We start from the raw sequence: 445,357 nt of genomic DNA, 5'->3' as shown, positions 1-445,357 counted from the left end.
TTTGATCTGCTTACTGCGGACAGGCCTCTCAAGAGTCTTCTCCAGCAACACAATTCAGAAGCATCAATTCTTCAGTGCTCAGCCTTCATTATGGTCTAATTCTCACATCTGTACATGACTAATGGAAAAACAATAGCTTTGACTATACAGTAGTTGGGCTCAAATAACACTCTTTTCTGTTCTTATTATTGATGTGTTAGGTACCTAGAATAGGAAAAAGAAGTCCAGAATGGCAGTGGCTAAAAGACAAAGAAGGGAAAAGCCCATGAAAATAGAACAAAGGACCAAAGTGAGAGCCTCATGTGAAACAAACAGCCCTCCTGGCTCGCCCAGTTTATATAGGGCAGGCTCAGGGGGAGGAGGAAAAAAACATATAAAAAGAGGGGCCAAATTTGAGCCGCTGGCTTCTCTTCGTATCTCTTGGGTTGGCCTGCCCTCACGCCTCGAGGATGTATTTTCCTTTGCTTGCCAAATAAAACTGAGCTGTAACACCAAGCTGTAACACTGGTCCATTCATCGCTTCAAATTTTTGCTGCAGTGAAAACCGAGGAAATTACAAACTCCCTGGACAATTGTGTGTTGAATGTTTTCATCGACAGAAACTATGAACATGTTTTGAGCAGAGGTGTGACATGATTTGACTTACATCACGTTGCGGAGTTTGAAATATTTTATGGGGATCAAAGACGGGAAAAGCCAAACTAGTGAAGAGGTTATGAAACAGGAGAACAAGGAATTCATTGGTGACATCACTGAGAATGCGTTTAGTGCAGTGGCGTGGGCAAAAGCCTGGAAAGACTGGTTGAACTGTTTCAGAGCCAAAGTGCTGCATGCGATGAGTGTTTGCATTAATAAATATTAGGAGAGTTTTGCTCAAGTAGACCCAAAAAGTGAAGCTCCAGAGGGAAGGAGCAATGGGATCCAGGGAGACTTGTAGGGTGGGAAGGATGTCCGTAGTTTTACGCAGCTGGGAGCAATCTAAGAAGAAACAGACGCTCTGATGACGTAGGAGGAGAGACTCACGAGCTGCTGAGCGCGTTTGTGAGCGTGAGAGCAAGGACCGGCTCGTGTGCATGAAGGAGTTGTGGCCTTGGGACAAAAGTGTAGTCCGCTTGCCTACCCTGATGACAAGAAGACGATGAAGGTGAGTCAGTGTCGCGGTGGAAATTTGTGGAAGTTCTCTTGTTAACTCTTTAATCTTCTCATAGACGGAAACGCCATGGTCGTCAGCTAAGAATGATGAATGAGCAGGAGATGTTAGAATCTGAAAAGGGAAGAGATGTCAGAAAGCAAATGGGAGACAGAGCCGATGTGGTACTAGTGCCAGAAAGTGTGGTTCACACCGGAAGAAGGGTCAAGGAATAGGAAAGTGAGGGAGTCACTTTCTGCCGGGTTGTGTTGACTGGAGGCTGGGGACGGGTAACTTCTTTGGCATTGGGCATTGGTTTTAGGAATGTTTTCAAGACACACCAAGGAATTCATTGAGTCTTAACAAAGTATGGAGGAGAGGGCAAACCCTGGCAGGCAGAACTGGAGTTGGGAGACACATGAAAAAAATACTTGCTGGACTGTTACGTCTAAGGTTGATATTGGCATTGAGTAGTTCTTAATCCTCGGGTATGTAAGTGTTTTCTTTCTTGCCCTCTCATCACCAGGATTTTTTTTGGGTGCGGGCAGGAAGAAACTGTGAGAAGGTATCTGAAAGCCATTGAACCTCTTTGGAGAACAGCTGCTATAAATCACCAGGTGCTGTTCCAGCATTAAACTAGCAGTGTTGGGAAAACATGTCATTTACAGTGAGGATGCTTGTAATCTTCTGGTCACTGTGTGTTGAATAATAGATAGGTGACTATTCCCTTCAGCAAAGAAAATAAGATGGGAATGCATTTTTCCACGGAGAAGGCAATGGCACCCCACTCCAGTACTCTTGCCTAGAAAATCCCATGGATGGAGGAGCCTGGTAGGCTACAGTCCATGGGGTCGCTACGAGTCGGATACGACTAAGCAACTTCACTTTCACTTTTCCCTTTCATGCACTGGAGAAGGAAATGGCAACCCACTCCAGTATTCTTGCCTGGAGAATCCTAGGGACGGCGGAGCCTGGTGAGCTGCCGTCCATGGGGTCGCACAGAGTCGGACACGACTGAAGCGACTTAGCAGCAGCAGCAGCAGCATTTTTCTAGAGTTATGCATTTTTCAGAAAAGGACTGAGCCATCGGCCCCTCAGCATCAGCCTTGCATAAAGAAGGGCCAACAGGATCAATTAAGTTCACTTGTAGACTCATCCTATTAAAATGCCTCCAGGCCTCTAGGAAAAGATGAGCCCAAAATGCCCCCTCATCAAAGAAAAATTGATGGATGAAAATAGATCAGCCAGCCAAATTGGGTCTGAGAGGCAAGACTAAAGATTGGAAGGACTTAATTTGAAAATCACATAATACTGATGCTAAAAAGGAGCTGACTGTATCTTTCCATATGTTCCCTTTATGTCTTTAAAAAAAATACTTTTCTTCCTTCATGCCTTACAATGTATGTATCCAAATAGCTTTGTTTCTTTCAAAGTAGTTGCCTTTGCAGCTTAGCACTTATCCTAGTGCTGTTCACACGAGCTGCTTTTGATAACCATGTGGAATCATTTTGCACCTCCCAGCATCCTAATACATCTCCTTCCAGAGGGATTTACTTTCTAGAAACTACCAGGTGTTCTGAGTCAAGGGCTAACAAATAACATGGCGGATCAGATAGGAAATTTGGAATTTTAAAGAGGCCCGATTTTCTAGTACAGTGTAAATTAAATCTACAGTTTGCAAAGTTGATATGAGATGTAAAAAGACACTAGTATGTAATTGTAGCCACTTACATCTGAATTTCCCCTTAATTAGAAATAGCTTTATATCATTTTTTCTGCTAATGGCTTAAAATGTATACGGAAAACATACAGATCAAGTATAATCTCACTGCCAAGAGGTACCTGTGATTTATGTTTTTGCATCTATCTTTTTAAATTTTTCTTTGTTCATATAGAGTTCAAAATGAATACTTTTCTTTTGTAAAAGGGATTATAATAATTTAGCTTGTCATTTATGTAAAATGAGTGCCATTCTCTGTCAGATATAGAACTAGACATTTTTAATGGCTGCATGATATTGTAGAGAGGATTCAAAATGTAACCAGCACCCTCCTGATGGACACTTAAGTGGTATCCAAAATGTTGCTATTATAAACATTACCAGGAACGTCACTGTCATTCCCAATTCTGTTATTTACAAACAGGCCTTAACCTGTTCTGCCTCAGGCTTGCTTCTTGAGGGAATATGTTTTTGAAGAGTGTCTGATTTATGGAGTGTCCATAGTCATCATTTTTTAATCTCAAAGTTCAAATAAAAATGGTCCCTCTGTGGCCAGCCTTGGTGTGGATAGCGGCAGTTCCTATCCCAATGTTTCCTCTTGGCCAGGAGAAGACAAATTGTGTTAAAAAAAAAAAAGTTTGCTTGAGTCACAGTTCTAGCCATCTGCCCCCTTGGGAACCCAGGGGACACATTTGAACATGTGTCACTGTGTAATGCCATGCTCTCCAGACTCACATGATAGGGTGAGAGAATTAGTCTGAGAAAAAAAATAGAGGAAACATCTTACACATCGTCTAATCTATCCTCTGCCTTCTGGAATGAGATGACCAGGTTCCAGGCACTGTGTGTAGCAGCACCTCATAGAACTGGAGATCCAGGTTCACGCCTTGATTAGACTCCCTGGATCCCTGGTTGCAGCATTGTCTGAGCACAAGTAGTCAAAGGCTAAGACTCCATTTTGGAAAACAGAGTTCCATTATTTAACTCATTGGATTAAATTATTTAAAGACCATGGTATTTAGTGACTTCTGGATAGTTTTTTTTGTTTGTTGTTTTTTCCGGCAATAGTGGGAGGTAGTAGCAACTGCAGAGAAGCAGTAATTGTTATCCTTGTAACTGTTGCTGTGGTGACCGTGCAGTAGTGATAGCGCTTGTTGTGGTTGTATAGTTACAGCAGTTGTAGAGAAGAAGTGCATAGTGCTAGCAATAGTTCTTGTAGGAGAAATAGGCATTGTTTGTGGCTTTTGTTGACACACGGTTGCTGTTGATGTTGTTGTTATAGGAGTAGCTGCCATTGTGGTATAATGTGGGCAGAACTCAGGCTAGCTTCCCTACTGTTTCTTTCATTTCCCCGTCTTACTAAGGTTTCCAATTCATTATTTTGAACCCAACATTAAAGGCAGAATTCTGAGATCTGTGTCCCCTATGCTTCTATGGGGATACCAATCCTCATTTAGTTCTCTGATGGAGGCGAGCCGAGTCACACCTGCTTGTAGTTCACGTCACATCCTCAGTTGTCAGGTGTCCCTGATCCCAGGGAAACTCATGTGTGTTTGAAACTGTTGGAGTGGCCGTATGTTTAAAGAATGAAGTGAAATTGATGTTTATGACACTAATTTTTTCTTCTTCACCTTTTCTGTTTGCTTTCTTGACAAAGTGGATTCCTTAGACAAAGTGTGTGTGGCTTTAAGTTTTTAAAGGGAAAGGAGGAGAAAAAAAGTGTCCATAGGCAGGCAATCAATTATAATTCTCACAAATATAACAAATGGATCACATTTGAGGTTACATTTTCAAGTCTTCTGTATGGATTTATTTATTGACTCCCCACTGATTAAAAGGAAAAACACTGATAAATTACAACGCAAGTTTTTTGTTTTAATTAAGGGCTAGACATCCACTTGAGATGCTCAAAATCAAATTATATTTTTTCTTAACCGTACTCAGATAACCATTCCAAAGGAGAAAATCATTACCTAACCTTCTAAGAAAGCTTGCAGAACTACCATACAATGATTTTCGCTTGAAATATTCGCATCCAAGCTTCCTCCACTTCATCTGCAGTGATTCAGCATCCAAAATGGTTGTAAGCAGTGACGTCAGTGTTTGTTTAATGTTGATTATGTGCCACACATTGTGCTAGCGATCTTTCCTTATGCTGTGCCTCAGTCCAGAACAGTGGTTTTAATCTGGGCGTGATTTGGCCCCCAGGAGATACATGGTGGGATTTTTGGTTGTCACAACTGGAATGAGTGCTCTGGGATCTAGTAGAAAGGGGTCAGGGATGCTCCTGAACATTCTGTCAACAAGAAATTGCACTAGCTTTATACTATTTAAAAAAAAAAAAAAAAAGCTATTGAAAATTTAAAAAAAAATGCAGTGCATCTATCGTGTGCCATATTAACATTCTTAACGATACAATGAAATATGAAAATGATATGGAATATTTGAAAATTAAAAAGAAACAAAATAAACAAAATAAATCTAATTTGCTTTCATTCCTCCAAGCTTCCTAGATGTTGTGTTTTAATTTTTGATTGAAGGACATTGCTGTACAATGTTTTGTTGGTTTCTGCTGTACAACAACATGAGTCAGCCACAAGCATACATACATCCCCTCTTGAACTTCCCCCCCGCGGCACCTTTCACAGCAACCTACCCCTCTAGGTTGTCAAAGAGCACCAGGTTGAACACCCTGTGTTATACAGCGCAAAAACTTCTGACTTGCTATTTTACAGGTGGTAATGTAGGTTTCAGTGCTACTTTCTCAGTTCATCCTACCCTCTCATTCCTCTACTGTGTCCATAAATCTGTTCTCTACCTCTGCATCTCTATTCTGCCCTGTGAATAGGTTCATCAGAACCATCTTTCTAGATTCCATATCTATGCATTATTATACAATATTTGTTTTCCTCTCTTTGACTGAATTCACTCTGTATAACAGGCTCTAAGTTCATCCACCTCACTAGAACTGACTCAAATGTGTTCCTTTTATGGCTGAGTAGTATTTCATTTGGAGAAGGAAATGGCAACCCACTCCAATATTCTTGCCTGGAGAATCCCAGAGACGAAGGAGCCTGTTGGGCTGCCGTCTATGGGGTCGCACAGAGTCGGACACAATTCAAGCGACTTAGCAGTATTCCATTGTATATATATATGCCACAACTTCTTTATCCGTCTATTGATAGACATCTAGGTTGCTTCCATGTCTAAGCTATTGTAAATAGTGCTGCAACTAACATTGGGATACATGTGTATTTTTCAATTATGCTTTTCTCAGGGTATATGCTCAGTAGTGGGATTCTTGGCTCATATGAGAGTTTTGTTCCTAGTTTTTAAAGAAATCTCCATACTGTTCTCCATAGTGGTTGTATCAGTTTACATTCCCACCAACTGTGCAAGAGGGTTCCTTTTCCTCCACAGCCTCTCCAGCATTTATTGTTTGTAGGTTTTCTGATGGTGGCCCTTCTGACCCATGTGAGGTGATACCTCATTGTAGTTTTGCTTTGCATTTTCTCTGATAATGAGCAATGTTGCACATGTTTTCATATGTTTGTTGGCCATCTGTATGTCTTCTTTGGTGAAATGTCTGTCTGCTTAGGTCTTCTCTGCTTCTTTTGATTGGGTTGTTTGTTCATCTGATATTGAGATTCATAAACTGCTTGTATATTTTGGAGATTACTCCTTTGTCAGTTGCTTCATTTGCAATTATTTTCTCCCATTCTGAGGGTTGTCTTTTCACTAGATGTTGTTCTTAATCAATTTTGTTATTAGAGTGTAGGTGATTTACAATGTTCTGTTTCTTATAGCAAAGTGAGTCAGTTATACATCTACATGTATCCATTCTTTTTAGATTCTGTTTCCATATAGGTCCTTACAGAATACTGAGTAGAGTTTCATGTGCTATACAAATGGTTCTTATTAGTTATCTGTTTTACAATATGTATAGTAATGTATACATATCAATCCCAATTTGTCCTTCACCCTCTCCCCCTAGGTAATCATATATTTGTTTTCTACATCTGTGATTAAGTTTATTTTTTGTAAATAGGTTCATTTGTACCACTATTTAGATTCCAAATAAAAAAATGATATCATATGATATTTGTCATTCCCTGTCTGACTTCACTCAGTATGACAATAATAGATTCATCCATGTTGTTGCAAATGGCATTATTTCATTCTTTTTATGGCTTTCTGAGTAACTCTAAGGCTAATAGAGTTCTGCCAAGAGAACGCACTGGTCATAGTAAACACCCTCTTCCAACAACACAAGACTCTATACATGGAGATCACCACATGGTCAATACAAAAATCACATTGATTATATTCTTTGCAGCCAAAGATGGAGAAGCTCTATACAGTCAGCGAAACCAAGACTGGGAGCTGACTGAGGCTCAGATCATGAACTGCTTATTGCCAAAGTCAGACTTAAATTGAAGAAAGTAGAGAAAACCACTAGACCATCCAGATATGACCTAAATCAAATCCCTTATGATTATACAGTGGAAGTGACGAACAGATTCAAGGGATTAGATCTGATAGAGTGCCTGAAGAACTATGGATGGAGGTTCATGACATTGTACAGGAGGCAATAATCAAGACCATCCTCAAGAAAAAGAAATGCAAAAAGGCAAAATGGTTGTCTGAGGAGGCCTTACAAATAGCTGTGAAAAGAACAGAAGCAAAAAGCAAAGAAGAGAAGGAAAGATATGCCCATTTAAATGCAGAGTTCCAAAGAATAGCAAGGAAAGATAAGAAAGCCTTCCTCAGTGATCAATGCAGAGAAACAGAGGAAAACAATAGAATGGGAAAGACTAGAAATCTCTTCAAGAAAATTAGAGTTGCCAAGGAGATATTTCATGCAAAGATGGGCTCGATAAAGGACAGAAATGACATAGACCTAACAGAAGCAGAAGATATTAAGAAGAGGTTGCAAGAATACACAGAAGAACTATACAAAAAAGATCTTCATGACCCAGATAACCACGATGGTGTGATCACTCACCTAGAGCCAGACATCCTGGAATGTGAAGTCAAGTGGGCCTTTGGAAGGATCACTATGAACAAAGCGAGTGGAGGTGATGAAATTCTAGTTGAGCTATTTCAAATCCTGAAAGATGATGCTGTGAAAGTGCTGCACTCAATATGCCAGCAAATTTGGAAAACTCCGCAGCAGCCACAGCACTGGAAAAAGTCAGTTTTCATTCCAATCCCAAAGAAAGGCAATGCCAAAGAATGCTCAAACTACCACACAATTGCACTCATCTCACACGCTAGCAAAGTAATACTCAAAATCCTCCAAGCCAGGCTTTAACAGTACGTGAACCATGAACTTCCAGATGTTCAAGCTGGATTTAGAAAAGGCAGAGGAAACAAAGATCAAATTTCCAACATCTGTTGGATCATCAAAAAAGCAAGAGAGTTCCAGAAAAACATCAGCTTCTGCCTTATTGACTATACCAAAGCCTTTGACTGTGTGGATCACAATAAACTCTGGAAAATTCTTCAAGAGATAGGAATACTAGACCTCCTTACCTGCCTCCTGAGAAATCTCTATGCAGGTCAAGAAGCAACAGTTAAAACTGGACATGGAACAACAGACTGGTTCCAAATCGGGAAAGAAGTACGTCAAGACTGTATTTTGTCACCCTGCTTATTTAACTTATATGCCGAATACATCTTGCAAAATGCCAGGCTGGATGAAGCACAAGCTGGAATCATGATTGCCAGGAGAAATAGCAATAACCTCAGATATGCAGATGACACCACCTTTATGGCAGAAGTGAAGAAGGACTAAAGAGCTTCTTGATGAAAGTGAAAGAGGAGAGTGAAAAAGTTGGCTTAAAGCTCAACATTCAGAAAACTAAGATCATGATACTCTGATCCCATTACTTCATGGCAAATAGATGGGGAAACAAAGGAAACAGTGACAGACTTGATTTTGGGGAGCTCCAAAATGACTGCAGATAGTGACTGCAGCCATGAAATTAAAAGACACTTGCTCCTTCAAAGAAAAATTATGATCAACCTAGACAGCCTATTGAAAAGCAGAGACATTACTTTGCCAACAAAGGTCCATCTAGTCAAAGCTATGGTTTGTCCAGTAGTCATGTATGGATGTGAGAGTTGGACCATAAAGAAAGCTGAGCACTGAAGAACTGATATTTTTTAACTGTGGTGTTGGAGAAGACTCTTAAGAGTCCCTTGGACTGCAAAGAGATCCAACCAGTCCATCCTTAAGGAAATCAGTCCTGAATATTCATTGGAAGGACTGATGCTGAAGCTGAAATTCCAATACTTTGGCCACCTGGTACGAGGAACTGACTCATTGGAAAAGACCCTGATGCTGGGAATGATTTAAGGCGGGGGGAGAAGGGGATGACAGAGGACGAGATGGTTGGATGGCATCACCAACTAAATGGACATGAGTTTGAGTAAGCTCTGGGAGTTCATGATGGACAGGGAAGCCTGTTATACTGCAGTCCATGGGGTCATAAAGAGTCAGACATGACTGAGGAACTGAACTGAATTAAATATTCCATTGTATATATGTACCACATCTTCTTTATTCATTCCTCTGTCAATAGACATATAGCTTGCTGTCATGTCCTAGCTGTTGTAAATAGTGCTGCAGTGAACATTTGGTTGCATGTATCCTTTTAAATTATCATTTTCAAGATATATGCCCAGGAATGGGATTGCTAGATGATACGGTAGATCTACTTTTAGTTTTTTAAGGAGTTGCTGTACGTTTTTCCATAGTGACTACAACAATTTACATTCCCACCAACAGTGCAGGAGGATTCCCTTTTTTCCATACCCTCTCCAGCATTTATTGTTTATAGATCTTCTGATAGTGGCCATTCTAACCAATATAAGGAATGATACCTTATTGTAGCTTTGTTTGCATTTCTCTAAATAATTAGTGATGTTAAGCATCTGTTCATGTGCCTCTTGGCCATCTGTATCTCTTCTTTGGAAAAACATCTATTTAGATCTTCTATCCCTGGATGTTAAATTATTTAACACACCCAACAACCCTTTTGAGGAAATGCTCTCATATTAATACTAATTTCAGGTGAGTAGCACTGAAATCCAGGAACTGTCATTCAGCAAAGTTGAGGAGTTTGCCCAGGGTTGCCTGGCTAGGATGTGGCAGAGTGAGGACTCAGTATTCACACAGAGACTTGAGTAGTGACAGTTGCCAATATAAGTGTGCCCCACCTAATCCCCTTGACCCCTTCCTTCTCTCCCTTATCCAGCTGTTCACATCTCCTCTCTATCTCAGCAACAACCCACCCAGAGGTCCCTCCCAGCCTTGAACCAGCTACCCATGATGAACAACCCAGAGTCAGGATTTTTATCTAAATAATAGACTTTCAATCTATTTGTTGTAGGTAGAGATATATTAATATTTCTAAATTTTAAGGGGAAAAATTGCTGCTCAGAGCTAGTTCTAAATGTAAGAAAGCACATAAATATCAGAGAGAGTGCCCCAAATTGTACTTCTAATACGTTCCCCCAAATGATTCTAATACTCATAAAGTTTGAGACTCCCTTTTCTAGGAGAAGTGAGGAGCATATATTCTGGTAAATTACAGTGTAATGTTAAAATAGACAAACATACCTATCTAAATTCTATTTGGCTTTCAAAGTTGAAGTCTTTGCACTCTATGAAATTCATAATTTTTTGGCTGCCCAGAATGCGATGATCTCCAAAAATACTCATAAAATGTAATTGTTCTCTGATTGTTTCTGAGTATCAGGTTGTTCTTTTTCCATCTATCTGGAGTCCCTTTGATGGTCATGGTCTTTTATTCCCTGGAGTGAATTGGCTAATATACTGAAAGTTCAATTGACCAGTGATTGTGGGCTGATTGGCTATTAAATGGAGTAAGTTTTATTCCTTGTTAAAGTACAGGGTAGGAAAAATCAAGATATAAACTAATTAAAGGGAAAAGAAAAATTGAGTTGGCCAAAACTTCATTCCATAACATCTTATGGAAAAAAACTCAAATATCTTTTTGGTCAACCCAATACTTCCTAAACACTGAGATCAATTGATGTCCATCCAAAATATGAGTCTACCTGGCCCAATTGCCTCAAGATTAGCCCAATCCTAATATTTTTGAAGCTCATTTACTAGAGTAGGTTTATCTCCCTTTGAGAGTTTGCCAAAGAAAAATTAGCAGAACCAATCACCAATTTATTGCAGACTTTGCTGACATGACACTCAAAATAGAAACTGAACTGATGAAGTGTCATGAGTTTGAGGTTAGGAACAGAGACCAAGGGGAGACACTTCCATGTCCTGAGATCCTCCACAATTACTTGGAATTTCTCAGTGATACAGTAGTAGCTACAGGCCCACTTATTGGGACATAAATAAGGGCAGACACACCATCTTGGGCTTTTAGGGCAGCTAATGTCACAGCTTATGTTTGGGTGTACGTGTTTATTGTGTTAGCAGTCTGCAAGGCCTGTGTCACATAGCGGATAGTGTAGATAACAAGATGATTGTCTGCCATCCTACAGAAAAATTCTTGCCAAGGAAAGAACATACCTTGTGTAAAGAGAATTGTACAGATCTTCATGGCTCCTCCCTATCTGGTTAGAGCTCTGACACAGGAAAAAAAAATTGGCTTGTTTACAGTTATCGCCATTTGCAAAGAGCAATATGACAATGATCAAGTTGTTTGTTTTTTTTCCCCCACAGTAATACTTTCAATGAGCAATTAGGCAATAATTCGCTTATCTGATCCATTCAGAGAGATAATGCACTCAGTACAGCACAGAAATGAATTTTGGAATGTAGACTATAAATACCAATGGTTAAAAAAAAAAAATAAAGGATGTTCTACTTGAGAATAATACAGTATTTTACAATGTTTTAATTTTTTGCCTATTGCATAAGCAACCCCAAAGCAATCTTCAGTTATATTAAACCATCAAAATCAACCAATTCCACCCCCCAGCCCATTACATAAGATTTGAGCACAAAGTATGCAAACTGTATGCAAATTTTAAAATTGTGGGTATGTTCACCTGCAAGTAAAGACTCCAACCAGTTACCAGTTTGTATTTTGCGAACTGCCTACAGCTACAGTTCCCAGAACTGATGAGATATTCAGACACTGATACAGTTTTTCTCATAATAATGAGGTAAAAAATGGGGAAAAATACAAAGTTTTTACTACAAATTTTCTTTCCAGCCATTTTGTCAGGTTTAGAAATGTTTTTTTAAAAGATAGGCAGCCACAATCTGTGATTGGGAAAAGGGTGGATAAGTTTTCTATGGCAAATTCATGCTACATTTTTCCACTTTTTGTTCACTGCAGCACCCAAATATCATCAGTTTTGTCAGTATGTGGCTAGTAAATCCTAAAGTGTTAGTCGTTTAGTCAAGTCTGATCCTTTGCGACCCCAGTGACTGTAGCCCACCAGGCTCCTCTGTCCGTGTGATTTCCCAGGCAGGAAGACTGAAGTGGGTAGCCATTCCCTTCTCCAGGAGGCCCAGTAAATCCAGGAGGAATGACAAACTGAGGAAATGAATCCATTCAGTATTTTATTATTGGCAGTGATCCTTAGGACCAAATACATGAGCTCTGCTAGGATTAATTCTTCAGAAGGCTGCAATGAATGGTAACTCACGGTGAACAGTTAGGAGAGAGCATGATGCATGACTCACTAGGCAAAGTCACAGAAGAGAAATTGACTTGGATGTCATCTAGGGCCCCTAAACATGACCTCAAAGTAGAGATTTTGCTAATGAGATAATACACACATACAAAAAAGGTAGTCCTTTTGGGCATACTTTGGGTTTTGCTGACAAATGTATATTTCAGTTTTCCAGGCACTTCCGAGATGTTTGTGCTGGTATATTGCATAAAATCTGTTTCGAAACCCTCAGATGCATGAGTGTGTCTCCTTGAGGCTCCTTCTAGGCCAGTGAGAGCTCAGACTGACATAACCAAGCCACAGGAGAAGGACTTAGTCTTTCCATGCAGAAAGGAGAATTGCACTGTTTCTCTCAAGCTTATCAAGAAAAATTCCCTCACTTCATCTTTGACCTCGTGATATTTCTCAGTTTTACTGCATTTCCTTATTTGCTGTTTATACTCATGAGATTCCAAGCAATCACTGAGTAGCTGTCAAATGAGAGGATATGAAACCTTCAAAATTACCATCTAGGGGCTAAAATATAAGAATGGTATTTCTGAGCAAAATGTGCAAAACTTGCATACAGATGGAACATTACTTTTTATGTGTGGAGACATCAGGCTAACCAGGATCAAGTGAAAGGAAATGTCTTTGAAATAACAGTATTTGTGATTTATTCTCATCTTCTGTATTTCAAGCTAATTATCTTTGTTTGAGGTGAAAAACTAAAAAGGACTTAATCTGTTTTTGAAGTTCAGCTCCATCAAATTAGGCAGAATATATATGAAGCTTCTTACTGATGGAACTAGGATCCAGTAATTATTTAAAAATTAATAGCAGCTGCATTTATAATATTTTACTTCTTGGCAAATTTCATTTATTGATTCCTTAGAGGCAGTCCACTCCTGCATTCTTGCCTGGAGAATTCGACGGACAGAGAAGCCTGCCAGGCTATAGTCCATGGGGTTGCAAAGAGTCAGACACGACTGAGTGACTAACACACACACACAGACAGAGGCTTATAATTGTTCTAACTCTCTAACGAACTAGCTGTGCACACCATTGAATTAGCAGTCTCAATTTAAGATCAGGAAAGGGAAATGAATACTTTGTTTTAATGGTGTAATTTTTAGGTGAAATGTTTAATGTATGCAAAATCTTATATAGTGTTTTTTATTAAGGCAAGAAATGGTGGTGACTAAAGGCAGAATTCTGTGGTTGTATTTAGTGTTTGAGCAAGTTTATTATCCCCTCCAGGCTGTTTTGTGATCAGTAAAATTGGAATGATAAAAACTTTCTAAAGGAATTATTGTAGGTAATAATTAAGTGCCTGACATACAAGTAAGCAAGCTTTATGAGTACTGTTCTCTTATTTCAAGAATATTTTCCTTCTGATAAAGGAGAGGGAGACTGAATTTTTGAACACCCAATTTTCAGTCTATGTAGTGTGTAATATATGGGCTTCCCTGGTGGCTCAGGGGTAAAGAATCCACCTGCCAATGCAAGAGATGTAAGAGACATGGGTTTGATCCCTGGGTCAGGAAGATCCCTTGGAGAAGTAAATGGTAACCCACTCCAGTATTCTTGCCTAAGAAATCCCATGGACAAAAGAGCCTGGTGGGCTACAGTCGATGGGGTCGCAAAAAGTCAGACATGAATTAGCAACTGAACTACCAGTGGAATGTGTAATAATATATGTTTACTGATTCCACGTATAATGATAAAATAAGGGTTATGGCCCTCTTCGCAAATGAGAACAATGAAAAGCAAAGATCAATTATATGAGTGCCCTTGGTCTCACAGCTACCTTTTTGGTCAAATCAGAATTTGAACTTAAGTTGTTGGACACCTGACCCCTGGGCTCTTATCTAGTACCATGCACTGGTGGTTGCTCAGTGGTCCTTTTGGGGGTTTGGGAAAGCAGACAGTGAGAGGGGTTCAATAAACCAAGTAGCCTCAAAGGCTACTTCACTTTCTCAGGGCCACCCAGTGACAATACCAAAACTATACCAGCTTTCTGAGTCCTACCTGTGGAGCTTTCATATCTCCCAGGCAGCATCTTGAAGCTTGCTAGTCTCATAATAATTAAAAAAAAAAAAAAAAACCTAGGTCCCTTAAACCAATGTTCTTTCACCCTTTCTCATTTAAATATGCCTATTCATGCACTTTAAGCCTTAAGCCTTAAGCCTTAAGGCTTAAAGCTCAAAATTCAGAAAACTAAGATCGCGGCATCCGGTCCCATCACTTCATGGCAAATAGATGGGGAAACAGTGGCAGACTTGATTTTGGGGGGCTCCAAAATCACTGCAGATGGTGACTGCAACCATGAAATTAAAAGATGCTTACTCCTTGGAAGGAAAGTTATGACCAACCTACACAGCATATTGAAAAGCAGAGACATTACTTTGCCAACAAAGGTCCGTCTAGTCAAGGCTATGGTTTTTCCAGTAGTCATGTCTGGATGTGAGAGTTGGACTATAAAGAAAGCTGAGTGCCAAAGAATTGATGCTTTGGAACTGGTGTTGGAGAAGACTTTTGAGAGTCCCTTGGACCGCAAGGAGATCCAACCAGTCAATCGTAAAGAAAATCAGTCCTGAATATTCATTGGAAGGACTGATGTTGAAGCTGAAACTCCAATACTTTGGCCACCTTATGCAAAGAGCTGACTCATTGGAAAAGACCCTGATTCTGGGAAAGATTGATGGCAGGAGGAAAAGGGGACAACAGAGGTTGAGATGGTTGGATGACATCACTGACTCAATGGAAGTGAGTTTGAGTAAACTTCAGGAGTTGGTGATGGACAGGGAGGCCTGGCATGCTGCAGTCCATGGGGTCACAAAGAGTTGGACACAACTGAGCGACTGAAGTGAACTGAACTGACTCATGCTCTTAATTGTCTTTCCTGTAATTAGGAATGATCTTTCTTCTTTAAAGTATAAGCCATGCTTTTCTAAGCGATGCCGCTGTCTATGTGAACTCATCATAACAGTTCTCTGTAATTTTTTTTGGTATCTGTTGAAAGTTCACATCTATAGAGATAGAAACTATTTCCCCTGAAACAGCTGTTGCTTTGAAAAGCACTAGAATTTGTGGAGGGTTGTTTGAAAATTCATCCCTGGATTTTTCTTTTTTTAACCTACCCATTTCAGAAACACCTGCTCTTTGGTCTCAAGAGTCTGATATAGTAAGCCTCAACTAAACACTCTCTTTTATTGCTATTTCAATTGTGTGATTCTCTATGTCATTCTACTGTAGTTTTATACTAGGTAACCTGTTATGTGGGTTTACCTTGAAAGAAAAAGCAGTATTACATGACCAAATAACCCAATTTTGTCTTCTACTTCTTTTTTCCTATTGGACCTTTCACTGTTATGGAACCATGATTAAGTATTTAAGATCATTCCCATCATTTGTGATTGGTGAAAATCCCTGTATTCTCAACTCACTTAATAAATCTGCTGGAAAAACTGTAGTCCACTATACTCTTATTACTAGTGGGAGGAGAAATATAAATACTCATCTATTTGGTTGGATTAAATCTATTATATAGTCACAGGTGTTTAGAAAGCTTCTGGAAAATGATTGACTTTTTGACTGAAATATAATTGACATACAGTATTATGTTAGTTTCACATATATAACATTTAAATACATTATGAAATGGTCTAACAATCATCTGTCCCCATACAAAGTTATTAGTTTTATTGACCATATTCTTTATGCTGTATATTACATCCCCATGACTTATTTATTTTATAAGTGGAAGCTTTACCTCTTAATTCCCTTCATCTATTTCACCCATTCTCACTCGACCCTCCTCTGGCAACCACCCATTTGTTCTCTGTATCTATGAATCTGTTTTACTTTTGTTTTGTTGGTTTGTTTTGGTTTTTAGATTCCGTGTATAAGTGCGATCGTATATTATTTGTCTTTGTCTGACTTATTTCACTTAGCATAATACCCTTTATAATGTTGCAAATGACAAGATTTCATTCTTTTTTATGGCTGAGTAATATTCCATTATATATGTATATATACACTTTATCCATTCATCCATCATTGGACACTTAGGTTACTTCCAAATCTTGGTTATTGTAAATAATGATGCCGTGAACATTTTATCTTAAGGCCTAAAAATGTGAATTCCTCATGCTTCTGCCCTACCTCCTGACTAACGGTTAATTTTAACATAAAAAAATTAACCCATTGTTATGAGTTTTTTAATATTGAAAATGAAAAGAAAATCTGGCTCTATGTAGATAAGTCCTTAAGCATACTTTTATATTTTCTCTTGACCTAATGACTACTATGTTGATTTTTTAAATATTATAAATACTCTCTTTCAAGATTTATGTTTAATTTAACTTTATTTTGTGACTGCATTAACATCAGTTATATAGAATTCTTGTTTATTTATTTTAGTGTTAATTATTTCTATTATACTATGAGTAATTTATTTCAAGTTTTCACATATGTATCTAAATTTTAAATATATATATAAAAATAAATTTTACATAAATACAAAATTATTATATAAATATAATTTAATATATAAAATTACATATTAAAATATATAAATTACATATATAATTACATATATTAAATTTATATAATTTTACATATATATAAAATTAAATGTATGTATATGTAATTTATGTTTGAAAGTGAAAGTTCCTCAGTCATGTCTGACTCTTTGTGACCCCGTGGCTGTAGCCTGCCAGGCTCCTCTGTCCATGGAATTCTCCAGGCAAGAATAGTGGAATCTCCCTTCTCCAGGAGATATTCCTGACCCAGGGATCAAACCTGGGTTTCTTGCATTGAAGGCAGATTATTTACTGTCTTAGCCACCAGGGAAGCCCAATTTATGTGTGTGTATATATGTGTGTGTGTGTGTGTGTGTGTGTGTGTGTGTATACACACACATATATAATTGTTTTAAGGAAAGCTATATGTATGATATGCTTTATTAAATATCTAAGACCAGCTTGCTGTTATCCTGGGAAATGAAAAATTAGTTAGGCAGAAGTAGATTTCTTGAATTAAGTGTTTTTCTCAAGTGTTGGTGATTCACTTATTTTCTAGTTTTTGCATTATAGAGTCTTGCTCCTTTGCAAGTGACATTTTTCCTTGTTATGTATAAGATGCTTTTTTAAATCCATAAAATTCAAAAGTTGTCATAGGATAAGCTTAGACATTTTGCTCTTCTCATTAATTTTTCTTCAAGCCTTTCTTAAAGACAGAAAAATTGCCTGCTATTGTTTTCTTTTTTTACTTATTCTGCTCCATTGTATTTCAGGTTTTCCTCATATGTATTTTTCCATGTTTCTGACCTTTTCTCCCATTAGTTTTATGTATTTTTGCCTGCATTCTGAGTATATTTAACAAGGTTGCTATATTCTGCAGTAACTGATTTCCTAGGATGTTTTATCATCTTTCACTGCCTTTCTTACTGTTTAACACATTTTTATATATTTTATAATTTTTATGAGTGGTGCATGTTTTATTAAAGAATAATCAGAAAATACAAGAAAAGAAAAAGTAAACACTCAATATAGCATCATAGAGATACTTACTGGTGTTGATATTTATTTTTCCCAAATCCAAATATTTCTTATATTTGAAAACTATCCACTTTTTAACTTTGTATGTATGTAATGTATGTTTCATGAAGGTGTTCATACTACTTGTTAACCTGATTTTTAAAACTTGGAACAGTTTCCCTGATGACGCATATAGATTTAGTTCAACATTGTTAATAGCCTCATATAAATCTAATTAGATGAATTTTCTGTAATTAACATTCCATTAGCTAAAAGGCATCTAGGAATTTTACAGATTTTTTATTGTTTATTGAAGAGTTGCTGTACAATATTGTGTAAGTTACAGATGTACAGTATAGTGATTCACAGTTGTTAAAGGTTATTTAGAGTTATTATAAAATATTGACTATACTCCCTGTATCATACAATATATCCTTATAGCTGATTTTGTACTTAATATTCTACACCTCTTAATCCCCTGCCTCTAAGTTGCCCCTCTCCACATCCTTCTCCCCACTGGTAACCACTAGTTTGTTCTCTATATCTGTGAGTCTGCTTCTATTTTGTTATATTCACCAGTTAGTTGTATTTTTTAGGTTGCACATATAAATGATATCATAGAGTATTTGTTTTTATCTGTCTGACTCACTTTGCATAATGGCCTCCAGGTCCATTCATGTTGCAGAAAATGGCAAAATTTTCTTCTTTTTATGAATCAGTAATACTCCACTGTGTATATATACACCACACCTTCTTTATTCATTCATTTTTTGATCCCTGGTGATTAGTGATGTTGATAACATTAGTTTTCTTTATTGTTTGCTGGCTTTGTGTATCATTGGTGTCTTTTTTTAACTTTAATTTCCCTCTTTCTTCTACATAATTTGGGTATTATTTAATTATTCACTTTATCTTTCCCCTGACTGTGCAGCCCTTCAGAGGTGTAGATTATTGTGAAAAGAGTCTCCTATTAGAATCACCAGTTCCTTGGGCTATGATATCTCCCTGAGAGCTTTTCAAAATTAAAGGGCATTGTTTTTGTTATCAGACCTTCCAACGAACACCCAGGATTGATCTCCTTTAGGATGGATTGATTGGATCTCCTTGCAGTCCAAGGGACTCTCAAGAGTCTTCTCCAACACCACAGTTCAAAAGCATCAATTCTCCTTGGACTGCAAGGAGATCCAATCAATCCATCCTAAAGGAGATCAATCCTGGGTGTTCATTGGAAGGTCTGATGTTGAGGCTGAAGCTCCAATACTTTGGCCACCTCATGCGAAGGGTTGACTCATTGGAAAAGACCCTAATGCTGGGTAGGATTGGGGGCGGGAGGAGAAGGGGACGACAGAGGATGAGATGGTTGGATGGCATCACCGACTCGATGAACATGGGTTTGGGTAGACTCCGGGAGTTGGTGATGGACAGAGAGGCCTGGCGTGCTGCAATTCATGGGGTCGCAGAGAGTCGGACACGACTGAGCGACTGAACTGAACTGTTTTTGTTATCTGCTTAATTCTCTGCCTTCTTAGTTTTCCTTTCAGTTTTGGTCAGCTAATTTCTTACTCTTCTGTTTCTCTTTGCTGTTTTTAGAAGTTTGTTTTATAATTTATTCTGCATTTTTGTTTGTTTTTCATAGTAGGATTTGTCTGGGAAAGCTAGCCTTCTATTACCAGCAGCTGGATCCCTAGTTGTTTTGTCATGTTGGAGAGCCATTGACTCAAAGGCATCTGTGGCCCTTTCCTTCCCATCTCGTCATATTCCATCAGAACCCTGATGGTTGTGCTAGTTTCAGGATACTTAGGTTGAATTTAGTGTTCTGTGCCTCAAATGTTCATTTTACTTTTGGGGGAAAAAAATTGTATTTCCTCAGAGACTATATGTGAAAACTGTATTTTGTTGAACCTAAACATAATAACTCTTGAACAGTTTTTAAAAGAATGAAGAGAAAGTGTCTATGTCCCTTTATCCTAAAGGAAATGACAATGAATGTAATACTGCATTTCCTGCTAACAGTTTTTTTCTTTTTAATGTAGATAGACAGGTACACTGGCCAACTAACTGTGTTCAATAGGATTCACTCTATTTTCTCTACACTACCCAGTAGTGTAGCCACCAGCCACATGTTGCTGTTCAGCATCTGAAATGTGGATAGTCTTTTTTGAGATGTGCTATAAATGGGAAATATACTCCAGATTTGGAAAATCTATTATAAAAAAAAGTGTAAAATATCTCATCTATAATTTTTATATTGATGATGTGTTGAAATAGTATTTTGGCTGTATGAGTTAAATAAAATTATGAAAATTAGGTTCTCCCATTTTGTTTCTTTACTGTTTTATTAAGCATGGTTTCCAGCTTTTGACAATTATTTATGTGAATTTATATCTGTGTCTCTTCTTGTAATTCTATTGGAAACAGCTGGTATATACTGTTGTATATTTATTTCACTCAGCTTTATAGCAAAGGAAGTTTTGCATGCCATACAGAATTCCTCAAAATTATCATTTTAACAATAATTCAGTTTTTATCATTTAGAGATACTATAGCATATTTAAGCTTTAAAAATTATGTTTTAATTTATTAAAGTATAGTTGATTTACAGTATTGTATTAATTTCTACTGTACAGCAAAGTGATTTTTTTCAGATTCTTTTTCATTATGGTTTGCCACAAAATATTGGATATAGTTCCCCTGTTATACAGTAGGATCTTGTTTATCCATTCTATATGTAATAATTTGCATCTGCTAATCCCAAACTCCCAGTCCCTCTTCCAAAGCCCCTAACTCTTAGCAACCACAAGTCTGTTTTCTATGTTGGTGAGCCTGTTTCTATTTTGTAGATAAATTCATCTGTGTCATATTTTAGATTCTACATGTAATACGACATTTGTGTTTTTCTTCCTGACTTACTTCACTTAGTATGATAATCTCTAGGTTCATCCATGTTGCTGCAGATGGTATTATTTCATTGTTCGTTATGGCTGAGTAGTATTCCATTGTACAGAGGAACGATGTCTTCTTTATCCATTCATTTGCTAATAGACTTTTAGGTTGTTTCCATGTCTTGGCTATTATAAAGAGTGAACATAGGAGTGAACATATCTTTTTCCATTAGTTTTGTCAAGATGCAGGCCAAGGAGTGAGATTACTGGACCATATGACAACTTTATTTTTAGTTTCTTGAGGAACCTCCAAACTGTTTTCCATAGTTCAGTTCAGTCGCTCAGTCATGTCCAACTCTTTGCAACCGCATGGACTGAAGCACACCAGGCTTCCCTGTCCATCACCAACTCCCGGAGCTTCTCAAACTCATGTCCGTCGAGTTGGTGATGCCATCCAACCATCTTATCATCTGTCATCGTCCCCTTCTCCTCCTGCCTTTAATCTTTCCCAGCATCAGGGTCTTTCTAGTGAGTCAGTTCTTCGTACCAGGTGGCCAAAGTATTGGAGTTTCAACTTCAGCATCAGTCCTTCCAATGAATATTGACAACTGATTTCCTTTAGGATGGACTGGTTGGATCTCCTTGCAGTCCAAGGGACTCTCAAGCATCTTTTCCAACACCGCAGTTCAAAAGCATCAATTCTTCGGCACCCAGCATTCTTTATAGTCCAGCTCTCACATCCATACATGGTTACTGGAAAAACCATAGGTTTGCCTAGATGGACTCTTGTTAGCAAAGTAATGTCTCTGCTTTTTAATATGCTGTCTAGGTTGGTTATAGCTTTTCTTCCAAAGAGCAAGTGTCTTTTAATTTCATGTCTGCAGTCACTATCTGCAGTGATTTTGGAGCCCAAAAAAATAAAGTATCTCACTGTTTCCATTGTTTCCCCACCTATTTTCCATGAAGTGATGGGACCAGATGCCATGATCTTAGTTTTCTGAATGTTGAGTTTTAAGCCAACTTTCTCACTCTCCTCTTTCACTTTCATCAAGAGGCTCTTTAGTTCCTCTTCCCTTTCTGCAATAAGGGTTATTGCAGATATCACTGCAGATATCATCTGCATATCTGAGGTTATTGATATTTCTCCCGGCAATCTTGATTCCAGCTTGAGCTTCATCCAGTCCAGCATTTCACATGATGTACTCTACATATAAGTTAAATAAGCAGCGTGGCAATATACAGCCTTGACGTGCACCTTTCCCAATTTGGAACCATTCTGTTGTTCCATGTCCAGTTCTAACTGTTGCTTCTTGACCTGCGTACAGATTTCTCAGGAGGCATGTAAGGTTGTCTGGTATTCCCATCTCTTTAAGAATTTTCCAGAGTTTGTTGTGATCCACACAGCCAAAGGCTTTGGTGTAGTTAATAAAGCAAAAGTAGATGCTTTTCTGGAACTCTCTTGCTTTTAAAGTGATCCAACAGATGTTGGCAATTTGATCTCTGCTTCCTCTGCCTTTTCTAAATCCAGCTTGAACATATGGAAGTTCATGGTTCATGTACTGTAGAATCCTGGTTTGGAGAATTATGAGCATTACTTTGCTAGTGTGTGAGATGAGTGCAATTGTGAGGTACTTTGAACATTTTTTGACATTGCCTTTCTTTGGGAGTGAAATGAAAACTGACCTTTTCCAGTCCCGAGGCCACTGCTGCGTTTTCCAGATTTGCTGGCATATTGAGTGCAGCACTTTCACAGCATTATCTTTTAGAATTTGAAATAGCTCAACTGGAATTCCATCACCTCCACTAGCTTTGTTCTTACAAATGCTGCCTAAGGCCCACTTGACCTCACATTCCAGGATGTCTGGCTCTAGGTGAGTGATCACACCATTGTGGTTATCTGGGTCATGAAGATCTTTTTGTATAGTTCCTCTGTGCATTCTTGCCACCTCTTCTTAATATCTTCTGCTTCTGTTAGGTCCATACCATTTCTGTCCTTGATTGTGCTCATCTTTGCAGGAAATTTTCCCTTGGTATCTCTATCCATAGTTCAGTTCAGTTCAGTTCAGTCGCTCAGTCATGTCTGACTCTTTGCGACCCCGTGAATTGCAGCACGCCAGGCCTCCCTGTCCATCACCAACTCCCGGAGTCCACCCAAACCCATGTCCATCGAGTCAGTGATGCCATCCAACCATCTCATCCTCTGTCATCCCCTTCTCTTGTCCCCAATCCTTCCCAGCATCAGGGTCTTTTCCAATGAGTCAACTCTTCGCATCAGGTGGCCAAAGTATTGGAGTTTCAGCTTCAACATCAGATCTTCCAATGAACACCCAGGATTGATCTCTCTTAGGATGGATTGATTGGATCTCCTTGAAGTCCAAGAAACTCTCAAGAGTCTTCTCCAACACCACAGTTCAAAAGCATCAATTCTTCGGTGCTCAGCTTTCTTAACCGTCCAACTCTCACATCCATACATGACCACTGGAAAAACCATAGCCTTGACTAGACGGACTTTTGTTGGCAAAGTAATGTCTCTGCTTTTAAATATGCTATCTAGGTTGGCCATAACCTTCCTTCCAAGGAATAAGCGTCTTTTAATTTCATGGCTGCAGTCACCATCAGCAGTGATTCTGGAGCCCAAAAAAATAAAGTCTGACACTGTTTCCACTGTTTCCCCATCTATTTCCCATGAAGTGATGGGACCAGATGCCATGATCTTAGTTTTCTGAATGTTGAGCTTTAAGCCAACTTTTTCACTCTCCTCTTTCACCTTCATCAAGAGGCTCTTTAGTTCTTCTTCACTTTCTGCCATAAGGGTGGAGTCATCCGCATATCTGAGGTTATTGATATTTCTCCCGGCAATCTTGATTCCAGCTTGTGTTTCTTCCAGCCCAGCGTTTCTCATGATGTACTCTGCATAGAAGTTAAATAAGCAGGGTGACAATATACAGCCTTGACGGACTCCTTTTCCTATTTGGAACCAGTCTGTTGTTCCATGTCCAGTTCTAACTGTTGCTTCCTGACCTGCATACAGGTTTCTCAAGAGACAGGTCAGATGGTCTGGTATTCCCATCTCTTTCAGAATTTTCCACAGTTTATTGTGATCCACACAGTCAAAGGCCTTGGCATAGTCAATAAAGCAGAAATAGATGTTTTTCTGGAACTCTCTTGCTTTTTCAATGATCCAGTGGATATTGGCAATTTGATCTCTGGTTCCTCTGCCTTTTCTAAAACCAGCTTGAACATCTGGAAGTTCACGGTTCATGTATTGCTGAAGCCTGGCTTGGAGAATTTTGAGCATTACTTTACTAGCATGTGAGATGAGTGCAATTGTGCGGTAGTTTGAGCATTCTTTGGCATTGCCTTTCTTTGGCATTGGAACGAAAACTGACCTTTTCCAGTCCCGTGGCCACTGCTGAGTTTTCCAAATTTGCTGGCATATCGAGTGCAGCACTTGCACAGCATCACCTTTGAGGATTTGAAATAGCTCAACTGGAATTCCATCACCTCCACTAGTAGCTGCACTAATTTACATTTCCACCAGCAGTGTAGGAGAGTTGTCTTTTCTCCACACTCTGTCCAGCATTTGATATTTGTAAATTTTTTAATGATGATCATTCTGACCAGTGTGAGGTAGTACCTCTTTGTGGGTTTTGATTTGCATTTCTCTAATAGTTAGCCATGTTGAGCATCTTTTCCTGTACCTCTTGGCTATCTGTATATCTTCTTAGGAGAAAGGTCTGTTTAGGTCTTCTGCCCATTTTTTGCTTAGGTTGTCTGGGGCTTTTTGTTGTTTGAGCTCTTTGTATATTTTGGAAATTAAACCCTCATCAGTTGCATCATTTGTGAATATTTTCTCCCAATCCATAACTTGTTATTTTGTTTTCTTTATAGTTTCCTTTGCTGTACAAAAGCGTGTAAGTTTGATTAGATCCCATGTGCTGCTTTTTGCTTTCATTTCTCTTGCCTTGGGATACTGACCTAATAAAACACTCGTACAGTTTATGTCAGAGAGTGTTTTGCCTATGCTCTCTTTTTGAAGTTTTATAGTGTCTTATGATTAAGTCTTAAAACCATTTTGAGCTTATTTCTGAATAGGTATATGTTTTGAGTGTGTATTCCAAATTCATTGATTTACATTCAACTGTCCAGCTTCCCCACCACCAGTTGCTGAGAAGACTACTTTTTTTCCTTTGTATATTCTTTCCTCCTTTGTCAAAGATTGGTTGATTGTAGTTGTGTGTGTTTATTTCTGGGCTCTCTATTTTGTTCCATGGATGCTTATGTCTGTCTGTTCCCCCAATACCACACTGTTTTGATTAATGTAGTTTGTAGTGTTGTCTTAAGTCTGGGAAGGTTATGCCTCCTACTTTGTTCTTTTTCTTCAGGATTGCTTTTGCAATTCAGGGTTTTTTATGGCTCCATTAAATATTATTTATGACACATTTTTTTCTTGCAGTGGAAATCTTCAGTTACTTGACAAACATTTTATTGCTATATAATTCCAGTTCATATGCTCCTTTCTTCATTCCCTCATAGTATTTCTTTTGCTTTTCCTTCTTTCCCAAATATTGTTGAGGCCCTGATAGGCAGGATGATGTAATGACTAAATGTAATTGCCTCTGGAACCAGACTGCATGGGTTCAAATCCTAGCCCTGTCACACAGTGGTTGGATTACTTTAGGCAAGTGACTTAATTTCTCTGGTCCAGGTTTCTCAACAATAACATGAAGGTTATAATTGCATTCACTTCATATGTTGTTGTAGTAAATGAAATATAATTAATGTAACAACACATTTTGGGCAATGCCTAGCAGATTTTTAAATACCATGCAGGTATAAGTTATCATTATCAATGTCTGCTACCTTGTAGCAGTCTTCAGGGAGGATGGGCACTGACAAGTTACTATGATTATGCTAACTTTTAGGAAATCTCTGAGAGAGACACAATGAATAAGATATATTCCTTGTTCTCAAGTAGTTGACAGCCTGTTAGGGGAGAAAGGCATGAAAATAAATAGTCCTAGTACCGTGGGCTAAATGCTAACACAAGTTGTATTCAAAATGCTACAGGAGACTGAAAAGATGAGCTCCCTGACACTAATGGTTTGAAGAGACAGCAGTCTCTGGTCTGAAGATAACTCGAGTCATTTGATCATGTAGAGAGACTCATGAAAGACATTAACACCAGTCAGCAAAATAAAATGCATTTTCACAAATACGTGAGCAGTTAAATTGGACTAGCCAGCTGCATTTTTGGAAAGAGCACAAAGTGCATCAGTAATTTCACACACTGATACCTGAGATGGAGGCATGGAAGATACTTTAGCAAACTTCATAATAAAAGCATAAACAAATTACCAATGTGGTACAGGTATTATTCTACTGCAGATGCCTGGTTATCAAGCAAAATACCAAATACTATTATCAGGTAAAGTGGGAAGACTTGCCCTTAAGACTTCAACTATGGGTAAGAAAGTTGTTGGGAGTTTAAGAAAAAATTTAATGTAGACTAAAAAAATGTCCTGGATTTTAGAATGAGAAAGAACAATGTAATGATTAGCATTGATAAAATTGCTTCTTACTTAAATCGTCCAATCTCAGTATAATGTCCAAGTGACTTTGTGTATTTGTTTTCCTTTTCCTTTTTTTAGTGATAAGAACTAGACTTGAAACAACCCTCATTCAAGCCTTGAATCTGCTAAATTAATAGTCAATTTACTGGTCCAAAACAATTTGGTTAAGTGCTTGTCTTTGTACTAAAGAATATATATCAGAACTAGAAAGCTTCCTTAAAGTCATTTGTCTCTCTTTGTACTCTTCACATCATGTTTATCTACTAAGTTAATTAATAGCGGCCAACTCATAAACAAATAGAAGGAATGTCTTTTAATGAAAGGTGTAAAGATTTTGACTGAAAGCTAGTGATACAATATGACTTAAATATCGCTTTGTCATTCAATTAAGACTTATGAGGATTTCGTTTATTTTTGCTCACTTTTTCATTGGAAAGTCAAGATGTTTGTAAATCCAGACTAATGACAACAGCAGTTAGCTACACCTGCTCATAGATCTATTTGTGTTAGTGTATTTTAACAGGTAGAATGTATTGTAATTTAACTCTCACTGTATGCAGTTCTCTTTTCTTTCCAATTTATAACAATCCCAAAAAGAATGCAATAAGGGGCATACTTATTCTGTAATACGTTTTTGTGTTTTCATTTATTTTGTAAACTCATTTCCAATTTAGTTACACTGCCAGCTCTGCCATGATCTATGGTTATAACTTCTTTGTTTTGGTTATATATTTCTACCTGCATGAAAATGCTCTGATAAATGTAAGCTGATATGTTTCCAAACTAAAATGCTGTGTTCTGTGCAAGTATTTAATACACTAAAGACATTTTTAACACAATAGCTGCTTGAGACAGAAATTTCTCTTAAAGCACTGCTGAGTATTAAAATACACAAGATATGTGTATATGATTTACGAATCTATCACCAAGGGATCCTGTGTTGATTTGATGTCTTTCTCACTAACGAGTAACTATTAATAATTAATCAAAGAGGACAGTTGGTTCAGTTGTTCTCAACAGGGACAGTTTTTCCCCCAGAAAATGTTTGGTAACATCTGGAAACACTTGTGCTTATCACTACTGAGGGATGGGTACTGTTGGCATCCAGTGGGTAGAGGCCAGAGATACTGCTCAGCATTCTGCAGTGCACCAGACAGCCCCTCACACTAACTAAGAGTTGTTTGTCCCAAACTGCCAATGGTGCCAAGGATGAGAAACTCTTGTCTGAGCTGAAGAATTTAAATCCCCTTCATATCCTTTAAGTGTGGTCATCCATATTCCTCTAGCTATTAGCCCTTGTCAGAACAACCCAAGTGACATCTCAGATACATAAATGATGGTGCCTACCTCTCTCGCTTGATCTAAATTGGCTAGAGTCTGAGAAATTGAGGTGGTTGAGCTAATCCCATCTGAACACACACACACACTCACTCACTCTTTCAATCTCAAAATAAAGCCTGTCTCTCTCACCTATATCCAAGCAGCCCAAAAGTTGTCACAATTATTCTGACTTGCTGACAGCCCACCCCTGCCATGTTGGTTTCTTGCAGCTTTTTAATGAACCAATGAGAGAAGCAGTAGGGAATACGGACAGTTAGGCAGCACCACTGTGAATAGTCACTTGCTCTCCAAGCTAGCTGTGATGCTTGCCAAGCCTCAGCTCTTGTGTGCCTGGCTTTTGAACACCCTTTCAATGTGGTTCCTGTGGAGACGAGTGGCTATGACTTCCCTTTCAATAGGTCTACTGTTTGCAGTCTGCCATTCCCAATGACTTGCAGGACAAAAAAGATAACAGTGAGCTATTCAGAGTCAGTAATTCTGTGTTCCAGAGACTAATTCTACAGCATGTGGCAGACACACCTTTCTTTCTACGTATAGGGTGTGTGTGAATGTCACTCTTTGAAAAGCACCAAGGGAATTCATAATGTTTTACGCTCTGGATGGGGAAAGAGAAAAAATTCTAAAGGAAAGGAAGATCTGTCATGTGGCTACCTCTCCTCTCTCAAATACATTTATTTCTGCTCCTGGGTGTCAATCATTCAACACATAATTACCAAGTATTTACAACATACAAAGCATTCATGTGGAACTGTTAATACAAAGAAGGGAAAAAAAAAAAAACCTCCTCTGAATTCCTCCAAAGGTTTGGGGGACAGGTGAAATGATCTTACACAAGAGCAACCTCAAGGCAGAATGGGATTTATAGCCAATATAAAGCTTCCTGGGTGGCTCAGTGGAAAAGAATTCACCTGCAATGCGGGAGATGCAGGTTCAAGCCCTGATCCGAGAAGATCCCCTGGAGAAGGAAATGGCAACCCACTCCAGTATTCTTGCCTGGAAAATCCCATGGACAGCAGAGCTGGTGGGCTGGAGTCCTTGGGGTCACAGAAGAGTTGGACACGACTTAGCGACCCAACAATAAGAAGATGATGATGAGCGATGGCAAAATTCACAAGAGGGACAATAATACATGACAATCTCAGCTCCACTCCCTACTCCCATGCTTGTGGCAGACATAAGGTGAGTCGTATCACTCTTTCCTGCTGTACCCAGACATGGACTCTGAAATCTTTTCAATACAGCAATGCAAGTGGGCATAACAACTCAATGGGAGAAGGTGTCTGAGATGCACACTAGTTGCCAACCTTAGACTACAGACTCAGAAGTCACATAGATTTGGAGAGAATAGACTGATCGGTGGATGGTGTTTTGATAGCAAGAAGGATATTTCAGGTCTGAGTCTGACACCTTAAAGTCATAGTGAATGGAAAGTATTTGGAGAGTTCAGAAGCATGTGAGCAGGCATCTGGTGCTTTATTAAATTAAGTGGAACAGTCATAGAAGTTGCAACTTTGGGGAAAATGTCAGAATGGAGTCTTAAAATTATGTACCTCTGCTGCTTCTTTCTTACTTCTCCATTCTGATGTTTCCTCTCCATGTCACCATCTCACTTTTTCACCTTTACATCTTTTCCATATGCCCTCTCTTTCTGACATCACTCACCCCTAAGAATAAGACTGTTGAAAAGAGGAATATAAGAATAAAATCAGAGGCCTTTCTTTGTCTTGCTGAGCTAGTTTTGTAATTGATTACCAGTTTCAACATTCTACCTATATAATTTTTAATTTTCTTCAGTGAATTCAGGTCTCAGTTTATTGATAATATATTAATGGTAAATACTTATAGCTAACATTTACTGGGTACATCCCCCAATGCTTGATATACATGCATAACTTCATTTCATCTGCAGAACAACTCTTTGAGGATAATTAGAATTAACATCCCCCTTTTGCAAAAGAGACTTAGTTCAGTAACTAGCCCAAGATCGTCCAGTCAGGAAACAATGGAGATGCCTGGCTCTGAAATCCATGCTATTAATAACACTGCTGTTCATCCTAGTAGAGAAAGATAATTCAAATAAATGATTTATCATGATGAGAAATACAGATATATTTAAGGAACAATGAGACATTAACTTCTTCCGTGTGTGTGTGTTTGGGGATGGGTGGAAATATTAAGGAAATGTTTTCCTCTTCATGTTCCTCCCAGAGTTCTGAGGGAAGGAAAACTAAAAATCTGCTGAATGAAGGAAGCACTCAGTTGTCCCCAAATGAATCCATTTGGGGACAACCTTAGTGACAGGAGATGAACTAAAAAGTCAGGGAAGGGGAATGAGCTCATTTAGCCGCAGAATCTAGTATTCATTTGGGTAAACTTATTGTTTCTGAGTAATTCTTTGTCCCTAGACATGATCCCGGAGAAGGCAATGGCAACCCACTCCAGTACTCTTGCCTAGAAAATCCTGTGGACAGAGGAGCCTGGTAGGCTGCAGTCCATGGGGTCACTAAGAGTCGGACACGACTGAGCGACTTCATTTTCACTTTTCACTTTCATGCATTGGAGAAGAAAATGGCAACCCACTCCAGTGTTCTTGCCTGGGGAATCCCAGGGACAGGGGTGCCTGGTGGGCTGCTGTCTATGGGGTCGCACAGAGTCAGACACGACTGAAGCGACTTAGCAGCAGCAACAGCAGACATGATCCATTTGGCACAGGTACCTGGCCACTCATTCTTTTTCTTCCAAAAACCTGTGAAAAATATATTCATCTGCTCTTGCATCATAGTTGTGGCTCATTCAGAACCTTCTCCTGACATACACACACCTTCATTTCCCTCTGTGCAAGAATGTGCAGATGAAGTCAGGTCTTTCAACACCATCCCAGGCAATCACGGAGCTGTTGGGAGATATTGCTTGTGGAGCTTTTCTTCATCACTGCCAACACACACACCAGCACAATTTGCAGTACTCTGTGCGTCCTTCTGATGTTTGGAAGTCAGCCACCCTTATTGTTACGTGGGCTTATTCTGTCAACAGGACAGCTACCTTACCAGGTCTAATTATACACATGAAAAAAGGAAAATGTGCAGATACCAAGCTGGGAATAGAAGTCAAAGTATAACAGAAAAGAGAGACTTTTAATTCAATAATGTCAGTTTTCTTTTGCAGTCAGTTCGTGGTTTAATTCAAGCACTCTCATGTGGAAGCACTGGGTCAAGAATCCTTCTGGAATCCTGGGGAATATAGTCATTCTTGTCCAGCTACAGCCAGACTATGTTTGGAGGCCATTCCCACCACTTTAATTAGGGGGAAAAATTTAATGTTGTAAATTCATAGCATGTCACTCCTAATTCCTATACAATCCATCACACTCAGAGCCCGCGTGTGGCAGCTCTTTTTAATAAAGGATTGTGCTGAGCACCTGCTGGGGCTAAAACACTTTATCATCTTTGCTAGCTCCAGGAGTCCTAGCATTATGTCATGTTTGACTCCAAAAAATATTATTATAAGCCCTGGAATCAGAAACCCAACAATGGAACTAGCTGATTTCAATTGCCCATGAACCTATCATATTTTGAGGAATAAAACTTGCTAAGTTTTCATTTTAATCAAAACCTATAACAGTTCTGGCGGTATTTGTCTGAAACGAATGGTCTCCATTTTTCTGGATGCTATCGGATAATGACTCTCTCATCCATGAATTAATTGTAAAACTAGAAATACACTAAGAATATCAAATTGTATCCCTCACAGAGCTTTTTGCTTCAACTCAGAGCTTAAAGGATGGAAGTGAAAAGCCATCAAGAGACAATTTTTAAAGCAACCTTTGAACTGCAGCACCTGGGAAGGTCGTCGGTGCTTGCCGTATCTCAAGCATCGTCTTGGAGTAAAGGGGCTTATTGAAGAGTCACAGGTTGGTGGGGAAAAACTACTTTTCTAATAGTAGTGTCCAAGGAACATGTGTAAAACCTCCTGTAGTATTTCTCAGCTGAGTGACACCCCCTCAGTATTGAAGCCCAATTCCACAAGTTTGAGCCCTTTACTGCTTACCCCAGTGGTCTCTTTGCAGTTTGTGTCAAGACATAGTCCTGGTTGTTTGTAAACCTCATTCTCAGCTTTCCTTTTCTTTGCCCCAGTCCTGAATCTTCTGTCTCTAACCTGTCCCCAACCTACAAAGAAAGTAATTCTGTCACTCACAAGCTTTAAAAGTGACTTTCCTGGAGGACTGACTCTTGACTCTCAGGAGGGAGGGTACTTTGCACCACAGACCCCTGGTGAGAAGTAGCGGCAATAGCTCTTTTTTGTTTTGTTGTTGTTTTGTTTGAGGTTTGCTTTTGGGGTTTTTTTTTTTTTTAGCTTTTTTTTTTTATTGAAGTATAGTTTTTTTTTTAATGTTGCATTAGTTTCAAGTTTACAGAAAAGTGATTCAGTTGTATGTACATATAAATCTATTTTTTCCAGATTCTTTTCTCTTATTGATTATTAAAAGATGCTGAGTATAGTTCACTGCTATACAGTAAGTCCTTGTTGGTTATGTTTTATACACAGTACTGTGTATATACAAATCCTCAATTATCCCTCCCTCCTCTCCACACCAACAGCTCTTCTTGCTGTACTTGTCTTATTAACGGGCTGGAGGTGAGGTGGAGGAAAGTGGCCAGTTCTTGTGTAGTGATGTCCTTTAACAAGTGCTGCAGGGGAATGGCTGCCCTCTTCACTCTGACTTCAGTACATAGGATAACCTCCAGATTCTTCTTCAGCTGTGGACTTTAGCCATGATTCTGGGGTGACAAGGATAGCCTCTTGGGTACCAAGCATCATCCAGGTTCCTTATGTAGACTGTCCTCAGCAAATTAATACTGACATTCTGAACTAGTCATGTTGCCTTCATTAGAAAGATGTCCCAAGCCGTGGCTTGGGAGGGTAACATACTATGGTGTCTATACTCTAATGGTTAAATGAACAAAGCAGTGTCAGACAGGACTTCAAGTTGTAGGCTCAGTAGATTGTAACTGCTTAGTACATCTTAGTACATCTCAGAGTTAGATGCAGGTTTGGGGTCTACCCTCTGCTCCTTTTCTCTGCACCAGTTTTTACCCTTAGCTTCTCTACTTCTCTCCAGTCCTACCTCTTAACTGAAGCTTCCTCACATAAATCCTGCTGCTCCTAGAGATCCTGTTAATATCCCAGATCTAAGCCTTTGCTTATGTTGACTTCCCTTAAAAGTTCTTTCTTCCCTCCTCATCCAACACTCCCAGAAGAAAAGCAACCATCAAATTATTAAGCATGGATTCATCTAATGACTACATTTATCAGTTAGGATAAGCTGGATTTTGCTTCAGTGACAAACAAGCCCAAAATATAAGTGGCTGATAACAACACAGGTTATTTCATACTCATATAACATGCATATCATGAGTCAGCTGGTGGCTCTACTCCATGGCTTCCTTGCTCAGGAGCAGTCCCCAGCATCTATAGCAGCTCTGTCCCAATAGATCTCTCTGTGGTGAAGGAAATGGCCTGTATATGTACTGTCCAAAATGCTACCCACTAGATACAGGTGGCACTTAACTATTTGAAATGTGGCTAATGTGACTGACAAACTGAGTTTTTACTTTTACTTAATTTTAACTATTTTAATTTCAGCGGGCACAATTGATTAATAGCCATTGTCTTATAGAGTGTAGGTCCAAATCATCATATGTTGCTAGGGGAGAGCAAAAATATGGATGCTCACACACTGGTCCTTAAAAGCGTCTACTCAGAAGTAATGATCACCATACACTCTGCCATTTAATGCACTAAAGTCCCATGTCCACCTAGAGCTTCTGGGGGTGAGATAGAGCTATCTCATCTTGTCCTTGGAGGAGAAAAAAAAAGTATCAGTGAGGCACAATGATGAATGTTCTGATTGTTCTGACACCACCACTGATCAGTGTTCTGAAAATTCAATGTGAAATGAAATAGTCGTGTGCCTGGCCCTCATGGAACTTAGAGTTTAATAGAGGAAGGAGGATGAAGGGATCGTTTGAAATACTCACCCTCCTTAACCAAGCTTCAAATATGAGTGAGATACTGGGCTCTTGAGGCAGACACACTTAAGTTCAAAGCCTGGTTCGGTCTTAATTAAAATGGGAGTGATTACATTCAATGAAATTATATTTATAAGCTTTCCAACAATTAATGTTAATTCAGACTATCTAATTCTGTGTCCGTGTTTATATATAAACATAATTTTATGGATAAGATTTATCTTTATGTAACAAACTGGAGTTTTTTTCCCCTGAGTACAAAACAATTAATCAATAAAAATAAAAACACACCCACAAATACATGATTACACATCTTTGGGACAGAATAAGTAGCTTCTAAATAAAGGCTTGTAATTTAGCTAGTGTGGTAGGAAAGTATAAAGTGGTTCACAGTGAGGTAACGAGTGTTTCAGATGAAGGGAAGAGCCAAGGTGAAGTCTGGATTTGGAAAGTATGTGGTGGTGCCTTTTAGGAAGTTAAGGAAGGCCTGGGATGTTGGAGCAGAGGCCCAGGGGGAACGGCCTTGTAAGGTCCATGTCATACACAATATTGTAAGCTGTGGTGGGAGTTGAGACTTGACTCTCATCAAGGGGAGGCCATTAAAGAGTTTTAAGTAAGGAGAGACGTGATTTCCTGTACAGTTTTGAAAGATTATTCTGGCTGCTGCTTGGACAATGGATTTGAAGAGGGACGAGAGAAGGGAGAAAGGTATTTGTGGTAGTTGATTTTATGTGTCAACATGACTAGGCTAAGAGATGCCCAGCTGGTAAAATATTCTTTCCAGGTGCTCTCTGTGAGGATGTTTCCAGAACAGATTAACACTTGAGCCAGTAGACTGGATAAAGATAACTGTTAGACATATGGGCAGGCATCATCCAACACATTTGAGGACATGAACATAACCAAAAGGTAGAGGAAGGGCAAACTTCCTCTCTGTTCCAGTTGAAACATTTATCTCTTCCTGCCCTAGGACTTCAGCCTTCCTGGTTCTTGAGACCTCAGATCCAGACTGCATTATACCATCTACTTGCCTGGTTCTCCAGCTTGTATGACACAGATTGTCAGACTTTCTCAGGGGCTTCTTGGTTAATACATCCCTCTATTTGTTATCTGTTGCTGCATAACAAAAAGGATGTAAATATAGTGATTGTAAACAACCATCATTTATGATTTTACAGTTTGTATGGCTCAGGGCTTCCTGGGTGGCTCAAGTGGTAAAGAATCCACTTGCCAATGCAGGAGATGCGAGTTCAATCCCAGGGTTGGGAAGATCTCCAGTATTCCTGCCTGGGAAATTCCATGGACAGAGGAGCCTGGCAGGTTACGATCCATGGGGTCACAAAGTTGGACACAACTTGGCCACTGAGCACACACACGTGGCTCAGGAGTCCCCGTATGTCTTATCTGAGTCCTCTGCTTAGCATCTCACTAAGATATAATTCAGGTGTTGGCAGAGCTACATTCTTTTCTGGAGTTCATGATATTCTTCTGAGTTGATATGATTGTTACCAAAATTCAATACCTTGTGATTTTAAGGCTGAGGTCCATACCCTATTCTTTTAATAGATGTCAGCTGGGCTTCATTCTCTATACCTGCAGTTCTTGCTGTGTTGGCCTTCTCACAACATGCCAGCATGCTTCTTCAAGGCCAGCAGGAGAATCGATCTTTTTAGAAGAGGCCAGCATCTCTTTTAAGGTCTTTCACCTGATTAAGTGAGGCCTACCTAGGATAATCTCCCTTTTGTTTAACTTAAAACCACGTAATTAGGGCCTTAATTACATCTGTAAAATCTCTTCACTTTGACACATAATCTAATAACAAGAATGATATCTCTTTATTTTCCCAGGTCCTGTTTCATAGGCAAAGGGAGGAGATTACATAGGGTCTGTGTACCAGAGGCAAGAATCTCAGCTGGGACCTGAGGTGCCATCTCATAATCCTGCTCACCATGACTTTTGTGGTCTTTTGAGCTCACACAGCATTTAGCCTCTGAGAACCTCCCACAGAAGTTATTATCTGTATTTGAGGGAAAAGAGAACCAAAAGTAGACAGCTCTTGACCCCTAAAAACTAATTTACTCTAAGACGCCACAATCTGCCATTTTTTTGGCAGTTTAATTTACTCATCTATTTAGCTCTCAGAGCCTAATGTAGGCTACCCAGGCTCAAGAGAGACTAATCAATAAGCAAGAAAGACATTACTATCTTTTTTTAAGTTAATTTTTTCAATTTATTTATTTGTGATTGAGGATAATTGCTTTACAATATTGTGTTGGTTTCAGCCATACATCAACATGAATCGGCTACAGGGTATACACAGGACCCCTTCCTTCCACCTCCTCCACATTCCACCCCTCTAGGTTGTCACAGAGCACCAGGCTGAGATCCTTGCACCATACAGCAACTTCCCATTTGCTATCCGTTTTACATATGGTAATATATATGTTTCAATGCTACTCTCACAGTTCATCCCACCCTCTCCTTCCCCACTGTGTCCTTAAGTCTTTTCTCTATGTCTGAGTTTCTATTACTGCCCTGCAAATACGTTCATTAGTATCATTTCTTCTAAATTCCATATATATGCATTAATATACGATATTTGTTTTTCTCTTTCTGACTTACTTAAGTCTGTATAACAGACTCTAGGTTCATCCACCTCACTAGAACTGACTCCAGTTTGTTCCTTTCATGGCTGAGTAATATTCCATTGTATATATGTACCACAGACTTCGTATCCATTCATCTGTCAGTGGTATCTAGGTTGCTTCCACGTCCTGGCTGTTGTAAATAGTGCTGCAATGAACACTGAGGTACATGTGTCTTTTTCAGTTATTGTTTTCTTGGGGTGTATGCCCAGCAGTGGAACTGATGGGTCATATGGTAGTTTTATTTCTAGATTTTTAAGAAATCTCCACACTGTTCTCCATAGTGGTATCAATTTACATTCCTACCAACAGTGCAAGAGTGTTCCCTTTTCTTCACATCTTCTCTAGCATTTACTGTTTGCAGATTTTTCTGATGATGTCCATTCTGACGCGTGTGAGGTGGTAGTTTTGATTTGCATTTCTCTAATAATAAGCCATGTTGAGCATTTTTTTCACATGTTTAATATCCATCCGGATGTCTTCTTTGGAGAAATGTCTGTTTAGGTCTTTTGCCCATTTTTTGTTGTTTGTTTTTCTGATGATGAGCTGCTTGTATATTTTGGAGATTAATCTTTAATCAGTTGCTTCATTTACAATTAACCTCTCCAATTCTGAGGGTTGTCTTTTCATCTTGTATATGGTTTCCTTTGCTGTTCAAAGGCTTTTAATTTTAATTAGGTCCTGCTTGTTTATTTTTTCTTTTATTTCCTTTACTCTAGGAGGTGGATCATAAAGGATTTTGCTGTGATTTATGTCAAAAAGTGTTTTTCCTAAGTTTTCCTCTAAAAGTTGCATACTTTCTGGTCTTAAATTTAGGTACTTAATCCATTTTGAGTTTACCTTTCTGTGTGATGTTAGAAAATGTTCTAATTTCATTCTTTTACTTGTAGCTGTCCTATTTTCCCAGCACCACTTGTTGAAGAGACTGTCTTTTCTCCATTATATAGTTTTGCCTCCTTTGTCAAAGATAAGGTGCCCATAGGTGTGTGGGTTTATTTCTGGGCTTTCTCTCTTGTTCCATTGATCTACATTTCTATTTTTGTGCCAGTACCATACTGTCTTGATGACTATTGCTTTGTAGTATAGTCTGAAATCAGGAAGGTTGGTTCCTCCAGCTCCATTCATCTTTCTCAAGATTTCTTTGGCTGTTTGGGGGTCTTTTGTGTTTCCATATGAATCATGAAATTTTTTGTTCTAGTTCTGTGCAAAATGCCATTGGAATCCAGATTGGAAAAGAATGAAAACTGTCACTGCTTACAGATGATATGATACTATACATAGAAAACCCTAAAGGTGAAAGTTGTTCAGTCATGTCCGACTCTGTGACCCCATGGACTATACGGTCCATGAAATTATCTAGGCCAGAATACTGGAGTGTGTAGCCTTTTAAGTACTATAAGAAAATTACTAGAGCTAATCAGTGAATTTAGTAAAGTTGCAGAATACAAAATCAATACATAGAAACCTCTTGCATTCCTATATACCAACAGTGAAAAATCAGAAAGAGAAATTAAAGCATCAATCCCATTCACCATTGCAACAAAAAGAATAAAATACCTAGGAATAAACCTATCTAAGGAGACAAAAGAGCTGTGTACAGAAAATAAGGCACTGATGAAAGAAATCAAAGACAACACAAACAGATGGAGAGATATACCAAGTTCTTGGATTGGAAGAATCAATATTGTGAAAATGACTCTACTAGCCACAGTAATCTACAGATTCAATGCAATCTCTATGAAATTAATTAATTTTCTTGGAGTATGGGCTTCCCTGATAGCTCAGTTGGTAAAGAATCACCTGCAATGCAGGAGACCTGGGTTCAATCCCTGGGTGGGGAAGATCCCCTGTAGAAGGGAAAGTCTACCCACTGCTGGATTCTGGCCTAGAGAATTCCATGGACTGTGTAGTCCATGGGGTCACAAAGTGTCAGATACAACTGAACAACTTTCACTTTCACTTCACTTTCATCTGGGCTTCCCTCATAGGTCAGTCATTAAAGAATCTGCCTGCAGTGCAGGAGACCCGGGTTCAATCCCTGGTCAGGAAGATCCCCTGGAGAAGGAAATGGCAACCCACCCCAGTGTTCTTGGCTGGGAATCCCATGGACAGAGGAGCCTGGCAGGCTACAGTCCATGGGGTTGCAAGAGTATTGCTTTCCTTGTGGCTCAGTTGGTAAAGAATCCACCTGCAATGCAGGAGACCTGGGTTCAATCCCTGGGTTGGAAAGATCCTCTGGAGAAGGGAAAGGCTACCCACTCCAGCATTCTGACCTGGAGAATTCCATGGTCTGTATAGTCCATGGGGTCACAAAGAGTCAGACACAACTGAGCGACTTTCACTTTCACGTTTCACTTGTAGTATAGTTGATTTATAATGTTGTGTTAATTTCTGCTGTACAGCAAAGTAAATCAGTTTTACATATACATATATCCACCTTTTTAAGATTTTTTTCCCGTGCAGGTTATTACAGGGTATTGAATAGAGTTCCTTGTGCTATTCAGTAGGTTCTCATTAGTTGTCTATTCTATGTATCAGTTCAGTTCAGTACCTCAGTCATGTCTAACTCTTTGCGACCCCATGGACTGCAGCACGCCAGGCCTCCCTGTCCATCACCAACTCCCGGAGTTTACTCAGACTAACGTCCATTGAGTTGGTGATGCCAGTACCATCTCATCCTCTGTTGTCCCCTTCTCCTCCCACCTCTTACCTAGCAGCAGAGTCTTCCATAAGGAGTCAGTTCTTTGCATCAGGTGGCCAAAGTGTTGGAGTTTCTGCTTCAGCCTCAGTCCTTCCAATGAATATTCAGGACTGATTTCCTTTATGATTGACTGGTTGGATCTCCTTGCAGTCCAAGGGACTCTCAAGAGTCTTCAACACCACAGTTCAAAAGCATCAATTCTTCATCACTCAGCTTTCTTTATAGCCCAAATCTCACATCCAAATATGACTACTGGAAAAACCATAGCTTTGACTAGATGGACCTTTGTTGGCAAAGTAATGTCTCTGCTTTTTAATATGCTGTCTATGTTGGTCATAACTTTTCTTTCAAGGAACAAGCGTCTTTTAATTTTATGGCTGCAGTCACCATCTGCAGTGATTTTGGAGCCCAAAAAATAAAGCCTGCCACTGTTTCCCCATCTATTTCCCATGAAGTGATGGGACAAGATGCCATAATCTTAGTTTTCTGAATGTTGAGTTTTAAGCCAACTTTTTCACTCTTCTCTTTCACTTTCATCAAAAGCCTCTTCAGTTCTTCTTTGCTTTCTGCCATAAGTGTGGTGTCATCTGCATATCTGAGGTTATTGATATTTTTCCTGGCAATCTTGATTCCACCTTGTGCTTCATCCAGCCCAGCATTTCTCATAATATACTCTGCATGTAAGTTAAATAAGCAGGGTGGCAATATGCAGCCTTGACATACTCCTTTCCCAATTTGGAACCAGTCTGTTGTTCCATGTCCGGTTCTAACTGTTGCTTCTTGATTTGCATACAGATTTCTCAAGAGGCAGGTGAGGTGGTCTAGTATTCCCATCTCTTGAAGAATTTTCCACAGTTTGTTGTGCTCCACACAGCCAAAGGCTTTGGCATAGTCAATAAAGCAGAAGCAGATGTTTCTCTTTCTGGAACTCGCTTGCTTTTTTGATTATCCAACAGATGTTGGCAACTTGATCTCTGGTTCCTCTGCCTTTTCTAAATCCAGCTTGGACATCTGGAAGTTCATGGTTCACATACTCTTGAAGCCTGGCTTGGAGAATTTTGAGCATTACTTTGCTAGCATGTGAGATGAGTACAATTGTGTGGTAGTTTGTTGGAACCCTGCATTCAAATGGGTATATCTTTCCTTTTCTCCTTTGCCTTTTGCTTCTCTTCTTTTCACAGCTATTTGTAAGGCCTCCTCAGACAACCATTTTGCCTTTTTGCATTTCTTTTTCTTGGGGATGGTCTTGATCACTGCCTCCTGTACAGTGTCACAAACCTCCATCCATAGTTCTTCAGGCACTCTGTCAGATCTAATCCCTTGAATCTATTTGTCACTTCCACTGTATAATTGTAAGGGACTTGATTTAGGTCATACCTGAATGGTCTAGTGGTTTTCCCTACTTTCTTCAATTTAAGTCTGAATTTGGCAATAAGGAGTTCATGATCTGAGCCACAGTCAGCACCTGGTCTTGTTTTGGCTGACTGTATAGAGCTTCTCCATCTTTGGCTGCAAAGAATATAATCAATCTGATTTTGGTGTTGACCATCTGGTGATGTCCATGTGTAGAGTCTTCTCTTGTGTTGTTGGAAGAGGGTGTTTGCTATGACCAGTGCCTTCTCTTGGCAAAATTCTGTATATACAGAATTGATATAGTGTGTATATATCAACCCCAATCTCCCAATTTATCCCTCCCCCATCATTTCACCTCTGGAAACCACAAATTTGTTGTTTACACCTGTGACTCAACTTCTGTTTTGTAAATAGGTTTATTTGTGCCATTTTTTTTTCTATTCTACATATAAGCAGTGTCGTATGATATTTGTCTTTGTCTTCCTGACTTCACTCAGTATGACAATCTCTAGGTCCATCCATGTCACTGCAGATGGCATTATTTCATTCTTTTTTTATGGCTGAGCGATATTCCATCATATATATGTACCACATCTTCTTTATCCACTCCTCTGTCAGTGGACATTTAGCTTGCTTCCATGTCCTACCTATTGTAAATAGTGCTGCAGTGAACATAGGGATGCATATATTATTTTGAATTATGGTTTCCTCTGGATATATGCCAAGGAGTGGCTTTGCTGGATCATATGGTAGCTCTGTTTTTAGTTTAAGAAATCGCCATACCACTACACTTCTGTATATAAAATGCATAACCAACAAGGACCTACTGAATAGCACTTGGAACCCTGCTCAGTGTTATGTGGCAGCCTGGGTGGGAGGGGACTTAGGGAGAGTGTACACCTGTATATGTATGGCTGAGTCCCTTCACTGTTCACCTGAAACTATCACAATGTTGTTAATTGGCTATACCACCAATACAAGATAAAAGTTAAAAAAAAATAAAAGAAATCTCCATATTATTCTCCATAGTTGCTGTACCAGTTTACATTGCCACCAATATTGTAGGAGGGTTCCCTTTTGTCCATACCCTCTCCAGCATTTATTGTTTGGAGATTTTTTGATGATGACCATTACAACTGGTGTGAGGTGATGCCTCATTGTAGCTTTGATTTGCATTTCTCTAATAATTAGAGATGTTGAGCATCTTTTCATGTGCCTCTTGGCCATCTGTATGTCTTCTTTGGGGAAATATCTATTTAGATCTTAAGCCCATTTTTTGATTGGGTTGTTGGTTGTTTGATACTGAGCTGCATAAGCTGTTTGCATACTTTAGAGATTAATCTCTTGTCAGTCACTTCATATGCAAATATTTTCTCCAATTCTGTGGTTTTTCTTTTCATTTTGCTGATGGCTTCCTTTGCTGTGCAAAAGCTTTTAAGTTTAATTAGGTCACATTTGTTTGTTTTTATTTTCATTACTCTCAGAGGTGGATCAAAAAGAAATCTTGCTGCAGTTTATGTCAGAGAGTGTTCTGCTTATATTTTTCTCTAAGGGTTTTATAGTATCCGGTCTTACATTTAGGTCTTTAATCCATTTTCAGTTTATTTTTGTGTACAGTGTTAGAGAATGTTCTAATTTCCAGGAATGACATCACTGTCTTTTGGCACAAAATAACACCGCCAGGAAGACCAAAACAACTGTGCTGGCCAGGAAAACCGCAGAAAGTGGTTTCAAAAGTTTCAGAATCAGAGAGAAGATGTAACGTCTTCAAGTCCTTTTACAGTCCATAGCCTCAGATTCTTCATCTTTAAAATGGGGATCATTTTAATCACAATACACTATTATCTGTGAGAAAACAATGAGATAACATACATCAAACCCTTAACCCAGGGCCTAGCACCAGAGGAGCAATAGCTGGCAGCTGCTGTTGTCCTCCTTATCCTCATCACCAGGCACTGCCAGAGAAAGACAAATATCTGTTGCTATAACACAGGGGAAGGCAGGCAGTCTGGGAAGCTGCCAGGTTTTGTCCCAGGAGGAGCTACAGAGCTGAAACGAACAAGCTTAGCGTGTGTCACTGAGCCACTCTGGGCCATCATTTCCAACTTTGTCAAGCCGAGATAACCTCTCCCTCCTCCTCCTTTGGTTGAGGAGGTATGTGGCAGCTGATCGACATTTATAGAAGTAACATGTCATGGGATAATTATATGGTGATAAATACCTTGCTTCCAGGTCTCTTGTTTCCTCCCCAGAGTATAAAGGTATTCTTGCAGCTCTGACTAACATGGCTGGGTAACAGAACCTTCCTGGGCAATCTATCATCCCATTACGCTATAGCTGGAATTTGATTATTTAGTCATTTGGACTCTGCTACAGACTGTTGCATACTGCTGAACAGCACGTAATCAATTAGCGCTCAGTTTTCCTGTTGTCACACCTGTATGTTGGAATGGGCACCTTTGAGACCTCAGGAGTATTCTTGGAGTCTTGAAGACTCAATACTGGCCGGCTCTTTTCTGACAGGTAGTTTCATGCATTCTCAGCTAAATATGATGCTTCTTAGGATGCTCTTTTGTAATTGATTTGCAGGCATCTTTTGTGAAAGCAGATGCGACTCATTCAAACCCACATATAAGGATGTCTTGGTTTGAAATGAGAATATTATGTTTTCTCAGACTCTTTATGTGTCAAATGTCAATATGCAAGTTTCCAGTAATGCAGACGTGGCTGGTAACGAAAATGGAAGTGTATTTTCACATCCCTGTTTCAGAGCTGGAGACCTTGTAGAAAGAAGCATTGTTCTTGTAAATAAACTCATCACGAATAGGTAGATTAGAATCTCTGTAATTCAGTAAAGTTTACAAAATCAAATTACTTGTTGGAATTATGCAGAGGAAATATCCCCAAAGAACACAGAAAATGATACTGATAAAAGAACATGGTTAATAAACCACACTGCCAAAAACCATTTATCAGACCAGGAAGTGGTAAATATGGTCCAGCCCACTGCCTGTGTTTATAAATAAAGTTTTGCTGTAACATAATCACACTTAGTTGCTTTCATGTTCTCTACAGCTGTTTTGTCACTACAGCTGTCAAGCTGAGTAGTTGTGACCGAGGCCATATGGCTTGCAGAACCTAAAATATTACTTTGTCCTTTACTGAGAAAATTTTGGAGGCCCCTGGTCTAGAACACTGGTTATTAACTTATCTTTGAAAAGACCATTACATACAACATTCATTTAGACTATTCCTGTATCCATTTAACCCACAACAGAGTCAATTGTGATAACTAGTGTGTCAAGAGAAGACAGCGCACCTAACAATGTATTCCCAAAATATGTGAAGCAAAAACTGACAAAGTAAGAAATATGCCATATTTGCAATAATGATAGTTAGAGACTTCAGTATTCTATACTCTCAATGATGGATAGAACAACTACACAAAAGAGGAATAAGGAAAAAGCCTGGAACAACACTTTGAACCAAATAAGACATCTATAGAACACTTTCTCCAACAACAATAGCTTACTCCTCTTTCTCAAGTGCAGATGAAAACTTCCACAGTATAAACCATATGTTTGGCAATAAAGTAAGCCTTAAAAAATTTTTTTAAAGAATTGAAATCATACAAAGTATATTCTTCAACCACAATGGAATGAAATTGGGAATCATTAACAGAAGAGAAATCAGAGATTTCATAAATACATGACAGTGTACTGCATACTCCTAAATAACTAAAAGGTCAAAGAAGATATCACAAAAGAAGTTAGAAAATACTTTGAGATGAGTGGAAAAAAAAGCACACTGTGCCAAAGCTTAGGGGATGCGACTCACATGGTGTTTGAAGGGAAATGTATCGCTGTCAACACCTATGTTAGAAAAGAAAAATCTCCAGTCAATAGCATAACCTTACATGAGGATATGGAGAAAAGGGGAACTTTTGGCAGGAATATAAATTCATGCAGTCACTGCGGGAAACAATACGGAGCTCTCTCAAAAAACTAAAACTGGACCTGCCATATGACCCAACAATCTAATCCAGGGTATATATCTAAAAAAAAATCCACTAATTTGAAAACATACTTGCACCCCAATGTTCATGGCAGCATTATTTACAGTTGTCAAGTTATGTAAGCAACCTCAGTGTCCATTAACAGATGAATGGATAAGAGGTGATGTCTGTATGACTGTATCTGTTTATATGCATGCACGTGCGTGCGTGCACACACACACACACACACAGTGGAATACTACTCAGCCATGAAAATGAAATTTTGCCATTTGTAGCAACATGAATGGACTTGGAGGGTATTACAATAAGTGAAATAAGTTAAAGATAAAAATGTATGACGTCACTTATATATAGACTCTAAAAATAGAACAACCTAGTGAATATAACAGCAGAGAAACACACTCACAGATACAGAACAAACTCTTGGTTACCAATGGGGAGAGGGAAATGGGGGAAGGGGCAAGGAATTAAGAGGCACAAACTATTACGTATAATATAAAATGAAGTACAGGGATATATTGGAGAACACAGGGAATATAGCCAGTATCTTATAATAACTGTAAATGGAGTATAAACTTTAAAAATTGTGAGTTCCTATACTGTACACCTGTAACTTATAAAATATTATACAGCAACTGTAGTTCAATTAAAAATTAAAATCTTTTTAAATATGCAAAGTATTTGAATTGATATTTCTCCAAAGAAAATGTCCTGAATTAGATAGTGGTGGTGGCTATAGAACTCTGGATATACTAAAAATTCACTGAATTACATACTTTAAAATAGTGAATTTTATGGTATATGAATTATATGTCAGTAGAAAAAGCAAAACACACACACACACACACACAAGGCAGATGGAGTAGGTGGTTTATCACTAGATGCAAAGCCTCACATTTGTTTATGTCTAAGATTGAATGGTTCTGTAGAATTTGCCAATTTTTTTTCCCCTCTCTCCTAAACACATTGCTCCTTAGATATCCATCAGGTTAAAATCCTGTGGGAAACTTCCACTTCTGGAAAGAGGTCCTTATTTCTCCCAATAAGTACAAATAAAAACTCTGGGAAAATATAACAGGCGTCTAAAAAGTGGAAAGAAGAAGACGGACGAGCTAAGGAGTTTGGGATCCAGGGGACACGGCAGTGAGTTGCCTGCTTCCTCTCTCTGCTTCAGGGATATCTCAGGCTGGGTGTTGGGTGAAACCAGCAACCTCAAAACACCCGGGATATCTCAAGACCCACATGGTTTCACTAGACGAGTCTACCAAATTTTAGAAGGATTAATACCAACTTTAAAAAGTCTCTGACAGAAAACAGAAGGGAACACTTCTCAATTTATTTTATGAAACTAGTATTATTCTAAATCCAGACCAGCCAAAGGCAATACAAAGAAAAAGGGGAACTACACACCAGCATCTCTCATGGACATAGACACCATGATCCTTAAATAAATATTTACAAATAGAATTGAATAATTTATGAAGGCAACTATATACTGTGGCCGATTGGGTTTTATTCTGGGGCTGCAAGGTTGTAAAAGTATTCAGATTTCAATTGATATAGCTCACCCCGTTAATATATGAAAGAATAAATGGGATAAGATCATGTCAGTCAATGTGGTGTGGGGGTGAGGGGGGGGAAGTGTTTGACAACATTCAGTACCTATTTGTGATTGTAAAAATCTCTCAGAGAAATAAGAATAGAGTTGAAAGCCCTCACATTGATAAAGAGAATCCACACACACACACACACAAATGTAATATGGTTACTACTATTCAGTTCAGTTCAGTCGCTCAGTCGTGTCCGACTCTTTGCGACCCCATAAATTGCAGCACGCCAGGCCTCCCTGTCCATTACCAACTCCTGGAGTTTACCCAAACTCATGTTCATTGAGTCGGTGATACCAACCAACCATCTCATCCTCTGTCGTCCCCTTCTCCTCCTGCCCCCAATCCTTCCCAGCATCAGCGTCTTTTCCAATGAGTCAACTCTTCGCATGAGGTGGCCAAAGTATTGGAGTTTCAGCTTCAACATCAGACCTTCCAATGAACACCCAGGACTGATCTCCTTTAGGATGGACTGGTTGGAATTCCTTGCAGTCCAAAGGACTCTCAAGAGTCTTCTCCAACACCACAATTCAAAAGCATCAATTCTTTGGCGCTCAGCTTTCTTCACCATCCAACTCTCACATCCATACATGACCACTGGAAAAACCATAGCCCTGACTAGACAGATCTTTGTTGGCAAAGTAATGTCTCTGCTTTTTAATATGCTCTCTAGGTAGGTCATAACTTTCCTACCAAGGAGAAAGCGTCTTTTAATTTCATGGCTGCAATCACCATCTGCAGTGATTTTGGAGCCCCCCAAAATAAAGTCAGCCACTGTTTCCACTGTTTCCCCATCTATCTGCCATGAAGTGATGGGACCGGATGCCATGATCTTAGTTTTCTGAATGTTGAGCTTTACGCCACCTTTTTCACTGTCCTCTTTCACTTTCATCAAGAGGCTTTTTAGTTCCTCATCACTTTTTGCCATAAGGGTGGTGTCATCTGCATATCTGAGGTTATTGATATTTCTCCCGGCAATCTTGATTCCAGCTTGTGCTTCTTATACTTTATGGTAAAAGACTGAATGCTTGCCTCCTAAAACTATTAACCAAGCAAGGATGATTGATTTCACCACTCTTATTCTCCATGGTAGCACAAGTTTTATCCTGGGTGATAAGGAAAGAAAAGAAAAGGCACCCATACCAAAAAGGAAGAAGTAAAACTCCTTTTTTTTTTTTTTCGCCGATGGTGTGCTATTTAACAGAAATAATCCCAAAGAAACTACCAAGAAGAAAAAAGTCTCCTAGAATAATGAGTTCGGTGAGGTGTCAAGACACATGATTGATATACAAAAACCAATTGTATTTCTATATACTACTGAAGAATACATGGAAAATGAAATTCAAAATACAATATGACTTATAATTGCTCCAAAAATATGAAATGGCTTCTGTATAAATCTATAAAAATCTGTATAGGAATTGTATGCTGAAAACTTGACCATGCCACAAAAGAAATCAAAGAGAATCTAAATAAATGAAGAGAGATTCTATGTTCATGAACTGGAAGACTCCCATTAGTAAAAACTAGTTCTCTAAAATTAATACACAGATTTTAACACAGTCATATTTTTGTAGATATAGAAAATACTACTATAAAATTTATATGGAAAGGCAACAGAGTTAGAATAACTAAAAATAATTCTGAAAAATTAGAATAAAATGGAAGGAAGCACTCCATCACTTTGCAGATTATACAGTAATCTTGATTTATGTTTTGAGGGACAGACACACAGATAAATGGAACGGAATAGAAAATCCAGAGGTAGAGTCACTGAGTATGGCCAACTGATTTTTTTCTCTGTGTTTAATTTTAGTTTTATATTGGAGGATAGTTGATTCACAGTGTTGTGTTAGTGTCAGGTGTACAGCTAAGTGATTCAGTTTTACACATCCAGGTGATTGAAACAGTAAAGAATCTGCCTGCAATGTAGGAAACCCAGGTTTGATCCCTGGGTTGGAAAGATCCCCTGGAGACAGGAATGGCTACCCACTCCAGTATTCTTGCCTGGAAAATGCCATGGACAGAGGAGTCTCAGGGGCTACAGTCCATGGGTTGCAAAGAGTTGAATATGACTGAAGCACTTTCACTGAATCTAGATATCCATTCCTTTTTCAGATTCTTTTCCCATATAGGTTACTACAGAATATTGAGTAGATTTCCCTGTGCTATATAGTAGGTCCTTGTCGATTATCTGTTTTATATATACTAGTGTCTATATATTAATCCCAACTCCCTAATTTATCCTCCTCATCTTTCCCCTTTGGTACACATAAGTTTGTTTTTTAGCCTGTGAGTCTGTATCAATTTTGTGTATTAGTTCATTTGTATCCATTTTTAGATTCCAGATATAAGTGATATCATATGATATTTGTCCTCTGTCTGACTTACTTCACTTTGTATGATCATCACTAGGTCCATCCATGTTGCTGCAAATGGCTGTATTCCAGTCTTTTTATGGCTGAGTAATATTCCATTGTGTGTATGCACCACATCCTCTTTATCCATTCCTTTGTTGATGCACATTTTGGATACTTCCGTGTCTTGGCTATTTAAATAGTGGTGCGGTGAGTCACCCAGGTAGTGCTAGCAGTAAAGATCCTGCCTGCCGGTGCAAGAGATGTAAGAGATGTAAGTTTGATCCCTGGGTCAGGGAGATCCCCTGGAGAAGGGCATGGCAACCCACTCCAGTACTGTTGCTTGGAGAATCGCATGGACAGAGGAGCCTGGTGGTGTACAGTCCATAGAGTCACACAGAGTCGGACGTGACTGAAGCAACCTAGCGCCCATGCAGTGAATCACAAGATGCATGTATCTTTTCTAATTATGGTTTTCTGAGAATATACACCCAGGAGTGGGATTGCTGGATCATATGGGGTCAGCAGAGGTTGAAATGGTTAGGCAGCATCACCGACTTAATGGACATGAATTTGAGCAAACTCTGGAAGATAGCGGAAAACAGAAGCCTGGCATGCTGCACTCCATAGGGTTGCAAAGACATGATTGAGCGACTGAACAATGGTAGCTCTATTTTTCATTTTTAAAGGAATCTCCATACTATTCTGTATAGTGGCTATGCAAGTTTACATTCCCCTCAAGCGTGTAGGAGGGTTCCCTTTTCTCCACGTTCTTTTCAGCATTTGTTACTGGTAGACTTTTTGGTTATGGCCGTTGTGAGTGGTGTGAGGTGACACCTTGCTGTAGTTTTGATTTGCCTTTCTCTAATAAATAGCTACATTGAGCAGGTTTTTCAATTGTGTGCAAAAAATGTACCTGTCTAAATTGACTTCTTGAAGATCTGCCCTGTTTGGATTTCTTTTTCAATTACGTACCCCAGGACATTTCTTGAGGGCAGTTATGTTTTACAGCCCCTCAGACCTTGTGAATATAAAGTGTCTATTCAGTTCAGTTCAGTTGCTTAGTCGTGTCTGACTCTTTGTAACCGCATGGACTGCAGCACGCCAGGCCCCCCGGTCCATCACCAACTCCCGGAGTTTACTCAAACTCATGTCCATTGAGGAGGTGATACCATCCAACCATCTCATATAAGCACTGGTTTTCAAGTTGTAGTTGTGGAAAATGACCACAAGGTGGCAGCCTTTCTTCATGCCCCACCAGGGTTATTGCGGCAACCAGAGCCATAGGAAAATAGTGGTGCTGAGTTGTAAATTACAGTAGAATGTGCCAGAACAGACAGCCAAGGGTTTGTGTCTCATACTCCTTCCCTCTTATCCTGCATCCCCATAGACTAATCTCAGGCCCTGCAATAGAGCAATGCTGACTGTTCTGTTGCACTTGTATGGGTGGGACAATTCTGAGGCATGAGGCTGGAGGTAGGAACTCCAGCACTAGGAGACTTGGAGACCAGGGGGATTTTCAGAGCTCTTCCAGCCTGGAGGGTTCTCCCTCCTTTTCGTGCAGTAGGCTTGGTTCATCTGGAGGAGGACCCACCTGGATCTGGAAGTCGGGGTCCCATCCACAGGGGACCAGGCACTCTGCATTCAAAAGGGCTCCTTTGCTGGCCCATCCTCTCCAGCTCCCTCAGCTTGACCCAAGGCTGCTCAGGCTCCAGGATTGTGACACCAGCCCATATATATATATATATACACATATACATACATACATACATCAGTTCAGTTCAGTCGCTCAGTTGTGTCCAACTCTTTGCGACTCCATGAACCGCAGCCCGCCAGGCCTCCCTGTCCATCACCAACTCCCTGAGTCCACCCAAACCCATGTCCATCGAGTTGATGATGCCATCCAGCCATCTCATCCTCTATCGTCCCCTTCTCCTCCTGCCCTCAATCTTTCCCAGCATCAAGGTCTTTTCCAATGAGTCAGGTCTTCCCATGAGGTGGCCAAAGTATTGGAGTTTCAGCTTCAACATCAGTCCTTCCAATGAACACCCAGGACTGATCTCCTTTAGGATGGACTGGTTGAATCTCCTTGCAGTCCAAGGGACTCTCAAGAGTCTTCTCCAACACCACAGTTCAAAAGCATCATTTCTTCGACGCTCAGCTTTCTTCACCGTCCAACTCTCACATCCATACATGGCTACTGGGAAAACCATAGCCTTGACTAGACGGACCTTTGCTGCCAAAGTAATGTCTCTGTTTTTTAATATGCTGTCTAGGTTGGTCATAACTTTCCTTCCAAGGAGTAAGAATCTTTTAATTTCATGGCTGCAATCACCATCAGCAGTGATTTTGGAGCCCAAAAAAATAAAGTTTGACACTGTTTCCACTGTTTCCCCATCTATTTCCCATGAAGTGATGGGACCAGATGCCATGATCTTAGTTTTCTGAACGTTGAGCTTTAAGCCAACTTTTTCACTCTCCTCTTTCACCTTCATCAAGAGGCTCTTTAGTTCTTCTTCTGTTTCTGCCATAAGGGTGGTATCATCTGCATATCTGAGGTTATTGATATTTCTCCCAGCAGTCTTGATTCCAGCATGTGCTTCCTCCAGCCCAGAGTTTCTCATGATGTACTCTGCGTATAAGTTAAATAAGCAGGGTGACAATATACAGCCTTGACGTACTCCTTTTCCTATTTGGAACCAGTCTGTTGTTCCATGTCCAGTTCTAACTGTTCTTCCTGATCTGCATACAGGTTTCTCAAGAGGTAGGTCAGGTAATCTAGTATTCCCATTTCTTTCAGGATTTTCTACAGTTTATTGTGATCCACACAGTCAAAGGCTTTGGCATAGTCAATAAAGCAGAAATAGATGTTTTTCTGGTACTCTCTTGCTTTTTTGATGATCCTTTGGATGTTGGAAATTTGATCCCTGGTTCCTCTGCCTTTTCTAAAACCAGCTTGAACATCTGGCAATTCACAGTTCACGTATTGCTGAAGCCTGGCTTGGAGAATTTTAAGCATTACTTTACTAGCATGTGAGATGAGTGCAATTGTGTGGTAGTTTGAGCATTCTTTGGCATTGCCTTTCTATATATATAGATATATACATATATCTATATATATATTCTTTTTTGAGGCTCCTTTCCCATATAGCACCTGCCAGTGTTGAGTAGCATTCCTGTGCTCTAGAGTAGGTCCTTGTGCATTGTCTGTGGTGTCTTTGTTAATGTGTACATGTGAATGCCATCCTCCTAATGTATCCCTCTCCCCACTTTCCCTTCTGGGAACCATAAGTTTGCTTTCTAAGTCTGTGAGCCTGTTGCTGTTTTGTAAATTAGTTCATGTGTATCCATTTTTATATTCCACATTTAAGTGATAAATCATATGACATTTGTTCTCTGACTTCATATTATCATCATTAGGTCCATCCATGTTGCTGCAAATGGCATGATTTCATTCTTTTTTATGGCTGAGTAATGTTCCCATCGTGTGTATACACCACATAGTCTCTATCTGTTCCTCTGTCGGTGGACACTCTGCTTGTTTTGGTGTCTTGGCTCTTGTCCAGAGTGGTGCATTGAGCCACCAGGCGCTTGTATCTTTTTGAATTATTTTTCCGAGGACATGCCCGGGAGTGGGATTTCTGGATCATATGGTAGCTCTGTTTTTTTCATTTTTTAAGGAACCTCCATACTGTTCATCTGGTCTGATGTGTCATTTAAGGCCTGTGTTTCCTTATTGATCTTCTATCTGGATGATCTGTTCATTGATGAAAGTGAGGTGTTAAAGTCTCCCACTATTATTGTGTTAGTGTCACATTTTATGACTGTTAGCATTCACCTTATATAATGAGGTACCCCTGTGTCAGGTTTGTATATATTTACACTTGTTATAGTTCTTGGATTGCTCCCTTGATCATTATGTAGTATCCTCCTTTGTCTCTTGCAACAGTCTCTAAAGTCTATTTTGTTTGATACAAGTATTGCTCCTCCAGCTGTGTTTTGATTTCCATTTGCATGGAGTACCTTTTTCGATCCCCTCCCTTTCAGTCTGTATGGGTCCCTACATCTAAAGCGGGGTTCTTACAGACAGCATATATATGGGTCTTGTTTTTGTATACATTCAGTCTGTCTGTCTTTTGGTTGGAGCATTTAATCTATTTCCGTTTAAGGTAATTATTGATATGTATGTTCTTATTGCCATTTTGTTCATTGTTTTGGATTCAGTTTTGTAGGTTCTTTTTCTTCCTTGCCTCCTTTGTTCTCTTGTGACTTGATGACTGTTGTTTGTGTCGGATTGCTTTTTATTTTTTGTGCGTGTATCTGTTGTAGATTTTTGGTTTGTGGTTACCTTGAGGTTTTTATGTAGCAGTCTGTATATAAACAAGATTGTTTCAAGTTGCTGGTCACTTAATTTCATATACACCTCCCGTATCCTGCATTTTACTCTTCTCTCCTCATGAATGCTGGTTTTGATGCCATGTTTGTGTGTGGATGATTTCCTTCCTTTATTGTATGTTTGCCTTCACTGGTGAGCTTTCCTATTTGTAATTTTCTTGTTTCTGTTTGTAACTTTTCCTTTTCCACCTAGAGAATTTCCTTTCGCATTTTTTGTAAAGCTGGTTTGGTGGTGCTGAATTTTTTTAGCTTCTGCTTGTCTGTAAAGCTTTTGATTCTCCATCAAATCTGAAAGAGAGCCTCACTGGGTAGAATATTTTTCCTTGTAGGTTTTACCTTTCATCACTTCAGATAAGTTGTACTACTTCCTTCTTAGCCAATTGATTTTTCACAGTGGTGCAAAAGCAACTCAATGGAGGAGTTTAGCCTTTTTAGCACATGCTGGAGCAATTGAACATCCACAGGAAAATTAGTCTTGACTTAAATTTCATGTATTATAGAAAAATTAGCTCAAAGTGGATTATAGATTTAAATATAAAATGTAAAACTATAAAACTTTAGAAGACAGCATGGAAGAAAATCTTAAGGACCTACCAGGGTTTGTTGAAATGTTGTTAAACATGACACAAAAAGCATGATCACAGAGAAAAATTGATAAATTCTACTTCGACAAAATTTAAAAGTTTTACTCTGTGTAAGACTCAGTTAAAAGACAAGCTATAGAGTAGGAGAAAATATTTGCAAACTACATTCCTGTCAAAGGATTCATATCTATAATGTGTAAAGAACACTTAAAACTCAACATGTAAAATGGTGAAAAAAAATCTGTCATTTTCTTGTTAAAAAAAAAAAAAATTACACGTACAATTACCATTTGACCCAGCAATTGCACTCCTGGGCATTTTTCCCAGAGAAATGAAAGTCTAATGTTCACCCAAAAACGTACACATAGTTGTGCATAGAAAACATATTTATAATAGCTAGAAACTGGAAACAATCAATATATTCCTCAATAGGAGAGTAGACTAAACAAACTGTGGCTTATCCCTACCATGGAATACTACTCAGCACTTTAAAAAAATCTATTGACATAAGGTAAATTTCAAGGGCATCAGGCTGAATGTTTATAGAGATAGAATTCGACATTAGTAGTTATCAAGGATCAGGAATGGTGGGTCACAGGGGACCCACCTGTGTAACTAAAAAGGTGCTCTGAGTGAGATCTGGGGTAACTGAATAGGCTTATATCTAACATTGTGTGGCACACACACAAACATTGTATCGATGTGAAATTCCTACTTTTGGCATTGTGCTAGGATTATGTAAGATGGAACCGGTGGATGATGCGGGAGAAAGGTACAAGGGACCCATATCTATGCTATCTCTGTAACTTCTGTAATTATTTCAAAATAAAAACTTGACAAACCCAAAGGAAAACCATTCACACCGGAGGGGCAAGATTGTCAACCTGCTATTTTCCTAACAACTGTCTCCATTGTTTAAAGTGTCAAGTTCCCTGAGATTAATCTGCCTACCCTTCAAAACCTCTCAGATTCTGATGGGCAAATTGAGTACATGTGTCCTTACAGTGTCTTGGTGCTGTCTGGACAACTACATTTCACATACAAGTGGAAGATAATAACTGCAGGGACACTGAAGCTGAAGTACTCTAGGATCTTAACCTCTCCTAGGGAGCAAAGAATTATTCTGAATGATTAAATCAATGTACCTGTTGAATGCATGTCACAGAGAAAGGACTCGCTAGCAATTGATGTATACCCCACCACAGATGTTCCAGAGATCAGAAAAAAACAAAAGGAAACTTTTCTTTGTTTATCGACTCTTCTTGTTTTTTAACTGTGAAACCAGGGAATTACTATTGCTTACCCTTGTCCATTGAAATACTAAAACAGAGTTCAAACATGACATGTGATCACATGTCTAAATATATCATTAGGCACTTTTACCTACAAAGGCTTTACTCTGATTTCATTAAATCAACCTTCTCTAAGGGTCCTCCCCGGGGATACTGTAAAACAGCTTGGTTTTGTAATTTGTCCTTTTGAATACCTATATTTCTTTTCAAATGCAGTCATTAGAACTGACTTGATATCAGCCATGATAAAAAAGTATCTTTTTGAGGGGAACTTTTCAGATAAAAAGATGAAAGAAATTCTCCTTTTGTTAGGCAAGATGATGAAAAAGTAGAATGAGGGTGTTTATTAAAAAATAATTATGACTTCATGGGAGAAGAAAAGAAAACATGCCTCTTTTTCTCTCATGGTTTTATTTTGTCATTGTTTCTCTGGCTTCCCTGGTGGCTCAGATGGTAAAGAATCTGCCTGGCAGTGCAGGAGACCCTGGTTCAATCCCTGAGAAGATCCCCTGGAGAAGGGAGTGGCAACCCACTTCAGTATTCTTGCCTGGGAAGTTCCATGGACAGAGGAGCCTAGTGGGCTACAGTCCATGAGGTCACAAAGAGTCGGACACAACTGAGCGAACAACACTTTCACTTTTACCCTGGGCCAGTGCTTGGAGTAGTGGCCCAGCTAGAAGGGATATCTTTCTCTAACTGAAAGAAATGTTCAACTGACCAAGGAAATCTTGAGTTTGATGTTCAGAGCACAGAGTAGGCAGTCAGCACTTGCATAGCTGCAAAACCAGAGAGAGTTTTTTTTTTCCAGTCTCTGCTTGCTCCTCCTCTGAGCCATGAAAAACAACCTCCTTCTAGCTAATTACACCCTGTTGGCTCCTATTTTCTGCTGAGACAGGGTCTCAGCAATTGGGATGATGTTCCATTAAACTCTTAGACACGTACTTTCTCATTTCAGCAGTCTTGCTGACGATACTTCATATTATGTCTTTTTACTAAAGTCAATTAGTGTCTTATCAAATTTTTAGTTAAGCAGTTCTCATTTAAATTTACTTACTTTCTAAGAGCTCACATTCCCAATTCTGGATAGTCTTTTATGTAATTACAAAATTAATTATAGCATTAGGCTCCAAATCTCTCTCCTTTTGACTTTTATTATCACCACCCTGATGTGGCTTTGTTTTTACAACGCCTTCTCTGAGGGGAGTTGGATTTGCTGAAGCCTTAAGGCATTGAAAATGATGTGAGGTCCTGATGTTACTATTTACTAACATTTACTGTCAAATTGCAAACTTCTATGAAAGACGAGGGGCTTCAGACGGTAAAGAATCTGCCTACAATGTGGGAGACCTGGGTTGCATTCCTGGGTTGGGAAGATCCCCTGGAGGAGGGCATGGCAACCCACCCCAGTATTCTTGCCTGGAGAATCCCATGAACAGAAGAGCCTGGAGGGCTACAGCCCATGGGGTCTCAAAGAGTTGGACACGACTGAGAGACTAACATTTTGAAGAAAGACTAAGTAGGAACATGACAAAAGGTGTGAATCGTAGCTCCAACACTTCCTGTGTCCCCAGGGTAGCTTCTCATTCTTTCTTTCAGTCTTTTGATCTGGAAAATACTGGAGAGCTTCGATGCTGCACCTTACATATCCTTTGTGTCTGGTAAATAGCAATTATTTTTTTCTCTCTAGCGATTTTTGTACACTGGAGCCAAAATGTTTTAGGCTTGCATCAAAATCTAAAATGTGAGGGCTCAGATGGAGAGGTAATAGATGAATTCTGATGGCTATACAAATCTCTCTCCAAACATCCTGACACATGACATCTCTGGATTGGTGAGACTCACATTTGAGAGATCAAGTTGAAAGAGTGATCGTCTTGGGGAGTTTCAATAATCAGTAGAATGTTACTTCTAGCTATCTGGAAATTGTCCTCCCTGACATGGAATAATAACCCAGTTTAAGTTAGAATGACTTGTTAAACCCAGAGAATATCCAAAGGGAAATCAGGTAGAGATTAAATATATTAGTGAATCTGTCTCAAAAAAAGATTGTGTAAAGAAGGAGTCTGAAACCATCCATCCTCCTTCCCCTTAATACTTTATATATGAGATCTCTGCCTGTATTTTAATAAGATGGGATTATACTGGATAGTTCAGTATAAATCAATACCATTTTAATGGTTCTATAAAATTTATTGCTTGGAAATACTATAACATACTTAGCCACCTCTTCTTTATAATAACTTCATTTTGAAACCTTCGTTTGACTCACAGAAAGTTATCAAAAAAATATAGTAGAAGTTATGTGTACCTTTTAACCAGATTCTCCTGATAATAATATCTTACATAACTATAATACCATGTCAAAACCAGAAAAATGATAGTGGTATAATCAGTCCTCGTTATTCATGGATTCTGAATAATGAGGTGCTCAAATTTGTGAACTTGTCTACTGACCAGAATTTATTTGTAAAACCAAAATCAACAATCTCAGTCCTTCCATAGTCATTTGGACATGTGTCTGCACAGAGCGATGAAAATTTTTAGTTGCTCAGTGTAAATGTTCACAGCAGAGGTTAAGCATGGAGACACTCTGCTTTCTTGTTTCAGCTCTCATTTTATAAATAAGTGCCTTTTATACAGTCTATTTAGCACCATGTTTTCTTGCATTTTTGTGCTTTTTGTCAGCAAATTCACTTTTAAGATTGCCTCCTGGCTAGTGCTTCTACATACAGGAAGGCTGCTGTGTGCCTTACGGAGAAAATATGTGTATTAAAAAAACTTCATTGCAACACAAGTTATAGTGCTGTTGGTCATGAGTCCAATGTTAATCACTCAACATTAATGCATTACATATGGTGCCCTTAAACAGAAACATACACGGAAAAAGGTAATGTACTGATATGAACAAGTTGATGAAATGTTGTCCCTGGAAGCCCATAGAAACACAGCCCTGTGTTTCCCATAGGAGCAATGATTCAGCATTCATTCATTCCGTGTTCCTAGTGATGCTGTAGACCATAACCACCATGAATAATCAGAATCACCTGTACAACGCTGGTGAGGAGGAGAGGGAGTGGATCTGTCTCTTGCACACTGCAGGTGGAAATGTAGGGTGGTATCACAACTCTGTAAAAGTTTGGAAGCTTATAAAGTTAAACATACATTTACCATGCACTTAAACCTAGTAATTGTACCTCCTGGGTATTAATCCCCGAAAAACAAAAACTTACATTCACACATGTACCTTGGAATTTGGAAGTTTATGTCTTTTGCCAAATTTGCAACATGTTCAGCCATTTTTTAAAACATTTTTTGAACTCCATATTCTTTCTCCTCTCCTTGTGGGTCTCCAAGGACATGAATGTTAGATCTCTTGTTATTGTATCATGTGCCTCTAAGGCTCATTTTATTTTATTTCAATCAATTTCCTCTCTGTTTTTCAGATTAGATGATTTCTATTAGCCTATCTTAAAAATTCACTGAGTCTTTCATTATTTCAGTTCTGCAATGAAACCCATCCAGTGAAATTTTCAAAAAATTTTGTCTGTTGTATTTTTCAATTCTAAAGGTTTAATTTGTTTCTTCTTTGTGTCTTCTGTTTTATTGTTGAGATAGGCTGTTTTTAAATTTGCTCAGGAGTGTTCATAGTTGCCTGTTGCAGCATTTTTGTGACAGCTGCTTGAAAAACATTGTTAGAAAATTGCAAAATCTGTGTCTTTTCAGTGTGGGAATCTGTTGCTCATGTTTTCTCACTTGAGTCTAGTTTTTCCTTTGATTTGATATAATAAGTAATTTTGGACTGCATCCTAGGTTTTTGAATATTACACTATTAGGATTTGATTCCTATTTAAATCTTCGAATCAACCTATTCTAAATACGTATCCTGGTTCACTCTTGTGGTTCATGGTTCAAATATCAGTTAAGTTTATCAAGCCTCCACAATGCTGTTTTCTTCCCCCAACTTGCATGTTACTTAGATGATAGGAGCCGACACTACAGTCCTCAGTGACGGCTGGAGGTGGGAAGGGGAGAGACACCTCATCTCTGCAGGATGGGGAAAGAGAGTGGGGTCTTCTGCAGTGACAGACCTAGGGGAGGAGGGGCCACCTTGTTTCTGCAGAGAAGGTTGAATCAAAATTTTGCCCACAGGCTCCACAGAGCCAGGGTGTCCCCTCATCATCCTTGTGGTGGAGTTGGGGTACATGTCAGCGTTCTGCCCACAGGAGAGGAAAGTTGCCTTATTATTCAGAGTGGAAATCATGGAATTCAGGTTTTTGCAGCAGGCTTAGTAGGAAAGGAGAGCTATCTGATTACAGGGATGTGGCAGGCAGGGGTCTGACCAAAGCCTGCACAAGAAGGGGACATACCTCCTTGCCCCTGCAAGAAAGTGGAGGAAGTCTTAGTTCATCCCCTATCCCTGCAGGGGAGGGACATGCAGTTTTGGAGACAGAGATGAAGGACAGAGTTCCTCCTGCAAACCCCCAGCTGCAGTGTGCACTGGGGGAGGGGTGGCTACAGACAGTTTTCAAGGTGTTCAGTGTCCAACTCTTTGCGACCCCATGGACTGCAGCCTGCCAGGCTCCTCTGTCCTTGGGGATTCTCCAGGCAAGAACACTGGAATGGGTTGCCATGCCCTCCTCCAGGGGATCTTCCCAACCTAGAGATCAAACCCAGGTCTCCTGCATTGCAGGCTGATTCTTTACCAGCTGAGCTATCAGGGACGCGCTGTGTAATATCAAGAACAGGCAGATATGGTCAAAAGTTACTATTCTGTTGGATTGCCCTTTTCTCTTTCCTTTGTGTGAAAGAAAGCAGGTTTTTGGGGGGGCTATGTTTTGTCTGCACTCTTTGGCATTTCCGGGTTTCAGACTTCTCCAAACCCAGCTGGGTTACACAGAACACAAGGGGAAAAGAAAATACAAATCAGACATCATTTCTGGGTTGTTCTTGCATTGCTGGAAAAAAAAAAATGTGTGCAATGTGAATTGTCAGTTACATTTTGGGGGTGCAAAATGAGGACTACAGTCTAAGAACCAGCCTCTCGGATAGCTCTGAAGAACTGCTCTGAAGTGGTGAGGGGAAAGGTATACTATGTGTGATTTTAGTGAAGGGGAATACAGGCAGTCAAGCTCAGCTTTTGGCAGAAAGTTACTGCTAATCATAAGAAGTTTCTTGCTAGGCATGAGGACCATTTTGTTGTTCAGTCACTAAGTCATGTCTGACTCTTTGCGACTCCATAGACTGCAGCACCCAGGCTTTCCTGTCCATCACCAACTTCCAGAGTTGGCTCAAACTCATGTCCACTGAGTCACTGATGCCATCCAGCCATCTCATCATCTGTCCCTCCCTTCTCTTGGCTTCAATCTTTCCCAGCATCAGGGTCTTTTCCAACGGGTTGGCTCTTCGCATCAGGTGACCAAAGTATTGTAGCTTCAGCATCAGTCCTTGCCATGAGTATTCAGGGTTGATTTTCTTTAGGATTGACTGGCTTGATCTCCTTGCTGTCCAAGAGACTCTCATGAGTCTTTTCCAACACCACAATACAAAAGCATCATTTCTTTGGTGCTCAGCCTTCCTTATGATCCAACTCTCAAATCCATTCGTAACTACTGAGAAAACCATCGCTTTGACTCTACAGACCTTTGTCAGCAAAGTGATTCATCTGCTTTTTTTAATATGCTCTCTAGGTTTGTCATAGCTTTTCTTCCAAGAAGCAAGTGTCTTCTAATTTCATGGCTGCGGTCACCCGTCTACAGTGATTTTGGAGCCCAAGAAAATAAAATCTGCCACTGTTCCCATTTTTTTCCCCATCTGTTTGCCATGAAATGATGGGACTGGATGCCATAGTCTTATTTTTTTGAGTGTTGAGTTTTAAGCCAGCTTTTCCACTCTCCTCTTTCACCCTCACCAAGAGGCTCTTTCGTCCCTCTTCAATTTCTGTCATTAGATTGGTATCATCTACATGTCTGCTGCTGCTGCTAAGTCACTTCAGTCGTGTCCAACTCTGTGTGACTGCACAGACGGCAGCCCACCAGGCTCCCCTGTCCCTGGGATTCTCCAGGCAAGAATACAGGAGCAGCCCATCAGGCTCCCCCGTCCCTGGGATTCTCCAGGCAAGAATACAGGAATGGGTTGCCATTTCCTGCTCCAATGCATGAAAGTGAAAAGTGAAAGTGAAGTCACTCTGTCGTGTCCGATTCTTCATGACTCCATGGACTATAGCCCTACCAGGCCCCTCTGTCTATGGTATTTTCCAGGCAAGAGTAGTGGAGTGGGTTGCCATGTCCTTCTCCCTACATATCTGAGGTTGATGATATTTCTCCCAACAGTCTTCATTCCAGCATGTGATTCATCCAGCCCAGCATTTGGCATGATATACTCTGCATATGAGTTAAATTAGCAGGGTAACAATATACAGCCTTGTCATACTCCTTTCCCAATTTTGAACCAGTCCATTTTTCCATATCTGGTTCTAACTGTTGCTTTGTGTCCTGCATACAGATTTCTCAGGAGGCAGATAGGTAGTCTGGTATTCCCATGTCTTTAAGAATTTTCCACAGTTTGTTGTGATCTGCACAGTTAAAGGTTTTAGCATAGTCAATGAAGCAGAAGTAGATGTTTTTTCTGAAATTCCTTTGCTTTCTCTGTGATCCAACAGATGTTGACATTTTGATCTCTGGTTCCTCTGCCTTTTCTGAATCTAGCTTGTACATCTGAAAGTTCTTGGTTCATGTACTGTTGAAGCCTAGTTGAAGAATTTTGAGCATTACCTTGCTAGCATGTGAAATGAGTGCAACTGTGTGGTAATTAGAACATTCTTCAGCATTGCTGTTCTTTGGGATTGTGATGAAAACTGACCTTTTTCCAGTCCTGTGGTCACTGCTGAGTTTTCCAGATTTGCTGGCATATTGAGTGCAGCACTTTCACAGCATCATCTTTTAGGATTTGAAATAGCTCAGCTGGAATTCCATCATCTCAACTAGCTTTGTTTGTAGTGATGCTTTCTAAGGCCCACCGGAGTTCACACTCCATGATGTCTGACTCTAGGTGAGTGACCACTCCATCATGGTTATTGGGTCATTAAGAACTTTTTGGTACAGTTCTTCTGCAAGAATATGCAGTTCAGTTGCTCAGTCGTGTCCGACTCTTTGTGACCCCATGGACTGCAGCATGCCAGGCTTCCCTGTTCATCACCAACTCCCGGAGCTTGCTCAAACCCGTGTCCATCGAGTCGGTGATACCATCCAACCATCTCATCCTCTGTCATCCCCTTCTCCTCCCGCCTTCAATCTTTCTCAGCATCAGGGTCTTTTCCAATGCATCAGTTCTTCATATCAGGTGGCCAAAGTATTGGAGTTTCAGCTTCAACATCAGTCCTTCCAGGATTGATCTCCTTTAGGATGGACTGGTTGGATCTCCTTGCAGTCCAAGGGACTCTCAAGAGTCCTCTCCAACACCACAGTTCAAAAGTATCAATTCTTCGGCGCTCAGCTTTCTTCACCGTCCAACTCTCACATCCATACATGACTACTGGAAAAACCATAGCCCTAACTAGACGGACCTTTGTTGGCAAAGTAATGTCTCTGTTTTTTAATATGCTATCTAGGTTGGCCATAACCTTCCTTCCAAGGAGTAAGCGTATTTTAATTTCATGGCTGCAATCACCATCAGCAGTGATTTTGAAACCCCAAAAAATAAAGTCTGACACTGTTTCCACTGTTTCCCCATCAGGGTGTGTTGAAGGCTACAGTGGCCAGTGACTTCATGCTTGCATAACCAGATGGCAAGTGACAGTTTCCAGTTGACCCCTGAGTCCCAAAATGCCAACTTGTCTCTGTCATCCATCTTTCACTGTGCCTGGTTTTTAGTGGGTTTTTTCCAGGGATTTCTGTTGAGATCAGCAGGAGTAAAACGGAATGCACTGTCCTCAGAACTAGATGGTAATACAGGATTGATGGTAATATGGGATTTCTGATTGCTAGCCCTTCTGAACAGTTCTGGGATTCATAGTCTTGCTTATGCCGCTCGGCCTCTTACTGCCTCACATTTCTGTAAGCAGAAACCTTGAGACAATTAGGTTGACTGCTCAGACTCTTGGTGCAGTATGTACTGGGTAGTGTCACAGCCCTTGCAGCTCCTGTTAAATATTCTTTATTTTTAATATCAGCCAAACTGATATGAGAGACTGTTTTTCAACATCAGTTTCTCATCAAAGACCACAAACCATTTGGCCTTCTTGTATTTCTTCTTTTGTGAATTATTACACCTTTTGTTTGCTTTTGTACTGAGGTGTTTGTCTTCTGCTTACTGGTTGGTATAAGTTTTGCATATATGGATATAAATACTTTGTTTGCCTATATAAGCTGCAAATACTTGTCCCAGTGTGACTTTTAGTCGAGTTTCTGTGGTTTGGCCATGCCCAAGATTTTGCTTTTTATGAAGTCAAATCTATCACTTTTTACAAATCTTTTCTTGCTGAGGAGATTGGCCTTCCAGGTCCTACTCTGAGCCTGAAGGGATCCCCTTCCCCTTTTTGACCCCTTTTTACACTTGAAATGTCAGAGTGGGGAAGAGAAAGTGATACAGCTCTCTTTAAAGTGCAGGAAGATGAGTGGAGTGACAAATGGGAAGACCTTCTCCGGTAGGTTTCTGTCTAATCAGAAGTGAAATAAGAGCTGTCCGAAACCACACTCAAACCCATTTTCTGCTTGACTCCATCTGACCACAGCCCAGGTGCCTACATCACCACATCAGAGCCATTGGAACTGATTTTCTACAGGAAAGACCCTTTCTCGTGAGAACATCAGGCCTGGTGTCTTGTAAAGATCCCCTCCCCTATCGGCGCTCATCATCTGGGCTCTCGTAGTGAATCAGGAGAGACAGTGGTTGAAACAGCATATGGCATCATCAGATAGCGGTTTTTCTGACTCTGACAGTTTTAAGAGTTGTCACTGACTTTTCTCTCCAGCTGAGGCTTAGTGGCTTTCCTTCCCTCTTCACTGGGGCATTTCAGTCCTCTGTCAGATATGTACAGCTCATACATATTTAAATGTTTCGAAGTGTTGTCCTGATTCCTATTTCAACCCATGCCTCCACCCAGCTGACCTCAGCAGTCCACCCTATCGATTTGTGTGTGAAGAGAGACAGCATGGATTTTTTTTTTTAATGTTTTCCTTTCAGTTATTGCAGTGCTAAAATAATAAGGGCATGATTAAATTTTCTATGATGTCTGTGAACAGGCGATAAAGCACTGAATGTTGAACTTAATATATGTAACAAAAAGCAAGGGTAAAGATGCAGTTTAAAAAAGGGGCAGGCCAGTTCAGAGATGCAAACTGAACTCCTGATAGTAGAATTTTAGATTTGGAATAGAGGACCCAAGTTCATCTGCTTGCTTCCATTCCTTGGTTGTTAATTACAGTTTTCAATTAATAATTCAGTGACCTAAACTATTTTGATAACTCCGCATTAAGAGAATCAAAGCTGATAATTAAAGGATGGGTCACAGACCCTATCCACAGGGAGCAAAGGCCCAGGTGAACAATATGAAAGAAGTACCATTGCACATTCCTCTCATGGGAACCGACAATGAATATGGAAGGCACCAAAAAGAAGAGGAAAAAACTCAAGCATGAGCTTGCAGTACCCTGCTTTGTTCACAGCCCCAAATCAATAGTACAAAGACTGCCCAACATGCTTCAGTAACCAGTCATCAATTATTTACTGGGCTCTTTTGTTCAGAGTTTCTGTTTACACGATTACTTTGTAACTAGAAATGGTTGTTTCCTTTCATGCAGCTGCTGGCTGGGGGCTTGAGTTTTTTACAAGATGAACCTGAAAGAATGGTGTTTGTGTGTATCCCTCAACTCAGACTGCAGATTCAAATCAGCATCACTGTGTAGTACATCTTTCCACTGGTGCTCGGAATTCCCCCAGATAGGTATTACAGACTCAAGACTGACCTCTCCACGTAGAGAGTGTAAGCATTTTCAGTACCTGCCAAAGGACAGCAAAAGTCAGGGGGAAGCCATGCCTCTTGAGTTGTTTTCCGAGTTTGTCCTTGCCCAGCTTTCTCAAGAGATTTAACTGACTAAAAACCCCAGGAGAAAACACATTAAGGTCTGGTCTTATTGTTGTTGTTCAGCTGCTAAGTCCTGTCTGACTCTTTGAGACCCCATGGACTGCAGCACGCCAGGCTTCCCTGTCCCTCACTATCTCCCGGAATTTGCTCAAGCTCACGTCCGTTGAGTTAGTGATGCCATCCAACCATCTCATCCTCTCTCGTCCCCTTCTCCTCCTGCCCTCAGTCTTCCCCAGCATCAGGGTCTTTTCCAGTGAGTCAACTCTTCATATCACGTGGCCAAAGTATTGGCGCTTCAGCTTCAGCATCAGTCCTTCCAGTGAGTATTCAGGGTTGATTTCCTTTAGGATTGACTGATTTGATCTCCTTGAAATCCAGTAGACTCTCAAGAGTCTTCTCCAGCACCATAATTCAAAAGCATTAATTCTTTGGCACACAGTCTTCCTTATGGTCCAACTCTCACATCCATACATGACTGCTGGAAAAACCATAGTTTTGACTACACGAACCTTCATCGGCAAAGTGATATCTCTGCTTTTTAATACCCTGTCTAAGTTTGTCATTGCTTTCCTTCCAAGGAGCAAGCCTCTTCTAATTTATGGCTGCAGTCACTGTCCACCGTGATTTTGGAGCCCAAGAAGAGAAAATCTGCCACTGTTTCCACTTTTCCCCCATCTATTTGCCATGAAGTGATGGGACCAGATGCCATGATCTTAGTTTTTTTTTTTTTAATATTGAGTTTTAAGCCAGCTTTTTCACTCTCCTCTTTGACCCTCATCAAGAGGCTCTCTAGTTCCTCTTCACTTTCTGCCATTAGAGTGGTATCATCTGCATATCTGAGGTTGTTGATATTTCTCCCAGTAATCTTGATTCCAGCTTGTCAGTCATCCAAGCTGGCATTTCACATGATGTACTCTGCATATAAGTTAAATAAACAGGGTGACAATATACAGCCTTGTTGTATTCTTTTCCCAATTTTGAACCATCCATTGTTCCGTGTCTTGTTCTAACTGTTGCTTCTTGACCAGCATACAGGTTTCTGAAGAGAGAAGTAAGATGGCCTGGTATCCTCATTTCTTTCAGAATTTTCCACAGTTTGTTGTGATCCACACAGTCAAATGGTTTAGCATAGTCAGTGAAGCAGAAGTAGATGGGGTTTTTTTGGAATTCCCATGCTATCTCTATGATTGAACGAATGTTGGAAATTTGACCTCTGGTTCCTCTGCCTTTTCTAAATCCAGGTTGTACATCTGGAAGTTCTCGATTCAAGTACTGTTGAAACCTAGCTTGAAGGAATTGGGGTATAACCTTACTAGCATGGGAAGTTAGCAAAATTGTCTTATAGTTTGAACATTCTTTAGCACTGCCCTTCTTTGGAATTTGGGTGAAGACTGACCTTTTCCAGTCCTGTGGCCACTGCTGAGTTTTCCAAATTCACTGATATACTGAGTGCAGCACTTTCACGGCATCATCTTTTAGGATTTGAAATAGCTCAGCTGGAATTCCACCACCTCCATTAGCTTTATTTGTCGCAACACTTCCTAAGGTCCACTTGACTTCACACTCCAGAATGTCTGGCTCTAGGTGAGTGGCCACACCATCGTGGTTATCCTGGACATTAAGACTTTTTGTACGGTTCTTCTGTGTATTCTTGCCACCTCTTCTTAATCTCTTCTGCCTCTGTTAGGTCTTTACCGTTTCTGTTGTTTATCACGCCCATCCTTGCATGAAATGTTCCTTTGATGTCTCCAGTTTTCTTGAAGAGATCTCTAATCTTTCCCATTCTATTGTTTTCCTGTATTTTTTTTCCCCCATTGTTCATTAAAGAAGGCTTTCTTATCTCTCCTTGCTATTCTTTGGAGCTCTGCATTCAGGTGGGTACATCTTTCCCTTTCTCCAATATCTTTCACTTCCCATCTTTCTTCAGCTACTTATAAAGCCTCCTGAGACAACCACTTGGCCTTCCTGCATTTCTTTTTCGTGGGGATGGTTTTGGTCACTGCTTCCTATACAGTATTATGAACCTGAATCCATAGTTCTTCAGGCACTCTGTTTGCTAGATCTAATCCCTTGAATCTGTTCATCACCTCCACTGTATAATCATAAGTGATTTGATTTAGGTCATACCTAAATGACCAGTGGTTTTCCCCACTTTCTTTAGTTTAAGCCTATAATGTTAGGTTTTTGCTATGTGAATTTTGCTATAAGGAGGTGATGATCTGAGCCACAGTCAGCTCCTGGTCTTGTTTTTGCTAACTGTATAGAGCTTCTACATCTTTGGCTGCAAAGAATGTAATCAGTCTGATTTCGGTATTGACCATCTAGTGATGTACATGTGTAGAGTCGTCTCTTATGTTGTTGGAAAACTGTGTTTGCTATGACCAGTGTGCTCTCTTGGCAGAATTCTGTTAGCCTTTGCCTGCTTCATTTGGTACTCCAAGGCCAAACTTACCTGTTAAGCCAGGTATCTCTTGACTTCCTACTTTTGCATTCCAGTCCCCTATAATGAATAGCGCATCTCTTTTTTGGTTTTATAGTTTGGTTTTTTAGTTATATAAGGTCTTATAGGTCTTCACAGAACTGATCAACTTCAGCTTCTTCAGCCTCAGTGGTTAGGGCATAGACGTGGATTACTGTGAGTTGAATGGTTTGCCTTAGAAACCATTTTTCTGTCATTTTTGAGTTTGCACCCAAGTACTGCATTATGGACTCTTGTTGACTATGAGGGCTTCTCCATTTCTTCTGAGAGATTTTGGCCACAGTAGTAGATATAAAATGGTCATCTGAATTAAATTCACTCATTCCCATCCAGTTTAGTTCACTGATCCCTAAGATGTTGATGTTCTCGCTTGCCATCTCCTGCTTGACCATGTCTAATTTACCTTAATTTATGGACCTAACATCCCAGGCTCCTATGCAATACTGTTCTTTACAGCATTGGATTTTACTTTCACCACCAGCAACATCCAGAACTGGGCCTTGTTTCTGCCTTGGCCGGTGCTTCATTCTTTCTGGAGCTGTTACTAGTTGCCCTCCACCCTTCCCCAGTAGCAGACTGGACACCTTCCAACCTGGGGAGCTCATCTTTCAGTGTCATGTCTTTTTGCCTTTGCATACTGTTCATGGGGTTCTCGTGGCAAGAATGCTGGAGTGGTTCGCCATTCCCTCCTCCAGTGGACCACATTTTGTCAGAAATCTTCACTATGACCCATCATCTTGGATGGGCCTACATGGCATGGCTCGTACCTTCATTGAGTTACACAAGCCCCTTCGCCACAACAATGCAGCGATCCATGAAGGGGAAAGTCTAATCTTAGGGGACCCCAATTTCCATCAGTTGCATCCACTTAAAAGACTTACACCCCACTTTTGAGCCCAGGGCCTGCTGTTTGCTTTTTTTTTTTCTTCCCCATTGCACCGGGTCTTCATTACTGTGCAAGTTTTTCTCTAGCTGTGGTGAGCAGAGGCTACCCTCTAGTCACGGTGCATGGACTTCTCATTGTGGCAGCTTCTCTTGTTGCAGAGCACAGCCTCTAGGGCACGTGGGCTCAGTAGTTGGGGCACATGGGCTTCATTGTCCCATGGCATGTGGGATCTTCCTAGACCAGGGATCGAACCCATGTCCCCTGCATCGGCAGGCAGATTCCTATCCCCTGGAGCACCAGGGAAGTCCTTTGCTTTTTTGATATGAGGGGACTACTTGGATTATGCGTCGCTCATAAGAGAGGTACAGCTTTTACAAGAGTTTATTATTTGCTCACCACCATGCTAAGAGTTTATTGATATAAAATTCTTATCAAAAAGCTCCTTCGGGCTATAGATATCATCATCCCCTTATCCCCATTCTATTCAGAAGCTGCATTTGATGGAGTAGAAATCTTTGAAAGATGAGTAGCGGAGCCTACAGTCAAACTTTGATTTTTCTGACTCCAACACCTCAGCTCTCTACCACTGTGTTGCAGTGTTTCAGTGAACTCAAAAAAGAATATTATATTCTTCCAATGTATAGAACACAAATTGGCCAACTTCTCTGCAGAGTAAATATTGTAGAATTTGTGGGACATGTGGGCTCTGTCACAACTAGCCTGCTCTGCGGTTGTAGTGCAAAGCTTGAGGTGCTCCACAAACACACAGCACGGCTGTGCTCTAATATACCTTTACTAACAAACCCAGGTTGGCTGGGTTCGACCACAGTTTGCCAGTCTCTAGTACAGAAGAGGGCTTCCCTTGCAGCTTAGCTAGCAAAAGAATCCACCTGCAGTGCGGGAGACCTGGGTTTGATCCCTGGATTGGGAAAATCCCCTGGAGGAGGGCATGGCTACCGACTCCAGTATTCTTGGAGAATTCTTCCAGAATTCTGGAGAATCCCCATGGACAGAGGAGCCTGGCCAGCTATAGTCCATGGGGTCACAAAGAGTTGGACATGACTGAGTGACTAAGCACACGAAGTATAGGAGAACCCAGGTAGAGCTTTAATTTTAGGTACAACTCTTAGTAACAGTTTGCCTCATTCAGAGAGACCAGCTCAGCAGTGGGTTAATCCTTCGTCAGTGAGTACCTAATTGCCCATCACTAAGAATTTTGCGCAGAAGCATGCTCCAGTCTTGGAGAAATTACCTATTAATATGACACAGGCATGATGGACAGGGAAGCCTGGTGTGCTGCAGTCAGTCCATGGGGTCACAAACAGTGAGACACGACTGAGCAACTGAACTGAATGATGCAGGCATCTCGATTGACAGAAATCAACTCCCAATTTTGTGTACCAACCGGGTCTTTCCAAGATACCATACTATGAACAAATATTCAAGTAAGGGTTGCTGGCCGAGTGGGCATGGTATTGGGCTGGGATGGGTAGGGGGTGGTATTGTGAATTGAAGGGGCTGCTGTCTCCACTCCAGCTGGTGACACTGACATGGAAGAATATGGGCTCGGTGTCACTGCATCTTCAGAAAGCCTTAGAAATCCATGGAACATGTACCTGAGATCCATCAGCACTTACACAGCCTCTGGCTGAAACTTACATAGAGAAGGGCTGGTGTACTGCCAGGGTATACAGGGGTGTAGAGAACTTTTAAGTTGCTCATAGTATATAAGTCACACTAACAGCAGCTCAATTAATTTTTCATATTATACCAGACCAATAGTATTTTTTTTTAATTATTCTTTGGGGTTGATTTTTTGTTTTCTATTTAAAATTTCATTGGAATATAGTGGATTTAAAATACTGTCTTAGTTTTGGGTGTGATTTAGTTCTAATGGAAATAAATTCATTCTTTTTAGATTTTTCTCTCAAATAGGTTATCACAGAGTATTGAGTAGAATTTACTGTGCTGTATAATAGGTTCTTGCTGGACCTTATCTGTCTTATGCATAGTAGTGTGTATATGTTCATCCCAAGCTCTTGGTTTATTCCTTCCCCACATCCTTCCCCTTTGGTAACTATAAGATTGTTTTCGGTAACTGTCAATCTGTTTCTGTTTTGTAAACAAGTTCATTTGTCTCATTTTTTAAAAAATTTCACATTTTAAGTATTAGCATATGGAATTTCTGAAGTACGTCATTTAGTGTGATAATATCTAGGTCCATCTGTGTTGCTGCAAATGACATCACCTTATTTCCTTTATGCCTGAGTAGTATTCCATTGTGTGTGTGTGTGTGTGTGTATACATATACATATATGACTTCTTTATCCAATCATCTCTCAATAGACATTTAGGTAGCAACCATGTCCTGGCTATTGTAAACAGCACTGGAGTTAACTCTGGGATACATGTGTCTTTTCAAAGTATGGTTTCCTCTGGATTTATGCCCAGGAGTGGGATTGCTGGATCATATGGGAGCACTATTGTTAGTTTTTTGTTTCTTGGGCTTTTTTAAATAATTGTTTGTCTGTGCTTGGTCCCAGTGGCTGTATGCACCATCTTCAGTCGTCATGGTGGCATGCAGCAATCTTTCAGAATGTGGGATCCTCTTTATTTATTTCTTTATTGCAATTAGCGGCGGCACGCAGGAACTTCAGCAATGCATGTGGGATATTTCGTCGTGGCCTGAAAACTCTTACTTGTGACATCTGGGATCTCATTCCCTGACCGGGGACTGAAACTGGCCCCTGAATTGGGAGCGGCAAGTCTTAAAACTGAACCACCAGTAAAGTACCTATTTTACTTTTTTTTTTTTTAATGAAAATCCATACGGTTCTGCATACTGACTGTACAAACTTACGTGCCTACAAACAGTTCACTTCTCTCCACAACCGCTTCAACATTTATTGTTTATAGACTTTATGTTGATGGCCATTGTGACCTGTGTGACGTGATACCTCATTGTGGGTGGTTTTTTTTCTTTAAGGTTCATTTATTATTTACATTTGGCTACACTGGGTCTTTGTTGCTGTGGAGGCTTTCTCTAGTTGTGGCGAGCGGGGGCTACTCTTGGTTGCGGTGCACGGGCTTCTCCTTGTGGTGGCTCGCCTTACTACAGAGCGTGGGCTCTAGGGCGCACAGGCTTCAGCAGTTGCCGCTGGCGGGCACCAGGGTGTGGGCTCAGTAGATACAACGCACGGGTTTAACAATTCCACAGCATGTGGAATCTGCCCAAAGCAGTGATCAAACCCATGTCCCATGCCCTGGCAGGCAGACTCAACCAGTGGACCACCAGACAGACCTGATACTTCATTCTAGTTTTGATTTCAGTTCCCTAATAGTAAGGCATGTGGAGCATATATTCATGTGCTTCAAAAAAATATCAACCTACGATATGCTTTAAATATATCCTTGAGATTGGCTTCTTAAAGGTCCACTGTCGTTCCTTTGTTATTCATTTAGCTACGCAGGACATCCTTAAGGGCAAGTGAGGTTTTTACTCCTCCGGCCTTTTGAGTATGTGGTACCCAGAAGCACCAGGTTTACAGTTGTTGTTCCAGGAAATGGCCACAGGGAGGCAGCATTTTCTGATTTCCACCACCCCACCCCCGCCCCCCACTCAGGCGGCTCCGGCAAGGAAAGCGAAAGAGAACTTCCTGTTACTGAGTCGTAGATTAGAATGGTATATCCCAGAAGAAGGCATCCAGAGCTCCTGTCTCATTACTTCTTCCACCTTACAATTCAAGCTGCAGACAAGCCCCAAGCCCACTATGCAGAGGGAGCGGCCACACGTAGGAGAGGCGACTCCAGGAAGGAGGCTGCCTCTGGGGACCCCACCAACAGGAGACTCGGAGAGCGGAAGTCTTTTCAAAGGTTTTCCAGACCAAAGGGCCCATGTCACTGCAATGCCCTGGGCTTGGATGAGCTGTAGGAGGGCCCGTGTGGGTCTGGAGATGTGGGATCCTCCCAGGGAACCAGGTGCTGGGTTTGCAGTAGGGCTTACGTGCTGACACCACCATTCCCCCTCCCCCGCCCACTGACTCCGCTCCACCCTGTCCAGCCCTGGGACGCAAGGCTGTTCAAGCTCCAGAAATGTGTCACCAGGGCAGGTGCCTGAGTCCTGAGGGAAATATCGTTGGCAATTTTTCATTTTAAATTTAATTTTTTTATTTTCCATGGGAACATAGATGATTTTCCATATATTTCTTTTTCAGTGTACACCAACCTGATTTGGTTATACATATGCATATATTAAGTTTTTTCATGTTCTTTTCCATACATATTATCATATTGAGCGGGGTTCCCTGTGCTGTGCAGTAGGTCCATTTTGATTAGCCAGTTTAAATATATTACTGTATATAGGTTAATCTCAACTTCCTAGTTTATCCATGTCTTCTTTACCTTTCTTTTTTAATAACCATAAGTTTCTTTTTCAACTCTGCGGGTCTCTGTGTTTTGTAAAGAGTTCATTTGTGTCCATGTTGAGATTGCAGGCATCAGTGATATCATTGCCTATCCGTCATTCTTTGTCTCATTACAGTTGTACGATAAGCTGCAGGGCCATTCATTTTTCTGCCAATGCCAGTACTGCATTCATTTTCTTAATTCCTGTGTATGTATGCACTGTGTCTTCTTTGTCCATTCCTCTGTGAGTTTAGCTTGTTTTTATCCTTTAGCCGTTGTCAGTAGTGGTGCAAGGACCATTGGGGTGTATGTATCCTTTCAAATTCTTGTGTGTTCCGACTACTGCTCAGCAATGGGATTGTTGGATAATATGGTACTTGTAGTTTTAGTTTTTTAAGAAACTTCCAAACTGTTTTCCGTAATGGCTGTACCAACTTATATTCCTACCAACAGGAAGTATTCCTTTCTCTGTACATTCTGCCAGGAGTTGTTTAGTTTTTGGTGATGGCCATTCTGAACTGAGAGCTGATGTTGTGATTTGCATTGCCTCCATTATTAGTGATACTTAGCATCTCTTCATGCGGTTTTGTCCATGTGTATGTGTCTTATGAGAAATGTGTACTTAGATCTTCTGCGCATTGTCTGATTGGATTTTTTTATTTGTTTGACATATGGCTGCATGAGCTCTTTGAATAATTTGGAGATTAATCCCCCATTGGTGCCACATTTCTAAATTTTTCCTTGGATTTTGTGGGTTGCTTTGTGTTTTATTTATGGTTTCCTTTGGTGTGCAAAAGGTTTTAAGTTTAATTAGGTCCCATTTGTTTATTTTTGTGGTTTCTTTTCATTACTTTATGAGGTGGTTCAAAAAAGATATCGCTGCAATTTATTTCAAAGAGTGTTCCGCCTACATTTTCCTCTAAGAGTTTTATAGTGTCCCACCTTATATTTTAGTCTTTGGTCCATTTTGAATTTATTTTTGTGTATGGTGTTAGAGAATGTTCTGATGCCATTCATTTACATGTCGCTGTCCAGTTTTCCCAACACCGCTAATCAGTGTCTTATAGTTTTCAGAGTACTTTTGTCTTCTTAGGTAGGTTTCTTCCTAGGTATTTTCTTTGTCTTGTTGCAGTGGTAAATGGGATCGTTTCCTTTATTTTTCTTTCTGATCTTTTCCTGTCAGCATATAGGAATGCTGGTGTCCTCTGTGTGTTAATTTTGTATCTTCCATCTTTACTGAATTCATTGATGAGCTCTCATAATTTCCTGGTAGCATCTTTATGATTTTCTGTGTGTAGTAGCATGTTATCTGCAAACAGGGACAGTTTTACTTCTTTTCCAATTTGGATTCCTTCATTTCTGACCACCTTGGCTAAGTCTTCTAAAACTATGTTGAATAGAAGTGACAGTGGACACCCAGGTCTTTTTCCTGGTACTGGAGGGAGTGCTTTCAGTTTCTCACTGTCAAGAGTGATGTTAACTGTGAGTTTCCAACCTTTTTTTTTTTTTTAATACATAAAGAATACAGTTTTTCTTGTAAACTCATGTTGAAATTCAATACTGAATATTATTTCCAATTGTTTTTAATGCTGTGTGACATTTTTCATGTGTGTATACAGTGGCAAAGAGTACAGTGGACAAAGGGTTAGACAGATTTATTTGTGTGTAAAAGGATGAAAAATCTCCCCCAGAACACTGAGGGGTCTTGGGAAGGTTCACTAAGTGTTGAATTTACTGTGTCAGCAGAATTGCACTTTTCCAAGGGCACATGCTACAGGGGTCTGTGTAGTTCGGAGCAGCACATTGGAACCTGAGGGAGTGCTCTAAAATTGAGGAGCCTGCTGCCTCCTTAGGAGAGGTCCTGTCTGAGTCCATAGGCCTAGCAGGGCAGCCGAAAGTCCCGAGATGTAAGAGTTGAATGTCTCTCAGGTGTTGAGACCACTTGCGCCACCATCAGAGAGCCAGAGGCTGACATGACCGATACCTTGTTTGGTATCTTTTCTGGGTTTTTACAGAATTTAAAGCAAAGACTCCTATCTACTTCCCTACCGGAAAAAAATAGGAATGATAACACTAAAATGCTTCTCAAATACCCATTTCAGAGCTAACTTGCAAACTAGGTATAAAGAACACTTTGAAGCAATAATGGATGAAATGGCAGCTTCGATACCTGCCATTTTCCCAAATGGACTGTTTACTCCCTGGAAGTATTTATATCCTGGAATGAGCCTCAAGGTGAAGCGATGTCATTTTTACTTGATCTTGTTTGGGGTAAAAGATCAGATGTGTGGCTGAAAAACTAAGACACTGTCTCATGTTCCATAAAATTTCATTTTAACTCGCTTTTTTACAATGGAACATCTTATACTAAAGGCAGCAGAACGCATGTAAAACATTATGAATGTGCCTCAACTTAATGAAATCTTCCGACATTTTAAATTCTCCTTACTGCTACATAGGTTTGGGAGAAGAAACAAAGGAGTGATCTATGTATAAATTGCCATGTAGTAACATTAAACTTTATGTAAAGTTTTCACATTTATAATAAAAATTTGCAAGCCTAAGAATGTTAACACCAAGTCTTATGGAATAAAACAGTCACAAAAATGTGCACACCAAACACTATCAGTGAAACGAATTTTTTACTTTCTAATATGAGAATAACAATTCTGTTAAGCATCTAGTCAATCAGATTCAAACAAAATTTAGCAAACAAGTAGCTATCACCTTTCTCCATTCCTTCTGCAAGAATAAAATTGAAGAGACGTAACTGTTACTGTTACAAACAAGACGATAACATTATTTTCTCCCAAAGTTGTGACAGGACAGGGATAATCAACAGTGCAGAAAGTATGTTCTTGGCATTTCTTAACATATAAAATTTATTCCATATTATTATAGTGGTATCTATTTAATAACATTATGCATTTAAAATCTGGGTCACTTGTTGTCTGTAATATGTTTCTGCGTGACAGCATCTGAGAATGTGTGGAGACACAGCTGCTGCAAAGTCATTTAACCAAGAAAAAAATGACTCAGATTTTACTCACATTTAAAAAATAAGATAACTAACAAATAAGGAGAGAAGGCGTAGGGCTAACTCAGTCACAGTCTAAAAATTCTGCCATTAATGACTTTTGTCTCGGAGTTAGCAAAACCAGTTTGATTGACATAAACTGGATCTAAGAATCATCACCCTTGATCTAAACAGAAACTGTTCTATATTTTCAATGATTTACCTCTCTGCCTACACTTAAGCCATAGAAATCCCAGCAGGTTTCCTTTCTGTTGTGTATCTGTCATGAGAGGGCTTTGGTTATAAACTACTGGGGTTGATACACTTCCTTAGCACTCAGTGAAATGGCACACAGAAGCTACAATGGGAGCATTATATTTCTGCTGACCTGCCAAAGGACCTTACAATGCAGAGAATTTAAAAGCAATGAAACAAATGCACACACAGTAACCCCAACATAAGTCCTTCTATTACTCAAGGTTTACAAAATAAATTTTCATCACCAGTTAATCAGAGTTCATCAATCTACATCTGCAAAAAAAAAAAAATATTCTGCCAAAATGTTTTATTATTTGGACCCTTTCAAATGACCAACACAGGGCTGAAGGAAAAGGTCACAGAAGGAAGAGAATGAGGGTCCTCAGAAACAGGTCCGTGCTCCTGTGTAAATGCAGAAAGAAGCTGCAGACCTAGTCTTAATTCAGTGAGGATCCATTTTTCCAACTTCCAGTTTGTTGGTCCAGAGTCTCTTGGAGGTATGTTCCTTAGGAATCCAGGTAGGATGTCCATGGTGTGTGTGGCAGCCCATAGTTGTAACTCACTGTAGTCAAGTCACGAGGCAGTGAGAGCTGGAACAGTTAAGTAAACACCACCATTCATAGCACAGATATGCCAATGTGACGTGGGTAAAATCTAAGACAATTTCCCACAGAGTCCAGGACCGCAGTCCTAACAGGAGAGTGCTGCAGCCCGTCCCTCCTCCAGCATGGAGGCACCTCTCTCTTTGCTACCGTGTTACCTGAAATGAATTTTAAAAGTTAGCATTCAGCACCCTAGACCCACCAAAGGTAATCCTTCCTCTTAACAGACCCAGAAGTCCCTGTCTGTGTTAGATGTGTACAATTTAATAGTCGGGCTCCTTTATCTGTAAGCAACCTCTCCCAACCAGCTGTTGACATCAGATTCTTCTTTATATTTGTCTTTCTTTTAGGTTGCAGAGGAAAACACACCCAAAACTTTCCACAACATGGTATTACACCCTAGTTCTGTATCTTGTGGGGCTTATAAAAAATCCCAGCAGATTGGGTACATTCATTGCTCATCAAGGTAACTCACATACGCTGAGACATGCTTTTATTAATGGGACTAAACTTTTGTCAGATGAGTGCTGATTTAAATCAGTGTACGTCAGGATCAGAATACTGCCTTCGTTATATTTTTAAGGAGCCACTAAGCACAAGGTAGTTAACTTTTGTTTTCAAAATTAGATCATTTTATAAAACTTCAATATTTTCTGAAAATGTGGTGGTGGTTTACAGGCTAAGTCATGTCTGACTTTTTGCAACCCCATGGACTAGACCCTGCCAGGCTCCTCTGTCCATGGGATTCTCCAGGCAAGAATACTGGAGTGGGTTGCCATGCCCTCCTCCAGGGGATCTTCCCAATCCAGGAATCAAACCTGGGTCTCCTGCATTTCAGGCAGATTCTTTACCAACTGAGTTATGAAGGAAGCCCTTTCTGAAAACCTACATCCATTTTAAAAATGTGTGGTTTCTTCCATTTTTAAGCACCCAGGCTCACCATTACTTGCGATCTAAGAAAACAGGTCTGCGGTTTCCATAGTTTGATTTCATCATGTAATAAATTGTACAGGTTAGATAATCAATACACCAACTAGGAATAAATAGAAGCATAATATGTTAACCCACCTACACCATCAGCATGCTTGTAAAGTAATTGATATTCTCTGATCACATAGTCATCATGACTACTCGATGATAGTCATCATCCAACCAGGCATGTATCCAAACTTCAGATATGCTTTTAACTGACATAGTCCTTTATTTATGTATTCTACAACTGCTCTTTTGTTTGCTATATAGTATTCTCAGCACAAATAGTATTAAAACCCTTTCCTCATGGAACTTAGCTAAAATAGGGGTAGATATAGTTTCTCTGTAAAACACCAAACAGTAGAGTATTTTCAGTTTTGCAGGCCACGCAGTCACTGTTGTATCTACTGCACTCTGCCTTTATACCATGAAGGCAGCCATAGGCAAATGCACAAACCAACGGGCATGGCTAGGCCCCAATAATCTTGATTTATGGATGTTCAGGTTGAAATTCACAAAATTTTTGTGTTAAGAAATACGTAGTCCTTTTGTTTTTTTCCCCATTAAAAAAAAAAAAAGTACAACTCATTCTTTCTCTCCTGTTCTAATGACCTGTGAGCTAAGGGCTGGATTTGGCTTGCAAGACACAGCTTGCTGATCGCTAGTCTAGAGGAAAAGGGCTGGACAAATAGGTAAATTAAAAGCATATCAAAAGGTGATATAGTCTATGGAGCCCAGGACTGGGGCAGGGAGGGGAGAAGGCTGCTGTTTCACAGAGGCTTGTCAGGGAAGGAGGTACCTACAGAGAAACTTGACAGACAGAATGGAGCCCTGACTACTTGAGGGAAGAACTGTCCAGGGAGAGGGAAACGCAAGGACTTCGGCCTTTTTCTGAGGGAGGCACAGAGATGAGACAAGGAGTGTGGGTCCAGGCTGTCAACTCAGATAGACCACTTGGGCTGAAGCGGTAAGTGGGGGATCCAGCAGGACTCAGACAAATACAGGATGTGCGAGAAAGGCGTCAGGGACAGCTCTCGGGTCTTAGGCTTGTGCAGCCGGAGGAGGAAGCTGGTCATTTTCTGAACAGGGAGGACTCTCTCTCTCAGCCTCAGGGTCCTCGTCTAGTAAGTGAAAAACAGCAGCATCTACCCTCCTTAAGTTGTTGCGAGAAGGGAATGAACTACACGAAGGGTGTGTGCTGCCTGTCGTGGGGTTAGTGTGCAGCGAACAGTTGTCGCGGTAGCTCTTCCTGGATCTTTCTTTCCTGCATCTGTTTCAAACCCAACCATCTTTGTAGTCAGCCAAGTAGCAGTCTAACATCTAGGATGTAATTCTCAAAAGCATCTTATTTGAGGAAGCTCATTCTCCACATCCAACCCGTTTGGGAAGCTTTCTGCACTGACGGTTGTATAAAGTACTTTCAGATTTGGTTGCTTTGAAAATTTTTGTCTTGCTGATGGCAGGTGGAAGGTGCATTGTTATCTTGGTGGATAAAAGGTTGCTATCGTGTCGATATTAGCTCCTCTCATGTGACAGTGTACCCCGAAGAGTTCAGGCTCTGGCTCTAGGGATCAGAGAAGGTAAGACTTCAGGATAAAAGAGTCACCCCGGCTCAACCCTGAAAGACAAGTAGACTTGAGAAGTGGGAGGGGAAGGAGAGGAAGGAGTGGACACACAGGCCTGTCTGGTGAGTGGCCATGAAGGTCTATCCCAAGATGCTTATATTCCATACTTTCTAGCAGTTACCAAGGGGGATCCATCGATGGTTCCAGGAAGGAACCTGGGAAGGGACTGCACCCTGGTGGCACAGAAAGCCAAGATAAAGGTAGGAACAGAGAGCAGGTAAGGAGCTCGAAAACCGAGGGTATACTGTTTGCTCATCAGAATCTCCCTAAGAACAATTGTTTTTAAAGTATGGTTTTCTAAACCCCATCCCGGAACATCCTAGAATGAGGCTCAAAATAGTTGTGTTTTTAACAAGTTCCCAGGATGATTTTTCTACAGCCACTGGTATCATTAAACAATTATAACATGTGGTAGAGAGGATAAGGATGACCCACTGCAGTAGGCCAAGAGCCAGAGGGAACGGTATCAATTAGGGACCAGTGAGGAAGGTAGCGGAGAACGCAATGGCACCCCACTCCAGGACTCTTGCCTGGAAAATCCCATGGATGGAGGAGCCTGGTGGGCTGCAGTCCATGGGGCCGTGAAGAGTCGGACACGACTGAGCGACTTCCCTTTCACTTTTCACTTTCATGCATTGGAGAAGGAAATGGCAACCCACTCCAGTGTTCTTGCCTGGAGAATCCCAGGGACGGGGGAGCCTGGTGGGCTGGCGTCTATGGGGTCGCACAGAGTCGGACATGATTGAAGCGACTTAGTAGCAGCAGCAGAGGAAGGTACCAGAGGAGTTGGTCACCTTAGATCCTGAGGGGGAGCGAGGTCTGGAAGAGAGTGTCTTACCTCCTACCTCTAGCTTTTCCAGTGTGAAATATTGCAAACACTTGGACACTTAATAGAACCTCTGAAGAACAAAAGGAAGCAACGGAATCAGGTAGGATGCTTACACAGACAGCTACCAAAAGAACTACCCTATTGTATGAAGTAGTCTTTTTTCCAACTTTAGCACTACTGCTATGTGGGGCTATATAACTCTGTCGTGTGGACAGCCCTGTGCATTTCAGGATGTTGAGCCGCATCTCTGGCCTCTAACCACAGAAGCCCACAGCACCCCCTCCCCAGGGTGTGACGACCAAAAACATCCTCAGACACTGCCAAACATCTCCTGGAGGGCAAAACTCTCCCTCAGTGGGAATCACCACTCTCAACATGTACTTCTTTACTCTTAAAGGTCTTAAAATTAGGGACATGTAAAAATCTCAAACTTCTCAAACTTCAATGTGATGTGCTTGTATTTGCAAGCAACAAAAAAGCCTTTCAAACCATTGCCTATGGTGCTAAGGAAACACTGCAGGAGCCTTAATACTAACAACTCAAATAGGGAGAAATGATTTAACACATTTAGCAATGCAAGAGACCTTGGTTTGATTCCTGGGTCAGGAAGTTCCACTGTAGAAGGGAACAGCTACCCACGCCAGTATTCTGGCCTGGAGAATTCCATGGACTGTATAGTCCATAGTGTTGCAAAGAGTTGGACACAACTGAGCAACCTACACTTTTCACTTTCAGGTAATAAAACTCCTCAGAATTTAATTAAGGAAAATTGAGGCAGGATGTCAGAGAAGTTAGATTTTCCCCCACAAAGCAGTACCTGCCTCCTCTCTGGGGATATTGAAAATAATACAAGCAGAATCAACTCAGTGTCTGCCTTCCTGGTTAGGGAGTTGCCCACTCTCATGTTCCTATCTTCATCTAAGACTATTCATATCTCAGGTTGACTGCTAACTTTGTTACATTCGCATTTCAGTGGAAAAGAAAATTTGGACCTAGATGCCTGACAGTAGCTGATCTTTTTCTTTTAGCCTTTCTGTGTTTTGATGCTGCCATGCATGGACTGTTAACAAAAATGGAAACTATTTTGCTATATAGTTAATAATACCCCCTGAGAGAGGTAAGTGTTCTACCTTTATGGGACTGTGGTCTCACCTAGGGTGTGAGGTCCAGTGTCAATTTTAAGACACAGCTTTTGTGAGCTTGAAGCCAGTCACCACTCCACAAATGAATTTACTCTACGTGCATAAGCTCCATAAAAGACATAAAATGTTTTATATAGTTCAAGTCACACTGACTTGGATTACTAAAGGAAAGAAAGTTTTATGACTCCAAGATTATTCTCCAGTGCTGTACCACAAAAAAGAAAAAAAAAAGTAGCTATGTATCATGAGGGCTGGGGGAACTGTATTATGCTTCTGCAGCTTTTCACAGTGCTAAATGAAATGTCACTGCCATTGAAGATTCGCTAGAGCAAACTCCTAGTCCCAGCACAGAGAGCTACAACACCCCTCCAGGCCCACTTCCTGCAAATACCCTTGCTAACTGGATGGGAACAGTAGGGAGCTGCTCAAGCAAGGGGCTCCTTAGACACATTCTGTCTCAGAACACAGCTGCCTGGTGCTCACTTTCTTATATTTCTGCGTAAGAGTCAACACAAGTATAATCTTGCAACACGTTATTTCTTAGGCTACAAGAAACATGAAGAAAGAAAAGGTTTAAGATTGACGGATTTAAGACTCGAGCTCTTTGGTCACTGAAAGATTTGGATTTCGGAAGAGGTAAGGGAAGAGAGGCTGACGGGGGCCCGCGGGAAAGGACAGTGGAATTATCTTAAGGCAGGATTTGCTTAACAGGCACACTTGGGTTTACCCAGATCAGAAGTTTATGGGAGTGGATTAGAAGAGCAGCTGATAAAAGTGATGGCAGTGTTGGAGATAGTGCTGCAGTGACCACTGGGATGCATGTGTGTTTTCGAATTATGGTTTTCTTAGGGTGTAACATATATTCACTACCATGTGTAAAATAGACAGCTAGTAGAAAGCTGCTGTATAACACAGGGAGCTCAGCTTGGTGCTCTGTGATGACCTAGATGGGTCAGGGGTGGGAAAGAGATGATAGATGTATACATATGACTGATTCACTTCGTTGTACAGCAGAAAATAACACAACATTGTAAAGCAGTTATACTCCAATTTTTTTAAATGATGGCAGTATTAACTTCCTTCCTTTACCAACAACCTCCATGAACTTCCTCTGCCCTGGATAAAAAGCATAGATCGGGTCATTTAACCTAGTGATCATGATATCACTAACAAGCTTAGCTGATAATTGTAATTAATATTAAAATGCTCTTGATTTTGAAATTACATAATGAAGAATAAATCAAACAACTTACTAGACTATTAATAATCTGATATAGTAAATGTAAAGTTTATTTTTAAATCTTGTTTTACAATAGTACGTTTTAGATTCAATCTTTTGTTAATGAATTGTTTAAATGTTTATAAGATCTTGTTCATTCTAATACCTCATGTGCACACATAGGGGAACTCACCTGTTCTTGCCCTCAGTGGCTGAAGATGACTGAGAACTTGAGTAATTCAACACACTCATAAAGGGGAAAACTGTAAGCAAGGTGAGAAACTATTCAGGAGATATTCTACCTCCTTGGGCCAAAGCTGACACAGCAACCAGGACTAAACAGTCATTCCATTCCAGTGTGTGTAGCTCATTAGAATCCTAGACTGACCTGTTTTATTAATTCTTGTACAAGAAACAGTGTGGAGATATTCAGCCAGCTCTGGGACTATTGGGTGAGTGACCCAGCAAGGGGGCCCTGACTTCTCCGCTCTCCTCCCAGACAGGAAGCTGACAGTATGAAGCACGTAAGTAGAGCAATGCGTGTGAACTGGAACCATTGTACATGATGCGCTCAGAGATACAGGGGAGGTGAATCCTATCAATGAAGGGTTATGGTTTTTTAGAGAAGAATGGCACAAAGCGCATTGCTTTGCAGCTGGAAAAGCACCGCAGGAAAAAGGACTAACCGAGGCCGAGATGGTTGGAGCAGAAAGAACGAAGGTAGGTGCTCTGCAGAGTTATTTAGTGAGGGCCACACAAGCAGAGGTGAGCTAAGGAACACAGAGAAGCCACTCAGAGATTTGGGGTGGACTAGCTCAGCAGATCTGCAATTCACAAAAACGACTCCGGTCATTCTATGGGGAACAGGCAGGAAAGGAAGCAAGAGTGGATATGAGGAAGCAACCTCACCCTCCAGACACAGCAAGACCACCCGGGATGGTAACTATGGTGATGCGGAAAGGGGGCGGGGTGTGGGAGGACCAGTCCCTAAGACAAAAGGAGAGAGTGGACAGGAGGAGAGGAGAAAGAAGTTCAGTTTCTGGCTCGAGAACTGGGTAGAAAACGGAGTGTTTCAGAGACACAACTAGAACGAGGATGAATGGGGAGGAAACATGACTTACGAGGCTTGAATTGGAGTCTTCGGCCAATTCAGCCAGACTAAATCCCTCCTAGGGGCAGGTGTTCTATTTCAGTGAGTCACCAGCATGTGGGTCTGGCCACGCTGGTTTGATGCACGGGACTGTCAACTCTGAAACCTTTACTTTAAATTGGCCCATGAAGGAGCTGAAATGAATTCAGCAGCCCTGCTTAAGATAAGGCATCCCTCCACCAGTCACGACTCCATAAATCTGAAACAGAGGGTGATGCTGAGAAATGGGCTTTTCACAGGGCCCGAGTTGTAGAAGGGCATTGCCCACGGAGCGTTACCAATGTCACATAACCCTCCCTCTTGGCGGCAGGATGAAATGAAGGGGGCAGGTTACAGCATGCGGAAGCTGTCAAGTACAGTTGTGTTCTATCTATACTTGCCTTGGTAGTTTTGACTTTGTTGCCACTGCTACAGGACCAACCTGAGTAATCGGGCAGCACTCGGCAGTCCTCTCCTTCCAAACAAGGATCCATGTGACACCACCATTTCTGAATCACAATGGAAGCTGGAAGACAAAGGCCATGCAACATTTGTGATGCTGTTTCTTCCCTCCAAATACAGGCAACGAAAAGCTCCATGCAGGTTAGTACACTGGCTTCCAAGACTGCGTATAGGTGTCACCCTAAGAATCCAACCACCCATATACTTAACAGAAAAACACTATTTCTTTTTTATGCGGTTGGCTAACTCATTAGGATGCAGGTAGTGAGATTTCAGACTGAGCGGCCTTCTTTGAAGGAGCTCGGACAAGCTCCAGACCCCACATCCTGGTGACTCACTTTACTCTCAGCTTCAGTTACTTCACCTGTACAATGGGGAGAAAAATAGAGCCTCCTCAAAGGATGGCAAGAGGATACAGCCGATCCATGTAAAAGTCCTGGCTGACTTTGCACCAGTCACTGTGTTGTCAGGAAATATTAGCTGTTATTTTGTCTCCGTCTCTGGTTGCAGGTGACAGTGGTGGACGCTGATACCGCAGTTGTTAGTGCTGTTGACAACAAAGCGTCAAGACTGGGAACAGACAGTATTTTCCTCCCCGAAGGTGCTCATCTCTCCATGCCACTCTAGCTAGGTGAGTAACCCCCTGAGTCAAGTGGGCCCCAAGTTAAGAGGGGGAGCATTGGCACCCCCCCACAAGCCCACATTCTCGACCAGTTGGCTGGCTTACCTGGACTTCCCTTCACCTCACCGTCCCCACGGCAGTCTGCCAATACAGCGATTCATGTTGGAAGCCCATGAATCACAAACTAGCACCCCAGTTCCCTGAGTTTGCAGGTAAAGATGAGAAATTAAGGAAAAAGCCATCAGCTTGACTACTTATTCCCATAGATTTCAAAGGACAAAAAAGACTGTGATAGGTTTTTAAAGGGGACCCCACCCAGTAGGCTGGCAGAGGACAAAGCTGGGGGTAGTGTGTGTGGGTTGGGGGTGGAAGTAGATTAACCTTTTGTTGTTTAAACAGTAACAGGTTGCTTTAAAAAAAAAAAAAAATACCCCAATGGATTCTCCCACTGCCTCAGAACTCTGAAAGTCAAGTTCAAGAAAAAGCAGGCGTTACACAAGCCTACCTTGGAGGAATCCAGAACACCACCATAAAGTGAGTGACACAACTTTATGACTTCCCAGTGCATATAAAAGTTAGGTTTACACTACCCTGTAGTCTATTAAGGGTGCAATGGAACTGTATCTATTTTAAAAAAAGCAAACCCTCAATGTATCTATACCTTAATTAAAAAAATATTTTACTGCTCAAAATTGCTAACCATCATCTGAGCCTTTAGTGAGTCATATTCTCTTCACTGATAGAGGATTTGAAGTATTGCAAAAATTGCCAAACTGTGACACAAATACACAAAGTGAGCAAAGGCAGCGGGGCTGCCTCAAACCTTCAATTTGTCAAAACGCAGTATCTGTGAAGTACAATAAAATGAGGCATGACTAAATCTAACAGTCACTTTGTCGTGAACGCAGGACACCTTAAAAATGGAGGGAAGGCACTTAGTAATTTCAAATTCATTACAGCTCTAAGGTTAACAGTGGTTATTTTTTTCCCGCATTTTGTACAGGAGAGAAAACTGAGGTCCGGTGGCATTAAGCAACCTGCCCAAAGTCACAGGTGTTGCAAGCAGCCAAATGGCATTTGAACAGAGGTGCTGAGCACAACACGGAGCACACAGCTCCTCCCCAGCAGAGGGCCCTCCAGAGGCAGCAACAGGTAACAGAGCCCACGCGGCGTGGCATGACGAGGGAACAGAACGGTGCCATTGCTGGCTGAAGGGACGGCTTACTGTACCTTCTCTGCACGCAGCCACCATTCCAGGTTCTGACCCCACACTGAGGTGTTACCCAGTAAGTCTCCAAACCAAGAGTAGTGCCTGAGGAAGGCAGATTTGTGATCCAGAATAACCAACTGCTATTGAAATCAGAAGGTGCCAACCCTGAGAAAGGCATAGCGCTAACTGGGTTATTCATTGTCAGAGACTAAATGGACACGCTGGGGTCAGAAAGCTGTATTTTTACAGCCCCAATATCATAACAGTTTCACCTTAAACTTGTACAGAGCTGTGTCATTTTGAAAGCACTTGTATGCACTGTTCTTCTTGTGATTGTCCCCAGAACCTTCAGAAGCAAGAAAAGGAGACAGATGGTTCCAGACGAAACACCAGAGCTTTCCACACCCTGAGTAGCATCTGAATCTGGACTCTGCACCCCTCAATCTTTCTGCTCACACCAGAGTTTAAGGTAATAGTTTAGATGAGTAAGAGCTACACAGAGTTGACCATATTCATAGTGCTGACGAGTCATTCCTTACTTTCTGAACGCCTTAGTCTGGCCCCAAGTAGGTATAAAGAAAGAAGGGGTTCCCAACCTTCAATTTAAAGTACCATCTTCAGGACAGAAAAGTTATATAAATGTTGACAGGCTTCGTTATATTTACACAGAGTAAAAATTGAATGTGAAATACTGTCCAGAAAAATGTTTAAAACTGTTCCATAGACAAACTTTCTTCCACTGGGCAGCGGAGACCTGTGTACCCACGGCAGGAATCCGAGCTACAGGGATGATTCGAAAGAAGCTTTGACAGGTGGCTAGAGATCTAAGTGAAGGTAAGAGGGACAGTGAAGGGCAAGCTGGAGACCACGTGGCTGAAAGGAAGCAATGGCCATTCAGCTGAGAAGGGTGGTCAGGGGAACAAGCTTCAGGGGCTGTGAAGGACAAGTGAACACTCGGTTCTCTCAGCAGTAGGAAGCTCTGGAAAGTTTGTGAGTGAGGTAGTGCCCTCAGCCAGGAAACCTGTGTCCCTAGAAGATAAGAGAATGTAGAACAAAAAGGAGTCTGAGAGAAAAGACCAGCTGAAGTGAGGTGAGAAGTCTGGGAATAAACTCCCTGCAGAGGAAATGGATGGAATCCAATTATCTCACCTTCAGAGCAGAGAAGTGCTAGCATCTCCTCACTGGACCGTGGGGATCCAAGACAGTGCTGATGACAAATCTAAAAAAGGATCTTGAGGGGGAAAGATGATGGATTCAGGCATTCATCACAGACAAATAGGCCAATTCCTAACTACTGAATTGCCTAGTATTTTGTTTAAAGATTGAAGTGTAACTTATTTTAATAGATAAAAGAAGCATATATTGATACCATCCAGACCTTATGAAATCATTTACCATGATCCTTTCATTTAATTGGAAAACACAGAGCGGTATTTCTAAAGACAGATTCACAACTGACTTCTAAAAATAGCAAAGCTGCCCTGGAATGTAAAACACTGCTACTTGTCAAAAAGAAACCCTGTTCGTATTTGATAGAACACGAAGAGCGAGGGGGTTCCATAGGTACATACTGTATCCAGGACAAAGGTTTTTGTGAAAGACTTAATCCCCAGTGCTCTTTCAGAGAAGAGAGACATAGTCAGAGCCACCCCGGCAGCCCAGATACAAGTTTCAAATTCCTTTAGGAGTTAAGGATTGAGGAAGGAACTCACAGTGAAGGTGAAAACCAAGCGGGACTTTGACCTAACAGAGGAGAGAGAGATGAAACAGCCTGTGAGTGTCAGCTCGGAGCGCGCACTCAGTAGGGCTGGAAGCTGAGACAAAGGACTCAGAAACAGGATTCTATTGCAATAACTCGAGAACATCTGCCCACTTAACTGAGTCTTGTCTGCACAGGAAAATCAGTTTGTAGGAGGAACACACATTTTTTTTTTTCCCTGTTACCAAGTACCATAATATACTTTAAATGAGAAAGTTATCTTGTCACTTCTATTTTTAAAATGAAATTCTTTAAAAAGCCCCATGCCTTCCTGACTTAGAAAAACACAAAATATCCCTATCTCCAAGCTGCCGAGCTGTAATAAATTTCTGGTTTTATGCAGGAAAGGAAATTCTAAAAAGACAGTGATGCTCCCGTTTTATGGTAGTGGCTAGTACTTCCTGTATGTTCTCTTTGGGGGAACAATGTGACAAGGTGGCTAAGTGAAGCTGATGCTCTGTCCTTTTCTCTCTGTTGTATAAAACAGATGGATGTTTTTGGTTTCTTGCCCTTGTTCCAGATAAATATTACTCTAAATACATACCCTGTTTTCTTTAATATATAATTATTTAGATAAGCCCACCTTCAAATAAGACTAAGAGGCTCACTTCTCTATAGGTGGTCTCTCCTTTGTTGATTTTTGATTGTTTCTACGAACAGTTAAGGCTTTTCTAAAGAACAGTGTGTTTCTACACTGACACTATGGACAGAAAGATTTAAGAATACATCTTCCCTAGGATATGTGTCCTCCGGAAAATGGAAACAGTCACAAGAACATCAAAACAAGAAGAGGTTTTGATGTATTTCATCTTTAGCTATTTTGCTCTTACCTGTGTTATTTCAAGACACCTGACATGTTCCTTAAACCACTGATTAACTTTTAAGAGAGGCAAGTGGAAAACCTTGCCAATAGATATTGCTTGATATTCAAGAAAGGAAGCCGTCAGAAGCTGACCCAGGTAACATGCATAAAAGCAGTAGTGGGAGGACTGTTTTTTTTTACGTGTTCACACATTTCACCTATGACCCAGTATTGTTATTTCCACAGAATATGGAGCGAGGCTGTGGGTGAAGATGTACACACTCCTCCCCTGTGATCTAAGTTGCACCTAAATGCCACCTCGCACAAGCACATCCACACACAGCAGAAACCTTGAAGGCCGGGCTTCTCGACCTCGGCACTCCTGACATTTGGAGCCATCTAATTCTTCACTTCAGGGGTACAGCCTGTGCGAGTTAAGATATTCAGCAGCACGGCCCTCTCCCCCAGCAGGAAGACCAAAAGCATCTGCAGACATTGTCACATGTTCCCAAGCTGGAGAAAACCACCCGTGGTTGAGCAACAATGGTCTCCGGTCACCTACAGTTATGATCCAGATGTCCTCAGCCCAGAATGCGAGGCTTTGCTAGTTCATCAAACCTCATCAAAGCTTTGCCAGGTGAAAATACAACTCACTCTAAGTAAATATCATGTCACCTCTAGGCAATTCCACAAGTCTAACATCTGCACGTTTCTCTGTCCCCCACAGACACACAAATTCTGGGCTCGCCATGACATCCATGCTGACAATCCATCCGACCTGTCAAATTCAGAGAGCACATTTTTCCTTCTGAGAAATCGCAAGGTATTTGATATGAACTTCGCTCACAGCATTTCCTACCTTTCTTATTGGCAGGGTCTGCTTCATCCACTCTTCTTGAATACAAATTCCCAGACGGCAGGCAGTAAGTCCAAACATTTGATTTGCTCTCAGACCTTTACTATCACAGGCCGTGTGTACACCTCCAGGTTTGTCTTCTACCATTTCTGAGCCAGACGAGCTGCGTCCACTTCCCAAGGTTGCCTCCCCCCTCCCCCCATTCTCAGGTGCCCCACACCCCTGCCCTTCCTCCTGCATAGTCAAGTCAGACCCATAGTTTCTCATGGGTACCACCCTTGACCCTTTCTCTAATTTCTCCAAGAGTCCTTCATTTACTAGACTTTAATTACCTATCTTGCTTATTATTAGCAAATTCTGGGTTGAAAACAGGACCTCCAGCATCTAGGACTTGCCAGGCACAAAAGAGCTAAATTAAAACTAGATAAATGCACACACATATCCTTCCAGCTTTCAAAGTGCTCTAAGTAAAGGACACTTCATTGTCACGCAGCTGACCAACACCGAGAAAAACTCAGAAAACTGCTTCATCGTTCGGGTGGCACAGAGAACACAGCTAGTAACAAAACCTTGTGAGCTCACATCTTAAAGACAGACCCCCACACCTCACCACACAATCCACAAAGCCACAAAAGCTGTCTTCAGGACACGCAGTAACTCTTATCCTTAACTAAGCGAAGTCTGACATCTCAGAAAAAGCATAGGGACATCAGTGAAAGAAAAAAGAAAAAAAAAAACCTTTGAAAAGTAACTTCTAGTCCTAGGCTTTTGTCTTATTAAGCTTTTATAAACCTGATGTTTAGAGAGCATTTGGTTTGACAAAATAAATTGAGCTTCATTGTACTACACATTTATCTCATTTCATTATAAAACCATCCAGCATTATCTCTATAGGGCTGTATTTTGATAAATGTGTAGAATACAGTTCCTACCACAAAACAGCCTTGTCTATGCCAGCAGAAGATGCACAAGGAAGAATGCTTAACAGCTAAATAGTTTCTGTTTCAGGATCCAAGTAATCATAGTTTCAATCAAATAATTCCTCATCCCTTCTCCCAAATCCCAAATGTGTATTACAGACACATTTTAATAATTCAGGGGGATTTTGTAAGTTAATTATAACAAAAAAAAGCTTGATGGGAGGAAAAAAGAGCTATTTTTAACTACTAAAAGTTGTGATTTCCCAGAAAAGCAACAAAAAACACTAGATAAGTATCTGCAGTATGGATTAACAAAAATGCATATAGTCCAATGTCTGTACCAAAATTCATGTCTCTCTTCTCGCCTTTAATTTAAATGTAAATTCAAGTAAATTTTATATTTTAGATCCTCTCTATCCTTATTGACAAATAAGATAAAAGCAAGGTATCAGCAGACACTAGGTCTCCCCACATGCCAGTTAGCAGCATGATACTGCATAATTATTATGGGATAAAGATTAAGCAAGTCAAGCTAAAAAGCCCGACTCAAAACATATTCAAATAAGGAACAGAAGATCAGAGACATATGAGAACAGACATACATCCTAACTAGAGCCTCGAGTACAACTTTCGACACCGCCTCCGTGACTTTGAGCCAATGAACACTGACCGAACACCGACTACTAGCCAGGCAGTGCTCATGCAGGGGATGCAGATATGAAGACACACAGTCCTCTCTCTCTCAGAGTTTGGGGATGCCCTGGCCACCAAATGTTACACTAAACTTACACAATGGCATAAAGCTTATCCTGCACTGCCCAACACAGAAGCTTCAGGTCCCACGTTCCCACTTAAATATACAGTCGCCGCATCTGGAATGCTCAGGACGCGCACATGCTCAGCGGCTCCCAATCGCACTGGACACATACATGATGCCGCTCAGAGATGGAGATAACAGGAAGAACACTCGCATCATCACAGAAAGTTCTACTGTGCAGATTCCGCTCTGAGACCAGACAACTGGTCTCCACCACTCACTGATCCTCCCCACCAAGGCCCTCACGTAGCCTGTGAGCATCTTTCTTTTGCCACAGACGGAACCAAAATGCCTTTCAGTAGAAGAACAGCTAAATAAATTACAACCTGTCCACATGAAGGAATGCTGTGGAGCAATTAAAAAGGAAACAGGTCAGTAGGTACTAGCACACAAAGGTTTCCACAACCTAGTATTAACAGGAATAAGGCGCACTGAGTTAAGAAACAGCCACTGGGATAGCCGTTTGCATAATACACATTCATACCAAGATCTACCGCATTTCCTACAGACCTGTTTTAAACACACAAGTATATATATTGACCAAACAGAGAAATGTAGTTACCCAGAGAGTAGAGGCCAAAAAGAATTTTCCCACATATCAAATGTAAAACAAGCTAGTTTATGGTAAGGTATTAGCATTTCCTTGACTAAGAGACAGATACTAATGGGAACTACTACCTTATCTGTACTTTCCAGGCCCCCAAAAAGTGCTTTCAGAATTGTGACACATGATTTAGACATACAAGATTTTTATATTCAAATATTCCAAACCAGACGGAGTATGAACACAGTTTATGTAATCACTCATGACTTTCTGTAGAAGTGTAACATCTACAGAGGTCAAGTTTGGTCTGGATAAAATGGTAGAGTAGGAGGAACTTGAGTTCATCTCTGCCCCTGGAGACACCAAAACCATAAGCAGATAGGGAACAACTACTGAGAATGACCTAAAGGTCTGGGAGAACAGGTTTTCTGCAAGTTAAGTCTATAAAGAAAACGTCACGTCCAAACAGGTCGGAGGGGCACAGGCGCGATCCAGTCAGAACCCACACCCCCGGTGCGGGACCCAGGGCGGGAGGGACGTCACGACCGGGAAGCCCCCAGCCCCGGAGCGGAGGGCCTGCGCCCCCCGTCGGGTGGCCCAGCCCAGGGGTCCTGCCCCAGGAAGGTGAGCCCTTAGAATGGCCTCGAAAACCATTGGGACTCACGGCGAGGAGAGCTGGGGGGAACGCAGGGAACTGACACTCCGCTCTTGAAGGATTCACACACAAACTCACCTGTTCCAAGTCCCAGGACAGAGGCAGCAGCTTGGAAAGTGCCCCTGCTACACAGAAAGAAAATTCAGAGACTACGTTTAGGACCTGAACCAGAGAGGCAAGCATCTGGTATAACCTCCAGGGAGACAAGTGCTGACAGGGACTATTTTCTTTAACCCTCTTTTTACCTAGCTGGCCCAGCACTGCTGCGCGGCATTTCTGCAGCTCCATCTACCGCGCTAACACTGTGCCCTGCCCCGCTGGGGTCAGTCCCTCCCAAGGAGATCCACCCTTACCTGGGGGGCCACCTCAGCTCCCAGGTGCCCCTGCAAACCAGCTCCCATTCGGGGAACTCCGCACAACCGCCCTCTCACAAGTCATGATCAGGCCTCACAGCCAGTTGTCCCAGAGACCAGTTTTATACATCAGGACGTGCCATAAACAGTCCTGGCCAACCCACGCAACCAGCCAGCCTGGGCATCAGCCCTGCCCACCACTGTGTCAGCAGCAGTAGAGACTCAGCCCTAAAAGGAAGGTGCACGCAGCCCACACCGGTGATTGAGGTGTCTGGCGGGGTGCAGGGTAAGGGAAAGACATAATGGGACCTCAGCCCTGGCACAGTCTACAAACCAGGAACACTTTTCTCCGGGGCTCTGGTTGCCAGAAGAAGCGGGGTGGGGCATGGAGAAGTGCTGCCGCCTTGTGGACATTTCCTGTATTAACAACTTTAAACCCAGTGTTTCTGACACTTGGTATTTACAAGGTTTGTGGGGCTGTAAATAAAGCACACCTGCTCTCAAGAAGAAGTGTCCTGGGGTAGGTAATCGAAAAAGAATTCAAAACATGGAGGACTTTCACGAAGGCAATTTCCAGAGGTAAATTTAACATAGTGTTGTTTTTTTTTTTAAAGCACATGAAAAGATGCTCCACATGGCTCATTATTACAGAACTGAAATCAAAACTACAACAAGGTATCACCTCCCACTAGTCAGAATGACCAACATCAAAAATCTACAAATAATAAACGCCAGAGAAAGCATGGAGGAAAGGGAACCCTCCTATGCACTCATTTTGGGAATGAAAATTGATAACAGCCACGATGGAGAACCGTATGGAGGTTCCTTCATAAACTAACAAAAGAAGAACCACATGACCACTCCTGGGCCCATATGGACACAAAAGGCAAAACCCAAGGGGTGGAAGCAATGAGAATCTCCATCCAGAGATGAACAGATAAAGAAGATGTGGTAATATACAGTGGAATATTCCTCAGGAATAAAACAATGAAAAAAATGCCTATTCCAGCAACATGGGTAGACCTGGATATAATCATCCTAAGTGAAGGAAGTCAGACCGGGGATGACAAAATAGCAATGGTATCACTGATGCCTGCAACCTCAAAATCAATACACATGCATTCATTTGCAAAACAGAAACAGACTCACAGACTTAAAAAACAAAGGGGCAAGGTGGGGTGTGAGGAAAGCATAAATTAGGAGGTTGAAATTAACATATATACAGTAATATATTTAAACTAGAAAATCAACCAGGACCTACTGTATAGCAGATGGAACTCCACTCAACACACTGCAGTAAGATGTATGGGAAAAGAATCTGAAGAAGAATCGATACATGCATAACTGAATCAGGTTGATAAAGAAACACAACATTGTATATCAATGTTATTCCAACATAAAACAAAAATTAAAAAGATAAATGCCAAGGATATAGGCCTTGGACCCCTGGCCTGGTGTCACATCCTTGGAGCCTGAGCCACCCTGGGTCCCAAGGCTGGACTGGGTTGGAGCTGGGGAGAATGTGCCAGTAAACAAGCCCCCTTAAAGCTGAAGTGCCTGGTCCTTGTGGATGGGGCCCCCATCTCCATATCCAGATGCGCCCTCCTACAGCTCAAGCAAACCCAGTGCTCTCAAATGATGGTGACCCTTTGGGCTGGGATCTTCAAGAAGTCCCCTGTCCTCCAACAACCCCAGGGGTGGGGTTCCCACCAGCAGCTTCCTTCCTGGCAGTCCTCCCACCTAAGTACCACAGCACACTCAGCATCACAGTTAGGGGAGGGCTTGGGATTTGTGTGGGGAATGCAGGGTAAGGGGGAAAAAGTCATGAGACAACTCTGGAACAGAGTTTCCCTGGGGCTCTGGTTGCCTGAGGAACCCAAGTGGGGCCAGAGACAGTGCTGCCGCCTTGTGGACTTTTCCTGTAACAACAACTTGAAAACCAGGACTTAGGACACTTCAAATTCCCTATTCGCGGATGTAAAGGACACCTGCCCTCAAGTAATGTCCTGGAGTAGGTAATTGAAAAAGAATTCACAAGGCAGATCTTCAAGAAGCCAATTTCAAGAGGTCAACTTAACATACCTTTTTTTTTTTTTTTAAGGACACGGAAAGATGCTCCATGTGGCTCACCATTAGAGAACTGCAAATCAAAACCACAATGAGGTATCACCCCTTACCGGTCACAGTGGCCATCATCATAAAGTCTTCAAACAGTAAATGCCAGAGAGGGCATGGAGAAAGGGAACCTCCCCATTCTGTTTTTTTGGAGTGTAAACTGGTAATAGTCACAATGGAAAACAGTATGGAGGTTCCTTAAAAAACTAAAAACAGAGCTACCACATGATCTAGTAATTCCACTCTTGAGCCTATAGGCAGAGAAAAACTGGAAAAGATGCTTGCATGCCAACATTTGCTGCAGCACTATTTACAATAGCCATGACAGGGAAGAAGCCAGTATGTCCATAGACAGATGGATGACAAGAAGATGAGGTGAAAAGTTACAATGAAATATGACTCAGCCATAAAAAAAGAATGAAATAAGGCCACTGTCAGCAACATAGATGGATCTAGCTAGAGATGACCGTACTAAGTGAAGGAAGTCAGAGAACGACAAACAGCCTACAAGATCACTTATGGGTAGCATCTAAAAATCAATGCAAACGAACTCATTTGCAAAGCAAAAACAGTGATCAGTACCTTAGAAAACAGTGTTAACAAACTGAAAAGGTAGGGCAGAGGGAGGGATAAACTAGGAGGCTGGGATGAACATTTACCGATTAATACATATAAAAAAGTTAATCAACAAGGACCTACTGTATAGTACAGGGAACTCGACTGAACACTGTCATAACCTAAATAGGAAAACAATCCAAAGAAGAATAGATATACAGGTATGTATTACTGAATCAAGTTGCTGTACACTCAAACACAAGATTATAAATCAACTATATTCCAATAGAAAATAGAAATTAAAAAGATTCTTAAAATGCCATCAATATTCCCCTCAGGCCTCGAGTACTGAAGGCTGAGCTGCCTTGGGTCCCAAGGCTAGACTGGGGTGGAGCTGAGGGACCTGGGGAGGGATGTGCCAGCAAATGACCCCCCTTAAACCTGGCATGCCTGGTCCCCTGTGGAAACTGAAAGTGTTAGGTGCTCAGTCGTGTCTGACTCTTTGCCACCCCATGGACTGTAGTCCGCCAGGCTCCTCTGTCCATGGGGATTCTCCAGGCAAGAATACTGGAGTGGGTTGCCATGCCCTCCTCCAGGGGATCTTCCAAACCCAGGGATCAAACCCAGGTCTCCAGCACTGCAGGCAGATTCTTTACCGTCTTAGCCACCAGGGAAGCCCTGTGGATGGGACCCCCTTCTCCAGATCCAGGCGGGCCCTCCTACAGCTCAACCAGACCTAGTACACCCAAAGAACAGTGGACCCTCTGGGCCAGAAGAGCTCTAAAACGTCACCTGGTCTCCATGCCTCCTGGTGCTGGGGTTCCCACCAGCTATCTCCTTCCTCAGAGTCCCCCCACCTAACGAGGACAGCACCCTCAGCATCACAGTTCTGACAGGGCTTAGGATCTGTCTGGGTGGTGGAGGGTAGCGGGGGAAGAAGTCATGAGACAGGAGCCCTGGCACAGCATACTCTATAATCTACAAGCCAGGAACACGACTCTCGAGTTCTGTTTGCCCAAGAAACCCAACTAGAGCATCAGGAAGTGCGGCCAAGAACTTCCCTGGGGGTACAGCAGATAGGAATCTGCCTGCCAATGCAGTGGACATGAGTCTGATCCCTGCTCTGGGCAGATTCCACATGTCGTGGAGCAACTGGGCCTGAGCGCCACAGCTACCGAGCCTGCACCCTGGAGCCTGTGCTCTGCAACAAGAGAAGCCACCGCAGTGAGAAATCCAAGAGTAGTCCCCGCTCTCTGCAGCTAGAGAAAAGCCGATGCAGCGACCAAGACCGGGCACAGCCAAAACTAAATAAATTAATAATAAAAAGTGCTGCCGCCTTGTGGACATTTCCCATAACAACAACTTTAAAATCGCTGCTTATGGGCACCTCATATTCGCAAGGCCTGCGGGGCTGTGAAGGACATCTCTCCTCAAGAAATGTCCTAGAGTAGGTAGGTAATTGAAATCAAGAATTCAAAACAGGTCAGACCATAAGGAACCCAATCTGAAGAGGTCAATTTAACGCACGCTTATTTTAAAGCACATGAAAAGATGTTCCCCATGGCTCACTGTTAACCATCTGAAAATCAAAACAAGGTATCACCTTGCACTAGTCAGAGTGGCCATCATCAAAAAGCCCACAAAGAACAAATGCTGGGGAGGTTGTGGAAGAAAGAGAACCCTCTTCCTACACTCTTAGTGAGGATGTCAATTGGTATAGCCACTATGGAGAACAGTATAGTTTCCTTAAAAAACTAAGAATTGAACTAGCATATGATCCAGCACTCCCACTCCTCGGCATATATCCACAGAAAACAATAATTCACAAATATAAATGTACCCCAAGTTTCACTCCAGCACTGTTTACATTAGCCAAAACAGGGAAGCAATCTAAATGGCTATCAATAGATGAATGGATAATGCTGCTGCTGCTGCTGCTAAGTCGCTTCAGTCGTGTCCGACTCTGCGCGACCCTATAGATGGCAGCCCACCAGGCTCCGCCGTCCCTGGGATTCTCCAGGCAAGAATACTGGAGTGGGTTGCCATTTCCTTCTCCAGTGCATGAAAGTGAAAAGTGAGAGTAAAGTCGCTCAGTCGTGTCCGACTCTTAGCGACCCCATGGACTGCAGCCTACCAGGCTCCTCCATCCATGGGATTTTCCAGGCAAGAGTACTAGAGTGGGGTGCCATTGCCTTCTCCGAATGGATAATGAAGATACTGTATATATACACAACGGAATATGCCTCAGCCATTAAAAAGAAAAATAATGTTATTTACAGCAACATGGATGGTACTGGAGATTATAAAAGTCAAAAAGAGAAAGACAAGTATCATATAATATCACCTCTATGTGGAATCTTTTTTTAAAATGATAATTAATGTATTTATTAACTTATTAGAGAAAGAACTTAATGTTTCCCAGGGGTGAAGGTATAGATTGGGAGTCTGGAATTTGCATGTACACACTGCTATATTTTTCTTTTATCTGTAAATGTATTTGTTACAAGCATATGTCCCAAACCATGAGGTCTTTTTAAAATGATTAAATATATATACGTGTGTGTAATAGTTAATACATAATGACATGTTATATATATATATATATATATGTATATAAGTTCAGTATGTTTTTATTGAGGTAAAACTGAAAATTACACACTGCTGTATTAAAATAGATAACCAACAAGGACCTATTATATAGCAGCATGGAACTCTGCTCAGTATTCTGTAATAATCTGAATAGGAAAAGACTTTGAAAAAGAATAGATACATGTATCTGTATAACTGAATCTGTATCTGTATAACTGAATCACTTTGCTGTACACCTGAAACATAACACTATTAACTATACTCCAATAAAACTAATTTAAAAAACAACAGAAAAAGCACATACATTTCAAGTGTCATGGAACATTTTCCAGGATAGATCACATTATTGCCATAAAACAAGTCTCAATAAATTTAAGATGACTGAAATCAAGCACCCTTACCAACCACAAAAGTATGAAACAAGAAATCAAATCACAAGAAGAAACCTGGAGAAAACACAAAGATGAGGCAACTGAGTAACATGTTACTTAAAAAAACCAGTGAGTCAATGAAGAAATCAAAGAGGAAATCAGAAAATATCTCAAATATAAAAATAAAATTACAATTTCCCAAAATCTATAGGATGCAGGAAATGTAGTTCTAAGAGGGAAGTCATCGTGATACAGGCCTGCCTCAAGAAACAGGAAAAATCTGAAACAACCTAACTTACCATCTAGAGAAATTCGAAAAACAACCACAACCCAAAGTCAGCATAAGAAAGAAATATTACAACAGAGACAAATGAAATAGAGACTAAAAAGAAAAAATAGACAAGATCGATGAAACTAAGAGCTGGTTCTTTGAAAAGATAAACAAAATTAACCTTTAGCCAGACTGATCAAGCTAAAAGAGAGAAAGGGCCCAAATAAATAAGGTCTGAAATGAAAGAGGAGTTACAACCAACACCATGGAAATACAAAAAATAGTAAGAGATTAGTACAGATAATTATATACCAACAAACTAAACAATCTCAAAGAAATCTAGAAACCCGTCCTTCCAAGACAATCAAGAAGAAATAGAAAATGTGAATAAATTGATTACTAGTACTGAAATTGAATCAGTAATCAAAAAAGTCACAACAAAGTCCAGGACCAAATGGCTTCACAGATGAATCCCAAAAAACACTTAAAGAAGAGCTAATACCTGTTCTTTTCATATTATTTCAAAAGTTTAAAGAGGAAAGAATGCTTCCAAACTCATTATCCTCATACTAAAACTACAGACCAAAACTTTAGACCAAGACGCTACCAAAGAAACAATTACTGACCACTGTACGTAGTGAACAAAGATGCAAAAAATCTCAACAAAATATTAGCAAACCTAATTCAACAATATACATTAAAAGGACCATGGTAGTGGTTCAGTCACTCAGTCATGTCCAACTCTCTGTGACCCTACGGACCCTACGGAGCCTGCCAGGCTCCCCTGTCCATGGGATTCTCCAGGGAAGAATACTGGAGTGTGCTGCCATTTCCTTCTCCAGGGGATCTTCCTGACCTGGGGATCGAACTGGGGTCTCCTGCATTGGCAGGCAGATTCTTTACCAAATGAGCCACCAGGGAAACCCTATGCCATGATTAAGTGGGATTTATTCCAGGGATTCTAGGGTGATTCAATATCTGCAAATCAATAGATGTGATACGCCACATTTACAAAATAAAGGAGAAAACTGCATGATCATCTCAACAGGTAAAGAAAAAGCACTTGACAAAATTCAACATCCAGTTGCTTAAAAGCTCACAACAAAGTCAGTATAGAGGAAGGCACCTCACATAATAAAAACCACATACAGGAGACCACAGGTAGCATCACACTCAAAGGTGAAAAGCTGAGACCTTTTCCTCTAAGATCAGGAACAAAACAAAGATCCCTACTATCACCACTTTTATTCAACACAGTATTGAAGTCCTACTACTACGAAAAAGAAATAAAAGTTATCCAGATTAGAAAGAAAGAAGTAAAACTGTCACTGTTTGCAGATGTTACAATAGTATATATTTTAAAAAACCTTAAAGATGCCACCAGAAAACTGTTAAAACTGATCAATGGACTTAGTAAATTTGCAGGATACAAAAATCAATATACATAAGTATATTTCTATAAACTAGTAACAAACTATCAGAAAGAAAAATTCAGAAAATGATCCCACATGGGATAAGTCAACCTCATACATCACTGGTGGGAATTTAAATTGGTGCAGCCACTATGGAAAACAGTATGGAGAGTCCTCAAAATACTAATATTAGAACTACCATATGATCCAGCTATCCCATTTCTGGCCATTCATCCAAAGAATTAAAAAAAAACTAATTGGAAAAGAAATATGCACCCCTATGTTCACTGCAGCATTGTTTACAATAGCCAATGTATGGATAAAGAAGATGTGAGATATATATGTGTGTGTGTGTGTGTGTGTGTGTGCACGCGCGTGTGCGCACTCAGTTATGTCCAGCTCTTTGCAACCCCATGGACTGCAGCCCGCCAGGCTCCTCTGTCCGTGGGATTATCCCGGCAGGAATACTGGAGTGGGTTGCCATGCCCTCCTCCAGGGGATCTTCCTGACCCAGGATTGAACCCACGTCTCCTGCATTGGCAGGTGGATTCTTTACCACTAGGCCATGTGGGAAGTCCCTATACACACAATGGACTATTACTCAGTCATAAAAAGAATGAAATTCTGTCATTTGCAACAACATGGATGTATCTAAAGGGTATTATGCTAACTGAGATAAGTCAGATAAAGAAAAAATACGATTTCACTTGTATGTGAAATCTATAAAACAAAATAAATGAACAAACAAAACAGAAAAAAATTCAAAGATACAGGGAAAAAAAAAAACAAAACGGTGGTCTCCAGAGGGGAGAAGTGTGGGAGGCTGGACAAAACGGGCGAAGAGAATTAACAGGTACAAACTTCCAGTTATAAATTAAGCCATGGGGATATAATATACAGCATGGGGAATACAATCAGTAATACTTTAATAATTTTGTATGACAACAGATAGTTACTAGACTTACTATGGTGATCACTGTGTAATGTATATTAATGTTCAATCACTATGTTGATTACATAAAACTATCATAATACTGTCAACTATTATTACTATCATAATAATTCAACAAAAACAATACAAATCTACATGATTTTTATTAAAAAATTAAAAGTCTACAGAGGCAAGCAAACACTATTGTTACTTTTCAGAATGAATGTGCAATTAGTGAAGATGAAATAATTCTCTGCTATGCTAAAACTCACCAAGCATCAGCCAATGCAGAGAGAGATAAATAAAAGATCCCATTCCCATCCTCAAACACCTTGTAGACTAATGGGAAGACAAACATTCAGCAAGTTTTTACAACAAAATGAGATCTGTGTCAGGAACTGGAAGTATGGCAAGATACAAAACATATAGATTTGAAAGAACAGGCATCAACTGGACAAATGTGTTTCGAGGGGATGAAGGCAAAGGTTCAGGTAGTGGATACAGACGGGTGAAGTGCAGAGATGAAAGGGAACAGAGAAGACTCCAGTGTGGCTGGGACACAGTAGTTGAAAGAAAAAAAAAAAGACAAAACCAGATTACACAGGGTTCCATCAGCCACACCACCAGGGTAAGGACTTTAAATTTCATTTTAAAGATGGTAGAAAGTCACTGAAGTAAGGATTTATTAATAAATATGAGAGTGACGTGATGAGTTCTATTTCTGTGGAAAGATCATTCTGGCTACAGAGTGACTGTTGGAACACTAAGACAGTAAGCTCCGCAAAAGACAACAATGCCCTTAGACTGTGGAGGTGACAGCAAAATACAGAAAAGCGAGCTGATATCAGAGAGAACAAGGAGACAGAGTATGATTTGGGCTCAATAATGGAGAAAATACATATATTAAACTGTTTGTAACATTGTACAGGAGGTGGTGAGCAAAACTGCTGGACTCAATATGCCAGCAAATTTGGAAAACTCAGCAGTGGCCACAGGACTGGAAAAGGTCAGTTTTCATTCCAATCCCAAAGAAAGTCCATGCCAGAGAATGTTCAAACTACCACACAGTTGGACTCATCTCACACACTAGCAAAGTAATGCTCAAAATTCTCCAAGCAAGGCTCCAACAGCACATGAAACAAGAACTTTCAGATGTTCAAGCTGGATTTAGAAAAGGCAGAGGAACCAGAGATCAAATTGCCAACATCCATTGGATCATAGAAAAACCAAGAGAATTCCAGAAAAACATCTATTTCTGCTTCATGGGCTACGCTAAAGCCTTTGACTGTGTGGATCACAACAAACTGTGGAAAATTGTTAAAGTGATGGGAACACCAGACCACCTGACCTGCCTCCTGAGAAGCCTGTATGCAGGTCAAGAAGCAACAGTCAGAACTGGACATGGAACAACGAACTGGTTCTAAATCAGGAAAGGAGTATGTCAAGGCTGTATATTGTCACCCTGCTTATTTAACTTACATGGAGAATATGTCATGTGAAATGCCAGACTGGATGAAGCACAGCTGGAATCAAGATTGCCGGGAGAAATATCAATAACCACAGATATGCAGATGACACCACCCCAGTGGCAGAAAATGAAGAACAAAGGAGCCTCTTGAAGGTAAAAGAGAAGATTGAAAAAGCTGGCTTAAAACTCAACATTCAAAAAATGAAGATCGTGGCATCCAGTCCCATCACTTCATGGCAAATAGGTGAGGAAACAATGGAAACAGTGACAGACTTTATTTTCTTGGGCTCCAAAATCACTGCAGATGGCAACTACAGCCATGAAATTAAAATATGCTTGCTCCTTGGAAGAAAAGCTCTAACCAACCTAAACAGTGTATTAAAAAGCAGAGACATTACTTTGCTGACAAAGGTCCATATAGTCAAAGCTATGGTTTTTCCAGTAGTCACATATGGAGGTGAAAGTTGAACCATAAAGAAGGCTGGGCACCGAAGAATTGATGCTTTTCAACTATGGTGTTGGAGAAGACTCTTGAGAGTTTCTTGGACTGGAGATCAAACCAGTCAATCCTCAAGGAAATCAGTCCTGAATATTCATTGGAAGGACTGATGCTAAAGCTAAAGCTCCAATACTTTGGCCACCTGATGCGAAGGGCTGACTCATTAGAAGAGACCCTGATGCTGGGAACGACTGAAGTCAGGAGAAAGGGATGAAAGAGAATGAGATGGTTGGATGGCATCACCGACTCGATGGCCATGAGTTTGAGCAAGCTCCGGGAGATGGTGAAGGACAGGGAAGCCTGGCATGCTGCAGTCCATGGGGTCACAAAGAGTCGGACACGACTGAGCGACCGAAGGATGACAACAACAAACTGTTTCAGGCGGAGAGCCAAAATTAGCAATTTTTTTTAAACGTTAAAGGTCTTCATTCTTTTTTTTTTTACATAGGTCTACAATCCTTTATCTTTAATCCCCAAATCCAAAAAGCTCTGAAAATGGCAAGAATTTCTTTAGGATGGTAGCAATACCTGACTTGAATTAACATGAGGCTCCTCATCTTGCCTTATCCCATCCTGCATGAATATTCATATATTTCACTGCATAAATATTAGTATCTGTGATTATGGGGTGCAACTGAAGAAGACTTCAGGACTGTTAGCTAATAGATGGTATATGTACTTTTTTACCTTGAGAAAATCTGATGAAATCTGCATTTGGTGACTCACCTGACCTCCAGGGTTTATGGTGAGGAATTGGAGTCGGGAAACGTTCCATGTTCACCTTCCAGCTTGAAAGGTGGCTAAGATCGTGCTGATACAGACCATGGGCATGTATACCATACAAGTACGCTGTACAACCTATAAATCTGTGTCTGCCTTTGGTAGGGGAGTTGGCACGTGTAAGTCAGCTATTATTGTCAACTGTATAATTCCAGAGATAAGAATACGTGTGTGTGTTTTAACCACTTACCTTTAGAGATGCATCCGGTAAGACAGGAAGTGTTCATTTTCACAGAGGTTCCACACCGCTGTAGAGAAACAGCTACAAGACTTACCTCATGTGTGTGTTCCCCGGGGACTGACACTTGTGTCTAACAAGGTGTCTGCTGGAAGGAGCCAGGGGCATCAAAAGGAATCAGTCCCAGGCCTCCATCTACAACCATCAACCCTCTTTCATTTTTCTAAACTACTGGCACAGTACTCAGCTAGGGCATGTGGAAACAACAAATAAATGATACATGATGCCAGACTATTCTCAGGGAACCTGCTCCAAAGATGTCTCACAAATAGTAAACTAGAAAAAAAAAGAGAGTATTTGTAACATTAAAGAGGAGGTGAGAAAACCAGATTGCTAAATTGTTTGAGCAGCGTTTGAGAGCAGGGAGAGCAGGGGAGGTGACTGCTCCATTGGATGATATTTCAAGAGACATCCGGGCAAGAAGAAATCAAACCGTATCTTCCTAATTGTCCAGTAAGAGAACCTCTCGTTGGTACCTTTTGAGAGCCATCATTAATGCCTTACTCATCAAGAAATGTGTGGGGTTGTATTTATGCTCATTTTTATTTAATTTTATTTTTTGCTGCACTGGGTCTTCATTGCTACCTGCAGGCTTTCTCTAGTTGCAGTGCACACGGGCTGCCTGCCGTGGAGCACGCGCTCTAGACGCACGCTCAGTAGTTGGTGGCATATGGGCCTAGTTGGGGGGTCCTAGGGAATCCTCCCAGGCCAGGAATCAAATCTGTGACCCCCGCACTGGCAGGCAGATTCTTAACCACTGTACCACCAGGGAAGTCCCTTTATGTTCATTTTTAAAATGACACTGACGTAGCTGACCTAGGTGCAGCCTACTTTTCTTTGGAGTTGCAAAGACAATAAAGCCAGAAGGTTCTTATAGTGTTAGGTCCTTCTGCAACATTAGGGAAACTGACTGTAAAGGTCTTACCTTCAACACAAGAGGGCTGAGCCCGAGTCGTGCCAGCAACTTGTCCTGGGAAGCAAGAACATTTGACCGTCTGGGATCGCTCCTCTATGCGGTTCTTGTTACAGCACCTGTGCACTGCAACCACCTCACAGGTCCCCTGCTTGATTAGGTGGTGGCCTGGTGGATAACAGGGGAACAAAACAGACCCAGTACTGTTAGGAAGAAATGGAACTGCCAAGAGGACCAACGATGCCACCACTACAGTTTTCCAATTCCATGTACTGTATTTATGAATCTGTGTAACTTTTCTGTTTTGATGTAATCATAAACTTAGATAAAGGTAACCAGAATAGTGGCGTGAACTTCTATGAACTTGAAGTAGACAGAAATTTGGCTTCTGGGACCTTAAGTCCCCTGGTATCATACCCATGGCTGTGTTATGTTATTTACATGGCAGAGAGATTTTGCAGCTGTAATTAAGATTATTAATTGGTTGAGTTTCAGAGAGGGAGATCATCCTCGATTACCTATGTGGAGCTAATGTCATCATGCGAGCCCTTCAAACCAGAGAGAGAGAATCAGAAGGGGAAGTCAGGTTGAAAACATGAGGAGGGCTCAAAAGCACCAGTGCTGGCTTGAAGACAGAGGAGCCAAGAGTCAAGGAAATGGAGACTTCAGTCCTACAACTACAAGGAACTGAATTCTGCCATAAACATGGATGTGCTTGGAAACAGATTCTTCCTTAAGGACCCCATAAAGGAATGCTGTCCTGTTGATACCTTGAATTTAACCCAGAGAAACCAGCCAAACTGTGCCAGTCTTCCCACAGAAACAAGCCACTAAATTGATGGTAATTTGTCACAGGAGCCACAGCAAACTGATATAAGACCTTTCACCAAGATACCCTAGTCATTAACATATGACCCCATTTGCTTCATCATTCACTTTCTTTCATATGTTTTTTCTGAGCCATTTAAGAGTAAGTTGAAGACATGACATTCCTTCACCCCTAAATACTGTGTATTTCCCAAGAATAATTAATTCTCTGATACAATTAACAAATTCAGGACACTGAACATTAACATAAAGCTATTATATAATTGACAATCCTCAGTTCAGTTCAGTCGCTCAGTCATGTCCGACTCTTTGCGACCCCATGGACTGCAGCACACCAGGCCTCCCTGCCCATCGCCAACTCCCCGGAGTTTACTTAAACTCATGTCCATTGAGTCGGTGATGCCATCCAACCATCTCATCCTCTGTCATCCCCTTCTCCTCCCGCCTTCAATCATTCCCAGCATCAGGGTCTTTTCAAATGAGTCAGCTCTTCGCATCAGGTGGCCAAAGTAATTTCCCAAAGATGTCCTTCAGAGCAATCTTCCTTCCCCCTCAAGATCTAATGCAGGATCCTGCATTATATTCAGTTCACTTTTCTTTAGTCTTCTTTTGTCAGAACTAGTCCTCAGACTTTATCTTTCACAACTTTGACATTTTTAAAGAATACACATTAGTTATTTTGTAGAATGTTCCTCTCTTTGGATTTGCCTGATGTTTCCTCCTGATGAGAGTCGGGCAATGCACTGTGGCAGATTACCCTAGAAGTGACACTATGTTCTTCTCAGTGCATCCTATCAGGAGGCACTTAATGTCCATTTACTCCACTGCTGCTGCTGTAACTGTTAATTACATGCTTAAGGTGATGTCTACCATGTTTCTCCATCTCTAAAGGTATTATTTTGCCCTTTGTAATTAATAAGCATTTTAAGGGGAGATATTTTGAAACAATGGCAACACCCCATTCTTCACCAAATGTTCACCCACTATTTTTAGTATCCATCAATGATTTCCATCTGAACCAGTTATTAACATGACGGCTGCATAACTGATTCTATATTAATGTTCAAATTATCTCAGATCTAAACAGGAGGAGACCCTTCACACTGGCAGCTCTGTCATTTTGATATATCCCCATTACTCTTTGAGTTCTTACTAACTTTCTGGCTCAAATGGAGACTCAAAGATGTGCCAGGCTCACCCTTTATTTTCCCTGCCGTCATCATTTTTCTCAAAGGAGACCTGATTGTTTTTAGTGGGGCATCAGATTTAGAAACCAAGATCTTGGCGCAAAGGTTTATTCATTGCTACCAGGGAGTGATTTGGGGCTGAAAGGACAGATAGATCTAACAGTGTGTGTGTGCATGTGTGTGTACAGCATAAGTTCACACCAATATCTCCAATTCCAATCTAGCACCACAGGTTCTCACTCCTCTGTCCACAATTCTCTATTTGTATCTCCTGACACCAACAATGAGATCCCTGACTTCAACAGCCCTGTAACAAACAAAAAGTAGTTTGAGTTTAATTTACTTTGGAGTCCATTTTATCAGTTAGAACTCTTCTGTTATAACAATGGAAACTGATCTGAGCTCACTTAATTCAAAGAGGATTTACTGGAAGAGTATCAGGAGATGGCAGAGCAAAGAGAGAACTTAGGTTAATAATGTGTGCGTGCTTAGTCACCCAGTCCTGTCTGACTCTTTGCGACCCCATGGACTGTACCCCGCCAGGCTCCTCTGTCCATGGGATTTCCCCCAGGCCAAGAATACTGGAGTGGGTTGCCAGGCCCTCCTCCAGGGGATCTTCCCAATCCAGGGATCGAACCTAGGTCTCCTGCATTGCAGGCAGATGCTTTACCATCTGAGCCACGCGGGAAGCCCAGGTTAATAGTAGTTGAACCTATTCTCATGAGTGACCCTGAGGGAAGGATTCTACTCGGTGACTCTGTCATTCTGTTCAAGGTCACGTCAGCTGTGGCAACCACCATCTGCGGTGATCCCCAGTCAGCCCTGCCCCTACAGTCCACACGTTTGTGCAGTCCCTCCCCACATGGTACCAGGGTGGGTGTGAATGACCAATAGCCTGCTGTAGTAATACGGCACTTCCAAAACTAAGTGCCCACTCTTTCTGTGCCCTTTGGGTCACTCACTCTAGGGAAACCATGGCATAAGCAGCCCTTATAAAAAGGGCCCTTATAAAGAAACTGAAGTCTCTTGTCACTAAACCCTGTAAGTGAGCTTCTAGGTATATTTCCTCTGATGCTCCAGCAGCACTGGTCTATGTGCCAACACCAACAGCAAACACCAGAAGCAGTGGTTTGAGGAAACCGTGCTGCAAGCAGCTCTGTGGAGAGGGTCTTGTGGCCAGGAGTTAAAGGCTGTTGCCACCAGTCACAGGAGTGAGTAAAATAATACACAGCTGACCTGTGAACAATGTAGGAGTTAGAAGCACCAATTCCCACACACAATCAAAAATCTGAGTATAACTTATGGTTGGCGCTCCTTACCAATAGTTACACATCCATGAATTCAACCAACCACAGGTCATGTGGCACTATAGTGCATATTTATTAAAGAAAATCAGAGTATAGTGGACCTGCACAGTTCAAGCCTGTGTTGTTCAAAGGTCAACTGTACATTGTTTCAAGCATCTGAGATCAGGACTAATTTGTTACACAGCAATAGATAACTAATACACTAACTCTGGTTATAACTAGGATGGAAAGACTTAGCTTTGCTCTGATTAAAAAAAAACAATATAAACAAGATTGCAGAGGCAGTGTTCAGAAATTATTAATGAAAGGCAAGTTTTTTGAGCACCCTCAGAGCACCCACCTCATGGTTTTCACAGATTCCATTTACATATAAATTGTTCTGTGAATTACAAGAAATCTCATCTACTCATTAAAACAGGTTTCCCCAAGGAGTCCCACGGGTTAATGTTTTGCACAGTCTCTGTTGTTTGGTGTATGTGCTTCGAATAACAAAGCTCATTTTAAAAATTCTGTATTTCAGATTTTCAGTCCATAAAGACAGTCCATAGGCCTTCTACAAAATAATCTCTGTATCATGCTGAATGATTTTCTGGCCCTTCCCTGTCATACCATCTTAAACGGTGAAAAACTAAGTCCAAATAATGGTGAGAACAAACACTAAGGCAAAGTTTCATTTGTAAAATACATAAAAGTGGGACCAGTACCCAGAGAGTCAAACCACCACCACGAGAGCGAGTTTCAGTCCACAACACGAGAACACATAAATATGGAAGACATAATTAAAACCATAAACCTAATTAAATGTTCACAAGAAGAATGTTTATTTCCCATAGGTAGTTGTGTATGATTGTAAAAAAGTACATAAATAAAAAATAAAGAGTAATCACAGTGTCGGTAAAGTAGCATGGGACTTCAGCACCACGTGAGCAGAGAAGTGAGGACGGGGAAGAGTCCATGGGGAGAGTCTTCTCTAGTTTCCAATTGCTCATAAGCACCTTCGGGTCAAACAATCCCAGACAGGTAACACCTGGGGGCCAGGGGGCAGAGGGGTGGCCAGTCCTCTCTCAGTGACCACCCTCCCCGTCAGCTGCCACGACACACTAACACAGACTGGGTGGCCTCAGAAACAGACATTTGTGTCTCAGAGTTCTGAAAGCTAGAAACCCGAGAACAAGGTGCTGGCCAATTCAGTTCCTGGTGAGAGTTCTTTCCCTGGCTTTAGACAGCCTGTTTAAAATTTTTTTTCTTTATTTACTTTAGTTTTATGGCTGCACAGCATGTGGGTAGGCTCTTAGTTCACCTGACCAGGGACCGAACCTGCGCCCCCTGAATTGGAAGGTTAGTGTCATGACCAATGGACCGCAGGTAAGTCCCCCTCCTTTATACTGTGTCCGCACATGGCAGAGATAATGCTCTAGCATCGCTTCCTCTTTTCTCTAAGGACACCAGCCCTATTCAATTAGGGTCCACCCTATGACTTCATTTAACTTTTATCGCCTCCTCACAAACCCTGTCTCCAAATACAGTCACATCTGGGAGTCAGGGCTTCAACATAGGAATTCGGTGGGGGATGTCTATAACAGCCATCATGCCTTAATTAGATTTTAAATGGCCATAGTCTATAATGAAAGCAGCTCTAAACCTCATTAACAAAATAAAAGAAATATGCTTTAATAACTTCCTAGACTAGCCAAGAAGTGATGTGAACATTCATTAATATTATAGCTTGCCGAAAGTTTTGTTGCTATTTAGATAACCATCCACAAATGCAAATGGATTTTTTTCTATTCAGTCTTGTCTCTGAATAATCAGCTTGCCTACGCTGATATAGGTTTTATTCATTTATATAGCACCAACTCTGGTACTTTATTCATTTTAAGAAACATTTTTTTTCATCTTTTAACATGTCAGGAGATGTCACAACTGATAGCATCTTACCATTATAATTGGCATTGCTTTCCCTTCTTTGAAATACACAAAATAGCAGTGTATTTCACAACTGACAGCGTTTCTGACTTGATAAACTATGGCAGGTTGCAAGCACTGTTCTAAACTTCCTATAAATATTGTCCCATGTAATCTTTAAAAATGCTATGATATAGGTGGTGTTTTCATTTCTATTTGACATTTGACAAAATATCCAGAAATTAATTTGCCCACATTAACACAACTAGAGCATGGAAAGAGGAGAGATTCAAACCTACGTAGTGTCTATGATGTCACAGGATGGTGGAAAATGTAGTAGTTGTGGTAGCTAATATTTTACCATGTGTATGCTCAGTGACTTTTTGCGACCGCATGGACTGTAGCCGGCCAGGCTCCTCTGTCCATGAGATTTTCCAGGCAAGAACACTGCAGTGGGTTGCCATTTCCTCCTCCAGGGGAGCTTCCTGACGCAGGAAATGAATCCACATTGCCTGCATCTTCTGCACGGGCAGGCAGATTCTTCACCACTGAACCACCTGGGAAGCCCAATATTTCACACCAAATACAAGCAAAATAGTGTGTTCACCTCAGCAAGTCACAAGACATGGCTCAGTTCCCCTCCAGAAACATCTTTTCTACCTGCAGTCAGTGTTTGTATGGCTCCAATTAGTTTCTAGAAACGTATGTACTGTTGACATTCAATAATAATCTTTGAATAAGCATGTGCCTGGCTTCTTTGTCATCTTTGTTCCTGGCACTGGAGACGGGTACTCAGAAACAGGTACTTAATGCAGCTGAAGGAATGACGACAGAGGATAAGGATCCAGTGGGGGTGAATTCACTGATTATACATGCTTGAGCAGCTCATGTTTGAACCCTGTATTAGTCAGGGTTCTCCAGAGAAAGGGAACCAACAGGGTGTGTGTGTGTGTATATACACAGAAAGAGATTTATCCTAAGGAACTGGCTCAAGTGATGATGGAAGCTGGCAATTCCCAAGATCTACAGGGTGAGTCAGCAAGCCGGAGAAGCAAGAGAGCCACGGCGTCATTCGAGTCCAAAGGTGGACAGACTCAAGCCCCAGGAAGTGCATATGTTTCTGTCAGAGTCTAAAAACAGGGAAGGTTGGAAGAAATCTCTCTTATTCAAGAGGAACATACAGCTTTTTGCTCTATTTAGGCCTTCAACTGATTGGATGAGGCCCACTCATTTTGGAGAGGGCAACTTAGTCTCTAGATTTACCTATAAATTCAAATGATCATCTTATCCAAAACACCCTCACAGAAACACCCAGAATAATGTTTGACCAGGCACCACACCAGTCAAGCTGACATATAAATGTAACCATCACAAACATCATACTTCTATCTATGAAGTATAGTGCTGCTAGACAGGAGAACAATGAGAGTAGAAAACAGACAAGAAACTAGTGGCTTAGTTCTCTATAAAGACGTACAAGAGGGATGCTTTGTTCAATAAGCTTAGTACCAGGAATTAGCCACTTCAGATAAATTCACTTAAAATAAAGATGCATTTTCTCTCTTAAACAGCAAGGAACATTTTGGTCGGGTAGCTGTCTTGAAAACTACAGCTACATACATATAATAATATAAGGGCTATGCAGTAAGTGTGCAGTTGTGCTGAAATTTCTCATGTGAGGTTTACTTTAGAGCTTCAAGGTGTGGAGTGGAGGATGGACGAATGAGTTATCCATAAGTGGAGCCAGGTTCACTGGACAGAAACTGGCCAAAGAAGGGGGAAGAAGAGAAAATCACTCTCCTTTTTAAGCCATTAATCCTTGTCAGTTTCTGAGCCATTTCCCTTCCAGGTTTCTCTGGATAGGTGGATGGAAGTATATTTATTTCTATTTATTTAACCAACACTTTCATACAGTGTACTATGTGCCAGATACTATCCTCAGTGCTCTTAGAGGCATATTTTTAAACTGGGGAAACTTGAAACATTACTGATTTTTCATTTTACTTTTTTTTTTAATTGGAGGATAATTACTTTGCAATATTGTGATAGTTTCTGCCACCTATCAACATGAATCAGCCATAGGTATACATATGTCCCCTCCTTCTAAAACCTCCCACCCCATCCCACCCCTCTAGGTTGTAACAGAGCACAGGCTTTGGGCTCTGTGTGTTACACAGCAAATTCCCACGGGCTGTATATTTTACGTATGGTAATATATACATTCCAGTGCTACTCTCTCAAATCATCTCACCTTCTTATTCCTTTCCACACTTCTGAATTTGCAATCAGCTTGTATATGTTCTAGTCCAAAAAGGTGACATAACATACTGGCAGAATTGTAAAATCTAATATGCCTGGCTTCTCACTCACCTGAATAATTTATCTATATATCATTAAAAGAGTTATGACAATCCTTACGACAAAAATTCATTGCTTTGGGATTGCTACAGAGGATAGATTAATGTTATCTGTTTAAATACGTATCTGTTTTTCTTACTAAATATGTTTTTAAGAAAAGTTGACAGCAGGGTAAATAAATACATATTCGTCCCAGTGCAGTCAGGGTCTTCCCAGGGTAAAAGGGATAAAATACAAAACCTCATTTGCAATCAAAGTTCTACTTTGATTGGCTGAAGTTACTTGAAAGCTGATGGAGAGACAGAAGGCATCCGATTACGGTGAGTTTCTTGATGCTATTATTTCCCTCGCATCCTTTTGCTGTTGTTTAAATCCTTTCCCCGCTTCCTCCTCCAGCCCAGCACAGGAAAATACATCCTTAGAGGGAAGCCTCACACTCCAGTGATCTTAGCAAGCGTTGATTTGATTTGAGCAGGGTTTTCGCTACAGTATTCTCAGCCTCCCCCTCCATGGGAGCAGAACATAGCTAACAGAAGGCTGAAAACAAGACTTCATGAAACGATAGCAGAGAAGGAGGCCGAGCTCGCCACTTGCCTTTGGGAATCAAGCCCACTATGCCTAATTATGCTTCCCATCTAAATTCTCAACTTTCTTCCCCTGTCCTGGCCCCAACTTCGCTGTCAAAACGAGAGACATGACACTATAGACATTAAGACTACGGTAGCCATGGGACCATCAGCTGCACAAAAGTCATAATTTAGTTGTGCAGACAAATATCCTTTGGGCCCCGGCTATGCTCCAGGCCCTCTGCTGGGGTTGAGGAGACAGCAGTAAAGAAGAGAGATGCTTCTGGCCTCAACAAGGAGAGAGAACGAATGGCAATATCTGACAATTCTCCCAAGGTGGAAACGGACTTCTTCCCTGAAGATAACCAAGGAGAGAACGCTCCACTTGCTGTCACAATTACTGAGCTGGAATGCCAGCGTCCAGACTTGGGGACTTCAACTCGGTCATTAAACCTCATTTTTCTGAATACACAGCTGTCTATTATCTATCACACACAATGGTTCTGAAGCTTCAATTAAAGTGCTTAATGATATCATGAGCTACTTCAAACACCATAGATGTTGAATAAATGACTTTGGGTTTTTATTTACATATTTATTCAATGGCTATTTGTTGAGCATTTGCTCTGTTCCAGATGCATGGAAACATAACACTGACCGTGACAGGACAAGGAACTGTCTTCCTCAAGGACCTCTCATATTCTGGTGATGAAAGAAACACAAAGCAGCAAAGATGGAATTTAAAATAGGGAGGGCCAAGAACCTAACATGCCAGTGTGACATCAAAGTAGGTGAGAGACGAACATTTGCAGATATCTGAGGGCAAGAGGCCCTGACACCCGGTGCTGTGTGAGAGAAGGGAGGATTCATAGGCAGTTATGCCAGAAAGATAATGCAGGGTGAGTGGGCTGCTTCCCCAGCGCCTCGTGGGTCATGGTGGGGGCTTGGGCTTTACTGACATTGTAACTCAGAGCCCCTGGGAAGTGTGAGGTTAGGGTGACCTGCTATGACAAACACCTGTAAAGGATCTATGGTGATGAGCACAGACTAAAGAGGAACAAGGATGGAAGCAGGGACCCAGCTCCTGTCACCATAATCCAGGGAGAGGTGATGATGGCTTGGAGCAGGTGGTAGCAGTGGTGATATAAGGAAAGGTGGGGTTCTGGACATAGTTAGAAGGTAGAGGTGACGGGATGTGCTGAGGGGTTACATGTACAGCGTGGGCAGAAGAGAGGAGTCAAAGCAGACTCTGAGGCTGCTGCCTTGAACTACAAGAAGGGTGGGGATGACTCTCCAAGAAATGAGAGCAAACCAGGTGTTTACTGGGTTTCGGGTGCTGGTCAGATACCTAACTGAGCAACATCAACTAGGTGGTTAGGTGTGAGACTTGAGTCTGAAGATTAAGAGAGAATGTTGGTTTAAGTCTGTCCATCATTAGAATATGTGTATGGTATTTAAAGCCATCAGGCTGGGTCAATTCCCCAAGGAAGTAATTGGGCCTCAGGAATTCTTTTTAAAGGCTAAAATTAATGGTATAAATTTGGAAGAAAAGGAGTGACCAGTGGCCTAAAAGGAGAACCAAGGATGAATGAGGGGTATTCTGGCAGCGCAGGGGACAAAGGTTTCAAGGATAAGGGAGTGATCATGTTAAATGCTGCTGTGAACTGAAGTAAGATGAGGACCACTGGACGTTACAGTATTAAAGCCACTGGTGGCCTTCACAAGAAAAGCATCAGAAGAAGAGAGGAGGCAAGTCACGATTGGAACAGGTTTCAAGAAAACATGTTAAGTGAGAAACTGGAAACAATAATTACAGCTAGAAATTGTGCTGTGAAAGGCAGAAGAAAAGTAACAATGTATACAGTATACAGATGTTAGCAATTTTAAGGTAGGAGAGTTTACAACAATCATGTATCAGTTCAGTTCAGTTGCTCAATCCTGTCTGACTCTTTGCGACCCCACGGACTGCAGCACACTAGGCCTCCCTGTCCATCACCAACTCCCGGAGTTTACCCAAACTCATGTCCATTGAGTCGGTGATGCCATCCAACCATCTCATCCTCTGTCGTCCCCTTCTCCTCCAGCCCTCAATCTTTCCCAGCATCGGGGTCTTTTCCAATGAGTCAGTTCTTCCCATCAGATGGCCAAATTATTGGAGTTTCAACTTCAATATCAGTCCTTCCAGTGAATATTCAGGACTGATCTCCTTTAGGATGGACTGGTTGGATCTCCTTGCAGTCCAAGGGACTCTCAAGAGTCTTCTCCAACACCACAGTTAAAAAGCATCAATTCTTCAGCGCTCAGCTTTCTTTCTAGTCCAACTCTCACATCCATACATGACCACTGGAAAAACCATAGCCTTGACTAGATGGACCTTTGTTGGCAAAGTAATGTCTCTGCTTTTTAATATGCTATCTAGGTTCTACTGGAGAAAATCGGATACAGAAAACTGCTATAGAGACGTCTGAGCAGGTAGGACCTAGCAACCTATGTGAAGAGGTGAGCATTTGATAAGAGCACACACAGCTCATTCATAACCTTCCTTGTCCCAGTTTTCCGGGTGTCACCACTGTGCCGGATGTTCTACATGGAAACTGTGTTTACTGCTATTATGACTATTCACTAATATCATCAGTTAAAAAACTATGCCTGGTCACACAATTCTAGTCCCCACTCAAGACCAGGAACTGTCCCATCAGATCTCAGAGCAGCCTCTCAGTGATGGTCCAAAACAGCCCATGATGCACGTATTACGAAGGCTGAAGAATTTCATAAAACCATGGCCAGTGGCACAGTATAGCTGCCTGAATACTACTCAAAGCCACTTTACTGAGAATACGGCAGATTTAGGTCAAGAGGAGAAAGTCACCTAGAAAGACTTCTGGGAAGTGACTGGCTGGGACTTCCCTGGTGGCCCAGTGGTGAAGACTCTGTGCTCCCAATGCCGGGGCCAGGGTCTGATCCTTAATCCCTCATCAGGGAACTAGATCCCACATGTAAGTTCCCACAGAGACCTAGAGTTCTCTGCCGCAACTAAGAGTTCACATGCTGCAACTAAAGATCTGTGTGCCACAGCCAAGACCTGGCACAGACAAACAAATGAATACATTTCTAAAAAAGAGAGAGATTGACCAAAGTCAAAGGGCTAAAGAGAAGCTCATAGAGAAATAAGGGAAGCTCCTGAATGGTTTTGTGGACATTTATAATCATACAGCAGAAGGCAATAATAAAATAAAAAATGACACATTAAACTATGTAACAATTTTTCCCTGTAAAAAGTTGTATCTAATCCAATCTAAGAATTATATCCCACCTACTTGCTCTTTCCTCCCTCAAGACCTTCTTCCTGTACTCAAAAAATGCAATACCAATTTTGGGGAGAAAACTATTACTATCCTATTCTAATAGATATTATAAATATAATTTTCCATAACAGATTAAAAGTCATAAGAATAATATGTTCTAACTCAACACAACTCAGTTGCTTTCCTTAGTTTTGAGAGTATCTACAAACTTCCCATACTCAGCATTCTTAATTCATCTTCAGTTCAGTTCAGTCACTCAGTAGTGTCTGACTCTTTGCGACCCATGAATCGCAGCACGCCAGGCCTCCCTGTCCATCACCAACTCCAGGAGTCTACCCAAACCCATGTCCATCGAGTCGGTGATGCCATCCAACCATCTCATCCTCTGTTGTCCCCTTCTCTTCCTGCCCCCAATCCTTCCCAGCATCAGGGTCTTTTCCAATGAGTCAACTCTTCGCATCAGGTGGCCAAAATATTGGAGTTTCAGCTTCAACATCAGTCCTTCCAATGAACACCCAGGACTGATCTCCTTTAGGATGGACTGGTTGGATCTCCTTGCAGTCCAAGGAACTCTCAAGAGTCTTCTCCAACACCACAGTTCAACAGCATCAATTCTTCGACGCTCAGCTTTCTTCACAGTCCAACTCTCACATCCATACATGACCACTGGAAAAACCATAGCCTTGACTAGACAGACCTTTGTTGGCAGAGTAATGTCTCTGCTTTTAAATATGCTATCTAGGTTGGTCATAACCTTCCTTCCAAGGAGTAAGCGTCTTTTAATTTCATGGCTGCAATCACCATCAGCAGTGATTTTGGAGCCCCCAAAAATAAAGTCTGACACTGTTTCCACTCTTTCCCCATCTATTCCCCATGAAGTGATGGGACCAGATGCCATGATCTTAGTTTTCTGAACGTTGGGCTTTAAGCCAACTTTTTCACTCTTCATCTTACCAAAAATTTTCTTCTTTCACTACTCAACAACACACGTATTCTAAAGACTTTCCCTCCACACTTAATAAAGGCTACCATCTCTTTGCCATTCTTTGTTAAGAATACCATCAACTAGAAGACACATACAGAGAAGACGGTAAGCAGCACAGAATAAGCTCTCAGAGAGGATCTCAATATTAGATGAATATATATTTCACATCTAGTATTTCTGATTATTTATATATACAAACTAAAAGCTCCCAGATTAATTATTACATAATATAAAAGCTGTCTTTAATTAGTAACATATACTTTCACATGTTACACTGAGATGCACCTTTTCCAGTGGTCATGTATGGATGTGCGAGTTGGACGGTGAAGAAAGCTGAGCGCCGAAGAATTGATGCTTTTGAACTGTGGTGTTGGAGAAGACTCTTGAGAGTCCCTTGGACTGCAAGGAGATCCAACCAGTCCATCCTAAAGGAGATCAGTCCTGGGTGTTCATTGGAAGGACTGATGTTGAAGCTGAAACTCCAATACTTTGGCCACCTCATGCGAAGAGTTGACTCATTGGAAAAGACTCTGATGCTGGGAAGGATTGGGGGCAGGAGGAGAAGGGGACAACAGAGGATGAGATGGTTGGATGGCATCACTGACTCGATGGACATGAGTTTGGCTGGACTCCAGGAGTTGGTGATGAACAGGGAGGCCTGGCGTCCTGCAGTCCATGGAGTCGCAAAGAGTCAGGCACGACTGAGTGACTGAACTGAACGGAACTGAATCTTCCTATATTTCAGAAGTATTCCTTCAAGGCATCTGTCACAGACTGAATTATGCCCTCTTCCCACAAAAATGTGTGTGCTGAATCCCTAATCCCCAATATGACAGTATATACCTTTCGGCAGGTATTCAGGTTAAATGAGGTCTTAAGGGCAGAGCCCCAACCCAAGAGGACTAGCGTTCTTATAAGAAAAGAAAGAGACCCCAGAGCCCTGGCCCCCTCTGCGCACACACGCAGAGCAGGCCATGTGAGGACGCGGTGTGAAGAGGGGAGTCTGCAAGCCAGGAAGAGATCACACCAGAAGATGAATGGACTGACACCTTGATCTTGGACTTCTAACTTCAAGAACTATGAGAAAATGAATTTCTGTTGTTTAAACCACCCAGTCTGTGCTAATTTGTTATGGCAGCCTGAGATGACTCATACATTGTCACTTACTCATTCTCACTTCATGGACTGCAAGAAGGTGATGAGCTTCACATCAAGGGGTATCACAGCGGTAACACGACTGGGCAAAATACATCATTTGGGATCATTTGTGTTTCTGAAAAAGTGTCTGTGTGTGTGTGCGTGTCTGTGTGTCTGTGTGGTAAATTGGATTTTGAAGCCCAATTCATTATCTGCTTTAGTTTATAGTGACATAGTTTGTTATAGTAGTAAATTGTTTTGGAGAATGGTCTTACTCTTGGAAAATATATGCAGTTTGCCACTTACTTTCAAACAATTAAAAAAAAAAAGGAACAGCTACACAGGCACAGGAGTGTGTAAGTGGCAGTTCTGATATGATAGGGGGGCTTCTGTAGTGGCTCAGATGGTAAACAATCTGCCTGCAATGTCTCGTAAGGCATTTACTTTTTCCTTATTCTGAGAAGTATAATTAAAAAAAAAAATGATTTGAATTCAGTTTTTTGCATTTCTTCCTAGATCTTCCCGGTTTAACGATTATTTAAGTAGTCTGACATAATTACAGCAGTAATGTTACTGCTATACTTTTCATTCAGCCTTTCTCTAGATTTGCTGCTGCTGCTGCTAAGTCACTTCAGTCGTGTCCGACTCTTAGCGACCCCATGGACTGTAGCCTACCAGGCTCCTCCGTCCATGGGATTCTCCAGGCAAGAGTACTGGAGTGGGGTGCCATTGCCTTCTCCATCTCTAGATTTGAGGAGTTTCTAAATAATAAGTTGGGGGCGGGAGAAGCTAACATTGCAAGAAAGAACTCAAAGTCATTCTAGTCTTTAAAGACTCTAGGTACCTCTGTTTCAATAGCTAGCTTGCCATCTCTCTACTTCTGGGAGGTTTTCAATGAGTGACTTCATTCCTCTTTGCCTCTGTTTTCATGTCTGCAATTAATAAACCACCGGAGGGTGGGTTGAGGATAAACAGTAATACCGGTGAGGTGGTAAGAATGATGCCTGATACAGTAAGTGCTCAATACATATGGGAAGCACGAGATGCAAACATATGAGGATGGATGTGACGATAAGGTCCTACTGTATAGCACAGGGAACTATAGTCAATATCCTGTGATAAATTACATGGAAAGGAATATGAAAAACAATATGTACATGGATAGCTGAGTCGCTTTTCTATACAGCAGAAACTAACACAACATTGTTCAATGTTCAACTTCAATAAAATTTTTACTGCGAATAACAGTAAGTATGATAGTAACCTTGCCTGGAGAATCCCACAGACAGAGGAGCCTGGCGGGCTACAGTGCATGGGGACGCAAAGAGTCGGACACGACTGAGCGACTCACAACCCACACATACACGACAGTAACATTACTGCTGTAATTATGACGGACTACTTAAATAACTGTTAAACTGGGAAGATCTAGAAAGAAATGCAAAAAACTGAATTCAAATCATTTTTTAAAAATTATACTTCTCAGAGTAAGGAAAAAGTAAATGCCTTCTATCAGCAAAATATCCCCCTAATAACACTCCCTTCACTCAACTGATATTTATTAAAGATTTGAAATAGAAACCTCTGTTTTAATTTTTTCCCACCTGGTGTGTGGTGGTGGTTTAGTTGCTCAGTCATGTCCGACTCTTGCGAGTCCATAGACTGCAGCCCACCAGGCTCCTGTGTCCATGGGATTTCCCAGGCAAGAATACTGGAATGGGTTGCCATTTCCTTCTCCAGGGGATATTCCCAACCCAGGGATAAAACTCAGGTCTCCAGCATTGCAGGCAGATACTTTATCAGCTGAGCCACCAGGGAAGCCCTCACCTGGTGCATTAATTCCTTTGTTTCCTAAGAAATATTCCTTCAGTGCTTCCTTAAACCCTTAACTCTCCCATTAGAAGCCAGCCGCTGCCAAATTTAGGGCATCTCCAACCATGAGAGTCATGATTCCCATCCCCACTGCACTGGACTATATACTGGGCGCTCCAGTTTCTGTCTCTCTGGTTCCTGGTTTCATCACTGCCTAGTACCTTCAGAGGTTTTAAATTCAGCAGGCTCACTGGAGGACGGGAAATCAAATAAAGTGGCTCCCCATGCTCAGATGATCAGATTGAGCTGTTTTCTTCTGAAAGGGGAACATGATTGCAGAGACATGGAAAAGACTGCAAAACGCCTCTCCCATAGCGGTAGCTGATGAAGTAGAGAACTGACATTAGGATCTACTGGCACCTTCCCTCCCAGCCCCAGACACACTCCTCCCCATTCCTAGCACTCCCACAAATCAGGAGTAAGTGCAAGAAAGAAAAAAAAAAAGAAGTGTAACTGCTGAGTTCAGTTTCAAAGAACCTGTTACACAACGTGTGTGTGTGTGTGTGTGTGTGTGTGTGTGTGTGTGTGCGCGCATGCACTAATGTCAGAATAAAGCCAAACAGAGAGCTAAAAGATAAAAATAAACAAAAGGACTTGTTTTAGTCCCTGCAAGTCCCTTCAATATCTGTATCTGTGATTTCAACAACATTTCTTGCACAGATGGATAGATTTCTTAATCATTCTTCTACAAAATTTATATGCAGAACCATCTCAGTAGACAAAAATAAATAAATCTATATGCATGTACAAACTGGTGATAAGCTTCCACTTGTACATTTCAAACATAAAAAATATATGATTTTTTTCACATTTTCTCTTAGAAAATTTTGTTCCATTTTACTTCTAGCTAAAATAGAACAAGCAGAACTAGAACAAATCATCTCACAATTTGTATGGAAATATAAGAAACCTCGAATAGCCAAAGCAATCTTGAGAAAGAAGAATGGAACTGGAGGAATCAACCTGCCTGACTTCAGGCTCTACTACAAAGCCACAGTCATCAAGACAGTATGGTACTGGCACAAAGATAGAAACATAGATCAATGGAACAAAATAGAAAGCCCAGAAATAAATCCACGCACCTATGGACACCTTATCTTCGACAAAGGAGGCAAGAATATACAATGGAGAAAAGACAATCTCTTTAACTAGTGGTGCTGGGAAAACTGGTCAGCCACTTGTAAAAGAATGAAACTAGAACACTTTCTAACACCATACACAAAAATAAACTCAAAATGGATTAAAGATCTAAACGTAAGAGCAGAAACTATAAAACTCCTAGAGGAAAACATAGGCAAAACACTCTCCGACATAAATCACAGCAGGATCCTCCATGACCCACCTCCCAGAATATTGGAAGTAAAAGCAAAAATAAACAAATGGGACCTAATTAAAATTAAAAGCTTTTGCACAACAAAGGAAACTATAAGCAAGGTGAAAAGACAGCCTTCAGAATGGGAGAAAATAATAGCAAACGAAGCAACAGACAAACAATCTCAAAAATATACAAGCAACTCCTGCAGCTGAATTCCAGAAAAATAAATGACCCAATTCAAAGATGGGCCAAAGAACTAAACAGACATTTCTCTAAAGAAGACATACAGATGGCTAACAAACACGTGAAAAGATGCTCAACATCACTCATTATTAGAGAAATGCAAATCAAAACCACAATGAGGTACCATTTCACACCCGTCAGAATGGCTGCTATCCAAAAGTCTACAAGCAATAAATGCTGGAGAGGGTGTGGAGAAAAGGCAACCCTCTTACACTGTTGGTGGGAATGCAAACTAGTACAGCCACTATGGAGAACAGTGTGGAGATTCCTTAAAAAACTGGGAATAGAACTGCCATATGACCCAGCAATCCCACTGCTAGGCATACACACCCAGGAAACCAGAATTGAAAGAGACGCGTGTACCCCAATGTTCATCGCAGCACTGTTTACAATAGCCAGGGCATGGAAGCAACCTAGATGTCCATCAGCAGATGAATGGATAAGGAAGCTGTGGTACATATACACAATGGAATATTACTCAGCCATTAAGAAGAATACATTTGAATCAGTTCTATTGAGATGGATGAAACTGGAGCCCATTATACAGAGTGAAGTCAGCCAGAAAGAAAAACACCAATACAGTATACTAATGCATATGTATGGAATTTGAAAGATGGTAACGATAACGCTATATGCGAGACAGAATAAGAGACACAGATGCATAGAACAGTCTTATGGACTCTGAGGGAGAAGGTGAGGGTGGGACGTTCTGAGAGAATAGCACTGAAACATGTATATTATCATATGTGAAACAGAACACCATTCCAGGTTCGATGCATGAGACAAATGCTCAGGGCTGGGGCAATGGGATGACCCAGAGGGATGGGATGGGGAGGGAGGTGGGAGGGGGTTTCAGGATGGGGAACACATGTAAACCCACGGCTGATTCATGTCAATGTATGGCAAAAACCACTACAATATTGTAAAGTAATTAGCCCCCAACTAAAATAAATTTATTAAAAAAAATTAATAAAAAAAGTAAAATAAAATAAAATAGACTAGAACAGAAATACTGCATAATGATTTTTTTTAACAAAACCTAAACAATTTTTAGTTGTTAAACTCTCATAAGCATTAATTTTGTTGTCACATTATACATGTCACGAAGTATCTAAGCCCAGAATTAAAATAGCATTCTGAACCTGACATTTCACCATGAACCTTTTCTTAACAGCAACTTGGCAGAACCATTTTCAATAAATGTTTTAATTTTTTAAATTCCAGTTGAAGATGGTAAATTAACCACTTAGGTCAGTGTTTTCTCCTTCCTGAGATGCAACCAATACTAGAGTTGAGGAAGACAAAAGAGTCAAACTCACAAGAACAAAAAATAAAAGTTAACACATCGAACAAGTGAGAAACATCTCATTATGTTTTGGGAGATGGAAAGCAGGTAGATTAGAAGTGACTGATTGGGACAGAAGTAAGAGGATGCAACCACTTCACTTGCAAGGACCTCAATAGGTCCTTCAAGGCAGGGCGCTCAGAGGAGGAGGCTTGACCGACCACCCATACACTCAAAACCAAAGTTCACTGATCACCAAGTCAAACAAAGACCTAAGAGCACTAACAGTAGTAGTATGACCTCAAAAGAAGAGAGAGAGGAGGAAGGGGGGATTTTCATCCCCTTCTCTCAACAACTATTAGAATAACAAGATGAAGTCAGCAACGACATAGAAAATCCAAACAGCACTATCAAACAACCTGACAAGATTTAAACAACACTCTACTCAACGACAGGAAATACGTTAATTTGGACACATATGGTAAGTTAATCAGAAAAGACCATACTATGTGCCATATAATATGTCTCAATAAATTTAGAACTACTCAGTTCAGTTCAGTTCAGTCACTCTGTTGTGTCCAACTCTTTGCGACCCCATGGATGGCAGCATGCCAGGCTTCCCTGTCCACCACCAACTCCCAGAGTTTACTCAAACTCATGTCCATTGAGTCGGTGATGCCATCCAACCATCTCATGCTCTGTCATCCCCTTCTCCTCCCGCCCTCAATCTTTCCCAGCATCAGGGTCTTTTCAGATGAGTCAGCTCTTCGCATCAGGTGGCCAAAGTATTGGAGTTTCAGCTTCAACATCAGTCCTTCCAGTGAGTATTCAGGACTGATCTCCTTTAGGATGGATTGATTGGATCTCCTTGCAGTCCAAGGGACTCTCAAGAGTCTTCTCCAACACCACAGTTCAAAAGCATCAATTCTTCAGCACTCACCTTTCTTTATAGTCCAACTCTCACATCCAAACATGACCACTAGAAAAACCATAGCCTTGACTAGACAGACCTTTGTTGACAAAGTAATGGCTCTCCTTTTTAATATGCTGTCTAGGTTGGTCATAACTTTCCTTCCAAGGAGTAAGTGTCTTTTAATTTCATGGCTGCAGTCACCATCAGCAGTGATTTTGGAGCCCAAACAAATAAAGTCTGACACTGTTTCCACTGTTTCCCCATCTATTTGCCATGAAGTGATGGGACCAGATGCCATGATCTTAGTTTTCTGAACATTGAGCTTTAATCCAACTTTTTCACTCTCCTCTTTCACTTTCATCAAGAGGCTCTTTAGTTCTTCTTCGCTTTCTGCCATAAGGGTGGTGTCATCTGCATATCTGAGGTTATTGATATTTCTCCCAGCAATCTTGATTCCAGCTTGTGCTTCCTCCAGCCCAGTGTTTCTCATGATGTACTCTGCATATAAGTTAAATAAGCACAGTGACAATATACAGCCTTGACGTACTCCTTTTCCTATTTGGAGCCAGTCTGTTGTTCCATGTCCGGTTCTAACTGTTGCTTCCTGACCTGCATACAGGTTTTTCAAGAGGCAGGTCAGGTGGTCTGGTATTCCCATCTTTTTCAGAATTTTCCACAGTTTACTGTGATCCACACAAAGGCTTTGGCATAGTCAATAAAGCAGAAATAGATGTTTTTCTGGAACTCTCTTATTTTTTCGATGTTGGCAATTTGATCTCTGGTTCCTCTGCCTTTTCTAAAACCAGCTTGAACATCTGGAAGTTCACGGTTCACATACTGTTGAAGCCTGGCTTGGAGAATTTTGAGCATTACTTTACTAGCATGTGAGATGAGTGTAATTGTGCAGTAGTTTGAGCATTCTTTGGCATTGTCTTTCTTTGGGATTGGAATGAAAAGTGATCTTTTTCAGTCCTGTGGCCACTGCTGAATTTTCCAAATTAGCTGACATATTGAGTGCAGCACTTTCACAGCATTTAAAATCAAATCAATAAGAGCTTAAACCAAAACTTTTGAAAGAAAACATAGGAGTAAACCTTCATAAGCTTGGATTTAGCAGTAGATTCTTAGATACGTATTTGACACCAAAACAACAAGCCAGAAACCACAAAAAGATAAGATGAACTTCATGATAATTAAAAACATATTAATTCATCAAAAGACATTTAAGAATTAAATTATAAGACACACCCTGGGAAATATAATTTGGAAAACATATCTATGAAATGTCTTTAATCTAGAATATAAAAAGAACTCTTCCAACTCAATAAGAAAATAAACACCTTTTCTCACCAAAAAACAGGCACAGCATTAAAGAGATATTTCATCAAAGATAATTTATGAATAGACAATTTAGCATATGAAAGTACTCACAACACCAACAGAGAAGCTTTCACAAATTAAAACTACAGTAAGATACTGCTAAGTATCTACTAAAATGGTTAAAATCATAAAAGTGACAAAACCAACTGCTAGTGAGAATGAGGACCAACTAGAAATCTCACACATTATTGGTGGGAATGCAAAATGGTATAGTCACTATGGGAAGCAAGTTCACAGTTGATCACAAAGGTAAGCATGTAATTACCATACAACTCAGCAATCTAATTCCTCAGTAGAGGAATGAAAACATATGTTTATACAAAACTTATATATAAATGGCGATAGTAGCTTTCTTTCATAATAGTCAAGAAGTCTGCTGCTGCTGCTGCTGCTAAGTCACTTCAGTCGTGCCTGACTCTGTGCAACCCCATAGACAGCAGCCCACCAGGCTCCGCTGTCCCTGGGATTCTCCAGGCAAGAACACTGGAGTGGGTTGCCATTTCCTTCTCCAATGCATGAAAGTGAAAAGTGAAAGTAAAGTTGCTCAGTCGTGTCCAACTCTTTGTGACCCCATGGACTGCAGCCTACCAGGTTCCTCCGTCCATGGGATTTTCCAGGAAAGAGTACTGGAGTGGGTTGCCATTGCCTTCTCAAAAAGTCTAAACATCCCAAATGTCCATCACCTGGTGAATAGAAAAGTAAACTGTGGTATATCCATATAATGCAATACTATTACTGAACAATAAAAATGAATGAATCACTGACACCCAACAACATGGATGAACCCTAGATGCATTATGTGAGTGAAAGAAGCCAACTCAGAAGTCTATATACTGTATGATTCTATCTATATATCAACCTAAAAATAGGAAAATTATAGAGACAGAAATCAGAGCTGGGTGTCAAGGAGAGGGTAGACTGCATAAGTGTCTGAGGATACTTTTGGGGGTGATGGAAATTTTCTGTATCTGTGATGATGATGATTAAACTTACTATATACATAATATATATATATATACACACACACATATATATGTCTATCAAAGCTCATCAAACTGTACACTGGAAAGGGTAACTGTGTATAAGTAAATTATGTCTTAATAAATCTCACTTCTAAAAAAAAAATGTGAGCTGAGAAGCAGAGAGTGATCCTAAAGTTTAATAATTATGTCCACTAATAACAAACCAAAACAAAGACAGTCTCAGAATCAGACAGACAAATACAGACAGAAGAGCTCCATCCAGTTTGGGAACTTCAGCAATGTGAGCAAAAGGTAAACGGAGCAACCCTTTTACACCTTCCCTAGAGAAACAAGAGGATCCTTATAAGCACTGAGGATTTTCCTCCCTAAAGAAAATGGGAAAGGGAGGTGATACACACAAGTTAAGGCATCTGCTTCAGAGCTTACCACCTAGCTTTCTGACCCCCGCGGGGCTACAGAAACTGCAAGCTAAAACAAATTTTGAAAAACAATTACCACACACACACATATTAGAAAAAGACTAGAAGATGTTAGAACAAAATGACAAAAGTGGTTGTCACTAAATGACGGAATTATGCTGCCTTTCATTTTCTTCTTTTTGCTTTCCAGATTTTACCAACTATAATCTGACAATGGCCGTGTTTACTATTGTAATAAAAAGTGGGTCTTTAAACTTAAAAAAGGTCAAAACATAAATGATAAATTGGGAAAAATATTTGCAGCAGGACAGATATGCTCTTCAACACACAGAGTTCTTAGAATCATTAATATTTAAAAAAAAATACGAATAACAGAACAGAGAACAGGAAATGAAATACAAACTGCCTATAATTCTATGAAAAGATGACCAATCTCACTAATTAAAGAAATGCAGATTAAAACAGACTGTCAATGTAAAAAAGGTTTATGATTTAGGGTATTAGACTAGTTGGTTTCCCTGGTGGCTCAGCAATAAGAGACCCAGCTTCAATCCCTGAGCCGGGAAGATTCTCTGGAGGAGGAAATGGCACCCCACTCCAATATTCTTGCTTGGAAAATCCCACGGACAGAGCAGCCTGGCGGGCTACAGTCCATAGCGTTGCAAGAGTTGGACACAACTTAGCAACTAAACAACAACAACAAAGTGTAGGTATAATCTTTCATGAAAATTGATTTACTGTGTAAATATTGTAAGGATGTATTAAGACACTTTCAGAAACATGCATCAAAATTTTAAACACATCTACCTGACAACTCAGCAATTCTACTCCGAGGAATTTGCCTATTTGTCTAGGAACAGGCATCTGCAATATAGCTTGCATGGTCCTAAAAACGTGGAAACAACCTAGATGTCTCCCCCATACAGGACTGGTTAAATAAACTCTGCTAAGTCCCTACAATGTAACAGGGATAGCTGCAGGACCTGTGATCATATATATTCACTTTTCATCCACACAAGTAAATAAAGCAAGCTGCAAAACTATGGAGAACATTATCCTCTTTGTGTTTAAAAAAGAAAGCAGACACAAGTTTGAACATGCATGGAAAACTACAGGAAGAAACATTAAGAAAATGGTTAAGTATGGTTATCTCTTGGTAGGGAAATTTCTGTGCATCCTCTGTACTGTTTCAAATTTTACCATTTACCTGTATCAGCTTTTATAAGCATTTAACCTTGACCAATGATCTTGGTTTTCTCCTTTGTAAAATGGTAATAATACCTGTCAAATTAACTTCAGATGGTATTTGGAATACTGAATGAGAAAATGCAGGTGCATTAAAAGAGATTTATCAGCTTTACATAGTAATGCATAGAAAGTGAAAGTGCAAGTCGCTCAGTCGTGTCCAACTCTTTGCGACCCCATGGACTGTAAAGTCCATGGAATTCTCCGGGCCAGAATACTGGAGTGGGTAGCCTTTCCCTACTCTGGGAGATCTTCCCAACCCAGGGATCAAACCCAGGTCTCCCGCATTGCAGGCGGATTCTTTATCAGCTGAGCCACCAGGGAAGCCCAAGAATACTGGGGTGGGTAGCCTATCCCTCCTCCAGCGGATCTTCCTGACCCAGAAATTGAACCAGGGTCTCCAGCATTGCAGGCGGATTCTTTACCAACTGAGCCACTAGGAAAGCCTGTAATGCACAGAAGTTAGGTATTATTGCTAATGATGATTTTTTAGCTACAGGAAATCATTTTATAACCCAGGATTTACAATGGCTGGGTATGAGGAAAATTTTTAGGGAAAAGGATGAATGAGAAAGACCAAGAACCCTGCTACAAAATATGAATGGAAAAAGGCTTTGGTCTTGTTTGCCTTTCAGGTCAGAATAGAAAAATAAAAAGGGGCAAAAAATATATACAAATGCTCATGTAAACTTAAAAAAAAATTGCTAAATAAAAACTTAGGCCTATAGAACATTTATTTTCAAGGTCCTTAAAAATGAAGATAAAAAACTTGTGTGAGGTTGCACAGGAGCCTTATAATTAAAGGAGAGTCAGTGGAGGCCAAGGTGATCAAAAGAGAAATATGTTCCCTCCACGCTGAGTGCATTTTAAACAGGTGTTTGCAGGTATCAATAAAGCTAACGTTAAAGAGAAACAGAAAAACAAGGAGACCTCAGAGTATTCTGCGGAGACTGAAACTGCAACAAACTCACCCCCTACACTTACTATTAAAAGCTCATTAACTCCCAGCTGTTCATCCATTAGGCGGAGAGGAAGGAAAACTGCATGCCCTCACTGCCACATATTTATACCAGAGGTTTTCACCTCATAAAAGGGAGAGAGGGGAAAGATAAGGAGAAGATAACAATCATAATTATATCCGCAGGCTGTGGAGAAAGCTGTGCTAAGTATAATGAACCTCTCGGGCAATAAAGTCAGAGGAATGTCCACAACCTGCCGAGTCAGGAGGACGGAAGGGCAGAGTGGACGCCCAGTAACATCAGGGGACTCGTCCTTGTGTCATTTACACACCAGAGCCCCACCACCCACCCCGCTGGGTCACGTCTAATCTATGCCACAAGCAGCCACACCCGCAAGGAAATACGTATTTCACCAAGTTATTCACTGTGGTACACAGTCCCTGGGCGACCCAGGTGGCTCAGTGGGTAAAGAACCAACCTACCAGTGAAGGAGACGTGTTCGATCCCTGGGTCAGGAAGGTCCCCTGGAGGAAATGGCAACCACTCCAGCATTCTTGCCTGGAGAATGCCATGGACAGAGGAGCCTGGCGGGCTGCAGTCCATGGGGTCGCAAAGAGCTGGACACGACTGAAGGGACTGAGCACGCGCACACGACATTACACAAAAGTGGACACAGGGTGCAAATCAGGACTCAAAACCACCTGAGCACAAACCATTGTTTTCCGTAAAACAAAACCATTGTTTTCCGTAAAGAAAGAAGCTGCTTGTTGGCTGATAAAGCTTCCAGACCAGCACTCATATAAAAGCAATTTGCAACACCATTCTAACCCACGAGGGTTATGTTGGCTCAAATCTCCAAAAATTCTCTCATTGTTCAGTTGTCAATATTTAAAAGTTAAGAGAAGTCCCTGAACAGTCTATCTCAAGCTTGTTTGGCAAAACTGGAAGGTTGCAATGCTAGGCCCATACTTGCCTATTTCAAGAGGAGATAAGACTAGTCTTAGGTATTTGAGCTTTTTTACCCTTCTTATGGCCCCAGAAGAGTGAATTATTATAAATAACAGACATCACTCCAGCTGTCTCTCCAGAGGAGAAATGGTTCTTAACATCCTCCAACACAGTGCTTGGCACATAATGAGCCATTACTAGCATAAATGTTATTTTTACTGAGGTATTAACACCAACAGTCTATTTTATGTACAATGCATAACAAGCTGGGGCAGACCTGAGGTGTAGTTGCATGTGACTGCCTAATAGTTTAGTGATAAATGTATTTAAATAAGTATACGAGCTTTGTTCTAACTTTATGCTGTTGCAAGAATAAACTGAGATTAATAAAGCTTGCACTAAACAATAAAGCAAAAATAACAGTTTTCCGTACATCAGTCTCATGTGGTATAGCATGTGGTCTGCTTACCTCTTTTGCACAGCACCATCTCTGTGCCCACATCTTCCCCCATCTGGCCCATTGCTGCCTCACCCCCTGTGCCCTCACTACCCAGGCCACGCTGGGCTCCACGCTGCTCCTCACCCTTGCTGGCCACCCTCTGTCTCAGGACACCTCCACTTGCTGTTCCCTCACCTGGAACATTCTTCCCCCAGGTATCACCAGGGCTGGTTCCCTCATCTGAGTCTTTGTGCTCATATTTCCTTCGCAGAGAGGCCGTCCTTTTGACCCACGTTTTTAAAAGTCCACCTCTGGGGACTTCCCTGGTGGTCCCGTGGCTAAGACTCCACACTCCCGATGCAGGGGGCTCAGGTTCAATCCCTGGTCGGGAAACTAGGTCCTGCATTCTGCGCAACTAAAAGTTTGCATGCCACAACTAAAGATCCTGTGAGCTGCAACTAAGACCCAGTGCAGGAAAAAAAAAGAAAATTAAAAGCTTAAATAAAATTCCATCTCTGACCCCTGTTTCATTTTTCCCCTAGAACTCATGACATATGATACACTATGCCTTGTTCTTCCTTATTTGTTGTCAATCTCCCTCTACACATGATGTAATAAGGCTCAAGAGAGCAAAGGTATTTATCTGTTTTGTTCACTGCTCTGTCATCATTTTTCTGATGAATATCAGTACTGGGTACAGAAGAGGAATGGGAGAAAAAAAAAACTCACTGGACAAATTAACTTCGCTTCTCATCAGAAAACAAAAGAAAATCACACATTCAACCAATACCCACATACATCAATGAAACTATGTTGGTTGCATACATCTAAAAGAAGAGTACCATTTATTAGGGACGATTTTTCCCTAAAACAAACACTAAATAATATTCTTCAGGCTTAAGGGAAATCATTTTAGAGGGAAACTTGGACTTTCATCAATGATGGCAAAGTAACAGGTAAATGGTAACAGAGTCTATTTTTCTCCTCTTCAATTCTTAAAAATATGGAGAACTGTTGAAAGCAAAAATTATAACATTATCTATAGGGTTTTTAATGTATCATGTATACATAAAGAAAAGAAGATAAATGGATCTATATGCACATAAGGCTTTTACATTTTTCTCAGGGTGTCAAAATGTTAACTCTAAAGTGACGGGGCAAGATTAGCATGTATCTTCTAAGCCCGAGAGCAAGCTCTAAATAAAAAAAAAAAAAAGGAAGAGCTATAGCCAAAAGGCCAATAGACAAATTAATATAAAACATTAAAAATTATTCAAATGACCCAAAAGGCGGCAAGAAGGGGAACATGAAACAAAAAACAGAAGTTACAAACAGAAAACAAAGTACAAAATGGTAGGCCCATTTCCATTTATTTCAAGGTGTTTTTTTAAATTTCTCTTCTGATTTCTTCTTTGATTCATTGGTTGTTCGGTAGCATGTGGTTTAATCTCCACAGGCTTCTGAATTTCCTAGTTTTCTTTTGAAACTGATTTCTGGTATTATATCACTGAGGTTGGCAAAGATGCTTGATATGACTTCAATCTTAAATGTATTATGACTTGTTTGGTGGCCTAACGTATGAGCTATCCTGGAGACTGTTCCATCTGCACTGTTGTTTTTGGATGGGATATTTTGCATATATCTGTTAAGTCTACCTAATGTAACAAACATACGCTAATATTTTGTTCAAAACTAGAGATCAGGATTTTGATATTCCCATACTGAAACACTGCAGATTGAATACAGCTCATATTTGGGCTGAACATGTCCCACAAGCCACCAGCTGATAATATCTCCTTATAACCACATCCCTGCACCTCAAGGCAGAGATTCACAAGATCAGCAGAAAAGTCACATCACCTACAAAATTTCACAATCTACCGATGGATCTTATGAGATGTCTAGAGCTTCCCAGGTATTAAATACTCATAGTTGTTCTTAGAAAAATACCTTCATCATCCATCCTTGCGTGCTTTTTTTTTTTTAATCTTTATTGGATTTGTTACAATACTGCTTCTATTTTGTGTGTGCATATGTGTTCTGGCTTCTTGGCTGCAAGGCACATGGCTCCCAGCTCCATGACCAGGGATGGAACCCACACCCCCCCACATTGGAAGGTGAAGCCCTGAACACTAGATCACCAGAGAGGTTCCAGCAAGGTCCTTCTACCTTTTCAGAAAATGAAATGTTGGGCTGATTACATTATTAAACAGTACTTAAACAGTACTTATCAAAGACAAAGCTTAATGGATGAAAAATAACCCTTAACTCATCATCATTAGTAGGGGGAAAATATCAAATATAATCTTATTCCTGTTTGGTTGGGAACATTAGCTACAACTACACATGTGGACTGATCCATTCACAATAATTTTCTTCCTCTACTAGTCAAGGAAATTTTTTAGAAGAGACAGAATTAAAATTTCAAATTCCGGGGCACACATCCTCAATTCATATGGGATATGGCCTAGGTATCAGGATTTTTAAGTTTCCCTGATGATTTTATGGCACCCCACTCCAGTACTCTTGCCTGGAAAATCCCATGGATGGAGGAGCCTGATAGGCTGCAGTCCATGGGGTCGCTAAGAGTCGGACACGACTGAGCGACTTCACTTTCACTTTTCCCTTTCATGCATTGAAGAAGGAAATGGCAATCCACTCCAGTGTTCTTGCCCGGAGAATCCCAGGGACGGGGGAGCCTGTTGGGCTGTCGTGTATGGGGTCGCACAGAGTCGGACACGACTGAAGCGACTTAGCAGCAGCAGCAGATGATTTTAGCGTGCAGCAAAGTTTGCAAACCTCTACAACAGACAGTAGAATGAAGGGCATTTCTAACACTGAGATTACATTCTCTATTTAAAACTCAAAATATAATGTGCACTCATACCCCAAAGATAATCCCTTCAAAGCTTTCAAAGTTTCAGGAGGAAAGAAAAGATTGATTTATGCCATCTCTTGCTCTGATTTTTGGTTAATGAAAATCTTCTAGTTTTCTCAAATTCTCTAAAGTTGCCCACATCATTTTACCATCATTGTTCTTCATGCAGCAGTAATTTTCATCTAAAATGTTTTCAAATTAACTAGATTAAAAGAAATGCCACTTATTATGAACAAAATGTGTTCTGAAGACAGATACAACTGTGCTTCCATTTCTAATGAAACTCAGACCTTTCATCTTAAATTCAAGCAGAATCTCAAACACTAAAATGAAATGAGTTTGATACTTTTACATTTCTATCAAATTGATGGCCATCTACACACCGGTAAAACGCCTCCTCATTCTCTTCATTATCCTTGTACAGCTGTGCTACTGCTTCTGTGAGATCAACGGGTTATATTTTCTCTTAATAGTGGGATTATGTTTTTCCTGTGTGTCTGCTTTCATTATTTTTAACTTCGCAAAGCATCTCAACTTTGGCAAGCAAATACAGGCAGTTAATCGCTCTGTGGGGTCAGGGAAGTAGAAGCTGACTTATCCAAATCTCCCTCTGGGACATAGATTTTCAAATGAGATCCTTTGAAAAATTCAGAAAAAAGAAGATGGTCCATGAACACAACCCCAGAATTTACTAAACAGAAAAAGAGACTGGACCTTTGGTGGCACTAGTGGTAAAGAACCCACCTGCCAATGTAGGAAACTTAAGAGATGTAGGTTCGATCCCCGAGTCGGGAAGATGCCCTGGAGGAGGAAATGGCAACCCACTTCAGTATTCTTGCCTGGAGAATCCCCATGGACAGTGGAGCCTGGCAGGCTATGGTTCATAGGGTTGCAAAGAGTTGAACGCGACTGAAGTGACTTGGCAAGCACAAGCAGATTTCATCATTAAGAGAATATAGGCCCAATAAGTACATTAAGATGATCACTGCTCTACTGAAGAACACCCGGTTTTAATTGCTCGCTTGTAATTCATTGGAGAGTTTGGTTTTGCAGCAAACTGTTTCAGATAAGCAATCCTATTTGGTGGTTTAGAGCTAGACAGCCCAGCTCGGAAACCCAACTGCCACTTAGATAGTGATTAGTCATAAAGCTAAATGGCAAAAATGGCATTTTAATTTTGAGCTTACATTTGAGCAAGAGAACATTAAAAACACTGAGCATGACCCAGTCTCCTCCTATAACAGTTAGCTGAACTTCAGAGAATAACAATTACAATCTCCCGCGCAAAAGCAATGAACAAAACGCGGAGCCAGTTTTTTTCTTTTTTTTTTTTAAGGGGAGCTGCCATTTTTACTGCTGTGCTCGAGTTATGGATTTTAGAACATTGCATCTCAGATGCACATTTAATTCACTCTGTAATAATGAATCAAATGTAGACACATAACGAGGGATTCCAAATCAGATAAAGTGAAACTCGGAAAATGCCATCTTTACCTGCCAATCTATTTAATCACCCAAGATACGATACGATCTCTCTGTGTTTAACGGAATAACAATAATAAAAAGTCAAGACACTGGAATGGCAAAGCTGCTCCATTTACAACCTGTCTCCAGTGACTCATTCAAAAGTGGGCAGGTTGTCACAACCAGTGAAACATAAACACCTCTTATTCCCTGAGGATCTGCTAGGATCCTGACCGGTGCAACCCCTTATTTATTTTTTTCACAATCCTCTCTTTGGAATAAAAGGTGTTCTTCAAAATCTTAATGAATCCTGGTAAGAATATGCCAATTTATTTTGCCATTGGTGAAAATATAGACTTCACGCTACAAGGAGTGGCTATCCATGAATACGAGCTAAGGAAATGGCACCAGTTAATTTGCGCCATTTTTTTCTCCTCCACTTACCCCTTTCTGGAGAACTCATCACTAACACAGGGAGGTCTGTTTTCTACCCTGGCTGTTTCCTTTCTTTCCTTGTACTTTGAAAAGCTATCATGTCTATAAAGATCTTCCTATTTGACTTGTGTTAAATACACACTGGACCACTATCAAGTAACACACGGTAACTTTAAAGACCCTCACTCGCAATGAACTAAAAACAACAGGGACAGCTCTGGCCTTCAGATGACTTTTTCTTCTTCCCCTAGTTGGTCACTGGAATGCTTTTCCATCTCCTTACATTTTCTTATCACTTCTTCCTGTTTTCCATGGTGCACTCCTTTCTTCACATTTCTTTCAAAATTCCACACTATATACTGATTTTGGTGAGCAGCTTAGGCCTGCCTGCAGTTATAAGAGTAACTGAAGCCAGAAAGATGCCTTTGCTAACCATGTGGAATCAATATGGGGTGTATATATATCACCCCTTTATTGATTGTGGTCCAACGATTCTGATTCTTTTTATTACTATTTTTAAGGGTCACCCACTTAACTCCACTAAGGCAAAGACTAACAGGAATTGACCCCATCAAAGACAAAGAGAAAAAAATATGTAGCTACTTGAGCAATGATCTCTACCTCAGCAGAACCAAGTGTTGATACAGATGAAAAAACATACGCTACCAAGTGTTATTATAAAATCTAAACTAAGCCTGTGCTTTTGACTCACATTTATGCTTCAATAGGGATATCACAATTAATTTTGAAAAATTAAATTCAGAGTGCCATAAGTGCTTACTAGCACTTAAAAACATATCTGGGTTTTTATTGCAACCTGGATGAGAACAGCATGTTACAGAAAGAATGAGCATAAAACACACTTTGCTTGCAGAAGCAATTCTCTGGATGTGGAATTTCCTGAGCAATCAGAGCAAAGAGCAAAGGAGGTAGACTTTGAGTGGAAGCTGGGTTTCTGATGTACTTTCACATGCCTTGTTTAGAGAAGAAAGTAAGAAAAGATTCCAAGGGCTTCCTCTATCAATTTGTTGTTGTTCAGTTGCTAAGTCGTGTCTGACTCTTTGTGACCCCGTGGACTGTATGCAGACCACCAGGCTCCTCTGTCCATGGGATTCTCCAGGCAAGAATCCTGGAGTGGGTACCCATTTCCTTCTCTAAATCTTAGGTGTTTCAAGGCTACCAGGTGTCCACACTGTGTGAGGATTAGGGCTGCAGCTCTGAACAGGAAGGATCCCACCCCCATGAAGCATACAAGCTTCTCTACTTCGCTCACTGGATGAGTCTCAGAGTAACAATAGACATCACAACACTGTACATTGTTAGGAGAATTACAAACCATTGGACCTATACATACACACACACAGGACTGAGGCTGAAGAGCCAGGTCTCACTATACATGATTATCAAACGCATCACAGCAGGAAGAACCGGAATGCGTAGATGCTGTTCTTCAGGGAGGACTTTTTGGAACAGGAAGGTCTGGAGTAAGGTTTATCTGTAAGGAAATTAAGATCATGGAATAATAGTCCGTGTGTAGCAAAACTGGTGCTGCGACTTGGTCAAATTCAGGCAGGTGACAAAATTGAGAGGAGGAGGATTCTGCTTCACTAGACAACAGATATGTGCCTAAGAGGTAGAGATCATTGCTCAAGGTGCTGGGCAATAGTTTCTTACACTTTGTAAAGCTCTCTGTCCTGTATTTAAATTCTGGTTGCCAGCAGATCACACACACACACAACAGGTTAACTAATGATGCTTCAGTTACTTCTTCCTTACCTCCACGTTCAGTCACCAGTGTCCTGATAACACTGAGTCCTAGCTCACAAATCAATCATGGTGGAATGCCAGACTGGTCACAGACTCCTTTCCCCCTTTCATCTATGCAGTGTAATCTGGTAACTTCTCCCGTCAAGAGGTGGAGTCTTCCATTGCAGGGGCAGGGGTTTGGTTCCTGGGTGGGGAACTAAGATCCCACAAGTCACAAGGCACAGCCAAAAATCAAACAGATAAACAGAAACAAAATTGTCAAGGTCATTCAAAACAAGGAAAGTCTGAGAAACTGTCACAGCCCAGAGGAGCCTATGGAGACACAAAGGCTAAATGGAACGTGGCATATTGGGTGGGATTTCTGGAACAGAAAAAGAACATTGGGTAGAAACTAAGGAAATCTGAATAAAGTATGGCCTTCAGTTTAAAAAAAAAAAAAGACTTTTTTTCTACACCTGAGCCAGGGTTGGACTTGAGACCTGCTTTGGCCAGTACAACCTCAGCAAACATTTGGAAAGCCCTCCATGTGGAGACTTGCCTTCTTGCTGCTCTTTATAACCGGCTGCCCCGTGAACAAGCCCTGGGTAATACAGCATGACGAGAGACACAGGGTGCCATCACCCCCTCACGCAGCCAGCAGGCAGCCCTGCTCAAACATTAAGTGGAACCATTCTGACCAGCCAGTCCCCTGCTGACCTTCTAAGTGACCACAGACAAACAAGCAAACCTAGTCAAAGCAACAGCCTGTCACAAACCAAGAGAACTGTCCAGAAGACCTGTGAGCCGAACAAATGCTATTGTTTTAAGCCTTAAGTTTTGAGGCAAAAGCTCATACATCAACTTACTCGTCTCCATCCTCTGCTATCATAACTTCTCACCCAGACTATTACATCTTCCCATCCACTCTCCACAATGCATCCAGCTGGATCTTTGAAATTATACCTGTATGTGTGTACATGTATATGTACATATATATTATGTATATACTATATAAATATATGTTGTACATTAAATACATAATGTACAGATTTATATACATATGAACTTACATACATTTGATAAACATACTCAATGATGTATGATAAATATTTAGTGATCCTCACAAGGGCAGGAACAGTCATTTGCAGCATCTGCCAATTTCCATGGTGTAAACAGCCCCTCATGGCTACCAGTTATTTTCAAGCTACCAATTGTTTAACCACTTGCTTGCCCAAATTTTGAAAAAAGAACAACCAGCTCTCATGGACCATCATGAAACTCACCCCAGCACAACACCCTTCCCCCCTTAAAACTTCCAGCGGTTCCCCATTAAACTCAGAATAAAACCCAAACTTTACTTGCCAACTCCTAGAAGGTTTGTAGGACCAGATTCTGCTTCTCGTTCCTTCTCATACTCTATCATCTGATCCTTTTAAAACAATCTCATGGGAAGAACACTAGTTAAAAATTGGAATAACAAATGGGACTTCCCTGGCGGTCCGGAGGTTAAGATTCCAGGGTACCAATGCAGGGGGTGGGTTTGACCCTTGGTTGGGGAACTAAGATCGCACATGCTGTGCAACATGGCTAGTAACAATACATGAAAGATCGGTTTTAAAAAGTGGGATAACAAAGCATCGTCCTAGTGATCTCAAGTTAGAACTTCTTAGGCAAAGAATCCAGAGGTTACAAGCTGTATCTACCTAAACTGATTCAGGATTAGCAGACACTGCAAACTAGACAAAGGATCACTTTAGCCGGCAGAATTCTATTTTTCCCATACAGAGTTTAGAAAATTTTAATCCACTGCCAAAATTTTTGAATTGGCAAATGTGAAATAAAAACTCTTCAAACATCAGAAGATCTGGCAACCTGGACTAGAGCTGAGAGGACAAAGCTATTTAAAATAGCCTTTTGACTCACAACCCTGCCAACCTGTATTGTCTTAATGACAGTGGACTTCTTTCAGTTATTCATCCTCCCCCAAGACAGAGGAGTCTGAGATCCTTGATGTATGACAGTTTCTGGGCCTTTCTACTTCCTTCCATCACCACATTCCATTCACCCTAAACTACCCTCTTCTGCGTCTCGGTAATTCCAGAATTCACATTAAACAACACCTCCTCATGGAAGCCCTCTCTGATCCCACAGACTAACTGTTCCTGTTAAATTCTCTCACCCCTTTTCCTCTTGTAACTTTCATTGCACCTACAATTACCTGTGAAATGCCACTCACCTCCACTACATACTAAACCCCTCAGAGGAAACAATCGACCTTTCAAATGCTTAGAAAACAGATGCCGAAAGATGAACATACTTCAGGTATTTCTTAAGTAAACGGACAGATTCCATAAATAATCAGGCAAGTTCGAGATCGCTTTGCTCCGGGAACCTTACAGGAAGGACTCCAAGAAGAGGTAAAGTTTTAGCTAGATGTTAAAGAAGAGATGCAGACACTAATAATAATAGGGAGAGCAGAAAGCATTCAGGAGAGGAGAGTTCCAACAGCTGTTAATTTGGGATCACTCAGCACCATCCACTGCCTTCAGTGCTAGTAAGGGCCTAATCTTATTTCAGTAAAAGACTTCCCCATTTTCAATCTCATGATTCTTCCAGCTCCTCTTACAGATCTTGTGACCCACATCCAAATTTCAGAGCCTTGTATTTCCCACAAGTCATAATAATTGGTTTACTAAACAGTAAGGTCCTATTGTATAGCACAGGGAAGTAAAATATATTCAGTATCCTGTGATAAACCATAGTGGAAAAGAATATGAAAAAGAACACATATATATGCATAACTGAATGACTTTGCTATATAGTAGAAATTAACACAGCCCTGTAAATCAGCTATTCTTCAACAAATTTTTTAAAAAAAATTATTGCTTTAGTGATGAGTTCAAGTCTACCTAGATAAAGCTAGCCTGGTCTTCTATAAACTAACAAATATATCACTCTATCCCATGACGCTGAAACTCAAAAGGATGGAAGGATGGAACTACTGCTACTATCTTGCTACCACAGGGACCCCAAAAATAAAAATAAAATCTGGAGGAAAGCAGAGGCAAAAAAAAAGAGGAAAACTGAATCTCAGTGCTATTCAAGCTATAATTAGAACAAATTCTGCCCTCACAAGAGCCACCATATTTGCCCTCTGCTTGAGACAAAGTGGATGTGAAGAAGGAATTCATGGGGCCTGGACTCCATCTTAGGCCTGTTTGTGCTGATCATGTTCGGCCTCCTCTCTAACGGACTCTGAACTCTGTGCTTAGTGCCTGTGGAAACGACAATAGAAGGATAAGACCCCCTCCGGACAGGGGAACCTTGAAGATCGTATCCAGGTTACTCATCACCTAAGAGAAAACATACACTGATGCCCCTACCTCCGGACAGGTCATAAATTTTTTCTGTCACCTCGGGCTTATTGATAATTGATTGTTTGAACACATAACACATGAATGATGGGGTTATTGTGATTTTATTTACCGTTCCTTTGTTTATGTAAGTCACAAAGAAATTGGGGTGGTGGGTTCAGACACGTACACATGTGAAAATAAAAGATTTTCACAAATGCTGGTCGGGGTCCTTGGCTAAGAGGAGACTCTGCCTTGGGCCCGCCGGTGTAATAAACTGCCCTCCATTACCTGCATTGTCCTTCTGAGTGAGCTTGTTTCCTGGAACGCGTGGCTATAACAGATGAGTTTCTGACACTTGGAAAGAGACCTAAGTAGAATAAGGAATTATTCTTATGAAAGATCCAGACCCTCAATAAACTACATGTTGGTTGCAAGAGGTCTATAGGTTGGTGACTAGGGGATGGAGCTTATGAAAAATTTTTGGCCACTTATAGAGGAGCAAAGGTCTGATTGCAAGGTTCAGATACCACACTACTTCAACAAAGAATACAGGGGTACTCCTCAATATTTTTGAAATCTATATACAGAATGGTGATACAGTGATTTATAATAAATATATATTTGATCTTCATTCCTGATTTCTGGCACAGAGTTCCCAAACCTTTGGAATTTCCTAAGTGAAGAGAGTGATAAAGATGTCTTTTGTTACGTTACTGACGTCACTTTTGGACAGTACCTAAGGTGAGGGCTGGCTGCCAGTGGGGCCAACCCTGTGATTAGAGGGTTGGAGTTGCCAGTCACATCCCCTAACCTCGGGGGAGGGGAGAGGGCTGGAGACTGAGTTAAAGTATCAGTGGCCGATGATTCAATCTCTCTTGCCTGTGGAATGAACCCACCATAAAGACCCAAAATGATGCGGTTCACAGAGCTTCCCAGTTGCTGAACACTTGCAGGGTCTGAGAGAGTGGCAGCTGAGAGAGGGCAGGGAAGTTCTGGCCCTTAAAACATGCTCTGGTCCACACATCTCTCACAACTGGACATTCATGCATGTCCTCTTTCATACCTTTTAACAGACTAGTAGACGTAGGTTAGTGTTTCTGAGTTCTGTGATCTGCTACAGCAAGTGAACTGAACTCAGTGAGACTGTTTTTGGAACATACAACCTACCGGCAGTTAGTCAAAAGCACAGGTGGAAAGCCAGGCTTGCAGCTGATATCTGAGGTTGTGCTGGGGCAGTCAGGGGGTTGTCTTGTGAAACTGAGCCCTCAACCTGTGAGGTGTGACCATATCTCTCTTATTACAGGAATGCCCATCAAAACTACAGCAAGAAATCAAATTCCACCAGTCAGAACGGCCATCCTCACAACTCTACAAACAATAAATGCAGGAGAGCGCCTGCAGGAAAGGGAACCCACCTACATTGCTGGTGGGACTGTACATCGGCAACAGCCACTATAAAGGACAGTCTCCGAATGCCAGAAAAAAACTATCAAGAGAGCTAAGCCTAGGAGCTGACAGGCCCACACCTGGGTCTATATCCCAAGAAAATCATAATTTAAAAAGACAAATGCACTCCAACACTCACTGCAGCACTACTTACAATAGCCAGGACTGAACCAGCAAAATGTCCACCAACAGATTAAAGCTTAAAAAGATGTGGTACATACATACAATGGACTATTACTCAGTCATAAAAAAATGAATGAAATTATGCCTCCAAGCCACAGGAATGGGCTGTGGAGGATCACACACTAAGTGAAGTCAGGCAGAGAGAGGAAGACAATAGCATAAGATGTCCCTTCTAGGCAAAATGAGAAAAGAAATACAAAGGAGCTGATTTAGAAAACAAAGAGAGACTCAGAATTCAAACACAGGGTTACAAAAAAAGAAGAAAAAAAATGTTGAAGGGCTAGGGATCAATTAGGAGGTCGGAATTAACACAGAAATCTGCAACTGTACTAGATAAGCCATAAGCAAGGGACTGATGTTCAGCACAGGAACTTTGCTCAACCTTCTGCAATAACCTCTATGGCAAACGAGTCCTAAAAAGAACAGACATGTAGGTATGTACATATCATAACTGAAATAGACAACAAGCTAAACACTGCAAATTGACTTATACTCCAACATGGCATCATAATGAAGTTAAAAAAAAAAAAAGAAATGAAAAGCAATGCATGGTTTCTACTCTCCAACTTCCTTGACTTGGGCTGCTATCACACCCCTAGAGCCTCAGCAGGTTTGGGTCCCACGGCTGGACTGTACTATGGTCGAGACAGCCAAGGGGGTGCCCTTTATTGAGCCCCCTCTTAGACCTCGAGTGTCTGACTTGCTCTGGCTGGAACCAGAGTCTCCAGTGCACCCAAATGATGTTGGCCTGAACCTGTGGCCTTGAAGACTTTGGAAAAGTCACCTTGCCCTGGGTTTCCCAGCGCAAGCCTCCTTCCTGAGAGTGCAGCCTTCTAGGCCTCTATGAACCCTCGGCAGGGTGCTGTGGCTTAGGTTGGGATGAGCCTGGAGATGGCGGGGTGGTGAATCTTTAGGGGGAAGAAGTAGTGAGACACAAGCCCCTGGATGTTTTCTCAGGCACATTTCACTCTAATACACAGCCCAGGAAGCCAGCTTTCCTTAAGGCTCTGGTGGCCTGAGGAACCGGTTGGGCATGAAGAAGTGCTGCCGCCTTGTGGGTATTTTCTGTAACTACAGCTTGACCACTGTCACTGGCACCTCCAATTCACAAGGCCTGGGGGACTGTTAATAACAGCTGCCCTCAGCAAGTTTTCTGGGACGGTTATTTCACAAATCAGTTCCAAACACAACCAATTTTCAAGAAGACAGTCGCAACAGGTAAATTTTCCTCACATTCTTGAAGGGAAAAACAAAAACAAAAAACACAAAACCACCACAGGACAGGATGCTCAGTTCATTTCAGTCGCTCAGTCATGTGTGACTCTTTGCGACCTCGTGAACTGCAGCACGCCAGGTCTCCTTGTCCATCACCAACTCCCAGAGCTTGCTCAAACTCATGTCCATTGAGTCGGTGATGCCATCCAGCCATCTAATCCTCTATCAGCATCCCTAATTATTACAGGAATGCCAATCAAAAGTACAATGAGGTGTCACCTCCCACTGGTCACAAAGGCCATCATCATAAAGTCTACAAACAAAAAATGCAGGGGAGAGCGTGAGAAAAAGGAAACGTCCGGTGCTATTTGGGGGCATGTAAGGTGGTAACAGCCATAATGGAGGACAGTATGAAGGTTCCTTAGAAAACTAAAATTAGAGCACCCACATGATCTGGAAATCCCACTTCTGGGCCCATATACTGAGAAAAACCATAATTCGAAAAGACAATGCACTCCTACCTTAATGGAAGCAAGCAACATCGCCAGAAGGATGGATAAAGAAAATGTGGTATATACATACAATGAACTGTTCCTCGGCCATTAAGAAGAATGAAATAATGCCTTTTCTAGCAACATGAATGGACCTGGAGATGACCATACCAAGTGAAGAAAGTTGGACATAGAAAGACAAATAACCTATGATATCACTGACAGGGAGAATCTAAAAATCGAGGTACATGACCTTATTTACCAAACAAATACAGACTCAACAATTTTGCAGACAAGCTTATGGTTACGAAACACAAGAGGCAGTGCAAAGAATAAATTAGGAGGCTTTGATTAACATAAATTCAGTAACATATGTAAAGAGGTCAATCAACAAGGAACTATTGTAGAGCACAGGGAACTCTACTGAATGCTCTTTAATAACCCATATGTAAAACAATCCAAAGAAGAACAGAATATATGTATAACTGAATCAGATTGCTGTACACCCAAAACAAACACAACCTTTTTTTAAGTCAACTAGACTCCAATATAAAATAAAAATTAAATGCAAAAGCAAAGCAAAGCAATGCCTCAGGGACCTAGGCTGCTGCCACATCCCTCAAGTCTGACAGCCCTGGATCCCAAGGCTGGACCCCGGGGGAGCTGAGGGAACTGGGAGGATGTGGCAGCAAATGAGCCCCTCTTGGAACTGGAGTGCCTGGTTCCCTCTGGAGGGACCCTGACCTCCAGAACCAGGCAGGCCCTCGCACAGCTCAACCAAGCCTAGTGCAACCCAAAACAATGGACCCTCTGCGCTGAAGGAGCTTTGAAATGTTCCCTGGTCTCCAAGTCTCCCAGTGGTGGGGTTCCCGGTGGCAGTCTCCTTCCTCAGAGTCCCTCCACCTAACTAGGTCAGCACCTTCAGCCTCAGTTCTGGCAGGATTTGGGATTTGTCTGGGGGGCTCAGGAGAAGGGGGGAAGAAGTCATGAGACACGAGCGTGGGCACAGTCCACTTTGATCTACAACCCAGGAACACGACTTTCTCTAGGGTTCCAGTTGCCCAGGAACCCGAGAAGGGCATGGGGGAGTGCTGCCACCTTGTGGACATTTCCCATAACAACAACTTTACAGCCAGTGCCTGGGGCACTCCGGGACTCCCCAGGTGCCACTACTGGTAAGGAATCCATCTGCCAATGCAGGAGACACAAGAGATGTGGGTTTGATCCGTGGGTCAGGAGAGCCCCCGGAGAAGGAAATGGCAACCCACACCAGTATTCTTGCCTGGGAAATCCCATGGACAGAGGAGCCTGGAGGGCTCTAGTCCATGGAGTGGCAAACAGTCAGACAGACTGAGCACAGCACAGCCAGGGGCGCTTCCAATTCACAAGGCCTGAGGGGCTGCAGGACACCTGCTCTCAGCAAAGGTCCTGGGGGAGGTAATGGAAAAACAATTCAAAACAGGGCAGACCTTCAAGAAGCCAATCTCAAGAGATCAATTTAATGGTGTGTGTGTGTGTGTGTGTGTGTGTGTGTGTGTGTGTGTGTGTGTGTCTGTGTGTGTGTGTGTCTGTGTGTGTCTGTGTGTGTCTGTGTGTGTCTGTGTGTGTCTGTGTGTGTGTGTGTGTGTCTGTGTGTGTGTGTCTGTGTGTGTGTCTGTGTGTCTGTGTGTGTGTGTGTGTGTGTGTGTGTGTCTGTGTGTGTGTGTGTGTGTGTGTCTGTGTGTGGTAAGCGCATGAAAACGATGCTCCACATGGGCCACATCACAGAACTGAAAACCAAATCTATAAGGAGGTATCACATAGCAACAGTCAGAATTCCCATCAGCAAAAAGACTACTAACAGTAGATGTCGGAGAGGGCATGGAGAAAATGGAAGCCTCATACCATATTTGGGGGGATGTAAATTGGTTAACAGCCACAATGGAGAAGAGTATGGAGGTTTCTTAATAAACTAAAAAATGAACTACCATATGATCTGTAAATGGCAGTCCTAGGTGTACACTCACAGAAAACTATTCAGGTGTACTTTGGTGTACAGCTGCAACTAACACAGCATTGTAAATCACCTAAACTCCAGTACAAAATAAAATTTAACAAGAATTCCATTAAATTGTAGGACAGCCAGCTGGTGTCAGAGAATTGCTTGATGTGGTGTAAATACCTCCACACATGAGATGTGTGGCATTCTCTTGAATGAAAGGAAACACACGGGGAAGAAAGACATAACAGGAAAGTGGGTTTCCTCTAGACAGAGAGATAGAAAATTAAGTTTTCCATTTACCAAAAAATTGAAAAATCATCAACTACTTTTCTAGGAAAGCAGAACTAGTAAAACTAACTTATACAAAATAAAATAGAACCGAGGAAAATAGTAAAGTATATAAATTCATGGAGAAGGAAATGGCAACCCCACTCCACTACTCTTGCCTGGAGAATTCCATTGGCAGAAGAGCCTGGCGGGCTACAGTCCATCGGGTCACAAAGAGTCGGACATGACTGAGCGACTAACACTTTCACTGCTTTTTTCATGCAAATTCAAATTTCCACGTGGATAGTACAATTAAGTTTAAACAGGTCACTCGGTTTCCGGATAACCAGTTTTACTGCAGTCTTAGTTTTTTTTTTCCAAGAACAGCACATCTTGAATATACTTTACTCTCTGGGCAACAGTAAACCATCAAAGGGTTTTTGAACAGAGACATGTTAGGTGTGTGTGGTGGGCCGTCTGTGCAGACACCTCTCCCCCTTGTCCCACCCAACCTCCAAGACGTCCACATCCTAATCCTCAAAACCTGTGAATGCATTATCACACCTGCCAAAGGGACTTTGATAGTATGACTGAGTTAGGGATCTCGAAGTGGGAAGGTTATGCTGGATTCTTCCGGTGCGCTCAGTGTAATCACAGGGGTCCTTATAAGGGGGGCAGGAGGCTCAGAGTCAGAGAGAAGGCAATATGTCAAGGGACGCAGTGGGGGAAAGGCAAAATGATGACAGACCACACAGCACTGAGGACAGCCTCTAGCAGCTGCAAAGGGCAAAGATACGAATTCTCCCCCAGGGCGGCAGAAGGAACCAGCCCTGTGGAAGTCTGGTTTTAGGAGTTCTCACTTCTGGAACTATAAAATAATAAATTTGTGTTGTTTTAGGAAATCAAGTGTGTGGCAGAAAGCCCATTTTCATACAGATACTCTGTCCTAAAGTCAAACTTTTCAAAACAGATGGAAACATGCAGTGGATCTTGTTCAACTCCACAATTTGACTTACATGAAAAAAAGTAAGCCATGGTGCCTCCAGGCAACCTGCCAAACTCATAATGTGTGAGTTCTCGGCCTCCCAGCTCACCCTTATCTCTGTAACAGGTTTGCTCCACACTTTCTTCAAGCTCTCCGAGCCTGGCACGGGAACACAAAGGCTGTTTTTGAAGAGTGTCATTAAGGCATGTTTGAAAGACTTGCCACCACTTAAAAGAAAAAAGAAAAGCAAGTTCTTCTGCCAGGTGGGTATTCCACAAACTTAATGAGAACCGAAGCAAGTGAAGAAATAAGTTGGTATCATTACTGTAACCAAGATGTGGAATTGAAAACAAGGCTCAGGATGGGACAAAGTCAGATCAAACGGACACCAGCTTTGTTAGCAAAGCCACGGGTGTGTGCCAAGCATCAAGGCGAAGAGAGCAGATGGTACTCCTTGCACAGCCGCAAAGCTAACTGGGCTTGCAAGTGTCAAATGGCCACAGGTGCCTGGTACGAAAGAGCCCCCCATTAACTTGCAGGAGCGACCCCTCAAGGCCCCAGAGTCTAACAGCCACATCTGTTTTGGATTTAAGTTCCAGGAAAGGTAACTACCCCAAACCCCAACCCCTAAGGTCATGAGTTTTATGGAAATAGTAAATTTAATATATACGATATTCAGTTACTGCTATCAGCATGTAGATTTCTAAGTGAAAACTCATACCATATCCTCACCAGCTGAAATACTAGGAAGCACTGCCATTTGCTGAGTATCCCTGGGTTGAATTCTGTCTTTGCCTGATCGACCATCCCCTTATAGCTCTGAATAAGCTCCAGAATCCCATGGATTTTGTGGCAGGCTTCGGGGGGATTATTGGATCCAGGTTAGGAATCACTCTCATCTCTTTTCCAATGATGGCTGTTCAGTGGCTTATGTGAAAAGTTAGGATTAAGAAACTTCTTAGTTTACAAAGGTTCTCCACTCACAGCACCAACTGCACTGGTGCTTTGCTTACGCCAAGGCTCTGCTGACCACAACATGAATGTAACTCAGAAAGGCATTTTTTTTTTTAATTTACTACAGAGGAGAAGGAAATGGCTATCCACCCAGTATTCCTGCCTGGAGAATTCCATGGACAGAGGAGCCTGGCGGGCTACAGTCCATCAGGTCGCAAAGAGTCAGACATGACTGAGCGACTAATACTTTCTTTTGCTTTCACCTATTTTACCTACTATCTACCTATCACAGCAATGCAATTAGGCAAAGTCTTATCATCATAATCTAGACCAGAGGTTGGCAAACTTTTTCTTAAGAGACCAAACAAATACATTAGGCTTTGAGGGCCAAAAGGCAGAATTAAGGCTATTGTATCCATGCCTAAACAATCATTTGAAACATGATCATTTAAAAATGTAAGAATATCCTCGCTCATAGATCCTACAGAAATATGTAGTGGGCCAGCATTAGCACAAGGGCCATACTTTGCCAACCTCTCACCTAGCTAAAGGAAGTCAACCCAGAATATTCATTGGAAGGACTGATGCTGAAGCTCCAATACTTTGGCCACCTGATGCAAAGAGCTGACTCACTGGAAAAGACCTGATGCTGGGAAAGATTGAGGGCAGGAGGAGAAGGGGACAACAGAGGAGGAGATGGTCGGATGGCATCACCAACTCAATGGACATGAGTTTGAGCGAACTCCAGGAGACAGTAAAGCACAGGGAAGCCTGGCGGGCTGCAGTCCCATGGAGTCACAAAGAGTTGGACAGGACGTAGCAACTGAACAACAGCAACAACAATCTGGATAATTACTTGTCTATTCACAGGCAAAGGGGTGGGGAATCCTGGAATTTGAATTTTGAACTGTTCCTTTAATCATTCAAATTCTTTACATTAAATCCCTGTAGTTTGTGTGTGCGCGTGTTTTCCTGGAGCCCAGAAATCAATAGTGTGTATTAGATGCAAAGCAGCTGTTGGGAGCTTCAGGATTTTCTGCAGGTAAATACAATTAAGGAATATTGATGCACACTTCCATCCATGATGTTTTTCTCAAAATAACAGGGTGGGGATTACATTATATTTTTACTCTAGTGCAAAATGATGATAGCAGTATTAAGCAACATGGAAAGCTCTTCTAATTGATGTCACCAGTTAGCTAACTTTTATATGCGGTTTAGCCTTCTCTAATTGACATTTTATAAATGGTAGCTGCTTCTAAGTGTTCCATTTTGATTCATACCAATCTGTTGGCATTACACATGAACTGGAAGAAAATGCGGGGCCTTCTGCTTCAAGTATCCTAATTTACATGCTGAATCAGAAGGTCAGAATGAATCTTTATCATATTTAGAGCCCCATACATAGGCCCAGAAATAGAAGGCAGCGTGTTGGTTTTGTTTTTGTTTTTTATTTTTGTGATGGCGTGAAAGATAATTCCAAAGGAAAAAAAAAAAAAAAGGCTGCAAGTCATAATTCAATGTGAACTCAATGGGAGTTTACAACAACAAAATCTACTGCACTGGAAGATAAATACTATGGAAAGTGCTTTGGCATGAGGACCATGGCTCTGTTTAAGTTGAAGATTCTTCTTCATTCTGATAGCAATCTAGCAGCAGATGGCGTGAAGTTTTCATAAATATGGAAGCCCCCAAAGTGCTCTGAAGAGCAGCCAAAACACAACATTGTTGAACAACACACAGCACAGAGAGGAGCGTCTGACACCCAGAGAAGAAGGCGAACCCGCCCCCGTACGGTGCGATTTTTAAGCAGAGCTTCCGAGACGTCACCTAGCTTTCCCACACAGCGGTGAAGCATAGAGCAGCCCCATTTTTGAAAGCTTCCATGGCAAGGAAGTTAGCCTTTCTTTCAATTAAATTACCACACTTTTGCGACAAAGAACTTGAAATAGAATTTCAAGTGCTTTCTTCTTTGGAAACTTGCTGTCAAAATCGCAGCTTACTAGTAAGATGAAGAGCTGTACGTTGCAAAGGAGAACTCTAATAGGATGGTATGTTTCTGCTTAAGAGTAGCTTTCCACCCTTCTTTAGGCAATGTGATTTTTCCCCCTTGTTCCCATCTGCCTAAATGAGTACCTGAGATGCCACCCAAAGAGATCTTTACTGAAAATTCCCTTCACTGATGAACTACGAAAGTAGCTCACTTTATATCTGCGGCAGCTACAGCCATAATATTTTGTAGTTACCAGGCTTTAATAAATAAACACATGTGCGATCCATCCATCTATTTGTTAATGCCTATTATGTGCTGTGCGAGATAACAAGAAATACAGGGATGAATAATTTACAGAGAACAATACTCCTCTCCCTGTGTTCCTACAGAATTGGTTTTGACACTGCAGCCTTCTCACATTCAGTCCCCCAAATGGGAAAAGGAGGAACTGATTTGATTGGTGAAATAACGAGAATCCCAAATCCCTGGTCCACCGTTCAGTCCTGGGCGAGGCTGACTGATTCACAGTCGCTGTGCTGACAAAGGCCATGATCCACCAAGATGCTGCACTTGGGTTACTGGATGACTGTTCTCCCATATGCGAGTCCCACGGAGGAAACTCAGGGTCAGGAGGGAGGAATCAAGAAGTCCATCTGGGAATTCTCTGGCAATCCAGTGTTTAGGACTCACGCTTCCATTGCAGAGGACACAGGTTCAATCCCTGGCGGGGAACTAAGGCCCCACATGCTGTGCAGTGCGGCCAAGTTAAATAGAGAGCTGAAGAAGTCCGCCTGGGCTAGAGGTCTCAGCCTCATTCTTCAACTCTGTTTTACTCTGTTAACATCAGAGGTAAAATTGATATTTTGATTTTTCTCTGCCTGTGTCTGCTTTTCAGAAGGTTCATTAAGTCGAAAAAAAAGATGGATATGACTCCCTATAGCTCTCAAACCCCAACAAATAAGATTCCTGTCCTCAAGAAGCTCAGAGCCTTCCAGGATCTTTACTTCTGATCTTTTTTTCCATATATACTATATATAATTAAACCATGAGCAGAAAAGAAAATCTAACCCACTTTTCCAAGAAACATGAATTCAATTCAACCCTTTAAAGGAACTACCAGTCTATACACCTACAGACATCTAAGAACACAGCCTCTGATTAAGTCAATACATAAAGGGCATTAGTTACATATAAAATATTATATAAGAAAATAAAAAACAGAAAATTGAGTACCTGGTGTCTTGGATTTAGGTGGCTTTAAGCACTCAGTAACAATCTGAACATTGTTAAAAAAAAAAAAAAAAAAACTCATATGCCAGTGACCTGAACAGTAGTTTATTACAGAGTTTATGACCTGGTAATCAGAGGGCAGAGAAAAAAAGACCTTCACCAGGAATGTTATGCTTTCTAAGTAAGGAGAAAAAGTGTTTTGCTCAAATTCGACTAGTTGGTAGAAGACACTTTTCTACTGGTTTCCACACATAATTGTCTACTTTAAAAATTATCAAAGGCAGAGAAAAGCAAATATTATCACTTACATATGGAATCTAAAATAATTATACAAATGAACATATACAAAACAGAAATAAAGAAAATTAATAAGCCCTTAGCCAGACTCATCAAGAAAAGAAGGGAGAGGATTCAAATCAATAAAATTAGAAATGAAAAATAAGTTACAACAGATACCACAGAAATACAAAGAATCATAAGAGATTGCTACAAGCAACTATACACCAAGAAAAACAGACAACTTAGAAAAATGGACAAATTCTTAGAAAGAGATAACCTTCCAAGACTGAACCAGGAAGAAATAGGAAGTATGAACAGACCAATCACAAATACTGAAATTGAAACTCTGACTAAAAATCTTCCAACAAACAAAAATCCAGGGCAGATGACTTCACAGACAAAATCTATCAAATATTTAGAGAAGAGTTAACACCTACACTTCTGCAACTGTTTCAAAAATTGCAGAGGAAGGAATACGATCAAGCTCATTCTATGAGACCATCATCACCATGATACTGAAACCAGACAAAGATATCACAGACACACACAAAATTACAGGTCCATATCACTGATGAACACAGATGCAAAAGTCCTCAACAAAATACTAGCAAATCTAATACAACGACACATTAAAAGGATTACACACCTAGGCCAAGCGGAATTTATCCCAGGGATCCAAGGATTCTTCAATATATGCAAATCAATCTATGTGATATACCACATTAACAAATTGACGAATAAAAACCATATGATTGGGGTTTCCCTGGTGGTCCAGTGGTTAAGAATCTGCTTTGCAATGCAGGGGACACCAGTTCAACCCTTGGTCCAGGAAGATCCCGCATGCCACAACTACTGAAGCTCATGCACCATACAGCCCATGCTCCACGACTGAAGCCCCTGCAGTGAGAAGCCCAAACACCACAGCCAGAGAGGAGCCCCCGCTCTCCACAACTAGAGAAAGTTCATGCACAGCAGTGAAAATATAACATTTTTTATAAAATCAATAAAAATATAAGCTATAAGGATATATTGTACAACACGGGGAATACAGGCAATATTTTACAGTAACTATGACTGGAGTATAACCTTTAAAAATCATGAATCTATATATTTTACAGCTGTAACTTACATAGTAAGTTACATAGGTTGGTACATAGGTACATAGGTACCAACTATACTTCAATATAGAAAAGACAAAGACCAAAAAAAAAAACCAGACCCACAGACACAGGAAACAAACTTAGAGTTATCAAAGGGGAAAGGGGAGGAGGGATATATTAGGAGCTTTGGATTAACAGATATACACTACTATATATAAAATAAACAGCAAAGGACCTATTTTATAGCACAAGGAACTATATGTAACATTTTGTGATAACCTATAAGGGAAACAAATCTGAAAAAGAATTTATGTATATATTCTACATAAGATATGCTTGATATAATAATCTATAATGGAAAATAACATTAAAAAAGTATATGCACGATCATATATATGGGCTTTCCACGTGGCACAGTGGTAACAGTGGTAAAGAATCCACCTGCCAATGCAGGAGATGCAAGAGATGTGGGCCCAATCCCTGAATCAGGAAGATCTTCTAGAAGGGGAAATGGTAACCTACTCCAATATTCTTGCCTGGGAAATCCCGACAGGAGACCCTGGGGGGATACGGTCCATGGGGTCGCAAAGAGTCAGGCACCACTGAGCACACCCACACACAATCATATACATATGTATGTATATTGAATCACTTTGTTCTACTCTTGAAATTAATATCGCACTGTAAATCAACAATACTTCAATTTAAAAAAAAAAATTAAAAACCTAAAAGAATGTCAAAAGCAACAAATGAGAAAAAACTGTTTTAATTCAAGTGACTTTTCTAAAAAAGAAACAATGCCTCCTGATTTTGTTTGCCATTCCAGGTTACCTATCTAAACCTCACATTATATATTCTGTGGTTAAGTTTTTGTTACAAAAAGCTTACCATCCAGGACTTGGCCAAGAGTATACGACACTCTGAAGATATACAAATGTCACCAATATTCATTCAGTAGTTGTTCACTGAGTGCTAATGTGTATCTGAAATTGTTCTGGAAGCTGGGGATGAGAGAGAGAGTCAGCTTTGATCTGGAAGGTTGCTGCTCATCAAGAAAAGAGAACATGGGAAGCCCCAGTAACTTTAAAGCTTTTGCCCAGAAAGTTCACAAGTCATTTCCACTCAGATTTCACTGGCCAAAGAAAACCACATGACCAAACATGATGTCAATGAGACAGGAAAAAGAGGGGTAACAAATATTTTCAAATAACATTAAAGTCAATAGTGATTGAATCAACTTGCATAGCTAGTGATCACTTCCTAGGCACACTCTCGAATCTCCAGAGGACTGCACAAGTTCCATGGTCAGCAACAACCTGTTTCTGTGAGGCAGACCTCACTTTATTGCATTTTGCAGACACTGCGTTTGCTACAGACTGAAGCTTTGTGGCAATTGTGTATCAAGCAGATCTACAGGCACCATTTTTTCAACAGCATCTGCTGACTTTGTATCTTTGTCGCATTTTGGTAATTTTTGCAATATTTGAAACTTTTTCGTTATTACTGTTTTTGTTATGGTGATCTGTGGACAGTGATCTTTGATGTGACCATTGCAAAATGATGGTGACTCAATGAGGGCTCAGAGAACGGTTAGCGTATTTTTTAGCAAGTATATATTTTTAACTTAAGGTATGTACATTATTCTTTTTAGACAATGCTTCTACTGCACACTTAACAGACCACAGTACAGTGTAAACAAAACTTTTATATGTGTTGGAAAACCAAAAGATTTGTGTGACTCGCGTAATTGCAATCTTTATTGCAGTGGTCTGGAACTAAACCTATATGATCTTTGAGCTTTGCCTGTATTCTGTTCTAATATGATGATAGCAGTGGATTTGTATATTTTAAAGTATAAACTGAAACCCCCAAAACATAGTTGATCCGTATGAATAACAACCAATAACATCTCTTTTGGAATGCCAGTTTGTGAACTCAGTTAACCAATGCAATGAAATTCTAGTACAACAAAATAATTTGGACATGGATTTAAAGTTCACTGTTAACAGTATGGCATCTAGAGTTATTTATCTAGAAATATAATTCGTTGCCCGGAGAAGGCAATGGCACCTCACTCCAGTACTCTTGCCTGGAAAATCCCATCGACGGAGGAGCCTGGTAGGCTACAGTCCATGGGGTCGCTAAGAGTCGGACACGACTGAGCGACTTCACTTTCACTTTTCCCTTTCATGCACTGGAGAAAGAAATGGCAACCCACTCCAGTATTCTTGCCTGGAGAATCCCAGGGACGGCAGAGCCTGGTGAGCTGCCGTCTATGGGGTCGCACAGAGTCAGACACGACTGAAGCGACTTAGCATAGCATAGCATAGCATAATTCGTTGCCAACATAATTTGGTTGCTTCTTTTAGGCAGTTCTGAAATATACAATTTTGATATGGTAAGATATAAAATATTATTAAATCTCACTATATGTACAAAGTTAGAAATAACATAAATCCTTCACAATTAAAGGTAAAGGATTTCATTTCAAAGTTGGTGAGCCATGGAAACTATCAAGTTTGCACTGCACCGTATAAAGTTGCCAATACACAGACTTTGTTAACATTGTGGAAACCAATTCTACAAATTATTTTCCTATCGTAGCTGTTGTTTTTAACAGTCAATACTTAGAGATTAAATTTTTAAAAAATCTATAATAATGTCACCCATACATTCACTGATGCTGAAAAACACAGCAAAAAATCAATAGCTTTTGAACCACTGCCAACATATACCATGCTGATAATTTAAGAACAAACTCTGAACCATTAGAAATAATACTGAGGAAATACACATAGCATCAAAACAATAAAACATGATGGCTGTAGATTTATGGTCCACGAAGGCAACCCCATTTGATTTTTTTTTCCAGAAGAAAATAAGGCTCGGATGCATTATGCATCGTGAATTATGTGATTCCTTTAGGTACCACTCCTCACAACAAACCCCACTGCCACTGTGAATTTCAAACCTTTCCATAAAGAGTGAATCCATGAAGGCATATTCCCAATAACTGCTTCATTAGGGTGTTTTGCCCCTATGTAACTTTTTATCTGAAAGACAAATGAGAAAATATTGACTGTTTAAACCTTGCTAAGCACCTAACAGCTCTGTGTCTTCTATTTCAAGACACGGCTGTCAAATCCATCACTTACAAAGATACTTGCAAGTCCTCCTCCAGTCAATCTGCAATGGAAACTGCCTGCAGAAAAGCTCTACTGTTATTAATTTTGCAATCCTGTTGAGCCTCGTGTTAACAAAATAAAAATGTATTATGCTCGCTCTTGTTATATGGCAGGTGTGGACAGCTTTGAAAAGCTACATGTTTACTTGTGGCTGCCACAGCTGTCTTTCTAAATTATCCAGTGAGAATACTGACTTTTCCAAAAGTGTGATCCAATTGGTGAGAAGAGGGTAACAGTTTCTTGAGACAAGCCAATTTGACAACCATGAGCACGCCTACTATGTGCAAAGCCATGTGCCAGATTTAAGCCTAAAACTCTCACCAAACAAGCTATTTGATGTGCTATCCCATGAGCTCCTCTCTCTGGTTGGAGTTCTCTCCTTCAACTCTAGTTGAAGCTCACCTGTGGATACTGCTCCGTGACAATGGTCAGTACCATTTCCAGACTATCTTGCTTGTTCTTGGTCAAGAATATTTCCCTGACCAGTGTTATTTACCCAAAATTTCCTCTAAGAGGTAACTTCACTGAAATTCTTGTAACAGTACTCATTCCTTTCATTGTGTTTTATGTTTTGCTAATATGGAATTAATTTCACTCTCATCACCCTATCCCACTGTTTATTGATAGGTCTTCTCTCCTGGTAAGTTAGCTTTATAAAAAAAAACGTTTCAAACCGTGAAGCTCAAATAAACTCGGCTGAGTTTACAATGATGGTTTTGGCCTTTTCCAAATGAAACAGAGCAGTCATTTCCTCGTTCTAACAGACCTATCACCCCTTCTATCCTCAAGCATTTACAGAATACACACACTGAGTCTTGCTAGACATACTAAGACCTTGAAATTTCACTATCCTGCTTTGCAATCTTTCAACACTGTCCTTCCCAGGGATTCTCACCTGAGGTCCTCAGGCCCCAAGGAGGTCCAGAGAGACAAATGGAGCTTGGGAGACTTGGCAAGTGAACCAGGATGCAGGGAGGGGGAAAGTTACATTTTCATTCCACTAATCTTGAACTGCAATCTAGCAGTTCCTCCAATGAGGAGGCAATGAAATGCAATAGTATCAGAAGTACCTGAGGTTTTATCACCAAAAGAAATCATGAATATTTTCATCTCACATTTCAGTTTCTGCAGATGTGTTGAAATACCATTTATGCTCATTACTATTTCAAAAGTACAGTAGATTTAAAGCCTCACACAAGATCTTTTTTGATGTGTTACTAAGGTTCAAACATCACTTTAATGCAACACTTGAGGTTTATATGTATATATATTTGATAAGCATGATTCAATATAATGGGTTTTCTGGGTTGCAGTACTGACTTTACGAATTAAAAAAAGAATTATGAGAACTGTCCACAGGCTTTACATAACGTGCCACCAAAGGGGTGCATGGTTCAGATAAAGAACCAAATGAACCACAGTACAGTGACAGTATCTGAGTACGGGTGAGCACCCAAAGCTTGGAGAGGGTAACTTACTTTAGCCACTTTAAGCTTTAAGTTACTGTAAATTACTCCAGAAATAACAGTAACAACAACAGCAACCACAATACACATGAATTCTTCCAGAACTGGTTTCCTATTACTGCTGCACCACAAATCCTCTCAAATTCAGTGGCTTACAACAACACAAACATTATCTTTCTGGGCTGAATCTCTCAGAAATCCAAAACGGGTCTAATGGGTCAAAATCGAAATGTCAGCATCGCTGGGTTTCCTCTGAAGGCTCAAGGGGAGAGGCTGTCTCCCTAAGTTCTCCAGCTTCTATGAGCTGCCCATGTGCTTATATGTGTGTGTGCATGCTGATGTGTGTGTGTATGCATGCTGATGTGTGTGTGTGTGCTTAGTTGCTCAGTCGTATCTGACCCTGCAACCCCAAGGACTGTATCCTGTCAGGCTCCTCCGTCCACAGGATTTCCCAAGCAAGAATACTGGAGTGGGTAGCCATTCTGTTCTTCAGGGGATCTTCCCAACCCAGGGATCAAACCCAGGTCTCCTGCATTGCAGGCAGTTTCTTTACCTGGGAAGCAGAGAAGCCCTGCCCTCTATATATCAGATGCTTTATATCTGGATTCCCTTGTACTTTACCCTCCAGATTTGCTGTCCCATGCTCTCTAGACCAACTCCCATTTACACTGGGATGCAAAGTTTAATGCTTCCTTCATGGCTCTCAGATGCCTGGTACTTTCAGTAGTGTGTCCCTGAATTTTATGTTTATTCATCCATTATTAACTTGTATTACTGCACAAACTTCAGGGTTGGGGGCAAGCAAGAAGAAAGACTTAGCAGCTTTTTTATCCTTTAATGAACATGGCCCCCATAATTCATAAGAATGAAAATGCAACCTTTGAAGGGAATGACTTTCAATATCTAAGGCCTTTTACAGGGAATCTCAGGCTGATTGAACAACCATCTCCACTCACTGGTGCAAGACTTTGTCTTGGAATCTATTGGGGACACAGAAAGGCACCCATCCCTGCTCTCACACTGTTTATAACATAAGGGACGGGAGAGGGAGTAAGTAGAAATCAACCAGGGCAAACACGACTCTTCAACAGAGGGAGGACTCAGTGACTGAGGCTTTAGGTCAGCATCACGACGGGGCTTTTAATAAGCAAACAAAGCAAACCAGTAGGACCTTTAGAACAGCAGGGAGCTCTGCAGAATGAAGAGGGTTTTGCAGGTGAGTGAAGGCTGTGGGACAGAAATGATGGTGTAGTTCAGCGAGAAGTTTTGTTGGGGCTGAAGCGAGGTGGTGAGTTAGGAACAGAACACTGGACCTGGGGAAGGCTGGCATTTGAGGACCAGTTCTGCCACTACCTGTGGAACCACAAACACTCCATCATCATCTCAAGTTCTATCATCCATAACAAGGGATAAAAGAAAGGCTATTCAGGGGGTGGTTTGCAAAAATAAAATAACTAAGCCTGTGTAGATGTTGACCTGAATTTGAGGGCAGAACCCCAATAGAAGAGTCTCACTGGGAGGAGAGGAGACACAGTCTGGTCTGAAGAAGCTCAAGAGTCGGGAAAACCCATGTTTCTTCTGAAGACTCAATACTTTCTACTGCAAACTCTTTCTTACTCAGTGATATGAGAGCAACAAGGTATGAGAAGAAATAACAGGTCCTCATGATTTCAGAAGATTTCCATTTTAAAGACTTTATTTCTCAAAAGACCAGAGAATAATCACAGATCCAGCCAATGAACATAGAGATCAGAGTCTAGAACTTTCCACGACTGAGACCTGACTTTGTATGAAATACAGCACCCAGACTTATGGCTGCATGCCTCTCTAAGAAGTCCCAATAAAAATGCCAATGGCAAGATGATTTTGAATCTTTGAAGCATTCAGACACCTGGGAATAAAAGTGACAGTAAAAAGTTTTCCTAAAAATAAGTCCAATGATAATGAACGGTCACAGTCTTTAATGTTTAAATTCCATGTAAATATTCAATGTGTTTTTTTTCTTAATTCTTTTGTGATGTGAATACAAGTTTGTCTTAAATGACATACACTCTGAACACCCCATCAATGATAACAAAAAAACAAATGTTTTCACGTCTACCGTTTAAAAAATAAAATAAAATGATCACCCCTTTGATAGTTTATTTCTTTGGAAAACATAGCAGAGGAATTAAAGACTAGTGTCAAATGTACATAGAGCTCTTCCCATTCCAAGCTATATGATATTAGGTAAAGTAACATCTTTAAGTGAGTGCTGCCTCATCTGTAAAATGGTAATAAAGATGTGAAGATCACTTAAAACAGTAAGTGTAAAGAATCTAACACTCAGTTAGATATGTGTTCCCAATTCCTGATACTCCATTACCTAAGTTAATGCACACCCTGGCTTCTCTCCCCAAACCTCTGGAGCCCCTCTCTGGAGGAAGAAGAATGACTTATGCAGTTGACTGACTGGCAAGTTCAAGAAGGAAGTGGACATTCAAAAGTGGACATTCATCTTCCATATAGGTGTTCATTTAGAATCTGCTTACCTGAGCACAGGCTAACATTCTGATCTGGTCGGTACCTCCACACAAGAAGGGATTCATTCCTGAAAATGTCCATCTTGACCATGCCTGGTGGAAAAGCCCACCTGATTCAAAGGTAAAGTATGGGCAAGTCCACTTTGCCATAGACTCAAAGCCTCATTCTCTAATCCTGCCATTACGAGCAATAAAGTTGAAATTTCAACTCTGTAACTATATAGCTTTTGTTTTCATGTATCACTTGGTTCTGAATGCAGACCCTTGTGAAAAAGAAGGTTCTTTATTGTTTTCATACACTCAAATAGAAGGCACTCAATCCTAATGACTCTTACCAGCATCACTAGAGTCTTCCAAACCCTCCCTACAATCTTCACCACCACACACCCGGGTGCCTTCCTGACCTCTTCATCTGAGGTCATCAGCATTTCCACTCAACATTCCCCAAGTCAAACTCCTGATTTCCACATCCACCCCCAACCTCTGTTCCCCCCATACACTCCCTCATCTTAGAAGCAGCATTACCTCCCTTCTGGTTGCTCAAGCCCAAAATATTTGCCTCACCCTTGATCCCTCTCTTTTCCTCACCATCTACATTCCACCTGTCAGCAAAATTGTGTTGGCTGCACCGTACAACATTTTCAGAGTTTATTAAATCTCTACTGCTACCACCCTCATCCAAGCTACCCACATTTCTTGCTGGGAATTTATTTCAATAGCCCCCTAAGTGGTCACCCTGTTCTGGTTCTTGCCCTTCTACTTACCAGTATAGCACAAGAGTGATGCTTTTCAAGTGCTAGTCAGACCCTGTCACCCTGCTCAAAACCCTCCAACATTAGAACAGCCTGGAGGTTCCTTAAAAAAACTGAAAATAGAGCTACCACATAATCCAGCAATCCCACTCCTGGGCATATACCCAGAGAACACCATAATTCAAAACAGACACGCACTTCAGTGTTCACTGCAGGACTATTTCTAATAGCCAGGACATGGAAACAACCTGAATGTCCGTCAACAGAAGAAAGGATAAAGAAGATGCGGTACCTACATACAATGGAATGTTACTCAGCCATAAAAAGGAATGAAACTGTGCCATTTGCAGAGACGTGGATGGATCTAGAGACTGACAAAGAGAGCAAAGTCAAGTCAGAAAGAGAAAAACAAATATCATACATTAACACATACTTGTGGAATCTAGAAAAATGGTATAGATCTTATCTGCAAAGCAGAAACAGAGACAAAGACATAGGGAACAAACTATGGATACCAAGGTGGGGGGTGGGGCGGGAATAGGTTGAGAGATTGGGATTGACATATATACACTATTGATACTATGTATAAAACAGATAATAAGACCCTACTGTATAGTACAGGGAACTCTAGCCAATGCTCTGTAGGGACCTAAATGGGAAGGAAATCCGAAAAGGAGAGGGCACACTTAAACACATTGGTTTCCCTGGTGGCTCAGACAGTAAAGAAATCTGCCTGCAATGCAAAAGACCTGGGTTTGATCCCTGGGTTGGGAAGATCCCCTGGAGAAGGGAATGGCAACCTACTCCAGTGTTCTGGCCTGAAGAATTACATGGACAGAGGAGCCTGGCGGGCTACAGCCCATGGGGTCTCAAAGAGTCAGATACAACTGAGCGACTAACACTTTCCCTTTCACGTAAACATCGAGCTGATTCACTCTGCTGTACAGCAGAAACTAACACAACATTGTGAAGCGACTATACTCCAATTAAAAAAAAAAAAAAAACCTCCAAAATCTTCCACCTCATTCAGGGGAGAAGGCAAGGCCCATGAGGCCCAATACAGACTGCATCTCCATTCAGGGGTGGGAAGTGCCGTATTCACTCCACTGAGCTCTCTATTCCTCCACCTCCTCGCTCACAGCCTTCACATTTGCCGTGCGCCCCACCCAGAACACTGGCTCTCACGTTTTCTCAGGTCTTTATCTAAGGGGTACCCCCCATCGAAGCCTCCCTAATGGCCCCATATGAGATAACTACCTCCCCCGCACCCACCCTGCTCCCCAGATCCCTTGAATCTGGTATTTTTCTCCTTAGAACTGGTAACCATCTGATGTTTACTTTTTTCTGTCCGTTGACTCTCTCTCTTAACGCACTAGGATTAAAAACAACTTGAAGGCAGACTTTGCCTAGAATGAGAACGCTATCTGACACACAGTCAGTATGCAAATATTTGCGGAATGAAAAAATGAATGAAGTCAAGGTATATGATAGAAACAAATATATTTCTTCCTTGCTGGCTGGCTTCTGCAAGGCCTGATGATAATACCATGAATAAATAAATCCCCAGATTATACAGTTTCAATTTCTCCATCAAAGGTAAACTAGTTAAGTTAGTTGTTCGAGTGCAGTACAAAGGGAACACTTTTGTGAGAATTCTCATTATGAAGCTTAGACGTCAGGGGGCAGTCTTGCATGGGCACAAAGTTAGCTCAAAGGTGACATCATTAGGTCACCTGAAGCAAGAAGGCTTAGAAATGATAAAGAGCTCGATACAACTTCTCAGGTCAGTCTCTGTAGCTTTAGCAGGTGTACCTTCCCCTCTTGCTGCCTTAGGATCAAAACCCTGACTCCCAGCCTTGCAGCAGCATCTCTAATACATCCCACCTCAAGCAGTCATTCAGTCTTCTTCTCATACCTTTCTCCAAAAATTATTTCTGATACTTTCAACGCCCCTGCCAACTGTCCTTCCCTTTGAGTCAGAAGCACCCTGTGCCAATTACAGTGTGTTTTCTAACAATATGCAATACTGTTACTGAGAAACCTATTCTAGTAACATCTATGGATTTCACTGCAAAAATCTTAAGTGTCCTAAAATGAGAAACTCCAAAGAAGAAAAGAGAAGAGGGTCCCTCTTGTCGGGCCCCTTTTTCTTCTGATTGGTGACATGACTATTGACTATTCATGTTTTGGAGGAACTCCCCATAACAAGAAGACAGGAGTTTTGTCTGGGATCTCCTGTCCCAAGAATAGTCCTTGACTCCTCCATGATTCACCAGGAGGTTTGTCAAAACACAATTTTATTCCTAATGCTGACAAGGGACTGAAGGCTTAAAATTAAAAGGGGGTAGTACCTGCTGGAAGCTACAAGGTCACAATTTAGGTCCTTGCAAATCGTCTTTCATCGAACTTTAGTGCCCTGCTCAGAATGAAAGAGCCTGAGTGTAGAACAAGCTGGTTCCTAGGACTTGCACTCAGGGTCACTGACTGTACAATGGGTTGCATCACTTTACATAGAAAACCTCTTCCCATAAAACACTATTATTAGAAGTGGGAAATCCTGAAATAGCCATTCATTCAATAAATGTTCACTGAACTGTGAGCTACTTCCTGTGTTCCAAGCCCTCTTCCAGGCAGTGAGGATACAGAGAGAACCAAAGGTATAAATTCCTGCCCTCATGAAGTCTCCATTCTAATTTGTCCTTCAAAAGAAAAGTTATTTTCAAAGCAAGATTCATTGCTAATGTGGATCCCACCTTGTACAGTATAAGAAACACTCACAGGGGAGCCTGGAAGTCGGAGCTCAAGTCTCAACTCTCCCATTTGGTAGCTGTGAATGTTCCTTAGTTAACCTTTCAGAACTATTTTTGTGTATGCTACCAGGAAACAAATGAATGAAACCACCCACCAAATGACTTGTCATATGGAAGATGCTCAATAATTCTGAAGAACAGTGATATTAATTGGTATGATTTTCTAACACAGCATTGGCAAATCATAGCCCTCTGACCAAGTCTGACTGGCCACCCGTTTTTGCAAATAAAATTTTATTGGGACACAGCCACATCACCATTCATTTATGTATAAGGCTTTGGCACTACAGGCAGAGTTAAGTAGTTGAGACAGAGGCTTTACAACCCGCAAAGCCTAATATTTGAACTTCCTCATCCATCAGGGAAAAAAATTTGACAGCCCCCACTCTCATCCCCTGTTATACTGAATGAGGTTCAGAACAGATACCACCACCTGGTAGCTTATTTGAAATGCAGAATCTGAGGTTCCACTCCAGAACTGAATCAGAATCTACATTGTAACAAATCCCCAAGTGGGATTCCATGACATGGAAGCCTGGAAACACTGCCACGGAGTGTTTCGTGATGGTAGACATACCCACGCCCTACACTCATGTGGTCAATTTCACCCTAGCCTTTCCCACCAATACCGGAATTCAAAACAATGACTTTCCACCTCAGTAAAATCAGAATCACGTATGGAGCTTGTAAGAAATATAAAGTCCTGGGACCTCCCTCCAGTGACTATGATTCAGCGTACCTGAGATGGAGTCAAAGACTCCAGAATTTTTAAACGAGTACCGCTGAGGAGCTTCAGACACAAGTGAGCCTGGGACATCACTCTGGAAACACTGCTTTAAAAGGGTAGACTTTTGAATCTGTAGCCCGCCAGGCTCCTCTGCCCATGAGATTTCCCAGGCAAGAATATTGGAGTGGGATGCCATTTTCTTCTCCAGGGGATCTTCCTGACCCAGGGATTGACCCCAGGTCTCCTGAATTGGCAGTAATTGATTCTTTACCAACGGAGTCACCAGAAAAGCCTGAGAGACTAAACCACTTCCGTCACAGTTGGGGCCAAAATCAAGAAGTGTCATTTGTGTCTACCACTATCAGAGTTTGACTTGTGGACACTTAAAATACCACCAGGAGATCTGAGAGCTACAGGTTATTGTAAAGTCAAGACTCACAGTGCCTCTGTGGCCACCTAGGAGTCAGGTGCTGCAACTCTAAGAGCTGTAAAAAATATTTTATACAATAACTGTTTTCAGTGACAGGAGTCCAGGTTTAAGTCTTCAGGGCTGTATTCAAGGCACTTTATTCAACACCAGATGTCACTGAGACATCATTCTAGGATGATAGAGAGAACAAAACTGGGGGACTCAAATGACATTCCTTCACTGCATAAATATTTGATGAGGGCTGGCTCAACAGCCAGGCGCTGTTCTATGTCAGGGGTCAGCAGATGTTTCCTCTAAAGGGTAGATGGTCAATATTTTAGGCTTTGTGGGCCACATATAGTCTCTGTCTTGTATTATTCCTCTGTTTTCTTTGTTATCCCTTCTGCAACCCTTAAAAAAAAATCACTTAAAAACCCTTTTAAAAAATGCAAAAATCATTCTTGATTCTCAAGCAATCCACAAAAACAAGCAATGAGCCAGATGTAGTCTGTGGGCTGTCGTTTTTCAATCCCTAGTCTAGGTGATAGGAATGAATACAGGAGCGATCAAAAGTCCCTGCCCTTGTGGAGAGTATGCTCTAGCAGAAGGACACGTATAATAAACAAAGACAGTAAAATGATGATAGCGATTAAGCTCTATGAAGAAAAAAATACTAAAGGGATTAAAGAATGACAGCAGAAGAGGACGTTCTTAGGAGGTGCCCAAGGAAGGTGACATTTAAGCAGAGATTTGAATCAAGTCAGGAAATGAGTACCCCTCTTCCAGATATGGCAAGACTCACTCGCATTAAATGATTATCATGAGGGGCTTTCCCGGTGACTCAGAGGCAAAGAATCCAAATGCTAATTCAGGAGACACAGGTTCGATCCCTGATCTTCGAAGATTCCACATGCTGCAGGGCAACTGAGCCTGTGCGCCACAACTGCTGAGCCTGTGCTCTAGAGCCCAGGGAGCAACAACTACTGAAGACTGTGCTCCGCAACAAGAGAAGCTGCTGCAACGAGAAGCCTGTGATCACAACTCGAGGGTAGCCCCCACTTGCTGCAACTAGAGTAAAGTCCTCATAGCAGTGAAGACCCAGCACAGACAAAAATAAAATAAGTCATTTTTAAAAAGCTTTAAAAAAATTATCATCTATGGGAGAATGGCATGGAAGCATGTAAATTATCATATGTGAAACGAATCGCCAGTCCAGGTTCAATGCATGATACAGGGTGCTCGGGGCTGGTGCACCGGGATGACCCGGAGGGATGGGATGGGGAGGGAGGTGGGAGGGGGGTTCTGGAAGGGGAAAACATGTACACCCATGGTGGATTCATGTCAATGTATGGCAAAACAAATACAATAATGTAAAGTTAAAAAATAGAAAATAAACTAATTTTAAAAAAAAGAAAATATATTTTGCTGATCCAATTTTTACAAAATAATTATGTATTCATATACTTGGAAGAATCTGAAAAGATCCATAAAAATGTTAACTACCAATTAAAAATAATAAGAAAAGGAAAAAAAATTATCATCATAGAGAATGACATTAACACCATTTGGGGAATGGTAGAAACAATGTCCAAAATACACACACAGAAGTCATGCACTATGAAATGGGCCTCAGGACACAAACACAACCATCAAGGTGGAATGTGAAAGTTTTACCACATGATGTAAAAGCAAATGCTTCAAAGGGGCCTGGAAAAGTTGGTACCAACCAAGCTTCATTAACACCCAGATGCAATTTGCAACCTTTTTATATTGAGAAATGTTCCCCTGCCTCTTAGAAAGCCATTCTAATTCCTCCTTTCCCTGACACATGGCCTGCCGCTCTGCTTTCCAGCCTCATGGTAATCCATTAGAAGTATTAACTTTGAGGTCTGTGGGTCCTCACCAAAGCAGTTTGTCGTAAAGGAGGTGCCTTGCGAAGTTACAGTTAAGGGGGGAAATCTAGAGAGAACACTCCTTAAGCTGGTTGTGAGTTTCAGAGGTCAGACAGACCATCAACTACAGTCACAGAGGCACTGGGCTGAGATGGAAGGAGAAAATGTAAAAGACCACTGATGGGCCCCCAGGAACACGTAGCACTGGCCACAGATTTAATACACAGTCAGAAAGCTTTCTTAAGAGGCTCATCATGTCCTTCCGCTTCTGTCTTTCCTCCAAAAAAGAAGCTTTTGTTCCCTGAGGCTAAAATCTCAAGAAAAGATGAAGGCTGTGAGACAAAAGACCCCGTGGCAAGCACGGGCTACATCAGTAAACCTTCCCTGACTGGAGTCCAGGTCTCGCCACTTAGTGGTTTTAGGAATACCATTTGTTTGGTACAAATGAACTTATACACACAACAGAAATACTTACAGACTTAGAGAACAAACTTCTGGTTACTGGGAGCAAAGGGTAGGGGGGAGGAATAGATTGGGAGTTTGGAATTGACTTGTATATACTATTATATTTAAAACAGATGAACAAAGACCTACTGTACAGCACAGGACTTGGCTCAATATTCTATAATAACCTAAATGGGAGAAGAATCTGAAAAAGAATGGATGCTTGTAGGGGTATAAATGAATCACCCTGTGGTACACCTATAACTAAGATATCATTGTGAATCAACTATACTCCAATATAATATTTTAAAAAATTTTTTTAATAAAATTTTTTTAAAAATTGAACTGCCACGAATAAGAAAGAGCAATTGTCAGGCTAGGTTATGCATTTCTTTCTAAGAAATGCTGGAGAGATAAAATATGCATGACTTTTCAAAATTAAAACTAACATTCTGTTTTCTTCAACACACAAAGACAGAAGCTGAGAAGTGGGCAGGTGACATTTACACGTACCTAATATGGTGATAAAGAAGGGAAAATAGAGCCCCAGCCCTTCCCCATGGGGAAAAAATCATAGTTTCACAGTTGGTTTAGCAGCAAACACTCTGCACGCATGCCAAGCCTTTCATAGTCTGTCCCTAGGTGCCACCATGCCTGCCAAACACCACTTGCCCCCACTGTGGTGAGAATGACCCTTGCTCCAGTCACTGTTACTTCCTGAAATACTGAACAAAGTGGAGCGTCTTCCTAATGCTAGACTTTCCCTGTCACCTACTCTCCACGTCTGTTGTCAAGATAACAACACTGCAGTGTGAAAACCTTACAACACTCCAAGGCTTTCATCCTTTCTTCACAAGTCTAAATTGAAGGTGATCTTAAAAATACATACACACATGCAAAAAAAAAAAAAAAACCTTTTAATTTGCATTAAATCTCTGTGGTTCCACAACTGACTGCCAGAGTTCTTGCCTTTCTTCCCTGACAGCACAAGGCCCCCAGGCCCTGAGCTAAATAGCGAGGCATGACTATCACCCTCCACAATTCATGTGATGTCACCTCCAACTGATTTACTGGAGGGGTTTCAGAGGAACTGAACTTCTCAAAGGTCACAAGTTCCAGATTGGTAGATCTGAGCACAGTAAGGTATGAAATCACTTGGTCATGAAATGCACATTAATTTGCCAGGTGTACAGCATGTTTTGGAAATATTTACTATCTTTTCCTGCACTTCCTGCTTTGAACGTGTCTTCCAAAGGCCAAGTGAAACACATCAGAATTCACTCACCCTGCTTTTTGCCAAGAATTGATGTCAGGAATTGCTCTAGAAAAGATAACCACCACTACTGCTAAGAGCTATCATTTTTATAGCTCTCTGTCCACTTTATATACAGTCATGTATTTTAATCTTCACACTTCTACCAAAAAGGAAATGCTACTGTTAGCCTCACTTCATAGGTAGGGAAACTGAGGAAAGAAAGATTAAATAACAATCTTAGTGTCTACAGCTATTCCATGGCAGCACCATGATCAGATCATAAGAAATATGACCCCAGGGCTTATGCTACTAAGCGTTCCCCCCACCATACCAGCACTAAGTACTGCCCCCCCAATACCATCTCGTCACATCTGTGGAAATCTGTCATCTCCATATTTCAGTGGAAAAGACACAAAATTAACCAGTCCAGGATTTTCTGAGGTTTTATACAACTCTATCTCTAGACATGAGACTAGAGACAATGAATAGGACGCTATCCTCTCCCTACCCTCAGCCATGTATCAGAAAATATAAATAATGGTCTCCACTTGTATTGTTTAGTTTTTTAGGCACAAGATGTAACTGGCCTTTCCCATGAACCACGTACCTTTTCTCTAGGAAGTAGGCAGCCTAAATCAATAAGGTGGAAACTTTCAATAGCCCATTCATCCTACTGTTCAGCCTTTCCACAGATCATGGGAGGCCAATGACCTGGTGGCAATGGTACATACCATGAACTTGGATGAAAGGTAAAAATGGACACACATATTTAATTGCATTGCTTCTTCCATGCCCTTTGAACATCAACCACAGTCAGTGCCGGGGGCTCAGACAATCATTTCTATGGACACCTCCAGAGGAAACAAAGTCTACTCTACACCACTCCCAATCCCAATTTCAAGTTCCCATGCCCCTCTGCCACTTTCTCAGGCATGACTGTTTTAGGATGGGAACACACACAGTTCATAGCACATGGAATGTGACAGACTGTCTCCTTTCCACCTCATTAGCGCTCCACATAAACATCATCTTGACTCACTGGAAGGGTTTGCCAAGGAGAATGCCAACTTACAAAAAGAAAAATACCTAGGAAGAAAAATAAAAACACTCCTAGCTCTCTCTGAAATAGACTTCCCACCTTTAGCATAAGTTGTTGCTGTTGTTCAGTCACTTAGTCGTGTCTGACTCTTTGTGACCCCATGGACTGCAGCACGCCAGGCCTCCCTGTCCCTCACCATCTCCCGGAGTTTGCCCAAGTTCATGTTTATTGCATCAGTGATGCTGTCCAGCCATCTCATCCTCTGACACCCTTTTCTCCTACTGCCCTCAATCTTTCTCAGCATGAGAGTCTTTTCCAGTGATTCAGTTCTTCACATCAAATGGCCAAAGTATTGGAGCTTCAGCTTCAGCACCAGTCCTTCCAGTGAATATTCAGGGTTGATTTCCCTTAGGATTGACTGGTTTGATCTCCTTGCTGTCCAAGGGACTTTCAGAAGTCTTCTCCAGCACCATAGTTCGAAAGCATCAATTCTTTGGCATTCTGCCTTCTTTACGGTCCAGCTCTCACAACTGTACATGACCACTGGGACAAGTTATCCTTCCAGAAAAACGGGTGCAAGAGAAACTACAGCTGATGAACATAATGCATATATAGTTTTTCTACATGTATCTTTCCTTGGCTATTCTAGTAGGATTCTTGCATTCCAATCCCTACTCCCTTCTTCTCATATCTCTTAACTTTCTTCTGGCCAAGAGATGCATCAGAGACAGTAAATCACTGTGACACATGAAAGATGGCTGCAAAGGCTTTGATGTTCCTCTGAGGGAGGGGTGGGGTCTCTGCCCCCTCTTTGAAGATGATGTGCTCTGTGACCACTTTGAATAACAGAATGTGGCAGAAATGACAGTGCACCAGTTTCTGGGTCTGGACCTTAAGAGACTAGCAGCTCCCATTCCTTGGCTTTTGGAAAGTTTGTTCTTGAGCCCTGAGCCACTGCTGACAAGTACAATAACCACCATCTCCCAGAAGACAACATGGAAAGGCCCTGAGACTCATGCAAAGAGACCCAGAGCCTCCAACCTCCCAGCTCTCCACTAAAGTGGCATAAATGTGACTGAAGGCACCTGAATCCTTCAAACTAGCACAGATGTCATCTGCATATCACCAAGCAACCCAGTCCCTGTGGAGAGCCACCCTTAAACAAGTGTCCGCAAGTCCTAATCCGAAATCACAATCTAAAATAAAACATTGCTTTAAGTCACAATTTGGGAAGTCATTTCTTAGGTTGCATTAAACAAGTGGAACACCAGTCCTTTCACAAAACACCAACTTTCATTCATGTTGCCTCACTTGCCTCTTCCTCCACTACTGAACAGCTCACTCACCAGCCCTCCCCAGGTTCCTTCCCTCTCCCACTCCTCTGCCTCTCCAGAGGGTGTTTTTTGTGCTGGTTGTCATTTACCACCATGGACCAAAGTTGTCTTTTTCACTGGGCAACGACCAGATCTAGGTCCTCCTTTTCAAATCTCATCTGATCTGCTAAGGGCTCTTATACCTTTACATAAATGAAACTCATTACTACTAAATACTGAGGGGGTAGGCTTTAGCAACTGGGTTGTGTGTGTGTGCTAAGTTGCTTCAGTCATGTCCAATTTTTTTGTGACTCCATGGACTGTAGCCTGCCAGGCTCCTCTGACCGTGGAATTCTCCAGGCAAGAACACTGGAGTGGGTGGCCAGGCCCTCCTCCAGGGGATCTTCCTGACCCAGGGATCAAACCTGCATCTCTTACACCTCCTGTATTGACAGGTGGGTTTGTTACCACTAGTACCACCAGAGAAGTCCAGAAATTGGGTTATCTGATTTTAAAACTCACTATATAGTCATAGTAGGTGCAGAAAAATCAAAGGAAAGGAGAAAGTCTGGCAAGACGTGAGGGGGAAACAACCTAGGTAGAGATAAATGAGCCTGGATCCTGGGGCGATATTAGCAGAAATGGAACAAAAGCATTTCAGGAGGCAGTGTTAAGGTCGAACCAGGGTGAGCAAACTTCAGCATGCCTCAGAAGGAGCAGATGACCACCTTAAAAATTAAGACTCCCAGGCTCAAACCAAGAGACTTTGATTCAGTTCATCTGAGTGGGATCCCAGGAATGTGTGTTTTGGCAGCTTCCTGGTGATTCTGATACAGTGGCCACGGACCACTCTGAGAATCCCTACTTGAGATCTAATCCCCTGATGGGTGACAAAGATGAAAAGAAAAGATGAATCAGTGACTCTTAAGTCTCAAGACTTAGAACAGCTAAGACAGAAGTAGGGAGATGAGGAGGGCCTGGTTTTGAGGGTGGTGACTGTTTCATGCCAGATATAATTAGGAGGGACCAGGCATCTGAAGAGGAGCAACTAACTGAAATACTAAGTTTTGAAGGATAAACTGAACCCAGTTCCTTCCCTGTCCTACTTTGGGACTTGCATTCCTGCAGGACACTTGCATTTGGTCAGTTCTGAGTCATCTGAGGGCTATTCCTGTGTCAGGGGCTTGCGCTTGTCCAACCCTACCAGCAACAGGGTAGAGAAGTCCATCTAATTTCAGGCAGAAGCATTAGCAAGCTCCCTTAGCTACAGACATGAAGGCACATTCTCCAACCAGCTTGAACAGTGGCCAAGGCAATGTGCTCATTTCCACTTGCCTGACTTCGTAGCTTTCTCTCAACCAGTTTAGACCCAAAGTAGGGGGTGCAAGTTCCCAGGCCTCCCAAAACTCCAATCACAAGTTTCAAAAGGATTTGGTCAAGCTCCAGCTTCGGCAGAAAAGTCAATACACAACATCATCAATTTCCTTTCAGATTTATTAAGCTTGGATCCTTCGTCACTGAAAATCATTAACAAAGGTCCCAAACACCATTAGGGCACCCTCAACTCAGCATTGACATCGACCAAAAAGAAAGCTAACGAGCAAGACTGAGCTCCTTGGTTCTTGAGGGCCCAGGGTTGTTGGGGGAAGGTATAAAACAAGACAAAAAAAAAAAAATCCCCTCATCTCATATTCATGATCAGACTACATAATCCTTTTGAATCTAAAAACCCTACATGTTTCCCAAAAGGGTTCTGAAATAACTCCTCCTTAATAAACTCTTCTCCCTTCAAAGAAAAACTGAGGGTTTTTTTTCCTTTTTCTGTGATTTTCGTCTGCTTCTTTAATCTAATTTTTAATTTGATAAACAATTTTAAAGGTTACAATCCACTTATGGTTATTACAAAATATTGGCTATATTCCCCATGTTGTACAATATACCTTTGAGCCTATCCAACACCCAATAGTTTGTACCTCCTGTCCCCTCACTCCTTTACTGCCCCTCCACTGAATATCTGTGATTCTTTTTTGTTATAGTCACTATAGAATTCTGTTGTACTTCTTAGATTCCACAGAAATGCAAAGCTTCAGCTGTGATTCCCCCGAGTCTTTTGCAAGAACATGGTAAGAGCGTATGAAGCAATGTGATTGCTGCATAAGTAAATTATACTCTAATTTACAATGTCAAATAGATATAAAGTTGGAGTGTCACAATGTTTATACATCTAATAGTCTTAATTATTATCATTATCTACTACAGAGTTAAAGGGGGAAAAAAAATTTTCCCTTGCCAGTGTTCTAAAAATAAACCTTGAGATGTTAATAGATATGACTCAGTTGTTTTTAATATGGGAGAGTGTGACTCGGAAACACCCATATTCCTTCTATTACCTTCAAGTCTATTTTAAGTAATGTTTTAAATGCACGGTTTACTGTTTCTATTCATTTCCCCTGGAAAACCACCTCTCCCCCTCTCCGCCTACTAAAAGAGACTTATTCTTAAAATCCAGATAAGCCCCATCTCTCCTTTGAGGGAGGGGTTGGGCCACAACCCTTCCTTCCCTGATCCTGCCCTGGCTAAATCCTACTCTACTAATTTATACAGACAATTAGTGTCTCTCTACATACTCCTTTAGTCTCTTATCATCCATTTTCCATAATATGGCCCTTTATTATTCATTTCAATGCAATAACTATTTACTGAAGGTCTTCTGGAGGCAAAGACACTACAGTGAAGTGGTTAAGGGATCACAGAACACCCACATACAAGGATCCCCCACTTACTCCCTGCTTAACTTTAAGCTAACTGGTCAACCTCTGTGCCTCGGCTTCCTCCTGTCTACAAAGAGAGCTAACAGTCTGACCTACCTCCGAGTCCTCAAATAAATCAACACTTGAGAAGTACGTGGAACAGGGCTTGGAGCGTAGTAAGCTTCAGTAAACGTTAGCTGTTACTGTTATCACTTCTCCTGATCATATCCCTGGGCTCAGGAAGTACACAAATAAATAGGGCAAGGTGTCTGTTTCATATTTTAGAACTCATTCACTGATTTAGCAAAGATTTACTGAGCACCTACTATGTGCCCAACACTATTCAGGGGATGTGAGTGTGAAAATTCTCTTTTTCAATGAGAGAGAAAAACAAGAACCAGGAGAAAAATGAATGAAGACATACCAGGATATCAGATAACAATGAGTTCCATACAGAATGACAAAGCAGGGTGAGCGGGCAGAGAGAGGGAGCAGGAGCGGTAATCCCAGAAGAGATGACATTTCAGCAAAGTTCTCAATGAAATGGGACAGTGAACAGGAAAGAGGGTTCAAGGCAGAGGGAACTCAAGCCCACGATAAGAATGTTCTCTGAGGAAGGGCAAGGGGCCCAGCGTAGTCAGAAAAAGTGAGTAAGAAAGAAAAAGACAGGTGATGATGCCAAGGGTGTAGCCAAGGCCCAGACTGAAGACAGCCTTAGAGGTGACAGGAAGGATGACAGCTTTATTCTAAGAATTGCAGGAAGTTGCTGGAGGGTTACAAGCCGGCGGGGGGGGGGGGAGGGGGGAGGGGGAGGGGCAGTGTGACATCATCTGCTATGTGGAGAACATGCTAGAATCACATACATTTTCACTAATTGTCAAAACAATTATATATGTTCACTAGTTGCTCTTGTGAGCTCTGAGCTGCTTGTTGGCAGCCACCAAGTCTTAAAATTCTTGGACCCTCATACAGTTCATATGGAGCAGGGAACAGATTGATGATAAAAGCCTTATTCACTGAAAGAATGATCTTCACCTCTCAGCTGACACAGTTCAAAAAAAGAAAGTCACCAAGTATCTTCAAGTATGTTTTTTCTCTGTTCTGTGTTTGTGTGTATGTGTGGAGTTGGAGGGGGTGGGGTGCGGTCTGACTCTTTTCCTAACCAACTTTCAAAGACAGTTGAACAACAATTTCACCTTCACTGAAGTCCATTTTCCAACAACCTCAAGCATCTTGAACAGTCTTGAAAAACAAGAAACAGTCTACTGAGCTCTCCAAGAATCAATCATAATTTCCCAACACACTATGTCTGTATTTTACTTGTAACCATCTGGACACACTCCAACTCACTCTTGGTTGACATACAATTCCAATACCTCTGCTCCCAAACGCCCAACTGAATAAAAATTGTAACAGGGAACAGTGGACTCCATAAGGGCCAGGAAACTGACAATGAGAAGCAAAAGGTGATTCTATGAAACCTAAGTAAAGACCTTCCCTGGTGGCTCAGTGGTAAAGAATCTGTCTGCCAATGCAGGAGACACAGGTTTGATCCCTGGTCTGGGAAGATCCCACATGCCTCAGAGCAACTAAGCCCATGCACCATAGCTACTGAGAGAATACTCTAGAGCCCGGGAGCCACAGCTACTGAAGCCCATGTTCCCCAATAAGAGCAACCACCACAATGAGAAGCCCATACACCCCAACTAGAGAGTAGCTTCCACTCACCACAACTACAGAAAAGCCCGTGCAGCAACATAGATCCAGTGCAGTCAAAAATAAATAAAATTAAAAGAAAAAAAGCTCAGTAAGAAAGAAAATCTAAATTACAACAGAACTATGCTGGGTGCTCTCTCCAAACTCCAAACTAGTTATTTCTAAAGTGGCTGACATCAAAGATTTCAATTATGTTTTGTATCTTTTCATTTACAAGAAAGTAAACAGTAAATTATCATCTAGATGGCGTTCTATGCAAAATGGTTAAAATCGGCAAAGTTTTGCTGTATGATAGAAACAGCTTGATTTACTCTTGTATTTTACTCATAATGGGAAGAAAATTTTATTTCTGTAATGAAGCCCAATAAATTACTAACGTAACAAACTGACAAGTAGGAAAAATAAGTTGCAGAACAATATCAAGAGTATACATCAGTTACATTAAAAAAGAGAGAGGGACTCTATACATACTTAAACGAATACATAAATTCTTTGAAAAAAGAATGAATGAATAAGCAGAAACTGATAAATACGCTCTCAACATCCCTGTATCCCATCTTTCTTACTATGAGAAACATCATTTTTTTTTTCCCAAGTGGTTTGTGACAACATTCTGACCATGAAATATAAGATGTCCCTGGTCTCCAGAAAAGTTATTGTTTTCCTAGAAAAAGGACCAGAATCAGCTGCCATGCACCTGTTTCTGTTCGCCCTTTCCTGTTTCTCCAGCCCCAAATGCACACAGGCTCTCCACAACTAGAGCAGCCATCCTGCCACCATGAAAACAAAAGTTACAAACTAAGGATGGTGAGGCAGAAAGGGAGGAGTCTGGATCTTTAAACAGGTGTGCCTCTCTGGACTATGCACCCCTAGATTCCTTGTTAAGAGGGAACAATAGACTGATTTGTTACATTTAGTTGATTACATGTAGATGACACAATCCTAACGGATTCATACACCACACTTACAAAAGTGGTTACCCTGAGGAGCAGACCAGGTAAGGGTGCCATGGGAGAAGAGGACTGAGAGGTGTAAGGCAGCTGTATCTTTTTAAAGGTTTTAAAATAATCTGTATCATTTAGGTCAGGGCTTCCCAGGTGGCTCAGTGGTAAAGAATCTGCTTGAGAAGCAGGAGACTAGGGTCTGATCCCTGGGTTGGGAAGATCCCCTGGAGAAGGGCATGGCAATCCACTCCAGTATTCTTGCCTGGGAAATGCCCTAGACGGAGGAGCCTGGTGGGCTATAGTCCACAGAGTCGCGAAGAGTTGGACACAACTTAGTGACTAAGCAGCAGCAGCACCGTTATTTATGTCATACTTAATTTAAAAATAGATGCCAGACGGTGACTAGACCTAGCATGGTGATCATTTCTTAATGTATAAAAATACGGAATCACTGTTGTATATCTGAAGCTAATATAGCATTATAAGCCATCATTTTTCAATAAAAGTAAATAATAATAAAATAGGGGATTATTCTGAGAGCCTATGTGGAAAGAGGCACAGAGAAATAAGGCAGCCATTTATGGTTGCCTCATACAGCACCCGTCTCCAAAGGCTGAGATGGTCCCAAGCACGCCTAACTTGTCTCACTCCTCTCCGAACATTCTCCCAGAGTCTATGAAAACTTCTCTTGATCTGTGGCTTCAACCCACTAGGCAACCTCTTGGGGTAACAGACTTTACTGGCTATGGAGCAGTAAACCGCATGTGATTTTCAAATTAACTCCTAAGAATGGTAGGAAGCTTAAGCTGGAAAACAAGACACAGTTCCGCTCTCACCCCTAACACACATCAGTACTGAGAAAGTCACTCAGCCCACGATGGAGTTGTCAGCACTCCTATGGATGGAATAAATGATAATTCCACCTCACCCATTCTCAGGGAGATGCAGGTGAGAACCACAACCCAGAAACCAAACCTATCATTGGTGAAGCATTGGGATATAGAGGGAAGGAGGAAAACCAGTACCATTCTAGCCCCAGCTCCACCACCTGCTGGCTGTGTGACGTTGGGCCACTCACTGAATGGGTCTGAACCTCAGGGCACATGTGAGGAGGTAACAACATAGACCTCCACGATTGACAGGAAGTCAAATGGGATGCACACGGGGTAGAGGATTTGGCCCAGTATAATAATTAGTTAATAATATCATTCTAAGTATTGATATTAATTAAACTCATTAGTATGTAATAACATTCTTTCTGAATTAAGCTTAAATTCCTGAGCATTATTATCAGCTTCCATGTACCTGTTATATGTACAAAGTGTGACAATCAGATTCCCTTTCACCATGGCATTCAATGATGCTCTGCTTTATGCAAATTGTCAAAATATAGTAACATAACCAGTTCTGAAAACGCAAAGATAAATTGGTGGCACGAGTGTTAAATAACACGGCACAGCTAAAGGACAAAGTCCCTCTTAATAAAGAAATATCATAACCTGTTGATTCGCTAAGCACTGTATGCATACACAGTGTTGGAAGGATGGAAACACAATGCCAGTACCCTACGGTATGGAACTTCTTGGGAAAAAGGATAAACAAGAAATAATGGTAGGTGTTAGCTAATTAGAACTCATAGATGGAAATCTTTTATTACCCAGATAATGCTCTTAATTACCATCACATCACTGAAATTAAAAATGACTTTTACAGACAACTAGGGCTTCCCTGGTAGCTCAACTGGTAAAGAACCACCGGCAAATGCAGGAGACCTGGGCTCAATCCCTGGGTTGGGAAGATCCCCTGGAGAAGGGAAAGGCTACCCACTCCAGTACTCTGGCCTGGAGAGTTCCACGGACTGTATAGTCCATGGAGTTGCAAAGAGTCAGACACAACTGAGCAACTTTCACTTCACTTCACTTTACGTGCTATGACTGCTTTAATAATTTATCATTACCTAAAATACATTATGTAGACATGAAATGTAAATTCATATACATATATGTAGCATATACAAACACACATACATACATACAGTTATGTGTTCCTAATTCTCTTGAGTATTAAGAGTTCCAGAGGGGGGAAAAACACTCAGAAATAGCACTTTGTTTTAGCACTAAATAGCTTTGGAAGCCAACATCATCTTTTAAAATAAGAAGCGGGTAGAAAAAAGCCATATTAGCTGAAGAAAAACAATATATTAAGCTCTGATTCTAGTCAAGAGAGGACACAATGATTAAAGCAGGCCAATTTATCTCCATCTCCTTCCATCATCCAGTAATTTAAAGCTGATTTCTGATGCTCCATCTGCGTATCAAACACCAATCACCAGCATGAGACACTGTCTCTGAGACTGATCCTGCTTTTCTGCCCCCTGTGGACTGTCAGATCTTGCTCACTTTATCCATCAGCCTGGAATCATCTCCACCTCCTCAGGTGGATCGTGAAAGCCGTCACTTAGAGCCATCTGATTCATGTATAAGGAACAAGGCTCACATACATAACAAAAACGCTTTGTGGAATTGCTTGGCATTCTTTATATAATGCACCATCTACTCAAGTCTCACTGCTTGGCAGAATATCAAGAGCAGGATAATGTCCATCAGCTCTGACAATTTCTTTTCTGTAGTCAAGTTAGGATGGAGTTAATAATACCATCAACCTAGCATACCTGCATTTGAAGAAAAACCACATGAAGCCTGAAAAATATCACTTTTTGCCTTTTTCAACTGATGAGTAATAGAAGAGAAGTTATCCTTTTGTTTATCAATTAAATTTTCATTTTCAACCAAACTTTACTTAAAAATATAAGATGAGCTAGCGTGAACAAGATACTACTCTAAGTGGTGTGTGTGTTTATCTGTGTGATCGTGTTGAATGGATGCACATCCACAGACGCAAATGGAACCCTTGTAGCAATCTTAGGAGACAGATAAAACTGCGGTCCAATTTAAACAAGAAAACTAGTATTCAGAGAGGTTAAATAACCCTCTTAAGGTCACATAGCTAAACGGGAAGAAACCAGCACGTTTCCATGCAATTTTGATCCCAGAACCCAAACTCTTAACCACTACACTATAACAAAACAAAGAGGCTTGAAACCTGAAACACAATCTTCTAGTTACCTTTGTCTTCATTTTGAAACGTGGGAGTCAAGGCTCTCAAACTCAATTGCTTACACTTCAGAGTCAAGGGGGTCAATATAAATGAGGGAAGCAGGTGACAAAGAGGATGAAAAATGGCCCATCTGCTGCGAGCAGCCAGCAGTCAGCTACAGCAAACTGCTACAAAGCAGAGGAGAGAACCTGGTGTTGCCCAAAATCTGGATTTATGTGTGCAACCCTGTGATTTTCAAACAATACAACTGATTTTGAAGATGCTTTTTAAACATCATCTGGGCCAAACAAAACACATCCATGGGCCTAATTTACCTGTGGGCTGGCATTTGGAGACCCTTGCTTCAAGCCCTAACAATTTTGGTGAGAGAAAAAAAAATCCATCAAATCACTGGCAATAAGTAATTGGCAATATTGACATTTCATTGCAGGTGTTTATTTGGCATCCATTTGATCGATTTTTTTCTTGTTCTTTAGTATTCTTCCCAGTTATAGAAACTTCTTTTATGTTTAAATATTTATTTGACTATGCCAGGTATGAGTTGCAGCATTTGGGATCTAGTTCCCTGATTGGGGATCAAACCTTGGCCCTGTGCCTTTGGAGTCCAGAGTCTTCGCAACTGGACCACTGGGAAGTCCCCAGCATCTGTTGGATTCTCTTTGATTCTGAAAATCTTGAATCCCTGCCTACCCCACCCTACCCCCCTGAGATGTTTAGTTCGACTTGTTTCTTCATTCATGTCTTCCTGCTGCAAAGTTTACCTTTGGTCAGGTAGAAAATGACCTTGCTGGTTCTATTTATTATTTAACAGAATTCAGTCTCAAAATCCTTGTCATACTCTATAATAAAACAGACAGCAAAACTTAATCGGCTGTAAATGTACAGTAGTTAGCATTTGCTGCAAATGCTAATAATATTTCGAGAATGCCATTTCTCTTCCTGGCCTTTTGACCAAGTGAGTTAATGGACTGAGACTTGGGAAATAATGGAAATAATTTAGGCATAGAACTTCCCAACCATGCATCATGCTGCATCCGTACAGTGAAAGCTGCACCAAGTGAGCCCAGCACACGGCTTTGCCAAGAGCTTAACCACCAGCAAGGACTCTTACGACTCTAACTAAAGGTAGAATGGGAAAGACTAGAGATCTCTTCAAAAAAATTAGAGATACCAAGGGAACACTTCATTCAAAGATGGGCTCAATAAAGGACAGAAATGGCATGGACCTAACAGAAGCAGAAGATATTAAGAAGAGGTGGCAAGATTACACAGAAGAACTGTACAAAAAAGATCTTCATGACCCAGATAATCACCATGGTGTGATCATTCATCTAGAGCCAGACAGCCTGAAATACGAAGTCAAGTGGGCCTTAGGAAGCATCACTATGAACAAAGCTAGTGGAGGTGATGGAATTCCAGTTGAGATATTTCAAATCCTAAAAGATGATGCTGTGAAAGTGCTGCACTCAATATGCCAGCAAAGCTGGAATACATAGCAGTGGCCACAGGAGTGGAAAAGGTCAGTTTTCATTCAAATCCCAAAGAAAGGCAATGCCAAAGAATGTTCAAACTACTGCACAATTGCACTCATCTCACACACTAGCAAAGTAGTGCTCAAATTTCTCCAAGCCAGCCTTCAACAGTATGTAAACAGTGAACTTCCAGATGTTCAACCTGGGTTTACAAAAGGCAAAGGAACCAGAGATCAAACTGCCAACAACCGCTGGATCATCGAGAAAGCAAGAGAGTTCCAGAAAAACATCTACTTTTGCTTTATTGACTATGCCAAAGCCGTTGACTGTGTGGATCACAACAGACTGTGGAAAATTCTTAAAGACATGGGAATACCAGACCACCTGACCTGCCTTCGGAGAAATCTGTATGCAGGTCAAGAAGCAACAGTTAGAACTGAAGTTGGGACAACAGACTGGTTCCAAATAGGGAAATGAGTACGTCAAGGCTATATGTTGTCACTATGCTTATTTAACTTACATGCAGAGTACATCATGAGAAATGCCAGGCTGGATGAAGCACAAGCTGGAATCAAGATTGCCAGGAGAAATATCAATAACCTCAGATATGCAGATGACACCACCCTTATGGCAGAAAGCAAAGAAGAACTCAACAGCCTCTTAATGAAAGTGAAAGAGGAGAATGAAAAAGTTGGCTTAAAGCTCAACATTCAGAAAACAAAGATCATGGCATCCGGTCCCATCATTTCATGGCAAATAGATGGAGAAACAGTGGAAACAGTGGCAGACTTTATTTTGGGGGGCTCCAAAATCACTGCAGATGGTGACTACAGCCATGAAATTAAAAGATGCTTGCTCCTTGGAAGAAAAGTTATGACCAACCTAGACAGAATATTAAAAAGCAGAGACATTACTTGGCCAACAAAGGTCTGTCTAGTCAAAGCTATGGTTTTTCCAGGAGTCATGTATGAATGTGAGAGTTGGATTATAAAGAAAGCTGAACGCCGAAGAATTGATGCTTTTGCATTGTGTTGTTGGAGAAGACTCTTGAGAGTCCCTTGGACTGCAAAGAGATCCAGCCAGTTCATCCTAGATGAACTGATCAGTCATCTGATCAGTCAACTGATCAGCCAGATCAGTCCCAGATATTCATTGGAAGGACTGATGTTGTAGCTGAAACTCCAATGCTTTGGCCACCTGATGTGAAGAGCTGACTCATTTGAAAAGACCCTGATGCTGGGAAAGGTTGAAGGTGAGAGGAGAAGGGGGCGACAGAAGATGAGATGGTTCGATGGTATCACCGACTCAATGGACATGAGTTTGAGTAAGCTCCAGGAGTTGGTGATGGACAGGGAAGCCTGGCGTGCTGCAGTCCATGGGGTCGCAAAGAGTCAGCCACGACTGAGCAACTGAACTGAACCGAACTATTTCAATCACAGTGGCCAAAAACCACCTTTCAAGTATTCCCAGCACTAGATTTTCTTATAATACTATATAACTAAAATTGAATGCCTAATATGTATCTGGGCATCCCTGGTGGATCAATGCTAAAGAATCCACCAGCAAATGCAGGACACATAGGTTTTCGATCTCTGGCCCAAAATGCTAATCATATACACTAATCAATGGGCTAAGACCCTGAAACTCATCAAACGAGGCACCGATATTATTGTCTACAATCTTTGCCTTCAAATTCCTTACTTTCAAAGAATATATCTCACACACAGCTTCAGGGACTGCAAAGGAGAGTGGCTGCTTGGCCAGCCCATCTGTTAGTATTTTGTAATATTACGTATGCATCCTCTTCCCTGGCTACCCAGTAATTCCTCCCACCCATCCATATATCCCCAAAATTCCAGAACAGCTCCAGACAGGGACATTCACATGGATTATCACCAGTGCGTTTTCATTGCTGTTTGTTTTGTTTCTGTTTGGGGATGGCGGAGAGCAAGAACAATCTAACTGCCTGACTAAGCGAATGAAGAACTCCCCTGTGATGGGCATTCATGATGGAATATGCCACAGCATGGGGAATCTTGGTTTGTTCTTCATTCATTCTCAAGAACTAACTCATGAAAAATCTCTCCCACTTGTATCCCAAAAAGCTAGGGTGACACGCCTTGGGAAATTTTACTTTGGGATAGAAAATATCCTGTTGCATTCAATATTCACTCACTCTGTTCATTTTTTAATCAGTGTGTCAGATAACTTGTGAAACAAAAGTAAGACCCCTGTGCCTACCCTGCTGGAACTCTTCCCTGGAAAGGGAAACATACACAAATTATGCTCATACACAACGATAAAGACCACAAAGTCATGTATACCTGTGCAGGACACGTGCTGGAACTCACCAGGGAGGAGAGAGTGCCCGCCTCCCCTCAGCCCAGCTCCACAGACTCAGAGAGGACCCCACAGCCCTGGAGGTGTTCCAGCACTCACTTCCTCCTCTCTCCACTAAGAGAAAGGGACAGGAACACAGTAAAAGGACAAAGGATTAAATACTTAATCCCACTAGGGCACTATAAGTTATAAAAAAGTATGGGAGATAACATTAACATGTTAATGGTTAACAGTGGTTAATAAGTTAATGATTACTCAAGGAAGCACGTTTGCTTAACCACAAAACCAGGCAGGCTTGCTTAGCAACAAAAATTCCTAAGCAGAAGCGTGAGACGTGCCCCTAAACAGTAAACCAATGGTAGCACAAGACCCACGTTCTGCCCAGTGAGCTCAGTAAGTTAATGATTCCTAGGACATGCCTTCTGCACACGAGAAGGAATGCTTTATGGAAAGGCGATATTTCAAAGTGAAATACCCTCACTGAACAGAGAGATCCGAATTAATTTTTCCATCGTGTCATGACAGTCCTGGCTTGACCATATAAGGACAAGAAAACTCTCTTGCCCAAACTGGTCAAAGAACTGATGATGCAAGCGTGACGTCTATTCAAGAATGAGGAAGAAGGCAGTCTTTCCCTCCTCCCCACTTTTCCTTTGATTATAAAACAGTAGCCCACTAAGTTCGTGAGGCATGGCACCCTCTCACCTGCCTGGCTTATAAGCTTCCCAAGCATCCTATTCTAATAAATCACTTCTTATCTATCACTTTGTCTCTCACTAAATTCTTTCTGTGCTGAGATATAAAGGATGGGAGATTTTCGGAGCCTGTTGAAATGCCACCAAATGGTCTGCAAAGGGTCACGAGGACTCAGCAGAAAACTAAGCCATCTATGACCTGTCATCTGATCTCCCCCACCTGCTAGAAATGCAGACCAACATGACAGATATCAGGAGTGGAGATTCAATACTGGACACCTGATGCGGGGATGTGGGGAGGGGACTGGTACGATCACAACTTTACTGATGCTCCCCCAGAACTAGTCACACCTAAGCTCCATGTCCCAACTCTGCCAGATGGTGCAACTGATTTCACTTCTGCCTGCTGTTGTTCCCTTTCCCCGCTGGCCCGAGGGGAAGCTCACCTCTCTGGACATCTGACATCATGATAGAGCAGCTTCCCACATGACCAGCGAGTCACTTCCCTTGGGGGGTAAGAGTTCTCCGAGGAGGCTGTGAGATGCCTGTGCTACCTGCTGCCGTTACCCACTTAGTGGACTTGTGAAGGGCGGGGAGACTAAGATGCGGTTCCGAATGCTCACAGAAATTCCTCATCTTTCTTGTGTCACGGTGACTCTACAAACTTCTTCTCAGAATACTGTTAATGCATGAAATATATCTCACAAGAGGGCAAAGGAAGTCAGTTATATTAAAATACTCTAAGTTAAGAGCCCAATTCAGTTCAGTTGCTCAGTCGTGTCCGACTCTTTGCGACCCCATGGACTGCAGCACACCAGGCCTCCCTGTCCATCACCAACCCCCAGAGCTTACTCAAACTCATGTCCACTGAGTCGGTGATGCCATCCAACCATCTCATCCTCTGTCATCCCCTTCTCCTTCTGCCTTGAATCTTTCCCAGTATCAGGATCTTTTCAAATGAGTCAGCTCTTCCCATCAGGTGGCCAAAGTATTTGAGTTTCAGCTTCAGCATCAGTCCTTCCAATGAATATTCAGGACTGATCTCCTTTAGGATGGACTGGTTGCATCTCCTTGTAGTCCAAGGGACTCTCAAGAGTCTTCTGCAACTCCACAGTTCAAAAGCATTAATTCTTCGGCACTCAGCTTTCTTTATAGTCCAACTCTCACATCCATACATGACCACTGGAAAAACAATAGCTTTGACTAGACGGACCTTTGTTGGCAAAGTAACGTCTCTGCTTTTTAATATTCTGTCTAGGTTGGTCGTAACTTTTCTTCCAAGGAGTACGCGTCTTTTAATTTCATGGCTGTAGTCACCATCTGCAGTGATTTTGGAGCCCCAAAAAATAAAGTCTGACACTGTTTCCACTGTTTCTCCATCTATTTGCCATGAAGTGATGGGACCAGATGCCATGATCTTAGTTTTCTGAATGTTGAGCTTTAAGCCAACTTTTCCACTCTCCTCTTTCACCTTCATCAAGAGGCTCTTTAGTTCTTCTTCACTTTCTGCCATATGGGTGGTGTCATCTGCATATCTGAGGTTATTGATATTTCTCCCGGCAATCTTGATTCCACCTTGTGCTTCCTCCAGCCCAGCGTTTCTCATGATGTACTCTGCATATAAGTTAAATAAGCATGGTGACAATATACAGCCTTGATGTACTCCTTTTCCTATTTGGAACCAGTCTGTTGTTCCATGTCCAGTTTGTAAATACCACGTATGACATGTACGTGTATACAGACATGTGCTGCTGCTGCTCAGTTCCTCAGTCACGTCTGACTCTCTATGACCCCTTGGACTGTAGCCCGCCAGGCTCCCCTGTCCATGGAATTCTCCAGCCAAGAATACTGCAGTAGGTTGCCATTTCCTTCTCCAGGGGATCTTCCCGACCCAGGGATCAAACCTGTGTCTCCTACATTGGCAGGTGGGTTCTTTATCACTGAGCCACCAGAGAAGGCTATAGACATGAAACTATTACTAACAATAAGCAGAAAGTAATATATAGTTCACACGACAGTCCCTACAAGGATGCTTCATTTCACCCTAAACTGACACCTGTTTATTAACATGTTCCTGGGGGCTTCCAAGCTGGCACATGTTATAGGATGCCCACAGAGAATTCTAACTCCACCCTTGTGTCAGGCTATGAATATACATATATCACTCTACCTACCACACGGGCCACTTTCTGAGCCACCAGTGGTGTGGATGGAGCAGGGTGAGGAACACTGTCATGGGCCAGGCAGGAGAGTCGAGACATTGACCTACCTGGGCCTTGGAGCCACCAGAACAAACTGGCATCTCAGCTGAAACCCACCAGCCACAAATGACGATCAATTAGCACCTCACAGCCTCACTACACCTCCAAGTTTGAAAAATCCTGGGCAGAAGATAATTTAGACAGAGGTTTCCCAGCTAAAATGAGTAAGACTATTTTGAAAAGTGAAAGTGAAAGTCGCTCACTTGTATCCAAGTCTTTGCAACTCCGTGGACCATACAGTCCATGGGATTCTCCAGGCCAGAGTACTGGAGTGGGTAGCCTTTCCCTTCTCCAGGAGATCTTCCCAACCCAGGGATCGAACCCAGGTCTCCCGCATTGCAGGCGGATTCTTTACCAGCTGAGCCACTACATTCTACTAGTAAGAATCAAGTTTACAATGTATTTCCAATCAGACAGTGGTTGCACTGCTGGTAAATCTTTGATTGTGAAAATGTAGACCTGACATAGCATTAATAGGAAATCAAAGCCCTTTTAAGTCAGTTTCTATTTTTTCCATCAGAGGCCATCAATGCATGCTTGAAAAATGAGCTGCACACAGTTGAGGGACATCTATTCAACCTCGTCAGTTACTGGCACCAGGATGAACATAAAGACCCATAAGAATCCGACCCACTTCTAGTGAACAGAGCTAGACACTGTGAACAGCAAAGATCATCTAACTTCTGTGTTTAACAGCTGCAAAACTGAGGCCAAGAGATTAAGCTTGTCATGGTCTATACAGCTGGTTACTGCCCAAGTCTGGAAGAAGAGCTGGTCTCCTGGCTTCCAGGATGGCAGTCCTCTCACTGTTAACAGCTTCACAAATGTGCTCTATTTAAAATATCCTTATCTGTAGAGCTGTATTATTTACATTATTGGACATCGTTATTTTAACTCACTAATTCAGACTAATTAGTGTGGGACTATCAGTCTGGCTTATTAAAATGCCTAAGTCTTTCGAGAATAAATCTATGATTTTATTATTTTCAAGTACTCTCGGCAACTTCACCTAGGTAACAGGAGAATTTATAATGAGCAGTATTTTCTTACTTACTCAAAATGCATTTCAGTACATCATCTACAGAAATTAACTCAAAATGAATCATAGACCAAAACGTCAAGACTAAAAACATTTCATAGAAAGCAAGCTTTGTGACCTTGAGTTAGAAGCAAAAGATATCAAAAGCACAGTAGCTAAAAGAACAAATTGGTAAATGGAATCTCATCAAAACAAAAAACTGCTTTTCAAAAGGCACTGTTAAGAAAATGAACAGACTGGGAGAAAGTATTTGCAATTCACTTATCTGATAAAGGAATTGTATTGAGAATATATAAAGAGCTCTCAAAATTCAATATTAAGAAAATAACCCAACTTTCTAAACAATGGGCAAATGATTTGAATAGACACTTCACAGATATAGAGAAAAGCAAACAAAAAGATGCACAACGTCACTGGTCATAAGGGAAATGCAAATTAAAACCACTATGTGTTATCACTACTCACCTGGTAAATGGGCTAAAATTAAAAATACAGACCATGCCAAGTGCTGACAAGAATGTGAAGGAACTAAGACTCTCTTACTCTGCTGGGGGGAGTGTGAGCTGGTACAACCACACTGGAGAACAGTTTGACAGTTTCTTGAAAAGTCAACCATACATCTGCCATATGAACCAGCCATTCTGTTCCCTAGGAACTTCCTTAGGAGAAATGAAAGCATATGTTCATATAAGCACCTGTAAGAAATGTTCATACTTATAATAGTCAAAACTGGGAACACTCTCACATGTCCACCAACAGGTGAATGGATAAAGAGTGTGTGACATAGGATGGGCTACTATTCAGCAATTAAATGAGCTACTTAGAGAATAAACATATGGACACCAAGGGGGGAAAGAGGGGTGCAATGAATTGAGAGATTAGGATTGACATATATACACTACAATGTATACACTGGATAACTAACGAGAACCTACTGTATAGCTGAGGGAACTCTACTCAGCTCTATCGTGGGCTTCCCTGGTGGCTCAGTGGTAAAGAATCCACCTGCCAATGCAGGAGACACAGGTTCAATCCCCGATCCAAGAGGATCCCACATGCCATGGAGCAACTAAGCCCATGTGCCATAACTATTGAGCCTCTGCTCTAGAGCCCAGGAGCCACAACTATTGAAGCCCGTGTGCCCTACAGCCCTTGCTCCCTCACAAGAGAAGCCACCACAGTGAGAAGCCCCGGCATTGCAACTAGAGAAAAGACCCCACTTGTTCCAACTAGACAAAAGCCCATGCAGCAGGACCCCGCACAGCCAAAAATAAATAAATAATACTATTTTTTCAATGCTCTGTAGTGACCTAAATGGAAAGGAAATCCAAAATAGAAGGGATATATATATATATATATATACGTATAGGTGATTCACTTTGCTGAACAGCAGGAAAAAACACAGTATTGTAAAGCAACTATACTCCAATAAGAACGGAGAAAAGAAATGAGCTACTGATGCATATGACACCCCAGATAAACCATACAGCAATTATGAAAAAGAAATCAAGCAAAAAAAGAATAGATCCTGTACGGTTTTACTTAAACACGATTTCAGAAAATGGAAACTCATCTATAATGGCAAAAAAGATCAGTGGTTGCCTGGTAATGGTACAGGTATGGGCAAGAGGCATTGATTACAAAGGGGCACAAGAAAACTTTCAGGGGTAATGGGTATATTCATTATCTTGATTATTGAGATTGTTTTCATGGGTATGTGTATGTTGGCGTGTGTGTGTATATATATACATATATATTATGTATGCTAAAAGGTACCAAATTGCACACTTATACAAAGTTTACTGCATGTCAATTACATCTCAATAAAGCTGTTTAAAAAAACTTAAAAAATACATTAAGTTCCCAATGTAATACCCAACTCTGCACTATTTAATTTAAACCTCATGAAAAACCTTTGAGATAGAGGGTGCAGTCCCATTTCCAGAGAGATGAATAACTGTTTTTCAATAACTCACACAGCTAGGGCTTCACAGAGCCAAAGCACAAGCATTTTGATTTCCTGTTAAATAAATGCTTTCCAAACACTTGATATTTTTTATAGGTAACTTCAACAGCTCCCACTGTTTACACTATTTATTTGCTTAGCAAATCTCCTTTCATAGACAGAGCATGGGCAAATGTCAACCCCATCATTTCAGGATCATCACAAATGCTACAATTAATAGGGTTCAATTTAAGGTTTCAGTGAGTCAGAGAAACAATCCAGGTTCTGACGTGTCACACAGCCAAGAGTCACTAAGTCAGGCTCATGAGAAACAAACTCAAGATCACCACAACATACAGCAGAAGAAACAGGCTCCCACCTGGAGAAATCAAACACGGTAATTTTTCTTCTGGAGAATAAACACACACACACAGACCTGGCAACTAAAACACTGAGCTAGCCATTGTGTGGATGTTTCAAATTTCTAGATGTCCACTAACTAGAAAAATATTCAGTGTTACTTGCCACTGTCTTGCTTTATATACAGTCAATATTTCCTATTGAATAAGATTGAGTAGTAATAGCTCAAACACATAGAATCTCTCCAAATAGAAGTCACTGGTCTTCACTGGTTGGCACTTTGGAAGTTGGCTAGATGATTACAGGACATTTGGGGAAGGTCGGGTAGAGAAAACAGCAACAAATTCATGTCTATGTCTCAAATCCAGCCAGGCCTTTCAGTGGTTCTTTTGAAAGAAATGACTTCCTGGACCACCATGCCTTGCAAATGCTTTCCCAACAGCAAAGCTTAGAACTATGTTTGGCTTAAGGGAAGAAGATACACACCTTTAACTTTGTGCCAAGTTCAAATTGTCCACGTTCCCCTGCCATACACATGCCTGGATTGCTGGTATTTACTTCTAGCCTTTTAGCAAGTAGTTATGCAAGAGTCAGTAACAAACTATAGAAAGATGGCCCACTGGTAGAGTCAATCTTTCATTTTATTTCATGCCCATATTACTTTTCCCCGTAACAAAGTTCTCTACTCTTTCCCTTTCTGAATCCCTCACTACCTCTTCCACAACACATTGCGAGTGTGCTCAGTCGTGTCCAACTATTTGTGACCTCATGGAGTATAGCTCTCCAGGCTCCTCTGTGGGATTTTCCAGGCAAGAATACTGGAGTTGTGTGCCATTTCCTCCTCCAGGGGATCTTCCTGACTCAGGGGTTCAACCCACATCTCCTGCATTGCAGGCAGATTCTTAAGCACTGAGCCACCCAATCAGGCCCTCCCAGCCCAGTTTAAATTGACTGTAGTTTTTATCTGATTTCAGACATTCTCCAAGGTATATGCACTGATGGACATGGCATAAGGAGTGGAAAAGTTTTTAACTATTGTACAAACGCTCTTCTCAGAGTGAATTAAAGTTTTAACAGGTCTCTGAACATCCCTTCAATAATATTACTATCACCATACGGGCCAAGTTATTTCCAGCGTTCAAGTTACATCTAAGAAAAACAGAAAACCTCACTTTTCTTTCCACGCCATCTCTACCCTCCTGATTCTTCTTACCAAATGATTTTGTTCTCCTTATACAAAAGATTCTGGTTTCCTTGGATAAAGCCAATATACAGATGAGATCTTGGGCTTTTTAAACCCCAAAGTGTAGGCTTTGTTTAGATAAGTTCAAATGTATGGCTTGAAGACAGAAAGAGGAGCTTTCCTCTCAAGGGTAAAGAGACTCTTTTGCCTAACTACCCAGAGAACTCTTCAAAGGCCTTGGGTTGCCTCTTCTGCCTCAAAGGCACAAAAACGCATCAGGAAAAAAAGCCTGCTCTGCCACCTGCAGGGGCTCATAAGCTCATTTAAGGACCTGAAATTCTTAACTCCCCTCTCTGTGAAACACCCCTTCCTCCCCACAAGAAACAATGTGAAGCAGGCTCATTTGTCAGATATTTTGCCAAGCTTACCTTGTCTGTGGCCCTGGGACTTGAACTTGCAGCTGAGATGAGAAGAAGTCAAACATTAACACTTCATATAATTGGTTCCTTTTTCTTCTTATGAACACCGAGATTAAGATGAGCCCATCAAATGGCACTGGACAAAAATAACGAAGGGTCCAAGGGAGGTCAATGGAATCCCTCACACTACGAGCTTTTAGCATCCAGGAACAGTCACACCAGTGCAAAATGACCAACTATTTTCACAGTCCTTCCAAAGAAGTGGAGATGGAGGTCATCGCTACAGGGAGCAAACAGACCTCTCTTCAAGCCTGATCGTGTGTAGTGAGCCTGAGATGGAGACTTATCACCACTGGGATCAAACTGTAACATGACAAGAGCTTGAGTTAAACTTTTGATTTTTTTTCTTTTGATACTCACCAGGAAACTATTAAATAATATAGTTGCCTGGGCTCCAACTTGCAAGATTCAGATATAACATAGCTATGGTGGAGCCTGTTTCTTCATGTAAAAGCTCCCCAGAGAAATCAAGTAAGCATCATCACATGGTCACATGGACACCCTCTTTACTACCAAAGCGTGGGCTTTGGGGCCATTCCAGAGTCCTTTTCTGGTTTATCAAATAGAGGATATTCCTGTGGAGTTGCCTACATAGAAATATACCCATACAGTTAAAGAAGTAACCATTCACTGGGGGCAGGGCAGGAAGATGAAAACAGTTACAGAAGAAACCATATTAAATCTATATCGTTGGACTTCAGTCCAGTGGATAAATACCAGCTATTGGTCAATATTAACTTCCAGGGACTAACTTTAAGACTTAATGGCTGAAGCCATCACACACACACACACAGATACACACATACTATCCTGCTATTTTTCTTCCCCTAAAAAATACACTCTTGCAAGGAATGATCGCATAGGCAGTTCATCAGGAAATGCAGCCATCTTTTCCACACTTTATGAAGGTTACACACCCCACTTACCTGGTATTTAACCTAAATTTAGAAGCAGTCATTCAAGAAAAAAATAAGTAAGACTAAAAACTTAGAAAGAAATTAAGTGAACAAAAGGTAAATAAAACACTGTGCCCTAGGATTGACCCATGAAAATACAAATAACTCATAATTCTAATCTTTCAGAAAGTAATGCTTAGACTCAATTCATTCCCCTGCACTAAGCAGATTACACTGGCCTCTGGCTGCGTGTAGCTACTGAGTGCTTAGAATGTGGCTTGGGCCACAGGTTGAAATAATCATATTTGGATGTATTAAATTAAATAAAATATATTACTGCTTCACGTGTTTTTTTTTTTTTACTTTTTAAATGCGGTTATATAGAACATTTAAAATTACATACGTGGCTCTCCTTTTTCTACTAGACAACATCTGCATCAGGCTAGAATACTGCTTCTTGCTATTTAGCTCTTCTAAGCCTTGCCTGCCCCCTCATGTCAGAACTCTGACAATGCAGACTAATTATTTTTCAAAACTATCTGTATTATCTTTGAAAGAAATGTCTTACAGTAAATGAGGGCTAAAGTAGTCATTCCAATCAAAATCATCAGCAGGGTTCCTATAAAATTTCAGCTGTTATAGGGGACAGAAACATGAGCTCAAACTTAGGTGCGGTTACTTTTCAAACAATTTAACCAAAGTTGAAAACAACACAAGGCACCCAAGTCCAACATTCATATTCTGCGATTACCCTGTATCACAGAGAAAACAGAAAACCTAAACTTCCATAAATGTAAACATCACAGAACCTCTATAAAATGGAACGCCCTCATAAGGAGAAGGCAGTTTTCAATAAAGATAACCAACATTTATTGAACATTCACAGCACAAACACAATTCTTAGCACTTCCCAGACATTAACTGACTCCTCTTTATGACTCCTTAAGGATGACTTTTACTGTTTATTATCTTCACTTTACAGAAGAGACTGAGTCCCAAAGAGATTTTGTAACCAGCTCAAATATGACAGGCGAGCAGTAGCTAACCTGAACACCTGCTACTTGCTGTGCAGTAAGAAAAAACCCCTTGTCTCTGGCCCAGGGATCTCTTGTCTTCCACCAGCATCCAGGAAACCAAGAGGCTGCTCTATGACCTCGCAAGGAAGGTTAAGCCTCAGACCCGTCACAATTCTTGACACAGCTCCCCATCAGTGAGGTGCCTCCCTCTACAGAAGACCTGGCTGAAGGCTAGAAAGTAAAAGGACTCTCAGCACGCCCTGGGGATGCTCTGTCCCCAATGTGGTGAAATCCTGCTTGTTAGAAATTCCTTTTCTCTTTTCTTAAGGTTGAGTGAAATATCGGTCTTCATAAAGACATTCTCTTCATTAGAGTCAGCTCTTTAGAACAATGAAAAACAAGTGTTTTCTCTTGTACATGATAAAGCTTCAAACTTTATGCCACTGGTTATATCCCCCTACCCATACAGAGCCCTCAATTATTCCTTGAAAGTTTCCAGACTCCTGCTCATTCTAAATGCCTCTAAACATGAAGACAGCTACCATTTACTGTTTACTATGTACCAATCCTTTCACCTACTTTCTTATTGAGTCAGTCCAATAATCCCATAAGGTAGGCAAGTACATCATTCTATTTTTACAGATAATGAAGCAAGTTCAGAAAGGTTAAGTGACTTGGACAAGGTCACACAGCTGGGAAGTGGCAAAACCAGGATTATGCTTTACTGAAGATCCCCTTGTGCTTTGCTGCCTCATTCTCAGTTGGGCTCCAGTTTCTCGAGGCCTTAACACCTGGGCAGAATGTATTAAACAGGAGACTTTACACCAAAGCAGAGTATATTAAACAGCAGCTAGGCAACATGGCATCTGCAGGAATTAAATATGACCAAAGTCGGTCATATTTAAAGCTGTCTGGAGAAATGGGACTATTAAAATGAACCTGTAAACCAGCAGCACCCAAGTTTCCAACTATCTCAGCCATATGGGAAAAGCAGCTATGATTCTGTCTTCAAAGGGGAAATTTAAAGAGTCTAAATATTCATTCCTAGGCTCTCTGGTGAAGAACAGGGGAAGCCTGGCGTGCTGCAGTCCATGGGGTCGCCAAGAGACAGACACGACTGAGCGACTGAACAACAAAATATACCCAGGCATAAATCTCCAGGATGTAGGATGTTTTGTGTCCCAAGCTCATCACGTGAACCTCGAATGAAACTGTCACAGAGATCCCTAAATGGTTAATTTCAAATGACTGAAGTCTGTGAAACTGTCAGCATCTTTCCACAGCATTTCATGTGCTGCCCTCTTGTGGGGAAATGATGTTACGTCCAGTGGTGGGGAAAGGGCGGCAGCGGGTCGGGGGACAGGGAAAAAAAGAACAAACTGCTACTTGAACTAAGACAGTTAACTCTGGCTTCCTTTTAAAAACATGAAACCTACCAGTTGGCCCCAGGCACCTTTTCTGTGGTTCAGGGCTACAGTTGCCCACACGGTCTCCTTTGTTGTTGTTCAGTTATTAAGTCGTGTCTGACTCTTCGCGACCCCAAGGTCTCCTACGCGATCACTGTGTCAGGTAGAATTTTAAAAAACAACAAAGGTGGCCATTTGTGTTTTCTAATTCCTTAAAAATACTACCTCTGTACCCTAATGGAAGATGATCAATGCCTTAAAGAAGATTCCCACTCCCTATTCTGCGAAAATTGAGTGCATTTTTATTTTGTTTTCTAACACTTGAACTAAAGCGAAACTTCAGCCCACACCTAACACCTGATCTGATCAGCCCAAATCAGGGATGGGGTCCCACCTTCTTCCCCTCTGGCTCTGTCTTAGAGGGATGAGTGGAGATGGGATTGGAAAATATCGCCTTGTTTATATACAACCTTCAGCAAGTTGTTCTAATCTGAGCCATTAAAAGCATCCAATAAACTTCCAACTAGGGTTTCCTAGGGCCACAGTTTCTTTAATTGGCCAGCACGAACCACAAAGCTCTTGGGACGGTGTCAGGAGTCCTTTTGGACACAGTACACTGTCTTCTGCAGTTAACTCTCTACAGCTTTGCTCCCACTCTCAGGCTGTTTCAGATACACCCAAAGACCTGACCAGAGTTTGACCAGTCTGACCCTTGAGTTTGTCATCAGGTGAGCACAATTCTGGGAAGAAAATCCTCGTGGCCACCGCAAGGTCATTAGAGACATGTACAACACCTGCCTCCCATCGCCATTTCCCTTCCCCTCTCTCTCTCTCATACACACATACACACACACTGCCAACTAGAATACACAGCCTCGCTAGAACCATGGGCAAAGAAAAAGCAGCAAGAAACAAGGAAATGATAGTCCAGGTACTTGGTGTCCTCAATTTATAAAGAACTCTCACAAATCGACAAGTAAACAATACAGCCAAGACAAAAATGGATAACGGATAGGATAGCACAAGGAAAACAAATAGTCCCCCAGCACAGAGTCTGCAGTCAAAGAGCTGCAAATCAATCCTACAGTAGTTTTCATTAACCATATTCACACATCAGTAAGGCCTGATAGCCCCCAGAGTTGATGAGGGTGTGGGGAAAAGGGAGTTATCTTACTATTACTGTTGCTGTAAGTTTTAGTCCAGAAGTTTTGGAGTGTGCGTGGCACTACTAAAATCTTTCTTTCTTTCTCTTTGACTGCGCTGCACAGCATGTGGGATCTTAGTTCCCAGACTAGGGATAGACCCCGTGCCTCCTACAGAGGAAGCTCAGACTCAACCGCTGGACCATCAGGAAACTCTCCGCACTATTAAAATCTTAATGCGGTTGTCAGAGGATGCAGGACACTCACCAAAAACCATCATCTTGTCTCGGACCCGGGCCCCCAGCTAGGGTATGTTTCCCAGCAGCCCCTGCAGCAAGGTGTGGCCGGGAGCACTCAGCTGCAGCCAATGGCAAGAGAGGACAGGTCAAGGGATACTCCAGCTTTTAACACGGATCATCGTCACCTCCCAGGTGTACCCTCCCCACCCATTCCCCTTCTAGCTGGCTGCAATGAAGACGGCTCCAGAACAACCTTCGAGGACACAGGCTGAGAACAGTATAGCTTCCATGCCCCGTGGTTCCAAAAAGGCCGCAGTAGAGGACAGCCAGTTGACATGTTGCCCACCCAGCACGCGTGAGCAAGAAATACAACTTCTTTTGTTTAAGCCATTATGTATATTGCTTTGGTCTATGTGTAACAGTAATTAGCCCACTCTCACCAACACATTTGCTGTGTGAGTGCTCAGAAGTTTAGTCGTGTCCGACTCTTTGCAACCCCACGGAATGTATCCTGACAGGCTCCTCTGTCTGTGGGATTCTCCAGGTAAGAATACTGGAGTGGGTTGCCATGCGTTCCTCCAAGGGATCTTCCTGACCCAGCGATCAAACCTGCGTCTTCTACATCTCCCGCACTGGCAGTTGTTCTTTTACCAACAACGCCACCTGGGAAGCCCCACTAATACATTCACATGCACTTTAATTCAACAATTCCACTACTAGAGATTCATCTGAAGTCAGGACATATATTTGGAAAATACGACAGATAACAAGGTAAATGTCCACCAAAACTGGGAGTGATCAAATAAAGGAGAGCACATCTGCTTAACAGAGAGTGCTACAGGTCTGCAGGCACTCAAAAGAAGACCCCTTAAACTCTGTTGTTAAATGGGAAAAAAAATCAAGGTACAAAACAAAGTACAGAGTGAGATATCTGTGCATACACACGTGCTAGTATGCACATTCCTTTTTCTGGAAGGATAGGTGTGTGCATACATTAAATATGTAAAATAATATAGAAAATATAGATGACTATATAAAACAATATCTAGAAGGATACATGAAATTGTCAACTTGAGTGGGCCAGGGGACACCTAGGTATCTGCCTAAACATGACGCCTGAATATGTCTGTGAAGGTGTTCCCAGAAGAGGTAAGCATTTGAACTGGGGGGCTGAGTGAAGCTGATGGCCCATTGTGGGTGGGCCTCATCCAAGCGCCTGAGGACTTGAAAAGAAGAAAAAAGCAGAAGAAGGTGGAATTGTTCTTTCCCTGACTGCTGAGCTGGGACATTGACTGTCTCCTGCCCTCTGTGCTCCTGGACCACAGGCCTCTGGAAGGCTGGAATGTACACTATGTCTATGTAGGGTTTCCCTGGTGATTCAGTGGTAGAAGAATCTGGCTGCCAAACAGGAGATGTGGGTTCGATCACTGAGTAGGGATGATCCCCTGGAGAATGAAATGGCAACCCACTCCAGAATTCCTGCCTAGGAAATCCCATGGACAGAGGAGCCTGGCAGGCTACAGTCCATCGGGTCACAAAAGAGTCAGACACAACTGAACAACTAAACAACAACAACATGTGTATGTATATATATATCTTATTGGTTCTGTTTCTCTGGAGAACCCTAATAATCAACAAAAAGTTAACAGGATATCTTTTCACATCTGCCTGCTACTGTCTGGAATTTTTAGCACCGGCAGAAAATTACATAACTGATTCCATGGTGACAAATGGGCAAAATCAGCCTATTAATAAATATTCATTTAGCACCCATTATATTCCAGGCATCAAGGACACAGCTTAAGAAACCCGTGAGGGAATAAGACTTCACAGTAGGATTCAGGAGCCTTCAACCGTGGTTAAACAAAGGGTATGGGCAGATCACAGGGACTTTGCCAGTGTGATTCCAGACCACCGCAATAAAGTGAATATCGTGATAACTCAAGACACATGAGTTTTTTGGTTCCCCAGTGCATATAAAAGTTATGTTACTGTAGTCTAGTAAGTGTACAAAAGCATTATGTCTAAAATAGAATTCACATCCCTTAATTTTAAAATACTTCATCGCTACAAACGCTAACCATCATCTGAGCCTTCATCAAGTCATAATCTTTTTGCAATGGTCACATCAAAGATCACGGGTCAGACCATAACAAATAAACAATGGAAAAGTTTGAAATAGTGTAAGGATTACCAAACTATGACACAGATCCACAAAGAGACCAAACGCAGTTGGGAAAAAATGGAGTTGATAGACCTACTGGATGAAGGGTTGCCACAAACATTTGATTTGTTAAAAAAAAAAAAAAAAGCAGTAAAGTGCAAGAAAGAAGCCAAGAGCAATAAAACAAGGCACACCTACACTTCCACAAAGATGGTTCTTCATGCAGCCTGCAGCCCCAGGGAGAGAACAGTGCTCCCCGTGGGCAGGAGCCATCCTGACTGCTTTGATGGTTACTGAGATGAGGGGTGAGACGTATATATGGAATCTAGAAAGATGGCACTGATGAACCTATTTGCAGGGCAGCCAAGGCAATACAGACATGGAGACTTGTGGACACAGTGGGGAAGGAGAAGGTGGGATGAATTGAGAGTGTAGCATGGCAACATATACACTACCACACGTAAAACAGAGAGCCAGTGCTCATTTGTTGTACGACACAGAAGCTCAACTCGATGTGACAACCTAGAGGGGTGGGATGGAATGGAAGGTGGGAGGGAGGTTCAAGAAGGAAGGGACGTATGTATACCTATGGCTGATTCATGCTGATGTATGGCAGAAACCAATACAACATTGTGAAGCAATTATCCTCCAATTAAAAATAAATAAATTATTTTTAAAAGATGAGGGATGAGAGGTACTTAAATTCCAAAAGCAAAATCAGGAAGAATCTCCCAAAAGTCAAAGAGAAACCAAAGACCGAGAATCCAAATAAAATCACTGAAAGATCCAGGATGAAAATTTCATTTCTTGAGCGAAACTTGCGAAGGCTTTGCTCAGACTTCTTACCCTCCCTGTTACAGTTGAGTCTTGGCTTATATGGAAAATACTGCATCTCTTGTGTTCACGATTCTAATCTTAATTTAGATTTAAATCAGATTTTTTTTTTTTTTTTTTGCTCACGTATAACACGCTTTATTACCAAACTGCACCTTCACTTTCACACAGACCCCTATGGTCCCACCTTTTCCAACTTTAAAGGGTTACCGTGTGGAGTGAGGATTGCCAACAAAGATGAAGAATTGAAGGGTCAGTCATGGCTCCTCAGGTTTAATCACTGTTGATCACAATCTCAAACCCAGTTTTGAGAAGTCTGGAATGTGCTGATGCTAACCTGCCCCACTGAAATGTTCTGCTTCTGTACGGCACTGACTCTCTTACCTGCAGCCCAAGAAAAGAGATACGTATTAAACAGGTAAGACCTATGACTTCAAATACTCTATTCCTGAGACTAAGCTCACCCAAAGATACACAGCACAATAACCAACTAGCCCCGGGCACTTTCACAGCAGTCAAATGGTATCCATTTTACACAGACTTTACAATTCTGACACATACACGGTTTAGGGTTCAAACTTCACTCTTTCACTAAAATCTCAGAGCATGCTTGGCACTGCCACTCCTCCAATTACTGAAGCACAGACAGTAAATTAATTGTTTAGCAGTGAGTTTGCTGACAAATATGAATTTTTCAGGAAAACACAATTCTCTGGGGAGTTTTCAAATCTGTATCACTTTAAATGTAGATGTAAAAGGGAAAAGTGAAGACAAACACAATACACACAGAGATACTTAACTGATTATTTTGATCTGTCTTTAGAAATAAGCAAAGGACAGACATGGGTGTCACTAGAAAGTATCAGAATGCTTCTCTAAGACTCACACACGTTCTATCTTAGGTCCTGTGCAAAAGTTACCACCACATCTTTTTTTCCTTTCTTTCTTCTTTTTAAATCATTCACCATCTTTTCCTAAAAGAACCCTATTATGTGCAAACCCCCTTCAGTGTTCATTCAAGTTTATCAAAAGAGATGTTCTGCCTTCAAAGGAAGCTGGAACATATAAGCACAAAATGCTGCTGGGTTTCCAGGATTCTCTGAGAAAAATCACTTCCAGCGAATGGAAGTGTACTCAGGAAAGGAAACGGAAAACCTGGAGAAACCTTAAAAAGAGATCCAGATCAAGTCTCTTTAAGCATCAAACCGTCAAACTGCTTTACCCTGCTGTATTTCATGCTTCCTCTGGTTATTTACACACCAGCCAAGGCTCCTGTCAATTACCTGTGCCTAAAATGTGGGCTTTGACGTTTGAAAGGGTTTTATTAATTGATCTCAGTGGCGCATGACGCGTTTAAAGGGCTTACCTGTGTGTCCCCGGAGGTGCTGGCTGGAGGCAGACATGAGCTTACAGCACACCATCAACACGTAGGCCAGAAAGAGCCAGTGAGACAGCAAGACGGACCTGGCACAGGCTCTCATCCTGGAGGGAAAGCAGGATGCAGGTCAGCGATGGATGGGGGGTGAGAGACTCTGAGCAAACACCGTCCTTAGAAGGTGCAGAGAGCAGAGGAAGATGCTGGGCAATGCACCTCTACCCCTACCTCACCAAAGAGACTGGAGGCCAAGCGAACCTTACATGCACTGTGCATTCACCCAGTTTTCAACACACACCTTTTATAATTAAAAGTTTTTCAAGTTAACTACACGCCTCAGTGAGAGGTCTATTTATGAACCCCTAGAGCGTAGCCTAAGTGGCCCTGATAGAACATGGAGGTTATATACTATTTTATAGCACAAAATTTAAAAAGCAACATACTTTAAGCAGGATTCAAATAAAAGATATGTGGTTCCTGCATGTGAAAGAAACCACAGAAATTCACACACCAGGCCTGAGAATTTTCCCCTGGTTTCTCTGACTGCATATTAATGCCCTTTGGCCTAGAATACTGGCTGAATAGTTTATTAATCCAGTCTCAGAGTTTGATGAGAACATGGGCAAGTACAGATAAATATATAAACAACTTCATATAGATATCAATAGATAAATGGATAAAGATGAAATATTATTCAGCAATGAGAATGAAGGAAATCTTGCCATAAACAAAATTTTAGATGGACCTTGAGGGCATTATTGCTAAGTGAAATAAGTCCAATCAAGACAAATACTGCATAATCTCACTTTTATGTAGAATCTAAAAAAGACTAATTCTGAGAAACAGATTAAGTAGCATAGTGGTCACCAAGAGTTGAGGGTGAGGGAAATGGGGAGGTATTAGTTAAAGGCCAAATCTCCCAGTGACATGATTAACAAGTTTGGGGATCTAATGTTCAGAATGGTGATTACAGCTAATCTAATAACACTGTCCCATATACTTAAATGTTGCTAAGAGGGTAGATCTTAAATGTTCTCATCACAAGAAAGAAACAGTGACTATGCAACAGTAAGAAGGTGGTAGCTGATACTATGGTGGGAATCGTTTTGCAATTGATAAACATATTGGATCAATACAGTGCACACCTTAAACATACACAGTGTTATGAATCAATTACATCTCAATAAAAACTGGGAAAATATACTTCACTTCATATGAATGGACAGTATCCAAACAGTTGCTCAAAGGCAATTCAGTTTACAAATATGGCTGTGTGGTCTATTCTAAAACACTACCCTTTCCAAAATAAGTAAATGAAAAGAAAATAGCTAATATGCATTCTACTTCCCTCCCTTTCTGCCTTTTCTGATCTCAGATAGCACTAGATTAACTTTAGCTTGCTCTTTTTTTTTTTTTTAATTAACTTTTTCAAGCAGAAGTCCAAGCTCTGGGCATTTGAAACTCCAGTAACACTGGGTTCTGCCTGGCTTCAAGGATAACAGATCCACCACAGAGGATCAAAGGAACTACCTTTTCATATACAAGATGTATAAACACTCACGGGCAGATGATAAAGACATGGCCCATGGATTCCTGTTTGAGTAACACTACAGGCAAAGCTTCTGAGGAAATCCTGAAGGAAGGGCCTAACATGCCCATGACTGCCAACTCCGCAGGGTCTCAACCAGAACCCTGACTCCATGCTCACGAGGAAGCCTTGGGGACCCGGTGGCCACACCACACTCCCAGGAGCAGGCACTGGCCTCTCACAAAGTAGTCACATAGATCTTGCTGAAAGATCTTGTATTGCCACTGACTTGAGACTCAGTATGACTCCAAAACAGCCACAGTAATACAAGATTCTAAGATTATCTTTGAAGACCATGGTGGCAAAAGGGACTTGAGTCAAGTCTCTTTTGATGTCAAGCTTTGAAGCTTGACATCATTTTGCCCTTGGCCTTGGAATTTCCGAGCGCTTGAAACGGACAGAAACACTAGGTGCCTCTGCTCTCAAAGACCTGCATGCACCTTAATTTTGCAAAGCATGTCCTCCATCTCCCCCACCTCAGCCTCCATGCATGGTGGATAGAAATCCTGCAATCAGCTCAAAAGGTGGCAAAGAATATGTGCAAGTCTATGTGAGTTTGAGGTGCTAGTATGTAATTACATTTTTACTTCAGGAAATTGATTATTAATTTATCACTCAACAGGGAAAGCATGGAGGTTCAGAATTCCGTATATGCTGAGTTTCTGAATGAGGTGCTCTGTCCCCCATCCCATGTTTTAAAATTCCAGTTGTTAACTCCAATATCCATTATTCATCTGTTACAAAGGCTTATCCCTCTTACCCAAGGGTCAAAATTTCAAATATCTCCCAATAAAAGCGCAGGCTGGCTGGGCCCAAGGCACTGGAGACCAGTATGGATGGTAGAGTCCTGTCTACAGGCAGCTGCTGCAAGGAAACGCCAGGAATGACTTTTCAAGAGAAGCTGCTTTCTGATACACCATCTGCACACTTTGAGTCAGCAAGGGATTCCACTTGTTTTGTTTTAAAAACAGAGTGCAGATCAAACAACACACATTTGCAAACTGGATTTGGTACCCTAACTTCTGGTTTGTAGCAATTAGTGGCCCCAAAAAAGGAAAATTGTTAAGGAATCAGATGAATGGAGTACTAGCTTTCTACTGCTGTATAATAAAAACTGTCAAACTGAACAGTTTAAAACAATAGGTCTCCAAAGGCCTCTTCACTCTTCTATCCTCCACTTTTTCCTGCTTCGTGGATTGGCTCTTCTGCCTCTAACCACCTGATTTAGAGTCTCCAAATTCAGATGAAGTCTATCAGATGAGCTATCATCTGTCCCACCTAACTTACCAGTGAAGTTCTCTTTCCATGTGTTTATCAGTCACTGCAAGTCCTAAACCTGTCTGGATGGAGTTAACCAAACTGGGAGAGTATGTCTGAGATGATCTGAGTCCCAAAGGCTGAGTACCCTAGGAAGTCATCTCTAAGATAGAAATTGGTAATCAGCGGATGACCTCAGGAGTGCTCTAGGGAGTACCACCTGTGAAAGGGGAGGGACAAAAAGAAGGAAAGACAGAGGGAAAGGCCTCAGATAACCCTCTGGAGAGTTCCAAAACTCAGATCAAACCAGTCAATCCTAAAGGAAATCAACCCTGAATATTCAATGGAAAGACTGATGCTGAAGCTCCAGAATACTCTGGCCACCTGATGCAAGAACTGACTCACTGGAAAAGATCTTGATGCTGTGTGAGACTGAAGGCAGGAGGAGAAGGGGATGGCAGAGGATGAGATGGTTTGATGGCATCATGGACTTAATGAACATTGAGTTTGAGCAAACTCCAGAAAATGGTGAAGGACAGGGAAACCTGGCGTGCTGCAGTCCATGAGGTTGCAGAGAGTCAGACACGAGTGAGTGACTGAACAAACTACACAGCTGAGATGCCCCTTCTCCATGGTCCCAAACTGTGGTGAGGGGTCAGGCCTTTACACCTGAACATCAGGAAAAATCTTTCATCTCAGGCAAGGAGGCTCTTTGGACTGCGGACAATTCAAAGATGCTGTAGGCCATTTTCTGCAATGCTTCCAACAGTTGAGGGCATGAATACTTCGTTCCTGAAGGGGATGCTGGGCAGGGGAGCATGCTGATTAAAATGTGATGGGAAGAGACTTCAAACATAAACCCTAGCCCAGCCTGGGCCTGCTTTGCCCTCAGCACCATTCTTTGCACTTCTACTGGGTGACACCTCTATACCGCATTCTCCAGGCTCCTGAATGATCTGGCTCCTACCTGGCTTTCACCAATAGGAGACATTGGTTAGAGCCTGTAGAGTGAAAGGGAAAGGGCATAGTATTTTTCCCCACCTTCTCTGTCTTGGCAGGGTCAACGAAGTGGCCACTTCTCCTCCATGGTGTCAATTTCCCCCAGAAGGGCCCACTATGACTCCACCTCCCACGGAAGGCTCCTTCCCCTCCAAGGCCACTGGCCAGCAGGACTGCCCTCCTCTGTCCCACCAGCCTCAGGATGGCAGGAGCTGTTGCCTGCTGTTGCTCATCTACGGGCTGCCTCTGTGTCTTCCGCTTGACCTCTCTGACCCTCCCATCACACATGTAATCAGTTTCCTGAATTCAATTCCCTGTCCTTCTGCTCCAGGATGGCTTCTGTTCTCCTGGTTGGATTCCAACAACAAACCCCAAATCAAAAGTCTCATGGGCCCCTGTTCCAAATTTCGGGTGATTTCTTCTTCATGGAAAATTCTATGTATCAGGGTCTGGGGGAAGTTTGAGAATAAGTATTGCCTAGAACAAGTATTTATTTAACAACAGCTATGATTCCCTGGAGAAATGCCTATAGCTAGGTGGGCAACTATTTAGCAATGATTCTTCATTTCACTCAATAACCCAGAGCCCCAGTAAAAAGATGTCTCACCTACTACACCTACTGTGGTGACTCAGACAGTAAAGAATCTGCCTGCAATGCAGGAGACCCGGGTTTGATCCCTGGGTTGGGAAGATCCCCTGGAGAAGGGTATGGCAACCCATTCCAGCATTCCTGCCTGGAGAATTCCACAGACAGAGGAGCCTGGTGGGCTAAACTCCATGGGGTCACAAAGAGTAGGGCACAAATGAGTGACTAACACTTTAACTTTTCACTTTTCACTTTCATACCTACTGTGATACTTCAATTTCTCCTAAATTGAACATTTTTGTCCAAATGTAAAACAAAATAGTTTATCTTAAAAATATCACCTTTGGCCCTGTTGAATAGCCAAAGTACTGCTTTATCAACTGAAATAATTTCAAAGATCAGAGCTAATTTTTTTTTTAAATTCCCCATATTTCCAAAAATTCAACATAAAATAAAGCTTTTATAAAGGATCATCAATTCTAAGATATTCCATTTGCCTAAATTCTTTACGCTTCATAAAGATACCATTTCTAGGTATGTGCTAAAATCATTTTACCTTGGAGACTTCATAAAATTTGGTTCCAGTCAAACACAGTTATTCCAGGATGGATTTCAGAGTGACTCCAAGTTCCCATTGGTAGCAAGGACCAACCATTTCGACAGTTCCAAAAAATTATCTTAACTTCATAGACCTATTTAAAATACAAAAAAAGACAGGAAGCCATTAGCATTTTAATGTTGAGATGATACAGGTTTTCAGAAGCAAAATTTTTTTTTTACAACTGTGTTTTCAGGCAAGTGGTAGACAGTCAACCACATCCACATTTGTAAAGTGCCTGAACAGATGGGGATGGAGGGAGAGCAGGAAATACAGAATTCTGCACTTATTAATTAGCCACACAGTAGTTAACAGAATACAATCTTAAAGCAGAAGTTCCCTCTGCAGCAAAGGCATGACCAAGTTGACAGAGGGTACCAAACTATTCATGATGCAAAATTTCACTCTCTCATCAACCATGGGATGAAAATGAAATTGGAGATACTCCAGTCCTAAGAGTTCTACAACCTGCCCAAGTTCACAGAGCAGTGGAAATGCCAGCATGCAGACCTACAATTCAATGTCCTGTGATATAAACCTGATGATGATAAACAATGTGCAAGACACACCACTAGCTCAGGGAATTAGACTCAATATTATGTAATAATCTATAAGGGGGGACACATGTGCACCCATGGCTGATTCATGTTGATGTGGAACAAAAACCACCACAATATTGTAAAGTAATTATCCTCCAATTAAAATAAAGAAATTACTTTTTAATGAATGGGCTTTATATATACAGGCTTCCCTAGTAGCTCAGATGGTAAAGAATCCACCTATAATGCAGGAGACCTGGGTTTGATGCCCAGGTTGAGAAGATCTCCTGCAGAAAAGAATGACTCCCTACTCCAGTATTCTTGCCTGGATAATTCTACAGATAGAGAAGCCGGGTGGGGTACAGTCCATGGGGTCACAGGGAGTCAGACACGACTGAGTGACTTTCACTCATTCACTAATACAGACATAAAACAATTCGCAAGGATGCTTTTTGAAAAATGCTGATGGGACACAGAAGGCAAAAATTTTTCCAACGTAAAACACACAAAAATACAAAAAACACTTTTTAACACCATAACTGAGATTCAACATGCTCCTTTAACGCACAAACCTCAAAAGACTTTTCTACTTAATGAAAACATTTTTCAAGAAGGATTCAGACAACTCCAAACCAAAAGACATCTCAAAAAAAAAAAAAGGAACATGAAACTACCCATTTTTAACGTTACTGAGTTAAGTACATCCCTCCAAGGGATGAAGATCAAAAAGAAATAATGATAGGCAACAATAAATATTTAAGCTGCAAATGTGACATACAAATGATCCTTGCAGGCTTCCCAGGTGGTTCAGTGATAAAGAAAACATCTGCCAATGCAGGAGACACACGTCCGATCCCAGGTCCAGGAAGATTCCCACGGGCCATGGACCAACTAAACCTGTGTGCCACAACTATTGAGCCTGTGCTCTCGAGTCCAAGCACTAGTGAAGTCTGCGCTTCCCAGAGCCTGTGCTCCCCAACAAGAGGAGCGACTGCAATGAGAAGTCTGCGCATCACCATTAACGTGCAGTAGCCCCAACCAGCTGCAACTAGAGAAAAGCCCGCAAAGCAATGAAGACCTAGCATAGCCAAAAATAAATAAAATTATTTTTACAAAAGATCCTTGCTCCAGAGTCTAATCATTATTGAATCCTGTTGAACCCACTGCAAATGCACCACAAAATACAACTGATAGTTTTCTCTTCTTTGGATGCCCTGGATGTAATTACAGATGTTTGTCTAGAGGCCTCTTTAGGTGACAGGCTTGAGATCCATCCTTTTGGGGCCACAGGAGACACAGAGGAGGCCGTGAGTGATTAGCTCTATGAGAGAGAAGCAGCTTTGAGTAACTGTTTAAATGTAAGATACTTGGAAAAGAAATCACTGGATAATGTTCATCTCCCAGATCCTCCAACTTTATTAAGTATGTTTGTCCTGAAATCCACCCAAGGGCACAACATGACCTTCTGTTATCGGAAAGAAATACACAGTATAATTTACCAGAACCCATCCTAATGAACTCCCCACATACTGGAAACCAAAATGACCTTTCCTAGCTAATATTTATCTTGTTTTCTTCACATAAAGGGAACCACTGGGGATTCTCTTTTCAATTCGTTAAAAAAAAAAAAAAAGGACCCATCAGCGAAAACAAATGTGATCCAATAGTTCGCATGCTAGACAAAAAGCCAGGAGTTTAATTTTAGGCTGATCAGTAACTCATTCAGTCAGATATTCCCGGAGTGTACCCTAGGCACTTGCTTAAAAGGATTAACTCTTTCCTGTGACTTCCGAACTTTAGTACATTCAACACCATCAGTGCTTTTGTGCACACCACCAAAAGCATGTGCTTCCAGTCACTCTACTTCCCTCTAGATTGTTTTCCAACAATGGCACAGTCTTTTCTATCATTCCACCTTAAAAGTCCTTCCTTTTTCTAGTATATAGCAAATGGATAAACAACAAGATCCTACTTCTCTGTCCATGGGATTCTCCAGGCAAGAATACTGGAGTGGGTAGTCTATCCCTTCTCCAGGGGATCTTCCCAACCCAGGGATCGAACCCAGGTCTCCTGAATTGCATGCAGATTCTTGACCATCTAAGCCACCAGGGAAGCCCTACTGTACAGCACAGAGAACTACACCCAATATCCTGTGATAAACCATAATGGAAAAGAATCTAAAAAAGAATATATATTCTGTGTGTGTGTGTAAATATATATACACACATAACTGAATCACTTTGTTATACAGCAGAAATTAACACAACATTGTAAATCAACAATACTTTAATAAGTATTATATTATTATTTATTAATACAATATTATTATATAATACTAAAGTAAAATAAAAATATTCAAACTAAAAAAAAATGTCATTCATTTTTAAAGAGTCTGGGTGTTTACAATGATGAATGACACTGCCATATCTAGACTAAGAACAATTTTAAATGTGTCTGGTCACTGTTGGAATGAGAACAAAAACAGCATTTGCGTGCTGGGTTACATTTTTCATCTTTCACCTTACACACTGGTCTTATGTGGAGACAGTCACTCCTCTACAAAAGAGCAGGATGCCTGTTCTTGTTCCCTGGTACCAAGAAACTTGGAGCTTCCTGGCAGAGGAGACCATTCTTCAGATGTTTAATTTATTTCTGTTGTACCCAAGAAAGAAGTCGGCCTACACCTGATTTCTTATCAAGGAAATAGTGAGGTTCTGCCTTTCTTTTCTCTTGATCTACTTGCCTTCACTATCAGCAGAGTGAATTCCTTAAAAGGATTATTTTGGGGAATACAGTTTTTGACTTGTAGATAAGCACCCTCAGAATATCTCTTACGTCAGTTTTGCTATACCCACCTCACTCCACAGATGGAAATTTATGCAGCATGACGTTCTCATCTTTTCATTCTAAAACTCTACAGTGATGAAATACCACATTCCTTTTAAAACCACAATACACAATGACCTTAAACCTGGACCTAATCACGAAGAAAAATGCCAAACATTTGACTAACTCAAACATGAGAGACTTTCTGCAATGTAATTGCTCCTTAAAAACTGTCCAGGTTATGAAAGACCAAAATAATCTGAGGAATTGTTCCAAATAAAGGAATGATACATGGCAACCAAATGAAATGGTGATCTTATGTTGCATCTTAGATGAGAAAAAATACACATGCATAGTCATTCTCAAATGAACTGCGTGCACAATCACACACATACATACACATATATATACACACATTTATCTATAAAGGACATTACTGGGACAAATAACAATTTCCAAATATAGCCTATAGATTACACTATGGTGTCATATCAATATTAAATTAGTTAAGAGAATGTCCCTGTTATTAAAATACACCCTGAAATATTTAAGAATAAAGGGGCAACTGTCTCGAACTTACTGTCAAATGCTTCTCGGAGGAAAAAGGGAAGAGGAAAGGAAGGAAGGAAAAGCAAATGAATGAATGAACACAAAAACAAATGAAAAAAAAGGTAAGCAACTGATGAATCTAGGAATTCTTTGTACTATTCTTCCAACTTTTCATTACGTCAGAAATTATATCAAAATAAGACAATAGATGCTCACTAAAAAGACCAGTTTATCACATATACTAAAATGATTCAAAACTTATTACCAATCTTAAACTATAAGAGGAGTTGATAGTTGAAATGTTCTGGCTCATCTGACTCTCTTAATACTCACTGAAGACCCCAGAGGAAGTTCATTTGCTTTTATTTAAAAAGCACTTTCCTAGGAATACCTTCTGTAAACACATTTGGGTGTATTCTTTTGCTCTTCCTTTAAAAATGTCATACTGGTTTACCATTTCTCAACCTTTTAGTTCATACAATATTCTCATGTAATTAAAATATCTTCAAGGACATTTAATAGAAAATAACATTCAGTAACACTGAAAAACTGTTGCTATTCAATGTGTCCTTTTGGTCAAAAGTCTATCAGTTGTATAGCAAGTATAGGAGATTGATACTATGTGCTCCTAACTTCTTGTATTAATTAAAAATGTATTCGATGAGAAAAAATAGCACTTTCATCGTGTCTACTATGGTTCAGTCATTGCGCAAGTACCTTAAAATAATAACGCACTTAAAAGTAGGATTTATTTCTATCCTCCTATGCAGATGAAGACAGTGAGACACAGATAGGCCAAGGGGTTTGCCCGTCGCTCAGCTAGCAAGTGGCTAAGCCATGATTCAAATGCAAGCCATCTAGCACCAAGGAATCTACTGTTTCAATTCTCATCAAAATATTTTCAAAGAGTATTAGTCCTTTTCATGCTTTTTTAAATAAGACTAAAAATAACTCTTTCTTCAGGAATTCAAGACAATGGTCATCAAGCTAAAAGTAAAAATTTTGTTTGTGGACCCACATGAGTAGACAACTGGACTGAATGAGGATCAGATCCTGGCTTGGAGTCTCTGTTATTTTTTATTAACCCCTAAATAATTTTTGCCTCATCTCTGAAAAGCTGGTGAATAACAGTGATTCTGACTTGCTGCAGTGTTCTGCCTTACTACAGGTTTATTCAAGGCTTATTAGGTCCCAAATTAAGACCAAACATACAAGAATTCTGAAGACCTTGAGTACTTAAGCTGCCATTTTTCAAACAGATGGAAAAACAACCACACTTTAGATCAGAACTCCTCAAAGACACTTAGGTGAAAATACAGCAGAGTCAGAACATAAGCCTAAATGACTTCTGTCGATTTCTATGAAGGAATTCAGCACTGACTCAAAACAAAGTGGAATTCTGTCGGTGCATCCATGCAGACTCATTTCCTGCCAAGAAATCCAGAGGCAATTTTGTGACAGTACAGCAAGATAGATTCTTGTCTATAAACCAAATAGACACTCCTGCACCATTGCCCTTTCCTGCCTGCCCACTCAACTAGGAGGTTTCCAAGCCCCGTCTTGCTTCACCAGCAGAGTGAGGATGCTTGAATAATGAGCTATTTTCAGATTCACCATTAGTGCAGCTGACCTCTTGGAGTGGGATCTACTGGGATGACCTGGTAACTGTGGTTCTCAGCCTCTTGGGTATCAGGGCGCAAGTAGGACTAATTTTTCCAGCTAATGATGTAACAGGTGACACCCTTAAACAAGTTTAGACATCGCGTTAAATCATTTTTTCACACTAATTTCAAATTAGTCAAGGTAGAAGATGATAGAGGTGAGAAATTTCACCTCTATCCTCCAGAGGTGAAACTAGCAACCTGGGTTTTGGATATATAAAACAGAGTTTTATGAGTGGAAAAGGGGTGAAAAGATGGTCTCATTAAGCAAGAATTGTGTCTCATAACCAACGGAAATTTTGAAAGAGAAGGTGTCTCCATGAAATAATTCATCATTTCTTTAGACAGAGAGGAGGAAAGATGTTTCCATTTCTAGTAGTTTATATAATACAACCACACTGATTTGTCTTCTAGAAATTCTCAAACCACTTTTCCACAAAAGTATGCAAACCAAGTGCAACCTCTCTCTTGACAAATTTATGCAAGAACAAGACAAGTATTAATGAACATTTTATATTTAAAAGGCTTCTGATGAAAGTAAGTGTACTTAATAGGTTATCGACACTTTTATGAATGTATTTCAAGCCCTGATGCTTGGCTAAAGCCTTAGCTGAGCTCTCACTTATAACTATCACATGATGCGTGGAATTACTTTGTAATTTAGAGCATGCTTACTGTCACACGTTCAAGAGGACAGGTTTCTCTGCCAAAATGCAGTATATTCATGCCATTAAGTTGCTTTTCTATTGCTGCCTAACAATATCAATGAGGAACTTACTCGTTCATCTTATAACATGCTGTAAACATGTTTAGAACTTAAACGGTTCTAAGTGAGTCATTAAAGTCAATAGCTGTGTCTGGTACAGAATTGTCTAAAATTTTACACACGGCATTTTGATTTCAAGTGTTGCCAATACCATCTTGTTTAAATTAGGTTGTAGAGTTCTTCAAAAGGGCCCTTCTGGTCAGAGATGATTTAAACAAATTAAATAGACACACTGTGATCTCTTAAGGTTCACACTCTATCACTGTAAGAACTGAGAAATTCCGTAACCCTACAACCATGCAGCATCTTTATTTCCATGCAGTGACATGGTCCTTTCTAATCGAAGTATGGCCAGCGCCTTTTGTTAATGAAGAAAAACTCTAGCCTACAAGTGACTATGAACTGTCCAAAAGCAATCATCACTAAGAATGACAATGGTTCATTGAGAGTCAGTCTATACAAAATACAGAAAACAAACCTGTGAGTGACATAAAATACAAAACGCACTTACCAAATTCAGGGACACTCAGCACAATTCCACATCTTGTTATCCAAGTGAAATTGCCCAGATCTGGGGCTGAACTAATGTGAGCGGTAATGGCAATTTAGCCATAAATCTCTCAAGGCCCAATTATCCTTATGTCTAAGGGTTTCTTTTAATTGGACCAGTTTTTAATTGGAAATTTTCCTCCCGTTTCTCATTTTTCAAAGCATCAAAACAGTGTCTAAGGATTTTATTTAGCATAATAAATAACCAACATAATATTTTGGAGGCTACTCACAAGTTGCCAAGCATCTGAACTTTTATATAAAAAGTTTTTGTGTGATATGATCTAACTTCTACATTATATTATAAAAAATAAAGCAAGCTATATATAATGAAAGTGAAAGTCGCTCAGTCGCGTCCAACTCTTTGCAATCCCATGGACTATACAGTCCATGGAATTCTCCAGGCCAGAATATTGGAGTGGGTAATCGTTCCCTTCTCCAGGGGATCTTCCCAACCCAGGGATCGAACCCATTACAGGCAGATTCTTTACCAGCTGAGCCACCAGGAAAGCCCTAAGCTGTATATAATAGAATGCAAAAATAGAATTCATGACTATTTAATAGTTACATTGCTTGGGTCCGGGCTGGCCATTTACAAACAGAATGTAACCCTCCTGAGAGGAGGGGATAGTACCTTACTTCGCTTCTACGCTAACCTCTAACATAATGCTCTGCACACCATCGGTGTTAAAATACATTTTGTTAAATAAATGAATAACGTCTCTAGTTTTACTCCCAAATGAATGGTCATTTCACTTCTATGCTTCCCTAATTCCTCACCTGTAAACTAATATAGTTCAACGACACAATTACCAATGTATGTTCAACCACCAGCTATGACAATGACTCACAAAACGTTTTAGGGAAAACATGGTAAGATTCAGCTATTGATAACTATTGATAACATACAGCTCATGGATATACATACACAGTAAATTCACCTGCGACAGGATTGAACAGCAAGACAATGCCCATCGCAGGCAATATTGACCATTTTAATCCATTAGTGAGATAAATGCTTCTTAAAAGCTTTATTTTAAGAACCATTATTAAATTTCCAACCTTAAAAATTCATCTTTTGTTTGACAACAGTGCCCTCTTGTGGCAAAAAGGGAAGGCTTTTGAAAGTGCTAACATGTTACCTGATTCATAATGGATATTTTTATTACAAGTGCATGTTTTCATTTTTTTAATAAAGTCATTTAAAAACAGTATGCAAACCATCCTTAAAGAGGCATAAGACACTAAATAAGTTAAAGAGCAATTTAAATGGCATCACAAAAAAGTCAAATCAAAATATGGTAAAAAACTTCTAAATGAAATGGTAATTATTTATACAGAAAACTACACATAATAAACACAAGCCTAGTGAGATTCAATATTTATTGGTTCTCCCTGTTGCTTTTGTAACACAAATCCATGATATCATCTATCAAAGCTCTCCAACTACTTGAAGATACTCTAAACATTCAGCTTATATATACAGATGCCTACTGAATTCTGGCTTAATACTAGGACATGCTTAGGGAAATCAAGAATAAGACTAATTCCTATCTATTCAAAAATGACAAACCAATTGCAAAAGACATACATGGGGCAACCAAGAGAGCAGGTCAATAATATCTGCCACTGTCTTTTGATGGACCTAGAGATTGTCCATACTGAGTGAAGTAAGAGAGAGAAAGAGAAAATATTGTATGACGACCCTTACGTGTGGAATCTAAAAAGATATTGTACAAATGAACTTATTTAAAAAACAAAAACAGATACAAAGATTTCTAGAATGAACTTATGGTTGCCAAGGGAGAAGGATGGGGAAAAAGGACAGGGAGTTTGGGACAGACATGTACACACTGCTGTATTTAAAATGGATAACCAACAAGGACCTACTGTATAGCATAGTGAATTGTGCTCAATGTTATGAGGTAGCCTGGATGGGAGGGGAGTTTGGGGGAGAATGGATACATGTATATGTATGTCTGAGTCCCTTTGCTGTTCACCTGAAACTATCACAACATTGTTAATCAGCTATACTCAAACAAAACACAAAGTTAAAAAAAAATTTACTATTGTCCTTTGGAATAATGAAAATAGAAGAATAAGATCACTGAGGACTGCTGCAATCCAGGAAAACTTCCTGGAAGAGACAACAACAAGGAGTGAAAAAGGAGTGTTTGGGGAAAAGAGTAAAGAGGTGTTCAGGAATTTTAAAAAATTTGTTTGTTTGGTTGGTCATTGCTGAGGGGAAAAGACCTGCACATGTGTGTGAGTTTGTTTTGTCTTGTCCTGACTTGATCTGGTGGCGGAGAAGAAAGGGCCACTACAGGAAACCACACAGAGAAAGGGGGAAGGGAGAGGAGGTAGGTATGGTGGGCTGACCCCATGCGAAGTCATACAGAACAGGTGAGCAGTCTCCCAGGTCCTATCCCACACTCAATGGGTCACCTCTTCATGACTCCTTACACAAGTAGTTTTTGATCAATTCTTGGACCAGGTCTTGTGTTGGGTGCCGGACATGGAAGATGGATAAGGTCCCGGGTACCCTGGGGTTTGCACTATAGTGTGGGAAGACAGACAGACAGGTAAACAAGTGTGAACAATGGAACTGTTGTTGTTGTTCAGTCACTCAGTTGTGTCTGATTCTTTGCGACCCCATGGACTGCAGCACACCAGGCTTCCCTGTCCTTCACCATCTCCCAGAGCTTGCTCAGACTCATGTCCATTGGGTCAGTGATGTCATCCAACCATCTCATCCTCTGTCATCCCCTTCTCCTTCCTGCCTTCAATCTTTTCCAGCATCAGGGTCTTTTCTAATGAGTCTTCTCTTTGCATCAGGTGGCCAAAGTATTGGAGCTTCAGCATCAGTCCTTCCAATGAATCTTCACTGGAAGGTAACTGTGGGTTCAGATTAAGTATGACAGAGAAAACAATAGTCAATAGTGTAACAGAAACCAGCTGAGTTTGGAGGAAGAGAGGCTCCATGGACTCGGTGCTTACGGAAGTCCTTTCTGAGAAGGTCATCTTGACATGACGACAAATGATAGAATGTGACTTCTGGAGGAAGAATGTCCCAGGAAGAGAAACAGCTCTGCCTTGTAGGAGTCTGAAGTCAAAACAAGCTGGGTGTGGTCAGAAGCAGAGGGGCTAGAGGACAGTGAGCGGGCCAAAGAGGGATCGGGGGTGACATCAGGGAGATTCCAGGAGCAGATCACAAGGGAGCTTGCAGATAACAGCATGGAGTTGGGACTTGGTTCCAAATGGAATGTGAGAGCTGTAAGCACGAGAGAAATGGGAGATGGTTTAGGTTTGCACAAGAGCTCTCAAGCTGCTGGGTGGAGAAGGCCCTCTGGGGAGCAAAAGTAGAAAAATGAGAGACTACTGCAGACTAAGGTCTCAACCTAGAAGTACAAGAGAATGAATCTGGCCAGATGTCTGGAGAGCAGAGCAATAATGAAGTCAGGCCTCTTTAGGAACAGTTTTGCTCACATACACTGCTGGGTATCTTAGACACTCCGTGTACAGTCAAACTACTGAATTAACGTGCAAGGTTCAAGTCTCAGGTCTTGGTACCAAGAATACTAGTTTTTATCTATGCAATTGTACATCCTATAATCCATTGTTTTTACTCTTCACTTTGGCTACTAGAAAGCTCAGAGTCAAATTTAGATTCCACCTTTAGCAAGTGAAGAGGGCCATTCACCAAGCGTATCACAGGCTAACCCTCTGCTTAGCTGTCCTTATCTTCCTTTTATATCTGATTTCATAAAATATTTTTAAAAGTTTTCTCAAATCTGCTTTGATGGGGACAGATACAAATACATGAATATGTAAACAAGACACCATATTCTTTAACAGGTCCAACATGTTCTGTTTCTTCCTGTAATTCCCTTTTTTCAACCCATTCTACTTGCCAGACCAAAACTCAAAATTTCCACCATTGCATGGTTACCTCAGGGAAAAGCATTATTTCCAAACAAATAAAATGAAAAATGTTACCTAGACTTACATAGCATAGAAACTAACAGGCGGTAAATCACTTTGGGATTCACTGATGAATTTCCTGGTAGATTGCAGGGTCTGAGCAAACAGGACGAAGGACATAAGGTTTCGTTTAAGGTGAGTAAGAATGTGAGAAACAAGGTTTAGTGTCTGCAGGTCAGAGAAGTGAGTTCAGTCAAGGGACCCAGGAGAAGACAAGGTGAAAAAGGATGGGACGGGAAGGGACCCAAGAACACATGTTTAACAAAGATCAGTCCTAGCCAGCAGTGACTCATAACCAATCATTCCTTCTGATATTAAAATCATGGGCTTCCCAGGTAGGTCAAATGGTAAAGAATCTGCCTGCAATGCAGGAGACCTGGATTCGATCCCTGGGTTCGGAAGATCCCCTAGAGAAGGGAATGGTTACCCACTCCAGTACTCTTGCATGGAAAATTCCATGGACAGAGGAGCCTTGGTGGGCTATTTAGTTCATAGGGTCGCAAAGAGTCAGACACGGCTGAGAGACTAACACATATATAATATATCATCTAAGAATCCAGAAAAGTGTTCACAGGACCTATAAAACACTAGAAAGTCTTATCTATTTTGTATCTTAAGTCTAAAAAGGAGAATCAAGGAATCTGACATAGAGATAATAATTCAGCAGCTGGATACACCGAGCCTAACATTAGAAAAGACACCATCACTTCTCATCTCATAGAACCCTCAGAACAACCCACAGGGCAGTTTTACTTCATTTTGTTTTAAATCTCCAACATGGGAGAATATAAGTAATTCTAGTTACCCAAGGGCACACAGCAAGTATGTAGCGGACCCATAAAATTTAAAAATATTTTATGAAAGCGGTTCCAAACGAAACTGGCAGAGTCCCCGTATGGGAGGAAAAGGGAAGGTAAAATAGAAAAAGGTCTGGGAAAGCCAGAGACAGGGCTGGGAGTGGAAAGTAGTTAGCCAAGGCTGTTTCAAGACTGGAATTTTCACAATACAGAAAGTCCAACCCAGAATGTCTCCCATTTCAATACTGGAGCTGTTAAGAAAGACAGCGTCCTCCTAACAACTGGCCATACTGGAGGAAGGTCACGTAATTTCAGTCACGTATCCACTTTTTCTTATGTAAACACTGCAGAATAAATGGAATACCTAGCAAACATTTCCAGTGAAAATTTACCATCTGACTTAATGTGCACTTTAAATACAAAAAAACACACAGAATCATAAACATTTGAAACAAAAAAAGAACCTCTTCATTAGTAAGTTTCAGTATCAATTACTTGTTGAATTGATAGTATTTTAGATATGGTGGGTTAAATAAAATATATTATGAAATTTAAAAGCAACATTCAGGCTTCTAGGTGTCACCACAAGTTGTTATCTACAGACAATAGATTCTGGATTACTTATTTTCCTCATTTGGAAAAATCTTTTGGTTTTCACAGCAGCTGTCTTCAACTCCTCCTATGGTTTGACATCACTGACTTAGAAAAGGTCTGTGAGGCCATTCCTCTTATTCTGGCTCTAAAAAAAGACCCACATGGAGCCAGGTGTGATGCGCCGTAGTCAGAACCTGAGTTCTAAGACATTTCTATGTTGCATTCACATTTCCACGTAAGAATTCACTAATCATGCTTCATTTGGGCATCAGGGAAACATTCTGGCAGCAAGGACACCCATATAATGAAATATTAGGTCACGATCCCATAATTCCAATGCACAAGAGACACAACACACACTTTAGGAGACTTTTAAAGCAGAAAAACACGGGGGGTGAGCAAGAATGATTTCTCTTTCCAGGGACGAGTTTAGGCCCTTAAGGTATCAAATGCACTCTTCACCCTCAGAAGGGAGACATGTGGGTGAAAATAAAGATTACCATCATCTGCTGCTTAACATAAAAATGCACCAAGCTGCAGATCTATCTTTGTGACCTATGGGACCTTCATCCTTTAATTAAAATGACAGAGTTCCCTGAAAACCCATCAATTATAGTCAATGTCAAAGTATTTTTGGTAACTGAGGCCAAGGGAGCAGAAACGATAGAATTCTAACATGAGCCGAGAGAACTTTCCTGTCCTGGAACTTAGAATGGAGACCAAGAGACAGCTGATCATTCTAGAGCAGGCTGCTAAAGGAGGGAGATACACATATGGGGGTTGGGGGTGGTCAGGCTTCTCTCATCACGTGCAGCGAGGACAAAGAAAGCCCGTGAGATCGGCACAGATGTGCCAAGAGCAGACATGACCCAGGAGAGTGTAATCATGACCCTGAAAGTCACTCTGTTTTTAGCCTTTCCTTGGCTTGCCTTCATCCCTTCTACTGAGTTTCTCAAGAATGGCTATAACTTTTCAAAAAACAGTAACAGTTTTTCATCTTTGTTTGACCTTGCTGGAACGAATTTTTAACTGAATCCAAAGAGAACGGTCCCACTTAATAGATAGGGAAACTGAGCCTCTAGGAATTATCTTCTCCAGGTGGCAAACCTAATCGGTGATAGAGCTGGGCTCCCCACCCAAGCCTTCTAACTCGAGAGCCACTCTGCCCGCCCTGTCCATTTGGAAACTGCTAGCCATGTGCGGTCACTAAAGTTTAAATGAACTTAAGGGAAGTCAAATTTACAGAACATCCCACCACTGCACAAAGTGTCTGGGATGGGGCTGGGTTCCTGAAGGAACAATGTTTTTCTTTTTTTAAGATTTTGATTTCTTTAAGTCTTTAATGAATTTGTTACAATATTGCTTCTGTTTCATGTTTTGTGTTTTTGGCCACAAGACATATGGGATCTTAGCTCCCCAACCAGGGATCAAACTCCCATCCCCTGGGTTGGAAGATGAACAATTAACCACTGGACTGCCAGGGAAGCTCCAGGAACAATGTTCTTCATATGTAAAATCTGAAACAAACTGCAAAAGCTCACTTCAGCCACTCTACTAAAAGCAGTGGGACCCACTGGAAGGTGGACAGATGTCTTGCCATCCCGAACCTTCGGTTCCCATCTGCACCCCTTCATAGCCTTTCAATGGGCAAATCATTCACTCTTTCCTAACCTCAGGTTCTTCATCTCGAATATGGATTTTAAAATAACTTCTCAGGTTACTGGGGGATTCAAGTGAGGCATGCCCTTCCAATGTCTAAAACCGGGCATTCACCCCTTCCCCCCTTTTACCCCCACCATCATTTCATTCGGTCAATACCTATACAATTCACTTTGTATATGCACATTCCAGTTATAATCCTGTCTTTGGGGCTTTCTCTTGTAATATTCTTCCCTTGTTCTTATATATTTTTATATATGGGTATGAGAATCTTGGGCTTCCCTCGTGGTTCAGCAGTAAAGAATCCACCTGCAATGCAGGAGATGCAGATTCGATCCCTGGGTCAGGAAGATCCCCTGGAGGAGGAAATGGCAACCCACTCCAGTATTCTTGTTTGGGAAATCCCATGGACAGAGGCGCCTGGCAGTCTACAGTCCATGGGGTTGCAAAGAGTCTGACACAATTTAGCAACTAAACAACAATAAGGAGAAGTTTATTGGATAAAAAAACACAATGTCAAAACAAAAAGCAGAGGATTCCCCAGAGGTCCAGTGGTTGGGACTTGGCACTTCCACTGCAGGGATTATGGGTTCAATCCCTGGTTGGGGAACTAGGATCCCACAAATTGTGCAGTGCAGCCATAAAAAGGAGGGGGGGGAGAAAAGCAAAACAAGATGCAGACTCACCTCTTCACTCTACGACATTCTGCACAGTAGCAATCAGCAGAGAAAACCTGACAAACCAAGTTAGTAAAATCCCTTTCTAAAGTATTTTCCATCTAATAAGTAATTTCAGACACCATTGGTTCCCCCAATCAATGGCCATTTCTATAATAGATGAAAGGAACAACAACAACAAAAAAAGGCAGAGACCAAAATCCTGAGAGATAAGAAGCCAGTATTATCACTCTTGTCCTTAACATTCACCTCACCTGTAACAGCAGCAGGCACGGTGCTGGGCGATGTTTTCCTTCAGCCGACACATAAGGCAGATGCTGAAGCAAAGGCCACCACTCACCTGGCAAACAAGAGCTTTGGCACAGGCCTTAAAGCACCTGCCATCCAGAGAGCAGGGCTTCTGAATCAGGGGTCCTTGGAGAGAATTGGGGTCTATGACCTGGGATAAGGGGGAAAAATGACATCTTCATTTTTACTTACTCCCACCTGAGCCTCATTATTGCCTTCAATTATAAATGTCTGCAACAAACCAGAGGGGTATTTAGCAGTTCCTAGGACTTGATCACAAGCAGAAAGCACAGGTATTTTCAAGTCACGTGACGGTGTGTTGCAAATACCTCAAAACGTGTCCATCACACCTCATAATTCTAGGGTTAATGGACCTGCCTGGAGAGCGTGCTATTGCATGCACTCTTACAGAAGCATGCCTGCTCTGTGTCATGAACAATTTTAATGTGTTGATCACTACATTTCTGTAGAACTGACTTCTGTGATCCTATGAACTTTGTTTTCTGTGTTTTAAGACACTGTTTTGAGACAGGATCCCCTGGCTTAACCTCTTCTTTGCCTCCCAGGGAACCCACGGCAAAGAAGAGGTTACAGGCTCTCCATCGTAGGAGCCGGCAAAACTCTAAGTTTGATGTGCAGTATCACATTTGCCTTGTCGCTTTTCCCCACCACCACCCTACATATGCCAAACCTTTCACCCATCAGTTCTTCCAGTACTGCCTCAGAAGTCTGGAAGAAAACTGACAGATGATGCAATGACTTCCACATAGGATATAAACCAGTCACAAAAGCACCAGGTAACAGTTGCAGAATGATCTGGGGAAGGTTAAAAAAATATATATGATTTGTCCTGTATAGACAGCATCATCGTTTCAAGTACTTCTTGCAACCACTATCTGTAATGTATTCCAACTTGCCAGTGTAGAAATGGCCTCATTATTTCCAGAGGTCTTTCAGAAAGTCTACCTCAAAGCAAGCAACTCAAAAGTTGGCCCACCATCTAAAAGCCAGTGCTATAAATATGCATGGGAAAGCAACAGTGAGCTGGATCTCACAACTGCGTCTTCAGGAAAGGAACCGGGAGAGGTGAGGGGCTAGCAGAGTCAACAACTATAAGAAAAAGGAGACCAAGTTTCTAGGTTTCTAGGCTAACAGGTCTCAGAAGTCCAAGAGAGCCTTGTCAGCCTGAGAGAGATAAAACACATTCCCAGGCAAACATTCATCGAGACTTTCATAAAAGGTTGTAAATATCTGTGCAGGCTATGACAGAGGGCAGGCAACATGGAAGCGAAGCTATCAGTGTGAATGGGGTCTTCGGGTGGGTTCTTCCCGAAGCAGAGCCTGAGACGAGGACATAAGGTGAGAGCGTGTGACTGAGGTTACTGAAGGAGGAAGGGCAGCTAGATGCTCCACGGCCTCCCAAGAAGCCAAGGGAATCGCTCCCAGAATCATCCACCCAAACACAGAGGGTGGGGGCATTGACACTTCAGGTTCCCGTCAGAGGCATCCACGCCCCAGTTCTCCTGGGCTACTTCTGCCTACACATCATCACGTCAGAGAAGGCCCCATGACAAAGGTGGAAAACATGCTGAGCCAATGCCAGGGACAGAGCATGAGCTACTCATTCTCACTGGTACCTCGTGTCCTCATCTCCACACTGAGCCACCTCTGCACCTGCACAGGAGGGTCCTTTGCAACTTGGGGGAGCTGAGCATTAGGACACAAGGTCCCAGAGCTACCTGCTACCTGGAGTGAAGGTGGAATGTCAGCTTTTTTCTCCTGGAGTAGCTTGCCCTGCATTAACTTTTTTTTTCTCCACTTTTACTGAGATAGAATTGACATACGACACCACATACTTGTAGAGTTTACATCACAATGATCTGACTTACAGACATCATGAAATGGGGAGCACAGTTAAGTTTAGTGAACATACACCATCTCATATAGATACAACATTACAGAAAGAAAAAAAAATTGATATATTTTCTTGAGATAAGAACTATTAAAACTTTACTCTCTTAACAACTTTCAGATATAACGTACAGCAGTGAAAAGTCTATGTATCATGTTGTATATTACGTCCCTGAAACTGAAAGTGAAAGTAAAGTCGCTCAGTCATGTCTGACTCTTTGCGACCCCATGGACTGTAGCCTACCCGGCTCCTCTGTCCATGGGATTATACGTCCCTAGTACTTTTTATCTTACAACTGGAAACCTGTACCTTTTAGCTACCTTCCTCCAGTCCCCCCTCCTCCCTAATCCCTGCCTCTGGTAACCACAAATCTGTCCTCTTTTTCTCTGAGTTTGTATATTTCTGAATTACAACTGACTTACACCACTATGTTAGTTTCTGGTATATAGCACAGTACTTTGACAGACCTTGATGTTGGGAAAGACTGAAGGCAGAAGGAGAAGGGAGCGGCAGAGGATGAGATGGTTAGATAGCATCACCAACTCAACGGACATGAATTTGAGCAAACTCCGCGAGATGGTGAAGGACAGGGAAACCTGGCGTGCTGCAGCCCACGAGGTCACAAAGAGTCGGACACAACTGAGTGCCTGAATGACAACAACACACAATTTTCAATGATCACCACAAGTCTAGGTACAGTACATCACTGTACAAAAGTATTAGGTAGTTATTGACTATATTCCCCACACTGTATATTTCATACCTGTGACATTTATTTTGTAACTGAAAGTTTGCACCTTTTAATCTCACTCACCTATGTCTGCATGAAAATTTAAAATCCATTCACTCACCAACTATTTCTGAGCCCCAACCACGTGCTAGGCACTGTCTCCAGATGTGGACACCCAGCAATAAACAGGACAGGTGAGGTCTGTGCCCTCCTCTACCTTGTATTCAGATAGCAGCCACCTGAAACATGAGTATCTCAGATACTGACAGAACAGAAATGACAGGAGAAAGGACGAGGAGAGAGAGGGGAGAGGGCAGAGAGGTTAAGTCAACAAGGAAAGCCAGGAAATGTCATTCTGACTTGGAGCCTGAAAGATGAGCAATCTACCTTGGGACAGGCAAAGAAGAGCTTCTAAACAGAGGGCAGAGCAGGAGCAAAGGCCCTGAGGTGCAAAGAAGCCAGTCAGAGCTCAAGTCAGTACATCCTTCCACCGGGTGGGTGGAGGAGGAAGCCAATTGTTTGCAAAGCAAACCTGTTTTCAGATGGTAATGAACTCGAGACAACACACAGGACCTCTCGTTAGGCAGACTTCTGATCACACCAAAGTGTTTCTTTTCTCTTTTCCTTTTTTAATTTTTCCTCTCCACCTTTCCACCCACAGATCACTGAACTTGGAGCTTCATAGCAGCAACCAGGCTTGAACCCAAGAGAAAGAACCCAAGGGCCTAAGGTCCCAGGGCATTTGGGAAAGAAAAGAACAAAAGTAAACCATAAAGAAGTACTTTCCCATCTTAGTAAGAGGGGATAAGGAGCAGAGGGGCTCGGTACCTTGAACTGAAGTAACCTTCTGTGTACACAGTCAGCCAGATAAGGGCTCGATGCATCTCAAAGGATAGACTGTCCTTCCTCAAAGTGGCCAAGCCACCTCTGCATCTCCTTTCCTTTCTCATGTCCTGGCTGATGATACATTGATGGACGTAACAAAACACCAGGTACTGATTTCATGTGTCCCTCTCTGGGCATTAGAATTCAAGATCATGCCACCTGACTGCCCTCTAATTTCAATTATTTGGAGACTTTTAGTCTTGAAAGATTCAGTATGCAAATCCTAACTGCTGCCATTAGAGAGCTTTTATTTGGCATTAACTATGGGCTTCCCTGGCGGCTCAGTAAAGAATCTGCCTGGAATACAGGGGAGACCTGGGTTCGAGCCCCAGATCCCCTGGAGAAGGGAATGACAACCCATTCCAGTATCCTTGCCTGGGAAATCCCATAAACAGAGGAGCCTGGGGGGCTACATTCCATGGGGTCAGAGTCGACTTTCACTTTTTTTTCATGTGCCAAACATAGTGCTGAAAACTTGTTCTACACATGAACTCATTTGAGTCTCACAACAGTCTTCTGAGGTAGGGACCTCCTTAGAGGAAATTCAAATGCAACAAGGTTAATCATTTGACCAGGATCATAAAGACTATTAGGGAAGCTGGGATTTGAACCTGCCAGGGTCTGACTTCAGAGTCCGTCTCCTAACCACAAGCTCTAGGACTTTGTTAACTCCGTGGGCACCTCACAGCTGACTTGCCACAGTGGCGGAATTTCAAAGGCATTGGAAGCTGCGGATAAAGAAAACCCCGCGTCTCATGAGAACTGACAGCCATCTGAAAACCACTCCCCACCAGAAAAGGGTCTCAATAAAGTGATTTGAAAGCGAAACTGTTAATTGCTCAGTCATGGTTGACTCTGTGACGTCATGGACTGTAGCCCACCAGGTTCTTCTGTCCATAGAATTATCCAGGCAAGAATACTGGTGTGGGTTACCATTTTCTTCTCCAGGGGATCTTCCCCACCCAAGGATCGAACCTGGGTTTCCTGCACTGCAGGCAGATTCTTTTTACTGTCTGAGCCACCAGGGAGGCCCAGAGATGGGAAAAAAGGGAGGGAAGGGAGAGAAGGTTTAGAGAAACTGATCCTCCACTAATACCCAAAGTTGTCCAAGAAATTAATGCTCATTATTCAAACCAAAGGTGGAGGCAAAGATAAACACCAACTGCCATTCTCAGTATAATAGCTTTCTATCCAGCTGGCTCCTTTCAAGTCATCTGCTTTGGAGAATGCCTCGATCTTCAAATGAAAAATCTTCCAGCCTCTGATATGAGTGTCAGGAAGGCAAAAGGCTGGAATGAGCTGAGCCCAGCAGAAAATGTGCAGCACAACAAAAGGGCTATTTCTGTTACACTCAGGGCAAGAAGAACATCAGTAAGACATAGGTCTCCTGCATGGAGGGGGTGCTGCAATGCCCATGGGAACTACCCAACCTCCGCTCTGCGTCGGTGTTCTGTCAAGAGGGATGAGATGCTTTCCATAAAGAGTACAGGGGACACTGGTCAGAGGGAACTGAGGTCCGAAACAAGTGTAGCGATTGTCAGACTGCCTGCCCCTTCTCCGAATGAGTCCGAGCTTCCTGGCCCTGATGAATTAAACTCCACGCCACTGACGGCATGAGATGGGAGGTGGCAATAACATTGCTGGCAAACTCTGAACAACACTGGAGAAGAGGGAACATACCAGCGAATGAAAGGGAAGGAAAACAGAGGTTCTGCCAATGATAACTGAGCAAGCATCTGCTAATCTCACAACTGAAATTCTTCAAATGCCATTAGTAACATGGGGTGGGGGGTGGGGGTGAGGGGACAGGGAACAGTGAGGATTACTTGGAATGTGCGTGGATTCACTAAGAGTAATTCATACCAGGCAATGCTCATTCCCCTTCGCCATCCTCACAGAAACTGACAATCAAGAGACTGTTATGAAACTTATCAAATAGGAAAGGAGGGCAAAGAGCGATAAATCAGGAGTTGGGGATTAACAGACACACACTATAAAAAATAAGTAAGCAATAAAGACCTACTATATAGCACAGGGAACTATATTCATTATCTTGTAATAACCTAAAAGGGTAAAGAATTTGAAAAAGAATATATATGTGTAACTGAATCACTTTGCTGTATACCTGAAACTAACACAACACTGTAAATCAACTATACTTGAATTTTTTTTTTTTTAATTTATAACAAAAAGAGCCTGGTAGGGTCATGAAATTCAGAAATCTGCAAGATACTCTGACCAGGTTTTTCATAAAATTCCAGTGTAAAAATAAAGAATTATAGGCTAGACATAATGAAAGTAAGTGAGTTGAACAGCTCAAAGTTTTCCTCTGCTTAATTATATCTATGTCAATTTAGACTGCAGCCTCTAATGTTATGCCACTGGGCTCCATCCAAAGTCCCATCCTGTTCATCTTTCTTATCAATAACTTGGATGCCAACATTGCTGGCATTTCAGTGAAACCTGGGGATGAAGTGAAGCTTGGAAGGATAACAACGATTCTGAAATGTTTGAAGCAAAACTGAAAAAATTCCAACATATTTGAAATTACAATTCATTGAAATCTAACAAAGTTAAATTCTCCAGAGGTAAATGCTAAATATGAAGCTTGGGTCTAAAAATAGAAGTAGACAAACTACACTTTAGGAAAAAAAAAAAAAAACACTGCTCTCTCATATCACTCGGGCAGAGATTGCTCATAAATGTCTTACGGGTTCTGAATTAAAAATGAGGAATACAAAATGGCTGCTAAAATTATTACTTTGATCTTATGTTTCATTAGTAAAAGTATATTACTTACAATCAGAAAAACATATAGTTCAGTTATACTCTTGGTTGCACCAGAACGAAAGACATTATAGTACTCAGTTCAGTGTAAGAATGCTAGGGTTCATTCAGCATTACACTCAGGATGGAGAAGGAATTCTAGCCTAGTCCTGACCCAGACCACTTTCTGCCATGAAGAAATGTTCTATGAACATTTCTATGAACTTCCCTGGTGGCTCATATGGTAAAGAATCTGCCTGCAATACAGAAGACCCGGGTTCAATCCATGGGCCAGAAAGATCCCCTAGAGAAGGGAATGGCTACCCACTCCAGTATTCTTACCTGGAGAATTCCATGGACAGAGGAGCCTGGTGGGCTACAGTCCATAGGGTCACAAAGAGTCAGACATGAGTGAGCAACTAACACTTTGACTTTTCCAGTGCGGTAGTGACTACCCACACGTGGCTTACTGAGCTCTTGATATGTGGCTCATATAGCTTGAGGAACTGAATTTTTTTTGAGTTTTACTTAATTCTAATTAATTCAAATTTATGTAGGCACTTAGGGCCCCTGGCTACCGTATTAGTCTGCAGAACTTTAAACAGAGCCATATGCCAAATGGTAGAACTGACTGGGAGGTTAGCAACCCTGAAAAAAATACTCAGGGGACCAAAATGACAACTGTGTTTAATCTCAGAAGTGCAGTCTCATGGAAAAAGGATTAGAAATATTCTTTGGAGTCCACTGGACAAAACTAGGACACAGAGAAATCAGAATAAGATAAAATTCATGGCTGTGTAGAAATAAGTGTTTAATAATGATGACAACGTCAGAACCTGTGGCCACTGAACTCACCTCCCATGCCTAGCACCCTGCCTGGCACCAAGGAATCTCTCAGGAAATACTTCTCTTAAGTAAATCAATCAATCAATCAAAATAGAAAGCAATCCAAATGGAATACAAATGCCTCAAAAGACAATTAATTCCTGCATTCAGGAGGAGTCCCACAGGAGCTGACTGACCACCTCCAGGGACACCGTGCAAGAGCCAGACATCCACCAAAAGGCAGCTGGACCATACGCGGTCCTTCCAGATCTGCTACGCGCCTCACGTCTACCATCAGATGGCACTGCGTTAAGTCCTGACACTCGCTATATGTGGGACTAATCAGATACCTATGGCTGTATAACGGATTTCTACATGTGAGTTTTCTTAGTGACTTCTAACAGCACACACTTTTTATCTCATAGTTTCTTCAAGCTATGAGTCGGCACGGGTTAGCTGGGTGCTTTGCTTAGAGTCTCATGAAGCTTAATCAAGATGTCGACCAGGGCTGGGTTCTCTGGAGGTTCGACTGGGGAAGAACCTTCTTCCCACTCACATGGCTGTTGACAGCATTCATTCCTCTGTCCTTGTGGTTGCAGGACTGACAGCCTTGGGACTGTCTGCCAGCTGTCAGGCTGAGCGCCTTCAGCTCCTTAAGGTCATGTGTATTTCTCTGCCACACTGCTTCCCCAACATTCCATTTATATATCCAAGCCATCAAAGAGAGTGTGTAGAGTAAGCCTGCAAGCAAACAGTTTACATAATGTAACATAATCACAATGGGTGACACCTCATCATCTCTGCTGGATTCCACTGGTTAGAATCAAGTCAAGTCCTGCCCACACTCAAGAGGATGCCACTATAGAAAGGTGTGAACACTAGGAGGTGGCAATCCTGTGGGACAACCCTAATGTCTGTGACAATGACCTTGGCAGGTCACTCAGCACACACCAGCTTGTCCTCTATAAAAATGAGGCCCTACGAGCACAATGGAGTCAACAGATACATGTAATATACAAACTCACTTTAGAATGTAACCAAGGTCGGATTTGTCTCCATGATACTGTTTAAACCTCACAAGAACAAATCTAGTAGGATAGATTTAGGTTAAAGAGGCTTAAGATTAAAAGAGAAGCAAGGCAACCCTTTAAGCCAGAGAAATACTTAAGACCTCTCAACCCATCACCCACCTATAGAACTTTGATAGTTCTAAGCAGAATTCACTTAACATTCATTTATTCAATAAATTTGAATGCCCACACTTACCCATGGAGATACTCCTCTTGACACAAAAATATCTTATGGGATTTTTCAGAGAGCAATTCTTACTCTCTATGAGTTTTGTTTTACACACTTAATTAAGCACCAAATCCCATGTGCAATCAGATTTCATTGTCCAAACCTCATAGGTGTGTCCTAATAAAACATCATTAAAAGGGTAACTTAATGCTTGGTACTTAATTGTTTGGTGAACATCCTCTCACCTCCCATTAAATTACCAAGCATGCAAAAGAGATTCAATGATAGATTTGGCCTGGAATATTGGCTCAGTTTAATTTCACATTCCCAAAAAGAGGGCCAAACTCCATATCTCTCTCTCTTACACAATTTACATTTCAATAACGTAACCTCAAAACCCAGTAAGGGCACTGTTCACATTCCTAGCAGCTTGCTGCCGAGAGCAAAGAGGCAGATGATGTTCGAGAGATGAGCAATTATGCCAAGCCAATCGATACAATGAACTGCAAAGATTAATCCTCTACAATCCTTTTTCTTTCCTATAGAAGCCTGCATTTGGACATTTCTTGCTGCTTTCACCCACACCTCTATCATCTTCTCATAAAATAAAGACAAAACATCAACAACTAAGAGCTTGCTGTCCATTAGAACTAAATGTTCCTCTTCTTTTTTTTTTAAGAAGAACATTCCCTGTGGATTTTGGACTGAGAGAGTAAACAGGAAAGGGGAGGCATCATGTGTGGGACACAGTGCCGGACGAGGTCCCTATGTGAGGTCATGCGTCCCTCACATTCACCCTAGGTGATGGAAATGATCAACTCTGTTTTACAGTGGGAGAAACAAGCTGTGAGAGAGGTCACACAGGTTGTGCAGACACACACACATACACCAAACAGCAAGTGGAAGCCAGACCCTCAGAAGAGGATCCCCTAATATGGAGGATGTCTCTAACAGAGGAGACTCCCCCAAACAAATCATCTGCTCCACGAATATTTGCAAGTCTTCTATATGCTGGACACCACCACCCACTGCACGACTTGTAAATAAACCAAAGGACCAATACAGAGGCGAGACCCAGAAATACCTGTAATCTTGGGGGGTAGAAAGTGGGGGACAGGGAAAGAAGATGGCTTGATGTATACAGTATGTCTAACAAGGTGAAACAGAAAAATAAAATGCGCAAACCTCCCTGGAGAGGATGTCTGTATGCTGGGATGTATGTGTCAGCAGATAGGGCTACCCTGGCTCAAAACCCTTATTAGTAGTAATACGTTTCTTACTCACACGGAGGGCTCTAGCACCCAACTCATCAGCCCAAGCGCCGTGAAATCATTTCAATTCTCTGCACCTCACCTTGGAGGCATCAATCCCCTCCCGTAAGCTCCCCTGGATCAATGTTTCATCCGCTCCGTTCGGGTGAATCACTGATCCTTCTCCTTCATTCTTTTGGTCCAGGCTCACAGAATATTTCCTGCACCTTTATTCCATTATTGCCATTCTATTATTTTCCCCATCGTCTGTTTTCCACTTCCCGAGACATTAAAGAGAAACCCTCTCCTAAAGGGTTACACAAGCCAATTTCTTTCTCTTCACCTGCCAGGGCCCCTTTAATCATGAAACATCAGGAAAGATCTACAAACCCAACCCCCCCCTTCTACTTTTACCAGTCCCGTGGAATCAAATCTGGGTCTTTTTATTTGCCTGCAGAATAGTACATCAAAAGAACTGGGGCAGGGGGCCTGTGATTAAAAGACTGTAGCAGCTCAAGGACACAACCAAAATGTTACATGCCTGACTTAACGATTGGCCACCAATTAAATGCAACACAGGAGCATCAGTGCAAAATGAGACATCCAACACTATACTGGGTTTTTCTTTTTTTCTGCACAGTGAACACCCCTGGTTTCCCCCACCCTCTTCCTACTGCATTTTCAAAGTTTTTGGGACCAGATGAGCGAGCAAGCAGGATGCCGTTAATCAACCTTCCTCATCTGTGTGTGTGTGTGTGCCACTGCATTCAAAGAGAATTAATAACGGGCTGAGCTGAAAACAGGAGGACCAAAGTGCTGCTGGCTCCCATTCAAGTGCTCTGGGATTCCTTGCTGTCCCTTTAAGCCCCAAGAGCTCAAACTCACCTGTTTTTCTGTTAAAACCCTGAAAATTGGAAAGCCCTATGGAAACCCTCTCTGGGCTTCAGAAAACCGCTAGAGATTAACAAAATCGAAAGAAAACAGTTCTCAGGTATTTTCCTCTGTGTGGACATTAAAATGGATGTTAAACTATTTACGGAGCTCACTTTGGAGGTTCAAGGTATTTACCCAGGTTCTTAACGCAGGCTGGCTGGCTGCTGGCAAAGGTGTGATTGAAGGCAGTGGGGGAGGGAACCCTGCCCCCAAATATCTCCCCAGCCAGGTTATCCTACTAAAGATCAACTCTTGGGGTTATTAAGGAATTGTCTGTCCTAGAAGAATTAATATGGAAAGGCTTTCAGCTGCCCAGTCATTCATTGAAACAGCCCTAATGCACACATGTTGCATAACAACAACCAAAATAAATAGCAATAAACACAATAGCTGATTCTACCTAATGAAAACTTCCCGTGTGTCAAACACTGTGCTGTGAACTGTATACACATTTCCCACATACTGCTCAGGTGTTCTCCATTTTATGGACAAGGACACCTGAAAAGGTTACACAGATAGTTATGACTGAAGCCAAGGTTTAAATCCAGGCAAGTGACACCAGAGGCCAGTTTTCTAAAGACTGTCCAGTTCTGCCCCTGTCACATGTGGTGGCTAGGTTTGCAAAACAAAGCTTTTAGGTTTGCAAAACAAAGCTGGCCAACCAGGCAGAGAACAAGGGGCCTGCAGGACACAGCATGGCCAATGGGGGCAGCAAAGAGCCCAGGAAGAGAGGGAGAGAGCTGCTGGAAGGGACAGGGAAAAACCTACCAAAATGAAGCTTGTTTTACTTAGCAGAATAATTAAAGGCAGAGCCCTTGGAGCCACACCTCCTGGGTTCAAATTTCAGCTCAAATCGTGAGCTGCTGGAGATCAATTTGCAATGCTGTTCCTCACTCACCCTGTCTCTGGCACAGGGTCCCACACACGGTAGTTCCTACATTTGGGGGGAAAAGTCAATGGAATCAATCTGATCGATGCTTGAAAGACTTTCTCAATGAGAGACAGACAGATGGGAAGACCAAGAGAGACAGAAATAAATTCAAGCTCTCTAAGTTACTAGCTGGTGACCCTGGCCAAATGCTTCATCACTCTGTTCCTTAGCTTCCTGTAAAACGCAGACAACAACCCTACTCACTCCAGCAAGAAGGGCTGATAAATCCAATGGATTCAGAATAGCATTTCACATAGCATAAGTGCTATTTAAGCGTTGTGTGTGCTCAGTCACTAAGTCATGTCCAACTCTTTGTGACCCCATGGACTACCAGGCCCCTCTGTCCATGGAATTCTCCAGACAAGAATACTGAAATGGGTTGCCATTTCCTTCTCCAGGGGATCTTTTCAACTGAGGGATCGAACCCAAGTCTCTTGCATTGGCAGGTAGATTCTTTACCAATAGAGCCACCTGTGAAGCCTGAAAAAGAGCTCTCAGCTCGTCCAAAATAAGTAAGTCACGGGAATGTGATGTCCAACATGGTGACTAGAGTTAATTATACTGTGTTGCATTTTTGGAAATGCTGAGAGATTCAATCTTATCTCATCACAAGAAAGTATCTGTACCTGTGTAGTGAGGGATGCATGGACGGTAAGGAAAACTGTGGGGATCAGTTTACAACACATACAAATACCCGTTCATTATGTTGTACAACTACATCTAATGCAATATTATATATTAACTCTACTTAAAAACTTGGTACAGATTAGTTAAAGAAAAATTTTTGTTATTTAAGTGTTAACTATGTTTTACTTTTATAACAATTCTGCCAAAAAAATAGCCCTGGTTCAAACAACCAGTCTGAAAAACATGAATATATGCAACAGAAAGAAGTGTGTATGTCAACCAAAAACATGATGAGAGTTCACAGCAGCCTAAAGCATAGGCTGGAAGAAGCCTGTACGCTCAGCACTAGAATGGATGAGTAGAGTGACTTGTTCATACAATGAAACACTGCACAGCAATAAAGAACTACCACTACATGCAACAGCAGACATGAGGCGCACCAAACAAGTCAGACAGGAAGGAACACGTGTGTACATTTCCATTCACACAAAGCTATAAAAGAGAGAAAACTAAGCTCTGCTGGCAGAGGTGAACTAGAGGTCACCGAAGAGTGGCTGGGTATGAGTAGAAGGCGATACAAGGGAACAGACTGGGAGCTGGAATTCTGCAGTCTTTCTGAATGGTGGTTTCGTGAGGGTGTATGTATATGGTCAGGCCATTCAAGATGGCTGCCCTCTTGCTCTCTGTACATTCCCTGCTCAACCAGGCCTTGTTTCATTCACATGACTATCCAACCCTCTGAATTATAGGGCTTAATCAGTAACTGCCTGCATGCTTGTCCCTGCCCCAGCTGCTGGCTTTCCTGGTAACTAGTGAGCTAAGCTGACATCAACTCCCTCTATAAATGGTAGCCTCCTCCTCTCTTCAGTAGACTGCTGCCATGCCCTGGCTGCCGTCTGCTGTCAATGATGGGGTGTCACTCCAGGACCTTTTGCTCAAGATCCCCTGTCCAATAAGCTACTGATGTCTCTGTCACTGTCTCCGGGCTCTTTGCTCAGGGGCTGGGCAACTACAAGGCTTGCAGGCCTGTGAGGTGCCACCCAGAAGTACAGCTGTGCAAATTCACTAAGTTCTAACGGTTGAGCTTTGGGTACTTTATTAGAAGCGACACCTCAATTTTTAAAAATTAAAAGGTACTGAGTCAGTATGGTATGTGATGTGATATTATGTTTCATTTTAGTAATTAATATTCAAACATGGATGCATTTAGACTGTATTTCATTAATATAATTGTTTAAATGAGAATGGACATGTCGGTTTCAATAAAAATACAGGAAAATATGGTAAAACAAAACAAACCGTTCAAAGGGAGTGTGCAAAACACTGTAATTTGGAAATCACTAAACTATGAGCAGCACACACCTTAGCTAAAGAGGAAAGTCAGAAGAACCTTTATTCTACCTCAGAATGAAAAAAAACAAAGCAACTACACCCAGGGACCAAATCCAACCCACTGCCTGTTTCTTAAAACCCCAAAACTAAGAATTTTTTTTTACATTTTTAAATGGTTGAGGGAAATCTGAAGGATAATATTTCTTGACATGTGAAAATCATACGAAATTCAAATTTCAACGTTCACAAATAGGATGTTACTGGAACATAGCCTCCTTGCTCACTCATTTCCATACTGTCTCTGGCTCTGTTCTGCTGCAACAGCAGAGCTGAAAAGTTGTAACACAGACCACGTGACCCACAAAGCCTAAAATATTTACTATATGGCCATGTACAGAAAAAGTCGGCGGATCCTGGCTCTAGCAGCTAATTTCCATCTTTGCCACTGATGTTGCCCATAAAGTTACCTACTTTCCTAATCTTTCCTCACTCAAACGCTGTCCTCGAACACCCAATATGGTAAGATTCTTGGCACCAAATCCTGACTTTATAAAGCCCACAGTGTGTGTCTAAACTCTAAGGTCTGATCCAATGAGAACTAGAGTATTATCAGAAGATCCTAGCCACAAAAGACAATGCAATCTCAACGTATCAGGAGCTAATATTAGAAGTTAGTTTCTTGGGTAAGTGGCCATTTTTTTTCCAGAATGTTTACTCTGCCCTCAGGTTAGTTCTTGCTTAAAAACCAACTAACTCTAGAGTCCTTTTTTGTTTTCAAGCCATAGTGTATCTTCAAAGTATAAACATTTAAGGGTGTTGTTGGAAAAGCACCAACAGAAAATAATTGAGGTGCTAATTGGCTGATAAGAAAGAGTAACTGTGAAAGGGTGATGGAACATGAATTTTCCCACTTCTGAACTTTCAAAAGGCCTACTTCTTTCACATGGAATATCCTTCCTTCTAGCTCCACTGCAGCTCAATCTCCCTTACTACACTGAAAGCTCACTGAATGTGAAATCTATATTAGAATCAAGAATCACACCCACCACCTTATGCAAAATAAGCATGTGAGAAATACATGGAGAAAGGAAGAAACTTATAAAGTCCTATCCTCATTCAATAAATATTGAATTGATCAAGATACACTGAATGTATCTGCTCATCTCCTTAGATTTTAAGTGACTATCTCTCCATGTGTGAAAGCAGGAACTATTTTATGACAGACAAGTTCAAAATCTACCAGGGTGAATTTGTCCTTTTGGAAACAGGGTAAATACCTCGCGATTATGAAAAATTCTTTCTTGTGGAATGCTATTTATGAAAAGGCATGAGGTTTCTACTGCCTCTGTCTAATGTTAATCATTTATGAAATACTGTGGCTCAGCAACTAGACTCATTTCAGGCAGTAAATACACATTTCCTGTCAAAATGCATCAAATGGGTAAGGCTTCAATTTATTTGAGAATGAGTTGTAACTAACGTCAATATGGGCAATTTGGAGAAGTCTCTGATGGCCTTTAATAGCCTTGGCTGTTTTCTTTACTTCTTGCCCCCAAACCGTAGAGTATCTCTGAGTGACTCTCCTAGAAATGGTTTTCAGGATCAACCTGTGCAGTATTCATTCCTTTGATTCCAAATCTGTTGTACAGTGTAGCCTTCCCTTCAATGGGTTTTCAAGAACCAAAGCTAGGTCTACACATAACTTGAAAGGGTGTTCTGGATTTGCTGTTGTTGTTCAGTCACTAAGTCATGTCGGATTCTTTGTTACCCCATGGACTGTAGCCCGCCGGGCTCCTCTGTCCGTGAGGTTCTCCAGGCAGGAACAGTGGAATGGGTTGCCATTTCCTCCTTCAGGGGAGCTTCCTGGATCTGGGTGCGAGCCTGCATCTCCTGCACTGACAGGTGGATTCTTACCACAGAGCCACCAGGGAAGCCCATATTCTGGACTGACAGACTATAAACTCTTCTACCACATTATGTACTCATTCAGGGAAGTTTGAACCTTACTTGTCACGGCGTTGCACTTGTATCATTTCATCTCACTGCATGTAACAATGACATAAAAAATACAGGCTTGCTCCTTTACAAAAATTTAGTCAAATGGTAGGCAGGCCAGGACAGGTAGCCCAGCTCCACATAGCAGGGTCTCAGGCTACTTCCATTTTTCTCTTCAGCCATCTGCCTTTCATTCTCAAGGTCACCTCACAGTCCAAGATGGCTACTGCAGTATCAACCATTACTTCACCTTCCAGGATTTAAGATGTCCAGGAAGGGTTCCCTTCTCAATTTTAGGAAAACACCACAGAAACACCACCCAGTGCTTCTACATTTATTTCACATCATGGGAGAGGCTGTTAAAATCTGGTCTTGATTCCACACAGCAGATGCCTGGCTAGAAATCAGGGTTCCATTATGAAGGGAGGTAGAAAGATATAGGCAAGTAGTATCTCTTCCATAAGCCTGTATTGTATATGTGCACTTTGTATGGATGACCATTAAGAATCAAATAAATGAAAGAAATGAAGATTCTCCAACATGCTGCCTTTCATTACTTCAGGGAACCTCCCAGAAGACCGCATTTCAGCACCCTAGAAGGCAACATTCACCATTATATGTATTTCTTCTCAGTTTGACATTTCTTCTCAGACTGGTCAGTATCACATGCTTCCTTATCCTGTTAACATAATAAAAGATTTCAGGCATAAATAGTACCTCAACTGCACTTATCATGAGATCAAAGTATCTTATGGTTTAAACTTTTAGGTTTTTGCCTCCTGTGATATTTCTAGATAAAACCATATGTATATGTATCTCATTGAACCCAAGACTAGAATTAAAGCCCTCTACTGCTGACACACTCCTGTGTATCAATGTGGAAAAGACTAAGAGTTCAGAGAAACAATGGCATTTATGTAACATGGAATGAGATGGCAGAAACCTAAACTCTGAATTCAACACCTCTGAGTTTTCACGCCAATGCCCAGCCTTATGGAAGATCACTACAACTTGGCAGAAGGAACGTGGCCTCTGGCAGAACTTCAGGAATAACGACAATGCGTCTTGACCCACTGAGCTGCAGCTTTTCAAGGATTTCCCCATAATAACAACTGGAAACTCCCACCACTGCTTTACACAGGGCAGATCACTGTTGGTTCGAGTAGGTAAAAGACATAAGTACTCGAGGGAACATTTGAGACTTAAAGGATGAGAAGGAGCCAATCATCAGGAAAGAAAAGGAAAACTAACAGAGGATACACATTCCAAGGCAAGTACAGAGCCACTGAAGAAGTAATAAGTTTAGTGCATTCTAGGAAAAAGATGGATGGCCAGTGTCATCACTGGAAAGCAAGCAAGGGGTCGAGGGCTCAGATGAGATCAGACGGAAAATCAAGACGTTAGCAATCATCGTGTTTCGCCACTACCTCTAATACAACTTTGGCTTTTCCTGCAAACAAATGCATTTTCAACATGGGAATCCTATTAATCACTCAATCTACTTCAAAAACTATCTTCCAAGAGAAGGAAAAGAAGGTATTGTTTTGATGGCAAAGTATGCCTGATTTTAAAATATATAAAAATTCCAGAAGTATAAAACATCATTTGCTTTAAAACAAGGTTTTCCATAAATTTCCTCTAACATTGGTTTGTGTATTTTTAAAAATAAGACGTACATATAAATACACAGTCTTACCTCTCATATTGAGAATAAGCCTTTAAAATAACCCTCTGCAAGAAAAGAGTTCCCAGCTCCTGTTACAGTCTTTACATCTAGTAGGCCCTCAGTTTCACTGGTTCCTTTAGCTATGACATGCAAGGACCACTGCTTCAACCAATTAGAGGAAAAGGAAAAAAAAAATTTGTTATATCTTGACATCCATCAACTGACACTTTCAAGGGCAAGAGAGCGGCAGCGCCCAAGGAGCTGTCCGAGGTGCTTAAGGTTAATGGCTGTATTTACATAGCCATCAATCCACTTTACAAAGAACTGCCCCAATAGAACTGTGCAGCTCCCACCAGGCAGCCCAACCACGTAGAGCAGACAACAGTCTCTAAACGAGGGGGGAAAGTGCCCAATAAATCTTAACAGCAGCATTTTGCTTTCATTAGATTATTTATCTCTTTATTTTCAGTTAACATGTCTTAAGCCTCTTATTGAACAAAACAGACTACATTTCCACCTCTGATTGAGTCACTTTCTAAAACATTCTGGCACTGAAAAGTAAAACAGTAACTGTACTCCCTGGATGGTGAGTACCTCCCACTTACAACTGTTTAAAATGTGAGTCTCTAAACAGATGTGGTTATTTCAATTTAAAGCTAAATTAATTAAAATGACATAAAATTTAAAATTCAGATTCTTGGTCACAATAGCTACATTTCAAGTGCTCAGTGGTCACTTACTGGCTACAAGAGCTGACAGCATGGATTTTAGAACACTCTTCCTCATCACAGAAAGTTCTATTGGAAATTAAAAGACTGTTCATCTAGAAAGTCCAAGGCCTGACTTCTGGAGTTTGTACGTCTTGACTCCAAGAGAACACAATAATGAATGGGGCGTTCTGCATCCCCACATTTTCCAGATGCATTCTTAAGCAACTTGATGATCTAAAACATATACTCCAATCCAGCAATTCCACTTCCACTGCAGAAAAACACGTACACATGGCTACAAAGAGATGTGTAATTATGAGAGGGCTTTCAACAGTAAGCACCGGGTCTCAGTGTCAGGTATGAATTTGCTCAACAATATTCTCATAATACTCACTGAAGTAGAAAAAAATGGGGAAAATATGAATGCCTGTCTGTACGAGAATGGCTAATTAAAATGCAGTAGATTCATAAGTGAACATTAATGGCAGTTAAATAAATGGACAAGTGGCTTCCCTGGTAGTCCAGTGATTAAGAATCTACCTTGCAATGCCAAGGAATGCCAAGTGGATCCCTGTTTCCAGAAGATCCCACATGCCATGGGACAGCTAAGCCCATGAGCCACAACTACTGATCCCCGAGAGCCTGTGCTCCACAACAAGAGAAGCCACTGCAATGAGAAGCCTGTGCACCGCAGCTCTCAAGCAGCTCTCTGCAGCTAGAGCACAGCAGTGAAGACCTAGAACAGCCAAAAATAAAATTGTAAGAAGCAAATTAATAAATGGACAAGCACTATGAATGTGTCAACACAGGTAGACCTGGTAGACAACAACAGTAAGTGAATAACACAAATTATTCTACGTTACTATTTAAGCAAAATAAAAAATAAAAAATCACACACATATTTTTTAAAACACAATGTAAGTAACATAAATACAGCAAATTACTATATTTTGATGATTCTGCATTTTAAACTTTAAATCAAATTAAATGCCAGATAGGCCTCCTACTTCCGTTGATCAGTGAGCATTGACAAATCAACTTAAAATGGTTACAGAGAGTCTTCTGAGAAGTGATCAGTACATTCTTTCTCTTCACATTTGGATAAAGCATACTAAATATTATAAATATGTGCAGAAAAATATAAGCCAAATTCTTTATAAAATTTGGGGAGTGAAGAATGGAAGTGGGTTAGAGAGATAATTAAACGTGATCTGTACCTTTCATCCAAATTGGGAAAGAAGTACATGAAGGCTGTATATTGTCACCCTGCTTATTTAACTTATATGCAGAGTACATCATACGAAATGCCAGGCTGGATAAAGCACAAGCTGGAATCAAGATTGCCAGGAGAAATATCAATAACCTCAGAAATGCAGATGACACCACCCTTACGGCAGAAAGCGAAGAAGAACTAAAGAGCCTCTTGATGAAAGTGAAAAGAAGAGAGTGAAAAAGCTGGCTCAACATTCAAAAAACTAAGATCATGGCATCTGGTCCCATCACTCCATGGCAAATAGACGGAGAAACAATGAAAACAGTGACAGACTTTATTTTCTTGGGCTTCAAAATCACTGCAGATGGTGACTGCAGCCATGAAACTGAAAGACGCTTGCTCCTTGGAAGAAATGCTATGACCAACCTAGACAGCATATTAAAAAGCAGAGACATTACTTTGCCAACAAAGGTTCGGCTAGTCAAAACTATGATTTTTCCAGTAGTCATGTATGGATATGAGAGCTGGACTATAAAGAAAGCTGAGCACCAAAGAATTGATGCTTCTGAACTGTGGTGTTGGAGAAGACTCTTGAGAGTCCCTTGGACTGCAAAGAGATCCAACCAATCCATCCTAAAGGAAATCAGACCTGAATATTCACTGGAAGGACTGATGCTAAAGCTGAAACTCCAATATTTTGGCCACCTGATGTGAAGAACTGACTCAATGGAAAAGACCCTGATGCTAGGAAAGATTGAAGGCAGGCAGAGAAGGGGACGACAGAAGATGAGATGGTTGTATGGCATTACCGACTCAATGGACATGAGTTTGAGCAAGCTCCAGGAGTTGGTGATAGACAGGGAAGCCTGGCGTGCTGCAGTCCATGCAGTCACAGTTGGACACGACTGAGCAACTGAACTGAACTGTACCTTTCATCTTATTCTAATTTTGCTTTTACTGTTTTAGAACTCGTGAGTTAACCAGCGGGACTCCCTCAAAGTCGCTGTGATCCTGTATTACAACTGATGTCACCCTTGTCCATGAGATTCAATGTTAGCAGTTGTAATAACACTGACCAGCCATTCTCAACCAGCAGAGAATACAGTCTACATGCACCAGGCTCTACAGTAAATCAAACGCCATGTTTCTTTTCTAAGTGGTTATTTGTTCTTTAAAAAATAATCGGGTAATTTTGTTGTTTGGATGCTTCTGCCATTAGTCTTCCATGTAAGCTATCTTTTGTCGTGCCCTCAGCTGCCTTTCAACTCGGAAGCCTCATCTTCTAACTGTCTGGAGTTGAGTGCTGGAGGGGACAAAGAGCACAGTGGCAGGCAGCCAGGGAGGAAAGCCATGGCATCTTGACAGTTGGGCAGAGATGACCAAAGTAAAAACCAGTCGAAGGGACAACAGTGACTGATGGGTCCCAAGAAAATGTTAGTACAAACCTAGTCACATGCAGTGTGCCACAGCCTCCAGGAACGTATCACCACAAACTAGCTATGCAATTAAAACACAGCTCTGGAGACAAAGGAGATCAAATGCCCTTGATCCAGCCCATCCTCTCTTCTTGGTGGTTGCCAGTTTCTCCCTTCCTGACAACAGCCACATGTTTCTGTAAGGTGAGCTATCTCTGAAAAAAACTCATAAAACCCCAATTAAAAAAAAAAAAAAAGACTGAAGATTTATTAAAAACAACCTCCTTCATTTGTCTTTTATTCAGAAGAGACTTCAGTTTGCAAACTTCACATTTTTTTTTTTAACAGTGCAAGACAAAATCAAATCCACCAAAAGCTTTTCACTTCAGCAAACACAGGAGATAATTTATTCCTCTAAGTGGTAGGAGAACACAAGAAGCCAGGCATCTGTGCAAAAACTTCCCATATCCCCTCAAGTCCCATAACTCCATCTACATCTCCATCTTCTGGTCCTGACTGAACCTTCAGTTATCCCCAGAATGGATGAAATCTTAAATCCACATCAGCTTTTAACATCTGCTGAGTCTTAATTATACAGAGACGAAATTCATGTATGTCACCTGCCAAAAGGATTACAATTTAAATCAGACTCAAAAGTATATGGACTTAGAAGCCACATTTTCCCTAGTCAATACAGATATCAGTCCAATGACAGAAAGAGGCAATGTGCATGTTACGTGCTCCACACAACAAAATTTCCTCAACATTCATTTAAATGATGGATTCTTGCGGGAGGGTGGTTTAGGGGTTTAGGATGGGGGTAAGCGTGCACCCATGGCTGATTCATGTCGTTGCATGGCAAAAACCACAATATGGTAAAGTAACTATCGTCCAATTCAAATAAATTAATTTTTTAAGAAAAGTTCTCAGCCACAGAAAATGCATCTTATGTTCTAAAGGAAACTTACGGACATAATCAACATTAGTTTCTCACCCATAACACCTATCTAACCAACATCCCATTTGTATTTTGGGCCCAGGAATTTAAATTCATCTCCAGAATCATTCTATTTAGACAAACATCAATGTATTACAAAACATAAAACCTACCACCTAATAACATAGTCCTTTTTCTAAAAATTTTCATGTTAAAAATTTTCAGTCAAAAGACAAGTAAAAAGAAGTGTTAAGTCAAGTATGATCTGAGGGGCTCTATGGGGACTTGTCAGAAGTGAACATTATCAGGCTCCAACCTAGACTCCCTAAACCAGCAGCCCTGGAGGTGAGGCCTGGAAATCTGTATTTTAACAAAGTCCTCCAGGTGATTCTTTGGCCACCTGATGTGAAGAGCTGACTCACTGGAAAAGATCCTGATGCTGGGAAAGATTGAGGGCGGGAGGAGAAGGGGACAACAGAGGATGAGATGGTTGGATGGCATCACCGACTCAATGGACATGAGTTTGGGTAAACTCCGGGAGTTGGTGATGGATAGGGAGGCCTGGCGTGCTGTGGTTCATGGGGTCACAAAGAGTTGGACACGACTGAGCAACTGAACTGAACTGAACCAGGTGATTCTTATGTACTCATCTAAGTGATAATATTAAGAACTGCAATAATACCAGAATGGGAGGTATCATCACGCAAGAGAGATACATGAAATAGACTTTTTAAAAATTCAACATTTGCAGAGGACAAAAAATTTAAAAACTATAATCAGCATGAACCCAATATTCATCTTCCCTTGTCACTTACTTCTCAGTAAATGAAGGCAGTACAACTCATATATGGATATAGTCAACCGCTTGTAAGTTCATGTCTATTTATGCTATGGTTCAGAAATATCTGAACTACACACATCTGATTTAGGATTCCAGAAGGATCCACCCCCCACCCCCATCCCCAGATGGAGGCTTATTTCTAGGCCTTTAGAATCGAATTAGAATATCCCTTCAGATACCTATTTGTGCAGACTTTAATTTCAAGTATATTTAAATGTCTTTGCATCTTGCTTTGGCTCATCACATCAAGCCAGGCCGCTTACGCTGTGTGATCACAATAATGAATAAACATGGGGTGCTTATAAAGGATGCGGGCACCACAAAACTGATCAATTGTTAATTCTCTAAAGTGACTATACGTGCTTTCTTTTGCAGTCACTTCATTAAGCTGTGTTTTTGGTGGGGGAAAAAATGCTGAAATCCTCTGCCCACTGTCTCTGTAAAGTGAAAACATGGTAATCACTCAGAGCCAGCTTAAGGCTTACCTTGGTCTTGATCATTTCCTTGTACTGTCTCAACCCACTACCACCACCCACCTCTAGCAAGGAACGAAATTGGCATGGCACTTTTAAAAACATGGGCTGCATGGTTACTAACTGCCAGAGGACTGGAGGCAGCACCACTGTTCACAGCCAAAATAACCACAGTGTGTATCTACCGCCTTCTGGTTATTCTGATCATAGATCAACTTCTCAATGAGCATCTGGCCCACATCTCAATCAAACTCCTCCAAGTGGGAGGGTGAAGACTTTCACAGCTTCTCTCTGGAATCAGCGTGTTTGTTACTCAGTTCTTAGCCATCCCCATCCCTCCAATCCCTGGGCCCTATGCAGGAGTAGCCCACTCAATCTTTCCTCAGTTGGAAGAATGGATACTCTAGTGGGAGCATTGGCTCTACTGTCCTGCCTGGGTTCAAATCATGGCTCTTTCACAAGCTACCTGTGTGCCTTCCTGCCAACATGCCTTTCTTTTCTCAGGCACAGGATGGGGATGATGACTATGGCTACCTTGGAGGGCTTGGTGTGTGTGTAGCGGGGAGCAGGGTGGGGACGGGGGGAGGAGGGGTGTACAGGAATTAAGTGAGAAAGTGCGTCGAAATTCTCAGTGCAGTAAAAGGATACATTCTCTACGGAAAACAGGATGGCAGGTCTTCAAAAAATTTTACATAGAATTACTATATGACCTAGGCCTTCCACTTCTGAGTATTTACCCGAAAGAAATGAAAGCAAAGATTCCAACAGATATGTGTACACCCAGGTGCATAACACCTTGATTCACAATAACCAAAAGGTGGACACTACCTAAGCGTCCATGGATGGATGAATGGGTAAACAAAATGTGGTGCATACACACAGGAGAATAGTATCCCAACTTAAACAGCCAGGAAATTCTGATATACACTACAACACGATGAACCTTGAAGACATCATGCTAAAGTGAACTGAGGCAGTCACAAAAGGATAAATATTGTAGGATTCTAGAGCAGCTCTATTTGTAAAGATACAAAACAGAATGGTAACTGCCAGGGGCTGGAGGGAGGGGAAATGCAGAGGTGTTGTTTACTGAGTACAGAGTTTCGGTTTTCCAAGATGAACAGAGTTCTGAGGATGGATGGTGGTGACGGCTGCTCAACAATGTGAATGGACTTACACATTTTAAAGCATACAGTTCAATGGTATTAAATAGGTAAGCTTCTATTATTTGTATTTTAACACAATTTTTTATAAATGTTTGGTGCAGTAGCCAGCAATATCCTTATTCAACAAATGATAGTCATTGTTGCTACTATCATTTTTTAAAAGGTCAACAAAGAAAATATTTCAAACATCCCTTAATGTAAATGTGGCAAATACCAGCAGAAACTAGTGAAAGAGGCATTTACTATCAAATGTTCAACTCCGCGTAAATGTCTCCTTGTGCACCACTTGCACATCACTCTTATCCCTATGTACTCTTACCGGGGATGTTTAAATATTAACCTGTTAGTTTCCCAAACTTCCTTAGCTGAGCATCAGCCCCTAGGCTTTGAGGTGATGGGAATTCAGCACACAAGGAGAATGAGACTGGTACCAGGGGACAGACTCACAGCCATCCTTCAGCTTGGTTAATGGAGCTCTCTGCTCCTGAGCTGATTCAACAGAACACAAAGGAGATAGGAGTTTTATCCTGGGAGGACTGAGCTCATGGTAACCAATTTTATGGCTCTTTTGATTTGGGTCTGTGGATGTGTCCGTGTGAGACAGAGAGAGAAGGAATTAATCCAGGAATACAGATGAAGAAAGCTGTGGGTCTCTGATGTGAAGCCCGGTTGCATAATCAGTTCTGAAAGCAGAGAAAAGGTAACAGATGTTTACATTACAATCTGGCTGCTTCTGGAAGAGCTGCCAAATGATTTAAATAGTAACAAAGACGGCAAGATCACCGGGCCCCAGTGACTTGTTGCCCCCACTGATACATTCAGAGAATTCACCCCAATAATATTTTCTTCGGATGGCCTCAATTAAACACCTCTTTGGATAATTTTTTTTTCCTTTGGCTTTCACGATACTTTAAATCTCAAACTAGACATCAGAGGGAAAAAAAAAGGTAGAACTCAAGGACTTATTATAACATTAATATCATGAAACTTGCTGCCTTTGGCAAAGAGGAATGCATTTTAAAACGAATTTTTACATAGAATAAGATACAGCCATGAAAAAGAATGGCATACATACAGAATCAGGTCTTTTCACTGATTCATCATCCTTCCGAGAATGGCTGTGAAGCACATACGGGTCCCATACGATTGTGTGTAAAATGGTCACAGTGCACAGGAGGTCTCCACTGTTGGGGGATTTTCGCCTGACCACCTGGCAGTGGATTCACCCAGGGCCCTCCAGGAGCCAGCAGTGGATTCACCAAGGGCCCTCCAGGAGCCCTTTGCCAAGTAAACAAACCAGGACACAGTTTATATGAGGGATGACCCCATTTATCTAAAGTGATTTGGTCTAAATATCTGTATGTGGAGACAAGCAGAAGGAGGGAATTGGAAATACATTTATGCAATATGAAAAGGAACTATTTCAATGGAAGAATTGGGTTCCTTTTTCTTTCCATTTTATACCCTTCTATAGTATGGAAATTTTCTACCCCAAACATGTATTATCTTTATAAATATATTAAAGAAAAACAGACAGAGAACTGTACAAAACAGAAGCCTAGAGTGATTAAAAGAATCCTGGGTTTGCATTTAGAGATCTAGGTTCCCTGCCAGAAACAGGGAGCTGGGGACACTGGATAAGCCATTTTAAGACTCTGGGCCCAGAAAATCGCACTTTAGCCGAGTTTCTCAACCTCAGCACTCTTGACATTTCGGGCTAGAGTGTTCTCTGCTATAGAGGCCATGTTGTGCATTATAGGATGTTGAGCAGTATCCGTGGCCTCTACTTACTAGAGACCCACATAACCCCACCCCAATGTGGAACCCCAAAGATGGCTCCAGACATAGCCAAATGTCCCTGAGGGGGCAAAACTGCCCCCCAGTTGAGAACCACTGCCCGAGATGATTTCAGTTTCTTCCTTGCTGGAAACCTTCCTTGATTATCTCAGAAGCTGTGTCTACAGTCTGAGGTTTTAGGTGATGGACAAGGAAGTACCTTTGTTATAACAAGGACATGCCAATATTTTAATGATTCATTAAAACACAGGATAATATGAAATTGAATGAAGGAATAAAACCATAAATTTTCAGAGAAAACTTTAGGATACACAACATAGATGTAAAACTAAGAGAATTCAAGCAGATATAATTAATGGTCATCAAAAAACTAATAATAAAAGCAACGTTTAGTTTTTGACAGTTCCAATTTTAGTTAAGACAACTGAAATGCCGCAGAAATGTTTGACCTGTATCTAGTTTGGAATAAACTTACAGTACTAACAAAGTGAACATAGACTATTTTTTCTGCAATGCGTATTTTTATTTTAAAAGAATCCCACTGTTCTCTCTTTATAAGAAATATAAACATATCTTCCTATCTTTCTAAAAGGGATTATGCTACTCTTCTGCATTAACAATACTATGAACAATCTCTTAAAATGAAACAAATTATCCTCATATTTACTATCTTTCTAAATACACCATATTCCTTTTATTTGGCATTGTATTAACAAGAATTCCCTAACATATGACACTACTGTATTTCTGAATGAAAATTATTTATGTTCATGCTAATAACTTGCTACTGTACGATCCTGACATCTTTTGAATTAAAAAGAATGCCAAAGAAAGAGTCAATGTGGTTTTACATGAATGACTTTTTGAAAATCAGTAGTTCACCCATACAGAGAAAGGCATTTATTAACCCTATACCTGGTACACACTAAGTGTTCAACAAAGGTAAGATGCCATTATCAATATTCACAGTCATACTTAAAAAAGAGTATTTTTCCAAATTATTGGTTTGGCTGCACAGCAACTAGAAAGCACAAAGTATGAAGGAAGAGATTATCACACAATAAATAAATGTTCTGAGTTCTTAGACCTGAAGTGATGCCTCAGCATTGTTTTATCATCCTTGTCTTTCCCTTTGCTCAGATAGGCCCAAATTGAGTCACCCTACCCACTCCTCCTCCACCATCCCTCTCAGTTAAATGTCTCTTTTATAATTGCAGATACTAATTTACCAGGAAGTGACCCAAGCTAACTGCTGCATACAGTTACCAAATCTCTGAGTCGGGTTCAATGAACATAATGTTCTAACTAAGACTCAGTAATGGAAGAAGTGGATGTGGTCCTCCCTCCACAGAGACAGCTAAAATGTGGGTCCTAGCACATTACCAAAGCCATTCCCTGCAGGTTTTCACCAGAAAGCACAGTGGGCTAGGAGTAAGGATTCGGCGGTTCTAAGCCCTCAATGGATCCAAGTCACAACATCTCCTACTTTTGATCTTCTGGAAAACGGAACTCTGAGATACTTTCCAGATTCAAAATTCTGCAAGCCTTTGAATCGCCCCTTAAACCACACTGCACAGTTAAATTTATGTTAAAAACAAAACCCAAGAACCCTCTTAGCTGACTTTATGGAGGAAAGTAGATTTAACTCGAATGGCTACTGCAAAACAGAAAGTGTTACTTTTATTTTTTTCAATAGATATTAAAAACATGGGAAGCCAAAGTTAATTTTACGCTGTGAGCAACGTGTTGCCAGAGTTCACAAAGTGAGTTGGCTATTATTGTAAAACCAAACTCCACACACCCATTCAAGCCTATAAGTAAGGGCTGCCTAGGAAGGATCTGAGTTTTTTCTAATAGTGTTTTCAAAACAAATAATTATGGTCATTAAGGTAGCCAAAATTGTTTTAACCAACCCCTTCGTAGATATCTTTTTCTACTGCCTGTCCCCCTACCCTCAATCCTGAATCTTTTTGACAAATTAGAATGAAGAATGCTATTTGACCTCCCAGTCATTTATGATTTACTTCAAGATTTGTAGGTACACTGGTAATCCTAGCAGATCATACCCAACACTTGATGAAAAGTACACCTGTAGGCAAACAAGTGAGTCCATCACCTAGATGTTCCACATATTTCAAAGAAAAAAAAAAATCAAAAGGTTAGTCCATTTACTATGATGTCGCTCCATCAGTAAAGAAACAGCCAAAATGCAGGGTGAAAAATTTCCAAAGAAGAAAGCAAAAGGGGGAAAATGTACTCATGCAAATTCTAAAGAGATCTATAAAACTGCAATCTGAGAATTTTATTATTAAGCTAAGCTTCTTAGTATAGAAATCCCCAAAACTCTCCAACTGGGCAGCTAATTGAGAGCTAGGAAGAACCAAAGGACTTCCCTCTTTTTCTGATTCATCACAGGCAATATAGAAACCCTTGCTGAATATGATAACATGACTTTTGTCAATGCGCGTTCAAATCAGATAGAGGATTGGCTGGTAATGATGTCATAGCCAAGGGTTAATCTCCATTGAATGCAGTTTTAATACCATATACACCAACACATCATTTACATAACAAAGTATTACAATAAGCGTACCAACAAATGAACTGTGCAGATAATAAAAGCAGCTACTAGAGAAAGGCTATGTGCCACTGAAAAGTAGGTAAGGGGACAAAGAATCTCTGTGTCTGTGTGTGACTAAATGGAACTAGGTCATCAAACAAAACACATCTCTAAAAGGAGTCAAAAAATGAATATTGAAATTTAAGTGACTCAGAAAATTCTAGTACCAGATATATGGAAAAGTTGCCTCAAATGAAAAAATATTCAGTAATCAAGATGAGATATTTGTAGGGTTTTTGTGTGCATGTTTGTGGGAGAAGAAAAAAAAATTAGCCATTCAAAAATAAGTGACCTGGCAGCCACTGCTTATCTGGTAACAGCAATTTTCTTATCTTTTAACAGGGAAAACTGGCCACATCAAATCATGACTTACAACCTTATAATACATTTCAAAGTGTCAAAGGGGAGTTAAGATGGTACAGAGCGAAGAGAACAAAGTCATCTAAAGCTGAAAAATGAGACAGAAGAACTGAGGAAGAAAATCTTGAAATCCATTTTTCAGACATGAAAATATTGATCAAGAAATGCCTACACAGACAAAGAAAGCTTTTTGCACAAATGAGCAATGTCCACTCACACAGTCAGTTTGGGAGGACATAAGTCATCATTAGTCGTAATGATTCTGAAAACTGCTCTCACACCGCTTTATTAAGATCTGTGTTTCCAATCCAAAGGCAGTGCTGGGCTTACACACTGATTCACAACCACAAACAGCAGAAATGCTCCTCATTGTAAAACCCACAGTGAGCTGTTGAAGAATTCTGCAAGTCACACATCTGTCCTCAAATGACTGAGTGCAAAACACAGATTATATCAGGAAATGGATGTTCTTAAATTATTTTAGCCTTTTTCTGTTTGCTTTGAAACCCAGGTCCTGCCTGAACAGGACACACAAACTCACTGTCCCTCAGCAAGTGCCCTAGAAGGAGGGCAATTCTGACCAGGAAACTGAACCATCATCATAGACCAATTTGGGCATCTGGGTCTGCAGGCATGGGCTTCAGGTTAGTGAATCCCCGGACCACGGATATTACAGAAAGAATCAGACCACGTCTTTGAACGTCTCCGTTCTCACGCTCCAGGGTCACTTGTCACATCACATCAACCTTGCCCGTCTCGGAGGGACGGCGGTTGAAAAGTTAAAGAGGAACCGAGCACACGGATACAGACGCTTCCTCCAGGGGGTCCTAAAATTCTGTGTGGGGGATGGGCACAGGGGTAGGTTTCAGCGAGAATACACATCTGGCTGAGGGGTTGCTTCACAGCTTAGCTAAGGTTCTCACGGGGATCCGTGGAGCTCCCAAACGTTTAGTGATGCTGACTCAGGAGGAAAACGCACCAGTAGCGCCGTGTCTGGCCTGGGTTGTCCCCTAGGTGCGGGTTATCAAGCTTTCCACTTCATCGTCCCCGAGGAAGAGAACATGGCTTAAGGTTACAGATGCCCTCCCTTCCAGGGGCCGACTGACAGAGCAAAGGAAGCAACAGCGGACGAAACTGAAAAAGACGCGAAGAAATCTAAGCACGCCGGCCTGGTGGACAAATGCTAGATACCTAACGTGGGAAGGGACGGAACTTCTAGACCCGCTCCACTTCTCCCCTTGCGCGGGAAGCTTCGCGCTCGCAGCTGCAAGTTGCCCCCCGGATCACGCAGCGTCCTCCCAGCAAGAGCCGGGCAAGCAGGAGATCAGCTGTAGGCTAACCCGCTCTCTCCTTCAGGCTCCTATAAAGATACCGGCTCAGACTAGGGACTTCTTCAAAACAAGGACTCGCGGCCAGTTCGCGAGTGATACCAATCCATCAAGTGATCTCTCAGCCATTCACGGAGCACCCCCGGGATCTCTGAGTGACAGACACAAACCCTGAAGTTGGAGGCGTGCCACACACACCCCGATTCTTAGCGCCGCTTCCAACTTCGGGGTGCACGGCAGCCTCCGCACAGGAGGTCACTCCCGCAGTCCAGAGCGCCAGGATGAGCGGGAGGAGGCAAGTCGGTATCAGCCCGAGAGGCAGCTGCTGCCCAGGAGACAGACCGTGAGCCAAGGGTCCCAAGTCACCCCAACCCCATCTTCCCGCCTCCTCCTTGCCCTTTCAATCTTCCTCACTCAGCTAAAGCTGGCAGCCAAGTCTGAAACTGCGCATGCAGGGCGACACACCGATTTCCCTCCGCACCCGAGCCAGAGGACGCTCACCGTGCCGCCTCCCCGCAGACATCCCCACAGAGGCCCATCACCTCCGCAGGCTCGCTCTGAAAGGAAACTCCCAAGTCTCTCCGCAGACAAGTCCAAAACTGCATCTGGAGAACCAATGTCTGCGGAAGCAGCAGCTGCGACTCCACTCCTGGGGTCTGGCAACAGCCTCGGGTGCGCCCCGTCCAGGGCGGCGCGCAACCAGCAGTGCAGCAGAGCCAGGCTAGCAAGCCCGCGGGGAGGGGCAGGGCCGCCGCGGGTCACGGTGATTGGCCAGGCTGGTTGGCTGCCCCCGCCCCCGCCCCGCCTGGTGGTCCACGTGGGTCGGCCCTCTACCCGGCCTGCACTCCCGCTCCGTCAGGGTGCTCCCAGCATCGGACTCCGCGCGCCTCTCCCTAGCGCCTCGCTGTGGCCATCACTCAGCAGGTGCTAGGGAAAGCTCTTCCTTCTGAAGAGCTGTGCGCCTCGTGGAGCCCTGCATCAGAGAGGAATTTAGGGCTCAACTCTCAGTTGTAACAATCCCCTCACAGGGCTTCTCCATCGGAGGACCCAAGGCAGCTTGCGAACAGTTTTCCTTAACCGCTCTGAGCATAGCACATGCATAATTAATCCATCTTCTTTTGTAACTTGCTTGCAAGGAAAAGGAGGGAAATCTGCACAGTGATCACCTGAACACTTTATTTTAAAAAATCATGAAAGTACCGCTAAGGCTTCTTTGCCTAGAATCCCACACCAAATCCTCTTCCTTCTCCCATCCCCAAGTAACAGTCACAATCCGTGACTTAATACTTACATAGTATTCATTTTACAGAGAATAGCTCATCTGATCATTTTATACACCAGAAATCAGAGACATTACATAATTTACTCAAGATCACACAGTTAATCAGTGGTCACTGTGTAATTTGAACCTTGGAAATCTGGTGGCAGAATCCACGTTCTTTGATATTCAAAGTGCAATCTGGGAGACGCATCCCCTGAGAACTTGTTAAGAACGAAGACTTTCAGACCTCACCCCAAAACAGCATCTTCATTTTAATAAGATCCCCAGGTGACTGGTATCTGCATAAAGTTTGAGAAGCATTGTTGTATATCACTGTGCTGTTCATTGTCACTGGTTTGCCTTATCATCTTCTGGTCCTTTCACCCTGCAGTGATCATTATGCATCATTTTGCCCCAGATGTATACTAGATTATATTTGCCCTTCTCTCAGCCTACTGCTTGTGCCACTACAAGCCTCCTGCCTCTGCTCCCCATGCCTTTGTTCTACGAGACACCCATCATGCCATATTATTTTACGTATCATTTAACCTTTTCAATCCTCTATTCTTTTAGTCTTGGAGTTGGGGCTCTGAAAGCCAAGATTATTACCAAGTTGTCACCAGTCTAAGAGGGAATTCAAGTATCAGAGACAGAAACTTGATCTCTGAGGAGTCCCTCAGCGCTGAGATTCTATGAAGGTCAAGGGCAGATCCAAGGACCACCTGCAACTACATGCCAGGAGATGCCAGAGTTCTCCTGAAGGCATTCATTCATTCAGTCAGTGAAACAGATGGCATACTCTGGGTCTGGTGCTGGTTTACACAGACATAACAGAAGTAAATGAAACAGTAAAAATTCCTGCTCTTATAGAGCTTACCTTCTAGTGAGGGGAGACAGCAATAAACACCAAACATAAGTGAAGTACAGAGTATGGTAGAAGGTGTGCAACAGAGAGAAATAAAGTGCAGAAAGGGAAATGAGCTCCAAGAGGTCATGATTTAAAATACAGGAGTCAGGCTAGTTTTCACTAACAAGGTAATATAGAGACAAAGACTTAGAAGAGCTGAGGGTGAAAGTCATTTTGAAGAACTCTACAGCCATTCAATCATCAAATACTGATCAACTGAGCACTAACCTAACCATGTGTGCTATGCATGGTTCTGGTATGGGTCTGTGTGTCTACTTAAGCCCTCCTGTATTTCATATGTCCAAGTTGCCCTGAACTGAAATTTTCTCGTTCTGGTAGAGAAAAACATGTAAGCAATTTTATATGGCTCAACTCAACTATCATATTTTTCCATCCTGGATGCTCAGGGTTGTTAGGGGTTTCATACATTAATGTCCTAACCCCTAGTACCTTGGAATGCGCCCTTACTTGGAAAAAGTTCTTTACAGAAGTAATCAAGTTAAAATGAGGTGATTAGGCAATACAGTGTGACTAGTGTCCTTATAAAAGGGGGAAATTTGGAGACAGATACAAAGAGAAAGCATCAGGTGAAGGTGAATACAGAGATGGGATGATGGTTTTACAAGGCAAGCAATGCCAAAGACTGCAGACAAACCTCCAGCAGAAGAGAGAAGCGTGGAACAGGTTATTTTGCTTTGAGCCCTCAGAGGGAACCAACTTGACCAACTTCTTGATCTCAAACGACTACCTTCACAACTGTGAGATAATAAATTTGTGTTGTTTAGGCTACCCAATGTAGCACTTTGTTACAGCAGGACTAACAAACTAACAGAAGTATGTTTCTAAGGTAGGGTGCCACAGTTTAAGTGACTCGTTATAAATTTCCAATGACCGATGATGCCTTTTGTGTAATACAGCAAGAAGCCAAAATGATCTGAGGTGAGATTTAACAACCAAATCACCACAAGAAAAGACAAATTATGTTTAAAAAAAAAAGCCAAAGGTGTCCCAATTATTCAATCATTTCTCATCTATTTATCAAATGCCTGGTATATGTCAGGCTGTGAGGTACAGTAACAAATCAGATGGATGTTGTAAATGACTTATCATTATGGAAAGAGTCAGAGAGTAAACAAATCAACAAACATACAAACAAGCTAATTTCAGAGCAGAATAAATGCTTAAAAGAAAAGACAGTAAGGCTAGAGGAATAAAGGGATGGAGGGATAGGTTTAATTTCCAATGGCTGCCCAGGGAAGGGTCCTATGAGGGGGTGACACTTGAGACAAAGACTTCCATAACAGAAGACCATCCAAGCAAAGATCTGGCAAAACCAGTTCCAGGAGGAGATAACGATTGCTCATTTCTTTTTGAATTTTATTTATCTTTATTTTTGGCTGCATTGGATCTTCATTACTGGGCGTGGGCTTTCTCTAGTTGCAGCAAGCACGAGCTTCTCATTGCAGTCATTTCTCTTGTTGCGGAGCACCTACTCAGTAGTTGTGATATGGGCTTAGTTGCTCTGGGGCACATGGGATCTTTCTGGAAAAGAATCAAACCCATGTCCCCTGCATTGGCAGGCAGACTCTTAGCGTGTGACCACCAGGGAAGTCCACAACTCCTCTTGTAAGGAAATGTCCTTGCCATCCATTTCTTAACACCCTTCCTTTCTCTCTTTGCTACCCATACTGCATCCTCTCAGGGTGCACAACATAAATGTCTTTCTCATAAAAATGGGGCCAAGGTGTTTATTTTCTTCTCTAAGAACCTGGGGAGGTCATGCCAACAGGGTTTTAGATGCTCACACACTCTCACAAAACATCCCAGGATGTGCCTCTGTGTTTGCGGGTAGTGACATCACATGACTAGGACGCTGTGTTTATTTTCCTCATTTGTATAACATCCAGAATACAACTGGGGAATGTCCTAGTGCTTAATCAATGCGCTGATGAGTGACTGTGCCTTCAAAATAACATTCCAACTCTCCAAGGCCTATTTATAAAATCCTCTGACTATCAAGGGAAGCTTCAGTTTTCAGCTTTTGTAATGCTCATGTACTTTGAAGGCAATTTTTACTTAGGAGACTAATAAGAGTAACAGCTAATATTAATCAGAGGCTTGTGTGTGGCTCACTCTGCTAAGCGCATCTCATGGATTATTATCCCCACCACCTTACAAGGGAAATTCTATGACATCCTCTTCACAAATGAGAAAACTGGGGCTCAAAAAAATGAAGTAATAGGCCCAGGGCTGAAACCACTATTAAACGGCAGACTTAGGGCTCAAGCTAGTCTCTTTTCCTGGAAGGCTTGCACTAGGGTGGGTGAGCAGAAAGCAAAAAGCATTTGTCTATTCTTTTGCTTTTGTCTTTGAGATTTTCATAGCACTGTTTTCTAACTTTTTTTTTTTTTTTTTTACACACCAGCCCTCGAGCTTTCAAGTTCACTTTTCTAACCAGATATTTGCTTTGCTTTCCCTTGCTTCAAACTGGGAACTGCAAGAACTTTGATAAATGAAACGACAGATACACTTTTTGTTTTCAGCCTGTCTGTTTTTCAGCATCCTCGGAGGAAATGGGAGTCAAGCTTCTTAGACATCAGTCTACTTTGACAGGCATCCGTATCACACATGCTGACAGCTCCCGAGCACAAAGGGAGTCCCTCCCCTCACTCAACTCATAGGGAACATCGTGTCCCCTGCCAGACCCAATCCTGTGTACAGTGTGTGATGCTAGCTCTGAGCCTCTTTGCACAGATACTAACAGATCTTCTTGCCTGAGAGTGAAGACCTAAAAATGGCTTCAGCTGGTCTTTGTGAATCGCCTTCCGTTCCCAGTCCTGGTCAGTGAGAAAGCCTGGGGAACTTGCAGAGGTGAAGAGATGAGAGGTACGCCTCCTTGGATCCTCGATTCCCCTGCCACACTAAGGAAGCAGGCGGCCCTTCTGGCAGTTGCATGACTTCCTGCCTGGGACAGCATGGTCAGGCTTGCTCTGAACTGCTGGAACTCAGACAAGGTGTCTGGTCGTTCACGTTGGAAGGCTCAGGTAGGTCTCTCTATCTTTCCCTTCGCTGACCACAACTGCTTCAATAATTTATGCCCTGGAAAAGCACAGCACTTTGGAGCAAATCAGAATAAGAAGGATTTATGAAACCACAGTGGGAAGGCATTTTGAGAGATCGCACAAGAGCTGGTGCATGGAGCACTATGAGCTCATTCCAAGTAGGACCAGCCTCAGGGAGAATCACCAGAGAAATAAGGCTCCTTCTGGGACCCTTTCTTCTTCTCATCCATTCCATCCAGCATCTCCCAGTAGGGTCACACTCCTCCTTAATCACGCAGAAGACTGCTGCTGTCATTCCTTAATTCATTCTTTCATTGATTCTTTTATGAATTCATATAAAGCTTTGTCAAAGATGTATTTGTAGCTCTGTGTTCACATCAGCATTATACACAACAGGGAGAAGCAACCCAAGTAAGTGTCCCATGAACAGATAAACAAAATGTAGCACAGATATACCATGTAGTGCCACCCAACCTTTAAAGGGAAGGAAATTGCTACACATGCTTCAGGGATGAACCTTGAGGACAATGACCACTAACAAAATAACATAAACCACTAAAAAAAAGACAAGAGCTGTATAATGTCTTATATGTGAGGTACCTAGAGCAGCCAAATTTATAGAAACAGGAAGTAGGATGGGGTGGTGAGGTGGTGGGGAGAACAGAGAGTTAGTGTTTAATGGGTACAGAGTTTCAGCTCTGCAAGAAGAGAAGGGTGTGGGGACGGACGGCGGTGATGGCTGCGCACCAGTGCGAAGGGAGTTAATGTCACCCAACTATGCCCTTAAAAATGGTGGTTAGTAAATTTCACTTTATGTGTACTTAACCACAATTAAAAACATTTTTCAAATCTAATTTGAAAATTTTCCTAAATCCACCAAAAATAGAAAAAATGAAAAGCTTAAAATCTGATATGTGATTCTATGTGTATCACAACTTAACAGACTTAGACTAAACACACTTTCACACAACAACAAAAAATTGTTTTCATCCTTGCATGTGTCCTAGGCATTGTACCAGGCACTCAACATGCTGCTTAAAAGACACCCATGGGACTCATCTGCTGGTCCAGCTGTGAAGACTCCATGCTCCCAATGCAAGGGGCCCAGGACAGATCCCTGGTTGGGGAACTCAATCCCACATGCTGCCAGCTAAGAGTTGCCATGTCACAACTAGAGATCCCGCGTGCCACAACTAAATAAATCCCATGCACCCAAATGAATATTAAAAAAAAAAAAGGACATTCATAATCCCTGACCTCAAAAACCTTAACAAAAGAATACCACGATGACCTGATGGAGTCTGTTATTTGGTTTACATTTTCTTTCCCCAACAAATACTTACTGAGTTTCTACTATGTGATAAGTTCTCTGCTACCTGCTCAGATACATCAGTGAACAAAATAGACACAGACTCAGTCCTCAGAGGGCTGCCAGTCTAGCAGGAAAGAAAGATAACAAACAAGAAATTATTGTTTCTCTAACTTCCCTGCTCCATCAGAATTTACTGATTCTCAACTAGACTCTCTAACAAGTGTCTTTATGAAGTCTACTAATGATATCGAGGTATAAAACTTCTGTCATCCCTTCCATATTTGTAACATATACAGGCAATAACATTAGAAACAATATAGTAATCCAGTTTTCTTCTAAAATGTGGCTTCCATTCCAAAGATGGTGTACACAATAATTTTAGCTAAAATATGGAAGGTTTCTTTTAGTATCTGTAACTTATTTTAACGTATATTATGAAAATAGATAAATGATAGTATCGAATCCATGATTTTCATGAAAATTGTTATTTATAATGAGGTTAAATTAAAAGGTGATTCCAGTTGAAGAAAAGATTATGATAACAGTAATTTAGGCATTTGGTAAAAATCAAGAAGGTGAGACCCAACAAAACCAGTAAGAGAGCTGACGTTTGTAAAAATAGGAGTGATTCTCTTGGCAGAAATGCTTGATCAATGATAGGCTGATGAGAATGATATTATCAGGAAATACAGGTTTTACAGTCATTGGAAAAGACCCTGACACTGGGGAAGATTGACGGCAGGAGAAGGGGTCAACAGAGGACAAGATGGTTGGATGACATCATCGACTCAATGGACATGAGTTTGACCAAGCTCCAGGAGATGGTGGAGGGCAGGGAAGCCTGGCGTGCTGCAGTCCATAGGTTTGCAAAGGGCTGGACACAACTGAGAGACAGAGCAACAATAAAGTCACCTTTATGTTCCACCACGAGTTCATGTTCTCCCTTTCTAACTCTAATTCTTAGAGGCAGCCATCCCACAATACACTGAGCAATGACATGTTCTAAGAATCTCTTCCTTTCCCATTTACCAACTCAGCTTCTTCTGAAAAGACTAAATCTAGAGGAGGATGGTGGTGAAGAATGAAAGATGGTCAAGTATCTCAGGTGCTTAGGTTGGAAGCATGCTGAGTTTGTATCATGCAAATTGTTACTGTAGCAAACTCACAGTGGAAACAATGATTACATTTCCAGTCTTTATCTTTCCCTTTCACTCTCCTTGAGCTCTAGTGCAAAGTCTGGGGCAAGGCAGGAAAATAAGTATTGGGTTTTGTTCCAACTTTCTTTGTATCTGCCCTATTTTAATACATGCAACAAAAACCACATGCCAGTTGACTTTAATTTTTGGATTTGAGACTTTGCCTTTACCTTAAAAGAACATTACATAGTAAAATGTCATGAATATTAAAGCAGGATTTAAAGGGCTTCACTTGGACATCTGACATTTGACTCTTGATCAGGGACTTACCCACCAGGGAAGCCTAATCTATCAAATCCCATGGATTTCAAGAAAGTAAAGGACTGGACATTTGCCTGCCTGCCAAACAACCCATTCGGAGAAACCATACTAGCCAGAACCCTTAATTGCAAGTGACAGAAACTCAACACAAACTGACAATAGGCTGAAAGGGGGAACTGCCTCTTTATATAACTAAGACATTGCAGAAGAGTTACTGGATACTAGCACTCAAGGGAGGGCACAGTGATAAAGAATCCACCTGCCAGGGCAGGAGACACAGGAGACAGGGGTTCAATCTCTGGGCCAGGAAGATTCCCTGGAGGAGGACATGGCTACCTACTCCAGTATTCTTGCCTATAAAATTTCACAGACAGAGGACATGGCGGGCTATAGTCCATGTGGTCACAACAGATCAAACATGACTGAGCACACACATGCTCACAGAGTGCGTGAATTTGTTCCTATGTCTTCCCCATTTCTTCACTTTGTTTTTTGTTTGTTTGTTTTTGCATGAATTGACATCATTCTTTCCAACCAAAAAGAGGCTTCTTCCCAAAGGCAGGGAATAAGTCCTTCAACAGTTCTCACCATATTTTTCCAGCCAAATGACTCTAAACACAACAAGAATTCTTTTTCGGCTTCTAATTAAAGAAATCTTGTCCCACTCGTTTCATAAGCTCATCTACATGCCCAGTTTGGGCAGAGAAGATAGCACTCCCACCTTAATCATATTATAAATTCCTCCAATGCTGCTGCTGCTGCTAAGTCGCTTCAGTCGTGTCCGACTCTGTGCGACCCCAAAGACGGCAGCCCATCAGGCTCCGCCATCCCTAGGATTCTCCAGGCAAGAATACTGGAGTGGGTTGCCATTTCCTTCTCCAGAGCATGAATGGGAAAAGTGAAAGTGAAGTCTCTCAGTCGTGTTTGACTCTTAGCGAACCTCTGGACTGTAGCCTTCCAGGCTCCTCCGTCCATGGGATTTTCCAGGCAAGAGTACTGGAGTGGGGTGCCATTGCCTTCTCCCAAATTCCTCCAATAGAGGATAATAAAAACTAATGTCCAAGCAGGAATCTGCCCTATCCAATGCCTTGGTGGACTGACCCATATAACAACAGCTAATTATTATAGATTAGTCTGGACTCCTAAACCAAGAACTAGCCATCCATCTGACTTGTGTGGTTTGGCTAGAAAAGGAGCATGGGCCTACAGGCTTTTTCCCTGAAATTTGAAAATGGGAGCCCAACAGACTGAGTCTTTAGCTGGGGCAGCTGAACTAAATGACGTGACAGACAATTATAGGCAATGTGCAGTTGAAGTTACAAAGAAGCCAGCCTACAGAAACCAGAGATTAGGGAGAAACACCGATTCTGTGTGCCATATCACCTCAGAAAGGACATTCGGGGAGTTGCATTTCCTAGTTTACTGTGAATGCCAGTGCCTGAAAATGTTGTGGTATGAGTAGGGTACCCAGGTAAGAACTGGCTAGCACACTTAGTGCTTTTACTCACTCGATCTCATTTCCTCATTATAGCAACTCCATTAGAAAGTCTCTATTCTCTCCATTTTAAAGATGAAAACCTGAAGTTCATAGCAACTACTGGATTTTTTTAATGTGATTTGTCAATCTAGAAAGCGTCTGAGTTGAGAATGTTTACCCCTGCTCCAAGCTGCTTCAGAACCTTGAGCAGCAGGGAAAGATATGGCCTGGAGACCTGGATTTGGCAGTCATCTATTTGGACTCCAAGTGATACTCATGAAAGCCACAGAAGGGGACTTCCCTAGTGGTCCAGTGCTAAAGACTCCGCCTGCCATTGCAGAGGACATGCTTTGATCCCTGGTCTGGGAAGATCCCACATGCCATGAGGCAACTAAGCCTGAGTGCCACAATTATTGAGTCTGTACCCTAGAGCCTGGGAGCTGCAATTACTGAGCCCATGCGCCCTAGGATCCGTGCTCCACAACAAGAGAAGCCACTGCAGTGACAAGCCTATGCACCACAACTAAGACCCAGCACAGCCAAAATAATAATAATAATTTCTTAAAAGCCATGGAAGGGAGTGAGGCCACCAAGTCAAGGGTCACAGATAGAGAGTAAGTGTACCAGCTCACCTTGTGGCTACTCCCTCTGCTCAACGTTCTGCATGTTCAGTACCTGATCAGGAAAAGAGAAACTGAGGCAGATTTAGCGGAGATAGCAGTGATCTTGCTTCTAGGTACCATAAGATGAAAGGGACTGCAAATAGTTTGTTTTTAAGGACTTGGTCATTTTTATGCCATGCTTAAGTGGCTTCATCCTCACATTTTGTCCAGTCTGAAAAATTCAAGACAATCTCACTTTTACACATGAGTTTCTACACAAACCTTGCAAATTAGCACCGGCCTAAAGAGCCAGAATGGCAGAGAATGAAGCAGAATATCAAGGACTGGGTGTCAGGTTGAATATGGAGACATTCAAGGCCATTCTATCTTGATAAACAAGGTTGCACACCAAGTTGATTTTGCCCCTGGTAAATTTGGGCTATTCTAGCATTTTAATAAGATTTTTTTAAAGAGACACAAAATAAATTATGATTCGTCATGTCAGTGCTTTATTTTGTAAGGTTATTAGCACACTGTGACAAAAATTTTGAGGATAAATGTGCTGAGATGATTTTTAAAATATTCCCTTTGCTTCATTTTACTCTATGACTCTCCATCCTCACCCATAACAAATTCAAGCAGCTAGACAATATGCTTACAACCCTAGGGAAAAATATACCAAAGCAAAACTTGGAGAACAAAGAGACAAAACCATAGCTTGTGAGTTTCAAAACACGCCGCTGAAACCCATGCCAGACGTAATAGCTTTGAAAGGGTTTCTGAGCCTCCAAAGCCAGGGTTTTGACTATCAAAAAGCCACAGCATACTCTGAACAATAGACTGGGGAAAAAATAGCCTCCCCTCTGGTTTTCAGATGAGGCACAGATTCCATAGGCTGAATGGAAGAGAAGATAGTTTAAAAAGAAAGTCAGATGAGGGTGAGTGTTACCGAGAGAAACCACTGTGGACAGCTCCCCCTGAGTTGTGTGAGGCTGACCAGACGTCTGACCTAGAACAGCAATTCACAGGGCTTGTCAATCTTGTTGCTGTTGGCATTCTGGCTGGAAAAGTCTTTGCTGTGGGGGCTACTCCACTGCAGGATGTTGAGCAGGAATCTTGGCCTCCAGCTACTAGATGCAGGCAGTACCTCCAAGTTTTGACTGCCAAAAATAAGTCCAGACATTGCCAAAACTCTACTAGGGAAGAGCAGAGAAATTGTTCCTGGTTGAGAACCAATGAAGGAGGGAAAGAGAGAGAGAGATTCCACATATGTATACATATCTTTCTAATTAAAAAAGTCATTTGTTCTTTATACAGAAAATTGTAAGAATACAAAAAATCACTGATCCCTAACATTATCTATACTCTATGCACTCAGAAATCATTATTGTTCAAGTTCTGTCTACACACAATGTTTCATACACATATATATATTTCCACAGAACCCAAAGGTGAGGCCACATTGCCATATGTTTTGTAATTGGCACTTTTTTCTTTTTAACATGGATTTTCTTAGAGGTATAGCATCCTTAACATGTTTATAATATAATCTAATTAGCCATCCCCTATTTCTGGACATTTAGATTACTCCTACTATTTCACCATCATTGGTAATGCTCTGATGAACATCTTCATATATTCCTTTGTTTTCTTAGGATAAATCCCTAAGGAATGTTCTGGACAGGGAAAATGATATTTGAGGGCTACATCTATAGTACTTACTTCTGCACTGGCTTAAGTCATAATTTGCTGGTTTAAAATATACCTTATTCCACTAGTGCTGTTACCTTTCTACAGTGCTTTCCACTTTGCCAAGTATGCAAGGCAGCTTCCAACTGTTCCTTTTTACTGATATGAAAACTAATATTCATGGAAGTTAAATGACCTGCCCAAGGCAATACTGAGCAACACTATCACTGGTCACAGTGGCAACACGTATACAGCCAAAACTGAAATAATCCAGAGAAGATCAGTATGTCCCACATTCATGGATGAAGTGCAATTTTGTGAGCATGAGGACATTAGGATAATTCTTGATTATGAGTTCTGTCTCTGAGTACAGTGGATTCCGGAGGTCCCAAAACATAGTCAAGGCCATGAGACTGTGGATGACTAAATCTACCACTTTTCATGCAAAATTTCACAACCAATCTCATCTCACAGTGTTGACTTAGAGGGATAATATTTAAAGATGCTAATTCCAACATCTGCTTCCTTTTTATCCCTGAAGCCAAATTATGCTGCTACAGTCTGTTTTTACTTTCAGTTATACTCTAACACAGATTTATGACCGATTAATTTCTTATTGAGGAAAAACAACCCTATCATAAGTATCTGAGATAATGACATCTAAGTATTTTATATTGCTATAACTCGAAACAGAATACAGAGTGCATCCAATGTTCATTACTTCTTAATGCTTGCATTCTTTTTCATGTTTTGATTCACAAAAAAAAATGAAAATGCTACCCACTGCTTAGCCATTTTTTAGGTCTAATGAGATTAAATAAATTCTTAGGGGGAAAAAGAGTACAGCTTAATAATGTTTTAAGTGGTTTGTGGAAACATTCCTTCTACCATGGGCACAATTTTAAACCAAAGCCAACTTCTGCAGTGCCACTGAAGGCTAATGAATGCCTTAATAATATGCAGAGGAAAAAAGGTGATGAGCTGATTAGATAACAGAAATATCTGAGACCTCTGAAATACAAAACGAAAACAACTCAATTGTACTCAGAGACAGAACTCCTAAGGAAGAATTATCCCACCATCACAGAGATCCACTTCACTACCATTAATATTGGGCTTTCCTGGTAGCTCAGTTGGTAAAGAATCTGCCTGCAATGCAGGAGACCCCCGATTCAATTCCTGGGTCAGGAAGATCCACTGGAGAAGGGATAGGCTACCTACTCCAGTATTCTTAGGCTTCCCTGGTGGCTCAACTGGTAAAGAATCTGCCTGCAATGTGGGAAACATGGGTTCGGCCCCTGGGTTGAGAAGACCCCCTGGAGAAGGGAAATGCTACCCACTCCAGTATTCTGGCCTGGAGAATTCCATGGACTGTATAGTCTATGGGGTTGCAAAGAGCTGGACACGATTAAGCGACTTTCACTTCACTTTCACCATTAATATTAAGTGATACCAATTGGTGGCATCTGTTGAGTTAATTGACACTCACTGATTTGACAGCTAGACTTTAAAGCTTCAGGTAAACCTTGAACCAATTTCTCTGGTTCTAGTAATACCTAGAAAATGAGCACAATTTAGAACATCATATAACTTTTCTATTTTCTAAAATTTGGTTGACATCAATCTTTCCTCCAGCTAATTAAAATCTTGCAAGTTCATAATTTATTTTAAAACAAAATTCAATGGATTCATCTATAAATTTTATTTTACATTTCTTGATTGTCTATCTAGTCCTAGGGAACTGTTCTGTATGTGCCAGTCTCTCTCTCTTTCTCTCTCTAAGATTGCAACCTTCAAACATACTTGGTTTCTAACAGACCGACTAGCATTGACTAGACTGATAGCATCACCGACTCAATGGCCATGATCTTGAGCAAACTGTGGGAGATAGTGGAGGATAGGGAAGCCTGGCGTGCTGCAATGCATGAGGTCACAAAGAGTCGGACAAGACTTAGCAACTCAACAGCAGCAGCAATAGTTAGACATGTAAGTGTGTAAATGTATGTCACATAAATTTGGAATAAACAGAGTTTCTTACAGTCTAGCCAACTCTAAGATGGTTGTTACTTGATCCTTGGAGTCTGGAGCAAAGGGATACATTACATGTGACACTGCCTGGGTAAAGAAGGCAAGTATCAAGTAGCAGAACCATCTATACACATATGGTATATACACACGTACCATTAGGGAGAGAGTTCTCAAAGAAAGTGAGCAGTCAATAGACAGGAAAATGCAAGCAGAGCAAAATTAAAAGGCATGAAGTACTGATACATGCTATGACACCAATGAATCTTTAGAACATTGCTTGAGTTTATTAAATGAAATCAGCCAGTTACAAAAGTCTACATACTGTATGATTCTGTTTGTCTGAAGTGTTCAGAACAGGTAAATCATAGAAAGAGAAAGTAGATCAGTAGCCAGGGGCTGAGGGAATGGGAAACAGCAAGTGACTACTAAATGGATAGTTTCCTTTTAGGGAATGAAAATGTTCTACAAATAAGTAGTGGTGATGGTTGCATAACTCTTGTCAATAAGCTGAAAGCACTTTAAATAGTTGAATTTTATGGTATATGAATTCTATCTCAATAAAGTTCTAAAAACAACAACAACAAAAAAAAAGCAGGCAGACAGAAAGGAGTCAGAAGAAAAGACCCAGGGGGCTGAGATGTGCAGGAACCTCAGCTGCTAAAGAAACTTCTTTCCTCATCAGTCTACGTTGACTGATGAGCTTTCCAGGCAACTTTGATGTGACTAATTGGAAAAAAAATTTTAACAAGATAAAATCAATACTGGACCTGTGTTCATCTCAACCAGCTAGATCCAGCAAACATTTCACAGCATCTACTATACACTAGCCACCCCAAATATAAAGAGTCCTCTTAAAGGACACTGTCCTCTTAAGTCACAAGTTTTAACTAGAAAATAAAATGTTTTTTAATAAAGGAAGAGAGTACAAATGTTAAAATTTATTCTCTTCAGATGATTGAATTAGGAGTATTTTATTTTTTTAGTGCTCTAGAATATAATGGCTTTATATTAGAAAGAGAGGGAAATAATTATTAGGAGAAAATAATAGAGAAAAATATAATGAGTGCCCTCTTACAGTGATGAAGTACAGAAGGAGGAGAAAATATTTGATGCTGAGGAAAATCAGAGCAAGTCTGACAGGCAATCCTTTGTAATCCAAGATTCTCATCTCTTGGGCTTGGAAGAATCTGAGGATGTTTCTTCATTCTTCATTCCTGATTAGCAGGACATGAGAAGGACTGAATCCTTCAAAGGCTGAAGCCTGCCAGAGTGGGCTTCAAGATTCATCAACCCCCCAACCCCTACCCCAGGGCCACTCTGGAGGAACCAAGGGGCCGCTGGCTCTGGGGCTGGGAACTACCATCCACCACCACCCCCCAGCCACCCACTCATCTCCATCTACCATTAGGATGGGCTTTTTGTTTCATTAAGAGCAGGAAGATTGCTAACGAATAGAAATCATTAGGAAGGAATGAGCTCCTGGATCTGGGCCGGTGAGTACCACTTCAGACTCTTCTATTGTTGCCAAAACACGTAACACAGTAAGATGGTTTGCCACAGAAATAAACAATGGAGAGCTTTGCTGTTAACGCACACATAGGGTGGGCAACAGGTAGAGGAAAGCCTCTACTGGTTCAGTTATTCTGTAGGAGAGAGAGTTGCCTTTTCAGAGCGGATGCATGGTGTTATTTATCATTATGAACTCTGTTCTTCACCACAATTCTCACCCCATCATCCTTTACCCTGTGCTGTGGTTATCCCCGCTTTCTCTGATGCAACAAGAGAAGATGGCAAAAAGCACCCTGGCTCAAACCCATCCCTCCCTGCATGCTGAATGCAAATCGGGGAGGCAGCCTTTTATGAGAAAAGAGCAAGGGCTTTAGGTTTGAATCCTCGCTCAATCAACCCATCAGCTAATTGACTGTGAGAAAGTTATTTCAGCTCTCCGGTGCTTTGTCTTTTCCTCTGTAAAATGGGTATGGTTTAAATAATGCCCTCATAGAGTACCTATAAGAACTATTTCAAATAAGGTACACACAGTGGCCTGGCACCATAGGTACTGAATAAATGGGAGGTCATTTTCATCAGTTCTCCTATGGAAGATTATCCGTAGCAACACCTGCCAAAGTTTAGAGACAACGCACATGAACTCCATCATTTCTCTTCCTTGATTTATTCAGCTAACAAATATATATTTATGTATACATAAACACACTATATACATAGATCTGTGTGTGTGTGCTTAGTTACTCAGTCGTGTTTGACTGTTTGTGACACTTTGGACTGTAGCCCGCCAGGCTCCCCTGTCCATGAGATTTTTCAGGCAAGAATATTGGAGTGGGTTGCCATTTCCTCCTCCAGGAGATCTTCCCGACTGAGGGATCAAACCCGTGTCTCCGATGTCTCTTGCAATGCAGGCATATCCTTTACCTGCTGAGCCATCGGAGAAGCCCCCATAGATACGCATACACGTACATATGTATACAGTATCTACTTTGTTGGAACTGCCTTGGTTGCAAATGACAAAAATTTCATTTCAGCGAGTTAGAACTCCTCCCCAAATTTAGAGGATATCTGTTGATTCACATATATGAAAAGTCCAGTGGCAACTGAGTTTCAAGCACAGCTATATCTTGAAACCCAAAGAACAGCATCACAAAAGCCTCTCTTTCTGCTTTAATGTCTGCTTTTCGCTGTGTGGTTGAATGAATTAACATACATAAAGCGCTCAGAATAGTGTTTGGCTCATAGTATTTGCTACTATTACTTCATTTAATTTTCCCTACCACCCTATGGAGCACGTATCACTAGCGTCCTATTTTTACAGATAAAAAAACCGAGGCACAGGGAGGTCAGATAGTTATTCAGTCACCAAGCTGGGCCTGGCACAGTCTGATCCAAAAGTCATTCCTTGACCAGTTCTCCAAACTGCCCCACGCTGGACTGGAAAAGGAGATTGAGTCCTGACTGCAAAGGGTGAAGAACCCTAAAGACAGCTGCTTCCAGTTACAGCAAGTGAGCAAGAAAGGTTGGGGCCACTTGATGGGATAGTAGCCTTTCAAATCTGTTTCTTTCTTCTTGAAGCAGAAAATAAGTTCCTTTTTTCTATAATTCACACATGGATTCTATGAATGTTACACAAAGGCAGAGGTTACACCCACTTAAAAATTCTTGAGACAGAAAGTAGTTGGAATACGAGTCCTCGTATTGGTTCTTCTTTGTTGACAACCCCAGCTCCCCAGCTCTGGTCTATTTTCTGCTCCTGCCTGTCCTGCTCTGTGTCCTATGATGCTGACCTATGTGGAATGACCTCTGGGTTACTTTTTCCTTTGGCTTCTAGCTGGGTTTGGCCAATAGTCACCACCTGCCAATGTGTCAATTCAGGCCCAAAGGTGATGATGGTTACTTGTCCTTGATGGTTATCATGGTTACTAATAACTCAAAGTTACTAGTCCTTGAATGCGCCACTCCCCCTGGCCAGTTTTCTTGATCCAAACCCACCTTTGCAAACAGCCCCTTCATCTAGTTCTCTTCAGCGAAAAATCTGCGAGTGTCCTCAGTTTCCTGGTCCACACAATGACATTTATGGGCCCTTGGCATGGCATTTCCACCTTTGTGAACCCTTCCTCCATAAAAAAACTATTACAATTACTATTACAGTTATTTTTTTTAGTTTATGACAGCACTGATATAAAGATGAATATAATCTGGCTGGATTGTAGCCACTTTTTCCCTCTTGGTTTTAAAAGAAATTAAAGCATTTTCATGGGCTCCACTTTCACAGGCCCCAGGCACGGAGCTTGCCATGTTTCATGGAGAAGTTGGTCACTGTCGTTTTCTGCCAGGACTCTGAAGGCAGAGTCTCTTCTACCTACAGACCAAGCAGGCAGAAGATGGACAGAAGCTCCCAGGTAGATAGTCTACTATCAACTTAAAATCATGATCCTAGGGTCAAATTTCCCAAACAGCCTGCTTTTATTACAGCAAACCAGTGTCTTTGTCCCTAAGCAGATCCTATTTCCAAGTCACAGCTATGATGACAAGATAATAACAGAAAGAAATGGAGTATCTAGTGTCGAATTAGTTCCAAATTCATTTACTACTCACCACATTCCAGTAGCCAATGACACAACCACCAGAGACTTTATTAATAAACCTCATGTTTCTGTATGTAAATATATCACTCAGCAGCTGTGAAGGAGGGATTTTTTTCTGTATGTTCTCAGAAAGATCCCATACTGCTCCTAATAGTACAGAGCAAAGTTAGAGCTGGCTTTGTGTTGTCTGTAAATGAGAACTCCAAGTTTGGGGGATGATGTGTATTGCCTTTTGTTGGTCATCGGTCATTAGTTAGGTATTGGCAATGTTGAAAGTTATAGTTAGGATTCTATTTCCTTAGACGGCTCACAGCCTATGGCCACCTCACAGCCCAGCAGGGAGAGAAGTGGACAATGTAAAATGATGCTGGGTAGGAGACAAAGCTAGACAGCAGAAGGATTTTTAAATCTAAGAACAAGTGATTGATTTTTCTGCTGGAGGTAAATACTTCATACCTTATGGGAATGTGGGACCAATGCCACCTCAGATTCGCTTTGCCTCTTTTTAATTTATAGTTCTACTTTCAAGTGGATGCCAGACTTAAAGCTTAAGCCTCTGGATCTCTCTGTATCCCCTTTGACAGACTGGAGGAGTGAGGAGATCCCAAAAAGGACAGGGGAAGCTAAGATTCTACCCCTCAGATCCTAAATATCAACCATAAAACTAATGAACTGTGGCAACTGAACTATCCAAGTTCATTCCAAATTATGTCTTGGTAAAGTTCATCTTTGTTTTCAATTATCATCCTGGAATCATAAATGGCGAATCTGAGGCACAACTTGTCTGCTCTCTGAATCCTATTTGCATTCTTCTTACTGTTAAGCCCATAATATGCAATGGGCCACTTTGCTGGATACTTAGAGCCATGAATCCTCTCTTGGGAAAAACAAACAACAACAATATAACTATTTTTTAAGGAATTAAATCTGAAAAGGTCTCTGAAAAAACTGCCCCTGATTCAATGAATCTCCATTTTGATGTGTTGCTAAATATGGTGTTTTTAAGCATATCCCCCTTAACTATTCATAACCCAGTTATAAGTTCATTTATATTTTATATCTCTTTTTTCCTCCATCCTCTTAGACTATATAACATTTACCCTGATAAGTTTATAAAGAATATTGAGGCTGATACTTGCTGGTTTTAGTAGAAATTAATCAGAATCCATCTGTTCCCTTCTTAGCCTGGACAATTTCATTACAGCTAAACTAGGGATTATAGGATTCTTATAGCTTCTTTTTTTTTTTTTTCCAACACAGTTCAGTTGATTTAGAAACAATCATTAAAGCTGCTTACTTTAAGGAAGATTGTTTCCAATCTTCCCTTCTTGCAAGGCAGAGAGAGATGAAAGCATCTTATCCTGAAATATTTATATCTAAGGCTGGATATCTGTATCGGAGGCATAATAAATGATTCCACCCAAAGACTTTTTATTTTAAAGTCATATTTCTTATCTTTACACTTCACTTTTCTCACAAGCTGGAGGAAATCAGCACTAAATACACTCACTGCCCTTCATCTCAGGTAGATTTTGTATCTGTATTTAATTGTAAACCCAATGTGGCATAATAAAGAGATTCAAAGATAAAGATTACCTTTCTGACACTGACTATTTATAGGGATAAATATCAGTTATCCTTATGTAGCCTTAGAATGACTACCTTCAAAGGAATGCAGAACACAAATTAGAGGGAATGAATTTAAGCCTCCCGCAAGGACATACCTTGATCTGGGATTCAAGAAATCTGAAGAATTACAAGTGATTACCAGAGAGTAATTCTGGGTTTACCCAGCCTCACACAGGTGCTCTAATTAACTATTCTCACTTTTTAAAAAAAATCTGGTTTCTATATTATATTTTCCCTCTAAAGCCCTTTTCAAAGTGTTAGTCGCTCAGTTGTGTCCTACTCTTCGCAACCCCAAGGACTGTGTAGCCCACCAGGCTCCTCTGCCCACGGAATTCTCCAGGCAAGAATACTGGAGTGGGTTGCCATTTCCTACTCCCGAGAATCTTTCCCACCCAGGGATCAAACCGGGGTCTCCTACATTGCAAGCATATTCTTTTACCATCTGAGCCACCAGGGAAGCTCCTAATGCCCTTTTAGTTGAAGTTAAGATGCCCAGATCTTTAGTATACATTTGGATGCACTTTGATAAGTATATGCAGTCACAGAACCATCACTTCAGTCAAGATCTAGAACATCCCCCACTCTTAATTTGAGTGTGCGGCAGTATTTTTAAAATGAGAATGATTATAGCCTCTGCTACTACGAATGAACTCTGCTCTAAAATCCAAAAGGAATAAAATAAAACCAAAGATCTGTGAGCTGGTTCCCTATGGAGCCAAAAGCTGTTTGAAACTGATCCATGTCTAGGGCCTTTTAACAATCTAACAAAAAAAAAAAAAAAAAGGAATGGATCTTGACCGGCAGGCAGAGAGGATGGCGTCAAGGCCCAAACATCAGATTAGAAACACAATGATGCCCTGGGACTGGACGCTAAATCCTGGCAGACGATGCAGCCTTTCATCTTTTGAAATGGAGAAATTGAATGAAGCAAGGCCAATTCTGGGCCAGACGAGATGAGATTCTTTTTTTTTTTTAAGTTCCTAACTATTCTACATAGACATTTAAACTTCAATTACCGCAGACCTAGAAACCGTCCTTCTGCCCTTGACATTTCCTCCCTCCGCAAGAGTTTCTGTGTAGCAGAAAATCAGTTACCCACCTCGATTTCCAGACCTCAGGACTCTGCCCCTCAGGGGTGCTTCCTTGTATGGCAGGAATCCTGCTGCATGAAAGGAAATGTACACCCATTCTTAGAAAGGCTGAAGAGAATATTGTACAAGTACAGCCTAAGGAGTACAAAACGCTCTTCACTTCATTCAGGAATTGCTGCATGGGGACCTACATACAAAAATCAACTATGAATGGACCGCAAAGTATAATAAGAAAGAGCTGAATTATGGAAGTTGTTTCTGCTAGTTTGTTTAAAATGATGAGTTCTGGGTTACCAAAGGGGAAAGGTTGGTGGGGGGAGGGATTGGGAGGTGGGGATTGACATATGCACTTTGTGTGTGCCAAGTCGCTTCAGTCAGGTCCAACTCTTTGCGACCCCATGGACTATAGCCCACCAGGCTCTTCTGTCCATGGGAATTCTCCAGGCAAGAATACTGGAGTGGGTTGCCATGCCCTCCTCCAGGGGATCTTCCAAACCCAGGGATCGAACCCAGGTCTCCTGTACTTCAGGCAGATTCTTTACCGTCTGAGCCACCAGGGAAACTCATATACACTCTGCTGCCAGTGCTGCTAAGTTGATTCAGTCGTGTCCGACTCTGTACGACCCCACAGACAGCAGCCCACCAGGCTCCAACGTCCCTGGGATTCTCCAGGCAAGAACACTGGAGTGGGTTGCCATTTCCTTCTCCAATGCATGAAAGTGAAAAGTGAAAGTGAAGTCGCTCAGTCGTGTCTGACTCTTCATGACCCCCTGGACTGCAGCCTACCAGGCTCCTCCATCCATGGGAGTTTCCAGGCAAGAGTACTAGAGAGGGTCGCCACTGCCTTCTCCGCATATACACTCTACTATATTTAAAATAGATAATCAATAAGGACCTACTGTATAGCACAGGAACTCTGTTCAGCATTCCGTAATATCCTAAATGGGAAAAGAATTTGAAAAAGAATAGATATATGTATAACTGAATCACTTTGCTGTATACCTGAAACTATACAACATTGTAAATCAACTACAGTCCAATATAAAATAAATATTAGAAAAAGAGTTCTGTCCTAGCAAGTTTTGGTACCCGAGTATTTAACTTCAAATATCTGGCTCTGTCACATTATTGACACATGACTTTAAACAAATGACTTATTCTCTGTACTTCTGCCTCCATCTCTATAAAACGAGGGCAGTAATGGCAAATCACATCAAGGGTCAGCCAGCTTTATCCATCCAGGGCTGGATACTAAGTCTTTAAGGCTTTGTGGGCGGTGTGGTCTCTGTCACAATTGCTCAGCTCTGTCAAAGCAGCCCCAGACAATATGCAAATGAGTGGGCATGACTACATCTCAATAAAACTTTATTCGTGGACACTGAAATGTGAATCTCATAATTTTAGGGAGTCAAGAAATATTCTTCATCTTTTGATTTTTTTTTTGTTTCAATTTCTTAAAAAAATAGAAATAATGTTCTTAGTTCTCATTACAAAAATAGCAGCACCCAAATGTGGCCAAGGGGACCACAGTTGATTAACTCCACAATCAACTCACAGGGTTATTAGAATATTAACACATATACAACTCTTTGATCATTATCACTACCTCTGTGTTATCATTTGTGACTATTACCTATTGGAATTCGATTAGTGCAATTAACAGTACATTCTGCAGGGATCTGATATCAGTACTGTTTCCCAAAAAGTTGACCTTATGGGCTTCTCCTTTTGAGAAAAAGATATAGAGGTCCCAAGAGAGAAAGTAATCTTAGTGTCTTCCTCCAATATCTAAGAAAGATACAATGAACACTGTCTCCAGATATGGATTCCACATACAGAGAGCACCATTGTATAGATCCCATCATTTGGGGAATGATTTTTTAAAGCCATTGCTGTCTATTTTTGCACATTAAATCCCACAAAGAGATTTATTTACAACATTAAATCATCTCCTTGCTGCCTGGCTACATTTTTAACTATTGAAATATTCATCACACACTCTAAGAAACTAATGCCAAGTGTTTTATGACCTTTTAAAGGATGACTTCTTTAAAAAAATCAACTTCAAATGTGGATGTCAGTTTCCAAGCGGGTCTGATGAAGAGCAGTCCATTGTCAAACATCAAGGAGATAAACATGAGATCACTGCCCAGGGAGAGCACCCCTGGAGATGAGCTGATTCAACAAGAAATGCATGTGATGCACAAAGCTGTGGGCTGGGGTTAGGGAGATGGGGTGAGAGGTAGAGAAGAGTTTGGGACAAAATATTTTTGCTTCCTACTAAGAGAAACACACTCTATCATCTACAGCAATGGTTCTCAAAAGAAAAGGGGGTAAATGGGCCCCTAGGAGACTTTGGCAATATCTGTATACATTCTTGGTTTTCACAACTGAGTTGAGGGCTGGAATGACTAAAGCATCTAAATGGGCAGCGGCAAGGGGTGCTGTTGAACATCCCACAAGGGACAGCATAGCTTCCCCACCCCCCAACCCTGGAAATAATTATCCAGCCCCAGATGGTCAGTAGTGCCAATATTAAGACACTCTAGTCTACAGGAATGACCCAGATGATCCCACCTCACATCTGACTTTTTTTTGCTTTTACTTTGAATTGGCTATTACAGGCATGTGTCAAAGAACTAAAGATAAACCTAGGAGAGCATCCTTCCCCCTGTTTCTATTAAGGATCACAGTTCAATTAGAACCCTCCGTCCACCCACTTTCCCAAAGTCATTGTGATGGAAAAATTTCAAGATCGGTGTTAATTTAAATTACACAAGTAGTTCAATTACCCTGAAGAAAACTGGTACCAGATCACCAGATTGCTGAGCAACTGATAATTCGGTAACTCAATTTACTGAAGAGGTAATGTGACAAAGTTTAAAAGCAAGTCAGCAGTAGCTAGTAATAAGCCATCCAAGGAAGCCTCTTACTCCTGGGTATCAATTTGGATCCAATCCTATTCCCTGTTCTCCACCAAGATGGATCTGCTCAATTTCCTTAAGTAAATAAGGCCTTTTTAGACCAACACAAGATGAAAGAAGAGCTGAAAATCAACTCCCATCCTTTGACAAAGAACCAAAATACTAAACAGACAAAGAGAACTAGATAAAAAGCTTCTAGGTCAATTTATGGAAAGTCAAAGTCTTTCTGATGATCCTTATGTACCGTCAAATTATAAGTAGTCAGTAGCATTGAATATGTAATACTGTTTTTAACGTTTGTGATATCAGTTCAAAACTTTCTTTCCATAATAAAAATCTATTAAGCTATATTGATAGAGTGCTTTCCAATTCTATTTAAATTCATCTATATTTGTAGAGGGCTTTATAATGTATGAAGTACATTCACATATATTATCTTACTTGGGCCGTAAAATAATTCTGAAAAGAAGGGATGGCAGGTATTATCATCCTTCATACACAGATGAAAACACAGGTTTTCATGTGTAGGTGTCGCTGGCTTAAGAGAACACTCAGTTGAGCATATCATGTTTCAAAGTTGGATTACAAGGGAGTGTGGCACAGACAACTCTTCCAGTTTTCTAATGCCGAATGCTGCTGCTGCTGCTGCTAAGTCGCTTCAGTCGTGTCCGACTCTGTGCGACCCCATAGACGGCAGCTCACCAGGCTCCGCCGTCCCTGGGATTCTCCAGGCAAGAATACTGGAGTGGGCTGCCATTTCCTTCTCCAGTGCATGAAAGTGAAAAGTGAAAGTGAAGTCGCTCAGTCGTGTCCGACTCTTAGCGACCCCGTGGACTGTAGCCTACCAGGCTCCTCCGTCCATGGGATTGTCCAGGCAAGAGTACCGGAGCGGGGTGCCATTGCCTTCTCCGCTAATGCCAAATAAACAACCTCAACACACAGTGGCTTAAAGCAGTAAACATCGCACAGCACCTCACAATTTAGTGAGACAGGACTGGGGTGGGAAGCGATTCTGCTCCATGTGGCACTCAGTGGACTCCCAGGGCTCGCTCTGTGATAATTCAGCTGTTGGCTGGGGATGGAGGATCCAAAGCTCCTTTACTCACCAACCCGAGGGGGCTGATGCAAGCCAGGCTCAGCATCTGCATATCTGTACTCTCTGTGACTGACTCCTGTCCATTTGATCCTATCCATTCCCAAGGCTTCAACCACCATGTCTACCCCAGAGGCATTTGTCCTGCCAGGCAAAATTCTGTTACCCACAGGGTACCTCCAGCTCACAGGCACCTCAAACTCCACATATCCAAAATGGAACTCACACCTTTACTCCAAAACCTGCCTCTCTCCCTGCCTGAGCTGATGCAGCAAGGGACACACTCATCTACCCTGTTTTCCAAATCTGCATCCTTAGTATCATCCTTGACCTCTTCACCCACATTTTCTTCATTCAATTGACAGTCAAGGTCTATGGATTCTCACACTTAATAAGAGCCCACTTCCCTCCACCCTCACTGTCACTCTCCCAGTTCATCCTCACTTTCCTCCACCCTCGCTGCCAGTATAGGTAGTATCCTATCGATACTTCTCTCCTATTTCCCCTGCCCTCTCCCCGCTTCCCCCCACCCTCTCCCCGCTCCCCCCCCCACCACCTGCCGCTTGCTTCCAAACAATCCAGACTGACCTTTCTAAAATCCAACTACAATTATGTCATTTTCCATTTTCATTAGGAGGCACCCGGTTAAGGATAAAATCCAAACTCTTTAATGTGATTTACAAATTTTATTCTTGTGTGATTCGATGTGAAGACACCGAATGCCATCCTGCCCCTAAATATTTCTCTCACTGGCACTGCAACCATAGCAGGTTCCAACATCCCTTCCTTCCAGTCAAGGCATCTGGAGACTCTGTCAATTGCAAATGGTCTCTAAGAGGAGTAGCCCCAATTAACACCATATCGGCCATTAACTCCTTTATTGGGATTCATTCATCAACATATCCTGTGGCTATTCAGTTCTTTGGGAATGAGAGACAAGATAGGTAAGTTCTGAAAAAAGCAAGGGTTGTCAAAGTTTGCCTGGAGTCATTTCTAAGGCGTAACAATTAAAATAACTTACAAATATACATTAAAAATTCTATCATCTGGAGAAACTGTATTGTGAAATTATCCTGTATGCTATTTTTAGGATGAAGAAATTAGATCGTGATCAATATTAGTCAAAAAAAAAATGTTCGAGGAATAGAAGAGTGGAGGTAGTTACCTTTGATCCAAAGTTTCAAAATTATATGGAGAATCCACCATCTTCATTTGATAAGACTGTCATTGCTAGCAAAAGGGTGTGTTAGTTGCTCAGTCGTGTCCTACTCTTTGCAACACTATGGACTGTAGCCCACCAGGCTCCTCTGTGCCTGGAATTCTCCAGGCAAGAATACTGGAATGGGTTGCCATGCCCTCCTCCAGGGGATCTTCCATTGCTAGAGAGTCAATCAAATCCCAACATAAATTCCATGAGATGACTTGCATGCATTGTTCACTTAGAAATTTGCAATATCAATCATTTCTGGAAAGTAGGGACCCATTATGCAAGACTTAAAAAAATTATTTCCATATATATTTATATATATTATTTCCATATATATTTAATATGTATATGAATATACATATATTCCGTATTTCTCAACTTCTACACTGTAATAGTATTTATTATTAATAATATGGTATGACCTTTAATAGAATTTAACATTTTAAAAACCCAAGTCTCTGTCTCCTCCTCAACTTCCACTGATGTTTCACTTTTCCAAGTTTGCATCCTGGTTCCAAGAAATGGAACCTGTGGCCACAGCGGTCAGAAGACCCATACCCTCACTGTCCCACATGCCTGGGCTACTGGCTCCTCCTGCTTATCTCCTTCATATACCTCCTGGTTTCCTTGCTTTTTTCTGATAGACTTGCCACATTTTCCACCATCTCCTTTCCTAGCAGCCTCTTACATCTCATCACTCAGCTTTTCAAAGCTCCCATATGTCACCTGCCTATAAAATCTGAATTCCAGTGATGACAATGGCAATGATGATGAGTTAACAGTTTTTCATCACTTTGATGTTATGTTATCTTGAGTATCTTCCTTGATCCTCATAATACCACCACCATATCTGAGTATTATTGATATCCCTTTTACAGAACAGGAATCTGAGGCTCAGAGAAGTCATTTTGTGGAGGTTGTACAATTAATCAGTATTTTACAAAGATACTCTCATAATGCTAACTCGGAAAACTTAATTGATTAGGACTCATCACCCAGATCACCTTTTTATAAACTGAAATATTTATGACTAAAATGATAAGATGTCACAATTTACTTCAAAATAATTCAGTGCCAGAGGAGGTAGGGTGTACATGAAACAAGAGTGGCCACGAATTGATGATTATTGTAAATGGGTCACAAGTATGTGGGCGTTCATTGCTCAACTCTACTTCTGTGTGTATTTGAAACTTATCAAATAGAAGGGGTTTTGTAATTGTCATCTATTTCATACAATTAAACACAACCAAAACCTACTAACCAGGATAGCCATTCAGTGTTTGTAGGTAATTTAAAACTGTTCCATTATGCATCCAGGCTCATAAATACTTAATATGGGGATACAGGAAGAGCACTTGAGCTTTAGGTACAAGAGTCTCATCTTTGTCACACAAGTTTATTTTTTTTTCCCCTAGACCTCTGTAATATTCATTACATACTTGTCTCAGTGGAAGAAGCAATTACCCAGGTGCTATGTCCAACTGCACAGTGTTATCTTTTAATTAACCTGTGTAGCCTTTTTTTAACTTAACCTAGTTTGAGAAGTGACAGCCTCTTGGGCTGTCTAAATAATGTTCATCACTGCTCCTTGTTGGGTCTATTCAACCAAAAAAAAATAGTTCCTGCTGTGTGGTCCAGCTCTGCAGAACTGGAGATACTGTCTATTCAGCCATGATCCTTCTCACAGCATCAGGACTGCAACTCATCTTCCTAACCACAGTGCCCAGAATTGTCTCAACATGTTAAACACAGATTGATACAATATGTTTTCTTCTCTCAATGTTTTTCTGTAAAGCTCTTCTGCAACTCCACCTACAGACCCTTCTGCCAAGTTATAATATCCAATGTTGGGAATATGTAGGCTAGTGGCATACTCAGATATCTGCTGAAGGGTTCTATGAAAAGTGCCACATTTCTGGATGGAAATTTATCAGAATGTAATCAAATCTCTGGGGGCTTCCCAGGTGGCTCAGTGGTACAAGAATCTGCCTGCCAATGCAGGAGGCACAGGAAACTCTGGTTCGATTCCTGGGTCAGCAAGATCCCAGGGAGGAGGAAATGGCAACCTAAAGCTCTAAAGCTCTAGAGCTCGAAAGCTCTAAAAATGTCCATGTCCTGACATTAAGTAATGCTTTATCTTGGAAATTATCCTAAGGAAACAGTTGGATATATGTATAAAGATGTATGTGTAAGGATATTCAAGGCACAGCAATTTTTTTCTTTGGTAATATTCAATAGCTAGAAAGAGTCTCACTGCTCAATGACATGAGATTGGCTTAATGAAATTACCTGCAGACATTAAAAATGGTGATGTAAATATTTTTATGGTACCAAGGAGGTGTCCTTTAACTCCTATTGTTAGCAAATAATAGGTTATCCAAAAATATACATACCATGAATATGTATATATTTGTAGCTTAGCACAAATAAAGTTTTATCTGCAAACCTGTGTGTGTACTATTTGTGTTTGTGTTTGAATTGTGTGTGCACCTTGGTGGTATGTGGAAGCCTAGATCTGGATTGATAAATACTATGGTTTCCTTTAAGTGACTTTTCCCTATTTGTATATCATATATTTCTGCAAGCAACCTTAGTAGCCACATAAGAAACAAAAAAGAAACAAAAATAGCAGTTAATACATTAAAAAAAAAAAAACCATTCTGTCTAAACATCTTCCAAGAGTTCAGATAAAAGAAAACCTTTTGGGAGCACTGTTTCAATAAAGAAAAGCCTTGCAGTTATTAATTATTGAATAGAAATGATGGAAAAGGTAATGTGGAAAGGAGCAGAGAGAACAGGGAAGAGGTACCTTGTGACTGGTAACAACACCCCAACTCAAGGCTGCGGGCTGTGAGTGGGAAGTGCCGCCCCATCCAAAAAAAGGAGTGAAACACTGCAGTGCATCTTCCCTCCCTTTTGGGGGTGTCAGAGCTCTTCTGAGCTCCTATAATAAGTCAGGCATTATCTATTCATCCTTACAGCCACCTCTCAAGGCAAGCATGCCTCCAGGCAAGCATGCCTCCAGGGTGGCCCCTGGGGTCAACGTCTTACCCAAGTTCAAAGCTGGAGCCTTGAGTTAAGGTCATGAACCCAGATGTGCCCTCTGCCACTCCCCTTCAGGGGCTCACCAGGCCAGAGCAATGAGAGAGCCATGGAAGCTCAGAGAGGCACGGCCGCTGTCGTGTCAGTGACCAACGTAGGAGCCTGGGAATGTCTGGGCAGAACTCTCTGCAGAAGAATGGGGTCAAGCTGGGCTGTGCAGGCAATAATGAGAGGACCGTTTTAGGAGCCAGAAGGGAGCCTCTGTGACTGTCAATTATGCAGGCTAGATGTTTACAATGAGCAGTCTAGCTTCAGGCCAATATTAACTTCTGTTCCTATTACTATCAGATTAATTGCATTTTGTTGCTTTTTCTCAATACACTTCAAATCAGGAAACCTATAATTCAGCAGTTAGTCATTAAAGAAGCGGCAGATCTACAACTGCGTTATCTGAAGCTCATCTACAAAATGGAACAAAAATTCAAGGTTGGGTTTCCTTTTTTGGTATGATAAACAGAGCATTAATAACAAGTAACAAGGACATGATTTCTAAGGTTAGGAACGCCTGAACTGAAAAATTCTTTAGATAACAAGGGAATTCAAGGTAAATAGACTAAAGAGGATTGAGGAATCTGGGTTAATTTGCATTTTAAACAACTGCTTTCTAGAATACATAGAAAATACAGTTGCAAAAACTTTCATTTCAAGATTATAGAAACCAAGAAATACACAAATCATGTTTATGTTAGAATGCTCTTGTACAAAGATAAGAAAGGCTTAAGGGAAGTTAGTATAATTTCAAATACTAAAATAGTAAGTCATATTTCCTACATACTTCAGAGACTATAATAAATATGCATATACACATACACATAAATAAAATAGTCTTCATTTTTCATTGTCCCCCATGATCACATGCTTTTTACATGCAGTTGATACTGTTCCACAGCTGATCAATAAAACACAGTTTACATCAAATGACCAGAAAGTTGTCAATTTTTAAAAATCCTAGCCTCTCTTGTGGGTTGCTAACTTCAAAGACATGCATTAAGATTATTAAGCAAGTAATGATAGATTTATTATATAATGTTAAGAAATGTTTTCTTTGAAGCACAAATTAAAAGGTCACAGATGCCCCAATTTTTCTCTGGGTTGAGAGTTAAAAATGCAGAATAGATCATTTTGCTGGCCGTGAAGGACACGTGAAGGGGATTTGAAGTCACTCTCCTTTCCAGGCAATATTTTAATGAAATGCTTAATATTCAGCCGTGGATTAATGAGGCTGTTCTCTATTTTCAAACAATGGTGAACAATTAAGACCCAATCTTGAAAACAAATTGACACTGCTTGTTATTTTGTGACGGTATTAAAACGACCATCACTGGAGCAACTGGCATTATTTAACAGGATGGAAAATAACCACTGACACATCAAGCAATTCAGTGGAGATATCTGAGGCGGGGAAAAAAGGTCTGTGGCAGCTGCTGCTCCTAGAAATAAAGCTGACATTTTAGGATGAAAGCAATTTGACCAGCTGAAACCTTGACATGCTGTGTGCCACGTTCAGAAGTCACCCAAAATACATGCCAAGGTCCTAAACATTCTCCAAAAAGCCAGCAAGCTGTGCAAGTTCTCAGTCCTGGTTTCAAAATACTCAGAGGAGAAGAGATGGGTGCAGATCTTTGAAGAGCTCAGACTTGCGAATGGGAATGGAATTAATTAGCCACAGGAGTATGAGAAAAACCATACATCAAGTGTGGGAAAAGAAATCTATATATGGAGATTAACTGGGAAAAACTGACCTTCCAACGGAACTCAAAATTCAATCCAAGACAGCCACATCTCCTAAATAAGCAGGAACTAAATACACTGCTCAGCAAACATATATCAAGCTGCACACAGAATAATAAATAATCTCAGTTTCTCAGTGCCTTATTATGGAAAATTTCAGTGGTCAATGAGAATGAACTATTTTTTCATGCCCAAGACTCATAGAACCTCAGGGAACTTTTCTTACACGTTTATTAGTTGTAAGTGTGTTTACCTATCTTCCCCAAGGAACATTCTAATTCCACTTCTCAAAACTCCAATCTTTGCTTCCCAGGTTACAAAGTTATTTAGCTTGTTATTTTAGATAACTTCTATAACTCAGTCCTGGCCTCCCCTCCAAAAAAAAGGTAAACTCTACATGGCCAAATTGATGGCATGAAATGATAGGTTTAAAGAATAATTCATTATACTATCAAGATCTTGGCATGCCAATTGCTGAAAAGACTATTTTGAGCTGTCAGTTCTAAAGCACATATTTTTTCATTGACTGACATGCCAAGTGGTTGATGGAATAATGAATTGTTCCCACTGACTTGACCATCATACACAACCGTTGGGCTCCATGTAGCATTTTTCAGAGTGATGAATAACACTGTCACTCTTTCCATGGTGGATCAAACTAGGAAGGTGAGGTCAGGTGTGGGGACTGGCTGAAGAGTGGGATGATGGTTTAGGGGTGGAGGGGAGGGTGGGGTGAGGACCAAGGACATGGGAAATGTCAGCCTGTCAGAGTAGTGGGTCATGTTCTACATTTCTCAATTAAAAATATACACGAGCCCACATTTTAACATGATTGCAGCAAAACAGCCACTTCCGAATAGTATTTTGCTTTCTTGCTTGGAAAGGGTTTTGTTTTTTCTCTTTTTCTCTTATCTCTGACTTGATCACTATTTTCTGCTACTGCATTCAACTGAGAAACTCAATTTCTCTAACTCAGAGACAAGGCCGCCAGAAGGCAACCAGATCAAAACCATGTGGGCGCTGTCCTCAGCACAAGTTCAGTGCCTGTTCCCAGGTTACTCTCTGCTCCTACGGTATCATCATACACCCCTGAATCACTGGGGTGGGCCAAATCTAAACCTTGCTGTGGAGTCCTGCCCTAAGGACACAGAAGCGGAGCCCAGAACCAAGGTCAGCTCCAGAACTGACAGGGCCCCGTTGTAACCGTTGCCAAAAGCCCCCCTGATTCATACCAGCCAGTTTTCTAATCCCAAATTAGGCAAAAATGCCCACCCCGTTACTCACCCTACAGCGCCCCAATCAATCACCTAATGCCACCCTTCCAGCAAGAACTTTCTTTGTCTCGAGGCTATAAAAATTGGTTACTAACCCAGGAAAACTGTTGGCTCTCCCAAGGCTGTCAGGAGGTCGGCCCGCTGTGCTTGCAGCCCCCACATTATCTCTGCTCTTTGTTCTTAATAAACTCATTCCTTTCTGCAATACTGTGTTTGGAAATTCTTTTCCAACCCACGTTCAGACTGCCACTTCCTGGCCAAAGGAGCACCTTCTGAAGGCCTGCAGACCCACTGAGCAGACGTGACGGGAGCACCTGGTGATGTTAAGGGGCAGGTGGACAAAATGCTGAATATTGACAAAAGTCACCAGCCACATAGGCAGTAATGCATTGGGTACTTCTCATTCATGTAAAGAACTTTTTTCTATGTATAAAAGACAGGCTGGGATATTCACTGAGACAAATCTCTAGTTTCTCTATCATTTGCAAAGGATATGACTTAGTGGTAAAGAACCTGCCTGCCCATGCAGGAGACGTGGGTTCAATCCATGGGTCAGGAAGATTCCCTGGAGGAGGGTATGGTAACCCACTCCAGTATTCTTTCTGGGAGAATCCCATGGACAGAGGAGCCTGGCGGGCTACAGCCTATGGGGTCGCAAAGAGTTGGACACGACTGAAGCGACTTAGCACACACACACACATCCAAAATTTATCAAGAGCTCATACAACTCGACATCAAAAAAACAAACAACTCAATTAAAAGATGGGCAGGAGATCTGAACAGTCATTTTTCCAAAGATGACATATAGATGGCCAACAAGCACATGAAAAAACGTCCCACTTCACTAATCATCAGGGAAATGCAAATCAAAACCACAGTGAGCTGTCATCTCATGAGTGTCAGAATGACTGTCATCAAAAATACCCAAAATAACAAAGGTTGGCAAGAACATGGTGAGAAGGGAACCCTCATCGATTACTGGTGCAAATGTAAATTGATACAGCCACAGTGCAAAACAATATGGAGATTTTTCCATAAAACTAAAACTCGAACTACCATATGACCCAGCAATTCCACTCCTGAGTATATCTCCAAAGAAAATAAAAACATTAATTCAAAAAGATCTACACCCTCCAATGTTCACAGCAGCATTAGTTAGAAGAGCCAAGACATGGAAGCCCCTACCTGTCCAATGACAGATGATTGTTTAAAGCAGAGGCAGGACACCACTCAGCCATAAGAAAGAAATTTTTCCATTGCAACAACATGGATGGATTTGGACGGTATTACATTTACTGAAATAAGTCAGACACAGAAAGACAAACACTATATCATATTCCTTATATGTGAAATCTAGAGAACAGAACAAACTAATGAATGTAACAAAAACAAAACAGACTCACAGATAGGAGGGAACAAACCAGCCATTACCAGTGGGGAGGGGTAAGCTAGGGGTAAGGAATTTAGAGGTACAAACTACTATGTATAAAATAAACAAGCTGCCAGGATATTCTGTACAACATGGGGAATATAGTCAATATTTTGTAACAACTGTAAATGGAATGTAACTCCTTTTTTGGAATATAACTTTTAAGCTGTGAATTCCTATGCTGTACACCTGAAACATATTATTATACAGCAATTGTACTTCAATTTAAAAAGCAGGGGGTGGGGTGGAGCAGGCTTGGAGCCTCACTGAGACAAACCCTAGTCCAGGCAGAGCCCTTCTCAACCATGTGCCCCTGAGTGATAACATCATAAATAACACCTGCCTCAAGTTCCCCTCTCCCTCCAACAGACAGCAATTAACTTTATTTCTTAAAAAATAAAATAAAATAAATACAGCTTTGGTGTGGAACCCTGTACCAAGGTCACAGGACAAAAATCTCCAGAACTGACCGAGCCCCATAGCAACTGTTGCCATGAGCCTCTGGATCTAAACCAGTCACTTCACAGAACCCATAATAGGTAAAATATCCATCCTACACCACCCTATAGCATCCTAACCAATCACCTAATGACACCCTTCCAGTAGGAATTTTTTCTGTCTTGAGGCTATAAAAATTGGCTACTGGCCCATGAAAGGGGTCAGCTGTCCCAGGAAACGGCCCACTGCTCTAACAGCATCTCCCACTCTAACAAACTCGACTCTCCTCTCATTCCGCCTCATGTCTGGAAATTCTTTTCCAACCCACGCACAGACCACAACATTTGAGTTCCCCTCCCCACTTTCCTAGTAGTCATTTTCCTACATAATTGAAAACTCTGGGCTATACTAGGATTTCTTGAAGTTTCAACCCATTCTTGAACACTTTTAGCAAACAAATGAATCCCCACATCCCCAGTATTCAGAATGCACACATTTTGTAAAAAGATGTTAGAGTGAAGCCCAGACGAACCTCCCTCCTGGCAGAGCGACCCCTTGGCCACCTTACATAATTGATCCTTGGGCTTATATATTAATATGTGCATATCTTTGCATAGATCATGTACCTTTTGCCGTTTAATCACAGACTGAAGGCGCAGAAGTGAACTTTGGATGCAGGTAGCTGAGAATCCTGAGGCCAGGAGAAGGCAGGCTGGCAGTCAGGCCTGTGCCATTGGTGAGGTTCTCAGGTGATACTGATGAAACCACTCAGTGGGAAGCAAAGTTTAAGTCTGATAGCCCCGGAGCCTCTGTAATTTCTGTCTGGGGGCCGCCTGGTCTCTAGGAGCTTTTCCACCTCATGGGACTGTCAGTCCGTCACTGAATCAAGCAGACCTCAGCGGCCACTGTCCTCAGGGTCTTTCAGGCCCAAGTTGTCATCACCTGGAGATTTCTCCGGTGCTCACTGGCCGAGGACCCAGGCTTCCTGTGGGCCTGCGTCTTCTTCCTCCTCGTCATCTGCCTCCTATTTTCCTTCTTCCACCTCCCAGCTCCTCTCCCAGCTTAGGAGGCCTCCCTGTGTGCCAGACCCAAGGTGTGCTACCTTATTTTTGCCTGCGAGGAAGCTTCCCTCTCGCCCCAGGGCACAGCTTCTCTTGGTTACAAGTTCCTCCCCTTCCAGGCAGCCCCACTGTTTAACCTTACACACCTGCGTGATTACCTGATTAAAATCAGGCTCCTCTATCCTCACAGTTGTTTGCTCCACGAAGTGTGGTGCAGACACAAGGACCAAATACAGTCTTACAACAACCTTCAGGTTGGTCCCCTGAGTAGTGTCCATTCACAGATGAGAAAACTGAGGCTCCCTGAGTGTCAATGGCAGGCCAGAGTCTGTCCCTTCCACTTCTCCGCCACCCTGCTCCTCATCATGGCTCTGCAAAGCTGCTTTTTGTCCTAAGACTTCATGTGTTTGCACTTGCCCGACATCATGGAGGGGGTGTGGGTGGGCAATCTCAGGAAGGCTGAACTGAATGGGGGAAGTAGATGTTATTCCCGGGTCCTGTGCGGCCACTTCCAATGGACAGCCCAGAAGAGTCAGCGCTAAGTCTGCTACAGTGTCTTACCACCAAGGGTGACTGTGCACATCACCATGCCATTCACTAGAAACCAACAAGTCCAAACCTTTCTGTAGGGTTCCTGACCGGCGGTCTTTGCTTTCACCAAGAGCGCAGACGTTTTGGCTGGGAGTAGGGATTGCGCCAGGTCCTTGGAGCCTACAGGCTCTTCATTGCTGAGTGTGGGCTTTTTCTCTAGTTACGGCGACCGGGGCTAGTTCTTAGTTGTGGTGCTCGGCCTTCTCCTGGCAGTGGCTTCTCTTGTTGGTGGAGCACGGGCTCTAGGGCATGCGTTCTTCAGCAGCTGCACACGCAGTCTCTTGTAGTTGTGGTTTGCGGCTCCAGAGCGCAGGCTCAGTAGTTGTGGTTCCTCGCTCCAGAGCGCAGGCTCAGTAGTTGTTCCTCGCTCCAGGGCGCAGGCTCAGTAGCTGCAGCTCTAGAGCTGTACTGCGCAGGCTCAATAGTTGTGGGGCCTGCAGACGTAGTTGCTCTATGGCATGTGGGATCTTAGCTTCCAGACCAGGGATCGAACCTGCGTCCCCTGCATTGCAAGGCAGATTCTTCACCACTGGACCACCAGGGAAGACCCCCCAAAAGCAGACTTATAAATGCTAATATTTGGGGGGGGGGCGGGGAACAGGGGGGGAAACATGAGAAAGAAGAAAAAAGAACTGAAGAAGCAGCAGCAAAAAGACAAAAGGAGACTGTAAGATGCTTCCCAGCTATTGGCCCTTCTCGCCAGTCTCAAGCATAGCTATAAAAGAATGGGCGCCTTTTTCTGCCTATTACTTTTATTCCTGGTCCCCCAGATTTATTGCCTGCACGAAGTAGCAGCCACCATAAAACTCTTTTCAACAGACTGCTATTTGAATTGCAAAAGTATGACTATCCAAGAGCATATAATCTAGTACAAAGTCAATATGATAGTGTTACCCAGCAATTTCTGAAAGACAGCTTATTTGCATAGACACCTGCCAGGCAGAACGGAAATCCCATCTGGGCTCCATGTCTCAGTGTGGTGATGGCAGTAAGGACGCTCCACCATCACATCTTTTAATTTCACAGGCAAGAGGATGCATTGACATCCTTGTGAACTGCAGGAGGAAAAACTCCTGGGCCCGTTTCCACCAAGTGAACCATAAACACTTCTAAAAGCATCTTGTGTAAATTCTCTCCCTGAGAATATTGCTGAATATTCCCTGCGTTTTTGAGAAACGATGTGTAGATAAAGATATTTCTCTGGAGGATTTACATTTTTCTATCAGTGCAGAATGGCTTTCACTGTGAATTGGTGCTTTCATGCTTTTCTCCCCATTTTCTGCCGCCCTCAGGGGCTGGAGGGGTTGCTGCAGTAAGAGACATACCGGCTTCCTCAGTGTTTACATCGTCCTCCTCAGCCTCCCTTTTCCGCAAGCTTTTCAATGTTATCTTGGCCTCTTCCTGCCTTTTCTTTGACCTGTACAACGTGTGTCTAGTAACTCCCTCCTTTCACTCTTGTCCTCGGCTTTGTTTACTGCCTATCCACTTAAAGGTTTTCTTCTGAGACTTAGAAACTTCACCTTTAACTTCATCTCCTCTTTGATGAGTCCTCATCCAGCTGCCTCATGGCAAACTGGCCTGATTTCTCAGGCACCATTATTTAACCCTCTGCCCAGCTTTGATTTCTACCTAAGACCATTAGGGACTTCTACATGTGTGTCCTTCACATTTACTTCCCAGATTTTTCTGGAAATTACCATTATTTTTTACCTCTGCTTGTCCTGCTGATCAATCTCAGCTTGAGAGGCAACAGTGTGATGGGGCCGCAGTGTGGCATTAAACTTGGAATAAGAATGTCTGGGTCCATGTCCTCCCATCACTGTGGTGTTGGGTGGGACAGTCACTCCTGGAGTCAGGCATGGCTGTGTGGGTTAGGTTCTTTCAGGTTGGAAGAAAGAGGTCACCCAATGCATGACCTGAATGTACAAGTGACCTCATGAAGAACTGAAGAGCAGCTCACGATTGTACTTGATACAAAAAAAGCACCAATAGCTCAGATCTGGTGTCTTGGTTCCAGAAACCTTGGCATCCTCCTCACGTCTTCCATCCAAATGCCCCTGCTTAAGGGACCTGGGTTGTTTCTTTACCTTTTATCTTATAACCTTTTTTCTTACCTTTTATCTGATGCCTGGTCCAGTCAGTTGTGATCGGGTAGCACAACTGACAGACTCACAACCCGGAAGCGGCTTCATGCCAAGAGCACTGCCTGTTACCCACTCCCCAGGAGGGTAGACAGCCATGGCCAGTGCTCAGAGAAGCCTGCCTGGATTCTTGTAACAGCAATCGTTAAGCTCCCTGAGAAACAGACCAGCAGTCAAATGAATCTGGAAGCAGCGCATATGACCTCTTCCTATTTAGAAACTCACAGTGCGCACTAGTGTGTCAAAGGTGGGGATAAACCCTACAAGAAACAACTCGACTTGACTTGAGGCAGTATTTCCCTGGTAAACTGTTTATTATGCAACATCTTAAGGATACCCAGTGGAAGACACTTTGACAAGTACTGGCTTAGAACTCCTGACCTGTCTACTGCCAAGAGCTGTCACTGTGTCCTAGACCAGCAGCTCCAAATCCCTGTGCAATGGGACACCTGGGGACATTTGACCAAATAGAGTCAGCTGATGGCACCCCTGAGAATCTAAATAATTTGGTGTGGGGAGAAGTCTGGAGATTCAGAATTTAACCGCTTTCCAGGTACTAGAGCTTTAAATAATAACAGTTCTATGTGTTCCATAGTATAATAGCATTTACTGAACAAACAGTATGCACCAAGCCCTAAACGAGTGTGACTTTATTTTTTTTATCCTTGAATCTACCCTGCCTAATAGATATTGCCACCAGTTTACGAGAAAATTGAAGCTTCATAAGGCTAAGCAACAAACCCCTGGTCATACAGCTGCAAGGGGTGTGCAAGGCTGAGGAGTCAGAGCCCTCTGATTCCTAGAGCTGAATTCCTGGGTCTACAAAACATGCTTCTCCCAGGAACTTTCTCTCTTGGTCTGAAAGTTCCTGTTACTGGTGGGCAGTCAACAAACCATAGCGAAATGAACAAAAGCCACAAAGGATCTCCAGGTCCTTTTCAGCAAAAACATCCCCCAATACTGCAATTCACAGTTGTCAAAAACAAATGATAGCAAATACCTGGAGAACTGCATGGGTCAGATTCACGTAAAGACTCGATATTAATACCCCTTTGTTTGTGCTAAAAATTCCTCTTTAATTAACATGGTACCACTCTTGGCATTTAGACCTCAATGAACTCCTTCATTTACATTGGGCTTCCCTGTTGGCTCAGTGGGTAAAGCAGCTGCCTGCCAATGCAGGAGACGTAAGAGACGCTGGGGTGGGAAGATCCCCTGGAGAAGGCAATGGCAACCCATTCCAGTATTCTTGCCTGGAGAATCCCAGGGATGGGGGAGCCTGGTGGGTTACAGCCCAAAGGGTCGCAAACAGTCAGACATGACTGGGCGGCTAAACACAAGCAGGAGAACTCTTCCATGTACAGTCTGGCTCTGCTCAATGACAACAGCACTTACATATACAGTAACCTATCAAGCCCAATATACAAAGAATTTAGGCCCTAAAAAGGACTGAGGAACTAATGGGCTATCTAGAGATCCTACAATAGAGCTCTCTTCCCAAGAAAATTCCTTCACGTCAATGAGACTGCATTCCACTCAACAGCTTCTGTTACTAGAAATCATCTTCCCAAGACCAAATGCTCTTTCCACAGGATGATTAGGAGATGGTACAAAGGATTCAGGAATTGGCTGCAGCTAAGAAATTTCACACTTAAATCTGAAAACTGTCCAGGATAATTTTCCCACTTTAACTTAAATCAGGGATGAAAAAAATACATCACACACAGAAGCAAGGCCTTATTCCTGGCACTCAGGTGTCTGGAATCTACAATGAGATTATTATACCCAGGCCTTCAGAGTGCAGAAAGGCCATTTGGAAGGGCTTGACTGCCACCTCATGGTTAAAATGTGCATTACTGTCCAAAGAGGGCCCACATAACCGCAGCCAAGCTCTAAGCCACTTTCTCCATGACAAGCATGCTTATGACATCTGATGCCACGCCCCAATAAGCTAACAGAGGAAGACGATATTAAAGTGTCTGGCAATAGCTCTTGGTTGTGAATATAGTATTCTGAAAGACTGGTTTCTCCAAGGCAACCATACCTGATCTGATTATTGCTCTTAATTTCAAAAAGCAAGTGTTTTTCAAATTCTCTCTCCACTGAGTGTGTATCAGAGTTACAACTATATTGTAACTGTAAGGAATAGCCTAACACCAGGACTACTTTCTCTACTTTCTTTTCCACCCAACTTCTCTCTTCTCTTTCCTTCTCTCCCTCCCTCCCTCCTTCCTTCCCTCTTTCCCTTCCTTCCTTTCATCCTTTACTTCCTACATTACCTCTGTTTAAATTCCTTCACAAAGAAAGCCCTATATCCAATCCACCTATTACTTATTAGCTGCGTCGCTTTGGGCAAGTTCCTTAACCTGTTTAAATATCCCAAAGAATGGTTTTTACCTTTGTTAAAAGCTTAGAGGTGGGGACCAACAAATAATAATATGGGACAGAGAACTCATATGGCCCACAAAGCCAATCTCACCTTCTACTATATGAAGTACACAGAACTGTCTTTAAGGAGTCTTTAAAACAAATAAAATCTGAATCAAATGAAGCCATAGCTATAACTTTTTGTTGGCAGGCAGTAGAAGGGAGAGTGGAACACACTGAATGGTAACATGGCACTATGAATGCTGTAGAGGGTCTGGGAGATCCACCCACCACTGCAGCGGGAATATTGACCACTGATGGATCACACCAAGCTCCTCTCCAGGAACTGCCTTCAGCTGAAGAGAGCTGCCCTGCTCCAGACTACACCTCTCTGGAGAAATGCTGGTATTCAGGGATTCATTGCTATGAGGATCTCCAGCCTTTGCAATCAGCTCTACAGTGCCCCCCTGTGGCCTCACTTGCAATTGTGTTGCAGCTCCACTGCTCCCTCCACCCGTCTGGTCCCTTTACTTCCTTCCAGGTGTCCATCAAGGAGCATCTTCCCCAACAAACCACCTGCATACAAATTTACTCCCACAGTCTGTCCCCCAGGGTACACGACCTGAAACATTTCTCCAGAGTCTCTAGCATAATAGCTACAGTTATCCTCTTCAAAGTCAGGCCATTCCTCCTGTTGAGATCCCTTCAATGATTCCCATCTCATCACCATCAAAGGATAAGAGCCTTGCCATTTTCACCCCAGGCCCATTACCTCTTTGACCTCATCTCCTACTCCTCTGCCCCTACACTGGCTTCCTGGCTATTATATCGGGTACCCTCCTGCCTCAGGACTTTTTCCTGTACTATCCCGTCATCCTGGAATACTCTTCACCAGCTATCTACATTGCTTCCTCCCTTAGAACTTTAAGTCCTGACTCAAAGGTGACCTCAACAAGGACTTCCCTGACCCTCTACCTCAGTGTGCCGGACTCTACCTCCCCCCAGAGCTCCACAGCCCTCATTCCCGTTTTAGTTTGTCCATACCATGCTTGTATCAACATCCAACACACAGTATATTTTCCTTATTTATGTTAATATCTGTCTCCTCCATCAGAACGCAAGGTCCATGAAGGTAAGGACTTTTTTCTGTTCTTCTCACTGCTGTATCCCCAGAACCTAGAGTAGAAATGTACACAGTAGTTGCTCCATCAATATTTACTGCATAATCTGGTGAATAAATGTAGGACTATAGATGTGGAATCAGAAGACATGTGATCTTTAGGGAGGTCCCTTAAACAGCATCTGACTTTTGTCACATTAAAAAATGGGAACAACTAAGTCGAGTTTATACAGATTATGCAATATACCATGAAAGCATCATATAATAAACTGCTAAATAATTGTAAGGTATAACTTTTCCTTAAATTGAATTGTCAGTGAGCTACTCAATTTGTATAATCTAAAGCGACCAGATTGAAAAAAAAAAAAAAGGTAAACATCTGACATTCAGACACAGAAAACCCTGAAAATAGTCTTGTGTTCAAATAAAATATAAAAAGATTTATTCCAAAGCCATATCCCAAATGTACAAACAATGACATGCATCTCTTTCAAAGACTTAATAAAAAGAGCAGTCTTTACATTTTAAATTTTATAACAATTTGAAGACCTTCTTTTGCTCCCATCAAAAAGAAAGTCTGATAAAAGTGAATTACATAAAGTACCTAGTATATTTTTTCATTTCTATAAAATGTATTGTTTCTTTAAATGTGAAATATGCAAATGTAACATTTCATTATGAAATTGTTTTCAATGTCTAAAATTCTTGCTCATCTACAGAATCACCAAACACTTCTTAAAATGAGGTAAGATAAATGCTGAAACCTTTTTTTTCAGGCCACTTTTTTTAGGTGTTTCTGCCTCTCTGACTAAACATGCAACATAGCCTTGACAATTCCTTTCACGTGAACGATCTTCTTGGCGGTTACTCAGTATTTTGGACAAAGAACAGCAGCAACACCAATCATTTCAAAAGACATGCTGTAAGTCTTTTTAAATATTGTAAAGGTCTCAAATCAAACCTATTGCTACAGTGACTCATTAATTCATTTACAGATATTTTAATAAATATTCCTAAACTCTAGAAGACCGTTGATAATCCTTTAAAGCAGGAGTCAGCAAATGTGTTCTGTAAAGGTGCAGATAATAAATATTTTAGGATTCTCAGGTCACTTGTCTGCTGTATATTCTTTTTTCTTTGAACTACTCTAAAACATAAAAAAAAATTTAGCTCTGCTGTACTTTGTTAATCCCTTACTTAGAAAAATATAAGTTGCTAGTCTCTAAATGAGATTACTCAAGTGTTAATAAAATGTAAACTTCACATTTTGCAATAAAATAAATCCATGGTTTCGGTCCACTAAATTGAAGGTTCATAAACAGTAAGAAGTGAATCTCATTGAGGGAGTAGGGGTGGCTGTCAGATATGCTTTTTAATCTATGGCACTCTCTTATGGCTTCTTATTCATTTTGAACTGGGTACTTCATGTGTATCTTTACCCTTTTTTGCCTTTACTTTTTTTATAGGGGAAAAAAAAATCTCTTCTTGTGGCTAATTTGAAGTTTGCAAAATCAAACACCGGAATAGTTCCATGCTAAAAGAGGTAGACACATACACACAGGTATATGCACTTACAAATATGTGCACAATGAAACCACTATTTCATACATAAATGCTCTCCACGGCTAAGAAGGAGCTGGTGGAAACCAGCAAGAAGATGCACAAAACCATCCTAAAGAACATTCTCATTTGTTTTTATCATATGTGGTTGTTACATGTGGGGAAAACATGATTTGCATATTAAATATATGAATATGACTTAATGAAACAGCATGATTTATTCAGGTTCTGGATAAATATAACCTGGCGTTGACTATAAGGATATAACAGAGAATTTATTGGGACTTAGTTTGGACTCTGATAAGAATAAAACAGATCTATTTATAATACTGTTTGATCTATAACACCGTCCTATAGCTTGGTACTGAAAACCACAGCCGTGTGTGTGTGTGTGCATGTATGCATGGGTGTGTTGTATGTTTTCCTGTCCAACTACAAACAGTGCTATGAACAAACTATGGCAAATAAATGAGTCGTGATTTTACTCAAATATATCATTATCAAGTTGGAAGCCTCTAAAATGATGATCCCATGATATTCTACAAAAACACTTACAAATTCTAAAACTAAGAAAGTTGCAAACTTTGGCATCCCTAAGAAAAAGGCTCAATGATACCAGTGAGCCCAGGCCCAATTTTCGAACAATAAAAAGTAAAGCTTTCAGTGCAAAAATAGTATCTTGATAAATAGCAATGACACAAAAATCAAACGAACACTTAAAAGCTATAAGAGACATAAGTAATATCCTGAAGGCATTGTATTGGTATTCAAAAAAAAAGGTGATTTGGGGCTAGGAGATAACAGGCTGTTTTACCTATTTAACTGTGAGGTGAGTCTGGTGGGGGATTGCTCAAAAACTCCCCTTTGGCAAAAAGACTCAACACATTTATAGCTCATCATGTTTTTTCTTAAATGGCCACTTTGGGTGTTGCAATACATGATCTGCAGCCTGAAGGACAAGGTACATAAATTCTTCTACATCAAAAGAATAGTTGGTAAACTTTGGATGTTCCCCCAGAGTTGGGTGATGGCCCTGAAAAATAGCAAAAGACAAATTTGTAAGCTGTTAAGGATGTGGTTTTCTGAACAAGAAGAAAATTATTTGACTTTGGCCAAAAGCAACTGTTTTAATTTATGCTCTACATCAGAGGTTGGCAATTTTTTTTCAGCAATAGGCCACATAGCATGTACTTTCAGCTCTGTGGACCACAGAGTCTCCACCACAATTATTCAACCCTGCTACTGAAGTGCTCAAGGAGCCATAGAAAACATGTGAACAGAAGAGAAGGACTGTGTCCCAATAAAGCTTTATTTATAAAAACAAGTGGAGGGCCAGATATAGCCCACTGGTCTATAGTTTGCAGATCCCGTCTCTAAATAATTTAACAGATCTCTCTAGACCCAAATTTCATGAAGGTCACTTTTCCACATAAAGATAGAGAATAATTAATTTCCCGTCGCCCACAAGTTTGCAAATATGAAAAACAACAACTCACGATTCCAGAGAACAGTTTTATCTTTGGATTGAAGTTCAAAGACAGTTTGCAATTTAATTAGACACTTTAACCCAATTAAAAAATAAAACAAGATGAGTTTTGTCATTGAACTTTACCTTATCTTGAGGGAAGACTTTGTTCTGCCTTCGCCAAGTGATGTAGTGGACACCTCTCAGCCTAGCCAGGTCCAAGTAACAACGTTCATCTCCACAGTTGTACCTAAGGACACAAGGGCATCCCTACACGATGGGGCTTTTGCCTGGGATTTTTGACCAATCCACAGTTCTTTGGGGAAAAAATTCACCTCCCAAATATGTTCTTGCAAAAGATTGTACAAAGAGTAAACAAGAGTGAGAGAGATTCATGTTCACAGCAGCAGCATTAGCTAGCCAAAAGGTGAAAAGACTCTGAATGTCTATCAGCTGACGAATGGATAAATAAAACGTGGTATATAACCATACAAGGAATTACTGCCAATAAAAAGGAATGAGCACTGATCCATGCTGCAATATGGATGAACCTTGAAAACATGACACTAAGTGAAAGCAGCCAGTAAGAAAAAGCCCACATATTGCATGACTCCACTTATGTAAAATGTCCATAATGGGTAAACCTACAGAGATAGAAAGTAGATTAGTGGTTTCCAGGGGCTGGGAGGAAGATGGAATGAGTGTAACTGCTGAAGGGGACTGACTTTCTCTGAGGGGCAATGAAAATATTGTAAAATTGTGGTGGTGGTTGCACAACTCTGTCAATATATTAAAAGCACTGAATTATATGATTTACATGAGTGAACTGTAGTATGGTATATAAATAAAACTTGTTTATAGAAACACACACACAAAAGTGAAAGATTGTTTTTAAAATATTTCCATAACTAAATCTTCTTAACGTTCAAAAAGCAGAATACGATTAAAGAATGGAGGGGATTTTTATCAACAGGCCTGTGAACTTGATATTAACTCCTAATAACCCCAGCTTTGTGCATAAGAACATGTGCATGGGGTGGGTGGGTAACACATTCTCCAAAAGAAAACTGATTCCAGGACTGTTGACCTCCAAGGACTGAAATGTTTCAGTGACATTTCTTTTCTTCCTTCTTTTTTCTCTTTCCCCCCTCTCTCTCAGGGAGAAATGAAGAACTGAAATAGAATCCACAATGATCTAGCTATTTCTCTAACATATATATTTATTTTTAAAGGTTTTTCAGGGTATTGGAAGTTCATGACAACTTTTTTTCTAAATAGTCTCTCATTTAAATGCCAAGTTATTTTTGAAATACAACCACAAAATCAAGATATTTAGAGCCAAAGGGAAGAAATCAGGTAATAGTAATCACTCTTGGTATCCAGAGTAGAATTATCAAAGGAGAGAGGTCCATGTCTCCACAACCAAACACCAAGTTAAAGGAACGCTGTGGGAAAATTACTTTCCCCTGAGGCCTCAGTCTCCCGTCTGTGTGTATGGAATCATACAGGCCCATGGACTTGTATGGTGCCTGTGAGCACCAGGCAAAGAGGTTGGCTTATGTTTTGGAGCTGTGCTCTTCACCAGAAGTACAGATACTCAAACTCTCTCTCTTTTTAAATTGTGGTAGAAAACACATGACATAAAATTTGCCATCTTAACCCTTTTTAAGTGTACAGTGCAGCAGCAGCGGCAGTAGTACCTATAGCTCATTGTTATAACCAATCTCCAGAACACTTTCATCATGCAAAAGTGAAACTCTCTCCTCATTAAACATTAAGTCGCCCTTCACCTCTCCCACCAGTTCTTGACACTTGCCCTTCTACTTTCTGTCTCTATGAATCTGACTTCTCTACGTACCTCGTGAAAGTGAAATCATACAGTATTTGTGCTTTTCAGAGTAACATTTCACTTAACATAATGTCCTCAAGGTTCATCCCTGTCACTGCACGAGACAGGATTTCTTTCTTTTCTAAGGTTGAATAGTATTCCACTGGGTATGTTTGTGTCTGTATCACATTTCATTTACCCGTTCCATAGTCAATGGACAACTGAGTTTCTTCAGATAACACTGCTAATGAGATAACACTGCTATGAACATGGGTATGCAACACACAGGTTCTCTTTTCACACAATAACTACACCGATGGCAGGGAGAGGCTTTCAGTTTGACAAGCACACAGGAATGCACTCAGAGAAAGGAAACCACAGATTCACATCTCCCGAATCCTGCTGAGATGGGGGAGGAAAGGGATATTTGGTTGCTAAGGATAATCGCAGTCTTCAAACTTTTAGGTCTTTTTTTTCTTTTCTTTCTAGATATATATATGATGTGAGTTCTTTGTAATGATTAAATATTAAGCCTTTTGAGGCTCTGAACGAAAGTCTCAGCAAGCAGAAAAAGCATTATCAGCTGCCTCAATGTTAAATTGTCCCCAAACACTTACAGTTCAAACACCACAGCCCAGTCTGGAAGGAAAAGTAAATGGCTAAGACCAGCTCCATGCATTCCAATAAATATGTCTGTGTTATGCGTGATTCTCAGCTGATCTAAAAACCCAAGTTCCCTGTGAACATAAAGAACAACAAAAGAAAGGGGAGGAGAGGGAAAGTACTGAGTTGAGTAAGCTCACGATTCATGGTAACAACATTTATACAAGTGTCTTTTCCCAATTTAAAGTACATTTCCTCATGATATTTGCCAATTTCAAGCCTACTCCCATAACTAACAGCCTACTTAATAACTAAACATTTTTTCTAAGTTAAGCTTGCCTTTTTAAAAACTCGCATGTTCTTATTTTAGAAGGAAACTTTTATACCTGTCTTAAATGGAAAACTAGTAACACATGACATTAAACTGTAAAAATGGGTATAACCAAGCTAAAAAGCATTATTCCAAGGTAGGTGGGTAACACTGCAAGGCAAAGCTCTGATCCTGAGGCTCACTCTCTCTCTATGAAAAAGTGGAATTAGCAAGCATTACAGTGATGTTATGATATATTTAGCAACCAACTGAAAACTATTTCCTTAAGATCATACAAGAAATTTTCAAAAATAAAATAAATTCTTCTTTGCATGATTTGAGTTATTCAATTGACACCTGTGTACCCCTAAAATTATCTCAGATACTATGAGGGCATTTTCCTGCCTGTACAACAGACGAATCCACAATTTTATGCATGCTGGTCTTTGAATTCAAGACACTGAAAGATGTGCAAACTTTGAAACAAAAGAGGCAAAGGGTCCACGAATCAAGGTAAATTGCAAGTGGTTAAACAGGAGATGGTAAGAGTGAACTTTGACAGTTCAGGAATCAGTGAACTAAAATGGACGGGAGTGGGAGAATTTAATTCAGATGACTATTACATCTACGACTATGGGCAAGAATCCCTTAGAAGAAATGGAGAAGCCCTCAGAGTCAGTAAAAGAGTCCGGAATGCAGTACTTGGGTGTAACCTCAAAAACAATAAAATGATCTCTGTTCATTTCCAAGGCAAACCATTCAGTATCACAGTAATCCAAGTTTATGCCCCACCACTAATGCCGAAGAAGTTGAAATTGAATGGTTCTATGAAGACCTACAAGACCTTCTAGAACTAACACCCAAAAAAGATGTCCTTTTTATCACAGGGGACTGGAATGCAAAAGTAGGAAGTAAAGAGATACCTGGAACAACAGGCAAGTTTCGCCTTGGAGTACAAAATGAAGCAGGGCAAAGGCTAACAGACTTTTGCCAAGAGAATGCAGTGGTCATAGCGAACACTCCCTTCCAATAATACAAGAGATGACTCTACACATGGACATCACCAGATGGTCAATATCGAAATCAGATTGATTATATTCCTTGCAACCGAAGATGGAGAAGCTCTAAACAGTCAGCAAAAACAAGACCAGGAGCGGACTGTGGCTCAGATCATGAACTTATTGCAAAATTCAGACTTAAATTGAAGAAAGTAGGGAAAACCACTAGGCCATTCAGGTATGACCTAAATCAAATCCCTTACAATTATACAGTGGAAGTGACAAATAGATCCAAGAGATTAGATCTGATAGACAGAGTGCCTGAAGAACTATGGACAGAGGTTCGTGACATTGTACAGGAGGCAGTGATGAAAACCATCCCCAAGAAAAAGAGATGCAAAAAGGCAAAATGGTTTTCTGAGGAAGCCTTACAAATAGCTGAGAAAAGAAGAGAAGCAAAAGGCTAAGGAGAAAAGGAAAGATATCCCCATCTGAATGCAGAGTTCTAAAGAACAGCAAGGAGAGATAAGAAAGCCTTCCTAAGGGAACAGTCCAAAGAAAGAGAGGAAAACAACAGAATAGGAAAGACTAGAGACCTCTTCAAAACTATGAGAGATACCAAGGGAACATTTCATGTAAAGATGGGCACAATTAAGGACAGAAATGGTATGGATCTAACAGAAGCAGAAGATATTGAGAAGAGGTGGCAAGAATACACAGAAGAACTATACAAAAAAGATCTTGACCCAGATAACCACGATAGTGTGATCACTCACCTAGAGACAGATATACTGGAGTGTGAAGTCAAGTGGGTCTTAGGAAGCTTCACTACAAAGTTAGTGGAGGTGATGGAATTCCAGCTGAGTTATTTCAAATCCTCAAAGATGATGTTGTGAAAGTGCTGCACTCAATATGCCAGCAAATTTAGAAAATTCAGCAGTGGAAAAGGACAGTTTTCATTCCAATCGCAAAGAAGGGCAATGCCAAAGAACGTTCAAACTACCACACAATTGCACACATCTCACACTCTAGCAAAGTAATGCTCGAAATTCTCCAAGCTAGGCTTCAACAGTACATGAACCGGGAACTCCCAGATGATCAAGCTGGATTTAGAAAAGGCAGAAGACCAGAGACCAAATCGCCAACATCCGCTGAATTATGGAAAAAGCAAGTGAATTCCAGAAAAACATCTACTTCTGCTTTATTGATTACACTGAAGTCTTTGACTGTGTGGATCACAACAAACTGTGGAAAATTCTTCAAGAGATGGGAATACCAAACCACCTTGTGCCTCCCGCAAAATCTGTATGCAGGTCAAGAGGCAACACTTAGAACTATACATGGAACAACCGACTGGCTCAAAACTGGGAAAGGAGTATGTCAAGGCCATATATTGTCACCCTGTTTATTTAACTTATATGGAGAGTATATCATGCGAAATGCCAGGCTGGATGAAGCACAAGCTGAAATCAAGATCGTTGGGAGAAATATCAATAATCTCAGATATGCAGATGACACCACCCTTACGGCAGAAAGCAAAGAGGAACTAAACAGCCTCTTGATTTGGCCACCTGATGCGAAGAGCTGCCTCGCTGGAAAAAACCCTGATGCTGGGAAAGATAGAAGGCAGGAGGAGAAGGGACATAGGGGACAAGATGGTTGGAATGCATCATTGACTCAATGGACATGAGTCTGAGCAGGCTCCGGAGGTGGTAAAGGACAGGGAAGGCTGGCGTGCTGCAGTCCATGGGGTCGCAAAGAGTCTGACACTACTGAGAGACTGAACAAGAACATGAGCCAAGAAAGTTCACCAAAGTGAGGCTGGGAAGAAATGGACAGAGTCTAATACTCTGATAAATAAAATGTAATCCAATCTCCCAGTCCCACCCACCCACAGTGAAGAAAATAAATGAACAAGATCTGTTTGCGTGGAAGAAGGGGAAGCAGCTTTCCTCTTAATCAGCTTCTCCTCTTTGAAGAGCTTCCTCTCAGGACAGAACAGAAACCCCGTGCCAGCACGAGGGAAGGAAGACAAAGGCACCAAGTGAGTCTCACACGAGGTAACGTGCCTCAGTTTCCCCGGGGTGCCAACTGATCCTGAGGGGGACGAGGGGCATTCGTCCAGGCAACACACCTGTGGAGTGGTCATTTCTGGGAAATGCCTGTAGGTCAGAACTCACAAAGCCCAACGCTATTATGTTTCTCTCGTGTCCCTCAGGTTGGCAAGGTCTGAATTTACTGTCACTAACCCTGGGCTCTCTTCTGGCCTCTGCTCTTCCTCAAGTGGCAGTGAGGATTGCCACCATCGGGTTAGTGTCACCTGTCAGACAGAAATAGCTTCAGAAACTTCACAAGACTCTTGAAAGAGGAAGATGAGACAGAGCAAGGAAAGCATTAAGAATACGGGTCAGTGCTCACAGACTCAGATTAACGAATTTATGGCTGTCGGGGAGAAGGGATAGTTGGGAAGATCACGTACGGACAGTTATATTAAAATGAATAACCAGCATGGGACTCTGCTCAGTGTTATGTGGCAGCATGGATAGCAGGGGAGTTTGGGGGAGAATGGACACATGTATATGTATGGCTGAGTCCCTTCACTGTTCACCTGAAACTACCACAATATTGTTAACAGGTTCTACCCCAATACATAATAAAAAGTTTAAAGGTTGGGAGGGAAAAAAGAGTAAGTCTCAATAAACAGTAGCTGTTTTTTCAGCTGCTATTTATTTGTATTTAGTGTCTGACGTTGGGACAGGGCCAGCTTCCTCCGTAACTGTCTTCCTACTTCGAAGCCTGGGACCAGCTCATGGCAGGTACCTGACAAAGACTTGTTGTGTAAATGAACAAATGTGTAACGAAAGAGGTGCTAAATGCCCAGGCTTACTAATAAGTTTAAACCAAACCATGTGAGGCACCATATGTTGGTAAATGTGTACTTTTTAACATAGAAAAAGGTGTTAAGTTTGGAAAACAACAGTATGACTATGGGTGGGTGAAAACGAGAGAGAAAAGTTTTCACTTTCCTTTGGAACTTTTCTATACTGTTTGACTTTTTCAATAAAAAACATGTATTACTTTTATAGCCCGATAGTTTCTATATCAACAGGAGTTATGTAGACAGGGGTTATGTAACATATAACACATGACATAGTTTCTATATCAACAGGGGTTACATAAATGTTAGGCAAATTCTATCTTTCTAACTTTTTACTTGTGTCAGAATTTTAAAGGAAATGTAAAAGTAAATTTTTCTTTTTAATTTTTAGCCTCACCCCACAGCATGCGGGCGGGACCTTAGGTCCCCAGACAGGGGTCTAACCCACACCTCCAGCATTAGAAGGCAGAACCTCTGGGGAAGTCCCAGAAACGTAAATATTTTATAAGACTTTTTTGAAACCTCATACTGTTCTATGAACCTCAAATTATTCCCATATGACTAACCTTAGGCCAGATGATGAAACCCAGCAGCTAACAGGGCAATTCAGGCTTATGCCATTTTTTAAAATTTGGAATTAGTTGCTGGTTTTTAAGAATTTTTTTTTGAATGTGGACCATTTTTAAAGACTTTATTGAATTTGTTACAATATTGCTTCTGCTTTATGTTTTGATTTTTTTGGCCACAAGGCATGTGGGATTTAGCTCCCCAACCAGGGATTGAACCAGCAGCCCCTGCATTGACAAGTGAAGTCTTAACCACTGGACTGCCAGGGAAGTTCCCCCAGACTTTAGAAATTTCAAATGAAAATAGGATTCATCACTTCTCTTTAAAAAGGGACAGTGTGGCAACATCAGGCCTGTCACAGCGGAAGAACTTCTGCCCACTAGGCTTGGCGTCCTCACCTGCCCACTTCATTCACTGATGGTATCCACTTGTCCCTTCCAGATCCACGAGTGCCAACACCTCCCATTCACAAAGTCCTCCCTCCTCTCCCCGCCGAAGGATGAGGAGGCTCCTCCCTCATCCAAGCCAAAGAGGACAGGATCTGCCCAAGACTGGATTACTACTTACTTATACTTATAATCAACAATCTGGACCTCAAATGTAGATATTGTTTTCAGTGCATTTACAAGCTGGGGGAAAAAAGAAATATATTTAGAATTTCTTTTCCTTCCTTCTCTTCAATTTTATTTACCTTGAAGTCCCCAAACTTCTTATTTTTCATATAAAGTTATGTTTCAAGTATTAAATCCCCTTTGTATCTTCATACAAATATGTTTCAGTTTTAAACTTTAACTGAGTTCAAGTACAGGCTCCACCTCTGCATTTTAGGGAGGAACATGCCACCTTCCTAAAATTGCTCTGCACTGGGCTGCTATGAGAATGAAAGGAGAAAATTCATAAAAGCAAAGGGCTTGTCACAGACACACATGAAATGTTATCTTTTAGCTACTGTTATTCCAATAGTTAGTCCCTCAACTTTCAATGTATATCCACTGGGCATCGACTTTGTTCCAGAATTTTCTTCCTACCCATTATATCATTTCAGACAAACTCCTAGTGCTTTGCAACCTCATCCACCAAAAATACTAAACTCCTGGCAGAAAAAAATTTCAACAGCTCTACACAGAAAAACAACTATACTTTCAGCAAAGAGAAAACAACTAAGCTTGATTAATTCATCATCACATCGAAAGCATCGCCATGGTTCTCTAGATCCCTCACAAATAAGCCATCTTAACCCAACACCACGGATCAGTGCTTTTCAGAAGCATTTTGTATCTGTATCCTGCTTTCTCATGTGCACACTGTGATTGCAACAGCAACAGGTACAGAAGCATCACTGACTCTGCACTGAAATCATGCTGGCATTTCCAAGTGCTTTAGGTATATGTCACTTCCTGCTCACAAATGCCATACCAAGGAAGTATTATATTATACACATTTCATAAATGATGTACTGAAGTCTTAGAGAAGGTAAACAACTTTCCCAGGATCTCCCATATAGCAAAGGGTACGGCCAAAACTAAATCTAGCTCATCTGACCCCAGAACCTGTGTTCTTGGCTAGCGCACTCCACTCTCCCGCTTCTAAAAAGCAACAGGCAGTGGCCCAAATCCAATCCCATCCCCCATCACACACTCACAGAGTTATAAAATGGAAGTTTCTCTCACTAGACAGTCCCTGGACGCCCACAGATACACTGTTTATAGCAAGTAGTTGAAGGAGTGAGGAGAGATTAGAATTCCACTTTCCAGGGGAGAATTAATCAGAGGGCATGAGCCCCTGTCTTGTAATGAGATGGGCCTACCTAAAAGGAGTCACATGTCTCCGAGGATCCCAAAGGAAGCATGCTCTTTTCCATGATTTGTAGTCAGACTAGAGACATGGCCATACCCCTTCCGGAATGACTGCTCTAACCTTGAGTTTGGGCAAGACTGCATGAACCATCATTTAATGAGGGTATCTAGGTTTTGTTATCTATTCACGAGTCAAGGAAAAGGGAAAAGTGCTTCCTTCTCTGCCTGGGAGTTGCCTTTCCCAGTGACACCAATTGGGAAAGCAACCAGTTGGGCACACAATGGCTTGGGGTTGGAGCTGAATGACCAAATCCCGCCTTAGGGCAAGAGCATCCAGGCAACTTGCGGGGCTGGATGTGAGAATACGGACGGCTGCAGTGTAGCACCAATTGGTGGTACCTTTCCAATGGACTTCGCTCTAGCAGTTGACTGATGGACAGGGAAGGAAAGTGGTTAGCCTCCTCCCAGGTGAAGCTGGGTTACAGCTATGGAGTGTTCTCTGCCTATGAAGTAGGCCCCCTTTCCCCCCTCACCCCATCCCATTACTCTGCTCACCAGCTGGGTGAACTTGGGCATTTTTTTTTAAACTCCAAGGTTTAGTGTTCTTGTTTAGAATGGAGAATAATAATAAAATACTGATATTATTGGTCTGCTGGGAGAGTTGAAGGACAGGCAGAGGGAACACATGCTTGGCACATACTTGCATCCAAAATGTGTTACCTTACCAATAAGTACTACTCATCTGCCTACTAATGATGCATCTCATCTGTCCACCCCACAGTGCATTACTTGATACATTTTTATTTCCAGGTCTTTAAAACACACATACACATGCTGTTCATTTCTTCCATCCACAGAGCTTACAATCGATGCCTCATTGCACCATATGTTCATGTCCTCCATAATCCATATGTGTCTCAAGAAGAGATGCTAATTATACAGTTTGGATCAGCCTCAGGCATCCAAATTAACTTGTGCCAAACATTTTACCCATCAAAAGCTGCCCCTAAATTCCCTCCCATCTCAAGTTCACTGAAGTGCTTAGGCTAACAGCCCAGGAGTTCATGCCTGATTCTCACTACCTCTCCTGGCCTCACTGAGGCTATAACTTTACACTCCCACAAGCAGTGTCATAGGCTCTATCTCCAAGATATATCCCAAAACCATTTATCTTGTCATCCCTCCTGTCCTCCCCTTCATCTAAGCTCTTATCGGGGCAACAGTTCTTAATCAATCTCCCTGCTCCTATTCTTGCCGCCAGAGTGATTTACAAATAAATAAAGAAGTCAGTTTCATGCCTCTCTATTTGCTACTAAGACAAATTACTACACACTTATCATCTTAAAACAACACAATTTATCCTCTTCCAGTTCTGTAGCACAGAAATTTGACACACTGAGACAGAAGCCTCAGTGGGATGAAATCAAGGTATACGCAGTGCTGTACTCCTTATGGAGTCTCTAGGGGACAATACTTGTCTTTTCCAGACGTCTGCTGCTAGAAACCTTACTATTGCAAGCACATCGCCCTGTCCTGCTGTTGCAGGGAGCCTTCCATTGCAATCTTATTGAAATTAAGTATAAGTTATGAATTGATGTTGTTGAAATGAGTCAGGAAGCATAAGAGGGGAACAATTTCTAAGATACCCATGAAAAGGATAAGGACTTTTCCAACTTCATCTGCTGCTAGAGGCCACTGTCTTGCCACACTCCATCTACCATCTGCCCAAAGATATTCTCCCATTGCTCAGCTACTAGTTTGTCCAGAGACAAAACGTTTGGCAATCCATGGCAGCAAAGGCAGGACTTGGGCGGTTTTGTCTCTGTTTCCACTCTGAGTTGGTGCAGAGGAACGTCTATAGTAAGGCAGAGATCATTTAGTAATGTCTGGTTTGATGACTTCCGGTAGAAATCTGATAAATGAACTGGGTGCAGCCATCAAAATATTCTAAAAGCTAATAATTTCAAACCAAAGCATTTAGTAGGATATGAAAAAAAAAACAAAGCACATTACTCATAGGAAGTTAAATTCAATATGTTGCTATTAAAAATGTATACCAAAAACTGACCTCATTTTGGTTCAGTATTTTCCGATACTCTGTACTCCGTGCAAGAATGGTCACTTGAATTTTTCCACCCTGTGAAAAAGGCAAAATATTGCTGTATATGCCTGGACAGATAAATAAACAAAACTTAAAATGGGATTTGCACCAAGAGATAAAACTCAATAAGGACACCTTTATGGGACTGTTTTTTATCCCTTTTAGCCTGATTTCTTCACAGTTCTCCCAGGGGATAAAAATGTACTCATGTTAGCCACAGAAGGCAAAACACATTCATTACACAACTTCTGTTTGTTTGGGTATATTTGGGGGCAGAGGATGTGTGGGCTGGGTGGGAGCTCGGGAGAGGAAGGGGAGAGATAGGGAAAGGAAAAGAAAAAAAAAGTACATTCTTCCACTATCTCTTAGTTTATCAAAATTTCCTAGGTTGTTGACATCTGATTTCAAATTACTCCAGGTGAGAATTTCTGGTTAACCCAGAAAACACTGTCTGCTGATGATCTCCTTTTCCTGTAAAGATGATACTGACTTTTATCAGGGGGTGAAAAGTTGAACCCACCTCCGAAACCATAATGTAGCCATTACCTTGGGACCCTCTTGTGTGATGTTCAGTCTGTGCAGTACATGCTGGGAAAATGCCCTGAATAACCCAGTATTTTGACACCCAGAGATCTACAATAAAAAACAGTATTTCCCATTACAATGAGTAATTTCTGCATTACTATTTAAGATGTTCTCAAGTTATACATAAGTACTATCTTAATGGCCATCATCAAAAAATCTACAAATAATAAATTCTGGAGAGGATATGGAGGAAACAAGGCCCTCCTACACTGTTGATGAGAATGTAAACTGATACAGTCATTATGGAAAATGGTATGAAGATTCCTTGAAAAACTAGTAATAAATCTACCATCAGTTCAGTTCAGTCACTCAGTCCAACTCTTTGCCACCCCATGGCCTGCAGCATGCCAGGCTTCCCTGTCCATCACCAACTCCCAGAGCTTGCTCAAACTTGCGTCCGTCAAGTTGGTGATGCCATCCAACCATTTCATCCTTCATCATCCCCTTCTCCTACTGCCTTCAATCTTTCCCAGCATCGGGTCTTTTCAAATAAATCAGTTCTTTGCATCAGGTAGCCAAAGTATTGGAGCTTCAGCATCAGTTCTTCCAATGAATATTCGTCCATTCCAATCCATTTTAGTTCACTGATTTCTAAAATGTTGATGTTCACTCTTGCCATCTCCTTTTTGACCACTTCTAATTTACCACTGATTCATGGACCTAACATGCCAGGTTCCTATGCAATATTGCTCTTTACGCATCGGAATTTACTTCCATCACCAGTCTGGGTCTAGGTCACCTACCATATGACCTAGCAATCCCACTACTGGGCATATACCCTGAGAAAACCACAATTCTAAAAGACACATATACCCCAATGTTCACTGTGGCAATATTTACAATAGCCAAGGCATGGAAGCAATCTAGATGTCCATCAACAAATGAATGGATAAAGATGTGGTACATACATACAATGGAATGAAAAGAAACGCATTTGAGTCAGCTGTAGTAAGGTGGATGAATCTATAGCCTCTTACACAGAATGAAGTAAGTCAGAAAAACAAGTATCATATATTAACGGATATATGGAATCTAGAAAAATGGTACTGATGAAAACCTAGTAGAGAATGGACTTGTAGACATACCAGGGGAAGATGAGAGTGATATGAATTGGGAAAGTAGCAATGACATACATTCACTATCACGTGTAAAATAGATAGTTAGTAGGAAGTTGCTATATAACACAGGGAGCCCAGTCTGGCACTCTGTGATGGCCTAGAAGGGTGGGATAGGGGGAGGGGAGGGAGGCTCAAAAGGGAGGGGGTGTGTGTGTATGTGCATATATATATATATATATATATAATTGTGACTGATTCACATTGTTGTGTGGCAAAAACCAATACAACATTGTAAAGCAATTTTCCACCAATTAAAAATTTTTTTTTAAATTTTTCTTTTAAATGTTATCTTAAAATCCACCAAGAATCAATTCTCTGAATATGACTGTCAGCCACAGATGACATGCTTACCAGAGGGGTGTTATAGAACAGCCCATATCTCATCCGAGGAAGCAAGGAAAAAATAGCTTCTTTAAAACATACCTAAGAATGGAGATATTTTAAAAGGTAAGAGAATTATCATCTGCATCCTTCACACTAAAACAGAAATTTTTTAATAGAAAAAATTAATCTCTATTTTGCATTAAAATACTTTGGTTAGCTAATTATTTCAATCAAATGGCATTCATATTTTCAGAAAAGTTATGGGGAAAAGTTTTTAAAAGCTACATGGTTAAAATAATCATGATGATTCTAGCTATTACAAAGAAACTAAGGAGTTAGAAATCAATGATAATAGCTCATAGAAACCCAGATTAAATATTTATTTGATGAGTGAGTCATTGGTAATGACAGTTATTTACAGGCATTTCAGTAAAGCTTCCAGTACCCTTTTGGAGTCATAAGTTTTCAAATGTATAACATCATAATCAGTAAATGCTTTCCACGTGTCGGAGAACAGGTCACCATATCCATAGGAGCTCTGAAAGTGGAAACAAAGTAAGTTAGGGAATGTGGCTAAACCTGGCTTTTCAAAAACATCAGAAAACACCTGAATTAGCTTGTTAGTGAACCAACAACCTGAAACACAGTTCATAAAATCCATAGAAGAAAAATGGTTTTTCATCTTGGGCCTGAGCAAGTCCCTAATTTGATGCAATAGCATCAGAAATAATCATCACAATTATAATCTCAGTCTACTAAACATGTTTTCTTTTTCCACCCCAGCCCTTTTTATTCTTATGTCCTTGAAACTGGAATCATTGTGGGGTTTTTTTCTGTGAATTTTCTATCCAAACCACACAACACACAGATACATCACCTCTTACACACCAGAACATGCACAGGGAGCAAAACTCATCAGAGCACACAGAATGCACTTTTGGAAAGAAATCTGAGCACTTATGCAATCTAGAAACATAGTACTGAGACCCTATTTACAGAGAAGAAAAGGAGATGCAGATGTAGAGGAAGGACTGGTGGACATAGCAGGGGAAGGAGAGGGTAGGACAAACTGAAAAAGGAGCACTGACATACATGCACTGTCATATGTAAAACAGTATCTAGTGGGAAGCTGCTATACAACAGAGAGCCTAGCCTGGCACTCTGTGATGACCTAGAGGGGTGGAATGTCAGGCAGATGGAGGCTCAAGAGGGAGAGGACACACAGACACACACACACACACATACAGTTATGACTGATTCATGTTAACATATGGCAGAGACCACCACAACATGGTAAAGCTATTATCCTCCAAGGAAAAAAATGTCTGAGAGTAAGAAAATGCTTTGAAAGTTTTAACATTAAAAATATTATGTTAGTAACTCTAGGAAATGATCTCCCTACTGATTAATGAGTAATATTTGATAATTCCCTTTGACATTAATAAGAGTAATGGCAATAATAATAGTATCTTGCATACTTCCTACATCCCAGGCACTGTTTTAAGAACTTGACATTATTAACACATTAAACCACTGTACTAACTTCATGAGTGAGGGAATACCATTATCCCTATTTTACAGATGAGGAAACTGAGACAAAGTTAAAGTAATCTGCCTCAACTGTAGAACTGCTGGGTTTACAGAGCTGGGATTAAATCCAGTCTCTTTGGTTCCAGACTCCGTACGAGTAACCTGTATGTGGCAGAACTAGTTCTTTCTGGACATTTACCAAATGCATTTCATTTTTGAAAAGTAGAAATTAATTACTACTCCATCAGCTGAAGGAAGGAGGTCAATTTATTTCAAAATGGTAGAATTTAGATGGAAAAACTCAGCCAAAAGAAATAAGAAATACATACTGAAGGGTTACATTCAAGGCCTCCAGCTAGTTACACATGATGTTCATTATGTCCATGTCTTTTTATCTTTACAGCATTCTTTTTTTTCCAGATTTTGAAAATTTTATGTTGCACATATTTGAGTCATTTCAAAGGTATTGAGAACTGTTAGATGTGATGATAAAAAATAAAAATTCTTTCCCTCAATGGGTCTCCAGTGCTGTTCTAATAAAGGCCCTTCTCAACACCATCAAAAATTACATGTTCATGTTTTGGTTAAATAATAAATAAAGGGTAATTAAAGAAGTGATTCTAGGCAGTTTCCTGAGATAAAATACTTGTGATGAAATAAGATGAAATAAGGAAAATTTAATAATAAAATACAGTGATCCTGACTGGGCCCTTTTCAGAGACAGCATGTGTTATTCAGTAGTAACCACCTCAAGATGCTTCTTTTTCCACATCCCTCAAATTCAAATGATTTGCCACAGAGGAAGGAGGGACTTTTCCAGTCTTATGTTGAAGAATATTTGGACAGTCTTAAGATGACATAAAATTTCCTCCTGTGTATATCTCACACGTAAGACAATCTATGACTTAGAAATTCCCCTTATAGGAATCTGCCCTTCAGAAATTCTAGGATGACTGTGTAAAGGTACATGTATATGAAAAAGACGTTCAGGACAGAATTTCTGTAAAGAGCAAGGAACTGGAAACAATTAAATGTGACCAGAGTAGGGGCAGAGGGAAATACATGTACTAAGGCATCCCTGGTGGCTCAGGCCGTGAAGAATCCACCTGCAATGTGGGAGATCTAGGTTCGATCCCTGGGTTGGGAAGATCCCCTGGAGGAGGGCATGGCAACCCACTTCAGTATTTTTACCTGGAGAATCCCATGGACAGAGGAGCCTGGCAGGCTATACAGTCTATAGGTTCGCAAAGAGTTGGGCATGACTGAAGTGACTTAGCATGCACACACTGGCAAAGACAGGGTTTAGATACTAAAACTGATGTATCTGATGGAAATTTACTGAACTAATGAGTCGGACGTGACTGAGTGACTAACACTTAGACTTTGACTTTAAGGCATCCACCAAACCATCCATTATATCCAGCAAATGGAATAGCATGCAACTATTAATAATAAAGAAATAATCCTCCTAAATGTGCTGACCTGGAAATATGCCCACTACATAATGTTAAGTCAGCAACATGAGAGAATATATTTTATCTTCTATAAGGATACAGACATATTCTTATACAAATTTATACTATATATATATATATACACATCCTTATGTAAGTCCTTGTATAAGTGTTGTATAAAGATATGTTTACATTTATTAAAATAAAGTCTTGCAATAGATTCTCACATATGCTAACCACAATTAACCTTCAAAGGAAATGGAATTGGAGGAGATAAAGGAGACTTTAAAAAAAAAAAAAAACTTTATATACTTCTGGGTTGACTGAACTCATTATAACTTGGTCTTAGTTGTATAATTAAAAATAGTAGTAATAAAACTATACTACACTTCTCAGCACAAGGAAAGGCGGAAGGCCTGCAGTAAGCCCCCTGGTGCTCCTTGTGTAAGAGCAATCCCGCCATGCCCAGAAATGCATCTGCAGGAGTGTCTCTGGGCACGTGGCTCCAGATCAGCAGTCACACTGCCAAGCTTTCAGATGAGAGGGGTGGCCTCAGAGGCTTCCTTGTGGGGAGAGTCTGTAAACTGATCTGAAGTGCAGCACCGCCAGCTCCAAACTCCTCCTTGGGGCACACAGCTCGTCCAGGGCCACGAGGACTGGTTCCAGGGCAACACCATCCACCACAGGGAGGTTCAACTCATGTCAGCCTAGGGTGGCAGAGGTGCTTCCCTGAAGGCCTTCCCAGCAAAAGAGAACCAGGTGGCAGCCACAGGACACCTCACCACCACCCTCAACCTCCCTACAGGCTTCTGGGGGGGGTCTTGATTCTGAAACAACCTAGTACTTGTCTGTCCTGAGGCCCTGACTGGGCCACGAGCAAAGGCCTCTCTGACCAAGAAAACAGGTTCTAAATGGATACACAGAGAGGAGCAGAGGAGGGAGGTCACATCAGGGCGGCCAACTTGCTCAGCTAAATGCACCCTGCGAGTACAGGGCAGTCAAGGTCAGGCTGCACTAATATCATGTGTCCCATTAACTGAGGAACTGGGCAGTCCCATGGTGGCCATGGAGCGTATTCATTCCACCTCAGCAGGCTTAGAGAAGGGGAGGGGTTGTAGACACTGGCTCAGTTTAATTTACTCCACTAGAGGAAGACAAGGTAAAGCATGCAACGAGATACAAGGAAGCTTCTAGAAAACTTTCCATCAACTTAACAAGATCTTCAGGGAAGTACAGGGAGACAAGGAAGCACTGTGGTTGCAAAGGCACAGGTCTGGGGACAGACTGCTTAGATGCGAACCCTGACTCCACCCCTCACCGACTGTGTTGTCTTAGAAATACTACCACCTCAGCTTCCTCATCTATAAAATAAACAAACAAAAACCCTGGCCCACCGAGAGTTGTGAGCGTTAAATATGAGAACATCAGATATAAATGAAAATTAAAAAACCACAACAACCCTGAGTTAATCATTCAGAGCTACCAGGAGCCTGTGCATGGGACCTAGAAACCACAATCATATACAAAAAGAGGAAAGAAAGGGACAGCTGATCCCTTTGCTCAGAAAAACATTTCTAAGAACTAGAACTGTGGTGGCAGCAAAACTGAAACACAAGAGGGAAATGAAAATACGTGCAAAGAAGGAAAGCAAAAAGTGAGCATTAAGTTGCTGAGAATGTTAGAAACAGTTCTCATCAGGCTTGAAATCAAACTATAGGTAGGGCTAGGGAGCCATGATGATGAAAACCTCTTGTCACAGCCCTGCTACCAGCCCCCCATCAGCAAAGAAAGTGTTAACACAACAGTTCCCCTTCTGCAAGACAATCTGACCTCAGTGCACGGTGCAGCTCTGCCCTCTGGAACTGGTCAGCATGCCTCCACTGTGTGCTAGGGCCCATGGCTTGTGATTCTAAAAGACACCTGACGGGTACACTGAGTGTGGAGGGAACAGAGCTCAAGGACTCCTGTAACTGGCTTGCCTCTCGGGTGGCGTGGCCAATGCAGTTGTTTCAGAAGATCCTGGCCCTGGGGGACCTGTACCTGTCCCAGGGGAAATCACATCTCCCTGCACCTGACCTGTGCTGTACAGGCTGCAAGGAGTCCTGAGAAGCAGTGCCTAATGCTGCCCTGCCAGCAAGCTGTAGTTCCCCTGCACCATCCTTCTCAACAGACTTGGAGTAAGAGGGGGGCCTGTGAGCGTCCTGAGCACTGGACTGTCTGGGTGAACCTAAGGTGACTTCTCGGTGGGTGTTCCCACTTCCCAGGTGAGGCAGCCCCTCTCGTGCACACTATATACCATGTGTTCTCCAGCCCACTGTCACGGCTAACATTCAGAGCACACGTGCTATGGATCAGCCGCTGTGACTGTTAGCACACAATATGCTTTATCCTCAAAACGACACTGAGGTAGACACTGTAATTCTCCCATTTTACAGGTGAGAGTACCAGGGCAACTTTGGGATGACCTTGGCCAGTGGAAGGGCCAGCTATAGGAAAAAAACAAGTGAAAGGCAGGTAAAGAAAGAGAAGAGGGAAGAAAAGATGTACTAAAAATAAATAAGCCCATAGCAGATGTGAGTCAAATCGTGTAGCTACATGCAGGCCTCACACTCAGATACACGTAGCACAGCCTGGCACGAAGCAGGAAACAACAGGGAAGGTGCAGTGAAACAAAATGGATGGCAATCACCAGAGGCCAAGCTGTGAACAGAGGCAGGCTCTCCCCACCCAGGGATCACAGTTTAAATGAATGATGATCTTTTATGCTCGTCTCAGAGGCACCCTGAGCTCAACCTCCTCAAAGCATGGAAAGCAAGCTTCTACAACCTCATTCTAAATTTCAAACACGTGTGCATCTTCCCATATGTATTGTGGTTGTGGTTCAGTCACTCAGTTGTGTCTTGACTCTTTTGCGACCCCATGGACTGTAGCCCGCCAGGCTCCTCTGTCCATGGGATTCTCCAGGCAAGAACACTGGAGTAGGTTGTCATTCCCTCCTCCAGGGGATCTTCCTGACCCAGAGATCAAACCCACATCTCCAGCACTGGCAGGCGGATTCTTTAGTACTGAGCCACCAGGGAAGCCCAGCCACATGTATTCCTACACGTAAATTCATCCACACAGACACATTCACACCATCTGCACATGCATGAATACGTGTGTGTACATGTGTAGATGTAAGTGTGTGCATCTTAGAAAATTCTATTACATAAGATCAGAGTCAAACCAGTACTGAGCAAGATAAAGACAGCACTGAAGCAGAAAGCCAGTTCTTACTTACCGTGTCCCACATCACGACGTACACGTCTGTGCTAAAGGAATTGTTAATGTGCTGAGTAATGTAAAGATTGATGAAATCACAGAAGTGGTGATACATGTTAACACCTAGGAATGGAAAAAAAAAAAAAAGAAATTCATGTCCATTGACCCCAAAAGAAACGATTACACAATTTTTATTCTACCCCATCTACTTACAGTATGGTAGAATTTTAGCTGAAATGAACTGGTGGAAAATTAACAGTTTTCCAAACATAAAATGATCAATACACAAGTAGGCCTCAGTTGACAGACTGATTATGCTCAAACATTCATTTTCAAATCGATTATGTGAAAATTAGGAATGCATTTTCCTTACACACTAAGAAACAAATGATCATTAAGTTCCCAGAAAAAGTAACAGAGGTTTGTTTAACTCAACATGAGAACTATAGAGCCATAAAGACTAATCACTATTTTTATGGTCTTTTATTTTTTAAAATCAATCGACACCTGCTTATGATGGTACTGGCAATGATGGCAACTATTAACATTTTGGTATTTTTCATTCCTGTCTCTTTTGCTCCTTTTAACCACTACTTATAAAAATATTGCTTCTAGGGAAAACAGTAACCAGTTATCATTTAAAGAGCTAAAATCTCACGTCCTAATTAAAAGTGTTGAGAACTCTGGACTCAGAAGAAGAGGCTGAATTATGAGCAACATTCTCAGGTAAGTCTGTAAACTTCAAAGCTTCAGCTTCTCTACTGGAAATAGGAAGTCAATATACTTAGATGCCAGCTTTTAGGTAACATACCTAAAGGAGCCAGCCAAGTGCTGGCACAAGTGAAAACTTAGACTAGCTGGAGCGTGCTGGGTCAAAGAGGAAAAGGGAGGGCGGTGCTGTTCTTTGTAAATTCCTAAGTCCGGCATTCATAAGAAACAAATGTATAAATCTAAATGGGATGTAATTCTAAGAACTGACACCTTAAAGGAAACGTCAATTAAAAGATAAACAGTGACTTTCAAAAGCAGAAATCATAAAGTATTCTGACTTGACTCCTATAGCAAATAATAACACTGTGTGCCAGAAACTAAGAGGAAAAAGGATTCCATTTATAAAAGTCAGGTCATTACACTGTACACCTTCAACATAAACAGTGCTGGATGTCAATTATATCTCAACAAAGGAAAAGGAAAAGAAAAAATTACTCCCTTCTTTTTAGACCAGTATCTTAGATGAATGTTTGGAAGGACTTTTTTATTTTCACCCAGAAAAATCCTGCCAAAGAGCACATTTTCGAATAAACAAGGAAAATGATGTCTTATGATAAGCTGTCTCCTTTTCCCAGATTAGCACACAGCCCGCATTAGCTTCTCATGAATCGTTCAGCAACTTCATAGCATTTACTGAGGGAGACACAATGCACAAAACAGCAATTGGTGCCAGGAGGATTTATACAAGAGGGAGGAAACACAGGCTCTGTCCTCAAGAAACAGGCCCCACTGGAGTATTATTCTGTGGAATGCTCATTTTTCTCAAGGTAAGGGTTAATATGGGGGCGTCCCCGGTGGCTCAGTGGTAAAAGAATCTACCTGCCAATGCAGGAGTCATGGGTTCGATCCCTGATCTGGGAAGATCCCACACACCGCGGAGCAACTAAGCCTGGGCTCTAGAGACCATAAGCCACAACTCCTAAAGCATTTCACCCCTCCTCCTCGTCCTTCTTCTCCCCCCGGCACTACCCTAGAGTCTGTGCTCCGCAACAAGAGAAATCACTGCCAACGAGAAGCCCGGGCACTGCCACCAAACAGTAGTCCCCACTTGCCACAACTAGAGCAAGGCCCGTGCAGCAACAAAGAGCCAGCACAGTCAAAAATAAACAAATGAAATAACATAAATTATTTTTTTTAAAAAGAGTGAAAACGGTTTGATGTTATGTTTATGAGATTTGCTCACCTGTTTAAGAAAAAAAGAGTTAATATGAGAAGGAATGTGGGCTGATAGTGTTAAGTTGGAAGAAAAAGGCAGAGTTATAAACACAGGAAAGAAAGGATGCCAATCTACCCTAGCCTATTATTCCAACTTTATATCCTTTATTGCATAAGTAGCTACATAAATTCAACCATTTGCACATGTTCAACCCTTCCTCAGACAGATCAGTGTTTTCTTTGCTCCATTTTAATCTGCATATTTTAAAAATGTGTTGGGACCTTGAACACAGCATTTTTACCGGCTCGCATTTCTAAAACCTAAACCTGTCTGATTTCTGAACCTCAGGCTTTGTCATGTAAGAATTACGACTTCAGGAAGTGGAGCACACTAAAAATATGATCAATAAATTAGAGGAATTCTGAAATATTCGTGACAGGGGGCTCTCTATATTTCATCGTAAGCCCAGCCTCTCATGAATTTGGATGTGATGTGGCACAGAAATCTCCATTTCTTGTAATGAGAAGGATAATCAGGTACGATTTGTGTTTCTTCTCTCCAGGGCAGCAAGTTCACAAAGCAAAAGCTGTGCTTGCATGTGGAGAATTAGACGTTTTAACTGTAAATAGGACAATAATTTCAACTTTTTTTTTTTTCAAGAACATATGCCAGGGCTAACTTCCAAAAGAATTTCAAGTTAGCTTTAGTCATGGAGACAGTATCAGAAAGTCCGCCTGAAGAGGCCACGAGCCTCTTTCCCACCTACACTGCATACAGGGCTCTTAATTTTTAAAAAGTTCTATTGAAGCATCAGCTGTATCAAGGGATTAGAGAAAACACATGGGGTAAATTTAGTTGCAAAAGGGGTACCCAGGCTTTCTATGTTCATCTTTTGATTTTCAGTGAGTTATTTGACAACGATGTGAAAGCTTCTTCTAGCATGCCAGGACATAAAACAGTGGGAAGTTCAAATTAGTTCACTTTTTCAAGAGAAGAAAGCAAAAAGTAAATCTACTGTTCAACGTCACATTGCTACCATTGTTCAGTCCCTAAGTCATGTGTGACACTTTGCGACCCCACGGACTGCAGCATGCCAGGCTTCCTTGTCCTTCACTGTCTCCTGGAGTTTGCTCAAACTCATGTCCATTGAGTTGGTGATACCATCCAACCACCTCATTCTCTGTCGTCCCCTTCTTCTCTCACCCTCAATTTTTCCCAGCCTCAGAGTCTTTTCCAATGAGTCAGTTCTTCACCATCAGGTGGCCAAAGTATTGGAGCTTCAACTTCAGCATCAGTCCTTCCAATGAATATTCAGGGTTGATTTCCCCTCGGATTGACTGGTTTGATTTCCTTGCTGTCCAAGGGACTCTCAAGAGTCTTCTCCAGCTACCGCAATTCGAAAGCATCAATTCTTCGGCACTCAGCCTTCTTTATGGCCCAACTCCCACATCCGTACATGACTACTGGAAAAACCATAGCTTTCACTATATGAACCTTTGGCAGCAAAGTGATGTCTCTGCTTTTTAAAACACTGTCTAGGTTTGTCATAGCTCGTCTTCCAAGGAGCAAGTGTTTTTTTAATTTTGTGGCTGCAGGCACCATTTGCAGTGATTTTGGAGCCCAAGAAAATAAAATCTGTGACTGTTTCCACTTTTTCCCATGTATTTGCCATGAAGTGCTTCCCAAAGTTATAGGAACACATATATCAACAAAAAGGAACAAAGCCACGTTAACCAATAAATAAAATAGACAAATTAACTTCTCACCTGCATCTAGTTTCATGAAGTAGGTTGGTTTTTCGATAACAATCTCACACTGGGCATCTTCTACAGGTCTGAAGTTGAGCTCAGTGTAGCTCTGTAGCTCCGCAAACCTGGAATTAAGAATCAGGAGATGCTTTCAAAGGGCTCCTCCTGGATCTCTTGTTGCAATACTGTAATTCAGGATCGGTTCATTAGGTGAGTTTTATTTCCAGAAAATACTCATAAACACATGTGAAACTTCTCAAACTTACTAATACTTATGCAGTTTGATATCAATTTTAATGTTAAGACAAGAAACAAAAATGATTTTAAATTTCAGCCTAATGTGCAAGAGCAACTGGGAACATTTCTGACAAAGAAGAAATTTCCACAGAGAGTTGGCGAAAAAAATCTACCAGTAAAGTGGAAAGATTCAGAAAGGTTTCTTGCAGTCTGGCAAGGCTCAGAAGGAACACTGACCCAGAAAACCTTTTTGGATTCTGAGAAAGATGGTGTTCCAAAAATTATCAAGTACCTTGGGAAAAGCTGCAGACAACTACATTTCCCAGAAGAAAGAAAACTCTGTTTCTCGGAAAACCACTTCTGAAGCCACTTGGTACAATTTTCTTCCATATAGAAGACGACAATCACAAGTTAACCTACAGATCATTTGTAAACTTTTTATCTTTGAGACTATATGTGACATAAGACAAGTACCAAAGAGATCTTTTTAAAACACGCATAACGCTAAAATATTTATTCCAGTGGTTTCAAAAATATGTCCACAAATTTTTCGATACTTCTCCCTTCCAGAGGTGGAGATGAATTCCCTGCCCTGGAGGGTGAGCTGGACTTAGTGATTCACTTGTAAGGAACAGAATATGGCAGAAGTGATGGTGGTCACTGTCGGTGTGACCATTAGGGTATAAATACAAAGACTGAGGCCTCCATTTGGGGCCATGCTTACACGTGCTCTCTCTCAGACAACACGATCTTGGGGAAGTTGGGGGCCAGGCTGTCGGCAGCCTCAGGGAGAGGCCCATATGGTAAAGACATGACACCTCTAGCCAACAAGCAGAGAAGAAAACCTAAAGGTAACAGTTACATGAGTGAGTTTAGGAAATAGATTCTACAGGCTCAGCTGTGCCTGAGCCACACAGCTAAGCTGCCCCCAAATTCTGGCTGTCAGAAACTTCGTGTGATAAAAAATGTTCACTGTTTTAAGCTGCTAAATGTTTGAGTAATTTATGATACAGCAATAAATAATTAAAATTAATATACCTTAGGGAACTATCATGATATCAAAAGATACTAGGAAACAAATATCAAATATTTGATTTTGGATCTCAGATATCAAAGTGTACTAGGAATAGAAACGCCCACTAGAAAATAAGAACGCCTACTACAAAAGTCTCTTACGTGAAGGAAGATCTTGCACTGCAAACTCTTAACATGCCACATAAATCTGTGAAAGACAGTTTTCCTGAACAGTTTTCTTAGCATGAACGTTTGACATCAAAAATGAACACTCAAAAAAAAAAAGAACACTCTTTGAGATAAACCTTAACAATTTTTTTTTGGATCTGTCTCTTTTTAAAGCAAAGGAAATAAAGGCGAAAATAAATAAATAGGACCTAAGTAAACTTAAATGCTATTGCACAGCAAAGGAAACCCTCAATGACATGGAAAGACAACCTGAAGAAAGGGAGAAAATATTTACAAATGATACGACCGATAAGAGGTTAATATCTAAAATATATCAACAGTTCATACAACTCAACATCAAAAAACCAAATAACTCAATTAAAAAATGGGCAGAAGACTATAGAAATTTCTTCTAAAGACAACATACCGATAGCCAACATGAAAAGATGATCAACATCACTAATGAAAACATGATCAACATCACTAATCATTCAGGAAATGCAAATCAAAATCGCATCTGTCAGAATGGTTATCACCAAAAAGAACACAAATAGCAAATACTAGCGAGGATGTGGAGAAAAGGGAAACTTCATTCACTGTTGGTGGGAATGTAAATTGGTGCAGCCACTGTGTAAAACAATATGGAGCTTTCTCAAAAAAATAAAAATAGAGCTACCATATGACCCATGAATTCCACTCCTGGGTATATATCTGAAAAAAATGAAAACACTAATTTGAAAAGATACCTGCACCCCAATGTTCGCAGCAACGTTATTCACAATTGCCAGGATATGGAAGCAACCTATGTGTCCATCAAAAGATGAATGGATGAAGAAGATTATATACATATATAATGGAATACTAGATGTGACAGTTGATCCATAAAGAAGGCTGAGCACTGAAGAATGAAAGTGAAAGAGAAAGTCGTTCAGTCACAGTCGTGTCCGACTCTTTGTAACACCTAGGCTATACAGTCCATGGTATTCTCCAGGCCAGAATACTGGAGTGGGTAGCCTTTCCCTTCTCCAGGGGATCTTCCCAACCCAGGGACTGAATCCAGGTCTCCCGCATTGCAGGCGGATTCTTTACCAGCTGAGCCACAAGGGAAGCCCAAGAGTACTGGAGTGGATAACCTATCTCTTCTCCAGAGGATCTTCCCAACCCAGGAATTGAATCGGGGTCTCCTGCATTGGAGGAAAATTGTTTACCAACTGAGCTATCAGGGAAGCACTGAAGAATAGATGCTTTCAAATTGTGGTGCTGGAGAAGACTCTTGAGACTCCCTTGGACAGCAAGGAGATCAAACCAGTCAATCCTAAAGGAAATCAACACTGACTACTCATTAGAAGGACTGCTGCTGAAGCTGAAACTCCAATATTCTGGCCACCTGATGCAAAGAGCCAACTCACTGGAAAAGACCTTGATGCTGGGAAAGACAAGAGGCAAAAGGAGAAGGGAGTGGCAGAGGATGAGATGGTTAGATAGCATCACTGACTCAATGGACATGAACCTGAGCAAACCCTGGTAGATAATGGAGAACAGAGGAGCTGGGTGTGCCACAGTCCATGGGGTTGCAAAGAGTTGGACATGACTTAGCAACTGAACAACAGCAACAACAAGTAGTGGAATACTACTCAGCCATAAAAAAATTTAACAACATGGATGGACCTGGAGGGTACTATGATTAGTGAAATAACTCAGAGAAAGACAAATACTGTATGATATCACCTATACGTGGGCTGTAAAAAATAAAACAAAGTAGTGAATATAACAAAAAAGAGACTCACAGATACAGAAAACATTAATGGTTACAACTGGGAGAGGGAAGTGGGGAGGGGCAAGACAGAAGTAGGGGATTAAGAGGTACAAACAGATATAAAAAAGTTATAAGGAAATATTATTGTACAACCCAGGAAATATAGCCAATATTTTATAATAACTAAGTATTGAGTATAACCTTTAAAAATTGTGAATCCCTATATTATATACTTATATAATATTGTATATCAACTATATCTCACCAAAAAGAAAGAAAATGAACATTATGAGTGTCCTGTATGACTATAAAGGGAAGCATGACAGTTTCCAGGATGGAACAGTTTCTTTAGTGACTGTGACAGTGGTTACATTTACCTAAACAGATGATATAAATTTTACTGAGCTCTACATCCAAAAAAATAAAGAATGCATGGAAGTACTGATAATATTCAAATGTGTTTATTTAATAACATTGTACCACATATACACAATGGAATATTACTCAGCTATTAAAAAGAATGCCTTTGAATCAGTTCTAATGAGGTGGATGAAACTGGAGCCTATTATACAGAGTGAAGTAAGTCAGAAAGAAAAACACCAATACAGTATATTAACGCATATATATGGGATTTAGGAAGATGGTAACGATGACCCTGTATGTGAGACAGCAAGAGACACAGATGTAAAGAACAGACTTTTGGACTCTGTGGGAGAAGGCAATGGTGGGATGATTTGAGAGAATAGCATTGAAACAAGTATATTATCATATGTGAAACAGATCGCCAGTCCAGGTTCAATGCATGAGACAGGGTGCTCAGGGCTGGTGCACTGGGATGACCCTGAGGGATGGGATGGGGAGGGAGGTGGGAGGGGGCTTCAGGATGGGGGACACATGTACACCCATGGTTGATTCATGTCGATGTATGGCAAAACCACTACAATATTGTAAAGTAATTAGCCTCCAATTAAAATAAATTTTAAAATTTAGAAAAATAAAAAAATAACATTGTACCAATGTCAATTTCCTGCTTTGGATTACTGTGCTATGCTTATTTAAGATGGTATCATTAGAGGAAGCTGGGGTAAGAGTACAATGGAAATTCCTTGTACTATTTTTAAACTTCTTATGCTACTTTTTAATTATTCTTCAATGTCTATGACTCAAGTTATCTTAAAATAAAAAGCTTTTAAAGTGCCCAAACTCTCTAATTTCCAGAGATAGTAAATGTCTTGACAGATCTAATTTAATATTCAAAAAATTTTAAATCAAAATGTGTACTTCAATCTATCTAAAGTTTAAAAAGCTTATGAAAGGTGCTTAAAATCAGGGTAGTGTTTATCTTTGGAAAGGAGGATGGGGTTTGCATTTGGGAGAGAGCCTGGGTAGATGATGGTCTAATTCTGACCCAGGTTAAGAGTTACTCAAGTGGGTTTACATTTTCAAAATCCAAACTGTACATTTCTCTATATGCTTGGTATCTGCTTTAATAAGTGTGTATTTTTTAAAAACATATTCCCTAAAACACATGCAGCAATTATGAGGAGCTAAAAAAATTCATTTTTGAACTTTTTTGTTAGCAAACAGTAAATATTGTGTCACTTCCTAATATTTTATGAACACATACTTAAGTCAAATACAACTGATGATTCACTCTGGAGCCACCACTCCCCAGGAGCTCAGGCCAAATTATTCACAAATGGAGTAACATTTTCCATTTAGAGTCCCTACCAAAATTAGTAAGCATCAAAAATAAACACAAATACTTCAGAAATATATTCCCGCCCCCCCAACAAAAAAATTCTTACCAAGACTGCAGAGGGCTTTTGCGCTGACCTTGAGACATCAACGAATGAATGTCAAGTTTACAGTGTCCTCCAATTTCCCCACTCTGGACAAAATCTTCCTTGAATCTAGTGGATAACAAAAAATTGAGTTTAGAATTTTTTTTCACATGACTCAGGCACACAGGTTATAACTAAAGTGGTCTGCCAATTTCCATAATCAGTTTTTCATTAGAAGTTAACTCTTGTAATAGAACATTTCAAATTTCTACAAAAAGTAGCAAAATTGTATCTAATGTAGCCATCACATAGATTCATAATGATCAACTCATTATAACAGGTGTGGGTCATTCAGCTCCCTCTCCCATTCTCGAACCTCATCACCATATTATTAGGAAGCAAATCCAAGGCATTTTTCTGGACCTGTAAATATTTCAAGATTTTCCTTAGATTTTAACATCCACCACTGAAGTACCTGTCATGGTTTCTCTTGATGTTTCTTAAATCAAGGTAGATATTGGTGGCTCTGCAGTACTGAAGGTAACGGGAACACACCAGACTTGAGTCATTCTGAAATAAGGTGGAGAAACAAGAAAAAGATAACTGTGAGCATTAACGCTTCAAGGACACACCCAGACTTGCTAGACATCAAGCTAACAGCATGTAGCCTTCAGGTTCAAACCACACGCTGTGGGGAATACTTCCCAATGATGCTTCTGTTTAAGAATTTTCCTCCCTGGGAGGCATTGCCCAAGCATACTTTTGCCAACTTGCACACTTTTAGGTTACTACAAAGAACTCCCAAATGTTCTATTTCTATAACCTTCAAACTTTAAAGAGCCCAGAGTTGTATTTATGGTTCAGTTTAACTTCATGAGAAAAAAAGAAAAGGGCACTCAGAACCCTCACTACCCTCCCAGCTGTGTGAAAAAGCATTTTCAAAGAAGAGCCAAAGGAAACAGGGAAGAAGGCACATGCCACAGACCTTAAAATGCAAGGCAGGAAGGGCTGCTTGTCAAATACGAGTTCCTTTCAGCAAGCCTTTCCCCAGTAGTTTAGCAGTAAAGAATCTGCCTGCAATGTAGGAGATGCAGGAGATGTGAGTTCGATCCCTGGGTCGGGAAGATCCTTTGGAGGAAGGCATGGCAACCCACCCCAGTATTCTTCCCAGGAAAACCCCATGGACAGAGGAGCCTGGTGGGCTACAGTCCACGGGGTCGCAAAGAGTCAGACACAAATGAAGTGACTGAGTATGCATGTAGGCAAAGGAGTTTAAAAGTCAACCGTGGAGCCTGTTTCTACTTCTGCCACATGTGTTGAAAGAGGGATAGCTTCAAAAACTTTTATCTGCTCTGGGTTGTACTTGAGATTTAAATGCCATTTTGTTGCTTTTCCCATAACTCCCAATTGACCCTTAATGGCCATTAACCTTGACCCACATGGTGTTTTAGAATCTGGAGTTGGTAAGGGGTCACACCCTGATAGCAAAAAACCTATCAAAGCAGATCTTGGTGAGGAAAGCATTTTGCAAATCACCTTGGAAGAGTGTGCAACATGGGGTTGAGGCTCTTTCCTGCCCTTTTCCACATGAACAGCTAGACTCCAGCAAAAGTATAAACTACTGTCTGTTAAAGACACCTCACAGCAGTGCAGGTTAATGCCTTGCCTGAATCTTCTGGTACAGGCACCTTGCTAGAATCACTTAAAGTTCTATCGTGTGACACCCTTCCAAAGCACTACAGAGCATATATTCACTTTTGGAATGCAAGTGATTTGAATATTTTTTGGTTTCTTAGACTGCCTGGAGATAACAGAGACTCCTGAGATGTCAGAGGCTTGGGCAGAGTTCAGGAACATCAGGTGGACCTTAATCCTAGGTGCTTATGATTCTCTGGGGCTTTAAAAAACTATCACTGAGCGCTTTGCTGTGAGCCTGGCCCTGCATGGAGCATTTTTCAATGAGGAATCTCATTTCAGCTTTACCACAAGCTGTAAAACAGGCATGGCTTTAAAGCAGAAGAAACTGAACACAGAAAAGGTTGGGTGCCCTTTCCACAGATCAAGAATTGAACCCCGTAGCCCATTCTCCTTATTACCGCAAACTGCCTCCTGACAATGTGTTTGTTTTATCACTGAGTGCAATGGGGTATGAGTGAAAGCACAAGAAAAAGATCTGCATTTTAATTCTAGAAAGATTGAAGGCAAAAGGAGAAAGGAGCGGCAGAAAATGGTTAAATAGCATCACTGACTCAATGGACATGAACTGATGACATGAACTCTCGGAGACAGCAAAAGATAGGGAAGCCTGGTATGCTGCGGTCCTTGGGGTCACAAAGAGTTGGATGCAACTTAACAACTTAACAACAGCAACAACAGAATTGTAGAAGATCACAGTTAGTAGCTGTGTGGTCTTCGACAGGTTGCTTAACATTTCTGAGGACTCAGTTTTCCTCTCTAGTCCAACAGCACCAATAATACCTGCCCTGCCTATCTGTTATACTGTTCGTGAGAATCAAGCCAGATAACACATACTGAAAAGCTTTTTGCAAAATGTAAAGTGCCAAAAAATACAGAACAGCATGGTGGGAGTGTATCACCTGTCCCAAACTACCAGCAAGGAAATTTATAAAGATGTAATTCATCAACTTACTTTCTTTAGTGTATGTTGGGGGGAATAATTAATTCTAAAACTAGAAATATTTGACCTACCTCAAAATATGACCATCTGATATGTGTGTGAAAACAAGGACATGGCTTCCAACTTGGTTTTGGAAGTTAAATAAAACTGTAAGCCAATAAAAATATGTGAGGGTGAGGGTTTCCTCTCATAGTGCCCTCTAGCTTGTATTTATATTACAATCTAACCATTACAAGTGCAGGGAATTAAGAAGAACAAAGTATTATGTATAAAACAAGCTAAAAGGATATATTGTACAACACAAAGAATATAACCAATATTTTGCAATAACCATAAATGGAGTATAACCTTTAAAAGTGTGAATCTGAATCAATATATTGTATATCTGTAACTTATATAATATGATACATCAACGATACCTCAATAAATAAATGAATAAATAGATACCACAGGTATTTTTAAATAAACATCTTCACTTATGAAGGGGTTGAACATCCACCTTTTCCTTCGGCTGGCAGAGCACATGGAGCTCCTCCAGACGCTCTCCGGCATATCCGAAGTCGGCTTGCTTCCAGAATATTTCCTGGGCTGATTCAAGAGTGTCCGTCCTATTTGCAAACAAAACAATTCTGTGATATTCAACTTTTTACTTTTTCTGGACCTTAAATTTTCTAAATGTTACATTGCTAGAAGTCAGTCATTATTTTCTTAAGTAAACTACCATAATTTTAAAAATCTACCCCTCACTACATGAGGTTACCAAAGTAAGTTATTTATAGACTTACTCCCTGATAATAAACATACACAATGGAAATGGATGTAGTCAGGATCATCTGGAACTGAAGACAATGAACTGTTAATTACTGCATTTTCTTTGCCCCATTAACCCTCCCTGTTTTGGAAATACTGATTATACTTTACTCTCTTCTCCAAAACCAAAGTCAGCCATCCATCTCTTTTCTTAGCATATGGTGAAGAAAAGTATTTTCTGTAAACCATACTGTTTTATCCCTCTGGCAGAGGAGATGAGAGATATTTCTGACCCAGTGGGAGACAGTCAAGACAAATGAAATTACTCATGAATGTGTAAGCAAATTAATATCTCAAGGAATTATTATCTAATACCAAAAGAGTCTAGCTGGGAATTGATGTTTCAGCATACACTGCAGAGAAAGGAGACAAGTACAGGGCAGGAGGGATTCCATCCAGAAACTTACCATCCCATATCCACATAGGTGCAAACAGGGTAACCAAATCTGAACTCTGGTCTGCAGGATTTCTCATAACCCCAACAGTACTTCAAATTTTCTAAGTGTTTCTGGAACATAAGAGGTGTGTGTTGAGACTGGTCTACCTTCTGACTTTCAGAGAGGACTCACAGATTTTTTTTTTCCATGAAAAAAACAAATCTTTCTAGAACTTTCACTTTTACATTTTATAATACGTACTCATGAAAGAGAAATAAGTAAATTCTAAGAAAAGCAGTCTTGAAATTCTTAACAGCAATTATCTTTAGTCACCAATCCCTCCCCTACCAGGTCTGTTTTCCAAACAAAAGTCTGGGTTTTAGCTAGACTACCACAGATCATTTGAATTGGGATTTTTTTTTACTTAACATTTTTTATTGAAGTATAGTTGAAATTTACAATGTGTTAATTACTGTTCTGTAGCAAACTGATTGAGTTATATATATATACACATACATATTCTTTTCTTAAATCTTCTTTTGCATTATGGTTTATCATAGGATACAGAATACAGTTCTCTGTGCTATACAGTAGGACCTCGTTGTGTATCCATTCTCTATAGAAAAGTTTACATCTGCTAACCCAAAGCTCCCACTCCATCCCTCCCTCAACCCCCTTGGCTGAATTGAAACTTCTTGAAGCAGCTTAATGAAGTCAAGTGAGTAAACTGATTCTAAAATCAGTCCCAAGAGAGTAATAAAAAATGGAATTTCTATCACCAAAAGGATCACTGAATGGATCAGCAGCTTTATTGATTGATCAAGACCAGCAGAGACCCCGGAATACTTATAGCTCTACAGCCCTTGGGGGACACACAACTGCTGCGGGCCAGGAAGCTCAGCAGGTTGTTCTGTGAGGCCCCTGGGGGCAGTGCCAGCTGGCTTCCCAGCCCAGCCTGTCCACATGCTTCCTGTGCCAGCACCATGGGAAAGGAAATGGCTCACAATGCCCCGCTTTGATCTCTGAGGCCTCGTGAGATGCCTGAATGGGCTCCAATTTGAAACCTTTCCAACAACTCTGAAACAGAAGGAAGGCCACAGTAACAGTCTTAATTATGGAGAGACAGAGGTGTAGGTGTTATTACCAAAATGAAGTGCTGAGAGATCCTCTTAAGTGCAATTTAAGAAAAGAGAGGTGTGAAATTCTTCAGTTACTTTTAACTACATATTCTTTCCTGCATCAAATCTAATTCATTTCATTTACAGACTAGACAAACTGTACAGACTGCCTATTTCTTTTACTAGTGATGTAGATTTGTAATCTCACCCTTGTGAGCGGGACATACTTCTAAGCAAAGTTGAGTCACTAAGAAGCATGAGATGAAATACAAACATCGACTGACCCACAGTTACAACCAGGAGTCTACCTGCAGATTCAAGTTATGATGGGGGAACTAGTAAACTAGCCTCAATTGCAACCTTTTAAAAATATGCAAGAAGAGGAGAAATAAGATTTACCTTATAAGGACAATGTGAGTCTTTCCTGCAGACTGTGGCAATATGCCTGTTATTGTGCAAAAAGAAGGGAATATGCTCTTCTGGCAGGCGGAGGCTGGCATAGTTGAACAGAGGGATGGTTGGAATGCCATCGGCCTGGGGAGGAGCCTTGTCTTGGCCACTTAGGGGGACCTCAGAAAGCAATGCTCCAAAGACAAGCAGCATGAACATAGCAACCTCCAAACCTAAAGGTCAAATTGATAACATCCTCATTAAGACAGAGCCTTCAAAGTCAAAGGGGTTAAGGGTTAAGTACAATTATAACTAACTTCACTACTTTACTGAATAATGTTCCTTTACTCAACAAATACTGATTGGACACTTGTTGTAGGTCAGGCACTGTGTCAGGAGCTAGGTATATGGTGGTGAATAAAACAGGAAAGACCCCTGCTTTCATGGAACTTGGAAGCTAGTGCAGTAGATATAAAATAAACAACCAAATAAACAACTTCAGATGATGACAAGGGCTGTGAATCAAATAAACCAAGGGCCAGCGCATTTTTTTCTGGAGTCAGGTAGTAAATATTTTTGGCTTTGTAGGTGCAGATAGTGTCTGTGCCCACCAGGAAAGCAGCCATAGTTATGCTAGGAATGGGGGGCTGTGTTCTAATAAAACTTTATTTACAAAGATGGGAGGAGAACCTTGACAGGACCCTGTTTGCTGATGCCTGAGTAAGTCAGGTAATATGATAGATAACATAGTTCGCTAGTTAAGCATGCAAACTTTGAATGTGGCTGCAGCTTTCTAAGATGTATGACCTTCAGCAAGTTATTTAACCTTGCTGTGCCTAGGCTTTTCCATCTGTTAAATGGAAATCAGAATAACCCTTTCTCATAGGACTCTCGAGAGGTAAATATGTAGGCAACATGTCTAGATATACCTGGCATGTTAAATGCTATGTTAAGTGTTTCTTAAATAAAAGTTTAAAGCTACACGGAATGGGGCAGGGTTGCTAAGTAACATTTAAGCTGAGATCTACATGATGCGGATCCAGGAAAACATGCCAGGAAGAGAGAAGAAAGGAAGTACAATGGGTCCGAGCAAGTGTGTACCTGCTAGATTAAAACTAACAATCACTGAAGTATGTGAAAATATGCTGCGTGCCAGGTACTCTGCTAAGTACAAGGAGGCAGCAGGGAATGGGCAGCTGAACACTAAACTAAGCCCTTGTGAAGCTTATCTTTCACTGGGTGTAAGAACAATGATATTAAGAACTAAGACTAAGAAAACTCTAGGAGTGAAATCCAGACAGTCTGCCTCAGAGCTGTACCCTGAAATTCTCTCCATCTGGCTTTAACGTTAAGAAAAGAGATAATGGTCATGAACCTTCCTGAATTTCTAACTCATCCCAGAAGGATTAAATCTCTTAAATCAGATTTTTTTTTTTTTTTTTGGTATTTCACAGATAATAAACATGCCATTTGGGGTTCATTTTAGTGATTTATTGGCTCTAGTTTTTCAAAGTGGTCTTCCCACCAGATGATAAACCCCTAGTAAATATTAGCTGCTTCCCAGCAGGGTGTGCTGTCACTGAAGCGTACTGGAAAAATCCAAAGTTCAAAATCAGCTTTCAATGAATATGGCTGATGGAGACGGGGCCTTTAGAAACAGACTGCTGTGTTCAATCACGTCTCAAGTTCCAAGAGCAAGCAATCATAACTGAACTGTTGGAATGCCAAGAAGAAATCCTTTTCCCCTCTGCAGTAAATACAATGGTTCTTTTAGGTATCCCTAAAGAATATCTTGTTATTTGTAATAAAGGTGACCTGAATTAATATTTTTAGTTGAGACTTTTACCCAATTGTGAGTTCATAACAATTTCACAAAATTTAAAATACATATGAATAGTAACAGTGACTCTAACTATAATGAAAACATTTACCTCTTTAATCCTCAGAACCACCCAGAAGTTGCTGTGATGTTTCAGGTGTGTAAAATCTGTCAGAAAGTAAACACATTACCTTAAAAAGATGTCAAAGAAGACTTTTGCATCCCAGTGATACTCTGAATTAAAAGAAATATTAAGAGAGAAGATAATAAGACAACCTGTAAGCAGAGGGTCTGGCATTTAGTGAGATAAGCCATAACCAGAAAGCCTGGCTTACAAAACCTTTCTCTGCCTTAACAAATACAAGCTACTAAAAGTGAGGTAGCAGGTACAATCCTCAACACAGTAACTTAACAGAAGAGATTCTAACAGTGAGCAGGAAGGAGGTGGCCCACTTCATACAGGCACCAACTGGTACAGGCCAACAGGACATTCAGCAGATAAAACATTCCTAAGAGCAAACAATCCGACTGGTTCTCACCACAGTAATCCGACTCACCAAATGAAATCGCTCCCTGCTTTCAGATTCAACAGGCAGAATGGCCAGTTTCTCCCAGAAATAGGTCATTGTTATGACCAAGTAGACCTTTGGTTAGCCAAGTCCATTGTCTCTACTGAGCTCTAGCCATAACTAAGCGCACGGATCCGTAAACGATTTTTCCGCCAAGGGAAAAACCTAAAGGTTCAGATCAGAAACCTGGCTTTTGCAGAAGGCACGTACCCACTTGCATAAACTAGCAGGAGTGGCTGCTGTGCATGAAAGCACAACCCCAGGGCCTGACAGAGAGCCTTTCCGGGGTTGAGTCCTCTTGCAGGGAGAGCCCCTGAGGGACAGGCGGGCGCACTTCAGGAGATGGGACGCTTTAGCAGCTGAGCTACTTTTTCTTCCTGCGCAAAGCTGCTGGTTCCCCCCACCTCTCTATGGGGATACCATGACTGGATTTCCAGGGGCCTAAGAAAGGCGAAGGGAAAGGGAGAAAGCTTGAAAGAGAATGAGAGGTGAAACTCCGACGGTGACAAGGAACACAGTGGGTGGGATGGGACAACACTCTGTGACAGAGCTTGGAACGTTTACAGAAGCCAGTGGACAGGTGAAAAGTTAAACACATGTGAGACCCACAAGGGCTCCTAAAACGGCTCGCCCCAACTAGCACTAGTTTTACGAGGCAGGAGGTTAGAAAGGGCCTGAGATGGCCAGGTGAGGTCCATCAGCGGTCCGCTACAACGTCTGAGGAGCCAAGGCGGCGGGGTCGGTGGCGAGCGCCCTTCCGCAGCCATGACGCCGCGCTGGGGTTCGAAGCGCAGAGATTCCCGGGGACCACCCGCCCCCCAGCACCGCACACTGCACCCTCCTACCCCAGATCTCAACACGCCTGGGAGGGGCCTGGAAGGAGGCTCCGTCCCGGCCTGGGAAATCCGGTATGCTTCCCTGCGCCCGGCGGGCCCGGGGCTCCGCGCGCCGCGGCAGGCGCCGTGAAGGGGGCCGAGCTCGCGATAACAGGAGGATCAGGTCGGCTTCCCCACGTCCGCCTTCTCGGCCCTCGGACGGTGGAAGACGCGAGCGGACCCGTGGAGAAGCGCCAGCGCGCCGGGAAGCCGCGCCGGGAGCAGGCAGAAGCGCCCACCGCGCGCCCGGGCGAGGCAGAGGGCGGGGGAGGTGAAGATTCCGCGGACCGCGGGGCGAGTCCCACCTGGAGCCTGGGAAGCCGGGGCTGCGGAGGAGGCGGCGGCGGCAGCTCGGGCTGAGGGAGTCGTCATAACCGGCGACTGCAGCTCACCGGAAACCTCTGGCGCCGGAGCCGGGCCAGGGGGCGCCCGGGAGCTGCCGGGACACCTAGGCCGGCCTGCGCGAGGAGCCGGTCCCCGCCCCGCATGGGGTCCTCGGGGCTGGAGCCGGGACCACGCGCGCAGGACCTCACGCGGAGTCAAGGGGCATGGTCCGCGGCTCCCTGCGTTTCCCGCCAGGACGAGAACCTCTGCTGCGACCCCGGCCGTAGCGCCAGGGGAGGAGCAGGACTTTAAGAAACTGGACTGTCCTCCTTGGGAGGTAGCGGAAAGGGGCTTAAGGGACACTACGACCGGTTGCATAGAAAACTGGACTCCTTTCTTCCCGTTGCACTGAGGCGGAGGATTACTGTATCCTTATTTAGCGTAAAAGTTGCCGCCCTCACATTCATTCACCTTGCCTGCTCGTGGTTGGCCGTACTTTCTGGTGGCGAGAATTCTTCGAAGCCTTGTACATTATATAGCAGTACTCTTGTCTTTCTTAGTGACTATCAGAAAACTCACCAGCTCAAATGTCACTTTGTGGAGTTTGACTTTTATCCTTTTATTATAGTTATTTAAATTGCAATGGTTTATTTTACCATACTTATTTGAATGCCCATCTCCCAACTTTTACTCTTGGCACTTTCGGTTCATACAGTATACTGTGTAGTGTAGAGCACAGTAAAGTTGAGCATTAATTACTGCTTCAACTTGAACTGATCAAAGCTGATGTCATCAGAATACATTTATGCTCAGACACAAAGTCACCGTTTTTAAGTACTATGATCATCAGAAAACACAACGGTTTGTTTCTAAATCTTTACATACTTTTCAAAAAATCTTTTTAGATACTGTTTGGAGAACTGTTACAAGTTCCATTAGTAACCTGCTAAATGAGCCACATTATCTGGATTTCTTTTTTTCAAATAATCGCAATGCAGAAACATGGTATTATTCTAAAGCAGTTTACAGTACTAATTCATTTACTCATGTAAGACTTTGCTCTAAAGGAACTACTGCTCTATTATTTCATACTTTGCCCACCCATTACTAATAAGGACAGTAGCCATAAAAAGTGCTTTCTGAGATTACTTGCCACCAACCTATTTTGTCATGTACAGGAAATACAACTTTTCTGTTAGTTGATTCAAAAAGAACACACAAGCTAGTTTGCCTCTAAGTGATATGCAATAAAGATATAGAGATAGAGATATATATAGATATATAAGAACACATGAGAACAATATATGAGAAAGGCTTCTAAAAATAGTCTTATTACAAGAGCAGACAGGCAAATCCAACTGTTGCCAGGTGCACATAGTGCTATTTTATTTTTTTTTGTTTGTTTTTTTTTTGTTTCAATTGTTTATTAACTGACCAGATTACAAAAATAATCCTGGTAGATACCTTAGTTCATCCTTCTAATAAGCCTGTTGATCTGGTCTTCCCTGTTGCCAGCATCTCCACCTTCTACAAAATGGGTGGTCTTTTTCTTCATTCCACCTCGTGGAGAAGACAATTTAAAGGGCCACAGGAAGTTGTTTGCTTCTTTGAAACGTTTTCCAACGGTATAGATCTCATGAATCAGATCCTCCATGCAGATGATTCCGTATTTCCCAAGAGATCGAGCAATCAATGCGTTGTCTGTCAGGGCAATTGGCTTCTTGTTGATTTTGCCATAACCACGCTTATAGATCAATTCATTTACAGACTTCAGATTTGGGTACCCCCATGCAATGTATGGCTCCACAATTCTCAGCATGTTAATTGATGCCTTGTTGAGTTTCACAAAGGTGCCATTGAAGATCTGCCGGAGGCGAAGGAGCTGCAGCACCTTTCGAACCTTCGGGCTCACACTACCTCTGATTCTGATGACAAACGCCAATTTGGGTTCCGCAGGTACATAGAAGTTGCCGGCTTTTCGTGCCATCCTAGCCATTCGAATTTCAGTTCTGTACATCTGTCTGTATTCCTTGTGGTAATGCTTAGCTTTTTCATAGATAAGCTTCCTCTTTGCCTTTCGAAGCATCTTTTGGGCAAACTTCTTTCTCAGGCGCTTGATCTTAAGCTCTGCGAAATTCTTTCGCTTTTTCTTAAGGGTTTCTGGCACAGCAGGAACCTTCTTTTTCTTCTCTTCGGCAACCTCCATGGTTCCAGCCGGGAAAGAGACATAGTGCTATTTTAAATGGCTAAAAATTAACTTGTGGTCATTCAGACTCAGAGAAGACAAAATGTAAGGAGGCTTTAAGAACAAGAGGTTGACAATATTGTAAAGTAAAAAAAATAAAAAGGCAAAAAAAAAAAAAGAACAAGAGGTTGAGTTCTATCATACAGTAACACCCATTCCTAACATAGAAATTTCCCTCCCAAAATATCAATGTTAAATTTTAGCTTTAAATGATAAACTCAAATGTCTATTAATAGTAGACTGATGAATAAACTATAATACACCCATACAATGCAGAGCTAGGCAGGTGTAAAAAAGGACTGAAAAATATCACTATACACTGCAGGATATATTGAGTGGAAAAAGCACAGTAGAAAAACAATGTGCAATATGCTATCACTGAGGAAAGGCAACATATATGTATTTATGTATATAAGTTGTTGTTTACAAATAGAATAACAACATTAACATGATTACCTATAGGAAGAAGGAAGGAATATAGGTATAGGGAACAAAGAAGGTAAGTTCTCCGAATATACATTGTATAGGTGTGACTTTAGAATCAGTAAATATTTTACATTATAAAACAAAAGTAAATTTTAAGAAGTAATCCTTGAAAACTGACAGTAAAATGAAACAAATCCAAATGCCATCCAGTTGTGGCATTTACCACAACAGGGGAACTAAACCAAGTGACTTTGAAATAAATCTGTACATTTTGGTCGAATGTACCTTCAGGACTAAGAGAATTACAATAAATCACAAACTGCTTTCAGAAGCCAAATTATTGGTGGCAGTGTTGGTTGGTTGGGATAAACCATATAGGAGTAATTAAGATGGTATCTTTGAAGCTAAAATTTTTGACATGCAGTATAGCTGTAAGCCTGATAGAAGTTGTAGTTCCAAATCTGAAATGGAGTTAAGTGTGAACTAACAATATATTTTATCCTTAAAAACAAATCTCTCCATCATCTGTTGAAAAGGCCTAGAAACAACCAACCTGGTATTCTACCAAGAAACACTCCTTGTGCCCAGACTGTGATCTTGGCAAACACTTTCCCACTTAAGGAACATGGGATCCAAAGAAAAATGGATAAATTGGGATACCCAAAGAAAAATAATCTTAGAAATGGGGCAGGAAATGTACTAGAAGAATCTGGAAGATCTTACAGGAGGATGCAAGTAAGCAATCAAAGGCTATGAGGGTCATATCATAAGGACTCAGGAACCAATTTGAGAAGACTCCCTCCAGCCAAAACTGGAATAATTTAAAAGCATCCATAGGGTAACTATAATGTATTGAAGCACAAATGTACTTAAATATTAAATTCAGAAAGATCCAACTAGAGATTTCCCTGGTGGTCCAAAGGTTAAGAATCCGCCCGCCAATGCAGGGTACATGGGTTCAATCCCTGGCTCAGGAAGATCCCACATGCCTAGGAGCAACTAAAGCCCATGTGCCACAACTACTGAAGCCCAGACCCCGCAAGCAGCAACAAAGAATAGCCCTGGCTCAATGCAACTAGAGAAAGCCCGCACATCAATGAAGATCCAATGCAGCCATAAATAAATAAATAAATAAATAAATAAAATCCAACTAATCGATTAAACACACAAGCCAAAAACCTCATTTCTCATCTTTGATGACAGAAAGGAACCAATTTTAACTGTGAAAACTGGTAAAGGAAAAGAATGAAGCATATTTATCCTGTCTTTCCTATATGAATTATGATGCAAGTATCCAAATAGTTGATGAGGTAAAGTTACTTTTTACACAAACATTTCAGATTTAAGTAAGTCATACTTCTGAAACTTGCTTCAAAATAGCCAGTATGAATTCAGAGGAAGCACAAGTGAAATATAAAAGAAACAGAATGGACCATAAATTGAATGCTATTAAAGAGCAAATGTTAATAAGTTTATGGGACTCATTTATCTGCTATTTCTTTTATGTAACTTTGAAATTTTGTATAATCGTAATTTTTACATCACATTACAAGTTTGCTAAATGTGTTCTAAGTTTGCCATTCATTTATTGGTATTTTGGATAGCTCACAGAGAGTGTTAGCATGAACCATCCGCAGAATACAGCTTATTGGTTCTCTGATATATCCAATTACTTAAACCATAAATGAAAGGTATTGAAATTTTAAGCAAGCAAATTTTGACTACATTTGATCTTATGCTACAGTTCATCTATATACTTACAGTTTTACAGAAGAGCAGGAAGAGAAGCAGCATTGTATAGTTAATGGTTCAGAGCTTGGACTCTGAAGCCCAACGGCATAAATTATTTGCCATATGACCTTGAGCAACTGCTTAACCTTTTTTCATTTTAAAAATGAAGATGATAATGGTATCAACTTTAAAAGGATCTGAAGATATAGTGCAGGTATACAATCTCTTTTCCAAAATCTTTGGTACCATATATGTTCCTGAATTTTTTTTTTATAAAATAGGGTATGCACACCATCCAAACACTGTAACACCATAAAATGCAAAATGCATAAATGCTCACACTAAGTGCGATAAAGCCTGTAAAAGCGTCATGTCAGTGAAGGTCAAGCTTTACTACCAAAACATTTGATAACAAGCTTATTTTTAAAAAGCACTTGGTTTTCAGAGCTTTCTAGATTTCGTGACAGTGGATAAGTGATTATGATCCCATATAAGTGAATTCCTTAAACAAAAGCAAAGCAAGCACTGTGTTCCCTACTATCACAAATGACCACAGATTTTTGTTTCATAATGTGTATTGGTAAAAATTAAGACTGTCATTTTAAAAAAGACATATAGGCATGGAACACCTCTACCTACCATACTCTGACAATCACTAACTGTAAAAGAAGAGAGTTTAACAGAAAAACCTCCCATTAGCCCTTGCTGAGTATTATTTGAGGACTGAAATGAAATTTAGCTTACCTGGGAGTAGGTCAGTGTGGGGAATAAATTCAGGACAGCACTAAGAGTAAATTATATATATCACAATTGTGGGTTACTGAAGCATTGTAAGGTTTTGAGAAAATGTATTTTTTAAAGTAGTAATATACATTTAATTTCCATTCTATCTTGTTAAAGGATCTTGATTTGCTAAAAGTTAACTGAGTCTATGTAAAGGTAATAGGGTTTCCCTGGTGGCTCAGACGGTAGAGAATCTGCCTGCAATGTGGGAGACCCAGGTTTGATCCCTGGGTCAGGAAGATCCCTTGGAGAAGGGAATCGGCAATAGCTTAAAAGTACTTTAAAGGATCAAAGTTGCAGAGTTCAATAGTACCAGCAATATGAAGTCACAATAACTTGTGAATGGAGGATACTTACACAGAAGAACTGTACAAAAAAGATCTTCATGACCCAGATAATCACGATGGTGTGATCACTCACCAAAAGCCAGACATCCTGGAATGTGAAGTCAAGTGGGCCTTAAGAAGCATCACTACGAACAAAGCTAGTGGAGGTGATGGAATTCCAGTTGAGATATTTCAAATTCTACAAGATGATACTGTGAAAGTGCTGCACTCGATATGCCAGCAAATTTGGAAAACTCAGCAGTGGCCACAGGACTGGAAAAGGTCAGTTTTAATTCAAATCCCAAAGGCAATGCCAAAGAATGCTCAAACTACCACACAATTGCACTCATCTCACACGCTAGTAAAGTAATGCTCAAAATTCTCCAAGCAAGGCTTCAACAATACATGAACCATGAACTTCCAGATGTTCAAGCTGGTTTTAGAAAAGGCAGAGGAACCAGAGATCAAATTGCCAACATCGGCTGGATCATTGATAAAGCAAGAGAGTACCAGAAAAACATCTATTTGTGCTTTATTGACTATGCCAAAGCCTTTGACTGTGTGGATCACAATACACTGTGGAAAATTCTGAAAGAGATGGGAATGCCAGATCACCTGACCTGCCTCTTGAGAAACCTGTATGCAGGTCAGGAAGCAACAGTTAGAACTGGACATGGAACAACAGACTGGTTCCAAATAGGAAAAGGAGTATGTCAAGGCTGTATATTGTCACCCTGCTTATTTAACTTGTATGCAGAGTACATCATGAGAAACGCTGGGCTGGAAGAAACACAAGCTGGAATCAAGATTGCCGGGAGAAATATCAATAACCTCAGATATGCAGATGACACCACCCTTATGGCAGAAAGTGAAGAAGAACTAAAGAGCCTCTTGATGAAAGTGAAAGAGGAGAGTGAAAAAGTTGGCTTAAAACTTGACATTCAGAAAACTAAGATCATGGCATCCGGTGCCATCACTTCATGGCAAATAGACGGGGAAACAGTGGAAACAGTGGCTGACTTTATTTTCCTGGGCTCCAAAATCACTGCAGACGGTGACTGCAGTCATGAAATTAAAAGATGCTTACTCCTTGGCAGGAAATTTATGACCAACCTAGACAGCATATTAAAAAGCAGAGACATTACTTTGCCAACAAAGATCAATCTAGTCAAGGCTATGGTTTTTCCAGTAGTCATGTATGGATGTGAGAGTTGGACTATAAAGAAAGCTGAGTGCTGAAGAATTGATGCTTTTGAACTGTGGTGTTGGAGATGACTCTTGAGAGTCCCTTGGACTGCAAGGAGATCCAACCAGTCCATCCTAAAGGAGATCAGTCCTGAGTATTCATTGGAAGGACTGATGTTGAAGCTGAAACTCCAATACCTTGGCCACCTGATGTGAAGAGCTGACTCATTGGAAAAGACCCTGATGCTGGGAAAGACTGAGGGCAGGAGAAGGGGACAACATAGGATGAGATGGTTGGATGGCATCACTGACTCAGTGGACATGAGTTTGGGTAAACTCCGGGAGTTGGTGGTAGACAGGGAGGCCTGGCGTTCACGGGGTTGCAAAGAGTAGGACATGACTGAGCGACTGAACTGATACTGATTATATCTGTTATTTTAATACAGAAATATTTTAAGACTTTAAGAAGAATATCTTGATATAGTTTAAGACCTTAAAAAGAAACAAATCATCCTTACAGTAATTATACAAGAAGGTAAATTCTTACAATTATATTTTCCAAAAACATATCTTCATTAGGAAAACTATGTTTAATTCTTATAAATCTCTGAGTAAAATAACTCATAAAAAATCTAGACTTACCCTCATTTTCTTAAAATAAGAATTTCAAAGTTATACAGTCATCTATCTTCATAAAACAGAACTGTCTTCACTCATTGGTACTGACCACTCTAAATCATGTTAAAAATGAAATACATTATTACTACTTTAAAATCTTTATTCAAATCAGAACCATGCTTATTATTTACATTATCTTTCATTTAGAATTAAAATATAGTATCAATTAAAATATAATATCAAGTAGTTTTAAATCATACTTTTAGCCCTTTACAAAATATGAAGTTAAAGTTGTTATATTTTAAAACTGAACAAAATTAGGGAAATTAGACTCTTAAATGAAAATGAAAAATTATGATACATTAGAACATACAGGTACACATACTAGACAAAGAGTAGTAAAACAAGATAAAGTATCTATAGTCATTTTCTATTTTTCTTCTGTCTATTTTCTATATATTATAAATCACTTTTAATTAAAATTATTTAAATAAAACTTTCAATTAATAAATCAAGTGCCAAATCAAGGATTATAAGAGAAAAATTTTCCTGAACTTTTCTTTTCACTTACTTACTTAAATTACATGTTTCCTTTGGTCAGAAATTTCCCATATTTAGAATATCTTAAAAATCAACGATTTGATGCATCCCCACATGCTACACATATACAATTGGAAGTTCTCTAAAAAGAGGCAAAGAAAAAGAAAGAAATGGTACTCTCAATTTAGCTTCCCAAGAGTTAGAAAGATGCCCATAATCTGTGCTTACTTGTCTATATGGAAACAACAATGTTCACACCTTTTACTCTTTTTTTTAATATTCTTAACATTGTTATGATTTATATTATCTATTTTCTTTCAAGAATGGAAATATCTGACTGCAAACTATTTTCTTATCTATTAAAATACAAATATTTTCTATAATATGGATAGATAATTTTTAATGACAAACAGCAAAATACAGCAATCAATATCCAATAGGTATTCTGCCACTTGGTGGAGTTTTTCAAGAAAACAATTAGAACACTTTCTCAATTTATAGATGTATTGAAAAATCTAAACATACAATGAAAAAAACTCAGTATGAATATCAGCTATTAATTTGTAGATAAAGAACAATATATGGTAATATACAGTCAAAGACTTAAATATTAAATAGCTGCTGTCATTTTTAAATTAAACTAAAAACACCATAAAATTTTAAGTTGAATTGATTTTACTAATGTTAATAAGGATTAAGAAAAGAGAATGTTTAATATTATAAAATTAAAAAGTAAAGGAATTTTACCTCAGTCTTTTCTCCACTGAAGGTTTTTTTTTCCTCTTTATTAATGGACACCATAAAAGAACAATTTCATAATTCCTAAACTTCTGGTTTCAAACACTTGGTAGAATTTTGCAACTTATGTTTCCTGTGTTTTCTAATTCTGTAAATTTCCTATTGCTATCAATTTTATCCTTCTGTCAACCTCTGAATATTAATAATAATAAAAAAAAAAAGCTATTTTGCTGCTTTTTACCACTAAAATATAGAAAATAAATTTTATGAATTTGGCTCACACTGAAAGAATATTTATTAATGCTACAAATCAGAGATCCAATGACAGAAATACTGTCTTGAATCCAAAAAGAACAAAAATGAGGTCACCTGAATTGCCCTGAAAAGCATTCCACAATCTTCAGCATGGCTTACTTGTAGCTATACTCTAAAGTTCTAGTGTTTAAAATGTAACTAAAAATTAAGTGAGAGTTCTTATTTTCAAGTAAAGGCATCTAAATGACTTTAAGTAACAAAACCTATCAAAATATCTCACAAGTCTAAAATACAGCTGAGAAGGAATAGCTATTTTTTCAGCTATTCTACATTGTTTTTGATTTAAAGGTCCATGAAAAAAATTAAATGATAAACTACAGAAAACTGCAAAATGTCAAATTTAACTCCTATAATTTTTCTATTTTGTTACAAATATTGTTATGAATGTCAACATTCACTTTTAATGTGCCAAAAATAAGACTTTACAAAATGTGAACAATTAAAAAGAAAATTACATTAGTAATTTTATTTCTTTTGATTCATTTTATAGGGTAGTAAAACAATACCTCTTCAAAAACCACTAAAATGTTAATGAAGTCATCACAAAATCTTTTTAAGTAGATTTCTCCACTATTCAATTATGCCTAGATAACTTTGAATAGCTACAGCTTTCTCCAAATAGGTACCAAAGTTTGTACAGACTTAACTGTGAAATCTGACTGAAATAAAACTTGAGATTACAAAAATTTGTAAGTTTTAATTATTTACCTTTTAAACTTCAGAGACTGTTTTTTAAAGAAAAAAAATTAGTTCAAAATTTTAATAACTGCAGGTTTAGTAATTTACTTGAAAACAATGTCCATTTTCATGAATCGTAATTAAGATACATTGAAGATTTAAGTGCGAAAGATTTCAAAGTGTCAACATTACTATAATTCTTTAAATGTTCTCAATATATACAAAAACATACAAATTATAGATACAATTAGTTATATATCTACAATACAACATATGAACCATTCTCCTTCCCTAACCATACTGATATGAGGATAAAGTAATAAATCTCTGTGCTATTCAAGGCAAAAAAAAAAAAAGACCCTTTAAAAAATAAATCTTTAAAGAATAGTTTCAAAAATAAAGTTCAAATATTGCACAAAATAATTTAACTGGAAATATTACTATATACTATAAAAGAATTTTTTTCAATTTTTGAACACTACAGTAAATTCCACCTTCTAATTCTATAAAAGAATTTATTGAGTATCTGCACATAGATATTAAATGTTTACATTCAGTTTGATGGGAATGTAATTTGCAGAAGTTAACTGAGCCTTTGTCTTAAAAGTTCATCTATTTGAGTCTTATACATATTTTTTACATCTTCAAGATCTAATCGAAGTTCTTCTGCCTCTTCTGCTTTTTCTCCATACATCTGCAGAATAGTGTTGTATCTTTGATCCAAATCCTATAAAATATATTTGTTTACAACTTTTAAATAACTGTGCAGAAAATCTTTAATATTATATTTATATTATCATAAATAAGACACCAGTAAAGACATTACAGTCTAAATAAAAGTATATAGTTATCTCTCATAAAAATTAAACTTGCACTTTATTCTGTTAGAATAAAAGACTAAAAATAAATACCAGACTAGATGGCTATTAATCTTAACATATCTCTTCACTAAATCTACAATTCTCCCCATATGTAGTTTAATCTCTCTTTTCTCCCATTAATTTCGGCACATTTGATGCAATTTCAGTGTATGATTCCTGTAGTTTAAGTATTATCTGGCATTTACCCCAAAAGAAAACATATTCTCATATATAGGTTAACAGCAATTGCTAATGCAAATATGCTAATTGTGAGGATACATTTAACATTAATCAATAAAATATTACTCAGATCATGCAGAAGTTCAGGATTATTAAAGCCTTGGCCAAATGAAAACTAGTTATTTTCCCAAGCTGGGACTAAATATGATTGTGAAAAACCACTGTGCATGTAAACTAAAAATAAGAGTGAAGACTACTTACTCTTAGCTGCATTCGAAGTTTGGGTATCTCCTTCACTTTCTCTTCAAGTTCGTCATTTTGATTTGTTAATTTAACTAGCTCTTCAGCCATTATGGAGCGTGTTTTTTCTAGATTGCCAATTTCTAGCTGAGGCACATTACCAGAAAGTGATTTAAATCAAAACATATCTTGTTTAATAATCCCACTAATATAAATGTATATAATGTGCTAATTTTTAAGAAATAGATATGTGAATATATAACTAAGAACAAGCTCTTTTTTAAATAAAAGGAAATAGTGGCACAAAAAGGGTTTCAACTTTCCTCAGAGGTATATCATTCACAGGATTTAGATTTACTACGAGAGAGAAAGAACTAAAGGAAATTTAATAATCTGTTTGTAACATGCAACTCTATATTTTTCTCTAGTCTAAGGAAATAGCAATATATTTCAGTTATTCTGTGGTTTAGTCCCTAAGTCGTGTCCAACTCTTGCGACCCCATGGACCGTAGCCTGCCAGGCTTCTCTGTCCATAAGATTCTCCAGGCAAGACTACTGGAGTGGGTTGCCATTTCCTTCTCCAGGGGATCTTCTCGACTCAGCGATCAAACCCGGGTCTCCTGTAGTGCAGGCCGATTCTTTACCAACTGAGCTACCAGGAAAGCAAAAACTAACTTTAATGTAGTGCCAACTGTGTAGGTCATATTAGTAAGAACTTATCATCAATTACCAAAGAAGTTTGCTTGCACCCTCAAGCGTTACATGGGGCTACATGAACATAAAAGGCATTAAGATCATGCTGATCTATTTTCTTCCAATTCAAGGACATCTTCTTTAATAAGAGTTATATTTTCACCTAACTAAAATCATAAAATAAGAATAGAAAAGTTCTACTTTTGAGTGTATCAAGTTTAACAATGAAAACAGGTAAGTAAAACGTTTTAACATTTCTCACTGCATTAAGTTTATGAAAAACAAGATGAGACAGGACGATGTCCCACTTAAACTGTTTCCTTTTTTGTATAGCAGGTTACAGTTCTAATCTCTCTCATCACCTTTGTTCTTTCCTCATAGGGGGAGCTGGAGTAACTTATCTACGAAGTGAATCTGGGAAGAATTAAATGGCTATGCTCAGCTCAGCAACTTCCCTTTTGTCATGTTTGGGAAAAGCTGCCTGCGAGGAGCTCTCTGCTTCTAGATGCCTCTAAGTCTTACTGAGGCAGGCTACCTATCACATGTGGAGAGGCCTACTCCAGCCTATCATTTTCTGTGACAGTCTCCCAAATTCTGGCACTCAGCAGACCCAGTTGACTTTCATCCTTGGTTAATTTCTCCAACCAGCCTTTATTGTTAATATATATGATTTATTTGGGGCTTCACAGGCCACTATCACTTTATTTCTCAATTTGCTCAAAAAGCAGGTGGAAATGAAGGATGCTACTTATTGGGCCTCAAAATTTCATTCACTTGTATAGCACACTTTATATTTACAATACCTGTAAATGAGAAATTTCTCCTTCCCTTAGCTTCAGCTGAGACTGTAGATTTTCAATAATGCTTGATCCTGCTCCCATCCTTACAGCATCATAAAGATTGCTTCCATTTGCTGACATAGACATTGGTCCAAATGAGTGATCATGAGGCTCATCCTATGTTAATTAAACAAAGTACATACAGTTATTCAGCTACTATAGACTATGCACAAGGTTCAAACACAATGGTTTGGTCAGTTCTTGCTTTAAATTGTCTATGATTTTCTTAAAGGCAGAAAATTTTCTCTATTTCCTCAGTGCAATTAGCACTCCCTTACAAAAATGAAGATAAATTGTTCATAGAATGCCAAGGTCATGGTGAGAGCCAAAGTACTATCCTGCACACTCTCTTTATTATTATTCAACTTAAGAATGCATACAAGAAATAAAACATCACCTGAGACAGAAAAGATGTCTGTAGGCCTGCCATATCAACTCCACTTATTGAACTTGAACGTGATATTGTAGGAGTGCTAGAAACAGAAAACGGTTTCCGCTCCTTAGGGTGTAAAGAAAAAAAAATTTAATTTCGATTAAAGGGTAAAATATTAAATAAAAAAGCAAGAAACTTTCCCAGGATCAATGACAACAAAGATTCATTCTAATTTCCTCATAATATGGTTACAGATATGATTTCTGAAGTCTTATCAAAAGCACAATATTTAGTAATTTAAAAGTATAGACAAACTTGATCAAATAATCACAGGACTCATTTATATTATACAATATAATTTGGTTTATGTTTAATGAAATGTGAATGTTTTTAATGGAGCAATTATATGAACTGTTTCATATTATATAACATACCACCAATTAAACATATTTCTCTAGAATAAGACTACCAAGATTTACAAACCGTAATGTTTCTAGCTTATCCATTTTATTTTTACTGTATTTTAAACCAAATAAATTCAGAAGGTAGTCTCAATGTACATATAGGTGGTTTTAACATATTATGCTAATTACTGAGTATACTCCTATCCTTTAAATACAGGAAACTCACTTTAGAAAAATTACCTTCATTAACCAGAAACAGAGTGAACAAACCAGTTTCACTCCCAGGTGCCTATGGGCCAAATGAGGTGCATCAGTATCAGTGAGAGACCACAAAATTCATTTAAAAAGGGGCAAGATGTTCCATAATTCAACTCCTAGAAATCACAGATCTCTTTGTATAAACTCAAGTTACTTTGGATCTACTCTGAGGAGAACACTGATTATACTACTAGAATTCATCACTCTACTGACTTAAGACGTTAAGATATGGTATTTATAAAGTTTAGCTTGAATTACAAAACAATGACTAATCCCAACAGCTACTAACTGGTTACATCAAAAAAGAAACAAAATAACAAAATTTAATACCTTTTCTTTTACTGCTTCTTGAGTGAAAATTGCTTTCTTCCTTTCTTGTTCAACTTTCATTTTCTCCATTTCTAACTGACTATTCAACAGTGTCTAGTGGAGAGAGACAGTCAGATTATTTCTGTGAAACTAAGTCATCATCATAAGTCAATCTCCAACTTAGGAATATAAGGTATACAGTCTTATTTGTTCTACTACTAAAGACCCAAGTACCAAAAGCAGAAACATCACCCATTTCACGTTGTCATCTCATTAACTTGCTACCACTGCCAACCATTCTCTAACGGAAGCTCTAAGAGGTAAGTCAACACTAATAGAAATACCTTTTCTTTCCTTGTCTCTTCAAGTGTTCTTACATATTCATCTTTTAGGTTTTCTAATTCAACCTGGTACCTATTAAGCCAGAGGGAATTAAACAAAAAAAGATAGTACAGACTATTAAAAACATACTACTGTATTACCTCCAGTTACATATTTAGTAGTCATTTTTATTATCAGCTTGATTTTCCAACTGTATCTTCCAGATGACCTGGGTTTTATTCAGCAGCTAAACTACCATGTCTGTGTATTTTTTAGTTCTTTGGGTTAACATTTCATTTAAAAAGAGACTTCCTAAACAGAATTTTGAATACCACCATTCCATAATATTAATATGCTCAGATTCTACAAAAGCATTATGGAGTTCTATGAAAATGTCCACAAAAGTTCATATTCTCTACTTGATAAATCATTTTTCCTTGACTACTTTTTTTAAAAAGTAAATATTCCAAAGAACTCACAGGATAAAACCTGTCATCACAGCCTTAATTAACTTCACACAGATGGACTTTATAGCTTGTGATTTCCAAAAAGCCCAGACATTTATTTAGAAAGAGTGGAACAATGCTTAAACTCTTGTCATACACAAATAACTCCAGTGTGTGGTCTTCAACTACTTTGTGGTCACAGACTCCCTCAAAAAAATCTGATTAAAGCAATGAATCCTTTCCCTAGAAAATGCAAATGCATTCAGAACATGCCACATATGTTCAAGAGACTATACAAGGTTCAGTGAATCCCACACCTAACTTGGTTCCACATCCTATTACTAATGACTCTGACTTTAAACACTAACAGTATGTATTTCCAGTTCTCCCTGAGATGAAGTTAAAAACCAACAGCATATTTTTTAAGTGCTTTAAAATGTCAAGAAACTATCAAGAGTAACACTCAAGAAACATGCTCACCTATTATTTTCATCCTCTAGTTTTCTTAGCCTATTTTTCTCTGATTCTAGCTGAGCCTGAAATCTACTATTTTCTTGTCTTAAGAGAGAATTCTGTGACTCCATGGAAGACATCTGAATTTTGTTGGCAAGAAGTTCTTCTGTGGCCGCACGTTCTCTCTCAACTGCTGCTGCCAACAAGGTCTGGGATTCACCTGATGGTAGGTAAATAAGAAATTTCAATCATATATACGTATATTCAAGAGGCCAAGATAATAATACCAAACAGATTCTGACTTCAAATTTCTAATGATGCAAATAGCCACACTTAAAACTGTTTAAGTACTCACTGAGTAAGGCAGACCTGCCTACAGAGACAAATTTTAAAAATCTTAATTTATAGGTGCTTTACCATTTTTTTCACCAATATATTTTAATTTGAAAGTGGAGTCATGTATCAGCAGAGTAGTGAATCAACAGTGCTGGATCAACTGGATAGTCAAAGGCCAAAAAAAACCTCAAACTAATCTTCACAACTTATATGAAAATTAACTCAAATGGATTACATACTTAAAAGTAAAACAAAATATTATGAGGGGAGGGGCAAAACAGGTGAAGGGGGTTAAGAGGTACCAACTACCAAGTATAAAATAGGTAAGCTGCAAGGATGTAATGTACAGCACAGGGAATAATGCCAATATTTCATCAAACTTAATATGAAGTATGATCTATAAAAATGTCAAATTACTATTGTACACCTGAAACTAATACAATATTGTAAGTCAACTATACTTCAATTTAAAAAAAAAATTATAAAACTTTTATGAAAAAAATCAAAGAAATCTTCAGGATCCAAGGACAGGCAAAGAGTACTTCAGTCTAACACAAAACCACGAGCCATAAAGAGAAAAACTGATAAATCAGAGTTCCTCAAAATTTTAAACTTCTGCTCTATGTGAAAAAAATGAAAAGACAAGCTACATACTTGGAGGAAATAAATACAAACCATATTATCTAAGACTAGTATCTAGATTACATAAAGAAGTCTCAAAACTCACTAGTTAAAGTATAAACAGTCCAATTAGAAAACGGGCAACAGACACAAACAGTTTACTGAAGAGGATGTACTAATGGAAAATAAGCATATAAAATGTCATTCACCATCTTTCATGAGGAAAATGCACATTAAAATCATAATAAGGCATCACTACACCCCTGTCTGAATGACTAAAAGAAAAAATAGGGGCAAGTACCAAAAGAAAATGCTGGCAAGGATGTAAAGAAACTAGATTACTCTCACAGACACAGCCACTTTGGAAAACAGTTTGGTATTTGCTTAAAAAACTAGGCACACAACTAGACACAACCCAGCAATTGCACATGTGGGGATATATCCAGAGAAATGAAAACTTAAGTTCACACTAAAACGTGTACACAAATGTCATTACAGCACAGACAAAATCTAGATACAGCCCAGACATCCTTTGTTAGGTAGATGGTCAAACAAGATGTGCTATATATAAACACAGAAAAAACACTCAGCAGTAAAGACTAAACCTCTAACATACACAAGAACTTGCATGAATCTTCAGGGAATTATACTGAGCAAAAAAAGCCAATTCCCAAAATGTCACATATTATACAATTCTATTTATATAACATTTTGAAATTCCAAAAGTTTAGAAATAGAGGATTAGTGATTGCCAAAGATTTGGGACAGGGAGGGAAGGCCAAGAGGATGGTAGTACAGTTTTAAAGGGCAAAATGAGGGGTCTTTGTGGTGTTAGAACTATTCAATATCTTGACTGTAGTGACAGATACATGAACCTACACGTGGTCAACTTGTATAAGACTTAATACACACATAGACATAAACACACATATATAGACAAGTGAGTACCAGTAAAACTGGGCAAATCAGAATAAAATCAGAAGGTTGTTTCAATGTCAATACCTTGGTTGTGATATTCTACTACAATTTTGCAAAACATTAACATTTGAGTATTGGGGAAAGTGTGCAAGGGACCACTCCATATCACTTCTGCATGTATTATAACTGCGTATGAATCTAGTTATCTCAATTGAAAATTTCAACTAAAAAAAAAAAGACTAGTGGATAAAATTTTGAGATTTAACCAAGGCAAGAATTTTCATATTTTTCCCCACTAAAGTAGACCTAGTAATATCTCTGTTTTACATTATATATTCTTTTCTATACTGTATCTATGCTCTTATTTATAGCATTGTAAAGTATGTTTGTCCTGTGGCTTTGCCTACACTGTAGCACAACACCATACATCCCTCAGAGTGTGTAGGCTCCAGTTTAAAAGTCACAGAAATAACGGCTTCTAGCTTCAATTTTATTGCTAAATAAGTATTTGTTTTCGAAGGTGTCATTTTCAGATATCTCATACTTCATAACAAATCAGTCTCAAAAAGCTGTCCAAGATAAATGACAGACCTAAAATTTGTACCTAGAAATTAAACAGTAGATGAAGGTTCATCTGTTTAGGGATTTTTCTTTTTAAGCCCATGAATCTATTTCAGACAAAATCTTACATGAAGCTCCAAGGGAAAAAAAAAAGGGTAGTCAAAGGAGGCACTACTTTCATTAAAGCAGCCTGGAGGAAGCCCAGCACGTTACTTCTCGAGATTCCCTCTCACCATGACAGCTAGCACTAAGACATGCAAGAGATCTACTGAACACTGTTTCAAACCCACTAACCTAGCTCACCCCTCATGATTTTATAGGGTGTAGTCCAGAGAAGGTAAATGACTTGCTCCAGAGTGTTTGACTGGATGACTGAAAACAAACCATAAAAGCCATGAGTCCAAATGTTTTGACACCCATTCACGTCGGCTTTTATCACTACACCATGATGTCTCTCAAATTACAGTTAATTTTAGGCATATAACAGAAACAGGAATTTTTCACCATTTGCTAGCTTCTGGGATATCTAATATATACATATTCTACCTGTCTGTGCTTGAGTAAGTATCTGGGAAAAAAAATTTTCTTTTTATTAACAGCACAGAGTATGGGTATTTTTGTAAAGAAGCAAAATATGGAATCTTAAGACTTCATAACATCTGTCTACCAGAATCTGAACTTGATTTAACTTAGACCTATCTCTGCTCTTGGAATTCCACCACTGACTAGAACCATATCTGATCTCTACCTCCTACACTACTGCCGACAAGCTAAAACAAGGTCAGATTTAGCAATGGACGAGGAAACAATAGAGTGCAAAAGTTTGTAAAAATGAGCAAAAGAATGACAAGAAAGTATTTTAGACAGTACCTGACACATTATGTAAGGCATGGTTTGAAAACAGTCAATTAAGATATTAGAAAGTAAATGTAAGAGAGGAGAAGAGGTCAAAATCTACAAGTTAGACACAAAATAAAACCATCAGATCCAGTGAATTTCAATTTCATGCCATTACCCTAATTCTAAAACAGGATGGAAGGGCTTAAGAACTGCATTGAGCTTAAGAACTAAAGCAGTTACCAAGTCTATCAGAAAGATTCTTCTCTAACTTCTCCCATGATGACGTCTGGGACCCTAGAGTCGCTTGCAAATTTTCTATCTGTCGAAGCAACGGTCTTGTTGTTGATGAAACACTCTGACTCAGTTCTTGGTTTCGATTCTCTGCTTCCTGGAGTCTCTGAATTATGACATTCTTAAGTCATTATTACTGACAGCAGTAAAAACACTAAAAATGCTAGCAAACAAACTTTATGAGAGATTTCGGGAAAAAATTATTTGTTTTCTATTACTTTCTAACTATTCAATCCTTAAGTTATAGTTAAGTTGCATAACAGAGTAACTAAGTATGTGCTTCTTTTCAAAGCATTTCTATGTAATGACAGCCTTTGATTACCTTACGGTAATAAAGAGTATCATCCAAACTTCTTAGTAGTTGCCTTCTCTCTAAATATTTCTAAGTATTTATAAAAACAGGAAGATCAATCTGAGCGGCATTTTCTCCCCCTTCTCCAGCACAACTTCACTGACTGAAATCAACAGAGTAGTAGCATAAAAATTAGGCATTACTTTCTGCCCCACAGTAATCAAAGACTGATAATAATTAATCAATCAGCCATTACAAATGAAAAAAAACCTCAGTATACTACATACCTATCATGAGAAAATTACTTTCTAGAAAACAAAATTTGGGTTTTTCTTTTACATTTTTGAAGTGCCCACTCTGATTTTATTCACATAAACCACATAAAAATACAGAAAATGAAGAGTATGGCAGTAATTTTCTCAACTCGAAGAACATTACCCAACTAAGTCATTTATTATTTTTACAAAAACACATCTCAAGATTTGGATTTTAGGGAAACTCTGACAAGTACCTGCTGGAGTTCACTGATCTCATGGCGTAAATAATCCTCTTTCCTGGCAGCTGTTTGCTCTGCACGTTGCAATGCCAGCCTAAGGTCCCCCACCTGCATGAAGAGAACCAACACACTATCACAACCAACGTCAAATATTATCTATAACTTCCTGCTATTATTTTTTGTGTTGTGTTGACTTATGATTCATATACAATATTCTATGCTATCCAGTGAGCATTTACATACAATTATCACACATCTTATTCTTCAGGCAATCCCTGAACCACATGTACTCAATATGTACTTACGAAAGCACAACAGGTGTACACACATACACACATATGAGCATATAATTACGTACAAGGTCCAGACACTGACATACAATATAAGAGGAAACACAGTGCATCCATAAATGTTTGCAGTGTAAGGCAGAATGTGATAGGAACTACATGAGCTACAAAAACTGGCTGCTATATTCACACACAGCTGCACAGGTTGTAAACTTGCTCCAGCCTTTTCAGAAAGCATTATGGCAACATATTGAAAGAATCATCGAACTTTTTACATTCTTTCATCTGATCATCCTGGTCCTGAGAATTTACTCTATAGAAACAGATCTATAAACATTCAAAAGTATTCTCTACACTGTCAGCTAGACCAACAAAAACAAAACAAGAAATACTGCAAATACCCATTAGCAGTAATTTATTTTTGCCAATGTTGATACAACATGAATATGCCCAATAAAAATTAATATGACCACAAAAAACATGTAGAAATGTACAATTTAATCTTAAATGGAAAAAACTACAAAATAATATGAAAAAAGCGTGAAAGTGTTAGTCCCTCAGTCATGTCCAACTCTTTGCAACCCCATGGACTATAGCTCGCCATGCTCCTTCATCCATGGAATTCTCCAGGCAAGAATACTGGAGTGGGGCCATTCTCTTCTCCAGAGGATCTTCCCAAACCAGGGATCAAACCCACATCTCCTGCATTGCATGCAGATTCTTTAGCATCTGAGCCACCAGGGAAGCCCATATAAATGATATCAAATCATAAAAAAAAATATGTATATAGAGACAAGGACAAGAAATTAATACACAAGCTGACAGTACTTGTAAAAGGTGATATTTGAATAGTAACCCCATGCACTCTTTATCTCAATTCTCTCAATTTTTCTTTATTGTCCCAATGTATTTTTAATTTAAAATATTAATATTTTATCTATCCTAGTGAGGGAGCAGCAGAAACACAAGGGGTATATGGACCATGGTGTGATATACAACAGCAAAATATTGGAAACAACCCCAATATACATTAATAGGAACTGACTGAATGGTATAGTCACAGAATGATAAACTATAAAACTGCAAAAAGAAAATTTTTTTTTAAATTCTATGTTCTACCATGGAATGATCACCAGGATGTTTTATTAAGTACATAAAGCAATCTATAAGACAGTATATTAACAAATAGTAAGCTATATTTTATGTAGAAAGGATGTGTGCTCAATCACTCAGTCATGTTAGACTCTTTGCAACCCCATGGATCGTAGCCCACCAGGGTCCTCTGTCCGTGGAATTTTCCAGGCAAGAACACTGGAGTGGGTTGCCATTTCCTTTTCCAGTAAACAGTAAACTATATTTTATGTAGAAAAGATGAAACAAGTGTATAAGTGTATGTGTATATACACACATTGAGGAGGAATATAAATAAATGTAGATATGGATGTTTTCTTGCATTTACAAATAGAAACACTGAAAAAAATAAACCAAATTATAGTAAAATGGCTATTTATAGGCAAAGAAAGGGAATGGGGAGGGACCAAGTTGGAAGCAAATGTTACCCTAGTATATTTTGCTATGTACCTTTCACTTTGGACTCATGTAAATGTTTTACATATTCATGTGAAATTAAATAAAAAATGCATTGAGATCAGTGAGGAAAGAATAGTCTTTTCAACAAGTAGTGCTGGAACAATTTGATATTCACATGCAGAAGACCTTAATGTGAGAACTAAGACTATAAAAACCAGAGAAGGAAATAGGTGAAACTCTGTGTGATCTTGAATTAGGCAAGAGGTTCTTAAATATGATATCCAAAAGCACAAAGAACAAAACAAAAAATAAGTAAGCTGGACTTCATCAAAATTAAAAAACTTTTGTGTATCAAAAGACACTATGAACAAAGTGAAAGACAACATAGAAAGTGGGAGAAAAATACTTACAAATTCCACATTTGATAAAGTTCTAGTATGCAGAATATATAAGGAACTCTTACAAATGAACAATAAAAATGATAATATAAAAATGGGCAAAGGATTTAAATATTTGAATAAATTTCTCCAAAGGAGATAGAGAAATCCAATAATCACATAAAAAGATGCTCAACATTATTAATAATTAAGGGAATATAAATCAATACCATAACAGATACCATATAACACCCCTAAAAGGGCTACAACAACAACAAAAAAAGACAAAAGACAATGACAAATACTGGCAAGAATGTTGAGAAATTGAAACCCCCATGTATATGGCGGGTGGGAATGTAAAATGGTTCATTCACTGTGGATAAGTCTGGTTGTTCCTGAAAAAGTTAAATGTAAGATTAGCACATAACCCAAGGGTATATATCTAAGAGAATTTAAAACATATGGTCACATAGAAATTTGTAAATTAATGTTTAGAGCAGCATTATTCATAATAACTTAAAAGTGTAAAAACTCCTGGGTGTATATCTAGAGGAAGTGAAAACACTAATTTGGAAAGATACACACCCTCTAATGTTTATAGCAGCATTGTTTACAATATCCAAGATATGGAAGCAAACTAACTATCCATCAATAGATGAATTGATAAAAAGGTGTGATACATATATAGCTGAAATACTACTCAGCCATAAAAAAGACTAGAATTTTGTCATGTGCAGCAACAGGGATGGTGTGTACTATGATTAGTGAAATAAGTCAAACAGAGAACAAATACTGTATAATATCACTTACATGTGAAATCTAAAAAAACAAAACTAGTGAGTATAACAAAAATGAAACAGACTAACGAATTTAAAGAACAAGCTAGTGATTACCAGAGGGAATAGAAAACAGGGGAGGGGAAAATCAGAAGTACAGAACTAAAAGGTACTACTACATATAAAATAAATAAGCTACATGATACATTGTACAGCAAGGGGAATACAGCCAGTATTTGATAATAACTAAAAATGGAATATAACCTTTAAAAAAATGTGAATCACTATGACATACACCTGAAATTTATATATTATTATAAAATAACTATACCTCAATAAAATAAATAAAATTTAAAAGTGTAAATAACCCAAATATCTATCAACTGATGATTTTATAAGACAAAGCCTGACAAATGTTGGCTTTACTCCTTCATTTGAAGTCCATGGATTCCCATAGATGCTATGAATGAGCTCAGGAGTTAAACAGATTCTCCAGAAATTATATGCAATGTTTAGTATCTGCATACATGCATTCTTTTACTTAAGAATGTCCCTAGTTTTCACAGCACTCTCAAATAAGTTTGAAATTCATAAAAATAATAAGCAATATTGGTTTAATGTAAGCATCACTTTAACAAGTTTAAAAAACACACAATTAATTAAATTTGGCACAATCTAGTATTCTTAGAAAAGTGCCCAATAAGATTATAAAGGAAATGCAACATATATGCCACTATATAAGGTTTTATTCAAATTAACTAATGGATTCTTTATTTTGCAGAAGCACAAAGATTTTTAAAGACTAATTTATCATCCAATGCTTACTTGAATTGCTAATGTTTCCTGCTGCTGACGGGCTTCTTCTTGGGCCTTCTCCAGTGCTGCAGAAAGTTCTTCTTTAGCTCTCATTTCACGACTCAGAGCAGCTTCCTGGGCCTCACTATCCTTTGCAGCGTTGGCTTTGTGGAGATCAGTAAGTTCTCTTAAAAACAGATAGATAATTTTTAATTTAAAATAATACACAGTTAATTACATGACCAAATTAATTAAGTTTCCATGTAGATTTCCATGAGATCTACAGAATGAGGACGTTTACCACATAATAAACACTGATTACAATGAGGACTCTCTGTGAAGCTCGCTTTAACCAGTCATAAGTCCATATACCAGGAAGTTTATAAATGTTATTAGTGATCAGATAATAAAAAAAAGTGTTTCTTCCATTTCTTGCTCTGATAATTGACTTTCAGTGAGTTGCATATTTGTTCTTTTTCTTACTTGTATGCACTATCAAGAGCAGCCTGAACACTTCGGTTCTTTTCTTCAAGTTCATTCATGTCTACTTGAAGTCGGCCAAGGTCCTTCTCTTGGCGTTCTACCACAGAATTTAGTTTCTTAATATTTTCTCTATGTTGTTTCTCAACCTCTTCTTTGCCATCAAGGACCTATATTATAAAAAGAGACAAAGGTATATTTCAATAAATACACCACAGTAAATAACTGTGTTCTAGGAATCTCAAGCATTGTATCAATAATAACAAAGAAAAACCTTAACATTCACTATTTACTTGCTTGAAAATTCCTCCCAAATGACATACCTCAATAATTCATTCCAAATATTTTATAAGCCATGGCCAACTATTCATACTGGAAGTAACAGCAACATATATGTAGAGAATGGTTAATATTCACCTGTTTTAAATGTTGTAACTCTTCTTCTAGCTCTTGAACTTTTTTGTTCAGCTTTGCAATAATATTTTCATTTTCTTTGTCTTTAGTTCTTAATTTCTTAATGATGTTAGAATTATGCAGCTGCTGTTTTGAAAGTTTCTCTCCTGGCAATGGCAAAAAAGTGTAAGTTCAAATAATGATGATTCTCTAAGAATGTGAGTAGAATGTTTTCTCTAACCAGTGACATAAAATGACAGAATATTTTTAAAATCACAATGCTGTAACAGTTAATGTTAAAGTGATCTGAACAGGAATCAGCCATGAATGCTAAAATTACTAGGTAGAAGGATGGTGTGGAACAAAATATTTACAGTCTTAAAGAATCATTCCAACATATCATAAATTACAAAGGGAAAAAAAATATGCTTTTACAACAGAGAAATCTGGTCATAATCTTAACCAAACACTCAATTCTGATATCACTAAACTGTGCTACAGCCTGACATTATGTGTCCACTGATGTGATGGCATAGAAGGCACACAATATCACCTATTATATTTACTAGAAATCTGATCTGAATCTAATCATGAAGAAAGTGACAAACTCCTAAACAGGGGGTAGTCAACAGGACAACTGGACTCCACAAAATCTTTGATGTCATGAAAAAAATATCCTAGATTGGAGGAAGACTAAAAGAATATAATTGCCAAATGCAATGAACTTTGATTGGATCTTAGGGCAGAACAAATAAACAGACATGAGAGTCATTTTTAGAAACAACTGAGATAAAGGACAAAATACATGCTACAATACACTTTTGCATTAATGCTGATTTTCTTAGATGAGATGACAATGTTGTCCCTGTCAAGAAAAACTGCCCTTGGGAGATGCAGACTGAAGAACTGAAGAGTGGACTACAGACTTAATGCAATTTCTATCAAAATCCAAATGGCATTTTTCACAAAAATAGAAGGAAAAAAAAAACCCTAAAAGTCATATGCAACCACAAAAGACTTCAAACAGCCAAAGTGAGTCTGAGCAAGAATAAAGTTGGAGATATCACACTTCCTAATTTCCTAATTTCAAAGCATATTACTAAGCTATAGAAATCAGAACAGTATGGTACTGGCATAAAAGCAGACATATAGACCAATGGAAGAAAATGGAGAGCCTAAAAAGTGATCTTCAACAACGATGTCAAGAGTACAACCATGAGGAAAGAAAGGGCTGTCTCATCCATAAATGGTACTGGGATATGCATATGCAGAAAAACTAAACAGTATAGCATCATACATCAAAAATAAAAATCAACTCAAAATAGATTAAAGACTTAAATATAAAACCAGAAACTGTAAAACTACCAGAAGAAAACATAGGGGAAAAAAAGGAAAAAGTTTTCTGACATAAGTCTTGGGAATTGCTTTTTGAATAGGATCCCAAAAGCATAGGCTACAAAGGCAAAAAAAAGATGTGTGAGACTGTAACACAGTAAAAAAATTACTGCACATTAAAAGAAACAACAGAGTAAAGAGATAATCTGCAGAACGGAAAAAAATACGTGCAAACCATACACTGATGAGGAATCAGTATCCAAAATATGTAAGAATTCCTAGAACTTGATAGCAAAAAAAAAAGCCAGTTTTGAAAATGAAGAGCCATTTCTCAAACGATCCATACGAATGGCCAAAAGGTATACAAAAAGGTGCTCAACATCACCAGCAAGCAGGGAAATGGAAATCACAACTACAGTGAGACATTATCTCATATCTGTCAGGACAGCCATTATCAAAAAGATAAAAGATAAACAGTGGCGAGGATATGAAGAAAGAGAACCCTTGAGTAACAGTGGTAACAATGCAAATTGGTATAGCCACTACAGAAAACAGTATGAAGATTCCTCAAAAAATTTAAAATAGAACAACCATATGATCCAGCAGTCTCACTTCTGAGTATACATCCAAAAGAAATGAAATCAGGATCTCAAAGAGAGATCTGCATCCCCATATTCACTGCAGTTTTATTTACAATAGCCCAGATATGGAAACAATCTATGTTTAGTCAATGCATAAATGGATAAAGAGAATGTGCCATAGATTGATAAATCTATAGAGAGAGAGATATAAACATTATTTAGCTTTGAAAAAACTTGCCATTTGTGAAAACATGAATGAATCTAGAGGATGAAACAAACCAAACATAGATACAGATGATCTTACTTAAATGTGGAATACAAAAAAGTTGAATTTGTAGACACAGAGAACAGAATGGTGGTCAACAAGGCTAGTGGGTAGAAGAAATGGGGAGATGTTGGCCAAGGGGTATGAAGTTTCAGTTATGCAAAATGAATAAGTTCTAGAGATGTAATTTACAGCCTGGTGACTATAAATTAAGAGTTACTAATACCGTACTATAAACCTGTAACTTGCTAAAAAGAGTAGATGTTAAAGCGTTCTCATCACACACACAAAAATGGTAACTACGTGAAGTGACCGATATATTACTTAGCTTCACTGTGGTAGTAATCTCACAATATATACATATAAAAAAGTCACACTGTACGCCTTACAAATACACAACTTTTATACCTCAACAAAGTTGGGATTATTCCCTGGTAGCTCAGCTGGTAAAGAATATGATTGCTATGCACAAGACCCCAGTTTGATGGCTGGGTCGGGGAGATCCCCTGGAGAAGGGCTAGGCTACCCACTCCAATATTCTTGGGCTTCCCTGGTGGCTCAGACGGTAAAGAATCCACCTGCAATGCAGGAGACCTGGGTTCAATCTCTGGGTTGGAACGATCCCCTGGAGAAGGAAATAGCTACCCACTCCAGTATTCTTGCCTGGAGAATGCCACAAAGAGTCAACACAACTGAGCGGCTTTCAAGGGCTTCCCTAGTGGCTCAGTCGGTAAATGCGGGAGACCTGGGTTCCATCCCTGGGTTTGGAAGATCCTCTGGAGGAGGGCATGGCAACCCACTCCAGAATTCTGGCCTGGAGAATCCCCATGATCAGAGGAGCCTGGCGGGCTGCAGTTCACAGGGTCGCAAAGAGTCAGACACGACTGAGCAACTAAGCATAGCACAGCAAAGTTGGATTAAAAAAAGAATTTAGGAGTGGAATGATACAATATCTGTCAACTACTTTCAAGAGGTTAAGCAAAAGGGTAGTATATGCATGTGCAGAAACATGTGGAGGAGGTATAGCTAGATCTTAACTGTCAATGACTTTAGTTAATGAAGTAATCAGATACTCATTGTAGTGTACTCTCGGCTTTGAGACTTGCAGCTCTTCAGCGATGACCTTAAAAATACCTCTAGGGTATACAGGAGCAGTATGTGAATACATCTATATGAAATCATTCTATTTTCCCTACAAAGAAGTTCATTAAGCAAAAGAAAACATCACCTCACTCCCCGATTAAATTAATAAATTCCAACATAGTGAAATTTGATATTGATATTTTTAATAATTTTTAAAAATTATGAAACCATGTACTTAGCCTTCCCCTCAGTCTCTAATGCTGTAACAGAAAACAGTAACAGACTGCAAGATGTCTTGAGATATGTGTTTAATTAACTCTTCCTTCTTTCTTTTATTTTAGTGTTTAGATTGTTTTTAATTATCTCTGTACCTATATTTCCCTCTCCTTAAACTATAGTGCCTAAAGGACAGGGAATGTGTCATTTATTACACACTTGTCATTTGTCTATATCAAACACAGAATCTGACCAACTAGCTGTTAAATATAAGCTGAATAAATGGAAAAGAAAAATTGGACAAAACTATTTCAAATGAAGTGATTATTTCCAATTACTCTCAGTCTGAAAATTCACTTAAATGCAGTGATTTAAGTACAGAAATGTTCATCCCACTATGATTTGTAATATTAACATTTTAGAAATATATACATAACATTAGGAAAAGAAAAACAAATATAATGTATCCATACAGTGCACTTTAATACAGTCATTAATAATGGTATCAAAGCACATTTAATGACTTAAGGAAATTTAAAAGAAAGAACACTGCAAATTAGATATATGATATTATGTTTAAAAATATATTAAAAATCCAATAAAAGGAAACTAGAATAGTTCCTTCTAAAACTGGATTATGATCTTTTTTCTCTTTCTTCATATACTTCCTATAACTTAAAATTTTTCTGCAAGTAGCAAGCATTATTCTTACAACTAAAAAAACTTTAAGAAAAATAAAAATTTATTTAACCATCTTTTCCAAAACTATCTTCTTTCCTATGACATTCCAATGTCCAACTGCAATGTTTAATCTCCTGAAGAATCTTTAATTTTCATAACTCTATTAATTATAAATCTTTTCATATACAAAGTACTTAATAATTGAAAAAATTAAAATATGAATTTAAGAAAAAATTCACTATCAAATGCCAGAACAGAATGATACCATATAGTACCCAAGCTAGAGATTCAGATACTATATAAACTCTAGAATTAGAATTTTCAAATATCTTGTTTTAAATGAGGGCTCTAAAACCTGATACAAGCTTCCTTAGGGAAGCACAAAATTCTATTTCTCACAGAGTTGGGTTTTTTTTAACTCCTTAGAAACAGAAAGCTATATACATTATATCTCTACTTCTCTACATGTCGCTCCATATTCTTCCATAAACTGTTATCTATCACTTCTGAAGCTTAAGTCCAAACCTTTCTTGCTTCCCATGTTTTTACATTAGGAAAAAGCAGCAGCTAGTCACATGGTAAGTATTTTATTGTCACAATATTTTTCACAACCGACTGAATATTTTACGTACCTTCTTCCATTAACCCTCGGATCTGCTCATCTTTCTCTTTCAAAAGGTCTGCCGTTTCACTACTATTTAATCTAGTAGCAAGTTCTTCTTTTATACTTTTGATTTCCTAATTAAAAAAAAAACATGAATACCATAAAGAATTAATTTCATTCTGGGCATATTTTTCATTTTTTTTCCATATTCAATTAATTCCATTTTCAGTAACAATCCATAAGGTTTGTTAACCTGAGTTTATATTACCTTGTTTAATTAAGAGCAAGAGCTTTGAAAATGACATAGAAAATCTAAATTCAGACATTAGCAGGTTTTAATATGGCAATGTAAATGAGAGTAAGTTAACTTTCAACACCCTTTTTGAGTATCTCTACACATATTTTCTACAGTTGACACATTATTTTTGGAAGATTCAACTAGTATATCTCCATTTTTCACTGTATTTCTTTTCCTCATCTGAAACTCAGTACACTTAAAAATATGCTGCAAAGTGAGAGAAAAAAACATAACTTCATAAGGTTCAATCTACTTTAATTAAGCAGAGATTTAATAGAAACATGTTACGATATTTCATCTTTTGAAACAATGGTGATATAAAGTGTCCTATGATTTAAAATTTGTTTTTCACAATGCTCTGAAACTAAACAACAGCTCAAATCAACTAACATATAGTAAGTATTTTAAGTATACTTTGTATTCATTATCATTTAATCCTTACAACAGTCCTAAGAGGAGGAATTTGTACTATTCAACTACACAAGTAAGAAGATTAAGGTTAAGAAAGCTTGAGCAAACTTTGAAGGTCAGAGGGCTATAAAGAGGTAGAGTTATAACTTGAACCCAGGCCTGTGAATCCCTAAAGCTTATGCTCTGAACTATCAACAGCACTGCTGTCCATTTTCAACTGCCAAAATTCCATCCATCAAGGTCCAGGAAGCATGTCATACCTCCCATGAAAACTTACTCAGTTCCTCTGATTAAAATTCATCCTCCACGATACCATTTCAAAATCCTTATTCATCCACCTACTACTATACATTTGTTGATATTATGTGTCTTTCAAACTAGGAAGGCAAACTCTTCACTTAAGGTAATTCAATTCACCTTTAAATTTCCAATGGATCCTAAGCAGGGGGTTCATACATGGCAACACACATAAAATGTTATTAAAAAACTTAGGACCCAAGGTTATTCCACATATTAATATAACTGGTTTGGATCTATTTTAGATCTACAATGCAAAGCGCACTACAGAAGACAAACATTCCTTAAAATCTACTTTTGTACTGTATTCATATGGAATGGAGCAAGAACAAGAAGAGTTAAGTTAGTTAAGATAGTCTCAGGTTATTGTTACTGTCTGAAATGATACTAATTGAAGTCACTAATTAAATCAGCCAAGTAGACAGAAGTATATCATGTATTTCTTTTCTGTAAAAATATGCACAGAAAAATTATAAATTAACATTGGTCAAGAAAGGGGAAAACAAGCTTAGAAAGGCACCTAATGAGAAATGCTACTATTAACAGTTGAGATACAAGCAATAATTAGTAACCTACTGGTTACCAATTTCTGAAATAGCCAAATTATAAGCAATATTTACTCTAAATACAAGAAAATATTTCTGAACTGCTCCAAATGATAAGAACTAGAACAATGGTTTCCAATCAGGAGTATTTTGGCTCCCAGGGGGACTTTTGGCAATATTTTCAATTTTCACAATTGAGGGGGGATTGGGATGGCAGGTGGGTAAGGCAAGACGATACTGTGTCTTGTAGATATGGGCCTGGGATGCTGGTAAATCCTCTACAATGCACAGGACAGTGCACTACAATATAAAATCATCCAGCTGAAAATAGCAACAATGCTGAGGTGGAGAATCCTACATTAGAATAAATCAATATTTTATTCTAACATTCAATGTCACTAATCATTAGGAATTTTTATTTTAAAATAACTTTAACTTGAAAGACTGAATGTGTGAATGTGTGTGTGTGTGTGTGTATGTTTGAAATGGAAGTGAAAATAACAAATGAGAATAATGATAACTTTAAAAATTTATAGCATACCATTTAGATTTAAGTGTTATTTATTTTGACAGAATATAATTTATAAAAATTATTCTAAAGATCCTTGCTACACACTTTGCAAGGACTTTACACACAAAGTATACAAACAAATATTTGCTTAATTTTTTTTAAAGTATCAAAAATCTGAAATTCTAAAGGTATTGAAAAATCTAAAATTTAAGTGTTAATATACTCCATGGTATTCTTTTAATCTTACTTTTTTTCCAATACCAAAATATTATTAATGCACTCCTCAAAAATATATGTCTCTACAGAGTTAAATTAATATTATTTTAAATTCCCATTACCTTTTTAGCAGCATCTCTCTCTTTGCAGGCTAGCTGAACTTTCTTTTCCGCTTCTGCAATTCTTTGAGTAAACTCATCTTTCAAGGAAGAAATGCTGCTGCTCTCTTCTTTCACTCTGATCATTTCACTAAATTTAAAATAATACTAAGGCTGAAAATATTTGTTTATATATTCCAAAGTTGAGTTCAGTTTGCCCCTCAAAAATAACAACATTCTCTTCAACATGCACCTTACTAAAATAGATTAATTTGAGGCCTGTTCTTTTAAGAGAAAAATTACCTGCTTAATTTATTTTAAAACATTTCAAAGAAAACTCATTAAGAATTGAAACATCACCAATATTTGATGTACAAAAATTAGAAAAAGATAAATAAAACTTGTTATTTTTGAATCTTACTGTGTCACATTTTACTAATCACCTCCTTAAAGCAAACCAATGCTCAATATTTTTTTAAACTGTAATCTAAGTTTTCTCTAAATACACCTTTTAAATCTCTAATACTAAAAGATTATTAATAACTAAAGGGGAAGAAGTTTTTCTGTTTTTGTTTTACAAAACACCTCTCTTCAGTGCCACTGGTAAAAGAGTAAGATAATTTGAAGAGAAAAGTAATCTCTAAGGGTAGAACTGAAATGCTCTTCAATTTTCAGTAATTATAAACAAGTTAAAATATAAAATATTTCAATTTAAAAAACATGCTTAAGTAATAACCAAGTGCATGGGCCACTACAAAATGTATAAAATTACTAATATTTGTAAAGTACTTACTCTTTCAGATTATCATAAGCTTCTTCCAGAAGTGCTTTTTCTTTACTAAGAGATAATAACTGAGCTTCCCTTTTATCCAGTTTCTCATTCAGAAATTCAACTGTCTGGATAAGAAGAATACACAAAAGTCTAATTATCATATGTGAAACGAATCGCAGTCCAGGTTCAATGCGTGATACAGGGTGCTCGGGGCTGGTGCACTGGGATGACCCGGAGGGATGGGATGGGGAGGGAGGCGGAATGGGGGTTCTGGAAGGGGAAAACATGTACACCCATGGTGGATTCATGTCAATGTATGGTAAAACAAATACAATATTGTAAAGTTAAAAAATAGAAAATAAACTAATTAAAAAAAATAAAAAATTAAAAAAAAAAGAATACACAAAAGTCCAACATTTAACTTTAAAACATCATTTTTACATGCAGGTAAAAACTGTACAGGTCACCTAATCACTATAATAAATCAGCATTATCTCATAAAAAGAATTAAAAAAAAAAGGAACACAGTGGACACAGAACAGCAAGAACTCCTACACAGTGGGTAGGATGGTATAAATTAGTAATACAACCACAAAGCTGGACAGCTGGTGGTTTGATAAAATGCTTTGGAAAACAAGCAATATCTAGGTGAAAATCTATATAACCTTTCATGTAGAAAATTCTATTTTTAGGTGTACCTCAGAGGAGAAACTCTTGCATAATTGTACAAGAACATTTATAGCAGTTTGTAATAACAAAAATGTGGAGAAGAGTGGACATGTCCACTAAAAGAAGAGAGGAAATTAGATGCAATCAAAAAAGATCAAAGCCTCTACTAATGTTCTCTACGTTATCTGGGTAGTGGGCAAACCAGTGTTTGCTTCTCCACATTCTTCTTTAACCCTAATGTGTAAGCTTTTTAGCATGATACATTGCATTTACAAAATAAAGGTAACTTTAGGGACTTCCCTGGTGGTCCAGTGGCTAAAACTCCATGTTCTCAATGCAAAGGGCCTGAGATCCCTGGTCAGGGAACTAGATCCCATATGCTGCAAATGAAGAGTCTGCATACCACAACTAAAACCTGGCATAGTCAAATAAAATAAATCAATATTTTTAAAAAAAGTAAAGGTAATTTTAGAAAATCCACAGGCACATAACTTTAAAATCTCCAGAATATATCAGTATAAAGTATATCAGTATAAAGCCAAGCAAAAAAGAATGATCAGACTATCTTATTCCTTAGAGCCTGATGAAGCAGTAATACACCTATGCATGAGGAACAGTGCCTTTTATACTAAAAAATAAAGTCCTAACCTGATTTAGGTCTAGGTTAACTTAGAAATCATTGACCTCCTAAGAACAGTTCAAAAATATCTTAATAATAAATAGTGTTGGTTTCTAGGAATTCAAATCGCTATTATAGCTAGAGCATGACATTTTGTTTGTGAAAAATATTAAACCTAGGTAACAGAATCTGGCACATTTTGTACATTAAATAATTCAAATACATGACACTTAGAGAACATTTCTTCAAGATATCCTATATCTCAGAGGACTCTATTAAAGATGCCAGATCAGACTCAATTTCTATATCTAAAAATCATAGAAAAAAACAAAACTGTGACTTAATGTCAAAAAATTTACACCACTTTCCTTTTGCCTGCCAGGCTCCTCTGTCCATGGGATTCTTCAGGCAAGAGTACTGGAGTGGATTGCCATGCTCTTTTCAGGGGATCTTCCCGACCCAGGGACTGAACCCACATCTCTCGGTCTCCTGCATTGGCAAAAGGGTTCTTTACCACTAGCACCACCTGGGAAGTTTTTTATCTACTAGGTAAAAGCAATTTGTCATTCCTAAGCAACACCTTTGATTCTTGGACATTTCTCTTTTTCATTTAAGACAGCTATCAATAGGAAATATCAAAAACAACATAAACAAGAAAACAAAATGAAGCAATTAATAACAGAAAAACATCAATGATCTGAAACCAATTTTTTTCATTTAAGATCTCCCTACAAATAATGTGAACATGCAAAAAATGTTTGGTGTAAGAAAAATCATGTAACATTTAGATTTGCTTGAGCACCTCTATCTGCAAAGGAATTGAAGGTATCTGTTTACATAAGAAGACAGTCCTTTACAAACTAACAAATTAAAGAATATATAGCAGAAGAGAATATTAAGGTGATAAGAACTCAACAGTAAAGGCCTATGATGGGAATTTTTTATGCTCAGTTATACTGAAATATCAACTTATGTTACCATAGTTGCCTTGGAGAAATTTCAAATAATGTCAATAATTCTTCATCTTTAAGAACCTTACCACCACACTTAAAATGGCAAAAGGCCTGTCTTTTTAATCAAGACAAATCATTAGGCATCATTGAACATTAAAAATAAACCAATGATTTAATCTCTGAAAAGCATATAAAAAAATCCTCTTCCATTTCTTACAGTTACCTTGCAGACATCTTCCTTCTCAGAAGGTGCCTCTGGCTGACCTGAAGCTTCAGGCTGCTCAGCCTCCTCATCCAGGACAGCATGTCCTTCATTTACTGATGCGGAAGAAACCAAGATATCAGGCTGTTCACAGTTAACAGGAGTTGCACTTCGTCCACTTTCTTCCATTTCTGTTTCCTCACTGGGCACAATTAATGTTTCATTTGCTTCTTCAGGTTTTCCTTCAACAGATTCAATTGTTTTGGTCTTTGGAGTTGAAGAATTAAGTATCATAGGTACTAGAGCATATCCCTTGCCTGACAGTTCATCATCTGAATTGATTTCGCTGACACTACGGCTATCTAATGACTGTACACTAAATGAGTCTATTCTTTCAAAAGCATCAGATGAGCAGCAACTCTCAGTGAGTTTTTGGAAATCATCTAAACGATTATATTCAGGACAAGCAGATGCTGAGAGAAGCTGAAAGGATGTCTGCATCAAGTGCAGGCTTGATTTTGAATCTGTAGTCTCTTGTCTAGAACTTGCTGAGCTCTCACTTATTACACTTTCATGATCTAAAACTTCAATATCACTAGTGGTAGAAGTACCTGACGAGAAGGTACTAACAGGAGGAGAAGGTGTATTGCTCTGTCGGTCTTCATGTTTTTGTTCCTTAGGTTCCAAAGCCATGTCCTTGGTTTCTGCTGTGAGAGGCTGTGTAGACATATTAGATACATTTTCCCTAGTTGTTTTCACATTCATAACACTTTCAGATACTTTCAAATGCACTGTTTGCACCTTTGTATCAGATTCTTTATTAACAGTTTCTTCATGCTTATCCTCAGTTTTAGGTGACAGAGTACCGGCTGCTGGAGTTTCCTCAGATACACATGGAGGAGAGTCCTTTACTTTTGACTCAGTAGCTTCAGTTGTTCTTGACTGTCCAGTGTGCAAGGACTCCTGTAAGGCGCTTTTCACTTCTTCTTCTGGTCGCTGTGATTTAGCTGGTGGTTTTGATACCACTGGACTCTTCTGAATGGTCTGGACATCAGCTGGAGAGAGAAAGGCACTGAAGAAATTTTCAGACTCATCTACCACAGTTCTCCGAACTGGCTTTGTAATTGCTTTAGGAGAGACTACTGGCTGACTCTGAGGTTCAGTGTTGGATTGTAACCCCCAGGTTGAAGTATCCCATCCTCCACTGACAGGGGGACTTATTCCTTTGACAAAAAAAACAAATTAAAAAAGAAAATTTTACACACACACGTATATATAAAACATGCAAATTGCAATAATTATTGTAAGTCAATATAAATACGTCTTTTTAAAATTCTACAAAGTACAACCTGTAATTTGTATGTGTTACACTCCTCACTTACAACATAATTAATTAGTTCATCGGTTAACTTTGGGCCATAAAGTCGAAAACTGGTGTGCATTTGCCCAAGAGGAACTAGGAACAAAGATGAAAGATGGAACCTGGCATGCCAGAAACAAGTATGTTATTCCCTCCTACAACAAATTAATAAGGTAATGGTAGATGTTAATAATCCACGCCAAGTCCAAAATACATACTATGCATCTCACAATAATAGGCAGTATCTTCACTTATAGGTCATGTGCAGTTATGAAAAATAGAATCTACCTTCTATATAGTTAGTTTCATATTAATTTTATTCTTACAATATCAGTGATAAAGCATCATTATCTGCTAGACAGACAGTAACATTCAACACTGAACCCAAAATACTGGTGACAAACATTCTTTATCAAAGATCAAATTAAACTGATGGGAACAGTAACTTCTAAAGGACAAACTCATTTCCATCCACTTAATGACAAACTCATTTTCTGAGTCCCACTCTCCAAACCCACTCCCTGAGAAACTTTTGTTCGTTTGCTGAACTCTAAATTATGTTAGTAATTAGTAGAAGGTCATATGAATTTCAGAAATGCATTTTTAGAATTATTGCTTTTTGATAAAGACAACAGTTTACACTAGGATTTGAAAAAAAAACTTGGGAGAAAATAACCATCTTCTGGGCAAAAAAGGTAATTGTGTCAGTCATACAAATAATATGTTACTGAAAAACCCAATGATAAACAAAAAATGGCATATTTGCTAAAATACTTAAAGCATTTCTTAAAAAAAAAAAACCACCCATTTCTAAATTCAAAAGTGGCTGAGCAGAATTTATCACATATTCTGAACAATTAGAAGTTGATGGGCAGAATACAAGTACCTAAAAGCTCCTAAAAGCTGTCAAGCCTGAAACTAAAGTCTATCCTAATTTAATATGACTTTGGAGGTATGTAGGAAACTTTAGCTTGGGGGTATAGTTTTATATCCATTTATTCAGTACAGCAGAACAGTGAAAAAAGTGAAAAACAAAATTAAAGATACAAAGGAACAAGCAAGATAAAGTCTGCTGTATTAAGTTATGTCAATGAATGACAGAACTCAAATTTGCCAGTTGGAGAAAGTTTTACACAAATCGCGGGGTTATGCAATATCCACTTGTGACTGTGATTATGATTATGTGATAATCACTGGTCATCTTTTAGTGATGGCAACGTAAACCACAGGTGATCAGTGAACATTTATGGCATTTCACTAAAACCTGAACCTATTCTGGATAATCTATTTTTTAAAAAAATGAATCACAGAACAGGATTCAAGTCCAGGGTGTCATAGAAAGAAGTATCCTTACAACTTAATATTCTGTCTCTTTCAAAGTTTAGTCATTCAATCTGTGGGGTAGCCTGATAAATAGGAAGTTGAGCTACTCCCACCAAGGTCCCATGCAGTTCAGTTCAGTCGCTCACTCCTCTTTGCGACCCTATGGACTGCAGCACGCCAGGCTTCCCTGTCCTTCACTATCTTTTAGAGTTTGCTCAAACCCATGTCCATTGAGTCGGTGATGCCATCCAACCATCTCATCCTCTGTCCTCCCCTTCTCCTCCCGCCTTCAATCTTTCCCAGCATCAGGGTCTTTTCAAATGAGTCTTCTTCGCATTAGGTGGCCTAAGTAATGGAGTTTCAGCTTCAACATCAGTCCTTCCAATGAATATTCAGGACTGAAGTTAACAGGATGACAGGAACACTTGAGCCAAACCATCTTAAAATGAGGTAACTCAAATTTAGGTCCTGACTTCTCAACGATGTAAAATTAGATACAGACACCAGAAAGAAGTAGTCAGGGATAACTTATTCTTTCTCTTAGAGGTTCACACTCCGAAAGAGGGGCCAATCTTCACGCCACACACCAAAAGGATAAACCGTTCCTTAGACTTAGCGCCAAAAGCAACTGAAGATCCCTGAAAGATGAAGCCCAAGGTCTCAGAGAAAGAGAGACCGGGCTCTTAGCGACTAGACTGCGCAGCAACCCGCAGTCGCCGGGCGCGCCCCCACGGACCCTCCCCCTGGTGGACTGGCCGAGAGGAAGTGCTCGCGCGTCTCGGTACCACACTCAGGGCAGCACCCGAACCCGAGGAGCCGTCTCAGGAGAGACGGTCTTAACAGAGAACAGGACGTGCTCGCAAGCTTGCAGCGCTCGCGAAGTGTTTGCGACTGTTCTTCCCGGCCCTGTGGACCCATTTCGATACTGGGCTCCCCCGGCGCCCGGAGCACGCAGCCCACCGGGGCTCGAGGGAGGGGGGAAGGGGACTGTGCTCCGTGGTCTGTGGAGCGAGGGCGCGGGGCCACTACCACGGAATCGGGTCCCCGTCAGCCCCCAACCCGGGGCCACAAGCAAGGAGGAACCCCGGGGCTGGGTTTTCCCTCGGGAACACAGCAAAGCTCAACCGAGAGGCCAAAGCAGCATTTGGGGCCGTGCTGGGGGCGAGGACTTGCTCAGGGGTCCGTCGCTCGGCGAGGCAGGAGCCCGGCCCCCCGCCCCTCGCTTCACCTGTTGGCCTCTTGAGAGACGCCCGCGGGATAGAGGGACGCCGCCGCTCGCGCCCTTCCTTACCTGGCTCTCCGTACGGAATAGTCTCGGCCCAAGCGCTCGGCTCCTCTTCCTGAATGTCCAGGACCCTGTCGATGGACTTCTGGGCCTGAGACAGGGCCTGCTTGGCGAAGCTGGAAAGCTGGGAGGCGTTGAACCAGCTCATCTCCCCTCCTCAACCGCCGGCGTTGGCGGCAGCGGCAGCACCGAGCGGGAAGGCCAAGGGACAGGCCGACGGTCGCGGGCCCGGGGGAGGATGCACGGAGAGCCTCGCCTGCTTCTCCACTCGGCAGGCCCTGTCAGTGGGAAACCATGACCCCGAAGGTCTCCCCCGAGCCCGAGATGTTACCCCCGGCGCTTCCCACACAGCTGAGACGACAGGTTCCAACTGCGCAGGCGCTGGCTGCTTCCACGTACACAACCGGCAACTCCGGGAGCCCAGAGTTCCGCCGATAGACGGAAGAACTGGAGTGTTGACGTCACTTCCGGGAGCGCAGGCTCGCCTACAGTTACCGAGGAACGCGGAACGCTTCGTATTGAAACTGGTTTCAGGCGTACCGCGAAAATCCTTCGCCCCGGGATCAACTCTGTGGCTAAACCAGCAGAGACTGATTCCTTAGGGAGGAATAGGCAGGTTTTCAACTGGGTTCCTTCCTGGAAAACAGCTCTCGTACTAAGAGCTAGCGCATTGCCATTAATAAAAACAGGGAAGTTGGCTCTTGCATTTCTCTTATATAGCTTTCTCCCAAATATTTAATCAGTTGTGTCAAAGTGAAGTCGCTCAGTCGTGTCCGACTCTTTGCGACCCCGTGGACTGTAGCCCACCAGGCTCCTCTGTCCATGGGATTTTCCAGGCAAGAATACTGGAGTGGGCTGCCATTTCCTTCTCCAGGGGATCTTCCCAACCCAGGGATCGAACCCAGGTCTCCCGCATTGCGAGCAGACGCTTTAACCTCTGAGCCACCAGGGAAGCCTCGGCCTCAAAGAGGAACTTTGGGTTTGGGTTTGTCTAACAGTACAGGTCGACTCTCAGCTACAGCTGAAACAAACTAGCATTAAGACTAATACTCTATACCGTGCATATTATTTAAAATACACCTTTTTTGCATGTGCTCATCAAACAAATCAAATTGGTGGCCTTCCTAATCTAGTCAGCAGCTGTTTGGTTTGGCCACCATGTTAAAATTCTATCAACATTTAAAAGATTTCATACAAAAACCCAGGCTTCCAGCTGATTTTTCAAAATATGTACACCAACATGCAACAGTCAGCTGGAGCATTTGCCCTCTTTCACAAATAATTTTCACTCCAGTATGTTACAGTCCCCACTATTCTAATTATACTCTCCCACTCACCTGTTTTTGCCTAATGAGTATTTTACTCCACTGCAAGGAACCATGCCATAAATGAATTATTTTTATTTTTTACCCAGATTTAAACTCTGCCCTTGAGAAGTTATGATCTTCTGATAATTTTATCTAACTTCTGTGAAAATGTGCGTAATGAAACCTTTACCATTCAGTAATGTACAAAGTAATCTCCAAGCCAGGCTTCAGCAATACGTGAACCGTGAACTTCCAGGTGTTCAAGCTGGTTTTAGAAAAGGAAGAGGAACCAGAGATCAAATTGCCAACATCCGCTGGATCATCGAAAAAGCAAGAGAGTTCCAGAAAAATATCTATTTGTGCTTTATTGACTATGCCAAAGCCTTTGACTGTGTGGATCACAATAAACTGTGGAAAATTCTGAAAGAGATGGGAATACCAGACCATCTGACCTGTCTCTTGAGAAACCTGTATGCAGGTCAGGAAGCAACAGTTAGAACCGGACATGGAACAACAGACTGGTTCCAAATAGGAAAAGGAGTACGTCAAGGCTGTATATTGTCACCCTGCTTATTTAACTTATATGCAGAGTACATCATGAGAAACGCTGGGCTGGAAGAAACACAAGCTGGAATCAAGATTGCCGGGAGAAATATCAATAACCTCAGATATGCAGATGACACCACCCTTATGGCAGAAAGTGAGGAAGAACTAAAGAGCCTCTTGATGAAAGTGAAAGAGCAGAGTGAAAAAGTTGGCTTAAAGCTCAACGTTCAGAAAACTAAGATCATGGCATCTGGTCCCATCACTTCATAGGAAGTAGATGGGGCAACAGTGGAAACAGTGTCAGACTATTTTTTTGGGCTCCAAAATCACTGCTGATGGTGAGTGCAGCCATGAAATTAAAAGACGCTTATTCCTTGGAAGGAAGGTTATGACCAACCTAGATAGCATATTTAAAAGCAAAGACATTACTTTGCCAACAAAGGTCCGTCTAGTCAAGGCTGTGGTTTTTCCAGTGGTCATGTATGGATGTGAGAGTTGAACAGTGAAGAAAGCTGAGCGCCAAAGAATTGATGCTTTTGAACTGTGGTGTTGGAGAAGACTCTTGAGAGTCCCTTGGACTGCAAGAAGATCCAACCAGTCCATCCTAAAGGAGATCAGTCCTGGGTGTTCATTGGAAGGACTGATGTTGAAGCTGAAACTCCAATACTTGGGCCACCTCATGCGAAGAGTTGACTCAATGGAAAAGACCCTGATGCTGGGAAGGATTAAGGGCAGGAGGAGAAGGGGACGACAGAGGATGAGATGGTTGGATGGCATCACCGACTCGATGGACATGGGTTTGGGTAAACTCCGGGAGTTGGTGATGGACAAGAAGGCCTGGCGTGCTGCGATTCATGGGGTCGCAAAGAGTCGGACATGACTAAGTGACTGAACTGAATGTACAAAGTAGTACTAAATAACTCACATAACTTCAAACAGCTTTAGCTAAGTAGCCCGAGGAATCTGTCAGGTTAGACTTGGAATCCCTTCCAAGACTTCTGTGTATTTGAGGTAAATGACCTAAATTTCTAAATCTATTCAGCTCTCAGATGAAGATATCATGTTCTCACAAGGCTACTTACACAAGAATTACTGCTGTACCTGTATATAGCACCTGTAAGCTGAATCTGTATATAGCACCTGTAAACTGAATGTGTAATTTTTTAAGGAAATTATATGAATTTATACCATGTTTTTATAATGAAACAAATTACCTGTCAATATAGAACTAGAAAGAATAAAAGTAAATGAAAATGTAACCCAGTGACACATAATCACAAAGCATTTAAACAGAAAACTGCCATCCAAATAAAAAACAAAGAACATGTACTATATGTTCCCACACTAAGATACTAAAACTCATTTTCAGTACTTACATTTAATTCTGTTTTAAGCCTTAGTCTTTTGGAAGGGGGAAAAAGCATTTCAAGAGGCCTTAATATAAAAATTAAGTCATTCTATTTCATTACCTTACTATGTCAGAGCAAATTAAATCAGTAGGTATTTATTGTGGCTAAAGTACTAATTCAAGTACTATAAAATTTTGTATTAGTATCTTTGCTACATATTTTAAAATAATTTCTACATCAGTACAGAACTACTTACTAAAAATATTTTTAAAATTTCAGTGAGAAAATTAGACAATATATGATTTTATTAATAAATAATGTGAAAGCATCAGTGATAACAGTTTAAACATTAAATTCTTTTAAACATCCATGTCTTGGCTTTAATGTTGTGCATATTGGCCTCTATGGCACTGAAGGTAAACACATGAAAATATTTCCCATTTCCATGCACAGGTGTTCAGCTATATACCGTTTACAAATTATTATGGACAAGGTAACTTTTGCAATAATATTCATTTGGACAGCCACAATTAATATTAAATCAAGCAAGAAGTAGGCTATGTTGAACATATGCTCTAGATGCCAGTATTTAAAACTGAATTTTCTTGTTTTTTTTAAGGGACATCTTTTTGTATATGTGGGTACTCAAATGAAAACTGAAGAATGCATTCTTTGACCATAACCAAATTCTCATATAAGAGGGTATTTGCCTCCTCCTCTAAAAGAAGCAATGTATTTGCTCATAATCTCCCTCTCCAGGCACCACTTTCCATATTACTAATGAAAATGCTCACAAGCACCAACCCCAAAATTTTGTCTTCAAGGGAGAAGTATAAAGTTAAAAAAGTGGCTCATATTTTAAAAGGTCAAAGTCCAGCAACACTAATCCTAAAAATGACATCAATTACATTTCTTAGCATCCACGAAGTATAATATTTTCATGAGTTTTCTATTATGTGCAGATTTATTTTCCTTAAGAAGTAAAATGAAGTTTGAATAGTACAGTCTGTGGTGTGGTAACATCAGCAACTGCCAGTTCTTGCCCATCAACGAGTCCCAATTCTAAAAGAAAAAAGCTAAATTAACCCAAGCAAAAAAAAATCTCAAGAAAAGAGATAACACATTCAGAAACTATAGCAAATTATGGTCTAAACAAACATCAAAATCCAGTTCTCTTTAATCAAGGTAATATTATATTTGATTTCACACAGATTTTTTTAACATTCCAAGAGCAATTAATTCTATTAATGTTTCTTAAGATATAACTAATTAGAATGGTATTACCATTCAAAAGCATTAAGAGCAAATCTAAAACAGGCCTTTATTACTTTTACTGAAAAAAAAAAAAAAAAAAACCCAGAAGAAATTGATTAGCATTAGTAAATACACTCATTTAACATACCTTTCAATGTCTTGGAGAGATTTGGCCTTGTTCTTTCTTCAATAGAGGTTACTGACTAGAAAACAATAATGTAAAGCACATTAAGTGAAATTAAACTTTTAATGTAACTCTGTGGGGGGGGAGAAAAAACTGAACACTGATCACCTGTAAGTAAAGTGTTCTATTTTTGCCCTCTAATGTGGCTGTGATAGCTGGAGATTTCATCTGCCTAAATTATAAGAAAAAAAATTAGAATCATTTTTCAAAAAAAAAAAAATTCTAGTTTTTAAAGTTTTAAAATCACAAATTTTTTTCTACAACATAACAAAAGTCCTGAACACTTACAGAGAAGCACTATTGGTTAGATAATCCAAAACCTCCTGCAGTTTAGCTGATGGAGAAAACTGAATGTTTTGAGGAAGCTGGCTGCAAGCTGGGCAGTTTTCCTACATATAAAACACATATCACGGTGACATATGTACCAATAACAGTCTATTTATAATGATTAAATAAAAATCAAGTTGTTTTATCATCAGTTGTTTATCTCCTATGAACAAATTTTTATGTTTTAAAATCTGCTTTTCCCAACAGGTCATTTTTCCTAAATTATTTCACTACATAGTATTTATTTCAGGCTGTCCTAAAAAGATACATAGTAAGTAGGGTTCTGGAAATCAGAAAATACTTACAAAGGGTGTGGGAAATTTCATTCACATTTCCAACCAGTAATTAATATTTAAAAATCAAAGTATGCATAATCAAAAAAGCTTTCATTAGTATACTACTACTAACCTTTCTCTCTGCTTCAAATGTGTACGTGTACAGTCCATCTACATCGTTGAAAACCAAGTAATTATTAAGGGGAATATATGCACTGTAATGAAAAAAGTGTTCATTTTTATATAACTGAGCCAGATCAAAACACAGACTTACATACATACTAAAAATGAAACTCATTACCTTGTGGCTATTTTAAAAACCTCAGTGGCACACACAGCTAAAGAAGAAAGAAAATAAAGATGCTTTAACTCAATGAAAATTAGACATTTAAAAATAGAAGTTAGTTATAAATCAGAACAGATAAATTTACAAAGCTATTGATTAAAAAATAAATAGAAAAATACATACAAAAACACGATTATTTTTTTAAAACTAAGACTATAACATTTTATATGTTTTGTATAATCCAAATGATAAAGTAACATTTTAAAGTAACATCACAAGTTTTCTTCCCTCTTCTTCAGACTGAGTAGCCTGTTATACTGATTAAAAAGAAATGGCACTAAAATGTCTTCTTACTATAGAGCAGTTTATCTATGAAATAATGTAAGACGAGATATATACAAGGTCCAATAGCTTGTCTTGTGGTTTTGGGGGCAGCTTAATTATACTACCATCCACCCAAGAAGATAATCAAATCCCCAGAACACTAGTTTTTTGAGATCATGTAGCTGCAGAAATAATGGCACCCCACTCCAGTACTCTTGCCTGGAAAATCCCATGGACAGAGGAGCCTGGTAGGCTGCAGTCCATGGGGTCGCTGAGAGTCAGACACGACTGAGCGACTTCACTTTCATGCATTGGAGAAGGAAATGGCAACCCACTCCAGTGTTCTTGCCTGGAGAATCCCAGGGACGGGGGAGCCTGGTGGGCTTCCGTCTATGGGGTCGCACAGAGTCAGACACGACTGAAGCGACTTAGCAGCAGCAGCAGCAGCTGCAGAAATACCAATTTAGGTACTGAAAATCTGAAGGGAAGGAAATAAAATTAAGTAGTGGCCATTTTTCCTCACCTCCAATGACGGCATTTGTAGAAGCTACTGCAGGAATGATTCGTTTTACTACTCCTAAAAAATATATTAATTAAAATATGGTTATTCCTTTTTTTAAAAAGTAGGTACCTTAAATTAGACAATGATTATTATTAAATATCATGCCCAGTACTTGATTTGTGGGTACAGGCTTGATTTGTGGATTTCAGGCTTTCAGGTCAGAAAATAGACTTAAGTTTAACCATGAAACAATCTTTTTTCACACTCACATTATTTTGTATTAACAGCATGTTCAGAATCCTAAGTTATAGTAGGAAAGATAAGTAAATTCTTCACACTGTTTCATATAAAGATGAGACAATAATATACTAATAACTCCTAAAATTTCGGGTGTTTATTTTGCACCAAGAACAGTATGAAGATTAAATAAAATTTTACTGAATTTGCATAACATCATGTTAGTCTTATTACTCTGATTTTAAAGATGAGGAAAATGAGGTTGAGAGAAACGAACACATCCACAGCTATACATGTTGTAAGAGATAGGGGTGATATATGAACCCAGGTCTGCCCTAATGTACATAATCTTAACTGATACAGCATACTATACTATCCTCAGTAAGGACTGAGTAAAGTATGAGGAGTAAGAGCTACCTAGTTTTTCTTCGTCTATTAGTTTTAGCCATACTATTCACAAAAATTTAAGACAAACAGAAAAACTGCCCCTAAACACTTTGTTTCACTCTACAACATGGACTATACAAAATATTAAACACAGTTCTCTATTTCTACTGCACTTTTTTCATATTAGTATCCACAGATTAGGAATGACCAAAGCCCCACCTAAAATCATTTTTTAAGTACAAAATAAATATTCTGTAACTATATTTGTACTGTTCACTTTAGAAAACAAAAATTCTGATAAAAGTAGCTATATTATCTTAGACTGAGAGAGCCCTGAAAGATGTGTTTCCAAGATTTTAGGTGCTGGCAGGTCAGGTTTTAAAAACTTAAGAAAAAGGCAAGTATCTAGGAAGATGTGAAAGGAAGATAGTTAAGGAGCTAGAAAGCTGTTTTAAAAAACTAATTCTGACCATCTGACCATTATGTGCAATTTCAGAAAAGAGGAAATAGGGAGGAGCTAACCTTCTGGTGATTCCTGGAAGCTTGCCAGTGAACCACAAAGAGCAGGATGTAGCGGAAGGAGAAACAGGTTGTCAGAAACAGTGAGAAGCTGAAGACACACCGTCCAATAAAAGATTCACCCATCTCTCAACCCTCAAAAAATCTGGATTCCACTTCCAATTTGGCTTCTCTACTCTTTGTCAAGGCCCTCAATCATCAAGCTAAGAAATACACACCAAGCCTTGCTAAAAGGTATGCAAGAATAAATAAGACTACACACAGAAATGAGTTTGCAGTTCCTGATCAGGACAAACGGAATTCATTTGTTAATTCAAACAATTAGCAAATAAATGTGGATTATATGCCAGATACCATTCTAGGTGCTGTACAGAGGAGCAGTAAAAAAAAAATCATCTTACAGTGATGGAGGAGTCCATTAGACAGTCTCCTTGGGGAGGTGATAATTTGAATAGAAAGCTAAACCATGAAAAAGATCCATTCATGCAATGACCTGGGGAAAGTGCAACTGTGTACACGGCAGGGGCAAAGGTCCCAGAACAGGGATGAATCAGGGTGTAAGGATGAAATATTCTTCATATAGGAAAACAAGACTATCTGAATTCTGAGCAATTATAAAGAGGTAAAATAGTGAATGGTTTATAAGTCATTATCAGTTGGTATGATCAGGAAATCGTTAAGTTGATACCTGAGGGAGAGGCAACCAATCCTGAGGGGAATCCAAGGAAGAGTATTCCAGGCATAAGGATCAGGAGTTATTCAAGTTTTAAGGCGGGATCATGCTTGGTAGCAGGTCAGAACAATGGAACGACGAGTGTACAAATGCAACAAGGAGTATGTAAGAATAGAATTTTCAAATGACATTACTCAAACATCAGTAAACATAAGGAAATAATTACAGGAGAGAAATGGCAGATTTTCAGAAAGACAAAGCTCTTTCTGGTGAGCTTAATGATCTTCGACAAAATCCTTGGAAAGGTGACTATGTGTAGATACATTAAGAAACATTAGTCACTAAAACTGAGTGTTAGGATTGTTACTGAGACAAGTCACAAGACTACCTCATTTAGTTACCATGACTAACTTTGGAGCCAAGGGAAATGTGGAAGATGAGCCTCAAAAGAGCATCTGGAAAGGTCTTTCATGACATCCTTATGAACAAGATAAAGAAACATGAAGTACTCAACAACATATGATCAACAGAAGGGAATAAATCTAAAAGGCCCTGACCAGAAGTATGATTCAGTTATCTGTTTCTCAGCCACTTTAATCTTTTTAAAATTTTTAAGTATTTGGAAAAGAGATAAAAGATATTATTATCAAAACAAGTGATATGAAGCTAAAAAGAATACGTTAAGTTGGCAGGCATAAAGAACATATTAGGTTGGTGCAAAAGTAACTGGTTTTGCAGTATTGAAATCTGCCATTTGATGTTGGAATACATTCTAAATAAATATGATTATGTTATACATCATTTTAATGTGCATTTCTCACTTTATGTTTTTTTACTAAATGACTTATTACTTGCTGTTTATTTTCTATTTATTTTAGACTATGGAAATGATGTTAGACAAAAAGCAAATCGGAACAATTTTCTTATTTGAGTTCAAAATGAGTCATAAAGCAGCGGAGACAACTCACAACATCAACAATACATTTGACCCAGGAACTGCTAACGAAGATATAGCACAGTGGTGGTTCAAGAAGTCCTGCAAAGGTGACAAGAGCCTTGAAGATGAGGAGCATCGCTGCCAACCACTGGAAGTTGACAATGACAATTGAGAGCCATCAACGAAGCTAAGAAACTGCCAAAGAACTCAATGTCAACCATTCTACGGTCATTTGGCATTTGAAGCAAACTGGAAAGGTAAAAAGGCTCAATAAGTGGGTGTCTCATGAACTGACTGGAAATCAAAAATACCATCATTTTGAAGCATCATCTTCTCTTATTCTACCCAATAATGGACCATTTCTCAATGGGATTGTGATGTACTACAAAAAGTGGATTTTATACGACGACCAGCAACAACCAACTCAGTGGCTGGACTAAGAGGAAGCTCCAAAGCACTTTCCAAAGCCAAACTCACACCAAAAAAAGGTCACGGTCACTATTTGGGGGTCTGCTGCCCATCTGATCCATTACAGCTTTCTGAAACCCAGTGAAACCATTACTGAGACGTATACTCAGCAAATCAATGAGATGCACCAAAAACTGCAACGTCTATAGCCAGCATTGGTCAACAGAAAGGGCCCAATTTTTCTCCACAACATTCAACCAACACTTCAAAAGTTGAACGAACTAGGCTACGAAGTTTCACCACATCTGCCATATTCACCTGATCTCTCACCAACTAACACTTCTTCAAGCATCTCGACAACTTTCTGCAGGGAAAATGCTTCCACAACCAGCAGGTGGCAGAAAATGCTTTCCAAGAGTTCGTCAAATCCCAAAGCACGGATTTTTATACTATAGGAATAAACTTACTTTACACTGGCAAAAATGTGTTGATTAATAATGGTTCCTATTTTGATTAATAAAGATGGGATCGAGCCTAGTTATAATGATTTAAAATTCACAGTTCAAAACTGTAATTACGTTTGCACCAACCTAATACATATATATACAGAACAGCAGGATGAGTTTAAGAATAAACTTGCTGCTGCTACTGCTGCTAAGTCGCTTCAGTCGTGTCCGACTCTGTGCGACCCCATAGACGGCAGCCCACCAGGCTCCGCCGTCCCTGGGATTCTCCAGGCAAGAATACTGCAGTGGGTTGCCATTTCCTTCTCCAGTGCATGAAAGGGAAAAGTGAAAGTGAAGTCGCTCAGTCATGTCTGACTCCTAGCGACCCCATGGGTCTGCAGCCTACCAGGCTCCTCCACCCATGGGATTTTCCAGGCAAGAGTACTGGAGTGGGGTGCCATTGCCTTCTCCAAGAATAAACTTAAAAGGACCTATACTTGAATATAAAGAAAAAAAAATGCCATCCCCCAAAACTGCCAAATCTGTAACAGTGGGATGTGGCTTAGCAATTGCATATGTGAAGAAAACTTCCAGTTTTAGCAGACAGTAACCTGAAGGAATCAAAAGTATAGCACCAATGTAAACCACAAACAAACAATACAAAAAACCCTGGCCTCCTCTAAGACTGCATCAATGCTCAGAATTGTATCCTAAGACTCATCCTAGAGCACTGCATTCTCACCTGGATAGTTCAGAGAAGTACGGATAACTGAAATATGGTTAGAAGAAAACAGCATGATGGGAATTTGAGTCATGGAAACATGTTGATGGGTTAAAGGAACTAGCAAGGTTGATGGGAGTGATAACAATTTGGAGGGTTCAATACGTTAAGGGCTATTACTTGAAAGAGAATTAAATTTATATATGGCATAAGCATATGGCATACTCTGGGACAGTATCCAGCCCACACGAAAAAGATGGAGATTTCTCTTCAATACATAGAAGAACTGTCTTAACAATACTGTCCAAATGTGAAATGATTGTCCCAGAAATGGATAAACTGCTCTTCAGCAAAAGATAAAAGTGAATGAATGGCTTGCCCTGGATGATTCAGGGACTCCTCCAAGCCTAAGTAAATAAGATTCAATGATTAAATTCCTCCTAGTTAAGAAGTGCTATGGATTCTAATAAACTCAGTTTCCTTCTAACAAATTTGGGGCAGCTGGAAACTGTTATTTCCAGAGCATCTTTACTGAATCGCAAAAGGATAGTACTATCTGAAATCACTTATCAATTATTTCTCCCAAAGCATCACACCCTCTGAAAAAGGGACCATCTTAAGATCGTTATTAATGAAAATTCACTAACTTACCTTGAGTGAGTCTATATGTAACACCTCTAATATTATATTGTGATGCTCTTTCCAGGGCTTTTTGGAAAATCCACTGAATATGATCAGGGTCATCGCCATCTAATGGAACCCCTTGTATCAGGAAAGGGGGAAAAAAAAGGAATGAAGACAGAAACATGTACACATAAATCAACTTATTTTTAAGGTAATTGTCCAAATAAATAATATAGACAAGCATCTTATGTAATTCTGAATTATGAAATTAGGTTTATTACCTCCAAAAGGCTGCTCCTTAGGCCACTGCAATATCCTGACATACTCAATACAGTGTTCTGGTAGCCTGGGCATAGACGCAATGGTGCACATGGGAAAATTAACCTAAAAACAGTTTGCCTTTTTTAGTGGATTTTAAATAAATTATTTTAAAATGTAACTTCAGTTATGATCTAGTGTGTAAAGTTTCTTATAATTCATATTAGCCTTCCACTTACAGAAACAAAATACTTAATACTATTAAGAATACTTCTGAAATTAACACAGTTGATCTAAGTCACTTCACTTAGGTTGATCTCCCTAAAAAAAAAAATAGGCTTGCTCTACACTTTAAAAAATATATAAAGTTAAGCTTTGTTAGAACATGGGAAGAATAGGAGTGAATAAATTCTCTAATATGAGTACTCTATTATGTTTAACTAAGATTTAAATCTGAAGATATAAAATTCACCAAAACAAAGCAATTTCAAATAAAAACTAACAAAATTATTTATAAATCAGACTTCTAAATGCCCTTCCAAGTGGAAATGCAGATTAAAGAGCCTCATCTTTGGAAATATCAGTCTCATCTCTGATATCTTTATATCCCTGAAACATAGGCAAAAATCAAACAAAACAGATTACAGCTCTATCCCAACATACAACTTTCTAACTGGTCCTTTGAATCTTACTCTCTAAATAAAAAACTAATAGAAATGAATTATGAGAACAGAACAGTATCAAAATGATGATATTGAGTCTATGTATGTGTGTGCTCAGTTGCTCAGTCATGTTCAATTTCTTGCAACGCCATGGACTAGAGCCCACCAGGTTCCTCTGTCCATGGGGTTTTTCTGGCAATACTGGAGGAGGTTGCCATTTCATTCTCCAGTGGATCTTCCTGGACCAAGGGATGGAACCCAAGTCTCCTGCACCACATGCAGATTCTTTACCGCTGAGCCATCAGGGAAGATACATTATGTCTGTATCTTTCCTTAAATAGAGCAAAATTTCGTATTTCATCATCGTTCTTCTTAGCATGCCTTTCATAAAATGGTTATTCCTAATTAAAAATCCTAAATATTGACTAATCTTAATAATGCAACCCTTATTTCACCCCAAGATACTATCAAACAGATGCGGGTGCTTTTGTGATTTACCTGTGGTGGATATAGTTCCAGCGTGCATTCAATACAAGCAGTCATTCCAGGCAGAATCACCCGGGCATTTCCTTTAAAACCTTCTGTTCCCCCATCTATCAAAGGGACAATGGAGCTTGGGTCTAATACACCATCTTCATAATTTAGAAGAGATATCTAGGAAAATTGTTTCAAGGGTTTAAAAGGAGAGGGGGATAAGAATTCAAAAAGGGAGAATGCTTTCAACAATTCTAAAAGTCAATCACATTACTGAATACTGATACATCAAATCAAAGGATTACATTAGTAGCAATTTACATCCAAACCTGCAAATTAATGACTAGCAATAAACAATGAACTACATCTATTACTGAAAATTGAATAAACCCTGATTTTTCAAAAATATGACACAAAGTCTCATTTTTAGTATGTTAAGAGCATCAGGAAGAACTTCAGAGAACTGTAAAAACACTAAGTCTTTACCAGCATGCCATTTATCCATCTTCTGGCTATGATGGAGTCCAGTCCACATACAATTATATGAAATTCTACGAGAAAAAAAATGTAAGTTGAGTTTTTAAAAATGCTGCCACACAAAATGATTCACAATTCCTAAGAAACAAAAAACATTTTTCATTATAAGATAAATATACATAGCTTCTAATCCTTGAGTAACCCTTACTCAAAACAGCATATAAAAATGCAGCTAATGGTGCCAACTAAGAATTAAAAAATGGTGCCATCCTCCTTTCAATCAGTCAACAACATTCCTGAAAAGCCAACACCAAGAAATGAAAGCAAATAAAAGAAATAGCAATCAAATAGCTAGCAATCCGTAAATAGACACCAACTAAAAAATACAAAAATTTAGTGAAAATTGAATTTCAAGGGGAAAACTTACGTCGATAGAAAGTGTCGTTAAAATCCTGAATCTTGTTGAAATGTCTGAATATAAGTAAAGGAACTTAAGCTGCTAAATTTTTAACTTGTAAGATGAGTTTAACAATGCCATAGGATCAAATTATAAATGTATACTTAAAATAAGACATAAGTCATCAATGTTCAAAGCAATGGAATTCAAGGAATCTGATAAAATGAAAACAATCCTACCTCCTGAAAAAACTGTTTTCTAAACACTCCTCTCCCCTAATGACATAGAATAGTTTCTCATCCCCAAGCCTCCATATCAGTATAACTGTGTCTTTGTTATACTTTCTACCTACTCTGCTACAATCCTTATGTAAAACCATAAACTCTGGGAAAACAGAATGTGTATCTTCAACCATCAACATCAAGCAGAGAGGCAATAAAAATTTGTTTAGTGAAGGGAACGGGTATGCTATAGTTCCCACTTACAAAGGGGATTCTAGGAGTTAACGTACTGCACAAATTAATACACTGTACACCTTAAATTTTTACAGTTTTACATGTCAGACATAGGTAATTTAAAAAAAAGTTACTGCAAAACTAATTTTTAGAAAACACAGATGTTTGCAATAGCTTTTTCAGGTGCTAATGATTTGTTATTGATTTTTTTCCCCTTGGTGGGGGGAAGGGTGAATTTTCTTCCTCTCTCACTGAAATCAGTTCTTCGAGTTTCTTTCTACCCAACCTGCACCATATTAGCAGGCTTTCCCCAGCCTGGAGGGTGCCAAGAGAACACCATTCAAAACCGGCTGTGAGTGTGAATCAAAGTACTTAACATCTGAACAGCATATGTATGCAAAAAAGCATTTTTTTTTAAATTTTTTCTAATGGAGGAATTTCATTTAGTAACACATAAATTACACTCCTCGAAAACAAATCATCCATTGCAGGCTTTAAAAACCAAAATGGAAAAGAAGGACAATACATAGTATGTGTGCTCTAGATTTTTATTATTCTGGCCTACAAATAAAGAAATACATTCAATTCTAGCCCTCACCCACCAAGACTCCATTCCTTTTGAATACCAGGCAAACGAGAGGCATAAGCTGCAGCTAGAAAAAGGAAGTCAAAAGAGAACCAGAGCAAACATTATGAGAACAAAAATAGGAGACCCAGGAGCCAGACCAAGAAATGCCATCTCCTGGATTTCTAGAAAATATCCAAAGTTCCCCAGATCTAAATAAGGGAGAGAGACAAAAGAGTGTACACACTCTTTTTTTCTTTCTCCCTATAAGGACATGTATTTGCATGTTTAAACTTTTTATTTTTGCAAAGACAGCACACAGTGTCCCGTATTTCTTTCACTCAGTTTCCCCTAAGGGTTATATCATATATAAACTACAGTACCGTATCAAAATTACAAATGTGACACTGGTACAACGTGTGTGTTAAGTTCTGTCATTTAAATACAGGTAGATCTGTGTAACTACTAAAATTAAGATGCACAATTCTTACAGTACCACAAATATCTCCCTCCTGCTACCCCTTTACAGTCACATCTATCCCCTCTAACATGCCAAATACCTGGCAATCACTAATGTGCTCTCCATCTCTGTAATTTTGATATCTGAAGGTTATATGCAATCATACAGCATATGACCTTTTGAGACTGGCACTTTTCATTCAGCATAACGCTCTTGGTATCCATCAAAGCTGTACTTCATTAGTTAGTTTTTTATTGCTCAGTATTATTGTACTGAGTACAATAATTGTATATCGTATACACAGTATAACTGTAATACAGGTTAACAATTCACCTATTGACGGATGTTTGAGTTGTCACCAGTTTTTGGCTACTTGCAAATAAAGCTATGAACATCGGAGAATAAGTTTTTATACAGATGGTAAATGCCCACGAATGAAACTGCTGAGTTGTATGGTAAGTATATATTCAAATTTTTAAAAAGATAGCCAAACTATTTTCCAGATGACTACCATTTTACATTTCCAGTTTTCCTGTATCTTTGCAAACATTCATTACTATTTTTTATGTCAGCTATCCTAAAAGGTGTGTAGTAATCTCATTGTGATCATAACCTGGATCTCCCTTAAAGCTACTGATACTGAATATCTTATCATGAGCTTTTTACTATTTTCTTTAGTGAAATTTCCCTTCATATTTTTGGTCTATTTTCTAACTGCTTTTTACTGTTATGCTGCTGCTGCTAAGTCCCTTCAGTCGTATCCGACTCTGTGCGACCCCACAGACGGCAGCCCACCAGGCTCCCCCGTCCCTGGGATTCTCCAGGCAAGAATACTGGAGTGGGTTGCCATTTCCTTCTCCAATGCATGAAAGTGAAAAGTAAAAGTGAACCTTATATATTCTTGATGAATCCTTTGTCAGATATCTACTTCATAAGTATTTCCCAGTGTGTAGCTTATCTTGTCATCCTAACAAGATCCTTCACAGAGCAAAAGTTTTTAATTTTGATGACATTCAATTTACCTTTTCTTTTATGGATTATTTATTTGATGCGGTCTACTGATTTTTATCAAACCCTACATCCCAAAGCTATTTCTCCCATGTTATCTTCTAAAGTTCTACAGGTTTACATTTTATGCTTAACCTATGATCTATCTTGAGTTTATTTTTGTAATTTTGAGTTTTGAGATGCATTTTTTTTTTTTTGCAACCACAATTTACTGAAGAGATGGTCCTTCCTAGAGTGAATTGTTTTTGCACCTCTGTCAAGTATAAATTGGCCATACTTGCATGTGGCTATTTCTGGTTTCTCTATTCTGTCCTGCTGATCTGTGTCTATATTCTCTCCTTGGCAACACAGTCTTGATTATTGTACTTAGATAATAACTGTTGAAATTGGCCAGTGATTCCTCCAACTTTATTCTTTCACAGTATTGTCTTAGGTAATCCTAACCTCTATCCATTTTAGAATAATCCTGTTTGGAGCAACAGAAAAGTCTGCAGGAATTTTGATAGAAACTTGTATACAAATTGTACACAAATCTGGGGCTAAGTGACATCTTTACTATGTTGAATCATCCAGTTCTTGAACACTATCATTCCATTATTTAGATCGCTTTTGATTTCTTACATTTGCATTTTGCAATATTCAGCATACAAGACCCATACTTATTTTGTTAGGTTTACACCTAAGTATTTCTCCTTTTTTTGAGTGGTTATAAATGGCACTGTAGTTTAAATTTCAGTTTCCATGTGTTCACTGCTAGTATACAGAAATACAATTGATTTGTGTAGGTTGACTTTTGTATCTTGTGGTATTTCCAACATAACAAATCCCATTTCCTAAGTTTCTATAAAATACTAAAAGTTCCCTGGATCTAAAGGTACAGGAATCAACAAAGTGTGAATAGTCCTTTTTTAAAACATGTTTCTTATAAAAATATATTTATTCTGACACACCTTCCATTTGACTAATAATATACTGACTCTTTATTTTGCCTGCTATGGTAAGGCGATATAAAGATTACCAGTATCCAGCCTACAAACTTAAGAGTCTAGTCAAGGACATTTGCAATTGAAACTTAAGGCAAATAAATGAAGGTACTTGCTACCTAAGCTTAATTTAGGGCAAAAAACATTTTATATAATCTTAAAAAGAAAAGACTGAAAGGACATTAAACAAAGTGTTACCAAAAGATATGTCAGTAATAAGCTTACTGCTGCTGCCTATTTTTTCTGCCTATCCGTATTCTGTGTTAAACATCTCTTGTATAATAATAAAAATAATAAGCTTCAAATAGTTAAGTATTGAGTAACTTATTTGTCAAAAGGATACGGAACTACATTGCAATTAGGAACTCTGTCATTTAGAAATTCTGCAGCAACTTCAGCCTTAGGTCTTCCAACATCTTTAGGCCTACAGAAAAAATTATATTTAAATTATCATTCATGATATAAATCTAGATTATCTACATAATCTACTTTCACACATAAAAATATCCACAGTGAATTTATCTGGAGGCTATTTAGAAGGAATATTTTTACCTAAGTATTTCTGATGAATAATGAGTCATTCAACACTAAATGTAATCCCTTGTTGATATTCCAAATTAAGTATTTTTAAGTACTGACAAGTCTAATTAAGTATTTAAGTGAAAATATGAAGTTTTTTAAGGTAAAGTGTAACAACAGCATGTTTCCCAGCCACTTCTCAATGTTGTGTTTCCTAACGTAAAAAATTATCCCAGATCCAGAGATTTCCACGTCTTTGCCCTGAATTCCAGAACTTCAATGTGTTACTAGGCAGGTCTTGGCAGAAAAAAAATCAAGGGATCCTAGGGATGCGAGAATGTTCATATACCCCCTTCTTCCCATGTGCGCTAATTAACTAGTAAATGCTATACCCCATAAGCAGCCATAACTATGTTTTTTGAAGGAATAATTCCAAAGGCAGTATCTAGAATTGCAAATGTTACCACTATCTTCAAGAAGGTAAAAATAAAAGACCTCAAAAGGTTACTCCTAGATAATAACCACAGTTACAGACAGCAAAGGACATGAGTTCTCTCTTCTAATCTCAGTATAAATGGTATTTTTCTTTCCTAATATTTCCTCATTCTCTTCATGGGAATAAGTCACTCCCTCAGGTATACATAATAAGTGCTTCATTACTACTTTTTCACAACATGATTTTTGGTTATATACATAGGTCTATCATACCTACCAGACTATGAACAACTGGAAGAAAATTACCATACTCTTGAAAAATAAATGAAACACTTGAAAAATAAATGAAAATCAAACAGTCACTGTGCACATTAGAAATCGTATTTTATTTAAAATTGGAATTTTTAACATGTCTGTGTATGGCTGAGTCCCTTGGCTATTCACCTGAAACTACCACAACATTGTTAATCGGCTATACCCCAACACAAAATGTTTTTGATGCTAAATAAATAAAATGCTGAAAATGAATAAAATGGGAATTTTTAAAAAATGCTTTAACAGGTCAAATTTCTTCTCTCCAATAAGGCAAAATGCTTTTTTGACTCAAAACTTCTGGTAAGAGTTTTATTCTTTGTCTAAATTTGTAATTTCAAGAGGCTCTAGCATAAGTCAAGCAACTTGATTTCAGTATTGCATCCAACTACACTGGACAGAGCTCTTTAGGTATACAGAGTAGATAAAATAGTTTCAAGAATCTTTCAGACTGTGTATTATGTGTTTTCATAACTGATCCCCAAAAAATAACTCTAAGATGGTTTCTGTGGGAACTGCTACTTTACCATTCCAGAATTAGGGGATTCAATTGCTACTCCAAAAATCTGTACTTTGAGTAAAATGGCCTTTCATACACATCATCCTTTGGCATTGTTATACAACAACACCACATCATCCTCACAAGGTATCTTGGCCTAATTACTTAACCTGGAAAACAAGAACCTATTGTGGGGTTTGCTCTGAGGTTAAATTAGGGAGTATAGATAAAGAGCTCAGAAAGTACTTAATATATCCTAAGCACTTCACAAATCTTCATTGTCACTATGATCTTCAATCATTATTTCAGCCCTAAATTAAAGGGCATAGCTTATTATCAATAACCAATCAATTTGGTGGTATCATTTCAAGAGCAGTCCTACACTAAATATTTGTCAGACTGGAAAGTGCCCACAAACTTTTTCTATAAAGAGAAGAGAAATGTCAAGGGCAGAAAAAATATACAAAGAAAACCTTAAAAGTTAAATGTAGGGTTCACCCTACAATTACAATACTTCATTAACTTAGTTTAACTCATCCTTCAACCTGTTTAACATCTTTCCCAAAGTTAATTTTATCTTTTCTGCTACCTAACCTCATCCTGCATCCTAAGACTATTTGAGTACCTTTTGTCAGTACTCTATGATCACTATAGAGAGAGAAAAAAGTCCTTATCTCTCTGCTGTTCTTAGTCACTCAGTTGTGTCTGACTTTCTGCGATTCCGTGGACTGTAGCCCACCAGGCTCCTCAATCCACGGAGATTCTCCAGGCAAGAATACTGGAGTGGGTTGCCAGGCTTTCCTCCAGGGGATCTTCCCAACCCAGAGATCAAACCCAGGTCTCCCACATTGCAGGCGGATTCTTTATCATCTGAGCCACCAGGGAAACCCATCCATATAATTCTTTCAGTAACAAATACACACTTTTATCTAAGCCGTTCAAGTCCCTAAACACTACATAGTTAATATTCATTAATGAACTTTTCCTCAGATCTGCATGTAAGGACTACTTCTAGTATTTCAAGTCATCCACATAAGCCGCTCTTAGATGTTTACTGCATTTCACTCATACCTAAGGTAATTATCCCTCTTTGTTACATTTCACTTGCTCCTGGGTTTTTTCTCCTTAACTCACCATCTTATTTCACCTTCTCTAAAAAGTTCAAACTGTGTCATAACTTCACTGCCCCAGAGTCACCACTCAAGTCTTGGCTCATAAGTCCCCATCAATATATCTCACTAGGGCCTAATATATAATTACTGTTTTCTTATGAAATCAACAGGAGGAAAAGAGTGGAACTCAGTGTCTTCAAGGCACATTCATCCCAAAGATCACATTCACCTTTTGGACATTTCTTTAAAATCAACAAAAACATGTATTTGTTTACAAAACTATTTTTGCCAGAATGCCCAAAATTTTCCTGCAAAATTTACTAAGACAGGAGTGGCAGTTCTTAACAAAATTAGCATTATCCTCTCAGTAGTTTTTTATTAAACTGAAAATGTACTGAAATTCGAATGATTACCACAATTTTAAAACAGGATATTAAAACTCACCTAAATAAAAATTGCCTGTTCAGATTGGAAACATCTATAGTGTCCATGTCTATAACGTGAATCTGTCTAAAACCAGACAAGGCCTGTGAGAATAAAAGAAAAAAAAAATCTAATTAAGCAGAAGGTTCGTCACATTTGAAATTTTTTTATTTCTTTTCAATGGTCTTAAATCTACAAGTTCTCAGTAATAAGTTCTGCACAATTGTAGTCAATGGTTAAAGAGTCATACAAGGTATATAAAACTCAGGGTTCTTGTAAAGGTCAAAAAAGTGTAGGTACTCAGTTTTAAATAATCCATAATCCAAAGAGAATAACTCAAAATTTCTATGGTTATTTCATAATCCCATAAACATGTCTGTTAGTTTGTTTTGCTGCTGCTGCCGCTAGATATTTTAATTTTACTATTCTTACTACTTAACTGTATTGCTATTCTTTTCCAGAATACTGTTGAAAGCAATTCCTACAAGATTTGTATTAATGTAAGCATGCTGCCAATCAGAAATAACTGTAAGATTATAAACATACACACACACACATATATATACACACCCTGGACATGTAAAAGAAATACCTTAAAAGCAGAGTCAAGAGCAAGCAATCAAAGAGCTAGAGAAAAGCAACAAAACTCTTGTGTTTCAATGATAATGCCACATATTTTTTTTTTAATAAATTTATTTATTTTAGTTGGGGGCAATGCCACATATTTTAACAGTACAAGGTGTTCAAACTTACTAGCAGATTAAAAAAAATAGGTCTCAAGACTCAATTATGCTTCTCTGGGCATGGTCAGTTTACTTAGGTAATCAAATTGAATCACTTGGCAATAATTTCACCATTTTTCTGCCCTCTTTATAGAAAGAGTTGCCCATACTTTCATTCTCAAATATCCTCTCTTGCACTTGCTGTAAACAAGCTTTCACTCCACTGAAAACCACACTTGTCAGTCACCAGTGACCTCCCATAACAACTCTTACACTCTCTGACATGACCCATCTCAAGTATTTGGCAGGGTATAGATCGATTCCCCTCCTTAAACACATTCTTCATCTGGTCACCTCACTCACAAGAATTTGAACACTTTTTAAAAATTGGTTTCCCATTCACTACGCTCAAGAGTTTTCCTCCTCATTTACTGGCCAGAATTTGGGGCGCCCTTGCACTTACTAGTTCAGGTTACTTATGGCGATTTCAGACCATCTTGTAAGGTAAACTTACCATCATCTAACAGATATTAATATCTGAAATTAAACAGTTTCCAAAACCAAAGCCAATCACCCTTGCTGACCCAAACCAGCAAATCTGTTCTTTACCCAGCCTGCCTCACTTCAGTGAATGCCAACTCCATCTTTCCAGCTGCTCATGGCAAAATCCTTATCATGTCAGCCTTGACTCTTCTTATGTCCCACACCAATCCACCAGCAAATCCTATTGATTTCATCTTCAAAACATCCATAATCCAACCTCCTCTCACCACCTCCAGTACTACTGCCCTCTTCTAAGGGACCATCTATCACCTCTTGCCTAGGTGACTTCAACAACCTTCAAACCAGCCTCTCAGCTTCCTCGTCTGTTCTTCCTCTTGCCTTTTCTTAATACATCAGCCATGGTGATCCAGGTTAAAGTTGTATGGAGTCACCTCACAAATTTAAACCTCCTCCAATGACTTCCTGACTCAGAGTAAAAGGCAAAGTTCTTACAGCAGCACCTCAAGCCTTTTGTGACTCTCACTCCAAGCCCTTTTTGTTATCTCTGATACATCCTCTGAGAAAATGCCCCTCTTCCTCACTTCTGCTTTAGCTACAATGGCCTCCGTGTCCTCCTGGAACAAAGCAGTTATGTTCCCACTTCACAGCTTTTGCACCTAATACTCCCTCTGCTTAGAATGTTCTTGCTCACCTTTTTGCCCAAATAGCACCTTTTTGTGAACCCTTTCCCCTCCCGCCAGGCTATCTATATTCCATCCTTCCTTTCTTCATAGCATTTAAGCATTTATTACCATCTGACATACAACATAGTTCACTTGTCTTTTCCTTCCACTAAAACAAAAGCCCTCAACATACAAACGCCTGTTTTGATCAAGGCTGTATCTCTAGCATATAAAACAGTACCTGGTATATAGAGAAAGAGGCTCAATAAATATTTGCTCAATCAATAATATTAATGTCATATCCTTTATTTTAGAATGAGCCTTTGGGGGCTTACGATCAATTCATGTATATCTCTTTTGTTATTTATGTGTGAAACAAGCAAAGTAACAAGTGGTAAAATTGAAAACCCAGTTTTCTTCTATGTAAGAGATTATTACAATGCACTGAATAACAAGGCCACTCCTGAAGTTGCTTGAAGACTACTCCTCAGATCTAACCTCTAATTACTTTACATTTTAAACTGATATCTATCACGTTTGCAATAACAGCTTTGAAAGGGAAAAAAGCTAACCATTTAGGAGATTTGTGTATACAATGCCTATGAAAACCACAGCCTATCTTTCCTAAATCCTTTGGTTCTGGTGCTGCAAGGGTGTTTGTATCTAATAAAGTACTGTCATTTTGGCATCCTATCACAGGGCACATCGTGTGTATGTATGTGTGTGTGTGTGTGTGTGTGTGTGTCTCTCTCTCTCTCACACAGGGCACATCATATGTGTGTGTGTGTGTGTGTGTCTCTCTCTCTCTCACAGGGCACATCGTGTGTGTGTGTCTCTCTCTCACACGGCACATCATGTGTGTGTGTATCTCTCTCACAGGGCACATCGTATGTGTGTGTGTGTGTGTGTGTGTGTGTGTGTGTGTGTGTGTGTGTGTGTGTGTGTGTGTGTGTGTGTGTGTATCTCTCACAGGGCACATCGTGTGTGTGTGTGTGTATCTCTCTCACAGGGCACATCGTGTGTGTGTGTGTGTGTGTATCTCTCACAGGGCACATCGTGTGTGTGTGTGTGTGTGTGTGTATCTCTCTCACAGGGAACATCGTGTGTGTTTGTGTGTGTGTGTGTGTGTGTGTGTGTGTGTCCACACGCACTCAGTCATGTCCAACTCTGTGTGATCCCATAGAATGTAGTGTAGCCCACCAGATTCCTCTGTCCATGGAATTTTCCAGGCAAAATACTGGAGTGGGTTGCCATTTCCTTCTCCAGGGGATCTTCCCAACCCAGGGATCAAACCTGCATCTCCTGCATTGACCAGCAGAGTCTTTACCACTGTACCATCTGGTAAGCCCTATATGATACACACAGCTGTTTATTTTGTGAGAGACTTGTCTTCCCAATGATACTTTAAATTCACTAAGGACATACATCATGATGACCTGCAATGCCCACAGAACCAAGCATAGCACCAAGTACCAGGAAGTGTATTATGTTTTTGCAGTCTCACTGGGAGTGGCGTTAGTGTTTCTAGCAAAAGTAATGGGCTTATTTATATTTAAACTTAGGTCCCAAGGCTGACTATTTAGATCCTTCATCTGGCTGTTACCTGCTTCATTTTCTAAGAAGTATGCTCTACCATTTCCACTTTTCCACAAACTAATCAGAAGGCAAGCATACAACAGCTCCAAATCAATTCCTCCCCTAACCATTTTTGTTAAATAAACTGATAAAATCTTATAAAGATCTACTTTGTAGTTATCAGAAGTCAATGAAACTAATTAAGTCACAAATTATGGATTCCATCCAGTACATAGGAATAGCTTCACTAAATAGTACTGTCTCTTGAGATGATGTTCTTTTAAAACAGACTGACCAAAAACAGAAAAAAAAAAGGTTAGCTCTCCCATTTTTTATGGGTCTACTACCATATGGTTATGAAAAAAATTACTGTATGACTAGATCATGTAATGACACAATGGTTCGGTGAAATACTTGACTAAAAACTGATGGCCTGGATTAGATTCCAGGCACACCACAATAATCCAGAAAAAAACTTGTCATTTAACATCTCTGAACCTGTGTCTTCCTCTACATAAAATGAGATAGTGTCCTATTCACCTAAGTAGATTATTTTGAGGGACATACAAAATAATAAATACTTTGAAATTACATGTGAAATATGAATTAACAGTTTTGCTATTTACTTCTCTGAATTAATGAGCACTTTGCAAGAGGAAGCACAAAAATTTGCTGGATAAAAAGCAGAGAAGAAAGGAGAAATAAAAATGTCTATCAATCATTACTTTATAGCCAAGGACTTCAGGGTTTAAAAAGTTAAGCTACATCATCATTTTAATTACTATCTGGAATTTGACCTGCTAAACTTATCTAACAAAGGCTCAGGAGAAACAGTTAACAATCAATCATAATAAAGAAAAGACAGAAAAGGAAAAAGGGTTAATTATCATCGAGAAGGAAAGTACATATTTTATATATATATTACCAGGTTTTTCAGGAGCTCACATCCTAAGCCGCCAGCTCCAATGACTAGAACTTTACATGTATCTAACAAAAACTGGAGAGACTGTAAAGAATGAAAAGGCATATTAAAATCTATAAAAACCATAAGTACCATCAATAAAGCAACAAACCACAAAAGAGTTTCTCTGTTTCCCTGAAAAATGCAACTGAAGATAAAGAGCAGCCTTTGAAATTAATAAATTATTTAAATTTATGAACAAGGTAGAACCAGAAATTGTATAACCCTAATGATTTCTGAGAGTTCCAACTTTAATGTTGCTAAATTGAGTTTTATTGGTTGAAATTAAAAAGCTACTATTTCTAACAAGAAAAAATATGCCTAGTTTAGAGTTGTCTCTTTTTTTAACTTTGAAAAGAGAGCATCAAACTCAATTATTTAACTGACTTCATAAAAATAGAAAAGTGCAAAAATCGTAAGAACTCAAGATCAAGCACTGCACAAGCTGTTTAGAGGTCTTTAAAAAAAAAAAAGGCTAAGAACAATAATAGCTGCTTTTCCATACAGTTGGTTACACTTACAAAACAGGAGATGGCAGGAAGAAAAAACAGGTAAAACTCTTATTTTTTGCCTATCAGCAGAAAGATGATTTGAAACAACCACTTAACACAAGAATCTTAAATTATTAGCTCCCTGCCTCACCCCCACAAAAAAAGAAAATCAGAAGCATGAGAAAATATGCTGGATTGTCGAAAGAAATACAGAAGACTGTCAATTTTGCCCAAGATTACTCAGGTTACTCAGATAAGACAAGTCAAACCTAAGGGTCTGCACCTTAACTTCAGGAGCAGCACAATACTTCTATTTCAAAACAGTATCTCTTCATCAACATAAAAGGAGATAAAAAATTTACTATAAAGGAATATTTCCCATCCCATAATAAAAAAAAAAAGTTGTTTCTAATCGAACATTTGCTTTAAGTCAGACACTACCAGTTCCAAATTCTATTCCTCTATGATACAGCAGTCACATACTTTTTATACTTTTTAACAGGCAATTAATTATATTGCATTCTAAGTAATTATTTATAAATTAATTATATTCAATTCCAAAACTAATTATATTCAAGTCTAAGTAAAGATACTCATTTCAAATAAACTTCAAAATTTAAGCAAAAACATTTGTATCTCTATGAAAGTTAAATTTCTCATAGCAGGGATTAAAAAGGTGTGTCTCAAAAGTAATTTTAAACTGCAATTTTAAATGAAGTATAACATAATTTTAAGTGAGGTTATAAAGTCATTTTACTCTTGAAAATTAACATATTACATTTGAAAAATGTGAAAATAACTCAAATATTATTCAAATAAAATCAGTTGCAAATATTCTGTTTACTATTTCAAGATAACTTACACAATCCTATTAGTATTTTTATTATAAGAGGAAATTAAAAAGGAAGCATCTTATTATATTTGCAACATAAAACTATTAGAGGAGTTATTTAAAAATAAACATTTCTCACTTCAGTGCTCGGTTCGAAATCAGGGTGTGTGAAGGGTCCAGATCGCTCGAGGAACTTCTTTACATGGTTCCAGCGACCTTCCCAGTCTCCAGTGTCCCCACACCCACCATCAACAGCCATTCTGCACAGAACACAGTAAATTCAGCTGCAAAGATCAGTATGAAAAAGCCACACCTACAACTAGTATGGTTTCCCCAAATGAGAAGGTAACCACACCAGACCTGCTCAAATACAAAGGGTAATATTCAATGTAGTTACGCTTATGCTTTTATTGTCTTCTCTTGCTATTATATAGTTTATGTAAAGGTAAGAACAGATTGAGGAAATAATATGTTTCTGGGTTCCTAAAATAACTTAAAATCAAACTTGGGATACTGATCTATCAGTGAGAAATGGGCTTTCTAAACATTTGGAACTTACTAAACACTGCAAACTGCCCAATCTATTCTATGAACAGCCCTGGAACAGAAAATATAAGCTACAAAAAAAACAAAAACCAAAAAATCCCTCCACTTCCAGAATCCTAATGCTTGACATCTAACATAACTCATGTGTCCTTTCCAAGTTTGAAAGGTATAACTTATTTCTGATGAGAGAAACTTATGCACATTTTTCTCTGAAGTCCTAATTTTCAAAAAAGAATCTCTTAGGACTAGAACGTGGCTTCTATTGCCACTAAACACAAGGAAAGTTTTAGGTGATAATCATGCCACAGATAGGCAATACCATCTAGAAACCTTTAAGAACATACAATCTAGTAAGGAGGGACTCTTCTAACAAACTATATTTTCTATTCATTACAAGACTCACGTTTCCTTGTGATTATTTTTAATTTTCAAATTTCCTACAATCCCACAATGTCTACCTTCAAACATATTGAGTAATATCCAGTTTTTACAAAACGGACCAAGTACTGCCTAGCAATAAAGACCACAGGGTTTGATTTCACAGCTGGATTTGGTTCCACAATTAATAGCATTGTGACCTTCAGCAGATTACTGGACATAGCCATAAACCTCGTCTGTAGCTTGTCTGTAGCTACTTCTTAACGTCAAAATGATAGAGATAATCCACCTACAGGCCTTAGTACAATACGTGGTATAGAGTAAACATTCAAATTGTAGCTGTCATTTTAAGCAAAAGTGGAATGAAATGAAAAGTGGGAAGAAATGTGAGACTAAACTTGTTCCAAGTCCTCTTGCGATTGAAACTCAACTTTCTGAGATAACTAAGGCCCTGCTGCTGGGGACTGCCACAGAAATTACTAACTCACCACGCCCACTGCAAGAGCACTTTCTTCCCGTCCCAAGTAAGGAGGAAGAAAAAATAGGTGATGTTGCCCGGGGTGTAACACATTTCGCTTAAACCTGTCTCACTGCACAAAACTAGCTAGGCTCTGATATGAAATAAGGTGTGTAACAAATGAAGAATATAAGCTCTCTGGAGGCAACACTCTCCTTTCAGAGCCAATGATTTTGCAAAAATGACTGAAGTGCTTAGTACGATACCAGACTTAAAGTTCTCATCAAAAGTTTGCAATTAATACTGTTGTCTCAGTGTTTTCGAAAGGCAAAAAAACCGGCCCATCGTCCGTTTCATGTGTTTTGGTAAGAATCCCTTTTCACAAAGTCTCGGCTCTGACAATCTGGGATGGAGGAAGAGAGGGGTGCAAAGGGTCCTTTCGCAAGACCTTTAGGTCAGGGACCCCGGCGGGCCGGCGCGGAACCTGAGCGCGGTACCCGGGCCCAGCGCCCGCCCGAGGCAGAGACCAGAAGGGCCCGCCGGGCCCCTGGGGCTGCGGGCGGGGGTCGGGGGTTGAGGCTGCGCGGCCTGCGCTCCGGGTGCCCCCCCTCCCAGCCCCCCGGGCCCGCTGCGGCTGGTCCCCTAGGCCTGGGGTGAAGGGAGGCGGGGGCCCCCGGAGAGGGCCCCGGCCTCCCGGCAGCACTAACTTCTCAGCCAGCAGCTCCTCTATTCTCCTTCTTTTCTTCTCCCTAAAAGAAAGAGAGAATAAAAGAAGGGTCAGCATCACGCTACACATTGGGCGCCGCGAGGGGATGGGGGGCGAGGGGACGGGGCGGAGGGTGGGAGGACCCCGGGTGGAGGCGGCAACCGCCCACCGCCGCGCTCTCTCACAACCCAGCCCGGCCCGGGGCGCCTGCAGAGTCCGGTACTTACGGTTCCTCGCCATCCGCCATATTGTTCTCCGCCTCTTCCCAGGCACCCCCACGGTGGGAGGAGCGAAGGGGCGGGGCGGGGCGGGACCGGCCAGGAGGGGCCGGTGAAGAGGGGCGGGGACAGCGGGGACTGCGGGGAGGAGGCGGGGCTGCTGGATCTGGCTGTGCGAGGCTCCCGTGGGTTTAAAGGCGTCTTTGTAATTAAAATCATGATTAAATACACTTAGAGAAGTCTTACCCAGTGTATAATGTTGTGTGAAAATACAACCTCATCTGTAGCTTATTTATGTATATACATAACTTGTAGAAATTACAATTTATACAAATAACAAATACGTTATTTGTTTATACGATTTATGTATATGCAAAGCACCTCATCGGAGAAGGCAATGGCACCCCACTCCAGTACTCTTGCCTGGAAAATCCCATGGATGGAGGAGCCTGGTAGGCTACAGTCCATGGGGTCGCTAAGAGTCGGACACGACTGAGCGACTTCACTTTCACTTTTCCCTTTCATGCACTGGAGAAGGAAATGGCAACCCACTCCAGTATTCTTGCCTGGGGAATCCCGGGGATCCGGAGCCTGGTGGGCTGCCGTCTATGGGGTCGCACAGAGTCGGACACGACTGAAGCGACTTAGCAGCAGCAGCAGCAGCAAAGCACCTCATCACCTAAAGATAAACGGTGATAGAATTTTGCACTATTTTCCAGAGTCAGAGATAGATCTGCAGACATATAGGTAGATACATAGGGGTGTGTGTGTGTCTGTGTGTGTCTGCACACGCACGCACCTGAGTTCCTGTGTCTGAATGGCTGGATGGAGAAAAACAACCATGTTCAAAACAAACAAGCAAAACATGTATATATGTATACATATATCCTTTCTTGGAGCGGGACACAAATGACATTTTGAGTCAGAAAGGACAGTTTAAATCCTTAACTCTCCACCTATTAACTATGAGACTTTGGGCACTACTGTGTCTTCATTTATAAACTGAGGATGATAATGTTCACCTTATAAGACTGAAATTAAATGAAATCTATCATGTTTTCAAAATATAGTCCCTGATCAGCCACATCAGCATCATTAGGGAACTTGTTACAAATGCAAATTTTCAGCCCCCACCTGCAACCTTCACTAAACCCAGGATGATTCTGTGCAAAATAAAGCTTGAGAATCGCTGAAATGCAAAGCGTAAAGCCTGGTTAGCACTCAGTTAATGTAGATGCTAGTAAATTATATTTAATCTCCTCTTTGCTCTTTATTATCCCCCAATCAAGCGTAATTCAATAGCACTCGTTGAGCTGAAAGTCAGTGCCAGACAGTCAATGGAGGGACAGAGTTCACAGTGCGCAGTCCCACAGCAGGAGACAGACACCAGCCCCTCTACACGTCACATGTCTCAACATCAACCCAAAAACCTTTTTTTTTTTGCCCAAACTCCTTTACAGATGGAAACTACTAAGGTTAAACTCTTCTTTTTCAAAACAGGCTTATGTGTGCTGGCTCTCCAGCAATGCTTTTAGGAGACCTTTCCATTAATGGCAGTGAGCATCACAACCCTTTCAAATGATAAAAACCAAGGGGCACCTTGGAGACCACATAGTTCAAACCCACCATCTCATGAGGACAAAGCCGAGGCCCAGGAACAGGAAGCTGCTGGCAGAGGAAAGTGAAAAAAGTGAAAGTGTTAGTTACTCAGTCAAGTCCAATTCTCTGTGACCCCATGGACTGTAGCCCGCCAGGTTCCTCTGCCCATGGGATTCTCCAGGCAAGAATACTGGAGTGGGTTGCCATTCTCTTCTCCAAGGGATCTTCCCAACCCAGGGATCAAACCCAGGTCTCCTGCATTGCGGGCAGATTCTTCACCGTCTGAGCCAGTTGGCTCAGGAAGAGGTCATCTGGCACTTCTCCTGCCTTAGGACTCACACCTTGACTCACTGGGGTGGTATTCTGATAGATGACACCAGGCTCTCCCACTGGCTCAGCGTGACTGATAAGAAATAGCCACTTGTCCTTGCCAATTATGAAAGTAACAGAGACATGCAAGCAAAACCTACATTAGATTTGTCTTATTTCAAATGGAATATATAACAAACTTAGATTACCCACTATGATTTATATACAGACAATACTATGGGTGGCCCTATCTAGAAACAGAGATTTGGACAGAAAAGCTCCAGAAAGCCCTCTATGTTGAATCCCATCCCCCTAAATAAATAGTGACAAAGAGCTGTTACTAAAGTAGAGCATTTCAAACAGCCAGAAATAAAGTAAGGATTCCATATGTGTTCATTTTTATTTTAAATGATTTTATGATAAAGGTAGAAATGTGTAGTGGGAAAAGAAGTCTCTCATAGTTGAACCAGAGAGAGAAGCATGGTTACTATTTTAGGAGAGAGGAAAAAAAGGACCATGCTATATATAGCTCTATCCAACTTTTTTCATTTCTTTATTTTTAAACTTCTTTGAAAGTTTAAACAAATAAATTAAAGAATGCTGAACAAATGTTTACTGGATGTCAACTGCCTATGACCAATGAGTAATGATATTATTATTAACACACGCTTGACAACTTATGGTCATGCAGTCCTGAGCAATTGGACTGTAAAAGTTCTTGGTCACAGCTCCTAATGGGGTCCTACTGGGGCTCCTACATTGGTCTTAACGGAGATAGTTGACTCAGCTTGGCCACAGCGCTGCTTCTCGAAATTCTCAAGCCCCAAGGAATTCTTCCACACCCTCTGACTTCCTGTAACTGAGCACCAAGCACTGGCACACCTCTATCTAGTACAGCAGCATAGAAAACAACTCAGGTTAAAGCACTGTTAACACCACACAAATGAATCATGTCCTATATTATGATTAATATCAGTAACAGTAGGGAATTCCTTGGTGGTCCAGTGACTAAGACTCCACACTCCCAACGGAGGGGACCTGGGTTCTAATCCTGATCCGGGAACTATATCCCACATACTGTAACCAAAGAGTTCACATGCCACAACCAGAGTTTTCACACGGCATAACTACAGACTCCACATGCCGTAAGTAAAGATTCCTCATGCTGCAACGAAGATCGAAGATACTACCTGCCAAAGCCAACACCTGACCCAGCCAAATAAAACATATGTTTTAAATTGCCAAAATATCAGGCATCTTTAAAAAAAAAAAAAGTAAACAGTAACAGTAACATCTAACTGTGAGCAATCACTATACTCCAAACACTTCCCATCCACTATTTTATTTATCTTCACCTACATGGCAGATGTTCCTATTGCACCCACTTTACACACGAAGAAACTGAGGTTGGAGGAAATTAAGTAATTTCTCCAAAATCACCCACCAGCAACGAAGGAGCTGGATTCTAATTTTGCTCTGACTTTAAATCTTCCCATTTTTCCAGAGTCAAGAAAATGTGAGAGCTCAGGAACACTTTCACATTGTAAACACTATTCAGAAAGCATCAAGGCTATGGTTTTTTTCCAGTAGTTATGTATGGATGTGAGAGTTGGACTATCAAGAAAGCTGAGCACCGAAGAATTGATGCTTTTGAACTGTGGTGTTGGAGAAGACTCTTGAGAGTCCCTTGGACTGCAAAGAGATCAAACCAGTCCATCCTAAAGGAAATTAGTTCTGAATATTCATTGGAAGGACTGATGCTGAAACTGAAACTCCAATACTTTGGCCAGCTGATATGAAGAGCTGACTCATTTGATAAGACCCCGATGCTGGGAAAGATTGAGGGCAGGAGGAGAAGGGGATGACAGAGAATGAGATGGTTGGATGGCATCACTGACTCGATGGACATGAGTTTGGGTAAACTCAGGGAATTGGTGATGAACATGGAGGCCTGGCGTGCTGCAGGCTATGGGGTCACAAATAGTTGGACATGACTGAGCGACTGAATTGAACTGAACTGAATGCTATATCTTAGCACTGATTCTATCCAATCATCATACTTTTCTAAACACCAGTAACAGGATTAATTTCTTAGAGTCACTAAAATTTCCTCAGCTACCTTCTGAATTATCCAGGGAAATCAAATTATGTCTTCAAGACTTTGCATTACATACATATTATCGCTTTCCAACTTTTTTGAAAATTGGTGGTCTAAGGAAAATGAATTCAATTTTTAAAAACAGCACCACTTGCAGGTTTAGATATTTCATTATCTTATACATTAGCATCTTAGATATCACATGATCTATTATTAACCAAAATACTTTATTCTCATGCATTTTGATAACAGGAGGTTTCCTTTATCAACCACTCCCTTAACTGAAAAAAGATGACTCTTTGGAACCCCCTAGGAGGAAATTTCGGGCCGGGGGCCGGGGGCAGCAGCCGAGAGGGGCTAGGCCGGGCTGGGGGCCGGGGGCCGGGGGCGGCGGCCGAGAGGGCCTAGGCCAAATTCAGACTTAAATTGAAGAAAGTAGGGAAAACCACTAGACCATTCAGGTATGACCTAGATCAAATCCCTTATGAGTATACCGTGGAAGTGACAAATAGATTTAAGGATCTAGACCTGACAGAGTGCCTGATGAACTATGGACAGAGGTTCGTGACATTGTACGGGAGACAGGGATCAAGAAAATCTCCATGGAAAAGAAATGCAAAAAAGCAAAATGGTTGTCTGAGGAGGCCTTACAGATAGCTTGGAAGAGAAGAGAAGCGAAAAGCAAAGGAGAAAAGGAAAGATATTCCCATCTGAATGCAGAGTTCCAAAGAATAGCAAGGAGAGATAAGAAAGCCTTCCTCAACAATCAGTGCAAAGAAATAGAGGAAAACAACAGATTGGGAAAGACTAGAGATCTCTTCAAGAAAATTAGAGATACCAAAGGAACATTTCATGCAAAGATGGGCTCGATAAAGGACAGAAATGGTATGGACCTAACAGAAGCAGAAGATATTAAGAAGAGGTGGCAAGAATACACAGAAGAACTGTACAAAAAAGATCTTCTTGACCCAGATAATCACGATGGTGTGATCACTCACCTAGAGCCAGACATCCTGGAATGTGAAGTCAAGTGGGCCTTAAAAAGCATCACTACGAACCAAGCTAGTGGAGGTGATGGAATTCCAGTTGAGCTATTTCAAATCCTCAAAGGTGATGCTGTGAAAGTGCTGCACTCGATATGCCAGCAAATCTGGAAAACTCAGCAGTGGCCACAGGACTGGAAGAGGTCAGTCTTCGTTCCAATCCCAAAGAAAGGCAATGCCAAAGAATGCTCAAACTACCGCACAATTGCACTCATCTCACATGCTAGTAAAGTAATGCTCAAAATTCTCCAAGCCAGGCTTCAGCAATACGTGAACCGTGAACTTCCAGATGTTCAAGCTGGTTTTAGAAAAGGCAGAGGAACCAGAGATCAAATTGCCAATATCCTCTGGATCATCGAAAAAGCAAGAGAGTTCCAGAAAAACATCTATTTCTGCTTTATCGACTATGCCAAAGCCTTTGACTGTGTGGATCACAATAAACTGTGGAAAATTCTGAAAGAGATGGGAATACCAGACCATCTGACCTGTCTCTTGAGAAACCTGTATGCAGGTCAGGAAGCAACAGTTAGAACTGGACATGGAACAACAGACTGGTTCCAAACAGGAAAAGGAATACATCAAGGCTGTATATTGTCACCCTGCTTATTTAACTTACATGCAGAGTACATCATGAGAAACGCTGGGCTGGAAGAAACACAAGCTGGAATCAAGATTGCCGGGAGAAATATCAATAACCTCAGATACGCAGATGACACCACCCTTATGGCAGAAAGTGAAGAAGAACTAAAGAGCCTCTTGATGAAGGTGAAAGAGCAGAGTGAAAAAGTTGGCTTAAAGCTCAACGTTCAGAAAACAAAGATCATGGCATCTGGTCCCATCACTTCATGGGAAATAGATGGGGAAACAGTGTCAGACTTTATTTTTTTGGGCTCCAAAATCACTGCTGATGGTGATTGCAGCCATGAAATTAAAAGACACTTACTCCTTGGAAGGAAGGTTATGGCCAACCTAGATAGCATATTTAAAAGCAGAGACATTGCTTTGCCAACAAAAGTCCATCTCGTCAAGGCTATGGTTTTTCCAGTGGTCATGTATGGATGTGAGAGTTGGATGGTGAAGAAAGCTGAGCGCTGAAGAATTGATGCTTTTGAACCGTGGTGTTGGAGAAGACTCTTGAGAGTCCCTTGGGCTGCAAGCAGATCCAATCAATCCATCCTAAAAGAGATCAATCCTGGGTGTTCATTGGAAGGTCTGATGTTGAAGCTGAAACTCCAATACTTTGGGCACCTCATGCGAAGGGTTGACTCATTGGAAAAGACCCTAATGCTGGGTAGGATTGAGGGCGGGAGGAGAAGGGGACGACAGAGGATGAGATGGTTGGATAGCATCACCGACTCGATGGACATGGGTTTGGGTAGACTCCGGGAGTTGGTGATGGACAGAGAGGCCTGGCGTGCTGCGATTCATGGGGTCGCAAAGAGTCGGACACGACTGAGCCACTGAACTGAACTGAACTGAACTGAGGAGGAAATTTACAACTATTACATCTCTTGGCAGTTCTTTGGGCGGGGATACCAAGCTACCACATTATCTATTAAAATACTATGCTCCTTTGGAGTTGTGCACAGAAATTAGGATAAAAGTGAGAAAAACTTTTGGAGTGGAATCCATGTTTCTGCCCAGAAAATACTGGAGCGCAGAACAATCAGTATACTGCAGATCACTGTTTACTTTCAAACAAAACAACATGCTCAGCTCAGGGTTGAAGTGACCTGAGAGCCCACTTCATCAGAACGGCACAGTAGGTGTATATATTTGCCTGCAGAAGACAAAGATGGAGAATAAAGAAGAGTGAAAAAACAAACCAGCCGTTCCGCTCTACACATGTATTTCTTTTCCATTTTGCCATTCTTGTTGTAGCCACGCGTTCTGGGAAACAAACTCACTCAGAAGGACAGTGCAGGCAGTGGAGTGCAGTTTATTACATCAGCGGGTCCAAGGCATCTTCCCTTAGCCAAGGACCCCGACCAGCATTTGTGAAAATCTCTTATACCTCATGTGTACGTGTCTGAACCCACCACCCCAAATTCCTTGAGACTTACATAAACAAAGGAAGGGTAAATACAATCACAATATCCCCATCATTCATGTGTTATAAGACTAGATAAACAGTAGACATTTATCAATAGGCCTGTGGTCATATCCTGATAAACATAAAGGAATTTATGACTTTGTTCTGTTACAGAGATAATTAGCATATTCTTTTAGGCAGCGGAGAGTCCAAGTACAAGTCCTAAGGCTGTTTTATCCTGGGGGGTCTGGTTTTCCATTGGTATGCCATTTCTATAGACACTGGGCACAAAGTTCAGGGTCCACTGGGAGAGTGATCGTGCGTGTAGCCTAATGTTCCCAGCCTGGCCTAAGATGGAATCCAGCTCTGTCTGTTTCCTCCTTCAACCTGATTTCTCTTACGGTGACTCATCGTGAAACAGAAAACATGTGAACTGCATTTGGATGTGCAAAGGTTAGTAACGACTTAACTTTCAAAACCAGTTCATCCTTCAGTAACACTACAGTTGCCTTCCACTCCGTTTCACTCAGATTGGTGCATCTGAACAGCTGCAAAAATTTTCCTAAAGTCCAGACGACATTCCTAGGTTAGACATTCAAAAGGGGTCTTTTAAAGAAGGTTGTTTGTATTCGGACTGCCAGGGAAGGCTCTGCCACCTCACTTCACCCAGGGGATTTCCGCTGGTTTCTTTTTGTCAGTTCATCTCTACTTTGCTCTGCTTCGGGGGCCCCTGTTTTCCTGTAACCAACCGCTTAGAACCAACTAAGAAGTAAAGAAGAGAAGAAACGCCCGTCCGCTCCCAATTTCCTTTACTCCACTGCCCGCCAACCGCAGAGCCGACCGAGGCAGAGCCTCTTGTCAACTTTAACCCAGCTCAGCTGATCGGTTGCCGCGCCGCCGCCGTCAGATTCCAGAGGCAAAGAACAAGAAGGTGGGACGCGAGACATGGACGTGACTATCGCTCCTCTCCGCGCCTGGGACGATTTCTTCCCAGGCTCTGACCGCTTTGCCCGGCCGGACTTCAGGGACATTTCCAAATGGAACAACCGTGTGGTGAGCAACCTGGTCTATTACCAGACCAACTACCTGGTGGTGGCTGCCATGATGATTTCCGTTGTGGGGTAAGTGGGGTTCCCCTCCCGGGCACTGATCGGGGTCAGCACGGAGGGGGCTCTGGGTGCAAGATCCCGGGATGCGGAAACGCCCTCCGCGCCGGTCTCCTGCCCTGTGCAAGCGGGCAAACCCGTGGAAACTTGTTCTCAGGGCGAGGCCGCAGGAATCTGGGGTCCTTTTTCTTTTCCGCGCCCCGGGCTGAAGCGTGAAAGGAGTCCTAGAGGTGCAGAAATATTGCCAACCTCTAGCAAGAAAAAAATTACTTTTTTTTTTTTCTTCCTCCGCCCCGATTACGCTTTTGCTGGAGTTGATGTCTGTCGCGCCCCAGTCTCTTTAAAAATAAGAAGAAAGAGGAAAGTGGTGTAACCTTATCCTGAAGCTGGCTGGGGCGGAAGCCGTTCTGGAAGGCTTGGGGCCCCGGGGTGTGGATCCGAACTTGCCTTCTGGGGTGTTAGTGTAAAAAGGACATCAGAGAAGCGACGCTCTTTATGGGTTTCTCGGCCTAGCGCCTGCCACATTGTACGGGAAAGCTGAGCTTGGGAGCAAAAGGGTGGGTGTAGCCTGGTGGCGCATCTCCCAGTATGGGGCGCAGTCTGCAATGTAGAAACGGTGTCCCTTTTGCTCTTTTTTTCTTCCAGGACTTGCCAGGGATGGTCACTTTATTTTCGCACCCGGTCTTAAAATTAAGTGTCTTGTGTTATATACGATTTCACCTAACACCTGCTCTTCTAGAAACCACTTTTTCTTGTAGGTCATCCTTTAAGAAATGCTTCACTCATTTTTGCAAGATGGGGTGGGGCTGTTTTACATCTTGCTAATCCCATGCATCTCTAAAGAAAAAGCCACCCGCAGACTTTATAAAGGAATCCACTTGTCCTTAAAGAAGTGGCTGACATTTCTGTTTGAAATTGAACACAGGGGAAAAGAAAGCTGTCCTGGGAGAAAGGAAAAATCTAAACTTGGAAGATGTGGGGAAGGGTGAATAGGGTGGTTTCTGAAGTTGGTTTACTGTTGTTTGGCTTCTTTATTGAATCACTTCTCTGTACCAAGCTCAGGCACATCAAGATCAATCACACATGAATCTTGGCCAAAAAGCACCCGACAGTTATTGAGAAGCTGTAGGACCTGATACCCAGCTCAGGGGAGAGAAAAGGAGTTCATAATTTCTGGTTGGGGTTCAGGCTGTTTGCCCCTTTGCATAAAAGGACTCTCATTTGTGGGGTTCTGTAGACAGTTACTCAGATCCTCATGATGTGTTGCTTAAGGAACTCAGAACGGCTTACTGTGTGGAAGGCACTGGGCTCTGAACAGACCCTGCCAAGTTAAAATTAGTTGGAGTGGGACAGGCCTGGATCAGCTGCCTTCTAAACCTTCCCCTAGCTTCATGCTTAATGTGTATTTCCCAGAGCAATAAAAAAATGTCTTAAAAAAATCATAGGTAAATAGGATTGCATCTCTTGTTCTGCTTTTTCTTTTTCCTTGTAAAGGCATCTTATCTAATGATCTAGCTAGGGGTCTCTTTTTTTAGGTATCCCCCCAAAGGCTTAGATATTGGGCAAGATTTGACACAGACCAATCAAATGTACAGAAAACAAAACAAAACGATAAACTTGCTTTTCAAAAAGATATACTGCCCAGATGGACACAAGCTCCGGTAGCCTTGCTACCTTGATGGAATTCATTTTTCACTATGAATGCCAGGGGCAGCCGCTGACTAAATATAGCTCCTTCATTGTGAAGTCTTAGCCCACTAACTCAGGCAGTTTGGGATGTTGGCCCTTCCCATTTTCCTTTTCAAGCAGGAGCGGTTGACTGGGAGTCAAATTTGTGAAAGTGCAAAAGTAGCTATTTCATTGTTTATTAACCTTATCTTTAAAAACTTACAAAAGATACAGGCTAGTCAGTTGTTTTGAAGATTGTTATGTCAAGTGTGGGATTTCCTTTGTACCCCAGTAAAATCCTCTGTGACATCTTCAACTGTTCCCTGTGCATTTACAAACACACAGCCTATAGTTCTTTCCAAATTGCTCATTTCTTTCTTCATAATTTAATTATAATAAAGCTAACATTTACTGAGTGCTGCATGTGCCAGATACTTTGCTATGTAACACAGCCCAATGAGATGAGATATTATTACTGTATTATTACTAAACCTGAGGCTCAGAGAGGTTACATGACCAGCCCAAAGTCACAATCCCAGGCTTGTGCGCTTAACTACTATTCCACCTTCCTCTGAGTCATGAGGTTAGGGTGTCTTAAAGCTGGAAAAAAGCAAATATCTTCAGGGTCAGGGAGCTAGGCTGACTCCGGAACGTCTTTCTCATTCCAAAGAGAAAGTTTCTCTTTTGTGATGTCCGTAGATGGGAGGGTCAGAACAGTATTGGAGGCCTTTCACCTGGATCCTCTACCTGCATCGGATGGTTTCTCATCATATCTTGGTAGAGTATGTGTGAAAATATGCCCCGGCTGTTTCCTGGGGAAAGGATTGTGTTTGAAGGGTCTTCTTTAGTGGTCACCGCTGCTGGATGGGAGAGGCCATCAGGTCATTGTTGGAGGGCTTCAGCCTCAACTCTGAATATTCCTGTGTTGAAAACTGGCTTGGGTGAGGAAAGAGTGAAGCTGCTCTTGAACATTGCAGAAAGGGAGGGGGCGAACAAAGTGGATATCATCTAGCTCCAAAACAACTGAAGGGGCTGCCCAGACTGAGATGGATATTAAAAGGGATTAAGATAGAGACAGATCTGTGAGTGAGGGCCTGATCAGGCACAGCCTGCTAATTCATGATTAGAAAAGTTTGGTCTTCATCCTAATAGCATAGTTTCCTAGGCATATAACTTCCATTCATATATGGAATCTATTCTGCCTTACAGATTAAGTCTGAGTGAGTCTCTTAGCTAACAGACCTGGTGGGGGCAATTGCCATATCTTCTGTGTCTTCACATGGTAGACAATAGTCGTTAAGAATTTACGCACTAGTGCCGGGTTAAGTCAATTTTGAATCCCAACTACCAGTCACTAGCCATGTGACCTTGGGCAGGTCACTTGAACCACCCTTTGCCTCAGTTTCCTCAGCTGTAAAATGGGACTATGGTACCTGTGTTATAGGCCTTTTCTGAGGATTATCTGAGTTAATATAGGCAAGTTTCTTAATACGGTGTCTGGCCCCTACTGTTCGCTCCAAGAAATTTATTTTGGAGTTTTATTATTATTTTTATCACTGTTAGTGTTCCATAGACTAACAGAGAAACACAGGTAGCGTCTTTATCCCAGCAGCTCCATCGACCCACCTAAACACCAGTCCCCAAGTTACTCACCTACCCCTGCTTCTCCTATAGGACACTGCTTTGGTACCATCTCTTTGAGGAAGCATTCTCCCTTCCCCCTCCCTCCCCACACCTGTGTCTATATTTTGCCTGGTACTTACCCCACAAGTTTTAGGTTGTCTGTTCTCTTGTCATCACTCTGTGCTCTTGACGTCTTGAGGCCAGAGACTGTGGGTTTTGTTCGTGGGGGCTTTTTTCTTGTTGTTGTGCTTAACATTATTTTTATTCTCTGGATCCCCGAGGCCAAGAATATAGCAGATGCTTAGCTGATGAGTGAAAAGAATAAATAAATGAACACAGGGTTTCAACATGATGGTGGGGGCAACTTTTAACCTACTTAATGGAATAAATTATTTCGAAGCACACAGCAACAGCCAGCACATAACAACAACATGCTCCGGGAGTGAGTCTAACGGGGGTTGTTGCTGACAGTGCTCACTATGTATTGGTTAGGATTACTATGGTGTAAAAATTCAATTTTAAAAAGTTTAAAAATCAGACGCTTGATTGCTTCATATTGCCTTTGCTAATGCAGTGAAATACCCTTCTGTAATGTTTCTCCATCTGGGTGCTGCTGACATTTTGGATGGTAGAATACTTTGTTGTAGGGGACTAGCCTGTGTATTGTAGGATGTTTAACACCATCTCTGCTCTCTGCTATGTGAATATTGATACACCAGTTTGTACTTGTTTTATGCATAAAATGTAATTTGCAATAAAAGAAAAAAGTCCCCTCCCCTTCAGTTGTGACGATCAAAAATGTCTCCAGACATTTGCCAAATGTCCTCTTGGGATCCAGATCACCCCAATTGAGAACCACTGCTCTCTTGCCAGGAAAAATATGATGATTCTTCAATATCATCTTTACTAAATGCAAGTTGCTGTATCATTGTTGCTGTTGTTTAGTCACTCCATCATGTCCGACTCTTTGTGACCCCGTGGACTGTAGCCTGCTAGGCTCCTCTGTCTATGCATTTTCCCAGGCAAGAAAACTGGAGTAGGTTGTCATTTCCTTCTCCAGGGGATCTTCCCAATAACCTAGGAGTCAAACCCATATCTCCTGCATTGGCAGGCAGATTCTTTACCACTGAGCCACCTGGAAAGCAAGTTGCTTTATAACAAATTACAAAAACAGTTTCACAAGGACAGAACAGAGCAGTTTGACATTAGGTCCTGGTTCCTGACTTTTCAAACATTAGAATGGCATGGATTTGAAGCTTTACACAGCTTTGATCATTAGCCTTAATTTATTATATTTGCTATGTGATCATTATTTTTCTGCTTTGCCTAGAAGACTCTACTGGTTCCACAGACTCTGTCTTTTTATTTTTTGATAGACTTATGGCATTTGCTTTTATCCACTTCCTGTTCAAAAGTCCAGTTACCCTGGAGTTTTTCTGCTATAGAATAGGAATCAAATGACTTCATTAATATAAAACACACTGCTGCTGCTGCTGCTAAGTCGCTTCAGTCGTGTCCAACTCTGTGTGACCCCATAGATGGCAGTCCACCAGGCTCTGCCGTCCCTGGGATTCTCCAGGCAAGAACACTGGAGTGGGTTGCCATTTCCTTCTCCAGTGCATGAAAGTGAAAAGTGAAAGTGAAGTCGCTCAGTCGTGTCCGACTCTCAGCGACCCCATGGACTGCAGCCTACCAGGCTCCTCCGTCCATGGAATTTTCCAGGGAAGAGTACTGGAGTGGGTTGCCATTGCCCTCTCCGAAACACTATGGCCTAGCAAATGATAACACTCAAATGTTAACTGCTATTATTGTATGAAATCCTAGATTACAGACATGTTTAGAAGTCTCCCAACTTGTGTATTCTCTTGAGCAGAAGTATTAGATGATTACTTTAGAAATTTTCTTTTTTTCTTTTTCTTTTTAAAATTTTATCTGTTTTTTAATTGAAGGATAATTGCTTTACAGAATTTTGTTGTTTTCTCTCAAAGCTCAACATGAATCAGCCATAGGTATACATATATCCCCTCCCTTTTGAACCTCCCACTCATCTCCCTCCCCATCCCACACTTCTAGGTTGATAGTTACCCTTTAGTAATTGCAACTTCTGTTACTTAGAAAACTTTCCTTCCTTGAAGAGATGAGTTTCCTTTTGAAATGCAGGCATCACTCCAGAAGAGATTGAATGAGTTAAAGAAGCATGAATAACAAGCTGAGGAATGTGTGTTCTGTTGAACATGACTTTGCATCATTTAAAACAAGAAAGGAACAATGTCTAAGATAGAAAAGGACATGACTTAACCTCCTCCATCCTTCACAGGAGACATCTCAACACTGGATGTTCTTTTTCTGTTGTCTATAGTAATAGATGTCTCTATTTTCAAAGTGAAAAGCAAAGGCATAACCTAATTGTACGTGCAATTTAAGTATCAAGTATGTGATACATTCTAGTTGTAGACAGGCATCCCTGTGCTTAAAAGAACGCCAAAAGATTTGCTAGAGAAATCTGTCCAAACTTGGACCATGGAACTGCAGTATTTTTTTTTTTTCCCACCCTGGGAGGCTGTTAGAAATGCAGAATCTCAGGGTCCATCCTAGACCTATTGGGTCAGAATCTGTATTTTAACACAACTCTTAGATGAGTCCTAGGTGCATTACAATTTAAAAAACACTGATCTGATCTGGTTCAAAGGAAAGAGTAAGAAAGCATAAATAAATCAACCTATAAGCCCAGATGTTACCTTTGGAGATTCTTGGTGTATAGTTCTTGGCTAGGTTCAGGCATCTGTATTTTTTTTTTCTCAACACCCCAAGTAATTCTGATATCTCTCCTAAGTTGAAACTGAGAAGTACTGATCCCTATTATTTACAAATATTTTCTAATTTTCCTTGTTATGGCTTGTTAGATATCAGTTCAGTTCAGTTCAGTCACTCAGTCATGTCCAACCCTTTGCGACCCAACGGGCTGCAGCACGCCAGCCTTCCCTGTCCTTCACCAACTTCTGGAGCTTGCTCAAACTCATGTCCATTGAGTCGGTGATGCCATCCAACCATCTCATCCTCTGTTATCCCCTTCTCCTCCTGCCTTCAATCTTTCCCAGCATCAGGGTCTTTTCAAATGAGTCAGCTCTTCATATCAGATGGTCAAAGTATTGGAGCTTCAGTTTCAGCATCAGTCCTTCCAATAAATATTCAGGACTGATTTCCTTTAGGATTGTTTGGTTTGATCTCCTTGCAGTCCAAGGGACTCTCAAGAGTCTTCTCTGACACCACAGTTCAAAAGCATCAATTCTTACCCATCATTTAAAAGTGGACATTTAACTTCTAAATACTTGGAGGTTTTAAAGTATCTTTGATATTACTTTCTCATTTAAATGCTTTCTTCTCTGCAATCACCCTCTGTGTTTTTTTCAGTCTTCTAACTTTGAGGCTTTCAATGGCTAAGTCAAAGATCTCTGTTGGTAAATATCACATTGAACTTGAAAATTTATGAACTATTTTAAAAACATCTTTTGATATTGATTTCTAACATAGTCCCACAGTGATAAGAGAACAGACTCTATATGATTTCAGTACCTTTAGGCCATGAAATTTTTGCACCTTGTTTTATGTCCCTGGATATGTTCCAGTGTCTCCTAGTTTACGGTCTAAGGGAACTTGAAGAGAATTTGTATCCTGCCATTGTGTGAAAATTATATAAATCTTAATTATTTTGAGTTGGTTCATGGTGCTTTTCAGGTCTTTTGTATCCTTCTACTTCTCTGTATATTCATTCTATTCATTCTTGAGAGTTTGACATTAAAACTTCAATTAAAAATCTTAATTTATCTACTTATATAGTGGGACCATATGTAACTTTGTTCCGTATTTTCCAAGTTTCCTGTACATGTTATCATATTCTCATATTCTCATAATTTAAAAACTAAAAAAAAAAAAAAGAGAGAGAAAGAAAAAGGAAAGATAGCTTAAAAAAAAAAGAAATACTGATCCCATCAAACCCCACAGCTTTCATACATGTAAAGGTCAGAAGGCTAATTTGAAGCAAAGCTGCTAATAGAAGCTTGGTTTATTAATATAATTGAAATACTTTGTCCATTAAGCCATTGCATATATTCTAAGGCTCCTTATTAACCAAATTCAACAGCATACCTGACTCACAACATTTTCATTATCATGCCTATCTCCCTCTCACAAATACTCCCTGTCGTTAGAACGCATATTTTCTGATGTGACCTCAGAAGTACTAACCACACACAGATTCTGTGAATATGTACATGCCTCTGCTGTTTCTCCAGCCAGAAAGGCACCTTTATTCCCAATGATGTACATTGGTGCTTCTCCTTTAAGGCAACATAATGTAGCTAGTGAGTGAATCAGCTCATATTTTGTTCGCTAAAGTACTTCATCCCCGTATGGGCTATGGAGGTGTTACCACTGGGCAGAAACTAGAGTTACCGCTTTTTGCTTTCAGTTGCTTGGGATGGTAAGGAGTTTCTGGAAGGCTGGTAATTCTATATGAAAAGACTATACTGTAATCTTTTTCAAAATGAGTGTAGTCTCATTATATGTTCTAGGCTGGTAGCTACCAACATCTGGTTTCAAGAAATGGGCAGATTGTTCATACCTTTTAAGTTTCTAGTTGGTAGAGGAAGAGAAGAATCGGAGAGCCCTTGGATGGAGGGGAATGTATTAAAACCTTTGCAGATAGAATTAATTGCAATCTGTTTATGCTGAACTTAATGGAAGTGTTTCCTGAAATTTATCAGCTTCAAAGCCAGTTCTACAATATTTCTCTCACTTGTGTTGCTTCCTTTATTCATTCCACTAAGAGTATGAATCACTTACCAATATCTCAGGTATTATGCTGGGAGATACAGTGGAGAAAAAGACAGCTGTGGTTCCTGCCCGTATAACTTTTAGAGTCTAGAGAGGCACCAAGATGATGCTGAAAACATAATAATCAATTTTTATACAAGTATAGCAAGCATACAGAAACATACGCATATATAAACACATATCATTGAGAGGCACTGAGCATGTGGATGGAGAAAGGATTATTAAATGGAACCATCCTCACTTGCAGCTCAGATGCCTTCTACTCAGTTGGACAGATATTTACTGAGCACCTGCTACATCCCAGATACTGTGGATGCCCTGATGATACTCATGGGAGTACAAGTCCACCCAGCCTTCCTCAGTCTTCCCAGAACTCATCTCTTCCTGCCCTCCCACACACTTTTATTTGCACTTGAGGCAGTGCACTTGGCATACTGGCACATGTCTTTCCCTGGCAGGGCATGTGTTTCTTCTGAATGTAGAACTTGAAGAGGTCTATCAACACTCAGTAAAATTTTAATCTGAAATTTTCTCATCAAATAAGAATTCATTAGATCATCTTCTCTGACACTACGTATGTAACCTTGTTTTTCTCAACATCTCCCCATATAAAAAAAAAAATCCCCTACTGCTGCCAGACTAGGGTTAATAGTTTCTGTCTCCTTTCCCTATATAAGGATTTACAATGATTCTGGGTAAATGTGGAAATAAATACATGGATTTGGGGTTCGTTTTGATCTCTTTCTAAGAGGGCAAAAGCTCTCAGTCAGCTTACTAGGGGCAGAGAGCTCTGTATAGGAAATGCAATTCTAAAAGGTGAACTGGACGTCTACCAAATTGAGCAGTGCTATTGGACTTTTTTATTTTTGTTTTGGATAAATGAATGACTCAGCTTCAGAATACTTAGAACATCCATCCCTGTCTCTTGTGGTGAGCTTGGCTTCTTGTTTCAGGGAACACTTTTGTGTCTGTGATCTTAAGCAAAACCTGTAGGCTGTCTTTCAGTTCTGGGAGCATTTACCCATATAAATAGATAGGATTTCCTGGTCTTTTCTCCCAGGGAGCATTCACAAAATGGAGACACTTGGAAGGCAGAAAGCCTATCCCAAGTGGAAAACTGAGACTTTGGCTTCTGCTTCTACAAATCCCCCTTGTAGCCCATCAGTGAAATCCTCCTTGTCTCCAGGAAATGCAAAGGAATGCAGAAATTGGGGTGGAAAGTGAACGTGTTAGTCGCTTGTGTCCTACTCTTTGCGACCCCACGGCCTGTAGTCCACCAGTCTCCTCTGTCCATGAAATTCTCCAGGCAAGAATACTGGAGTGGGTTGCCATTTCCTTCTCCAGGGTCAGTGGAAGATAAATAGAGAAGGATTTGCTTGTAGGAGGGGAGTTTTTGTGTCACCAGACTCATTAACATTTGTCCAAACACCTGTCTTCTCTCCACAGCACTGTAAGAACTTACCACATGACAACAATTTAATTACCTCAACTAAAAGCATTCAGAAAGAACAGTTTTTAAACAAATATCTTTCCACTTGAGTTCTAAAGCATTATTATGAGATTAACCATGAGTTCCTAATTGTTGAAGGCAGTGATCAGTACACATGAAGGTTCATTACACCATTCTCTTAACCTTTAGAATTTGCCATAATAAAAAGTTTAAAAAGGATTTTGTGGGACTTCCCTGGTGATCCAGGGGCTAGAGTTTTGGGCTTCCAAGGTGGGGGTCCCAGGTTTGATCCCTGTTGAGGAACTGGATCCCACATGCTGCAACTAAGAGTTTGCATGCTGCCACTAAGACCTGGCACAGCTACACAAATAAATACTTTTTAAAAGGATCTGCTGCAGTCTAATCCCTTGTATAGTGACTATTTGAAGCTTCATGGCTGTGGGAGGTGAGACTTAGAGCTTCTAACTTAGGTCCAAGCTATTGTTTAATACAAATAAAAGAAGCAATGAGCTTGATAAACACAGAAGAAAACACAGAGGTTCCCAAAGTGTATCTTACAATGGATACTTTAAACATGCCAACTGTTGCCAAGACAGTGGATCATCAGGATGTGTTTAGTTTGATGACACCAATACACACAGTGTAACAAATATTCGGCACACAGCGAGTATGCAGTAAATATTCTGGGCTGATTCAGTCGATTAGGAAAATCTCAAGGTTAGGTTACTCTGACCTTTCTGTGACAAAGAGACTGAACTCTGCCCCACGTTAACTGCCTGTGATTAAGAGATCCAGGAGACACTGATCACGTTTACTCAAAACTGATTTGTGAGTTTCATACATTTATACTTTATAATCAGAGATAGTTCTTGCCAGGAAGAAAGCCCTGTGGGAAACCAAAGTAACCACAGAAGATAGTTGGGGTTATCTGTGGAATCCCAGAGCAAGGAGGGCCTACGTAGGCAGGTCTATAGGAGGATGGATCTCCCTCTGTCCTGCTCGCCCCCAGCCAGCACTAGAGACAGAACTTAGAAAAGAGTCCTCCTTCCAGCAAGCCCAAGGGTCCTGTGATCTCATCTGATTTTTTCTTATATCACATAGGAGTTTTTCCTACTTCCAGTTTTTCATTTGTTCCTTTCATCACAGCTCTGTGAAGGTACAAAAGCAGGGACTACCTTTACAGTAATGTTTAGTGTACAGTGAGGAATAAGAGCAATTTTTCCAAGATAAATCTCACATCGCTTATTTCATGGCCATATAAAGTTGCTGAGCTTACTTTAAATAACAGGAAAATGTGCTAGACTCTTACTTACCTTTTTAGTTTTCTTTCTTTCAACAAATATTTATCAAATTCCTGCTCTGTGCCTGGTGCCATGACAAGTGCTGGGGAAAAAATATCACAGTCCCTGCCCTCATAGCGCTTAATCTCTAGTGGGAGACAGAAACATTCATAAGACACTCATTCAAATAAGTATCAAATTGCCACTGAGTTTATGGCAACTCACTCCAGTATTCTTGCCTGGAGAATCCTGTGGAGAGAGGAGCCTGGCAGGCTACAGGCCACAGGGTCGCAAAGAGTTGGACATGACTGAAGCGACTGGGCACACACACAGTTATGTATCACCTTAGGGGTTGTGAAGAAGAGGCAGATGGTGCTAGGATGTGGTCAGAAAGACTAAGAAAAAGCTGATTAAGCTGAGATTTGAAGGAGATAGGAGAGAATTAGGCAGAAAGAATGGCTTGTGTCCAGGCTTGGGATGGCCAGGGGCAGGGTAGGCTCTAGAGATAGACAGAAACCCCAGTGGATGGTGTGGAAAATCAGGAGGCAGTGGTGTGAGAAAGCTGACAGGCAGAGATGCTATAGCCCTTAGGCATCCCTCATACTGTTGATTGAAATGGTCCGTTCCTCCTGGCAGATGCAGCGTAAGGCAAATCACAGGTTTGGCAGGTGAAGTGTGGCCTGAATTTCAGGCTCCTGTTTCCCACCCTCAGCTCAGCACCGTTGTCCCAGATACCAGGTACACAACTGTATGCAATGGCCCTGGCTGCAGAGGCAGGGGCCAGACCCTGCGGGGCCTTGTAGAATGTGGAAAGAATCCAGCTTTTATCCTAAGAGCACTAGGAAGCAAGAAAATGGATGGGTGGATTCATTTTGCAGTGACTCCTCTGGTTGTTTCAGAACCTCAGAAAAATATCATCAATTTAGAGAACTACATTGTGAGTAAATGGTTCCCCCGCTTTCTTAGTGAGTCAGGCTTCCTCAGGAACCAAACTGCAAAAATAGCTTTTTGGGGGTTAGAAAATTGGAACGCAGTGCAAAGCTGCTTCTGTTGCTCAGAAAAGATTTCACTGCCTCTTTGGTTCTTGTTGGCATTACAGCGTGGCAGGCATTAACAAATGTGCACTTGAGTCAATTTGAAGATCTCTGAATAAACTTTTATCACTAGCACTGCAGTTGGGAGCCTTGGGACAAATTTATTAACTTACCTGTTTCTTATCTTAATTCTGTGTAGAAAATTCCATGGACAGAGGCTACAGTCCATGGGGTTGCAAAGAGTCGGACATGACTGAGCAACTAACGCTTTCTGTGTAGAATGAGATGTGTTTTCAAGATCCATGCTAGCTCTAAAATTCTGCAGTTGGCCAAGATTTTTATTTTTCCTTTAGCAACTTTTGTTGAAACTACAACCATAGCTAGCTGAGTCACGTTGGTTAAGTTTAGGACCTGTGTCCACACCCGCTCATAACTACCTTCCTTTAGAGACAAAGGAGAATGTTGAGAGATTTCCTAGAATGACCTTTAGTTGCTTACCCCAAACTAGAAGAAAACGGTTCTAAAATGGTTAAGGGGGGCAATCCCTGGAGCTGGTTAACAACACAGAATGGGTTATATTATGAATTGTGTCAACTGGCACTGTTTTTCCTACCCCTGGATTCCTCTAAATATGTTTATTCACTGCCCTGGATCTCAGCTCATTCATCCGTGTAATGGGATTGCACTTATTCCTCTTTGAAGAGTCAGCTACAGGGTTCTGTGATGGGATGCTAAGCCTTTTTACAACTGTTAGTGATTCCACTAGAATTTTTAACTGTGACATTTATCTTTCATATTGTCATTTATCTTCTTACTGAGTAGAATACAGATGCATGTGTGTGCTTGTTAAGTTGCTTCGGCCGTGTCTGACTCTTTGCGACCCCATGGACCATAACCCGCCAGGCTCCTCTGTCCATTGGATTCTCCAGGCAAGAATACTGGAGTGGGTTGCCATGCCCTCCTCCAAGGGATCTTCCCGACCCAGGGATCAAACCTGGGTCTCTTATGTCTCCTGCATTGGCAGGCGGGTTCTTTACCTCTAGCACCACCTGGGAAGCCCAGGGTACATATATGTGTAGGTATATATTTTCAACTCACAATAGAAAAACATATTTAATGTTTTTGATTTGTAAAGGAAAGTCCTGTTTTCACCAAAGACAGAAAATCATGATCGCTTCATCTCTCCCTCTCTCTTCTCTCCTTCCTCTTTCCCTTCCCCTCTCTCCTTTCCTCCCATCTAGCTTCCTGCTTCCCTTCCTCTTTCTCATTCGTGGACCTCCAAAAAATGAAATAGCACCTATCAAATCCAACGGCAATTGTCCACGTGGCATATTTATGAAAGTTTTATCCCAATGGTCCTTGGGCTTTATAGTGATTTATGCCACTAAGAACTCAAACTGCTGAGTAAAAGCTTTACTTATTTCAAACAAGAACTGGTTTCCAAAACTCCTGCACTAACTGGAAAATGAATTTAATCTCTGGAGGATGATCTGTGTATTTTATTTTGCTCCAAGTACAGGGAGGTGCCAGGGCAGTGGGAGTGCTGAGCATTTTCCCCTTTCTTAGAATGGAATTGCCCTTAAGCAGAATAAAGAAGAAAATCATTTCTGCTCCAAGTAACTTTGTTCATTTTTTCCAGCTTGTAACTTTGGTTTCTAATTATAGATCACAGCTTGGGACTGGGTAAGCTAAAACCAGTCCTGTAGGACTCTCGGCTCTGTTCTTTCTTCTTGAACATGAGCAACAGGAGCAGGTGAAAAGCACATTTGGAATTGCTTGAGTCAGGCCTAGATTTTTCATTGTTCTTTGTCCTGGGCTTGATTTAGCCATTTAGCCTAGAGGTCTACCTCATTTGTACCGAGAAACATAGAAAAAACTTGGCATGCATTTTATTATATGCTCTGCCTTGTGAATTATTATTTTAATAGATATTCTAGGAAGAACTGAGATAGAGACCTTTGACATTTTCCACCAACCAACCATCTCCCAGGCCTCCCAGGTGGCACTAGTGATAAAGAACCTGCCTACCAATGCAGGAGACACGGGTTCAATCCCTGGTCAGGAACATACCCTGGAGGAGGCATTGACTACTCATTCCAGTATTCTTGCCTGGAGAGAATCTCGTGGACAGAGGAGTCTGGTGGGCTAAGGTCCATAGAGTCACAAAGAGTCGGACATGACTGAAGTGACTAGCACACACACACAGAATCATCAGCATGCAGCCACCTCTTATTTGCAGCTTATACAAAGGAGTTTCTTAAACTTGAAACTTCTGCTCTAGTTCTTCGAGTTAATATTGATTTGGTCAACATCAAGTCTATGTAAAAGGGTTTGTCTCTTTCAGGCAACTTTCTCCCATTACTTTTATTTTTAAATATCAATTATTTTATCTTCAAGTAAATATGACTATTGAAAAATATGAAAATAGAAATAAGCAAATGGGAATATACTACCCGTGATCCTATTACCCAGTAAGACTGCTAGAGTCTTTTAAATTTCTCTCATAATGTTTTTGGTGCTAGAAATAAAATGTGTTAGTCTGTGAGAGTTTCTAAGCCTCTCCACCCAGTCTCCCCATCACCTGCAAAAGAAGATCTTGTTTTGGCCCTGACCTAGATCTTTCCTTCCCCAGACCTTGAAGGACATTTTTGTCTTTACCAAACCGATTCTAGGGTCAAAGCTGGAGACAAGGTATAACCCAGATAGAATCGTGAAAAAGAAAAGAAAAAAGGGCAGAGAGACCTAGATAATGAAAATGCTGAGGGAGAAGGAGGGCACACAGACAAGCACATCTGCTGGATGTTGGGAAAGCTTCAGGAGTCGGGTGGGTGGGGTGGATTGGTTGAAAGAGGATCTGGACAGTGAGCTGGAAACCAGACTTAGTGGGAGAAGGCAGAGCTTGGCTGTGCACATGAATTGAAATTGCATCAGCCTCACTGGAGAGATGAAGCAAGGCTAGATTGCTGTAGTTGGCCTGCCCAAAGCCAGAGGTGTGGGGCTGGAGAGCCTGTGTGCATGCTCAGTCACTAAGTCATGTCCAACTCTGTGTGACCCCATAGACTGTAGCCCCCGCCAGGCTCCTCGGTCCATGGGATTATCCAGGCAAGAATACTGGAGTGGGTGGCCATGCCCTCCTCCAGGGGGTCTTCTCAACCCAGGGATTAAACTGAGGTCTCCTGCATTGCAAGCAGATTCTTTACCATCTGAGCCACCAGGGAGGCCGGGGCTGGGGAGCAGTTACTTTTATATCTTTACATTTTATGTTTTGTATGTTCACTTTAGTTCTGATCATAAAATAATGTACTGATTGTAGAAATTTCTACTTCTGAGTTATATAACATAGGTTCTAAGTCCACCTACCAGAGAGAATTGTTGCTTTTACGTAAGCAATATATTATTGCCTTCCCACATGATAAAGCATACTTTGACTTTTTGAAAATAATTATATATGTCACCATTTAGTACATTGTTGGCCATATACATTGTTTCTAAAAGTTATAAATCATAAATACCACTCATGTGAATACTGTTATAATTCAGTCTTTGCATTTTTATTAATTTCTTTACATTATCTATTCTGAAGAGATTTTTGCCTGAAAGGGTATAAGTATTTGTAAGAGTTCTGAATGAAATAAGCAACTTACTATCACAGAGTTTAATTTAAAACCACATGCTACTACTTTGACCACTGTTTAGCTCCATGCATTTTAGTAGAAATTAACTTTTTCAAAGGAGTTTGACATTAATTATGTCCCTGCTTTCACCCCTTAAGATATGCAATACTTTCACACCTATTTGAAACTATTTAAATATTAAATAGTAAAATAGCTTTTCTGTTTCAGGAGGCAGAATCAGAGCGAAAAATTTCAAGGGACTTTTTAAAAAGGAATCTTAGTTATCCTAAATATAAATCCCAATATGAATTGACTTCATCTGTTCTGTTTCAGAGAAAGTCAGTTCTTGGCATCACTTTTCATTATCTTGTCTTCCAAATCAGTGATGCTGATGATAACACACTGACCCCTCCTTGTTCTTTCCAAGCAACATGCTCATTAGCCTCTTAGGAGGGTAAAAAGTTAGTAAATCATTGTATTTGCTGACCACAAATGTCTTTTAAGAATTTTATACACACAGTGGGTTGGGGGTGGGGGTAGAGGGCTACAATGCCTAGTCATTCTCACTTATGAAGTACTTGATCTAAATGTCCTGTTTATAAATGGCTTTCCCCCATTATCAACAGCAGTGTAACCTTTGGCTCATGTAACAGTGAAACTGGAGGTTTTATGCCTGGAAATTTCAGTTGATAACCCATCTCCTAATGATACTCTGAGCCTTTTAAAGAGTTAGAGTGGCCTCTCTAACACCAGGAGTCATAAACCCAAATGCCTCCATGGGCCAGGCAGCTTATGTAAGAAACCAGGGTAAGGCAGCTGTTAGAAAAACAGTTATTAATGGCAGCTCACGGGGGGCCTCTGTGTCAAAGATTCCGTAGATAGTGGTGGGGGCTGAGGTTAAATGGAGAGCATTTATTCTATGTAAAGGAGAAGGCACTCTAGCCAGTAGCTGGGAAACTGGGCCTAGTTTTGTGAGATTTTCTTGTTTCCAGGAGAAGCAAGAAACCCCAAGGTTGATGGATTTAAACACACACACACACACACATAGGGATTCAAGTAAAAGTTTTTAAAATTATTGTACAGTCCAGACACAAGTGTGACTGCAGACTGGCTTATGAAGCCCACCGTGTGACCTGAACTCCACATTCATCTAGCATGGCAGATTCTAGGAGGATTTAAATAAGCCCCTGGAGCTCGGAAAATACAATCATTGTATACTAGAGCCCAGGATGTATGAAAGCTAAAGACAGCCCATCCAACAAAGGGGCTCTAGTCTATTGACTTGCTGGGCCTCTAATGTGATGGGCTGTTTGGTAGGAGTACATGGCCTCCCTGTGAATCTTCCCTCCACCGTGTTCTAACCTCTGTGCCCAAGTTTATTCCTTTGAGAAGTGATTTAATACTATCAACCTCATCAGGATATGAGGATTAAATGAGACAACTTAGATACAAGGCTTGGTAAGTATGCTTTGTTGTTACTCTCCCCGCCCCCACCCCCCACTTCCTCATTTCCCTCCTCCTGACCTGGGCGTCCCCTTTCTTCCATATTCCAGGTTCCTGAGTCCCTTCAACATGATCCTTGGAGGCATTGTGGTAGTGCTGGTGTTCACGGGCTTCGTGTGGGCAGCCCACAATAAAGACATCCTCCGGCGAATGAAGAAGCAGTACCCCACAGTGTTCGTCATGGTGGTCATGCTAGCCAGCTACTTCCTCATCTCCATGTTCGGAGGAGTCATGGTCTTTGTGTTCGGGATCACTTTTCCTTTGCTGTGTAAGTGAACCTGAGCCTTATATCACCAAGAAATGTCGATCCATTCATCCAGTGAGAATGCCCTAACCTGTTTCTGAGGTGCGTTGGCAAGTCTGCAAAACTATCAAGAGTTTTCTGCAACAGCAGGTCAAGGCTGAATAGCCCATTAATGGCACAGATACGAACTGGGAACCCCCTCTGTGCCACTCTTCTGGAGACACAACAGTAAACAAAACAAATTCGGATGCCAAGTCATACAGTAGTGGCATGGTCTGCATTGGAATCCAGATTTGTCTGTTCTTAACCGTTCAGTGCCAGGCATCTCGTGCTGACACAGAAATGCATGTTTACTCTCTACTTACTCAGAAGATCGTAATTAGTGTCGAAAGCGTTGTAAGTTGGCCCAGAGTATAGATAACCATGGACTCCAATTCTGGTGATGAGTACTAGACATTTTCTAAAGTCTACATGCATTGTTGACTGAGATTCCCAAGCACCTGAAGCCTGAAATAGAGAACAGATAAAACTCCAGTCTCATCAATGGAAATCTAATTAGAATTATAGTGTACTCAGTGACAGGAACATCCCTTTAATTTTTAAAAGCATTTCATGTGCTGCCATTCCATTAAATAAAATCAATTCCTTATTTAGGGAGTGTTAGATTAGGCCCCCAGAATATTTATATGTGAATCTCACACCTTATTGGATAAAATGATTGAATCATTAAATTTAGACATTTTTGAAATACTCTTCAGGATTTCTTTATGTGCTAGAGACAGTATTTCAGTGATTCTGCCTCAGTATACAGCTTGTAAAAAACAGAGCAGTGTAATGAAATGTATCGTAAGTTAAGAGTCAAGGGTCCAGGTTTCTATTCCTACACCTACTGGAAACCAGCCATGCGATCTGCACCAACTGTCTTATATGAGAAGAGCTGACTCACTGGAAAAGAGCCTGATGCTGGGAAAGATCCAGGGCAGGAGGAGAAGGGGGCAACAGACAATGAAATAGTTGGATGGCATCATCAACTCAATGGACATGAGTTTGAGCAAACTCTGGGAAACAGTGAAGGACAGGGAAGCCTGGCGCGCTGCAGTCCATGGGGTCACAAAGACTCAGACACTACTGAGTGACTGAATAACAACAATCCTATATGGGCTATAGTTCACTCATCCATAAAAGAAGGAAGATCCATAGAAGATTCCCAAACTTTGATGATTGTGAGAATCAACCAGGATGATTTTAACATACAGTTCTCAGCCACATCCCTTAGACACCTTGATTCTTTGGTCCACAGGGCGGTCCAAAGAACCTGTATTTTTAGAAAGCTCCTCAAATGTTTCTAGTGGTCACTCTTGATTAGGAGCCTCCAGAGAGAATGCACATGAGTGCTTCTCAAAATGAGGGCCCCAAATCACCCACATTAGAATCATCCACAGTGGTTACTGAAACGTTACATTCCAGAACCCTTGGTCTCAACAATCTGAACTTTAGGTGCTGGAGACTGGGAATCTGCCTATCTAACAGGCTCCCTCTCTGGTGATCTGTATGCACACAGAAGTTTGAAAAGTGCTGGTGTAGGTTACCCAAGGTGTCGACTTAAATACAGACTCCTGAACCCATCCCTGTAAAGGTTCTAGAAGTTCAGAAGGCCCAGGAGATGGGCCAGAGAAAATCTGTTTCTTACAAACAAACTCAGGTAATTGTTAATGATCAGGTAAATTGTGTGAATACCAGGTTACATAAGGTCTGTAAACCCTTAGCATTTTATCCAGACATTCTATATCCAACACTGTGCAATAGCTTTTTATCCAGATATCTATACCCAACACTGTGCAAAACTGCCCCTTAGGAGGCACCTTCTAAGAAGACTTCACTTGCGTGCCTCCTGCAGGAACAAAATACAGATAACCCCTGAACTGAGCATGAGTTCTTTTCCAGAAAAGGTTAGCATTAAGTTCATTTTTACATAGGTTGAAATCACATCGATTCACTTTGAATTTCAGGGTATTTAAGTAGCATCTGAAAGGCAGTGATAACAATATGTGAAGGGAAGAGTGTGGCTGCCAGATTATGGTCCTTCCTGCTGAATATGACATTCTCCTGCACACACAAAGAATACTGTAAAGTCCAAGGATCCATACAGGGACTTGGGTCCATTAGGCTGACAAAGAGCTTTATATAAAGTTTAAGGATCCACATGGAGATGTGGATCAGTTAGACAAGCAGACTGGACTGTAGCTAATGGAGAAAGTTGTTACTTCAGTTGTGATGCGGGGAGGGAGAATGGGTGCTTTGGTGCTAACCATCACCTTTCACTTCCCTGTAGTGATGTTCATCCATGCGTCGCTGAGGCTCCGGAACCTCAAGAACAAACTGGAGAATAAACGGGAGGAAATTGGTCTGAAGAGGACACCCATGGGGATTGTCCTAGATGCCCTGGAGCAGCAGGAGGAAACCATCACCAAGATCACTGACTATATCAGTAAAGTGAAGGAGTAAATGCAGCTGACCTGGTGATAGGGTTGCAGCAGAAATCGAGTTGCGGTTTGCCCTTGTCCAGACCTACTTTCCGTTTGTGTTTTTGAAATAGTAGGTGCACGAACCATCCAGCCATCCGTAGCACCATGCACGGAGAGGCCTCTCTGTTCTCATCTCTGCTGTCACAGAGAAAAGGCCTCTGACTAAAAGAAACCACCCTCCTGTTATGTCTGACATCTCCAGTGTGTTTATGTAAGCTGACTGGAAATGGATCACCCTTATTTCTTAAGGAGAATAAAAGAATCATGGAGTGTACAGCAACAGTATGGTTATTTTGTAGGAAACAGTTTGTAAAGTATCAAGGCAATATGAATAAATGATAAGACTATGAAAGGAGATGATGTTATCCTGTTTTAATCCCCCTCAGCATCCTCCTCCAAAAATATTCCTTCCTTAGGATTATAATATGTGGGGTATCAATTAGTTTAGCTTTTATTATTACTGTTTAAAATAAAAAATGATCCTGATCACTTTGCCTCCTGGTTGATGTGCAGTGGATAAAGCAGTTGTTTCTATTTTGTTTACAAACATAAAGCTGCTAGCTGCTTAGGAGAATATTTTATCAACTTTTTTGTAAATTTTTGAAATGCTATTAATGTTTTCATTAGAAGGCATTTGTTGCAAACTAAATATCATCTTCTTTAAGGGGGTTACAGCTCTGTAGCTTGTATTATTCTTGACGAGCTTGTTAAAAAAAAATCAGAATAAAATGAGTTTCTATTGCACGGCTTTTGTTTTTATAATGACAAAGAGGTATCCAAGATAATGTTTCCCTTTTTTCTTCCCCTTTTTCTTCTTTTTGTTCAGTTTTTAACTGCAACATTTAGAAGGTAAGAAATGAACGTGCATTTTTATTAATTCCTTGGGGGTAGAAAGAGGACAGTAATAGCTGATCTTTCAAAATGTGAAAAGCATCTTTAAATGACCAAGTAAACAGACCTTTAAAAATGGGAATGAAAATGATCATTGACTTCTGCAGTTCATAGAACTTTTAGATGGCACTTGGCACCACTATGTGTTTTTATAGCTAGACATTAGAGTTAATATAGCACGAGTTTATATTTTCTGTTACTTTCTTCCTTTTACTCCCCATGTATTTTGAAATAGGTGATATAACATGTTTTCCTTGCCAGCTGAGTGATTTCATAGATGAATAGAAAATAGTTAGATTTCCCTAGCATGCAGACAGTTGGGGCAGTAGTCATTGAAGAGACTCTTGTACATCCTAGAAGAAGCAGCAATGCATATGCCACTCCTGATTTTTCTTGCATTTTTATTTCTCACCCAACCTACAGTCTTCATCTTCAGCACAGTGATATCACCGTGATTTCACACACATGGTCTAGAATTTGGACCCTTAGCTAAATATGAAGAATAAAATTTATCAAAGATTTTTTCTGGGGGTGGGATGCGGAGTGAGACTATTTACTTCAGACTATTGTCTGTGTTAAATGTCTGAGAAACTCAGTGACAACCCTATAAACGATGAGCCTGTTTCTGTGCAGCAAAAAATACTCAGCTTGTGTTTCAAATACTGTTAATAAAACTTTAATATTTATTAATCCCCAGTCAGAATAAAATCAAATCCTAATAGGATCCTTTTTTAAACCTGACATGGGCCTATACATATTTTAGACCCATTTTCTAAATGGTGAATTCTGCAGACTAAAATGCAATAAATGTGGAGAAAGTGACAACTTGAATGAAAAAAAAAAGCTATTATAATTACTAATGGTTGACTGTCATTTCTGGAAGGATAATAATAGAAAATTCTAGCATGGAAATGCTAAAATTAAAATTTTCAATTAAGATTTTTAGGGTGGGAGTGGGTGAATAGAAAAAAGTGTGTGAATGACTTTACTTGTCTCTTAACAAAACCCGTGTAACGAGGCAGTAAATTTGAATTTGGATCATCTTTTCTTTTTTGCACATCTAAGAGTGAAGTTCCCTTTCAGCACTCTTAACACTTTGTAAAATTTCTGGCTTATTTATTAATACTGTTGCTGTATAAGCAAACACATAAGAGTTTTCCAGAACTTCAACTACTAATATAAATTAAGCTTTTAAACATGTATAGAGTGCTCTGTCCCATCAGAGTTTAGCTTCTTAAATACAGAATATGCTGGACACTTTAGAAGTTGTATCTATTGCAGCTCTTTAAACCATCTGGATTTGTATCCAAGGATGCTTTATAGAAGGAGCAAAGTAGGAGAAAACAAAACTCTCAGCCTTTGACTAGTCTAAATAAAATTAGTTACTTGATTGAAAACTATAACTTTAAATTCGGATACTTTTGTATCCACTAAATTACCTTTTAAAAGTGGAAACATCGTATTTCTTTCCCATGACTTCTCCTTCCAAATATTGTGTTGTTTGTCCTCGTTAAGTCCATTCTCTCCTAACCTGTTTGGCCTGTGATGTGTCACCTATGATTATATAAAAGAAGACAGGTGCCAATTATTTGCTCAGGTGAGGGAGAGAGAAAAGGCATCAAAGTGTGACTTCCTGATTTCTAAGTCTCATGCCACTTCAGTACAAAATTTCAGATTCCTTGCACCTAGTGACTTGAACAGATACTTGTGGGTTCGAGGAACCTAGAAATATGAACAAACACTGGAGATGGAGTTGTCTGGAAGACTTTTGTGGAGTCTCTAAGGGTATTCTGTAGAAGGGTCAATGAGAGCAAAAGCAGGAAGTTTTATCGAGAATAGTATATACACAACATTGTAAAGCGACTATAATAAGATTAAAAAACAAAGGTGAACAAATAATATAAAGAATCTGTGGCAGATAAGACAATTACCAAACTGAGAAGAGGCAATGGAGGGCCTTGAATGATAGGATAAGGAATTCAAGTTTAATTCTTTAGCAAGTTTCGTTAAGATTTTTGAGAACAAGATCAAGATCATTTACAGGCTAAACTAAATATATATATATATGTACACACTTAGCTAAAACCAATGCTCAGTAAATGTATTATTCATAATGTCTTTTATTTTAAACAAAACTAGCATGCTATCTCCCATTTTCTCTTTATGTATGCAAACAGGGAAGGTTTTATATATAAGCAGGGTTTGTTTTCTGTTACTTTTTCCGGAAACACTGTTTTCTCCATGTCCTGTGGCTTAAGTGTTTGTTCTTCATGATACCCCTCTCCGGAGTGTCCCCAAACACACAAGGGAATGGCCAAGACAGAAAGCTAGGCAGGCGTGGAAACCAGAAATCGCAACTGATTCTCCAGAGAAGAGGTAATGAAAAAATTCTTCGATTTCAAAGCTTCTGAAGGGCCTGGAGTTCAATTCACCCTGCATATTTTCACAGAGTGAAGCATGCTCTGTTCTCTTTAAGATACTGTGTGATAAATTACAGCAAAGTGGATGGAAGAAGAAAGCAAAAATGGGAATATAATAGTTAACACCTGTATCACATTTATTGTTATTTACCAGAAGAAAGCAATAATAAAGCAACTGTTTATGAAAATACTAACTTCTGCTAGAAGACTCTAAATTTCACCTAAGTCACTCCAACCAATTGGAAGTAGAAAATGTTGCCTTGAATAGTTTATCTCCTCTCCCTGCCTTTTCAGCCTCTATTTTGTCACAGGCTAAGTATTCCACCTTTTACAAAATACTCATATCAGTTAGCAATGTTCGCAGTTCCACCACCTGGATCCAGAAGTATGCGGCTGAAGCAGTCTCCAAGTTCTAATCCCAGAGTCATTACATCACTTCCTTCTTCCCCTGATTATCCTGTTGCCTCTTATGCCAGTTCTTTTGGCAGCTGCACCTGTGATTTAAGCATTTGAAAAGAGGAGAAAAAACAAATCTTAGTTATTCAAGTATTTTACAGCAAAAATGGCAAAAGGTACATGCTTCAGAAGGTGTAAAGTGGATTAAAAATTCTGGCCAGAGATTGCCCCCCACCCAATCATGATAAAAAAACAATAATAACCACAGTCACCACCGACTGGGCGTTTACTGATGACAGGGATGGATACAAGGGCTCTGAGCACGTGGTGAAGCTTACAATGTAAATAAGAGAGGGCGGGTGCTAGAATCTGCCTGGTCCACTATGCAACTTACTAGTTGCGTAGTGCTATGCTATGCGCAGTCGCTTCAGTCATGTACAACTCTTTGTGACCCTATGGACTATAGCCCACCAGTCTCCTCTGTCCATGGGATTCTCCAGGCAACAATATTAGAGTGGGTTGCCATGCCCTCCTCCAAGGAGTTGTATAGTATTGGGCATCAGTTCTCTCAGCTATAAAGTCACAGTATCTTATTCACAAGGCTACCATGAGGATTAAGTGATGCAAATTAGTAATCAATGTTAACACTTCCTTTTAAAGCATTTTCTCATTTCATCTTATGACCACCTTGTAAAGAGGGGACGGGCTCAGAGAGAACAGGCATCTGCTTCAGGTCACAGGGATAGGAAGCGGCAGAGCTAGATGTGAACCCGGACCTGCCTGACTTCATTACTCATCTCAACCACCAAATAAACACCACTGTAAGAACATAAAAATGTGTTCTTTCCTCTTTAAAGTGAAGTTGCTCAGTTGTGTCCGACTCTGCGATCCTGCGGACTGTAGCCTACCAGGCTCCTCCGTCCATGGGATTTTCCAAGCAAGAGTACTGGACTGGGTTGCCATTTCCTTCTCCAGAGGATCTTCCCAATCCAGGGATGGAACCCAGGTCTCCCACATTGTAGGCAGACACTTTACTGTCTGAGCCACTAGGGAAGTCCTTCCTCTTTAAAGTGTATTACTAGTTTGACACTAAGTTTTACAATGTTATTTGCAGAACCCCTCCTCCAAGGGTGAAAAAAAAAAAAAATTGCAAAAGAGTAGTGTAAGTCTGACTGAAAATCAATTTTGAGTTTTGTTTCATAGGAGCAACTCAAAGATAAAGCAAGTTCTTAATAGGTTTCAAGTGGTATTATATCTAAGGAGAATGGCTTATCCACCACGAAGGTAACTTTCAGAAAATGCTGACTAAAGTCCAAAGGACCCTGAGACTTTGTATGATAATGACTTAAAAATATCTTTCCTCCTATTGTCCATGTTCACCTGCCTATGTGATCGACCACTGCAGCCATCTGCTATGGACTCTCTTCAGCCAGTTCTTTGCCTACACCCTTTGGATAAAAAGGTTTCCCAACACCCTGCCCATTGGGGAGAACCTTGGATGTGTTGCTGTTGCCTGCATGGTCTTCAATCCATAGTGTCCTCCATGTGCTTCTGAGTCCCCCTCCCTCTCTCGTGCCAGACTTCCAGGAGGGGAGGAGTGTGACTGCCACTTGGTAGGGGTCACCCAAGGAGAACACCATCAGTGAAGAACACCAGTAAAATATATAATGCCAGTTACTTAAATTAACTGCAAAGCTGCAATAGTCAAAACTGTGTTCTTTCCATTGTCAAATGGAAAAAATACTTTTATAGTATGTTATTTCTGATATATGTATATATGCACAGATGGGTTTCCAATTAATAAAAATATTTTCCAGAGCAAAACATGACAGTGACCCAACATACTAAACCCAGAGACATACTGACATATTTAAAATGTGACCAAGTTCGGAGTTCAGATTACTGGGAAAAAGAATGAGTCACTGATCAGTGGTTAGCTACTTGGCAAAGAAATAAAATAGCAGACTTCTTGCTTCCTACTTACTTCTAAAATCCAAGCCTTTAATTCATCTATAATATGGAATATTTTTTTAATAAACCAGAAGTGGGAAGAAAGAGGCAAATAATAAGATTTGAAAAAGTCATTTCTAAGCAGACACAAAAGACCGAAAAAGAAATAAGGAAAAGATAACTAGATCTGATATTATAAAACTCTCAACAAACAAGAATCTACTCGCATTATTGTTAGGGGGCCCTGTTCCCCCTTCACTTGTTGGTTAAAAATAGTTTTTTTTTAAGTGTGTGGATAGCATTACACAGTGTACACACACATAGACATACACCCAATGGCTGGGAGCAGTTGGGCAGGATGAGAAGACTCGTTTCAGCAGGGGTTATTTAATTCGGCACACCCAAATGGAGTTCCTGTTCCGGGTCAACACCTCAGTGAGTGCCTGGGACAGAGATGAGGAAGATCTATCTTGAGGAACTCGGAATCCTCTAGGAGACCTAATGCTGTGTCCATGAGCGCTGTCAACCCGAGGCATCAAGAGATAAGGTTTGCCATGGATGTCACTGAACTGTGAGTGTCCAAGTGTGGCCTTCAAATAAGCAGCATCAGCATTGCCAAGGAACATGTCAGAAATGCAAATTCTCAGACCCCATCCAAGAGCTACTGAATCAGAAACTCTGGAGATGGGCTCAGTAATCTGTATTCTATCTTCCAGGTGATTGTGATACATGCTAAAATGTGGGAATCACTATCATAGACTTTTAAAAAGTTGTACATAAAAAATACTTTCTTTCCACTTGGTATCAGGGAAGGGCAGCTCCTGGTTTGTATAATTCTGGTCCACTTGTGCTCCTTTGAGATGAGTTTGAAATGTTACACTGCTTTACTCCATGGAGACTCCTTCCATAAAGAGTGTAACATTGCTCAAGCTCTATTCTAGATTTGGCCTTGACTCTCGAAGATTCTCTCGGGTTTGGGTTCTTGGTGTTCTTCTTGTATTTTGTTTTTTTAGGCAAAAATATGGACAGAAAAAAGAAAGGAAATGAAGGGAACTCTGGGGGTTTTGTGTTCCCAGGTGGCTCAGTGATAAAGAATATGCCTGCCAAGCAGGAGACGAGGGTTCAATCCTTGGGTTGGGAAGATCCCTTGAAGAAGGGAATGGCAACCCACTCCAGTATTCTTGACGGGAGAATTCCACAGACAGAGAAGCCTGGCAGGCTACAGTCCATGGAGTCGCAAAAGAGTTGGACATGACTTAGCACCAAACAACAACAAACAACATTTGGGGCTGTAGACTTGAATGTATGAGAGAATGGAGACGACATGAAAAATCTAGAACCAAAAACAACAACTACAGATCTAGAAAGGAGAAGCTTGATTTGGGGACAGATTGAATAAAGGTACTAAGAAAACCCTGAGCGACTTAAAGGGAAAGGAAAATTTGGGGATTGTCCTAGATTATGTGATAATTGAAACAAAGAGAGAAGACAAGATGGGGAAAAGGAGAAAATTGCAAAAGGATAGAATCTAGACATCTTAGTTCAAAAGAAATAAGATATAATAAATGAGGCAAAGAAAAAATGGCCAGCGATGAAAACTCAGGAGTCTATAATCTTAAATTTTTGTAATCATAATGACTGCCAATATGTCATAGAGTCTTTTGGCTAACTAAAGCTGTTTGGGAAATTATTATCCTGAAATCTTTCTGAAGGAAAAACTTAATTGTGTCTTTAGGCACCTGGCTGAAACCAGTCCAGATACAAATAAGTGAGCGAAAGTAAAATTAAGTGAATAATAAAACAGTTGGGTTTCCCAGGTGGCACAGTGGTAAAAGAATCTGCCTGCCAAAATGTAGGTTCAATCAGTCGGGAAGATCCCCTGGAGAAGGAAATGGCAACTACTCCAGTATTCTTGCCTGGAAAATCCCATGTTCAGAGGAGCCTGGTGAACTATAGTCCACAGGGTCACAAAGAGTTGGACACGACTGAGCAACTGAACCTGGATGCATTAAAACAGATGTCTTGTTTGATTAGCACCAAAGGTTGCATAGCAACGCACTGGTCATAGCAAACACCCTCTTCCAACAACACAAGAGAAGGCTCTACACATGGACATCACCAGATGGGCAACACCAAAATCAGATTGATTATATTCTTTGTAGCCAAAGGTGGAGAAGCTCTATACAGTCAACGAAACAAGATCGGGAGCTGACTGTGGCTCAGATCATGAATTCCTTATTGCCAAATTTAGACTTAAATTGAAGACAGTAGGGAAAACCACTAGACCATTCAGGTATGATCTAAATCAAATCCCTTACAATTATACAGTGGAAGTAAGAAACAGATTTAAGGGACTAGATCTGATAGACAGAGTGCCTGATGAACTATGGACGGAGGTTCGTGACATTGTCCAGGAGACAGGGATCAAGATTATCCCCAAGAAAAAGAAATGCAAAAGCAAAACGGCTGTCTGAGGAGGCCTTACAAATAGATGGGAAAAGAAGAGATGTGAAAAGCAAAGGAGAAAAGGAAAGATATTCCCATTTGAATGCAGAATTCCAAAGAATAGCAAGGAGAGATAAGAAAGCCTCCCTCAATGATCAGTGCAAAGAAATAGAGGAAAACAGTAGAATGGGAAAGACTAGAGATCTCTTCAAGAAAATGAGATACCGAGGGAACATTTCATGCAGAGATGGGCACAATAAAGGACAGAAATGGTATGGACCTAACAGAAGCAGAAGATATTAAGAAGAGGTGGCAAGAATACACAGAAGAACTATACAAAAAAGATCTTCATGACCCAGATGATCACGATGGTGTGATCACTCACCTAGAGCCAGACATCCTGGAATGTGAAGTCAAGTGGGCCTTAGGAAGCATCACTACGAACCAAGCTAGTGGAGGTGATGGAATTCCAGTTGAGCTCTTTCAAATCCTGAAAGATGATGCTGTGAAAGTGCTGCACTCAATATGCCAGCAAATTTGGAAACCTCAGCAGGGGCCACAGGACTGGATAAAGTCACTTTTTATTCCAATCCCAAAGAAAGGCAATGCCAAAGAATGCTCAAGCTACTGCACAATTGCACTCATCTCACACGCTAGTAAAGTAATGCTCAAAATTCTCCAAGCCAGGCTTCAGCAATACGTGAACCATGAACTTCCAGATGATCAAGCTGGTTTTAGAAAAGGCAGAGGAACCAGAGATTAAATTGCCAACATCTGCTGGATCATCAAAAAAGTAAGAGAGTTCCAGAAAAACATCTATTTCTGCTTTATTGACTATGCCAAAGCCTTTGACTGTGTGGATCACAACAAACTGTGGAAAATTCTGAAACAGATGGGAATACTAGACCACCCAACCTGCCTCTTGAGAAATCTGTATGCAGATCAGGAAGCAACAGTTAGAATAGGACATGGAACAACAGACTGGTTCCAAATAGGAAAAGGAGTACATCAAGGCTGTATATTGTCACCCTGCTTATTTAACTTATATGCAGAGTACATCATGAGAAATGCTGGGCTGGATGAAGCACAAGCTAGAATCAAGATTGCTGGGAGAAAAATCAATAACCTCAGACATGCAGATGACACCACCCTTATGGCAGAAAGTGAAGAAGAACTAAGAGTCTCTTGCTGAAAGTGAAAGAGGAGAGTGAAAATGTTGGCTTAAAGCTCAACATTCAGAAAACTAAGATCACAGCATCCAGTCCCATCACTTCATGGCAAATAGATGGAGAAACAGTGGAAACACTGGCAGACTTTATTTTGGGGGGCTCCAAAATCACTGCAGATGGTGATTGCAGCCATGAAATTAAAATATGCTTGCTCCTTGGAAGACAGTTATGACCAACCTAGACAGCATATTAAAAAGCAGAGACGTTACTTTGCCAACAAAGATTGATCTAGTCAAGGCTATGGTTTTTCCAGTAGTCATGTATGGATGTGAGAGTTGGACCATAAAGAAAGCTGAGTGCCGAAGAATTGATGCTTTTGAACTGTGGTGTTGGAGAAGACTCTTGAGAGTCCCTTGGACTGCAAGGAGATCCAACCAGTCCATCCTAAAGGAGATCAGTCCTGGGTGTTCATTGGAAGGACTGATATTGAAGCTGAAACTCCAATACTTTGGCCACCTGATGAGAAGAACTGACTCACTGGAAAAGACCCTGATGCTGGGAAAGATAGAAGGCAGGAGGAGAAGGGGATGACAGAGGATGAGATGGTTGGATGGCATCACCGACTCAATGGACATGAGTTTGGGTAAACTCCGGGAGTTGGTGATGGACAGGGAGGCCTGGTGTGCTGCAGTCCATGGGGTCGCAAAGAATCAGAGACAACTGAGTGACTGAACTGAACTGAACTGAAAGGTTGCATAGTGTTAGTTGCTCAGTTGTATCCAACTCTTTGGGACCCCATGGACTGTAGCCCACCAGGCTCCTCTGTCCATGGGGATTTTCCAGGCAAGAATACTGTAGTGGGTTGATATGCCCTCCTCCAAGGGATCTTCCTGACCCAGGGATCAAACCTATGATCCCCTAGAAAAGGGAATTGACACCCACTCCAGTATTCTTGCCTGGAAAATCCCCATGGACAGAGGAGCCTGGTGGGCTACAGTCCATGGGGTTGCAAAGAGTAGGACACAACTGAAAAACTGACAGTTGCACTTCCAAAAGTTGCATATGATATAAATGTAGTTGGTTTCTGTAAATTATACAGTTTCTGCAGATGAGATTTCTATCTCAGTGCAAGTACAGATACTCATCTGGGATGGCTGGCAGTGAGCAGACCACCAAATTTTTTAAGATGAAAGAAATCATATATTTATCAATGAAGGATATGCCCATACCAGTCTAACATCTTTCTTTTGGGCTGGCATCATATTGACTTAAGAGTTATCAACTCAAAGGGAAATAAATTAGTGATTAATAAATTCAGTTAGATAAGACAAAGCCCTTTAAAACATAGCTAAACACAACAACACAACAAACTAAAAAATTCTACAGGAGGTCCATAAGCAATCCAAATTAGTGAAAAAAGCCAGGTGTTATGCAGTAGGGCATGGTGGAGACTGAGCTAAAACTGGAGAGTCCATTACCTATCTCAAAGGAGAAACCAACACCAATTCAGCTTATCTGTATCATGCATATGCAGGCCCCATGTGGCTGGATCTGATGTTTCAAATGCTGCCAGATACCTGGATGTTATTGTGTGATATTTTATAATTTGTACAATAATACTCAAGCCAAACAAAACAGGCCTGCAGGATGGGTTTCAACAGGCAACTTCTTGGAGGAGGCAGCATTTGAGCCAAGAAAGAATATAGATTTTGTCCTTTATTTTCTGCTAGCAACTTCAAATCTGGAATCCCAAGCCAGAAGCATGTGATGGGGAGAGAATAAATATTAAAAAGAAAAAAAAACCACAAATTGAAACAGAGTACTTCATGATCTATGCTCTAGAAAATACAAAAACAATATCTCCAAGTTCATGAGAGAGAAAAAAACTTTTTTCCTTTAAGAGTAAATAATTTCTAAGTATGTTTATGGACATTCAGCGTTTTAGTTAGGAGCATCAGTAGAAAGAATGACAAGATTTCCAAGTTGAGTTTTAACTTCATATTTGAAAATCTGGTGGTTTACAGAACATCTCTGTCCTCCAATCAAGTGGGGAGGGGGAACTCCCATAACCTTTAGTTTCACCTCTTTAAGGTGAGTGTCACTGTGTCTCATCTGACCAGCCAAAAAGAGCCCTTTTCTGCTGAGATCCTGAAATTTCACCACAGATGGCATTCACAATATTTCACTGAGTCTAAGATGCACATTTTCTGATGTTTCCATATCTCTTACATCAGAAAGCATCTCACAATCAATAGTGTTTTATAGTAGCTGGCTGCAAGTGGGCGCACAAACACAGTCTAGTTTTTCATACCATTAGCACTTCCACTGGGCTCTGTGCACACACGCAGAGGTATTGCCATTTAAAATACCCTTTAAAGAATGACCAAGCAAAGAGGACAAATTGTGTTGGGTCTGTAAGAATTCTTTCTACTCTTTTGAACTTCCATACATTTCAAATGATTTCAAAAGAAAAAGATAAAAAAATGTCTTTTAAGAGAGATTACACTAAGAGTCAGCATGAAAGCAGACATTTATTATGTATGCAGCAAGGCACAAAAATGCAGCAGTACACAGCGAATTGATGTCAGTCAAGTGAATTTTTGTCAGCTGGATGATGCATTTTCACATTTTTCTTGCAGAGCATTTTATAGGACTACGCTGATGAAGTTGTGTGATATTTTGTATCTAAGATACATGTCAAGAGATGTCTATTGCAAGCCAAGCCAGGCAACTGAAAGCAGGAGAAGATGCCAATCCCTTGGAATAGACAAAAGACATTTCAAAGCAAAGACTGATGTACGAGACCACCATTCACAAACTGTGTCAGAGTTCACTTTGCTGCATATTTTTCTTTCTGAGTGGACATTAAAAACACCCACACAACTTAAAACTGATACCGATCAAGAACTGATTGAAAATGGAAAATGTAGTATTTACTAGAGTGTGGCAGTTTGATAATTATTACTGTGAATTTATCTTAACACCTTCTGCTCTAGAATCTAGACTCAAAGCTGAAGCATCCTCAGTTGACTAAAAGGCAGAGTATCTTGACCATGAAAATAATAAAACCAACACTGTAAGCTCCATGAGGTTAAGACTATACCTGTCTTATTCACTGCTCATGGTGCCTGACACATGGCAGCACTAAACAAATATTTATTACAAATGGGTAAATGGATGGATGAAATTCAGCCAACTCCAGGCAAAGCAGATTTGCTCAGTAGAATATTCCCTCAGAGGGCTTCCCTGGTCGCTCAGATGATAAAGAATCTGCCTGCAATGAGGGAGACCCAGATTTATCGAAAAGATTCCCTGGAGAACAGAATGGCTACCCACTCCAGTATTCCTGCCTGGAGAATTCCACAGACAAAGGAGCCTGGTGGGCTACAGTCCATGGGTCGCAAAGACTCGGACATGACTGATAGACTATCACTTTCACTTTGTTTTTTTCATATTCCTTCAGAAGGCAGGGAGAAGGGTCAGATGATTATTTAACTTTCATCCTCTTGTCTACTCTGAGTCTACATTCCACCTTTAATGCAGATTTTAAAAAGACTTCTCTTTATTCTTTTCAGACCAATGCTACTTTCTGACTGTCTAGCCACCATGGCAGCTGGGATTTGCTTTGACAACTGGTTACAGAGTGATAGCCCTAGCCTCTCTCAAAACAGCACCCTGATTCACCCCCTGCAGAGGTCTGGCTGCCTGGAGAAGAGCAGGTGCAGAAAGTGTTGATGTTGTGCCCAAGGGCAGACAGAGATCTCCTGCCCAATCTCATGTGACCTCTAGCACTCTCAGCCTGGCCCCTGCCACATGAAGACTCAGAGTCCCTCTAAATCACAGTTGAAAGTCGTCTTCAATTTAGAAGAATGAAATATTGTCAGTTCTGTATTACTAGGAGATTGGAATAAGGGGACATACATATATATGTATATATGTGAATAACTAACAATTATATTTGTGGATTTTTTTTGCAGGGGGCCATGCAAGACAGCTTGAAGGATCTTAGTTCATGGACCAGGGATTGAACCTGGGCCCTCAGCTATGAGAGTGCTAAATCCTAACCACTGGACTGCCAGTGAATTCCCTATATTGTTTTAGAATATAAATCTCTTTAAAGTAGAGAAAAAACAAGCTTACATGGAAATGGTTAAACTATCTTGAAAAAACTGTGGCTCTCTGATGGCATAACATATTGACTATTTTGTTAATGTAATATCGTGGCTAAATTACATACTAGATTTTAAAACAATGCAATTAAATATCAACCACCTGTGGCCACTGGACACACACCTTTCAGCCTCCATAAATGCCCTCATAGTAATGACTATAAAAAAATTTATTTCTATAACTTAAGCTGAAAGGAATGGAACATTTTTGTCTATCAGCAGTAGTAATAGTGAGTCATAACAAGAAAACTGAAATAACAGTAAAATATTCTAAAGCTCCATTTATTCATGGAGACATTAATCTTAAATTTATTATTGTCCACCTACCTAAAATATAAAGAGTATAATTGCAATAGCAGGTGGTATCCATTCATCTACTAAAAAAGAACTTTTTAAAGCCCTACAGAAGCACTTATCCACAAAGGACTGGCCTAATTAGGCCTCATTCTTATTTATTCCTGCAGCAGTTCCCTGGGGATCTCAGCTTGTCAATTCTGTGTGGCAGGAGTGAACAAAAGCTTGACCAGGGATGCTCAGGACTGAATTTCAAAGTCAACTCTACAACTTCTGAGTCTTTTCTTCTGGAAATGTTATTTAACATCTCTAAGCCTCAATTTCCTTCTTATAAAACAGGGAGAATAATACTACCTACCTTATAGGGTTGCTAAGGTGATTGTAGGAGTTAATTCATCTAATGGATGTGGCCCATACTAAGTGCTTCATAAATGTGGGCTGTTAGTATCCTTGTTACAGCAGTCATAGATTGTGTCTTTGAGGATAACCAATAATTTAGATCTACCGGTAACGCTGATGGGTTTCCCTCAGTTAGTGACAATTAGTGAAAATGTCCTGGTGTTAAAACGAACAGGGAACAGAGTTGGGAGCGATTTACTGTGGCCCTGTGTTCACCATTTCTCCCTCCTCCTACTTACAGGTTTAAGATAGGCGATGTTACTGTGACGAATGTCGTTCAAGAGCTGATCTCTGGGGGTCATTTCCACCAATGGAGGTGGCCTATTTCTCGGCACGGGTTTGAGCGTTTTGATCACATCTTTGAGGTTGGTTTTCTCAGGGGGCTCTCTGGCTTCCGGCATCCGAGATTTGCGCCGGATCCTCTTCAGCTTCACCACGCGGAAGGAGTCGGGGTCCGTCCTGTACTTCGGCGGCTGTGATGGCTTTTTCATCACTTCATTTTGTCGCCCGAAGGGGACTGCTTGGGGGTTGGGAGGTCGAGGAGGAGGAGGCTGGAGGAACTCCTGCGTCCTGGAATCCGGCATTGGTCCTCCCAGCATCTCCCACATCCCAGGGGGCAGCCCCAGCCCGTTCTCCAACATGGCTATTAACTTCCTCTGCTCTTTGAGCTGCTGCTGTTTCTGTTCTTCTTGCCTTTTCTGCCTTTGTCTATCCTGATTCCTGGTGAGCAGATTGGTTACCACCATTCGGGGACCCGGAAGCTCAAAATGGTAGCCCATCTTCAGGAGAGTGTTGTTCGCTTTCAAAAGCCTGGCTATTTCCATTTCAGCCTGGTGGCCCAGCATATGTCTCTGATTGTGAAACCGAAGTTCAGTGAGTGTCTCGTTGAACTGGAGACATCTCATGATGGCCACGATGCCCTTGCCTGTGATGAAATTGGACTCTATGTTGAGAGTGGTGATGCTCCTATTTTCACGCAACATGTTAGCCAAGGCGAATGCTACATTCTCATCCGCACCCACGTTCGCTAAACTGAAGGTTTTGACGTGTTTGTTTTTCTTCATTGCATTGACAAAGTCCAGCAACATTTCTTTGGGGATATTTTCAACGTTGTTCAGGTTGAGTTCTTTCATGTCAGGGTCATTTTGTCTCACTCGCCTTAAGCTCCCATCCAGATCCGTTTGGTTTCCAGAGGGCCTTGCACTTACCTTCAAAAAACTGGTATCTAGAGCTAACTTCTTGGGATCTAATTTTGATATTTTTTTCTCAATTTTTTCTTGAGCCTCTGGTCTGCCTTTCTGTTCCTCAGTTACTTTACTAGTTACCTGTTGGCAGGTGTTCTCACCATTTTTGATTTGCTCCTTTACCTCACCTTCCTTTCCTCTTTTTGTTTCATCACTCTCTTCACTGTCCTCTTTTCCTTCATCTTCTTCATCTTCTGCATCATCTTCTTCATCTTCCTCCTCATCTTCATTATTTTCATCATCATCATTATTTGTTTCTTGGACATTGTCACTGCCCTGTGATTCTCTTTTATGCGCAGCGATTTCACTGTTAAGTTTTTCTTTTAAATACTGGGACATATTTTTATTGCTTTTGTCTATTGCTTCATGCTGTTCTTGAGTTTTTTCCTAAAAGAGAAATTTAGAAAGGTTAGAATATGTAGCAGTGAAGAAATATGAAGAAGAGCAGTATCTATTGGAGATAATAAAAAGATTTATTACTTAGTGAAAAAAAGTAAGCAAATAAGCCCTAGGTATAGTATTCCATTTTTTACATGTGTATTTATGTGTACATATGAATATGTATACATGTACACACAATATATATATGTTTGTAAATGTATATGAAAAACAGACTGTTGTAATGTTTATCAAATTAATAGTTATCCTTGAGGAAGAGAGGTAATTAAGATAATTGAGGAAGGGATGGGGGGATTTTAACTTTTCACATAATTCTAAACTGAGATTTTTTTTCTGAAACAAAGTATGTCTTTGTTAGTTGTTTTACAAGCAAATACAACCAAAATAAAGGTAAATTTTTATAGGCATACACAGGCACAAACACACATTTTTTGGTTGTGTTTTTCTCATCCTATGTATTAAAATGAAACCCAGTTAATTTTGTTTTCAGACCCTCTATTGTTTTTAAAGATAGTGTTCAGTTCCAGAAGCAGTTAAAAGTTATTTTTGAAAACCTTATGGAATTATTTATCCATTCACTGAAGTCTTTGTTTTGTATACAGCTGAATAGGAATTTTGTATTCAATAGCTCTGTGTTACATAATTTCCTTATTGGCCTAACTAAAATTTACATACCTAATATGTTTGCCAAGCTAATATCATGTGCACAACAAATTTCCCTGAAAATAAAAGATATTGAGGGAGGAATGAGAGCAGTTTGATATTTTGGAATATACCAAAACCCTTGTCTTTGATTTTTTGTCTGCTTAGCTCTGTGAAAACTGCCCAGATACTTCAGGCACAGGCTTTCCAGTCCAGTTCCTTTAGAAGGAAAGTTCTAGGAGGCAAAGCCAGCTATAAAAGGGGACAAAATTAACAGAGATTTAGAAAAAAAAAAACTGCTTAGTTTGGAAAGGAAAATAATAGTCTCTTATCAATAATGCTTATTAGATGTTTACACATTAATTACACACTTTCCCATAAAGGATGTGTACCTCATAGGTGTCATTTTGAGAGCTGGTGTAGCAGTTTGACACAGAGGCTTATGTGAGCAAGAACTTAATCTGTGGAGGAGGAAATGGGTAAAGGGGGTAAATTATATGGCTACAGATGGAAACTAAATTTTTAGTGGTGAGTATACTGTATATGGATCTTCCCAGGTGGCTCAGTCGTAAAGAATCTGCCTACCAATGCAGAAGACATAGAAGACATGGATTCAATCCTTGGGTCAGGAAGATCCCCTGGAGGAGGAAATAGCAACCCACTCCAGTATTCTAGCCTGGGAAATTCCATGGACAGAGTACCTGGCAAGCTACAAACCATGGGGTTGCAAAAAATCAGACATGACTTAGCAACTGAGAATAATACTGTATGTAGAAACAGAAGCGTATAATGTTGTATACGTGAAACTTGTGTTATAAACCAATATTATTTCAATTAAAAAATAAGCCTAAAATTAAAAAAAAAAGAAAGACCTTGATTTTTCTGTTCATAACATTATAGGTTGGAATTGACAGTTGACAGGTAAACTACCTAAAGTTTTCTCTGCATTTCTCATTTGTCTCAGCAGGGGGAGCCGATCATTAAGCTGTTTAAATTATACAAAAGGAAGAAAAAGTGTTAAAAGTACCCAAGTTTGTTTTCCTCAGAAATTGGTATTCATGTAGAATTGGCTTTTACTCGAGTTGTAAACTGTCTATAAACTGTATCTTAAACTCTAACCTGATCAAGCCAGCAACTTATTTTCTTAAGTGCAGTACGTGTTTAAACTCTCCTGACCATGAAATCAGTTTATAACTTTCCTAAAATTTCAGCTAGTGTGATGGTAATGTGACAAGATGTATCTACCAAAAATAAATCAGCAGGCATAACTAAAAGAGACTTTACCTCTGAGGATCTCTGTTTGCTTTTTGCCAAGTCACTTTTAAGTGAAATATTAAAAAAAAATATATGCTGATATGCACTTCTAGTTTTCATATAAAGAACATATTTAAAGAAAGAACTATCTTTAAAACAGCTTAATAGAATCAACTTCTAAATTCACCACTGATACCCAATGCACTGTGGTAATGTTGGATTTTTTGTTACTGGACTTGGTTTAATTGCAGGGTGTGTGGCTGAACTTCAGGGGGACTGTGACACATTTGAGACTGTATGTGAAATAGTGCATATGTCCACATGTGCCAGAAGGAGGACAAAGAGCTTTCTTCAGCATCGTAAAGGGTCCTGTGAGTTGAAAAAAAGCATAAAAGACAAACGCTTCTGGGTTATGAGTTAATTCATTAAATATTAATTTCATGCCTACAGAATACAGGTTTTCCTGCACAAGAAACCCCCAGCAATTTTTTAAAAGAGATATTTACAAGAAATTACCAGTTTTTTCCTCCCAATTATACTATGTAAGTGTTCTAGAAAGTTCTGATCTGGCATAGGATTAAATGTTATGATTTATGTATAAACGTCAACAAAACAAGACAAAACATGGAGTCTTGAGAAAAGACAACAGGGACACGCATCAGCCCAGGCCAGGAAGCCATTTCTCCCTTGTACAAAAATCCCCAGTTACCTTGGTTGGCACAAAGGTGACAGGAACACGTTCGTCTTCCAGCATGCGTCTGGATGCCTTTTGCCAATACATATAATCAACAAGAGATTTATGGTCGAAGTTCCCTGTTGGTGGCTTGTCGGTCTGATCCTTCTGAATCATTCCCACAGGAAGCCTGGGGTCAGGGGCCATCACCTCCATTTCCGACTGTAGTTCTTTGAGCTCTTCTGGGGACAAGTTGGCCAAGATTTCATCTTCATCAATCTCCCCATCGATTTCTTCTTGATCTGAATTCCTGCTATGTTCTGACATGACTCTCTTCAATACTATTCTATCTTACTACAAGAGGAGAAATAATCAACAAAGATTTAAAAACAGAAAAAACTCTCTCAAGAAGTTCCCCCAGTTAGTAAGTGTCCCAGGTCAATACCACCTTGAGGAGATTTCCCTCCCCACCAAGAACCCCAGTGGTGCTTGCTGAGCTGCTAGGGGTGACTGCAACTAAGTTCATGCCATAACTATATTAAGCAGAGCTTGGTTGGGGAGGGTCAGTTTATGGAACTACTATGCTCCTCTCTTCGGCAGCTTGAGTCAGCTGTGCAAATCCATCTGACATTTCAGTACAGCTGCTTAGGTTTGCCAGTGAGTAACAGGCCTCCCAAACTTCTACAGGAGTAAATTCTTAGTTCTCTTCCTATGAGGCCTCATATTGTCCTACAAAAATTCACGCAGCCCATACACACACCCAAGTACTGCAGGGGAGGCCACTTCTTATTTCAGTGATGAAAGCAACTTACAATATTCAGAAGAAAAATCCAAACAGCGACTTGAGGTCTACTGAAGTGAAAAATTCACTTGAAGGTGAAAATCAAGATCTCAGGGCTTTCTTCACTACCATGAGACTCTGGAAGCAAATAAAACCGCACACAGGCGAGCAGAGGTCTGGCTATGTTACTCACCCACTGCGTAAGCTGAACCTCTGCAAGACGTCCTTATTTGCATCCAGATCCTGTGATCTAACAGATGGGGATGAGCAGCACTTGAATTTCCACTATGAGTGAGGAGTTTAATATTTTAAATAATTTGTTTTTCTTATTAAATATCCATTAAGCCAGGAAAAAAATGTAAATGGATCTAAATTAAAATATTAAAAAACTCAAACTTTAAAGTACTGGAAGCAATCATGAAAATATTTTCTTTTTCATAACTTCAGAGGACAATATGGCATTATTTATCCAAATGACAAATGCATACTCTCTTTGACCAAATGCATACTTTCAACGTGGAGGAATGTATTCTACAGATATACCCCCCGCGTGGGTGAAATAATAGATGTGTAAGATTATTCAACATAGCAAACTACGAAGCAGTGTATTGTATGCTATTATTTGTATCATGAAACGTAAAAACAATGTATGTATATATATTTACACAAACTTTATCAACAGATCCTTGGAAAGATACGCAAGAAACCAATACTAGTGGATGCTGTTGGAGAAAGAAATGGGTTGTCTTAGAAGTAGGACTAGGAAAATAGACTTTGTTACTGTATACCTTTTGTAACTGCAAATTTTGAAACTTATAAATATAGTGCCTACTCAAAAATATAGATTTATTGTATAAAACTTAGGCTAACATATGGAAGCATAAAATTTCCCCTTATTGCACCACTAAGAGCTACCACAATAAACATTTTGCTTTATGACTCTAGTCAGTCCTTTTTTCCAGGCATATAAACTCAATAATCTTTTGTCATCTGTTTTTTAACTTACAAAATCATGTGTTTTTTTCTAGGCAATAATATATTCTACTACATTATTTTTAATAACTCCCTGTTAAGATTCTTTATATGGAAATTCCATAATTAATGTAACCAGTCTCCAATTATTGAATATTTGGACTGTTTTTGATGCTCACAAGCACTTTTTCAGTAAATATCCCCTGTAGTAAAATACTTATACACATGCAAGTTTATTTCTTTAGGATAAATCGAATACATACCAAGAAGTGAAATTGCCAGGTCAAAGAACATGAGGAAATTTAGGGCTTTTCATATGTATGGCTAGGTGATCCCCTCAATATTATTATAACCCATCCT

At 40.5% G+C, this 445,357-nt stretch overlaps 7 protein-coding genes and 2 long non-coding RNA genes across 30 annotated transcripts; 2 read left to right on the top strand and 7 right to left on the bottom strand.

Moving 5' to 3' along the window:
- Positions 1–75,298: 75,298 nt before the first annotated feature.
- TAFA4 (TAFA chemokine like family member 4) lies at positions 75,299–285,035 on the bottom strand. 6 transcript variants are annotated; one of them, XM_081528458.1, is made up of 6 exons: positions 283,678–285,035; positions 204,363–204,498; positions 199,368–199,483; positions 104,620–104,775; positions 83,867–83,991; positions 75,299–76,707 (listed from the first exon to the last, which is right to left on the bottom strand). In XM_081528458.1, exons 2-6 carry the CDS (start codon positions 204,374–204,376, stop codon positions 76,696–76,698), a joined length of 423 nt encoding a protein of 140 aa, XP_081384584.1. In that variant the 5' UTR covers positions 204,377–204,498; positions 283,678–285,035; the 3' UTR covers positions 75,299–76,695. The 6 variants fall into 6 exon arrangements, with proteins under 6 accessions (XP_081384584.1, XP_081384585.1, XP_081384583.1 ...); XM_081528459.1 differs by lacking the exon at positions 283,678–285,035 and adding an exon at positions 278,129–278,273; XM_081528457.1 differs by lacking the exon at positions 283,678–285,035 and adding an exon at positions 249,743–249,973.
- On the top strand, positions 254,087–256,707 carry LOC145520945 (uncharacterized). The gene is made up of 2 exons (XR_014064940.1): positions 254,087–254,453; positions 255,479–256,707. It is a non-coding gene; the product is annotated as an uncharacterized LOC145520945 (long non-coding RNA).
- On the bottom strand, positions 259,811–330,324 carry EOGT (EGF domain specific O-linked N-acetylglucosamine transferase). 6 transcript variants are annotated; one of them, XR_014064915.1, is made up of 22 exons: positions 329,910–330,324; positions 328,608–328,663; positions 326,686–326,909; positions 325,199–325,299; positions 324,481–324,589; positions 321,819–321,913; positions 321,368–321,472; positions 316,403–316,509; positions 312,729–312,832; positions 306,910–307,002; positions 306,492–306,563; positions 304,984–305,070; positions 304,405–304,473; positions 301,108–301,169; positions 295,802–295,921; positions 293,504–293,606; positions 292,706–292,924; positions 290,256–290,387; positions 286,818–286,998; positions 270,753–270,791; positions 269,862–269,924; positions 259,811–260,515 (listed from the first exon to the last, which is right to left on the bottom strand). XR_014064915.1 is itself a non-coding variant. In XM_081528438.1 (17 exons), exons 3-17 carry the CDS (start codon positions 326,893–326,895, stop codon positions 292,778–292,780), a joined length of 1,584 nt encoding a protein of 527 aa, XP_081384564.1. In that variant the 5' UTR covers positions 326,896–326,909; positions 328,608–328,663; positions 329,910–330,324; the 3' UTR covers positions 290,746–292,777. The 6 variants fall into 6 exon arrangements, 2 of the variants coding, with proteins under 2 accessions (XP_081384564.1, XP_081384563.1); XR_014064913.1 differs by lacking the exon at positions 286,818–286,998 and having other exon boundaries at positions 259,811–260,540; positions 330,245–330,324; XR_014064914.1 differs by lacking the exon at positions 286,818–286,998 and having other exon boundaries at positions 259,811–260,512; positions 330,245–330,324.
- A 1,298-nt stretch (positions 330,325–331,622) lies between these two features.
- On the bottom strand, positions 331,623–340,575 carry LOC145520932 (large ribosomal subunit protein uL30-like). Of its 3 annotated transcripts, none has more exons than XM_081528451.1 (4): positions 340,400–340,575; positions 338,153–338,259; positions 337,602–337,690; positions 331,623–332,562 (listed from the first exon to the last, which is right to left on the bottom strand). In XM_081528451.1, exon 4 carries the CDS (start codon positions 332,467–332,469, stop codon positions 331,729–331,731), a length of 741 nt encoding a protein of 246 aa, XP_081384577.1. In that variant the 5' UTR covers positions 332,470–332,562; positions 337,602–337,690; positions 338,153–338,259; positions 340,400–340,575; the 3' UTR covers positions 331,623–331,728. The 3 variants fall into 3 exon arrangements, with proteins under 3 accessions (XP_081384577.1, XP_081384575.1, XP_081384578.1); XM_081528449.1 differs by having other exon boundaries at positions 331,623–332,496; XM_081528452.1 differs by having other exon boundaries at positions 331,623–332,463.
- TMF1 (TATA element modulatory factor 1) lies at positions 340,347–368,955 on the bottom strand. Of its 2 annotated transcripts, none has more exons than XM_081528426.1 (17): positions 368,548–368,955; positions 364,589–365,796; positions 362,152–362,255; positions 361,383–361,509; positions 359,011–359,116; positions 354,242–354,384; positions 353,828–353,994; positions 353,375–353,531; positions 349,595–349,687; positions 348,741–348,897; positions 345,252–345,444; positions 344,349–344,418; positions 344,026–344,118; positions 343,058–343,159; positions 342,625–342,777; positions 341,150–341,275; positions 340,347–340,575 (listed from the first exon to the last, which is right to left on the bottom strand). In XM_081528426.1, the coding sequence occupies exons 1-17, from the start codon at positions 368,687–368,689 to the stop codon at positions 340,432–340,434; spliced, it is 3,285 nt and encodes a 1,094-aa protein (XP_081384552.1). In that variant the 5' UTR covers positions 368,690–368,955; the 3' UTR covers positions 340,347–340,431. The 2 variants fall into 2 exon arrangements, with proteins under 2 accessions (XP_081384552.1, XP_081384553.1); XM_081528427.1 differs by having other exon boundaries at positions 364,595–365,796.
- Positions 368,956–372,030: 3,075 nt separating this feature from the next.
- Positions 372,031–396,977, bottom strand: UBA3 (ubiquitin like modifier activating enzyme 3). 5 transcript variants are annotated; one of them, XR_014064923.1, is made up of 18 exons: positions 396,948–396,977; positions 396,722–396,763; positions 394,773–394,893; positions 393,275–393,355; positions 388,908–388,990; positions 385,930–386,010; positions 382,146–382,189; positions 381,728–381,792; positions 381,266–381,421; positions 380,129–380,231; positions 379,875–379,985; positions 374,917–374,970; positions 374,085–374,121; positions 373,913–373,998; positions 373,470–373,570; positions 373,290–373,353; positions 373,146–373,200; positions 372,031–372,805 (listed from the first exon to the last, which is right to left on the bottom strand). XR_014064923.1 is itself a non-coding variant. In XM_081528442.1 (18 exons), exons 1-18 carry the CDS (start codon positions 396,965–396,967, stop codon positions 372,717–372,719), a joined length of 1,389 nt encoding a protein of 462 aa, XP_081384568.1. In that variant the 5' UTR covers positions 396,968–396,977; the 3' UTR covers positions 372,031–372,716. The 5 variants fall into 5 exon arrangements, 4 of the variants coding, with proteins under 4 accessions (XP_081384568.1, XP_081384570.1, XP_081384569.1 ...); XM_081528442.1 differs by having other exon boundaries at positions 373,917–373,998; XM_081528444.1 differs by lacking the exon at positions 393,275–393,355 and having other exon boundaries at positions 373,917–373,998.
- A 6,933-nt stretch (positions 396,978–403,910) lies between these two features.
- LOC145520923 (uncharacterized) lies at positions 403,911–410,454 on the bottom strand. The gene is made up of 2 exons (XR_014064911.1): positions 408,557–410,454; positions 403,911–407,729 (listed from the first exon to the last, which is right to left on the bottom strand). It is a non-coding gene; the product is annotated as an uncharacterized LOC145520923 (long non-coding RNA).
- Positions 404,925–425,643, top strand: ARL6IP5 (ARF like GTPase 6 interacting protein 5). The gene is made up of 3 exons (XM_081528425.1): positions 404,925–405,140; positions 422,181–422,398; positions 424,707–425,643. Exons 1-3 carry the CDS (start codon positions 404,965–404,967, stop codon positions 424,877–424,879), a joined length of 567 nt encoding a protein of 188 aa, XP_081384551.1. The 5' UTR covers positions 404,925–404,964; the 3' UTR covers positions 424,880–425,643.
- Positions 425,644–428,323: 2,680 nt separating this feature from the next.
- On the bottom strand, positions 428,324–444,225 carry LMOD3 (leiomodin 3). Of its 5 annotated transcripts, none has more exons than XR_014064908.1 (4): positions 443,281–443,784; positions 435,181–440,663; positions 434,857–434,972; positions 428,324–429,521 (listed from the first exon to the last, which is right to left on the bottom strand). XR_014064908.1 is itself a non-coding variant. In XM_081528423.1 (4 exons), exons 2-4 carry the CDS (start codon positions 443,569–443,571, stop codon positions 428,678–428,680), a joined length of 1,710 nt encoding a protein of 569 aa, XP_081384549.1. In that variant the 5' UTR covers positions 443,572–443,598; positions 444,057–444,225; the 3' UTR covers positions 428,324–428,677. The 5 variants fall into 5 exon arrangements, 1 of the variants encoding a protein (XP_081384549.1); XR_014064910.1 differs by having other exon boundaries at positions 428,324–429,059; positions 434,900–434,972; XR_014064909.1 differs by having other exon boundaries at positions 434,857–434,987; positions 435,195–440,663.
- Between the last annotated feature and the right edge of the window lie 1,132 nt (positions 444,226–445,357).

This window comes from Giraffa tippelskirchi, chromosome 9, assembly GCF_054371585.1.
Source record: "Giraffa tippelskirchi isolate mGirTip1 chromosome 9, T2T-mGirTip1v1.2.pri, whole genome shotgun sequence".
NCBI lineage: Eukaryota > Metazoa > Chordata > Mammalia > Artiodactyla > Giraffidae > Giraffa > Giraffa tippelskirchi.
Note: the sequence above shows the minus strand (reverse complement) of the source record. Positions and strands in the feature narration are given on the sequence as shown.

What these genes read in the sequence shown, in the direction of transcription:
- TAFA4 (XM_081528453.1), bottom strand. An exon ending in GCACCTCCGGGGACACACAG is followed by an intron (nt 104,776 to 199,367) that starts GTAAGCCCTTTA and finishes GTTATCCACCAG; the next exon opens with GCCACCACCTAATCAAGCAG. An exon ending in TCAGCCCTCTTGTGTTGAAG is followed by an intron (nt 83,992 to 104,619) that starts GTAAGACCTTTA and finishes TTTGTCTTCCAG; the next exon opens with CTTCCATTGTGATTCAGAAA.
- EOGT (XM_081528438.1), bottom strand. Translation starts at nt 326,895, where the DNA reads ATGTTCATGCTGCTTGTCTTTGGAGCATTGCTTTCTGAGGTCCCCCTA. An exon ending in ATCAAGAGAAACCATGACAG is followed by an intron (nt 321,473 to 321,818) that starts GTACTTCAGTGG and finishes GTTATCCACTAG; the next exon opens with ATTCAAGGAAGATTTTGTCC. An exon ending in CTTCATGAAACTAGATGCAG is followed by an intron (nt 312,833 to 316,402) that starts GTGAGAAGTTAA and finishes TTCCATTCCTAG; the next exon opens with GTGTTAACATGTATCACCAC.
- TMF1 (XM_081528426.1), bottom strand. Translation starts at nt 368,689, where the DNA reads ATGAGCTGGTTCAACGCCTCCCAGCTTTCCAGCTTCGCCAAGCAGGCC. An exon ending in AGAGAGATGCTGCTAAAAAG is followed by an intron (nt 359,117 to 361,382) that starts GTAATGGGAATT and finishes TTTTTTAATTAG; the next exon opens with GAAATCAAAAGTATAAAAGA. An exon ending in AGACATCTTTTCTGTCTCAG is followed by an intron (nt 342,778 to 343,057) that starts GTGATGTTTTAT and finishes TAATTAACATAG; the next exon opens with GATGAGCCTCATGATCACTC.
- UBA3 (XM_081528442.1), bottom strand. Translation starts at nt 396,967, where the DNA reads ATGGCGGATGGCGAGGAACC. An exon ending in TAACGACACTTTCTATCGAC is followed by an intron (nt 381,793 to 382,145) that starts GTAAGTTTTCCC and finishes TTTTTCTCGTAG; the next exon opens with AATTTCATATAATTGTATGT. An exon ending in CATTTGAAGCAGAGAGAAAG is followed by an intron (nt 373,571 to 373,916) that starts GTTAGTAGTAGT and finishes TTTTATATGTAG; the next exon opens with GAAAACTGCCCAGCTTGCAG.
- ARL6IP5 (XM_081528425.1), top strand. Translation starts at nt 404,965, where the DNA reads ATGGACGTGACTATCGCTCCTCTCCGCGCCTGGGACGATTTCTTCCCA. An exon ending in ATGATGATTTCCGTTGTGGG is followed by an intron (nt 405,141 to 422,180) that starts GTAAGTGGGGTT and finishes TCCATATTCCAG; the next exon opens with GTTCCTGAGTCCCTTCAACA. An exon ending in GATCACTTTTCCTTTGCTGT is followed by an intron (nt 422,399 to 424,706) that starts GTAAGTGAACCT and finishes ACTTCCCTGTAG; the next exon opens with TGATGTTCATCCATGCGTCG.
- LMOD3 (XM_081528423.1), bottom strand. Translation starts at nt 443,571, where the DNA reads ATGTCAGAACATAGCAGGAATTCAGATCAAGAAGAAATCGATGGGGAG. An exon ending in TCACCTTTGTGCCAACCAAG is followed by an intron (nt 440,664 to 443,280) that starts GTAACTGGGGAT and finishes TTTCTCTTTTAG; the next exon opens with GAAAAAACTCAAGAACAGCA. An exon ending in ACATCGCCTATCTTAAACCT is followed by an intron (nt 428,705 to 439,271) that starts GTAAGTAGGAGG and finishes CTTAAATCACAG; the next exon opens with GTGCAGCTGCCAAAAGAACT.